Source organism: Homo sapiens, chromosome 2 (genome assembly GCF_000001405.40).
Source record: "Homo sapiens chromosome 2, GRCh38.p14 Primary Assembly".
In the NCBI taxonomy this organism is placed as follows: domain Eukaryota; kingdom Metazoa; phylum Chordata; class Mammalia; order Primates; family Hominidae; genus Homo; species Homo sapiens.
Window position 1 is genome coordinate 149490231 of NC_000002.12, and position 576716 is coordinate 150066946.

The window sequence follows — 576716 nt, forward strand, 5'->3', positions numbered from 1 at the left end:
ATCATTTCTGAACCAATTTTCCCTACTTGTGTGTTTAGATAAAACAAGGAAAAAAAGCAAGACTGAAGATCAGCTGCTTTTTAAAAATGAAATGAGTCTACTTTTTTTTTTCTCATGAAAATCAGTTTTAGATGTTGATTCTGAAATGCAAGTCCAGCTCCAGCAAAGGGTTTTCAGTGGATGGTTTGTCTTGCCTTTTTTCCCGCTGGGATCTTCAGGCATTCAGTACCCTCATGCTGCCCTCTGCAGTACTCTGGGCCAGGAAGCTACAAAATTCAGCAAAAATGTAGGACACGTGTACTCAGGGCTAGGAACTATGCCAGCTGGAGCTGAAACGCTGGATCCCACACAGCCCCTCCCCTCAGAAGCCAGCAATCTCAGAGGGGAGACAAACAAGTAAACAAGAAATTATACTAGAGTGATGAATGCTGCAAGGTTGAGGTACAAAGAGAACTTTTCAAGTACAAAGGAGGGAAGTATAACTCACTTTTACAAAATAGGAAAGGCTTCCTAGAGAGGATGATTTATAAACTGAGAGATGAAGGATGAGGGGGAGCCAGCTAGGTGATAGGGAGGAGAGGAAATCCATTCTGGGACTCAGGCTGCACGCCCCTAAGTAGGAAGCAAAGGGTGAAGGGCTTTGTACTTTACTCGCGGCAGCATCCCTGACCACTGAGATAATGGGATGATGATGATGATGGTGATTGTTATCATTATTATTTTGAGACAGGGTCTTACACTGTCACCCAGGCTGGAGTGCAGAGGTGCGATCTCGGCTCACTGCAGCCTTGACATCCTGGGCTCAAGCAATCCTCCCACCTCAGCCTCCCGAGTAGATGCACCTGGGATTACAGGTGCATGCCACCATGGCTGGTTGGGTTTTTTTTTTTTTTTTTTTTTTTTTTTTTTGTGTGTGTGTGTGTGTGTGTACTTTTTCATAAAGACTGAGTTTCGCCGTGTTGTCCAGGCTGGTGAGCTTTTTATAATGGTGATTCTCATCCTGTTAACCTATCTCAGCTCCTGTTTTTGTGTTTTTTCAAAATTTTATAAACTGTTATAATTTATTTTTTATTTCGAATAACTAAAGATAAAAAAGTTTTTAAAAAGGATAAGATAAATACCCATGTACTTCCCATCCAGAATTAGCAAATATTAATATGTCATATTTCATTTGATTTTTAAAGAAGTAAACTATTACCAATAAATTGAGTTCTCTATCAGCCTTTCCCTGGTTTTTTCTTTTTATTCTTCTCTCCTCAGAGTGAAATGCTGTCATGAATTTTGTGAGTCAGGTTTTATATGTTTACTAAATATATATTAATAAACAACATTGTTTTGTGTAAGTAAATTTTACATAAATGATTTACTGTACATAATATTTTTCAAATTGAATGCTTCTCAACATGATGTTTTCAAGATCTACATATATACTGAGCTCCATTATATAAATATACCAGGATTAATTTGGCTGTACCACTGCTATGAAAATATGGGTTGTTATCAAGTTTGTTTTCTTTCTAGGAGGACTGCAGTAAAAGTGTTTGAATTAGGCTATTTATCTATTTACTTATGTTTACACATTTAAGGAGTATTATCTGAAAATGTGATTACTCAGTCATTGAGAACACACATTTTAAGTTTTGCTAGATGTTAATATCTCAAATTATTAGTTTCCATTTGTTTTCTTCTTGAAATCTTGGTGAGAATATTTCTTTCCTCTTGATCTTTAGTGATTGTGTGAGGTCCCATGTTAATGTATTTTAATTTGCAATTTCTCCAGTGAAGGAAGATCTATGCAGATATATACTCTTTGTTGCATGATTGGATATGATGTTTCTTCTCATCACCTTCCCTTGCCTTGGTGCTATTAAATGCATTTCTCATATTTTCAGATCCAACACTTTCTTCCCTCCACACTCTCAATAAATGACTTCACTTCTTATTTAAAGGAAAAAATATAAATAATGTGAAGAAAACAACCTGAAGAAGCACCTCCAGATTCACTAATATGTGATTTGTATACCATACCTGCCTTCTCCAGTTACAGAGGGGAGGTGTCCTTGCTTGTAGTTAAGGCCAGTGCTTCCACTTGTACCCTGAATCTCATCTCTCTTAATCTCTTCAAGTCCACCGTTCCTCTAATTTCCCCTGACCTCCTATATCGGGGGTCAGCATGCTTTTTCTGTAAAAGACTAGATAATACGTATTTTAGGAATTGTAAGTCTCATGATATCTGTCACTATGTTTCAATAAAATTTACTTTTAAAAGTAGGCAGAAGTCCGGATTTGTCCTGCAACAATTGTTTGTCAATTCCTGTCCTATGTCATCCATAATTTCTCCAGCTCTACTAGGGTTTTTTTTCCCATCAGTGTATAAGTGTGCTGCAATACCACCCATTTTAACAAATACTCTTCCAACTGTGAAGTTCATCATAATTTCTCATCTCAGTTCAAATGAAGTGAGAATCCATGTGGTCAGATGGAAAGTGCATTGTGATAGGAGTGAGGAGAACTGATCCTCCCTCTACTTCTGTTGCAAAAAGAAAGGAAAAGAAAAAATATTGACTTAGACCGACACCTCCCTCTACCACTGCCCCACTTCTCTACTTCCCTCTACAATAAACTCCCTAAAATGTTGGTCTGTCCTTGATATCCCCACTTCCTCTTCTCCCTTTCTCTCTTGAACCCGCTCCTATCGTGTTTGGTCGACCCTTACATGAAATATTTTTCCTAAAGTCAGCAGCCCCCATCTTGCCAACTCCCAAGGCCAATTCCCAGTCCTCATCTTCATCTCTTGGCAGCGTCTGAACTCTGTCTTCCATTGTCTTCCTTTTCTGAGTTCCTCTCATACCTTCTTGCCTTCTCTCTCTGACTAAATGCAGGAATGCCCCAGGCTCAGATCCTGGCTGTTTCCTCTTCTGGATCTACCCTCATTCCGCAGATCCTGTGTAGTGTCATAGCTTTAAATTACAGTTCTTTACAGATGACCCTCAAATTCATGTCATCTGTCCAAATCGCTCACCTGAGCTACACACACATCTTAGCTTGGATGCCTAAAAGTTAGCTCTATTAAACATATGCAAGGCTGGGCACGGTGGCTCATGCCTGTAATCCCAGCACTTTGGGAGGCCGAGGAGGGTAGATCACCTGAGGTCAGGAATTCAAGACCAGCGTGACCAATATGGTGAAGCCCTATCTCTACTAAAAATACAAAAAAAAAATGTAGCAAGCCTTGGTGGTGTGCACCTGTAGTCCCAGCAATTCAGGAGGCTGAGGCAGGAGAATTGCTTGAACCCGGGAGGTGGAGGTTTCAAAGAGCTGAGATCATGCCCCTGCCTCCAGCCTGGGTGACAGAGTGGGACTCTGTCTCAGAAAAAAAAAAAAAAACAAGGCAAAACGGAACCTCAATTTCTACCTTCTCAACTGTATTCTTCCCCAGATTTTTCCATCACAATGGCACCATCACTCATCCAGTAGTGCTGATGCAGGACCAAGGAGTCATCTTTAATACTCTTTCTCTCACATACTACATCTAATTCATCAGAAGACTTTATTATCTCTGCCTTCAAATTATATCCTGAATATGACCACTTCTAATCATGTGCATAGCTATTACCCTAATCCATGGTACATCCACCTCCAGGCTGGACTGGTGCAGCAGCCTCCTAACTCGTGTGCCTCTTCCACCTTTGTTCACATTCCATAAATTCTCAACACAGTAACTACAATTATCTTTAAATGATATAAACCCGATCATGTCATTCCCCTTTGGAATAAAACCCAAACCCTCCATTACCTGCCCCCAGTCACCTGTGTTCTCTTTTCTCCCACAACCTCTCTGTTGATTGTGCTGCTTCCCCAACCCAGGCTCTGCATTCATTTCTGCCTCTACTTCCTTAATTTTCTTTGTCTCTATAATGCTCATCATGACCTTCACACTGGCCTCATTATTTCTTCCTCGTCTTTCTTCAGATGTCACCTCCTCAGGCCTTTTTAGACCCCCATCTCCATTTCCTTATTTAGATTAATTTTCTTTTTTTAAATTATACTCTAAGTTCTGGGATACATGTGCAGAATGTGCAGGTTTGTTATGTAGGTATACATGTGCCATGGTGGTTTGCTGCACTCATCAACCCGTTATCTAGGTTTTAAGCCCCACATGCATTAGGTATTTGTCCCAATGCTATCCCTCTCCTTGCCCTGCACCGCCTGACAGGCACCAGTGTGTGATGTTCCCCTCCCTGTGTCCATGTGTTCTCATTGTTCAACTCCCATTTATGAGTGAGAAAATGCAGTGTTTGGTTTTCTGTTCCTGTTAGTTTGCTGAGAATGATGGTTTCCAGCTTCATCCATGTCCCTGCAAAGGACATGAACTCATCCTTTTTTATGTCTGCATAGTATTCCATGATGTATATGTGCCACACTTTCTTTATCCAGTCTATCATTGATGGGCATTTGGGTTGGTTCCAAGTCTTTGCTATTGTGAACAGTGCTGCAATAAACATACATATGCATGTGTCTTTATAGTAGAATGATTTATAATCCTTTGAGTATATACCCAGTAATGGGATTGTTGGATGAAATGGCATTTCTAGTTCTAGATCCTTGAGGAATTGACAGACTGTCTTCACAATGGTTGAACAAATTTACACTCCCACTAACAATGTAAAAGTATTTCTATTTTTCCACATCCTCTCCAGCATCTGTTTTTTCCTGACTTTTTAACGATGGCCATTCTAACTGCCATAAGATGGTATCTCATTGTGGTTTTGATTTGCATTTCTCTAATGACCAATGATGATGAACTTGTTTTCGTATGTTTGTTGGCCACATAAACATCTTCTTTTGAGACGTGTCTGTTCATATCCTTTGCCCACTTTTAGATGGGTTTTTTTTTTCTTGTAAATTTGTTCAAGTTCCTTGTAGATTCTGGATATTAGATCTTTGTCAGATGAATAGATTGCACAAATTTTCTCTCATTCTGTAGATTGCCTCTTCACTCTGATGGTAGTTTCTTTTGCTGTGCAGAAGCTCTTTAATTTAATTAGATACCATTTGTCAATTTTAACTATTGTTGCCACTGCTTTTGGTGTTTTAGTCATGAAGTCTTTGACCATGCCTGTGTCCTGAATGGTATTACCTAGGTTTTCTTCTAGAGTTTTTATGGTTTTGGGTTTTATGTTTAAGTCTTAATCCATCTTGAGTTAATTTTTGTAGAAGGTATAACGAAGGGGTGCAATTTCAGTTTTCTGCATATGGCTAGCCAGTTTTCCCAACACCGTTTATTTAATATGGAACCCTTTCCCTATTGCTTGTCTTTGTCAGGTTTGTCAAAGATCAGATGGTTATAGATGTATGGCATTATTTCTGAGGCCTCTGTTCTGTTTCATTGGTCTATATATCTGTTTTGGTATCAGTACCATACTGTTTTGGTTATGGTAGACTTGCAGTATAGTTTGAAGTCAGGTAGCATGATGCCTCCAGCTTTGTTGTTTTTGCTTAGGATTGTCTTGGCTATGTGGGCTCTTTTTTGGTTCCATATGAAATTTAAAGTAGTTTTTTTCTAATTCTCTGAAGAAAGTCAGTGGTAGCTTGATGGGAATAGCATTGAATCCATAAATTACTCTGGGCAGTATAGCCATCTGCACATTATTGATTCTTCCTATCAATGAACATGGAATGTTTTGTCATTTGTTTGTGTCCTCTTTTATTTCCTTGAGCAATGGTTTGTAGTTCTCCTTGAAGAGGTCCTTCACGTCCCTTGTAAGTTGTATTCCTAGGTATTATATTCTCTTTGTAGCAATTGTAAATGGGAGTTCACTCATGATTGGGCTCTCTGTTTGTCTATTTTTGGGTATAAGAAAGCTTGTGATTTTTGCACATTTATTTTGTATCCTGAGACTGCGGAAGTCGCTTATCAGCTTAAGGAGTTTTGGGGCTGAGATGATGGGGTTTGCTAAATATACAATCATGTCATCTGCAAACAGAGACAATTTGACTTCCTCTCTTCCTATTTGAATACGCTTTATTTCTTTCTCTTGCCTGATTGTCCTGGCCTAAACTTCCAATACTATGTTGAATAGGAGTGGTGAGAGAGGGCATCTTTGTCTTGTGCCAGTTTTCAAAGGGAATGCTTCCAGTTTTACCCATTCAGTATGATATTGGCTATGGGTTTGTCATAAATAGCTCTTATTATTGTGAGATATGTTCCATCAATACCTAGTTTATTGAATGTTTTTAGCATGAAGCGGTGTTGAATTTTACTGAAGGCCTTTTCTGCATCTATAGAGATAATCATGTGGTTTTTGTCATTGGTTCTGTTTATGTGATGGATTACATTTATTGATTTGCATATGTTGAACCAGCCTTACATCCGAGGGATGAAGCTGACTTGATCGTGGTGGATAAGCTTTTTAATATGCTGCTGGTTTCGGTTTGCCAGTATTTTATTGAGGATTTTCGCATCAATGTTCATCAGGGATATTAGCCTAAAATTTCCTTTTTTTGTTGTGTTTCTGCCAGATTTTGGTATCAGGATGATGTTGGCCTCATAAAATGAATTAGGGAGGAGTTCTTCTTTTTCTTTTGTTTGGAATAGTTTCAGAAGGAATGGTACCAGCTCCTCTTTGTACCTCTTGTAGAATTCAGCTGTGAATTCATCTGGTCCTGGGCTTTTTTTGTTGGTAGGCTATTAATTACTGCCTCAATTTCAGAACTTGTTATTGGTCTATTCAGGGATTTGGCTTCTTCCTGGTTTAGACTTGGGAGGCTGTATGTGTCCAGGAATTTATCAATTTCTTCTAGATTTTCTAGTTTATTTGCATAGAGGTGTTTATAGTATTCTTTGATGGTAATTTGTATTTCTGTGGGATTCGTGGTGGTATCCACTTTATCATTTTTTATTGTGGCTATTTGATTCTTCTCTCTTTTCTTCTTTATTAGCCTGGCTAGTGGTCTACCTATTTTGTTAATCTTTTCAAAAAACTGGCTCCTGGATTCATTGATATTTTGAAGGGTTTTTTGTGTCTCTGTCTCCTTCACTTCTGCTCTAATCTTAGTTATTTCTTGCCTTCTGCTAGCTTTTGAATTTGTTTGCTCTTGCTTCTCTAGTTCCTTTAGTTTGATGTTAGGGTGTCAATTTTAGATCTTTCTTGCTTTCTGATGTGGGCATTTAGTGCTATACATTTCCTTCTAAACACTGCTTTAGCTGTGTCCCAGAGATTCTGGTATGTTGTGTCTTTGTTCTCATTGGTTTCAAAGAACTTATTTATTTCTGCCTTAACTTTGTTATTTACCCAGTAGTCATTCAGGAGCAGGTTGTTCAGTTTCCTTGTAGTTGTGTGGTTTTCAGTGAGTTTCTTAATCCTGAGTTGTAATTTGATTGTACTGTGGTCTGAGAGACTGTTACGATTTCTGTTCTTTTGCATTTGCTGAGGAGTGTTTTACTTCCAATTATGTGGTCAATTTTAGAATAAATGCTAAGTGGTGCTGCGAAGAATGTATATTCTGCAAATGTGGGGTGGAGACTTCTGTCTATTAGGTCCACTTGTTCCAGAGCTGAGTTCAAGTCCTGAATAATCTTGTTAATTTTCTGTCTCATTGATCTAATGTTGACAGTGGGGTGTTAAAGGCTCCCACTATTATTGTGTGGGAGTCTGAGTCTCTTTGTAGGTCTCTAAGAACTTGCTTTATGAATCTGGGTGATCCAGTATTGGGTGCATATATATTTAGGGCAGTTAGCTCTTCTTGTTGCATTGATCCTATTACCACTATGTAATGCCCTTCTTTGTCTTTTTTGATCTTTGTTGGTTTAAAGTCTGTTTTATTAGAGACTAGGATTGCAACCCCTGCTTTTTTTTTATGTCCCTTTATTTTGAGCCTATGTATGTCTTTGCATGTGAGATGGGTCTCCTGAATACAGCACACCAATGAGTCTTGACTCTTCATCCAATTTGCCAGTCTGTGTCTTTTAATTGAGGCATTTAGCCCATTTACATTTAAGGTTAATATTGGTATGTATGAATTTGATCCTGTCACCATTATGCTAGCTGGTTATTTTGCACATTGATTGATGCAGTTTATTCATAATGTCATTGGTCTTTATATTTTGGTATGTTTTTGCAGTGGCTGGTACCAGTTTTTCCTTTCCATATTTAGTGCTTCCTTAAGGAGTTCTTGTAAGGCAGGACTGATGGCGGCAAAATTCTTCAGCATTTGCTTGCCTGTTAAGGGTTTTATTTCTCCTTCACTTGTGAAGCTTAGTTTGGCTGGATATGAAATTCTGGGTTGAAAATTCTTTTCTTTAAGAATGTTGAATATTGGTCCCACTCTCTTCCAGCTTGTGGGACTTCTGCAGAGCGATCTGCTTTTAGTCTGATAGGCTTCCTTTTGTAGGTAACCTGATGTTTCTTTCTGGCTGCTGTTAACATTTTTTCCTTCATTTCAGCCTTGGTGAATCTGGTGATTATGTGTCTTGGGGTTGCTCTTCTTGAGGAGTATCTTTGTGGTGTTCTCTGCAGTTCCTGAATTTGAATGTTGGCCTGTATTTCTAGGTTGGGGAAATTCTCCTAAAGTGTGTTTTCCAACTTGGTTCCATTTTCCTGCTCACTTTCAGGTACACCTATCAAATGTAGGTTTGGTCTTTTCACATAGTCCCATATTTCTTGGAGGCTTTGTTCGTTTCTTTTCATTCTTTTTTCTCTTATCTTGTCTTCACACTTTATTTCATTAAATTGATCTTTGATCTCTGATATCCTTTCTTCTGCTTGATCAATTCAGCTATCGATACTTGTGTATGCTTCACAAAGTTCTCATGCTGTGTTTTTCAGCTCCATTAGATCATTTATGTTCTTCTCTAAACTGGTTATTCTAGTTAGCAATTCCTCTAACCTTTATCAAGATTCTTAGCTTCCTTGCATTGAGTTAGAACATGCTCCTTTAGCTCAGAGGAGTTTGTTGTTACCCACCTTCTGAAGCCAACTTCTGTCAATTCATCAAACTTATTCTCTGTCTAGTTTTGTTCCCTTACTGGTGATGAGTTGTGATCCTTTGGAGGAAAAGAGGCATTCTGGTTTTTGAAATTTTCAGCATTTTTGTGCTGGTTTTTTGTCATCTTTGTGGATTTATCTACCTTTGATCTTTGATGCTGATGACCTTTGGATGGGGTTTTTGCATGGTCATCCTTTTTGTTGATGTTGATGTCGTTGCTTTCTGTTTGTCAGTTTTCCTTCTAACAGGCCCCTCTTCTGCAGGTCTGCTGGAGTTTGCTGGAGATCTACTCCAGGCCCTGTTTGCCTGGATTTCACCAGCAGAGGCTGCAGAACAGCAAAAATTGCTGCCTGCTCCTTCTTCTGGAAGCTTCATCCCAGAGGGGCACCCACCGGATGCCAGCCAGAGCTCTCCTGTGTGAGGTATCTGTTGGCTCCTGCTGTGAGGTGTCGCCCAGTCAGGAAGCACAGGGGTCAGGAACCCACTTGAGGAGGCAGTCTGTCCCTTAGCAGAGCTCACGTGCTGTGCTGGGAGATCTGCTACTCTCTTCAGAGCTGGCAGGCAGGAATGTTTGTCTGCTGAAGCTGCGCTCACAGCTGCCCCTTCCCCCAGCTGTTCTGTCCCAGAGAGATGGGAGTTTTATCTGTAAGCCCCTGATTGGGGCTAGGGTCTTTCTTTCAGAGATGCCCTGCTCAGTGAGGAGGAATCTAGAGAGGCAGTCTGGCTACAGTGGCTTTGCTGCACTGTGGTGGGTTCCACCCAGTCTGAACTTCCTGGTATCTTCGTTTATACTGTGAGGGGAAAACTGCTTACTCAAGCCTCAGTAATGGTGGATCCCCCTGCCCCCACCAAGCTCAAGTGTCCCAGATTGACTTCAGACTTCTGTGCTAGCAGTGAGAATTTCAAGCCAGTGGATCTTAGCTTGCTGGACTCTGTGGGGGTGGGACCCGCTGGGCAAGACCACTTGGCTCCATGGCTTCAGCCCCCTTTCCAGGGGACTGAATGGTTTTGTCTCACTGGGGTTCCGGGCGCCACTAGGGTATGAAAAAAAAACCGCAGATAGCTCGGTGTCTGCCCAAACAGCCACTCAGTTTTGTGCTTGAAACTCAGGGCCCAGGTGGTGTAGGCACCCGAGGGAATCTACTGGTCTGAGGGTTGCAAAGACCATGGGAAAAGCATAGTATCTGGGCCAGATAGCACCATCCCTCACGGCACAGTCCCTCACAGCTTCCCTTGGCTTGGGGTGGGAGTTCCCCGGCCCCTTGTACTTCCCAGGTTAGGCAATGCCCCACCCTGCTTCTGCTCTCCCTCTCTGGGCTGCACCCACTATCTAATCAGTCTCAGTGAGATGAATTGGGTACCTCAGTTGGAAATGCAGAAATCGCACACCTTCTTCATTGGTCTCCCTGGGAGCTGCAGACTGGAGCTGTTCCTATTTGGCCATCTTGCCAGATCACTAGATTAATTTTCTTCACAGCACTTCATGTTAAAAAGCAACATTTGTTCTTTATTTCCTATGTGAAGGTAAGCTGCTTGAAGGCAAGTAGTTTACCCCATTGCCAGGAAGGGTGTCTAGCATATAGTAACCACTAAATAAATATTTGCTGAGTGAATGAATAACTTTACCTCAGAAGGAAGGAAGGATTTTAAACACAATCCCAAGGCCAGTTCCTCTCACCTCACATGTTTCCATGTCGTGACTCTGCTGGGCTGTGGCAAGGTGCTCTGACACTCAGAACCTCTGGAATACATGTGACATTGCCACTCCCAGATTTTCCCACTGTCATTCATTCCTACCCTGTCCTTCTTCATCATTAGTCAATAGCAGTGCCAGTTACCCTCTCCACCTTTGTAGTACAGACAATTCCTCGTTTCTCTGGCTGGTTCAGACCTTATTTGCTGGGCCCGTGACAACCAGCAGGGACAGGAAAAAGGCTGTCAGATTGCTCCCCTTCTGGAGGTAAAAAATTAGAAGGTCACAAATGTGTTTATTTTATTTTATTTTATTTTATTTTATTATTATTATACTTTAAGTTTTAGGGTACATGTGCAAAATGTGCAGGTTTGTTACATATGTATACATGTGCCATGTTGCTGTGCTGCACCCATTAACTCGTCATTTAGCATTAGGTATATCTCCAAATGCTATCCCTCCCCCCTCCCCCCACCCCACAACAGTCCCTGGAGTGTGATGTTCCCCTTCCTGTGTCCATGTGTTCTCATTGTTCAATTCCCACCTATGAGTGAGAACATGCGGTGTTTGGTTTTTTTGTCCTTGCCATAGTTTGCTGAGAATGATGGTTTCCAGCTTCATCCATGTCTCTACAAAGGACATGAACTCATCCTTTTTTATTGCTGCATAGTATTCCATGGTGTATATGTGCCACATTTTCTTAATCCAGTCTATCATTGTTGGACATTTGGGTTGGTTCCAAGTCTTTGCTATTGTGAATAGTGCCACAATAAACATATCTGTGCATGTGTCTTTATAGCTGCATGATTTATAATCCTTCGGGTATATACCCAGTAATGGCATGAATGAGTCAAATGGTATTTCTAGTTCTAGATCCCTAAGGAATCGCCACACTGACATCCACAATGGTTGACCTAGTTTACAGTCCCACCAACAGTGTAAAAGTGTTCCTATTTCTCCATATCCTCTCCAGCACCTGTTGTTTCCTGACATTTTAATGATCGCCATTCTAACTGGTGTGAGATGGTATCTCATTGTGGTTTTGATTTGCATTTCTCTGGTGGCCAGTGATGGTGAGCATTTTTTCATGTGTTTTTTGGCTGCATAAATGTCTTCTTTTGAGAAGTGTCTGTTCATATCCTTCACCCACTTTTTGATGGGGTTGTTTGTTTTTTTCTTGTAAATTTGTTTGAGTTCATTGTAGATTCTGGATATTAGCCCTTTGTCAGATGAGTAGGTTGTGAAAATTTTCTCCCATTTTGTAGGTTGCCTGTTCACTCTGATGGCAGTTTCTTTTGCTGTGCAGAAGCTCTTTAGTTTAATTAGATCCCATTTGTCAATTTTGGCTTTTGTTGCCTTGCTTTTGGTGTTTTAGACATGAAGTCCTTGCCCCTGCCTATGTCCTGAATGGTATTGCCTAGGTTTTCTTCTAGGGTTTTGGTGGTTTTAGGTCTAACATGTAAGTCTTTAGTCCATCTTTAATTAATTTTTGTATAAGGTGTAAGGAAGGGATCCAGTTTCAGCTTTATACTTATGGCTAGCCAGTTTTCCCAGCACCATTTATTAAATAGGGAATCCTTTCCCCATTGCTTGTTTCTGTCAGCTTTGTCAAAGATCAGATAGTTGTAGATATGCGGCATTATTTCTGAGGGCTCTGTTCTGTTCCATTGATCTATATCTCTGTTTTGGTACCAGTACCATTTTTTTTTTTTACTGTAGCCTTGTAGTATAGTTTGAAGTCAGGTAGCGTGATGCCTCCGGCTTTGTTCTTTTGTCTTAGGATTGACTTGGTGATGTGGGCTCTTTTTTGGTTCCATATGAACTTTAAAGTAGTTTTTTCCAATTCAGTGAAGAAAGTCATTGGTAGCTTGATGGGGATGGCATTGAATCTATAAATTACCTTGGGAAGTATGGCCATTTTCACGATATTGATTCTTCCTACCCATGAGAATAGAATGTTCTTCCATTTGTTTGTATCCTCCTTTATTTCATTGAACAGTGGTTTCTAGTTCTCCTTGAAGAGGTCCTTCACATCCCTTGTAAGTTGGATTCCTAGGTATTTTATTCTCTTTGAAGCAATTGTGAATGGGAGTTCACTCATGATTTGGCTCTCTGTTTGTCTGTTATTGGTGTATAAGAATGCTTGTGATTTTTGCACATTGATTTTTGTATCCTGAGACTTTGCTGAAGTTGCTTATCAGCTTAAGGAGATTTTGGGCAGAGACAATGGGGTTTTCTAGATATACAATCATGTCATCTGCAAACAGGGACAATTTGACTTCCTCTTTTCTTATTTGAATACCCTTTATTTCCTTCTCCTGCCTGATTGCCCTGGCCAGAACTTCCCACACTATGTTGAATAGGAGTGGTGAGAGAGGGCATCCCTGTCTTGTGCCAGTTTTCAAAGGGAATGCTTCCAGTTTTTGCCCATTCAGTATGATATTGGCTGTGGGTTTGTCATAGATAGCTCTTATTATTTTGAGATACGTCCCATCAATACCTAATTGATTGAGAGTTTTTAGCATGAAGCGTTGTTGAATTTTGTCAAAGGCCTTTTCTGCATCTATTGAGATAATCTTGTGGTTTTTGTCTTTGGTTCTGTTTATATGCTGGATTACATTTATTGATTTGGGTATGTTGAACCAGCCTTGCATCCCAGAGATGAAGCCCACTTGATCATGGTGGATAAGCTTTTTGATGTGCTGCTGGATTCGGTTTCCAGTATTTTATTGAGGATTTTTGCATCAATGTTCATCAAGGCTATTGGTCTAAAATTCTCTTTTTTGGTTGTGTCTCTGCCAGGCTTTGGTATCAGGATGATGCTGGCCTCATAAAATGAGTTAGGGAGGATTCCCTCTTTTTCTATTGATTGGAATACTTTCAGAAGGAATGGTACCAGCTCCTCCTTGTATTTCTGGTAGAATTTGGCTGTGAATCCATATGGTCCTGGACTTTTTTTGGTTGGTAAGCTATTGATTATTGCCACAATTTCAGAGCCTGTTATTGGTCTATGCAGGATTCAGCTTCTTCCTGGTTTAGTCTTGGGAGGGTGTATGTGTCGAGGAATTTATCCATTTCTTCTAGATTTTCTAGTTTATTTTCTAGTTATTTTCTAGTGTAGAGGTTTTTGTAGTATTCTCTGATGGTAGTTTGTATTTCTGTGGGATCGGTGGTGATATCCACTTTATCATTTTTTATTGCATCTATTTGATTCTTCTCTCTTTTCTTCTTTATTAGTCTTGCTAGCAGTCTATCAATTTTGTTGATCTTTTCAAAAAACCAGCTGCTGGATTCATTAATTGTTTGAAGGGTTTTTTGTGTCTCTATTTCCTTCAGTTCTGCTCTGATCTTAGTTATTTCTTGCCTTCTGCTAGCTTTTGAATGTGTTTGCTCTTGCTTTTCTGGTTCTTTTAATTGTGATGTTAGGGTGTCAATTTTGGATCTTTCCTGCTTTCTCTTGTGGGCATTTAGTGCTATAAATTTCCCTCTACACACTGCTTTGAATGTGTCCCAGAGATTCTGGTATGTTGTGTCTTTGTTCTCGTTGGTTTCAAAGAACATCTTTATTTCTCCCTTCATTTTGTTATGTACCCAGTAGTCATTCAGGAGCAGGTTGTTCAGTTTCCATGTAGTCGAGCGGTTTTGAGTGAGTTTCTTAATCCCGAGTTCTAGTTTGATTGCACTGTGGTCTGAGAGACAGTTATAGTTTCTGTTCTTTTACATTTGCTGAGGAGTGCTTTACTTCCAACTATGTGGCCAATTTTGGAATAGGCGTGGTGTGGTGCTGAAAAAAATGTATATTCTGTTGATTTGGGGTGGAGAGTTCTGTAGATGTCTATTAGGTCTGCTTGGTGCAGAGCTGAGTTCAATTCCTGGGTATGCTTGTTAACTTTCTGTCTTGTTGATCTGTCTAATGTTGACAGTGGGGTGTTAAAGTCTCCCGTTATTATTGTGTGGGAGTCTAAGTCTCTTTGTAGGTCACTCAAGGCTTGCTTTATGAATCCGGGTGCTCCTGTATTGGGTGCATATATATTTAGGATAGTTAGCTCTTCTTGTTGAATTGATCCCTTTACCATTATGTAATGGCCTTCTTTGTCTCTTTTGATCTTTGTTGGTTTAAAGTCTGTTTTATCAGAGACTAGGATTGCAACCCCTGCCTTTTTTTGTTTTCCATTTGCTTGGTAGATCTTCCTCCATCCCTTTATTTTGAGCCTATGTGTGCCTCTGCACGTGAGATGGGTTTCCTGAATACAGCACACTGATTTGTCTTGACTCTTTATCCAATTTGCCAGTCTGTGTCTTTTAATTGGAGCATTTAGTCCATTTACATTTAAAGTTAATATTGTTATGTGTGAATTTGGTCCTGTCATTATGATGTTAGCTGATTATTTTGCTCGTTAGTTGATGCAGTTTCTTCCTAGCCTCGATGGTCTTTACATTTTGGCATGTTTTTGCAGTGGCTGGTACTGGTTGTTCTTTTCCATGTTTAGTGCTTCCTTCAGGAGCTCTTTTAGGGCAGGCCTGGTGGTGACAAAATCTCTCAGCATTTGCTTGTCTGTAAAGTATTTTATTTCTCCTTCACTTATGAAGCTTAGTTTGGCTGGATATGAAATTCTGGGTTGAAAATTCTTTTCTTTAAGAATGTTGAATATTGGCCCCCACTCTCTTCTGGCTTGTAGAGTTTCTGCCGAGAGATCCACTGTTAGTCTGATGGGCTTCCCTTTGTGGTTAACCCGACCTTTCTCTCTGGCTGCCCTTAACATTTTTTCCTTCATTTCAACTTTGGTGAATCTGACAATTATGTGTCTTGGAGTTGCTCTTCTCGAGGAGTACCTTTGTGGCGTTCTCTGTATTTCCTGAATCTGAATGTTGGCCTGCCTTGCTAGATTGGGGAAGTTCTCCTGGATAATATCCTGCAGAGTGTTTTCCAACTTGGTTCCATTCTCCCCGTCACTTTCAGGTACACCAATCAGATGTAGATTTGGTCTTTTCACATAGTCCCATATTTCTTGGAGGCTTTGTTCATTTCTTTTTATTCTTTTTTCTCTAAACTTCCCTTCTCGCTTCATTTCATTCATTTCATCTTCCATCACTGATACCCTTTCTTCCAGTTGATCGCATCGGCTCCTGAGGCTTCTGCATTCTTCATGTTGTTCTCGAGCCTTGGCTTTCAGCTCCATCAGCTCCTTTAAGGACTTCTCTCCATTGGTTATTCTAGGTATCCATTCATCTAATTTTTTTTCAAAGTTTTTAACTTCTTTGCCATTGGTTTGAATTTCCTCCTGTAGCTCGGAGTAGTTTGATCGTCTGAAGTCTTCTTCTCTCAGCTCGTGAAAGTCATTCTCCGTCCAGCTTTGTTCCGTTGCTGGTGAGGAGCTGCGTTCCTTTGGAGTAGGAGAGGTGCTCTGCTTTTCAGAGTTTCCAGTTTTTCTGCTCTGTTTTTTCCCCATCTTTGTGGTTTTGTCTACTTTTGGTCTTTGATGATGGTGACGTACAGATGGGTTTTTGGTGTGGATGTCCTTTCTGTTTGTTAGTTTTCCTTCTAACAGACAGGACCCTCAGCTGCAGGTCTGTTGGAGTTTGCTAGAGGTCCACTCCAGACCCTGTTTGCCTGGGTATCAGCAGCAGTGGCTGCAGAACAGTGGTGGCTGTAGAACAGCAGATGTTGGTGAACCGCAAATGCTGCTGCCTGATCGTTCCTCTGGAAGTTTTGTCTCAGAGGAGTACCCGGCCATGTGCAGTGTCAGTCTGCCCCTACTGGGGGGTGCCTCCCAGTTAGGCTGCTTGGGGGTCAGGGACCCACTTGAGGAGGCAGTCTGTCCGTTCTCAGATCTCCAGCTGTGTGCTGGTAGAACCACTACTCTCTTCAAAGCTGTCAGACAGGGACATTTAAGTCTGCAGAGGTTACTGCTGTCTTTTTGTTTGTCTGTGCCCTGCCCCCAGAGGTGGAGCCTACAGAGGCAGGCAGGCCTCCTTGAGCTGTGGTGGGCTCCACCCAGTTCAAGCTTCCTGGCTGCTTTGTTTACCTAATCAAGCCTGGGCAATGGCAGGCGCCCCTCCCCCAGCCTGGCTGCCACCTTGCAGTTTGATCTCAGACTGCATGCTAGCAATCAGCGAGACTCCGTGGGCGTAGGACCCTCTGAGCCAGGTGCAGGATATAACCTCTTGGTGTGCCGTTTTTTAAGCCCATTGGAAAAGTGCAGTATTTGGGTGGGAGTGACCCGATTTTCCAGGTGCCGTCTGTCACCCCTTTCTTTGTCTAGGAAAGGGAACTCCCTGACCCCTTGCACTTCCCGAGTGAGGCAATGCCTCGCCCTGCTTCCGCTCGCACACAGTGCGCTGCACCCAGTGTCCTGCTCCCACTGTCTGGCACTCCCTAGTGAGATGAACCCAGTACCTCAGATGGAAATGCAGAAATCACCCGTCTTCTGCGTCGCTCACGCTGGGAGCTGTAGACGGCAGCTGTTCCTATTCGGCCATCTTGGCTCTACCCCCCACAAATGTGTTTTTCAATCTACCCAGTCTTGTAGTTTATAAAAATTCCTCCTAGAATTGGGCAATAGCTTGACTGTCAGTACTAGCTCTGGCCGGTGTAAATACTTAATTTCATTCTGGATTTTCTTGGATGTTAATAAAAAATTGGGACACTAGGCATCAGTCTTCCCACTACAGTCTCCTATCAAATAGAACTACCTTTCTCCCTTTATTTTACAATATACAGCCCCAGTCAACAAATAAACACATTTGTCTTCTTCCCCAACCCCCTCATACCCAGAAACTGGAAGCCAAAGGTAATGAGGAATTAGGCAGAGTGTATAATTTTCATTAAAAGATTTGTTTACCCATTTCTTGAAAGCTACTTTCAGAAGTGTGAGGTTCCCACTAAAAGAAGTGAACTCTGATGCTGACTTTAATGATTCTAGGTTTGAACTGAACACACCTCCCATGGTGAGAATGTGGAGTGGCAGGTGGCACTTCTGGAAGATGGGCCATGTTCCTGCCTGTTTGTCCCTCCTCACCCCTGTTCCCAACTATGACTATAGCAGTTCTGGCCTGTAAATATGTATGACAAGCAGAGACGTAGCATCTTTCAGGGCTCTACAGTGAGGATTTCCACAGCTGGGGACCCAGCAGAGGGAGAGGCAGCTCATTCAAGGGGAACAACAAGTTATCTTGACATAATGGGCCTGGAATGTAGATGTGGGATCTGTCAAAGGAGCTTCTCTGTTCTCCATATTGACAGCTCATGCTTGCTCCATGACATGCTTGCTGCAGAAACATGACCTGGAACTGATGTGTTCTGACAGAAACAAGCTGGGGGATTTTGGGCATGCTCTGTCTGTCTTTCTGTCTCTCTCTCTGCCTTTTTCTCTCCTCACTGATGGTGCTGAACTGTTGAAGAGGAATGGGGTCATGTAGCTGTCAGAAGAGGGTCCCCAGTCCCACCGTCATTGCCTTCTTGAAAGCCATGCTTCTTGGCCTATTAAATCCACACGGAGGCTGTTCCTGGAACTCTTGGAAGAATGTGCTGTTATCTGAATGTGGGATTTTACTGTACATAGAATACAACTCTGTTGTGATATCTGCAAAACAGGGATTGAAAGAATGAAAAAAAAAAAAAAGAAAAAGAAACCCACTTGTAGAGACAGGTAAGTGTGGTAACCAAGATAACCAGAATGTAATATAGAAAAAGGACACTTTTAATTTTGATGTTGAAAGATAAATAATCTATTATGATGAGTCTTGTTCGGTATGATCAGCCTATATTGGTACAATTGAACTCTCTATATAGCCTTAAAATTTCTTTTCGGGAGTGAGTATTAATCAAATTTTACTTTGAAAAATTCTACGCAGATGATCAACATTATATTAATCAATTCATTCAACAAGTATTTAAAGAGTATTTACTATTTGTTAGGTACTGGGAATATAATGGTGTAGAAGAGGAGGATGTCTCCCATGGGGTTTGTCTTTATCAAAGGCTGAGACTGATCAAAACAAGTACACAAATAGGAGAATTACAACATCTGATAAAGTATATGAAAGAAATGAATGAGGGGCTAAACAAGAGAATATGAAGGAGGAGTAAGGGACTTAAGCTAATATTTATAGTGAGATTCCAAAGATAAGATTAGAATATTCACATGAGGAATTGGGAAAGAGCATCCCAGGAAGGGGTAGCAGTGGATTCAATGGCCCTATGATAGGAGAGGGCAGGATCTGTCCAAGGAACTGACAGAAAACCAGTGTGGCAGAAGTTAGGAGGGGTAAGGGGGAAAAGGAGCTGAAGAAATGGGCAAGGGCAATATGGAGGACATGGCAAGGAGTTTGGATTTTGTTCTACATGTGATGGGAAGCCAGTAAAGACATTTAAGTTGGAAAGTGACATAATCCATTATGCACACACAGGCACACACTTTATAAAACAAAAAACAATATCAGACTTCAAGTACAGCCTTTTCCTCAGAACCATTTGAGAGTAAGTTGCAATATGATGCCCTATATTAGTTATCTATTGTTGTCTAACAAATTACCCTAAAGCTTAGCAGCTTTAGGAATGAGATTATGTATTTAGAATGTATTTAATTCTAAAATAAAGGGAGAAAGGAAGTTCTGTTTGCCCGCAGACAGCAGAATGTAGTTTGAAGACTGATGCCTTGTGTCCCAACTTTTCATTAAAATCCAAGAAAATCCAGAAAGAAATGTAAATACTAAACAACATTTATTATCTCAGAGTTTCTGTGGGTCAAAATCCAGGTGTGGTTTGGCTGGGTCATCTGCCTCAGAGACTCTCAGAAGTCTTTGAACAAGGTGTTGGCTAGGGCTGCAATCTCACTCAAACACTCAACTGTAGGAAGATTCACTTCCAAGCTCTTTCAAGTGGTCATTGGCAGGATTTAGCCCCTTTTAGGCTTCTGAACTAAGGCCTTCAGTTGCTTTCTGAGGATTCAGTTCCTCACTGGCATGTGGCTGGAGGCCTCCCTCAGTTCCTTGCCATGTACTTCCCATTATGGGGAAGCTCACAGCATGGAAGCTGACTTCTCAGTGTGAGTGAGCAAGAAAAGGAGAAAGAGTATCCAAGATGGCAGCCACAATCTTTTTGTAACCAAAAAGGCTAATCTCATAAGTGATATGCCATCATTTTTGCTGTGTTCTATTATTTGGAAGTGAGTCACTGGGCATAGATGTAACTCAGTGGGTGGGGATTATATGAGTGCGTGAATATCAAGAGGAAAGGATCATGGAGACATTTTAAAGGCTGCCTACCATGTGACCCATCAACCCAACCACTTTATAACAAGGATATTCTCCTACTACTCAAAATACGATCCCACAAATCAGGAAATTAAATCAATACATTACTTTTTTTTTTTTTTAAGATAGTCTTGCTCTGTCACCTAGGCTCTCGGCTCACTAAAACCTCCGCCTCCTGGCTTCAAGCCATCCTCCTGCCTCCTGAGTAGCTGAGATTACAGGTGCACACCAACACACCCAGTTACTTTTTGTATTTTTAGTAAAGATGGGGTTTCACCATGTTGGCCAGGCTGGGCTTGAACTCCTGACCTCAAATGGTCCACCCACCTGGGTCTCCCAAAGTGCTGAGATTACAGTCAATACATTACTATTAACTAATCCTTGGACCCTATTCAAGTTTTGCCAATGTCACAATAATGTCCTTTATAGCAAAAGGATTCCATTCAAAATCATGCTTTGCTTTTAGGTAGCATATCTCTAGTTTTCCTCAATCTGCTATAGTGCCCTACCTTTCTTCGATGGCCATGATCTTGACACTTTGCAAGATTGGAGGCTACTTTGTAGACATCTCTCAATTGTGGTGTTTCTGATGTCACTTTATGATTAAATTCAGGTTATGTATAATTGGCAGGAATATCATCAGAATGATGCATTACATCCTATAAAGTGGTGCATGGTTTTGAGCAACCTATTTAAGCCAGTGGTTTTAACTTTGATCACCTGATTATGGTCAGGTAAGAGCCAGGCCTCTCCACTGAAAAGTTACCTTTAAAATTTGTTATTTTATTTAATGAATAATTATTTAGTATGATCACTATTTTTTTGGTGCTAAAATAGTTCCAGATGTGACCAGTGGCAACCCTTTCAAGGTGGCTTCTGTGTTCTTTTGATATGTTTCCATCATTTTATGAACACTTTCTCGATTTCTCACACAAAACATTTTCCACAGTCATCTAGTACTTCCCTTGCCCCAGGCTTGGGATGATCCATTTCAATTAGGAGCCCTGGTTCTTTTTAGTAGAAAATGGTATTTAGACACTAAGATTTGTGCTTATTGTTACTTGGGCTTCACTGCTCCCAGGCTTTCTCAGTGGACAGAGTTAGGGAGCTATATGTGTATGTATGTGTGTATGTTTACACATATTTACCTCTGTTGATTTTTATGTCCATTGGTGTATATTGGAGATCATGAATTCATACTGCTGCCTCCAATTCCAGTGCAACACCACAGGGTAAATCCTATTTTTATACCTTTCCATATTTGTAGCCCTTTTCTCCCACAGTGAGAAATATGGCTTTCATTACCCTTAATCTATTTAACTTATTTGATCAGCATCCCTGCATATAATCAATCTCCCATTTCTGCCGCCAACCCTCTGCGCCTCCCCGCGTTGACAATCTCACCCACTCAGGCTCTAACAGCCATGCCAGGCTATTGCCATCTCCTTGCCCTCCTATGTGGATATCCTTCTCACTCATCCAGGCTTAGGCAATACCCATCAAGCTCTCTCCCCACATGGATGCCCTCCTGAGCTTTCCCTGGGTTCTGACCCCCGTTTCTGGTCATTGTGGCCAATCCCCCACAATATGAATGCCTATGTTGTGTAACACCAATGAATGGCTTAGGGGCTGAATTGTTGAGGAAGGGTAAAGAAACACAGGAAAAAGAAAAAGGAGGAGAAGGAAGAAGAGCTATGGTATATTTTAAACCAACATCCCTTACATTTATATGGAGCGTGAATTGGAGAAGACAGGAACTGAAGCAGGGAAACTAGTTAAGGGGCTAATGTGCAAGGTCTGGTGAGAGGTGATTGTGGCATAATTGTGGTATGATGTAAGGGGCAGGCAGAGGAGAGAAAAATACATATTTGGAGAGTTGAAAGCACTTTTTCTTGGATTACATGCAGAAGGTAAGGGAAAGGTAGAAATTAAGGAAAATTCCTAGATTTATAGCTTGAACAACTGTTAGAAAATGATGCTCTTGGGCCAGGCACAGTAGCTCATGCCTGCAATCCCAGCATTTTGGGAGGCCAAGGTGGGTGAATCACCTGAGATCAGGAGTTCGAGACCAGCCTGGCCAACACGGTGAAACCTCATCTGTACTAAAAATACAAAAAAAATAGCCAGGTGTGGTGGCGGGCACCTGTAATCCCAGCTACTTGGTGGGCTGAGGCAGGAGAACTGCTTGAACCGGGGAGGCAGAGGTTGCAGTGAGCCAAGATCGCGCCATTGCACTCCACCCTGGGCAACAAGAGCAAAACTCTATCCCCTCCCCTACCTCCCTGCACCCGCTCCCCCCACCGCACCCCGCCAAAAAAAAAAAGAAAAAGAAAATGATGCTATTTAATAAGATAGGAAGAAATTGGGGTTGGGGTGCAGTGTGTTAAGAAAAATCAATAATTATTTTTCAAATCTGTCAAGCTGAAGATACATGCGTGAAACATTCAAAAGATGTTAAGTAGGCACATGGCTATATGGTAGCAAACTCAAACCAGAAGTCTGGGTTGGCAATATAAATTTGAGAGTCATGAACATAAAGAAAGGGCAGAGAGAGAGAGAACATTCAGGAATGACCCTCAGCAGCCCCCAGAATCAAATGCCAGACCCAGCAAGCAAGCTTGAGAAGGACAGGCTAGTGGCAGAGGAAAAAGCACAGAAAAACAAAAGTGATAACAGAGAACGAAGAAACGTGCTTCAAGAAGGCAGTCATAATTTCTTATTTCAAATATTATTAAGAAGACAAGCATGAGAATCCAAATCTTCATTGGCTTTAGCAATAAGCAAGTTGCTATGGACAAAACTGTGTTCTCCTCCACACCACCCCAACCCTACAAAATTCATCTATTGAAGCCCCTGCTTCCAATGTGATTGTATTTGGAGACAGAGCTTTTAGAAGCTAATTAAGGTTGAATGAGGTCATAATGGTGTAATCCTAATACATAGAATTGGTGGCTTTATAAAAAGAGGAAGATCTCTCTCTGTCTCTCTCCCCGCTACCCCTCAACCACACATATGTACAAATAAACCAAGAAAAGGTCATGTGAAGACACAGTGTGAAGGTGGCCATCTGCAAGCCGGAAGGAGCACCCTCACAAGAAACCAAATCCTGCTGGCACCTTGATCTTGGATTTTCCAGCCTCTAGAACTGTGAAAAATTAAATTTTTGTTGTTTAACCGACTCAATCTATGATATTTTGTTATGGTAGCTGGAGCTGACTAATACAAAAGTCATTGGTGATCTTGACAATATTAAATTCAGTGGGATGGTTCAGGAAGAAATCAGAATATAGTGGATTAAATAGAGACATACAAGAAAATGGAAATGTGGTATGAAACAACTGTTTTGTGAGGTTTGCTCTGAATGACAGAAGAAATGGTGCTGTCCTGGAGGAGCATTTAGAATCAAGAATGAGTCAAATGGGTGATTTTGGAATCTGTTCATATGTGGAGGGTGATGATCTCAGAGGAGGAGACTGATAAGGCAGACTGAGGAGATAACCTAAAAGGGAAATCCTGGAGGGTACTTGTGGTTGTTGACAAAGTGGAGGATTAACCTTTTATATGAATAGTCTCCGTGGTGATGGAAAAAGATAAAGACACTATGGATTAACAAATACATTTGTCATGTAGGAGAATGGACATCTAAAAACCATAACCTGACTTTTTTTTTCTTTGTTTTCTGGGTTTCTCTCTCTTGCTGACCTTCTACTATAAGGTTAAATTACACATATTATTGCCCCAAGGAAGAAGTGGAGGGTACTGTCTTGAGTAAAGCACAAATAATAGAAGAGGAGGAGAAAACGATATGAGGGGACTTCCTGCCAGGCAGGCAAGGGGAGGACAAAGGGAGGAGAGGCCAGAGAGAAGTATAAAAGAAAGAAGCAGCCACACGAATGCTCTTGAGGTCTAACTTGAGAGTATGTTATATTGGAAAGTTCTAGATAGATTTGTAGAAAACAAAATTTATATGGCCAGTACTTACTTTCCTGAGACACAGCCTGGGGTGGTTGAAATCCTCTCAAATGAGCCCTACATTTGAGGAGGCATCATCTCCAAGAAGGCAAAGGAATGGGAGAGAAATCAAGGCTGAAAGAGATGCTTGAAAGATGCTTCAACAAACATTTCCATCAACACAAAGCCTCTCCCACAGGTTTGAGAAAGCAGCTGGTTCCAGCCCCCAGTGGTGGCGGAAGTGCTGAGAGGAGCCAAGGCTCAGAATAAGACTGAGGTTGAGATGGGAGTCTGTGATGTGGTGAGAGACCAGGGTATCATCTGTGGAGGCTGCTGGATGGCCAGAAGCCCACTAGAATGACTTATCCCCTAGTGGGATTGGGGGCTCAAAGGAGAGGAGGTGGACCAGAGGCCTCTCTCCCACTGCTGTGAACTCACAGAGGGTTCCCCTATGTCCAGATGCTACCTAAGGAGAAGAGAAAGACAACAGGAAATGGAAAACACTTTGAAAAATTGAGTATTTACTTCCACAGAGACTATTTAACCAACAGCTTCTTTTAAATGGAAAGAAACCAAGTTACTCTTAGTAAACTTGTTATCATTTTTTTGTGTGTGTGTGGAAATGAGAACTTCAGAGAAAGATGGGGTCAATTAGACATAAAGAAAAAAAGTCACCCTTTCCCTAAACATGGGCTGTGATATAAATTTTGACAGCAATACAGTAGGTTTATTGGTGAGACAATGAGTGAAATTGCATTGAATGGCTTCTGTGTTGCTCGTGAAATGTGAGGTGTGAGTGACAGTTGAGAGGAAGGGTTAAGGGAGAGGTGTGGGAGTTTGAGGAAAGAGGAGAACGTATAATATTACTATCTCAGGGGTATTCAAAATGCACATCAGTATATATATACTGAGACCGAGTATATATATTTTGAGACTGAGTCTCTCGCTCTGTTGCCCAGGCTGGCATGATCTTGGCTCACCACAATCTCCATCTCCTGGGCAACAGAGCGATTCTCCTGCCTCAGCCTCCTGAGTAGCTGGGACGACAGGCACATGCCCGGTTAATGTTTATATTTTTAGTAGTGACAGGGTTTCACTATGTTGGCCAGGCTGGTCTCGAACTCCTGACCTTGTGATCTGCCTGCCTCAGCCTCCCAAAGTGCTGGGATTACAGGCGTGAGCCACCGCTCCCGGCCTGCACATCAGTAGCTTAAAGTCTCTGAGAAGCCCTATTTTGTGAAAAAGCCACCTACTTAAATTTATATACAAGCTGAGGAAGATTCACGTTTGATGGGTATCAAAGTTTATACAATCTGAAGGTCCTTTTTAAGAAAAAGAACACAGAATTATGAACACAAAATTCAGAACAGAGCCTTGGAAGGGACTTATGAAAACAAGAAGATTTAGCTTCCTTAGCTTTACCATAGACCCACTTGTATCTACATGTTACAATGCCTGTATTTGCTCACCCAAAGACTTTCCCCTCCTCATGCCTACTAATAACTCCCAGAACAGGCTTGATTCACAGCAATTTGGGATGTGCTGGCACAGACTGTTGCAGCTTTCCCTAACTTGTTTCCTTTCTTCCATTCTTCATCTAAAATGTAAATACATCATCCCACAGCGTTATTTTTCTAGACATGATTTTTCTAGGACACCAGCCTCATCCCCACAATCCATCTCTCTTCATGACTTAGGTTCCAACCTCTCTAGATGAGCGCCTTCCCCACTTATTAGACCACAACCCACAATAAGAAGTATGTTTTACATTATGACCCAATACTCATACATATCATTGAAAAAAATTTCACAAAACCAACCTTAACTTTTCTATGTGTGATGCACTCTAATTGTCTTGCTGATATACTCCATATACAAAAATAATCCTGGTAGGGCCACAGTAAAATAATTCTTACAGCCGGCAGGTTGAGAAACACTCCCTGGTCAGCATTGCACCCCTAATGCTTTTTTATGCTGCCATGCTTTGCTTTTGTGGCTCCCTCACTTTTGTGGATTGTCCTTTACCCCTGTTATGACTCTGCAAATCCTTTTCACCCCTCCAGTTTCAACTCATATTCTACCTTTTATATAAAGCCATCATCCGTTGAATCCTCTGTGCTCTCCAACATTTTGCATTCACATTGCTATGGGAAATATTTCATTCTGCTTTTGATTATAATTAATTATGTAAAATTCAGTCCTTTTTACTTCATTGTAAAGTCCTTGAGGGCAGGATCAGGTCATTTATAGACGTGGTCATTTCTATAAATCCTACAGCATCCAGCACCCAGTACCTTGCAAATTATTAAAGTAGGAAGAAATTAAAGTGGCTCACAAGGTTGTTGTGAGGATTCAATGAGATAATATATTTTAACAATAGTGGTATAACTAATATTTATGATAACTTGTTTTAAAATGAAGTAGCTGGCTTATGGTTGCACAAATAATAACTGGTGTTGCCAGGACTCAAGGCAAGCCCGATATTGGTAGCCACCACATTACTGTCTTATTCAAGTGCTTAGCCCATAGGAAGGATTCAGTAACTGGTAACTATTATTGTCACTTAACAAAAGGGTGTTGAATCAAAGCTGAATGAATGAATTAGACAGAGACTGTAGATTATGTATAATAGCCTTTGGGCCTAGGGATAATTCCATTCATCATTCTGCTATTAGTTTGCTATTTAGTCTGCTGTTTTATTTTTCTGTGTGAGTGGTTGTGACTATATGATTAAAAATCACCAGATGAGGAAAATGAATTTACTGTCTTCAGTAGTCTTAACGGCCACATCAGATTAACTGCAAGACTGATTCAACTATGAACAAATTAGACATTAAGATAGATGAAAAAAATCCAATTTGACCAAAAATAATTTTGAGACTGCATAGATAAAACTAATTTTCTTCCTTTGTGCACTTTAGTTCAATTCAGTCTTTCAAATATATGGTGTAAGGCACTGCAGGAAAATATATGGTGTAAGGCACTGCAAAAAAAAAAAAAAAAGCAATGTCTTTTGTTACCAAGGAATGTATAATCAAGTGTGAATATCTTGGGGGTGGGGGTAAAGGAATATGATGTCTATCTAAATAAACAACCTTAATAGAAGGCAGAGCAAGAGCTGTTTCACGAGGTTTCAATGAGCTCTGAGGCTCCAAGGAGGAATGAATTGTTTCTCCAATGAGGGAATTGTAGAGGGGAAAGGTATTAAAAAGTGGAATGGACAAATGTGATTCTGGTTCTCAAAATGAAGAAGCAGCATTTTTTCACTAAAGATCATTGGGAAGTGTATAGATTCCAAGTAAGATTCTAGTATTAATTATTAACAGGATGGCGGTGAGAAAGGAATCTGGTGATCACAAATATTGAAAAAGTCTGCTGTGAAGAATTGTTACCAATCCTATTGACACTATTCGACAAGATAGAGAAAGAGGGAACCCTCCCTAAGTCATTCTATAAAGCCATTATCACCCTAATACCAAAACCAGGAAAGGACATAACCAAAAAAGGAAACTATAGACAGATATTGCTGGTGAACATAGATGCTAAAATGCTTAACAAAATACTAACTAACCGAATCCAACAATATGTCAAAAAGATAATCTACCATGATCAACTGGGGTTCATACAAGGGTTGCAGAGATGGTTTAACATATGCAAGTCAACAAATGTGATACACCACATAAACATAATTAAAAACAAAAATCACATGATCATCTGAATAGATGCAGAAAAAGCATTCAACAAAATCCAGCATCGCTTTATGATAAAAACTCTAAGCAAAATCAGCATACAAGGGACATACCTCAATGTAATAAAAGCCACCTATGACAAACCCACAGCCAACATAATACTGAATGGGAAAAAGTTGAAAGCATTCCCTCTGAGAACTGGAACAAGACAAGGATGCCCAATCTTACCACTCCTCTTCAACATAGTACTGGAAGTCCTAGCCAGAGCAATCAGACAAGAGAAAAAAATAAAGGACATCCAAATCTGTAAAAAGTAAGTCAAACTGTCACTGCTTGCAGATAATATTATTGTTTAACTCAAAAACCTTAAAGACTCCTCCAGAAAGCTCTTAGAACTGATAAAAGAATTCAGCAAAGTTTCCAGATACAATACTGATGTAAACAAATCAGTAGCTCTTCTATACACCAACAGCGACCAAGCGCAGAATCAAATCAAGAACTCATAGCCTTTCACAATAGCTGAAAAAGAAAATACTTAGGAATATACTTAACCAAGGAGGTGAAAGACCTCTACAAGTAACCCTACAAAACACTGCTGAAAGAAATTGTAGACAACACAAAAAAATGGAAACACATCCCATGCTCATGGATAGGTAGAATCAGTAGTGTGAAAATGACCATACTGCCAAAAGCAATCTACAAATTCAGTGCAATCCCCATCAAATACAACCATCATTCTTCACAGAATTAGAAAAAACAATTCTAAAATTCATATGAAACTTAAAAAGAGCCTCCATAGCCAAAGCAAGACTAAGCAAAAAGAACAAATTTGGAGGCATAACATTACCTGATTTCAAACTATACTATAAGGCCATAGTCACCAAAACAGCATGTTACTGGTATAAAAATAGGCACACAGACCAATGGAACAGCATAGAGAACCCAGAAATAAACCCAAATACTTACAGCCAACTGATCTTTGACAAAGCAAACAAAAACATAAAGTGGGGAAAGGACACCCTATTCAACACATGGTGCTGGGATAATCGGCTAGCCACATGTAGGAGAATGAAACTGGATCCTCATCTCTCACCTTATACAAAAATCAACTCAAGATGGATTAAGGACTTAAATCTAAGACCTGAAACTATAAAATTTCTAGAAGATAACATTGGAAAAACCCTTCTAGACAATGGCTTAGGTAAGGATTTCATGACCAAGAACCCAAAAGCAAATGCAATAAAAACAAAGATAAATAGCTGGGACTTAATTAAACTGAAGAGCTTTTGCACGACAAAAGGAACAGTCAGCAGAGTAAACAGACAACCCACAGAGTGGGAGAAAATCTTCACGATCTATACATCTGACAAAGGACTAATATCCAGAATCTACAACGAACTCAAACAAATCAGTAAGAAAAAAAAAACAAAACAAATAATCCCATCAAAAAGTGGGCTAAGGACATGAATAGACAATTCTCAAAAGAAGATACAAAAATGGCCAACAAACATATGGAAAAAAAATGCTCAACATCACTAATGATCAGGGAAATGTAAATCAAAACCACAATGTGATACCACCTTACCCCTGCAAGAATGGCCGTAATAAAAAGTCAAAAAACAGTAGATGTTGGTGTGGATGTGGTGATCAGGGAACACTCTACTCTGCTAGTGGGAATGTTAATAGTACAGTCACTATGGAAAGTAGTGTGGAGACTCCTTAAAGAACTAAAAGTAGAACTACCATTTGATACAGCAATTCCAGTACTGGGTATCTACTTGGAGGAAAAGAAGTCATTACACGAAAAAGATACTTGTACACATATGTTTATAGCAGCACAATTTGCAATTGCAAAATCATGGAACCAATTCAAATGCCCATTAATCAACGAGTGGATAAAGAAACTGTGAGATATATCACACACACACACATACATATATATACACACATATATACATATATATCAGTTTCTTTACTCGTATATATATGTATACATACATATATACACATACATATATATGTACACATACATGTATATACATACATATATATATATATATATATATATATATATATATATATATATATATATAATGATGGAATACTACTCAGACTTAAAAAAGAATGAATTAACAACATTCGCAGCAACCTGGATGAGATTGGAGACTATTATTCTAAGTGAAGTGACTCAGGAATAGAAAACCAAACATCGTATGTTCCCACTGATATGTGGGAGCTAAGCTATGAGGATGCAAAGGCATAAGAATGATACAATGGACTTTGGGAACTTGGCGGGAAGGGTGGGAGGGGAGTGAGGGATAAAAGACTACAAATAGGGTGCAGTGTATACTGCTCAGGTGATGAGTGCACCAAAATCTCACAAATCACCACTAAAGAACTTACTCATGTAACCAAATACCACCTGTGCCCCCAATAACCTATGGAAAAAGAAAAAGAAGTCTGTTGTAGATGGAATGTTTCAGTCATCTCCAAATTTATGTTGAAACATAATTCCCAATGAAACATTACTGGGAGATATGGGCTTTGGGAGGTGATTGAGTCATGTGGGCTCCACCCTCAAGAATGAGACTAGGAAGTCTCCTTGTAGAAGGGCTTGATGGAGGGAGTGTGCCATTTTTTGCCCTTCTGCCTTCTGCCGTGTGAAGACATAATGTTCCTCTTCTTCAGAGGACTCAGCATTCAAGATACCTTGTTGGAAGTAGAGAGCAATACTTACCAGATGCTGTCATCTTGATCTTGAACTTCCTAACCTCCAGAAATGTGAGAAATTAAACTTCTGTCCTTTATAAATTACCCAGTCTGTGGTATTATCTTATAGCAACACAATAAAGTCATATCAAACTAATTTTTTTTCAAGGGGGGGCCTTGATTATTAAATTGGTACAAAGAAGAAATGCAACATATAGAGAGAGCATCCAAATTTCATGATAGCCTTGGGAATGGAACAGAAGAAAAATGAGGTACATTAAAATTGATGAATTGAACAATTTTATCCAAAGGATGCTGGTTAATAGATAAATGTTACCCTGAAGGACACTCTTTAGTGTCTTTTCATAGGCCTCTAACTTTAACACTGCTTGATTCACATTTAATCAGAAACTTGGATAAAGATATAGAAGACATGATCATTAATTTGCAGATGAACCAAAGCTGGGAAGAATGGTGAACAAACAGTGACAAAATCAGGATCTACATTGACCTTTGTTAGGTTGAAATGATGGCTCAAATCTACCAACATACGGTCAGTAGTCTTGATCTTGGTCCAAAAGACAACAGTAGATTAAAAAGATGATGGAGATGTGACTTAGTAACAGCAAAACAAGCTTTTAGTTTTACTTAATTTCACTAAGTCAAGAGTATTACATGATTACTGAGACTATCACCGAAGATGAAGATACCACACCACTATCAACACCACCACCACACCACCAACTCCACCACTACCATCACCCTCCTCACCATCCCAACCACCACAACTACCATCACCACAACCATCATCACCACCACTGTTACCACCATAATCACCATCAGTACCACCACAATGACTTGATGTGTTCTTAGGTTGTGTTCATGGAAAAACTGTTTCTGGAGGGGAAGGGATAGCACCACTGATCACATCACACTGAAAACTATATATACAGTCTTACCACATGCAAAGCCTGGAGAATATTCAGGGGGAGAGCAATTATATGAGTGAAGAAACCTTATAATATGTTATATTCACAAAACTAAAAGGCCCTGGAGTTGGTTAGCCTGCAGTAGAGAAGTCTTAGCAGGAATATGATAAAAATTCCCAAATGGTCCAAGGGCTGTGATACAAGAAAAGCAATTTAATTTCTTTTATAGAACTTCAAAAAGCAGGACTAGACAATTAACACTGATGATAGGAACACAGGCTTCAGCTTATTAAAACATTTCTCATTGATAGAGGTGTTTGCAAATGGAAGGTGTGGCTCCTGCTGTAGTGAATTTCCTTTTTCTTTCTTTTCTCCTTCAACTTTTAAGTTCAGGAGTCCATGTGCAGGATGTGTAGGTTTGTTACATAGGTAAATGTGTGCCATGGTGATTTGCTGCACAGATTATCCCATCACCTAGGTATTAAGCCCAGCATCCATGAACTATTCTTCCTGATACTCTTCCTCCCCAGACAGGCTCCAGTGGGTATTGTTCCCCCCATGTGTCCATGTATTCTCATCATTCAGCTCCCAGTTATAAGTGAGAACATGCAGTATTTGGCTTTCTGTTCCTGCATTAGTTTGCTAAGGATAATGGCCTCCAGCTTCATCCATGTCCCTGCAAAGGACACGATCTCGTTCCTTTGTATGGCTGCATAGTATTCCATGGTGTATATGTACCACATTTTTTTTATCCAGTCTATCACTGATGGGTATTTAGATTGATTCCATGTCTTTGCTATTTTGAATAGTGCTGCAATGAACATACACGTGTAAATATCTTTATAATAGGATGATTTCCATTCCTTTGAGATTATACCTAGTAATGTGATTGCTGGGTCAAATGGTATCCATGCCTCTAGGTCTTTGAGGAATCACCACACTCTCTTCCACAATGGTTGAACTAATTTACACTCCCCCCAACAGTGTAAAAGCATTCCTTTTTCTCTGCAACCTCACCAGCATCTGTTATTTTTGACTTTTTAATAATAGACATTCTGACTTGAATGAGATGGTATCTTATTGTAGTTTCAATTTGCATGTCTTTAATGATCAGTGATGTTGAGCTTTTTCTCATGTGTGTTGGCTGCATGTATGTCTTCTTTTGAGAAGTGTCTGTTCATGTTCTTTGCCTACTTTTTAATGGGGTTGTTTCTTGTAAAATTGTTTTAAAAGTTCCTTGTAGAGTGGATATTAGACCTTTGTCAGATGGATAGATTGCAAAAGTTTTCTCCCGTTCTGTAGGTTGTCTGTTCACTCTGATGATAGTTTCTTTTGCTGTGCAGAAGCTCCTTAGTTTAATTAGATCCCATTTGTCAATTTTGGCTTTTGTTGCAATTGCTTTTGGCATTTTCATCATGAAATCTTTATGATGCCTATGTCCTGAAGGGTATTGCCTACATTTTCTTCTAGAGTTTTTATAGTTTTGGTGTTTACAATTAAGTCTTTAATTCATCCCTAGTTAATTTTTGTTTATAGTGTAAGGAAGGAGTCCAGTTTCAATTTTCTGCATATGGCTAGCCAGTTCTCCCAGCACCATTTAATAAATAAGGAATCATTTCCCCATTGCTTGTTTTCAGCAGGTTTGTGGAAGATCAGATGGTTGTAGGTGTACAGTCTTACTTCTGAGTTCTCTGTTCTGTTTCATTGGTCTATGTGTCTGTTTTTGTAGTAGTACCATGCTGTTTTGGTTACTGTAGCCTTGTAGTATAGTTTGAAGTCAGGTAGCATGACACCTCTAGCTTTGTTCTTTTTGCTTAGGATTGTCTTGGCTATTTGGACTCTTTTTTGGTTCCATATGAATTTTAAAATAGTTTTTTTTCTAATTCTGTGAAGAATGTCGATAGTAGTTTAATGGTAATAGCATTGAATCTATAAATTACTTTGGGCAATATGGCCATTTTCACGATATTGATTTTTATCATACATGAGCATGGAATGTTTTTCCATTTGTTTGTGTCCTCCCTGATTTCTTTGAGCAGTGGTTTGTAACTCTCCTTGAAGAGGCCCTTCACTTCCCTTGTTAGCTGTATTCCTAGGTATTTTATTCTTTTTGTAGCAATTGTGAATGGAATTTCATTCATGGTTTGGCTCTCTGCTTAACTGTTGTTGGTGTATAGGAATGCTAGTGATTTTTGCACATCAATTTTATATCCTAAGACTTTGCTGAAGTTCCTTATCAGCTTAAGAAGATTTTGGGCTGAGGTGATGGGGTATTCTAGATATAGAATCATGTCATCTGCAAACAAAGATAATTTGACTTCCTCTCTTTTTATTTGATACACTTTATTTCTTTCTCTTGCCTGATTGTCCTGGCCAGAACTTCCAATACTATGTTGAATGGGAATGGTGAGAGAGGGCATCCTTGTCTTGTGCTGGTTTTCAAGGGGAATGATTCCAGCTTTTGCCCATTCAGTATGATATTGGCTATGAGTTTGTCATGTATGGCTCTTATTCATTTGAGGTATGTTCCTTCAACACTTAGTTGATTGAGAGTTTTTAACATGAAGGGATGTTGAGTTTTATCGAAAGCCTTTTCTGTATCTATTGAGATAATCATGTATTTTTTATCTTTAGGACTGTTTATGTGATGAATTACTTTTATTGATTTGTGTATGTTGAACCAAGCCTTCATCCTGGGGATGAAGCCAACTTGATTGTGGTGGATAAGCTTCTTGATGTGCTGCTGGATTTGGTTTGCCAGTATTTTATTGAGGATTTTTGCATTGATGTTCATCAAGGATATTGGCCTGAAGCTTTCTTCTTTTGTTGTATCTCTGCCGGGTTTTGGTATCAGGATGATACTGGCCTTATAGAATGAGTTAGGGAGGAGTCCCTCCTTTTCAATTATTTGGAATAGCTTCAGTAGAAATGGTACCAGCTCTTCTTTGTACCCCTGGTATAACTCAGCTGTGACTCCATCTGGTCCTGGGATTTTTTTGGTTGGTAGGCTGTTTATTACACCTCAATTTCAGACTTGTTATTGGTCTATTCGGATTCAATTTCTTATTGGTTCAGTCTTGGGAGGATGTATGTGTCCAGGAATTTATCCATTTCTTCTAGATTTTGTAGTTTATGTGCATTGAGGTGTTTATAGTATTCTCGGCTGGTTGTTTATATTTCTGTAAGGCCAGTGGTGATATTCCTCTTATCATTTCTAATAGTATTTATTTGATTCTTCTTTTCTTCTTTATTAGTCTAGCTAGCAATCTATTTTATTAATTTTTTTTAAATCCATCTCCTGGATTTGTTGATTTTTTTTGAAGGGCTTTTCATGTCTCTATCTCCTTCAGTTCCTCTCTGAACTTGGTTATTTCTTGTCTTCTGCTAGCTTTGGGTTTTTTTCTTTTTCCCCTTGGTTCTCTAGTTCTTTTAGTTGTGATGTTAGGTTGTTAACCTGAGATCTTTCTAGCTTTTTGATATGGGCATTTAGTGCTGTAAATTTCCCTCTTAACACAGCTTTAGCCGTGTCCCAAAGATTCTGTTTTGTTGTCTCTTTATTCTCATTAGTTTCAAAGAACTTCTTGATTTCTGCCTTAATTTCATTATTTACCCAGGAGTCATTCAGGAGCAGGTTGTTCAATTTCCATGTAGTTGTGTGGTTTGCCCCTCTTAAAGAAACATTCTGGCTGCTTTTTGGTAGAGCAGGTGTGCTGTGTTGAGGGGGACCCTTCCTCATCGGGACTGTTTAGATTCTCCCAAAGCTGGCAGGCTGGAATGGCTGAGTCCACCAAACCACAGAGATGGTGGCCACCCGTCTCCTAGGGACTTCCATCCCAGGGAGAGATCAGAGCTGTGTGCATATAACCCTGGTTGGAGTGGCTGAAGCCCCTGCAGGGAGATTCTGCCCAGTGAAGAAGAGTGGATCGGTGTCCCTCTTAAAGAAGCAGTCTGGCCACAATCTGGCAACGCAGCTGTGCTGTGCTGTGCTGTGGGGACCCTTCCTTGTCAGGACCGTTTGGATTCTCCAAGCCAGCGGGCTAGAATGGCTGAGTCAACCAAACCCCAGAGATGGCGGCCACCCCTCCCTGGGGGAACTCAGTCCCCTCCCAGGTAGACTCCAGCCTGTTGCTGTTGGCTGGCTGGAATTCCAAGCCAGTGGGTCTTAACTTGTGAGGTGCCATGGAATTAGGGCCCACAGAATGACACTGCTTGGCTCCCGGTATTCAGCCCCATTCCTGGAGGTATGTATGGACGGATCTGCCGCCTCGCCAGGGATCCTAGGGCTGAGGTATGTAAGACTCCTTGGTTTCTAGGTGTGCCTGAACAGTCTCAGCTCTGCTGAGACTCCACCAGCTCTGTGTATTGGACCCAAGGCCCTGGTGGTGTGGGCTCACGAAGGGATCTCCTGATCTGCAGGTTGCAAAGATCTGTAGGAGAAGCATGGTTTCCCGGAGGGGTTGCACAATCACTCACCACTTCCCCTGGCTGGGGATGGAGGTTCCTTTGGCTTCGTGCGCTCCCAGGTGTGCCATCCCACCACCCTGCTTTTCTTTGTTCTCCATGGGTCGAGTTGTTTGCCTCGTCAGTTCAGTGCGAGAACCTGGATGTTTCAGTTGAAGGTGCTGAATTCACTTGTCTCTTTCATTTCTCTCCTTGAGTGCTACAGACCCAGCTGCTTCTAATCAGCCATTTTGGCCCCACTGTAGTGAATTTTCTATTGCTCTGTTGGGGCTTGAACTAGGAGTTCAAGTATTTGATAAGTAGCTTGAGTCAGGCATTGCTAATTCCTAGAGAAACATCACTGAGCGTAATGGAAACCTGGGGGCTCAGAGAAGAGGCTAGTGAGAGGATGCCATAGTTAAATAGTAGGATCAACAAAGAAGGGAAATTCCTCCAGTTGTGGAGGGAGGGCATGGGACAATGATCTGCAGGTGGCTGTAAGGTATTTGCTGACCTGTGCCTAGGGCGTGATGATGGGGTACAGGATGAGAGAAATGGAGAGAATGGTACCACTAGAGAGATTCTGCACTGTCATGGAGGATAAAAATAAAAACAAATGTTAGTGGACGATATACACAAAGAAAAGTCTGATAACCAGGTAGGCTGTTTGTAATCAAATGGAGGTACAGGAAGAAGCTAGAAGGGTGGTGGAGGGATCTGAAGAGGAGTGGGTTTGATTTGGAAAGCCTGAGAGTCCTGGAGCAGGTGGCAGAAGTGTTAGGAATTGTGGCAGCAAACACAGATAATGACAATTAAGAAAGGAGGAGTTGGAAGGCCAATCTGACTTTCACGCAGGTAAGAAAACAAGGACTAAGAGGCAGGATTTAATTAATGAAGATGCCTCTAGGACTAGTTCCCCATCCCCACCCCCCTCAGTTTCCCTGCAACAGAGAGGTGAGGTATCATTCTGTACCAGCGTGCAGAGTGCACTGAGCTCTTGGCCTGTGTAAATACTGGAAGAGATCATGAGTGCACAGGCCTCCCCTTCCCTCCATTACAGGGTTCATATTTGCTTTGCCAATCTCTTTTTGGGGGAACAAAATCTAGAATATATCCTGAGAGTGTTTGGCCTTCTGGCAACCCCTTAAAGAAGATTCCAGACACTGTGGAGCAAAGAGGAGGAGCTGGCAAGGGCCCTCATTACAGGAGTAGAGGATGTGAGGATAGACTCTCAGAGCCATGCAACCTTTTCTAGAAAGAACATTTGAACCGTTCAAGGGTGGTTTTTCTGTTTTTGTGGCTCCAGGGTCTAGCCCAATCCCTGTCACATAGTAACTGGACATTGACATATGTTATCTCGTTGACAGAGAGCTGGATCAATGCATGAACTTGCCATTCCTGGAAGGTTGTCTCCCAAAGCAGGTCAGCTTCTGGCCCTGTTCACCCTTCTCTTTCCCCCTCTATTTTAAACACGCACGGACTCCACAGTCTTAAGTGCTAGACATGAGGCAATCCTATTTCTGAGGCATAGGTTCTGAAAAAAGAAGAACTCACAGGTAAACAGGATTTTTTCCTCTTTGCAAATAATGAGAAGTTCTGTCTTAGTAATAGCTGGATTTAGTAGCAAGTAAAGGATATTTATAAGGATATGTTTCTTAGAAGTGTCTCTAAATACTTACATACATGGTCTTCAAAAAGTTCTTGTTCAGTGGATGACATTGTAAAATAGCTGAAGGCATGCTAGAAACCATCTGTAGATGGCATTTAAAGAGAAGTTGAATTTCCTTTTCACATTCCATTTAGACTTCAGTTCTTAGCCATAGGGTAGAATTTGCCTCCTCTGCTAAATAGCCATATTTTGCTTGTCATGGAATCTGAAATAAGATAGCCCTGTGTGCAATGTGTAATACAATTGTCCTAGACTTGAATACATTTTATTTAAAATGCTATTTTTACAGATTGTTCCATCATTCCTATGGCTCCAAATAGCCAAGTTTAAAGGTACAGAAAGGCTGTGTGAAGACCTTGTGTCACTTTACTTTGTTTTCAAAAGTAGTTTACATCAATACTTCACTGAAGTATTCTGTTCTATGTACTGGGCAAGCAGGAACCACCACTGGCTGTCAAGAAAAAAAAAAATTCCTAATGTCACTTTGCCTTTGGCAGAGCAAGAACAATACAAAAGATTACTTCCTGTCTCTCTACTGCCTGTGCACTTTTCCAAGAGAGAAAAGCATTTTCTTCTCTGTGGCCAAGACCATAAACGCTAATAGGTGCAGCCTGTATGCATTCTGTCCATCATTCCATCTATTATTCTATGCCCACTGGCTGGCCCCGCACTTGGCACATAAGCAGTCTGAGTAATATTTATTTATGTTGAAGGAATGTTACTAGATCAGGGTCTACCCAGGGGAGCTTTTTTGATTAATCAAGAAACTATTTTTATAATTAAATTTGCATGAAAACTAGATTTCTCCTGAGACTTAAGTTCAAGAGAAAGAAAATCTATCCTTTCATTTATTCAGAATCAAAGAGGCCCTGACTTGGAATAAACCTTATAAATACTGTCCTACGAAAGTGGCTTTGTTGGTTGTTGCTTTGAATCATCTTGTGACTGCTAGGAAACACTAAGCCGCACATATAGAAAGAGCCTAATAAGATGGATAGCGAGAGAGCAGAAAATCTGATTAGAACGACCCAGCACAATCAGAAAATAACCACATGGGCTGAACACAGGCCTGCTGTTCTCTGCTGATTGCCGCTGGGCCCTTCCCCATGGGCTTTTTCCTTTCCTCACTTAAGCTCCATTCATTCATTTTCTCTCTCTGCTTCTCTCCCCCTTTTTGTTTCTCTCTCTCAATATCCTGGTCTTACATTTCTAACAGGGTTGGTCTGTGATAATTGTGATTTTGTTACAAGATGTAAATGCAATCCTGGCTTTGTGGCAGGGCTAAAAAAAAAAGGCATCTGTGTAAATGTTTGGATTTGTAATTTTATCCCACTCCCAGACTACAAGTTTTGATAGGATTAACTGAAAATCTAGTGCCCAGGTAAATTCACACTGACTCAAACCTGTCTGAGCCCCTAGTGGGTTAATTAGACCATTGTCATCAGGTTCCCAAGCATGAGAGTTGTGTTCTTTGGAAGGCACTGTGGGGTGAGCGTTCTCTTTATGCACAGGGGGTAGCAATAATCATAGGAGAACTTCATGTCTTTCATCACTGGATCGTTTTCTGAAATGAACCACGTGCAAAGTGATCCAGCAAAGCTGGGAAACAAGCTGACCTGTGGTTAGGACTGGCCAGGGATGAGGAAGTATTTAGCATTCTGGCAAATGCAGGAAGCCTCTAGCTAAGGCAAGTCTGTTGCCCAGGCTTCACTCAGAGGTGGTGGAGACAGGCTTGTCTGCACAAAAAGACCTTTCCCCACATATCCCTACACCTCAGTGTGTCTTCTGCTGCAATGCACAAACAGGTGGGCACTGGATTTCCTGGCAATTGAAAGAACGTGGGTCCCAAATATATGTTACTGACGTATTGAGCCTCTGTCAACACCTTTCAAGTGAAGATGAGAACTGATGCCATGATTCAGATATATCAAGACCCCAAAGGTCTATTAATTCAATATCCAATTAACTGAGAGTTAACCAGTCAGGGTAAAGGTCCTGGGCAACTGTCCCTTCTCTTAGGATGTGCAGATGAGCTGACTGCAGGGCACAGGTTCTAAACACCCAGCCCTGGCCTACCGTGTTTGTGGGAGAGCTTGTTGCAACTGCCAGCAGGATGCTGCCCTCCAAGAAAAAGAAGACTGATGACATTTACCATTGCCACGTGTACTCTGATTAACTCACTGGAAGGGGATTTGTCTGTGTCTTTGGCCTCATGATGTGTGGGGAGACTATTCAGCTTTACAAGACCTTAAGCTTACACATTTTTAGGGGTCCTCTTTAAGAAAAAGCATATAAAATTGGGTGTAGGAGTTTCTAATAAAGTTAACCATACACCTACTCTGTGACCCAGCAATTCTACTCTGACTTATATCCCCAAGAGAATTCTTGCAGTTGTCCACAAAAAGACTAATACAAGAACACTCACAGCAGCTTTATTCATAGTGGCCCCAAACTGCAGAAATTTTAGCTATTTGAGATTGCAGGCTATCAATTTTCCACTTTAGAGAGTGGTTCTAAGGCAATTCCTCTGTTTAATCAGAAATTTTGATTTTTCTTGCTTTTAGCTGGAAAAATGACCATCCGCCAACTTAATACAGTCTTTACTTGTTTTTGATCCAGAGAATATAGCACATTCATTGTGCAAGGTGTTGATTCAGCAAGGCTAACAACAACAAAAAGACAAGAAACTACGGAGGAGCTTGTAACTGCCTGTTTCTGTACAACCCAAATGTCCATCAAGAGATGAATGCATAAAGGAAGAGATATATATTTATACAATGGCATACTACTCAGCAGTAAAAAAAAAAAATGAATTACTGGTATGTGTAATAACATGGACTAACTCTATATACATTATGCTAAGCAAAAGAAGCCATGTAAATGACTCCATTTGACATTCTAGAACAGGCAAAATTAATCTTGGGCACTATTTATTAGAATGAGCAAATGATTAAAAAAATCTGGAACTCTGGTGGGAATGCAAAATGGAACAGTCACTTTGGAAAGCACTTCAGCAGTTTCTTATAATGTTCATATACATTTAGCCTGCAATCCCATTCCTTGCTATTTACCCAAGTGGAACAAAACCTGTATTCATACAAAAACCCATACATAAATGATTAGCATGTTTTTATTCATAATAACCCCCAAACTAAAAAGAACCCAAATGTCTCTCAACTGTGGAATGAGTAACCACGTCATAATATATCAATATAATGAAATACAACCCAGCAATAAAAATAGATCATTGATATACACAACAACACAGGTGGAGCTTAAATGCTCCATGTTAGTGGGAGAAACCACACCCAAAGGATACATACAAACTGTGATTTCATTTCTATGCCATGCCACAGAAAACAAGATCAATGATTTCAAGTGGTTGGCTACAAAAGGTGTGGGGGAAATTTTGGCAGTTATGAAATGTTCTATGTCTTTATTGTGATGGTAGTTACATGACTGTTTATTTGTGAAAACTCACAGAACTGTGGCCTTAACTCCATGGAGGTTTCTCCTTCAGCAGAAGCTATATATGTTATGAAAACCATGAGAGAAACAGTCTAGGAAGAAAAATCAATGAATTAAACTCAGGGAAATATCCACCAGGAGACTTAGCCACGAGCATCCACATAAAACTCTTTCCCATCTCTTGAAATCACAAACTCTATGGCTGGTAACATAGGTAACAGTGTCCTTTTCTCTCTCGGAATCCTACCTCTCACCTTGGCAGCCTGCACAACTGCTTATTTTCTTGACTGAGAAAGACCTGATTCTAAGAGAGAGAATTCTTTGTATTAGACAAGTTAGACCAAACTGAGATAAGAAATAAACTCAAACATTTAATGGCTCAAACAATAGAAGTTAGCTAGAATTCAGTCACATCACCTCACCGAACTAGAAGAGAGGCTGTAATATCAAGTCCAGGTGCATGCCAGGAAGATGGGGAAAATGGAATTGGGGGGACAACCAGCAGTAGATTTTATGCTCTGAAACCATTTAAAATAGCAAGTGGTACTTTCAACTGCTTTGCTTATCAAGGGTTTGGCTTAAACATAGGCAACTATTCACATATCTACTTTGTTTTGTTTTGTTTTGTTTTGTTTTGAGACAGGGTCTCACTCTGTTGCCCAGGCTGGAGTGCAGTGGTGCAATCATAGTTTACTGAAGCCTGAACCTCCTAGGCTGATGTGATCCTCCCACGTCAGCCTCCCAAGTAACTGGGACTACAGATGCATGCCACCATTCTGGGCTAATTTTTTTATTTTTCATAGAAACAGGATGTCTGTATTGCCCAGGCTGGTCTCGAACTGCTGAGCTTAAGTGATCCACCCACCTTGGCTTCCCAAAGTGCTGGGATTACAGGCATGAGCCAAAGAGCCCGGCTACTATTTTTATCAGGGCTTTTGACCATTCATAACTCTTTTGATAGAAAGATAAAGAACAATGGCAAAGAAGATAAAAAATCTTATCTTGTTATATTAACAGAAGTTTCAATAGTGAAAGATCTTATAATTATGGTTTCAGTTGAAGCTGATGAATTACTTGTAGGTTTAATGATGACACCACTCTGATCTTAGGTAATTGATAGGGGTCAAAATTATTAATATAATTAAATTTGTATTTGACATAATACATAATAGGCAAATCAATAACTACTAGGTGTAGCTGCTTTTGAGTTGACCTGAACTTAGAAGGCAGGATAGGCTGGAATCTTTCAGACAGTAAGAAACTAATCAGTGAGATTTTTCTAGGCTTTGCAAATTTTTTTTTTTTAATGTCAAATGCAATTCAGTATGACCAAGGGGGAAAGTGATGGCGCTGGGGAAAATACAGTTATGTAACGCCTAATGACAAAGACATGTTCTGAGAAATGCATCATTTGGTGAATTCATCATTGTGGAAACATTATAGCATGTATTTACACAAACCTAGATTGTATGGCTTGCTACACACTTAGGCTGTATGGTACAGCGTATGGCTCCTAGGCTACAAGCCAGATAGCATGTTACTATATTGACTACTATAAGCAGTTATAACACAGTGGTAAGTATTTCTGTATCTAAACATAGAAAATGTAGAGTAAAAACATAGAATTATAATCTTATGGGACCACCATCCTATATGTGGTCCAACGTTGATGAATATTGACAACATGGTCCAACGCTGTCATGGGGCACATGACTGTACTCCAAAGGATGACATAGCCCTAAACACTCAAGCATTACTCACGGAACAATTCTAATAATTACTACTGACAATGTGTACTAAATAGGTATATTTTACAACAAAAAGACAAACAAAATGTAAGCCATGATTAGAAGGAATACTGGGAACCAAACAGAATGTTTTCCTATCTTTGTTTCAGAAATGCTGGGTTCTGCGGGAAGTGCTAGCTGTGAATTATTAAGTAAGACAGAAATCTACCTGAAATATCACAGGTAAGGACAAGTAGCTAAGCAAGGAGAGTAATATCTAGCTCTGTGAAGGTAAACTACAATATAAAAAGGACTTTTGTATAAAGTAAATGCTCTTTAAATCTTTGTTAAATAAATACATAAATTAATCAAGTCTTATAGGGTATAGAACGTAGACATATTCACCAAATGCTGGAAGTGAGGATTAAGAAGATGAGTCTAGCACACTCATAAAAAGAAAGAATCACTTTGCACAAGAACAGTAAACCTAAGGAACATGTTTTCTTAAGAGGCAGAACGTGAAAAAATTTGTAGGACTGAGAGTGGAAAAATAAATTCATGAACAATATATCATTAATGGGTTACTAAGGGAAGCAAGGGATGTTTGAGGGTTATCTTTTGAGATTGTTGCTAAACTATAGGGTAACTTGGGGGAAGTTCTCCAAACAATGCTTCTCTATAAATCATCCCTGGATGTCACTCTCAGAAAGAGGATAGTGGGATGAGCAGTCTCTGTGTCCAGTATGGTTCTTCTTTTATAAAAACAAGCTTTTAAAGTAAAGCCAGGACAACAACAACAACAACAACAGCAACAACCACCACCACCCAGGCATTTGCTTCTGTCCACAGGATTTTCAGATGGAGCCTGCCAGCTTGGAGATGCTGAGGAGTGCTCTGTGACTGACAGCCATTATCTAAAAAGACATCCATGACACGAGAAAGGAGTGGCCACTCAGGAAAGGGTTCTGTGCCCATTTGTGTCACAAGACACAGTCCAAGGAATCATAGTGATGGAGTTTCTGCAGCCTGAAAGAGAGTAACAATTAATTAATGTTCAAAAAAGTGGAAAGTGTGCTAGCTATTTTTGGCTGCTATGTCTTCTAGAGTAGAGGCTGAATGAACAAGGAAGCAGGAGGTAGACAGAAAAGAGCAACAAAGAGCACCTGGAGCCACTCCCAGAACACAGAGCTTTTGTACCAGACAGCTAGCTTCTCAGGGAAAAGTGTTGTCATTTCCTACAAGCAGAAAAAAGCATGTACATCTATAGGAGTGCACATGCCCTTATGTCAGAGGACCACAGCCAGAGGAAGTCTGGGTGGCATCCTGGAAAGGCCAGGATGGGACTGTAGGACAAAGGAATCACCCAGGCCCATGTGCACAGCTCTGGTGACATCCTTTGAAACCTGGTTTCTGTTCTGAGATTTCCTCTTTGATCTCTTCATTGAAAAGTCTGGTCTGAGGGAAACACAAATCCCTTGAGCTGGGTTATCATACCATCTATCCAGTTCCTCTTCCAGGCAACTTGTTTCAGGACAAAAGTGCCAGAGATGACTGCCAGCACGATGACTTCTGGGGCTTCCTGGCATGAGTGATGCTGTATCACTTGGGTATAAGCATGGCTTGGATGCTATGTCATAAGGACAAAATGTACTTTTCCTCTCCCTGCTCTGGGCTCATTGTTGTTTGCTCTCTGCCTTTCTCTCTATACACCTGTCTCTTTCTCCCTCCTTCTCCCCTGCCCTCCCTCTCTCTATTGCTCTCCCACCCAAGACATTTTTCATTCTAAAAAATGTAGCAACACATTTATTATCCCTGAGTAACTCCACAGACAATCAAGAAAATGCGTTACAGCATGATGAAGTGTCACGCACAATGAACATATAGCAAAATAAATTACCCTATAAACGAAGAAAAACATTTCACCAATGCATAGTGCAGAAATATCTGAAGGTAACAATTTACTTCAATGAACAACTATTTGGAAAAAAAACAACAGCCCTAAGTCAGAACCTGATATTTATAAAGGGTTTCAGACTTGTGCAGGGCAATTATTTAGCCAGTGAGTTTGTTAAGGTGGAAGGCAGGCTGCCAGCACCGAAGCCTACTCATCCTTCATGTCACGTGATCTTATGAGACGCCCCCCCACCCCACGTCTGGGTTGATGCCCGCTGACCTCTCATTACCCACGCGTATAACTTTAATTTGCATCTAATGCATTGTTTTGGGATTGCCATTTCATGCACCTGCACCTGTGGCTAGGTTGCAAGCTTCTTGAGGAACAGGTAGGACCTCAGCTGATTGAACTCTGCTAGCACAAGGCTCCCAGCATGATGGACAATTAATACATGATTGACAAATGCACAAATGGATAATTGATACCAACTCCAAGATCTTGATTGATTTCTGCAAGATGGCAGGGCGCAAAAACTAGTGTGTGGCTTCATGTTCTCTTGAGATCCAAGAAATATGAATCAGGCCAAGTGGTCTGCAAGAGCAATTACCATCATGGATTGTCTTTAGATGGCCTCCAGGCCAACCTCACATAGGGTGGGACTCAGCAGCAACCTTTTACAGTGAGTCCATCCACCATTATTGTAGCATTGGCTCACCTTCAAGTCTTTGCTTGTATCACTGTCTCAGTGAGGCCTCCCGTGAGCACCCATTTACAGTTGCACCTGCCCCACCCCACACCAGCACTCCTGACTCCTCTGGCTCTGTCCTCCATTTTCCTCTCTAGCTCTTATCTCCTTAATGTATTACATGATTTACTTATTCATCCTGTTTATTGTTTACTGGTTCTCTTTCCCACTAGAATGTAAACTCTTCTATGTGCTTGGCACATAGTAGGTGCTCAATAAATATGTGCTGAATGAATGTATGCTACCTTATGACACTGGCCAAGATATATAAACTGTGGCCTAAAGCAATGGGATTTTATCTATATCCTTTGGAAAACAGAGTTCTGCTGAGATACTTCTGGCTGCAGGACACTGAGAAGGAGGCCAAATAGGCAGAGTTTAAGGGCTCCTCCTTCTATGTCGCCACTTTTGCCTGTTTTTTCTTTACAGTTTTATAAAATATTTATTTTGAGAAAGGAATTCTGCTGCTCTTAATAAAACATGCCTGAAACCCGCTGATGTATAGCAAAATATATATCGCTCTGTATTTGAATAAAAATGTACCAGGGAGGATCTTTATTTGATTACCTATATTCTGAACCTTATGTAAAAGTAGAATGAGCTCTTATCTATTGCTTATCAAGGAATACCACAATTTGCCTAAGCCTTTTCTACTCAAAATGTTTGGATCCATAGACCAAAGATGATAGCATCATGTGAGAACTTGTTAGAAATGCAAAATCGGGCCGGGCGCAGTGGGTTACGCCTGTAATCCCAGCACTTTGGGAGGCCGAGGTGGGCGGAACACGATGTCAGGAGATGGAGACCATCCTGGCTAACACGGCGAAACCCCGTCTCTACTAAAAATACAAAAAATTAGCCAGGTGTGGTGGCGGGTGCCTGTAGTCCCAGCTACTTGGGAGGCTGAGGCAGGAGAATTGCGTGAACCCGGGAGGCGGAGCTTGCAGTGAGCCGAGATCACGCCACTGCACTCCAGCCTGGGCGACAGAGCGAGACTCTGTCTCAAAAAAAAAAAAAAAAAAAAAAAAAAAAGAAATGCAAAATCATAGGCCCCACTCCAGACTCACTGAGTTAGAATTTGCATTTTAACAAGATCCCCAGTTGATTCAGAGCCACCTCTAAGGACTGTGTCCTTAATGCTATAATTTCTTGCTTTTTCTAGAATGCTGTGAACCCATTGGGAAGCTAGACTTCACTGTGCTGTCTTTGTTTAGGCTGTATTTAAAGCACAGGACTGCTGAAGAAGTTGGGTAGATAGAGTGGGGGAAGATGGGGGAAGCAGTGTATGTGGACACACCACACTTGAGATAATTAAACTTGAACAGCTGACTGCATGCCTGGGACTGGATTATTTGGCTAAAGAACAGAGTGAGAGCTCAAGTAATTGAAATATACTATATTCCCTGTACTTCATTTCAGCCAATACTTTCAACATCTTCCTGTAATAAATCTTCTACCATTGCTGCTAGCAAGGGTAAAATGAATGGAGTTAAGTTTCAGCTCCTTTCTCTGCTCCTTTGCCAAGTGGAAGCACTAACAAGGGATGACCTATCTGGAAAGTAGGCAGCAGAAAAAACAAAGAGGAGAAAAAGAGGAAGGGAAGTGGAGGCTCTATACAATCCCAAAACATTGTTACCAAGCTATGGCCTCTGAAAAAGTAAGGGCTCACTGCACATTAATTTGAAAGTATGCACACATTCTGTAAGCCAAACTTTATTAATTACATTTGGAAAGAGAAGTTTGGTAAGGTAGCCAAGCTTTTACCCACAGTATACTTTTAAGTTACCTGCAATCAAATTGAAAGATACTTTAATATTTCTTGAGCAATTGCAAGACATCCTATAAATACCTTTCAGTTTCATTTTATCTTCCCTGTAACTTGGGGTTGTGGTTCTTGATGAATGATTTGGCATCTTCCTATATGACTTTGATCATATCAGTTAGCAGCGCTGTAGCAGGATACTTATGTGCCTTTGCTCTGAAACTACCCATTAAGAGATGAATAAAAAATCAACAACATTACCCACATCATTAGTTTATGTAATAAAAAGTGATTAAATACAGCTAGCTTTCAAATGCATGTAAAATAGATCTAGCTGAAAGTATAAATTTTCATAATGTGTATGTTCTGCTTGGATTGAATTACCTTAAATAACAGAAAATCACCATCCTACCTCACTGATAACAGTCAACACTGAAGTCATTACTGGATTATGACAATTTTACAAAAATGGTTGATGATGCTATAATTTACATTGCTAGTATTGTTACACTTCTAATTGGTTAAATCCTCCAAAACTGACCAATTATACCTTCAGCAAAAATAAATGAGAGCATGAACTTTTAGGTGTTGGAAGTAGAAGTGGGATATGTGAAAGAGGGTAAGATGAACTTATTAATTAAGAAATATACATGGTTAGCCGGCATGCCTATAATCCCAGCACTTTGGGAGGCCGAGGCGGATGGACCACCAGGGGTCAGGAGTTTGAGATCAGCCTGGCCAACATGGTGAAACCCCATCTCTACTAAAATACAAAATTAGCCATGCATGGTGGTGTGCACCTATAATCCCAGCTACTCGGGAGGCTGAGTATTGCTCAGCCTCAGGAGAATTGCTTGAACCTGGGAGGCGGAGGTTGCAGTGAGCCAAGTTCGCGTCACTGCACTCCAGCCTGGGCGACAGAGTAAGACTCCGACTCAAAGAAAAAAGAAAAAAAAAAAAAACCAACATGGTTTTGCACTACCAAAAGATTTGACGAGTCAAATGTGTGTGTTTACCCTCTCTGTTTTTAGAGATTAGCAGGATAATGGGCATTCCCAGCTCATGTCCGCATTCCTGGACTTCTTTGGGTGGAAGTTCTAGGAGCCAGGGTACTATGGGTTTGGAAACTTCATCTCTAGAACACCCTTCAGGTGGGTGAGTCATGGCTTATTACTAAAGCTACTTGGAAGGCCACCAAGTCTCAGGTTCCCTAATCAGCATCAGACACTTCTTTTAACATTCATGAACAGTGTTTAACAGCGTTCAACACTGGTCACGCCTCCTCATTAAAAGGTTGTGTCTGGTTCTGAGGTTTGTAATTTAATCTCTTTATGAAACACTTTTGCCATGGAATGATATGAAATTTTCACAACGAACATTTTTCAGTCTTTATCCTTACTGAGTTCTCAGCAGCACCCAAACCACTCTTCCTTGCTGGTTGTTCCTTTCTCTTTGAAACACCCTCTTGCCTTGGTTTCCATGACACTGCATTATGCTGACGTTCTTCTACTTCTATGACAAACACTTCTCTCTCTCATTTAGTGGCTCATTCTCCTCAATATGGCCATTAAGTACAGATGTTCTATAAGTTCACTGTGGCCCTCAGTCTTATCGTCCTAAACTGGTCTTCTTTGCTTCTTGCTGTATTCTCTCTCCCTAATCAATCTCATTCACTCCGAGGCTTCACTGACCATCCAGATGATGATGACCCCTAAATTATTCAGCTCAGAACTACTCTACCACCAACCTTGTCCAACTTATTAATAGTGTCTCCCACCAGGATTATTTTGATTGAACCCTCTCCAAATTGTTCTCCACACCATGGCCAGAGTGATTGTTGGAAATTCAAATCTAACTACGATGCTCCTTGCTGAATAGCTTCATATTGTTCTTAGGTGAACCCTGCCTTAACCTTAGCCTTGCCTACAAAGGTTGTAGGAACTCACCTCTGAGGACTCATCATGTCTCACCTTGTCCCCTGACGTGCCTCTGGGCTCTACCACATTGGCCTTATATTTTAGGTCTCCATGTGTTCTAGGCTCCTTCTTTCCAGAGACCTTTTTCAAATAGTTCTTCTTCCTGGAATTTCGTTTTCTCCCTTGTTGCCTTCCTATAGCAATTTTCGAGATTTTATCTTGGCTTAGTCTCTTCTCTCTGCACTTTCTCACTCAGAGGTTTAGTTTTATCAACTTCTGTGGTTCCAATAATCATTTCTGTGCGGACAATACACGTATCTACCTCTTTTTAATTTTTATATTTTTTCCCATTTAGAACCACCTGCATTTGAAGAGCTACCTCTTTTAAAGCTGCAGATAAACATCTTCAGTATGAATATTTCTATCTAAAAGTCTTATAAATGCCTTAACTTAATATTTAATATGTCTCAAAATCACCTTTTTCCTAAATCTGCTCCTCCTTGTTCTCACTGTATCGTGGTAATGCTATCAGCAGTCTTAAAGTCACTCCCTTTTTAAAATAGCATCTGCATTGAGATTCAATTCACATACCATGAAATATGTTACATTTATATTTACATGAATACAAAAACCCTTCAAAGTGTACAATTCAGTGGGTTTTGGTGGATTCAAAGAATCGTGCAATCATTACTAATGTCTAATTTTAGAACGTTATCATCATCTCACAAAGGAACCTCAAATCCATTAGCAGTCATTTCTCACCCCTCTCTCCCCCTAGTACTTGGGAGCCACTAATCTACTTTCTCTCTCTATGGATTGGCCTATGACAGACACTTCATGTAAATAGAATCAAAGAATCTGTAGCTTTTTGTGTCAGGCTTCTTTCACTTAGCACAATGTTTTCAAGGTTTGTCCATGTTGTAGCAGGAATTAGGACTTTATTCCTTTTTAAAGCTGATTAATATTCCATTCTGTGGATATACCACATTTTCTTTACCTACTCATCAGTTGATGGATATTTGAGTTGCTGCCACTTAGGGCTGTCAGGAATGATGCTGCTGTAAATATTCCCATGCAGGTTTTTGTGTGGACGCATGTTTCCCATTCTCTTGTATATCCCTGAGAGTGGAATTGCTGGGTCTTACACTAGCTCTATGTCTGACTTTTTGACGAACTGCCAAGCAGCTTTCCACAGTGGCTGTACCATTTTACATTCTCATCGGCGGTATAGGAGGGTTTCAGTTTCTATACATCTTTACCAATAAGGCCACTCACTTTTGAAGCCATAGTCATGCTTAGATGTAGAAACAAAGAAGGGGTAACGAGTTAGCTGCCTCATCTCACTTATTCAATCTCTGCAATGTCTCCTGAATCTGCCTCCTGCTTTCCATGAGCATTGGTACTGCCTTACACCATAGCTTCATTACTTTTCCTCTGGGAGACTGAGAGGTGTGCAAAACTCCTCTTGCCTCCCGTTTCTCCTTATTTTAGCTCTGCCTTTATCAAATTAATAAGAGCCAAATTAAAGCTCTGATTCTGTCACTCAAGTGGTAAAAAATTCTCAATGACTTCCCAGTGCCAATTGAATTAAGCCAGACTCCTGGATGGGCATTAGGGGCCCTCCATGGTATGGCTCTTGCCTGATGTTTTGGTCTTAACTCCATCTACTCTAGCATAAAAGTTGAGCTATTTGTAAAGCCTTATCACAATCACATCCCTAGTGGAAACCAGGTGAACTTTGTTAGTCCTTTCCTAATACTTCTATAAGCACATCCATTCGTATTACTGTAAAAGTCTTCTTTGAACAATGTGTAAGTTCTAGAGCAATACATCTAGTGGGTGCACAATAATGCGTCCAACAATTTTTTGAATGAATTTTAAAAATGTATGAGTAAGCTATTCATTTTCTTATCTCTCTCCCATATATTCATTGAATTCATTCAACACCACTCTAGGGCAGTAAAGTTCCTGAGGGACAGGACTGTGTCTCAGACATCTTTGAATCTTCATCAGGTAACACATGACCTGGCATATACTAAGTTTTCAATAAATATTTGCTGAATGAATGAATGGATGAATCAACTAATGAAAACCACACTGCACTCTGTCCTGGTCTTTGGACATGCTCTGAACTTCCCCACCACTTTGCCTTTGATAACAGTGTTCCCTCTTCCTGAAATGCCATCTCTCTCCAATAAGACCCATTTCAAAAAGCTTCCTCCATTGTGCCTTTCTTCTCACTTAGTCCAGTGAGAAACAGTCTCACTCACTACTCTTGTAGCACTTTATTAGTACCTCTCTCATGGCAAATCCTAGCCTGTCTTCCCTCACAGTCGTTTTTGAGCTCCTCTTATTCAATACTACCCAGGCCTAGCCCCTCCCTCAGTTATGATCCCCACAAGAAGAAGAAATGGATATTATTATTCCAGGCAGAATGTTTTACACATAAGTAAATAGTTAAGGACTGAATCACGGAGTAGAACACTGAGGGGAAATCTCGGAAGATACAGTAGAAGTCCTCCTTTTCCCTCCTTGAGTTTTCTCATTTCAGTATATGGCACCATTAAGCCAAAATCTGGGGATAATATTTGATTTCTCTGTTTTTCGTATCCATACATCCCATCTATTAGCAAATTTTATTGATTTACTCCAAGGTAGATCCTGAACCTGTTTTTTTTTTTTTTTTTTTTTTAGTCACCTTGGCTACTACCCTCATCCAGGCTGCCATAGCTTCTCTCCCTAACTGCTGCAACAACCTTGCAGTTGGTCTCTTTACTTTCATCCGTGCATCTATACAAAATTAAATTTATGTTAAAATGTATACATTTAAAAATACACAGCAGATTTTGGCTGTCTGTTGTACTTAGGTTAAATCCAAACTCCTGTGTGTGGCTGCCCCTCTCTTCTAGAGGTGCTTGTTCCCTCGCATTTTCCCCCTTCTCACCTCTGCAGCAACACTGGCCTGGAATACCAGACAGGAGTTATATTTCACTTCCCATTCTGCTGCTAGGAATGATAACTTTGGACAAGTCTCTTTACCTCTGGGGCTCAATCTCTTATCTCTAAGATGAAGGGTATGGACTAAAGGCTCATAAATGCTTCTTTTAATTTAATTATCTTCTGAGTTCCTGAAGTTATTTGTCTCTACAGCCAGCATGGATTATTAGTAGGAATCATTTTTAAAACTGCTAAGCAATAAGAAAAATTGGTTGTGCTATGCCATAGTAATTTATTATGCTCAAATTTTTTGACATAATATTTTAAGACATGTTTTGAACTCCTCTTATCCAATACCACCCATGCTTAGCCCTTTCTTCAGTTATAATATATGTAAGAAGAGGGAATACATATTATTATTCCTAACAGAATGCTTTACACATAAGTAGTTACTTAAGAACTGAATCAAGAAATAGTATATACAGCAAATACATCTTCTGAGACCAGGAAGATGAAAATAAATGCTTCATAAAGTATTTAAGTGGCTGAATTATTCTTTCTTTTTAGTAAATGAAGGTTTCAGACAGTCCCTAAAGTGACTGCTGCTAGTTCATACATGCCATGTTGATTTATTTTGTTCACATATTACTTTACTAGAAAGTGTATAGGTTTTTTTCTCTAATTAAAAATCTTTTTTGTTGGGTAGGATGTGTATTAATTTTCTGTTACTGCTTTAACAAATTGCCACACATCTGGTGGTTTAAAACTACACAAATTATGTAACTTAGTATTCTGGAAGTCAGACTATTGATATTAGTGTTCTTGGGCTAGTATCAAGGTGTCCCTGGTCTGGTTCCTCCTGGAGGCTTTGGAAAACCATTTGTTCCCTTTCCCTTTCCAGTGTCTAGAGGTTGACGGCAATCCTAGGTTCATGACCCCTTCCCTCTTCAGAGCCAGCAATGGAAGGTTGAGTTTTGTTGACGATACATCATCTGACAGAATCTCTGCTGCCTCCTTCTTCTACATTTAAAGGCCTCTTATGATTTAATTGAACCACCTAGATGCCATCTCCTTTTTCAAATTTTTACTTTTTTTGAGATGGAGTCTCTATCTGTGGCCCAGGCTGGAGTGCGGTGGCGCAATCTCTGCTCACTACATCCTCCACCTCCTGGGTTCAAGCGATTCTCCTGCCTCAGCCTCCCGAGTAGCTGGGACTAAAGGCATGCACCTCCATGCGCAGTTAATTTTTATATTTTTAGTAGAGATGGGGTTTCACTATATTGGCCAGGCTAGTCTCGAACTCCTGACCTCAGGTGATCCGTCTGCCTTGGCCTCCCAAAGTGCTGGGATTACAGGCGAGAGCCACTGCACCAGGCTGATAGTCTCCTTATTTTAAGTCAGTTGGTTAGTTACTTGCCCAAAGGCAAATGAGATAAATTTTATTTTTGGCTGGAATGGATCACAAAATCATCATAAAAATGATGAAGCTCAACACTCTTCTTTTAGATAGGTATAATCTGAAACCCAAGAGAGGTCACACAATTTACCCAAAGGTACCTGTGAGGTATCCAGGACTGAAACCTATACTTCCCAACATTCAACCCAGTGTTCTTGCCAATGCAGTGAACGCTTGCATGAAGACTGCTCCTATGCCTCCATTCAGTTCTTAGCCATTACCATTCTATTTTTATGCTTGACATTCGAATCTTGGTTTCATTTACATTGTAGCCCATTATTTAAAGCAGTGCTAATTTATTCATGCAGAGATTACAAATCTTTTTTTAATTTATTCAGTGAACTGATTCACTGAATCAATCACTCAAAACAAAACTCAAAAATTCCCTAGTTCTTGGACATGTTCTGAAATGTAGGACCTTTTAATAAGTGTAGAGCCCCTGTTATGTATATACTAATGGGCTAGTTTAGGAAGATGATGTGAATAAATGTACAATACCATATCTTTGATAATTCAGGACAAGACAACAATAAGGAACCATATAATAATGCAAGTCAAAGTGGGATTAGTTGCCAAATGAAATGACGCAATAAAAATGTTAATAATAAAGTTCAGAGCAGAAGAGAACAAAATGGACTGTTTAGACATGGTGAACTGGATCTTTCTTGCTGGAAAGGATGGAGATTAAAAAAAAATGCAGAAGGAGATGACAGAATGCTCTAAGAAAAGAAATAGTATGAGGAAAGAATTGGAAGTAAAACCTAACATGTTGTTCATAAATATAGTAAGAAAACTGTCCAGCCTGGAGGAAGAGAGTAGCATCAGGAAACGGTGGGTGACAAAGTTGAGTGGAGAGCATAGGATAGTTAGTGGAGAATTCTGAATGCTGTAGTTTGCTTTTGCAAATACGAGAGTCAAGAAATGCTTGTCTTTGTCAATTTTTGCAATGATTTTCAATTTTTATCCAGCAAAAGCAAAATATCTCATTTTCATTGATAAATTTCAGAACAGCTCTTTGTTTTGGCAAAATTATACACAGAGACACAAAATGATCCACTATTAAAAGAACGCCAAAAATAAAACTATGCACTATATATATTTTGTCTAAGTGCCAATAGAATTGAGAAATGAAGAGTGGGGATAATGTATACTGTATCTTTAGGGATGCTCTTCTGAGATAGCTCAACTCATGTTTCCTCAATTCATGCAATCAACAAGTCTGGAATCCTACTCTGTACCAAGTGTTCTGCTAAAAGGAGGGATTGTTAGGGCTGGGAACAATTACCTGCAGAAATTGAGGAATAAGAGTGGACCTGATGGATAAGGTGGCAGGGAGGGGGGCATTCCAAATAAAGGGGAGCAGATAGGCCAAGGAAAAGCTTTGAGGTTAGAATAATTAAATGGGCAATGCCAGTATGCAGGGTGCTTGGAGACTATTGGAAAATGAAACTGAAAGTAGGAGGGAGCCAGATGATGAAGGGCCTTATATACCGTGCTAATTACTTTGAATGTCAAAGCAGTGATCTTTTTTTCTCTTTAAAAATGTTTTAATTGACAAACTTCTATATACTTATGGTTTGTAACATGATATTTTAATAGATGTTTTCTTTTTTTATTTTTATTTTTTAATTTTATTATTATTATACTTTAAGTTTTAGGGTACATGTGCACAGTGTGTGCAGGTTAGTTACATATGTATACATGTGCCATGCTGGTGTGCTGCACCCATTAACTCGTCATTTAGCATTAGGTATATCTCCTAATGCTATCCCTCCCCCCTCCCCCCACCCCACAACAGTCCCCTGTGTGTGATATTCCCCTTCCTGTGTCCATGTGTTCTCATTGTTCAATTCCCACCTATGAGTGAGAACATGCGGTGTTTGGTTTTTTGTCCTTATGATAGTTTGCTGAAAATGATGGTTTCCAGCTTCATCCATGTCTCTACAAAGGACATGAACTCATCATTTTTTATGGCTGCATAGTATTCCATGGTGTATATGTGCCACATTTTCTTAATCAAGTCTATCATTGTTGGACATTTGGATTGGTTCCAAGTCTTTGCTATTGTGAATAGTGCTGCAATAAACATACGTGTGCATATGTCTTTATAGCAGCATGATTTATAGTCCTTTGGGTATATACCCAGTAATGGGATGGCTGGGTCAAATGGCATTTCTAGTTCTACATCCCTGAGGAATCGCCACACTGACTTCCACAATGGTTGAACTAGTTTACAGTCCCATCAACAGTGTAAAAATGTTCCTATTCCTCCACATCCTCTCCAGCACCTGTTGTTTCCTGACTTTTTAATGATTGCCATTCTAACTGGTGTGAGATAGTATCTCATTGTGGTTTTGATTTGCATTTCTCTGATGGCCAGTGATGATGAGCATTTTTTCATGTGTTTTTTGGCTGCATAAATGTCTTCTTTTGAGAAGTGTCTGTTCATATCCTTCACCCACTTTTTGATGGGGTTGTTTGTTTTTTTCTTGTAAATTTGTTTGAGTTCATTGTAGATTCTGGATATTAGCCCTTTGTCAGATGAGTAGGTTGCGAAAATTTTCTCCCATTTTGTAGGTTGCCTGTTCACTCTGATGGTAGTTTCTTTTGCTGTGCAGAAGCTCTTTAGTTTAATTAGATCCCATTTGTCAATTTTGGCTTTTGTTGCCATTGCTTTTGGTGTTTTAGACATGAAGTCCTTGCCCATGCCTATGTCCTGAATGGTAATGCCTAGGTTTTCTTCTAGGGTTTTGATAGTTTTAGGTCTAACATGTAAGTCTTTAATCCATCTTGAGTTAATTTTTGTATAAGGTGTAAGGAAGGGATCCAGTTTCAGCTTTCTACATATGGCTAGCCAGTTTTCCCAGCACCAATTATTAAATAGGGAATCCTTTCCCCATTTCTTGTTTTTCTCAGGTTTGTCAAAGATCAGATAGTTGTAGATATGCAGCGTTATTTCTGAGGGCTCTGTTCTGTTCCATTGATCTATATCTCTGTTTTGGTACCAGTACCATGCTGTTTTGGTTACTGTAGCCTTGTAGTATAGTTTGAAGTCAGGTAGCCTGATGCCTCCAGCTTTGTTCTTTTGGCTTAGGATTGACTTGGTGATGCGGGCTCTTTTTTGGTTCCATATGAACTTTAAAGTAGTTTTTTCCAATTCAGTGAAGAAAGTCATTGGTAGCTTGATGGGGATGGCATTGAATCTATAAATTACCTTGGGCAGTATGGCCATTTTCACAATATTGATTCTTCCTACCCATGAGCATGGAATGTTCCTGCATTTGTTTGTATCCTCTTTTATTTCATTGAGCAGTGGTTTGTAGTTCTCCTTGAAGAGGTCCTTCACATCCCTTGTAAGTTGGATTCCTAAGTATTTTATTCTCTTTGAAGCAATTGTGAATGGGAGTTCACTCATGATTTGGCTCTCTGTCTGTTATTGGTGTATAAGAATGCTTGTGATTTTTGTACATTGATTTTGTATCCTGAGACGTTGCTGAAGTTGCTTATCAGCTTAAGGAGATTTTGGGCTGAGACAATGGGGTTTTCTAGATATACAATCATGTCGTCTGCAAACAGGGACAATTTGACTTCCTCTTTTCCTAATTGAATACCCTTTATTTCCTTCTCCTGCCTAATTGCCCTGGCCAGAACTTCCCACACTATGTTGAATAGGAGTGGTGAGAGAGGGCATTCCTGTCTTGTGCCGGTTTTCAAAGGGAATGCTTCCAGTTTTTGCCCATTCAGTATGATATTGGCTGTGGGTTTGTCATAGATAGCTCTTATTATTTTGAGATACATCCCATCAATACCTAATTGATTGAGAGTTTTTAGCATGAAGGGTTGTTGAATTTTGTCAAAGGCCTTTTCTGCATCTATTGAGATAATCTTGTGGTTTTTGTCTTTGGTTCTGTTTATATGCTGGATTACATTTATTGATTTGCATATATTGAACCAGCCTTGCATCCCAGGGATGAAGCCCACTTGATCATGGTGGATAAGCTTTTTGATGTGCTGTTGGATTCGGTTTGCCAGTATTTTATTTAGGATTTTTGCATCAATGTTCATCAAGGCTATTGGTCTAAAATTCTCTTTTTTGGTTGTGTCTCTGCCAGGCTTTGGTATCAGGATGATGCTGGCCTCATAAAATGAGTTAGGGAGGATTCCCTCTTTTTCTATTAATTGGAATAGTTTCAGAAGGAATGGTACCAGTTCCTCCTTGTACCTCTGGTAGAATTCGGCTGTGAATCCATCTGGCCCTGGACTCTTTTGGTTGGTAAGCTATTGATTATTGCCACAATTTCAGATCCTGTTATTGGTCTATTCAGAGATTCAACTTCTTCCAGGTTTAGTCTTGGGAGAGTGTATGTGTTGAGGAATTCATCCATTTCTTCTAGATTTTCTAGTTTATTTGCATAGAGGTGTTTGTAGTATTCTCTGATGGTAGTTTGTATTTCTGTGGGATCGGTGGTGATATCCCCTTTATCATTTTTTATTGCGTCTATTTGATTCTTCTCTCTTTTTTTCTTTATTAGTCTTGCTAGTGGTCTATCAATTTTGTTGATCCTTTCAAAAAACCAGCTCCTGGATTCATTAATTGTTTGAAGGGTTTTTTGTGTCTCTATTTCCTTCAGTTCTGCTCTGATTTTAGTTATTTCTTGCCTTCTGCTAGCTTTTGAATGTGTTTGCTCTTGCTTTTCTAGTTCTTTTAATTGTGTTGTTAGGGTATCAATTTTGGATCTTTCCTGCTTTCTCTTGTGGGCATAAATTTCCCTCTACACACTGCTTTGAATGTGTCCCAGAGATTCTGGTATGTTGTGTCTTTGTTCTCGTTGGTTTCAAAGAACATCTTTATTTCTGCCTTCCTTTCGTTATGTACCCAGTAGTCATTCAGGAGCAGGTTGTTCAGTGTCCATGTAGTTGAGTGGTTTTGAGTGAGTTTCTTAATCCTGAGTTCTAGTTTGATTGCACTGTGGTCTGAGAGACAGTTTGCTATAATTTCTGTTCTTTTACATTTGCTGAGGAGTGCTTTACTTCCAAGTATGTGGTCAATTTTGGAATAGGTGTGGTGTGGTGCTGAAAAAAATGTATATTCTGTTGTTTTGGGGTGGAGAGTTCTGTAGATGTCTATTAGGTCCGCTTGGTGCAGAGCTGAGTTCAATTCGTGGGTATCCTTGTTAACTTTCTGTCTTGTTGATCTGTCTAATGTTGACAGTGGGGTGTTAAAGTCTCCCATTATTATTGTGTGGGAGTCTAAGTCTCTTTGTAGGTCACTCAGGACTTGCTTTATGAATCTGGGTGCTCCTGTATTGGGTGCATATATATTTAGAATAGTTAGCTCTTCTTGTTGAATTGATTCCTTTACCATTATGTAATGGCCTTGTTTGTCTCTTTTGATCTTTGTTGGTTTAAAGTCTGTTTTATCAGAGACTAGGATTGCAACCCCTGCCTTTTTTTGTTTTCCATTTGCTTGGTAGATCTTCCTTCATCCTTTTATTTTGAGCCTATGTGTGTCTCTGCACGTGAGATGGGTTTCCTGAATACAGCACACTGATGTGTCTTGACTCTTTATCCAATTTGCCAGTCTGTGTCTTTTAGTTGGAGCATTTAGTCCATTTACATTTAAAGTTAATATTGTTATGTGTGAATTTGGTCCTGTCCTTATGATGTTAGCTGGTTATTTTGCTCGTTAGTTGATGCAGTTTCTTCCTAGCCTTGATGGTCTTTACAATTTGGTATGATTTTGTAGTGGCTGGTACTGGTTGTTCCTTTCCATATTAGTGCTTCCTTCAGGAGCTCTTTTAGGGCAGACCTGGTGGTGACAAAATCTCTCAGCATTTGCTTGTCTGTAAAGTATTTTATTTCTCCTTCACTTATGAAGCTTAGTTTGGCTGGATATGAAATTCTGCGTTGACAATTCTTTTCTTTAAGAATGTTGAATATTGGCCCCCACTCTCTTCTGGCTTGTAGAGTTTCTGCCGAGAGATCCACTGTTATTCTGATGGGCTTCCCTTTGTGGTTAACCCGACCTTTCTCTCTGGCTGCCCTTAACATTTTTTCCTTCATTTCAACTTTGGTGAATCTGACAATTATGTGTCTTGGAGTTGCTCTTCTCGAGGAGTACCTTTGTGGCATTCTCTGTATTTCCTGAATCTGAATGTTGGCCTGCCTTGCTTGATTGGGGAAGTTCTCCTGGATAATATCCTGCAGAGTGTTTTCCAACTTGGTTCCATTCTCCCCGTCACTTTCAGGTACACCAATCAGATGTAGATTTGGTCTTTTCACATAGTCCCATATTTCTTGGAGGCTTTGTTCATTTCTTTTTATTCTTTTTTCTCTAAACTTCCCTTCTCGCTTCATTTCATTCATTTCATCTTCCATCACTGATACCCTTTCTTCCAGTTGATCGCATCGGCTCCTGAGGCTTCTGCATTCTTCATGTTGTTCTCGAGCCTTGGCTTTCAGCTCCATCAGCTCCTTTAAGGACTTCTCTCCATTGGTTATTCTAGGTATCCATTCATCTAATTTTTTTTCAAAGTTTTTAACTTCTTTGCCATTGGTTTGAATTTCCTCCTGTAGCTTGGAGTAGTTTGATCGTCTGAAGTCTTCTTCTCTCAACTCGTCAAAGTCATTCTCCATCCAGCTTTGTTCCATTGCTGGTGAGGAACTACGTTCTTTTGGAGGAGGAGAGGTGCTCTACTTTTTAGAGTTTCCAGTTGTTCTGCTCTGTTTTTTCCCCATCTTTGTGGTTTTATCTACTTTTGGTCTTTGGTGATGGTGATATACAGATGGGTTTTTGGTGTTGATGTCCTTTCTGCTTGTTAGTTTTCCTTCTAACAGACAGGACCCTCAGCTGCAGGTCTGTTGGAATTTGCTAGAGGTCCACTCCAGACCCTGTTTGCCTGGGTATCAGCAGCAGTGGCTGCAGAGCAGTGGATTTTCATGAACCGCGAATGCTGCTGTCTGATTGTTCCTCTGGAAGTTTTGTCTCAGAGGAGTACCCGGCTGTTTGAGGTGTCAGTCTGCCCCTACTGGGGTGTGCCTCCCAGTTAGGCTGCTCAGGGGTCAGGGACCCACTTGAGGAGGCAGTCTGCCTGTTCTCAGATCTCCAGCTGCGTGCTGGGAGAACCACTGCTCTCTTCAAAGCTGTCAGACAGTGTCATTTAAGTCTGCAGAGGTTACTGCTGTCTTTTTGTTTGTCTGTGCCCTGCCCCCAGAGGTGGAGCCTACAGAGGCAGGCAGGCCTCCTTGAGCTGTGGTGGGCTCCACCCAGTTCGAGCTTCCCGGCTGCTTTGTTTACCTAAGCAAGCCTGGGCAATGGTGGGCGCCCCTCCCCCAGCCTGGCTGCCACCTTGCAGTTTGATCTCAGACTGCTGTGCTAGCAATCAGGGAGACTCCGTGGGCGTAGGACCCTTTGGGCCATGTGCGGGATATAATCTCCTGGTGCGCCATTGTTTAAGCCCATCGGAAAAGCACAGTATTAGGGTGGGAGTGACCCGATTTTCCAGGTGCCGTCTGTCACCCCTTTCTTTGACTAGGAAAGGGAACTCCCTGACCCCTTTTGCTTCCCGAGTGAGGTAATGCCTCGCCCTGCTTCGGCTTGCGCATGGTGCGCTGCACTCACTGTCCTGTGCCCACTGTCTGGCACTCCCTAGTGAGATGAACCCAGTACCTCAGATGGAAATGCAGAAATCACCCGTCTTCTGCATCACTCACGCTGGGATCTGTAGACCGGAGCTCTTCCTATTCGGCCATCTTGGCTGCCCTTTAATAGATGTTTTCATTGTGGAATGGATAAAGTGAATTATCATATGTATTACCTCACATAGTTTTATTTGTAATGAGAACATTTAAAGTTTACTGTTTTAGTAATTTTCAAGAATATAATATATTTTATTAATTATACCTACCCTAATATACAATTGATATCTTAAACTTATTCCTACTGTCTAACTGAAATTTTGTATTCCTTGACCAACATCTCCTCAACCATTCCCTTTCCGTAGCCTCTGGGAATCACCATTCTACTGTACGTTATAAGTTTGACCTTTTTTAGACTCCACTTATAAATGAGATTATGTAGTATTTATCTTTCTGTGTCGGACTTATTTTACTTAAAATAATGTTCCCCAGGTTTATCCATGTTTTTGCAAATGACAGAATTTCCTTATTTTTAAGGCTGAATAGTATTCCTTTGCATATGTATATATATACATATATATATATGCAAAAAACAAATATGTATATGTATTCGTTTATTTGTTGGTGGACACTTACGTTAATTCTGTATCTCGTACATTGTAAATAATGCTGAAATGAACATAGAGGTACAGATATCTCTTCAACATATTGATTCCAATTCTTTTGACTACATACTGAGAAGTGGAATTGCTGGGTCCTATGGTAGTTCTGCTTTTAATTTTTAGAGAAAATTCCATATTGTTTTCTGCAATGGCTGTAGTAATTCACATTTCCATCAACAGTGTGTAATGGCTCCCTTTTGTCCACATTCTTGCCAACACTTATTATCTTTCATTTTTTTTTTTTTTAACAAATGCTGTTCTAACAGGTGAGAAGTGATATCCCATTGTGGTTTTCATTTGCATTTACCCAGTGACTAGTGATATTGAGCATTTTTTTTTCATGTAACTGTTGGCTATTCATTTGCATGCTTTCTTTTTTTTTTTTTTTTTTTTCAGCTCTTATTGTAGGTCCGGGAGTTACAAGTGCAGGTTTGTTACATGAATAAATAGTGTCGCTGAGGCTTAACCCTGTCACCAAGGTAGTGAGCATAGTGCCCGGTAGGCAGGCAGACTTCCAAGCCATCCCCCTTTCTCCCCTCCCACCTCTATTGTTCCCATCTTTGTGTCCATGTGTATTTAATATTCAGCTCCTACTTATAAGTGAGAACATGTGGTATTTAGTTTTCTTTTCCTGCATTAGTTCACTTAGGATAATGGCCTCCAGCTGCATCCATGTTGCGCAAAGGACATGATTTCATTCTTTTTTATGGCTGAGTAGGATTCTATGGTGTATGTGTACCACATTTTCTTTATCGAGTCCATCGGTGGGCATTGATGGGCATCTTGGTTGATTTCATATTTTTACTATTATGAATAGCACTGAAGTGAACATAGGAGTACATGTGTCTTTTGGGTAGCATGATCTATTTTCCTCTGAGTATATATCCAATAGAGGGATTGCTGGGTTGAATGGTAGTTCTGTGTTCCATTCTTTGGGAAATCTCCATACTGCTTTCCACAGTGGCCAAGCTAATTTATATTCCTACCAGCAATATATAAATGTTCCCTTTTCTCTGCAACCTTGCCAGCGTCTGTTATTTTTCAACTTTTTAATAATAGCCATTCTGATTGGTGTGACATAGTATCTCATGGTGCTTTTGATTTGCATTTCTTTAATGATTAGTGATGATTAGCATTTTTTCATCTTTTTATTGGTTGTGTGAATGTCTCCTTTTGAGAAGTGCCTGTTCATGAGCTTTGTAGGGCGGTGATTTCTAGACACATTCCATGGTGTTCTGGAAGTTCCCTTATTAAGGGAGCAGTGTGTAGTGTTATGGGGAACAGTGCAGGTTGTGGAGAAATAGAAGAGGCTTCAGACACTCTCCCATTGCTCAACCAATGCTTAATATAAGAATTTTTATTTGCTTATGCTCTTACGTAAGTATGTAAACAAAAGTTTTCAGGGCCAAAATGATTATAAACCACTGGAAGAAAAAGGAAGCTGTAAGATTTTGAAAAAGACAAAATCAGGTGCAATTTGAGGAAACTACTCTGAATTCCAGAATAGAGTATTAGTCTCCAATCTGAAGTGGCTGTTCCCCAAAGTATATTGGATTGAATGGGTTGTTGTCAACTGGCACCATCAGCTCCAGTATCTTCTGAGGCTGGGAAATACATTTCTTGGAATTGCCTTCTTAGTAGAGTAATGTTTTAGAGTTTTCTGAGGAGAGGAACTTGGGGAAATTTAGAAGGTAGAGGTGAAGCAAAAAGCATCATATGCAGAAGGTCCTGGGGTGCCCAGGGATGGTCCCGCACAGCAGTTTTCTGAGAATTCTGTAGGAGCTCCCACTTCACTGTCCTTATTTGTGGTCAGTTCTACTGCTTCTGAGACTTACCTGCAAACTCCAACTCAGCATTTCTACTTCAAGCTGAAGCTGTGTTTCTCTAGTCCTGACTCTCCCCTTCTAGACCCACCTGTGCTTCCTAGCTTCTCAGGTAAGCTGTAATTCTTCAATGACTCCTCCAATGCTTGTAGCATCCTTTATCTTGACAGTACACAGGATGATACATGTATGTGTCAAATAATTCATTGAATGGGGAAGATCATCTTAGAACTTCTATTTACGTTTATCTTTTAATCTGTCCATTTAAACATTTTTAATGTGTATAAACATCTTATTATATATATATAATAGCAAAAAAATGTGCATACTTATAAAGAAATCAATGTGCAGGTATGGAGGTGTGTGCTCAATGTTTTCACTCACAGGGGTGTGAAGTTTTAAAAGTTTGGAGAATAGTGGTAGAAAAATGACCTTGGGAGGGAGGACAAAACTGAAGACAAAACATTCCATCCGTAGGCTATTACAGAAGTAGTACTGGAGAGAATTTATGAGCATCTGAAGTAAGGCAGTGGCAGGGGCAGTCCTGATGAAAGTGGTATTTAGGATGTTAAATAATAGGAAGCAGCAACTGATAGATCACCTTTTGAGGAGTCAAAGAGAAGGACACTTTACACAGCTTCTATGCTTGCAGTTTAGCTGCTCCCATTCACAGTGCAAAGGCTGCTGAGTTTTTTATTTGTTCTTCCCAGGTCAACAATTTAGAAAAGCAGCCAGTCCACCAAAACCAAGTAAGGTTTATCTCAGGAACGTGAGGGATGATATGAGAAAAACACTCTCTCAAATCTATCTTATAAGAACCTTAAAAGAAAATGATTCTAGGAGCAAAAGCTAATTTTCTACCCAAATTTTGTCTTGGCTTTTAAGTTGGCTTGGCCCAGAAATGGCTTACATCACCACCACCACTTTTTTTTCCTCACACTCTTTCTGCTCCTATCAGTCGAATGTAGACAACAATAAGGACTTAGGAGTTAATACGGATACAAGGTGGAAGGAGTCTGGGTCCCCGAATTACCTTCTGGAGGAGAGCCACCTGCCTTTCTGTAATATGACTAAGAAGTAAGACTTCCATTCTGTTGGACGCCAAAATATATATCAGTGTAAGCCAATATAGCTGTGTAGTCTACCTTAAATATGACAGGGATTATTATAATAGGAGCCCCAAAGTATGCAATAATAGTAAATAATCATTGCTGATACAAACTTGTGGAAAACAGTTACTTTCTTAACAAGAGGTCCATGGACTTCCAGGGGGTCCATGAACAGAATAAAATTTGGTTGGAAAGAAAATTACATTTTTATTTTGGCATTCCTTTCCATTATGAACACAGGCAACAAATCAAGTGTTATTGGCAGTTCTTGTGACTTGTCACCAATAGAAAACACAGATTTTTCCCCATCATATTACAGCTGTTGCAGATATCTCATAAGGTCATTTCTCCTTGTCACTAATTCAAAATTATAGCAGCATTAGACTGCTGTTCAATTTTGTAATTTAATGCATTAATAAAAAGTATATATGTCACAAACTTTAAAAATGTTTTGACAAATGTGTTTCAAAATAATTGAGTTTTTAGTAACTATATATATTTTATGCATTTAAAAACATAATTCTGAAAAGGGGCCCATGGCATAAAAAAGGCTAAGGGCCCCTGAAAGATATTTTTTCAATGTAGCAAAGAATAGCTAATGTAAACAAGAGTTGCTGCTTCCAAATTTTATATTTCTAGTTTGAATAATAACTAAGATGTAATAAAGAAACAGAATTATAACAGTTAAAAAACTCATAGTATTTCTTAAGTGCCAGAATAATATTAAATAATTTGTAATAATATAATATGATAAAATAACAAAAATTAAAAAAAACCTGTGCATATCTGTGTATGTTTGGACATATGCACATACATGTTTGTAACCTTTTTTATTGAGGGCAACCATAGCCATTATACCCATTAAGACTTCTTTTGGGATGTTTCTTTCTAATTCATTCGTACAATCACTTTATAAATAGTAGAATTCAAGTTAAAGTATTTACAATATTCTTGAGCTTCACCAAACCATATAAGCAGGTGTTAATAGCCACTTTATTCAGGAATCATGCTGGGGATTGCAATACTAAAATTTTTAATTTCGTCTAAATTTTATTAGCCTAAAAATATACTAGTGCACTTTTTCTAAATCCAGAATTCAAAGGCTTCTTGAACTTTTAGTTTTCAAACGTAGGAGAACATACTCTGAGCCACCTGCCATATAAAGACTTGTATTATCAAGCCTTTTCATTTATGACTGTGGGATACCTAAAAAAATCATTTATCAAAATCACTTTAAATCATGTTCCAATCACTTCCTTATAATCAACAGGCCCACCCTTCAATAAAATATCCAAAAGCCATTTCCAAAAGTGAGAAGCTTGACCAGTGATTTTCATGAAGCAGTAGGGCATGAAAGATTGGAACTTTCATATGAAAAAGACTTGAGTTTGGATTCCTAGTCCATTACTTAGAAATGTTGTGAGCTTAAATAATTTACTTATTTTTTTCTGAGTTTCGATTTCCTCCTCAGGAACTGGAGATACTATCACTTATCCCATACTGTTTTTATGACTATTAAATGAGATACAGTACTTCTGTAAATTTTAACAGTAAATGCATGTGAAAAAATGGTTAATTTCCAATCTCCTACTGACCGTAAATGGAATCATGACAATAGATGTGAACAGTTTGACTTTTGCGAAGACCTAGCAAAATCTCTATGGAGGGAACTATTTTGCACTAATGTAGGACTTTTAAAAACTTGGCTTTTTAAACACACAGTATCTGTCACTACAAATACTGATATTTTGAAGACCTGTGTTCTCTCACAGTGTATGTATATAAGTTTTTAAACTATTGAGGTGGAATTCTGTTGGATACAGTGTTTGCATGTTGAGTTTTGAGGTACTGCACACTTCGCCAACAGGAAACCATTTCAAATGCCAATAAAAACTTTCCAAAAAAAAACATCTCTGGGCATGTAATGGCTGATTAAGTCTAAAGCAGTGAATTCTGTGATTACTTAACACACTATCTGTGTATGTACAGCTAGTAGGAGTGCTCCATTTATTTGTTTTGGATGTGATGAATTGTTTGTGATGGTATTACTTTTCCAAAGTTGTGGTGAGATTAAATACTAAAGTGTTCTGCCAAATACATGTCCTCTTGAAGATGTTTGTATTATAATTTTAGGAAAATATATTTGGGGGTAATTTTTACTGTTTAGTTGTCCACAAAATTTGTACACATTCAGAGGTCAGATAATAAGAACAGCTAAAATTTACTGACCTCTTCCACAGGAATAGTAAGAAATGGCTTGCATATGTCATCCCTCCTAAACCTTAAATCTTCTCATGAGATGGGTATTAACAGAAGTGGAACTTGCCCAAGGTCAGAAAACTTGTAAATAGCACAACTGAGATCCAGACTCAGGAGTTTTTTTCCAAACCCCAGTCTCTTAACCACGATGCTGTACAGTCCTTTGATTTTGGATGAGTATCTGGATAACTGAACTAGTCATGATATTTCATGCATGTTGTAATGTTGAGAAATTTCAGAATCCTAAAACAGTTGTTAAAGGTTGGAACATAAGAATGAGCATGAAAATATTATAAGCGACTTGATTTCCTAGAACCAAATGGAAATTAAAATAGTACATGATCACGTAGCAAATTATTAGCATACATCAGAGAACAAAAGATAAGCAGAGCATAACTGCTGAGAGGTATGATGACAAAGCCTGTCAAAACTCTTTCCAATGGGTCTGAAAATCTTTATTGTTTTGATCCCACCCCTACCACACCCTCTCTCCTGAGCTGTGGAAGATCGGTGGGTTAAATTCTATCATCAAATGCAATAATGGAGTTTCAAATATTCAAGTTGAGTGAGGTATGCTTGTCATTCAACTTTACATCCTCTATCCTGACTACTCTCTGAATTCTAGGTTCCCAACTCTAAGTATATGCAGATATTCACCACCATTTTAACTTTACCACATAAATGTAAGAGGGCTATATGCTGCAAACTAGTACTTGGTAGTGAGACCACCAGGCTAGGCATTAGGGTCCAAGGCCCAATTGCTTGTGTTCCAGTCCTGGCTCTGCCATTCAATATCCATGCGACTTTAAACTCATCACCTGGCCTCTCTCTGCTTCAGGTTTCTGATCCATGAAATGGGAATAATAATACTTATTTCATGGGGTTGTTATGAAGATTATATGCATTATGTATAAAGCACTTAGCTAAGTGCTGGGCACAGTAAGCACGATGAAAATGTTGGCTTGTTACTATTATTACCAGTGCTATTATTATTATTATTCTTTTAGTCATCCATGTTGAAAACTGCAGTCTTTTGTTTGGATTGCTGGAAGTGGGATTGGACAGCAAGACCTAGGGAGCAGTCAGTTCCTGCTTTAATTTCTACTTTGGAATATTTATTTCATTCTTACGGCCACCACCCTAATTTAGGCCTCTATTACCTTTGAGTTACCCCATTACAACAGTAGTCTTTTTGTTGCCAGTTACTTTTTGCCTACAGTTTATATCCTATACCACCAGGAGATCTATCTTTCCAAAAGTTGATTTAATCGAATTATTCTTCTGCTTGAAAACCTTCAATGTTTAATGCTATAGCATATCGGTGAATTCCTTATTCTGGAACTAAAAATTCCTTCAATCTAGCCCCAAGGTGTCTTTCTAGCCTCATTTCCCAAGTCCTTGCAGTCAAGGAAACTCTAGGTAAACCAGTCCACTCTCTTGTGTTAGTCTCATGTTTTAGCTCCTGGAATATCCTCTGCTCACTATTCAAATCCCGCCTGCCTTTCAAGGGCCAGCTGAGATTTCCTCTCCTCCAAGAGTCTCTAGACATGCCATAAGCTCTACGACTTGGAGCAGACATGAAGTATGTCAGCATCAAACGTCAAACTTTACTAATTCAGAGTGGACGTATATTGGATATGATTAAGTAAAAAGCAAAGGAAAGGTGTAGAGTTTGAGAAAACCTCTGTGAATCATAAAATTTTAAATGATTTAATTATTTTTATACCGTGTTAGTCCGTTTGGGCTGGTTTGACAGAATACCACAAACTGGGTAATTTATAGTTAGAGGTAAACTTGAACAATTTGGGTTTGAACTGCCCGGGTCCACTCATATTCAGATTTCCTTCTGCCTCTGCCACCCCTGAGACAGCAAGAACAATCCCTCCTCTACCTCCTCCTCCTCAGCCTTCTCAACATGAAGACAATGAGGATGAAGACCTTCATGAGGAGCCCCTTCCACTTAATAAAGAGTAAATATATTTTCTCTTCTTCATGATTTTTTTTTTAACATTTTCTTTTCTCTAGTTTATTTCCCAGCACTTTGGGAGGCCTAGGCGGCGGATCACGAGGTCAGGAGATCGAGACTATCCTGGCTAACATGGTGAAACCCCGTCTCTACTAAAAATACAAAAAGTAGCCGGGCGTGGTGGCAAGTGCCTGTAGTCCGAGCTCCTCAGGAGGCTGAGGCAGGAGAATGGCGTGAACCCAGGAGGCTGAGGCAGGAGAATGGCGTGAACCCAGGAGGCGGAGCTTGCAGTGAGCTGAGATCGCGCCACTGCACTCCAGCCCAAGGAAAAAAAAAATTCAGAATGTAATACATTTAACATACAAAATATGTTAACTACTCATGTTGCCAACAAGGCTTCCAGTCAACAGTAGGCTGTCAGTAGTTCAGTTTCTGGGGAGTCAAAAGTTATATGTGGATTTTTGACTCAGCCTGGGGTTGGGGTGGTCGGCACCCCTAATCCCCCTCTTGAACTGTAATAGAAATTTCTCACTGTTCAGGGTGCTGGCAGATGGGGTGTGTGGTAAGGGCTCTTTCTCTGCTTCCAAGATGGTGCTTTGTTGCTGCACCGTCTGCAGGGATGAACAGTGTCCTCACATGGCAAAGGGAGGGAAGGGTAGAAGGGTCAAGGCGCTCTCTGAAAAGGGCATTAATCCCATTCACAAGGCAGAGTCCTCATAACTTAATCACTCTCCCAAAGGCTCCACCTCTTAATATTACCAACTTGGTGTTTGAGTTCCCACCTATGAATTTTGGAGGGACAGGTACATTAAAACCATACAGCGATGGCAGGCAATGATAGAAGTAGCAAAGGGCTTGCTGTAATCTATTTTAATAAGTAGAAGGCATTGTGTACAACAGAATGCCTGACATAATTGTTCAAGATCAAATTAATAGCCCCATCATCTCAAGTATCTATGCTGCTATGTGACAGATGCATTCCTAGGAAATCTTGCATGATAAAAAAAAATTAATAGACCAAACAGGAATTTTAAATGCATACCATTATTGTTTCTGAAGAAATTTCAATAATAAAGGTGCTTTCTTATACCCGTAAGTGTATAACTATGAAACCTAAATATTAATGAGCAAATATAGTATTTTATCATATCAAAAGACCTTTCTTTATTAGTCCTGGCACTACCACTAGCCAGAACTTCTTGCCATTTATATAATCACCGATACAATAAATGGAGCAGAGCTGCTCAAATAAAGAGTACAATGAGTTTCCCTTTTCAGAGTGGAGAAGCTTCCTAATTAAGACTGCATTGCAAATACATTACCATGTAATGCAAATTGATGGAATTATAAAAGTCTATACTGTAATTAAAAATTTTTTTCATAAAAAATAAAATGTTAAAGTCACTTACCTGAATTATCAGAAATTGCCAATTAGACAAGAAGTAGTTCATGGACTAAGACCCAGAAAAGCTGTATTCTAGATTTGCCAATTCTAACCTTGGGCAAATCATTAAACTTTTCAAGGCTTGAGTTTTCTCATCCAAGAAATAAAGGGCAGGACTAGACAATTTTTAAGACCTCCCAAATCAATATTTTTATACTCTTTTATTTTTCTTGTCTACAAGGCTATTATTTGTGTGAAGTTATGTTACTTACTTACTTTGACCTTGAAGTTCAATGTGTCTATTCCCACATAACTTTTCAAATAATTAGAATATAATTTCTTAATATTAAAATAATTATAAATCTTGAGTTTTCTTTTACTATTCACAAGACACTTTGGATTTTGCCATGGTCTGTTCTAAATACTGCATAGTAACATGACAAAATTGAATTGGTTCATTTTTTCATGCAGTTTCTCTGCATTTCACATAGTATGTTTTTAATGACTCTGTAACACCATAATACATTACTACACTTCTAAAGTTCAATAGTTTACCCTTACTAATTTTTTGCTTTCATGTCAGAGCCACACTCCCCCCCCGCTTTTTTTTTTTTTTTGGCAGGAATGGAGGCACTAAATAATTGCTTAACAACTAAAAATTAATTTTAAATCTCAGATCATGTCGGATCTTTTGACTAAACACAGTACTCCCAATTCCAGGATTTCTTGACTGCGTGCTGGTGAGAAAGAATTTGACCATCTCACACCAGGTCTTTTTGCTGCCTCTTGCCTTATTTCCCTAAGTGCCTAGGAGTGCTCCCTTATCTTTCTTCTGATTCAAGACACTAGATTGTATTGTGACACAGATTGATACTTTTCTAGAAACTCACAATTTTAAAAATGATAAAAATTACATGTATAATGATTGAACAACATGACCCTGCATCAGGCATTCATTTTCTATTTCATAGCTCAAGTAATGGCATCTAGGAAATAGCACTAGAAAAAAATGCTAGTTTCTAAAAAGTCAAAACAATGAAGTAATTATCAATGTACAGGAACTTTTCTTTCTAAATGGTTTACATTTCAAACATGCAGAATTGATAAGGTAATTTTTTTTTTCTTGGCCAAACTACAAGCCTCAAATTTGAGGAATTTCAAGGTAATTAAATGGTGCCACCTATTGGCCAAATGTATCACTGCAGCCTATCTTTTTAAATATAGAGGATGTTCAATAAAGTTGGCAAAATCCTAAGTGCAAAATTAGAGGTTCTTATCCATTTGAGACAGTCACATTTGTGAATAAATTTTAATGCAATATTTTAAATTAGATAACATATCTCAAATATATAGCTATTTTGTTGTTAGAAGGTTTGTCCACAAGGGGGGTGTGTGTGTGTATGTATGAATAAGAAATACATATATATGCTCATGAAAAGGACACTCATTGTAGCATTAGGTTATTTTTCACTCTGAAATGGAGGGGCATACTGGAAAAGCTAATAGCTAAAGGCAATCCTGGACTTACAATAGCTCTTTCTGCTGGTTGGGACTAAACAGTACCTACAACACTGGGGATCTAGTATTGGAAATGACTGTAATAGTTTTTTCATACAACTTATGGAATTAGTTAATCTCAGTGATTTTCAGTTATCCTTCATAATACAGTATCAGAAAAGGGGTTCTCATAGTAGGCTTCTACAGAGTCTTTAACTTGCCCATGAAAATAAATGTCACTTTAAAATGAAAGCCAGAATTAATTTAAGAAGCAGGCCACGAGTTCTGGTAGCCCTAAAGAATAAACTGCTTCTTTTTTGCTTTATTGTGACTCTCCTAATTTGTTGAGAGGAATATTAGTTGTATCTCTATTTTAGATTCCATGACCAACTTGCAGGTTTTTTTTTTCAATATGCTAAAATATTTTTTGCTTCTTAGAGACACTGTCTTGAATTAACATGGACTTTTGGCTAATCTACATAAAACTACACTGTAGGTTAACCTACATTTATTCTAAAAAAACTGTAACATAAATAGAGAGCAATCTAGAAGCCAAGTGCTCATTCATTTGAGATTAATTGCCTCTTCAGATCACTAATTCATGCTCCAGTGTCCCAGGAGAGTTATTTCCCATGAGTGACCACTTGACTCAGAAGGTATTTTAACTCATCCAGGCTTCGTACAGGACAAATCTTATTACTGTAACTTAGTTACACGGCCATAAACATAGTTTCCCTTTCTCTTTCTCAGCTTGTTTACTTAGTACCAGAAGAAAGTCTCCTCTGTGACCACTGGTGACTTAACTCAGTTTGAATGGGCACAAATCCAGCAACTGACAACATTGTGTGACACTGAAAATTGAGTTCATATTATTTAAAATAACTTTAAACAAGGGTAAATGAAGTCACATTCACTGTAAGCAAACAAGGAATAGACCTCATGTCCTTCTGCAATCAAAAAGGGATGTGAAAAATAAAATTCTTATAAAATTGTTGTTGATTTCAATGTCGAAGATCTTAGTCACAAATTTAAAACAAACAGGAGAGATAAAATAGCAATTAATGAACAGTAACCATGAACCTTCAAAGGCAACAACCTGAAATTATAAACTGATGAGCCATGGAGGCACTATTTAACCCGGGAAGTGCTGCTTTTCTAGGGTGCTCAAAGCTTGTACTCTTTTTGGCTTTAGTATTTTTTTTAATTTTGAGTCCCTCTACAATTTTACCATTAAAAATAACTGTCATTTGATAGCAATGTTGTCATTCACACAGTCACCAGATTCAGCAAATATAAAAAGGAAGACACTAAGATAAATTTGAATTTCAGATACAAATTTTTTTTTAGTATATGTACTATTCAATATTTGGGAGACAGGCAGTGTATTTCATTAAATATACTATCACAATTGTGCTGATAAAATAGTGCTACAATTGTAAAACAGGTTAAACTAGTCTGAAACTATGGTCATGCATATCTTAACTACGGGGATATGTTCTGAGAAATGGGTAGTTAGGAGACTTCATCATTGTGTGAATATCAAGAGTGTACAAAACCTGGATTGTATAACCTACTATACACCTGGGTTCTAATAGTATAGGCTATTGCTCCTAGGCTAAAAACCTGTACAGCATGTTACTGTACTGAATACTGTAGGCAACTGTAACACAATGTTTTTGTGTATCTAAACATAGAAAAGTACAGTAAAAATAGGACTACTATCATATTTGTGGTCCAACCTTGACAGAAACGTTGTTATATGGTGCATGACTTCAATTAAAGATCTCTACACCAGGTTTTTGGATTAAAGCGGATACATGACAAAGCTCCAGTTTGACCTCAACAAATCTAGATTTACTCTTCTGAATCATCATTAAGTTGATCAGCATCTAATTCACATCTATTACTGAACATCTATGTGACAGGAACTGTGCTCAACCATTCTTCCTGTAACAAAACTGGACTTCCTGGCAGGCACTTGTTCGTGAAGTCTGTGACAAGGATGACTTTAAACTATTTAAAAACTACTAAAAATTAAATTTGTAGCAAAATGGCATATACAGCTACAACATAAGCTATGAGTACAAACCAGTGTTTAAAAAGTTTAATACCTATTTTTGTACTACTGAATTGCCACTCATTTTAAATAGAGTGGCAATTTAATGACACAAAATCTTTATACTAGGAGATGTAAGAAGTTGTAACTTAAATATAATCCTATCTACATAAAATTAAAGCAATTAGAGACTCTATTTTTATATAGAACGAGATCAAAGCAGATTATAGCATTGCAACCCTACCTGTTTAGTCTATTTTCATTTAAAGGAAACAAAGTTAGTGACTATGCCATTTCATATAAATACACTGTGCCCAAAATGCAACATTTCATGAAATAACTGAAACAGTGAAAGAACTGTTAGATTGATTGAGAGGAAATCTACATGGATGACTCAATGTTAGAAACCCTAAGCATGATTTAACTATCCAAGGATTAAGAGGTTCTGGGAAAACTCTTAAAAGCTCTTGGCAAAAATGATCATGCTATAAATAATGTAAACCATGTCTAATAACAGTAAGAAAAATAAAATGCTTTGAAAACTTGTTTTATATAATGTAAGCATTAATGTATAATTAAAACTCTAGCTAAACGTTTAAAAAGAAAATAATTTTGCTTCAAAATTTCCTTTACCTATAAATTTTAGTTCCTTTTTAAAAACTGGACTCAGTTTAAGGGCCCTTTGCTGGCATCATTTATTTTTGAATAGGTTCTCCCACTATTTTAAGAGTGGATTTGATTGTATTTTTAAAAACTTTATTGGAGTATACTACACATACAAAAAAGTGCACCTAAGTTTGTACAACTGAATTCATCATGTGGTCAATACTCAAATTCAGAAAAACATAACAGAACACAAAACATTACCAACATTCCAGAATCCTTTTTGTCCTTTCTTCCAGTCAATTCTTCCTTTCCCAAGGGTAAGCACTATCCTGACTTGTAGCAGCATAGTTGTGTTTTTGTATTTCATATTAATAGAATTACATAGGATGTACTACTGCGTCTGGCTTCTTTGGTATATTGTTTATTACTTTCATCCATTTTGTTGCTAGTTATAAAGCATTTATTCTCATTATTATATAGTATCCCATTACGTGAATGTGACACAACTGAATTGACAAAAATAATTCTAGTGTGCATTTGAGTAGTTTCTTACTTTTGGTTATTTAGCACCGGTATAGACTTTTACATGAGTAAACATCTTTTGGTGAATATATACATACATAAACACACACACACACACATATATGCATTTCCGGTTGGTCTATACCTCAGAGTGAAAGTGCCAGGTCCTAGGGCACATTGAGCCTTAGAACTGTCAGTTTTCCAAAGTATTTATACCACTTTACATTCCCATCAACAGAATTTTAGGTTGTTCTACATCTATAACTTGGTGTATTTATTTTTTCATTTTTCATTCTGGTAGAGATGTAGTAGTGGTATCGCATTGTAGGTTTAATTTACATTTCTGATGATTAATGAAGTATGGCACCTTACCGTGTTTACCGACCATTTGAGTATCTTTCTTTGTAAATGTTTATTTTTCTGGTGGTTATTTGTTTACTGATTTTAGGAGTCTTTATATATTTTGAATACAAGCTGTTTATTGGATATGTATATTGCCAGATTGTTGAGTATGTATTTATCTTTAACTCTGCTAGCTGCCTTCTCCTTCATGATGTCTTTTGATGAATTAAGAGTTCTTAGTTGTTTTTTGTTTTTGTTTTTTGAGACAGTTTCGCTATCATTGCCCAGGCTGGAGTGCAATGGCATGATCTCAGCTCACCGCAACCTCCGCCTCCCAGGTTCAAGCGATTCTCCTGTCTCCTGGGTAGCTGGGATTACAGCACCACCACGCCCGGCTAATTTTTTCTATTTTTAGTAGAGACGGGGTTTCTCCATGTTGGTCAGGCTGGTCTTGAATTCCCAACCTCAGGTGATCCGCCAGCCTCGGCCTCCCAAAGTGCTGGCATTACAGGTGTGAGCCATGGCGCCTGGCCAAGGGTTCTTACTTTTAACATGATCCAATTAATCATTTTTCCCTTTATATGATTATGTTGTATTCTCTTAAAAACAAATCTTTGTCTACTCCAAAGCACAAAGATTTTTTTTCCCCCTAGAAGCTTTAACCTTTCAAATTTAGACTTGGAATCAATTTAGAATTTTGATGTATGTGTCATGTAAAAGTAAAAATACATTTTTCTATATGAATATCCAATTGACCCAGCAATATATACTGAAAAGATCCTTCTTTTCTCACTGCACTGCAGTGTCACCTCTGTGATCAATCAAGTGACCACTTATGTGCTTTTTATAGTAGTGACATGGTTTTAACTGATTATAATTTCCAGTAATGAATGGAAGACAAATGCTCAAAGTCTCAAAAAACAAAAAATGCTCAAAGCCTTAAGTCTACATAATTAAGTTACAGTTTACATGTATTCTAAGAGGGCAATGAAAACCCTATGAAAAACTTTAAAATATCCTGGTTAGGAATGAGAGGATAACAGGAAAGTTATTACTGCATATTCAATGGTGTGTTTAAGTTAGTAGGAAATTGGGTCCTTACTTTCCAAGTATGGGAGGCAAGATTTAAGACAAAAAAATATAAAGGAACTGTGTACAAAATCGTGTGGTGGAGACCAAGTACTATATAAATTAAGGAAAAGACCAGTGAGGGATGAAGAGCCAGGAAAGGTTTCATAGAGGAAGTGTGACTCAAATCCTTGAATTGATTTAGGCCTGATTAGGTCTCTCTTAATGCAAAATATTAGAGCCTTCATTCTTTTCTATAGCTCCTTAATACATTAAATAGATTAGCAAATCTTACTCTTATTTCCTTAGATGCCTCTAATCCACCAACTATTACTGAGTTTTAGGACCGACCAGAGGTTCTAACCCTGAATGCACACTGAAACACCTGGGAAACCCTTAAAAAGTACTTAGGTCCAAACCTCATCAGACTAATGATATCAATATGTGGGTGTGAGGCCAACTCATCAGTACTAAATGCCCTCAGGGGATCTAAATGTACAGTTAAAGTTGAGGACTTTGAATCAGTGGTTCTCAACCCCAGTGATAAAGTTGTCAGATAAAATTCAGAACACCTGGTTAAATTTGACTTCTGATAAGTATTTTGTCCCATAGGAGAAATATAGCAATAACGGAAGACATTTTTGTCATAACCATGGCTTGCTGTTGGTATCTAATAAGCAGAAACTAGGGAATGCTGCTAAACTTCCTACAATGTCTAGGAGAGCCCACACAACAAAGACTGGTTCAAGACGTCAATAGTGCAGAAGTGGATAAACCCTCCTTGTGACAACAGTCACAAGGAGAATATAGAGTTGGAACTAAAAAGAGAGTTTTGTTCAAATGTAAGGACTAGGTTGATATTACAAGTAACAGAAGCCCAAGAAAGACATGAAGGTTTTAAACTTGAAGCTAGAGAACTATTGTTTGAAGTCTAGCATTCTATAATTGAATTTTTAGATACATGTTTCAGTAAATTTTCAAAGAAACTAAAAGCACATAGCGTTCAATGTAATGAATTCCTAAGTTTATGAAGTGGCAGCATTATCAGTTAACCCAAAAGTTCTTTCACTTTAAATTCTGCAACTCTTTGATATTTTTAATCAGACACTTAATAGACTTCTTGATTATGACCATGAAGTGAATATAGAAAAGAAATATATATAACTAATGGACTCTTGGCCAAGTCCCAGTGCTGGGTCTTAACACTAGCTGTGTGACCTGATGCAAATGCTCCTGTTTCCCATTTTGTCTACCATAAAATGAGGAATGTGGATGACATGATCTGAAAGATCTCTTTCAGCATTTAATTTCTATGTGCTTGATAAATTTTCATCTATGTAACCAGCATCCAAGAACAAAAATTCCTAAGTTCTTGTGAAAACATAACTTTAACAAATAAACTTTTATTCAGTGACAGATCTAATAGTAATTTCAATGGCTCAGTCTTATTTTTTTAAAAGGTAGCAAATTTATGTTTAAGATATATAATTTTACAAATCCTTTCTTGTCCACAAGGTCCTGATCAAGTGAACAGTTACCTGAGGTGTTTTTTTCTGTGGTACATAATAGTCAACCACTTTATATTATTATCATTCAGTAAGAGTTCCTTGAGTTATATTTCTAAAACCTGAATCTTGCCATAATACTTCAGAAAAAAAAGTTTTTAATTAACAGTTACTGCTGATCATATTTGTTTCTGGAAATCCTGTTAAAAAGCAAGTTGATAAAGAGTCTCGTCACCATGTACCCTATCTCAGTACAACAGAATGCACAGACTTAGTCACCTATAGGGAATAAGTATCATTTTCGATCAGTAAGTGACACTTCCTAATTGTTAAAGCAAATGTTGAAATTTCAAGGGAACTTGCCTTAAAGAATGGTGCAAGGTAGGAAATGGCTGAATAAGCAAAATACACATTAGAAATAATGAGAGTGGTGCAAGGTACTTGACCAAATTCTGTATTGTGTAACGCTGTCCTCTGTACTGTGGGACGTTCAGCACTAACCCTGTCCTCTACCTACTAAGTTCTGTAGCACAACTCCCCCATGTCCCTCCAAATTATGAAAATAAAAAATGTCTCCAGACATTGCTAAATTTCCCTTGAGGGGCAAAGCTGCCCCAATTCAGAAGCAATGAGAAGGCAAAAACTAGGCAAACAAATTTGATACCATATACGATAACAGGAATTAATTTCACAATGTTGAGTAAAAGCAGCCAGACACTGAAGCGAACACATTATACAGTTTCATATATATATGTAAAATGTGTGTGTGTATATATACATGTGTATGTGTGTCTACGTATATATAAAGCGTCAAAACAGGCAAAACCAACCTATACTGTACAAGGAAACCTGGACAGTGGTTACTCACGGAAAGGGCAAGGGCTGGGGAGCATGTAGTACCTAGAAGGGAGCAGGATGAGTGTGTTTGAGTATTCTGTGTTTTGATCTGGGTGCTGGTTACACACATAAAAATTTATTGAGCACATATGATGTGCATATATATATATATATATACACTTCAATAAATGTTCTTCTAAATGCTGTGGCAATCACTACACTTCATCATTTCAAAATAAATGAAAACTTTCTAGTTCTAGATCGTAAGCAACACCTCTTATCAAATGACATGTTAACTAAGCTAGGGGTTTTAAAACAAGGTGTGATTAAAAAGTTATCTCCATGTAGTCCTTTTCAAAACAGGCATTTCATGCAAAGAAGAAAAAACAGAAAAAAATCTATTTCAATTCATTTTGTGGAAGTTACATTTACTCCTTAGATCTGCCTATTCCTATTTGCAAAAGCTTCAAAAATGAAAGATGAAGTTTATGATGCTGTAAAAACAAGCTCTGTCTCAAATGAGGCACCTCTGTAAAGTACTGCAGTTTCCACCTATTGCTAAAATTGAAAAATAAATTTGTCAGTTAAGGCATAGTTCTATTTGTCTGTCTCAACTCAGGAGTTAAGAGAGAATTACCTTTTTAGTAGGGATAAGGACAAGACTCATATGCGTTTAAAGATGTATTATCCTTCTTCTTCTTTTCCTGAACATAAATTATTTCAAAGTAATACTCAGACTGGTACCCCAACACTTAATAGACAATAAAGATAAAAGAAAATTTGAAAAAGTCTACAATGAATCCAAAATTCTCAATTGCATTAAAAAGAATTTTAAAAAGATTAATATAGAAACTTAAGAATCAATAATGGTATTTAAAAAATACTGTAATGAAAACACACATTATTGTAACCAAATGTGTGATTTATTTTGGGAAGAAAATAATTAAAACTGAGGCCTTTTTCCAATAAAGAGGAGAAATAACAATAGCAGATCATACCCTGGTTACAAGCTAATTACCACATCCTATACAATGTGGATGTGTTCAACGTGTATTCAATGATATGAATAAATGAACATTTGCAATTTTAAAATCCCAAATCACTTGCCAATGTTGTAAATTCATAAATGCTGAAATAAATACTTAGAAATAAATATATTTTAAAAACTTTAGTCTGACAGTGTTTATAGATCAACCCAAATATTACATACAAATAGTACAGCAAATGAATGGATATTTCTGCTAATTTCCACTTAATTTCTTCATAATATGGCTGTCTGGTGTTGCATTAGTGAAGATACTCCCTACAACTACATGGGTACCCCAGAGACTATGACGAATCACTTTACAGCATCCAAGGTCATCAACAGAGAATCCTAAATGTCGGTAGCGTTCATCAGTTTCAAAAAGAGTGTTGTTTGTATATGGTCCAAAAAACTGAGGAAATAAAAACGAAATATTCTCATTAGTAAGAAAGACATTTTAGTAATAATTTTTAGGTAAACATGAACACCTATCTACTTTAATACTCCAAATATTTAAAAAACTAAATAAGTAAAAAGTCACATGCAACACTTAAACCGCCTTAATATCCCTTTCCTCCAATTCCTATGCATTCTGGAAATCTGAAATGATCTAGCAAATTACATGTTACCTAGAATCAAATGCATAATATTGCATCCTTTGAAGATGGAATAAACCCTAGACAATTATTTACAGTTCACCATCATTTTCAAGACAAGGAAACTAAAGCCCAAGCAAAAGTTTTCCATTTCTCGATTATATCTTATTTGACTTTGAGAAGAAATGGTATATATTCCTATCTTAAGATTCAAAAAATGATTTAATTACTACTTGTTACAGAAAGATATATCCAGAATTTAAAATGTGACTACAGTGGTAGTTCAGTTATTTCTTCAAAGTATAACCTTATAAATGTTAATTTCCAAAAATTTACTGGTCTAAGTATTTATTTTTACCACCTGTATTTTACTCAATTAATTCTAAGAATAATTATTTCTTCCTTACAGAAACTAGACTGTACCAATTTATAATTTTCAACATATAAAATAAACACACTAATTCAATGCAAATCAAATATATAATATCTACTAGTGAGAGCAGAAAGTAAAAACATTTTTAATTAAAAAAATTAAAGTGATGGAGAAACTTAACTGTGAGTGATAGAGGTCTCTCAAAAGTTGAGAATTCAACTGACTCACAGTAGTATTTCTTTGGGTAAAATTGTGAGATTTTTAAAAAGTCTTAATCTATTACCAAAGTTATAAACACATTTTATAATAAAAATCATCTCTACTTCATATAATCTGATTTTCAAATGATAATTACTCACTGCCAAACCAGATGATGGGTCAATAAAGTCAGCCCAATAACCCTCAGCTCGAAGAGCATAGCAAATTTCCTTAGCACCATTGATGAACTGCAATGGAAGTCACAAATAATATGCTTAAGATAGCATTACTAGAGATTGTTTTATTTTTAAATAAAATTTTAAGTGACTATCTTGTTTCAGAAAAGAACTCAAGATTAATAAAAAAATAAAAACCAATGGCAAATTAGACTGTAAAGGCGTAAGATTCTTTTCACCATTCCAGAAGATTAATGGTTAACACAACACTTTATTTCAAAAAGACTAAATTCTGTACTTTTTCTTCTGAATTCTTTCTTTCTTTACGAACTACTTCTAATGAGTTCTGTACTACTAACTTCTGAATCTGTCATAAACTATCAACTATGGTTGCTATTTTGTATTACTATGGTGATAACAGAAATAGGTAAAATACTAAATAGGTATTTTAATAGAAATAGGTGAGGTCAGGAGATCGAGACTATACTGGCTAACACGGTGAAACTCCGTCTCTACTAAAAATACAAAAAATTAGCCGGGTGTGGTGGCGGGCGCCTGTAGTCCCAGCTACTCGGGAGGCTGAGGCAGGAGAATGGCGTGAACCCGGGAGGCAGAGCTTGCAGTGAGCCGAGATCGCGCCACTGCACTCCAGCCTGGGCGACAGAGCGAGACTCCATCTCAAAAAAAAAAGAAAAAAAAAAAGAAATAGGTAAAGGAAAATAAAATGCTCTTAGTGAAAACATCTGAAACATTCATTCGTTTAAATGAAAGTTGTTTAAAAACATTTACTTGTTTGTGTGTCCTTCAGTATACATCTATCTACTCACATAGTCATGAAATAATTCTGAAAAGACACATAAAAATAATATAACCTGGTAAATGATGTACAGAGTTAAACAAGGTACTTGCTTTTCATTATATACTCTTCTCTGTTTTTTGTATAGTGTACAATTACTACTACCATGTGCATATATAAAAATTTTGGTCTTACCATCCTAATTTATAAGATATTTTATTAGCTTTATCAGAAGTCTAAGTAGTGAAAAGACAGTAACAAATATTAAGACCAGATTACAATGTTGAAATAAAGAAGAGATCATGAATGTTTAAAAACAAGGGCACATAGCTACTCGGGAGGCTGAAGCAGAAGAATTGCTTGAACCCGGGAGGCAGAGATTGCAGTGAGCTGAGATCATGCCACAGCACTCCGGCCTGGGCGAGAGAGACTCCGTCTCCAAAAAAAAAAAATCAAGGGCACAGTTCCACTTCTGGCCATAACAGAGTTAACAGGTACTGAACTCACCATCCTGTTGTAAAACTATAAAACTGATCAAAATACACAAGTTAACTATTTTTGGACCCTGAACAACAGGTGAGACAAGACTATAATCTTTGAGAGAAGGGAAACAAATGAAGTAATCCCTATATCTGCTCTAGCTTTCTGTCTGTGGACATTTGCCTGTCACAGGGCAAAGAACTAGAGCCCAAGCAAAGTAATGGTGTCACTGGAGCTGAGGAGATAGAAAGCAAGAGTTCTAGACAGCTGAGGCACCTGGCAAGGTACTGGAAAAGGAGGAGATACATAAAATGGGCTCCTGAGTTAGTCTGCAGAACTATTCACCAGGGTTTCTTAGCTAAGGGCTGAGCTGTGCACTCATGAGGCAAGATTCCAAGAGGCCTAGAAATCCATGTGTCACGCAGTGCTGGGACACATGGATTTCCAACCCACCCAGAATGAAAAGACCTTACTGACCAACTCTGGTATTTCAGCTGAGATCTCCAGAAGTCCAAGCCTTACAAATCAAGACTATATTGTAATTCAGAGGTTAGTAAGCTACAGCCCAAGGGCCAAATCTGATCCGGTGCCTGTTTGGATAAACAGTTTTACTGGACACAGCCATGGCAATTCATTTACATATTGTCTACAGATGCTTTAACACAAGGGTAGAGCTGGGTAGCTGAGACCCTAGGGCCTATAAAAGCTAAAATATTTACTATTTGGCCCTTGTTAAACAAATTTTATGGGAGCTCCTTGTTTTGAACTAGCCTCCTGCACTAGGTCGCAGGAGATGAGACCAAACCACAATGGGGTCACTCATGCTAGGTACCGCCTAATCGAACTGAATTCTGAAACAGACTAGTTTTCAAACAAACAAACAAACAAACAACAAAAAACCCAGGAGATTCACAGCATCCAATCATAATGGGCCTAGTTTACCTGAGCCAGCATAAGAAAGCCACCTGTGTTTTAACCCTGTAAGGAAAGTAACTTTGAAAGGAACAATCTGCTTCTTGTTTCCTATTTCTGCTTTCTCCAGCCCTTTGCCGCCTATAAAGCCAACCTCCTCTGCTTAGCTGTTTGTAACACTCAAATCTATTTTACAGAATGAGGCGTTGCTTAATTCTAGAATTTGAAATAAAAATCAATTAGATCTTTAAATTTGTTATAATTTGTCTTTTAACACCCTTTATAGAAAAAGTTATTTGATCTAAGGTAACTTTTCTCTTAATACTTTCTTATAAACTAACAATAACCATTAAGATAATACTGTATTCTTTAGATTATCTTCCATATTTAATATTTATTGCTGTATTTTATTAATCCTCATAATTCTTAAAAATAGAAAACTACTGAATATGGCTTAGAAAATAGTCATTAGAATGTATTTCAATTTAATGAACAGATGTGTCATACATAAACACTACAAGGAGAGCAAAACAATGAAATGCGATCAAATGTTTACAAAGGTTAACTGAAAGAATCTCAAATTAAAACAAAAAAACCAGCTGAAGTATTTTTCTTAGGATTTCTGTTCACCAACACTGACATCTGCTGGAAAAAATTAGAACAGATTTAAACCATAAAATATCAAATATTTACTTGGAGAGCTAGGTGTGGTTCCAAAATAATCATGAAGAAATCTTTAAAAAAAAAAATCTTTTTTCACAGAAAATAAAATAGCTTCAGTCATTACAAAATTAAAACTCTCAAGATGAAGCACGTTGCCATTCAAACTGGTTATAGGAAACTTAGAACTATACTGGAGTCAGTATCAAATTAGGTTCAGAATCTTAAACTGACCAAAAATTAGAACCACTAATGCAATATACATGTGACAATATACTAGCACTTCAATGATAGTGATGAGTATATATTTACTAAGCATTATTTTAATATGTAAATAGAAAATATCCTATAACTCTCTATAACTCCCTTGTTAATTAGTATATAACTAATATGCTTGTGATTGTTAAAAACCACACGAAATCTATTAGCAGTTATGTGACATTTAAATGTGAAATTATAATATTGTTGAATATGTAAATTACAATATACTTTTACAAATAAAGACCATACATCTAATCCCAAATATAAAATACTTCCTAACATCCTACACAGGAATCACTAAAGGGATTTTTTAACTCAAGTTAGTGACTTGGGCCCCTTAGCTAACCTGAGTTGGAAAGAACTGCTAACACCCAGGGTAAGCTAGCATGACAGCTTATATACTAGAACAGTCTTTTTGATGGGCAAATTGGAAGTGTCTTATCAAAATTTAAAATGTAGATACACACTGATTCAGCAATTCTCTATTTAGGAATCTATAGATATTAGCATGCATAAAAGTATTTGTAAAAAGACTGTCACTGCTTGTTGCCTATAATAGCAAAAGTTGGATTTTAAACTTATAAATGACTAAGAAACTTCTTTTATAAGAGATGGTAGGTATCACTTTGTCGCTCAGGCTGAAGGGCAGTAGCACCATCAAGGCTCACTACAGCCTCGACCTCTCAGGCTCCAGTGATCCGCCACCTCAGCCTCCAGAGTAGCTGGGACTACAGGTGCGCACCACTAAACCTGGATAATTTTTTTTGTAGAGACAGGGTCTCACTACAGTGCCCAGGTTGGTCTCAAACTCCTGGATTCAAGCAATCCTCCAGCCTCAGCCTCCCAAAGTGTTAGAATTACAGGCGTGAGCCACTGCACCCAGTTAAAATTCTTAAATAAATTAAAAAGTTTATGGTTTACCCTGTGATATTAATACTATGCAGATTTTATAAAGAATGAAATATATCTATGTGTAAGCATGGAAACATGTCAAAGCATACTTTAGGTTAAAAGCAAACCACAGAAAAAAATGTGGGTATACATTATTACACTATTATTGTACTGCATACTGTTACTGTTTACTCTTGGAGAGAACTGGCATAATTTTCACTCTTTATTTTGACATGTTCTAAGCCCAGGAGAAAGGGGATAGATTTGGAGGGGAAGATGGGGAGATGAAGGGGGAGATGGAGAAGGAGAGGGAGGGGGAGGCTGAGGGGAGAAGGATAAAGAGTTAATTTTACCTTTTTGTCATTTACCAAATTTTCCAAAATAGACTTTTTAAAAATAAATTGAGGAAAGTAATAAACAGAATCTAAACTTTTAAGGATACTAAAAAGCTGCACTTTTACTCTCAAAAAAGATGTAAGTCCTTTAGTATTATAATACTTTGGCAGAAAATGAATAAAGGGTGGAAATGACAGTCATCATTTTAAGACATTGGTTCACTATTACTTAAATAATGACCATAAAATTAAATTATTAGCAATTGAAAGAATTACCTTTTCTAAGAGCACTTCTCTTTCAATTTCTACTTCTTCACTCCAAACAGTCATATCATTCTTAGTTTTTTGTGTTACAGTCAGAATCATTAGTTTGCCATTAGCTACTTCTGGAAACAGTGATTCAAAATCTACAAATAAGAATAAACATTCCAGGTAGAAAAGAATTTGATTTTTAAAGAACAAATTTTTAAAGAAGGATAAAAGTACTTCTTTAGAAAAATGCTGATTAAGTAAAATTACTGTGGTATTAGTTAATTTTTATAAATGTATGTTATTTTTGAAAAGGGTAAAATTCACTTAGTTTTGTTTACTTCTGCTTTTGTTGGATGAACTGAAATATTACTACCAACAATCCTGAAGGGTAAGTAGGATTACACGTTATTTGGGGTTAATATAATTTTCAAAAATGCTTACTGTTAAGATTTTTCCGTATTATATTAACTCATAAAATTATAACTCTAATAATCACCCAGGAGTAAAAATGACTTTAATTTAGCCTTAGGAAAAAAGTTATTAAAAATTTTACTCTTCCTATCTAATGGCAGCATGAGGTCAGATGTCACAGGACATTTCAAAGCCTTTATCTTGGCCATGCAATCATTTCCAGCCAGATACGGTAAAATATAATATTAAGGTATACAGCGTTCCAATTTCTATAGAGTACATTATTCAACATATTAAAAAAATTAGTAACAGTGTTTCAAAGTATAAAGCATGACATACCTTTTCGCAGCAATTCTGGACATGTCTGTATTGCACACTCTACTCTGGCACTTTCAAAGTAAGTTTCTGCACTGTTAATTTCTTGTTCAACAGGTGCATCATTACCCTAAGGGGAACAAGGATATAAGTCAACAAAATCTGGAGTTCAAATAAAACGGTATCTTGCCTGTTATAAACCTGTCTTCCTTAGAAAGCTTTTTGTTTGTTTTTACAAAAAATTATAATCTAACTGGGAGGTGAGGTAATAACATTTTCTCATTTACTCAAACTTTTCTCTACAATGAATATAAGATTTGGAAGTTCAAAAAATGTGAATACAGCAGAGCATGAATATATAAATATACTGATATTCTAAAACTTGGTATAAACAGAAATTGGCTAAGTAACTAAAATGCCATAATGTGTCTCATAATGTTACCTCTTCTATTTTATGGTAATATTTAATTATCTTTTCTTCTATAATCTGTAAAAGGGGGATAATGATACTAACTTACAAGATACATGACTAAATAATACAGCCTCTCCTACAGGAAGAGCTTAGAGGCTTTTATTCAACTGAAATTTACTGAGAGCCTACTATACATCAGGCACTATGACAGGAGCAGGCGCTGCAATGGTAAAAAATTCAGTCCTCACTCTCAGCTATTTCAGGCCTAATAAAAAAAAATAAGTACAAGCAAATAAATGCAATTAAATATGACAAGTGCTACAGAGTTATGAATAAAGTCTTCCAGGGGCATAGATGAGGAAGAAACTTACTTTGCTGGGAGGAATCAGGAAATGATTGAAATGGTGATATTTGAGCTACAAGTTAGTTGATGTGTTATGTCTGACAGGTAAAAAATAGCTGGTACAGAGGTTAGGAATTCAGGAGGAAAAATAGTCCAGCAAAAGATAATAAAGTACAAAGACACAGAATGTGTATTCAAGAAAAATGGCAAGTATGTTGTGGCTGGAGTGCAGAGGGAATAGGAAGTAGTGGCAGATAAGGTGGGAAAGGTAAGGGATCAAAATTATGAAATGCCATTTATTCAGCATTAAGAAATTTGGACTTTAGTCTACAGGCAATGAGAAACAGCAATATCAAATACAAAAATTAGCCAGGAATGGTGGCATATGCCTGTAATCCCTGCTCGTTGGGAGGCTGAGGCACGAGAATTGCTTGAATCCAGGAGGCAGAGGTTGCAGTGAGCCAAGATTTGCAGAGCAAAACTCTGTCTCAAAAAAAAAGAAAGAAAAAAAAATATTGTGGGCTAGAGATTATTACTATCCTCATGTGACATTTATAAAGAAACAGGAGTGGTCAGGCACACTGGCTCACGCCTGTAATCCCAGAACTTTGGGAGGCCAAGGCGGCCAGATCACAAGGTCAGGTGATCGAGACCATCCTAGCCAACATGGTGAAACCCCACCTCTACTAAAAATACAAAAATCAGCTGGGTGTGGTGGTGCACGCCTGTAATCTCAGCTACTCGGGAGGCTGAGGCAGGAGAATCACTTAAACTAGGGAGTTGCAGGTTGCAGTGAGCCAAGATCGCACCACTGCACTCTAGCCTGGTGACAGAGCAAGACTTCATCTCAAAACAAACAAACCAAACAACAACAACAACAACAAAGAAACAGGAGCTTAGAAAGGTTAAGTAATTTCCTCGAGGTCACAAAATTAAGTAAGTTGCAGAGTCAATCTTTGAACCCAGATTTATTCTATCTTCATTGTGTGTCATGCTACAATGACTCTAAAAATCCAGGTAAGACAAAGAGGCCTTGAACTCTGGCAAAGAATTGAAAGGACACTAATATTTTAGGAGCAACTTGAGAGATAAAAGCGATGTGATTTTTATATTATTTATAGTGATATGATGGAGAAAGAAGGTTGGTGCTATAAGTTTTATCTTACGAGAGAGGGGAGGATGGTTATTCCACTAATAGTATTGGTTATACAGGAGTTAGGACAGGTTTTTAAGGAAAAAAAGATTACTTCAGTATTAGACACACAAAATCTGGGGACTTGTGAGACATCCAAACAAAGATGGTTCAGTAGGCATATAGAAATATAGAACTGGAAATGTCAGAAATAGAAATACTGAATTAGAAATTATAAAAACATAGACTGTGGAGGCGGCCAAGGGATTAAGTGACCAAGGGGTGATTCAAATGAGAAGGTGTAGGACAGAAACTTATGGGAAATGTAATTTAGTTGGTAGACAGGAAGAACAAGGAGCCAAGAAGGCTGAGAAGGAATTATCTGAGATAAAAATATAGGACAGGTCAACTGTGTCTCAGTGTCATGTCATCTAACATAACTCAAATGTAAGGAATTGGTGCTGCTTATAATATGGCTTTGATAAAAAAAAACTCAGCCTAAAACTATGCAAAAATATGAAAAATGATAACCATCAGGGGTTTGACAGAAACCCTGAATTGCATGTAGCTTTCCACTTAAATAAATAATCATAAATGCAAGTTTAAAATGTTTAAAAATGAAAAAAAAAAACCCAAACAAACCTTAATAAATTGTTTAAGAAAAAATAAACTTATGAAACTGGTTCCTTTTTTTTTTTTTTACTATATCTGAACAATTTCAGAGATCTCAAATTTTTCTTAAGCTTTTAAATGGCTAGAGGAATACAGAACCAGTTGGAATTAGATCCATATACAAATTTAATTGCCATTTATTAAAAATGAAAAACAGGGAACCTAAATTTCCAGTCTACAGATGTAATTACATTATGTATATCTAGAGTAGTTACTTAAAAACATACTTTTCAAGAAATATTTTAAAAATATTATAATCTACAGTAAAAAAATTATATAGCAAACACTTTGTAGAGGACAATGCCAAGTTTTCCAAAGCTATATATGCTGTTTTTGTATATACATGTACTGGAATTAAATTGATTTTTTACTTTTTCAACAAAAGTAATATGCTTATAATAATCAAGTCATATAGCATTAATAATCAGGAAAGCACAATAAATGTTACCAACAATTTACCTGAAATTCATTCACATATTGTGCCATCACAAACTCATGTCTTTCACTTGATAAAGGTTCTGCTAGAACATCAGGCAAAGTTTTATGAACCAGGCTTTTCTTCTGTGAAGCAGTCCCATTGAGGTGACAATCAAAACCTATGTTCCCAGGAAGCTGGAACCTCTGATCTTGAGGTCCAAAGGGTCCCATAGTTTCATCAGGCCACACTGTTCGAGAGCCTGAAGAGAAACAACAAAAGGAACAGTTTCTCCTTAATAGTCAAGTATATTGGTAGACTGAAAGAATGCTCTTCTTAAAATTATGTATATTTTTATCTAAAAGATCTTCAAAATCTGCTTTCCCATGTGAATATAAATAGTTTCCTATTGTTTCCAAAACACTAATCAAAGCAACTGATTGACAGATCACAGGCAAGTCCGTTATTAGGGGAAAGACTGAATAAAATACTCTAATCCATACTAAGAAATGCTTGAATGTCATTAAAAAGAAGACAATAAACCTTTACATACTGACACTGAATGAAATCCAGGATACAATGCGTTAAAAGAAAAAGCTAAGTCAAAGAACAGCATGTATAATAACATTTATTTACATCCCCATATTCACGTATTGTTTTGTTTTTGAGACGGGTCTCTTGCAGTACAGTGGTGTGATCGCAGCTCACTGAAGCCTTGACCTCTGAGGTCCACCTCAGCCTCCCAAGTAGCTGGGATCACTGGTGCACACCACTATGCCCAGCTAATTTTGTTTATTTTTGGTAGACACAAGGTCTCCTCCTCCCTCAGCCTCCCAAAGTGCTGGGATTACAGTCATGAGCCACTGTGCCAGGCCCATGTTTTTAAGTAAAGAGAAGATCTAAAATGAAACTTAGTAATGGTCGTCTGGGGAGGGGCATTCTGCTGCTGTTATCTGGTGGCACAAAATACGAACGGGAAAAAAAATCATGCATCACATGACCTAATGCTCTGTTTACCAGCCACATGAGTTAATATGGATTGCAAATATAGAACAGACCACATTACTTTATTCACTTAAAACTTTAAAAAAAATCCTAACTTATAAAAAATTCAGAAAGATTCAGAAAAGAATAAAGTAGAAAATTAAACTAATAATTACTCAGAGTAGAGATCTGGGCTTAGAGAAACAGAGGGACAACTGCTATGCATATTACTTAGCAATAAAAATAGATATTTAAAAATATCCTGTCAGAGAACTAAGTAACTGAGAATGGCCATGTCAGCATGGCTGTCTCATTCCTGGATCATGAGCCACCATATCCCTCTTCCACACTTAGGACATACATCACCCATCAATCATGGAACCATTTCCTGCTGAACCCAGACAACGTCTCAAGATTCTCAACATAAACACTCTAGTCCAGTGCCCCTCAAACTCTAAAGATGTACTTAAGATACATCTGGGATCTAGTTTAAATGCAGATTCTGATTTAATAGGTCTGGAGTGGGGCTCAAGATTTTGTATTTCTAACAAGCTCCTAAATGATACTGATGCAGATCATGTTGAATAACAAGGCTCTATCTAGACAGCCACTAATGACTACTCAAGTCACTTCCCAAGAGAAAACCTGTTAGCTATTTTTGAACAAGATGGTTTTTAAAAGTCTAACAATCCCTAGATTCTCTTTACAGAAAACAAGCATCCCATATTAATAGTAGATTTGGGCAGTGGATTTGACCATATGTTTACTGGTCATTTTAGGTTTTGTTTTCTGTGAAAGGCCTATTCATGTCCTTTTGTTTTCTGATTTTCTGTTGGGTTATCTTTTCCTATTGATCTATTATAAATTCTTTATATATTCCAGATACTAACATCTTATATAATTTGAATGGCAAAATCTTTCATTTATTATAAATATATGGTTAGTCTTTAGGTGATGTAAATTGGGGAGTAGTCAGAGAGTTAGAAAACTTGGGCAGGATGGAAGGCTCTGAATGCTCAAGTGAACTTAAATTACGTTGTAAGTAATGTGTGCCATGAAAAAAGGATTCCATGTCCAATATCTTTAGGACACATTAGGTTAAGTTTCTAAGAGTCTTTAATATTTTAGTGTGCCTTATAAGCCTCCAAGGCAGGAATATGGCATGTAGCATTTCTCAAACTTACCTACCACAGAGACTATCCCCCTACCCCCACTTTTTCTTTTTAACCTTGAACAAAGCTTCATGGCTTGAAGGTAGTCTGGGAACTACTGCTGAAAGCAATGAAAGATAACAGGTTTTTCAAGAAAGGGACATGGTTAAAATAATTTAGAATGATTAGCATGGTAGTGGTGTACCAAACAGGTTAGAAGAAACAGACTTTGTAGAAAGCAGGTAAGTTCAATAAACACTAACACATAAAAAGTACAAGGTACATTTATGAAATCTAGCAAAGAATGGGAAGAAATAATAATATGGTTTAACAGGACCAAAAGGAGATTTGTTTCAGGGAAGACTCTATGTTTGAAGACAGAAAGAAAAGTTTAAGAAGTAAGCTTTAGAAACCAGTACTTACTCTTTTTTCAATACTGTAGCTTTCTGACATAAATATATTTAGGCAGAGCTGTGATTCATTTTCAACTGAACAAACACAACTTTAGAAAAATCCATTAAGCCTTAAGAAGAAATATTAGAGGAAAATACAACTAAAAATGTTTTGAAACAATTATAAGTAAAGCAGTAACAACTTTCACTTACATATATCTGGAGGTGCAGCAGCCACATGAGACTCATCCGAACCTGATGATCCTGCAGTCGAAAAGGCTTTGGGATTGACAACCCTTTTAACTAAAGAGCAAAATCCTGGGAGATAGGAAACCAGTCTGGCTCTGTTACAAAGCACCTAGAAATGACACAAAATTAAAACTATTTGTTCTGAATATAAATGTTATACTTACATAGACAATCTCTGGCAAATCTTCACACTGCAAGGTTCTTTTAAAACCAACATTTATTCTACTTTTACTGAACACCTACTATATGAAAGCATTATATATATTTGTAATTTTAAAAATAAAAATAAAAATTAAAAAAACAAGTAATAAGTTAGTTTGGGTAAAAGCCTATGTACTTTTCAATAAAGGCTAGAATTCAAGAGTGCCACACATGAGAGAATAGACATCTAAAAGTTGTCTTATTTAGACACAACACTAAAAAGGTAGCACAACTAACAAGATTCTTCTATCCTCAATAAAGAACTCTCAAGACATCTCTTTGGACCAAAATCTGTTACTTTCGAACTTTTCTCTCTTCTTTTACTGCTATAAATTGCGCTAATTCTCTCCCATACTGTCCTTTCATTGTGGTTTCATGGCAATGTCTGCTTTTCTCCATTTCAGCACGTATCTTTGTGGTATATTTTTTTCTGCTTATATGTTCACTTACTAGACAGTGAGGTCATGTATTACAATGGATGAATGTGTAAATATCTTTCATTCATAAATTTTTTAACAATCTTTCATTCATAAATTTTTTAACAAAGTACTTGGGTCAGAACAATTTAATGCAGGGATTGGCGAACGATTTCCCAATACAGCCCACTGTTTTGGTAAATAAAGTTTTACTGTAACATAGACATACTAATTTATGTACTGCCTATGGTCACTTTCCCACGACAATGGCAGAGTTAAGTAGTTACAAGAGATATTCTGTGGCCCACAAAGCCTAAAATATGCACTATCCGGATATTTGTATTAAAAACACACATACACACAGACATTGGCAACTCTCAGTTTAGTGAAAAAGATGTAAAAACAAATATCAAATCATCTGTGAAATGCTATGAAAAGATCTGAATAATTGTTAAGAAATCCTTGGGAGAAAAGGTAATAAATTTCATGGAGGATATACTAAATTTTGAATACAGTAAAAATTTGCTTGGGAAAAGGTGCATTTCAATGAGTGACTTTCAGGAACAAAGGAATAAAGACATATTTCAAAGAGTGACAAATTCAGTGAGGGTAGGTATAAGAATGCAATTAAAAAAAGGTTTGAAATTGAACTTATGGGCAACTATAAAAGACTGTATATTTGACACAGATGGTAAAGGGCTTGTTACATCAAGATAGTAAGTCGGAATTTTAATTTGTAGGCAGGAAAGAGTCAGAGCAAACTGACAAAAACAAAGGCTGTTTTAAGAAATGTACCACTAAGGGCAGTATAAAAAATGGACTGGAGGAGGAGTAGAGAGGTGGTGTGAAAATCAGTTACCAGGATGTTGGAAAAATCCAGCCATCTGACACCTGAGAATTATTCTATTTCCTTTTCACAAAGTACAGTATTCTAATATCCAACCTATTTTTTCCTTCCTCCTTTGTCACTATGAGTGCATCTTAACTGGTCTTTTTGCCTTTCTGACATAATTTCCTACAAATTTACCCTCCCTTCCCTTACTCTACTTTTCAATTACATAAAAATATCTCCCCAACATTTCCCATTTCTCTTCATTCTTTATACTGCCATAAGAATTCTTCTGCTAAAAGATACTGTTTCCTTATCGTTCTAGAAAATTCTAGCAAATTCTTACTTTTTCTTTAAGACCTGGATAAATATAACCTCCTTTGTGATACGTGTCTCCAAAGCATTCTGTCAACCTGAAAATTTAGGCTGCCTCTCTTGGGGTCTGTACCCAACTTGCCCAAAGAAACAAAAATGGTAATTATTTGGCTTTTTACTTACTAAACAAACTCAGACTTTTGGGTGTTTATATAATACAAATTTACCTTTACAACTAAGGATATTTAAGAGAATGCCTCAGGATCTAAAGGAATCTAAAATTTCAAATTCCAAAAATATTTTCAGCAAGGGCTCAAAATAAGCAGCAGCAAAATAAAAGATTATCTGAAGGGGCCAATATTTGAGAGCATGTAATAGTAATAATCAATGTTGGACACTATGGGTCCAAGTTCTATAGTAAGTGCTGTACATATACATTGTTTTATTTAATTTTCATAACAATTCTATATACTGTTATTAGAACTAGTTTCAGCATGGTTAAACTACAATCTGCGATCATTCACATCGTTTCACAAGCAAAAAACAGAAGGAGGAGGAAGATCATCCAAATTATTTCAAAAATCGCCTATTATTTATTATTTTAGCCTGTCTATCAAGGCCATTAGATTATATTTTGACATTCTTTTCTTGGTGATAGAACTTTTAACAAAAGTTATATAATAAAATATGAGTTTTGTTCCTAGCCTAAGAAAATCCAATTACCAAATTTCATTTTAATAGCAAAATAAACCAGTATCTAAATTGCCCACTGAAAGCGACAGTTGATGATAGTACTAATCTGTTTCAAACCTTACCCGTTAACCTGTGAGATTCTCAAATCTTGGCTGGGTGCAGTGGCTCATGCCTGTAATCCCAGCACTTAGGGAGGCGAAGGTGGGTGGATTACCTGAGGTCTAGCCTGGCCAACATGGTGAAACCCCGTTTCTACTAAAAATACAAAAAAAGCCAATTAGCCGGGCATCGTGGCAAGTGCCTATAATCCCAGCTACTTAGGAGGCTGAGGCAGGAGAATTACTTGAACCCAGGAGCCAGGATTTCAGTGAGCAGAGATCCCGCCATTGCACTCCGGCCTGGGAAACAAGAGTGAAACTCCGTCTCAAAAAAAAAAAAAAGAAAAAAGAAAAAAAAGAAGAAAAACAAATCTGTAATTGTAATTGTGGAAGTGGAATATTTTCTGACAACTTGACAGATTTTATGACTGGTTCAGCTGGTGAACATAATTAAAAATAATAGCCAAAAAGCAAGTCAAAATTACAGCAGAGAGTTCATTCTAGTTTGAGGAAAAGCATTTATTTTATATATGATTAAATTCAAACTTCTAGACTTGGGAAGATGACATGCTATTATGTTTTAACTGTAAAATCCTTATTAGTATATAAAGAGAAAGTGCCTTTTGTGCACTGCCTTAGGACTAAGTTCTGCTTTTGATCATGTGAGGAAAAAATATGGTCTGTACAAAAACTAAAAACTGGTAGTTTATGTAGTGCATCCACATCTATCCAGACATTTTTGTGCATCCCACAGTGTTGCAAGATATTTGAATTAAATACAAACATTGAGAAATCGCAATATTTACACAAAAGGTCCAGAAATTTGGCTCTTCTTGAAAACTCAGAAGATCTGGCAGTATTGGATTCACATAACCAAATGGCATTAGTTAGCAACAAATCACTGTAGCTAAGGAAAGGTTGCTCCCCTTTGTTCAGAAAGGCTTTGTCACAGTCCCCATGAAGGCTTCTTAATGTACCTGTCTAGACTCTGAAACATGAACATTCTTGCCCCTTGTTATGAAACACTATCTGCATATTTCATTAGTAACATCCATCCACAATTTACAATCCATATAAATTAACACAAAAATTGTTATCGTACATTTGGATACTGAAACTTAAATTTATTTTAATATGAACTTCTTTCTAACAAAAGACTTATAAAAGGATCTTCCCTACTGAACTATTATAATTTATTCATTTAAACCAAAATAAAACCAGGTCAAATAATAGCATTCTATTCTACTTCAATTAATTTCTCTCCTTTGAAAGTACCACATACTTCTTTTACAGCATTCTCTTTCTGTGCAGGTTATGGGCAGGCAAAAATTCACCATAGAACTTGGCCAAGACTAGTAATCTATTCTTATGACTTGTCTCTATAGTCACACTTTAGACTTAATATACCATGTTCAATTACAGAAATAGCATCCTGGCTAAATGCTGCCATATAAATCTTCCTAGCACACAGCTCTAAGTGAATAATCACAATTTAAAGAATGAAGTCTAAATTACTGAGTTCGGCATTCAAGGCTCTCATTTACTTGGTACCAACCTCACAATTCAACCTTATCTCCCACTTATCTCTTTCATGCAGCTTACATTCAGGTTGGCAGGCAGCAGTCACTTTTCAGTTTTTCAAAGGGGTAGGCGGGTTGGGGAGTTCTTTGAATATACCTTCCTGTCCTTCCCGCTCATATTTTAGACTATACAAATCCCACCTATCTTTCAAACCTCAAGTTAAATGTTTCCCTCATGAAGTGATCCCAAACTCCTCTCCACAAAGACTTGAATCTGCATTGCACCTTCGTGTAGGTTCTAAAAAAAATTATTACTTTATACTTTAATTGTAGCTGTTTTTATATATGTCTTATGACCGCTACATATGAATTCTATAGATAGGATGTGTCTAATCACTGCAAAGTTACAGTCAATAAATATCTCTGGTGTGTGAGAGTATCTCCTATTCTTATTTTGTAGGATTTAGAAGGTCACTTCCAATATGGAAACTGTTTTAAAAAAAAGAAAAAAAGATTAAAAAAACCCTTCAGTTTAGCTAACCCAAAAGCTAAAAAAGGGCCTAAACATAGATTCTAATATTTACTGAAACGCTGTATTTAAAAAATACCGAAAGGGTGCTTGAATTTCCACATCTGTACAAATGAAATTGTATAAATAAGTGTATTTGCAGTGCAAAGAATGCTACCATCTTCAAAGCATAACATAATTTCACACCACTTGCTTCCCTTGACATTTTTGATACATTATATCTAACACTATACCACCCAATGCCATCATAATTAAACCCGTTCTTTCATTCCTAACATTCCCAAACGAGTTTACTATGCTGATTCTTAAGAGATAATTTACTCACATTGGCCATCTCCGCTGGAGAAGATAGTTCGCAAAATAGCTTTCCTTTGGTAAAGTTATTTCTGGGAAAGAACACAACAAAACAGACGAGTGATCGATTAAACTCTAACAACAGACAACTGAGGTAACGTCCACTCTTCGAAGGTGTGTCGTCCACCACGTCAGGACCAAAGTCCAAGCTCTCCCCGTACCCTAAGGAGGCCAGAACTCGCCCCCATGCCAGGCACAGATCCCCCAGCCCGGAGCCGGCAGTGCAGCTCAGAGCCCTTCCGGTTTACAGCCGCGGAAAAACAACTCGGACCAGATCCGGGAGGGGAATGGGGGCTGGGTGGCCAAAATTCAGTCCAGAGGATCGAAGCGGCTGCTTTAACAGAAGTTGGGGCTGCGTAACAACAGCTCCAAGCAAAGCTTCAGGCTGATCGGAAAGATGAGGAAGCAGAAAAGAGACTAAAGACAGACGGACAGGATGGCTGGGGACAACGACAGGGACCCAGTGAAAATACGGGCAATACCGAGGGCTGTAACCCTAACACGGGCAAATTTGGAGGGGCTAACATGGGCGGAAACCATCCGTACCAGTCACCACCACTGTCTCCAGCTGTCCCAGAACCGGACTCTTCCTGCCATCAAAATGGCGGCGGCGACGGCAGCGGTGGTAGCACCTACGCTGGCGGTGAGCAGGCAAAGGAAGTTGCTTCCGAGCGCGTCGAAACGATGATGCGCACGCGCAAAGTAGGCCTACGTGGAGCCGACCTGCCATTGGGTAAACGCAAGGGAGGAGAAAAGGTGGGGCAGGGGTGATTTGGGTGGATGGATAGGAGGGCTTCCGACCTGCGTTAGGCGGGTCAGTTAATCTTCAGTAACTCCTTGATGCGTTTGATAGTCCTCCCAACTTAAGCCTTCCTTACTGCCTCCAGGAGATACAGTCTTCTGTTCTTTTTGTCATAGTTGTTTATTTTTCATGAATCGCTGTTTTTGAGCATAGGGCACTTACCTCTTTCTGTGTCCCCAGCCCTACCACAGTGCCAGGCTCTCAATATGCTCGATAAATATTAGGCGATTGATTTGTAAATCGTGTATCATTTTCATGTATCTAATACTTTTTTAAAAATTGATTAAAGCCCATAAGCCCATATTTTATTCCAGATGTCCTTAGTTTTCGACCTGGTATTCTTTTCCATTCCAGGATCCTGTCCGGAGTACATCACCATGTCTTCCAGGCTCCTCTGGACCGTGACCGTTTCTCAAACTTTCCTTGTTTTTGATAACCTTAATAGTTTTGAAGCGACTTATTGGTCATTTGGTCAAATGTCCTTCAATTGGGTTTTGCCTGTATTTTTCTCATGCATTAACTGAGGTTATGGGTTTTTCTTGAGTTAAGAGGTAAGGTAAAGTGATCTTCTCATCACATCACATCAAGGGTATATACTATCAACATGACTTATTACTGTTGATGCTAACCTTTATCACCATTATTACAGTGTCATACAGAAAAGTTTTATAGTTCTACAAAGATCCCCTTTGTTTCATCTAGTAAGCCCTTCCACCTCCCTATGTAGGGTTTGTCAGGTTTCTCCACTGTGAAGTTACTGTTTTTCTTTTCCTCTCCATACTATACTATTTGGAAGGACATCTCTCTGTGCAGCCCAAACTATAGGAATGGGAAATTGTTATACTCCACCTTTATGAGGACAGAATATCTTCATGAATTATTTGGAATTCTTCTGCATGGGAGATTTGTCTGTACTGCATTTATTTATGTATTCAATCATTTATGTCAGTATGGACTCATGGATATTTATTTTACATTTTGGGTTATAATCCAATACTACTTTATTTTGTTGTTCATATTGGTTCCAGCTTTGGCTATTGAGATTTCCTTTAGTTGGCATTTGTGTCTTTTTGACAAACCCTCCTCGTTTTATGTTTATTGATTTTTTTTCTTGAGCATTTTCTTAATTTCTATAAGTTGCTCCAGGCTCATCTTGTATATTCCCTGCCCCAATCCTAGAATCAGCTGCTTCCCCAAAAAGCCAAGGGTACTTTTAATGGAAAATGATATTAGAAATCAAGATTTGGACATTTGGGATGTTGTTGCTTCTAGACACTCTCAGCTGACAGAGCAAGGAAATATTTGTGGATATGCTAACCTGACTAAATACGCATATCTGTAAGTATTTATATATGTATCCATCTGTATCTTTGACAGCTACACAGGCGTTCTAGGTTCAAATACTAGAGCTGTTATCTTCAGTTCAATTCCAGCACCATATGGATCATTGCAGCCTTCTCCCCTTGCTTGTCTGTAGCCTTCCACTCCAGTGTGAGACACCTGGCTCTCATCATCTGCCATCCATTTACCTAATTGTTCAATTCCAGGTTACGTGTATAATGGATTCAGAACCGTCAACCCGTATTCAGAGTACATGTATAGTTGTTTCTGAACTGTTATCAGGTATACCTGTGAGAAACAGATTTACCAATTAGAGTACAATGCTTATGTATAGTTCTTTTGCTTTTAATCTTATAGATTCCACTTATTTTCAAAGTTACTGAAGTCAGCAGCCCTCCCTCCTACCTCTACCCGGCCTCAGTGAAGTTATTTTATATGCTCGTAATACAGTTGTAATCTTTTGCCACAATCTGCATTACTCCTGGGATTCTTTGAGTTCCTAAGATTTTTTAAAAAATCTTCCTCCGTTTAGGTTCTGTTTGTGCAATCCTCATAATGCACATTTATTTTTTTCTTTTCCTGTACATAATAGCAGACAGCTGGTCAGTAGTGGGATAGAAGTAAAAATTTTTTTAACTTCAAATTTTCTTTCTATGGGGTTTGACAAATCCATACATAGTGTCATGGATCCACCATTATTAGAGTGTCATACAGAAAAGTTGTAGTTCTAAAAAGATCCCCTTTGTTTCATCTAGTATTAAACCCTCCCACCTTCCTATACCTCTAGCAACCACTGATGTGTTTACCATCTCTATAATTTTGACTTTTCCAGAATGACATAGAAATGGAATAATACAGCATGTAGCATTTTCAGACTCATTTTCTTCACATAGTAATAGCTGCATTTAAGATTCATCCATGTTTTTGTGTGGCATAACAGTTCATTCCTGTCTTTTTATGGATTCTTTTTTAAGACAGGGTCTGATAGCTCTGTTGCCCAGGCTGCAGTCCAGTGGCACGATCATAGCTCACTGTAACCTCAAATTCCTGGGCTCAAGCAATCCTCCTGCCTCAGCTTCCCACGTAGCTGGGACTACAGGTGCACACCATCATGCTTCACTAATTGTAAAAACTTTTTTGTAGAGAAGGGGGCCTCAAACTTCTGGCCTCAAGGGATCCTCCCACGTCAGCTCACAAAGCATTAGTATTACAGGTATGAGCCTCCAGGCCTGGTCTTTATTTCTGTCTTTTTGATCCCTGAATAGTATTCTAATGTATAGATGTACCACCATTTATACTTATTAAAGAACATTGTGATTCTTCCAGTTTTTGACAATTGTGAATAAAGCTGGTATTAAGTATTTAAGTGCAGGTTTTTCTGTGAACATGTTTCAAGTCAGTTGAGTAAATATCTAGAAGCACAATTGCTGGCAATTGTATTTTTATAAGATATGTGAAAATAGTTCTGCTAGGTTATTTGAGCATCTTCCCCACAATCATATATATAGTTAATTTAAGAAATGCTCTTCTATGTTGATAACATAGAGCAAACTTCATTCCACTCCTGTCTGATTACTACAAATTGGTAATGTCCAAATTAGTAGGCTTTATGAATCACAGGCTGACACTCCTGCAGCTGTTCAAATCAATGAATACTCAATCGCAGATAAAGGAGAGTATCTTGGAATGTCTTTGTTAAGGATATCCAGGGAAGAAATTCTAGGACTTTCCTTGGAAACCATCTGATATCTCAAAAAACCTTAACCTTAGGAAATTATCCCTGCCCCAGAATTCTCATGTTGTACATTTATTTCCTCTTTTCCTATACATAGTAGGAGACAGCTGGTCAGTAGTGGGATGGAAGTCAAAAATTTTGACTTCAAATTGTGTTTTTCTTTAATAGATGCTTTTTTATGCTGGGAATTTGTTGCTCCAAAAGTGGGCCAATTACTAAAGTCATCAGACTCTCTTTCAATTTCTGAGATGTGAAATTGAAAGAGAGCTGCATATTTTCTTACAGAAAATGCTAGATATAAGGCACAACCAAGGAAGGGGTGGGAGCTCTCTTTCTCTGTTGTGACTTCGTGATTCCTAGTTAAAGTCTGTGGGTGTCAAGTTGTTTAGTGATGAAGAGAGCAGAAAAGTGCCAAAGAAGCTGGTGATTTGAGACCTTTACTTTGCAAACATTAGTGATAGGAAACTAGAGTTGAGGAGAAATTCTAAATTTGAAGAGAGAATTCTAGATTATCCTTCCAAACTAAGTATGTCCAGGAGTTACCAGCCTGAAGACCTCTACCACCACTACTGATGCTGTTCTATAAAGGCAGAATGTTGTATGTAATGGTACAGGTATAGACTAACACCATATGGCCCTGATTGGATTCTTGAATCTGACATTTCTAGCTAAGTCATTGTCTTAGTCTATTTTATATTGTTATAAAATAACAACATAATCCCACAGACTGACTAATTTATAAAGAAATTTATTTAGGTCATGGTTATGGAGCTGGAAGTCCAAGAGTATATGCTAGAATCTTCTGAGGGCCCGTGTGCTTCATCATCTTGTGGCCAGAAGAAATGTAGGGGGTTGAGAACATTTCAGGCAAAGGAAGCAAAATGAATAGAGGAATAGAATCCAAAAGACTGTGGGCAGTTTGAGAGATCCACAGCTAGTTCAAGGAACTGAGTTGGAGGTAGATGGGGATCAGATCATAATTGATCTTCAGTGCAATACTAAGGCGGATGTAATCCTGGAAGCAATGAAAAGTAAGTGGGCAGATTTAAGCAGTCATGCCATTATCAGATTTGTGTCTTGGGAAGATCTTCTGGCTACAGCACAGAGAATAGATTGGAAGGGTGTTGGGCAGCAATTGGATCAAGCAGTTAGGAGACTCTTGTAGTATCCATGAGGAAGAACACAAAGAGCCTGAACTAAGGGAAGGGGAGCGTTAAGGAATCAACATGACATAGCTATCCATGGGTTGCTGATGAGGAAAAGAGGACAAGTTGAATCTTCAACTTCTAAATTTTTGATTCAGGATATTTGGCGAATGGGGTTCCTTTTACTGAGATTGGGAATCCAGTAAAAAGTGGATATTTGTATAATATATCCTACGTGGCAGGCACTTGGATAGGCATTTTTTCAATATCTATTTTAATCCTCAATAATGCAGAAAATTGAGGTATTATTATCTTCATATCATAAATGAAAAAATGAAAGCAAAAAGAGGAAATATATTACTGAAGCTTCTGGGGCTGGATTTAAATCTGAATCTGTTTGGTTTAAAACTAGTATTCCCTTTTTCATAGGATACTTCCTCCCAAGAGGAAAGCAAATTTAAGGAGAATGATAATATGCTTAGTTTGAATTTTGAATTTTAATTTAAGATGCCTGAGAGCATTCATGTGGGTTTTTGTCCAAGAAGTCATTTGAAAGGTCTATTGCTCAAGAAAGTGGCTTGTCTGAGAGATCAAGATTTGAGATTTTTTTTTTTTTGACAGAGTCTTGCTCTGACACCCAGGCTGGAGTGCACTGAGTGATCTCTGCTCACTGCAACATCTGCCTCCCAGGTTCAAGTGATTCTTCTGCCTCAACTTCCTGATTATCTGGGATTACAGGCATGCGCCACCATGCTGGGGCTAATTTTTGTATCTTTAGTAGAGACCGGTTTCACCATGTTGGCCAAGCTGGTCTCAAACTCCTGACTTCAAGTGATCTGCCAACCTTGGCCTCCCAAAGTGCTGAGATTACAGGTGTGAGCCACCATGCCCAGCCAAAATTTGAGAGTTTTTAACAAAGAGTTAAAGCCATTGGAACCCCTTGGACTGGAGTACAATGATGGGCTTTGCAGAGAGTGAAGAAGATTTGTGAAATTCCTGAAAATGCATGTAAATTCCTGAATAATTATAAGTAGGTTCTGTTTCCCCTTCAAGGGAGCTGAGCTTCTTTAGGTCTTTGAAGGAGTCTGTGCCTCTGAAAAGATCAAGGGCCACTAGTGGAGAGTATAAAAGAAAAAGGGCAAAAGTCAGAGCTCTAGGAAGTATCAATTAAAGGAGTAACCGAAGAAGAAAACTGGCAACAGAGACTGAAAAACTTTAGTCAGTGGGTAGACAAAAATCAGGAGAAAGACATATTTTAAACATCATGAAGATAATTGCTCAAGATTATTAGATGCTACGCAATGGTCTTATTAAGGACCAAAAAGAGATCATCATATTTGATAGGCCAATGGTGACTTTGCTGGAGGAATTTCAGTGGAACAGTAAGAGATGAAATTTTGATTACTGTGGTATTCAAAGGATGAAACATAAACCTCTTGAGGACAGAGATTTTTTTGTCTGTTCACTGTCTTAGGACTTCACTATATTCCTGCTACAGAGAGGTAATCAATAAATATTGTTGAAAGTTGAACAGATGAAGAAGTGGTGGCAGTGACCATTAATAACAGCTTTTCTTTGTTGTTCTATTTTCAGGCTCCATACCTACCTAACATCTATCTTCTCAAGAACTCTGCCAGGGAAGGAGTAGTTTCTGTGTTTCATAAACAGACTGAGACTCAAAGAGGCTAAGTAAACTACCTGAAGCCATATATAGCAACACACAATGACGGATGTGAGATTCAAACTTGGATTTATCTGGCTCCAAAATTTCTAGTTTTTTTTTTTTTTTTTTTCCCACTACAGCAAAACTAAGGAGAAGAGACAGAGGTGAATAGCTGTCTCTCAGTGGTTATTCTGTTTTCCCTTATCTACATGTTTTCCTCCTTTCACTCTCTCTTGGTTTGTTCTTATCCTTCAGAGGTAAAGAGGAGCCTTCAGAGAGCTATAAAGGTTGATCAAAGTACCAGATTATGAGATTATTTGGAGGCTAATATGTAATCCTTGGGGTTTCCTTTCTCATCTCACCCTTACAGCTGCCTGTATTAATGCTTTCTGATTAACATATGGTCTCCTTTTTATTCTAGAAAACACTAGATCTGAATAACAAAGGATGCATACTTAAGCAAACTAAGGCATATATAGTTATCACTAAATGCTCAACCTGGAAAGAATACTGGATTGCAGTCTGCTTTTTCTGTAAAGACAATAGTATTATAAAACCGAAAGAGACAACAGGGAATATTTCCCACTCAACTAAGCATATCTAAAAGCACATTTGAAGTTTGGAGACAATATTCTGTGTTATTTTAAGAAAAGATTCTATAGCATTATTACCTGGTGGTAAGAAAATAACATGTAAAAGAAAAGGTAATAAGAATAAAAAAAATAAGTAAAAGTATGTGAACATGCTAGACCTGGTTATACAACTCAACTGTTGAGAATGCATTTTTGAAGTTGCCTGCATGGTTGCTGCAAGCGTTCTTCAGTATTTAGTATATGAAGACAGGCATATGCTCTGGCCATTTCCAGAAAAGCCAAGGCTATCCTGTATATTCTAGCCATCTGTTGTTAGGTGAAATGCGTGAATGGCATAGAGAAATGTTATGGAGAGTGAATGTTACATGCCTCTGAGATACAATAGAAAAGAAGCCCTTGATTTAATATTTTGGTTCTTAGTTTGACTGTGATTTATAGGGAGTGATATTGCCCTGGGCCTTTCTGTCTCCTTTGTATCAGGAAATGATTTGGTTTAGAGAAAAGCAGGCAAAGGTTTTAGTGGGACTCCCACCAGGATAATGGCCTTCTTTGTTCCTAGCTACTTCTTGAGGTGACTATGGCTATCCTTTAGGCCCCAAGCATGTGGACAGAGTCGAGAACAGGGTTAAGGAGAAGATTTAAGCAAAATCTCTTTAGTCACTGAGCAAGAAGCACCTATAAGTTGCATTTTGTAAACTCAGAGGATTTGGTCTGTGGTGATCTAGCTACATAAGAACTGGAAATGCCTAGGTTTAAAATCGGGGTATAAAGCAACCCAGAGCTTGTTAGATATGCAAGATCTCTGGCCCTATCCCCAAACTACTGTCCCAGAATATGTATTTTAACAAGGTTGCTAGTGACTCATATGCTCAATAATGTTTGAAAAGCCCTGCCCCAGACTCTTGAATAGGATTGGCCAGGAGGTGGGAAAAGGGATGGTAGCAGTGGTGCTTGCAATGTACATAGCCCCAGATATATAGAATCAGAATCTGTAAGAGTGGAGACTTAGGAATCTATGTTTTAACAAGCTCCTCAGGGAATTTTTATAAACACTGCAATTTGAAGATCACAGGTAAGAAATAAAAACAGTTCAGGGGAGAAGTGCAATATACACTATGAACACCAGCTGTCAGTACTCTACAATTTAAAAATGACCTTGATGGTTAATAGTGAAAAGAATTATTACAAGAACATTTTCTAAATTTGAAATGTAAAGATCTAGGGAACATGAGCTCTAAGTTAAACAGATTTGAATTATCCTGTGATTTTATCAAAGATCTCTAGACATATAAATAGTTTACAGAGAGTAGTGGTTGGAGATTTAGAGATTTTGGGTACATGTGAGTAAGTCCATGTCAGAATAATGTCTTACTATACTTGGGAAAATAAAGTGAATGCTTTTGTGGTTTTAAAACCAAACTGGACTCTACAGTTTGAAAGTATGTAAGGCAGGTCAATGACTCTTTCTAAGAATATCTTTTCATTTTCTTGGCATTATGTCCTGATGTTACTGGGTTTTTCAGGTACTTAATTTTCATGTGTAGCTCAGGGATTAAAAGTCTTGTGCAGTATTCAAAGGAACTTTTTCTGTATTTGTAGACACTGCACCATACTGGGAGACTTGGATTCGAATTCTGTCTTTTCCTTATAGCCTCGTGCAGATTACAATGACAATTCCTTAACATCTCTGAGTCTTTTAGTGTGCATAAAAATACCCACATAAGGGTTGTCAAGAGGAGGATCCAGATAATATAATAAATATGAAATGCTCTACCAATTATGAAGCATTAAATAAATGCAAGGTAGTACTTGAATGCTTATGGCATTGGGCTTTCACTTTTATATTTGATCTTTGGAACCCCACTATAGCACCCATTTCCATAAAAATGACTCAGGTTTCACTAGGAGCCTAGTTACTTTTCCTAGTTAGGTATTTTTTTTTTCCCCACCCCAAATAGCGTTGCCTGATAAAATACTGGACAGCCAGGTAAGTTTGATATAAAGTTTGATTTCATGTAAACAATGATTTCTTTTTAATTCTTCAGCTAAGACAGCGGAAGAGATGATTTATTGTATGGTTGTTACACTCGGCCACAAGTAAACACATAAATAGTCCAGAATGTCACAGGTCTAGGGCAAAGGACCAAAATGGGCAGTTTTGGTTATGAGCAACATGGGTCTTAGAGGTGATTGGCGATCAGAGGGCGATGAAGTTCTAGATCATGAGATAAGCTCTGGACAGTAGCATGCAGTCCTACAACTTGTACCAGCATCTCCAGCGTCTAGCATTCCATGTTTCTGCTCCTGTGGCCTCCATGGTACAAGAAGCTAGTGGTTTACTTGGACATCTGACTCATCTTTCTTCTTTTGCGCTTCAACCTGTGCATTCGCTTCTTCCTCCACTTGGCTCTTATGGCACAGAGGTTTTCAAGAAAATGGTGCTAAGGCCGAGATGACAATGAATAATTTTTTAGTATGACTATGTCCCATGTATTGCACAGCAAACTGGAAAATCTAACTCCAAGACCAAATGCTATCTACATTCATGCATCTTCTACTCACCAATCTCATCTAATTGCTTACATCTTCTATTTTGCCTGTATGGAAAAAGTCTGACTCAAAGACAGTAATGTAGATCTAAAAATGGTCTTGAGAGAAATTATTGCTATCTGAAAGCTCACGTCTTCAAAAATTTTTACACTTCCTGTCTAGAAACGGCTCTGGCTTATCTCTAAAGAGTGCTTAGAATAAAATAGAGTCACTTAAGTACTTACTCCTTGGGATTATTTTTGATTTTTTTTTGTGCTGTTATTCTGTTGACTTTTGATTATTCATTAACATCTCTTTCTCTGTCTCACTGTGTGGTTGTGGGAGTAGAAGGAGGGAAGAGGTGACTCTCCAAAATGAAATAATTCGAAAGCCACTTACATGTTGCTATTATGAACAATTCTGAGGCATTTCTGGTACAGCTTTCTCTTTCCAATTATATTTGGTATAGCAAATAATGCTATTAAAATATATAGACTTTATATAAAGAAAGACCACATCCTGATACTGAAGGAGAGGAAGAAGAAGGAAAGGTGGGAGTTCGCTGTGTGCTCAGCAGAAAGCAGGGTCGTCCTGGGGAACACTTTGCAGTTTCAAAGTACTTGAGGAGGGTAGGCCACAAAATGGGAGTTTAACTGTACTAAAGTAAATTCTTAATGACACTTTCACGTGGATGCCCTGAAGCAGAGGGAGGAATCACACCAGGAAACCTGATGCGGGAGAGAGCCATGTCCCACAGTTTGACCGAAAAAAATGTTGCCTTTGGGCTCACCTAACTCTGGACACTAGGTGTCAGTATACAGCAATGTAACGATTTTAGGATGCGGGGTTGATGTGCTGAATTAGTGGGGGAAGAGTTGTGAGATGATGTTTCGTTTCCTGCTGTTAACACAGGTCCTCGATTTATGGTAGAGGTTCTTTCAGCTGTGATCTTATGAATCATCAATAGAGACAGGAACTGTGTCAGAGTCACCTCTAGGGGTTTCCTTCATATTTTCTTTTTCTTTTCTCACTGGCTAGGACTGATTACTTCTTCACATCTCTGCAAAGTACTTAATTAGTCTCATCAGGCAGCCAAACTTGATACCTTCGTCCAATTTTAGATACAGAGATGATGAAGGTGTTTCATTGGCAGTTGGGGCCATTAGAGGGACCCCGCAGGGCAGAGCGACGTTGCACTGAGGCGATCTGAGCTGAGCACAGGGGTAAGGATATATTCCTGGACTGTGTGCTGCTGTCACCGAGAACATTTGCAAATCTGCTGACACATTACAGTGGGAATATCCCCTGGACGCATGGAAGGCCCAGTGCCCTGTCATTTGAGCAGTGCAGGCACGTCACCAGCCCATGGGGATGTCAGTATTCATGCTGCTCTTTGATATAAAGTTCGCATTTTCTATATGGTTTGATGATGTTTAGTGGGATCAGTGATGCCTGTTTGTTAATTGCTTACAGAAGATTTGGGCTTAAAAATAAAATCTTGGATCAGGTAACATTCTCTGTTTTAAATTTTATTGATATTTCTGAATTCCAAGGAAATTACTTACATATCAGATGGTCTTTGAAACCTTATTTTTTTCTATTATTTTTAGTATTCTCTGCACTCTGTCTTATATTTCTGCCCTTTCTCCTGCATAAGTAAAACAGAAAGATTTAGTTAGCGTTTGAGGATGAAAATTATCAAGCCTATATTCTCAACAACAATCTGGGATTTGAGTTAATTTTAATGTCCAATTTGTGTCCCTCTTGCCCCCTTTACATGTGTGACTTTATTTTCAGCTATCTTTTAATATTATTCACTCTTAGTCACACCAACTATGCTTATCCCTACCTAAGTCCTTCTCATCTTGTTATCACCAGCTGGTAAATTCTTCCTGCTTCCTTTACTTATATAAATGTGGCTGCTTTTTCAATATCAGCTCCAAGCCATCTCCTCCATGAAGCTATCTGGGTAATTCACAGAAATCTGCTTTCCTGAATCATAGAGCATTGCTCAGTGTAGCTCATGATTATAACCTAGTCTTAGTTGCTTTTTAATTAGTTTGCACACGTGTACATATACACACACATGCACACACACACACACATGACCAACTAGATTACAAGCTTTTCAAAAGTGGGGGCTGTACCCCAGTGACATCTAGTAATATGCTGAGTATCATATATACATTTTCAATAGATAGCCATTTTTTGTTTATCTCTTTGATTGCGGAGGCTAAAACATAATAGGTATTTAATAAATGTTGAGAGATCTGAGGAATTGATTTAAATTACTCTGCTGAAGTACTAGATCTTTGATAATATTAGATTGTGACATTTGGTGTGACAATTCTGGTAGTCATTAGCATATACCTTTGCAAGAGCTAGCTCAAGTCTTATACCTTCCATGACAACTTCTCTAGGCTAATACAGTCCTCATTGTTCCTCCTGGTCCTGAATTTCTCCTTCTCCTGTTTCTGAACTCCTAAAGCATCGTACATCTACATTGGGCAAGTGCCTTAGGACTACATCTGTAGAATGGGTTTAATAATAGTGCCCATCTATTTGGAACTATGATAATTAAATGACAATATGTATAAATTACTTAGAACATTTCTGGCATATTATAAGTAATCAATAGGTGTTTTAGTCATGGTTCTCCAGAGAGGCAGAACTGATAAGATATATGAATTAGCTCAGTTGATTATGGAGGCTGAGAAGTCCCATGATAGACGTCTGCAAGCTAGAGAACCAGGGCAACTGGTAGCATGGCTCACTGCAAAGTGTGAAGGCTTCAGAACCAAGGAAGCCAATAGCATAACTCTCAGTCCAAGGCCAAAAACCTGGGAGCCTGGGGGTTGCTGGTGTGTTTCCCAGAGTCCAAAAGCTGAGAAGGGGAGTTGTAACATTCAAGAGCAGCGGGAAGAAGTTATCCTAGCTTTAGAAGACAGAGCAAGATTTTGCCCTTTCTCCACCCTTTTATTCCATCTGGGCCCCCAGCCAATTGAAAGGTATCTGCCCACATTGAGGGTGGATCTTCCCCACTCAGTTCAAAGACTCAAATTCTAATCTCTTCGCAGAACATTCTCAGAGACATACCTATGGTGGCCTAATAATTTTAATCAAATGCCAAATCACCTGGAGTTTCCTTTCAGCGGAAGAGCGAAGGACTTTAATTTATCACAGTCTAGCTGGCGAGATTGTGGAGAAAAGGGAAAACTTATACACTGCTGGGGGGAATGTAAATTAGTTCAGCCATTGTAGAAAGCAGTTTGGCAATTTCTCAAAGAACTTAAAACAGAATTAAGATTTTGTCCAGCAATTCCATTATTGGGTATATACTAAAAGGAATATAAGTCATTCTACCATAAAGACACATGCACACATATGTTCATCACAGCAGTATTCACAATAGCAAAGACATGGAATCAACCTAAATGCCCGTCAATGGTAGACTAGATAAAGAAAATGTGGTACATATACACCATCGAATACTATGCAGCCATAAAAAAGTACAAGATCATGTCCTTTGTAGCAGCATGAATGAAGCTGTAGGCTGTTGCCCGAACAGAAAACCAAATACTGCATGTTCTCACTTATAAGTAGGAGTTAAACATTGGGTATGGACGCAGATAAGGGAACAACAGACACCAGGGTCTATTTGAGGGTGGAGGATGGGAGGAGAGTGAAGATCCAAAAACTGCCTATCAGGTATTATGCTTATTACCTGGATGATGAAATAATCTGTACACCAAACCCTGTGACATGCAATTTACCTGTGTAACAAACCTGCACGTGTACCCCAAAACTAAAATTTTTTTAAAAAGTCACATATTGAGGTAAAAAAAAATACAAATAATTTTCATTAGAAAAAACTTATCCCAATCTACCTTATACCTCTTCACATGCAGTATAAGAACCTCACAACAGGGTGCTTCCATCTCTTTATCCTGATGGCTGCTGTTCTCATGTATTTTACTTCCATGTTTGCTGTGAATCCCATACTACACTGCTCTCATTTTTGCTTTAAACAGTCGATTCTATTTTGATGATATTTTGTAAAATGAGAAAATTGTTTTTTTACATTCCTCTACAAACTTACCATTTCTGGCTTTCTTTAATCCTTTGTGTAGATTTAATTTTCCACCTGGTGTTATTTTAGCTCTGCCTAAAGAACTTCCTTTAGCGTTGTTGGAGTGGAATTCTTTTGGTGATGAATTCTCTTCATTTTGTTCTTCCAGAAATGTACATTCATTCTTCACATTGGAAATATATTTTTCTTGATAAAGAAATGTAGGTAGACAATATTTCCCCCTCTCAATACATCTGGCTTGCATAGTTTATGATGGAAGTCTGCTGTCATTCTTCTCTTTATTGCTTTGTTTGCAGTGTGTCACAATGTGTCTTATTTTTATGGCTGATCTTAAGATTTTCTTTTTATCATTAGTTTTTGGCCATTTAATTATATAGTGCTTTGGAATCTAATACCATTCTCAAGCTTTTACTTGATACCTTATATATTTCGTTTTTGGTTTTTAAAATTTTGTTGTTGTTGTTGTTATTGTTTCATCTTGGCTGGTGGGAACATGAACAATTCCTAGCGCTCTGTGAGCTGCAAGAATATTTCTGAGTACTCCTTTCTTGTGTTTTTTTCCCAAGCATGAGTCATTTCCTCTCATGCATGCACAGATCAGTACTTAGGCAAAGCCTCCTCCAGACCCCACTGCAGATCTCCAGAGTTCCTTTTTTGTGCAGCTCCTTCATCTGTGCTACCATGCCCCACGAACTCCACCTTTTGTAATATCCCTGAATTCTAATCTCTCTTTCTTCAGCTTAAAAAGACTGCCTAACTCTGTGCTGTTGCCTGGAAACTGCCTACAGGAAGTAAGATGGTGCAGGTTAACATCTCATCATCTGGTTTCTTTCTCTCAGGGATCACAGTCTTATAATGCCTCTTTTCAAATGCCTCTAAACCAGTGTTTCCTATGTTTTGTCTGAGTTTTTCTAGTTGCTTACAGCATGTGATGGGGTTCCTTTTGACTCTATTTTGACTTGAAACGATAGTGTCCATGGAGATGGAGCCAGTTTCTTACTTCCTGACATCCTATTCCTAAAGACTAATAGAATACTCCAGAGTTTGTGATAAAAGAGAATATCCATTAAATTAATGATAAGATCAGTGCATATATGAATACTCCAGTAATTCCCAGGTAATGATAAATAAAACAGTCACAAAGAGCTGCAGAATTAGAAAGCTATTTGAACTTTGAATCAACTATGTTGAAGCAACATAATGAAATACAGAGTCTTCTAGATACTCTGTAAAGTCATAGAATTTTAGAAAGTATTGTTCTCATTATTTCTGATGCAGTAAAGTTCAAAGAGGTAATTACATTGCTTTCTGGCAGACAGTTGACCAGAAAGGCCAAAGTAGAAATCATAAGCCAACTGCCTTAATGGTTTGGGTAGTGGTATAGGTAAATGAAAAGGCAATTTTAATCTTCTGACTTCAAATTAAGAGATTATATATTTAACTTCCTAATAGATAAATACATTATTGCCTTTCAATTCATTTTTGTTTAAAAACAGCTTCTTTTAGAATTCTGCTTTGGTATATTGCTTTAGTGTGGGCACAAATTCCCAAAGATTCCATGAAGAATTTAGTATATAATCTCCCTTAGAAAAAGTACAGCATTTTTATGAGCAGAATAATAATATTCAGAAATGATATAAAGGTACACACAGGAATATGTGTGTAGCTTCAATATCTATAAGGGATTATAATTTTAACATTTTATTGATCTTTTAAGGTGTTTTGAGTTTTCAAATAAAATTGCTCTCTATTATTGTGCACTTAGAGATACTTTTCTAGGCAATAATATGTAAATTAATTGCCTTTTCAGGCTGCGCTATGGTTTCCCATTGTGGCATGGAATAATATATTGGGGAGATTTTTCTGTTTTATGGCAGTTTTAACTATCTTTTAAAAATGGTTAAAATTTCCAGTTGCAATAACGTAGCGTTAAATTATTTAAAAACTGTTATGAAGAAATATATCTCAGGATTAATAGAAAAAATTTCTTATATTGGCCAATTTCAAATTTAACCACAATTCTTAATACATTTCTCTTTGACATGAATTTATAAATAGCAATTATAATGAGTATGGTTCTCTAAATCAAATAACCTGTTAAAACCAAATGATCCAATTACAGGTTTATATTAAAAATGAATGAATAAGGAAAGCTTTTTAGCTCCTTAAGATGCTATCATTCCTTTTATAGAATGTCAAGATTTACAGAATATCAGGAAAGTAATCAATCTTCCTTTGATTAGGCTTGTATCTTCTCTTTCTTTCAAATTTCTGCAGACTTTTCATTTGCTGGGGGGAAAAATGGAAAGCTATGGGACAGTGAAAGATAACAGTTAAGAATTTCCAAAGGATTCAAGGATGTAGAAACAGAAATGACTCAAATGGTCATCACACTTCAAATTCCATCATAAAGGCTGAAACGCTGTAGTCCTATCCTGAACTGGTCCTAATGATTTAGTGCTCGATTCTAGGCTTGCACATAGGTAAACATGACGACATTATAGTATGTCAAATAATGCTCATGAATGAAAAGAACAGTGAGATTTTCAATGTTTTTTATACTGACTTGTTTCCCTCTATTTACTTTACTTGACCGCCCCCAAGAATAGTCAGATGACATAATTTGAGTCAATAGATACGTAACGGAGACAAACCAGATGGCCAATTCCTGTGGATTTATGGGACAATTCTGCATATTTTAAGCAAATAATTTGTTCTTTTCAATTATATTCAAAGCTTACATTCTGTTATACTGTATATTTTATTAGAGAATAGTTTTTCTGTGAAGATAATACCATTAGCTGAGTTGCAAAAAAAATTCTAAATTTTAATATATACTTTCAAACTATTTTTTTCATTCCAAAACTACTTCTGAGGAAACTCTTACATAAAATTAAGGTTAAATATTTTTATATTTCCTGACTTTCAATTTATTACCTATCTTCAAATCAACAATTAACTAATTGATTTACCATATGTTATAGACAATAGAAGTAAAGGGAAAGTGTGAGCATTTACAAAGTCAATTGAAAGAGACATTTAGCTGGAAAATATTTTGAGCATTGTGTTTTAACTTACTGCTCTGGAGGATGAGGATTTAACTCTTTTCAGCTTCTTTCTTCTATCATGTTTAGTCCACTTCAGAACCCACCCACCTCCCAAGATAGCTATATGACAATTTGATTAGACCAGTAATCAGGGTTTATGTTTCTATGACTATGTAATTGCTCATGAATGAGCTAGGTAGCATACCATGATCTTTTTTTCTCTTGACAATATTTTGTTCTCCTTAAAGTTAAGGAGGGCCTGGTTTTACTGTCATTTCTTCCTTTAGTTTTCTATAATCATATCATTTTCTTCGACCAAACTCTCTCAATTGTGGAAACATCTTCTCAAAACTTTTGGACACATTAGGTATTTTGTCACCTTCACTGTCTTGAAGAAATCTCTCCTGAGACTTTTGACCTGCTCCAAACTTAGATTAATTGTTTTCTAGGTCTGCTGTGCAGTTGTGGGATCTTTATTCATGAGTCTTCTCTTTCCTATATCATATTCTTGTTTCCCAAATTTCATATCTTCCTTCTTCTTACTCTTGTGTTGGAGAAGCACACTCTCCACTAGCTTCTTGAGAAGACTTGCATAAGAAGTAAAATTTTTGACATTTATGTACTTCTGAAAATGTCCGTATTCTACCTTCACATATGATTTTAATTTTTACTGCATATAGAATTCTAGGTTGCAAATAATTTTCCATAAAAATTTTGAAAGCATATTTCTATTGTTCTCTGATTTCAGATTGGAATTAGAGAAATCTCTGCCATTGTGATTCTTGAAACTTTGTTTGAAATTCCTTCCCTTTAAACTTGTTTCTGGACTCTTAAATTTTATTATTTTAATTATTATTAATAATTTTTTTAGAGATGAGTTCTTCCTTTGTTGCCCCAAACTGGTCTCAAACTGCTGGGCTCAAGCAGTCTTCCCATCTTGGCCTCCCAAAGTGCTGGGATTACAGGTGTGAGCCACCATGCCTGGCCTGTCTGGACTCTTACTGGATTGTCTAGTTCCTACTCACCCTCCCCCTGACCAAGTGTTTTACAATTTCATAGTGATGGCATTTGGTGTGGGCCTAATTTCCTTCATTATGCTTAGTACTCACTGGATCCTTTCAATATGGAAACTCATGTCCTTCAACTCTATAATATTTTCATGGATTCTTTCTTTGATGATTTTCTTCTCTCCATTTGTATTTGTCTCTGAACTCCTATTATTCAGATAGGAGTTGTATTGTTCTTCTAATGTTTTTCTTTCCTGTTTTCCATATTTTGACTTTTTGTCTTATTTTTGGAATATGTGCTCAATTTTTTATTCCAGCCCTTCTATTAAGGTTTTGTTTTGTTTTGTTTAGGTATGAAACGAATATCTATTTAGGCTAAGAAATTCCCACAAATTACAAATTTTAAAAAGGTGACAAATATTATAAACATTATTTTTTGCTATGCTTTTTGATAATTGTTGGTAATTTGAAATAACAAAGTAGATTTATAATGATCATAAAGGCAAGTTAAGTATATTATTCTGCTATTGGCATTACTTGTCAAATCCAGCAGTCAATTTATTATCTCCTCTTACTCGGTTGTTCTGCAGCATTTGACAGCGGTGACCACTGCATACCTCTTTTGACACACTTTCTTCTTCAGCCTCAATGACACCACAGTCTTCTGGTTGTTTCTTCTGCTTTACTGGTTGGTCATGCTCAGTGTCTTTTGCTGGCTTCTCTTCCTCTGCTGAACTTCTGGATAACGGGGAATTTAATAATGTGCCAAGAATTTAATCCTAGACCTCCTTCTCTTTTCTTATTAACCCTGTAGGTGATTTTATTTTTTTTAATAGAAACTTTATTGAGCTATAATTCACATACCATGAAATTCACCATTTTAAGTTGTATAATTCAATGTTTGTTGTACAATCATCATTACTATCTACTTCTATTTATTTTTCTTCAAAAATATATTTTTATTTTTAAATTTTTTTTACTTGAAAAATCATAATTATATACATTTGTGGGCTATGATGTAATGTTTTGATATATGTATTCAATGTGAAATGACTAAACCAAGTTAATTGACCTAGCCATCACCTTACTTATCTATTGTTTTTTACAGTGAGATATTTGAAATTTACTCTGTCATTTTGAAATATGCAATACATTTTTATTAACTGTAGTCACCTGCTGTGCAATAGATCTCAACACTTATTTCTCCTGTCTGTCTGAAACTTTGTACCCTTTGACCAGCAACTCCACATTCCCTTCCTTCTCTCAATCTCCCAATCTGTGGTAACCATCATTCTACTCTCTACTTCTAAGAGTTCCACTTTTTTAGGTTCCACATATCCACATGTCTTTCTGTATCTGACTTATTTCACTTAGCATAATGTCCTCCAGGTTCATCTCTGTTGTCACAAGTGATAGCATTTCCTTTTTAAAAAAAGGCTGAATGGTATTTCATTGTGTATGCATACCACATTTTGTTTACCTATTCATTCATAATGGATACTTGATTTCATCTCTTGTCTATTGTGAGTAATGCTGGAATGAATGTGGGAGTGCAGAGATCCCTTCAACATGTTGATTTCAATTCCTTTGACTATATACCCAGGAAGTGAGGTTGCTGGAGTATATGGTAGTTCTAGTTTTAGTTTTTTTGAGGAACATCCATACTGTTTTTTTAATAATGCCTCTACTAATTTACATTCTCAACAGCAATGTATAAGAGTTCTCTTTTTGCACATCCTTGCCAACACTTATCTTTCATCTTTTGGATAAAAGCTATTCTAACAGGTATGAGGTAATATCTCATTGCAGTCTTAATTTGCATTTTTCTAATGATTAGTGATACTAAGCATTTTTTCATGTATTTACTGTCCAGTTGCATGACTTCTTTTGAAAAATATCTGTTCAGACCATTTGCCCATATTAAAATCAGGTTATTTGTTTTATTGCTGTATTAGGTCAATCTTGCATTGATATAAAGAAATACCTGAGACTGGGTAATTTATAAAGAAAAGAAGTTTAATTGGCTTATGGTTCTGCAGGCTGTATAGGAAGTGTGGTGCTGGCCCCTGCTTAGCTTCTGGGGAGGCCTCAAGGAGCTTTTACTCATGGTAGAAGGCAAAGTGGAAGCAGGCACGTCACATAGCAAAAGCAGGAGCAAGAGGGGTGGGGTGAGGTGTCACACACTTTTAAATGAACAGATCTCATGGGAACTCACTCACTATTGTGAGGATAGCACCAAGCCTTTGGGGATCCACTCCCATGATCCAATCACCACCCACCAGGCCCCACCTCCATCATGGGGATTATATTTCAACATGAGACTTGGGTAATGGTATGGTTTGGCTGTGTCCCCCTCCAAATTTCAACTTGAATTGTATCTCTCAGAATTCCCAAGTACTGTGGGACGGATCCAGGAGGAGGTAATTGAATCATGGGGGCCAGTCTTTCCCATGCTATTCTTGTTATAGTTAATAAGTCTCATGAGATCTGATTGGTTTATCAGGAGTTTCAGCTTTTGCTCCTTCTCATTTTCTCTTGCCACTGCTATATAAGAAGTGCTTTTCACCTCCTGCTATAATTCTGCGGCCTCCCTAGACATGTGGAACTGTAGGTTCAATTAAACCTCTTTTTCTTCCTAGTCTCAGGTGTGTCTTTATTAGCAGCATGAAAACAGGCTAATACAGGTGGGGACAAATACTCAAACTATATCGTCCTGCTTCTGGTCCTAAATCTCATGTCCTTCTGGTCCTAAATCTCATGTCCTTCTCTAATTGCAAAATACAATTATACCTTCCCAATAGTTCTCCAGAGTCTTAACTAATTCCAGCATCAACTCAAAAGTCCCAAGTCCAGGTTCAAAGTCTCATCTGAGACTCATTTGCTTCCACCTATGAGCCTGAGAAATCAGAACAAGTTATTTGCTTCCAAGATACAATGGGGGTACAGGCATTGGGTTATCATTCCTGCTCCAAAAGGGAGAAATCAGCCAAAAGAGAGGGGCTACAGGCCTCAAGCAACTCTGAAACCCAGGAGCACACCCGTTAAATTGTAAAGCTCCAAAATAATCTCTTTTGACACCATGTCCCATGTCCCATGTCCAGGGCACACTAACACAAGGGGTGGGAGCTACAAAAGTGGAGCTCATGGAGATAGAGAGTAGAATGATGGTTATCAGAATCTGGGATGAGAAGAGGAGGAGGATGAAGGGAAGTTTGTTAATGGCTACAAAAATACAGTTGGGCAGAAGGAATGAGTTATAAAAATCAATAGAGTAGTAGGGAAATTATAGCTATTAATAATTTATTGTATATTTCGAAAAAGCTAGAAGAGAAGAATTAAAATGTTCCAAACACAAAGAAAAGATAAATATTTGAGGTAATGGATGTCCCAATTACCCTGATTTGATCATTACACATTGTATACATCTATCAAAATACCATATGTACCCTCAAAATGTGTACAAGTATGATATATCAATTTTTAAAAAAGAAACCATTATCTACGGTCATAAAGATTTGCTGCTATGTTTTCTTCTGAGGGTTTTATAGTTTTTGCTCTTACATTTCAGTGTCTGATCCATTTTGAGTTAATTTTTGTGTATGGTGTGAGATAGGGATCAAACTTTATTCTTTTGCATGAGGATATCCAGTTAGCACCATTTATAGAAAAGAATGCTTTTTCCACATGGAATTGACTTAATATATGAAATTTTGATTATGTAATCACTTTTAAGTTTCAAAAATTCTGTTTTCCTTTCAGAATATTCCTATTTGGTAGTATCCTGTTTTTGTTTTTCTCTTATTTTCTCTGAGGGTATTCTCTGAGGGTATTTTAATATGACTCTCTGCAGAAAATTTTTTTCCCTTTTAAAAATCTCCCTCCTCTACTCTCTTTTTGGTCACATCTCCCATGGTACCATATTTCTTCAGCTATCTGGTAATCCTTGGTTGCTGGTTCTTGATTAATATTGGTGTCCTATTTGGGGGGCTTGTGAGTATTGAGCTCAATTGTAGGGTGATTTGAGTGGGCTTTTTTTTGGTGAAATGCTGATGCCAGTATATGTAAGTCTTTTTTCTTGGGTTGGTCAAGTTCTGCAGTGAATATTCCTCCATTCTCTTTCCAGGAGGGTAAAGGTCTGGCTGCCAGTATTCTGGAAGCTTTGTGGGGGAAGAAGTTAGGGGCCTCATTATTCCATCTCTAGTATGATTGTTGTTACTTAAGTCTCCTGTATCAGGTCTGGTACCACACATTCAACTATGCCCAGTCAGTCCCCAGTCCAAGGACTTTATCTGTTACCCTCTTCCAGAGAATAAATTCCCAGTTTCCTTTCTGAGAGGTGATGGGTCAATTTCCCAGCAACAGGAATGGGGAGGAGATCTAGGGTTCTAACTATTTATAAGCAACTTATATAAAAATATTTTTACAAGTGTAAAACTATGCACAGTTTCACACATATAGTAACCTTGCATATATACTTCTGCTCTTGGTGCAATGTAACCTTGCACATATAGTTTTGCACTTCTACAAATAACATTGCAATATTATTTATAATTCAAGTACATTGGACAGTATCTAGATTACTAGCAATAAGACATATACACACTCCATACAATAAGATATAGTATAAAGATTAGGTAGAATGTATGTTAATATGGAAAAATGTTCATAAAATATTGCTAATATAAAACAATTGGAATAACATGCTCCAATTTATGTAAAAATATAAATATGTACAAATATTCATATTATTTGCATGCATAGAGATGAGTCTGGAATAATATATACCAATATGTTAATGATAGTTGACTGTATGCCAGAATTAGAGGTGAGTATGGTTTTTTCCCCTTTATTTTTAGCTGTATTTCATGCTATTTTACAAGACAGATCAGTTACTGACAAAGAAATGATACTTTTATAAAGTGCAATTCTCAGTTCACAGGTGTGAGCTCCTTTCTTAAGCAGGAACTATCATTTTTGAACTCGTGTATTGTAAGTAAACAGCACAGAGCCTGTACCTAAGTACTCAGAAAACGTATGTATAAGGAATTCATTCCATTTGCTTTCTTCCATGTTAATGATTTCTCCTACATTCAGTGAAATCTACTTTACCTTGATGTTCCTGTTTTCTTTTGTCTTCATCAGTGTGAATGCTAAGGGAATGTGTGAATGTAATTTGTTAAAGTGGTCTGATGAAACTTCTGACAAAATTGATATAAGATTGTTTTCAAAAGATTTAACAATATCTTAAACTTATAAATAACACTGTTGAAATGACTTTTGACTTAAAATTGAAAAGCTATCAACTCTGAGTTACTGTTTAGGGGGCCATCTGAAGAAGTTGCTGCATCCTAGCCCACAAAAGAAGAAATGATAAAATCATTTTACATTGTCCATTGGCAGACATACAGAGTGGAGGCAGGAAGACAGGATTGCTTGCTGATTTTGAAAAGTGTTCTGAACATTTGATTTGGGGTTCTGTCTCATAGGAATCACTGGAGGAAACGGTGGGAGTTGTGTTTGATAAATCACTTAAAAAATAAATTCTGTTGTGTATATTTAAGGTATACAACATGATTTTATAAGATACATGGATAGTAAAAAAATGTATAGCGTGTTCACAGATTTGCATGTCATTCTTGCACATGGACATGCTGATCTTCTCTGTATTGTTCCAATTTTAGAATATGTGTTGCCAAAGCAAGCACTAAATCATTTTTACTTATTTATTCTCCTACTAACTAGTAGGAAAGAAGACTTGATAGGGAGAACCAAGGAAGAGGAGGAGAAGAACTCTGCTCACATCCTTCATTGGCTCAGCACTCGAGCTGCTCTTTAATAGGCCTCAGGCTGCCCTTGAAACCCTAGGATGAGAAGTACTTTGCTTTGCCAGATTATCCTGTGTATCAGTCAGGGTCCAGCCAGAAAAATAAGGCACTCTAGGTCTTTCAGCAAATGAAATTTAGTCCAGGAAATAGATTTCACAGATGATGGAGAGGGAGTTTAGGGACCAGAGAGAGGGCTTTTGGATGGGAACCAGAACTGTGGAAGTAAAGATAACCTGGAAGGAGGTGCAGCTTCTGGAGACATCAAAGGAGAGAGAGAGAGAAGGGAGAAAATTCATTTGTCATGCCCTTCCTTGTGCCCTTCATCTTCTAGCTGTGCCTCCAATATGCTGAAGCCAGAGGGCGAAAGAGCCTGGAAGAGTCGTTCCCTGAGATGGAGAGCAGAGCAGGGCAAGGCAGGGAAGAGCACAGACTGGCAGGGACAGGCGCATTGAGTACATTTTATAAAGTTGAGATTGTATGAATTAACTTACTGCCCCTGCACCTCTGACATGTTTTTACATGCCCACATGCACTGAGGCATTTTCAGTGTGCATGTGTACCTGTGTTTGTGTATGCGTATCTCTGAGATCTTGGTTGGGCTAATGTCCTACTTATGAGAAAAGTGCAAGTGCTCATTCTAAGATTGTATGCAAAATGACAGCGAACACTCCTGTTTTCAAGTGGCACTTAGCATTTACATAATGCTGAAACATCTGGTCTTTCCCATCAACCCAGGCATGAAGTTAGTCCAGTTGATTGCTTGGCATTATGTACAGACAACAGCTGGCTGGTTAACTGGAGTTTTGATTACGGCTGAATTGGCTGGATGTTTGGTGTCACATAGACTGAAGTTATGACTGGGTAACGATGGAGTAGAGCCAGTTACAGGGAAGATCAATGACAAATTTGTGAAATCAAACTTTTGTATGGAATTTCACTGGAAAAGATAATTATTTATTTCCAAGACTGAGTTTCAGAAACTCACTGGAATTTCACTGGAAAAGATAATTATTTGTTTCCAAGACAGTTTCAGAAACACTGAGACCTGGCTGAGTTTATCTCTGGTGACTTTTCATTCCCATTTCACCTCCTTTCACCCAAGTGTCCCCTGCCCTTGTACCCATATCCTCAGGTGCCCTTGGCCATTCACCCTTAAGGCACCTGGCTCCTGGGCTTATCACCCTGGGAACGACCTCCAGATTCTGAATTTTTTAACCTTTATGTCTCTTTCCCCTTTGTCCCTTTCATCAAATCACATTTGTCCTGTCATTCAGAGATCTGCTATCTGTTGCAGGATCAACTGATCTCAGAATCTAATTTTCATGAAGATGTTTGTAGATGATACTGTGCTAATATTTATCTTTTCATCTTTCCATATGTGGAAGTGGTCTCAACTGAGACTGAAATTCAGGCATACTTGGCACATTTTTATCTTGTGCTTGCCAGAAGCATGTTTGCACAAACACTGAGGAATGTCCTGGGAGAAGAAGGAGCCAGGTTGGATAAGCTCTCAGCATAGGGCCTTGCCTGTCAGGGGGTGCTGAGCCAGCATGTGCCATGGTTTCAGGCACCTAGAGCTGTCTCCCTGCCCTAATGGAACATATCTGAGTTTTGCGGAGAGCAGAGGAACTCTAAAATTTTAAGGGAGGTTAGGGGTGAGAAGAGAGAGAGATAGAGAACTGTGTAAAGTACTGGGACCTAAGTGACCATGCTTGAGAATCTCTCCAAAGCAAAATGGAAGTAAGATTTCTTTCTTGTGACAAATCTTTCTTGCATAGATTTGATTTCTGGAGAGCCCTATGAGGAACTGGGGTACTTGCAGGAATGATGGCTAAGCCAAGCTGAGGTCATCACAGGAGCCAGCAGGAATGGGATTATTTAGCAGCCTGTTTCAGACTCAGAAATATTGGAAAAAAGTTTTTGAAGGGATCAGGGTGAGTAGTGGGGTGGGAAAGGCTGAAGGCCTGAAGGCCTGTCAAACACAAATGGTTATACCGACTATAAACATTTAAATTATTCCATTAAATAAAACTTCATTTTAACCCACATTTTTAAGGTCTAAGGAAATTCAGATGGTACCTGTAACATATTTGCCTTTTACCAGAACCTTTGAATGTTTTGCATCCAATGCATGATTGATGGTGGCAATTTCAGATCATCCAATGGTAAATTGGCGAAGGAAAAATACTTTTAGGCAATCATTTAAGTATTCTTCAAATAATACTTCATAAATTTGCTTCTTAGCCCCCTGGTTTTATTTGTTAGCTTAAGACATGAGGACTTGAAATGTCACTATATGATTATTGACAGAGACTTGGCTGCTACTGGGGAGAGGAGTGTGAAATCCAAACATATTTTTAAAATCTGAGTAGATCTTTATTAGCTTATAACTAGCAATATTACAATGGAAGTTATTTTAGTTTATACAGATAATTAAGGTAAAACTTCAGTTTTAATGATAGGTTTGCTGATTGGTTTTACTATATTAATTCATTTAACAGACATTTGCTTGGTGCCTATTATGTATTAAACACTTTGCTGGGCTCAGGGTAAACTTTGGTGAATTCAGCAGATTTAAAATCTAATATAGCTAAATCAGGCTTAACTTCCTTTGTTTTCTAGCTGAGATACCAACTGAAAAGATTAATGTATCAAAACAACAAATTTTCCCTAAGAAAGATTATGCTTTATATCATCAGAAAGTATGTTCCCTGTCCCAAAATCTGGACATATGAATATACATCAATGTGTGTGTGTGTGTGTGTGTGTGTGTGTGTGTGCGTGTGCGTGCGCGTATAGTATAACTTGTGTTCATATCACCAGAACCTTATATGGCTAAAGAAAAATTACAGAAATTTAAACATCAAACATATAAGTTTCATCTGTAGAAAAAAAATCCAGATTTTATTTAAACCACCAAAATTGCAGTCAGCTGCTGAGAGAAAAATAAAGGCAAAGATCCTGTTTACAAGGCACCTAGAGTTCAGCCATCAGATGGTTTTGGTTAAGATGTAGTTTCTCTTCATGCTGATGTTTCTATAAGACATTTTTGTGAGTCAGTCATCACCCAACTTCCTAGTGTCTTTCTTTCCCTTGTATGTGTGTGTGTGTGTTTTTTTTTACAATACCTTTATAGCGTTGCTTTTAATTTTTGACAACGTTTACTGAAAACTTACTCCTTTGCAGCTTTTATGTGATTTGTAGAATTGCATTCTGTAGTAGGCAAAATTCTGATGTGTGTGTGTGTGTGTGTGTGTGTGTGTGTGTGTGTGTGTGGTGGGGGTAGCGGGGGTTCCTGTTGTTTCTTTGTGGCTCTTTCTGTCCATTTTTAACTTCTGCTGGCAAGATGCTGGTATTAAATCTTTACCCCACTAAGTTATTAAGTATTTAAGCTTATAATAGACTTGTCCTCTTTACCTTGTCTATGCGTTCCTGGAAAGAGAGTACATTAGAAGGTTTACTGGTTGTGACTACCCCACCATGCCTAGAATAACTAGGTGATAAGCCATCTCATGCCAAGCTAATATTCTGCCCTATGGGAAGTTTGCTATAGGTAGTAGGGTGTGCCCCACTACACCAAAGGTGAGGGAGTTAAGCTGTCTGTTTGCAAGAGGGTCATAGCTTTCCCATATACGTGTGCCAGGATTTGCTGACAGGGAATCTGTCTTGATGAGCTGCACTGCATTCTCAATGCCTCCAGTGCTAAAGCATTCAATGAAAATATTTTTGATTGACTTCTCCCACTGTGGCAGTTTTTGATTCTGCAGTGGGTTTGGATTTAAAACTATTGTGCTTATTGTCTGATAATGGGAACCCCCTAGCTGCTCATTGCCTTAAAAGGAACCCAGTAGACACACCTGTGAATTATGTTTCGCACATTTTCTACCAACTGGTAAAGCCACTTAAAATACTTAGATTCATTTGTTTTAGATGTAGGAAAAAAATCTCTCTGTGTGACTACAATTGCATGTCTACTATATGTGTATTTGTTTTTAACCATTCTTTCTGAAATGGAAACTGATCATTCTGGGTCATCGCTGAAGAAGTACTTACCCCCTTTTCAGCTGGAAAAAATATGTACCTGAATTATGGGAGAATACAAGGAACCTTCAGTTCACCATTTGTCTTGGCTCCTTTCCTTTGGTAGAGAGGTAGGGGAGAAAGGAAGAAAAAACACACACACACACCAAAACCTCATGGACTATTCCCTTAACTTCTTTCCCTGGAGTCATTGACTACTAACTGAAATAAACCTATCTATTCATTAAAGAAAATTATATTTGCCTATTTAAAAAGGCCTATTTTTCTGTATCTCTTATTTTTCTTTAATTCTGAAGAGTATTGAATGGAAAATATGCATTTTCTTTTTTTTTTACATAGTTTGTGAACAATTTAAAGAAAACTGTGTAAAACGTCATTATGCTTTAGCTTGTGACTTTGTACAGATCTGAGTGTTGTGTGTTCTTCATGATGTATTGTGTAAATGATTAGCTACAATCACAACCTACTCTTTTGGCTCTGACAGCAGATATTTTTGTTAGATTTGAATTAGGCAACAAATAGAATGCTAACTCTTAACAAGTATTTTTGCTATAAGTGCTTTTTTTTTTTTTTTTTGAGACGAAGTCTTGTTCTTGTCACCCAGGCTGGAGTACAATGGCACAATCTCGGCTCACTGCAACCTCCACCTCCCAGGTTCAAGTGATTCTTCTGCCTCAGCCTCCCGAGTAACTGGGATTACAGGCACCTGCCACCATGCCCAGCTAATTTTTGTATTTTTAGTAGAGACGCCATTTCACCATGTTGGCCAGGCTGGTCTCAAACTCCTGACCTCCAGGTGATCCGCCCGCCTCGGCCTCCCAAAGTTCTGGGATTACAGGCGTGAGCCACCATGCTTGGCCGCTATAAGTGTTTTCTAATATTTGTAATAAGACATTTTATTTATATAACACTTTATAAAACTTCATTGTCTTCTTTGAATCTCAGCTCCCTAAAACAGGTGCCATTGTCTCCAAATTGGGAGCCAGAAAGTATTCATGACTTGTTTGAGGTCACAAGTTAGGTTAGTGACAGAGCCAGAACCCAAATTGAAATTCTTTCTACAAAGGCTGGACACCTTGACCAAGTATATCAGTTTAGCTAGAGCTTTGGCATAGCTAGAGCTTGTCTGTTGTTCAAAATGCAGTTTTTCTCTCTTCTCTGCTTCTATATGAAGACAACAGTCTTATCTATCTTGTTCACAATTTCAGCCCTAGCAGCTTGCACAGAACTTTGAATGGAATAGTTAATACATATATGTGAATACATATATGTGAATGAATGAAGTACAGAAGATGCTGAGGGTTTGCTTTGAATAACAATGCAGTATGCCTCCCATCCCCTTTCTGCATGCTTCTCTTATTATGCTAGAAACAATATTTGAAGTTTGAAATAATGGAGTTAGACACTGCCTTATTATTTAAGGATTTGATATGGTAGTCAGGCAAAAATAATTTCATTTAAATTCCCTATTTCTTGACTTACTCTGCTATCTTAGAAAATTAAATTAATCTCTCTGCTGGGTCTTGAGATCCATCTAGAACTTGGCTATAACCTGAGAATGTTTTGTGTTCTGGTTTTTTCTTCACTGTTGGAGTCTGCTTGAGAAGGCTGGAAATGTATTTTCATTCCATTTTTCAGTATAACACATTGTGAGTCCTCACTGAATTAGATTCTTCCCCCTGAAAAAGCTACCCCTGGAAAGATGTTTGGCACTTTTGGATATTGCTCTTTTGTGTTTTTTTTTTGGACCCCCAGGGAACCATTTAGTGAAAATGAACCATTATACTTGAATTCCCGTTCAGCCACTAGAAGAACCATTGCCCATGACTTCCCATTCACAAAAGCCATGCTCCAGCATAAGTTTCTGTCTGAAGCACTTTCTAGTTCCAATCCCATGTCTTTGGAATATTTCAGGCATGCAGGAGATCTTTTCTGGAGGTTTTACTGGAATGATTAGTTTGTGCTTGAAACAGGAGAAGCAGCTAAGGATGAGGCCTACTGGGACTCTAGATGCCATGGAGACAAGCAGATATTAGTTATGATTTCCATCATTTTTTTCACTACCTCTCTGAAAGTAGTAGATATTGTGATAAGACCTCTCAAGGAAGGGAGGACAATTATCCTCTTTCTCCCCTACCTCACCTTTCCACCCTATAAAAGTGTGGCAGACTCAAACCAAACTTGTTGGCTGGAAGCCTAAAGGGATTCCTCCTCATGTGGCAGGCTGTCGTAGCATTTTTATGATAGCTAGTGTTTCTTTTGGTCTGAAACTCTGGTATGTGAAATATAGGTCAGGGGTTGGAAATTAATGCCTGCTTTTCATGTGAGAAGGAATAATTGGCATGAAATGTAGTAAAGAATGCCTGCAAGCCTGGCGGTGTTGGGTCATTTTTTTTTTTTTTTTTTTGTTATTGGTTTTGGCTGCTATTCCCAGAAAAATAATGGGCAGGTTCACATTTCTTAGAACATATCTTTATCAACTCTGACAACTTACTGTGTCTTGGACCCCCAAGAGACAGTCAGCCTGGAAGTCTTTGCTTGTGCCATTTCTGTGCTGGATCCTTGGCTGTACACACCATGACAAATTAATACAGATGGAATAATGAATTTCTCTTATCCCTGAGACCAGACCTGCTGGGGAAAACATCTATATCCTTTGAGAGATTTGAAATTAGTATAACAAGTTCTATACAGAGATGATCATGTTGAATAAAGGTTTTATTTTACTCTTACATGTACAGTCATCACTGGAGTATGCACATATTACAGGGAAGCTTAGTCTACAAATGGGTTGGGTTCTAACCATTAATTTTGGAATGTTGCAGACATTTTCCTTTATGAAGAATGTTATAGGTCTATCTGACTTAAAAATCAATAGGGGAGTAAAAGTACAGTGCATTTTCAATGAAAAACAATAGAAAACACATAGTTTTAATACTATTAATTAGGCAAAACAGAGGAACAACACAATCGAAGAAGAAATAGTTTTTGCTTTTCTCAAATGTGGGTGCTTGCAGTTTGATTAGGGGCAGATGAATCAATGCCTTTTGGTGTTTTAAAGTGGTTTTGAAAACATTCAAGGACTTGAAGGGTTGGAGGCCAATCTTTTTCTATTAAGTCTGTGACCATTATAGTTAAAAAAGCTCATTAGAAAAAAGAAACCTGAAGCAACTTTTTTTTTTTCTCATTGTCTCTTTAACACATTGGGTTGAATAGCTTTTTTCCCGATTCTTGGATGAAATTTTGAGCAGATCTCAGAGTTTTAAAAATTGCTCTCTATTTTCTGGCAATTAGTAATCTTCCAGTTACTTTAAAGCTTTAAGCAGTTCAGTTCAGCATAATAATAGAAACCCATTGTCCTCTTTAAATTTTCTCCCATTTCCCAGCCAGGGCCTGACCAAGAATTGGAAGCCTGGTGTGTGTGTGGTGTTTGTGTGTATGCATGTGTGTGAATGCATGTGAATGTGTGTATAAATGCATGTGTATGAGAGTGTATGTATGTGAATGTAAAGTGTGTGTGTGTGTGTGTGTGTGTGTGTGTGTGTGTGTGTGTATGAGACATGGCATCTCCTCTTCCATCACTAACTATGGCTTCTAGTGCCTTCAGCACTGGAGGGGGATAAGGGAGAAGAGTTAAGGGGACATCAAAGAGCTTACTGATGTGATTTGGATTTGCCATCATGGAGGCTCAAACCTGACTTTATCACAGGGGTGTTTTTGGAGTGATTTTGCCTGTGGGAGCCTCAACTGCAACTATAATTACTGTAAGATAGGTGATACCTCATACAGTTTGTTACTTTTGACACTGTCCTCGATTCCTGGCAGTTTGCTATGTCTTTCCAGGCAGTCCTTCCAAGAACTCTAGGTTTGTTCCTTCCTGTGTGGCACACAGTTGGTGTGCAGAAAGTTTGATTCCTGCCTTGTTCTCTGCATTGCTCCTTCAGGCCGGTCTAGCCACAATGTCTTATACCTGCACTAACATTCTTTTAAAACTCTGGGAGATATTTATCAAACTCTTCAAGTGTCTCCTCCCCTTGAAGTTCCTCTCACTTGGCTTAAAGCAAAGAAGTAGGTTTTCTCCCTTGGGAGAGCCATGCTGCCAATAACTCTCTCAACAGGATTCTTCTCCAGTTCTTCAAACTGTAGAGGTTTTTTTTTTTTCTTTTCTTTTTTTTTTAATTAGGGTTCATTGATGCTGATAAAAACGGTTTTACAATCATCTTAGCAGTTCTGCACAGGGCTCTGTTCTTACCTCACTGTCATATGATATTTAGGCCTTAGGAGCCTAGAAAAAGCTGAAGTAGAAATAATTTTATTTATTATTCTGTCGAATGTCCAATTTACTTCAATACATGAAGTCTTCTTGGCTTTTGCTGTTGAGTATTATTAATACTGCTCCAATCAGCCCGAATTCAGGTTTTTTATGCTCACAAGTAGCATTATGAGAAAAACTAAAAGAAAGGTATTGGTAAAAAAGACATTGCTTACTCTGAGATAAATCTGACAGTGATATATGACAGGAAGAAATGCAAATGGCAAAGAAATATTAAAAACATAGTCTAGCGTGAACTTGAATGTGGAAAAATGGTGGTGGGGAAGGGAAGTTTCTACTAGGGGACAAGGTCAAATGGAGGACATCTTGGTGCATATTTAGGGTAGACACTGAAGGGGAGAAAAGGAGCAGAAATGGTGTACAAATGGCACCATTCAATTTTCCTATTACCAACCTGGAAATTATCATTATTCATAGAGAAAACTATTCTTCAAATTAATCACTTGATTCTCCTTGTTCTAATGCAATCTCATATCCTATTCTATACCACTAACCCATCATATGCCCAGGCTTCTGCCAGTGTTACCCAGGTGAATCATTTATTCAGCAAAACAGCTATTTAGGAGGCACCTGTTAAGTACAAGGGCCTGTGCCTGGTGTGTTGAGGATATACTATGTTATGGCATAGCCCACTCTCAAGGAGATTTCAGTTGAGGTGGGAATGCATGATTGTATGAAGGATGACGTAGACTCATAGGCCTGTTAGCATTAGAACATTATTTCATGTGCTCCTGTTATTGTATAGATGAGAAAACCGAGATCTAGAAAGATTCAGTGGCCTTAGAATCAACTAGTTAAGGAATGACAGAACGAGGGCTAGAACTTGGTTCTTTTTACTTTTGCTCACTGCTGCTTCTACAACCTCTTTTAAAAATACAATACCTTGATACAATCTTACAAAGCTATGGGCCATTTGTTCCTAAAAAACAACTGTGTGCTGGAGCCAGCTTTCACCAGCTCTTACCAGCAGATTGTGAGCACCTTTTCAACTGGCCATGGTAAAAAAATTTACACCACAGAAATGGACAAACACCACAAACCTGAGATCTTCTTCCTTCCAGGGAGAGCCAGTTATTAAACATTTACCAGCATACCACTGCTTATACATAACAAATGTGATAAGCTCAGACACTCCTTCATGAAGTGATCGTCACATGAATGCATTTTATGGAGAAATGAACTTTAAGACAGGGAAAGGGGAAATGACGGAGTCTATTTGAGACTGGAATTATGGAGTGAACATAATTCTGGGATATCAAATAGAGAAATTTGGCGGGGTGGGGTTACATAGGACAGGAGTCCCTAAATCACATGCCTGCAAAGACCAGGCTGAAAAAATAAAGGTGTAAATCAGGGTGGAGTTATGAATATTAGGGCATGAGGAGTCTGTGGTAAAGTGAAAAGTAAAAGCCTCCCTAAAGGTATTAAAAAAAAAAACAAAACTTCCTGTATTCTACCCACTTTGAATTTACCGTAAAGAACTAACAAGGGTAAGCTTAGACAGCAGTTCACATCAAATAGGACCCTGAGAAGGGATTATCATTTTCCTTCTTAAATGAACATTAGTTTCCTTGACACAGTGAAGGCAACATTTAGCATCCTAATTTATTTCTCTTTTCTTTCTTACTTCTTCCATGTTTTCACTGGGAAATGTCTGTAAATTATTGCTTTTTGTTGTGTGTAAAAAGTCGTTCAACCAGCATTTTCCTTTGTTAGTGTGGGTTATTTATAGTTGAGTTTATGGTACTATTCTCAGCTTTATCATCCTGTTTCAAGGGTAATGATACTCCCAAAGAAATAAAGACTCAGTTTTGTTTCTAAGGATGTTCATTCATATCTCTATGTATCTGAAAAAAATGTCACTATGCAAAATGGAAAGTTCATATATTTTAAGGAAGGATCTAGAAACACATTATTTAATTGATTTTTTCTTTCAAAATGTCCCCAAGTTAATTTCAAATAGCCTTTTAAACATGTTTCTTTTTTACATTAATCTGTAAGGATAACTCCACATTGATCAACAGCCATTTTTAAAAAATGAGAATTGCCTTCTGCAGAGATATCTTTATTCTAACATGTTAAATCCACAGGGCTTTATACAAAATGAAAAAAATCAATAAAACGAATGATGTGATTCCTAGTGAAAAGTTGTTCTGTATAAACAAAATACTGTAATTTTTATCTGAAAAAGTCCTAAATTCTTAAAATTCCCTAATTATAATTGCAACTGCAAGAAGCCTAACAACAAAAAATATTGCTCTTTGAAAATGTTCTGCAAGCCCCTCTAATGACAATGACTACCATTGTGTTTGACAAGGATCCCACTGATGTTTGCTGCCAGGGGTACATGTCTCTAGCCTCAAAGATGGACTTAACTGAGGCATCCCCTGGGATGAGCTGGTCAGAAGAAGAGCAAGGGTGGGATGGACATGGATTTTGGCATTCAGTCGTCAGAAAATAAGAGACAATCTAATCATCACAATCTATTCTACAACTTTAGCCTCCTTAGCACAGATGGACTAACTGGCAGAGCGTATTAGAGGGGTTTTTGGGATGGCCTGCTTGCCCCTGTAACTCTGCTAGAGATATAAATGAAAAAAAAGTAGATGCTTAATAATTGTTTGCTGAAGGAGTCAGGAACTGAGAGGTCAAGTATTGCAAGTTCTCTCACAATTTTCAGTCTACTTCAGCCTAGAATCTGGGCCTCAGCCCGTAGCCACAGGTTTCTCTCTGGCTCTCTGCTGCAGAGGAGGATGGCACCCAACCAATTCTGTGCAGAAAGCCAGGAGAGTGCAGAAAATGTCATGCTCATGAGCAAAGTTCTGGGTACAAAGGACTTGTGGAGTCTGGAAATACCTGAATTTTCCTTGGAGAGGAAAGATTAGGCCTGAGAAGTTGTTCAAAATTGGACCCCTCCTTCCAAAGTGTGTCTGAAAAGTGTGTTTGGGATAGGCTTGTTATGTATGGCCTTTATCATGTTGATGTATGTTACTTCTAATCCAGTTTGTTGAGAGTTTTTATCATGAAGGGGTGCTGAATTTTATTGAATGCTTTTTCAGCATCTGTTGAAATTATCATATGGATTTTGTCCTTGATTCTGTTGATCATATATCATGTTTATTGATTTGCATGTATTGAACCATTACTGCATGGATGTGCTTTGAGAAGTGCTGCATGTTCAACAATAGCCAGTCAGATTAAAAGGTGCGCCTATAGGCCCAGAGCTGCCCATGTGCCATGGGAGAAGGACCAATAGCACTATGAGCTTCCTGCTAGGGCACACCAAAATGAAAGTGTTTGGTGTGAGATGTGTACCACATCCTCCAAGCCAAAATTCTGGCTTTCTTCTGGGCTGCCAGCTTTTTCATTTCACAAAAATTTCAGCCTTTCACTTCCCTTGCTCAGATTCTTTTTACCCTGGGATTTACCCTGAGATTTTTTATCCTGTAAAAAAACTACCCTGTAATTTTTTTTACCCTGAAATATTACTCTGTAATATTTTTACCCTGGGATTTACCCTGTCACAATCCATAACTTGGTTTTAGCTCCTGTTCTTCTGGTTTCATTTAGTCCTCAGTGCCCTGAAGCACGTGCCATCAGTGTCCCCTTTCTCCCTTTCTGTCATCATCCAGTGGGCTTTTCCCTGACTTCCAACTCCCAGTATTTTCATCTCAGTATCTCATTTCTTTTTCAGCAGAAGCACAGAAAACAGCTTTGCCTATGATCCATGATCAGTGAGCCAGAAGTGCCTGGGAATTAACAAACCCTGGGAGCAGCTTTCAACAATGACCTCAGGACAACTCCTGAGATATAAATACCCCAGCTCCCCTGCCTCTTGGATGCAGTAATTTGAAGGGGTATGTTCCCTGGCTCTCAGAGTTTCCTCAGTGAGATTAAACTCAAGTTGCATACAATACTAGTGGGACTGGTAAAGCACCCTTTTTCTTTTTTTGTATTCCTTCCCTTCTTCTTTACCCTTACACCCAGCATTTCCTAAAATTGCTATTTGCACTCAAATCCTTGTCTCAGGGTGCTCTGGAACAATACAAACTCCAGCACATGTCTAACATTAGGGGCTCTACCTCTACTCCCTTGCCATTTCTGTCTTTTTAAAAAACCTCTTGCTGAATCATCTAGATTCTATTTCTACAAAAGGATGGGCAATGGTTTAGAGATAAAAAAGGAAATTATATAAATGTCCAAATAATTTATACTTATGCTAGATATTCGGTGCTTTTAATCATTAGAAACCAAGGTTGTTGGCTTAGCACATCAAGTGAAAGAATTCAGTGAAACCAGGTAGAAAAGGGTACCAATATTTTTTTAGGAATGGTAATAGCTAATCATTTATTGAACACTAGTGACAATGTTTAAACTATGTGTGTGTTACTTAAGTTTATCTCTATGTTTAAACTATGTGTGTGTTACTTAAGTTTATCTCTACAATATTATTATATCTCTATAATATTATATAGATATATATGTAATATAATTATTATATCTCTATAATAAACCTAAGAGGTAGATATACTTATTCCATTTTTACTGATGATGAATATGAATGGACCAAAGTAATTTGCCTTAAATCAGTCAGCTCATAATGGTCAAAATCCACATTTAAAGATCTTACTCATGTCAAAGTCCATTCTCTTAATTAGTCTACAGTCTTCCTTATAAGTTTTCTTTGAAGTAGATGGGAGATATATAATCAGTCCTACTTACTGATTCTGAAATGCAATTGATCAAATCATCATTCTGAAGGTGTAAGATTACAGCTTTTCTTTAAAAGGGATTGAGCTGGCTATAAATTGCAGTATAAATTCAGATTTATTCTGTTTCACCGTTTAATTCTTGGAAAAGACTACTCATAAAAATTCTCTAATGGCATTATTGGTATTATGCATTAAGAGCTAGAAAAATAGGTCAACATTTTAGACGTATTTCTGGTGGCGCATTTTGCTATTAGTCTACAAGGATTATAGCAGATCACTATCTTTAAATGACATTGCAACTTGAGGCTCAAATTCGATGATCCTGGGAAAGTTGAAATTTAGTGCCCTGTTTTGAGGTTAAACTATGGCTGCAAGTAATTTCTAGAAAACTGACATCCTGATAGACTTGAAAAATAAAAAAAAAAGAAAGAGGAAACAAATTAAAATTGTTCTATCAGGCTTTGCCAGGGTCTAGAAATCCTAATTTATAATGAAATTGGAGGTGAGCTAAGATAGCAATAGAATGAGAAGTTAGGAAAGGGAAGAAATTGACCAGGAACAGTGAATATACTGCTTACATTATCTTACATCAGAATTCAGGAGTCTCCAACATTCATTAACTAAATTCTCTCTTTTGTGTTTACTCTGATAGTTTTGTAGTTGTGATAATATTATAGATATAGTCTAGTTGTTGACATTTGGAGGTAAGAGTATCTCCAACCTGGGTCAGGTAGCAGTTTAGTAAAGTATTTTCTCTTCATTAAGACGAGAGGTGTTACCAAATGGAATAAGTATTTGACTTTTCTGTGTGACCACATGATATAGGTGTTAAATAGGTTTGTCTTCAGATGCAAACATCAGAAAACCTGACTAAAATCCCTCAGGATTGATGGGGTTTACTTTTTCTAAATAGTGCTAAGTCTGAAGGTAGGTGGCTCTGAGCATTTAGGGGTTTAGACATGTGAACTCTCCTTCCTGGTTGCAAGTAGCAATCCTGGCTTAATCAAGTTTATACTCAAGGCAGAAAGAAGAGAGAATGGATGACAAAAGCTTCCCCAGAACCCACATGTGGAGTTTTCCTATGTCTCATTAGCCAGAACTGGGTTATGTTGGCAAGCCCTTGCTGAAGCAGAGACCAGGAAGGTGAAGATTTAGTTTTTCTGCTCATACTGTGGAAGGTGAAAGGAATGGAGGTTAGGGAGGGTATAGAATTAGCAAGCCAAGAGTTCCTATGTAATGCCAACGTGTAAGTAGGATCTATAAATATTAAATCTAAGAAAACAAACTTTAGTAGAACATACCAAGAAGGACTAACTAATCATCACGGCTGCCCAGAACTGCAATGGGCTCCCCAGTAGGTAATTCATTCCCTATCAGAGCATATGTTTAAACACTGGGTGAATGAGCATTTGACCGATTTACTGTGGAGAAGATTTAAACATTAGATAGATAAGTGGTTGAACTTTATGTCTTCAAAGTTGTCTTCAAATCCTCAGGATTTTATGATACTCTGTAAGCATTCCAATTGCTTGCAATTTGAAAATTGTTTTTTCTTTGTGGTTCGCTTTTCTGTCATGGCCACTGGCACAAATCTGCTTTACTTTTATCTTAACATTAATATCCAACAGTGAGATATCTAGTCTCTACAAAGAAAATGTATTTATCTCTGACTGTGTTCTTATCTTAAATAAAAACCTTTTACCTCCTTCCAGAAATATTGACAGAATAGATGCTGAAAGAATTTTTTTCTAATGGATATGGTTTTTAATTTGATGCATTTTAAACTTTCAAAGGCTTCGTTAAAGCTCACACACATTGTCTTTTAGATGCCCAGTAGGATGTACATTTCTGTAGCAATCTCGAAGCACTTCCCCTATTTTTGTACAAACTTATGAGATAATCCCTATTTGGATTTGAGTCTATGTTCATGAAAGTCAGAAGTTGTTTAAAGAGAAAAATCATGTAAGTAGTGAGTTGAAATTTTGAACTGGGTAATACTGAAAGTTTTGAATTTTTGCCAAATACAGGCCAAACTAAAATGTACCCTAATCCCAGTACTTTATGTGAAATAAGATTGATTTCTGCTTTGTATGAGAAAAAGCTAAACCAAAGATGTTCGAAAAAATGCTGGAATTAATAGTCTACCCAAGAGCAATGAATTATATTTGCCAATCCCTGGAATCAAATGAGTATTTAAAATATACCTGTAAGTCTCAAGACAGAAAACTTTTATTATTATTATTTTCCTTTTCACAAATAGTATCAGGAAAGACTAATTAAACAAGGATGTGGAGAATACAGAACTAACTTAAAAAGAAAAATCCCCAACTTTGATTTTTTAAAAATAATCCAAATTGAATAAAAGTTGAGATATGTTCTTCTCTGGTCAGGCATTATTAAAATAATTGATAGCACTCGGTGATGGTAAGGATATAGGAAAACAGGCCTTGTCATTTATTTCTGGTGGAAATGTAAATTGACTCAAGTGATTTGGAAGGTAATTTTTAAAGTATCTGTAAAAAGCCCTAAAAATGTAATGATCATTGACTCAGAAATTTCACCTTTAGCAATTTATCCTCAGGAAATTCTTACATGAGTTCCAAAATATAACCAAATAATATTGCTGTGGTATTATTTGTAATAGTGAAAAATTGCATATAACCTAAATAAATCATCACTGATACAGTGGTGGTTGAGAAAACTATGGGACATTTGTAGAGTGGCAAATTATGTGGATTTAAAAATATAATAAAGCCTGAAGATGAAAATATCTATAATATATTGAAAAAAGAAAAATGTAGAATATTATGTATAGCCCAATCTCACTTTGATTTTAAAAATTGTATGACTGTATCCATCTTATAAAAAGTTTTGAAGGATATATCATTAACTGTTTAATAGTAGTCACATTTTGGGGCTGGAGTTCAGCATGATTTTACAAAACAATGTCTTAAAAGTTGAACTCAGCCTGAGCAACATGGCGAAACCACTTCTCTACAAAAAATACAAAAATTGCGCCACTGCATTCCAGCCTGGGCAACACAGGGAGACCTTGTCTCAAAAGAAAAAAAAAAAGAACTCAATTTGGGAACCATCTATCCAGTAAAGGCTCTGTTAAGTGTATTTCTTTCATGTTAGGTATCTTAAAAGTATTCATGTGGTCCTAGGAATAGCAAGTCTTACAGCCAGGATGTGTTGAGAAGAAATTGCCTGAGAAATTAGTAAAAAAGGCAATTGGAGATAAATTTACTTCTAGTTCTGGTCTTTACACAGGCTATTTATAATTTGGGCCACATCAACTAAAATTCAGTGCTTCAGTTTGTCTGTCTTGGAAAATGGGAAGCTTAAAGATGAACTGAAACTGAGTAATTCTAAGTGCATCTGTATATGAATGTCAAGCAATATTTATTTACCTCTTTGTTTCCTTCTTTGTGAGTTTTTTTTTTAAGATGGGTATCTTTAAGATTAAGTTATTCTAAGCACACTATCTCTGCATTGTTAAATCCATGGAATGGTTTCTTCTTATTAAATTTCTTCGTATTTGAAGCTTGTCTTGGAGAAAAATAATTTTCTCCTTTTCTGAATATCCTGTCACAACTATAAGGTACACTTCCTTAGGGAAGGGTAGGAAAATTATGCAGAACAATTTTCCTAATGCAGCTATTCTCTTGTTGAGTCTTTATCAACTCCCTTTCTTGCATGCTCTCTGTCTTTTTGCAGGTTTCTATTTCCTTTGCCCAAATGGGATCATCTTGGGATTGTAGGTCCTTTGGACTCAATGATATTTAATAAAGGTCTTACTGTATATTCCAGATCAGAAGGACAGTTCTTTTCTATGGTTAAATTTTTTTTTTAATAATTCTTACTATTCAATGCAATGAATGGAATAAATGGCCATTGAGGGTTGGTTGGTGAACTGAATTTTGTTGTTATTGTTTTTTTACACTTGGCTTTTTCATCTCTCATTTTTTCCCTTAGTTTCATTATGAGAATTTTCTCTTTTTTTTTTTGTATACCACAATTATAGTGGTCGCTCATTTTAAAAATACCTCTCACATATGTAGGTGGTTGGTCATACACCATACATTATATTACATATATAATGAAAGCTGAATTTAAGAATAGATCACAAGTACTAGGATCAAATCTGCTTTCCAAATGTCTTATATTCTATTTCATGATGCAGTTTTGAAGAAAGTGCTATGACATTTGCCAAACACATCTATCAATGCATGGAATATAATGCATCACTTGCTGTCTTTTATGCTCAGTGAAGCTCCAAGCTGAGGTGGTTGCCTCTAGACAAGAACAGCATTAGAGCATTTCTGGTTCAGTATCATTTGGCATGATACAGAGCCATTAATGCAGGTGTCTAAAGGGCTTTGAAAGCACTTGGCAGGTCAGTGCCTTTTAAACATGATTAATAGCCATTAATTAGTTTTATTTAATTTACTATTATATTATAGTCAATTCTAGAGGTAAGATAATACACAAATTTTAAATAACCCAGTAAGAAAGAATACATTAGAATTAAATAACCAAGACTAACCCAAGTCATTAAGAATAAAAATCTTCAAAAAACTTCTGAATATCTAGATCAAAGTTGTCCAGTAGAAATATAATGCAAGCCACATTCATAATTTAAAATTTTCCAGTCACATTAAAAATAAATGGCATTAATTTTAATAATATATTTAATTTTACTCAATATAATAAAAATATTATCATCTCAACATGCAATCAGTTTTAAAAATTAGAGATGTTTTATATTCTTTTTTAATAATAACTTTTTGAAATCTGGTGTGTATTTTATGCTTACAGCATCTCTGAATTCAGATTAGTCATATTTCAAATGCTTAATGGCCATATGTAGAGGCTACCATATTGGACAGTGCAGGTCTAGGTTTTTAAAGTTGAAGCTGGAGCACAAGTTCCTTTTTATTTTATCTTAATGAAAGAAATAGAATGGCTAGTAGGTTACAATTAGAGTAACTAATAAATGCTTAAAATGGCAACCAAGTCTAAGGACATACAGCAAACCACCACTTAATCTTAATAAAGGAAGTGCAATGGATCCATTGCTGATTCAATGCCAAGGTGTAAAGAAACATACAAGCTGCTAGTGACTTCTATTATGCAACAAATAAAACTGTAACCCACAAATCCAAAGGGAAAAGTAAAACTAATGAGCTTTGGTTGGAATGAGACCAATGGTGGAACCAGTTTGACCACACAAGCATTTCTTTTAGGCTCTTGGGGAGATGGATTTAAGGGCCACACTCTAGGCCTGAGGGCAGAGAGCCAAAGGGCAAAAGTGAGATCTTCCAAATATAAGCTTTTATATGTTGCCCATCTGTTAGTCTCCTAAAGAAGCTTGGTGAACTGACAGGCAGACTGACTGGTAGATGTATGGTGTGCTGTTTTAGTATCATATTCCAGTTAATAGTAGGAATAGCTTGCATTTATGCAGCATTCAGTCTTTTAAAGAGCACTTCCATTTATTCCTTTGCAACTTTTTAAAGCAAGTTTTACAAATTATGGCACACTAAGCAAACTAAGGCCCAAAACTTTCATTTTAACAAATGATATTGAGCAATTAATAAGCAAGGAATTATGCTCGGCTTCCAGAGATAATGGTAATTGTTACTTGAGAACATAGATATATAAGATCTCACATATCTAGGTCCCAAATATGACCATTTGAATCATTTGGTTTCAAGGTAATGTGTTCAGGTCTCCTTCAGGCAAATGCCCAAATCTTGCTGTGTAGCTAATCTGTATACTTCTTTATCCTGGTGAACTGGATTTACTATGCATAAGCCTCAAGGAATCCTTTTCTCAGACTGAGGTAGAGCCACCAAAACTCTTTCTTTTTTTCTTTTTATGGGTTCTTTTTAGCCTTTCCATCAGCTTTCCAAGGGGAAGATAAAAGATAATTAAGAATGAGTTGCTTTTGGACTCTTCATTTTTCCAGCCAAAGCTGTACTTAATCTTTAAGACTCTTGGACCTATGTCAGAGCTCTGCTTGCAAGAAGTACACATATTCTATGTAGGTGATGGTGACAGTGTTTGTGAAAAGATGGGTACCACCTCAAATTCTCCCTAGAGGTTAACATGAGATAGAACAGAGTATGTGACTAAAGCATTCCCAATCTTGTATTTTTCTTCCCTTAAATCAATTGACTTAACTTTCAGATCCAATGAACCAGAGATGTTGCTACCTCTTTCAAGAGAGATGAGTGGAGGTTTTTTGTCAGTTTTTTGTATGTGTGTGTGTGTGTGTGTGTGTGTGTGTGCATGTGTGTGTGACTTCTGCAGTCCTTGGCATTGCTTCTATTTATCTTGAAAAAAAATGATAAGCATTTTTATCCATATGGCTATTTGTAAGTGTGCTACTTTTATTGCCCCCAGAAACCACTAAACTATATGACGTAGTTACTTAAATTGGCAGCAAATTCATTCTAAAGCCATATTATAAAATGGGCAAGAATTTCACCTTAATTATTCTCTCAAATTGTTCCTAGCTATTGTTGAACCAAATGTACAAGCTTGATCTATACAGTTATGTGTCACTTAACAATGAGGATATGTTCTGAGAAATATAACCTTAGGTGATTTCATTGTTTGAACACTACAGAGTATACTTCACAAACCTAGATTATACAGCCTACTACACACCTAGGCTATACGGTACAGCCTATTGCCCCTAGAATACAAACCTATAGAGTATGTTACTGTACTGAACATTGTAGGCAATTATAACATGGTGGTAAATATTTGTATATCTAAACACAATTAAACATGGAAAAGGTAGAGTACAGTACAAATATGGCATAAAAGATTTTTTTTAAAAGCACACCTGTACAGTGCACTTACCATGAATGAAGCTTGCAGGACTGGAAGTTGCTCTGGGTGTCAGTGAGTGACTGGTAAGTGAATGTGAAAGCCTAGCACACTACTGTATAATACTGTAGACATTACAAACACTATACTTAGGCAACACTAAATTTATTAAAAATATATTTATTTCTTTCATAATAAATTAACCTTGGCTTTTTGTAACCTTTTTACTTTATAAACTTTTTAATTATTTTTCGCTTTTTGACTGTTTTGTAAAAACTCTTAGTTTAAAGCATGAACACATTGTACAGCTATACAAAAGTATTTTCTTTATATCCTTATTCTATGTTTTTTCTATTTTAAACATTTTATTTTATTTTATTTTATTTTACTTTTAAAGGGTCTTTGTTAAAAAATAAGACACAAGCACACAATGAGCCCAGGCCTACACAGGGTCAGGATCATCAATATCACTGTCTTCCACCTCCACATTTTATCCCATCGGATGGTCTTCAAGGGCAATAACAAGCATGGAGCTGTCATCTCCTATGATAATAGTGCTTTCTTCTGGAATAGTTCCTGAAGGACCTGCCTGAGGCTGTTTTACAGTTAACTATTTTATATAAGTAGAAGGAGTACACTGTAAAACAATGATTAAAAGTATAGTGCAGTAAATACATAAACTAGTAACACAGTCATTTATTATCAAGTATAACATACTATACATAATTGTATGTGTTATGCATGTATACAACTGGCAACGCAGTACAATTGTTTACACCAGCATCACCACAAACACATGAGTGATACATTGTGCTATGACACTAGATAGCTATGACATCACTAGGCAATATGAATTTTTCAGCTCCATTTTAATCTTAGGGAGCCACCATAGTACATGATGTCTGTCCTTCAAAATGTTTTGAGGTGCAGGACTATGTATTTTGTGCTAGACTTATTACAAGTTTAAACAAATAGTACAGTATTAGTAGTATAAAGGTGCCTGAAATTTGTTCTATCATCTTTTACATATGTATTTAATATTACAAGAATTTGTCATCTTTTCAGTGAATTGTTTATTCTTACATAATATGCGAAAGCCCCTCCTTTGGTATAAAAATACTGGATTTCCCTCTCTGACTCTAATGGGAATGAGATCCTTCTTCTGCGGCCTGACTAGAGTTGCTGGAACAGGTTATCTCTCTTTGGCTTTTTCTACTTTCCCAAGTTATTAGAGACAATCAGGAATCACTGCAGCAATCCTGGCCCCCCAAAGACCTTATTATCCAAGAAGTTTGTTGTTGAAGGGTAGGAAATTGATATGGTTTGGCTGTGTCCCCACCTAAATCTCATCTTGAAATGTAGCTCCCACAATTCCCACGTGTTGTGGGAGGGACCAGGTGGGAGGTAATTGAATCATCAGGGTGGGTCTTCCAGGTGCTATTCTCGTGGTAGTGAATAAGTCTCACAAGATCTGATGGTGTTATAATCACCTGCTTCCTCTTTTGCTTGGCTCTCTTTCTCTCTCTCGCCTGCTGTGATGTAAGACATACCTTTCACCTTCTGCCATGATTGTGAAGCTTCCTCAGCCATATGGAACTGTAAGTCCATTAAACCTCTTTTTCTTTATAAGTTATCCAGTCTCAGTTATGTCTTTATCAGCAGCATGAAAACAGACTAATGCAGAAATCAATGGAGAGTTACCTCTAGGGTTAACAAGGTTCTTGGAAGGTCCTTTTGTTTTGGGAGGTCTTCTGTTTTTGTTTTTATGGTGAGAGAGACTTTACATGGTTGTGATCAGAAAGAAAAGTCCACTAAGAAGGAGATGGTTTTATCAGCATTATCTTCAGTAACCCAGGTGAGAATGATGGTGAGGTTGTGATGATAGAGATGTTTCTTGATCAAAAATCAAAGTGATAGCAGAGAAAAAGAAAAAGATGATAGAGCTTATATCACACTCTCATAATCTATGTCAGGTAAAAGACATGGTTATAATTAAGAGTGGGTTTGAGGCCAGGCACGGTGGCTCATGCCTGTAATCCCTGCACTTTGGGAGGCTGAGGCGGGTGGATCACAAGGTCAGGAGATAGAGACCATCCTGGCTAACGTGGTGAAAACCCGTCTCTACTAAAAATACAAAAAATTAGCCAGGCATGGTGGGACACGCCTGTAGTCTCAGCTATTTGGAAGTCTGAGGCAGGAGAATTGCTTGAACCTGGGAGGCAGAGGTTGCAGTGAGCCGAGATTGTGCCACTGCGCTGCAGGCTGGGCAACAGACCAAGACTCCACCTTAAAAAAGAAACAAAACAAAAAAAAAAAAAAAAAAAACAAAAAAAAAACAGTGAGTTTGGAGAAGTAATTTTGAAACAAATGGAAAAAATAGAGAACCTCTCTGTTTTGGAGGATCGGCAGTGGTTTTGAACTCTGGCAATCACCTGTGACCTTTTAAAAACACCAGATGTCAGGACCCCACCTTGGACTAAATGAATTTCTGGGAGGTGGGACTAAGGCCTGGTGTTTTTAGAAGCTTCAGAAGTTTCTAATGTGTAGCCAGGGTTGAGAATCTACTAGTGTGGTGTTGTCATGGAATGTACTGGCAAAAACTGTAATTACTTTTGCACCAACCTAAAACTAAGGTGGTAGTTTCCCACTCAAGACCAGTTAAATTAGAAGTTTGGAGTGTGGGGTCAGGATCAGTGTTTTTCAAAAGCTTTCCAGGTGGTTCCAATGAGTATCTCTGAGAATCACTGCACTGGAGAACCTGGGTGAAAGAATACAAAAGCAGGAAGGGTGGGAGATGGAGGGATTTGCCTCTAAAACTGAGGATGCTCCTTTATATTTTCCAGGAGGTTCTCTTACTTGATCTCTACTTCCTTGGTGTTGATGTTTAACCTCTATTGTGGATTTCCATCACATTCACCCATATTTGGACCCAGAACAAATATATCTGCTATTGTAGCACATCTATTGATGTAAGCATGCCCCACATAGTTTCATTTCCAAGTCTGCCTTAAAACTTCAGACGGCCGGGCACGGTGGCTCACGCCTGTAATCCCAACACTTTGGGAGGCCGAGGCAGGCGGATCATCTGAGGTCAGGAGTTTCAGACCAGCCTGGCCAATATGGTGAAATCGTGTCTCTACTAAAAATATGGAACTAGCTGGGTGTGGTGGTGCATGCCTGTAATCCCAGTTACTCAGAAGGCTGAGGCAGGAGAATTGTTTGAACCTGGGGAGGCAGAGGTTGCAGTAAGCTGAGATTGTGCCATTGCACTCCAGCCTGGGCGAGAGAGCAAAACTCTGTCTCAAAAAAAACAAAACAAAACAAAACTTCAGACTAAACCAGCCTTTGTTCCCCTTGGTCTCCCACAAACCTGGGAAGGGAGATTAAACCATTACTATCTGTATCCTAGGTTTTTACGAGTTTATTCTATGGACTCACGCTAAAGAAAGAAGCCTCAATTTACTTTGACTAAGACTTGACCTGATTCCAATTTACTCTCAGTGTAAAAGGAGACCAGAACTATAAAGGGAACCACAGGCACCGTTTGAATCTGCCTGCTATGCTATATTCCTTATCTAAGTGAATGGCATCGCTATTCCACCTTATGCTGAAGTTTAAACCTTCCAGTTTCATCCTAAGCTTACAAAAGTTGTTGTTATAAGACATAGAACATAGTTACTTAAACTGAAAATAAATTCATTAGTCATGTGTAATTTTTAACTCTTTGGAATTTCTCTTAGAAAACCATTATATCCACTTAATTCTCCAGTTCTATTACTTCGTCCACGTCTCAATTTTTTCATCCTCTTTTCTCTACCTTGACCATCACTGACAAAACTCAAGTCACCATCTCTACTAATGCATTAATTCCCATACTTATCTGCCAACCTCTAGTTCCATTTCAGCTGCCCCTCCCTCCTCCTCCCGCTTAATCCTTCTTTCTCATTGCTGCCAAATTGGCTTATCTCCAATGCAAATGTGATGATTTTACTTCCCTAATCAAATTCTTTTAATGTCTTCCATAGGCTCAAAAGTAACATCTGGGGGTGGCATTCAAAGCCATCATGATGTGGTTCCTGTCTACTTTTCCTGTTTTATTCCTGCTGCTGTCCCTCTTTCCATTCCATAGTGTTCTGTTTTTGCCCACGTGGTACCCTGCCCAGTTAGTTCACCTGACACATTGCTCATCCTTCAGGTCTTAGCTCCATATCTTCTTTCTGAAGCTACCCTTCCTTGCCTAGGCAGCCTGAGGCATCTCTTTGCTTGATAATGCCATCGTTCTTTAGAACATTCTTCCACGAAGTCATTTTCTTCACTCTAATTGCTAATCACATATGTCTCTAATCCCATTAGACTATATGCTTCTTGAAGGTGCAGCTTTTATGTTTGGATTTGAATCTTTAGATAAACTAATAGTATAATTTGAGTCGGCTAAGAGAAAACCAGTGTTGTAACTAATAGCAGAATCTTCACAGTCCATTTAGCACTGAATTATATTAACTCAAAGCTAGTGAGGTCATTATAAGTGATAAATCCAATTTCTTATGACATATATTTTGTAACTAAAGTTTCACTATTATACTACCATTTTTATTTAACAGTAAAAAAGATTTTATTACTGAGTATAGACATTTCAATCTGGAAAATACTCTCTTGTTGCAGCATTCTTGGTCTGTAGTCATGATCTATGATCTATGGTCATCTGTTTCAAAATGCACTTGCTAACATTCTAAAGCTCCCTGACTTGTTTATTAATTCATTTATTTAACACATATTTATTCAATATGCACTAAATATAGAGGACAATGCTAAGGTTGAAGGACTTAAAGACATAAAAACATGGTTTTCCCCTTGTGGAATTAGAAAGTATATAGGCTTTATTTATCTAAATTAATTCTCATAACATCCTGATAGGCAATTATTATCTCTGTCTTATAAATGAGGATATTGCAGAACAGTATTTATAATCTCAAAAGTGTCTTAGAATGCTCATGTTTGTCAAATATAAAATGTGTAAGCCTCTTGTTTTGGAGATTTTCTTATAGTTTACAATGGTGGGTATATTTTTTCCTTTTTTTAATTACACTTTAAGTTCTGGGATACATGCGCAGAACGTGCAGGTTTGTTACGTAGGTATACACGTACCATGGTGGTTTGCTGCACCCATCAACCCCTCATCTACATTAGGTATTTCTCCTAATGCTATCCGTCCCCTAGACCCCCACACCCAACAGGCCCTGGTGTGTGATGTTCCCCTCCCTGTGTCCATGTGTTCTCATTGTTCAATTCCCACTTATGAGTCAGAACATGCAGTGCTTGGTTTTCTGTTCCTGTGTTAGTTTGCTGAGAATGATGATTTCCAGCTTCATCCATGTCCCTACAAAGGATATGAACTCATCCTTTTTTATGGCTGTATAGTATTCCATGGTGTATATGTGCCACATTTTCTTAATCCAGTCTATCATTGATGGACATTTGAGTCGGTTCCAAGTCTTTGCTATCGTGAATAGTGCCACAATAAACATACATGTGCATGTGTCTTTAGTGTAGAATTATTTATAATCCTTTGGGTATATACCCAGTAATGGGATTGCTGGATCAAATGGTATTTCTGGTTCTAGATCCTTGAGGAATTACCACACTGTCTTCCACAATGGTTGAACTAATTTACACTCCCACCAACAGTGTAAAAGCATTCCTATTTCTTCACATCCTCTCCAGCATCTGTTGTTCCCTGACTTTTTAATGATAGCCATTCTAACTGGCATGAGATGTTATCTCACTGTGGATTTGATTTGCATTTCTCTAATGACCAGTGATGATGAGCTTTTTTTCATTATATTTGTTGGCTGCATAAATGTCTGCTTTTGAGAAGTGTCTGTTCATATCCTTTGCCCACTTTTTGATGGGGTTGTTTTTTAAACTTTAATGTTCACATGTCATCCCAGGATCTTGTTAAAATATAGACCTGAGTCAATAGGTCTGGGGGGGGATCTGAGATTCTGCATATCCAATAAACTCTGAGACACCATGCAACTGGTCTATGAACCATGCTTTAATAGCAAAGATTTAGAAATTGTCATTTGTAGAATTCTGTTGCATTGAACATTGTTCTCTTATTCACTGAGTCTTTTATATTGAAGATGGAGTCAGCACTACCTCTAAAAACTTGTTTAAACATGAGGGCTGAGTGTTGAGTTCTCAGATCCTTGATTTTCCTTAGCTCTGAGACCAGTCAATGTGTTTCCACCATAAATCCTCTTTAATGATTCTACCCCACAACAATTGATTTCTCCTTCCAAATATTGCTGTGATTATTAATAGTTACATTTTCATACCTGCTAGCTTTGTTTCCTAACCTGGACTGTAAGCCCCTTAAGGCAGGGACCAGATCTTATTCATTCATTAACCCCCACACTGCTAACATAATGCCGTACATCTGATACCAGTATAGGAGCTTTTATTTACCAAGGAATCTAGTATGTGCCTTGGACTGAACTTCATCTTGTATATGCATTTTCTCATTTAATGTTTCACAAAACATATGAAGTTCTTACCATTTTGCAGATATACAAATTGAGACCCAGATAGTTTGTTAATTAAATAAATTCATGTATTCAGTAGTGGCATGAGAATTTGAATGCAGGTTTAATTCCACAGGCCATGTTCTTTTCTTTCTGACAAACTACACCATTTCCCATTACAGTAGACACTTAATTATACTTGAACTGATGACTAATTCTATGAGCTAATTATTGTTTGAAGCAGAATTGAATTAGAAACTTTATTTGACTTTGTTTTATCCTTCTTTTTTATGGTGAGAACCTCTGTATTAGGAATCAACAAGGGGAATTTCAGGAAATGACTCTGATCTAATTACTGTTATTTTTCAGTCAGGTGAGATTCCTAGACTTTGGCAGATTTCAGGCTGAAAGTGCCATGAGCTTTATTAAATTTTATGAAAGATTGGCAGCCCTGACAAGGCCATTGTCAGTGCTTCTGCCCAGATTAGTGGCTACATGGTTGTCCAATCTTCACCATCACTTCTTCTTTTTTCTTTTTTTTTTTTAATTATGCTTTAAGTTCTAGGGTACATGTGCACAGCGTGCAGGTTTGTTACATATGTATACATGTGCCATGTTGGTGTGCTGCACCCATTAACTTGTCATTTAACATTAGGTATATCTCCTAATGCTATCCCTCACCCCTCCCCCCACCCCACAACAGGCCCCGGTGTGTGATGTTCCCCTTCCTGTGTCCATGTGTTCTCATTGTTCAATTCCCACCTATGAGCGAGAACATGCGGTGTTTGGTTTTTTGTCCTTGCCATAGTTTGCTGAGAATGATGGTTTCCAGCTTCATCCATGTCCCTACAAAGGACATGAACTCATCCTTTTTTATGGCTGCATAGTATTCCATGGTGTATATGTGCCACATTTTCTTAATCCAGTCTATCGTTGGACATTTGGCATGGTTCCAAGTCTTTGCTATTGTGAATAGTGCCACAATAAACATACATGTGCATGTGTCTTTATAGCTGCATGATTTATAATCCTTTGGGTATATACCCAGTAATGGGATTGCTGGGTCAAATGGTATTTCTAGTTCTAGATCCCTGAGGAATCGCCACACTGACTTCCACAATGGTTGAACTAGTTTACAGTCCCACCAACAGTGTAAAAGTGTTCCTATTTCTCCACATCCTCTCCAGTGCCTGTTGTTTCCTGACTTTTCAATGATCGCAATTCTAACTGGTGTGAGATAGTATCTCATTGTGGTTTTGATTTGCATTTCTCTGGCCAGTGATGATGAGCATTTTTTCATGTGTCTTTTGGCTGCATAAATATCTTCTTTTGAGAAGTGACTGTTCATATCCTTCACCTACTTGTTGATGGGGTTGTTTGTTTTTTTCTTGTAAATTTGTTTGAGTTCATTGTAGATTTTGGATATTAGCCCTTTGTCAGATGAGGAGATTGCAAAAATTGTCTCCCATTTTGTAGGTTGCCTGTTCACTCTGATGGTAGTTTCTTTTGCTGTGCAGAAGCTCTTTAGTTTAATTAGATCCCATTTGTCAATTTTGGCTTTTGTTGCCATTGCTTTTGGTGTTTTAGACATGAAGTCCTTGCCCATGCCTATATCCTGAATGGTATTGCCTAGGTTTTCTTCTAGGGTTTTGATGGTTTTAGGTCTAACATTTAAGTCTTTAATCCATCTTGAATTAATTTTTGTATAAGGTGTAAGGAAGGGATCCAGTTTCAGCTTTCTTCATATGCCTAGCCAGTTTTCCCAGCACCATTTATTAAATAGGGAATTGTTTCCCCATTTCTTGTTTTTGTCAGGTTTGTCAAAGATAAGATAGTTGTAGATGTGTAGTATTATTTCTTAGGGCTCTGTTCTGTTCCATTGATCTATATCTCTGTTTTGGTACCAGTACCATGCTGTTATGGTTACTGTAGCCTTGTAGTATAATTTGAAGTCAGGTAGCGTGATGCCTCGAGCTTTGTTCTTTTGGCTTAGGATTGACTTGGCAATGCAGGCTCTTTTTTGGACCCATATAAACTTTAAAGTAGATTTTTCTAATTCTGTGAAGAAAGTCATTAGTAGCTTGATGGGGATGGCCTTGAATCTGTAAATTACCTTGGGCAGTATGGCCATTTTCATGATATTGATTCTTCCTACCCATGAGCATGGAATTGTCTTCCATTTGTGTGTATCCTCTTTTATTTCATTGAGCAGTGGTTTGTAGTTCTCCTTGAAGAGGTCCTTCACATCCCTTGTAAGTTGGATTCCTAGGTATTTTATTCTCTTTGAAGCAACTGTGAATGGGAGTTCACTCATGATTTGGTTGTTTGTCTGTTATTGGTGTATAAGAATGCTTGTGATTTTTGCACATTGATTTTGTATCCTGAGACTTTGCTGAAGTTGCTTATCAGCTTAAGGAGATTTTGGGCTGAGACAGTGGGGTTTTCTAGATATACAATCATGTCATCTGCAAACAGGGACAATTTGACTTCCTCTTTTCCTAATTGAATACCCTTTATTTCCTTCTGCTGCCTGATTGCCCTGGCCAGAACTTCCAACACTATGTTGAATAGGAGTGGTGAGAGAGGGCATCCCTGTCTTGTGCCAGTTTCCAAAGGGAATGCTTCCAGTTTTTGCCCATTCAGTACGATATTGGCTGTGGGTTTGTCATAGATAGCTCTTATTATTTTGAGATACATCCCATCAACAGCTAATTTATTGAGAGTTTTTAGCATGAAGCGTTGTTGAATTTTGTCAAAGGCCTTTTCTGCATCTATTGAGATAATCATCTGGTTTTTGTCGTTGGTTCTATTTATATGCTGGATTATGTTTATTGATTTTCGTATGTTGAACCAGCCTTGCATCCCAGGGATGAAGCCCACTTGATCGTGGTGGATAAGCTTTTTGATGTGCTGCTGGATTTGGTTTGCCAATATTTTATTGAGGATTTTTGCATTGATGTTCATCAGGGATATTGGTCTAAAAATCTTTTTTTTTGTTGTTTCTCTGCCCGGCTTTGGTATCAGGATGATGCTGGCCTCATAAAATGAGTTAGGGAGGATTCCCTCTTTTTCTATTGATTGGAATAGTTTCAGAAGGAATGGTACCAGCTCCTCCTTTTACCTCTTGTAGAATTTGGCTGTGAATCCGTCTGGTCCTGGGCTGTTTTTGGTTGGTAAGCTATTAATTATTGCCTCAGTTTTGGAGCCTGTTATTGGTCTATTCAGAGATTCAACTTCTTCCTGGTTTAGTCTTGGGAAGGGTGTATGTGTTGAGGAATTTATCCATTTCTTCTAGATTTTCTAGTTTATTCGTGTAGAGGTGTTTATAGTATTTTCTGATGGTAGTTTGTATTTCTGTGGGATCAGTGGTGATACCCCTCTGTCATTTTTTATTGCATCTATTTGATTCTTCTCTCTTTTCTTCTTTATTAGTCTTGCTAGTGGTCTATCAATTTTGTTGATCTTTCAAAAAAACGGTTCCTCAATTCACTGATTTTTTTTAAAGGGTTTTTTGTGTCTCTATTTCCTTCTGTTCTACTCTGATCTTAGTTATTTCTTGCCTTCTGCTAGCTTTTGAATGTGTTTGCTCTTGCTTCTCTTGTTCTTTTAATTGTGATGTTAGGGTGTCAATTTAGATCTTTCCTGCTTTCTCTTGTGGGCATTTAATGCTATAAATTTCCCTCTACACACTGCTTTGAATGTGTCCCAGAGATTCTGGTATGTTGTGTCTTTGTTCTCTTTGGTTTCAAAGAACATCTTTATTTCTGCCTTCATTTCGTCATGTACCCAGTAGTCATTCAGGAGCAGGTTGTTCAGTTTCCATGTAGTTGAGTGGTTTTGAGTGAGTTTCTTAATCCTGAGTTCTTGTTTGATTGCACTGTGGTCTGAGAGACAGTTTGTTATAATTTTTGTTCTTTTACATTTGCTGAGGAGAGCTTTACTTCCAAGTATGTGGTCAATTTTGGAATAGGTGTGGTGTGGTGCTGAAAAGAATGTATATTTTGTGGATTTGGGGTGGAGAGTTCTGTAGATGTCTATTAGGTCTGCTTGGTGCAGAGCTGAGTTCAATTCCTGGATATCCTTGTTAACTTTCTGTCTCGTTGATCTGTCTAACTTTGGCAGTGGGGTGTCAAAGTCTGCCATTATTATTGTGTGGGAGTCTAAGTCTCTTTGTAGGTCTCTAAGGACTTGCTTTATGAATCTGGGTGCTCCTGTATTGCATGCATATATATTTAGGGTAGTTAGCTCTTCTTGTTGAATTGATCCCTTTACCATTATGTAATGGCCTTCTTTGTCTCTTTTGATCTTTGTTGGTTTAAAGTCTGTTTTATCAGAGACTAGGATTGCAACCCCTGCCTTTTTTTGTTTTCCATTTGCTTGGTAGATCTTCCTCTCTCCTTTTATTTTTGAGCCTATGTGTGTCTCTGCATGTGAGATGGGTTTTCTGAATACAGCGCACTGATGGGTCTAGAATCTTTATCCAATTTGCCAGTCTATGTCTTTTAATTGGAGCATTTAGCCCGTTTACATTTAAGGTTAACATTGTTATGTATGAATTTGATCCTGTCATTATTATGTTAGCTGGTTATTTTGCTCGTCAGTTGATGCAGTTTCCTCCTAGCCTCGATGGTCTTTACAATTTGGCATGTTTTTGCAGTGGCTGGTACCAGTTGTTCCTTTCCATGTTTAGTGCTTCCTTCAGGAGCTCTTTTAAGGCAGGCCTGGTGGTGACAAAATCTCTCAGCATTTGCTTGTGTGTAAAGTATTTTATTTCTCCTTCACTTATGAAGCTTAGTTTGGCTGGATATGAAATTCTGGGTTGAAAATTCTTTTCTCTAATAATATTGAATATTGGCCCCCACTATCTTCTGGCTTTTAGAGTTTCTGCCAAGAGATCAGCTGTTAGTCTGATGGGCTTCCCTTTGTGGGTAACCCGACCTTTCTCTCTGGCTGCTCTTAACATTTTTTCCTTCATTTCAACTTTGGTGAATCTGACAATTATGTGTCTTGGAGTTGCTCTTCTCAAGGAGTATCTTTGTGGTGTTCTCTGTATTTCCTGAATCTGAATGTTGGCCTGCCTTGCTAGATTGGGGAAGTTCTCCTGGATAATATCCTGCAGAGTGTTTTCCAACTTGGTTCCATTCTCCCCGTCACTTTCAAGTACACCAGTCAGATGTAGATTTGGTCTTTTCACATAGTCCCATGTTTCTTGGAGGCTTTGTTCGTTTCTTTCTATCCTTTTTTCTCTTAACTTCTCTTCTTGCTTCATTTCATTCATTTCATCTTCCATCACTGATACCCTTTCTTCCAGTTGATCGAAGTGGCAACTGAGGCTTGTGTATTCGTCACGTTGTTCTTGTGCCATGGTTTTCAGCTCCATCAGGTCCTTTAATGACTTCTCTGCATGGGTTATTCTAGTTAGCCATTCATCTAATCTTTTTTCAATGTTTTTAACTTCTTTGCCATGGGTTCGAACTTCCTCCTTTAGCTCAGAGTAGTTTGATCGTCTGAAGCCTTCTTCTTTCAACTCGTCAAAGTCATTCTCTGTCCAGCTTTGTTCCATTGCTGGTGAGGAGCTGCATTCCTTTGGAGGAGGAGAGGTGCTCTGATTTTTAGAATTTTCAGTTTTTCTGCTATGTTTTTTCCCCATCTTTGTGGTTTTGTCTACCTTTGGTCTTTGATGATGGTGACGTACAGATGGGGTTTTAGTGTGGATGTCCTTTCTGTTTGTTTTCCTTCTAACAGTCAGGACCCTCAGCTGCAGGTCTATTGGAGTTTTCTGGAGGTCCACTCCAGACCCTTTTTGCCTGGGTATCAGCAGCAGAGGCTGCAGAACAGCGGATATTAGTGAAAAGCAAATGTTGCTGTCTGATCGTTCCTGTGGAAGTTTTGTCTCAGAGGAGTACCCGGCCGTGTGAGGTGTCAGTCTGCCCCTACTCGGGGGTGCCTCCCAGTTAGGCTACTCAGGGGTCAGGGACCCACTTGAGGAGGCAGTCTGTCTGTTCTCAGATCTCAAGCTGTGTGCTGGGAGAACCACTACTCTCTTCAAAGCTGTCAGACAGGGACATTTAAGTCTGCAGAGGTTTCTGCTGCCTTTTGTTGGGCTATGCCCTGCCCCCAGAGGTGGAGTCTACAGAGACAGGCAGGCCTTGAGCTGCAGTGGGCTCCACCCAGTTCGAGCTTCCTGGCTGCTTTGTTTACCTACAATGGTGGGCTCCCCTCCCCCAGCCTTGCTGCTGCCTTGCAGTTTGATCTCAGACTGCTGTGCTAGCAATGAGCGAGGCTCCATGGGCGTAGGACCCTCCGAGCCAGGTGGGATACAATCTTCTAGTTTGCTGTTTGCTAGGACCATTGGAAAAGCACAGTATTAGGGTGGGAGTGACCCGATTTTCCAGGTGCTGTCTGTCACCCCTTTCCTTGGCTAGGAAAGGGAATTCCCTGACCCCTTGCGCTTCCTGGGTGAGGTGATGCCTTGCCCTGCTTCGGCTCATGCTCAGTGCACTGCACCCACTGTCTTGCACCCACTGTCCGACAATCCCCAGTGTGATGAACCCGGTACCTCAGTTGGAAATGCAGAAATCATTCATCTTCTGAGTCACTCACGCTGGGAGCTGTAGACTGGAGCTGTTCCTATTCGGCCATCTACATGTTCTTTCTTCCCTCATCATCACTTCTTTACTTCTTTTATTTCACTTCTGGCTTTCTGTCCTCCCACGCTGAGGAAGACTGATTTGGTGGACATGTATTTATTCTGCTGAGTACCAGTTGATGTGGAAGTAGTTGTTTTATAGTCAACATGTTTTTATGACTAATGATCTGTCTTATGACAGTTTCACCTATAAGAGGAAATATACTTATGTCTAGGTGGACTCCAATGTGTCTGTTTACTGATACTTATTTATTCATTATTTTCAAGTAAAATGTAGAAGTGAATAACTTAAGAGAATAACTATTTTTATGAGAGAAAAATACCCACTTTCTTTTTTATTACTTTGTTCCTCTAGAGGTTCATGAATAATATATTGAACATGTGAGGAGTGAGGCCTGTCTAGCTCTTTTCCTAACATCTTCCACTCCTGTGGCCTCTTATTAGGTACCTTTCTCAGTGAAGATATACAATAAGAATTTTGCATGCTTATTGGGAATTTATCTGTGAAAAATCACTCAAATGTCATTAAGTCTTTTCTGATAAACCTTAATCATCCAACAACCAGAGTTTTTCTTAAAATAGCTGTTGCTCTAGAAGAATACCATAGAATGAAGTTGCTTCCTAGCATGGCAGTCAAGGATCCTGGTTCCAAGTATGAGCTCTGAAGAAGATAGACTATGTTCACCGCTTACTATAGCTGAGTGCCCTTGGACAATTCATTTAAACTGCCCCTAATTTTCTTCCATCATCTGTAAAATGAATGTAATAATAGCTCTTAATGAGTATTAAATTAGATAATAAGGGCACTGGCATTTATTAAGAACTTAATAAATGTTAGCTTTTGTTATTTCACATTTTTCCTTGATCACTCCTACCAGGAATAAAATTCTGGGAGGGTATAAGTAGGTAGTGAAGTGCTAACTGGTCTGGTTAATTGTTAGAGTTCTGTTAAAAAAAAGTTATTTGAAAAAAGTATTTTGGAGCTAGGATCTAATTTATTAATATATCTGGATTTTCTTTTTCAATTTTGGTGTCCATTATTCACATAAGTAATTGTGGTTTTGCTATATTTTTTCCTCCTGAAAAATTATGGCTATACAACTAACTTTATTGTATACTGAATTTTGGAATTTTTTAGGATTTGATGTTCTTACTGGGGAGAGGATTTTGAATTATTTAACCACTTTCCCTTTGAGCTTCTTATCCACAGATGGATCCACTTAGAATAAATGAGGACTACACCAACATGAAAAGGGCTAAAATAATGACACTTTTCATAAGAAACTAGTAATAATACTTGGTAGTTTTTTAATACTTTTCTTCCACATAGATTTGGGTTATCTTAGGCTATACTGTATTTGGTTGGAAGCTTAATAAATAACCACCACAGGACATTTATATCTTTCAACATCCATTTTTTTCTTGGACCCAAGATTACCTATATAGCACTTAAGTTAAACTTCTACTCTCTTTATGTGCATACTTAGACATTGAAGCATAGACCATTTATTCTTACAGGTCAAGACCCTGTAAAAATTAATGAGATGTGTCAGAATGGTGCCTTTGGGGATGACAAAACTGGAGTGCAATTCCAGATGGAAGACAAAGCATGTTCTGCCAGTGGGGGGCATTACTGGCCTAGTGCAGTAGGAAAAGTTTTTCAGTCCTGGAGATCCTCTGTTATGGACTATCCATAAGGACAAACTCAGCATATTTTAAACTATAAGCTGGGATAGCTAAAAATACAAGATTATGTTAAAAATATTTTCAGACCCCTTCTATATTGTTCCAAATCTCTTTCTAAGTGGGCTCTGTTTTTCAGAGTATCATCTACAAAATGTACATATAAAGAAGGAGTGATTTGCTTTACCATAAGAGTGTTTATTCACTAGAATATTTTATGTAGGATTCTTTTAAATCAAGACTCACTAACCCAAGTACTTATAGGGGTCAGGTAGAATATATAAGTAAGTAAAGGGGGCTGGATGGAGAACTAGCTAGACAGTTCAATCCACTTGCTAGAACTAGTCTCATATGTTCATTCACCTATCTCTAGCTGGTGTGGTAAAAATAACAATGGCCTCAGAGTTTACAGATTTGAGTTTTGGGTTGAGCTCTTTCACTTATTGGCTCTATAACTTTGGACATCAGTGCTTCATCGACATGAAGACATGTTGAAATACATGCTCTCTAAGGTGACTTCCAGTTTGAGTGATGGAAGTGTGTGGACACCAATCACCTCAGCCCTCTACCCTACAGATTTCTAAATCATAGAGGAAAATCACAAGGAGCCAAATGGAAATAAAATATCGGCTTTATTCAGAAGTCTTTGATAGTGTCCAGATAGAGGGCACTGAAGGGCTTTCGACTTCTCTCTCTGAATGGAGACCTCAAGAACCATTCCTTTAGACTTACTCCCTACTCCTGTGACTGCCCCAGAAATAAAGCCAAAACAAGTTTTTGATGAGGTGAGGAGGCCCTATGTGAAAAGTGTAAGTGCAAAGTCTGTAAAACTTGAATACAGACAGGTGGAAGAAAAATACAGAAAAAATAAATTATGCTGTACTTAGAGACGTGGTGGCTCACACCTGTAATCCCAGCACTTTGGGAGGCCAAGGCGGGTGGATCACGAGGTCAGGAGATTGAGACTATCCTGGCTAACACAGTAAAACCCTGTCTCTACTAAAAATACAAAAAAAAAAAAAAAAAAAAAAAAATTAGCTAGGCGTGGTGGCAGGCACTTGTAGTCCCAGCTACTCCAGAGGCTGAGGCAGGAGAATGGCGTGAACCTGGGAGGCGGAGCTTGAGTGGGCCGAGATCGCCCACTGCACTCCAGCCTGGGTGACAGAGCGAGACTCCATCTCAAAAACGAAACCAAACAAACAAACAAGAATGATATTTTCCTCCTAATCTCACCCAGAAGAGAAACACCAACCACCCAGTGCATGCTAAGCTCACACTGGCCTCACAAAGTAGACATGATGGGGCAATACTTTCCAAATCAAATTGAAGTATTTGACATTAGCCCCACATCATTCACACACACTTATACTAATAAGGATTTTTAGCCACAGAAAATGAATTTTTAGTCTAACTAGTTTAAGCACAAAGGATTTATTGAGTGTGAAGACAGCTTAAAGAATTTTGGGGAAGAGTGAAACAACTTCCAGGTATGATTTCAAAAGTCCCTAGACTGCCCAGGGAGCTGATTCCCCTGCTTGATTAGGAAGTTGCAGCTGCCAACTCCAGAACCTTATTACCTCTTATAATTTACCATGAAGAAGTTACCAAATCAGAGAGCTACTTCTATAACTGTCAGCTCTAGAACATACTTTCCTTTCCATGGTTCTTGCTGGAAAAATGAATGCCTTGCACTCTGCCTCTCTCCCCAGGCAGGTCAGTGTGAACCAAAATTTTGTGTCAGCACATTTGATAGGCAGAGGCCAGATCTCATCCAGAACCTACCTGCAAGGGTTCTGGGAAATGTAGATTTTAGTTTTCCAACACCCAATGTTTTTAGACTGGAAGTTGAATGAATCACTTCATCATCCAGAAAGTCATGTTTCCTATCAGCCTTTTTCCTCACAAGGATACAGGAAGCTTAACATCACAAGCAGGGCAGGAGGAGCTGGTACTTGATGTGTTTAGCAAAGCAATAGTCATAAAGAATTAGAAGTTATTTAAAATTTTAGCATTAGTCAGGCACAGTCCCAGCTACTTGGGAAGCTGAGGCAGGAGGATTGCTTGAGCCCAGGAGTTCAGGGTTGTAGTACACTATGATCATACCTGTGAGTAGCCATTGCACTATAGTCTGGACAACATAGCAAGACCCAGTCTCCTAAAAGGGGGAAAAAAGGAGAAGAAACAGGGGAAGCAGCCAAAATGGCCGAATAGAAACAGCTCAAGTCTGTGGCTTCCACTGAAAAGAATGAAAATGGCAAGTGAACTCTGCATCTTCAACTGAGGTACCCATGTTCTCTCATTGGGCCTGACTAGGCGGTTGGCACTATCCATGGATCTCATTCATGAAATGAAAAATGATATAGAGGATAGCATCACTGATCCCACAGAAATACAAACAACCACCAGGGAATACTATAAATACCTCTATGCAAATGAACTAGAAAATCTAGAAGAAATGGATAAATTCCTGGATACATACACCTTCCCAAGATGGAACCAGGAAGAGGCTGAATCCCTGAATAGGTCAATAACAAGTTCTGAAATTGAGGCAGTAATAAATAGCCTACCAACAAAAAAAGCCCAGGACCAGACGGATTTACAGCTGAATTCTACCAGAGGTACAAGGAGGAGCTGATACCCTTTCTTCTGAAACTATTCCAAACAATTGAAAAGGAAGGACTCCTCACTAACTCATTTTAAGAGGCCAGCATCATCCTGATACCAAAACCTGGCAGAGATACAAGAACAACAACAAAAACTTCAGACCCATTGTAGAAGGCAGATATAATGGAAGGACAGGGAGAGAGGAGTGAGTCACAGAGAGGTAGAGGAAAGTAGATGTCAGGATCATTTTTTTCCTCCACTGTTAGAACCAAACAGGAGAAATCATGGGATTCAGCTTCCTAGCAGGTTCCTCTCTCACCCAATAAACTCAATGGGGCAGCATGGATAAGCTGAGGGACTGCTGGAGTACAGCTTTCCTAAGACATTGCATTTCTGTGTATTGTGTGGTTGTGCAAACCGGATTCCTGTGTGGCCCTGAGTGGAGAGGATATGAAAGGCAGATAAGTTGAATATCAGCAGACACACTAACCAGAGTCACAAGGAGTGAGTCACCCTTCAGCAGAGCTGAGAGCTGACAACCCAGGCCTTGGAACTGGATGGAAACTGTGGAGACATTTAGAGGGATGTGTAGTGTCATGGAAAGCTGAGATGAGGCTGAATCAGAGATGAGGCTGAACAGCTGGTTTCAAACCACTGGGCGGAGAAAAACCAGCTCTTCACCGGAGCCTCCCATTATCTGTGAATTCCAGCAAGATGAATAGCAACTGAGAAGACAAGCAACATTGCTGAAGAGACCAGGGGACATAGAGGACACTGTATGGATATGAGGACTTCTTTATCCCTAAAGCCCTAAAGCTTTAGATAGCAATCTTGGTGCGAAACTGGGGTAGGAGGCTAGGAATCTAATCAACGAAGTGCTTTCTACCTAAAGAGATTACACTTTATTTTTAAAAAGTGCTTAAAATATCATAAGGTTATTGGATTGAACTAAATGTTAACTTCTTCCTGTTACTAACAGGCTTTAAGAAGATGATCCAGGCAGTTGTAACCCAAATAATGATGTAGATTTTCTTTGTACATGTGGGTTTTAGAGTGAGTAACTTTGTGACACTGACAGATATCTCTTTTTCTGACAGAAACATCTTCCCTATCACTTCACTAGGAAGTAGAAGTATTGCTTCCCTGACTTAAAGCAGGGATGTTGCCAGAGTGGGAGATGGGTCTACATCCCCACACTTAGAATCTGTGCATTTATTGAGATAAGCTTTACTCTGCATTGCAAAGGGTTAAACCAAAGAAAACACCACCACCACCACCACCACCACCACCACCAACAACAACAACAATAAGCAAACCCTAGAATACCTTTTTTACTAGTAGAGCAGATGTCAGCAAACTACAGCCTGTGGGCCAAATCTGTCTTGTCACCTAAAGTTTTATTGGAACACAACCATTCTCATTCATTTACATATTATCTATATCTGCTTTGTCAAACTTAAGTAGTTGGAACAGAGATTGTATGTCCCACAAAGCCTAAAATGTTTACTATCTGGCCCTTTATGGAAAAGACAAAGCTTGCCAATGTCTTCCATAAAGTATAAAAAATAAGTACATGCTAGTGAAATGCATTTTATACTAAAGGAACACAGAATTGGAGGGGAATCATCATGGGATAGTGTTCACCAAAAATGATTTTCTAGAAGAGCAGGATGCATCTGGCTGGGCTTGTAAGAGAAGGCAGGATGGTGTTCATTTTTCCTTCAACAGGGGCTGGATGAAAAGTGTCCCAAAACCAAGCCCTAAGATGTCATCATGGCTTAGCTACTTTATAGTTGAGTGGCATGGGAATGAAGTGACTGGGTAGTTACTTTAATAATAAGATTGAATAATTGGCTAATAGTTGTCATGCTCTAAAGCAGACACAGCTGTCTCACAAAGTTGTTCTCACTCATAGAACATTCTTACCCACTCCCTCTTGGTCATCTGCAGACAAGCATGACGAGCTTGGGCCAAAGGTGAAGACCATGGAGCCACAAGATGGGTGGAGCCTATGATGCTAAATCACTGCTTAGAGGAGAGGCTCCTGCTGATAAAGAATACTGATTTTGGACTTCCTGTGAGAAAAAAGAAAACTTTTAATATGTGTGAGCCATTGTATACTTTTAGGTTTGTTATGTCAATTGATACTATTTTAATGCCTGAAATTGTTATTGGAAGTGGAGTGCTGCAAAACAAAACCAAAATAAACTAAACTAAAATGTATTTCAGCAGTGGGGATGGCAAAAGAATTGATATCAAGCCTGGAAAATGAAGATCCACATTATGTAGCTTCAAAACATTTGGAAAATCTATTCCTTTCCATAATCTGAAAATAAGACCCCATCGAACCTACTGAGGCTATAACTTGGAGTGATGAGAAATGCCAGAATAATAGTATATATTAAGTTTTAGTTTTTATGTTTAGTATTGTATTGTGAGATATAGATGAATTCAGGAGAAAATTGGCAAATCTCCAGTATAAATAAAGGGAATAAAGAATATCTAGAAATTTGAGGTCTTGAGAAAGCCAACTACAAGCGGCTACTGGGTTCCTATCAAATTCAATTATTAACCACATGTCAGGCACTGGCTTGTGGCTGACTGTCAGGATTCTAATCCTAGCCCTACCACGCATTGTTTGTGTGACAGTAGATGTGTTATTTGACTTTTCCAATGGAGAGAGGTCAGAGGTGAAGTGGCCCTGAAGGTTAAAGCGGGTCTTTAAGAAGCTGAGACTATGAGGAAGCAGAAACTATCAGTGAGCAGGAATACGAGGCAGAGAGAAAACCTGTGCTTTTGTGGTGAGGACTTCAGTGTGTGTGGTCTGGAGAATGGAGCAGATGAGCACTCGTGGGACAGGCAAATCCCTTCAATGGTAGATAAGAACTTTGTGGACTTTCCCTGCTAAGGTTTTGAGAAATGCCATTGCTCTAGAACTCTAGTCTCTACAAGGCCTCATGCTAGTACACTCTTGCCGAGTCTGTCCTGCAGACTCTGGCTGAGCAACAGGTGAAAGAAGTACACAGACACAGGTATTTTGCCTGAGAGTGCGGCTAGGGGACTGCATGGCCTAGCACTGCCAAGCACTGCCAACTAGAGTGCAGCCCCGATAAGCCGGAGCTGTTTGTACTTATTTAGTACAGCTTTAATGACAAAGGCCTGAAGCCAACACAACCTGTGGATAATTAACATTGTCCTCCCCGCTTGCAGGGAGCAGTCTTGCATGCAGATGATCAAAGGTTGTTTTCCAGACAACATAAGTAAATAAACTTATCTAGATAAACTCCCTTACGTTTGCTTGCACCTACTTCTTGCCCTCTGCTTCAGGGTAATAGAATTAACTGCCTTCAGCTTTTATTCTCTCCTGAAGCTTTGCAAAACCTCCGGGCCTTCCAAGAAGGTTTGCATTTTTCCTTATAACTTTTGCCACCACCCTGACCAATCTCCTACACACTCTTCTTGTATTCTATGAGATTTGCCATTCCTCATTTTTTCTTTTTATTCTAAAATAACTCCACTTCTTACTTAAGATAAACTGAGTGAACCTAGCAAAAACATCTATGATTAAATAAGTATTTAACTTTTATGTATCTATATTGGGATGGAGAATTTGGCTTTGGTAATGGAATAAATTGTCAGGCAAACCTATCAGCCTAGTCTGTAGAGATATTTTTGCAAAATAAGATGCTTGTGCTCAGGTATTCAATTGTAACTTGCTTCTTTCACTCCTCCCTAATTGCTAACTTCTTTGCCTGTTAAATTTGTGATTATATTTTAACAAAAAAGTAAATAGTGAAATTAAAAACACATAGTAAAGAAAATTATATTAGTCATATGGGAAATTTTCACTGTTTTTGAGTGAAGACATGTCAAAGTGTCCCTAAAAAGAAAAATCCTGCTCCACAAAGTATCTAATGATCCTGTTAAATCCACTATTTTGTCCTCATCATTTTTTTTCTGAAATTTGACCCCTTTAATTTATTTTGGGATAGCATTTGGTGTGGAAAGGTAGAAAAGTCAATGAGAGCTTGTTAAAAAAAAATTCCTTTGGGAGAGGGTGGTTGGTGCTGGGCCAACTCCCCTGTTCCTTACCAGCACCAGCCTTGAGTTGCAACTGCAGCAGCAGAATGGTCGCCGGGAGTTTCATGAGCATTGACTTTTCCTACCTTCCCCTCTTCTGCCCTGGTAAAATTAACTTTCTGTGCGTCCAGGTACTTCAGCTACAGCTTTTTAATGTTAGCTGAATCACCAAGGGTCTGAAAGGAAGAACATTTATTACGTACCCACTCGGTTCCAGATGCTTTTAAATATGCTCTCTCAGCCAATACACATTGTTGTTATCATCTCTATTTTACAGATAAGGAAGTTTAGAAAGACTTAGTGGCTTGTGCAAGATCATCAGTTTTTCAAGTATCAAGATGTTCTGATTCCAAAGCTCATTTTTCTTCCACTTGCTCATGTTACCTCTTGAGCAAATTCTTTAGGAGGCAGGAACATTATTGGGAAAGTTACAGGAGGCAGTTCTTTCTATAGCCTCATGATACACAGGATGTAACAACTTACTCCACTAGACCAGAGTGTATCCTATCTGAAGCACAAAGACACTATACATGTAACTAGAAATCTTAGATAGCACGGATTTTTAGTTCAGAAGGGGAAACAGGGAGGAGGGTTGCAATCTCTTTCTTCTGTGCATTTTGACTTCATTTCATTTCTCTTCATGCTCCTTGGCATGCTTTATTCAAAAGAAGCTCCTAACCACATTTGCCTGTAGTATGCCTCATAATAGCTAGGGCCCCAGCAAGCCCGGAATGCTCAGAGTTGAGGCAAATGTGCTGATGACAATGTTCATTTTGTAAGCAGCCACCAGAGCCTCATCAGCCACACATCATCAGGTCTGCATCAGTCCTGGCTTCATAGCAATTTAGCTGTGCCAGTTCCTCCTTGCTCTTCCTCCACTCCAATAACTTACAAAAATAAAAACATTCTTCACATTTAAAATCGCATTTTTATAATCATGGAAAGAAGACAAAGGAACAGGGATTTTTCCGTTTGGAATAACTGGGGGACATACTGGACCACAAGTGAGAATTCTAACTTGAACTCTTCCAGTAGAACTCTTCTACCTTGCTCTATACAAGGAAGTTGCTGAATAGATTATTCATTGGTGCCTCAGCTGATTTTATAATTCTATGACTATGGGCTAGTGAGAGCCCAGATATCTCAGTCATGGGCTAACATCATAATGTGAAGTAGCACCACCAAATGCACCATGTTATTCTTTGAATAACTCATTCATTTGTTCACCAAATACTTGCTGAATGCCAGTTGCATGCCAGGTACTGTTGTAGGCACTTGAATTACAGGAGAAAGCAAGCTAGCCAACCTCCCTTCCCTCATTGAGCTTTTTTTCCCTACCGGGGAGGGAGAAAATAGACAAGTAGGGACATACAAGGAATAATTTATGGTAGTAATGACTGTTCTGAAAGCTATAACACTAGCAATGTGATAGAGATGGGAAATAGATAGGGAGGATAGGCTGACAAAGGGGTATAGAGATCTCACTGAAATCTAAGGAGTAAGATTTGACCTGAGACCTGAGTGTCATGAAGGGGTCTTCTCTCTGGCCAGCATCATCTCCCACCTGGATTGCTGTGACACCATCTTCATGGCCAGCCTGCCTCCAGTCTTCCCCACCTCCAACCCACCTCACTCACTGCTGTCAGATTGTCTGCTAAATTTCTATGTGACGACATCACAGCCTGACTTTAGCCTTTCCAGAATTCTCCTGGACCTGCGGGATAATGTGAAAACCTTATGGCAGAATTTATGTGAGCCTTTATGATCTGTCCTCTAGGTATTTTTTAGCCTAATTTTTAGTCAATGGAGATAAAGCAGACATTCAGCCAATCTTTGGCCATGCCCTGAATCTGGCTGTTTCTGGCTGGGTTGTGCCATTACCTCTGCCTCAGCCCTCTAACCGTACTTGGCTCCTGCTGCATTCCTACCCATTCCTTATCTTTTGAAATCCCAGGTCAGACAGCCCCTCCCCCATGAATTCTTTTTGAATCACCTCTTTCACCATTATCACCTGGCACTTCAGATATAAATATTTTCTCTCTGTCAAGTTCCTGTAGCCTATTGTGCACATTTCTGTGATACCACATTATATGACATTGTGGTAATTTGTTTGCATGTGGGTCTTTTTCAATAGATTATGAACTCTCCAATAGGTAGGGGTTTAAATACCAATATTCCTAGTGCTCTGCACATTTGCTTGCATATAGTAAGGGTGCAAATAACATTCATTTAATGCATTAAGATATATTCTTCATCCTATGTGCTAAAGTCAAGGTGTTGGTAGAGATGTATGTGCAGTTAAGTTTGGTCTAATTGTGCCATGATCCATATTGTGTAATACTTTTAGGGGAAGATACGAGGTATGAACTTTTAGTATAGGCATAGAATCTTGTAATATAGATGCAGAACCAGGAAATAAGGAGAGGGAATGGAGAGAATAGGAGCTTGAAGGGGCAGGAAAAAAAAATGAAATTTCTGTAGAAAGTAACACTTTTTTCTGTTCTTCTGACCACCTCAAATATTTTCAAAAGTGAGAAATACGATTATTATTATTATCATGATTATTTTTTAGACTTTTGCTGTGTTGCCCAGGCTGGAATGCAGTGGTGCAATCTTGGCTCACTGCAACCTCCGTCTCCTGGATTCAAGTGATTCTCCTGCCTCAGCCTCCCAAGTAGCTGGGATTACAGGCACACACCACCATGCCCAGCTAACTTTTGCATTTTCATTACAGATGGGGTGTCACCATGTTGGCCAGGCTGGTCTTGAACTCTTGACCTCAAGTGATCTGCCCACCTCGGCCTCCCAAAGTTCTGGGATTACAGGCATGAACCACGGCACCCAGTCTATCTTTTTGTTTTCTATTTTAAATTGTGTAAATTGTATAATTAATATATAAATGCATTCCAATTATACAACTCAAGCACTATTCAAGAGAGCTAAAGTCCTCTGTGATATGCTGAATAATGGCCTCCCTAAAGATGTTCATATCCTAATCCCTGGGTCTTGTGGATGTTACTTTACTTGATAAAGGGAGTTAAAGATTTTGAGATGAAGAAATACTGTTGGATTATACAGGCAGGTTCAAGGTAATGACAAGTGTCCTTCTGAAAAGAGGCAGGAGGATCTAAGTCAGAAGTGGAAGTTGTGACCATGGAAGCAGGTGGTGGGAGTGAAGCAAGGAAGGGGCTGCAAGGTAGCCTCTAGAAGCTGAAAAAGGCAAAGAAATGGATTCTGCCTTAGAGCCCCAGAAAGAATCATCTCTGCCAACACCATGACTTTAGCTCAGTGAGACTGATTTTGGATTTTGGATTTCTATCCTCTAGAAGTGTAAGATAATCAATTCATGTTTTGTTTTGATTTTTCATTTTCAACTTTTATTTTAGAATCAGTGGGTATCACATGGGTGCAGGTTTGTTACATGAATGTATTGTGTGATTCTCAGGTTTGGGATATGATTGAACCCACCTACATAGTGAGCATAGTACCCAATAGGTAGTTTTTCTGCACTCACCCCCTTACCTGTCTCCCCTTCTAGTAGTCCCCAGTATCTATTGGTCTTGTCTTAATGTCCATGTTACCCAATATTTAGCTTCCACTTATAAGTGAGAACATGCAGTATTTCATTTTCTGTTTCTGCATTAGTTTGCTTAGGATTATGGCCTCCAGCGGCACCTGCGTTGCTGCAAAGGACATGATTTCATTCTTTTTTATGGCTGCGTAGTATTCCAAATTCATTTTTTTTTTAAAGCCACTAAGTTTGTGGCAAATTACAACAGTGGCAATAGGAAACTAATATAGTCTCTCAATTTCACTCCCTCTACCAAATATAACCCAAAATTATTAATGTGGTGTGTATCCTTCCAGGCTTTTAAAAATATATGTATCAATATATATAACTGTGCATGTGTAAATAGTTTGGTTTTTGAATGATTTTTTAAAAAAATTTTGCTGCATATGTATTCTGTAATTTTCTTTTTCACTTACCACTGTTTCTTGGGTATTTTTAAAATCAGTATATTATAACCTATTTCATTCCTTTCAACTACATTTTGATTCTTCCATTCTATGGATCTTCCATAGTTTATATTATATTTCAGTAATTATTTGATATAATTACTGAAATTATAATAAATTGTTGAGATTTACCTTTCTGGTTGAAAAGCATAGTCAGGGTTTTGTTCAGGATATTAAATAAAAACCCAAATTTAACTGTACATGATCATCATTGGAAATACTATATTTCTCTCAAAGGAATGGTTACATCTCAATGTGCCTTGGAGAAAGCAATGTTAACAAATCCTCCCTGATCCAAGATTTTCATTTATGATTTTTTTTTTAAATCTTGAAGTTTTATGAACAACTGTGTATTTCATTCGCAGATAGATTTATATATAGCTTTAACAGATTAAAAATAATAGTAAAAAAAAATCCCACCCTACAAAACAGTCTTTTTTTGAGGCAGACTTGTCAGAGCAGGTTGCAACACATAATGAGATGTCATAGACTGGTGAGATATGCAAAGCAGGTTCAAAAAAACTGTCAATACTGCATAGTGACTTTAATACTGAAGATAGTAAATCTGGGGAAAAAGAAATCCATTGGCTGCCATTCTATTTAAATGACTGGAAATATGTAGTTATCAAAGCTCTGATAAATGTTCCCTGTAGGTCAAGTTCTTTCTTTTAAAAAAAGGACTACGGTTTTATAGAATCGTTTTGGAAACTGAATGCACTTTGCTACCCGAGCCCTACTCAAAGCACTTGCTGTCAATCAGTGGAAAAGATTTGGCCACCACCTTTGTGTTAAACATAAATGTAGTCGAAATGTTTAATGGATTAAAACGGTGCTGTTTAATTTGAAATGGAATTTCCCACCATCCTAGCTTAGGTAGTTAGGATTCTGTAAGTTTGCTTTTCATTCCAGCCTGGTTTATAGACACAATAAAGAAGAGGCAAGCAATGGGTTTAGAATGCAAGTGTGTCAAATTGAGGAGACAGGCCTCCTTTTGGTAGAAGGAGAGGGGGAAAATCACCCCATTAACTGCAACTTGTTAAAATTTACCAAGTCTCTATAGTTTATTAGCCCTTTTTTCCCTCTTCACACCAACAGAGTAGGTAAAAGATAAGCAGCAACAAGGAGAGACATTATATGCAGAGGTGAACACTGATATGACAGAGTCTTCTCTTAATAACAAACAGTGTTAGCTCTCTAGGAGGTAGACAGTATGAAGTGCAACAGAAACTGTAATTATGCTCTCAGCAGGGAACCTATATTTAGAGTGACAGTAAGAGTGTCTCTAAAAACCTTCTAGGTTAAGGCTGCTAGTCTTAATTACATGTATTAGGAGTTTGTGTCTTTACTTTTTCCCTTTTAAAATTCAAAGAAGAAACCTAATTACAACTTGGACCCTAGTAAATTGGGCCACATTTAAACAATGAACATTTGGCAATCTCATCATGCATCATGACGCATCTGACTGGTACAGCTGCTATGGAAGCCAAACTGGCTCCCCCAAATAATTTGTTTTTGCTGCCTCCATGACAGAGGAACAACAAACAAATGCTAAACAAGGGAAATAATGAAATTATGCTTTTTTTCAGTCAATGACACCCAAACCTTCTGGAGGTGGGGATCATTCCTTGGGTAGACTCTTACATACAGAATTACAGGTTGTTCATATGTTGTTAACATGTATTTCAGCTAGATGATGGTTGAATAAATCTTCTTGGTTTGATTTTTGCTGCTATTTTGGTCCTAGATGTAACAATAGCTTACAACTGCTTCTAGTTGACATTAATGGAAGTGTATGAAGCCCAAAATTTTAGGTTTTGCCTGGAGTGCAGCAGAATGTGTTATAGCTGAACAACATGTTTCAGAGTTATAAGGACCAGTCCTGGGCATTCATTATAAAGATGGCTCCTGAACATGGAGCTGACTACATTTGACTTTTCCATGTATGTCTTAACCTTCACTTGGTATATTCCATACTAGCTTCTTATGCTTGTGTACAATGTGCACTGGACTTCAAGAAGGAAGAGCTCAACCATTCTGTTAGGCTTAGATTATAATAATATGGATAAGTGTATGAATAAGGGGGATTATGATGCCCTCTTAGTGGGGTCAGTTATCATTAAGGTGACACTTTGTAATTTTGCTAAGCACTCAACAAATATGTTCATTACTAATTTCTCATTGCACATATGTAGATTAAAAAAGCTGAGTATTACAAAGTTGTGGGATAAACTGAAAAAAATTAATTTGTTGAGTTTTAATAGGCAAAAGTTATGCTGATATGACTGAGCTAATGAATCAAGCTGTATAAAAGTGAATTTAATTTATTTTGATACTATTCTTTTCTATGGCTCTATTTCTGGAAGTTTGATGGGTTCTATGACTCATGTGATTTTAAGATAGTCTGCACAAAATTATGATGACTAAAACATTTTCTTCTCTTTGGAATTTATATATAGCTAAATTGAATTTCTATTATTTGCTTTCAAATAACTATCAAAGTAAAATAATAGTAGTTCTGAAAGGATTTAAATAAATGCTGAAAATTTGGAAACCATTTGCATATTTATTGGTGCCCCCATTGAAGTTTTATCTTGGGTAGCCCAACTTTCAATTTTACTGAAATACTAATTTAGTCTTCATTATTGTTGGCTTGAGGAAAGTAATCACTGGTTCTAAAGTTAATAATAGTTTTATAGTAGAGTCTTGTGGAATTTTACAGTGATAGTGATCTGTAGTCTAAATAATAGCATTTTTTCTAATTAAGCAGCAATTGAACAAACATTAAAAATCAAGGATGAACTATTCATTTATTTTGATATGTTTAGTTCAGTTTAGATTATACTTCATAGAGAAATAACACTTTATTTCTCTGTTGAATAATTTATAAAAGTAATGAGTAACATGAATCACTGGGACAGTTTTCTATATTTCATCAAAATTGTTAGTTAAAAAATGGAGCAAGGTTTACACAGGCCACTTGAAACATTATTGGATGTTACTAAGAATAAGCATTAGGTAGTGAGCACAATAATCTTTCATATAATCCGTCCCTAAAGTGTGATCAGTTCAAGCAAGAAGTTAGTGAATATTATTATTAAAAGATGACCAGTTGCCATAATAGTAGAAATGGTGTCAAAAATACAAGACAACAGGGTCCCATTGAATTAAGAATGACTTTTAAAAACATCACCAAAAATAGATTCTTTGAGCATATTTTAGCCACATAAAGTAGTAATTATCTTAAATGTTCCAAAATTGAGCCATGTAATATTGAAAGTGAACCCACAGATCTTTATAGCAGCTCTTCCCCTTTTTATAGAAAGCAAAATAGTAGAAAAGATAATCACTGGAAAACCTAAATAAATAATTTTCATAGTAGTATCAAGGAGGTCTTAGAACTGACATTCAATGCATATGTTTCCCACTCCCTATGTATGTCCATTATTGAAGATGGTGAATGACTAGCCTTTCTATGGAATCTGAAAATATGTTACCATATGCTTCCACGCCAAAGGAAAACCTGAATGACCATCTCATCAATTTCACACCCTACAAGGAGATTCACGTAAGTTAGTTAATACCAGTGAGATAGTACCCAATTTTAAATTTTCTCTAGCAAAGCTCTGCCTTCTGTAACCCCACTTTGAATGGGTTTAGCTAATCTCACAGTCTGGAAAATCTTCATAAATAACATCCATTTAAGTCAGACCCATTTTTTGGTTCTGTCCTCCACAGAAATAAATGACAATTGATTTAAGCATGTTCACCTGTGATTCTTGGCTTTCTTTTGACCATTTCAACATCTATATTCATTTAGGAGATTTTGTTTTACTCCCTCTGTTTTTTCCTTTCCCTTTCTATCAAAAGCATTAAATGTCATTCTGGCCTTTTATTTTTCTTTAAGTTAAACTCATTAATCTTAGGTGAGATTTGAGAATATTAGGATATTAGGAAAGTGTTTGAGATAAAGTGAGTGTTTGAGATGAATTTAGACCTTCTATGATGTTTCACTGTTTCACACTTGAGCTTGGAAATGATTCTTTTATGTGTAGTAATACTTTGAATTCTTAAAAGTTGTCAGTTATACCTTATAATTTACCAATTTCTTAGTCATATACATTTGTTCTTTCCCAATATTTTCCACAACTGCGTAATACTACAGCTGACCCTTGAACAACTCTAGGGACACCAACCCCAGTGCAGTGGAAAATCCATGCATAACTTTTGACTCTCCAAGAACATTAACTACTAATAGACTGCTGTTGAATGGAAGCCTTACCAATAACATAAGCAGTTAATTAACACATAGTTTATATGTTATATGTATTACATACTGTAGTCTTATAATAGCATAAGAAGGAGAGAAGAAAATGTTAAGAAAATCATAAGGAAGAGAAAATATATTTGCTATTTATTAAGTGGAAGTAGATCATCATAAAGGTCTTCATCCTTGTTATCTTCATGTTGAGTAGGCTGAGGAGGAGGAAGAAAAGGGGCTGGTCTCGCTGTCTCAGGGGTGCAGAGCCAGAATAAAATCTATATGTAAGTAAATCTGTGCCATTTAAACCCATGTTGTTCAAGAGTCAACTGGTCTACATATTATAATTGGAATATATATATTATTAATATGAATAAAAATAGAGTGATATTTATCTCTAAAGACCTGTCGGACTAAATGTATTTGTAGATTCATTGATTCAAGTGATAAATGTAAGAATAGTGATCTTTAATATATAAGAAAATTATATTTGACAGCAGTAAATACTCAGCATAATGTTATTTCATTTATTTATTTTTACTCAGTTTTAGAATCTAAATGACACCAAAAAATTTATTCTTAAAATGTTGTAATTAATCTAGTTGAGGAAAAATTTTTTTGATGTCAAATAAGGAAGTCAAACTTTTAAAAATGATTGTTGTTATACTGTGTTTCACAATTAATATAATTTTTTTTAGCATAACAGAAGTTTAACACTAGCATAAAATGGAGTTGTTTAGACTGGTACTTTGGTTTAGAATGGTAGGTAATACAGTGCTGTTCTCATTTTACTATAAGAAAGGGTACCTAATGTTTTATCTGTGACCCCTGATACCATTGCTTTAAAAAGATTCAGTCCATTTAATTTGTTAATTTGTTGAAGACCAGGTCATAGCTGCTCATTCATTTGAGTCTTACCATGTATCTCAAGTGATCAATTCAATTTGCATGGAAAAGACAAAGGGCAGAGAAGGGTTGTGAAAATTCCCACGAAAGAAGACTGGTGAAGCCAGAATTATAATTTATCCTGATTTAGCTCAGTCTCTTTCAGTATGGGAATATTAATGCTCCTTTTCTCTGTTCACCCCCAAATTATGTTTTAAGCATAAGTCCAAATCTAGATTTAGAATAATTTCTTAGTTTTAAAGAGCAGGTCTGTGTTTTCCATCTCAGACATTATATTCATAAGAAATCTGGGGCAATACCACTTGAAAATAGGAATTTCTTAACTCCAAAATTTATGAGACTTCTGTCTATTAGAAGAAAAATATGGAATTTTCTTTCCTTAAGACATGTTTTTACGGGGACAGCCTGTTTGCCATTGCTGCTTAAAACTGATCCCCAAAGAGAAAATCCTCATGAATCATTGGATTGCTTGCCTTGGAGCAAGGCCAGGAGCAGTAAGTTTTCAAGATAAACAGTGCTCAGGCTGAAAGAATGGCACAGATGATTTCTCAGGTGGAGTGTTTCCACTTCCCTTCTGGCATGTACTGTATTTCATAGTGCCTTACAGATAAGGCTTGAGGGGAATCCAGTATGAAATAAGTTTATTTCATAATACTTATTTCATGGCAGTTTTATCAAACTATATCTTGAATAGCCCAAAGAACATGGTTCTAAATTTATTGGCACTTACGGATTGAAACCTATTTTCATCACATTTTAACCAGGGACCCTGATACCTGTTTTGTTCAGTGTTGTATCCTGACTCCTGGCATAGCATCTTGCCCAGACCAGGTGCTCAATGAACATTGACTAAGTACAAGTTGAATGAATAAATTCAGGTTCACCTCAATTGAAATTTGATTAATAAACTCTAGGATGATGTAAAGGTAGCCAAGTCATACCAGACTGAACATTTGGTCTTCATAATTGGCCATGTTTATGTCTTCTGAAAAACCATACAATGCCATTTGCTCATTTTTGTTCATTCACTCATTCAGTCATACAAAAGATATCTATTAACTATTTTGCCCATGATTGGCATTTCTTAGGAGTTAAGATACAGCAATAAGATAGACTAGGCCTCTGAGCTATATCAGAATGCATGAGGCACTTGCCCTGCCTTGCTTGGTCTTGCCATTCTATATTTGGCTTGAGGCAAGCACAAAAATATTTACAAAATAAAGTGAATAATGTGCAGACTAACATGGTCAGAGTGGGAAGATATGACACATTGCTAAGGGATAAAAAAGCCTTCACAGAGATAGCTAGGGCTCAGGGATAGGTAGGCATTCAGAAGGTAAAGTTGGTGACACAGAGTTTCCTAATATTGCAAGAATTGTCTGTGTGTGTGTGTATTTGCACACTTGACTAGAGAGAAGAGGAAATGGGGCAAAAAAAAGAGACACATGGTCCAAGAGAAATTAAAAAGAAATTTTTTTTTTTTACCATGTTTGCACTCTACTACTCTATTCTATCTACTGAGATAGGAGCCCCGTGGGGTGAATAATTTCATCTTTGCTTTGTACATTGCCTTTCATCAGTACACACTCATGATCAGGTTTCTGGAACTTAATGGCAAACATGTTCTGATTGAGAGTAGAGCTAACTGGTATAATGGTACATTGTCTGAGAGACCAAAGTTAAGGGCATTTAGTTGTTTCTGCACTCTGATATTACCAAAATCAACCATTAATCAGAACCTCATTCAGTTTCTGTAAGTAAGAATGTTACTCCTGGATGTTATTTATGAACCTTATGTCTTAGAGCACAAAAGTATTTAAAACATAGAAATTTATAGAAGGTAATTTTGTGATTCTAAAGAGTTAATGCAGTACCAAGCAAGCATCTTGCATCACCTGAGCTTTCATATGAAAGTAAAATTGATTTCTCCACTTAATTTCTTTCAGATCAATTTTACTAATATGTATTTATTGGTCATTTGTTTTAGGAATTTTGTTGACATTTTCTTTCTTATTCAAAACTATTGCTTATTTTAGAGTTCAAATATTCTCCCAATATTCAGGAAACTATCTGTAAAATGAGGTGATCTAGATCGGGCTTTTTAAAAGGGATGATGAGTGGACTTGGTGCAGTTCATATATCCTCTGGAATTTTATGAAGCCTTGTGTACACATAGTTGATTCTCAGTATTTGCAAATTATGTATATGCAAATTTGCCTACATGTCAAAATTTGTGGGTAATGCCCAAATCAATACTCACAGCAATTTTGCAGGCCTTTATAGACATGTAATGAGCAGTGAAAAATTTGAGTTGCCCGACATACACCTTCCCAGCTGAGATTAAACCAGGCAGTGCTCTGCCCTCGTTTCAGCTCACCTACTGTACACAAGTGTGCTTTCACAGTCCCTTTACTGACATATTTTTCACATGTTTGTACTTTTTATTAGTGATTCCACTGTTTGAAATGAACCCAAATGTGTGTTAAAGTCTTGTCCAGTGTTCCTAACCACAAAAAATATTGCGCTATATCATATAGAGAAAATGTGTGTGTCATGAAAGCTTTGTTCCAGTATGAGTTACAGGGCTGTTGGCCATGAGTTCTATGTTAATGAGTCAACAATGTATATTAAATAAGGTATCTATAAACAGAAACACACATAAAACAAGGTTATATACTGCATTGATGAAAATGTGACCAGTGGCTCACAGGAACTTAACCCTGTATTTCCCCTAGGAGCAGAGGTTCTGCGTCATCTGCCCCAGTGTTCATGGTGACTTTAAAGAACATAACTACCATGAATAACCGGAATTGAAAGTATACGTTTTTCTGGGATAAGGGGGCATAATATGCATCAGATTCTTGGTGGGGACTTCAGTTCTGCCAAGGTTTAAGAAATCTTGTTTATTGGTAAAAGTTGTTTCCACACTAACATTCTTAAACTCCTAGGCCCACAACATAGAAACTGGGGCTAGTGTGCTGGCATTGAAGTGTTAAAGAGAGAAAGCAACACAGATAACTGAAAAATGGGGATTCACATCTTTAACTTGCCATTTACTGAGCCATCTCTTCATTACTGCCTTTGCAGTTAGAGCTAGTTTGAATCCTGTTTTTCAGTTTACTAGCTATGTGATCTTGGGAAAACGTTCTCTTTTTTTCTTTTTCAATTATAATTTTAACTTTCATTTTAGATTTAGTAGTTACATGTGCAGATTTGTTACACAGGTTTATTGCGTGACACAAAATTTGGGATATGAATGATCCTGTCACTCATGTAGTGAGAATAATACACAATAGGTAGTTTTTCAGCTCCTGTCCCCTTTCCCTCTCCCCCGTCTGGTAGTCCCTAGGGTCTATTGTTCCATCTTCTTGTCCATGTGTACCCAATATTTAACTCCCACTTATAGGTGAACACATGCAGTATTTGGTTTTCTGTTCCTGCGTTACTTTGCTAAGGATAGTGGCCTCTAGCTGCGTCTGTGTTGCTGCAAAGGACACGCTTTTGTTCTTTTTTATGGCTGTATAGTATTCCATGGTATATATGTACCACATTTTTCTTATCCAATCTACCATTGATGGGCACCTAGGTTGATTCCATGTCTTTACTATTGTGAATAGTGCTGCAATGAACATATGAAAGCATGTGTCTGTTTGGTAGAATGATTTGTTTTCCTTTGGGTATATAAGCCCAATATGGGTTTCCTTTGGGTATATACCCCATAATGGGATTACTGGGTTGAATGATAGTTTCATTTTATATTCTTTGAGAAATCTCCAAACTACTTTCCGCAGTGGATGAACTAATTTGTATTACCACCAACAGTGTATAAGCATTCCCTTTTCTCTGCAGCCTTGCCACTGTTGTTTTTATTTTTTGACTTTTTAGCAATAGCCATTCTGACTGGCATGAGATGGTATATCATTGTGGTTTTGATTTTGGGAAAAATTCCTAACCTCTCTAAGTTTCAATTTTTTTTTTATATGTACAAAGGCATACAATAATACCTAAGAGAATTATTTTAAAAATTAAATTAGATCGTTCATTTAAAGCACCATGTAAAGTATGTGGGACTAGCCAAAACCGTTTCTATAAATGTTATTGTAGTAGACGCTTGATAGATAACTGTTAATTCCCTTCTTTTTCTCTTTCCCACTTAGAAATAGTATAAGACCCATTTTCCCAGATGAATTAGTAAGTGCACTTTGGCATTGCCTCTTTCCTAACAATAACTAGTGGAGAAAGCAGCACAGGCTCCCAGGGTCTCTGGTTTTCTTCCTCCTGATCCCTCTGGTCTGTGCTCTGTGGCAGGGAAGGATAATTGGAGTGCTGTGGCACTGGTGGGGAGCAGTGTCCTGTCTCTTGGTTACAAGGGGAATCACCTGTCTCGAACTCTGGACCGAGGATGAAGGGCTCATGCATCAGCACTGTCCCAGGTGCTTGTCTCCCGAAGGGAAGATCAGGTTGACTCCAGCCATTCAGAAGCCTGTGAATGACATCTAAGTGCCCGCTTCATATCCACCTCAAGGGGACTCTTAGGATTTCACTTGTCTAATTTGAAAACCTGAAACCCTATTTTCCTCAAGAATTTTAGACTAATCATTTTCCTTAGCCTCTCAGAATTCCCCTGACTTACCTTAAATATGTAAAATAACGTAAGTGCAATGACACATTATTGGAGAATGAGGCATTCTACATTAATGGATTTTCCAGGTGAAATTGGCCCCTTGCTGTGTTTTACTTTAATAATTTCATAGAATTGGCCATAAGTTGTATTAGATGTCCTTTTGAGTTCTTAGATGTGTTTATAGAGGGTGGATAATTTAAACTTTTCTTAATAACTATGAATCAACTGCTGTGCTATGTTGTAGAACACAGCAACTCCCTCAGAGCCTGCTAACACAAGTAGATTAATTGACTCCATATATTAATAGTCCCAGTTTTGTTGCTTTTCATTTCTTGTTGTCCTTGTCATTGGATTTTTTTTCTAGATGACATAAGTATGTGAGGAATGCCATTGTAGCTCACATTGTAGACTGCATTAAAGGATAAACACAACTAATTTCTAATTATTTGCATAACAATACAGATGCAACCATTTGTGTACATATTTGTTTAATAATATATTGACATTATTCACCAGTTATAAATATGAATTGTGGCATTATAGTAGTACATTTTATGTTTATATTGAAGATATTAATATAAAACATATTTGAATGGACTAATATATATACAAACTTCTGTAAATATTTTTCTCTCCCTTCTGTGAATTCTTGCTCTAGATGAGTCAATGTAATAGAACTATTTTTGGGGGGGGGGCCCCAGGATAAACTCCAAAATAACCTCACATTACTAAGAATTCAATGTTTTAGTTACAGTTATGCTTTGTTTCAATGTAGTGTGTATACATCAATTCCTGTATAGTTCTAGGCTCTCTGAAGTTAACATTTAGGCATCACTGTTTCCTGTCTAGAGGTGGCATTTTATCCATGGACTCATAGGATAACCTCAACTCCTTTCAACTCTGGCAAAAATAATCTATTGTTTACAGTATAATCTCACTCTCACTTAAAAAACAAACAGAATGTAAATAAACAACATCAGGCTTTACTCTTCAGTGTCCCTGTTTTGCCCTGTATGGAAATAACCCAAACCAAAGCCTCTGTGTCTATTTATTTACTTTGGTGCTAGTTGAGATGGTTAGTGAAGTGGGTCATACAGTCAGCCTCTCAGTTTCTCTAACGCTACCACCAAAAGTGGCCATCTCTGCCTACTTTGAAAACGACACATTCAGTAAAATAGAGACAAAGAAATGTAGTAGCTATGAAATAAAATGTCTTTCACAGAGAGACAGCAAATGTGAGAGAAGGTGCATTTAATGTAAAAAACACAACTGGGGTGCCATTCTTTTTCAAAGCACCCTAAGTGGAGAGTGCAAATGTAATGCATGATAATGAAGGTGCCCAATTTTGGAAAGTGGTTTTTAAAATGCTGCTGCAGAATGCTATCCAGAGTCTCTTAGGAAAAAGCAAAATCTCATCAGGGACCTTTTCAAGCATCATTTTCTCCTGTTTTAAATGATCTCACGTGAACTTGCTGTTAGTCGACTTGGCACAGTTTCAATTATTCATTATTTTTGACCTCTTGCAAAAGGAACAAAGGGTTTGTTATTAGTGATTTGCCAGTTGGTTGCAAGACTTAATCTAGGTTCTTATGGAGCTCTTTGCCTCATGTTTATTTTGTTGTATACAGTTGTATGATCTAAGGGATTTCATAGCCCCTCGATCCTCATTTTAGAAAATTCTTCTCAAGTGATTAGTGTGGAAGAAACTATAGTCTTTGGGCACCAGGCCTCTGCTCATAATGAAGTTTTGCTGAAATCTTTTCTCCTAGCATGAGAGAGTTTAGTTTGAGATAAAGAAGTGTATTCTCTTTATTTGTGCAAAGATTCCTTTCTTCCATGAGGTGAAAATGCAAATTTTCACGTGCTTCTTTCTTGAAATTTCATTTTTATTATATATATTTAAGGTATACAATAAGATGTTTTGATAATACATATACTTACTTAAATAATTAACTACAGTCAAGGAAATCTTAACATATGTGTCACATCATATAGTTACCTTTTGTGTTTTCATGTTAAGAGCACTTAAAATCTACTCTCTTAGCAAATTTTCAATATACAGTATATTATTAATTATAATCCCCATGCTCTATATAATATCTCTAGACTATATCTCTCTAAGTGTAGGTTTGTATTCTTTGGTACATCTCACTATCCCCACTTCTGTTCCACTACTGGTAACCACCATTCTACTTTGCTTCTATGACTTCAACTTATTTTAGATTCCATATACAATAATGAAATATTTTTCTTTCTGTGTCTGGCTTATTTTACTTAGCATAATGCCCTCAAGGGTCATCCATATTTTCACAAATGGCAGCATCTCCTTCTTTGCTAATGCTGAATTGTGCCCCATTGTGTATATGTACTACAATTTCTTTATCCATTCACCTGTTGATGGACACACGTTGATTCCATACCTTGGCTATTGGGAATAATATTGCAATGAACATGACAACACAGATATCTCAATCAGGTGCTAATTTTATTTCCTTTGGGTATAAACCCACCAGAGAAATTAGTGGGTCATATGGTAGTTCTATTTTTTTTTGAGGAAGTTCCATACTGTTTTCCATAATGGCAGTACCAATTTGCATTTCCCCCAACAGCGTACAAGGGTTCCCCTTTCCCCACACCCTCGCCAACTTTATTAGCTCCTGTCTTTTGGATAACACTCATCTTAACAGGCATGAGGTAATAACTCCTTGTCATTTATTTCCATTTCCCTGATATTAGTGATGCTGAGTACATTTTCATATACTTTGTATATGAAATGTGTATCTTTGGAAAAATGTCTACTCATGTTCTTTGCCCATATCAAAATCAGGTTATTTTGTTTTGGTTTTTGCTATTGAGTTGTGAGTTGGGAAAAGTGGATATTCACATGCAAAATAATGAAACTGGTCCTTTATCTTCCACAATACAAAAATTAACTCAAATGGATTAAAGACCTAAATGTAGGATCTGAAACTGCAAAACTCCTACAAGACAGCAAGAGAAAAGCTTACTGATATTGGCTGTAGCAATGATTTTTTGGATATCACACCAAAAGCTAAATAAAAAGAAACAAGAAACAAGTGGGAATCCATCAAACTAAAAAGCATCTATAAACAAAGGAAACAACTAACAAAATCAGAAGGGAGCCTGCAGATTGGGGGAAAATATTTGTAAACCATATAGCTGATAAGGAGTTAATATTGCATACTTTTAAGTGTACAAATAAGAATGTCTTATTATTTGGGTCATATGTCGCCTACTGCATTGTCTGCAATGCTGTGTAATATACGTAATATATGGTTTATGCTATGTTATTACTTTTATAAAGTACAAAAATTTCCAGCTAAAGAATTTTGGACTTGGAGGGCAAGTAGAATACAGAAAGTCACATAGGAGATAAAAGCTGCTACATGGGTACACAGGAGGAAGAAATCTGATTCATGAGACAACAGCCCAGGCTCCATGGGGGAAAAAAAGTTCTATTGGGAAAAGGATGAGTATTGTTTTACATGCAGGAATCATAAGGGACTGTAGGGTGAGGTTTGCTATGTTTTCAATGTTTACATTCCCCCAAAATTCATATGTTGAAACTTAACCCCCAATGTGATAGTGTTAAGAAGTGGGACTTTTAGGAGGTGATTAGGTCACCTAATGGGATTAGTGCCCCTTCTAAAAGAGGCTTGAAGGATCCTGTTTGTGCAGACACACAGAAGATGCCATTAAGAGAAACAGGCCCTCACCAGACCCTGAATCTGCTGGTGCCTTGATTTTGGACTTTGCAGCCTTCTGAACTGTGAGAAATAAATTTCTGTTGTTTATAAATTCTGCAGTCTAAGGTATTTTGTTATGGCAGCTTGAATAGACCAAGGCAGAGTTTATAGTCAGCATAAAGAGTATGAGTAAAGAAGCAGAGTAAAAATGGCACACATTTCTGTAGGAGAAATCAGAAGCAACCTAACTAGAGAGTGTCCTAAAAAGATTTTAACTGATCTCTTTGGTAATAACACATATTGCTGTGGTTGATGTGATGGTGGGTGTTGAGGGCTGTGAAGAACTGTTTGATAGCACCGTGTTGCCCTGATTGAGTCTTACAATGATGATGCAGTGGCTGTGATCCTAATGGACTGTCGCAGTCATGCTACAGCTGTATTTCATGGTAACATGCTAGTTGTGATTGTTCTTGGTCATTTGTCTGATGTATAATGGCTCCTTTGAAATACTAAATTATGATTATGCATATATGTATTTACACATGATTTATAATTGAAGGAAATTTGATAGGCTACATACAGAATATTTTGGGTCTGAATCAAATCTTTCTTTTAAATTTTGTACTTTTGGAGTTCAAATTTCTTTATCTAGAAGTATTATTTCAGAGCAGATTTGGAATAAATAGTGTTCTACTGTAATATAGCACAGGCTGAATTCAAAGAGAAAGCACATAAAAACCCCAAGAAATTATAGTGTTCGGGTGTCTAAAAAGTTAGTATTTGTAGGGAAATATAGTAGGTATGTGGGTATGAGGATCAGATTAAATCTGCCACAGTGCAACACACACACACACGCACACACACACATACACACACACACACAGAGTAACTTCAGAAAGGGAAAGCTATACAAGAATACACTGGAAATAGCACATATTATCTTTCAGCCATTTTTTCCTTTGGACCTGAATGTTTTTCAAAACTAGCTTGTAGAGTGCAATGGGTTTCACAGAGAATTCAAACAACCCAGCATTTTTCAGGATACAATCTGAGTTCAATTGATCTGCCTCTTTCTTTTCTGGACAGGGCAGGGTGGTGAAGAACGTGGGAGGGTTGGAAGGATTGGTTTGTCTCTATCTCATAAGGAATATCCTTTTTGGGCACTTCATGTCAGTCCCCATCCAGCTCTTTCCAGCCCTCTGGCTTTGGGCAAGTTAATGAAATTTTCTACAACTTGATATTCTCATCTGCAAAATGGAGATAAAATGCCTGTGTGGCAGGTTTGTGATAATGTATGGAAAGCATGTAACTCAGTGTCTAGCACATATTACATGCTCACTGCTGGCCAGTGTTGCACACCCTCTATGAGCAAGGCACTTTGACTCATGCTTCTCATGTAATCCTCACAATAATCCTGTGAGTATTATTATGATTCTTAATTTACAGATAAAAATCTTGAAACCCAAGGGAGTAAAGTGATTTAAACAAGGTTAAGCCAACTCAAGAATAAAAGCCAGGAGTTTAACTTTGACCTTGCAATGCCAAGCCTCCAACATGCGGCTGCATTAAGTTCAATCCCTCCCTGTTTTTTCTCTATCTCCCCCTTTCCTCTTCTCTGCAGTTCTACCTTCTTCAATCTCTTTGGAGATTTTTTTTATACTTTAAGTTCCGGGGTACATGTGAAGAATGTGCAGTTTTGTTACATAGGTATACACATGCCATGGTGGTTTGCTGCACCCATCAACCTGTCACCTACATTAGGTATTTCTTCTAATGTTATCCCTCCTCTAGCCCCCAACCCTGCAACAGGCCGCAGTATGTTATGTTCCCCTCCCTATGTCCATGTGTTCTTATTGTTCAACTCCCACTTATGAATGAGAACATGTGGTGTTTGGTTTTCTGTTCTTGTGAGAGTTTGTTGAGAATGATGGTCTCCAGCTTCATCCATGTCCCTGCAAAGGACATGAACTCATCCATTTTTATGGCTGCATAGTATTCCATGGTATATATGTGCCACATTTTCTTTATCCAGTCTATTAGTGATGGGCATTTGGGTTGGTTCCAAGTCTTTGCTACTGTGAATAGTGCCACAATAAACATATGTGTACATGTGTCTTTATAGTAGAATGATTTATAATCCTTTGGGTATATACCCAGTAATGGGATTGCTGGGTCAAATGGTATTTCTGGTTCTAGATCCTTGAGGAATCGACACACTGTCTTCCCCAATGGTTGAACTAATTTACACTCCCACCAACAGTGTAAAAGCATTCCTATTTATGCACATCCTCTCCAGCATCTGTTGTTTCCTGACTTTTTAATGATCACCATTCTAACTGGCATGAGATGGTATCTTATTGTGGTTTTGATTTGCATTTCTCTAATGACCAGAGATGATGAGCTTTTTTTCATGTTTGTTAGCTGCATAAGTGTCTTCTTTTGAGAAGTGTCTGTTCATATCCTTTGCCCACTTTTTGATGGGGTTGTTTTTTTCTTGTAAACTTGTTTAAGTTCTTTGTAGCCCTTTGTCAGATGGATAGATTGCAAAATTTTTCTACCATTATTTAGGTTGCCTGTTCTTTCTGATGATAGTTTCTTTAGTTGTGCAGAAGCTCTTTAGTTTAATTAGGTCCCATTTGCCAATTTTGGCTTTTGTTGCCATTGCTTTTGGTGTTTTAGACATGAAGTCTTTGTCCATGCCTATGTTCTGAATGGTATCACCTAGGTTTTCTTCTAGGATCTTCATGGTCCTATGTCTTATGTTTAAGTCTTTGATTCGTCTTGAGTTGATTTTTGTATAAGGTGTAAGGAAGTGGTCCAGTTTCAGTTTTCTGCATGTGGCTAGCCAGTTTTCCAAGCACCATTTATTAAATAGGGAATCTTTTCCCCATTGCTTGTTTATGTCAGGTTTGTCAAATATCAGATGGTTGTAGATGTATGCTGTTATTTCTGAGGCCTCTGCTCTGTTCCATTGTTGTATACATCTGGTAGCAGTACAATGCTGTTTTGGTTACTGTAGCCTTGTAGTATAGTTTGAAGTCAGGTAGTGAGGTGCCTCGAGCTTTGTTCTTCTTGCCCAGGATTGTCTTTGCTATGCAGGCTCTTTTTTGGTTCCATATGAAGTTTAAAGTAGTTTTTTCCAGTTCTGTGAAGAAAGTCAGTGGTAGCTTGATGGGGATAGCATTGAATCTATAAATTACTTTGGGCAGTATGGCCATTTTCATGATATTGATTCTTCCTATCCATGAGCATGGAATGTTCTTCCATTTGTTTGTGTCCTTGAGCAGTGGTTTGTAGTTTTCTTGAGCAGAAGTTTGTAGTTCTCCTTGGAGAGGTCCTTCACATCCCTTGTAAGTTGTATTTCTAGGTATTTTATTCTCTTTGTAGCAATTGTGAATGGGATTTCACTGATGATTTGGCTCTCTGTTTGTCTATTATTGGTGTATAGGAATGCTTGTGATTTTTGCACATTGATTTTGTATCCTGAGACTTTGCTGAAGTTGCTTATCAGCTTAAGGAGATTTTGGGCTGAGATGATGGGGTTTTCTAAATATACAATCATGTAATCTGCAAACAGAGACAATTTGACTTTCTCTATGTTGAATAGGGGTGGTGAGAGAGGGCATCCTAGTCTTGTGCCAGTTTTCAAAGGGAATGCTTCCAGTTTTTTCCCATTCAGTATGATATTGGCTGTGGCTTTGTCATAAATAGCTCTTATTATTTTGAGATATGTTCCATTGATACCTAGTTTATTGAGAGTTTTTAGCATGAAGCGGTGTTGAATTTTATCGGAGGCCTTTTCTGCATCTATTGAGATAATCATGTGGTTTTTGTCACTGGTTCTGTTTATGCGATGGATTACGTTTATTGATTTGCGTATGTTGAACCAGCCTTGCATCCCAGGGATGAAGCAGACTTGATCGTGATGGATAAGCTTTTTGACGTGCTGCTGTATTCGGTTTGCCAGTATTTTATTGAGGATTTTCGCATCAATGTTCATCAGGGATATTGGCCTGAAATTTTCTTTTTTTGTTGTGTCTCTGCCAGGTTTTGGTATCAGGATGATGCTGGCCTCATAAATTGAGTTAGGGAGGATTCCTTCTTTTTCTGTTGTTTGGAATAGTTTTAGAAGGAATGGTACTGGCTCCTCTTTGTACCTCTGATAGAATTCAGCTCTGAAGCCACCTGGTCCTGGACTATTTTTGGTTGGTAGGCTATTAATTACTGCCTCAATTTCAGAACTTGGTTTATTCAGGGATTCAGCCTCTTCCTGGTTTAGACTTGGGAGGGTGTATATGTCCAGGAATTTATCGATTTCTTCTAGATTTTCTAGTTTATTTGTATAGAGGTACTTATAGTATTCTCTGATGGTAGTTTGTATTTCTGTGGGATCAGTGATGCTATCCTCTGTATCATTTTTCATTGCATCTATTTGATTCTTCTCTCTTTTCTTCTTTATTAGTCTGGCTAGTGGTCTATTTATTTGCTGATCTTTTCAAAAATGCAGCTCCTGGATTCATTGATTTTTTTCAAGGATTTTTCATGTCTCTATCTCTTTGGATAATTTTTTAAAGAGTTAAAAATCATGGCTTATCAAATCAAATGGAATGAAACAATTTTTTCATTCTAGTACATTAAAACAAATATGACATCATTATATCTCATAATGCCACTAATTTCCATTGTTTTATAGTTTAAAAATGCATGCTCAAGTAATACATATTAATTGCAGACATTAGGAAATATAAATAAGCATAAATTGCATGAATACCAAATACACAGACAATCACAGGCAGCATTATATTGTATATTCTACAATTCCTAGCTATCCATATAAATTTTTTTCTCTTATAACACTATCATATTATAATTAGGTTTATAATGTGCCTTTATCAGTTAACAATCATTCAAAAATATCTTTCCAAGTTGGCACATGTGCATCTAGATAATTATTTCTATTGGCTACATAACATTCCATTATATAGAAGCATTTGATTAAAATAGCTTTTATTATTGGACACTTATGCTGTTTTTAATTTTTTGCTTTTGTAAACTATATACTCTTGCATATATATCTATATATCTATATATATCTATATCTATCTATCTATATCTATATATCGATATCTATCTATCTATCTATCTATATATATATATATATCTCCTTAGGATGATTCCCTAGAAGTGGAAATTATGGGTTGGTGTTTACACACTTCTCTGGCTTTAAATATATATCACCAAATTGCTTTCATTTTAAGAAAGAACCAACTTATACTCCCTCTAGTAATGTATGAGAATGCCCATTTTCACACTCCCACACTAATGATTATCATTCCTTTTAATCTTTGAGAACTCCATTAGACACAAAAAAAGTAACTTTATTGCTTTTCTTTGCATTCCTATGTCTATCCATTCTATAAAATAATCACATTTCTCAGACTACTATCTAAACAAAATGTAAACTTCCTTAGGTCAAAGACAAAATCTCAAAATAATGAAATATTTATATCTGCCATCCTTCTAAAATAGAATAAACCCCCAAAGAGGCATTTGAGACACTACATGGCAGAAAACCATGGATTTAACAGCCTTATTAAGAACATCCTTGAATTTTGTTTTTAAACCTCGAGCTCATTGTTCTCAGAACTCCTCTGCTGGGGAAACCTTGTCTTGACTGTTTGAGGGCAACACTTTTACAGGCAGAATCTCAATCTCAAAACAGAGGAGAGGAGAAGGTTAAGACATCTAAGCCTGGCATCTCCTGATTTTTGTGTTCTAGCCTGGACTGATGGGATCCAAGCAGCACTAAGAAGATAGTAACCTTTAGGGTATGTTAATTCCTTAAACAACTATCCTCAATTTGGAAACTCAGCAAGACCAAGCTATGTTTGGCTGCACATGGTTTTCTACTTAATTTAACTGTCCCTCTGTATTATTTAAACCAACATAAGTTTTTAAATTTCATGTCAAAAATTAACTTATACTTGAATCAACAGAAGTTTATTTATTAAGAAGCATGTGCTGTTTAAAGAGACTTCCTTAAAATAGCAAGTTTTATTTAACTAAATGTTAGGAAATGGAGAGAATCTACTCAAATCTGTGATTATAGCCTGGGCTCTCACATTATCTAAGAACCTTCCTTGGCTAAACATTTTAATGATTGGTCAAACCTGGTTCAAGAGAAAGGTACTGCTGTGTTATTACAAGGAAACTTTAATGACAGAGTTGCCATTGGGAAAGTCACAAAATCCACATGAAATCTCACTTTATGCACTGATCACAAGGCACTTGATCTTGGCATTCAATGGTGTTTCGCATAATTTAAAAGTTGATAGCAAAGTGAAATTTGTTCAACAACCTTTGTCACCATGCCCTGGAAATGAGACGGATTAACTCTTTGATATCCACTCAAAAAGAACCAGAATGTGAGTGAGATGGTAGACAGTGGTTTGTTTTCGTTTTTCATATATGAAAAAAGGCAGTTCTTCCAATTACTCCCAACGTGAATATTCAAATGAACTGGATGAACGTTACAATATGTACACTGTAAGACGGTAAAGGATTATAAAACACTTAGGATTTATGAAAAAACAAAATATTGTAATATAGGGTGATACCTCAGATTCCTTGAAGAAAGTGAGAAAGGAATGGAAGGAAGAATGTGAGCTATCACTTATATGGCATATCTAATCATGCAATTCTTATGTGCCAGACACTGTTTTAAGTGTTTTTTATGCATTCTTTCAACCCTCCAAACAGCCTCATGAGGTAGTTATTTTATTTTGCAGAAGATAATGTTCAGATACAGAGAGGTTAAATAACTTACTAAAGATTTCCCAGCTGGTAAGTGGCAGAGCTATAATATGAGTTTTCTTTTGATTTAAGATAGGACATCTAGATGCCCAGGTTAAAACAGTACTGCCAAGCATGCCCACAAGGAAATATACAACATCACCAGGGAGTTTTATAGTGGGCCTTTGAGGAAGGTGGTATGTTTGCAAATATCACAAAATTAAATATACCCTTAAGAACTAATGTGACAGCTTGGCATTGGAGTAGAAACTGCACTCGTTTCAGAAAACGGGTTTCTAAGATCCAGTCTACCACTAAATATCTGTGGAATCTGAGTCAAAACATGTCATTTTCTGGGGCTCAGTTTCCTCTACCTTAAAACAAAACAGATGGATGACATACTCAAAAAGACATTCTACAATTCTTTGATAAGACAAACATCTACACCGTAGTCTGGTGGGCAGATCTTTCTGTCAAGAAAGACCTCACAGAGGGCACAGTGGTAGGGTTGTCTGACATGAAATGGATTCAGTACAAAATGACTTGCTCATATTCTGAGATACTTCTACATCTCTGTGTTCTGTAGATTCCTCATCTGGGAGACAAGCTAAAACAGAAAGCAAAGTGGCATTTGTGGGTTCGGGATACTGTGGAGCAAACCCTTCTTGTTTCTCTTAGAGATAAGCTTCAGTGATAAGGGAGAGGGTATTGATACCAGCAACAGAAAACCTATTCCTAAATGAAATTCAAATCAAATGATTCCACCCTTCCGAGAATTCTCCAACAGTGGCTTTTCCAGCAGCAGGAATCTGCAAACAGAGTCCAGCAGTTAATTTCAGTCTCCCAGCTTTGCCCATATAACTGTTCCAATCTTAGATTTACAAAGCCATTTCTGATGAAGACAATAAAAGCCTCCTTTCCTTCCTGTGTTGCCTTGTGCTCTGATACTTTATCAAAGCACATAGACAGTGGGTTGTTCTTAACCACATATAAAGCACAGCAGCCTCACAAATCATGTTTTACTATTGCACTATGGAAACACCAAGGTTAAAAGGTAAGTCTGTGGCATAACCATATTGATTAATTGATGTAAGAAAGGTCAGGCTAATCTTTATCTTGCTTGAAAGACTACTTCTACATGGCAGGTGTGTTCCTGTGTGAAAAGATAAAAAAGAAAATATGGAGCCCCAATGCAAAGAAAATGGGGGAAATCTTATCAAACATCACTCAGAAGAAGGTTAGTGTAAAGAGTCCTCATGCAAAGAAAATAGAGAAATCTTGTTAAACAATCTGTCAGAAAGGCAAAGCACTAACATGGGGCCTGGAAGGTGGATGCTATTTAGATTTCCCTTTATTTTTAGTAGGCTTTGTAGGAAACACCTTCACCAGTGAAAGAATCACAGAAGTACCAGGGCAAAGGTAGTGACTTTAGATAATAGTCTCACCCTCTTCCGTGTTCCTTGAGAACAGAAAAAGAGAGCTTCACACCTCTCTTCCCAACAAGACTGGAATCTGTTGAACTAGCAAAACTAGCTTCTCTGACCAATTCCTGCCTAGGTGAAAAGCAGACATAACACTGCCTTTCATAACATGGCTTCTGTATCCCCAGGGTGTTGAGGAACGAGGGATTTATCCCTAGCACACATGGAGATGCACATATATCTAAGAATGGCTTGTCCAGCTTCATTTCTGGCCTGAAAGAGATAAAGAGATAACAAGGTTTGACAGCTGAAATTTAGAACCCTGAGAACACAGAAAGATACAAGTGCAAGTAAGGAAGGACTAAAGGCTAAATATGTGTAAGTGTGGAGAGAGAAAAATGATCTAGGGACCACAAAGACACAATGCTAATCCTGAAATACACTGCTGTTGAATGAGAAGAAGGGACTAGGCTGGCACAGGGAGGGGCCTAGAAGGGTGGGTGGAAGCGGGAGTGCATGTTGGAAATTTTTTCTCATTAAGGTTGTATTAGTCAGGGTTGTCCGGAGAGACAGAACCAATAGGAAATATATATACGTGTGCATATAGATGTGCGCGCACACACACACACACACACACACACACACACATACAGCAGAGGGGATTTATTAGGGGCAATGGTTCAGGTGAGTATGAGAAGTCCTGTGACAGACTGACTGCAAGCTGGAGACCCTGGGATGCCCATAGCATGGTTCAGTCAAAGTCCAAAGGATTCAGACCCAAAGAAGCCAATGGTGTAACTCAGTCCAAGGATGAAGGCCTGGGAACCTGGGGGAGAGGGTGACTGCTGGTGCAAGTCCCAGAATCCAAAAGCCAGCCAGCCTGGAGATTTGATATCCAAGGTCAGGAGAAGGAGGGTGCCCCAGTGTCAGGAGAAAGAGGTGAATTTGCCTTTCCTCTGCCTTTTTGTTCTATCTGGGCCCCTAGCCAATTGAATGGTGCTCACCCACATTGGGGATGGATCTTCCCCACTCAGTCCACCAACTCGTAACACCAATCTCTTTGGGAAACACCTTCACAGACACATCCAGAAATAACACCTTACCAGCTCTCTAGGTATCCCTTAATCCCATCAAGTGGACACCTAAAGTTAACCATCACAATGTTCATACCTGAAAAAGACCTGTAGTAAGTGTCTGATACTAGATGGACTAGACTATAATGTAGTCAACAAGCATGCCTCAGAGGCTTACTACAATAAAAGTTTATTTTTGGCTCATGCAAAGTCCAATGCAGTTGGGTGTCACTTCTTCATCTTATACCTCTGGCATTTAGAACATGTGGCCTTACCACAGCTATGAGGAGATGCCTGGAAGGTTTCATGAGATACCTTGAAGGACAGATCTGGAAGTGGGTTGCGTCATGTTTCTTACATCATGCTGGTCTGGGTGTAGTCACACGGCCCTCAACCAACTGCTAGTGGAGACAGGGAAATAGCCCATAAAAAGGTGATTTGTCTAGCTTTGTCTTAGAACACCAGAGATTTAAGTTTTCCTAAAGAAAAAAAATTCACTATTTTTTTCTGCACTATTAAATATCAGAAGGAGTTACCAGAGGATGTTTGGAAACTTCACTACTATTTTAGACACTAGAGATAGGAGACAGGACTCATCTTTCTTTAAGTTCTACTTTTTATATACAATGTTATGCTTTTATTACTGTGTAGGTTTTATAGGGAAAACATGAAAAGTAAGCTAGCTATTTGAAATTATGTTCTTATTAAACTGAGCTTAATTATCCTTTTATTCACTGATCATGGCTACTACTTACAAGTAGGTCGTAGGCAAGGAAATTTTTATATTAGGGAAGTGAAAAAAGAAAGGGTGGAATAGGAGATTAAATGTATTTTATTCACAAATTTACCCATTTTGTGGCATAAGAGCAACATGATTAATAATAAATACTTAAGGACATAAATCATAATACACTACTAATCCATATGTAAAATATAAAGTCTAACCTTAACATTATAGTCATTGAGATTCTGATAGGTTCTGTGAGACACATTTTGCATTTATGTGTCATTTGCTTCAATATATGTTAATAGATGATAATTATATGCTTTTCATTTGGACAGCCCTTATCCAAAAACGATTTAATATTCGCATGTCTAATGGGTTGCACATGGCTATTGATCATTTGGATCAGAATTCAATGTAAACTGCTGCTGGTTAGATTGGGAATTGTAATCATGGTAAAAAATAAATTACAAGGTCTCTGAAGATCAGTTCTGTTTTCAGAGTAGATGTGCTTTTAGATATGAAACACCAAATAGCGAGGTTAGAGGAAATCTCTGGTGGTATCATTCCATGGGCTTTCTGAGAAATACATCCACAGATCATCTGTAACCCCTCCACCATTATACCAGCAATATGAAATTTATAGGGAATGGTATTTTACTATATAAAGATAGTGACAAACACCAGTAAGTTATTTGTGAATTATAACTATAGGCAAAAAGGGAGGCATAATTTGTAAATATAAATTTTGGTGTAATAAAATGTTGTACTCTTAAAATTATGTGATTTTAAATATAGAGAGATTTTGTTTGGATTAGAAGACATCTAAGTGAATATTAATTTAGATAAAGTAGACCTCTAGTGGCTTCAATAGTAAAAGGATTTTATCTTTGCTTTGAAAATTATTTTCAGTCTAATTACAGAAGAAATACATTTCTCATTTAGAAAACTTGGAAAATTTAGAAAACTCTATTCAAGACCACAAAGGATACTCACCATCCAACAGCCCCGATATATTACTATTAATGTCTTAAGATATCTAGTTCAGGTCCTTCCCTTTGAATTTTTTTGGTCATGAGATATTTTAAATAAATAGAAACAGAAAAACAATATATGAAAACCATACACATCTACCATCTAGATTTAAATGTTAACTTTTTGCTATATTTACTTCTGACCTCTCTTATTCACAAATAAGTAGATTACAGATATAAATACTCTGCTTCTTTTTCCTCCCTCCTTTTTCTGGAATTAACTGCTGTGAAATTTCTGTTTTGTGATTTTACTGTGTATTATCTATAAACAATATATAGTACTGTTTTCATGTTTGAAAAGTAAATGTTATCATCATCACCTTCTTTGACATTGTGATTATAATGGTGAACACATTAAGTACCTGCTGTCTTTCAGGCAGTGTTCTAAAGAATATTACACATATTACCCTTAGAAAGTGGGTGCTAATATTATCATCATTTTATAGACAAGAAAACTGAGTACAGAGAGGGTAATTAACTTACATAGGGTCTTACCACTTTCTCTTTTTTTCCCACTTACTCTTTTATTTATCCATAATGATATGTATGACTCTCATTCATTCAATTTAACTGTTGTATAGTATTCCAGCATATGAATGTCATAGTTTATCTGTTCCCCTATTGACAGAACTTTAAATGTCCTTTATGTATTTCCTCGTGCCTATTGGTGGGAGTTTCTTTAGAGTGGTTACATAGAAGTTGAATTACTGAGTTAAAAATAATGTACATTTTATATTCTGTATGATATGGAAAAAATATATATGAATATTACAGCTCTCATTGCTTTTCTAAACTTTCTTATAAATTCTAATTATCTGTATTTTCTTCCTTTGCTGATATATTTTCTGTGACAGTTTAGTGACCATTTTTTTCCTTTCATTCTTTACATATTTCATTTCTTTTTTTTTTTTTCTCACTGCATAGGCAAGGACACCCAGTTCAATATGGAGGAGGAATGGTGACAGAGAGAATACTTGTCTATTTCATGATTAAAAAAAGAATGCTTTGTAAGCGTGCATGGTATAAGTGTGCATAGTAGTTGGCTTTCAAGAGCCAAGAAAGAAGGCAATGAAGGACTATACCTACAACTGGCCTGGGGACACTTTCACTTTATTCTGTTGGTCACAGAGTCCATCCAGATGAAAGGGGCCAAAAATAAACTCCATTTACTGATGGGGGAGTGGGCCCTTGATGGGGAGGCCATATTGCAGAATAACACATGGGTTGTTATTAAGTGTGCATTATTAAGTGTCTGTATTTGTTGTACGTATGCAGTGAGTACCCCTTATCAGATTGAGAGTGCTTCTTCTAGTACTATTTTGCTAAGAAATTTGTTAAATCTTATTTAATGCTTTTCTTCACCCTTGATAGAATTACATTGTTTTTCTTTTCTAACCTGCGAATGTGGAGCATTACATAGCACAATGTCTAAAGTTTAACAATCCATGTATTTCTGTGGCACCACATATTTAGTCATGATATTTTATTTTTTGACAGTGCTGGTATTGTTTTCTAATATTCTATTCAGGTTTTTTACATCCATATTCAAAACTGAGGTTTGTCTATAATTCTTCTTTCTTGAATTATCTTATAAATTATTGATATGAAAGCTTTTAGCTTTATGGAGCGAGTTGGAAACTTTATTTTTTTCTACACTTTTGAAATAGTTTCTGAGATTTTGGTAGAACTTGCCTGTCAAACTACTGGGGCAAGATCTAGGGGGGCCTACTAGTGGAAATTTTCAATTATTGCTCTGTTTTTTAAGTGGTTATAAGGCTATTAAGTTTTTCTACTTATTATCAAGTCATCAGTAGTAAGTTACAGTTTCCTAGTTATTTTTCTATTTTGTCTGAGTTTTCTAATTTATTGGCAGAAAAGTTTTCACAGTACTTCTTTTGCAAATTTTAAGAATCATTACTCTATCTGTGACTGTACTGCACATTTTATTCCTGACATTGATGTGTATTTTCCCTTTTATTTTTAATCAGTCTTGCCAAAGGATTGCCTATTTTATTATTCTTAGATATGGCAACTCATTAAGAACAAATTGTATGATGAAAAACTCTTCACACATGGCAGGTTAAGGCTCTACTTTATCCCCCAAAAGAGTTATAGCCTTCTTCATAGTCATTCACATTCTTGAGTAAGTTCACAAACCCAGAGCCCCTAGAACGGAGGAGAGACTTGATACTGTGAACATCATAAATAGTGTCACAGACTGCATTTCCCAAAAATGGCTGCCCTCCAATGGCTCCCAACCCATGTGTTATTCTGCAATCTGACCTCCCCATCAAGGGCCCACTCCCCCATCAGTAAGTGGGTTTATTTTTGGCCCCTTTCATCTGGGTGGACTCTGTGCCAATAGAATAAAGTGAAAGTGTCCCCAGGTCAGTTCTAGGTATAGTCCTTCATCGACCTGTTTCTTGCCTCTTGAAAGCCAACAATGGTATAAGAAATGTGACTACTCTGAGACCACCATGTTATGAAAAACCAAGCAACACAAAGAAAGAAAGGTCAGGGAGTATGGCGGTGCCAGGCCTGTAAATAGAAAGCCATGTTGAATGTCCAACCCAGTTAAGCTTTCAGTTGAGTCCAGTCCAAGTTCTATGTGACTGTTATTCATGAGAGACTCTTAAGAAAGACCTTACCCACCGGCACCCATTCCAACTATAGAAATATAAGAGAAAATAATTTATTTGGCTCTTTTAAGCCTCTAAATTTTGGAATTGTTTGTTACACAGCCATAGATACCTAGACCAAGTAGACACCATAAACCCTTCCCCCACCCTTAACCTTCTCCCTAAGAAAACTCTTGTCTTTAACATAATGCATAGTATGACTTATGCATAACATACGCATTAGATAAATATGAATAAGAGAGACATGCATATTATTAAGAGATTGTTGGATGCCAGCTCTGAGGTAACACTATTCCCTAAAGGACCCAAAATGCCACTGTGGTTCCATTTGGATACCAGGTGATAGATGTAGTATTGACTCAAGTTCACGTAACAGTGAGCTTATGTTCTGAAAATTATCTGAAATTATCCTAAAGATACTCAGTGTTTTTTTTTTTTTTTTTTTTTTTTTTTTTGCATCATAAGCCAATGTAAGTTGTTTAAAGCTGATAAAGTGGTAAATATAAAAACGTTACATAATACTACAAAAGTGAATTATTTCAAGGTATAAGGAATGTAGTAACAAGATCAAAAAGAAAAGAAGGCAACTGCAAGGAAATAAAATAACAGGAGTTTTTAAAATCATTTACAACAGGAAATAAATGTTGATTGAGGAAATAAAAGACTAAGATAGTATATGTCATTAGATTAATACTTATATAGGGCTTGCTAGGTACAAGGCTCTGTTATAAGTGGTTTACAAATATTAACTCATTTAATCTTCAGAACAATCCTTTTATGTAGGTATTTTTATTTATCCTCATTTTATAGATAAGGAAACTGACCCAGAGAGAGGTTAAATATAATTAGCCAAAGCCACCAGCAAGGATGCAAATAGTTATAATGATAGCCATTACAAGAAGCTGAAACAAGACTACAAACCTCTCAAGCCAGGTTCTTGCTTTCAGATTAGGCCTATGCCATAATGTTGGCAGGCAGACAACTTCTTCTGGAGTCTCCTGAGGCTGGATGTTCTTCATTCTTATTCTTTCCTTCATGATAACTTGGAGCTAGCATCCCAGACATACTGCACAGATTTCTGTCCATTTCTTTTCTTTCTTTCTTTTTTCTTTTTGAGATGGAGTCTCACTCTGTCGCCCAGGCTGTTATGCAGTGGCATGATCTCATCTCATTGCAACCTCTGCCTCCCAGGTTCAAGCGATTCTCCTGCCTCAGCCCCTCAAGTAGCTGGGATTAAAATCACGTGCCACCATGCCTGGCTAATTTTTGTATTTTTAGTAGAGATGGGGTTTCACCATGTTGGCCAGGCTGGTCTTGAACTCCTGACCTCAGGTGATCCAACCATCTCGGCCTCCTAAAGTGTTGGGATTACAGGCACGAGCTACCGCACCCGGACATCCATTTCTTTTCAAAGAAGGATGTTTCTCTCTATGCATTTTCAGACTACCCCATGTTGTGAGATGGATAATTATTTAGGAATGAAGAGTGGGAGTATTGATGTCCACTTTGAGGAAGGAGACTACAAGAATAATTTATTTGGTAAGTGGGCTATAAACACAAAGCAGATTTAAAAATAGGCAAAAGAGGTGAATAGACATTTTTCAAAAGAAGACATACAAATGGGAAACACTCATATGAAAAGGTGCTCAACATTATTGATTATCAGAGAAATGCAAATCAAAACTATAATGAGATATAATCTCACCCCAGTGAAAATGGCTTATATCCAAAAGACAATTAAGAACAAATGCTGGTGAGGATGTGGAGAAACAAACGCTTGTGCACTGTTGGTGAGAATATAAACTAGTACAACCACTATGGAGAACAGTTTGAAGCTTCCTCAAAAAACTAAGAATAGAGCTATCATATGATCCAGCAATTCCACTACTGGTATATACCCCAAAGAAAACAGTATATCAAAGAGATATCTGTACTTCCATGTTTGTTGCGGTGCTATTCACAATAGCCAAGATTTGGAAACAACCTAAGTGTCCATCAACAGATGTATGAATAAAGAAAATGTGGTACATATACACAATGGAGTACTACTCAGCCATGAAAAAGAATGAGATCCAGTCATTTGCAACAATATGAATTGAACCGGAGGTCATTATGTTAAGTGAAATAAGCCAGGCGCAGAAAGACAAACATTGTATGTTCTCACTTATTTCTAAGATCTACGAATCAAAAAAAAAAAAATTGAACTCATGGAGATAGAGTGTAGAAGGATGGTTACCAGAGGCTAGGAAGGGTAGTGAGAGATGGTGGTGGAGATGATTAATGCGTACAAAAGATAGAAATAATGAATAAGACCAATATTTGATAGCACACCAGAATGACTATGGGAATAATAATTTAATCGTACATTTTAAAATAACAAAGAGTATAATTGGATTGTTTGTAAATGCTTGAGGCGATGGATACCCCATTTTCTGTGATGTGATAATTGCGCGTTGCATGCCTATATCAAAACATGTACCTCATAAATATATACACCTACTATGTACCCACAAAAATTAAAAATTAAAGAAGTAAAAAATTCAAAAAAATCCCAAAGCCATGGTGATGTCAAGTGATGTTGAGTTTGTGACCACAGTTTCATCACTGCTATGCCCAAAGAAGGGAACTTTTCCTTTTTCTCTGGGTTTTGAAACGCTTTGTAGTTATAGTGAAGTAAACTCTTTGTTCTCCATCCCTGACATTAAAACAGTAAAGAAAAATATGCTTTGGTGCTAATCTTTGGGTTGATCTTTTAAATATCTCTCTAATTGAAGTAAGAAGGGTATTAACCCTGGGGAAAATGTCATGGACAACAAAATATTCTTGGCTTTGCAGTTCACAGGATGTGTTGGTACCAATTATAGCATTTTTTTCCCCAACAGAGTCGAATGTAGTGGAAGCCAAAGGACCCTACCAACTCAATGTGCTTTTTCAACACATTAACTGAGCCAGTAGAATTCATTTCAAGTTCATTTCTGCATGGATCATTTACAGTGTTAATTTGTGGGTTTGGATGATGACTGCTTTTTTTTTTTTTTTTTGCTTCACACTTACTGGTCACAAAATGAGTTAGTTAATTTTGTCACTTAATGGTTGCTATACTTTTCTTCTTTCTTAAGTAATGACTGTTTTTTTTGTCATCATTTGCTGGACTAGATCAGGTCTCCCTCTATGATTTTTTTAAAGACCTTGGTGCACACAGCTGCTTTGGCAAGTCAGGAATCAAACTGACAGCCTATTGGAAGGCATACCCCATCACAAGTCTAAAGAGACACAGAGTGACAGTTCACAGACGCGGGTGCAAGGCCTGCCTCTCAATCTTCTTCAGCTGGCTAGGATCTTGGCTGATGCAGGGCGCCCATGCCAGACGGCAGAGAGCCTGAAGTAACAAAAACAGGCCCAGTGAGGTAATTAGGACTGACAGAATGTTTGTCTATCCACAGACTTCTTTGCAACAGGCAGCCAAATTTAATATATCCTATGAGAGTCTGAGCACATACGGTTTTTGCTCTGTCCCTGTTGAGATTCTTAAACTTTCATGATTATTATTTTGTTTATTTTTGCCACAGATTTCTCAATCTACTCTTTTTTTTGTGGATTTGTGACCCAAAGGGTGTCATGGCAATCATCTTGTTTTCTTTTCTCTTGTGTTAAAACTCATCATGAACCATGAAGCCAGGAAACACATGAGGAAATGCAGACTCAATTAGAGCTGAAGAGGCGAGAATGCTATTGGATGTCTTTGAGGGGTTATTCACAATCAATGTTTTTAGCTGCTATTATTGCTGTACCTGCTGCTAAATGAGAAGGGCAGCCTTCAAACTGGTTCAGGTTCTTCAAAGTGTGCAGTTAGCTGGGGACATAGAACCTAATCAAAAATGAGGTGATCAGATCTCAAAAATAAAGGGCAAGTATGATTTTTCAAGATGAATGGCCTGGGTAAAGGACAATGCTATTTCTACCAGTAACAAGAGGCAGGCCATATGGTATTCACTCTGTTTATCCTTTCCCCATCTTCACTATGAAAAGGTAATTTAGATTTTAGTAAATTTCCAGAAATACAAACTTACTGGGCCACCCAGGTATTATTATAATTTTTTTTTAGTAAGTTCAGGGTTATTTTTACCCATCAAAATAATGTAGGGTTAGAATCTAGCATATGATCTTAAATGGCCAGGAATATGGAGCTCAGGCAGAACTGGAATCTGATTTATTTCAAAAGCAGAGGGGTCTGTAGTAGTGGAATTATTTTTTCTTAGTTCTATTGATAACAACATTTATGCCAGAAAAAAATAATGTATCTGCCATAAACATGTGGCAAATAAACTCGGAATAGTGAGAGAAGGGTTGGGGGATCCATCTGGCACTTAGCGGATGTTCATGCATAAAAGTGGCTGTATAGATCTAAAACTCTTCATAGTGGTTTATTCAACAGCCATTTCTTTTACCTCTTTTCACAGTAAGTTAATTTGGTTCAGCAATCAGATGGCCATGTCACCAGGAGAGGCTAGCCCCTTCCACATCCCCAGGGAGGGAATTTTGATAAATCTAACCCTGTCATGATAAGCCCATCCACCTTGCCACTGTTCAGTTTAGAAATAGTGCACATGATATTGTCCTGGACAATGAGTACATATCTGTTGCAGAGGCTTGGGAGAAAGATTTTTTAATCTTTAAAATAGTCTCAGGAGAAAGTTTAGTTGCTTAGCTGTCTCTAGTTAAATTAGGGTGAGGAGAAGATGCTGGACCTTCTGAATCTATCCTGTAATTATGAGAAGGAAGTAGAGGACCAAGACAGCATGTTGAAGATGGCAGAGTAGACAAGCAAAATATGGCTGATAACTTGAGGATGTTACTGCAGAAGCAAAATAACCAACCCCACAACCACTCTGCCTCCCAGCTTCTTGTGACATCAGAAAACAAATTTCCTGATTTTTTAAACTGATACTTAGTTGGGTTTTCTTCATCTTTTTTTCTTTTTTTTTTTTTTTTTGCCAAAAATGATGCAAATATTGCTAGAGATAAATTATGTATTCCACAGTTAAAATCAAATCAGAAACCCACAAATATAATCACTAGTCTGTTTTCTTAAAGTTAATTAATTCATTTGACACGGGTCTAGAGATATTCACTCATTCATGAATTCATTCAGTAAACAGTTATTGAGCCTTTATTTGAGCCAAGAACTGAGGATAGAGTTATAAACCAAATCAATATTGTTGTTCCTTTCATGGAATTTATAATCTAGCAAGAAGTAAAGATGTTGAACAGGTGTAGTTAGAGCAAAATACCTTGTGGGTTCAATGATGACTTGATCTGCAGCATTAGCATCTAGCATTTCAGGATGCACACTCAGCCAAAGCGGTTACAGCCACAGCTAAAGGTCAGAGAGAATCTGGCTTCCCCGTAATAGTGCTGCAGTGATTGCTGGGCTTCGCAGATGGAGCTATGGGGTGATGAGACTGGTCACTAGGTATGCAGTTTCGTACTTTCTTCTGTCCAGTTTACTAATTTACAGCACTTTCTTTCATGTGCCATTTTTGCCCTTTGGACTGGTTAATTGGTGGTAAAACAACAAAAATCAAAATGTATTGATATAAAGATATAAATGCAATTCCCAGGAAACAGTATGTCAAGTACAGGAATATTTACCTCGAATTATTCCTAATTAGTATTTGGGAGAGACCATGAGCCAGATGTTAAGTAGTTACTGTTCTTCACTAGTCAGGCCTTTTTTTTTTTTTTTTTTTTTTTTTTTGAAACTTTCCCACTCATGGCCTCTTATTCCAGTCTGCATATATTTATTGAAATTTTGCTATGCCCTGGGAATGCAATGAATAAACCAGACACAAACATAGAAGTCTCCTTTTTATTCTCAAAGAGTTTAATTTTAAATTAAGAGCACAGGTTTGGGAGATAGCAGATTTTGAATACTGGCTCTGCCACTGACTAATTGTGAGGTCTCAGGTAAGTCAAGAGATCCATTTGACTTTAGACTCTTTTTATGTAAAATTACCAATAATTATAGTACCCATCACATAGGTGTTTATGGGGATTCCATGAGATAATGCAGGCAAAGCATTTAGCTGAGTATCTGGCACATGACAATTTTTCAGTAAACGCAGTAAACGGTAGCCCTACTCAGAGCTTAAATATGTGCACAAGCAACTATAACACAAGCTAGCAGGCAGTATGCACCGTAAGATGCAGAGGAAAAAATGCTGCTTGAATTCAGAGGAAGGAGCCTCTGAAAAGAGGATGGGGAGCCCCTTCAGGAAGGAGGTGCCATTTGACCTGGGTTATTCCAGTGCTGCTTTGACACTGGCTTTCCTTTCAGTAGTGGTTCACCTTCTGTGGGGGCCTACCCTCCAGGTTGTCAGGGGCAGGCTCAATCTCGATGAGGAGCAGGTCTTCTTTGTTTCCTGTTCACACCACTGACTCAAAGAAGTCACTCCCTGAAAACCAGCCCTTGGCACTGAGCAGAGATGGAAATATGACAGAGCAATCTATCCCCACTTAGTACTGAAGTAGTGAAAGTAGCAGTAGTAGTGACGTAGTGAAAAATATCACTTGTTTTCTCCTGGATTGCTCCACAGATAGTGCCAGATCCAAGCCTGTGATTTCGAAGAGCTATGTGATATGAGCTGTGTAATAGATTATTTTGTTTTTCTAGGCTTAATTCAATCATATTTAAATAGAGACACTGGACTACACAATCTACAGAGGAGACACTATGGCAAGGACTAAATGGAATGCAGTACATAATGTGCTTAGCACAGTGCTTTGAACATAGCGGTCACTCAGAGGGTATCATCTAAATATTTATAATAATAGGTTCTATAATACTATTGTATCAGCGTGCTAGCATTGCTAGGTTACAAGTTACCATAAACTTCATGGCCTTAAACAACACAAATTTGTCATCTTATGTTTTTGTAGATTAGAATATGGGTTTCAGGCCAGGTGTGGTGGCTCATGCCTGTAATCCCAGCACTTTGGGAAGCTGAGATGGGTGGATCACTTGAGGTCAGCAGTTCGAGACCAGCCTGGCCAACATAGCAAAACCCCGTCTCTATTAAAAATACAAAAATTTGCAGGGTGTGGTGGTGCAAGCCTGTAAACCCAGCTACTCTGGAGGCTGAGGCAGGAGAATCACTTGAACCCGGGAGGCAGAGGTTTGTCGTGAGCTGAGAATATGCCACGGCACTTCAGCCTGGGTGACAGAGCAAGACTCCGTTTCAAAAAATAAAAAATGAAAAATAAATAGAATACGGGTCTCAGAAGGCTATGACCATGGTGTTGATAGAGCCTGTGTTCCTTTATGGAGATTCTGGAGAAGGATCTGTTTCCCAGTTATTTGGGTTGTTGGCAGCATTCATTTTCTTGTGGTTGTGGAAAGAAAATCCCTTTGTCCTTGTGTGCTGTCAGCTGAGGGCCTTTCTCAGCTTTGAGGAGCCACCAGCATTCCTTGGATCTTTCATCCCTTGCTTCATCTTCAAAGCCAGCACCATGGGTTGAATTCTTTTGCTTCCAATCTCTCTTTCTTCTGTCTTGCCTCCTAACTCAGCCTAGAAAAGTTCTCCGCTTTTGAGGACTGATGAGATTGGACTGGATCCATCCAAATAATCCAAGACAGTCTCTCCATTCCAAAGTTTGTATTCTTAGTTACAGCCACAAGTCCCTTTGCCATGGAAGATGTCCAGTAGGGCAGGAACATCTTTGGGGAAGGGGCATTACTCTGCCTTCACACTGATCTTTTCACCTTAAGGGAAGCACTTTACGATGAGACCTTTTACTATTTCATCTTGGAGTACTCCTTTTCTATTTCATTTTTTATCCCCAGAGCATCCAACATTTTGACAGATCTTTGTTTCCATGCAGCAATCTTTATAGCTGACTTCTCTTTTCATGCATGAATGCCTTTTCTTTATTTCAACTTTTCCTTTCCTTTCCCTTCAAACCAATAATTTTCATACTTACCTAATCTGTGATTAGAGATATCATTTCCATATGTGTTATATTTAGCTTTTGTTTCTACTTTTCCTCCAATGGGTTTTGTTACTTGCCTTTTTTTTTCCATTTTCATTAGTGTGTGGCTTCTGCATTTTAGGCTCTTGAAAATAATCATTATTTTAAGTTATACAGAAATGGATTAAGAAGAAGAGAAGAAATTCAATAATTTAGGAAATGTTCTGCTTCCCAGCAATATATTTTATTTAAGTTTTCATTACACTTAATAGCTATTCATTGTAACAATTAATGCAACTCAAATGTGTAATCAAATATGTAACAAGTACTCCTCAACCTTAGCTAATCACATGCCCATGCAATGAAAGTTAACAGTTTGTGCATCCTGTGTATACTTCTACCCCTTTCTCGATGTAAATATAACTGTATACAAGTACAAAGACCTTTTTCTTTTTTTGCTGTAGTAGATTGTATTATATCCTTCCAAAATTCATATGTTGAAGTCTTAGCCCTCAGTACCACAGAATGTAAGCTTATTTGGAAATAGAATTGTAGATGTAATTAGTTAAGATGAGGTCACTAGGCTGGGCGCTAATTCAATATGGTTGTATCATTATATAAAGAGGAAATTAGGACACAGAGATGTACACTCAGAGAGACTGCTCTGTGAAGGTGAAGGCAGAGATTAGGGTGATACTTCTGTAAACCAAGGAATGCCAAGCTTGCCAGCAGACCTCCAGAAGCCAGGCAAGAGGCATGGAACAGATCCTCTTTCACAGTCGTTAGAAGGAACAAACCCTGCTGACACCTTGGTCTTGGATTTATAGCCTCCAGAACTATGAGACAATGCATTTCTGTTGTTAAACCACTCCATTTGTGGTACCTTGTTAAGGTAGCCCTAGCAGACTAATATATCTGCTTTCCAAATATAGGGTTATATTGTAGAAATTGTCTTGTGATATGTGTTGTTCACTTTAACACGTCATGAGCATCTCTTTAGATCATGTATTTTAAACAAGGGGATTGCCATGCTGTGAACAGGAAGGTGGAATGTGGAGCTGGAGCTGCTCAAGGCCCCCTTCCTTGGAACAGGCTGGGTCTGGGAAGCTGTAGAAGTCATGGAGTAGTTCTGGCTATGGGATGTGACCAACATGGGTGCTGGCATGGTGGGCAGGGACTCAGGGCAGCTCTTCACTGTGTAACTCCTGGAGGCCCCTCAGGTACCAGCATGCACAGAGCTTTGCTGTAGGAGAAAAAACATTTTCTCCCTCACAGTCTGTGTGATATAAATAACATAAGCACTGGCTGAATAGCTAGGTCCCTGTTAAGTTTTTAGGAAAAACAACTTCAAACTAATAAGCAATCACATTTCAAGAGTGGAGGAGTTTCCACAGTCTAGGAATTTCTTTGACTTTCTGGTACTTCACATAAAACCAGCCCACCATGGTAAGAATGCAACCCTCTCTCACACTGAGGGATTCTTGTTCTGCGGGAACCAACATCTGACGTAAGTGGCTATGGAGTTTAGCCCTGTGAACATTTTCGAGATGAGTGTCAGTTTGCAGGGATTAGGGTGAGGATGGTTTGTACTTTCAGGGGAAATGGCAATATCTATGTACAGTTTCCACTAACCATAGTTTCCATGGTGTCTAAATAAAGATCCAATTTTGAATGAATTCTAGGCAACAGCAAATTGAATAATATTCTCAGGGCATTTTAAATGCCTTCTAGGCCCAGCCTTCCCAAAGCTTAAAAAGTTCATATGGTAAGTCACATGCCAGGAATTTTCTACATATTCATGGCATTCTTGGAGTGATTTATTCATGAAATGGAGCAGCCATGGAAAGCTAGGCAGATGTTGCTTCTTTTTAAGGTCACTGGTCTGAAGCAGTGTACACTGTGTATGGAGATTGAAATAGGAAGGTTTATTTAGGGAAAAAACATATTTTGCTAGTCTATCAAGTAATATTTTATTTTTCCAAAAATGGTAAGAATTTGGTCCTATTGAATTATCAGCAAAACATAAGAATAGCTAAGATAGTCTGACATTGAGTTATATTTCTGAATTGACTGTTTATTTTGACACTTATGTCAACTCTATTTGCTTTTCAGCTTTAAATTTGTCTTTCAGGTTTTTAAAAGTCGCAAGTATACTTTTAAGCCATAATAATCACTTCATTAACAGAATGGGTCCATGACTAGTCAATCCTTTGTTTAAGATTTAAGGATATCTTCCAAACTATGGCATAAAACTCCTGTGATTATGTACGCTTGGCCATACGACTAGAATAAAATGCATTTAGATGATTATATTTCATTAAATCAATCTATAGACCAAAATCTAAATAACTCTATTTTTCCTTTTTTATTCCCTCAAAATATTGTGTATGGTAGACAATTCATTACATGAGGCTTTGTGATGCTTATAACTTCTGAACTATGGATCTGGTTTTCTGTAGGGATGGAGAGAAAGGTGATCTTTTAAGGAGACTGGTGCCAAGAAGCTAAGGGAACATTGGATGTGTCAGTGCCTGAGCCAAACTAAATCTTTTGCATTTTGTAAAGTTTGCTAACCCAGTTTGCAAAATCTGGGCTTATGTTAATTGTCTTTCTTACATCATCAACCTGTAATAATGGAAAAACAGAAAATAAGTAATAATTTGTGCAATGTTAGAGTAATTCTTATTTAATCTCTGTAATTATGTAACTATAGAATTTTTATTTCTTGGCTCACTTAGTCCATGGAGATGTTATTTCATGGCTAGAGGAAATTAAGAAAGGTTTTGGAGTAAGCACAATTTCAAGGAACCAATTTAACCATTTTGCGTGGTGCTTAGAATTTGAGAGTGACACATGAGCCATAAATTCAACTTGGGCTGATTAAACATCTGCTATTATGGGATAAACTCTGAAAGAAAAAAATAATTATTTCCATAGCTAAATATAGAGGTGAAGGAAGGTGTATGAGTGAAGTAGCATGATAGAAACTTTCAGGCAAAGGAATTCTATTTTGCCTTAGAAGAACCCAATAGTATAAAATCCATCATGAGAAAATTTGAGGTTGCCATGTAATTCAGTCTTCCATTTTCCCACAATATGTCATTCCCATTACTTGATCTGTGAAAGTGAAATGAGGCTGGAGTAGGAGAAAGTGGAGATACTTGGGTTTAATCATTTCTAAGATTACTAATATTCTCTGCTTTTATATTTAAGTACATTAAATGTGTTTTTTAGAATATTTGAGAGAATGTGTCCACAATAGCTTTTTCTTCCAGATCCACAAGCATTAAGTTAATATAGGCTAATGGCTATAATAAATAGCCCCAACCTTTAAATGGCTTAACATAAAAGAAGTTTATTTTTCTTTTGTTTCATAGTTCTATATGAATCAGTGTAGAGCTCTGCTCCATGTGGTCACTCAAGGACCCAGGGTCGTTCCCTTTTGTGGCTCCACCATTTGCTAGGTGCTCGTCTTCCTCTGCATTCAGCTGCACACATGGGGAGAGTGATGGAATGTGGAGAAGGCATATTCACTCTTAACTGCTGTGCCCTGGAGGTGATGCACTTCACTTCTACTTACATTGCATGGCCTGGAACTCAGTTCGATGATTTTCTCTAATTTCAAAAGAGGTAGGAATGTAGTCTGACAGTGGGACCAGAAGAAAATACTCTCTGCCACAATATGCAGTAATTTTCAAATAAATATAAACGAGTGAAAGGAACTTGATATTAAAGACAATATAAGATATATTTAATATTTAGGTTTTACAGTGCTTATTGTTATGAATATGAAGTCTGTACCATAGGTTCATTCATTTATTTATTCATCAAATATTTACTGAGTGCCTGCTGTGTGCCACTGTGCTAGGCACTGCTCCAGTGTGAGCCAGATGGTCATAGTTCCTGAATTCATCAAGCTAACAGTTTAATGGCAGAGACATATGCTAATTAATGTATGATTTCAAACTATCCAGATGCACTTTTGTGGTAGTTCTGGGTAGTACAATGCCACATGAAGAATGTTCTCTCGATTTCCCTTTAAATATCTTTGTCACTTCTCATCATAATTTCTCAGTTATTTAATTAATTTTGTATTTCTCTATTACCATTTCTTCCATTTCTCCAGACTCAGTCATTTTCAGAGTATGTAGTAGATGATTGTCATTCCCTAGGGATTATTAGTGGAAATGGAGGGTTGTCTTTACTTGGAGTTGAGTTTGAGCCAGTTGTGTCATTTTATACCCTTTGATAAGTATTTTTAAATGAAAATCCTTTTATTTTAATCCCTTTATAACTCTTACTGTGAACATATAAAAAATGTTCTATTCTGTAACTTGGGCCTCTTCTTGCACAAAACAACCTTAAGAGGTGAATAACTCAAACTGCTGGGACAGCCTACTGGTGATTCTGGCAGAACAAAGCCTGTCTGGGAACGGGCCAGTCAGCTTCCTACCCTAGCACAGGTGCTAAGAAGCCTCACATGACTGCGTCCACCCTAGACACAACCCGCCACAACTGCTTTAGGTGAGGTTTTCTCAAGGAATGCCCCAGCGTGAGAAGGGATTCAAGGGCATTTTTCCACAGCCCATAACTCTACTGTCTGATTTCACTATTAGAACAGGGAAGGTTGTATTAGTCCAGTTAGGTATACAAGTTTGGGAATGGGTTAGCAGTTTGGTTGTCTGGTGCCTTTTATTTTTGGAGGTACCCAGATATGAGGAGACATCCCCAGGTAACTATATAATAAGGGAAAGATTGCCTTTTCTCATAGACTCTTTCTGAATGTGTCCAGTCTCCCCAGGGTGGAGGGGCTTGGAATGGGGGTGGGGGCAGCTGTGATGTTGAGTTCAAAATTAATCGATTCTCTCTTGAGGTCCCAGCAGCCTGGAGGCAAAATTGGAATCTACGAAGATTGCTAGAGAATCTTCTCTCTGGGACCAAATGAGAAACTAAATTTACAATAATCCTTTAAGAAGAAAAATAATCCCAAGGGCCTTTGATCCTTGCTGTGTACAATTGGAATCACCATAGAATAAAAAAATCTTAAATATGAAGAATTCAGTGACCTCAAACTTTGCTGATGTTCACAGCTGACACTGAATTCAAACAAAATAAGCAAACCTTAGAAAAAAGAAGCCCTCTGCAAAAATGACCTTAAGATGGTGGTGAACTCCCCTTTTTCAGAAAAGCCAGAAATGAATGAAACTATAGCTTAACTATTAACATTTCATCATGAGCTTTGTCTCTTTGACATATGGGAATTATCATTTATGAAAAGATGCCCATCTGTAAGGAATGAGATAGACTATCTGTGGAATATTAAAGGTGATAAGACTATGTCTGGTATTAATTGAAACATTTTTGGGCTACATCTCATCTCCAGAGAAATAACTTTTTTCTGTAGCTTCGAGAGTTGCAGCTTACTTTTATTACATTTATAGGCACATACACACGCACAGACACACACACTATATTTAAGTGAGGGAAATGGGAATTCTAGTACCTGGGATGTTTAAAAGATGTTTCCAATAAAAAGTTTAAATTCCTTGGATGTTTCTTAGGTATTTTGGGAAAAATCAATCACGTGGTAAATGGCTTCATATTGGAATAATATAATGGTTGTCAACTTGCAACTACTTCTGTCAAAAATTAAATGATAAACGTTTTCCATTGGAATTTTTTTGTTGCAAGGGATTTTTTTATTTTCTTTTTGTGAAGAAGAGCCTTTCTAAAATCTAAAGTAAAATTCAGAATAAAATCTTTCTGAGTGTGAAGAGACTAAATTTTATTTGGTATAAATATGGTTGCTGTTTTTGTTTAAACAAGACTGTTAAAATCTATGTTTGTCCAGTATTTCTGGGGCCCTAAAGTTGTGATTTTTGCTCAGATTATAGGTTATCATCATCATCACCAATTGGGACGTTAAAGGGGGGAAAATGGAGACGGCAATGCAGGTTTTGTTTTTTTTGATTTGTTTTCTTAACTTTTCCTTCAGCATAATTAATTCCTCTCTGGTTTCTTGAATGTTTTCTTTCTTTTTTTTTTTTTTGAAGCACATGTTATATGATTTTAAAATTTGTTAAAAAGTTTTGTTACTTAGATGACTTTGTAAAATTGTTTGCTATCACTATTCCTACTAGATGTATTATTTGTGGGTCTGTAGAAGATATTATGTAAACAAAAATCTGATATGGTCTATGATGTGTGTGTGTATGTAATGTGTGTTTGTGCATATGTATATGTGCATGTATGCATGTGCACGTGTGTGTGTGTGTGTGTGTGTGTGTGTGTGTGATTTCTGGTAGCTAAAGCCCAAAAGTGGAAAATTTAATTTTTATATTTATTGATATCCATTGGCTGTCAGGTGATGGCCAAGTCTTTTGAATTATAAACTTTTGTATGTAAGTTAAAAACATTTACAATAATCTATAGAGCTTTTTTTCAAATTGCTCAATATTTAGGTTTTCTGCTTGCTGGTTTAGTCAACAGAAAATCTAGTCAGAAAGGTCACGGAGGCTCCTGAAGTGGACCAAGGAACCTCTGTCATAAACCCTGAAGGTGAGTCCGCACATGAAACCTGCTCTTCCATCGGGCACTGAGTTTCCTCAGACTCAGGAAGGTGTCCATTTTCAGCCAGCCCCTTGAAGGAAGCAGTGCAGTGGACTCTGGCTTTAGAGCTGAAGGCCTGGTTTTGAGAATTGCATCAACATTTTTATTAATTGTATGTTTTAGAAAATGTACTTATTTTTATTTCTTTTCAATTGAATAAAACTTTCCATAAACCATAGATAATAACTTACTGCACAGAATTTTATTAGGAATGAGTGAAACAAAGGTGGTAAAAGTATGATAAAGTTCTCCAAATATGCTAGGTGGTGGTGGTGTTTTTTTGTTTGTTTTTTTTTTTTTTGTAATATCACCTCTTCCATTGGCCCTGTTTGGTTTCTATTCATTTACTCAGCAGAGATATATTGAATCCCTACCAGTGGCAGACCCTGAGCAGGTCCTGGGTTGTAGTGGCCACCCCCAACCCAGAGCTAATGGTCCAGTGGGAAATCTGACTGTAAAGAAACACATTAGCCAATACATAGTCATGCCTGGTGATAGAAGCTAAGGTGGAAAAGTGATCGGTTTTAGGAGAGAGTGTAATAGAGACTTAATTTGGATCATGAGTCAGGGAAGGCCTGTTTGAGGAACTGACATTGCATTTGATGTTGGATTATAAGGAAGCCTTGGGTGGATGAAGAGCAGGCAGAATGTCTTCTCAGTTGAGGAAACATTAAGTGCTATTACTCTGGGATGGAAAGCAAGTTTAAAAGGCTGAAGGGATACAGAAGCAGCCAGGCAGGAGTGGCTGAAGCATAGTGAATTGGAGGGGCCCGGGGGTTGAATGACAAAGGATAAATCTGCAAACACAGTCATAGTCTAGACCATATTAAAGGTTTGGGTTTTATTGCAAATTCAGTTGGAGGCCATTACAATATCTGGAGCAGGTGAGTGGCACAAGCCGATTTATGTTTAAAAGAGTATAAGCCCTAAATATAAGCCATATCAAGAGCCATGCTGTAATATAGATTATTTAGAAGCTTAATGACTCTTGTAGAAATATAGATGCTCATCATAAACATTCAAACAATTTATGAAAGTCCACAAAGGAAGGCAAAATTAATTGTGAATACCAGGCCGGGCACAACGGCACATGCCTGTAATCCCAGCACTTTGTGAGGCTGAGGTGGGTAGATGACTTGTGGCTAAGAGTTCGAGACCAGCCTGGTCAACATAGAGAAAACCAATCTCTACTAAAAATACAAAAATTAGCCAGGTGTGGTGGTACATGCCTGTAATCCCACCTACTTGGGAGGCTGAGGCAGGAGAATCTCTTGAACCCAGGAGGTGGAGACTGCAGTGAGCCAAGATCATGCACTGCACTCCCACCTGGGCAACACAGTGAGACTCTGTCTCAAAAAAAAAAAAATTGTGAATCCCATCATTCAGAGAAAATCACTCTTAACATTTGCACACATGCTTACAATTTTATATATATATATATTCAGATGATCAAAAAAATATTGTTTTATTCTCCAGTGACCTGAATAAAAACTTCACATATTGTGGTCTTATTTCCATGACAATAGTGAGACACATCAATATGTCTGATGGATGCTTAGCTGTGAATTACTCTAATTGGTTTAGTCAATTCCCTATTGATGACTTTCAGCTTTTTCCCATTTGTTGCTAATATACTGATGTGGTGAAGCATCCTTGTGAATCTTTTGTGCGTGGATATATTTCATATATGCAATTACCTAATTAAAGCAAATATCTAAAAGGGAAAATGCTGGATTATGGACTTTGTACATTTGAGGTTTTCATGCCTGTTGCCAGTCATCTGCAATTTACTTTAGGAAATCATGTGAAGAAGAATCAGAATTTTTTTCTTCTCTAGATGAAGAGTCAATTATCTTATTCACTGAAAAAGTAGGGTGCAATTTTAAAGCAACACAATTATCAATTTTACTCTTCGCAAATTTAAGACTTCTTTCTCTCATTCATTTTCCCTGTATACAGGCCCATTTCTCTCACTGGACTATAAACTCCTTGTAATCATAGTAATGTAAGCTTTTGGTCAATCCCAAACTCCTGTCCCAGCTTGGACTACTTGACAGTTGTACAACCAAAGGCAATGGATTATTACAGTGGCTGTCGTTTATCTTTAAAATACTTCAGCATAGACGATACCATGGATACCATGTGTGAATGAGCGTAAATTGGTTTTAATCCATGCCTAGTTAACATGTAAAATATCCTAATTCAGAGTACATGCCACCAGGGATGCTTAGTTAGCATGTGAAAAACTGTAGTCAGAATTTCACTTTCTGAAGGCGTTGGCTACAAGCCTTCAACTACCACTATCTCAATTCACATTAGAGTGTTTTCAATTAATATAGCACCGTAGAAATTCTATTTCATTGGTGAAACAGATAAACAGATTCTGTACTAGATATGTGGATTGGTATACTGTGAGACATGTGAGAGGCCTCTGGCACATTTACCCTCAATGCAGACTTAGAGGCACTCGGGTCCTCCAGTTCTTCTCTGTGCCTTCTGCTGTTGAGAATTTCTGATCCAAATCTGATGAAAATAGAAGCTCAGTTGAATCCAGCTTCTGTGATATTGCCTTACTAGTCTGGAGTGGCTTTTTCATGCAAAGCCCTCTCTTAATAGTCTAATGGGCCAGAGGTGGGACAAGATCAATCTTCCAAAAATAGGTTTTACAATGGTTTCTGTAGACACTTGGTAATAACTGTTTGGAAGGATTGCTGAATATGGTCTGAGACTTGCTTTCTTTGTACCATACAGTAACCTGGAACAAGATATCTACCAGAAAGAATCTGCCAGCTGTACAGATCAATTCACAATGCTGGGAATACCTTGGAAGTCACTTTCTTTCTCTCTTTTTATGGAAGCATTCAGCCAGGGGACCTTCAGCTACTCAAAACTGCTGAGCTGCCTTGTAGCCTTGGGCAGGCAGTTGGCTGAATTGAGGTTGGTCACAGAACTCTCCCTGTGCTCCATTCTTCTTAAAATAAAAAGCTCATACCAAAAATCATGGCAGGTATGCAAATATTACTACAGTTTTCATGGGGAGATGTGATTGTCAAGTCACAGGCAGAGCTTAAGCAAGCTTCCCTTTAAACACCGTTCTCTCTCGCCAGTCTTGTCTCCACCCTCTCTCTTCCCTTTCTCATTTTCCATTTACTGTTTGATTTTCTTTCCACTTTCCTATTTTTATAAGGCCTCAAAAATCCCATTTATTTATGGTCCACACCCTTGCAGTGAAACTAAATTGTTGCTCATAAATGCCCATTGGCACCATGGAACTATTCTTGTATAAAAGAGGAGAACTGGAGTTATTTCATTATTTCCCCTCAGGCAAGAAATTTCAGAACTATAGAGCATTCATTCCGCACGCAGGGCATGTTTTGCCCAGAATTTTGCTTCATTGCTGCTCAGCCCACCATGAAGCCCCCTTATGTTGCCTCCTCACATCTTAGGGCAACTAAAGCCTGTTAGCAGTGTTGAAAACAGGGCAAAGGAAATATGTTCCAGGGAGGGGAAGTATTTCCCAGGCCGTAGAGTCTGCATTCCATTTCCTTGAGAGTGGTGTCAGCAAACAATTCAGAGTGTGAAAAAGACATTTTGTATCATGTTTACAGGGCCCTTGGATGCACTTTTTTAATTTTTTTTTATTTTTTATTTTTTTAGGGGTATGAGCTTAGCTGTCCTTAAGATCTTTTGATTAGCATGTGGAGACCAAGCCACTTTAGGCCCGGCCTAGTGCAGTCTGTAAAGAACTGACCATGGTACGAATATTCCCTCCTTGACTCCTGCGATATGCTTTAACATTTTAATTCCGTGCTTCTCATGCTCACAACAGTGACTTCTCATGAACAGTAGGCATCTCACGAAGTGCAGTATGGTTTGCACTTTAATTATAATAGCTACATTTCTTGACCACTTGGGTTCTTTTTGTTTCTCCTAACCTCACAAGTTGGATAATATGTAATGTGGGGAGGGTGTTTGTTCTAGTGGTTAAGGACACGGGGAAAGAATCCTGATTTTGCCACCCGCCCACTCTGTACCGTTTGATGATTGCAAACACTTCTAAATCTTAGTTGCCTCGTCTGTAGAATGGGTGTATTAACAATACTTACATTACAGGATGGTTGTGAAATACAAATTAGATAATATACATGAAACATATACATAATATAAATAAAGTGTCTGGTAAGTAATTCAATAAATGATAGTTATCATCATCTTCATCACTTAAAATGACAGAGTTGGGAAGTGGGATTCCTGGGATTCAAACCCAGACCTAACTTCTAAGCTTATGTATTTGGGATTGTGTTTTATGAGAAAGACAACAGTGAATCAGAGCTAACATTTCATTTTGAGCTCTAGAAAGACTTGCTGGGTACTGTCATAAGCACACAGACTTATTAACCTCTCTTGTAGTCATGACAACCCTATGAGATTGGTATAACTGTCATCATTTTCCACATTTGGAGATGGAGAAACTGAGGCCCAGGGAGGTTAAGTAGCTTGCTCAAGATTCCTGCTGCTAAGTGGCAGTAGCGAGCCACCACCTGCCTGGAGAATGCAGGCACTGAGCCACTTGCAGTGCTCTGCCACCTTTGTGAGTCCCATTCTTGGACCGGACACTTCATTGCTCAGAATTCTTTCCTGAAGTAGGGATGGTTTCCGTGCAGCATGGTGGAGTTCTTGCAGTGTGGGAGCCTGAGCCAAGTAAGCAGGCTTCAAAAGTTGGCAGGACGGTGTCCCAGGGTTCTCTTAGCAAACAGAAAGAATTTACCCTCCTGTTGGAAAAAAGAAAGATGGGGAATTCATGGAACACAAGTTGGGTCCAAAGCTGGTGGCCACTAGGGAAGGGAAATTTTGAGTAGAGTTATCTTGTCAATTAAGTGGATTTCTCCCTGACTTAGCTTGGGGCTAATGCCTGCATGGGAAGCAGGGACCATGTAAGACAACGAGATTAATAACTCACATTTATTACAGCTCTGTATGAGTCATCTTATATAATTATCATGACAAACATTGAAGTAGTTGTTATATTTGTACCCATTTATCAGATGGGAAATCTGAGGCACAGAAAAGTTTAAACTTGTGCCCGTGGTCACAGTTCTGGAGTGAGGGTCTTGACAGGCAGACTCCAAAGTGCTCTCCAATTCTGTGGATGTGATGATGGCACAGTGAAGCCACTCGGACCACAAAGCATCAGAGCAACCACGCCATGAGGGACATGACTTTTCCAAGCAAGCATTCCAAGGAATTTTCTGAAAGAGCCAGGAATTGACATGGAGGTGGGGAAGTTTTGCACATTCTGAGGTCTTATCAGTAAGAGAAATAACTAAATTAGCTGAATAAAGCTTTCCCTTTGTTTCTCTTCCATTCCAAGGTGGTGAGGCTTGAGGAAACATGATAGAGAGGAAATGATTTAGTCAGAGGTTGTACATGGAGAATCATACTTTTGTTTTCCTCAATAAGGCCATGCCATCAGTAGATGAAGCACTTTAAAGAGGGCACATCCTATATATCTTTCAACTTTCAGGGAGAAAATGTTTCTGAGAGTAGAAATTTCTTTTTTTTGTTTCGAGATAGAGTCTCGCTCTGTCGCCCAGGCTGGAGTGCAGTGGCGCGATCTCGGCTCACTGCAAGCTCTGCCTCCTGGGTTCACGCCATTCTCCTGCCTCAGCTTCCCGAGTAGCTGGAACTACAGGCACCAACCACCACATCTGGCTAATTTTTTTGTAGTTTTAGTAGAGACGGGGTTGAGTAGAAAAATTATAATGGGGATTCTGCTATCCTTTGGGAGGGAAATGGTAATAATTTAGTGATGTGGCTGGAAGGATCATGTTTCTTTTCTCTGAAGCATCATTCTGACTTAGGGGAGTTCTTAATTATTAAGATAATGCCAGACCAATAAACCAGCTAGCCCTAGTGTGGTCAATAATAATTCTATCAGAAAAGCTTGAAATCATTTGCTGTTTGTGATTTCATAGCAAATAAAACTTTTCCCATCAGGTGTTTTAAATAACATAGTTTGACTCCAAGGTCTGCATACAATGTTTTCTTTATGCTAAATTAGTTTGCTTAAGAAGTGTCCAAGATAGGTAAAGTGAAAAGCATTACTCCCAAGAATCAAACCAACACAACCACTTAAAACCTAATAAAAATGTATTTGACTAAGACAGGGAATAGAACCTCATTATTCTAGCAAAAGTTTAGTTTGTGTTTTATTTCACTTAGCTTCATCTTTCTGTGGACCATAAATAAGAAATGCCAAGTAATAAATACACTATACAAAATGCATTTTAATAATCCTAAAGGGCTTCATTACTGTGGTTACAACCTGCAGATGTAAATTATGGCTGATACTCTAGCCTTCATTTATCAACTTCAGAGGTTCTGTTTTTTCTGCTGTAAATGCTATAGGATTATGCTAACTATTTACAGAATAAATTAACTTGATGTAGCTAAATGGAATTTCATTGCTTTTAAATATCTAAAAGATAATATCAAAATCTTCAAGGAATATATCATAATACATAATTTTGTGTGGCTTTGGATTTTTTAAAACTGAAAACAATCCATACTGCAAGGTAATAAATTGGGAAGTTACCCAAGAGAAACCAAACAGCTGTTTTCAATAATGCAGGTAAATTCTAGTCATAGGAAAATCTCTATTACTGCCTGAGCTATTGGAAAAGTTTTGTGCATTAAACAGGCCTTGAGACTAGCAGAGAAATCCCTTATGCAATCTAGACCCAAACCACTGTTCTTTTTTTGTTTTGTTTTCTGGTCTTCATTTTTACCTTCCATTTCAGTGAATCTGGAATTTGGAATAGGTGGTGCATCAGAAAAAAAAAAAAAACTATATGCCACTGTGTATTTTTTTGTTTTTAATCTTTTAAATTATTTTGCTTTATTTATTTTTTTGTTATAACTAACACATAATATTTGTACATGTTTATGGGATACAGTGTGAGGTTTCAATATATGTATACATCATATACTGATCAAATCAGGGTAGTTGGCATGTCAATCACCTTAAATCTTTATCATTTCTTTGTGGTGATAGCTTTCAAGATCTATATTGAAATATACAATACGTTGTTATTAGCTGTAGCTACCCTACTGTGCAATAGAATACCCAAATTCATTCTTCCTAATTAACTGTAACTTTGTACTCATTGGCCAATCTCTATCCATCTTCCCCTCCTTCCTTCCCTTCCCAGCCTCTGGTAACCACTACTGTATTCACTACTTCTGTGAGATCAACTTTATTAGATTTCACATATGAGTGAGATCATGCATATTTGTCTTTCTGTACCTGGTTTATTTCATTTACATTATATCCTCCAGGTTCATCCATGTTGCTGCAAATGACAAGATTTTCTTCTATTTTTAGCAGAATAATATTTCATTGTGTATCTATACATTTTCTTTATTCATTCATCTGTTAGTGGACACTTAGATTGATTCTATCTCTTGGCTATTATTCATAATGCTACAATAAATGGGAGTGCAGTTATCTTTTTGACTTAACTAATTTCAATTCTTTTGAATATACACCCAGCAGTAGAATTGCTAGGTCATATGGTAGTTCTATTTTCAATTTTTGAGGAATCTCCATACTGTCTTCTGTAATAACTGTACTACTTTACATTCCTACCAACAGTGTATAAAAGCTCCATTTTCTCTTCATCTTCGCCAGCATTTGTGTGTGTGTGTGTGTGTGTGTATATATATACACATATATACATATATACATACATATATATACATATATACATATATACACATATATATACATATATACACATATATACACACATATACGTGTGTGTGTGTTGTGTGTGTGTGTGTATATATATATATATATATATATATTTTTTTTTTTTTTTTTTTTTTGAGACGGAGTCTCTGTCACCCAGGCTGGAGTGCAGTGGCGCGATCTCAGCTCACTGCAAGCTCCGCCTCCCGGGTTCACGCCATTCTCCTGCCTCAGCCTCCCGAGTAGCTGGGACTACAGGCGCCCGCCATCACACCCAGCTAATTTTTTGCATTTTTAGTAGAGACGGGGTTTCACCGTGTTAGCCAGGATGGTCTCGATCTCCTGACCTCGTGATCCGCTTGCCTCAGCCTCCCAAAGTGGGGGGGATTACAGGCGTGAGCCACCGTGCCCGGCCACATTTGTATATATATTTTTTTACCTTTTTGATAACAACCATTTTAACGGGAGAGGTAACATCTCACTGTGGTTTTGATTTGAATTTCCCTGGTAATTAGTGATGTTGAGCATTTTGTTATATACCTGCTGACTGTATGTCTTCTTTTGAAAAATGACTATTCAGATATTTTGCCTATTTTTAATTGGATTATTTGTTTATTTATTTGCTGTTGAGTTCCTTACATACCCTGGGTATTAACCCCTTGTCAGATGCATAGTTTACAAATACTTTCTCTCATCCTGTAGGTTCTCTTTGCTTTGTTGATTGTTTCCTAATCCCTACCAAAACACCAATGACATTCTTCACAGAAATAGAACAAACAATTCTAATATTTGTATGGCACACAACAGACTCCAAATAACCAAAGTAATCTTGAATAAAATGAGCAAAGCTGAAGGCATCAGGCATTACACTACCTGACTTCAAAATATACTACAAAGCTACGGTAACCAAAACAACCTGGTATTGGCAAAAAAATGACACATAGACCATGAATAGAGAGTCTAGAAATCCATGCATTTACAGCCAATCAATTTTTGACAAAGGTACCTCGACACATAGACCATGAATAGAGAGTCTAGAAATCCATGCATTTACAGCCAATCAATTTTTGACAAAGGTACCAAGGACACACACTGGGGGAAAGACAAGTTTCTTTAATAAATGGTGCTGGGAAAACTGTATATCCACATGGAGAAGAATGAAACTAGACCCTTATCTCTCTCCTTACACAAAATCAACTAAAAATGGTTTAAAGACTTAAATGTAAGATCATGAACTATAAAAATACTAGAAGAAAACACAGGGATAATACTTCATTGGTCTGGGCAAGGATTTTTTGGATAGGACCTCTAAAGCCCAGACAACAAAAGCAAAAATAAACAAACAGGATTATACTAAGCTAAAAAGCTTCTGCACTGCTGTATATTTTTACTAAAGTCTTGGCACTGATCTGGAGTGCCCCTTTGAAATCTCTACCCTCCTTCAAATCCTAAACCAAATGCTGCCTCTTCCATGAAGTGCTTAAACAGAGTAATTATTAGACCCTTTTCTGAATCCTTTCAAAGTGGTTTACTTAGATTCACATGTAACAGACATTATATAAACTTTTTATTTGTTATATCTGCATACAATTCTGATCTTCCAAATAAACTGTAATTTCTGTGAGGACAGAGATCTTCTTGTCTTATGCTCGTATGCATTTCCCAAATGGCTTAGCACAGTGCCTTATATGCATTGGAGATTCAATAAGTATTTGTCGACTGTACAGATGAGTGGCTTTCTAATGAACTAGTCTGATCCAGGAAATAATTTGTTTACCCTGCATAGGTCTTGATTTTGCTGCTTTAAATGCCCCCAGCTACTCATGGAGTAAAGAGAAATCCATGAGAAGTGAATTGCTGTGTGGTTTTGAAAGGATATTCTACAATATTCTTAGAATTGCATAATAATGTTTGTGACCCACATTTTCAGTATATGTTTTACTTCTGTCCTAAAAATATTACATATGTGTGTGTATGTGCGTGTAATTGTTTCTTAGTACAAAGTAGTGACATTTATATTCCCTATCCTCATCACACAGTATCCTGTTTCAACCAAGAGTACAGCTCAGTTCTTTTTCTGTCCACGATAGAAGAGTGGAGTTTTTTTTTATATAAATACAGAGCTACATTCTTATATCATGGTACTCAGTGCTTTTTCCAGCGAGACCATTTTTCTTTCCTAGAACACTGGCCATGTGCCACACTGATCCGAGGCCACCATTTTATTTATGAACCAGCTCAAAAGTTACTTCTGCCTAAATGCTTTTCCAGTCTGTTCACATATGTACCCAAAGTTCCTTCAGTATTTATGTAGGTCATGTACAGTATATTATTTCAATATTCATAAGTTTACTTGGTCATTCAGCAAATATTTACAACATTCAAGCCCTATATTAGTGAAGGTGAAGTTACAAAGATGCCTCAGACACATCATGTCTTCAATAAATGTATAGCTTAGAACGAAAGATTAAACACACCTGTGTGCCGAGGTAGTAGAGATGAGAACCACAAAAAGAGGTATAAATGAAACAATACAGTTACTCAGAGGAAAGAGAACCTAGTGTAAGCTGCATATTATTGGGTTGGGTTGTAATTTGAATGGGGCCTTAATGGGCAGGTGGAATTTGAGCATTTGTTAACTTATTGCTGTCTTATAAGTCATTGTAGACTAGAGAACAAATCTGTATGACTAGCATAAAGTCTTTGTAATTCCTCCAAAGAAAACCTACTCCACCAAGCATTTTTGAGAAATGAAAATTATACCAACAGTCACATAGCAGAGAAGGAGGTGGGTTTTACATTGCACATTCAAAGAGATTTCTTCAGTCCCACCAGCCCATCCTCTCTATTTCCCTTATTTCCTGTCTCTCTTACCCTGGAGGCAAGAGGTCCCTTCTCCTCAAGTGCTCCTTTCTGATGCACCCAGCCTTGCTGGCTCTAGCCTCTCTCCCTGCATCTGTCCTGCTGCTTTCCCATCTCCCCTTCTCACAAAGCACTACTGTTCTCCTTTAACTGCTCCTACCCACTACTTAATGCTACATTTGTCAAAGGTCATTATTATAAGAGTAAATATTTTATTGCACTCAACTGTTCTCAACATCCTCTCTCCTTAGAATTCAGTGAGATTATAAATAACACAATTTCTGGTTATCCTATAATTATTTTATGGGTGCATGTTCTGTCTCTCAATTGCATTTTAACTCTCTCAGGGGCCACATCTTCCAATTCTTTGGAAGCCCTCTCTTTCTTTTTTCATAATACCTGGCATGGTGCTACCTGCACAGGAGGCTGTGGAGAAGGAGAAGCAAAGCTCCTGTCACTGTACAGGGCCACAGTGCTTGGGCACTACTCTGCCAGGTGAATCAGTAGCTGAAAATAAGTGGTGCTTTTGCTACTGACATAATAGCTGGACACCAAGTCACCAGGAGTCGTGTTTGCTTCTATTGACTTAGGAGACCCTTAGAAGCTTCTTTTGGTATCTCAGACTACGTAACAAAGTTGAGTGAGATGTGATGCTCTGCATCCCCTGGGAATTATCATGAAGGAATGGGAGACTAAGGGAGGTGAGACAAGGACAAATTTATCTCTGTCCCTAAGATGTCAGCAACTGTTAGCCGTGCTAATATTTATTATGACAATTTGACTCTCCCACGTACAAAAGGAAAGCACTGTGGCAGATTCTATTCATTGACTCTAGTTGTGCATAATAAAACGTGACGCCCAAATATTTCCCCCATCTTTTTCAGAATTTATTTCCATATGTTTTATTTTACTGACATAATAAATGTGCATATGGTCTGTTCCCCTCTTTATGGCCTAATTGCTATAAATAGCCTAGAGCCCTTTCCACTGTACTGAACCATCATGTATTACAAGGTTGTTTATTCTTGTTTTCTGAAGAAGCACGTGGCATTAAAAATTCTGGAAATGAGAGTTTAGAATTCAATGAAAAGTATACTGTGAATATTCCCTATGCATAACATTGCAACATATTAAAAAATATATATTTAGCTGTAGTCACATAGGGAAAAGGAAATGTCCACCAGTTTATGTTCATTCCTGGATTAAAACATATACGAATGACAAAGACAAAATTAAAACCGTTTAAACTAGATGTATTACCCATGCTCAGAGGGAGCTACAGGAAATTCTCCTTAATGGCTGTTTATTCTTACATTTGTTTGGAATGTGGATGTAGGAGGGCCAAGGGCATCTCTAGGTCTTTAGCTTCCAGAAACAAACAAGCAAAGAAGAAAAAATTAAAAAGGAAAAGTGAGCAAGGGGACAGTGTTTGAGGGAAGGATTATTTAGGAGGATAATTTTTTGAAAAATGAACACAACACGCCCCTTTTAGTTAAAAGTCCCTGACTGTGTCCTGTGTCAGGCACATCTTAGATGCATCCCAGAATGCAGAACCAAAGGTTTCTTTGTGGTCATCAAGCACCACCAAAAACCAGGGATATGATGTGATTCATGAAGCTAATTATTGGCAAAGCTGAGTCTGATACTTATGCCTCTAACTGCTAATCCAGTGCTTTGTCAATCCTTGCTCTCCAACATCCATTGTAGCATTTCTGATGGCTGGAAGCCATATTTGGAGGATTATTTTTACAATAAAAGTTGTCATTTTTAGAAAGTTTTGTCGAGTAAATTTTGCCCACCTATATCCACTTAAATATTCTCACTCTGTCTGCTAAAACTTCATTGTCTGTTTTCTTCCTCTTTTATAGAAGAGCCATTGAGGTATTTATGTTGGAAGCAATGCCAGGATTGAGGTGCCATTGGATAGACTTTGGCCTGGGGATTTCAGGAATACCCCAGTCCAGCCTTGGACTGGACCCATCAGCTCTCCTCCCTGTAAAGTCTTCAGGAGATAAACAAGAAAATAGAACAGTGAGCTGCTTTATTATTAGCTTATTAGCTTTGCTTCTTGCCAAAACACTATTGAAAAGTTCTAGTAATTTGGTCCAAAGGCATAAGGAGACCTCACCCTTTCCAAGCCCTAAATCCAAATCTTACAACTAGTGAACAAAAGAGAGAGGAGGAGAGAGTGGCAGAGCATGAGCAAGGAAGGAGAACTGGGGCAGCAGTGCTGGAGGGCAGGATGGTGCTGGTTGTTTTACCGCTTAGGGCAGGATGCTGCTGGAAAGCCACCACAGAATGCAGAGAAAGAAGCCAGAGCTGGTTTTCTTGCATCTGCTTATGGGGAATTTCAGTTTTGATGGCAGGCAGGCATGAGGAACAACAAGCCCTATATGAGCAGTAACCCTTAACACTACAGTGTTGTTACCTTCCAGCAAATATGGCCCAGTCTGTGTTGTATTGTATTACTAGACAGTCTAGTGTTTTGCCTATGAACGAGAAGGACAGAGCAATATGTGCCAGAGAAATTGAGAACAGCCCCCACCTCTATTTTGAAGGTGGCCCTTTTTTCTTCCTTATGTTTTACATACTCTGTCTTAAGTACCCACAGTTATATGATCTTCACATCGTCTTTCAGCACTCTAGTCATCCTCTTCTGAATGGGCTTCCTTAGTGATTACTCCCCAGAACCCTGTGAGAATCTTCAGACATGGTCTGACTTAGAGGCTTTGAAAGTTTGTCAAGATCCAAATAAACCATATCTATGGAATTTCCTGACTTATTACTTAGTAATTTTATACAAACAGGAATAAAAATTCATTCACTCATGTATTCACTCACATTCATATGACACCTTGCTGGCTCTCCTGGCCTCCTCCCGGGAACTTCACTGTAGCTGGTGATTCCACCATCAACCATCCATTCCCCAGGCTAATAGCTGGGGATTTATCCTCAATCCATCCCTTTCTATGTTCTCTCCCATCCAGTCAGTTACCAGACTGGCCATGCTGCCTCCCATCTATCTGCTCTTATGATTGTTGTAGTAGCAGTCTTTATTATTTCTTGATTGGGTACCACAATAATTTCCTCATTGATTCTCTTCTTCACTGCTGCAAGTCTGGCCATTTCACCCTCCTACCCTTCTGTCGTTCCCCACTGTGGACAGGACACAGTTCAAGTTCCTTTTGCATATCTCTCCAGGACATCATCTAGCCTTGTGGGTGACCTTTTTCCTGACCTTTTCATGTTTTTTGCGAACAGCTTTTTTCCTGTCTTGGGCTTTCACATTCAGAACACTGCATGGCTTGTAACTCTCAGGAATTGGTAGTTTTCCTCCACCTCTGCAACTTCCATGTCTTTGCTTAATGATGTCCCTTGAGTGGGATATCATCCCCCACTTCCATTGTTGTGAGAATTAAATGAGGGAATACATGTGGAACACATTGAATAGGAGCTGGCATATCACACATGCTCAGAAACTGTTGGCTGTGAGAATGTAACCCACTGATTAAAGGGGCAGAAGCTGAAGCCAGACCAGCTGTTTTGGAATGCATAATTCACTTACCATCTCTTTGTCTTCATTGCCTCTTCTGTAGAAAGAGATAATAATTGTGCCTATCTCATAGGTTATGAAGATTAAGTAAAGTAATACATACAAAATACTTAGTCATGTCTAAGAAATAAATTCTCAATCAGTTACTATTATTAATCTTTGAGCTTTAGTTCAGGCAACATCACCTCTGCCTATTGCCCTTATTGGCTGAGTTGTTGTTAGGTGCCCTTCTTCAGTGCTTACATAGAACTCACTTCATTCATTCATTCATTCATTCAATAAATAAATATTTATAGAAAGCATACCTTCTGGTAAAAATGAAGACACAAATAAGACTACCTTCAAGGAAATCTCAATCTAATGAAGACCAACCCATTGATGTCATACAAGCAATATGACAAGTACAGTGATAGGAACAAAAGCCCAGAAACGTAATGACAAGAACAAGTAGTTACAAATGAGCACAAAAGTCCCCATTACTACTTTGTTTTGCCTGTCTTCTAGTTCAACAATAAGGATTAGAAAAGATCCTTTACTTCTGTTTCACTGTACTTTTCCAAGCAATCCTTTTAGGTCTGACTTTCCTTTTAGTTTCACCAATGGTCTTCATTTTGGTTTTCCTTTCAAGCTTGTGCTGTGTCCTACTGACAGGTCACAGACTCAAATATGAGGGTCAATAGATACTGAAAATGAGAGCAGCTAGTGTGGTGGAGACTGGGGCATGGCTGAACTCATGGCATGGCTGTTCGATACTGATTAGAGTGAGAATGTTTAAGAAGGTCTAGGCTGGGCACGGTGGCTCACGCCTATAATCCCAGCACTTTGGGAGGCTGTGGTGGGCGGATCATGAGGTTGGGAGTTGAAGACCAGCCTGACCAACATGGTGAAACGTCATCTCTACTAAAAATACAAAAATTAACCAGGTGTGGTGGTGCACGCCTATAATCCCAACTACTCAGGAGGCTTGAGGCAGGAGAATCACTTGAACCCAGGAGCAGAGGTTGCAGTGAACCGAGATTGTGACACTGCACTCCAGCCTGGGAGACAGAGCAAGACTCCGTCTCACCAAAAAAAAAAAAAAAAAAAAAAGTCTAAATCTCGGTGAAAACTTTCAATGTCCAAATGATAAAGGAAATTTCAGAAGAGTGGACTTCACTCCTTGCTTGCCTGTGTGATGTTGGATAAAGTGCCTGAATAACGTCTTCCCAAGAACTGTTATAATTCTGTGTTTAATGACGCTTGAAAAGTGGACTCTTTGGTTAGATTAGGGAATAATATCAGTGCTGTCAGAAAAGGCATTGCCCATTTGGGTTCCTCCTTTTTTTGATCACATATTGAGAGCCTTAAAAGAAAACTGAAAGTTGATTTGTGTCAGGTAATGCTAATGGATGCAGTGGTTCTATACTTGACACATTGTAGGCACTCCATAAATAGTTTCGAGTCCTAATGAAAAGCTCTTTAAGCTTCTGTAGAGCAAACAAAACTATCATTAGAGCAAATAGATAACCTACAGAATTGAGAGAAAAATTTTGCTATCTATCCATCTAAGGTCTAATATCCAGAATCTACAAGGAACTTAAGCAAATTTACAAGAAAAGAAACAACCCCATTAAAAAGTGGGCAAAGGATATGAACAGATACTTCTCAAAAAATGTCATACATGCAGCCAACAAACATGAAAAAAAGCTCAACATCACTGATCATTAGAGAAATGCAAATGAAAACCACAATGAGATACCGTCTCATGCCAGTCATAATGGTGATTATTAAAAAGTCAAGAAACAACAGATGCTGTTGAGCTTACAGAGAAATAAGAACACTTTTACACTGTTGGTGGGAATGTAAATTAGTTCTCAACCAGTGTGGCAATTTCTCAAAGATTTAGAACCAGAAGTACCATTTGACCCAGCAATCTCATTATTGGGTATATACCCAAAAGAATATAAACCATTCTATTATAAAGGTACATGTACGTGAATATTCATTGCAGCACTATTCACAATAGCAAAGACATGGAATCAACCCAAATGCCCATCAATGATAGACTGGATAAAGAAAATGTGGTATATATACACCATGGAATACTATGCAGCCATAAAAAGGAATGAGATCATGTCCTTTGCAGGGACATGGATGGAGCTGGAAGCCATTATCCTCAGCAAACGAATGCAGGAACAGAAAATCAAACACCACGTGTTTTCACTTATAAGTGGGAGCTGATCAATGAGAACACTTGGACACAGGGAGGGGAACAACACTCACTGGGGCCTGTCAGGGAAGGGCAAGGGAGGAGAACATTAGGGAAAAGAGCTAACGCATACTGGGCTGAACACCTAGGTGATAGGTCGTTAGGTGCAGCAAACCACCATGGCGCACATTTACCTATGTAACAAACATGCACATCCTGCACATGTACCCCGAAACTTAAAGAACAAAAATAGAAATTAAAATTTTTTAAAAAGAGGAAAGTTCTTTAAATTGCTTTGCCAAGGCAATAATAATTAATACTCATAATGCAAACTGAGGAACTGACTCACTCTTCTGAATCATCGAAAAGATTTAATTATATTTTATTATTTGTATGATATTGTATTTTTTGGAAACTAGAAATAATTGTTCAGTAATTTTTCTGTCTATTGCATCTAATATTTGATCCATGAAAGCATGCTTTTCCCCATCCTGTATCATAAAAATCATCATGATTGTAATCATCGTCTTCATCATCATCATCATCATAGCTTTTATGACATAGAATTTCACAATTTCAAAGATCTGTTTTGTATTATCTAATTTGATTTTTCATATTCCCCTTCTGAAGTAAACTGGAGGGATACATTCTCTAAGAGTTCATTTTCTTTCTTGTAAAATGGGCATATTCAAACTTATGTGGATGTTAGAGTAAACTGCATGTGGCCCCTGCCAACCCTTTGATGGTCAGGTCATTTTTTACAATGCCCGTTATATTAGTTTGCTGTGGCTGCTGTAACAATTTACCACAAACCAGGTGGCTTAAAATAACAGGAATTTATTCTCTCACAGTTTGGGAGCCCAGAAGTCTGAAGTTTAGAGTGTTGGCAGGGCTGTGCTCCCTCCAGAGGCTCCAAGGGAGATTGCATTCTTTGTTTCTTCCAGTTTCTGGTGGCTGTCAGCCTTCCTTGGCTTGTGTCTCACTCCAGCCTCCTCCTCCATGGTCACATTGCCTCCTCCTCTTGTCTGCGTGTCTCTCCTTGTGTGTTATAACAACACTTGCTTTTAGATTTATAGCCTACTCAGATAACCTAGAATGATCTCCTCATCTTGAGATCCTTCATTGCATCTGCAAAGACCCTTTTTTCACACAAGGTCACATCCACAGGTTCCAGTGATGAGGATTGTGGGCATATATTCGGGGGTGGGGGGCAGATTTTTCCCTCTGCCACACAGATCTTAGGTGATTTGCATGGGGCTTATGTGCAGTAACAGATCTCTGATGCAGGCGTCTACGTTCACTCCACAACTGTGCCCCTGATTTTTCTGACTTTAACTTTTTTTGTGTGTATATAAGTGATTTTCCAAGGTCACAAGACAGTGAAACCAGACCTTTGGTGTTTTTAATTTTGGGATCCAATGCTCTTTCCAGTAACCACATTGTTAACACGATTTACTCTAAGAACAAAATAGGACATTTGAAAGGTCTGCCTGCGCTGAGAGTAATATTCCTCATTGGAACTGTGATGATCCATGTTTAGCCTCTGGAAATAGTGAACAGCTGAATGGGTGCAGAGTAGTTGACTAAGAGCTTTGGACTGAACTCTATAGCCAGGCTGCTTGGGTTCAAGTTCCACTTCTTCCATTTGTTAGCATGTGACCTTAGACAACATAGTTTACCTCTGCATTCTCATCCATGAAAAGAGCTTGATACCAACAACAGCAACAGACTGCTGATTATTAAGTGACATATGTAAGAATGTCTGGTCTGAGGAAGTGTAAGCACTAGCTTCTGTCATTATTATCATCACTGTCACTATTTGTATTGCTTTTTGTCATATGAGTGTGTAATAGGAAATAGTCTGGTCTTTGAAAGTAAGGTTTTCTGTCACTTAGTGAAGAACATGCAAAGTAGAAGTTCATGAAGGGGCTGATCATTCAGTTAAAGAAAACTCAAGAAACTTAAACAAAGCCAGTGGGTGCCAAAGAAAGGATTCTGGAAATAAAAATGTCACTTACTGTTAAAAAGGCTTAGAAATGGAGCTGCTTTTTCACTACTGAATAATAAACTATCAAATTTTGCTACTGGCTGCCTGCCCTGATCAAAGATTTGGAAAAGTGTGGTAAAGACAGCTGGTTGTTAAATAAAACTATTTACAAATCCTTTAGTTTTCCCTTACATAGACACATATGTGGCTTTTACCTGACAGAACCTCGGAGGTGATTCCCCCCTCCTCACCTTTTTGATTCACTGTAGAAATCAAACAAAAATGTTAGTAGGGCAGCGAGGCAGGAGAATGTCAGTTACCCGAATGGTGCCACAATGGAAGGAGTCATAAGGCTACAGCATTCAAAGAATCTGAAGCATTTAGCCAACTTAGAGGACCTGGTGGGAAGCTAATTCAGGATTTCCTTGCAGAGGGACCTTGTATAACAGGAATTATTTCATTGGCCGACTTTGTATTCATCTGAAGCCTGTTTATAGAGCAACCTAGAAACTTGCGCAGCCAGGCTGTAACAGAGCTTTGGGAGGACGAAAGGGACTCACAGGTTGCTGTGTGCTCTTGGAAAAGGTTTGTGACTCCAGGCTCTTGGCAGGGTTAAGTAATTTGTCTATGATCCACAGACAGTACAGGCCCACTTCGTTCTCTGCTAAGACCAAGAAATCTCTGAAAACACAGTTTTTTCATAACATATTTGGGGATAGAACCAGACCGGAATTGACACAAGGCTATTTAACGTTTTAGTGTGTGCATTAGTTTGCTGGAGCTGCCATAACAAAGCATCACAGACTGGGAGGCTGAAACAATAGAATTTCATTTTCTCACAGTTCTGGAGGCTAGAAGTCTGAGATCAAGGTGTTGAAAGGGTTGGTTTCTTCCGAGGTCTCTCCTTGGCTTGGAGATGGTCATCTTCTCCCTGTGTTTTTACTTGGTCTTCCCTCTTGCCTATCTGTGCCCTAATTTCATCTTCTTATAAGGATAGTAGTCATGTTGGATTAGGGCCTATGCTAATGTTCTCATTTTGACTTAATTACCTCTTTAAAAACTGTTTATTAAACCAATCACATTCTAGGTACTAGGGGTAAGCACTTCAACATGGGAATTTTGAGAGGACACATTTCAGCCACAAAAATGTGAATAATAATGTGTTTCTTGCAGAGATATTGCCTAGTTTGATTATGGGGTGTGGCTCCTGACCCCACTGGAAGTGTGGTTTTTAATATGTTATATGTACTCTACTATAATAGCTTTCTAATGTGCCCCCAATTCTGAACTTCATGATATATCTTGCCACAAAGGTTTCACAAAAGGAGCTGTGGACCTATAACAGTTACAGCTGAGATTCCACCTGAGGCCAGGCCTCTGCTCTTACCCACAGAGCTAGACCATAAAATGATGAGATGCAGTGAATGGTCCCCAAGGTCCTCCCAAGTATTAAAATGCCATTAATTCTATGACAATGAGCAGAGATGATTTAAAAATAAATTTTTATCTCTAAAAAATTGCTGGCATTCAAGACCAATTCTTCTAAATGAGCACATCTACTTGGATGACCTGCAAGACAACACTGCATCATGCTGCCACAGAAGATGACTCGAGGGCCGGGTGGGGTGGCTCACACCTGTAATCCCAGCACTTTGGGGAGGCCCAGGCAGGTCAATCACCCGAGGTCAGGAGTTCAAGATCATCCTGGCCAACATGGTGAAACCCCGTCTCTACTAAAAATACAAAAATTAGCTCGGCATGGTGGTGGGCTTCTGTAATCCCAGCTACTTGGGAGGCTGAGACAAGAGAATCACTTGAACCCAGGAGGTGGAGTTTGCAGTGAGCCGAGATTGCACCATTGCACTCCAGCCTGGGCAACAAGAGTGAAACTCCATCTCAAAAAAAAAAAAAAAGAAAGAAAGAAAAATGGCTTAAGCTATTTGGGCATGAAATTCTGGAGTTCAGAGTGCCTAGAGGGTAGTCTAGAAGGGTGGAGTGGGCACCTACCCAAAGAGATCATAATGTTCTCTTGCTCTGTGAGGAGGGGTCAGGCTGGAGGAGGGCCAGAATGGAGCCTTCCAGAGCACAGGCCAAAAGTAGCATTGTCTGACAGCTAGGCATTTTAGGGGTTGCATGAGGAAGACAGAACCAAAGAATTCCCATCAGACAAGAAATAGGTTGAATTGTAAATCTTATGGGGCATGGAGTGCTGTTTTCCCTTTTTTTGTTCTTACATATGGAGAACTTTTTGCTCTTGAGGACCAGTCCTCAGGAGACAGGAGAGGGGAAAAATTCTGTTGTTTCCAAGTCAACATACAATTCAAAATAAAACAGAAGAAGCTCTTAAGATTTATTTTAGTAAACTTTGAAGAGCTGGTTAATGCCATGTGAGGTCTGAAGGTTTTAGATTTTGGAGGGTAAACGCTTTGCTTTTTAAAATAGTAATTGCCATTTATGGGGCATTAGACTTTGAAAGTATGTTTTGAAGCCAAATGTTTCATTAAAAATAAAATCTAAGAAGGAATACCTAAAGAGAATGTTGCTTACTTTTATTTGATGCCTTTCCACAAACTGAGATAAAAGAAATATTTCCCCCAGTTCTGAAAAGATTTCTATTTTGTAAGAGGTTTAGTGGTTTCACTCTGTTAGGAATTTTTAGAGACTCTCCAAACACATGGTCAGATAGGTTACAGGAGGCCGTCATGTGAAGGACTTTGGGTCGTATAATAAAATTTGTTATTATCTATTCTGATGGCCGTCTTCTCTGGGTTTTGAGTTTCCCTGGGCCAGTGGGCAGTACCTGGTGATTGGGAACACAACCGCCAAATTTCCCAGATCAAGGCTAAAGACCATGGAGGGTCTGAGCAAGTGAACTTACTTGGTCTCCAGAGTGGGTATGTGATGTTGTGCTGGGTGAGAACCAGGAATCCAGTTTCAAAGATTATTGTGGATGATGCCCAACTCTTGGTTAAGGTCATTTTTGCTTCTATTTGATAGATCAAGCCTACAGATAGTGCAAAGGGGGTATGTGTGAATGAGAATATGAGTGAGTGGACAACCCCCTTAGTCATGAAGACATACTCAGGACTCAGGAGTCAACACAGAGGAATCTGTCATGTAAGAAAAGCCCAGAACAAAGAGTTAGCAGCAGTTTATGCCACATCAATAATTTACTCTTTCTAGTAAAAATCTCTTCTGTGCCACACTTCTATATTCTATTTCTCATAGATTCATCAGGGCAGCAAGAGTGCTGGTCACCATACTTCCGGGAATCAAGGCAGGAACATAGGGTTGTGGTCCAGCCAATTCTACATGAGGTGGAGACAAAGCAAACATTTGGCCAGTGTGAATCTTGTTCAAAGAATGACTCCACGTATCCTTAGGCTTCTGTTTCTGACCTCATGGAGGCCTCCAGCAAACATCTGCCCTTCCAAGTCCTGCCACATACAAAGCTGACTTTGATTTTAGGGCAACCACATGCAAATCTCTGCAAGAGAGCAGTGGCTCATGTAGTTTCTCTGTGGCTCTTCTATTGTCCCTTTTTATAGCACATGGGGTTTGAGGTTGAATTGATCCATCCACGTTTCAAGGAGGGCACTTGTTACACCATGGGAATGTATATAAGCATGGCTCTTAACCCAGAAGATTTTCCATTCTCTAGTTGGTGACTTTAAAAGTAGTATTCAGCATCTGGATGGATGGGGCCAAAGTCTGTGATACAACCATCATGCAATTAAGCAGTCAAGATATACACTTTAAAACTGACATTATAGCGCTTTGTGGAATAAATATGGGACACATGAGTGGCAGACGATGAGTGATACAGAGGTTCCAGAGGGGAAGAGAGGACTGAGAGGAGTTGTCCAGGGAGGCACTTTGGAAATGTTGAGCTCTGAAATGGGCATTGAAAGTGGGCAGGAGGGCAGCCCAAGTTGGGGAAGGGGGCCCTCCTTGATAAACAGAACAGCATGAACCAAGGTGTGAAGCTGGAACAAACAGTGATTATTGGGGGCCAACGGTGGGCCAGCCAGACCGGGAAAGTCCTTATCATTAGAACTCTGTCGTGGTGAGTCTCCCTTCAGGCACGGTAATATACTGATGGTCTTTCTTTTGAAAGACTTTTGGGTAATTTTCTTTCTCCAAAATTCTTATAATCAGAAAACTGTGATCAGCAGGTTCTGGGCTATAACTGCTTCATCTGGCCTCAGAATCAGTCAACATTCATGCCTGCAGAGCAGGAGACTGGACCCTACTGACTCCAGTGCTTTTTGCACAATTTCTGCTGTAGCCTCTGATCCATGCCATGACCCGAGGGCTGCGTTTGGAAGGCAGCCATCCTCTTTTCCCCAGGAAAGATTCCTACAAACAGCCTGCTCCATATGGTAGAGAAAGAATGGGTGGGGAGGGAGAGAAGACTGGGCTAATTTCATCCTTTCATACAGCATTTTTTACATGCAATAACTTTTTCTACACACACACACACACACACACACACACAGACACACACACAAAGGTCATTGTGTTTAGGTTATTTGCCCTAAAAAGCACATTTCTTTGGTAATTTAAGTGGTAATTGGATTTATCTGAAGGCTGTGCAGTCACATGTTATCTGATCCCCAGTGTTTAATTGTGTGGGTGCAGTGAAGTCTCTTTGTGAAGAATAACTTTGCAGTTTCCCTTGGGAAGAAATGCATCCCTAAATGGGTTAATTCAACTCAGCTACATTATCTTTTTAATGTTGGAGTAAGCAACTTTGTCTTCTATGTCCTAAAAAGCTTCTTTCAAGAACATCACACATCTAAATAGCCTCCTAGATTTATTGTTTATTCAGCTGAAAAGCAAAACATTATTGGCAACAGAACAAACTCAAAACTAATGAAACAAGATTTTTTTTAATTGGTGGAAGATTTATCTAATTGGAGTATGTATCACAGCCCTCATACTTAAAGGGATATTGTAGAAAATGCTGCAAATCAAACATACAAAGAGAAAAAAATAAGTTTCCTGTAGGGTCAAAAATCCTTCTCACTGTGTATATGAATGCTGGTTCCCAGTGTCCTAGGGAGCTTTGCCTCTTAAATAACAACAGTGTTTATGCCTGAGCTATCTTGGAGTGGCAAAAATCAGTGTTTAATGAGGAAGCTTCTGCCTGGACACCTCAGGAGGCCACATCAGTCCACTTGAGCTGTCTTCGGTGGGATGGAGGAACACTCCCCAGATTAGTTTGAATATCAAAGGCTGGTCTACCTTATAAGAAATGAAAAATTTCTCTTGTGCCTGTAACCCCATATTTCTAGAATGGATGAAGTGTAGAGACTTGACCTTATGTGCACCTACTTCTTCCCCTTACCATTATTCAGAAACAGTGTTTGGCCATCAGGTCCTGTGCATTGGACCTCACTCACCTCCTTATCCAGAGGGAGTTCAAGGCTAAGAATTTCAGCAACACTCTTGCTATCACTTTTGATTTCCCTGACCCATTGACCACCTGCTATTCCCACCAGCTAAAAAGGACACTGGGAAACAGCAACACACAGAAGCTAATAGCTCTGCATTGTAATTTTGGATATTTTTATTCTCTTTTGTTTGCAGGCTGCTGACAATTCACAGAGTTAAGTCACAAAGCAAATCCCAGAGCTTAAATGAAAGTGTGTTAAATACATGGTCTGTCATGGGGTCTTCCGTGCTGCTGCACAGTACTTTGTCCCTCTCTTTTACACTCCTTCACACATTCTGCTGAGTCTTGATTCTAAAGTATCTCGTGGTCTGTGAGCTCTCTGAGCCTGGGCATCAACCTTTGACTCTAGAGGTGAATTGAGCCTTCTCTACCATTGTAAGTGAGGGACTTTCTTCTCTCTAATATTTCTCATCATCTTCACCCATTTTTTTGCTCTTGACTTCTAGTCCCTGGAAAAGAGGCATTACTCTACTTCCTTATTAGCCTCCTTAATCTCGTGCCTTTCTGCTTCTCCTGGGATCTTGCTCTGCTGCTTATTCCCTTTGCATTTTACATCAATAAAAGTATCTCCAGAACTATGGGACTCTTCTTTCCACCTGACAAATATGGTCATGTTCTCATTAACTAAAACCAAAAAATAAGTGAACAAACATCAAAGAAACGTGTCTGTCTGGACTCCTTGCCCCAGACACCACTTCTCTTGTTTTCTTTTGGTGACAAACATCTTAGTCTGTACCTGCTGTCTTCATCTCCTTAGCACCCATACACTCCCTGGGATCTGGCTCCCAACCTCAACATTCTGCTCAAACTCCCCTCTTGGTTACCGATATCTCATGGTCCACAACTCAAATGACCTCATCCTTGGTCTCATGTCATTACTCTCTCTGCCGTGTGATGCACAATGACCACCCACACCTTGAATTTTCAGGTGGATTTGGTGATGCTGTACGTTCCTTGTCCTCCTCTGGGTCTTCTGGTGACTGTTAACATTTGCCCTTTGGTCCTCTTTCTTCTTCCTAAATGAGGAAGCTCTTTCTTCTCTTTTTGGTCCTTCTTGTTTCTCTCCCTAGCCATAGTCTTTCTCTAAGTGATCATATCTATTCACATGAATTAACCACTTTTTGGAAAATGCCTCCAGATTCTGTGTCACAGTAATGACCTCTCTTAGACCTGCATTTCTGATTGTGTGCAACAGAGCTTCACTTGAAAGATGACCTGGGGCCTCAACTTCAAACTCAACTAAACTTGCTCTTTTCTCCCTATTACTACTTTAGTTCAGTCCTTCTTCACTGCTTATCAAGAATACAGCAGCACCTTCCTACCTGGTTGCTCTAATTCCCAGGTTACCTGCTCATAATTAACATATGTGGATACATTTATTAATGATAAATTTTCTTTCAAATTTTGGTTCTGTTTAGAAACTCTCAGTAACAACTTTTGCCTACTGAATTGAACCTAGTCAGAGCCTTGCTTTTAAGCCTTCTCTACAATCTGGACAGACTCTACATATTCCTTATGCTATAGACAAAACTGACAACTTATGGTTCTATGAATTGTCCTCTCTTGTCTCCATGTAAATAAACTGAGGTGAAAAATGGTAAATTTAACAAGTGGATAAGTAAATCTACCTTCATTAGTTGAGTTCATGAACCAAGAGATGATATATAACTCTAAACTATAGGTTAAAAAAAGTTGAGTGGGTAGGTACGTCTTTGTTATTATAACTTTTGTAACTTGCTTGTCTTTGATCATAATCATATTTCTTCTGTATATGTGGTCTCTGTCCAAAGAAAAAAGAAACAATACCATGAGCTTCTTGGAGACATCAATATGAACTTATTCTTCTTTATATCTTCCAAAACATGAAGAGCACACCAAATATTCTACATATATTCTACATTGAAAGGATACACAGATGGTTAAGAGTGGACACTGTGCATACTATCTTTTGAGAAAAAATGTCTACTATTTATCACACAAGACTGGTTTCCTGTTGTCAAATGAAAGTTTAGTGGTAAACATCTGAAAGCCTAGACAAATGGAAATTAAGCTGTTCCCAAATATATCCAGAGATTACAAGGCACTTTGTGATGCTTTTCCCATTTTATCTTCCAGCTTAATTTTCATCTGGAAGGCAATAGTCCACGAATGGCTCTAGCAAGTTGCAGATGCCAGCTGGGAGAATTTTGCCATTTATAGCATGAGCCATTAAGCTTTTTCACAAAATTTCCAAGTTTTTTTGAGGCTGGTGGTAACTGCAAGGATAATGCGTATTTTCTATGCCGAAAGATGTGAATTAATGAGGTAAAGGAAACATTTATCTCTTGCAAATGACCAGAGAAGTCTTGCCAAATCTCTTCAAGTTGTCTCTTTTCTCTTGGCATTTTCTTGGAAAGAGTACATCCCGGTAATCAGAATCGCATGTGATTAAAGAGACCTTTATGAACTGATGCAGCCTTACATAGCCACAATTAGTGGTGTGGGGATATTGGAAGTTGACATAGTCTTTGAAACACATCCAGAATGTATATTAAAATATGATAAATGAAAAATGTCCAACATCTAAACTTGGACTGTACATCCAATGCTAAGTCGTGTGTGTGTGTGTGCGTGTGCGTGTGTGTATGTGTGCGTGTTTGTCTTACATGTGAAATGGCGATTAAAATGTTGAAAATAAGGAAACATTCTAGAGAAAAGCCTATCCTAGTGAAAACTGACAGAGGCTGATATCTCTAAAGTAAAATTTTTGGGTGACTGTGGATGTGGACACTTAGTCTGGGTACTCCTTATTCTCTGAATAAGAAAGAGTAGAATTTCAGGGGTTTATGCTCTTTACTCTGGATGATTTCTACAGATGTTATTAGATAATAGACTTTACTTAGGATCCACATGAAGATTTCCTTATGCTCATTCTGTCTTCAACTTTTAACGCATTCATAACAAAGTGGAAACACTTTGCACCCTACTTCCTAGACCAAATAGTTCCTTATTCAGTTAAAGTAACTGACCTCTGGCCTAGAGGACTTGGACACAAATAGAACCCTTTAAGTGGATTGTTATGCAGTCTGTTTAGTACCGTCCCTCCCAAATAGCCAGAGCACGCTCATTCATTTTGGGGCTTGATTTTGCTTTTATTTGTTTTTTTTTTTGTTCTGTGTCAGATCTTCCCCTATCCTACTCTTGCCTTTCCTATTCTCCTTCTTTCCTTGTTTTTGATTATATAATTCTAGATGCCTAGAAGTTAATGTGACTGGTTAAATATTCTCTGCACAGAGCTTAGAGCTCTTTAGTGGAAAAGTGCTATGTATGTCATGCAAATAATGATAAGGAATCAAATTCCTCTCTGTGCTTTTGTGACTCTCTGGTAATAAGTTATGTAATAATGCACTAAATGATCAACTGGCAGCCTGGTTGGGTGAATGCGCTTCTTTAAGTGCCTTGAGAATGTGCTGGGAGTGGCTTAGATACTAAGAAGAATAAAACTCAATAATACATGTCAGCACTGATCCACTTGAGAATTAATGTCTTGAGAAATTTCAATGGAAAAAATGTAATTTCAAAGCCACAATGGCATTTGATTTGCATTCAAAGAGGGATACTATTCTGGTCTGGTTGCTCAGGGAGGGAGCACAAAGCTCAGAAAAGCTTTTACGTCCTTAATTTTTGTTCATTTCCCATTACCAGTGAATGCTTACTAAGTTCATGGCACTGCCTGCAAGAACAGCCAAATTAAGAGCAAGACTGGTCTGGTTGGTGTCTTTGAGATTTTTATGGCCCATAATTTCCAAAAATGTTCCTCAGCTAAGGAGTTCACTCAAATAGCTAGTATCCTAACCTATGTGTACAAAAAAAGCCTGCAGCCTGTCATGCATTGATAATCCCAAACCCCAACTCCAATACAATTCCTGGACACAAATTGTTTACAGTTGAGTTGAAGAAACCCATATGCTTGTTGTAAAACAATTGGTGAGCGTCATTGTCTATATCAAAGTTCAGGGAATAAATAACAGAAAAATTGGGGCAAGTAAGATCTGTACGGGCTGCAACTATCAGATGGAAGCCTCATGAGGACAGTAAGACCTGAGCTTGGTGTTTTGAAATAAAGAAGGACTCTGACTACAAGGAGCCAGTATGGTGTAGCAGAAAAAGAAGGGACTTTGGGAACAAATTGGCCAAGTTTGAATTTTGTCTGTCACCTCAGACTAGTTGCTAAACCTCTCTGCATCTCAGTTCTCTCCTGAGCAAACTCTGCTGAGATGCATAATAGGCACAGTGTAAGTCAGATTTAACAAGGTGGAGGGCATGGAGAAAAGGCAACTGAAGGAGCTGAGCAAAGGTGCAGAGCATGAGGGAATAAGTCTGTGGGGTAGCAGCATGGTCACTGATTGGAGATTGCAAAAGGTAATCTAGAGAGAAGTGCAAATAAGGTTAGATTATGGGAGGAAATAGAAAATGTGTAGGTCAGATACTTGAGTTATTTCAGTTAACCAGAAAATTGTGTTCACCAATGCACTCAGTTCTCTGGTGTGAGGGAATTTACTGTAAAATTTGGCACTCTCCTGGTTGTGCTTCAGGTCTTGGTTTTGGTGTCACCTCCAGCGAAGCCGTCCAGATTTTCTAAGGCTAGTCTGTGTATGTGCTCCTATTATGTTGCATTGCAATTGCTTTTCCCCATGACTATCTCCTACTCTAGACGGGTGTGTTTCTTGAGAGTGGCTCATACTGTGTCTGTTTTATTCACTGCTGTCTTCCCAGCACTTAGCACAGGACCTGGCACAGAGTAGGTGCTTACTAAATATTGGTAGATGGAAGAAAAGAGGAAAAAGGGAGAATGGAAGAAAGAGGGAGGGAAGAGAACTAATCAATAAGCTGCAAGAGAGAAGATTCTGGTCCAATGAAGACAAATGGTTTGAGAGATAGTTGGTGAGCGGGGAGTGAAAGCTGACCTACAAATTCCTGTCACTGGGTTTTGTTTGGAACAGGCAAATAATTTAACTTTCCAATACCTAATTGATTCAGAGTCAGTCTGCAGCTACTAGAAGTGCATTTTCCTTAAAAGCCCTGCTCCTCTCTTTTCTGCAGTTATTTTCAGTGCTTAAGTACAACTGCAAAAAGAAGTCAACAATAAAAATAGTCATTTCTTAAAAAGGGCAAGCAACCAGACAGGATCACTTTCAGAAATATCTGTTTTGCTAAGCCCCTACCTCTCAATTATACCATTTATCATTGATTCTAAGATGTACTTTTTTTCATATTTTAAACATCTCTGCAATCAGAATGCATTTTATAATCAATGCATATTGCAATTCTAAATGACTATTTTTTCTTTCCTCGTGGTCAATAAAATAGTGGTTTGTCTTTTAATCAATTCCATCTTGCATAAGATGAAGAAACCAAGGCCTCAGTTAATTTAGAGATTTGCCAAAGGTTATCCTAGAATTTGGAAATGGTGCTTATCTGGTACTGAAGGCCCTGATCTTACACTAAGATCATGGCTCTGCTCCTATGCTTCCTTCTCTTTCTTAAAAATTCCACACATCAAAATGGTATATACTTCACGGTAAAGTTGCTTTTCTCCCTCAGCTGCAATAAATAAACCAACTCCAACCCAGGACTGGGAAAAGACCACATGGGAAACCTGGAGAGTTAGAGTTTATATGACCAGTGTGAGATGCAGGAGCATCCACTCTTGATCTGAGTCCTGTGAAAGTTAACCAGAAGATGTTTGCCAGTGAATTGGTTCAAAGAGACTCTGTTCCACTCCTGTGAAACCAGGGGATGCAGCAGGGATGCCATGACAATACACATTTCCATCTTTGTTCTCCGGCCTCTTCTCAGCCCTGAGGGCCTGTATAATGAGACCTTGACTCGCCTGGACTGGATCGAATTTTTAAGTATTATATTGTTCAGTGACTATTTGGATTTTAATGCCATCATGCCCTGGGTGGCCTCGCCTGACAATCTGGAAGCCTGAGGGAAGTAAGTCTCTTTGTATTATGCATGCTTTGAGGGTCCCACTGTCAGGGAGCCCCTGCTCCAGATAACGAATGGGCAGATATAAGTCTCTGCAGGGAAGCAAAATTTTATATCCCAAGGTTTAGGTCAGGCTGTTCACAGTGAGTATCTTGCTGCAGAACACTCATTCAGTTTCATTTAGCTATTTCCCCCGTGTGTGTATTTTCCTGGTCTCACAAAGAATATTTCTCATTCCAGAAGTTTCCACACTCAAAGAACATTTGGCTTTTGTGCGCTTCTTGTCTGTTTATCTTTGTGCTTTCTTGTGGAATGTATTATGCTCTAATATATGTGAGGTGATGTCTAAGACAAGTCCTTAGAATTCACCTGGCATTTATCATTAGGATATTTTCATGGGGCCTTTATAAAACTCTTTGCTCACGTGGCTTTGAAAATATCACAATGGCTGTTTCTCTATGTTACTCTCTGATAGCAATCTGCGAATCTTACTCTCTGGCTGCATCTACACTGATGATATTATCTAATTCTCTGGTGAATTTAGTGATTTTCCCAGGATTAGACTTTATCTTTAGGTTTCTAGAAGAGAATTAAATTACTCATTGGGCAATCAATTAGTTTAAAAAGGAAAAACTAATTAGGGGCAGGATTTTGCAGACATTTCCCCCTCAAATAAAATGTTGGAGGGCAAAGGTCTCTAATAATAATAAAAAAAAGGATTGTTCATTAAGACTGTAATGATCTGCATATGTTTACTAAATAGTTTCTTTTCATAAGCAATAGTAACAGCTAACATTTGAACACTTCTTTGTGTAGGAAATAAATTGTTGGGGCTTTAGTCTCTGAATCAAAATGTAGAGAACTAAGTAAATGAGTGTATAGTCATAGATATTATACTAGATTCTCATTGATTTTTTTTTCTCTCTAGGTCTGATTTTTTTTCCACTGGGAAATTATTTTCATCAACTTCTCTCCTCATTAGAATGAAAATAACCAATATTTTACATGAGCTTCTGGTCATAGTCCAGGGGTTGTCAGAAGACTCAAGCTAGGTGTATCACAGTCCCTTACTTAGTAAATTTGGAATTGAGATCAAGAGATTCACTCTATTTCTTGCAATGTGTAAGCTAGGTGTCTGTTGGCCACCTTATTTTTTACTCATATGGCTGTCTGAAGGAGAGAGAACTATAGAGCTAGAAATGAATAAAGTCTATGTGTAAAGGGGGCAGAGAGGAGAGGTGGCAGGCTTTTCTGATGGTATCAGAGGCCCAGTTTTTGGGACCTCATAGTAATTCTATTATGTTTTTTGTTATTTAATCATGAATGAGTTTCTGTTGATAACCAAAAAGTTCAAAGCAACATAAGGACAGATGTTTAAAGTGCATTGATACTATCAATACTGTGTAAGATAACCCAAGTCCAAAACTGATTTTAAATCCTACTTGAATTAGTTTTGAAAAACTGTGGAGTAGGTGGTCTTGCTCAATTAAATGAGAAAAAAAAGATATATAAATATACTTTCTATTTATTCAACTTTTTATTTTGTGGATCGTCCATTCAACAACTTTCACTGAGCACCCGTTATCCGCAAACCAATGCAAAAAGTAACAAAAACAAAGATAATGTGTACTTACACACTCCCTGTCCTTGAGGATCCTGTAATCTAGTTGAGGGAAAATATATAGAGGAAACATTCCTAAGTATTCTACCAAAGCAACAACTGTATAAATACAAATTAAACAGAGCAAAGTAATTGCAAAAATGCTGAGGGGTGACAGAGTAATGAGCAGGTTCAAGGAAGTGATATCTAAGGTCTGTTTCAGCTACAAAATGTCATGAGGCTGTACAGGATTGATAATTGGATAAGGCAGCACTTAGCAGTAACCCTCAGCCTTAGGGAGCTTCAAGAAATCAGGCCAAAAACAACAAGGATTTGAATGAAGCTTGAATGTTGGGAATGCATGCTGTTCTGGACGATAGCAGAAGATTTCGTATATGATAACAGTAAGGGGACTCCTGATAGATATTTGGAATCTACCTCAAAGGGACGATGAGACAACAAGTTCTCCTCCAGGAAGCTTTTGGCCAGGAGAGAAAGGGAAAGCCATCTTTGCCAGCCTATCTATGGCTGCTTACCAGGTTGACCAAGAGAGGGCAGGTTGGCTGGTCTTCTAGATTATTTCAATTTGAGTTTCAAGTCAGGATATGTATATATTTTAATTATCTCCTTTTCTGTTATCCATTTAGATTATTTCCTCTGAAGATCCTTGTTTTAAATACATTCTATAGAGGGAGAGTCCTTGGCATCATGTATTAAGAGAGTTTGACATGATGTGGTATGGCAGTGTAATAACAGCTACGTTTCTGGAATTAATAGACTCATTTATAATGAGATAGTTATTTACTGTTTCTTCTTCCTAAACTGTAAGTTCCTTGACCACAAGGAATATAGTCATTAAAAACAAATCTTGTTCTCCCTTGTTCTTAGAACAATATATGACACCTAAGAGCAATCAACAGAGGCAGGATAGCTGAGTAGTTAAGAGTCTGGGCTCTGAAGTCAGAGATTTGGTTTCAAGTATTGATTCTATAAAATTGGATGTGGAACATTGGGCAGGTGACCATCGCTCAGTCTTCCTAGCTGTAAGATAGGGTAATAGTAGCAAGCACCCTATATAGTCATTATGAGGAGTCAATGTGATAAAGTAAAGCACCTAGAATAGTATGCATAGAGAGCATAGCAAGCTCTCAGTGAAGGGTAACTTTCTATTCTCTATATTAATATCTGCTGTTGAAAAAAATAGATTACCAGATGAATGGTTTGAAAGCATTCTGTGATAAAGTGGTCTCAATAAATATTTTGGCCCCTGAAAATAATGAAATAATTAGAAATTTTTAACAAGTCTCACTATAATTAAAGGCTGTAAGATTGGTTTTATCCTCTATCCCAGAGAGTTACATTTTCACCTATATTATTAGAAAAGACGAGAACAGGCCTCCACATTTTTAATTCACATAGATTTGTGGGTAGCTGGGAACACTGCCGTGCCTGAAGGCATATAGGTTACAATGTGGAGATGGATCTTACTGCTGCTAGAAGTATCTCTGAAGCATAGAGATATCCTTTGCTCTCCTCTGCATATAGTCAGTGACAAGCAGATTTGCAGATGCAAGATGGTATTGGCAGAGGCTGAGCTGTCATCCAAACCATGTCTTTTGTCATTTAAACTCTCATTCATTTTGAGGGAGAGGGAGGAAGAACTGCCTTTTGCGCTAAAGCTGTAATGCCAAGGCATTGCATGAGCCAGAGCTCAGTGGATCTTATCACTAAACTTCCTTAGGTTTTGAAACACAAAATGGGGACTTCCTTTAACAGTGAAACGCTTTTCTTACAGCTTCATTTGTAGCAGCAATGAACTAAGATTAAATTCCCTATTTGAAGCCAAGAAAAGATAATTTGCCAAAAGAGAACGTCAGAACAGCCATTCAGCTGCAGCTAGTCAAACTCAACAGAGTAATGAAGAGGGGAAAAAAAGGAAACCTGAAGGAGGCTTGGTTAATGTATTAGTTTTCTAGGGCTGTCATAATGAAGTAGCACAAACTGGGTGTTTAAAACACCAGAAACTTACTGTCTCCCAGTTTTAGAAGCAAGAAGCCCCCAATCAAGATACTAGCAGGGCCATACTCCCTCTAAAATCTGTAGGGGAAATTCTCCCTTGCTTCTTCCTAGCTTCTGGGGGTTTACCAGCAATCTTTGGCATTCCCCGGCTTGTGGGTACCTCACTCCAATCTTCCATTTTCACATGGTTTTCTCCCTGTGTGTCTTCCTGTTATCTTCCTCTGTGTTTGTCTCTGTGTTTAACTTTCCCCTTTTTACAAAGACACCAGTTATATTGGATTAGGACCCATCCTAATGACCTCATAATAACTGGTTACCTCTATAAAGACCCTATTTCCAAGTAAAGTCACATTCTGAGGTACTGGGGGTTATGGCTTCAAGATACTTTTCTTTGAGAGGGTGCACAATTCAACCCATAACAGTTAAGACAAAGCGTAAGTTTTTGCTTATTGAGAAGGGGTCATGCTTACTGCATTAAGCATAACACTTAAGCTCAGGGATATTTCCTTCCAGTTAAATGTTGAGGAATGACCAACGATGAAAGGAGTCAGCTTGAACTCTGGGATACTGGGATGTGAAGGAAAGAAACTACTCTTGAATGGTCCTCATTGAAGAGACACAAATGTTTGGTTTAACGGCAGGCAGGATGAGTCATATTTCTATTAAGTGAGTTAGCCTGTCTCTGCACCTTAATGCCCAAGCATGGGGGCAATCTAGATACCGTCCTAGCTGCTGTGACCACACAGCCCACCTTACAGAACCAGGCTGCACATGTAAATCACCTAATGGATTCTTTCTGCCTGTTTCAATGATGAAAGGTAAATGAAGAAAGAGTCTGATTAATGCAAGGCAGGTCACATGGTAAACAGAGTTTTAACTCAAATCAGTCTCCCTGAAGGCTTGGAGATGAGAGTTTTTATGGACAATTTGGTGGGCAGGGTGCCAGAGAAGGGGTGCTGCTGATTGGGTGGGGAATGAAGTCATAAGGGTGTGGAAAACGTTTCTCATACACTGAGTCTGCCTCTGGGTGGGGGCCCAGGACCAGTTGGGTCATGAGTCATGAGTCTGGGTAGGGTCAGTTTGAAAAAAATCTCATAAAAAGTTAATCTTAGTTTCTACAATAGTGATGTTTTCTATAGGAGCAATTGGGGAAGCCACAGATCTTGTGACCTCTGGCCATATGACCACTGAGCAGTAAAGGGTTACAGAAACTTTGCCTACATTTTAGCAGAACTCAGGCTCTTCCCAAAATCCTCATCTTGTGGCCTTTCATTAGTCTTACCAAGTCAGTTTCAAAGTCAATTTCAGCCCTCCAACAGTGGCGGGGGTTGGAATGGGGAATAGAGTTAGTTTTAAGGAGGGACTACTATCATCCTTGCTTCAAAGTTAAAGTATAAGCTAAATTCCTCCCTTGGTTAGCTTGGTCTATGCCCAGGAATGAGCAAAGGCAGCTCAGAGGTCAGAAGCAAGATGGAGTCCACTGTGTCAGATTTACTCTCACTGTCATAATTTTGTAAAGGCAGTATCATGTGGAGCTGCTGAGCATCTCAGTGGGGCAGCTGTGCCCTCCTGGGCCCTGTGCCAGGACTCCCCACCACTTCATATTTTAGTCTTTTTCATGGGAATGTATGGGATAGTACATGTGAGAATCTTATGGGGTTATTCTGAGGGTTACCCTATATGCAAATATACAAATATACTAATCTTGTAAAGTGGTTGTAAGAATTCCATGACTTATTTCATGTAAAGCTGAAAGCTGTTAGTATAGCATCTGCCAAATAGAAATGCTCAACATTTGAGGGTAAATTTTTTTAAATATGATCACTATGAAAGTAATCAAACTGGATTGAATTCTTTTAAATCAAATAATATTTTAGTCAAAACATAGGAAAAGTAATCAAAATAAGGGCATTTAAGAATGGCTATACAGAGTAGCCTAAGGGGCCTTATATTTGAAATGTATTCTAATGTTTTAAAACCTATAAACCATTGCATAACTATTTCTTATTACCTGTGCTGTAAATATGAAAACTTGCAAAATCAGTGTAGGAAGATGATTTAAGGAAGCAGTCGTTGATCAATATACACTGAATTTTAAACCCATTAAGCACAGTAGATTTAATGAGGAGGAAAATAGAGCTTCCCATTTAATAGAAAAGTGTGGAAAAGTGGAAGTTTTTCAGAGACAACCATTAAAATAATAATGATTTATTCTTAGCCACAACACTAAATGTATTATCATATCATGCTGTCTGTATTTCAGTTAATTAAAGCTTTATGGATTATGGTTTCTTGTTTATTTCTAGATGTCAAATGTTAAATCTGTATCACTATTTAGAGAAAAATGCAACTTTTTGATATTCAAGCTAGTTCATATATATGTAAAATTCTGACATCACTCCTATAGATTTATTTAAAAATGTCAGTAATACAGGAAATGAGAAATGAAGACAGAAAAAGGAGAGAAGCAAAGACAAATAAAGGGAATGGGCCTGGGGAAATTTTCTCATTTTAAATGCTCTACATTTCCTGCCCCGGGGGAATGTGCTTTTATCTCTGCAGTTCTATGTTTTCTGTAATTTGACTTATCATTTTTTCAGTAGATTATAAAGCATTGTTTCCTTTGTCTACAGTGTTGAGGCTGTTGCCCTTACCCCCACCCTAGGAATTCTGCCCATAAATCACTGCTTACAGTCACTTTCTCAGACTGAGTCTAACTTCCCTTCTATCTATATTTGCCTGACCTTTCTATCAGAGGATGGAAACTTTTCAGTAACAATTTCTTGTGCTCTACAAAGAACCAAGTTGAGATAAAATTTTAACTTCTCAGGGCACAACTTAAAAAAGGGTTCTTTTATCTCTCTAAGTAATTTAAATGCAGCTAGTCAACATATGTGTGCTTGGCAATGGCAGGACTAGTTGGGCTATGTGCTGAGGGATGTCGGAAAGTGATGTTAACATGGAGACCCTTGGTAGTAAAAGTCCATGAAGTCAAACCACTATCCTTTGTCTTTGTGCCTGCTCCTAGAATTCCTGTCTTAACTCTACTTCCCATTATTTTTCCTCATGTTTACTTTAAATTCCAGTCAACACAGCAGACTGCAATTCTTTTTTTTATGCCCTGGTTCATGGCGTTGACTGTTAAAATGAAAACCTAGCATCCTGCTCCTGGAGGCTCCACACAATGCACTTTTCCACCTTTCCAATTTCCTGTGTCTCTCACAATGGGCTTCTTAAGCTTAAACGTATATCCTGTTAGCTTTGAATTTGAAGGGTGCACCTTCAGTTTTGGGCATAGCTAAGGACCAGTGTCTTTGTGAGAGGAGAGATACTTGACAGGGCCAGGAACAGTAGAGCAGAGGACTACATTAGAAAGTAACTAAATCAGTTACACAGTTTTATTTCTGCCTCCCACTAACTCTGTTTTCCTTTTTTTTTTTTTTTTTCTTTTTTTCTTCCTGAGGCAGCTCCTGCCTCTGAGTGAACACTTAGTCAGTCCCTTGACTTTTCTGGTCACTCTTAGTAGCAAAATGTCTTATGAACAAGACATAAAACACAGCCTGGGATAAGTATATATAATGTCCAGTCATATATAATTAATACTCTCAACGACTGTAAGTTGAGGCATCTTGTCTTTCTCTCCAGTTTGGTTCTGTTTCAAGTGGAAAGTCTATGGTTGGGGAAGGGTGGTATGTTTAGCTACCTTTTGAAAATGAGTAGTTCTAGTCTTTCCACTGCCCCATATTCCCACAGAGTTTGAAATTGGGTAAAGGTGAGAAATAATAGAGAATAATGCTTTTACTAGTACATACTTACTTCTGTGAAGGGCGCCAGTGTATTCTGGACTTGGCAGATGTCTAGACTCTGATTCCCATAGTTCCTTTCTAAAGTCTCTTTGGAAATCCCCTCCCTATTTCCTCAGGCATTTGGCTGCGGCTCCAAAATGTTTCTGTTATACTCTTAACCCTACATTCTTTCATAGTTTTCTTCCTTTTATTTACACATTATATAAACGGAATTAGAAAAAAAAATGTTCAACATAAATGATAGGAAAATAACTCAGCTCTTGGGCACAATACAGAAAGTGTCTCAGTACATTTAATTGTCTTGAATTCTTGTTACTGTACCTCTAGGGTCTATGTCCTGCTGCTCACTACCCAGCATGCCAATCATGGAGTCAATGAGTATCACCAGGGAAGAAGGCTTTAATTGGGTGCTGTAGCCAAGGAGAATGAGAGGTCAGTCTCAAATCTGTCTCCCTGAGTGACCAAAACTGGGGTGTTTATATACTGGGGAAAGCAGGAAAACAGGAATTAGGAAGGAGTCAGAAAGCAATCATGATAAATGAGGGGTCTGGCATCTCTTTGGATGTGGTGATCTAGTGAGTTTCAGTCCCTTGCCTGAGCGTTGGTTTCCTGAGGAAGAAACTCAGTTAAGACAAATATAAGTGTCAAGTTTTAATATGGAGGGTCAATTTTTATGTTTATTAAAAACCTGGAAATATTATTTCTATGGGACAATTGGCTGGTTTCATTCTCATAAAAACAGTGTCATTGCCCTAAAGCCTGGACTCAAGTATATGAAGAGTAAACACTGGATCAAAAGTGACCATTAAGATGCTTTTGATTCTATTGCAAGTTAATGTGGATTAAAGCACAGTCAGTCCAGTTAGTTGTGCCACTTAAAGCAGTTGAAAACTTTAAGTATAATAACAAAAAATTAGCCAATGTTCATGTGAAAATAGTCTCAGTAAGATTAGTGATAAACAGCCTGTGAGTTAGACATCATAATTTCATTTGATAGACTATGAAACTGAAGCTCAGAGAGATTAATGACTTGGATGAATTCAACAAGCAATAGTGAGGGGCAGAATTACAATTCAGATCCAGATCCTTCAGACTCCAAATTACATATTATTTATACTACATTCTGCAATGTCCTAGAATACACCAAAATAATAGAAACTTTTAAGATGGCAAAGCTGGTCAATAATTTCAAGTATTCAGAGAGGTAAAGATGCAGGGGAAGGAAGGTTAAGAAAATGCCTTTGCAGAGTGGGATGGTGTGGTTGTGACCATCTGAAGACCAATCAATTCAGTCCATCTGGCTAAGTAGGCAGGTGGTAGCTTCCTCCCTTCACACCCTCTCTGACTGTCCTAAAAGTAGAGAAGGACCATTCTTTCGTCAAAGGCGTGGGATTCCTGCATAGTCCTCCAATAAGCTCTCATAACTTTCTGTGGAATAAGCTAAGGAACAGGGTGTTTGATGTGGCATTGTCAGTGGGAAACTCCAAGACAGCAATTACAATACAGTGTTGAGTACAGAAGGAAGAAAATGTAGCAAGTAAGGACTTTCCTTTAGAAAGTTTTCCAAATAAAATGAAAGGGGGAGAAGTGTTCAAAGGGAGACGTGCGTCTCAAAATAAATCTTTTTGAATTTTAATTTCAGATTTTGCAAGACCTGGATATATTCATAGGCAGGGGAAGGAGAATCCTAAGGAGAGAGAGAGAGATGGATTTTGCAAGGAAGAAAAACTATAACATACATTTATCATAGCTTAAAGGATACTGTGTACATATGACAGGGCTGGCCGTGAAAATAAAAAGATACTGTTTTTTTTTTTTTTTTTTTTTTTTGGTCAGGGTAAAAAGAAAGTGACAGAAAGAGAGTCACATGAAGAAGTTAAACATTTTTTAAAATTTCTGTATAATTAGAGTGATTGTAAAGTTTATCATTTAAATCAGATCACTTTGAAGGGGAAAGGGACATCATCTGGGGGGATGTGGAAGAGCAGGCATAAGCCAAGGCTAACAGCGATGTGTGGTCACCCTCCAGTGGCTTCAACCTTCTTATTAAAATTAAGTTAAGGCTGTCTCCCCTACTCTTTGTTTTCCAAACATCTCTTACTCTATGAGGTATACCTCATACCTATGTAGTACTTTTTCTTCTATTTATTTGCTTAAAAATACTTATTAATAACTTTTAATAACCACACCATATTCACTACACTCTGATGTATGATGGAGCAGCCAGCAATTTTTTTGATAACACACTCTATCAGATTTTTTGAACATATATTCTTAATAGAAATATTTATTTTTTATGAATTTCATATGTATCTCATTGAATTATTATATTATGTCCATTTTATTCCAAAAGAGAAAAGTTTCAAAATGGAACAAAGATGAAATATATAATATTTTAAAGGTTTATATTTGTTGATGACCAATCATTTTGTTCTGCATAAAATACTAAACTTACTAGTACTAAACTTTATTAGTATTAAATTTATTCCAAATATTTTATTGTCTTTGAAATTATTTGTTTAAAATTTGAAACAGTGATTCATGGATTGGCTTCTAAGTGGATATACTTGGTTTCAATAATATTCATTACTGAAAAAAAAAACCTCCAAAAGCACAGTGCATGCAAATATGTTACATAGGCAAAGGCAATGTTTAAATAATGAATATCAACCCATACCTCAAATAGGCTTGATAATTAAAAGAATTTTTTTGCCTGACTTTGAGTCAGAGTCTATTGTGTCATCATCGTTTCTCTGTTTTTGTGGCTGACAAAGAGATCACACTCACACGCTTACATGTGTGTACATCATTAGTGTTTACATCAATCTCTTGCTTCTTTAGGGGGATATTTTAGAGCCATTAGTCTGTTCTCTGAGGTATGTTAGCTAAAAACTCAATATAAGAGATTTTACTTGGCCACATAAACTACAGCACATCATAATACAATAAAAGCTGACCAATGAATGAGGAGGATGCTGTCATCCTTCTGTCAACCCCTTTTAATTCAGCATATTTTGTGAACCAGATGTGGTATGTCACTACCTGCATTGGATTAAAATGATCTTACCAAAAAGCGTAGGTCAAAAATAATCTAAATAGGAATTTTAATGTTTTCTTTCTGCACCCCAGAGTGTTGTCTTGCTCATGCTTAGGAGTGCAGGCATAGGCTTTGATATCACATAGACCTTGATTCAAATTTTACCTCCAATGTTTAGAAACTGTGTGGTCTCCCTTACAAGTTGCTTCCTATCTCTGAAACTCATCTCTTCATTGTAAAATGATGATAATAATACTTGACTCGTTTTTTTTTTTTTACTTTTGAAAATCAGCTAAAACAATGGCCATGAACAAAAAATCCACCAAAGAGCCAAGAACGCAGTAGGTGTTTATTGAACCATGAACTACTTCTCTTTCTCTCTACTTTTCTTTCATCTTCTTTCTTGCCTACCATGATCATCTCACACCCTATGCTTTGTACTTAAGCTCAAAAGATTAAAACAAAAAAAAAGGAACTTGATATATTTCATTAGCCATTTGGAGTGCTCAAATTTATTCTCCTACAATGTTAGTTTACAGACATCTGTTTTATATTAGAGAAAGGGGAGCTCTCCCCAGATTCATATATACCACACATTTCTCCTAGGACTCATCAGCTAGGACCACATGAGGTCACATTAATAAGAACAGCTCAAATTCCACTAGTTTCGCTAGCCTTTTCTACTTGTTGGTAAAGGACTTTCAGGTCCCCTGCCAGACCACCCACCTGCATTTCTGGGGCCCTCTAAAGGGTGCCTCAAATGTACTTGCAAGCAGTTTCACCCTGGAGGCACCCAGCAGCCCTGCTCAGTTTGATCCTCTTATTGCTCTTCTGTAAGCTCTGCCCCCTGACATTGCTCTGCATCTGCTTTCCTGATTTTGGGCCCGCCTGCTCCTTGCTCCCCCAATGGCCATTTCAGTCTTTCCTGTTTCTCTGCTCAGCACTGTTGGCAGCTGGATTGATTCACCATCAAGGAAGACCTGAGGTGGCATCATAACCAACCTGCCTGCGGTTTGTGTCAGGGGAGTGGGAAGAGGTAGGAAATGAGACAGCTGGATTCTCTTCCCCTTTGTCTTATGTTCTGGTAGGGTAATTGGAACAGATGGATTACACAATTTACTAAACATAATTATTTTGATTAGCAATTACAGCTCTATCTCCCTCTCTTGGGCTTATACATGTGTCCAGGAGGCTGGGGCAGGAGCAGCTCTGAGGTTTACTATGATGTACTGAGGCTCCCCACCCGACTCTGATAACAGCCTTTGTAATTGGACCAGCAGGTGAACACAGTCTAAGTCCAAGATGAGTTTCTACTATGTCCAATTCTCTTTGTCACCCCAGGCATTACCAGCACATGCCATTCTAGTGAGACAGGGCTTACAGTGAGCAACGAGAGGCATAGGATATAGTGGTATGGACTGGGGAGACCATCGCATAACTCGAGTAGATTTGAGCCACCAAAAACATGTATGAAAAGTGACAGAAAATGTGCTGTTGTCTTTAAATGGTAAAGCCTTCAGTTCCAATATAATTTTCATAAGTTTGTTCTTCATAATTCAGTTAAAGGGCAAAAGCAACTTATTTTTTGCTGCGTTGTGCATTTTAATGAAATGCCCTAGAAGCGTTAGCATCTCCTTGTCTTTCCTTCCCCTGGAAAGAGCAATATATAATGAACATGCTGACATTGAAATGAGTAATTAATATGCAGCTTGTTTAGTCAGTATGAATCAGCGTTTTGATGATGTCTTGTGAGGATAGGATTATAATTGGCAGAATTTCTGCCTTACGGGTGATAATTCTGGATTCTAGAAGGAACAAATGCATTAAATGGTACTGTTAATTTATCTTATAGTAAAGCATACAGCTTACAAGGGAGAAGTAAAACTTAGACAAATGAATAAAAATGAATTTAAAATATGCTAGCTTTGAAATATTGAGGTCATTGAAAATTTATGGCAACTCTTGAATTATCCAGGACAACATTTTAAAAAACGAATTTAAGAATTATCTTCTGTGATGTGTTATCCATAAGGATAATGGATTCTTCAAGATTTACCTGCTCTCTTCTCATTGACTTCTTAGTAATTATGATTCAAAGTGCTGGTTGACTTTTCCAGTTACCTGATATGCTAGGACTACTGCAGTATTCTTAGAGAAAACTCCCTGAACCAAGCCTACTTTGGAATTCGTGTTTCTTCTGTGAATGTAGATTGTTCTCACCCATGCCAAATGAGTTCAGCCTCCAAGCTGTGGCATGATCCTTCAGCCTAACATGCCTTCCACTCACTTATCTACCACATTATTTACCTCTGTTTCCAAACTCTGCTCTAGCTTCTCCAAAGCTGTTTCCTAATTAATCCTAGATGAGCCTAATCTTTAGTGGAAGGATTTTAGCAAGTATGTTTTTTTGAAATGCAACTCTTTTGAAATGCTCTGGGTAAAGGGTTTCATGAATAAAGAATTTAGGAAAATGTTGCCTTTATTGTAGGCCTAGAGCACATTCCATAGAACAATGGTTCATAGGCAGGGAAACGTGTGATCAAATAAGTTAATCAAGATAAGCTTCTTATAGCAGAACTTTTAATACATGTCCTAGAAATCATGTACTCTAGAGGTGATAACTTGATATTAAGATTACATTTGCTTATGTGATTTTCAGATTATTTACTAATTTCTTCTCCATTTTATTTATTTATTTAGTCTTGCTCTGTCACCCAGACTGGAGGGCAGTAGTGCAATCTCAGCTCACTGCAACCTCCACTTCCCAGGCTCCAGCAATCCTCCCACCTCAGTCTCCTGAGTAGCTGGCATTACAGGCACACGCCACCATACTCAGCTACTTAAACATTTTTGTTTTTTGTTTTTTTTTGTAAAGATGAGGTCGTACTATGTTGCCAAGCTGGTCTTGAACTCCTGGGCTCAAGTGATCTTTCTGCCTCAGCTTCCCAAAGGTGTTGGGATTATAGGCATGAGCCACCGTGCCCAGCATTCTCCTCCATTTTATGTAAAGTGCTTCAGTCTTATTGTCTCATCTATCCAAGCACACATATGTAACTCTGCTCAAAGTAGACTTCTAATTCACATTGACTGAATGTAAAAACGGAAGATTAATTGTGATAGACCTGGAAGTTACTATCCTATCTTGATTTGCAAAGATTCCTCGTATTTTTATAAATATTGCCTAGCAACTTTGTCTTATACTGGCCCTGTCCATCACTTCTTCTAATTCTCTAGTCATCACCTTACTTAAAAATGCTGCTAAACACATTCAACTTCAAAGCTATATCATGGGCCTTTGATTTTAGTTCCTATTGCTGAAGTCTGGCCTTTCCCGGGTGTGCAAGTCACAGCTGGTAATGATGGGGACCAGATGATGCCCTAGCAGCACATTAAAGGTTTTTACCAGGATGTGGTTTGATGGTTTTGCTTGGGTATTTTGTTGTTGTTATTCTTTCCTTTGGAATGTGAGTTGTGGCCAAGAATTAATTCCCTGATTGCATTTTTGCTCTCCTTACACATTTGGAGAGTTGGAAAGTATACAGAAACATAAGGAACATCCTTGTAAACCACTTCTCAAGCTAACTAATAGGCTCTTATAGGGTGACTTTTAACTGTGACCTTTTGTTTATTCAATAAATATGCTTCTATTATGTCCAAAATGCCACACTGTGCCACACTGACATCTTGGCCTTATGATTTTTACCAAAGCATCATTATTCTAGACTTTTAGAACCACTTAAATGCCTGTAGACATAATTCATTGAATATCACAAAAAAGATGTTCACCTTTACAGTGTGTGTTCACATCATAATGTGATGGGGCGTGCATGCTCTTATGATGGTTGAGATGCACTGTAAACAATATATAGGGTATTACTATTTAAAATGTTTACTGTATTTTTTTCATAACATTGTCATGTGTCCATTGTAGAGAATTAGAACAATATAAAAAAGGACAAGAAAGAAATTAAAAATCATCTATAATCTTACCACCTTAAGGTAACCATGTATATCTCACTCTTTATTTTATGGTTGGGGAAAAACATAGGATTAGTTAAATTGATACTCCAACCATTAGTGTCAGCATCATAACTAGACAATCTGCCTGTTAGTACCATTCACCAGACTCAGAACCTAGTGATGATTTTATATTGAGCAATTCTAAATGTTAGAGCTATCCAATCCAAGATGATTTTTTCCTAAATTTATACTCTCTTTCTCTTTATTATCTTAATCCATTTCGCTGCTATCACAAAATACCTGAGACTAGGGCATTTACAAAGAATGGAAATTTATTTTCAACAGTTTTGGAGGTTGGGAAGTCCAAGATAAAGATGCTGTCAGGTTTGGTGTCTGGCAAGGACCCCATTCCCTGCTTCCAAGACGGTGCCTTATTGCTGCATCCACTGGAGGTGATAAAGGTTGTGCCCTCATATGATGAAAGGACAAATGGCAAAAGGGCCTAAGCTGGTTCTTCCCAGCCCTTTTAAAAAGCGCTAATTCAATTATGAGGGCAGAGTCCTCCCAACTTAATCACTTCCCAAAAGGTGCCACCACTTAATACCACCACAGTGGGAACTGAGTTTCAACACGAATTTTGAAGGGAACCCATTCAAACCACAGCAGTTATTTTACCAGGCTGAGGACTTAGAACTATTTATCTGTCCCAAATGTACATCTCTAACCCTGGCCACTCCTTAAAATCTTAACTCCTATCGTCAACTGTCATATGGACAAATCCATTTAGATGTCTAAGAGGCATCTCAAACTTAACAAGGCCAAAGCTGAAACCCTGATGTTCCTCTCTCTAGACAATTTTTTTTCCAGGCGGTTTTTCACATCTTAATAAGGAGCATAACATCCACCCAGGTGCTCAGGTCAAAATCTTCACCTCATTTAGCGTTTATGAATCTGGAGAAAGACCTGGGGTAATGCCAGATTTCTCTGGGCAAAGCCATTATTCAAGAATGTAATTTATAGAGGTCAGTTCTTCCCCTGCTAGAAGCAAATGGAATCCTGTCAACCCCCATGCCGGGGGTAGGCATGACTTTGGCAGAACAAATGTTTTTCATATTGAAAAAAAATACCCTTATGGATGACCCAGTCATATGTAGCAGACTTCAACAACTGCTGTTTTTGGCAGCAAAAATCAACCCCAAGGGCTGAAATTTTCAAGCAGTGGCCTTCTGAGTAGCTGCCAATAAAGAGTATTCAGCAGGTTGACTGAAAAACAGAATTTCCAGCGAGCCAAGAAACTAGGAGAACCTGGGTCAGAAGAGATCACAACCCAGAACAGGAGGTTGTCTTTTAGGGGTGATATGTTAATCTACTTCCTCTCTTCTCCCACAGGGAACCTGATGGAATAAACTGCTGTGAGAGGGAGTATTGAAAGTAAGTGAAAAAAAGAAGGGATGGTGGAAAATTCTTCATGGATTCATTGTTATTGGGGAGGGGCACTTTGTATTTATGCAGATAGCCCCACATGTTGTAGGACATTTAACATCTCTGGTTGGGAATGCCAGAAGAGCCCACCAGTCACTGTGATAACCACAAAAGAGTTTAAGGAAAGGATGTGTGTGTGTGTGTGTGTGTGTGTGTAATAGAGAGGAGAAAGCTCTTTTACCTCCTGGGGTGGTTAGAGTTAGGGAGACATGGTGACACACTGGATCAAGGGCAGCCCATTTCAGGATCCTCGAGGATTCCTCAGACAGGGCAGAACGCCTATTGCCAGGGTCCTGCGGGAGAATTCTTCCATCCTGAACTGAACTGACAAGGAATTCTGGGAATTGTTTTGCCATATGCATCCAAATTCCTGTTGGAGTAGGATTCTATTACACACCCTTAAATAACCAGAGTGTATGACACACTGGAGCATCTGTGATGTCATTTTCTCTGTGATACATTCTAGGGGCCTGAGTAATACTAATTAAAAAACATATGTTCCGTCTCCCTGCCGCTTGGGGCCAGGACTAGCTCTGGTGATCATCACATGCATATAGGAAGAAGGGTACAAAAAATAATCTCAGATGATTTAGACTCATCTGCCATGAATATCAATTTCATAAATTTTATAAGTACGCTAACATACAGCATGCCCTTGGGCTATTTATTTCACTTCTCTTAACCTCAGTTTTCCTATCTGTAAAAGGATAATGATACTTACTTTACAATGTTATAAGAAAGAATGGATAAAATAATTATGTGAAGTATCTGATCCACATTTCATGGCTAAATGCTTGTTAATTCCCCATCTAGCCAGACAGCCTAGATAATTAATTACCTGAAGTAAGGAAAATACTTTTGACTAAATTACGTTATATAGTTTTATAAAAGTCTGTCTTTTTAAGGTACTTTCCAACCTTCCTCTTGTCCATCTCATGCTTCTGCACAGCCAGCACTAGACAACTTACAAGAATGCATCTACACATTACCCTGAAGTTTAAACTGAAATATTAAACCTATGAGGATGTCAGCAGGAAAATGGGTTCTGTAATTTTTCTAGAGCCAAAGAGAGGGTATGATATACCATTCAATCTGGGCATCGAGTGACAGTTGTCTCGTAACAAATTGGTGGAAACAAGAAGGGAAAAATAATCAGCTTGGAACTGATGTATGCTGCAGGCAGCACCGGCATTTATACTACTCATGGCATGACTAAGCATTTGTTTGCTGTCATGTAACATAACCTTGAAGCCAAATACTTTTAAATATCTGCAAAAAACTCAAATAATTGGAGAGATTCCTTAAGAGGCATTCAGAAGTTACAGAAGTCAGGGATGTCAGTAACGATATAAACATTAAGATGATAAAAACGAAGCTGGGATATGTGTAGTCAGACATCAAAATGGAACAGGCTGTTAATGGTGCTTCCTTTTGCTGTTGTTCATTCTTTAAGACATCCTTTCTTATTCAGACAGCTTCATCTTTTTTCCCCAACCTCCATCTTTTCTGTTTCTTTCAAATTTCTCTGTAATACAGTCCTTATACTTTCCCCTCCCCAAAATGTCCCTTGAACACCATGAATATTCCAGTTGTCTTTTATCACAGGATGGATACATAAAGCTGTCTTTATGTGTTTATATACAGCATGAACCTAAGCAAAACAATTACAAGAATTGCTGAAGCAAAAAAAAAAAAATGTGTTAAAGTCCCAATGTTCTCGTTTACTAATTAACCCAGATAAAGGCATACTTTCCAAAACTGCTTTCATTTCACGTAAGAGTGCCAAAATTAATGAACTATTCAAGCTCAGCTGGAGTCTCAAAAATATGGTACCTAGTTCTTACAGGAAATACTTTTATTTTTTCAATAAAAATGGAAAAACTGGGAAATGAGCCAGTGGCTTCTCCTTCTCTTCCAATATCTTCTGTCTTGACCCTGAGGTTAAATATACTCATCACAGACACGGGCACAGACATATGTGACCTCACAGGGGCTGAAAAAGAAATCAGAAACAGCAAGAGAGGCAAAAATAAAAAAAAAAAAGAAATAAACAGCGGGTCATTTCTGACACGTGTGTCATATTTGAGCAAAGTAATAATAGCTTAGCATTAATTGGGTGCTTACTGTTTATGTGTGTGCCCCCCATGATACGTGCTTTACAGGCGTTATTTATCTGTTCCTCACACAGCTCTAAATGGTAGCTAATGACGACCACAGCAATCATTCAAGTAACATTTATTATGTGTTAAGTACAGTTCTAAGCACTTTGTAAACGTTAACCCATTTAATCTTTGTAAAAATTGTGTGAGATAAGTACTACCAGTATTCCTATTTCACATGGGAGAAAATTGAAGCACAGAGAATTTTAGTAATTTGCTCAACATCACAGTTAATAAGTTAGAGGACCTATGATTTCAACCCCGGGGCTGGTACCAAATAGTAGTAACCACCACTAAAGCTATAGGCTACTTCTCCTGGGTTGAAGGATGCTTGGCATTTTATGTGCACAGTGTTTGCAGACTTTATACCCAAAGTTTTTGTCTTCTGAGTAGCCAACATTAGGACTGCTGAAGACAGAAGGGAGACCAAGGTGATCCCAACTAGGGAGGGAGTAGGGGTTAGAGTGTGGAGATGGGCGAGAATGTGCCCTGTGAAGGCACAGAACAGGGAAGATGAGAGAAAACCAGGAAACATGCCTGAGTGAGGACCCACTCCTACCGATTTTAGTGAGAGATGCACTTCGTGACCTGACAATGTCTCTAGCTTTGGACCTGCAGGGATTCATTCCCAGTCCCTCGGTGGCAGCAACCATGTCCAAATAGCTATCATCTTTTATGAAGACTACATTTCTATCTGCCATTTTGTCCTTCTATTATCCTGTCCCCCACCTAACAGCCAACAGGGAGCTTTTAAAAGTGTAAATTGGGTTATGAGGCCCATGGCTGGAAATCATCCAAATCCTTCCTTCTCTCTTGGAATAAAATGCAGACTCCTCACCCTGGTGTTCGGGGCCCTAGGTGACCTGCCTTTGCCTAACTAGGTGGAAAACTTTAGTCTCAAAAAGAACATTCTGTATGGGATATACATTACTTGGCTAAAAACATTTTCCTTAATATAATATTTTGTGCTATCAAACATGATTGGGAAATTTACATTTATAGGCTTAATAGTTTTCAAACATATCATTTGTCTTCAGCAAAAATACAGAACATCAGAAACCGGGTTCTACAAAGAAACCATAAGTGAAATTCATAGGAGAGAGTTGGTTTTCAACACCTACCACATTTTAAAAGCTCTGACGCTAGATAAACACAACAGCATGAATCAAATATAAACATTCCTCTGCCCCTTTGCCTTTCTTCTATTTTGCTGCTCCTTCCCTAAATATCAGAAGCCAGTCAGCAAAATATATAGGAAAGAGGAGAATCTTGACTACTAAAACTTTTAAAACTAAGAGCAATATTGACTCCAAAGAATCAAAGAGTGAAGGCAAGGCCTGGAGTAGGGGAGGCATGTATACCAAATTTTGGGGATATCCACCCACAAAGTAGAACTACCTAATTGTGTAAATGCTATTTATATAAGAGTACTATCAAATATAAAGTTTTAGTATGTATGCAGCATTTTCATTTCATTGTCAAAAATATGAAGTACCTTTTAATCACTGCTAAGGTCTTGCCACCTGTTTATTTCTTGACACCACAATAGAAACATGATTTTCCTTTTTTGTCTTGTTAACATCGAGTTAGAAGTAGTTCAAACTATTTAGAAAACTAAAGAGAACCATGGAGGCCAAATCAACCAAAGGGCTGAGTCATCCACTAAAATCCTCAAATCTTTTTGAATGCTTTTGGCTAGCATCCCAATTAACAGTGTGATAACTCATTGCTTCAATTCTCTTTCTGCTACACCAAGTACTCCTAGGATTGCATCTCATAGAAGCTTCCTGTGGCCTCTCCTATAACACTTTGAATTCTCAACATTGATTTCTGCCTGAAGGGCTTCCTTGAGATATCATGCTAACCCCATCCTATACAAACACCCAGTTCACTTGAGGATGATCGATGGTCTATTCTAGTCCTGATCAAATCACTTGCCGCTTCTGTGATTATTCAGGCTCTTGGGCTGGGTGCAATCAGGCAGAGAATTATTAGAACATTGACAGATTAGTCTCATCAGTTACCTGCTGTGACCACCAGCTTTCTGTATATTAATAAGAAAAAAGGTAGCCTGCTGATTGCCATTAAATTACACGAGGATATATTTGTCTTTTGGAACTCCAAGGCATTTAAATGTGATGTAAGATCAAAATTTATTAAAGAAGGTGAAGAGATGTCCCAGCAAACATTTCCCAGGAGGTGAAAGTATAAAACTTGCATAGTGGAGAAGATAAGTACATTTTATGTTTAATCATTTTCAGTGTGAAACACAGTTTAACAAGTATTTATTGAGCACTTACTATGGGCAAAGTACTGTGTTTGGCTCTGGAAAACAAAGGGAAGTGAGGACCCCTCATCTCAAGAGTCAGTTGTTGAAATCAACATATAAGTAAACATAATCCAAGAAAGACTACAACGTGTGATACAAAAAGAGCCACAGAACTTCCAACATGAAAAAGACCACACTGTAGGGTGATAAGAAAAGTCTTCATAGAGAGGGGAGAATGTCTATGTAAGCTTTTTTTTTTTTTTTTGGAATGGAGTCTCATTTTGTTGCCCAGGCTGGAGTGCAGTGGCGCTCTTAGCTCACTGCAACCTCCGCCTCCCAGGTTCAAGCAATTCTCCTGCCTCAGCCTCTCGAGTAGCTGGGATTATGGGCATCTACCACCACGCCCAGCTAATTGTTATATTTTTAGTAGAGATGGGGTTTCACCATATTGGCCAGGCTGGTCTTGAACTCCTGACCTCAGGTGATCCGCCCGCCTTGGCCTCCCAAAGTGCTGGGATTATAGGCATGAGCCACTGTGCCTGGCTTGAGTAGCCTTTTTAAAAGATGGAAAAGAGGGAATTGCAAGTAGAAATAAGCGCAAAAACAAAGGCATAGAAGTGGGTGTGGAGATACTGAAGGTTTTCCTACTGTCCTATGGACCTGTTGCTTCTTGCTGCAAGCTTGGCAACTCTACCAGATAGCCTTTTCTGGCTATGGAGGCATGCTCAGTGGGCATACAGGGTGAGATTGTTGGCATCAGGGAGTTGATGCCCCTGAATGCAATCCCAATCAGTGACAAACAGTGGCTTCCTTGTCCCGCAGGTGGGACAGTTCTAAGGTGTGGTTTATTCCAATGTCCTGAAGACACTCAGTGGGGCTGCACCTCAGTTACCAAGACTGGCTAATATTCATTAACTTTATATTGGTTCTCTTCCCTTTTCTGCCTTATTTCTCTGTTCTCCTGATGGATGCTTCCTGGGATCACTTCCCAAATAAACTACTTGCCCTCAAATACAATCTATGACAATGAAGAAGCACAAGCCATGATAAATAACCAGCAAACTGCCCAGCTTTGTTTAAAGAGGTGTGGGTCTATAGGACAAAATAATAGCAGAGGCAGCAAAGTTTTTGGCATTTTATTCTATGCCAGGAATTGTGTAAAATGCTTGCGTATGTTCTCTCTCATTTAATAATCAGGAAATGCCTAGGAGTTATATAAAACTATAAATCAGTGGCACTGAAAGGTTAACTAAGTAGCTCAACATCACACATCTGTCAGGTGGGGAAACCAGAATCCAACTCTGATCTCTGAGATGCAGAAACCTGATTTTGAAATCCAATGCTCTTCCACCTCCCTAACGTTGTTGAGGTTATTGAATGCCAGGCTGGAGAATTTCTACTTACCTGGGAGAACACTGAGTAACCATGGAAGTTCCTGAGACAACTGAGTTACAACAGAGAAGCCTCAGGTTGGTGACACTAACAAGAAAAAAGAGAATGTTTACACTGTAAGCAAAGCCTGGTTTGGAAATATCAGAGGAGCTCAGCCATCCAAGGCCCTGCTTAGATGCTCCTAGTACATGGATAGTCAATGCATGGTAACTGGTTGGGGAGCTCTAAAATTGAAATTCAGGTTCCAATTCAGTAATCAGACAAACCTTGGTCAGAGTCCTGGCCCCATTATTAGGTTTTTTGGAGCTGAATGAGTTACCTCCATTCTCTGAGCCTCAGGCATGTTATTTGTAGCAATTCAAGTTAATTCACAGGGTTGTTATAAAGATTAGGAGAGCTAACAGGTTGAAATAACTTTGCCTTTTGCCTGACATGCTCAGTGTACATTAGCTGGTATCAGGGAAGCCTGGAACTATATCTTGGGCACATGTGGTCTGACCCTTTTTTAAGGTCCCACAAAATTTAGCCTCTTCACCAGCTTCCACAAAAAAATTCAAGCATATCAAGCATGTTGTTGCTTTATTGAAGATTTGTGGGGCTAATATACAGAGTGAATATGGAGGTACATTCTTGGTAATGTATGTCCTCATAAGACCTGCTTCTCAAACCCTTTCTTACTCTGCTGTCAGAGTTTTATAAGACCAACAGATGAAAAACAGTGGTAGTAGGGCCACAGTGGGAATATACTCTGGCATGTGTAGAACAAGACCTGCTTTCCTCCTGCTTTTGAAGATGTTCTAATGGAAGTCCCACTGAGGACCAAGTTCATGGGTGCTGCTGTTGCATTTTGGTATGAGCAGGAATATACAAAAGGCAGAAAGGACATGTTTACTAAAAGGCAAGCTCATAGAGTAATCTGGAAATTAAGGGAGCCAGCTGCACATGCCTTGGATTTTTACCTGTTATAAAATATTCTTCTATAATACCCTCATGTTCATATAGTGCCTTTTTGTTTTTAGTACAACTTGGAACATAGTATTTTTCCAAATTATCATCCATATACTAGACATTTTTCATTGCAGTGAAATTTGATTAGGTTTAAAGGGTGTTTTGCACTTAATCCCAGCCTTGTTCTTGGTCTTACAGGGGAATTCAGAGAAATGTAAGACACATTTCCTTCCCTAAGTAGCTTATAATTTCATCAGGAAGAGGAAAAGGAAGTACTAGCATATGGTCAATGTAGAGAAAGAACTATGTGTCTGTGGGTGGGAATTATCTAAAGAAGTGGGGAGATGGAACTTGAGCTTGGATGTATAAAATGGTTGTGGTATAAGTAAATGAAGAAGATGACATTTGTGAAGAAAGGAGCAATTGGAACAAAGGTAGAAGGAAGACCAGGAATAATTTGGGTAGATGATAGTGAGAATATTTGCCTATCAGAGTGGTAATCACTGAAAGTAGATTTGGAAAAGAGAAGTATACTCACATTGGAAAGAGTTTTGGCTTCCAGGAGGCAGCGTTGTCCTCTGAACCTTGTTCCAAGCTCCCATCTTCTCACTTATGCTGATACAACAAGATCATAACTTGTCTCCTGAATCCAGTTTGCATGGCCCACGACAGGCAAAGTGATATTCTTAAAAATGCTGAATTAGCCATGTCACTTCCCTGCTACAGCCCTTTCCCAGGGAGGAATTCAAAACTGTTAACATGGCCCATGAGGCATTTGATGCTTGTGATCTGGTTTCTGCTGACCTTTAAACTTCATCTCACTCTCTGCACACTCCCCACTCCAACTCCTTGTTCAGCCACATTGGCTTTGATTCTGTCCCCGAATGATCCCTCCCACACCTACTGGAAAGCCTTAACTTGTGCTAGAAGGTTCTTCCCCTCCAGTTCTCGCCTTCACCTAATTGGTCAGTCTTTATCATGAACTGCAGCTCATGGCACACATAAGACATGCTAGGGGAAGCTTTCCCTGACTCCCTAGAGTAAATCCCCAATTTTTTGATCACAAAACACCTACACATCAGTTTTTTTTTTTTTTTTTTTTTTTTTGAGATGGAGTTTCACTCTTGTTACCCAGGCTGGAGTGCAATGGCACGATCTGCGCTCACTGCAACCTCCCTTCCCAGGTTCAAGCAATTCTCCTGCCTCAGCCTCCCGAGTAGCTGAGATTACAGGCATGTGCCACCACGCTCGGTTAATTTTTTGTATTTTTAGGAGAGACGGGGTTTCTCCATATTGGTCAGGCTGGTCTTGAACTCCCAACCTCAGGTGATCCACTCACCTGGGCCTCCCAAAGTGCTGGGATTACAGGCATGAGCCACCACACCTGGCCTACATGTCTGTCTTTTAAGACTGAATCTCAGTTTGTGCTTACCTATCTATTTATATGACTATTTAAATGCTGTCTTCTACTGGACTATAAACACCAGGAGGAAACAAAATGTTTGGTTTGCTCATGGTTGCATCTCAGCAATAGCACAATGCCTGACAAAGAATAGACACTGAATGGAGATCTGTTGGATTAATAAATGGTTCAATGAATTAATTGGTGAATGAACAATAAGCAATGCAGTCACCAGAGTTTGGACCATATTTGATATCTACTTTCTCATTATAATCAAGTTTGAGGAATATTAGTTGCTTGTTTTAAGAGCTTCTGATGTTTCTCTTCAGCCAGTTAGCTTATTTTTAGAACTCTCATACATGAATTGAGAAACCAATTTTACACCAACCCTTATCTTTTATTCCTCTGAGTCCAAGTTGTTTTAAAAATAGAGAAGTAAACACTCCAATTTTGTTGTTCAGTTCATATTTCAGTTTTTCTCTTCTCTTTTATTCTGAATATTGCAAATGGTTAGAAAAACCAAACTTACATTTATATTGCTCTTTTTATCGGCAGATTTCTCAGAGCTTTAAAAGCATTTATTAATATTTATGATAGCATTTCAACCTACAAAAATTATCCACATTAAAGCTCCTTGAAGACACATATACTACAACGGTTTTACAATATGCAGCAAAAATTTCAAATATAAATTGGATGTTTTGATTAAACCCAATAAACTGACTAATGGTGAATTCCTACAGGAAAAACCCATCATTCTAAACTCAACAACAACAACATCTTTTGAAAGCATAGGTGAATTTAGAAGGCTGCTCTTTCAAAACTCAAGGATTTGAAATACTTGTAAAAGAACAGGATAACATTTGCTCAGCTATTTCTAACTTCTTGAGAAATGTAATTGAATCTTTAGCCCTACATTTTTTCCTAATCTATGTATATAAAGCTATAAATTTTTCTTTAAGCACAAGATTTTACTATACCCTGCAAATTTTGATATGCTATATTTTAGTTATTTTTACTTCAAAAATATTTTTTAATTTCCACTTTAGTTTTTTTCTTTGACCCATGGGTTCTTTAGAAATGTGTTGCTTAGTTTGCACATATTTGGCTATTTTCTAGTTACCATTTTTATTGATCTCAGCTTTAATTCCTCTGTGGTAAGGGAACATTATTTATATGGTTTCTTAAGAACAGCAGTATGGTCTATATGCACATATTTCCATTTTTGTGAAGGTCTGAGGTGCATAACCTGCATATTTTCAAATGTGTTTACTGTTTTATATATATATGTACATATGTAAATTAGATTGATTTTGTTAATCATCTCATTCAAATATTTTACATCCTTTTTGATTTATTATAGGCTTTTTAAGTCAGTTACTATGTTATCAACAATTACTAAAGTATTGAATGATAGTGTGGCTATGTCAAATTTTCCTGCTAATTTTGTCCATTTTTACATAATACATTTTGGTATTGTGCTATTAGTGCATATTGTGAATTATTGCATTGAGAATTATTGACCTCTTCAAGGAGAACTACAAACCACTGCTCAAGGAAATAAGAGAGGACACAAACAAATGGAAAAACATTCCATGCTCATGGATAGGAAGAATCAATATTGTGAAAATGGCCATACTGCCCAAAGTAATTTATAGGTTCAGTGCTATTCTCATCAAGCTACCAGTGACTTTCTTCACAGAATTAGAAAAAACTACTTTAAATTTTATATGGAAGGAAAAAAGAGCCCATATAGCCAAGACAATCCTAAGCAAAACAACAACAACAACAACAACAACAACAACAACAAACAAAGCTGGAGGCATCATGCTACCTGACTTCAAACTATAATACAAGGCTATAGTAATCCAAACAGCATGGTACTGGCACCAAAACAGATATATAGACCAATGGAACAGCACAGAGGCCTCAGAAATAATGCCACATATCTACAACCATCTGATCTTTGATAAACCTGACAAAAACAAGCAATGGGGAAAGGATTCCTTATTTAATAAATGGTGTTGGGAAAACTGGCTAGCCATATGCAGAAAACTAAAACTGGACCCCTTCCTTATACCTTATACAAAAATTAACTCAAGATGGATTAAAGACTTAAACATAAGACCTAAAACCATAAAAACCCTAGAAGAAAACCTAGGCAATACAATTCAGGACATAGGCATGGGCAAAGACTTCATGACTAAAACACCAAAAGCAATGGCAACAAAACCATAATTGACAAATGGGATCTAATTAAACTAAAGAGCTTCTGCATAGCAAAAGAAACTATCATTAGAGTGAACAGGCAACCTACGGAATGGGAGAAAATGTTTGCAATCTCTCCATCTGACAAAAAGCTAATATCCAGAATCTACAAGGAACTTAAACAAATTTGCAAGAAAAAAACCCCATGAAAAAGTGGGCGAAGTATATGAACAGACACTTCTCAAAAGAAGACATTTATGCAGCCAACAAACATATGAAAAAAAGCTCATCATCACTGGTCGTTAGAGAAATGCAAATCAAAATCACAATGAGATACCATCTCATGCCAGTTAGAATGGGGATCATTAAAAAGTCAGGAAACAACAGATGCTGGAGAGGATGTGCAGAAATAGGAATGCTTTTACACTGTTGGTGGGAGTGTAAATAAGTTCAACCATTGTGGAAAACAGTGTGACGATTCCTCAAGGATCTAGAACCAGAAATACCATTTGACCCCGTAATCCCATTACTGGGTATATACCCAAAGGATGGTAAATCATTCTACTGTAAAGACACATACACATATATGTTTATTGTCACACTGTTCCCAATAGCAAAGACTTGGAACCAACCCAAATGCCCATCAATGATAGACTGGATAAATAAACTGTGGCACATATACACCATGAAATACTATGCAGCCATGAAAAAGGATGAGTTCATGTCCTTTGCAGGGACATGGATGAAGCTGGAAACAATCATTCTCAGCAAACTAACACAGGAACAGAAAACCAAACACCACATGTTCTCACTCATAGTGGGAGTTGAACAAAGAGAACACATGGACACAGGGAGGAGAACATCACACATTGGGGCCTGTCAGGCAGTGGGGCGCTAGGGGAGGGATAGTATTAGGAGAAATACCTAATGTAAGTGATGGGTTGATGGGTGCAGCAAACCACCATGGCACGTGTATACCTCTGTAGCAAACCTGCACTTTCTGCACATGTATTCCAGAACTTAAATTATATATATATATAAAGAAATAGAAAAAAAATTCAAAACCTAAAAAAAACAAAGATGTCTTCTGAGAATGTTGGGACTTTCATCACCATAAAATGAAATGTTACTGTTTATCGCCTTTTTAAACCTCTTTTTCTTCTTCTTTTTTTTTCCTCTGACCCAGGATCCAAAGCAGTATAACCTCCTTTTAAAAAAATGATTTTAACATAGCTATATTAGGGTTTCTCATTTTGTGAGAAGGTAATTTTATCTATTTTTTTCCATTTCCATTCCTTTACTTTTTTTTTTTTTTTTTTTTTTTTTTGAGACAGTCTCAGTTTTTTACCCAGGCTGAAGTGCAGTGGCATGATCTTGGCTCATGGCAACCTCTGCCTCCCCAGTTCAAGCAAAGCGATTTTCCTGCCTCAGTCTTCTGAGTAGCTGGGATTACAGGCACCTGCCACTGTGCCTGACTAATTATTGTATTTTTAGTAGAGATGGGATTTCTCTATGTTGACCAGGCTGGTACTGAACTCCTGACCTCAAGTGATCCTCCTCCCTTGGCCTCCCAAAGTGCTGGGATTACAGGTGTGAGCCACCACACCTGGCCCATTCTTTTATTTTCAATTTGATTTCTTATATTTAAATGTATCTCCTCTAAGCAGCATATAGTTTTCTCTTATTCATTCTTATAGTCCTCATCTTTCAATTAGAATATTGTTCTGTTTACATTTAATACATTTGTTGGTATATTTGAGTTTTCTCTTTGTCCCATCTGATATTTAGTCTTTTCTATTTATCTTTTCAGTAAATGCAGTATTTTCTTTTTCCGTTGACTTGTTAATTACATCTTTTTTCATTGTTTCTTTAGTAGCTGCACTGGAAATAATATACATCCTTAGGCTTTATTAGGGTCACCTGTAATTTAATACTTTTAAAACTTCCTGACAGTGCAAAGACATTAAAACACTTGAACTCCATTTAATTCCTTCCTCCTTCTTATGCTATCTTTGATATGCATTTCAATTCTATATGTTTTTAAGCCCAATATATTATTTTAATTATAACAGTAATATTAACTTAGATTTTCTTCATATATTTACCCCTTTGACTGTTCTTTGTTTCCTACAATTCCATGTGTCCACTGAAATAATTTTTCCTTTATTTGGAGGACATTTCTTAGCCTTTCTTTCATTGTAGGTCTTCCAGTAGTGCAAAATAATCTTGATAGAAAATATATTTGTTTATATTGTTTTTATTTTTTTCTTCCATGCATTTTTAAAAGCTTGTTATTTTGAAATAATTACACATTTACAAGAAGTTGCAAAAGTGATATGGAGGGGTTTCATGTAACCTTTACTCAATTTCCTCCAATGGTTATATTTTGCACAATTGTGATAGGCAGAATTCTAAGTCTCCACAGGATTCCCATCCCCTGATTATTCAGTCAAACACTAGTTACTGCTGTAAAACAACTATGCAAATGTCATAAAGGTTATGGACCTTAAAATAGAAAAAAAAATCCTGGATTGTCCAGGTGGACATAATCTAATCACTCGAGCTCTTGAAAGCAGAGAGATTTCTCCAATTTGAGTCAGAGAGATGTGGTAGAAGAGAAAATCAGAGGACAGATGAAGCAGAGGGAGAGGTCTAAGAGGTTTAAATATGAAAAGGACTTGACTTGCTATTGCTAGCTAAGATAGAGAAAGGAGGTCGTGAGCCAAGAAATGCAAGCAACCTTCTGAAACTAAGAATGAGCCTGGCCAACAACCAGCAAAGAAACAGAGACGTTAGTCCTACAACCACATGGAACTGGATTCTACCAAAAACCCACATAAGCTTGGAAGCAGATTCAACCCCAGAACCTCCTGAAAGAAATGCAACCCTGCTGACATCTAAATTTTGGCTCTGTGAAACCAGAAGCAAATAGTCAATTGAGCCACTTTATGCCCAGACTTCTGACCTACACAATTCTGAGATAATGCATTTGCGTTGGTTAAGACCAGTAAATCTATGGAATTTCTTGCCAAAGCAATAGAAAACTAATACATAGTTTAGTACAATATAATACATAGTATAGCACAATATCAAATCTAGGAAAGTGATGTTGGGACTGTGTGTGTGTGTAGTTATATGCCATTTATCACATGTATAGAAAGTCACAGAACAACCAATGCAATCAAGATACAGAACTATTCAATCATGACAAAGATGTCCCTCATGTTACCCCTTTATAGTTATAATTCATTCCCACACACAATTCCTAATCCCTAGCAAGTACTGATCTCTTTTCCACTTTTACAATTTTTAAATTGTGAAAATGTTATATAAGTAGAATCATACAATATGTGACTATTTAAGGATGGCTTCTTCACTCAGCATAATGCCATTGAGATCTATTCAATTTGCTGCACATATCAGTAGTTCTTGCCTCCCACACACTCCTCCTACCATGACTTTTTTTTTAACTGTGGTGAAAACACACAATAAAATGTACCATCTTAACCTTATTTTTGTATTTTTAAATTGATATATCAGTTTTACATATTTTGAGGGTACATGTAATATTTTGATAGATGTATATAAAGTGTAATGATCAAATCAGGACAATTGGGATATCCATCACCCCAAACATATATCTTTTTTTATATATTGAGAATGTTACAATTCTTCCAGCTATTTTGAAATATATCATAAATTATTGTTAATTATAATTTTTCTACTGTCCTATCAAATACTAGAATGTGTTCCTTCTAACTGTATTTGTGTACTCATTAAACAACTTCTTTGGCCGGGCATGGTGGCTCACACCTGTAATCCCAGCACTTTGGGAGGCCGAGGCAGGCAGATCACCTGAGGTCAGGAGTTCGAGACCAGCCTGGGCAACATGGTGAAACCCTGTCTCTACTAAAAATACAAAACTTAGCTGTGCATGGTGGCATGCGCCTATAGTCCCAGCTACTCAGGAGGCTGAAGCATAGGAATTGCTTGAACCTGGGAGGCGGAGGCTGTAGTGAGCTGAGATAGCGCCACAGCACTCCAGCCTGGGTGACGGAGTGAGACTCTGTCTCAAGAAAAAACAAAACAACATAATTTCTTTCATCCCTTCCTCCCCAATTCTCTTCCTAGCCTCCAATAACCACCACTCTATATCTCCATGAGCTTCACTTTTTCAGCTACCACATATGAGTGAGAACATGTGAAATTTGTATTTCTGTGCCTGGGTTATTTCACTTAACATAATGACTTCTAATTTCATTCATGTTGCTGCAAATGACAGGGTTTCATTCTTTTTTATGGTTGAATAATATTCCATTGTGTATATATACCCTATTTTCTTAATCCATTCATCTGTTGATGGACACCAGGTTGATTTTATATCTTGGCTATTGTGAATAGTGCTGCAATAAACATAGGAATGCAGATATCTCTTCAATATACTGATTTCCTTTTTTGCTGGACATATACCCAGCAGTGGTATTGCTCTATCTGGTAGTTCTATTTTTAGTTTTTTGAGGAAACTTCATATTGTTTTTCATAATGGCTGTACTACTTTACATTCTCATCAACAGTATATAAAATTCCCCTTTCTCACCTTCCTTGACAGCATTTGTTATATTTTATCTTTTTGATATTAGCCGTCCTAAGTAGGGTGGTATGACCTCTCATTGTGGTTTGGATTTGTCTTTCCTTGATGATTAGTGATGTTGAACTTTTTTTTAATATACCTGTTTACCATTTGTGTGTATTCTTTTGAGAAATGTCTATTCAGGCATTCAAAATGTTTATTTTGCACATTTTTAGTTGGCTTATTGCTTATTTTTTGCTATTGAGTTGTTTGAATTCCTTATGTATTCTGATTATTTATTCTTTGTCAGATGGATAGCTTCAAGTATTTTCTCCCATTCTGTACATTGTCTCTTTACTTTGTTAATTATTTCCTTTTCCGCGCAGAAGCTTTTTTGCTTGTCGTAATCCCGTTTGTCTGTTTTGCTCTTGTTTCCTGTGCTTTCAAGGTTTTATACAAAAAAATCTTTGCCCTGATCAATGATTTTTAAAATTTATTATTATTATTATTATGCTTTAAGTTCTGGGATACATGTGCAGAATGTGCAGTTTTGTTACATAGGTATACATGTGCCATGGTAGTTTGCTGCACCCATCAACCCATCATCTACATTAGGTATTTCTCCTGATGCTATCCCTCCCCTAGCCCCTCACCCGCTGGCAGGCCACAGTGTGTGATGTTTTCCTCTCTGTATCCATGTGTTCTCTTTGTTCAACTCCCACTTATGAGTGAGAACATGAGGTGTTTTCTTTTCTGTTCCTGTGTTAGTTTGCTGAGAATGATTGTTTCCAGCTTCATCCATGTCCATGCAAAGGACATGAACGCATCCTTTTTTATGGCTGCATAGTATTCCATGGTGTATATGTGCCACATTTTCTTTATGCAGTCTATCATTGATGGACATTTGGGTTGGTTCCAAGTCTTTGCTATTGTGAATAGTGCTGCAATAAACATACCTATGCATGGGTCTTTTGTAGCACTTCTTCAGTGTTTTACTTCTAGTAGTTTCAAAGTTTCCTTTACATTAAAGACTTACATTTAAATCTAATCCATTTTTCGATTTTGTTTGTGGTGAAAGATGGAGCTCTAGTTATATTTATTAATTTCTGGGTTATAGGATTTATTTCTGGGTTCTCTGTTGTGTTCCATTGGTCTGTTTCTGTTTTCATGCCAGTACCAAGCTGTTTCTGTTACTTTAGCTTTGAAGTACATTTTGAAGTCAGGTAGTGGGATGCCTTCAGCCTTGGTTTTTTTGCTCAAAATTGCTTTAGCTATTTGAAGTTTTTTGTGGGTTCCGTATAAATTTAAAATTGTATTTTATCTCTGTGAAGAATGTCATTGGTATTTTGATAGGGATGGCATTGAATGAGTAGTATAGACTTTTTTTTTTTTTTTTTTAAGACAGAGTTTCGCTCTTGTTGCCCAGGCTGGAGTGCAGTGGTGCAATCTCGGCTCACCGCAACATCCACCTCCTGGGTTCAAGCGATTCTCTTGCCTCAGCCTCCCGAGTAGCTGGGATTACAGGCATGCACCCCCATGCCCGGCCAATTCTGTATTTTTAGTAGAGAGAGGGTTTCTCCATGTTGGTCAGGCTGGTCTCGAACTCCGGACCTCAGGTGATCTGCCCGCCTTGGCCTCCCAAAGTGCTGGGGTTACAGGCATAAGCCACTGTGCCTGGCCTACATTTTAAGAATATTAATTCTTGCAATCCATGATCATGAAATTTCTTCCCATTTTTGTATCTTCTTTAATTTATTTCATCAATGATTTTCCTTGTGGAGATCTTTCACTTCTTTGGTAAAATTTATTTTTAGGTATTTTATTTTACTTTTGTAGCTACTATAAATGGTATTGCATTCTTGATTTCTTTTTCAGATAGATTGCAGTTAATGTATAGAAATGCTACTGATTTTTATATGTTGATTTTGTATCCTACAACTTTATTAAATGTTTGCTTCTGTTCTAAGAGGTTTTTTTTGGTGGGGTCTTTAGGCTTTTCTAAATACAAAATCATACAGTCTACAAGCAAGAATAATTTGACTTCTACCTTTTCAAGTTAGATGCCCCTTCTTTCTTTCTCTTGCCTAATTGCTCTGGCTAGGACTTTCAGAACTATGTTGAATAAGTGGTAAAAATGGGCATACTTGTCTTGTTTCAGATCTTAGCAGAAAGGTTTTCAATTTTTCCTTATGCAACATGATATTAATTGTGGGCTTGTCATATGTAGCCTTTATCGTGTTGTGGTATGTTCCTTCTATACCCAATCTGTTGAGAGTTTTTATTGTGAATAGGATGTTGAATTTTATTGAACACTTTTCAGCATCTATTGATCATATGGTTTTTGTCCTTGATTCTCTTGATACGATTTATTTTGTTTACTGATTTGTGTATGTTGAATCCTCCTTTCAACTTTTTTAAGTATACATTTTTAAGTGTACAGTTCAGTAGTGTTACAAATGTTAACATTGCTGTGAAAGAGATCTCTAAACTTTTTCATCTTGCAAATCTATTTTTTATTTTTATTTATTTTATTATTATTTTTCGAGATGCAGTCTCGCTCTATCACTCAGGCTGGAGTGCAGTGGCGCGATCTCGGCTCACTGCAACCTCCGCCTCGTGGGTTCAAGCAATTCTCCTGCCTCATTCTCCCAAGTAGCTGGGACTACAGGCACGTGCCACCACGCCCGGCTAATTTTTTGTATTTCTAGTAGTGATGGGGTTTCACTGTATTAGACAGGGTGGTCTCTATCTCCCGACCTCATGATCCGCCCGCCTCTGCCTCCCAAAGTGCTGGGATTACAGGCGTGAGCCACCGCACCCGGCCGCAAATCTAAAATTCTATACCCATTAAACAAAACTCCCCTCTCCCGCTCTCTGCCACCAGCCTCTGGTAACCACCATTCTACTTTGTGTTTCTATAAATTTGACTACTATAAATACCCCAAGTAAGTGGCATTACACAGTATTTGTATTTTTGTGACTGACTTATTTCACTTAGCATAATTCCCTCAAGGTACATCCATGTTGTAAATTGTGTCATTTTTATTGCTGAGTAGGATTTTATGATATGAATATACTGAAGTTTGTTTAGCCATTCACCTGTCAAAGGGCATTTTGGTTGTTTCTAGGTTTTTACTATTTACAAATAAAGCTGATACGAACATTTGTGTACAGATTTTTGTGTGGACATATGTTTTAATTTCTCTGGGATAAATGCCCAGTTGTGCAGTTGCTAGGTTAGATATTAAGTATATGTTTAGTTTTGAAGAAACTGCTAACCTATTTTTTTGAGTAGTTTATCATTTTACCTTCCCACCAGCGATGTATAAGAGTTCTAGTGTCGGCCGGGCGTGGTGGCTCACATCTGTAATCCCAGCACTTTGGGAGGCCGAGGCAGGCGGATCACCAAGTCAGGAGATCGAGACCATCCTGGCTAACACGGTGAAACCCTTTCTCTACTAAAAATATAAAAAATTAGCCAGGCGTGATGGCGGGCGCCTGTAGTCCCAGCTACTCGAGAGGCTGAGGCAGGAGAATGGCGTGAACCCGGGAGGCGGAGCTTGCAGTGAGCCGAGATTGCGCCACTGCACTCCAGCCTGGGTGACAGAGTGAGACTCCATCTCAAAAAAAAAAAAAAAAAAAAAGAGATCTAATATCTTCACATACTCGCCAAAATTTGGTATTGTCACTGTTTTTTTAAATAAATTTTAAATGTTCTAATAAATGCATAATGATAATTCATTTTGGTTTTAATTTGTATTTCCCTAATGGCTAGTGATGAATATCTTTTCATGTGCTTATTTGACATCTGTATACCTTCTTTGAAGAAATATCTCATCGTGTCTTTTGTCTATTTTAAAATTTTATTTTTTCTTAATCTTCAAGTTTTGTTAGAGTTCTTTACATGCTCTAGATATAGGTCTCGTGAGATATTTTCTCTTAGTCTTTAGTTTGTGTTTTCATACTCTTAACAGTGTCTTTCCTGAGACAAACTTTTAGCTTTGATGAAATCTAATCAACTGATTTTTTAAAAAATAAATTTTGCTATTGATAACATGTCTAAAAACTCCCTGCTAAAGGTCATACAGATTTTCTCCTACATTATATTCTAAAAGTTTGTAGTTTTATAATTTCTATTTAAATCAATAATCCATTTAGAGTTTATTTTGGTATAAGGTTGTCATTTAGGTGAAGAGTCATGTTTTTGCCAATGGATATCCAGTGTTTCTTCAAATACCTGTTAGTCACACCCTTTTTCTCCTCTACTTTTGGTACCCTTATAATACATATATTTGATATTTCTTATGGATCTATAGGTTTCTGGGTATCTGATTATTTTGTTTTTTTTAAGGTCTATTTCTCTCTGTCCTTCAGATTGAGCAATTTCTATTGTTTTACATTAAGTTCATTGAATCTTTCCTCTGTCTTCTCCATTCTGCTATTGAGCCTATCCAGTGAGATTATTATTATTTTTTAATTTGGTCATTGGTTCTTCATGTCTCCTATTTTATTTTTTTCTTGCAAAAGATATACTTTGTCATTTGTTTCAAGCATGCTTGTAAATTACTTAATACAATATTTTTATAACGGCTGCTTTAAAATCCTTGTCAGAGATTTTCAGCATCTATGTCATCTGGTGAATTATTGACTATATTTTCTTATTTAAGCTGCAATTTGTCTGGTTCTTGTTATGACATCAAAGTGATTTTTTTACCGTACCGGCGCATTTTGGGTATTTCATTATGAGACCATGGATCTTAGTTAAATCTTTTGTTTTTGTTGGCGTCCTCTAAAGGAAGGCGTTACGTCATTACTGACAAATGGTAGTAGAGTCCAGGGTCCCTCTTCAACCTCTTGTGACACCTCAGTTGGGGAGGGATTTCTCATTATTGTTAGGCAGAGTTGGAAGTTCTGGCTCTCCATTAAGTCTTCACTGATACCATGCTGGCTGGGAAGGGCAGAAGTGCTTTATTACTGCTTCTTACTAGCTTCCACTGACACTTGTGGGTTGAGGGTATGGGGAGGTTAGCTTTATCATACCTGGGAGATGGTGAAATTTCTGATTCTCTACTATGCCTCCTCTGATACCAACCCCATTGGCAGGGCACTTCATTATGGATGGGTGAGAGTGGAATTACAGAATCATCCTTTACCCTACTGTGGTCTCTACTGATGCCACAACTGGAAAAGGGCTTGTTACCAGGGGTGGAAATAAAAGTTTCTGCTCTCCCCTTGGCCACCACTCTGGTGGGGATTGAAGGGACACTTAGTTATGGTTGTGTGCAAGTAAAAGTCTAGGCTCACCAATTAGTCTGTGTTTGTGGGGATGCATTGGAATTCAGGTTTTCCTGTGGTGTTTGGTGTGAATAGAGTGTTTACTGTCTAAAAATTTTCTGTATTGTTAGGCTGCCCCGTTCTGGTCATTTGGCTAGAAGGAGCAGGCTTTTCTTGAGACTCTGTTGCTTATGCTTGTTGGTGTGCTAGGTTGCTCTGTAGATCGCTCATTTTATTTATCCCCCAAAATTTGTTATCACTTTAGATCTTGAATATTTAGAACATAGATTTCAATAAATTGAAAATAAAAAAGCTTTATACTAATGTTATGGAAAGCTAAAGAAAACGTTTTCAAAAAGTTGTCAACTATCTGCCTGTAATCCCAGCACTTTGGGAGGCCGAGGCGGGCAGATTACGAGGTCAGGAGATCGAGACCATCCTGGCTAACACGGTGAAACTCCGTCTCTGCTAAAAATACAAAAAATTAGCTGGGCGGGCACCTGCAGTCCCAGCTACTCAGGAGGCTGAGGCAGGAGAATGGTGTGAACCCAGGAGGCGGAGCTTGCAGTGAGCCGAGATCTCGCCACTGCACTCCAGCCTGGGTGACAAAGTGAGACTCCATCTCAAAAAAAAAAAAAAAAAGTTGTCAACTATCTTAGCTATCTGAAAGACAAAACTTTACTAGGATCAAATCCTTCTATTTTATGTTAAAAAGGAATACAATCTTTTTATTTTAAGTCCATGAGTCATTAGGATTCTTTAAAGTCTTTGTTTTCTTACCCCTATTATATTATTTAAGCATATAATACTATTTCAGAAACTTTATTGATATACATCAGAAATAATGAAATAAATAAGGCAACCTAAAATAAAAACCTTCTTGGATTCAGTACTTGAAGCCAAATAAATTTTTTTTTCATTTAATATTTACAACAGACCTCCAGGATCCTGAGTGATAATGGAGAACATATGGAAGGTAGAAAGATATGGCATATCACCTCACACCATGTTCATAAGAACCTTTTCAGCAGAATATTCTCAAATATGAATTATATGCTTTTCAGGTATTTGTTTTTGATTTTCAGGTAGCAAAAGTTCTGCAACAGGTATTTAAGCTAGCACTTACAAATATTAGTCATACAGGATTCATTCACACAATAGGCAATTCATAGTTACTTTAGAGATTATTCTTTGAGGTAGGAAAAAAGCAGCAATCGATGCCAGATTCAGCCATTTAGTGCCCTTCCCCATCTCCTAAGTTTCTCCTAGAATTATCCCCATATAGGGTCAGTCATAGTTGGCTGAAAAGCGAATCACCTTATGTTGTTAAATCTTTACAGATTAGTGATTAGTGATGCAGACTTTGGCATCAGACAAAACTTGTTTTGATTCTGAATTCTAACACTTACTAGATGCTTGACCTTCAATAACTTATTTAGTCTGTCAAAACCCATTTTTCATCTAAAATGAGGCTTACCATATTTAATTAGATATACAATAATTAAACCATGAAAAGTGTTGCATTTAGCATACTATGTGATGCCTTTTATTTTTTATTTAAGAAAAAAGGAAAAATGACTGTGTTGCTTAGAATATACCTTTCTTTGGGATCTCCTAAATATCAGGTAAAAGAAAAATAGCCCCTACAGATTGGTTTCTGAAAATTTTCATTGACATTGAACCCACTTTCCTGGAGATTCAGATGTTAGTACCATGCCTGGCACTTTGAATCAACATAGCCCATAATTCTGCAAAGATAGACCAATTAAGACATATGGCAGGCAAGGGAGACACCTGTTGATGGCAGGTCAAAGCCTGTTCACTTGTTAAATGACAATGCAGTATAGTGTGGTGGTTAAAAATGTGTAAACTAAGGACAGACTATTTAAATTTGTGTTTAGGTATACCTACTTCTAGCTGTACAACTGCAGATAAGTTTACCTCACTCTCAGTATCCCAGTTTCTACATATGTCAAATGGTGTTAGTAACAGAACCTATCTCTTATGGTTGTTGTACATATTAGAAAAAAAAGTAGATATTAAGTTGGTAGAACATTATTACTTACTGTTTAACTCTGACTACACAGAATTTAATGTTACAGCAAAGCCTAGGCTGTTCTAGACCTACCAGATAATTTATTTAAGTTTTAACTTTGTAGGGAAAAAGAACGACAGAAAAAAATTTTCTGCAGCCTTTATATTTTATATTATGTGAAGATAATTTTTGCATGCTCGCTCCTTTGTTGTATTTTCATTAGAGAACAGGAGAAACTTGCCTTTCAATGTCAAAGTTGAGAAAGAAAAATTATATAATTCAACAACATGATTGTCAACTATTTTGTTTTTATTTGTTTTTGCTAACAAAAGAAACAGATAATCTCATGGGGAGAGTGTGGCTACAGTATCCACAGAGTTGACTATGAATGCATGTGTTTTTGTCTACTCCATGTTAGATGGGAGGTGGGGCTGCTTTCAGTGCTTCCCAGTATTCTCAACAGTTTGAGCCAAGACATGTCCTAAGAGAAGGCTGAGAAACTATGTGTGTAACATCTAATTATTGCTTAATAATATCTTGAGTAGAAAATGAAGAACAGTCTCTGCCTGAAAACTGTCTCTGGAATTTCCATTATCTTTTATTCCCTGCCTTACAAAAAAGCTATTTGCCCATCTGGAGCCTGGCAAAGAGAAGGGAGTCTTCTCTTACTTTTGGATAAAAAATGCCACATAAAACAACATCCCAGTGGCTGTATACAACCAATATTCTGACTATATTTATATTTTTACCTATACTTATTGGTATAGGCATAGGCTCTAAAGAGAATATCCAAGTTTTAGGCTTTTTTTTCCTTCTTGCATGCATTGCATTAAATATACACTTTATTGAAGTATGTTTAATTTTCATGTAATTGAATACACCTCTCTTAAATGTTAAATTGAGTTTTGACAAATGTTTACACTCTTATAACCACCACCATAATCATATATATGACATCTCTATCAGCTTTCCCAAAACTATCTCATGTACTTTTGTAATTAATAGCAGCTACCCTCTTTCCCCAACCAGCCACTGATCTGCTTTCTCTCTTAAAGATTGTTTTCTTTCTAAAATTTCATGTAAATGATATTTCTTTTGTAATCTTTTGGTCTGGCTTACTTAACTCGGTACACTAATTTTAAAATACATCCATGTCATTGCATGTATCAGTGGTTTGCATACTCCTTCATTTTATTTATTTGCTGCATATATTCCATCGTGTGTATGTCCTATAATTTGTTTATCCATTTACCTATTGATGGACTTGGGGATTGTTTCTAGTATGGGGCTATTATGAGTAAAGCTGACATGAACATTTATATACAAACTCTATTGCTATTGCATTTTTTTTCTCATTGGCATTGTCATACATTCTATATTTGTATGAAATACTGCATAGAAATATGGGAGGAGAGATATATATGATGTAGTTATGGCTCTCTTGCTTTTGCTATTTTATTTTCTTCTGTTTCTGAAGATGGGGTGATGTTATCCTTTAGGTATCTGGCATGTGACATCATGTAATTTGTTTGGTAGTTACTGTGTTCTCAGTTTCCCAGGACACGTGGGAGTGGCTAAGTATTTTTAATGATTGTTTCCACTTTTTATTTTATATTTCTGTTTCTCCTCTGTGAGATGGTGAGTAATGCTGTGCCTAAGAAGGGAGCGGAGGGGAGTGCTATGTGGATTCAGTATTTCCTTGAAGATCAGATTTTAATATTTTTTTTGGTGGAAGATTTTCTCCTCTTCCTCCGTTCCATCTTCAGACTTTGTTCCCTTGACAAGTTCTTACTCACTGATCCCCTGGTGTTTCCTTTGCCATTAGCCTCAGCACTGAAGCTGCTGGGAGAAGAGCCAAAAAGAAGCAGCTATAACAGAGACAAACATTTTCAACCTTCCCTGCTTTTACCTTAGCCCATGAAATACGTGTGCTCAGCCTCCACATGAGAAATGGTTTGATTCTAAGAATCATGTTCGATGGGTTCTTTTTGCCCTTCAGATTATGGTGAAATTCCAACCTTTTCTCAAATTTGGACTTTTCCTTTATTCAGTTCCTTTGAGCTTTTACAATCACTTGAATTCTTTTATTTTTTTAGCTTCTATCACAAATATTATGCTGAAATACCTTTATATTCAATATCTAAGTCTCAAATACAGTGATGTTCTTGGAAACTATGCAAACCTTCAATAATACAAACTCTGAGAATAAAGACAAATAGAAACGGCAGCATTCAGACCTTCAGCTGTGCTTGTGAAAGATTCAAAGCAGAAGTGTCTCCCAGCAAGGTAGTAATTACTGAGCTCAACAGCTTATGTTAGGTTATTAAATTAAGGCCAAATAAGATACCTAACCAAACTGCCTCTTAAAAAGAGTGAGTCATAGCCTAATTGATGTGAGAGTCAAATAAATACCATGGAACTCCAGGAGGAAGAAATTCCTTTTAATTTAAGTTCTGTTTTAATGGAATTCACTGAACCTCTTCAAAATTTTCCATAAATGGTTCAATAAAAAGCACGAAGTCTTGAAAGAGTTTAAATCATTTTTTAAAAAGGGATGGTGAAACTCTTTTCCCTTTCCTCCCACCACATGAGAGGAGGAATGTAGTGCTGTAAATTCCCCTGTAATTTTAACTGTGAGGACCTGGATCTGGAGGAGAATGTCTAGCTAAAGAGTTCAAGCATAAAGCTGCCCAAAGCATACAAGGAGTTGAGTTTCCAAGAGTTCTCATCAGGGGACAGTTGACTGGATGGGGTTTTACTCTGACACATTAAACAAATCAGTCCCAGAGTAAAGGTTTGTTCAGTCAGCCTTTGATTTTGTTTTCCTTATGTCAGAGTTTTTGGTTGGTGGTTTGTTTTTAAAAACTCACTCTCCAGGTTTTATTTATCTTACAGATTTTCCTTGCAGATTGCTTACTATTGTACATAGGTAATTTAGAAGAGTTTCTGACTAAATTTCAGACAATCCTGACTACTTCTGTAACTACAACTGGATCTGGTTAAATTATGTGTAGAGAGGGTTAGCAGAGGTCTTGTAGTGTGGTGGCATGAGTAGAATATTTGGCATCATAGAGCAGAATTTGAATTTCTTCTCTGCTACATACTAGAGGCATATTTTTAATTAAATTATTGGCACTTTCATCTTCTGCATTCTCCTCTTGAATAAGAGGATAAAACTACTTAAAAGAATATTGTTTCATTACAAGAAATGATGTATGCAGAATAAGGTATATAGGAGATGGTGACTCACACCTGTAATCCCAGCTGCTCTGGAGGCTGAAGCAGGAGGATCACTTCAGCCCAGGAATCTGAGATCAGCCTGGGCAACATAGAAAGAATCTATATAAAGAAAAAACAAAGTTTACTTCTGCCGCTATATTTTTAGAGGACTATTTCTAGCCTTCTCCTTGAAAATTGTTGATTTCCGATTGAATGTGCTCATAGTAGGTATCTGCTAGAGGCAAATTCTTCTTGCAAAAAGGCAATATATGCAATACACAATCCTCAGTTAAAACTGCGAGTCATGTAGAGTAATGAAACAGTAAAAGAAAAGATAGGAAAATAATAACAAAATAGAAAAAGACCCACTTGGCCTCCAATTAATATAGCAATCAGACTTAACACTTAAAATAGCTATGCTTAAAGTATTCAAGAAGATGAAAGAACACACTGAGGATTTTGGGAGAGGCCTAGTAACTCTAAAAATTCCAAGAGAAATTATAAAATTGGAAAACCTAATATCTGAAATTTAGAACTCAACGTATGGGATTAAAAGCAGATTAGATATAGCTGAACTTTTTTTTTTTAATGTAGCAACTGGAAGTTAGACTAGAGTAAAATATCTAGAATGAAACCCAGATAAGCAAAAAAATGGGAAAATGGAAGAGAGGGACTGAGATGTAGAGGATATGGTAAGACAGTCTCACATGCATGTAACTGGAATCCTAGAAAAAGAGGCAGAATAAGGCAAAAGCAACATTTGAAGAAGTAATGCCTGAGAATGTTCTAAATTAATAACAGACACGAATCCTTAGTTTCAAGCTGGATAGATTATATTCCCAGGCATTGTCTGGTTTCCTGAATGGCCATCAAGGGATAAGGTAACACAGTTACCCAGTTTTGGAGAGTTAGCTCTGTTCTTTCTTCCATGGAATATTCCTAGGTGTGGTTCCTTCTTGCACCCCTTATTAAGAAGTTATGTATGCCGGAAAGTAAACTCAGCTACTGAGCAGCTACCACGTTTCTTGGCAGCTTGATGTAATAGTCAGCATGGTAACACATTTTATGACATTCCTTGCATATTTTCTTGTCTCATTTCCCGTTTTCCATACCTATACTACCCTGGGTTTGCACTTCTCAAATAAAGTAATGCCACATTCATCTGTGCCACAATGTCTGCTTCTTTTTTTTTTTTTTTTTTTTTTTTTTGAGACGGAGTCTCGCTCTGTCGCCCAGGCTGGAGTGCAGTGGCGGGATCTCGGCTCACTGCAAGCTCCGCCTCCCGGGTTCACGCCATTCTCCTGCCTCAGCCTCCCAAGTAGCTGGGACTACAGGCGCCCGCCACTACGCCCGGCTAATTTTTTGTATTTTTAGTAGAGACGGGGTTTCACCGTTTTAGCCGGGATGGTCTCGATCTCCTGACCTCGTGATCCGCCCGCCTCGGCCTCCCAAAGTGCTGGGATTACAGGCGTGAGCCACCGCGCCCGGCCCCAGTGTCTGCTTCTTGAGGATTCAAACAGAGAAACACTATATAAGGAGTAAAAATGGCAAGAAAGCTACATCTAGGTACATCATAATATAACTTCAAGAAACCAGGAAAAAGAAAAGAGATTACTGTCAAAAGACTTTCACTCAGAACACACTCCTTACCAGAACCTATGGAAGCCAAAATATAATGGAGCATCTTTACATTGCTGAAAAAAAATTCATGACATCTTAGACGTTTATGCATATACAAAATGTTTTTATGGATAAGGGTGAAATATATATATTTCAGTCAAACAAGAGTAAGAGAATTTATCAATGCCATATAAAAAGGAAACATTAAAGAACTAAAGGAAATATTAAAGCTTCTATTTCTGGTAGGAGAAATATGATCCCAGATCGAAGTTTAAAAATGATAGAAGAAATAAAGAATAAAAGTTTGTTCAATATGAGGACAAATCTAAATGACAACTGTCTGTATAAAACACTATCTGAATGTTGACTATATGAAATGATAATGTCCTGGTGATTTAAAATATATATAAAATTAAGGCAGATTGTTGGGAGGTGGGTAAATGGCAACAAAGTGTTTTATTAACTTTTCCTTGTTTAGGAACAGGGCAAAAATACCAGCTACCATCATATTCTAGTGAGTAGCAGATTATAATCTCTTTGTTCACTACTAAAATACAGTAAAGAAAGCCTTTTCTTGGTGAGGGGGAGGGGAAAGGAGAGTGAACAAGATCAATCTAGATGAAGGGAAGAAAGGAGAGGAAAATGTTACGTTACAAAAGCTGGTGGGGAAAAATGGAAGTCATGGTAAATTATAGTAGATTTAGTCTCTGTTATATTAGTAATTATATTACAGGTAAATCGGCCCAATTCTATAATTAAAATGTAGAGATCAGTTGGGTAAAATGAAAGCAACCCTATATGTGCTGTTTGTAAGAAATGCCTCAAAAATGTAAGAATCCTTAAATTACAAGCAAAATTATTTAAAAAATTAATACCACAAAATGTTAACCAAGCAAAAACTGGTATTATTGTCTGACGATGATCAGACTATAAAGACTAAAGCATTTCCAGAGATAAAGAATGTCATGATGAAAGGTGATAAAAGGAACTCACTAAGAAAATGTAACTACTGTACATTTAAACATGTAGCCTCAAATATATGAAAAAGTTGACAGAATAAAAGGAAAAATAGCTTAACATATAATCATAGAGATGTATCTTTAGACACTGCTCTCAATAATTAACAAATCAAGCAGTTAAAAAATAGATTGCTTAACCCATGGATCAAAGAAAGATTCCAAACGGAAATTATGAATATTTTGAATCAAGTGACAGTGAAAGAACTTATCTAAATATTATGAGATTGCAGATAAGGAATATTTAAAGAGAAATTTAAGCATTAAATGGATATATTTAAAAAGTAAAGACTGAAAATCAACAAGCTAAGCATGTATTGCTGAAAGTTAGAAAATAAGGAAATAGGCCGGGCGCAGTGGCTCATGCCTGTAATCCCAGCAGTTTGGGAGGCCGAGACGGGTGGATCATGAGGTCAGGAGTTTGAGACCAGCCTGGCCAAGATGGTGAAACCTCATCTCTACTAAAAAATACAAAAATTAGCCAGGCGTGGTGGTGGGCGCCTGTAATCCCAGCTGCTCAGAGGCTGAGGCAGGAGAATTGCTTGAACCCGGGAGGCGGAGTCTGCAGTGAGCTGAGATCATGCCAGTACACTCTAGCCTGGGTGACAGAGCAAGACTCCATCTAACAAAAAAAAAAAAAAAAGAAAGAAAGAAAATAAGGAAATAAGGAAATGTGAAGGAAGACAATAATAAAGGGCAGAAATTAGTTTAGAAGCAAACATTAGAGAAAATTTACAAAGATAAATTTTATATATACTATACATAAAAATAAAACTTTGTCATTGAAAAGATTAATAAAATTGATAACAGTGATCATAATCATGTTTAGAAAACAATTAGGAAAAGGCACAAAATTTCTACAAAAAAATTAAACGCATCACCAATATTAGGAATGAAAACTGAACATTACTATATACTCTATAAATACTAAAAATAAGAAACTGTCAAGAACAACTAGATTTGAATCCATACAAAATATAGAGGTGATGTATATATTCCTAGAAAATCATAATTTACCAAAAGTGACAGGAAAGAAAGAGAGAATATGTGTAAATCCTGTAACTATTAAGTACCTTGAATCTTTAATTAAAAACTGAAACCTTTTTCCACATATAAAATGCTAGGCCAAGAGGATTTCACCACTTAATTTTATTAAAAATTTAAAACAAGATATAAAAAGGCTTGCACAAACATGTCTAAGAATAACGAAAAAGAAACATTTCACAACCTGTTTTATGAAGATATCTTTGACACTAAAATCTGGCAACAATAAAAGGAAGAAAAATTACAGCACAATCTCACTTCTGAATGTAGATGAAAAACATCCTAAACAAAACATTAGTAAACCATATCTAGCAACTATGAAAACAGATAATCCAACAAGTTGAGTTATTTACCTTTTGAAAAATAGCCAATATAAACTACCACATTAACAGAGTAGAGCAGAAAAATAATGTTACCATAAAATGTGCAAAAGATTTCTGATAAATCATTCATTCACGATAAAAAAAAGGTTTGGCAAATTGAGGTCAGAAGAACTCATCTTTAATCTGATAAATAGGGTCTGAATAAAACTTATTGTAAATATAATACTAAATGAAGTAGTTATAAAGCTTTCCCTTTGTTGTCAGAAATTAGGCAAAGATGGCCACTATCATCCTTACAATTCAACCATATATAGGAGATCTTATGCAATAAATAAATTTACAAAAATAGGAAAATATATAAGGTTGGGAAAATTAAAAATAAAGCTACCATTATTCTCAGATGACATGATTTTCATACAAAAGTAATCTTAAAATTACAAACAAGTTATTAGAATTAATAAGTGAGTTTAGCTACTTGCTGAATATTTGTTAAATATAAACATTTAATTACATTTCTTTTTTGGGATAAATCAATAAATTTTATTTTTTACATTTTTTGACTTTTCATTTTTTTAAAACTTTTAGGTTCAGGGGTACATGTGCAGGTTTTTTACAGAGGTAAACTCGTGTCATGGTGGTTTGTTGTACAGATTATTTCATCACCAGGGTACCAAGCCTCGTACCCAATAGTTATTTTTTCTGATCTCCTCCCTTCTCCCACCCTCCACCGTCAAGTAGACCCGTGTCTGTTGCTACCCTCTGTGTGTCCAAGTGTTCTCACCATTTAGCCCCCACTTATAAGTGAGAACATGTGGTATTTGGTTTTCTGTTCTTGCATTAGTTTGCTGAGGATAATGGCCTCCAGCTCCATCCATGTTCTCACAAAGGACACAATCTCATTATTTTTTATAGCTGCACAGTATTCCATGGTGTATATGTACCGCATTTTCTTTATCCAATCTGCCATTGACCGGCATATAGATTGATTCCATGTCTTTGCTATTTTGAATAGTGCTGCAGTGAATATACGTGTGCATTTGTTTTATGGTAGAATAATTTATATTCCTTTGCGTATGTACCCAATAATGGGATTGTTGGAATGAATGGTAGTTCTCTTTTTAGCTCTTTGAGGAATCATCACAGTGTTTTCCACAATGGTTGAACTAATTTTTACTTCCATCAATAGTGTATAAGCGTTCCTTTTCTCCATAACCTTGTCAGCATTTAATTTTTTGACATTTTAATAATAGCCATTCTGACTAGAATGAGATGGTATCTCCTTGTGGTTTTGATTTGTATTTCTCTAATGATCAGAGATATTGAGCTTTTTTTTGTATGTTTGTTGGCTGCATGTATGTCATCTATTGAAAAGTGTCTGTTTGTGGTCTTTGCCCACTTTTTAATGGGGTTGTTTGTTTTTTTCTTGTAGATTTGTTTAAGTTCCTTATAGATGCTAGATAGTAAACCTTTGTCAGATGCATAGTTTGCAAAAATTTTCTCCCATTCTGTAGGTTGATTGTTTACTCTGTTGATAGTTTCTTTTGCTGTGCAGAAGCTCTTTAGTTTAATTAGATCCCATTTGTCAATTTTTGCCTTTGTTGTGATTGCTTTTGTCATCTTTGTCATGAACTGTTTGCCAGTTCCTATGTTCAGAATGGTGTTGCTTATGTTGTATTTTTTCCACAATGAAATTTAAAATACAGTTTATCTAGAAATAAATTGAGTTAATAATATGCGAGAGGGCTTCAAAGACAACTATAAAGCATTATTTGTAGAAATTAGAGAAGACCTAAATAAATAAATGATATTGTAAAGATGTCATTTCTTCTCAAAATGATCTATAGTATCTATGTATTCCCATAAAATACTTCAATAATTTTTATGTTTGTATGTATGTTGTATGTCACTTAACATGCTAATTCTAAAACATAGAAACATACTGAACTAAAATTAGCTGACATACTTATATAGTGGAAAACAAGACAGAAGGACTTTCTGGTGAAGATATTAAGAATTAGTATACAATTTCAGGCTAATGTGGTATTTATTCAAGTATTGATAAATAGGCTAGTAGAATAAAATAGAGAGCCCAGAAACAGACTGAAACACAAATGCACACTTAATTCATTACAAATTTGCTAGTGTAGAGCAGTACAGAGTTTCTTTTCTATAAATGGTTTTGAGTAAATTGAATATCAATATAGAAAATATAAATTTGATCTTTACCATATACCATAAATGAACATTAATTTCAGAAAGATAGTAAACTTAATTGTAAAAAACAAATTATGCTTCCAGAAGATAATAGGAAAAAGTGCTTTATTCCCTTCAGTAGAGAAAGATAACCACAAAGGAAAAGATTTATTAATTTATCTAAATTAAAATTATTTATTTATCAAAAAATACAGGAAAAAGTAAGTTCTGAAAGGAGAAAAGATATTTCCCACAAGTATATCTGATAAGTGGCTTTTGTGTCCTGAATATATATAGAATGAATACAAATTGGTAAGCAAAATATAGATAACAGTGAAAAAATTGGAGCGACTTGAACAGACATTTCACAAAAGATGTACAAATGGCCAGCAAGGTTAGGAAATGGCCAATATGCCTGGAAAACCTTATTAGTCTTAAGAAAAATGTGAATTAATACCAAATGATGTACCACTGCATATGTATTAGAGTAGATAAAAATCAAGATATCAACAATACCAAATGTTGGCAAATGTGTAGAGTTCCTGGAACTGGTTGTGAGTGGGAGTGAATATTAGTGCACCCACCTAGAAAACTGCTGTTTGATATTATCTACTAAGAATAGATAATACATATATACCATGAACCATAAACTTTATTGTCAGATTATTATACAAAAGAAACACCAAGAGTTGGATACATGAGGGTTTATAATAATATTACTTTAAAATCCCCCAAACTAGAAATAACTCAAAGATCAATCAATAGTGTCCTGGATCAATAAACTATTAGTTTATTTATTTATGGAATATTGACACAAAGAAATGTTATACAGCAATAAAAATTAAAAACTATAGCTACATACTGTAGCATGCATATATTTCATGAACACAGTATTGAGAGAAAAATGTCAATTATAGAGGAACATCTACGATATGATTCTATTTACACAACACTCAAAAACAGGCAAAACTAAATTATAATGTTAGAATTCAGGATAGTGATTTCTTTTGTAGAGGAGGAAGAAAGAATAATGATTAGAGGTAGGGGCTATGTAGGGAAGTTCCTGTGGTGCCTATAAGCTCCTACAGCACTAGCACCAGCACCCAGCACCCAGCATTCAGCACCCGGCTGTTTCTTTGACCAGGGTGGTGGCCACATTCATGTTTACTTTATGAAAATTTATTGAATGATACATTTAATTTTGTGGCATTTCCTGTAAATGTTTTATAATCCACAATAAAAAATGTAAAATACTACATTGAAAATAGTTTTAGGTGTCTTTCAAAATATACTGCGGGACAGGTTTGGTTTCTTGTAGTTTCCACGTTTTATTTCTTTTTGCTTATAATTTTAATACTTGATTCAGTAAAGTATTACTCAGGGCTGTTAGATAACCTAATTCAGAAGCCTACTAGACATCTTGGGACCAGCTGAGAAGAAGTCCTTGGATACTGAAATTAAGACACCGAAAATGGGAAACTTCTGTCCCCAGCCCACTGGGGGTTCTGGTGCTCAGGTGGGCGTAAGCTGGTGGGAGAGATGCTTCCTCAACACCTGCAGTGGTGGACAGCAAAGGCAGCACCAAACAGGCATCTTTGTTAGGACTACTGACCCATGACGTGTACAGACTTTTTCTAATTCTCTCAATATTTCTTCAGGTTAGTGTTACCACCATTTCATGAGTGAAGAAAGTACAGCTCAGAGAAGTTAAGTGATTTCCTCAGTGTTCTATAATACAAGGTGGGATCTAAGCAGGTTACAGAAAAGGCAAAATGGAAATGTACACTTAATTGGGCCAGAAAGCGATATTAATTTGGTCTTCAGTTCACTATTTATGCCCTGTTGCCTAAATGCACAGTTTTAGAAATAAAATATGTATGTGTGTATATATATATTATATAATATATGTAATATAATATAGATATATAATATAATATATATAATATATACAATATATTATATATATATTTTAATCTCTAGAAGTTCAATTTGTGTCTGTTTTTGAAAAATACATTCCATGTCCTATAATCTCAAGCTTTATTTTGCCTTTTTTCTTCCTTTTACAATTTAAACAGATATAATACACTGAACAAGTCAAAAAAAGAAATAATCATAATATAAAAGTGAACAAATAACATAATCTAGGAATATACATAAATGATACATGTACAAATTCTTGATAAAATATACATAAAACATGCAACTAATCCCAAAATTTGAATAAAAAAAAATTGAATAAAAAATATTTTGCCTATCAGTTCACTAAAAATAAAAGCAATTGACAAGACTGCTTTTGGTGAGGGTTGGGGCAATGGCATTGTTGTGTACTCTGTTGATAGGAACATAAATTGGTCAAATATGTCAAATATATCTTTAATATCTATATCCTTGGAGTCAGTGATCCCACTCCCATATCTCTACTCTAAAGAGATAATTGCATTAGAAGATGAATATTCATTCATTCATTTAGCTGATAATCTAGAGAAAAAGATAGGATGTGCTCCTCCTACAGGGTGATTAGGAAAGGCTTCTCTGAGAAAAAGACATTTGAGCAGAGACTTGAAGGACATAGGGAAACAGGGCATAGATTTACCAGCCAAAGATGATTCCAAGCTGAGGGAACAGGAGGTGCAACGGTGAGGGTGTGTTGGTATGTCTAAGGACAAGCGAGGAGGCCAGTGACAATGGAGCAGACAGAGGAAGGAATAAAGTGGTGGAAGCTGAAGCAGGTGGGGTTGGGTGGAACCCATGCTCTGAGATTGAGCAGGGCTTTTTCAGCCATTGTAAAACCAGTGAGGTTTTACTGTCAATGAAATAAACAGTGTTGGGGGGCTTTGAGTGGAGCAGTGATGAGTTATGACTTGAATTCGTAAAGATTTTTTCTGGCTGCTGGATGGTAAACAGGCTGGAAATAAGCGAAAGTGTAAGCAGAAAGACCACTCTGGAAGTAATGACAGTAATCCATATGAGATATATGGGGGAGGGGACAGTGGAGGTGGTTGGAAGTGGTTGAATTCTCGATACTCTTTGAAAGTAGAAGCATCAAGATTTCCTGGTGGAGCAGATGTGAGTTGTAAAAGAAAAAATCTCAAGGATGACTGAGACTCGTGGCTGAGAAGAAGTATGACATGTATTGACATGGGAAAGCCTATAGGAAGAAAAGTTGGGCAAAGCTAGGTCAGAAAAATCAAGTGCTTTCAACTTGTGAAGTTTGGAATACGTATTAGACATTTAATTACAGAATTCAGGAATTTAGAAAGATATCTAGGCTGGAGATGGAGATGTACATTTGGGAGTTGTGTGGATGGTGTTTAGTCCTGAGACCAGATAAGATCACCTCAGGAATGAATATAGATAGGGAAGGAAAAAGACCTGAGAACTAAACCATGGAATATTCCAAAATTTAAAGGTCAGGAAGATGAAGAGAAACAAGCAAAAAGGTCAGAAGAGCAGTAGCTGAGAAAATAGGAGAAAACCTGAGCGAGTGGTGTCCTAGAAGGCAAGTGAAGAATTTCAAGAAATAAAGGAATGAACTAAAGTGTCAACTGCTGCCCATGGGTCGAAGAGGATGAAGATGGAGGACAGACCAAGGGCATGACAACACGGAGGTCATGATGGCCTTGAGAACTGTGTGTAGAGGAATGTGGATGTAAACTGATTGGAGTGGGTTTGAGAGAAGCAGGAGGAGAGAAAGCAAGGATGACAAGTATAAAGAACTCTTTGAAGCATCTTAGTTGTCTAGGGGGAAAAAATCCTTTGCCTCCTTGAACATATAGAATACAATTATAATAAATGAATGTTTTAACATCCTGTAATTACTAATTCAATCATCTGTGTCACTTCTTGGTCAATTTCAATTGATTGATTTTTCTCTTTATTATGTGTAGTATTTGCCTGCTTCGTTGCATGCATGGTAATTTTTAATGGGATGTAATACATAAATTTTTCCTTTTGAGGAACTAGAAATTTCTGTATTCCTATAAATGTTCTTGAACTTTTCTCTGAGGCACAGATAAGTTGTTAGTTATTTGATCCTTTTGAAGCTTGCCTTTAAGCTTTGTGATGCAGGACCAAAGTAGTCTTTAATCTAGCTTTGCTTAGAATACTGCTGAGGCAAATCCCTGAATTATGAGATTTTCTGATTCTCACCGACTGGTGGGGAATACAACTGGAATACAAACAATTCCTGTTTCTGTGTGAGCTTTAAGGATTTTTTTCCTTTTCTCCTATTGAGTGGTTCTTTCCCTGGCCATGGATAATTTCCTTACATAAATACACTGATCAACACTTAGTTCAAGGCCCAGGGGAGAACCTCTCCAGGTATGGAGATCTCTCTCTCTGTTTAGCTCTCTTCTCTTCTTTCTTCCTTCCTTCTCCCCTCCCCTCCCCTCCCCTCCTCTCCTCTTCTCTTCTATTCCCTCCTCTTCTCTTCCCTTCTCTTTCCTTCTCTTTCTTTGATGGAGTCTCACCCTGTAGCCCAGGTGATCTCGGCTCACTGTAACCTCCATCTCCTGGGTTCAAGCAATTCACCAGTCTCAGCCTCCCAAGTAGCTGGGACTACAGATGCCCACCATCACGCCTGGCTGTTTTTTTTGTTTTGTTTTGTTTTTTGTATTTTTAGTAGAGTCGGGGCTTCACCATATTGGTCAGGCTGGTAAAACTCCTGACCTCAGGTGATCTGCCCGACTCAGCCTCCCAAAGTGCTGGGATTACAGGTGTGGACCTCCGTGCCTGGCCAGCTTTTTCTTCTTCAGTACCTTGCCTTGTAAATCACAGTGCCTCGGTCTCTTTGGACTCCCATGTCATCTCAACTTAGGGAGACTATTTTGGACTCCCCTACCTACACTGCAGCCTGGAAACTTTTCAGGCTGTAAGAGGGTAATCATAGGGCTGACTTCTTATGTCTCCCTTCTCTTGAGAATGATTATTTTGTGCTGTCTGGGAAAAACATTGTTTCATGTATTTTGCTGCTTCTTTTGTTGCTTGCTTTGTGTTGTTTAGGGCTGGCATGTAAATCTGGTTCCTTTTATCTGTTTTGGCTGGAAGCAGATGCCAAATGTTTTTCTTTTCATTGTACCTTTTTCTGTTTTCTACAAATGAAATAAATCTAACATATGTCTCTGTGTTGCACTAACTTGGAATCATCCATCTACCTATTAACTAGTGGCAAGTATTCTAAGTGAGGTCATAGTTCTTTGGAAGAATGGAAAAGTCTTCATGCACTTGACCTGTAACACAGACTTTTCTGTATTAAAAGCAGATAGTCCCATTCGTTTCTCTTCCTCAACTACTCCAGAACATTCACCTATTACTCTCTGGCAAATACATGAAACTTCAGCTTCATTTGATCCTTAGTGAAGGAGATGATCCATTTAAACCATTACACAGGTCCAGACTGTAGCCATAAAACAAGCATAACTTACAAAATGTTTTAGAAAGAAAGCCAATATTTACTCAACACATAACATCTGTTAGGGACTGAACCAGGAGCTCTCCCATACATTGTCAATTGACATTTCATGACAACCTTATTAGATGGGCGGCATTATCTCTATTTTATTTTCATTGATATTCATGTCAAATCTTGCAATAGAGGATAAATGCTTTATATATGACAGTTATTATAATGCTTGCTACTGAATTGACAGTAAACAAAGTTATAGTTATGCCTTTACGTGCTTTGATTTTCTACATCAGAAAAGTGAGCGTCATGATATGAAAATTGCCTCAAGGACAATCTGAGGTGAGAAACCATAAGGAAAAAAATAGTGTGCATTCATGCTACAACTATTTGGATCCCATTTACACTATTCCCTGCTGCTGTTTTTCAAGGAAGCTAGTTTGACAAAAGAGTTAATCCCTCCTTTAAGAGAGTTTATTCTCTCTTAACATTGTTTTTTCCTTTCTGCTTCAGAAACAGGCCTATTCATTATCACTTTAAATCAAGGTTATGCAAGACCAGGGAGTTCCAACTTGCAAACTGAAGTTTGGCAAACCCAGTACAATTTCTAGGATAGCTCTAAGCACAGCACACCTGCCTGTACCTTCACCTGAATGCATACTTTGCCTAGTCCACTCACTCAAACTTTGTAGGGATGACAACCAGGACTTGGATGCCTTCAAATCCAAAACAGGGCTTTTTGCTTATGGAATTCCCTACGTGCATACTCATGGGCATTACCACATAGGTGCAGGTGGCCCTTGCCTGAGACTGAAAAGTGAGCTGATGTTTCCTTCCTTGTTTCTCTTTGCTCTGGCTTCAGCATGCTTCCCACCTTCACCTGCAATGTGCAGTGCTTCCCTTTGCTAATTGTCTGCCACAGGTCTTAGTTCAGCTAGGTTATAGCCTGTAGAGATGGATTCACTATGGAGGAAAACCTAACTCCTTTTTGTATGTCACCTACTTAATAGATTACCTTTACTAGGTGACACATTGAAATGAATTAAAGGGAACATTTCTTAAGGAGGCCAAGAGCCAGGCTAAAATCTTTCTCACATCCCACTTTATGAAAGTAGGTGCCATCTCTACTATTTCCACATGGAAGGCCAGTCTTGGTTTTATTGGCAGTTTTTAAAATGTGCTCTGATATCTCACATTTCCTTTCTGAATAATATTTTAAAATTAGCACGTATTGTGGGCTTATTATGTGCTTGGCACTGAGTAAGTAGTTTTACAAGCTCTTATATCTCAAGCCACAAAGACAACTTTGTGAAGTAAATAATTTAATCCTCACTTTATATAGATAAGAAAACTGACACTCAAAGAGGTTAAGTGGCTATCAACGTCCCCCTTATAAGTCATAGAACCATGATTCCAACCCCCATCTAGTTCTTTCCACTACATAGAGTTTGGGAGCAAAAGTAATTAATATGAAGATTCACAGGCTGGTGCATTAAGCTGGCCACTTATGCTCAGCAGGTCTATTATAAGATCATTATATTTATAAAGCACAGGATTATACACACAGTTTGCAGTCAGATACATTCAGAGATCACACTACTTAGTTTGTAGTGCTTTGATCTTAGCAAAGGAAAGACTTTCACTGAATCCACAGAGCAGAACGTGAGGCATACATACTCCTTGGAGGTAAATATGGAGAGAGAGGTGACGTTAGTAAATTTTTAAAAACTAGATATGAAGGGAGAATATTGGTGATAGAATTCAAGCTTTATTACAATGAAGGGGTGGTTTAGTGTAAGTAAAAATATTACAACAGGATGACTTCATGGTTGTTCATGAATGCATTCAATTTCCTTCTTGAGCATGTGCTATTTTTACTGCATGAAGAAATCTTGGTGCTATTTTAGCCTTCTCATGTTCCACTTGCCTTTACATATCCTTATTTTGGGGAGTGATGTTTGCTAGAGATAAAGTTGTAGGTATTTGCATGGGTTTTGCTTGCTTAATCTGTATAGCAGTGTATAGCTCAAGGAAATTCCTTCTGTATACTCATAAGCAAAATGTTTTAGGAAAATGTTAGATTTCCTGAGAAGGCTGTGTTCCATTTTTCTTAAGTAGAGGTAAAATGGTAGAAAGGACTGCACACATATTCTCTGTCTTTATAGTGCTCCAAAATTTAAAATGTAATGTTATAAAATAATTCAAATAAATCAGAGGCATATCTCAGAAGGTATATCATACCATCATATCATCCCTCCCTCTTTCTCTGTCAACTTCTCTTCCTTTCCCAGAGGTGATGTTTGTTAACAATATGGGGTATAACATTCTAGCCATTATTTTTCCCAGCGACTCACCACACACACACCCACAAAACCCACACACAAACACCAGACACAACACATATCATTTAATCAGACCTTGCTATTCATAACAAGGCTTCAACACAGCATTGATTCATTCATATATCTTACTGTTAAAGTTATTAACCATCTCTCTCTCATAAAAAAACTTTTAAGGAGTTCTATGGATCAAAATTTCTGAGAGATTGCCAGGTAGTTCAGGCCTGGATTATTGGATCCATTTGCTTTGATGACTCAGCAGATGGAGTTAACAGGTTATAGTAACTTATCCAATTGTGGTGTTGTTTTGTCTTTATATTCTCAGTTTTAGTGATTTTCAAGCTTTCTTGTTGCCAGTACTGCCATTATTGTTGATTCGAGGAAACTGGGATTAGAGTTCTACATATCATGGCTTTATTGGCTTTATTGTGTGTGTTTCTACATAGAGATGGATCTAAAAGGTAAATCTGTCTTGTGGGTATTTTCCAGCATTTTGGACCACTCATAGAAAATGGCTAGGATGAAATGGTTACCTGCTCAGGCTCTGTTGTCAGGGTCAGCCTCTCTACTCATGAGCTACGGGACTCAATCCTTTCATTTGGTTATGCCCTAAAATCCTAGCGTCGTCTTTGACTTATCTCTTTTACTCATTACCCCATATCCAATACATCCAGAAATTGTTTGGCTCTACTTTTCTTATAAAAACCTACAATTTGACCGCTTCTTACCACCACCACTGTTGCCACTGTAATCTGAAGCATTGCATGCAGTTGCCTGCATATCTACCATCACTTTCTAACTAGCCTCCCTGCCTCTCCCTAAGCTTCCCTGCTCTGTATTCTCAGCCCAGCCCCACAGTGATTCTTAGACTTGCTACTCCATGGACTCGAAGCATAAGCTTTACCTGGGAGCTCATTAGAAAGGCAGAATCCCAGACTCTACTCCAGACCTGAATAAGAATCTGCCTCTCAACAAGATCTCCAGGTACCACAAGACTACATGTGGTGAAAGATCATTAAGAAAACCAAAAAGAAAAAAACCACTCTGAATCATCATGAACTAAAACTTTTATAAAATGCTATAAAAAATGAGTTACCCAAAAATAAAATTTAAAAAACACAGGAAATAGATATAAAAAATATGCACGCCCCAATTTTGTGTTATTTGATTCAACAGACCTAAAACTACTCTGTCATACTGCTATAGAAGTTTCCAAATGCTTACCCCCAATGTCAGGACTAAGCTTTTCATAGAGCAGTTTATGGACAGCTCACTGACCAAGGGCCACTCTCTCATTTTTCTGCTCTAGCTAGTCTGCCCTCCTGGATGTTCCCAGACCTCACAGGTTATGTTTGTCTCTCCCCGGGCTCTTGCTCTGCTGGTTCCCTCTGCCTGGAGCTCTCTTCTATAATTAGCTGTTTGACTAAATCCATCACCTATTCAAGTCTTTACTCAATGGTCACCAATCCATGGCCTGTGTTTTCGATGACCTTGTCAGTTTCGAGGAATACTGCTTAGATGTTTTGTTAAATGTATTCTGACTGGGAATTATCTGCTGTTTTTCTCATGATTGTACTGAGGTTATAGGTTTTGGAGAGGAAGACCACAGAGATGAAATGCCAATTTCTTTACATCATCTCAAGGGTATGTATTATCAACCTGACCTATCACAGTTGATGTTAAATTCATTGCTTGGCTAAGATAGTGTTTGTCAGGTTTCTCCACTGTAAAGTTCTTCTTTCCAATAGTTGGGTGCTGACCCCTTTCCAAGCTGTCAGAAGAAAGTCATTTTGCAGTGCCCACATTTAGGTGTAGAGAGCTATGCTTTACCTCCTTGAGAGTGGAAGATGGACATAAACAATTTGTATTAATAATTCATCTGCATGGGAGATGATCTCTTCCAATTATTCATTCATTTATTTATATCAGTATTGACTCATAAATATTTACTTTATGCTTTGAGTGATAATCCAATTCTACTTTATTTTGTTGCTCCAGTTTTTCCAGCTTTGGACCATTGGGAGCTCATTCAGTTGGCCCTTCTGTCCCTTTGACCTGCCTCCATATTTGTTTGTGTTTTCAGCTGTTTCTGACTTTCCAGCATTATAAGATTTTTCAGACTCATTTTTGTGTATTTCCTGCCTCAGTCCTCAAATCAGCCATTTCTCTGAGAAGCCCTCATTTCATTTAATGGGAAATGGCATTAAAAACCAAGATCTGGGTGGTAAGGGTGCTTGCTGCTCCTGGGGTGCTATCAGTCTTTTTAATCTCATAGAGATTTTAATTTTCTTTTCCTGATGAATAATGAGGTTGAACACCTTTTTACATGCTATTTAGCTATTTGTATATCCTAATTTATGAAGTGTCTGTTCAAGTCTTTGATCCATTTTTATTGCTTTTCTTTTTTTTCTTAGTTTTAAAAATTGAATTGTAGGACTGCTTTGTAGTCTGAATACAATGAATGTGAAACTTTGTCAAATACACACAGAGACACACACATATCGAGATATTGCAAATATATTCTTCAAGTTTGTGGCTTGTCCATCTACTTTTAAATTAATATGTTTAAAATTTACACATAATGAAATGGACTCATTTTGATAAATACACATAATTTAAATTTATATTTAAATTTGTCACTCCATTATTTTTCTTCTACTTGTTTCTTCTGTCTTGTTCCTTGGTTTCTCTTTTATTGCCTTCCTGGGAGTTACATGAATTTTTTTTGGATTCCATCTTCATTTATAATATTTTTAAGTATATCAGTTCGTATAGTTTTTTTGTGGTTGCTCTAGCTATTACAATACATGTTTTCCTTGTCACAGTCAGCTGTTATCAATGTTTTACCACTTCAAGTAAAGTGTAGAATTGTTATTTCAATTTAATTTCCTTTACTTCCCCACTTTTAAAATACAACTGTCTTAAGAATTTTCTCTACATTCATTGAGCACACCTTCAAATGGTGTTAAAATGTTTTCTTCAGCCATCAAGAAATTCATAAGAAGGAGAACATATATTTATTTTATTTGTACCCTTGATTTTACCCATTGCAAACTTATTCTTTCTTTTCTGAAGTTTGAAGCTTTCTTCATTTCATTTCTTCGAATTAGTTCATTTCTGTTTAAAGAAATTTCCTTAGTCATTCTTTAAGGGTAGATTTACTAGTGACAAATTCATTTAATTTTCTTTTGCCTAAAAATGTCTTTAATTCTCTTTTACTCCTAAAGGATATTTTTTGGCAGAGACGAAATTCATGATTGACAGTTCTGTTCTTTCAGAGCTTGAAAAATGTGGTGCCACTTTCTTCTGGCCTTATGGCTTTAGATGAGAAATTGCTGTTATTCAAATTGGTGCTCCTCTATAAGTAATATGTCATTTAAAAATTGTTTTCTTTGTCTTTCATTTTCAGAAGTTCAAATTATGATATGTCTCAGAATACATTTTTGTGTGTGTGTTTATCTTATTTGAGTTTTTTCAGCCTCTGAAATCTTTAAATTTATATCTTTTCAAAATTGAGAAGTTTCAGCCATTATTATCTTTGAATACTTTTTTTTTTTCGGTTTTGCCCACTCTCTTTTTTCCTTCTGGAACTCCAGTGACGTAAATATTGGCTCTTGTTATTATCTCGTAAGTACCTGAGAACTTGTTAAGCTTGTTCAGTCTATTTTGTGACTGTTATTCAGGTTTGGTTAATTCTATTGGTCTGTCCTCAAGTTCACTGATTCTATTCTCTGTTTTCTCCATTCTACTATTGAGCCCATCCAGTGATTTTCTTTTTAATTTTGGTTGTTATATTTTATAGAGACATAATTTTCACTTGGTTATTTTTTATAACTCCTTTTTTTTGGTGTTGAGATTTTCTTGCTTTCTATTTGAGGAGAATTTCTAAATGCATTTCAAGGTATTTTTATGTCTTTAAAATCCTTGTCAGGTAATCCCAACATCCCATCCCTTTCAATGTTGGCATCTGTTGACTCTCTTTCTCATTCTAGTTGTGATTTTCCTGATTGTTGGTATGATGAGTGACATTTGGGTATCCTGGACATGTTGAATGTTATATTTTGAAACTCTGGATTCTGTTCTGTAGAGATATATCACAAGGGCAGAGTTGGCATGTATCTTCAGCTTCCCACTGTGCAAATGTGGGGCACTGATTCACACTGCTCTGTGGCAGATGAGTGAGTTACAACTTTAGCTCCTCCCTTGTTCCCCTGATATCTTGCCAGTGCAAGGGGGCGTTGGCTCAGACCAAGTTTTTGCCACTGAGAGAGAGTAAAATCAGCTCCTGCTGAGTTTGCTGACACCAGGGAAAAGAAGAAGGGGCAGGAAAGGGCAGATCTGTGCCACCTCCCACCACTTTTTTCCACCACTTGATGTCAGGTGGAGGTGAGAAGCTGGACTCCCTTTTGGGTCCCACAGATACAGGGGTTGGAGGTGTACAGCAGAGGGGTGATGAGACCCACCTCTAATTAAGACCCACCATCTAATTAAGTCTCTTTGTTGCCAGGTGGGAGTGGAGGCTCAGCTCAATTCTAGATCCCACTGATGCTCCCTGGATGGGACAAACAGAGCACCTCCCATTTTTGCTGGGCAAGAGAGGAAAGGTCAACTCCCCAGTTGGCCTTGATGCCACTAACATGGCAGCGGATTCAGGGCTTTGCCTGCTCTAGACAGGTAGGCGATGGAAGAACAGCCCTCGGCTTGGCCCTGCCAACACCACTGGGTCAGGAGATTGGAGAACCAGTGTCTGATTCCACTGTGCAAGGAGCTGAGGGAGTGAAGTGATGAGCAAATGGAGAGAAGATAAGCTTCCTTCTTAGCCCAACACGGAAGAGAGAGAGAGGGAGAGTGTGTGTGTGTGTGTGTGTGTGTGTGTGTGTGTGTGTGTGTGTTGAAAGTTGGCTTTTTTATTGGTATTTGTTTTGAATGGGGTGGATATTGTCAAAAAGTTTGTGTTCTGTTAGGTCACTCTTTACTTGATGTTTGAGTATGAGTATCACCTTTTCTTGGAGCTTTTTGTCTGGATTTGTGCCTGTGAGCAGTTCTGCGTTGGAGGCTTCTACAGTATTTTTTCTGGGATGTATGGAGGCAGTATATGGAGACCCAGGGAACTCATCTCCCCATTGTTTCTTAAGTCTCAGGGTTCCCAGACAGTCTGCTTTCTTCTTTCCACATTTGAGAGCCTATAATTATTTGTTATGTGATTCAATGGTAAGAAGGAAGACCTGGGAGGAATGGGCTAATTTATCTTGGTCAGAACTCAAAGTCACCAACAGTATCTCTTGAGGAGTCAAAGTTTTTACGTTTATGAGATTCCAGTTTTCATATTTTTTTCCTTCCTGGATCATAGTCTCACCACTTAATAAGATGTGACCTGTTGAATTTTTTTTTTTTTTTTTTTTTTTTTTTTTTTTTTGAGATGGAGTCTTGCTCTGTCTCCCAGGCCGGAGTGCAGTGGCACAATCTTGGCTCACTGCAAGCTCCGCCTCCCGGGTTCACGCCATTCTCCTGCCTCAGCCTCCCGAGTAGCTGGGACTACAGGCGCCCGCCACCAGGCCTGGCTAATTTTTTGTATTTTTAGTAGAGACGGGGTTTCACCGTGTTAGCCAGGATGGTCTCGATCTCCTGACCTTGTGATCCGCCCACCTAGGCCTCTCAAAGTGTTGGGATTACAGGCGTGAGCCACCTCGCCTGGTCTGTTGATTTTTTTTTTAACACCCTTCATCAGGTTGAGGAAGTTCCTTCTATTCATTCTTTGTTGAGAGTTTTTATTTTTTTCTTTAATCAGGCATTAAAAAAATACCTGTATGTTGAATTTTGTCAAACTTTTTGTTCTACATCTATGGAGATGATTGTATAATTTTTCTTAATTTTTTTAATGTGCTGAAGTACTTTTATTAATTTTTGAATGTTAAACTAGCCTTTTATTTCTGGTGCAAACCTCAGTTGTGATTATATTTTTTGTATTTGTTGGATTCGACTTGCTAAAATTTCATTTAGAATTTTGGCTGCATTTTCATTAGAGATATTGGTCTAGAGTTTATTTTTTCTTGTAATTCTATGTTTGGTATTGGTATCAGGGCTTTCATAAACATGTAGCTTGGTAAAACATTTGTTAACTTTTTTAGATCTTTTGGTGCCCATAAACTTTATTTATATTTTTTGTTTCAGCAGGTCTTCTTTTGATATATTCCTCCCTTGCCAACAATAATTAAAGAATCTGATGGTTAGTAATTAACTCCAAGGTTAAGAATAAATTAGTATACATTTGAATTATAATCTTTTGATTTATGGTGACCCTAAAGTGAAGGTAATTAAATGTTACAGCCATAATCTCTGATCAACTCTTTAAGGATGTATATTTAAGTAGTTCATCTAAATAAAAAACTAGTTTTTGTAGGAATTCTAACTACCATTACCAAATCATTTTTTGAAGTTATTTTCCATTCTGAAACACTTCAGTGGCTATGAATAATGCAAACATGGAACACATTTACACTTGTTTCTGTTTTTTCTGCTGGTTTGACTTTACCAAACTATCATGAGTCAATTATGCGAAGTGGTGGTAATCAATTTGCATCTTTAGACAAGTGAAAGCTTTTTACAAAGGATAGTTATTAAATGTTTGGTATTTCTAAGGAGGATGGAGGAAGAAAAAATATGAGTCCTTATAATTAGAAGAAATATGCGGTTTGCAGAACAAAAGAATGCAAATACGATTCTTTGACCCTGGCTCTGTCACCACAAGGAGATTCTGGTGTATACTTTCCTTGCACTAGTTCCAAATGGTGCAATTCCATTTATCCTTAAATGCGTCAACACCTTACATTTTATATTTAAATCAGGCAATTGTTATAAATTCAATTTTTATTTAAAAAATAAAAACTAGGTATAACATTACCTGATAAGTAGAACATGAATCTTTTAAAGCGTTTCAACATTTTTCATCATTTTTCTTTGCTCATGAAAAGATCAATGCAATTTTAAAAGATTATGGTACTTTTAATGACAATTTCAGGGCTACTCTTTTCAGAAATAATTTTATTTGAAATGTTTCCATTTCCCAATAACTGTGTTTTCCATCTCCATTCTATGCTTTGAAATGTGTCAGATATTTCCTGAGATTTAAAATGCTCTTACTCAAGGTTATGTGATAGTACAGGATAACTTAAATGAGAGCATTACCACAAAATAAGGTGTTATTGAAATCTTACATCTCCGTAGACCTTCTCAGGTATTTCAATAGAAATACAGAGAGAAAGAAGTTTTCCTTAAGGCCTTTCCAATTCCTTCCATTTATTGGCTTTGAGTGAGGGAACTTGTTCCCTCAGACTGAATTTTCAAGATAACAGATCCCTGAAATCTTTCTGCTTTTTGTTTGTTTGTTTCTTTTATTTATATATATATATTTTTTTTTATTATACTTTAAGTTCTAGGGTACATGTGCACAACGTGCAGGTTTGTTACATATGTATACACATGCCATGTTGGTGTGCTGCACCCATTAACTCATCATTTACTTTAGGTATATCTTCTAATGCTATCCCTCCCCCTTCCCCTCACTGCACAACAGGCCCCGGTGTGTGATGTTCCCCTTCCTGTGTCCAAGTGTACTCATTGTTCAATTCCCACCTATGAGTGAGAACATGCAGTGTTTGGTTTTTTGTCCTTGCAATAGTTTGCTGAGAATGATGGTTTCCAGCTTCATCCATGTCCCTACAAAGGACATGAACTCATCATTTTTTATGGCTGCATAGTATTCCATGGTGTATATGTGCCACATTTTCTTAATCCAGTCTATCATTGTTGAACATTTGGGTTGGTTCCAAGTCTTTGCTATTGTGAGTAGTGCTGCAATAAACATACATGTGCATGTGTCTTTATAGCTGCATGATTTATATTCCTTTGGGTATATACCCAGTAATGGGATGGCTGAGTCAAATGATACTTCTAGTTCTAGATCCCTGAGGAATCGCCACACTGACTTCCACAGTGGTTGAACTAGTTTACAGTCCCACCAACAGTGTAAAAGTGTTCCTATTTCTCCACATCCTCTCCAGCATCTGTTGTTTCCTGACTTTTTAATGATTGCCATTCTAACAGGTGTGAGATGATATCTCATTGTGGGTTTGATTTGCATTTCTCTGATGGCCAGTGATGATGAGCATTTTTTCATGTGTCTGTTGGCTGCATAAATGTCTTCTTTTGAGAAATGTCTGTTCATATCCTTCATCCACTTTTTGATGGGGTTGTTTTTTTCTTGTAATTTGTTTGAGTTCTTTGTAGATTCTGGATATTAGCCCTTTGTCAGATGAGTAGATTGCAAAAATTTTCTCCCATTTTGTAGGTTGCCTGTTCACTCTGATGGTAGTTTCTTTTGCTGTGCAGAAGCTCTTTAGTTTAATTAGATCCCATTTGTCAATTTTGGCTTTTGTTGCCATTGCTTTTGGTGTTTTAGACATGAAGTCCTTGCCCATGCCTATGTCCTGAAGGGTATCGCCTAGGTTTTCTTCTAGGGTTTTTATGGTTTTAGGTCTAACATTTAAGTTTTTAATCCATCTTGAGTTAATTTTTGTATAAGGTGTAAGGAAGGGATCCAGTTTCAGCTTTCTACATATGCCCAGCCAGTTTTCTCAGCACCATTTATTAAAAGGGGAATCCTTTCCCCATTTCTTGTTTTTGTCAGGTTTGTCAAAGATCAGATAGTTGTAGATGTGTGGTATTATTTCTGAGGGCTCTGTTCTGTTCCATTGGTCCGTATCTCTGTTTTGGTACCAGTACCATGCTGTTATGGTTACTGTAGCCTTGTAGTATAGTTTGAAGTCAGGTAGCATAATGCCTCCAGCTTTGTTCTTTTGGCTTAGGAGTAACTTGGCAATGTGGGCTCTTTTTTGGTTCCATATGAACTTTCAAGTAGTTTTTTCCAGGTCTGTGAAGAAAGTCATTGGTAGCTTGATGGGGATGGCACTGAATCTATAAATTACCTTAGGCAGTATGGCCATTTTCATGATATTGATTCTTCCAATCCGTGGGCATGGAATGCTCTTCCATTTGTGTCCTCTTTTATTTCGTTGAGCAGTGGTTTGTAGTTCTCCTTGAAGAGATCCTTCACATCCCTTGTAAGTTGGATTCCTAGGTATTTTATTCTCTTTGAAGCAATTGTGAATGGGAGTTCACTCATGATTTGGCTCTCTGTTTGTCTGTTATTAGTGTATAAGAATGCTTGTGATTTTTGCACATTGATTTTGTATCGTGAGACTTTGCTGAAGTTGCTTATCAGCTTAAGGAGATTTTGGGCTGAAACAGTGGGGTTTTCTAGATATACAATCATGTCGTCTGCAAACAGGGACAATTTGACTTCCTCTTTTCCTAATTGAATACACTTTATTTCTTTCTCCTGCCTGATTGCCCTGGCCAGAACTTCCAACACTATGTTGAATAGGAGTGGTGAGAGAGGGCATCCCTGTCTTGTGCCAGTTTTCAAAGGGAATGCTTCCAGTTTTTGCCCATTCAGTATGATATTGGCTGTGGGTTTGTCATAGATAGCTCTTATTATTTTGAGATATGTCCCATCAATCCCTAATTTATTGAGAGTTTTTAGCATGAAGCGTTGTTGAATTTTGTCAAAGCCTTTTCTGCATCTATTGAGATAATCATGTGGTTTTTGTCTTTGGTTCTGTTTATGTGCTGGATTATGTTTATTGAGTTGTGTATGTTGAATTAGCCTTGCATCCCGGGGGTGAAACCCACCTGATCATAGTGGATAAGCTTTTTGATGTGTTGCTGGATTCGGTTTGCCAGTATTTTATTGAGGATTTTTGCATCGATGTTCATCAGGGATATTGGCCTAAAATTCTCTTTTTATTGTTGTGTCTCTGCCTGGCTTTGGTATCAGGATGATGCTGGCCTCATAAAATGAGTTAGGGAGGATTTCCTCTTTTTCTATTGATTGGAATAGTTTCAGAAGGAATGGTACCAGCTCCTCCTTGTACCTCTGATAGAATTCGGCTGTGAATCCGTCTGGTCCTGTACTTTTTTTTGGTTGGTAAGCTATTAATTATTGCCTCAATTTCAGAGCCTGTTATTGGTCTATTCAGAGATTCCTGGTTTAGTCTTGGGAGAGTGTATGTGTCGAGGAATTTATCCATTTCTTCTAGATTTTCTAGTTTAATTGCGTAGAGGTGTTTATGGTAGTCTCTGATGGTAGTTTGTGTTTCTGTGGGATCGGTGGTGATATCCAACTTATCATTTTTTATTGCATCTTTTTGACTCTTCTCTCTTTTCTTCTTTATTAGTCCTGCTAGTGGTCTATCAATTTTGTTGATCTTTTCAAAAAACCAGCTCCTGGATTCATGGATTTTTTGAACGGTTTTTTGTGTCTCTATCTCCTTCAATTCTGCTCTGATCTTAGTTATTTCTTGCCTTCTGCTAGCTTTTGAATGTGTTTGCTCTTGCTTCTCTAGTTCTTTTAATTGTGATGTTAGGGTGTCAATTTTGGATCTTTCCTGCTTTCTCTTGTGGGCATTTAATGCTATAAATTTCCCTCTACACACCGCCTTAACTGTGTCCCAGAGATTCTTGTATGTTGTGTCTTTGTTCTTGTTGGTTTCAAAGAACATCTTTATTTCTGCCTTCATTTTGTTATGTACCCAGTAGTCATTCAGGAGCAGGTTGTTCTGTTTCCATGTAGTTTTGTGGTTTTGAGTGAGTTTCTTAATCCTGAGTTCTAGTTTGATTGCACTGTGGTCTGGGAGACAGTTTGTTATAATTTCTATTGTTTTACGTTTGCTGAGGACTGCTTTACTTCCAACTATGTGGTCAATTTTGGAATAGGTGTGGTGTTGTACTGAGAAGAATGTATATTCTGTTGATTTGGGGTGGAGAGTTCTGTAGATGTCTATTAGGTCTGCTTGGTGCAGATCTCAGTTGAGTTCCTGGATATCCTTGTTACCTTTCTGTCTCGATCTGTCTAATGTTAACAGTAGGGTGTTAAAGTCTCCCAGTATTACTGTGTGGGAGTCTAAGTCTCTTTGTAGGTCTCTAAGGTCTTGCTTTATGAATCTGGGTGCTCCTGTATTGGGTGCATATATATTTAGGATAGTTAGCTCTTCTTGTTGAATTGATCCCTTTACCATTATGTAATGGCCTTCTTTGTCTCTTTTGATCTTTGTTGGTTTAAAGTCTGTTTTATCAGAGACTAGGATTGCAACCCCTGCCTTTTTTTGTTTTCCATTTGCTTGGTAGATCTTCCTCTCTCCCTTTATTTTGAGCCTATGTGTGTCTCTGCATGTGAGATGGGTTTCCTGAATACAGCACACTGATGTGTCTTGACTCTTTATCCAATTTGCCAGTCGTGTCTTTTAATTGGAACATTAAGCCCATTTACATTTATGGTTAATATTGTTATGTATGAATTTGATCCTGTCATTATGATGTTAGCTGGTTATTTTGCTCGTTAGTTGATGCAGTTTCTTCCTAGCCTCGATGGTCTTTACAATTTGGCATGTTTTTGCAGTGGCTGGTACTGGTTGTTCCTTTCCATGTTTAGTGCTTCCTTCAGGAGCTCTTTTAGGGCAGGCCTGGTGGTGAAAAAATCTCTCAGCATTTGCTTGTGTGTAAAGTATTTTATTTCTCCTTCACTTATGGAGCTTAGTTTGGCTGGATATGAAATTCTGGGTTGAAAATTCGTTTCTCTAAGAATTTTGAATATTGGCGCCCACTCTCTTCTGGCTTGTAGAGTTTCTGCCGAGAGATCCGCTGTTAGTCTGATGGGCTTCCCTTTGTGGGTAACGGGACCTGTCTCTCTGGCTGCCCTTAACATTTTTTCCTTCATTTCAACTTTGATGAATCTGACAATTATGTGTCTTGGAGTTGCTCTTCTCAAGGAGTATCTTTGTGGTATTCTCTGTATTTCCTGAATTTGAATGTTGGCCTGCCTTGCTAGGTTGGGGAAGTTCTCCTGGATAATATCCTGCAGGGTGTTTTCCAACTTGGTTCCATTCTCCCCATCACTTTCAGGTACACCAATCAGACGTAGATTTGGTCTTTTTACATAGTCCCATATTTCTTGGAGGCTTTGTTCATTTCTTTTTATTCTTTTTTCTCTAAACTTCTCTTCTTGCTTCATTTCATTCGTTTGATCTTCAGTCACTGATACCCTTTCTTCCAGCTGATCAAATCAGCTACTGAAGCCTGTGCATGTGTCACGTAGTTCTCGTGACATGGTTTTCATCTCCATCAGGTCCTTTAAGGACTTCTCTGCATTGGTTATTCTAGTTAGCCATTCGTTTAATCTTTTTTTCAAGGTTTTTAACTTCTTTGCAATGGGTTCAAACTTCCTCCTTTAGCTCGGAGAAGTTTGATCGTCTGCAGACTTCTTGTCTCAACTCATCAAAGTCATTCTCTGTCCAGCTTTGTTCCATTGCTGGTGAGGAGCTGTGTTCCTTTGGAGGAGAAGAGGTGCTCTGATTTTAAGAATTTTCAGTTTTTCTGTTTTTTCCCCATCTTTGTGGTTTTATCTACCTTTGGTCTTTGATGATGGTGACGTACAGATGGAGTTTTGGTGTGGATGTCCTTTCTGTTTGTTAGTTTTCCTTTTAACAGTCAGGACCCTCAGCTGCAGGTCTGTTGGATTTTGCTGGAGGTCCACTCCAGACCCTGTTTGCCTGGGTATCAGCAGCGGAGGCTGCAGAACAGAGAATATTGCTGAACAGCAAATGTTGCTGTCTGATCATTCCTCTGGAGGTTTCATCTCAGAGCGGTACCCGGCCGTGTGAGGCATCAGTCTGCCCCTGCTTGGGGGTGCCTCCCAGTTAGGCTACTCAGAGGTCAGGGACCCACTTGAGGAGGCAGTCTGTCTGTTCTCAAATCTCAAACTCCATGCTGGGAGAACCACTACTCTCTTCAAAGCTGTCAGACAGGGACATTTAAGTCTGCAGAGGTTTCTGCTGCCTTCTGTTCAGCTATGCCCTGCCCCCTGAGGTGGAGTCTACAGAGGCAGGCAGGCCTCCTTGAGCTGTGGTGGGCTCCACCCAGTTCAAACTTCCCGGCTGCTTTGTTTACCTACTCAAGCCTCAGCAATGGCAGGTGCCTCTCCCCCAGCCTTGCTGCCACCTTGCAGTTTGATGTCAGACTGCTGTGCTAGCAATGAGCAAGGCTCCGTGGGCGTGGGACCCTCCAAGCCATGTGCGGGATATAATCTCCTGGTGTGCCGTTTGTTAAGACCTTTGGAAAAGCACATTATTAGGGTGGGAGTTACCTGATTTTCCAGGTGCTGTCTGTCACAGCTTTGCTTGGCTATGAAAGGGAATTCCCTGACCCCTTGTGCTTCCCGGGTGACGCCATGCCTCACCCTGCTTTGGCTCATGCTCGATGCGCTGCACCCACTGTCTTGCACCCACTGTCTGACAAGCCCCAGTGAGATGAACCTGGTACCTCAGTTGGAAATGCAGAAATCACCCATCTTCTGCATCACTCACGCTGGGAGCTGTAGCCTGTAGCTGTTCCTATTCAGCCATCTTGGAACTGCCCCTGCTTTCTGCTTTTTGAGAGTAACTCCAAAGTTTGGGCTTACTCATTAAACTCTGTTTTGAAATAATTTTTAAATCTTTAGAAAATGTATTTTCTGTCTTTTCAGGGTATTTGAGAATATGAGTTGTTATATGTACTATCTTTATAAAATATTTATCTTCTTTAATATTCACAGTAACTCTGGATGGTAGATAATATTATCTAGGCTTTCTATAAAACAGAGGATATAGCTCATCCTAAGAGAGAAGAAAGTGACAGATCCAAGATCACACAGCTCATAGACAGCAGAGCATATCTGAAATCCCAGCTGTACTTGATTCTATAGCCCATGATCTTTTCTTGAGCAACAGTCAGGATGGTCTAGTGCCCATTTAGAAGAATGTTTAGTTGAGGTGGGGATCATGCTCTAACGTTTAAGAGACTGTGAAGACATGTTCAGAAATCCTTTCTGACATTACCTGACATAACAAATGTTCACTTATGGCAGATGCATAATTGACTATAAAATGAGTGAGTGCCATTTTGCTACTTGCATGAGTTATGGCAGATCTCCTTAGCAGAACTTGACAGATGTAAGTGAAATCTCAGCTTCCTTTTCTACCCAATTAAAATTCCATGAGCTTTAAAATTTCATAAATAACCCATACTATATTTTTTACATGAATAGGTAGTAAAATTAAAATGGAATTAGAATAGTCTGAAACCCTTGCAAAATAGTAAAAGCTACCCCCAAATATCATTTATAACTTTAAAAATCTCTTGCCAAAAAGTATAGCTGCATGACTCACATTAATAGGTAGTTTTGTATTTCTTATACTTAAAGCTTTCGTGTTATTTATTTATTTATTTATTTATTTTTGAGACAGAGTCTTGCTCTGTCGCCCAGGCTGGAGTGCAATGGCATGATCTCTGCTCACTGGAATCTCTACCTCCCAGGCTCAAGCAATTCTCATGCCTCAGCCTTCCGAGTAGCTGGGATTACAGGCATGCACCACCACATGCATGGCTATTTTTTTTTTTTTTGTATTTTTAGTGGAGACAGGGTTTTGCCATGTTGGCCAGGCTGGTCTCGAACTCCTGGCCTCAAGTGATACACGTGCCTTGGCCTTCCAAAATACTGGGATTACAGATGTGAGCCACTGCACCCAGCCTATCTTCTTTATTGAAAGAAAACTGTACTGTCATTTTAAAATCATTAGACAATTGATTTTTTTTTTTTTTACTCAGAATCTTGTAGAAAAATGGGATCGTAGATAGGATAGGCAAGATAGTCAAGAAAGTTACAACCTTTTATATCTACACATGTCTCAAAGGGCCTAAAGGTTCTCATTAGCCTTTAAATTTACCAGGCAGTCACAAAATTTGTTTGATATAGATTGAACACTGGTTCTTAATAAACGCCATAAAAGAATCTTATGGTTTAGTGTACTCTTTTGACGTCTCTCTCAGAACCTGGGGATTCCTTTGAAGGCTGCTGTTGTTGCTTCTGCTAATACCTCACATGAAATCCTTTGGACAACTGGAGCCATCTAATTCAAAGGAGGCTGAGGGCTATGCCAGAGTTGTTTCTTGACTGGTAAATACCTACTGCCTTGCCTCCAGGAGGGAGATAGCAGCCTGGTACAATTACAGAAACAGGCTGAGGCTAGGTGCACCAGAAATCAATTTCCTGCTTAGCTTCTCTTTTACATCTTACTTCTTTAACTCCCACTGGTCCCCCCAAGAGCATTTTCTTAAAAACAAACAAACAAAAACCAGCCTAAGAATCCTAGCCTCAGGACCTGCTATTAGGGAAGTAGACCTGAGACATGTCACAATTCAATCAACAGGAATTATCTCCCTTGCTTGTGTTTCAAGAGTGTGCTTGTATTGAATTTTGGAATACATTGATGAGTATATATTAATTTAGCTTGCTGGGTGTGTTACTTAACTCTATAGTTCTCTTTTCTTTGCCATCTTCTTCCAGTGGTGGAGGAATACTAGAGTTATCTATTGTAAACATTATAATAAATTTTATTGAACAGTTGATTATTGAAATAAATGACTTATATTATTGATATTTGAGAAAAGTTACTAAAAGTATGATGCATTGGAAGGTCACAATTAATGGTAATCACCTTTTCCCTTCTTGTATGCTTTGGAAATAATTTTATAATCAAGTTTATGTCTTTTTGCTCCAGATTTTATTGTCTCCCACCCATCTCTCCTCTCGGCAGCATCTCACTGTGTTTTATGATTGTCGGTTGTACCAGACTGCAAATACAACAGATATGAAACGGAAACCTATGTTTTTCCCATCTGATATGGACACTGTTAATTCATAAGAAAGCTGTTTTGCCATTATTAGAAAAAAAAAAAAAAAGAAAGCAAACAGCTGGTTTGATGGAAAAGCTGCCCTAATCCCTAGAGAATGGGAAGTTCAGACGTGATATAAACTGACAGAGGGTGAAAAAATAATCTTCAGGCTGATAATTTAGTGCAGCTATCATGGGCAGGACTGGATGGCATTTGCCACAGCAGAGAAAACAGGGTATCCTGTGGTTGTACAGCATACTTAGAAAAGGTGACACTGGGAGATAATAATCAGCTTACCAATGTTTACAGTAATGAAAGAGTGATAAGGAATGGAGAACTGAGATTTTGGAATAAGTTCACATGTAAAGGAGGTTTGCCTGCTTAGAATCTTCCTACAATTATTGTTCTGTCTCAGTTGATATTTTCCTAAACACCAGTAGAGGCCTCCAGACACTTCATTAAGTAAACAAACATACCAAGATGCTAACACCATCCACACACGGGGGAGAGCTGACATCCATCGTGTCCACTGACTCTGTAGAGCGCAAATGAAATCTTTGATGATGATTTCAGTGAGAATCAGCTATAATTAAGGGAGGTGCTAACCTTTGTGGTAAAACCTGCCCAAATATCCGTTAAAAAAATACTTGGTCCAGAATGGAAATAAGTCATGGTAAATATGATTGTTATCTTAGATCACATTTAACCCAATATCATAATATGAGAATTTTTGTTAGGCTTTCTAAAAAGCCTATTTTAGATCACATTTAACCCCATATCATAATATGAGCATTTTTGTGAACAATTTATTGTATTGTTAATAACAAGTTCTCTCAAGCTAACTAATGTGTTCAGCATTGGAATCAAAAGACCAGAAGTGGAGAAGAATCAAAATGAGGTAATGCCAAGACCCCCAGCCTGAGTTATTTAGCAAGTACAACTTTTCTTCAACACATTTTGAACTGAGTATAATCCTAGCAAAAAAGTTTGCTAAATAGTGACTAGCCATGACAACTTTATAGAAAATATAACTAATGTAACTCATAAACAGCCTACTCGTAGTAGTCTAAGGCACCTATTTTATTTGTGTATAAATGCATTTATACGTGTGTTTGCAAATAAGCACCTAGCTCTACATGATGACTGTTGATAAACTAACTACATGTTTTAATGAATAACCACAATGAGAATCATCCAAGTGCTACAACATCCCAGGGTGTCCGCAAATACAGGACAGAGGCTGCCTCCAAGGTAAATCTCCCTCAGATTCTGGGTGTCATTGATAAAATTCTCAAAGCATCAGCCCCTTCATAACTGCTTTAAGAAACTCCAGCAGCTTCTTTATATATTTCCCACTTCTCTGGCTATACCTTTCGCTGACAGTATAAATACATTCATTTTGCTGTCACATTAATTGATTTTAGCTAATTAGGAGCATTTTTTGGCCCTAATTTGATAAGGAAGTGTGAATGCATTTTTTCCCCCACAGCAGGCTTGTTATTTGCTGGAGTATTAGGAGAGTGTTAATTAGGCACAGTTCTTCTGTCACCTTGATGATTTTTAAGCAGCATTTACCCTATAGACTAAACTGATCAGAGAGGAAGCTGGGTTTCAGCCATCGGTGATAAATGTTGAATTAGGTTAGTTACCTGTGGAATAGAAATCTGAAAGAGGGGACTATGTGTATGACAAAGAAATACCATATTTTTTCTTTCTATTCACAAATGTTCCTCATGGCTGACCTCCGCACCCCCACCTGCATTTCAGACCCTCTCAAGAGGCTGCAGGAATCCTCCTCTGTCTTCAGTCATTGAACATTCCCTCAACCCTCCAGCATCCAGTTGGGTGTTCATCCTGACCCTTCTTAATTTTAAAGCAAAAGGCACAGGTTTTGAAAATTCACTGGCCCTAAAGTGTTTGCAGAAGGTCTTTTGAACAGTTTGGACCCTGGGATTTCTTTGTTCAATCACTTCTGCTGCAGGCAAAGCTGGGCCGACTGTCTGCTGTCTGCTTGCAGCAGGGAAGCAAAGGGAAACAAACAACAGAGCAGTTTGAAATTCCTGCTAGGAGCTTGTTTGGAGATGGAGCCTCTACAGTGTCTTTTGTTTATTTGTGGAGCTTTTTGTAGGGAAGAGCTGGGATATGCATAAAAAGGAGCTTGAAACAAGTAACCATTTAGGAAAGGAGGAAAAGATGTTTGACAACAGTATTTTTAATTTTAAGGTGGGGAGAAATGCTCATTTATCTAATGTGAGTCTTCTCTAAAGATACAGTTGCTCTCTGAGGCACGTGCTTTGTTTTTTTCTTACAGCTTTACACTAATCATTTAAACATTTGTCTCCCATCCTGCTTGTGACCAATCTATAAATAATAGAAGTAAATAAAATAACTGAATGTCTTCCAGTTTTTTCATTCTACCATTTGGATTCCGCAAATCAAACCTTGAACGTTAGTCCCACTACCAAAAGACCGATTTGATTGTTACAGTGTTCATTGGAAATATCTGCTGGTGCCTGCTGTTTATAACTATCTTTGAATCATAGAAAATAATAGGATGTAGGGAGGAGCCCTTTAGCAGAATACATGGTTTTCAGAAAGAAGTGATAAAGTGGAAAGAATATGATATTTGGAGATTCTACCCGTCACTTGCTTCTAAACTTCATTACCTGGTCTTAATGAGTCTTAGTTGTTTCCTTTGTAAAATGTAGATAATAATGCCTATCTTCTAGCATAGTTATCTATATTTTTTTGTCATGCAAATTTGTTACATGGGCATATTGCATGATATGGAGTTTTGGGGTACAAATGATCCCATCACCCAGGTACTGAGCTTAGTAACCAATAGTGAGTTTTTCAACCCTTTCCCCCATGTCTCTTTCACCCCTAATAGTCCCCAGTTTCTATTGTTGTCATCTTTATGTCCATTAGTACCCAGTGTTTAGCTCCCTATTAGTAGTGAGAGTATGTGATATTTGGTTTTCTGTTCCTGCATGAATTCGCTTAGGATAAAGGCCTCCAGCTGCATCCATGTTGCTGCTAAGGACATTATTTTATTCTTTTTTATGGCTGTGTAATATTCCACAGTGTATATGTAGCACATTTTCTTCATCTAATCCACCATTGATGGGCACTTAGGTTGATTCTATGTCTTTGTGAATAGTGCTGTGATGAACATACGAGTGCGTGTGCACTTTTTGGTAAAGTGATACGTTTTCTTTTGGATACATACCCAGTAATGAATTGCTGTGCTGAATGATAGTTCTGTTTCAGTTTCTTTGAGAAATTTCCAAACTGCTTTTCACAGTGGCTAAACTAATTTACATTCCCAACAACATATAAGCATTCCCTTTTCTCTGTTGCCTCACCAGCATCTGTAATTTTTTGACTTTTTAATCCTAACCCATTCTGATTGGTTTGAGATGGTATCTTGTTGTGGTTTTGATTTGCATTTCTCTGATGATTAGTGATGTTGAGCATTTTTTCATGTTGTTAGCTTCTTTTATGTCTTTTGAGAAGCATCTGGTCACGTCTTTTGCCCAATTTTTTAAGGGGGTTGTTTCTTGCTTGTCCAATTGCTTACATTCCTTATAGATTCTAGATATTAGGCCTTCATCAGATGTGTAGTTTGCAAATATTTTCTTCCATTCTGTAGGTTGTCTGTTCACTCTGTTGATAGGTGTTTTTTTTTTTTTTTTTTTTTTTTTGAGATAGAGTCTCACTCTGTCACCCAGGCTGGAGTGCAGTGGTGAGATCTCCACTTACTGCAAGCTCTGCCTCCTGGGTTCAGGCCATTCTCCTGCCTCAGCCTCCCTAGTAGCTGGGACTACAGGCACCCGCCACAATGCCCGGCTAATTTTTTTGTATTTTTAGTAGAGACAAGGTTTCACCATTTAGCCAGGGTGTTCTCGATCTCCTGACCTGGTGATCCACCTGACTTGGCCTCCCAAAGTGCTGGGATTACAGGCATGAGCCACTGCGCCTGGCCAATAGTCCCCCCCACCAGCCTCCTCCTGCAGAAGTGCTTTAGTTTAATTGGATTCTACTTGTCAATTATTGTTTTTGTTGCAATTGTTTTTGAGGACTTCCAACGCCAGTGTCCAAAATGGTGTTTCCTAGGTTTTCTCCTAAGATTCTTATAGTTTGAGGACTTACGTTTAAATCTTTAATCCATCTTGAGTTAATTTTTTTTATATGGTGAAAATAGGTGTCCAGTTTCATTCTGCATATGGCTACCCAGGTATCCCAGCACTATTTATTGAATAGGGAGTCTTTTTCCCATTCTTATTCTTGGTGACTGTCAAAGATCAGATGACTGTAGGTGTGCAGCTTTATTTCTGGATTCTCCTGGCACTTCTTAATTTTAAAACAAAAGTCACAACCATTTAACACTGGTTGTCAAGGAGTAGGTAATCAATAAACATTTGCATGTGTAGCATCATCTCATGTATTTATTTGTTTGCTTATGTGATTATTATCCTTTGTCCCCCATTAATATAAGCTTCATGAGGATAGGCCTGTGTCTTATTCACCACTGTGTCCCCAGCTCTTGGCCTGTGACAGACAATAAATATTTATTGTATAGTTTGATGAAGTGTCAGCTATTAGGAACCTAATGTTAATATTGTTGTTATTTTTGTAGTTAAAATTCACTAGCTAAATAATTTCCAATACAGATGCAAATTATATAAAAACATAAGCAGTATTTCCTAACAGAAAGTTACTGAGTAAATAGAATGCTGGAAATGAATTCTGTAAACTTCTATGTTAGGAACACAAGAAAAGATAAGCAAAGCAAAGCCAAAGGAAATAGAAAAAAGGAAATTCTAAAAGTAAGAAATCAATGAAGTAGTGTTTTTATAACAATCAAATAAAATTTGAGAAACCAATGAAATAGAAAACTAATATGAAACAGAGAAAATCGACAACTAAATTAGATTTATTGAAAAGGCTAATATAATTGATAAATCCTTTACAAAACTGACCAGGAGAAAAGAGAGAAAAAAATTACAATTTCAGAAATTAAAAAGTGGTTATTAGTATGAATGCTAACAACATTTAAAAAGACAATATTGAAAAACTTTAGTCATCTACTGTATAGATGAAACGGAAAAATTTTATGAAAAACAATACTTACCAAAAGTGATACAGTCTAAATGATCATAGTCTAAATGATCTGTTGAGGAAATTGAATATATTATTATCTTAAGTGATCATTATAAGAAGGTAATCATTATTTAGTGCTAATAAGTAAAAATACATAGTCATGCACTGCTTGATGTTAGCAATATGTTCTGAGAAATGCATCATTAAGCAAGTTTGTCATTGCGTGAACATCAAAGAGTATACTAACAAACCTAGATGGTATAGCCTACTACACACCTAGGCTAGATGATATAGTCTGTTGCTCCTAGGCTACAAACCTGTACAGCATGTTACTGTACTGATTACTGTAGGCAATTGTAACACAATGGCAAGTGTTTGTGTATCTAACCCTGTCTAAAACATAGAAAAGGTGCAGTCAAAGTACAGTGTTACAATCTTATGGGACCACCATTGTTAACCAAAATGTGATGCAGCATATGACTATATTATCATTTTTAATATGCAAAGAGTATTATATGTATTATTAGACATATTATAAGCCATTTATAAACCACTTTCACTAAGACATTTTAGGTGGTTTTCAAATTGCTGCCATTCTAAACAGTACCTGGGCTCCTTTTAGAATGACTATGGTGTTCTGCTTCTGGCTATCTGTCATATATGTTCCATTCCACCATCATTCCCTGCCAGTTGCACACTATTCACATGACAGTGAGAAATGCCCTCCCAATACATGCAGTGATCTTAATCATCTGAGAAATCCATTTTCCCAAGACAGCATTTCATAAGCTTGTTCTAAAATCGTATTCCTACAGACCATTCCTGTTCAGAAATTTTAGAAGGTCTAGGTAAAAAAAAAAAAAATTAAAGATTTATTACTTAGTTTCTTCTGTATTAACTGAGGAAGCTAGGAACCATGGGGCAGTTGTTCTAGGACTTTAATTAATATTTTGTACATTTTTAACCTAAACTGTAAGGTGCTCCTTTTGTAAGCATAATTTAAATATTTACTAATGCTTAAAGTTTTCAGGTTTTCTTATTCTAATAGAATCACCAAATTCTGGTTAAGAAAAGAAAGAAAAGCAAATATTTGAAAACATATGGGCTTTTCATTTTTCTCAACACTATTTCCATCTAAGTGAATGCAGATTAGACTTTCAAAGTATTAGATAGATGTTCATAATTTATTACTTTATAGTTCAAAAGCAAGGGCAAAATTTATTTCTGCAGCACTATATATGTAAATGAGAGTAAAAGAGGGCAATTCTGAGCTCCCTGCAGGAAATTATTCACAAAAGGAAAACAGAATGGTCCTTCTTCACTGGAGATGCAACATCCACACTCGTGAATGCGGTTGACTCCTTGTTGTAGCTCTCTAAGACAGAGATAATAAAGAGGAGATAAATCTGTTGAATGAATTGCACAAAACAGACCTGGTCGGGGACTCAAACCGTGTAAAATTTAATTGGAGTCAAGCAGGGAGAGAAACTTCCACCTCAAAATATATGGTAGATGGTATCTTCTTTCTTTAAAATGTTTTGGCAAGAGAAGCCAATTCATAACAATGTTCAATGTCACTTTCCCAGGAAAATATGTCTTGGGATATGATTAATTCAGTTGCCTTTTGATAAATAAAAAGTGGTCTTGCATCCATTTCATTCCCTTTAATCTGTCATTTTACTCTGGTTTATAGTGAGTCCAATGCTTGGAGGTATAAGACAAAATTTATAAAAACAAAAGGAATAGAGTGGAGAAATGTGTCATCATGCATTTTTATTTTTCCATGCTTTTAAGAAAACTTCTTACTGACTTTGTACTGTAGTACCAAAGTAACATTGGGTAGCCATCATTTGGGGGCAATTTGCTCTGGCAAACTTGCCCACTAACCATAGACATTTGCTAAAGTGTTTTTTTTTTTTTCCTCCAAAATTGAAAAGCCACAATAGGATTTTCCTAATGTAGAGATAGAGCTGCTTTAAGTCCGAAGAAAGGTGACAGTATAGTAGGATAAATTCACTAATTGTTTTCCAAATAAAATCTGTGAAAAAAATTTAAATGAACATCTGTTTGAAGAATAGAGCTATTAAAGAGAATGTTCTGCACAAACAATATGCCATGCAGAATAGTTGTACAAATAATGCTGTGAAATTGTTTAATTAACTCATAAAAGAGGGAATCTAGTAGAGGAAATGTATGCGGTACACTATGGAGCTGTTTGACAGTCTTCAAGAGCAGATGTGATTATGATTATAATTATTTTAGTAAATCGAGCCATAATTTCTCTTTCTGTTGTAAAATAAGGTGAAGTATATTATGAATCCTAAGTAGGACCAATCTTTAGGCATAAATAATTCATGGAAATTCTGACTTTCGTTGGAGCCACAGCATTGCTATCATTTTCTTCTTTTCATCGAGGTATACCTTTGTAAATACAATGGAGAAGAGCAAGTATTCAACGCGTGGCTCAGAGGTAAAGAGGTTGAATTTTATGTGTGCTTTGTGGAAATTGGTTTCAATATTTTATAGATATGTATGCTTTTCATCATAGATTTGGATGTCCACAAACCAAATGTTTTTGCTTCTAGGAAGTACCAGTTACTTATAAAATCATCATATGTAGTGGGTATGGAGTAATATTATTTGCTTTATTGCCAGGAAAATGCAATCAGAGACCTTACATTATTGAACACGAAAGGCTACATCAGCAGTTTTGTGTGTGTGAGGTCAACCAGTGTTACTTGAAGTAGATTCATTGACCATATATTACATATTAAGTTTGTTTAATATTATTATGCAAATGTATCAGATGTATGCAACTCCATTATTTTTCATCCTTTCCCATTTTGGAAATTGCATAATTTTATATTCATAACTTTAGTTAGTAATTACGGGAATTTTACGTTTTCTGTGTATTGCCTTTATCTCTCTTATTAACTGAAATTACTCCTGGAAGGAAATTAATCAGACAAATTAGTATGCTTATTCATGAAACCTAGATTATAGTAAACCCTAAGATTAAGACTAATGAAACAATTACTTATTTAATCATTAATGAAAATAGGAATATTGCTCAGATATCTGACAGTAAGTGTAGCAAGCTTTGGAAGTAGACAAATGAATGTGTTTTTCTTGACTGCTCTTTCATGAAAGCAAGATTATCATCACTTGCTGGGAATTTTGCTCTCATATGCAACATTTTCCCTAGGAAAAAGTCCCTTCTTACAAAAGAGAAATCCAATTTCTCCAATAGACACCTCTCTATGAAACTTAAGCTATTCTGACTCTTACATTTCAAAATGTAAGATGTATATGAATGTATTCGTAAGCCGAGGTTATATACACTTATTATGGGCACAATTCTTCTGACACTTTCTAAGAATAAACACTGTGAACTCAGAAAATCTGAGCCAGGTCTCAGTTAATTTAGAAAGTTTATTTTGCCAAGGTTGAGGACCCACCCGTGACACAGCCTCAGGAAGTTATGACGACATGTGCCCAAGGTGGTCAGGGCACAGCTTGGTTTTATACATTTTAGGGAGACAGGAGACATCAATCAATATATGTAAGAAGTATATTCCTTGGGTCTGGAAAGGCAGGACAACTTGAAGCAAAGGCAGGAGGACCACAAAAGGGGAGGGAGTTTCCAGGTCACAGATAGGTGATACACAAGCGGTTATTACATTCTTTTGAGCTTCTGATTAGCCTTTCCAAAGGAGGCAAATCAGATATGCATCTATCTCAGTGAGCAGAGGGGTGACTTTGAATAGAACAGGAGTCAGATTTGCCCTAAGAAGCTACCAGCTTGAGTTTTCCTTAGTGATTTCGGAAGTCCAAGATATTTTCCTTTCATAACACTGTACTAGAAGTAAAATTATCCGGTCAAGACATTTTTAAAAAACAAATCTAAAATTTTTAATCTAAGTTAATAGATATTTTAAAAAGCAAAATATACAACAAGGCTAGCATGAAAAATCCACAATCTTCTCGATATGTCATTTCAACCAACTTTTTGGTGCCCAGAAACAATTATTATTCAGTTGTTTCTCCTTTAAGTTTTCCTGATGGTTGCCGTGATGTCGGGCTGCTTTTCTTGTTTCTAAACTTTAGATGCTAACAGAAAGTTAGTGACTTTCTGCTATAATAGCTGAAGATACTATTCAAAGCACTTTTCACATCCTGTTTCTTCTATCTCTAAAAAAGCTCTGGATTAATAACTTTTTTACCTGATTTAAATATTATATTTAAAATATCAATTTCTTGTTCTATCAAATCCAGACACCACCTCTTGATTCTCCACATTGGAAGATGAGAATATCAGCATTCCTAACATTTCCTTACCCTGCTTTCCCTCATATTTGGTTGACTGAAAACAATTTAGGACACCCAGTTAGATTTGAATTTCAGATAAACAACTAATTTTTTAGATAAGTATGTCTTAATTTTGTATGGCATACACTTATATTCAAATATTTTCATTTGGAAAATAATAGATAAGCAATATTTGATGAATTACACCTAAGAAAGAATAATTTATTTGGAGGTATATTAAAAACAAGCCTACCAATTCATGTTGCATAACTCCCAAAGTCTTAGCATATTTTAGATACTTCTAAACTGAGCTTAGACACTGAAGCCAAAATCCGGAAGATTGGTGGAAAGTTCTATCTAAGGAGGAACTAGACTCCCAGATTATTTCCCCAAGCTTTCACAACTAGGTAAAAAATTCTAAGTCCCACCCTAGCAGAGAAAAAGAAGTTCCTCTTTCTTTTTTGCGAAGTCAATACAGGGAGGCTTTTATTGCAGGGACAGCAGACAAAGCTAAGGGCAAGGTGTGACCCTGAATTTGAAAGAAGACTGAATAAAAGTCTGTATTCTGTCTGGAGAGTCCCATTTTCCTTTTTCACTCTCAGGATGCTGATGGCAGCATAATTTAGCAGGAGGGTTCCTATCCTTGCCTCAAAAGATTGGGTCAAATAAAAAAGCTTATAAAAACTGTAATTGGGACTCCTCAGGTGAAATAGCGTGGTCCCTACCTTATCACTCATGGAGAGACCTATCAATCCACAACTTTCGTTACCCAAGCAGAGTTTTCGATCCTTTTTTTTTTTTCAGGACTGCATTCTTAAATACAGATTGCTGGCCAGGGAAAACCAGACATTTGAAGCCTCTGATATGAAAGATAAACTCCAAAATTTAAAAGTAGAAAAGGAGGACTCAGAGGAAACAAAGTTCATAAAATAATAAAACTTAAAAAACAAATGAACTACAATTAAAGTTATCAGTAAGATAAGATACTGCATTTGAAACAAGAACAGGATCTTTTAACAAGAGAGCATTCCTGAGCAAGATAGATTTCTTGCATACTACATGCAGGCTAAGAGAAACCTTCAAATCAATTAGAAGTTTAGAATATGTATATTTGAGGTAATCGTCCCAGAATAAGAATCAAAAGACAAAAAATAAAAAATTTGGAGGAAAACTTAGGAAAATAATATTTTTCATAAAGATACAAAAACTGAATAATATGAATTCCAAAAAAGAAACAAAAAATCAAAGGAGAAAAGTTTTCAAAGAAGTAATATATTTCCTACAATTGATGAACACAAGTCTTTAGACTGAAAGAGTTTACCAGGAGTTTAGGAAGAAAAAAAGTCCGTGAAAAAATACCAGTACTAGAGAAATGGATCATGAAATGTCAGAACATCAGGGAAGAAGAAAATAAATCTTTAAAGTTCTGAGAAAGTGAGAAACAGAGAAGGAAAGAGGAGAGGAGAGAGAGAAATAGAGAAAGAGAAGAAGAAAAAAGAGGTGGAGGAGAGAATCATATCAAATAATTCAAACATGAATAGCATTAGCTTTTCAACAGAACTATTGAAACCTGGAAAACAGTACAGCAGTGTGTAAAAATCTTGAGGGGAAATAATTTTCAACCTGGAATACCATATTCAGATAAATTATCAATAAAGTGTAATGGCAGAGGCCAGGCGCAGTGGCTCACGCCTGTAATCCCAGCACTTTGGGAGGCCAGGGTGGGCAGATCACCAGGTTGAGAGATCCAGACCATCCTGGTCAACATGGTAAAACCCTGTCTCTACTAAAAATAGAAAAATTAGCTGGGTGTGGTAACGTGCACCTGTAGACCCAGCTACTCCAGAGGCTGAGGCAGGAGAATCCTTGAACCCAAGAGGCGGAGGTTGCAGTGAGCTGAGATCATGCCACTGCACTCCAGCCTGGTGACAGAGCGACACTCAGTCTCAAAAAAAAAAAAAAAAAAAAAAAGTGGCAGAAATGAAAACTTTTCAGTCATTCAACATCTCAAAAATGTACTTACCATGCAACCTTTTCCAGAACACCATTGAAAGATTTGCTAGCAACAAAGTGAAATAAACCAAGAAAGAGTAAAAATGGGATCCAAAACACACAGGCCAAACAGAAGGAAGAGGAAGAGAATTTCCAGAATAATGATGAAAGAAAATCTGAGGAAAACTGTTTTAGCAAGTCCAAATTGGAACAAGGGAGAATATTGAGTAGGTATTGAAAGCTTATCTATCTGTTAACTAGCTTGATTTAGCCATTCCACACTGTATACATATTTCAGAACATCATGTTGTACACTATAAACATATGTAATTTTTTGTCAATTTAAATAATTATTTTTTAAAAAGAAAGCTTACCTGATTTGTGCTACACTCATAATTAAGGCATACTTTTAAAGTTCTGTTTGAAAGTTTGTGGATGAACTACTGTTACTTTAAAGCAAAATGAATTAAAAAAAAGAGAGGCAATTACTAACTCTAAGACAAATAAAATGTTGGCCAGGTGGGGTGGCTCATGCCTGTAATCTCAGCACTTTGGGAGGCTGCAGTGGGCAAATCACTTGAGGTCAGGAGTTCAAGACCAGCCTGGCCAACATCTCTACCAAAAATTCAAAAAAATTAGGTGGGTGTGGTGGCATGTGCTTGTAATCCCAGCTACTTGGGAGGCTGAGGCAGAAGAATCACTTGAACCCAGGAGGTAGAGGTTGCAGTGAGCCGATATCAAGCCACTGCACTCCAGCCTGGCTGACAGAGCAAGACTGTCTCAAAAAAAAAAAAAAAAAGTTTATAACAAAGGAAATACGTACACAGTGTATTGTCTGTATGAGCTATAAAATATTTATAGAAATGGCCGGGCGTGGTGGCTCACACCTGTAATCCCAGAACTCTGGGAGGCCAAGGTGGGTGGATCACGAGGTCAGGAGTTCAAGAGCAGCCTGGCCAAGATGGTGAAACCCTGTCAGTACTAAAAATACAAAAATTAGCTGGGCATGGTGGTGGGTGCCTATAATCCCAGCTACTTGGGAGGCTGAGGCAGAGAGTTGCTTGAACCCGGGAGGTGGAGGTTGCATTGGGCCAAGATCATGCCACTGCGCTCCAGCCTGGGCAACAGAGCAAGATTCCATCTCAAGAAAAAAAGCATTTATAGAAATGATTATCTGTTAAATACTAATTTGATAAAATGATGATGATATAACTAGATTGAAAAAATATTGAGAAGTTCAGAGAGAGGGAGAGATAAAAGTGAAAGTTTGCATAGCAGAATCAAATCCTCCGCTTGCATTATTGAAAGGCCTTAGACAATATAAAAAAACTGAAAAATCAAGATATAGATACATATTTTGTTTGTAAAGAAGAGGCATAACATGGTTTGGATATGTGTCCCTTCCAAATCTCATGTTGAAATGTGATCCCCAATGTTAAAGGTGGGGTCTAGTGGGAGGTACTGGATCATGGGAGTGTATACCTCATCAATGGCTTAGTGCCATCCCCTCGGTGATAAGTGAGTTCCTGCTCAGTCAGTTCATGCAAGATCTGGTCATTTAAAAGAGTTTGGGACCGTCCCCTTCTCTCTCTCACTCCCTATCTCAGCATGTGTTACATCTGCCCCCCTTTCACCCTCCTCCATGATTGGAAGCTTCCTGAGGCCCTCACCAGGAGCAGATACCGCACTATGTTTCCTCTACAGCCTGCAGAACCATGTGCCAAAATAAACCTCTTTTCTTTATAAATTACCCAGTCTCAGGTATTCCTTTATAGCAATTCAAATGGACTAACACAAAGTGAATGCCAGGAAAATACAACTCCAACAAACGAAAATGATGGCTTGTGCTGATCAGGACTTGGGAGTAGAGAGGGGTGGAGCAGAAGTCAACTTTTTTCTTTTGTTAGTTACCTATAAAGGTATTTGACATTTATTATTTTATATACATTAAAATAATGTATATAATATATAATATACAATATATAATTAAATGACCAAATAGATGAAAGTATTACATGTTCCTTTTTTTATAGAAAGGGAGAAAAGAAACCAATTAAGCCATATAAACCAAGTAAAATAAAGCATCAGAGTAGCTCCAAGTGTGGACACATGGAACAATTCATAGTATAATTTGCAAGCTTATTAGAAACATGAGGTGAGCCACAGACAGGGCAGGTTTCTTCTTTGTGTTCACAGCCCTAAGGCTTTTCAGGGGAGCTGCAACAGGCTTATATGACAGATATAAGCTCCGGTGGAGCGGAGAGGCACCACCGGGCTACTGTGGTAATAGCCGTAGACGCTCATGATCCAGAGGTTGATGCATTGCATCTTTCTTCTTCTTCTTCTTTTTTTGTTGTTGTTTTTGTTTTTTGAGACAGGGTCTGGCTGTCTCCATCACACCTGACCTATTGCATCCTTCTTGGACACTGTTTTAAGAGCCTGGAAAATATATCACTACCAAAATAAGAATGACATTGTGACACTTTGCAGACCAGGGCAATTCTTTTGACTTCCACCATTTGAAGTGATCATCAAACATCATAGAAACACCTGGTTTTGGGCTGGTCATGGTGGCTCAAGCCTGTAATTCCAGAACTTTGAGAAGCTGAGGCAGGAGGATTTATTGAGGCCAGGAATTCATGACCAGCCTGGGCAACAACAAAGTGAGACCTTGTCTCTAAAAAAAAAAATTAAAAAATTAGCCAGGTGTCGTGATGTGCTCCTGCAGTCTCAGCTACTTGGGAGGCTGTGGGAGGGTCTTTTGAGCCTACAGAGAGCTATGATTGCACCACTGCACTCCAGCCTGGGAGATAGAACAATATCTCATCTCTAAAACAAACAAACAAAAAATAGACCTGGTTTTGTTTGGAAAAGCTTTGAAGGCAAATAAAAATCAGAAGGAAAAGAAGAGGGAAAAAACCCTGTATTTTGTTATGAGATAGGCCCCGTTTAAGACACTTAAACGTATATTATGTCACATATATATTTTGAGTCAATAGGAATTAAATATAGTTACTTACATACAGCAAAGAAAATAACTCATAGATTTCCAGGAGCTATCATAGCTTTTATAGGAATGTGCCTAGCCCATTAGGATTCAATTTTTTATGGGTTTAGTAGGACATCACTAACAATGCAAGGGTAAGCTACACTAACAAAATTATGGGCCCAGATCAAGGATGATAATGGTTTCACTGTACTTTGTTTGCGTCATACCACATTTGGAGTGCTGTGGGATTTGGATGTCATATGGGGACACAGGCTGAATGAGAAACAATGACTGTGAGGAGAACCAAACCCAGACTGTATAAGGAATAGGTGAAAGGACCAAGGCATTAAGCCTGGAGGAAGAGAGGCTTACTACAGCACGTTATGGCTATCTTGCCGTATTTTAAGTACACTTAAAATACAGAATAGAAAAGGAATGGATTCCTTCTGGATTGTTTCTGAGATTGGAACTGGTACATGGATAGAAGTTATAGGAGGCATTCAACAGAAGCATTTTCTAACAAGTAGTGAATGATAGAATATCATGTCTCACAAATTGCTTTCTGATCCTTCATTGGAAGTGTTCAAGGAACAACCAGATTGTCCTCAATTAAGCACTTTAAGAGAGGATTCCTGCATTGGAATTGAAGTTGGACCAGTTTGGATTTAAAGACTGATAAAGGTCTAATACTCTTAAGTTTTTAGATATGACAATCTTGAAATTCAGTCTCCAAATACTGATTATTCAATAAATAAACATTGGCAGCTTTCTATGTGTCAGGAAACGAGAGACATTGTTCCTGCCTAGTGAAGCATTACATCCAGCAGAGGGGATAAGAATTAGGCAGATGACTGGATAAATAATTGTAATTGTAATAAGCATGATGCAGAAATAAAGATTATATGGCAACATATTACACAGGCTCTAATATAGGCTGGAGGGTATGGGAAGGCTTCTTTAAGAAAGTGATGTTTTAAGTGGAGACCCAAAGGCTGAGTTAGCTACTAGGAAACTACTTTTGATTCAGTGTCAAGGTCTAGAAAAGTGTCTTTTATTAGAAAACAACACATATTGAAAAAGAATTCTGCCTTAGCGTTCAACCAGTCTTGAAATGTCCTTGAACACCTCCCATACTTATTGACATTAACTATTGGCATGCTATTAATATTGGCTAAAGGTTGACCTTCTTCTTTATGGGAAGTTCTCCTTTGCTTACAAGCCAGTCAGTTTGCTTTGGATTTATACTTTGGGTCCTTTTAGTTTGAGTGAGTGATTTGTGTTGTTGTTATTGTTGGCTCTAACTGATACCAGGACAGACTATTCTATACTTGTAGGCACCCAAAAGTGTCAGATTCTGAATTATAGTCACAGAGGTAAGTGAAGTTGCTTTTTTGCCCTTGACTTTAGAGCTCAAAAGACTGTTTAAATGCCACTTGAAAAACAAAGAAGGAATGAAGAATGGTTCTAGGAGTAAATGAACTCATCCTTCTCCCGAGCATATTTCAGAAACCTAGAGAGAGAAATCTTTTATCTAAATTAAAGACGGACCCTCACAAAACCTCAAAGAGATCTGATGATATAAATGGAGTAGCCAGGGCTTATGAAGTGCCGGTGGATAATTACAATCTGAGATTTATTGGTGACCACTCTTGTGTCAGTGAAAGGTTGGCTGACCAGATAAAACCAGGCATTGGCTAGAGGGAGGACTCTTGAACCACTCAATCTTTTGAAATTTCTAAGGAGTTTTCCAAGGGGTAAATCAGCATTCACATGCTATGTAAGAAGATCTTTACATACAGCAGATGGATTCAGCTGGGTTAGGTTGCTTCATTGGACAATGTCCAATTCAGTATCTGAGAAACGTCATCATGCTTTAGGTCTTAGGGATATCCATCATGCCTACTAAGAGTAAAATGAGCATTTCTATGTCTATGAGGTATGTTATTGAATCCATCATGTTAATTATCTTCAGATCAATTAAGGAATACAGCATTGGCATTTGACATGGACCATGTAATCAGTGTCACCTAAAACATGATTATGAGGACACCCTTGAATGAAGTTGTAGTTTTCATAGTGTGAGTCATGGTAAAACACTAAGATAGTGGCTTTTGTTTAACACTTGTTAGTAGTGGGGCTACTAAGATGCTATGCGCATACAGTAATAACGTGGGTCTTTTCCTTATCATAATGCTCTATCTTCTAGTTGATACTGGATCTGTAGACCAAGTGACTGTGGCAGGTAAATGGATGAATTTAGGGGGGAAAATTATGAGCATACTTTTTAGGAATAGTTAGGTAATCAAGACTAATGGGAACTTTTGTTGATCAACATGACTGTACCCTGAAATGTGTCTTTGGGCTTTCAGAAACACGGTATAATTTCTTCCTCAAAGATCTGCTTGCTATGTTACATGGGTACAGAGCCTTGGGTGTGAAGATGACAACCATAAGAAAGAGACAAAAGAATCTGGCAGCAAAAGCAACCCCAGCAAAACAAAGCAGAAATTAGAGAAATTAATAAATTGAGTGAAATTATATTACTCAAGTTCTTCATTTTCTAAATAGGCTTTTATTTTCCATGAAATTACTTTACAGTTTTAACTAACTTTTTACTATCATTTTATCCAAGAGGCTTTGGCTGGAAGTGTGCCCTGGTAGGTCTAATGTTGTTAATCATTTGAATTCTTCTGCATAACTTTCAGGTTTGGTTACTCATTGATTGACTCTTCAGACTTAAATGAATAGTTGAAAGAATAAGGCAAAGCGTAGTTTTTTCTTTTTTTTTTTTTTTTTTTACCAGACATTCTTTTCATTATGGTAATATGTACTATGATATCATTGGGCAAGGAAACATTGCCTTGATATTTCCCCAGAGTAAAATAATTTTTGATTAGGCATTATTGATTTCTCAATTTCTGCAAGGAATATGAGCCTCATTCTTGAAGAAAGAGGTGACAGAAAAAACATAATATTATATAAATGAGGTTTCTGAGTCAAAGATTAGGTTCATGCAAGGATCCCTATTTTGTTAATTTTTTATTGAGTGTCCAAATTAATGTCAATATAACAGAATTCAAAGGCAAAGATAAAAGTCCACAGGCTCAATTCTAGCTACAGCACATGTCAGTAGTTCAGTGTCTGCTATGTGGAAAGACTGAGAAAGTGTCTTAATCAAAATTTCTACAAATCTTTGATATCGCCTTATTTATTTTCTGCAGAACAGGAGCCTCTTCATGTTTGATGTCCCAGAAGCAAGGGCCTGTTTCTGTTGAGTTTGATTATAGAAGAGAGGACTCCTCCCAGGTAGCACAGCTGGATGTATCCTGCTTGTTGCCTTAGTTTCTTTTATGGAAGGAGATAAAGGAGGAAGAAGACCACATTATAAAATTGGTAGTTGTTTGTAGTGCTGGCAGAGTCTCAAATGATATATGATATTTGTTGTGTTACAGTCATTTCCAACCAAAGGATTCATTTTTGCAGCAGACGAAAGATGGACAGCATGCAAATGCTTGGATTAGACACAGTCCAATGCTTTGAAATTCCATGCATTGGTGTCTGTTATATGTGTTGTTTTTTGACATATTTTACTGCTGTTACATGGGTGCTTACTTAGAACAATTAGTAAGAAAACCCAACAGGATTTGTCTGTAGTCCTTACCAAATATTTGAATAGGAGGTGACTATTACAGTGGGAACAAAAAGTGCAAAAGTTTAGGATTTGGCCTTGTTTCAAAAACTGTTAAGTTTTAATGACTCTGATAATGTGTTCAGTCTCTTAAAGGTTATGGGGCTGACATTTTCCACTTTTTTATGGAAAGAGAATTAGATTAATTGTTAGGGTATGTCACTGGGGAGCTTTTGCTTAAGGGCTACTTTTGAGTTTATTCCTGGAAAGGAATGAAATTGGCAGAAACAAGGTCAGTTTTCTATTATGTCTGATGACTGTTTCCAGGAAAGTTTGGTTAGCCAAACCACATGGATTTTTGGTCTCTATTGTAAATTGCCAAAAGGGACATCCACCCACAGAAATTGTTACACTTTCTTTTATAATGTTGGCATCTGTAAGCTCTTCATGGTAAGAGGAGTGAAATTTTGAGAAGAAGTCTGAAAAGGTATAACTCCTGAGATCCAGCAAATGAAAAACACTGTCTTTCATAAGTGGAAGGTCTATCCCCATTGGATATGCTAGAAGATTGGAAAATCATTCTAGAAGTGAGAGAGACTTTGTGGAGGTGACTCAGCCTTCATAATGGTCTCTGATGAAGCTGGATTTGATTTTTTATAATACATTCTAATTTAAAATGATAATCTTATCAGCCATTTTTATAGTCACTTAACACCTGAGACATTAAAATAAGAACAGTATTAACTAATTCATATATTTATTTCATGCAACAAATATTTATTAAGCACCTTGCAAGGGGCAGAAACAGTGAGAAAAATGACCAAGATAAAAATATTTCTACTTTCATGAAACTTTCACCTTAATGAAGTAATACATTATGGGAAAATGTGTTTTTTAATGTTACACTTTATATTTCAAAAGGAAAGCATTTGGAAAACTTCAGCAGACCATGCAATCATGATATTTCTGTATTGGTGGGGATATACTCTTGTTGATTCCTGCATGTTCTTCATTTTTGCAAACTTGTGATAACATAAAGCCTTTTTGAGACAGGTGGCAGACTTTGCCTAATGTTAGTCTTGAATGCAATAATGATAACTTACTTACAAAAGATTTAACTTAAGGATGCTACTCACTTGTAGTACTAATTGGATTTCTTTCCTGACCCAGTGAAATTTAGAATTTACTAGATACTCATGATTATACAAAGTTATATCAGCCTGTCCTTTAAATATTATGTTATCCCTTTTGTGGAGATACAATCAGGCATTTTGTATCTACTCATTGTGGATATTCTTACTAATAAATCTGAAACTTATTAGTCAAATAGTTGATACAATTAATTTGTTTAGGTCTCAAAAGAAAGGCAAAGTTTTGATAGTTTGCAGAGCATTTTAGCATTATTGGTCATTTCATTTCCAGATGTTATTACTCTTGAAAACACATGTGACCATGGCTATTAGCATATAATATATCGTACTTCTAGTTTATTTTTATGATGCTGTTTAAAAAACATACAGGTTACATCTATGTGTTCAAAGTGAGATAACAACTCTGATGATTATATGGTGCCTACAACTAGTGCAAGCCGGATATTCTCCATGTTATACTACATAAATGAGTCTTCGATTACTTCTTACCTCTGATGCTACTGATTACTTTACCAAAATGAAATATTAAAAGTTGTGAATATTTAATTTTTAAGACAAATTAGAAGAATTCAAGGCTACCCATATAATATCATTAATTACTATGCATTATACATTATGATGTATTTCTTGAAGAGGCAGAAATGAAATTGTTTATAAAACTGGGAATGCCTATGGGAGTGCATGTATATGTGACTTGCATTTGTCCTATGTATATGGTGGATACTCATATGATAGCCCTTAGTCTAGGCAGACCTTGGCCTGGCCCAAATCATAGCCTAGTACTAAATGATCTGCTTCTCTGACTGTCCTACAGCCTCTCCCTCCACCAACATATTTTCATCTCATATTGTTCTGACAAATGTATTTGAACTATTTTCATTAAATATTCAGATTCAGAGTTAAAAATTTAATTATTTAAATTTAAGAGTTTAAAATTTTAAATTATTTTTATTAACTAGTAGATTCAGAGTTAAAAATGCCCATTACAAACAAAACCCATTTAATTTACAAATTTCAAGCCTTATATATGTCTGCCTTTCAGTCACCACATTTACCTCTTGACTTAAATATATTTCAATTTTTTTGGTAGAATGGTCCTTGCCTTTATTGTAAGCTGCTGCAAATCCCTTTGGGGAAGAGGTTATTTATCATTTGTAGCAGTAGTCAGAGTCTAGTCAGGAAAACACACAGTACTCTAGGTATCTCAAATAGAGGACTTTTTTCCAGGCAATTAGTAACACAGGTGAAAAAAGAGCTAGAAAGCCAAACAAAGAACAGAGGAAACCCAAGAATTTGCAGCAGCAGGAAGTAGCTACCACACCTAGGTTTGAAGGGTGAAAATGCAGGGAGGGGGTGGTTTACCAGAATCCAGGTGCCCAAGCCATCTGGCAAACCTGTCTAGTAGAATCTGAAGCAATGCAGGTCTCCAGAATTTCTTCTTGGGAATGGAGAGAGGAAAATATCCTGATTTCTCCCATCTTCCCATCATCCCCTTCCCTGACTCCCAATCCATTTCCAGTACCTCCTTTAGACCAAGTCTGGCAAGAAACTAGCACACACACAGTCTTGCTGGGGTCGACCGTGTGGTGACAACAGAACAGAGCAGGGGAAGAGTGAGAAATGGTTCTATAAGCAAACAGGACAAAGGCGAAGATATGGGTCAAGCAATCAAGACAAATAATCTTTTATTCATATTCATGGTATCCTCCTGAAAAAATAAACTGATAATTGCTAATAAAAAAGCACTGTATTACTTGATTAGCTTGATTCCTTTGATTAGATTACAACAAGCTCGTAGTCTCAAATTATTAAGAGGTAAACAATAGGTTTTATTCACCTACTTTTTAATACAGCATCTCTTAGCTGAACATAAAACCTAGAGAATGTATTACTGCAGAAACTGTGTTGAATTTTTTTTCCTTCTGAAGATGTTTGAAGAAAAGTTACAGAGGTATTTGTTTAAGCAGTCTAAATATAATTCTACTTAGAATCCAATTGATCTTCACAGATGGTAATTCCAGCACTATAAACTTATGTTATATCCACTAATATAAGTTTGTAATTCGATGATTCTTAGATATTTACTTCTAGATAGGAATCAATTAGATAGACCTGAAGGAGTTAGAAAGTATTCTGAAAAATAAAGAAATATATATGAAATACGTCTGGATTTGTTACCTTCTTAATATAATGTAACCTGTCTAGAGATTTCCAGAATGAAAAACATAAGGTTGGAATGACTTTCAGTACTTATTTTTAGGAAAAATATACCTCTTATTAGTTTAATAAGAAAAGATGTATCCTATAAAATATGATATACAGTTTTTATGAAGTTTGAATGATTAAAATTAAGCCTTGGCTGGATTTCCTCAAATTCAATGTGGAGCTTTGGAGACTTATTGAACAGTTCTTTCCTTAGATAATTACCTTGCTTAGAAGTGCTTCCTATTCAGACAGAACACCTGATTTTTTTCACTAAGAGAAGTCTGTGCCTCATGCCTTTATAGATGGAGTAAAGCATGAATACCTTTTCTAGGAAGAGGGATCTTGTTTATCAGAATCAAACTATTTTGAGTAGAATTATAGTAAGGAAAGATTCTAACCACAGTGATATTTAAAATGGTTTTATTCTATAGGGAATCCTTTCTCCATTTCTTGTTTTTGTCAGGTTTGTCAAAGATCAGATATAGATATGTGGCATTATTTCTGAGGGCTCTGTTCTGTTCCATTGGTCTACATCTCTGTTTTGGTACCAGTACCATGCTGTTTTGGTTATGTGATGCCTCCAGCTTTGTTCTTTTGTCTTAGGATTGATAAATGGTGCTGGGAAAACTGGCTAGGCATATGTAGAAAGCTGAAACTGGATCCCTTCCTTATACCTTATACGAAAATTAATTCGAGATGGATTAAAGACTTAAATGTTAGACCTAAAGCCATGAGAACCCTAGAAGAAAACCTAGGAAATACCATTCAGGACATAGGCATGGGCAAGGACTTCATGTCTAAAACACCAAAAGCAATGGCAACACAAGACAAAATTGACAAATGGGATCTAATTAAACTAAAGAGCTTCTGCACAGCAAAAGAAAGTACCATCAGAGTGAACAGGCAACCTACAGAATGGGAGAAAATTTTTGCAATCTACTCGTCTGACAAAGGGCTAATATCCAGAATCTACAATGAACTCAAACAAATTTACAAGAAAAAAACAACCCCATCAACAAGTGGGCAAAGGATATGAACAGACACTTCTCAAAAGAAGACATTTATGCAGCCAACAGACACATGAAAAAATGCTCATCATCACTGGCCATCAGAGAAATGCAAATCAAAACCACAATGAGATACCATTTCACACCAGTTAGAATGGCAATCATTAAAAAGTCAGGAAACGACAGGTGCTGGAGAGGATGTGGAGAAATAGGAACACTTTTACACTGTTGGTGGGACTGTAAACTAGTTCAACCATTGTGGAAGTCAGCGTGGCGATTCCTCAGGGATCTAGAACTAGAAATACCATCTGACCCAGCCATCCCATTACTGGGTATATACCCAAAGGATTATAAATCATGCTGCTATAAAGACACATGTACACGTATGTTTATTGCGGCACTATTCACAATAGCAAAGACTTAGAACCAACCCAAGTGTCCGACAATGATAGAATGGATTAAGAAAATGTGGCACATATACACCATGGAATACTATGCAGCCATAAAAAATGATGAGATCATGTCCTTTGTAGGGACATGGAAGAAGCTGGAAACCATCATTCTCAGCAAACTATTGCAAGGACAAAAAACCAAACACTGCATGTTCTCACTCATAGGTGGGAATTAAACACTGAGAACACATGGACACAGGAAGGGGAACATCACACACAGGGGCCTGTTGTAGGGTGGGGGGAGGGGGGAGGGATAGCATTAGGAGATATACCTAATGTTAAATGACGAGTTAATGGGTGCAGCACACCAACATGGCACATGTATACATACGTAACAAACCTGCACATTGTGCACATGTACCCTAAAACTTAAAGTATAAAAAAAATGGTTTTATTCTCTTCCTTAGCTTTTATCCGTCTCCTTTTGTAAGCCATATACATTCGAACAAACTAATAATAATAGTAAGATCTAGTTTCAAGGTAGTGGACTGCAACATTGAAGTCTGTAGACTTCTTTGCCAAGAAAAATGTTTCTTGGCATTAACAGTTTTTCCATCAAATACAAAATTCTGAGTGAGATACATCACTAGAGAGTATATGAGTTCTTCCACTCTGGTCGGCTTATTCTACGGAGTGAGACTGATACTACTGCTTATCTCATAGTTTTGTTATGATAATATTTATTAAAAACTCAGACTAATGTTTGACACACAGTAAATACTAAAGAAATGCTTACAGAATAAATAAATACATTCATAAATAAGTCAATCTCTGTTGTAGTCATGTCATATTAATTATAATCCACATGCTAGAGTTTGTGATATTCTCTCTGCCTGGTTCCCCAACTCTCTTTCTATTTATTTAAATCTTCTTCAAGGACTGTGCAGATCCCACCTTTCTAAGCCCTTCAGGACAGACAACTCTGGACTCTACTAACCTCATGTTTCTCCATCACTCGTTTGCACTTATGCACAAATATCCTATTTGCTTTATTTAGTCTTTACCATCGATTGTTAACTAGGCAAAGACATTAGAATTCCCTGGGTTGCTTTTCCAAAATATATATCCCTAGGCCAAACCCCTAGAATTTTTAGATTCAGTGAGTCCTGCCTGGCACCAAAACATGCACATTTTGATAAGGTTCTTCAGCAAAGCCAATTTAAGCCACTAGTCAAGATACACTGATCAAAATTACCTTTTGTTGCCAGTATGTAGATTTTCTTTATCAGCGCAATTATAAACATCTTGAAGACATAGACCATGCTTTGTTTTTCTTATGTAAACATGGCCACTACTGAATAACAGTCCTCTTTCGTGTTTCATTGTAAGATCTCTGAGAGTGGCGCCCAAGTTATGCCTTGCCAATGGGTTGGGGAGTGTATTAGTTCTCATGCTGCTAATAAAAATATACCTGAGACTGGGCAATTTATAAAGAAAGAGAGGGTTAATGGACTCATGTGGCTGAGGAGGCCTCATAATCATGGCAGAAGGTGAAAGGCACATCTTACATGGTTGCAGGCAAGAGAGAATGTGAGCCAAGCAAAAGGGGAAACCCCTTATAAAACCATCAGATCTCGATGACTACCATGAGAACAGTATGGGGAAAACTGATCCCATGATTCAATTATCTCCCAAATGAGTCCCTCCCACAACACGTGGGAGTTACGGGAGCTACAATTCAAGATGAGATTTGGGTGGGGACACAGCCACACCATATCAAAGAGGGACAAAGAGATCCACAGGTAGATCATTCAGCTGTTGCCACAATTATGTTATGTCATGAATAACCAGAAATCTTCAGTGATATACCAAAAAAGGCACTCTTGTTCATGTTTCTGGAATCAGCAGGAATAGACTAGGCACCTGTGCTCATCCTGGCTGGGCTTTTGCACATATTTGTGGAGTCAGCTGACTGCTGACTGGGCCCACCTAAATGTCTGCTGTTCAACAGCTCACTCATGTATCTGTGAGCTGACTCTGTTCCACGTTACTTTGGTCTTCCTCCTAAGACCAGAAGGCTAGTCAATGCAAATTTTGTCTTGGCAATAATGGAGGACAAGAAGGCAACCCCAGATGTGCAATCTCATTTTAAGCCTCTATCTGTATTGCATTGGCCAAAGCAAGTCATGTGGTAAAAGCCCCCTCATGGAAGGTGAGTACTGTACATTACATGACAAAAGCTGTAAGTACAAGGAGGTGGGAAGAATTGATGACATTTTCTCCACATGAAACTCTTGTTAATGTCTCTTTTCTGCACAGCACCCACTCTGGTGCCTTCCTGCAGGTCATTTCTTACTGCTTATAATTCTGATAGAATGTCTTTAAAAAAACCTTATCACCCTGAGTAAGCAAGTAAGGAATCTTGTTCAGAGAAAAAATGTTGCAAATAAACAATCACATTAATGCTATTTCATTTGCCATTAAATAGAAAAATATCACCCTGTATTCCACAGACTTGACATCACCAGAATAATATGTCACACTTCATTAGACTAGAACATCAAATGCAGAAAACAAAATATTTGCTGTTCAGTAAGATTATCTGCTACTTGAACAAGGTTTGAGGAATTGTCAATATGATGTGTTTGAATCCAGGAAATTAAACCAAGAATGGTGACTGAAAAATATGTTAAAAATCCCACACATTTGTTTTGAAAGGACACAGCATCTTGTTATCACTTGTGATTTGACCGTTGGTTCCATCTCTATTACCTGTGTTGTTGCTTAGTGAACTGCTGCAAAGCAACCCATGAAGTATGTTATAAAAATTCAATTTACTAATACCAGAGAATCACCTTGGGGAAGAATGGGAGTTTTTGCTAAGTTCCCTGGGATCTAACAAGGCCATGCCATCTTTTTGTCTAAGGGACTTTATCTCTTAACGGATCAGAAAATTACAATATAGTATGGCATAACAAACTATATCTATAGACAAACAGTAAATAGCCAAAATAATAGATAAATTACTATAGCCATTTTTCTAAATTAATGTGCTCATTTTCTATATTTGATTCTTTACTTGCTCTCAGGTAGGTACTTCATTGGCTCCTGGTGAGAGATTGATCAGATATTTGAATATTAAATAAACTATTGTGAGGGAAATTGCTTTACAACCCTGCTTTGTCCTTATTCTTCTGTGGAATTTCAGGCAAATCACTTAGCTGATTGATATTCTTATCTAAAAGAAACAAGTCAATTTGGATATATAGTTAGCAAGGGCCCTTGCCTATGTAGCTGAACAACAGATAATGGGCCTGAAGTAAACTGTAAGTCTGTCAAATACACACCTTTGTTCAGAATCACAATGTATGGGTAGGTTCATATTTTATTAAAGCTGTGCTGTTTTATTTGATTTATCTTTCTAAAAGGAAGAATGTTAACTTTTAAAATAAAACAAAAGGCAGCATAGAGATGCAGACTATGTGGTTTGGCTGTGTCCCCACCTAAATCTCTTCTTGAATTGCAGTTTCCAAAATCCCCACGTGTTGTGGGAGGGACCAGGTGGCGATAATTGAATCATGATAGCAGTTTTCCCCATCCTGTTCTTGTGATAGTGAGTTAGTTCTCACAAGATCTGATGGTTTTATAAGAGTCTTCCCCGTTTGCTGGGTACTCATTCTTCTCTCCCCTGCCACTTTGTGAAGGACATATTTGCTTCCCTTTCTGCCGTGATTGTAAGTTTCCTGAGGCCTGCCCAGCCCTGTGGAACTGTGAGTCAATTAAACCTCTTTCCTGTATAAATTACCCAGTCTCAGCATGTCCTTATAGCAGCGTGAGAATGGACTAATATACTAGGGTGTGGGCTTATGCAACATACTTAGTACAGTTCAATCTCATTACCTTACATTGATGGTGAGATTCTCAGTCACAACTACAGAAATAACTAAAGCAGGTGGTGATTTTTATATAACTGAAAAGTTTCTTCTTAGACTATAATTGCTAGAGGAGAAAAACGGAGAAGCATGAGAATCTTACATGTGTAATTACAAAGGAACATGAGAACAGGTCAATTTTCCTAGTAAGTCAGAAACCATATTTCTCCACAGCATTAAGAACTCTCTCCCTCTTGCACAAATGCACACATATATGTCCACTTGGTTTTTAGGCAATAGCCCAGCGGGATCAGGCTGGGCACAAAGTTGGACCCTCAGGAGAGTGGGTCTAGTTTCCCTTTCTTAAATGGAAAATGCTGTGAAACTAACATTGTAATTTCTCTCATAATCGGAAAGGAGAAATAATAGCTTTGGGATTCAGTTCTTTTATGAACTCTTTGGTCAACTATGTAGGTAGTGTGACTTGCAGTAAGGAAAATTTAGCCAGCTCTTGGATGAGCTAAGCTGGGCTTAGGACACTATATAATTAAGAGATGTTAGCAGAATGTTTCTACAGGAGGATGAGGGGAGCAATGGCTGGCCCTGACTTGGGACCAGCCCACATTCACCTTGGGAAAGTGAAGGGTATAATGGAGACAAAGCTAGTGGTGGAGAATAAATTATTTCAGAATGTTTGTTATCAAGAGAGTTTGAATCTTTGTGCCTTGTATGTGGATAAATAGGCAATGAGTAGAAAAGCACGGTGCTATGAATGTTTAATAACCAAATGATAGTTTCATGTCAAAGCTACTGATAAGTATTTGCAATTTTAACTTCATTTGATTGCAGCAGTAGGACAAGTGAAAACTGAAACAATAACTTTCAGGATTTAAAAGTTTAAAAATTCAAGCTGCATAGTATTGTCTTAGAATGGAGCAGTGAGGACAAAGTCATTCTTGTAATGGCAAAAAAAAAAAGATGAGTCATGGAAAAATGGTTAATTAATGCTTAGATTCATAATTTGATGCTCAGCTGTGACAAAGATCACCAATATATTCTACAAGAAAATAGAATAACATATTTTTAGGAGGTATCCTGTACATGAGGAAAAGCGTTCCATTTAATTTTTGGTTGTTTCTATAAAAATAAATATTGTGAATCAATACAGGATTGATGGTGCTGTTGAGAACATTTGGTATGTGACTCATGCTTTAGAACAGCACTTTCCTATCAGGCAACTAGCCAGAGATCCTCCTACTGCTGGAAAATGTGTTTAATCAGAAGACAGGCTTTAATTAATTAGGATCATGCAGCTTGCTAACTGTCCATCTTTAATTTTCCAGGAGCCATTTCCTCATCATAAAGATGCAGTAGCCATAATTATTCCAATCATCCAAAAGAGAAGACTTTAAAGTACAGTAGTTAGCCATCAAAAAGAGAAGGCTAATATCCAGTTATGAGAGCATTTTCCCAAGGTAAATATTCCTTTTGTTCTGGATAGATGTATTTTTGCCTATTTCTACCTTTGTTGGACTCCATTTTCTTGCCCTTGAATAGCTAAGTTCTCTCCTAACTGTTCTGAATTCAATAACTTTCTCTACTCCAGAAACCTTTCCAGCTATTTTTAAGCTCTAGCCAAATTGTCTACATTGCCTAAATAAGTAAAAAGATGGCACATGAAATAAAAATGCCCAGCAAAAAATTTGGAGAAATCTCTCATGATATGTGGAATTTTAATAGATGTAAAGTAAAAAAAATTGATTGTCAAATATTTGGGCAATTATGAGCTAAATGAACAAAATTTTTGCTTTAGGATTTATCAGTGTGTTTGCTCTACTGATATATGTAGGCACGTTTATGAAGCAGGTTCACTGTGCACTGGTTACCAACTTGTCTGAGTCTGGTGAGGCCCAATACCCACACACACAGCAAGCTGCATGAAGTGGGTTTATTAAGTATAGATGGGCAGCAAGAGACAAAAGAATTCCAGTATTCATTGCCAGCTAATCCCATAAGCCTCAGGAAAGCTACCTGGGGTAGATGGAGTTTTTACGGCATGTGCCCCACTTGCATCACAGCTGGTGGTCCCCAAAAAGCAGCCCATCCTGGGTAACATGACATGCTGGGCTAAAGCATTGAAGGACATCCTGTTTCAGGGTTGGGGGTAGTGGGGAACTGGAACAGAGCCCAGACTGTTCCAGCCAATTTCCTCCTTATCTCAGGATTTTGCATTCGCAGCACATACTGCAGTTATTCTTGAGAACTACATGAGAAAAAGGGAAGAGAACTGGATTGGGTCCCAGCCACCTGGAAAGCTGTCCAGCATCATTGGCATTAGACTTCCTGGTCTTTCCACCTCCATGATATTTTCATGGGAAAAGGGAGTATGGGGGAAGGAGTTTCCTCATTTGAGTAACTAGTAATATTACCATTTTATTTCAAAACCGTCATAAGATCATACCTTCCCACCATGTCTCCTATTACAAAAAGTTTGAAAATGGCTTCATGATTCCCACTGTAAAGGAGAAAGAAAACCTGATTCCATATGACTCACAGCATACATTAAGCCTATGTTAGTCAAAATAAACTAGGCAAATGGGGGTGCCCAATCTCTAAGTTTTAGCCCCTCAGCCTTTACTTTTTAGATACTTTGATGATATAGATAGTCATAGCCCAATGGGCTAAGAATTGTTCATTAAATTTTAACATTTTTGGGGGATTATACAAGTAAATGAAAACAAAGTTGCTTATTTGACATTATTTTTTAACCTGGAGCATATAATATTTAACTATTGATTATTTGATTGGTGCATACTGAAAACTATAATCCATATAAATATTTGGCTTTAATCCATGCTATCATCTCATTTGCTAAGCCTTAGCTTAAGCTACTATCATCTCTTTCCTGACAATTGTAATCATCTCCTGTTAGTCTCCTTGTTTATACCCAGGTCACATTACAGACTTCTTCACCCAGCAGCCAGGGGGATTAATTTAAAGCACAAATGAATCCAGACCATGTTCTTTGCTGCTCTGAATCATCAAATGATGTCCTGTGGTATGCAGAATTCAAAGATGGCCCTCAGATTTCTACACCCTCATGTAAAACATCTTGTATAATTATTTGGAAGAATAACCTCTTGAACGTTAATGGGACTTGCAAATATGATGGGATTTCACTCAAGATTGTTACAGTATATCACAAAATGGATTTTGTAAATGTAATTAAGGTCCCAATTCAAACCTTGCCTTCAGCTAATTAAAAGGGGCATTATCCTGAGCAGGCCTGAGCTAATCGAATGAGCCCTTCAGAGAGATCCAGGTCTTCCTGGAGGTCAGAGAGATTTGTTGTCAGCAAGATGTTCCCCTGGTGTCCTGGAAGAAAGCAGCCATGTTGATGGAAGGAGGGAAGGAGGGGACAGTTGGCAAAGATCTGAGAGTAGCCTCTAGGAGCTGTGAGTGATCCTTGGCTGACATCCAACAAAAAGATGGAGACCTCAGGCCTACAACCACAGGGAAATGAATTCTACCAATGACCTGAATAAGATGAAAGAGCACCCCAAGCCTCAGATGAGAGCATAGTCCCTGCCAACACCTGGCTTGTAGCCTGGCCAGACTCTGAACAGAGAGCCTTGCAATGCCATGCTAGATTCCTGACCCATAGGAACTGTAAGTTAATTTATGTTGGTTTAAGCTTTTATGTTTGTAGTAATTTGTTATGTAGAAAAATAATATACTTCTATCTCTAACAGAAGAATATATGCATGGCTTTAGTAAGGATTTTGGATTTTATTCTGGGATCTGGCCTTCTCTTTGTCATCATCTTCTGTTCTGTCCATTGTTCACGCAGCTTTAGCCATACTGCTCTCACAGCTCTTAGAACACTGTGGTGTGCTCTTGCCTAAGGGCCTCTGTTCTTACTGTTTCCTATTCCTGAAGCCCCCTGCGCCAGGGCATCCACATGGCTTCCTATCACACATCATTCAGATTAGTGAGAATAAGCTAACTTGTCTAGTCAGGATAGGTGGGGGTTTTGTTGTGCCAATAAATAATCCCCAAATCTCAATGACTTAAAATAACAAAAGTTTGTTATTCCTTTTTCCTATATGTTTAGTATAGATCAACAAGATGGCTCTCCTTATCACAGGAACAAGGGTCCCAGGCTGATTGAGGCTTCCCATCTTGTAACGGATTTTTAAAATTAATGTTAGCATAGTATATATTTCTCTATCCCTTTACTCTCCTGGATCCCATTACATTTAATCTATTTGTGTCTTTATATTGAAAGTGGATTTCTTATAGACAACAAATAGTTTGGTTTTTCCTTTTTAAAATCTGACAGTTTCGGTCTTTTAATTGTTATATTTAGATCACTGACATTTAAAGCAATTATTGGTATAATTGAATTAATATCCACTATGTTTGTTACTATTGTCTATTTTTGACTTTGTTCTGTTTCTTTCCCTTTTTTATATTTGTCTTGTGTCTTCTTCTGCCTTCTCTGCTTTTAGTATATGATTTTCTCAGCATATCAATTTTATTATTTTTTAACTTTCTTTAGTAATTTTCCTTGAGTTTGCAGTATACAGTTATAACTAATACAAGTCCACTTTTAAATAACAGTGTGTCACTTCATGGGCAGTACAAGTACTTTATAGCAAAATATTCTCAAGTTCTGCCTCCCACTCTGTAATATTACTGCCATTCATTTATCTATAAGCTATAATTACTAAATATATGGTAGATATTGTTTTAAACAAGCTTTTTTTGTTAAATTCAAAATAAAATATTTTATTGTACCTTTATTACTTCTCTAATGTGCTTCCTTTTTTATGTAGATCTGAGTTTCTGACATATTCTTTTCCTTCTTTCTGAAAAATTTCTGTTTTATATTCATTGGAAAGTAGGTCTACTGGTGAAAATTTTCCTCAATTTTTGTTTGTCTGAGAAAGTCCTCATTTCTCCTTCACTTTTGAATGATAGTTTGATAAAATACAGAATTCTAGAGTTTTTCTCCAACACTCCAGTCTCTTCTTGCTTAATGCCTATGTGGTTTCTGAAAATAAGTCCAATATGATTATTGCCCTTGATCCTCTACAGATAGGATGTTTTTCTCTTTGGCTTCTCTCAAGATTTTTTCTTTGTCTTTGATTTTCTGCAGTTTGAATATGATATGTGAATACACACACATACACACACACACACACAGATATAGGGGTGTGTGTGTGTGTGTGTGTGTATTCTCCTGCTTGGTATTCTCTGAGTTTTCTAGATCTTTGATTTTGTGCCTATCATTTGTTTAGGAAAACTCTTAGTCATTGTTACCTAGATTTTTTCTTCTGTTCTCTCTATTCTCTTTCTCATATTCCCATGATGCATATATGATACATTTTGTAATAGTTTAACAATTCTTGGATATTCTGTTCCATCTTTTTCTACTCTTTTTTCTTTCTGTATTTTACTTTTAGAAGTTTCTTTTGACACTTTCTTCCTGCTCATGATTCTTTCCTTGGACATATCCAGTCCATTGATGAGCTCATAAAAGACATTTTCATTTATTATAGTATTTTTGATCTCTAGCATTTACTTTACATTTTTTCTTAGAGTTCCCATCTCTCTGCTTTTATTATCCATATGTTCTTGCAGGTTGTACACTTTTTTCCCTTATAGCCCTCAGCATATAAATCAAAGTTTTAAATTCCTAGTCTGATATTCCTACATCCCTGCCATGTCTGCATCTGTTCTGATGCTTGTTTGGTCTCTTCAAACTGTTTTAGCAAGCCTTGCGATTTTTTTTTTGTTGTAAGCTAGACATGATGTACTGACTAAAAGGCAGTGAGGTTAACTCACTTTTAGTGAAAGGTTTATCTAGTTAAGAGGTAGATTGTATTTACTGTTGGCTGTAACTGCAAGTGTCGGAGGCTCAAATTTCCTTTGTTCTCATTTTCTCTCCCCTGTTGCCTTTGCGTTTCCTTAGAAACTTCTAAAATAAGGTCAGAAGCATGCAGTTCTTTCCATTGTATTCCCCTGTGTTATATGGCAGCCCTATTGATATGATGGTAAGGTGTGTGGAGAGAGGAAGCATTCTCTAACTCTATGCTTTGGTCTCAGTCCTTTAGTGAGCTCGTGCCTGTGCAAGTGCTTCCCAGTCTCCCTTCCTTTTAGTTGATGTGGGAAAGATAAAGGGGTCTGGGGTTGGGTATTTCCATTTTTCCAGGTCAGTTAGATTCTGGTAAAACCTTAGTCAGTTAGGCCCTGGTAAAATATGTTCTCTTGAGGGCATGCCTTGTTAATGAGAACAGAAGGCTCTGAGTATATTTCAAAATAGCTACTCTCTTCTTCCTATGCAGGAAGTACCAGAGGATTTTTCTTAGATATTCTCTGTGAAAACCTGGTGAGTCCTGTAGGTGAAATTCCCTGAAATGTGGAGTGCCCCTAAGATTGAGCTTCGCTGGAGTTTTTAACTCTAAAACTTGCTTACGTTGTGCCTCCAGCAATTCCATCAATTACCATTTCGGTTTCCCTGCCCCAGTACTGGTTCCCATGGAGATTTCTACACCTTCTGTAAGTTGTGGTTCTCTGTGTCACCTATCGGTCTCTCTGGTTCTGGGGACAGGGATTTGCCCTGTGACCTCAGTTTTCTGAAGGATCTAAAAATAGTTGTTGATTTTTAGTTTGGTCAGCTTTCTTCTTGCCGAGTGGACAGGAGGAATGACTTTCAAGATCCTTTCCTGCTGGACTAGAAACCAGAAGTGGTAATACCACTATGGGACTGAAAGCTTTGACACAGCATGGGGAAACACCTTAGAGAACTGCACACTGGCTCCTAAATTCCTCAGCCTGACAGCGATACATCATTTCTATTCATATTTCACTGGCCAAAGTAAGTCATATGGTCACATCCAATTTTTAAAGTGTGAGTAATCTAACCCTCCTGTGTTTGTTGAAAAAGAGAACCAGAAGTGCTGGGGAACATTATTAAAGTTGAGCAGAGGACTCTATATAGGGTATTGCTAACTCAGTCTACCACTTTGCTTTCTTATCATATAATATTTTCTCCTGGCATTTGACAATACCACATTTTACGATAGGATATTACAAAGAAACCCATTATGCTAGATACTCTGTTTGTTGCTTGTCTCCCCACTCCCATCTACACCAGTGTGAGCACCATAGGAACAGGAATTTTGTCTTTATCCCCAAAATAATATCCCCACTTTAATCCCCTGAACACAGGATATTCCAGGCTCTGTACACATTGGGTGAATGACTTAGTGAATGTTTGTTTGTTTAAACCCTGAGAACCCTGAAAGATAAATTCTTGCTTGAATTCACTATAATAGCCAAATCAGGCACAGAAACTGTCTCTATGACCAGAATGAAGCTTATAGAACTTGGGAGGAGCCTTTGTCACACTGGCTGGGTGCATCCTTTGCTATCAGATAGCAAGGAGAGAATGAAAATGCCTCAGAAGTTCCTTAGGAATACGGTGCTATTTTAAGACCAAGGCATATACAGCCTGAGGAAAAACGAGATTGAAAATAAGCTTAAAGTTTTAAGTAATGCAGGCAAAAAGTGTCAATAACTTGAAAAATGGACAATACTCAATTTAAAAATCTTCCCATCTCAGTTTTATGTTGATAACCAAGGATATGCAGCTTTCATTTCTCACTAAAAAGCAAAAAGCTAAATCATGTCTTGAATATGAAATGTGGATGTGGTGCTTGGAACATTCTCCTTCTCAAGGAACAGAACTGCCAGATCCTGGGGTGCTTGAAATGCATGCTTCCTGCAGGTTCAGTCTCACCCTCTTTGTGCTTCTTTATGCTTATTGTTCACTCTGAGCTTAATGAGTGCATTCAGGCATGTAATGAAGAACAACACTATCACACAAACACTTTATTGAAGTCCAAAGATATGGTGGTTTTATCAGTTATATTATTCAGTAGGGTAAATTTGCAATTTATTTAAAAATACATCCATTGGGTGACATCTGGAACACTGGTGCATTGACACAATATTAGCAGCCATGCTATAAAAGAAAGTCTTAAATGGATGGCATTTTGTTACAGTGAGTGTACAGTTTTTGTCTCTCTATTTACTAGAGGAAATAGATGAGAGCAACGCAATTGTGAATCACAGGTCCTTCTGGTGTGAAATTTATCCTAACTAAGCTTAAAACATTTGATAGCCAAAGGCATGAGCCTCCATGGCAAATAGTTCTCATTTTCACTTCTGTTAGCCTTTGTTAATGGAATGAATATATGACTAGAGGGCAGGTGAACCCTGCTAGCTATCCAAGAGTAACTTGATCTAAGCAATTCACTCGTCTTATTTTTTTTTTAATCTTTCTTTTCCTTTTCTTCTTTGGTTAATTTTTATGTATTTATTTTTTTTATTGCTTTTTTATTATACTTTAAGTTCTGGGATACATGGGCAGAACGTGCAGATTTGTTACATAGGTATGCATGTGCCGTGGTGGTTTGCTGCACCCATCAACCTGTCATCTACACTAGGTATTTCTCTTAATGCTATCCCTCCACTAGCCCCCTACCCTGCAACAGGCCCCAGTGTGTGATGTTCCCCTTGCTGTGTCCATGTGCTCTCATTATTCAACTCCCACTTATGAGTGAGAACATTCAGTGTTTGGTTTTCTGTTCCTGGGCTGGTTTGCTGAGAATGATGATTTCCAGCTTCATCCATGTATCTGCAAAGGATATGAACTCATTCTTTTTTAAGGCTGCATAGTATTCCATTGGTATATATGTGCCACATTTTCCATATGCAGTCTATCATTGATGGGCATTTGGGTTGATTCCAAGTCTTTGCTATTGTGAATAGTGCTACGATAAACATATGTGTGCATGTGTCTTTATAGTAGAATAATTTATAATCCTTTGGGTATATGCCCAGTAATGGGATTACTGTGTCAAATGATATTTCTGGTTCTAGATCCTTGAGGAATCATCACACTGTCTTCCACAGTGCTTGAACTAATTTACACTCCCACCAACAGTATAAAAGTGTTCATATTTCTCCACATCCTCTCCAGCATCTGTTGTTTCCTGGCTTTTTACTGATGGCCATTCTAACTGGCATGAGATGGCATCTCATTTTGTTTTTGATTTGCATTTCTCTAATGACCAGTGATGATGAACTGTTTTTCATATATTTGTTGACCACATAAATGTCTTCTTTTAAGAAGTGTCTGTTCATATCCTTCCCCCACTTATTGATGAAGTTGTTCTTTTTCTTGTAAATTTGTTTAAGTTCTTTGTAGATTCTGGATATTAGCCCTTTGTCAGATGAATAGATTCCAAAAATTTTCTCCCATTCTGTAGGTTGCCTGTTCACTCTGATGATAGCTTCCTTTGCTGTGCAGAAGCTCTTTAGTTTAATTAGATCCCATTTGTCAATTTTGGTTTTTGTTGCAATTGCTTTTGGTGTTTTATTCATGAAGTCTTTGCCAATGCGTGTGTCCTGAATTGTATTGCCTGAGTTTTCTTCTAGGGTTTTTATGGTTTTTAGGTCTTACACCTTTAAGACTTTAATCCATCTTGAGTTAATTTTTGTATAAGGTGTAAGGGAAGGGATCCAGTTTCAGTTTTCTGCATATGGCTAGCCAGTTTTCCAACACCATTCATTAAATAGGGAATCCTTTCCCCATTGCTTGTTTTTGTCAGGTTTGTCAAAGATCAGATGGTTGTAGATGTGTGCCGTTATTTCTGAGGCCTCTGTTCTGTTCCATTGGTCTATATATCTGTTTTGGTAGCAGTGCCATGCTGTTTTGGTTACTGTAGCCTTGTAGCACAGTTTGAAGTCAGGTAGCGTGATGCCTCCAGCTTTGTTCTTTTTGCTTAGGATTGTCTTGGCTATATGGGCTCTTTTATGGTTTTGCATATAATTTAAAGTAGTTTTTTTCTAATTATGTGAAGAAAGTCAAGGGTAGCTTGATGGGGATAGCATTAAATCTATAAATTACTTTGGGCAGTATGGCCATTTTCATGATATTGATTCTTCCTATCCATGAGCATGGAATGTTTTTCCATTTGTTTGTGTCCTCTCTCATTTCCTTGAGCAGTGGTTTGTAGTTCTCCTTGAAGATGTCCTTCACATCCCTCATAAGGTGAATTCCTAGGTATTTTATTCTCTTTGTAGCAACTGTGAATTGGAGCTCATTCATGATTTGGCTCTCTGTTTGTCTATTATTGGTGTATAGGAATGCTTGTGATTTTTGCACGCTGATTTTGAATTCTGAGACTTTGCTGAAGTTGCTTATCAGCTTAAGGAAATTTTGGGCTGAGACAATGGGGTTTTCTAAATATACAATCATGTCATCTGCAAACAGAGACAATTTGACTTCCTCTCTTCCTATTTGAATAGACTTAATTTCATTTTCTTGCCTGATTTCCCTGGCCAGTACTTCCAATACTATGTTGAATAGGAGTGGTGAGAGAGGACATCCTTGTGTTGTGCTGGTTTTCAAAGGGAGTGCTTCCAGCTTTTGGCCATTCAATATGATATTGGCTGTGGGTTTTTCAAAAATAGCTCTTATTTTGAGATACATTCCATCAATAGCTAGTTTATTGAGAGTTTGTAGCATGAAGGGGTGTTGAATTTTATTGAAGGCCTTTTCTTCATCTATTGAGATAATCATGTGTTTTTTGTCATTTGTTCTGTTTATGTTATGGATTATGTGTATTGATTTACATACGTTGAACCAGCCTTGCATCCCAGTGATGAAGTGGACTTGATCGTGGTAGATAAGCTTTTTGATGTGCCACTGGATTGGGTTTGCCAGTATTTTATTGAGGATTTTTGTATCGATGTTCATCAGGGATATTGGCCTGAAATTTTCTTTTTTTGCTGTGTCTCTGCCATGTTTTGGTATCAGGATGATGCTGGCCTCATAAAATGAGTTAGGGAGGAGTCCCTCTTTTTCTATTGTTTCGAATAGTTTCAGAAGGAATGGTACCAACTCCTCTTTGTACCTCTGGTAGAATTTGTCTGTGAATCCGTCTGGTCCTGGACTTTGCTTGGTTGGTAGCCTATTAATTACTGCCTCAATTTCAGAACTTGTTATTGTTCTATTCAGGGATTTGACTTCTTCTTGGTTTAGTCTTCAGAGGGCGTATGTGTCCAGGTATGTATCCATTTCTTCTAGATTTTCTAGTTTATTTGTGTGGAGGTGTTTATAGTATTCTCAATGGTAGTTTGTATTTCTGTAGGTTCAGTGGTGATATACCCTTTATCAATTTTATTGTGTCTATTTGATTCTTCTCTATTTTTTCCTTTTTTAGTCTTGCTAGTGGTCTATGTATTTTGTTAATCTTTTCCAAAAAAAAACCAGCTCCTGGATTCACTGATTTTTTTGAAGGGTTTTTTGTGTCTCTATCTCCTTCAGTTCTGCTCTGATCTTAGTTGTTTCTTATCTTCTGCTACCTTTTGAATTTGTTTGCTCTTGCTTCTCTACTTCTTGTAATTGTAATATTAGGTTGTCAATTTTAGATCTTTCCTGCTTTCTCCTGTGGGCATTTAGAGCTATAAATTTCCCTCTAAACACTGCTTTAGCTGTGTCTCAGAGATTCTGGTATGTTGTGTCTTTGTTCTCATTAGTTTCAAAGAACTTTTTTATTTCTGCCTTCATTTCATTTTTTACCCAGTAGTCATTCAGGAGCAGGTTGTTCAGTTTCCAACTACAGTTTCCACAACTGTAGTTGTGCAGTTTTGAGTGAGTTTCTTAATCCTGAGTTCTAATTTAATTTCACTGTGGTCTGAAAGACTGTTATGATTTCTGTATTTTTCATTTGCTGAGGAGTGTTTTACCTCCAATTATGCGGTCAATTTTAGAATAAGTGCAGTGTGGCGCTGAGAAGAATGTATATTCTGTTGATTTGGGGTGGAGAGTCCTGTAGATAACCATTAGGTCTGCTGGTCCAGAGCTGAGTTCAAGTCCTGAACATCCTTGTTAATTTTCTGTCTCATTGATCTGTCTAATATTGACAGTGGGATGTTAATGTCTCCCACTATTATTCTGTGGGAGTCTAAGTCTCCTTATAGGTCTCTAAGAGCTTGTTTTATGAATCTGGGTGCTCCTGTATTGGGTGCATATATATTTAGGATAGGTAGCTCTTCTTGTTGCATTGATCCCTTTTCCATTATATAATGCCCTTCTTTGTCTTTTTTGATCCCTGTTGGTTTAAAATCTGTTTTTTTTTTTTGTTAGTTTTGTTTTTTGTTTGTTTGTTTGTTTTGTTTTTGAGACAGAATCTTGCTCTGTCACCAGGCTGGAGTACAGTGGCATGATCTCAGCTTACTGCAACCTCCGCCTCCCACATTCAAGTGATTCTCTTGCCTCAGCCTCCCGGGTAGCTGGGACTACAGGTGCACGCCACCACACCCAGCTAATTTTTGTACTTTTAGTAGAGATGGGGTTTCACAATGTTGGCCAGAATTGTCTGTAGCTCTTGACCTTGTGATCTGCCCACCTTGGCCTCCCAAAGTGCTGGGATTATAGGCGTGAGCCACTGTGCCCAGCCTAAAGTCTGTTTTATCAGAGACTAGGATTGCAACCCCTGCTTTTTTTGCTTTCCATTTGCTTGGTAAATATTCCTCCATCCCTTTATTTTGAACCTATGTGCATCTTTGCACATGAGATGTGTCTCCTGAACACAGACTCTGATGGATCTTGACTCTTTATCCAATTCTCCCATCTGTGTCATTTAATTGGGGCATTTAGCCTGTTTACATTTAAGGTTAATATTGTTATGTGTGAATTTGATCCTGTCATTATGATTCCAGCTGGTCATTTTGTCCATTAATTGATGCAGTTTCTACATAGTGTTGATGGTCTTTCTTTACAATTTGGTATGATTTTGCAGGTGCTGGTACCAGTTTTTCCTTTCTATATTTAGTGCTTCCTTCAGGAGCACTTGTAAGGCAGGCTTGATGGTGATAAAATCTGTCACCATTTGTTTGTTTGTAAAGGATTTCATTTCTCCTTCTGCTTATGAAGCTTAGTTTGGCTGGAGATGAAATTCTGGGTTGAAAATTCTTTTCTTTAAGAATGTTGAATATTGGCCCCCACTATCTTTTGGCTTGTAAGGTTTCTGCAGAAAGATCTGCTGTTAGTCTGAGGGACTCCCCTTTGGGGGTAACCTGACCTTTTTCTCTAGCTGCCCTTAAAACTTTTCCTTCATTTCAACCTTGATGAATCTGACAACTTTTGTATGCTTCATGAAGTTCTTGTGCTATGTTTTTCGCTCCATCAGGTTATTTATGTTCTTCTCTAAACTGGTTATTCTAATTAGCAATTCCTCTAACCTGTTTTCAAGGTTCTTAGTTGCCTTGCACTGGGTTAGAACATGCTCCTTTAGCTCGGAGCAGTTTGTTATTACCCACCTTCTGAAGACTACTTCTGTCAGTTTATCAAACTCACTCTCCGTCCAGTTTTGTTCCCTTGCTGGTGAGGAGTTGTGATCCTTTTGAGGAGAAGAGGTTTCTGTTTTTTGGAATTTTTAGCCATTTTGCACTAGTTTTTCCTCATCTTCATGGATTTACCTACCTTTGGTCTTTGTTGTTGGTCACCTTTGGATGGGGTTTCTGTGGACATCTTTTTTGTTGATGTTAATGCTATTCCTTTCTCTTTGTTAGTTTTTCTTCTAACAGTCAGGCCCCTCTGCTGCAGGTCTGCTGGAGTTTGCTGGAAGTCCTCTCCAGACCCTGTTTGCATGGGTATCACCAGTGGAGGCTGCTGAACAGCAAAGATTGCTGCCTGTTTCTTCCTCTGAAAGCTTTGTCCCAGAGGGGCACCCACCAGATGCCAGCCAGAGCCATCCTATATGAGGTGTCTGCCAACCCCTGCTGGGAGATGTCTCCCAGTCAGGAGGAACAGGGGTCAGTGACCCACTTAAGGAGGCAGTCTATACTGGGAGAGCTAGGATGCTGTACTGGGAGAGCCGCTGCTCTCTTAGAGCCAGCAGGCAGGAACGTTTAAGTCTGCTGAAGCTGTGCCCACAGCTACCCCTCCCTGCAGGTGCTCCGTCCCAGGGCGATGGGAGTTTTATCTATAAGCCTCTAACTGGGGTTGCTGCCTTTCTTTTAGAGATGCCCTGCCCAGAGAGGAGGAATCTAGAGAAGCCTCTTTTTCCTTTTAATAAAATATTTTATGGAGTTTTCAGAGCATGCTCATATTCATCTCATCTGATCTTTACAACATCTCAGTGAAGTTAGTTAGTCAAGGGTTCTCACTTCCATTTTTAGATAAGGGACACATGGTTCTTGGGGAGTTGAGTGGGATGGGGGACTGGGGTTTTGACTCTAAGCCCTATGCTTTTTCTTTTTTTTTCATTATAGTGCAATGATACTTTAGGTCTCTGTTTCCTTACTTCAAACTAATGATAAATATACCTAGTTTGCCAAGTTATCAAGTTGTTGTAGGAATGACAAGACATTGCTGAGTTTTGACAACTATGACTAATCAAAGCCATATGTAATTGTGAAATAATTTTCTTGCTTTTGTCAAACCCAAGAGCTCCTTTTTTCAGATCAAAAAGTCTTCCTCTACTTTCTTCAACAGAAAATGGCCAAAACTGATGCATGTGTACAGAGTCCTGGAGTTCCCCATGTGAAAACATTTAGGAATAAACTCTCTTAAAGAAAAAATGGAAGGTCATTAAAAAGCAACCAAATAGTAAATCCGATTTGGCTTTATACAGAGACTGTGATCAAATTTATTTTTTAATGATGAATGATTGGTTTGCTTGAATGTAGTTCTATTTTCTCACTCATTGATAAATATTCCCCTCTTACTTTTGAATTAGTTCTGCTATATAGGATTATGATTTTTAAGAACAGAAGTACAAAAATAAACAGATATTTTATATGCCAAAATTGGTTATGACCAGAGCCTTGTTTTCAAAAATTAGAGAAATTTTCCAATAAAGGACCAGAAATATGGTCTCTGTCAAGAATTCTCATGTCTACCATTGTAGAGTGTAAAAATAGCCATGAGAAATATATGAGTGAATGGGTGTGTTCCAAAAAAACTTTATTTATGAACACTGAAATGTGAATTTCATAAAATTTTCATATGTAATGAAATGCTATTTATTTTTTCAACCACTTAAAAATGGAAAAACCATTCTTAACTTATGGTCATACAAAAACAGATGATTGGCTGGATTTGGCACATGGGCCATGTTCAACACTAAACTAAAGCACCAAACACTCATTGTTGCTGGAGACACTGCTCAGTTCCAATTATTCTTGGAGCTGGAAAAGGATTTCTAGGGAGTTTTTTCTCACAACACAAATTTTCAGCACTAATGTCAGCAAAAGCAATACTTTAAAGCAGGGATCTAAAAGTTAGTTGGTCATCTTGTTGTAAGAAAAGTAGAAGTATTTCCTTGTCAGTAAGTTAGAGATCCCAGCTTACATTCAAAAGAGAAAGATTATTGAGCATAATTTGGCATAGAGCTGGCAAAATCTTGGAGCAAAGGCTTTAACAATCTCACAGGGCTTAGTGCATTTCCACTCTCAATTTGGTGCTCAATAAGTTTCTGTTGAATTAATTGGAATTCCCACGAAGTTTCTAAGTTTTTGCTTATAATGTAGAACAAAGTGAATATAGACTATAATTGTCTGTTTAGAAGACAAAGGGTTAATGAAATGAACCTTTTGGTTCATTTAGAAATGAACTCTTTACTGCCACTTGATGAAGGTTGATTAAGAAAGACTTAAATGACAGTGAGGTTTTACAAAACTGCTGGCAGTAGGGCAAGGTGTGCACAATATCTAAATGATTAGCTATTATGAGCATGATAATACCCATGACTAAGCTAATTTGTGGCTATAAATTGGATATTTATGGAACCTGTTAAATTATTTCAGATCTCCAGTGTGTAATTCAATCACAATGAAGCAGCTAATTATTGCTATGTCCTATTATCTAAGAAGTTCAAACCTATTCCAAACTTCTTTGACTCACAGTCAATACCATGACATTTTAGTACCTAACTTATCTTTGTGTTTTTCATGTGCGTTACTTTTATTTGTTCAACTACATCACAAGTTTCTTTTGAGCAGGGTCATATTACATAAATAGGAGCAACATAATGGTTAGGAGCAGGGCTGTAAACTCAGATTGCTAGGGTTCAAATTCTGCTTTGGCATTTACTAGAAATGCAATCTGGAGCACATTACCTAGTCTCTCTTTGATCTTAGTTTATTTATTTGTAAACAGCAATAATAATAAAGGTATCTACCTGACTGAGTTGGATTGCTGGGAGAGCTAAATGTATCAATGCATGTAGGCACTCAGAGCAGTTGCTGGTACACGGTAAGTCTTAGATAAATGCCGGTTAAAAATATGCCTTTGGGTCCTAGTCTGAGGCTATAAAATCCTATTTATAAGCTGATGATTTCTCCAGTCCTGATCTTTCCAGTGAACCCCATATAAGTTATCCACTTGGAATATTTACACATCTCCACTTGGAAATCAAATACACATCTCAAAAGTATCATACCCACAAAACACACTTGATTTCTTTTCCACCCCAAACCTATTCTCCCTTAGTGTTTCCCATCCTGATATAATCCACCCCAAACCTATTCTCCCTTAGTGTTTCCCATCCTGATATAAAGACCAGCTTTAGACTTCAGGCTAAAACACAAATACAATCCTGCAATTTCCATCTTTAACCTCTTTCTTTTTCACATATTCCATATCCTCTCCGTTAGCCTATTCTGTGAGTTCTATAACATATATCTAAATCCAACTAACGCATCAGTTTGCCTATCCTGCTAGTCTGTATCATAATGATTTCTTTCTTAGGCTATGATTGCAGGCACCTCCTAACTGGTCTTCCTTCTTCTGTCCACAATCCTCTACCATTGATTTCCCACACACTAGCCAGAGTGCTGCATGCACAGCACCCACACAGTCACACAGTTCCTGGTACATGGTAAGAGTTCAAACTGAAGGAATGTTTGATTGGAATATTTGGAAGCTAATTTATGTATAACCATATGATAGGCACTAAGAGAATTTGATTAAAAGTGATGTAAAATTCTCAATAGTCTCTGCCTTTTAAAATTATTGAAATAAGTAATTCCTTTACAAGTGAAATCAGAAGAAGATAGAAATGCGTAATTTGGAAGGTTTCTTCAGACTATAAAATTCTGAGTCCATGATTTGTTAAAAGCTGCAAGGCTAAGAATATGACAGATAATTCAACCTAGATGAATTTTTTACTGGAATATTCTTGAAAAGAGTACTGGATTGGGAAGCTCTTGTTTAACAAACCCTGCATTTGTACAAGAAAGGTTAATTTGTGAGTCCTACACTTACACCAAACATATATATTTTATATTCATGCAGTTTGTCAGGACATATTATTTTATAAAAAAAGAAAAGAAAAACTCCTTCCTTAATTAGATCTTTCAGAAGTTAAGGTAGAAAAACAATTTGTGTCAAATTATGAATCTCCAAATATTTTCTTTTGCAGTACTGCTCTAGCCTATAAATCTTTTATTCAAGTATCTTTTTAAAAGTTAAAGTGTTTAGTATAATTTTTTAACTGTGAAGTTTTTCATTTTTATGTATTTATTTTTAAGATGATGTTTAAGTGTTTAAAGGCTTAGGCCTAGGATGTTTTAAATATTAAGCCCTGATTCTCCTCATTTCTCTATAGTGAATTTTGACCAGACTGAGACATACTACAAAGGACAGTTGCCAGAAACAACACCCAAAGGTATATTTTAAGCTGGCATTTATTGATGGCTAGAGAATAAGGGGCTTGTTAGGTCATAGCATGCTGCTGAGGGCTGATAGGTCTATATCTCTTCCTGGGACACTTTCAGTCTGCAGCCCCTCTCCTGTCTATCCCATTTTTTCTTCAGTGCCAGAGAGAGGTACATGATTTTTGTATCCAGAAAATCCAGAGACCCTTTTCTTTTGACTATAAGTAAGGAGACTATGAATAGACATGGGGGAAAAATGAAAATTAAAGGAAGAATGGAAAAAGATAAGGAGAAAATGGTAGTCAGAAGAGGAAAGAAAAACAAAGAAAAGGAAGAAAGAAAATAGATTAGCTCTCAACTTCTGAACAATATAGATAAAACTAATTATATGTTTGTGTGTGTGTATATATATGTGGTGTGTATATATGTTTGTGTGTGTGTGTGTGTATGTGTGTGTGTGTGTGTATATATATATATATATAATATATATATGGTGTCTGTGTGTGTGCACACAAGTAGCCTACCTCTGTCTGCCTAGAGACCTTGAAACAATGCTGTACCTATAGCAAAGCACACACCTAGAACCCAGATGATCTTGATCTATAATCATAATCTCCACTAAAAGGAATCAGATCCAGGGCTTCTTGGAGAGATGACTGATTGTGGAATTTGGGAAGGAAAGAACAAGACGAGCCTGGAACATTTTGTGACAGACAGTAAGAAGATGTCCAAGGAATGACAGACCCATGTCAAAAGAACATAGGAACCAGCTCGAAGGGACTTCCACTGGACAGATTTGAGAACGATTTCAGCATCAAAATATAACAACAACAATAATAATTGTAATAATTACAATTCATTATATAAAATAAGAATTCACGAGTCCATTCTTATATTAATTTCCAAAACATGCAAATAGATAAGTGAAAGCTGCTTTTCTTGACAGTAGAGTGCCAACCAATTAATGTAGAAGAAATGGTGGATGCTAAAACTGGTGGATAAAATTCTTGACAAGAACTGGTATATTTGCATAGGCTTAAAGTATCCCAAACAAATTCTTTATTAATTACAAAGACAAAAAAACTTTTCAGTGGAAAAAGTGCTGTATACCAAAGTAAGCTTTGTTACTACTGGGCACACTAACATCAAATATTTTCAGATATGATCAAGAGAAGGACAAGCTATCACTTCCACAGAAGTCTTGCCAAAGCCAATGACCTGAATTTAATCATGAGGAAACATCAACCAAACCCAAAGCAAGAAGCATCCTATGAAGTAATTGACAAGTACCCTTCAAAATTGTCAAGCTCATGAAGGATTAAAAGACAGAGGAAAGCTTCTAGATGAACGGAAATTAAAGAGATTTGACAACTAAATAAAATATATGTTCCTTGGTTGGATCCTCAACTTAAGGAAAAAATGGCTGTAAAGAACATTATTGGAACAATTGAAAAAATTTGGATATGAATTCTGGATTGGTATCTTAGTATCTGTGGGCTGCCACAACAAAATACCATATTCTGGGTCGTTTAAACAACAGAAATTCATTTTTTCACAATTCTGGTGGCTAAAAGTCTAAGATTAGAGTGTCGCCTGGTTGTTTTCTGATGAGGGCTCTTCCTTTGGGTTACAGAGCCACCATCTTGCTGTGTGCTCACATGACCTCTTCTTTGTATGCACAGGCACACACACACACACACACACACACACACACGAGAGAGAGAGAGAGAGCAAGAGAGAGTCCTGGTTCACCAATCTCATTGGACCAGGGCCCCAGGGCCTCATCCTCATAACCTCATCTAAGCCTAACCACCTCCCAAAGGCCCCATCTCCAAACACCATCACATTGAGGGTTAGGACTTCAACATATGAATCTGTGTGGGGGACACAAGCATTCGGTACATAATCTTCAGGTATCAAAGTTAAGTTTCTTGATTGTGATAACTATGCAGGCGTTCTGTAAGAGAATGTCCTTGCTCTTAAGCAAATCACCCTAAAATTTTTAGGGGTAAAGAAACATATTGACTCCAGCTTACTGTCATGGTTCAGAAAAAAAAATGTACATATACATACACAAATAGAAAAAAAGAAATTAGGCAAAAAAGTAAATACTTGTAGAATCTGGGTAATGAGTGTAATGGGATTTCCTTGTACATCAAAATAAAAGGTACAAAAAATGTTATTCAAAAGGATTCTTGGAGCTACAAGGTAGATTCTTATTATCCTTCATCAACCAACCTATTACTACTTATCCAGGGAGTTAGCAAGCTTTCTCCATGTTATTTAATCTTCTTTCTGAAAATGTTGATTAATCTTCTGGCTTTCATAGAATAAAAATCTGAAAGTCATCAGGTTCTCAGCATCTGTGATATTAGGTTAACAAGAGTAATGCAACACTTTGATAAGATATAATTTCATAGAAAAAATACAAAGTCCTGCATTTGAATTTAAAAAATCAATTGTTTTGGAACAAAATTAAAGATAGCTAACAACTGCTCACCTGAAAAATCAGAGTTCATAAGCAAGTGCAATATAAAATATTAAAATGTATATGTAATTGTACATGTGAATGTACATAATGTAATTTTCTATGTGAATGTAATTATACTTAGTCATAATTTTTGGATTTTCTTTTAAAGGCATCAGTGTATCAGTTAGTACTTGACAATAATTCTTTATGGCATCGTTGTTTAGTCTTTTTTGTTTTTTTTGAAACGGAGTCTCACTCTGTCGCCCAGGCTGGAGTGCAGTGGCGCAAACTGGGCTCACTGCAAGCTCCGCCTCCCAGGTTCACGCCATTCTCCTGTCTCAGCCTCCCGAGTAGCTGGGACTACAGGCCCTTGCCACACGCCTGGCTAATTTTTTGTATTTTTAGTAGAGATGGGGTTTCACCGTGTTAGCCAGGATGGTCTCAATCTCCTGACCTCATGATCCGCCTGCCTCAGCCTCCCAAAGTGCTAGGATTACAGGCTTGAGCCATTGCGTCTGGCCCACTGTTTAGTCTTAATGTGATTATTCACATATTTCTATTTTCATTGAAAATGTAATTCTTAATAAAGCACCTTTCTTTCAAAATATAAACATTTTTTCTCTCTCTGTAGAAAACAATAACATACAAAAATAGGGGCTTACTTTCACCTTTTTTCAAAATCTTAATGACTTACAAAATTATGTAGTTTATTTTCTATGCCTTCTTTTCAAACTACATGAATTTCAAATAACAAGAATATATGTATCCTCATTTTCTATTTGAGATAAATGTGTTGGGTCTTAAAAACATAGAATATATATATTAAACGAAGTATTTATGTGAGCTATGGATAATCACGTTTATGCCCACACATGGTGGACTACTTGAAAAAATTGATTCCTCCCTAGGAGGAGAAAGGAATGATGGTTCTAGATTTTGCCTTAAGTCAGTAGTTCCAAATACAGATCTCCCTTGTACTGTCTTGAGGTCCCGAATGCTGTGCGCTCAATGCAGGGTTAGCTATTGAGGAGGTTTGGCAAATAGTGAGCTACTTTTTGAATTGAGTGTTGAAAATGATCTCAGCTACCCCAAATATGGCCTATAGTTCCATTGCTCTCCCAATCACCTTGCAACAGATAGAGTTTTATTTCATGGATTTGAGACCTTGGTGAGTTAAATATGGAAGGAGATGCAGTAAAGATTAGAAATGGGGGAAGGTATCCAGAAATGGCAGGATGGGTGGATGTGACAATAGTGTGAAGTGTGTGAACAGCAAGAGGACAATTCAGTATGTCCACGCTGCCAAGGAGGAACCCAAGGAAGAAAGGTGGATATGGAATTAGTGCAGGGTTTGCCCTAGTGAAGGGCTTGTGGAACAGAGATGCCCCACATCCAGCACACTTTGTGCTTTCAGGAATCATGTAGTCAGATGCTACCACTCGTGAAGCATTGGCACCATTGTAAATACATTGCCCACTTCGCATGATTCTTTATTAAAACATCATGTGCCTCACAGAAGTAATATTTTATCTTTAAAATGCCTGTCCTGTCAACTTTGTCTCCTTAAACTTCCTATCACATCTTAAGATTTTTGCTACTATCTTTATTAGGCACAAATATCAAAGTTATACCTGCCTTATAAAAAATTGAACAGTTTTTCTTGGCTTTTAATATCCTGAGACAATTTAAAGAACATTGGGACTATCTGGTCTTGTTTTTGCTTGTCAAATCATAATTGTATACATTTATGAGATATAATGTGATATTTTGATATTTGCATACAATGTGGGATGATTAAATCAAGCTAATTAACATATCTAGCACCTCATTTACTTGTCCTTTTTTATGGTGAGACATTTAAAATTTATACTGTTATTATTTTGAAATACTGTATACAAGACATTCTTCTTGACTATAGTCATCCCGCTATGCAATAGATCTCAAGGCCCATTTCTCCTGCCTATCTGAAACTATGTAACTCATTTTCCTTCTGTTTTTGCAGATACTTCTCCCCTGGACCTTGTTCCCAGGCTCCGTGTGAAGCTGAACACTCCGCATGATCTCCCTGCCACCATAGCAAGCTATGAAGTTCATTACACATGCAGGTAGCAGACAATACAGCTCTGCTTCCATTTCTGAGCACCTACGGTAGACTGCCATTATTCAGTGTGCCAGCCTGTTTCCAAGCCTACAATGTATAGTTCCTCTAGTACGTAAACTCATTTTTTTTCTCAGAGAGCCAAGTAGAGACACAGGCAGTTTTCTTCTCAAAATGTGCCAGAAATTCCAAAACAATCTCAAAGCATTAAAGGCTATGTGCACAAAGTACATGCAGTTGTAGAGTCCCTCTTTTGCAGAAACTTGCACCTCAGCCCACCAGCATTTCCTTGGTGCTTCTCCTCCTGACCCTCATCCTCATGCACAGACCATTGGATATTACTGCACTCACGTACTTGTGTACTTCTTTCTAACAGCTGACTGAAATCTTTCCTACATTTTCAGGGTGATGGGCAGAAAGTTTTTCTCAGGAAACATTGTAGGGAAGCTGGCAGGGGACAGTTATATATATGGGGAGGGTCACATTCTATTATTCATGGGTTTCCGTGGTCACAGGGAGTCAGGGCCAGTTGGAAATGGAAAGGAAAAAGTTCATGTTAACACAGCTGAGGGCAAGGCTATGCCGTAAAGACCTGAGATGCTCCAGGAAAAGGTTCAGGATGCTTCCTTTTTGTCTTTCGATGAAACCAAAATCTACCATTTCTGTTTGAGAGTTTTGGGAAAGAGATGGCAGGTGAGGAGGTTAGGGCATAGATGTGTGAATACTGCCACTATGAACCCCAAAGCACATTTGCCATGATTGGTCTAAAAATAAGATAATAATCCAAATGTAGCTAAATATAGTCTACTATCTAGTTTCTCTCTTTTACGGTCTTTGGCTACCAGTGATCCTTTTTGCCTATGCCTTGGGGGACTTGGGAAGGACAAAGAAGAGAAAAGAATCAGTGTAACATTTAAACAACAGTGCAACCGTGCTGTGAGAGCCATCTCAACCTGATGTCCTAAGTAGCCAGTGTTTCCTTCGCAACACAACAATGGTAAACAAAGATGTTTTCTGGATGGCTGAAGCAAATGTGATTTTTATGCTCAGACCATCCCTCTGCCCTTAAGCCCCTACCATGGGTTAAAAAATTTTTTTTTTCTTTTTTCTTTTTGCTATGAATTTTCTACATGGAAATAGGTGAAGTGAGACATTATTTTCTTCTTCTGTTTATTTTTTGTTACCCAATTTCAAAATGCTGGAAATTTTGTTGAAACACCACTCACTGCAGAGAATATAAGCTTGCATAATGAATTCTAAAATCCCCCTGTTGTGTGGCATTGCTAAGAATGCATGAGGGGAAATTCTGTTGTGTGAAATCCCAGGGTTATGACAAGTTTGACAAGATGAGCTTGATTGACCTTACCACATGTGGTTACACAGACCAATCTACCATCGAGGTTCTCAAAAACAGATAAGGCACATGAGGAATGGCCCTCTTGAGAAGAACGCTGATTTGTTGTAACCTGAGTAGAAAAAATTAATCTGGGAGATTTTAAAACATTGTTTAATGAGTAAAATAATGTGATGTGAAGAATGATGGAGGACAGGGAAATATTTGGGGTTTTATAATTCCTCTCTAAGCCCCACAGTAAAAATTACAAATCATTATTGTTTAGTAAAAATCATATGCATTTTAAAAAAATTCAACTGGGGCAGGAGGATGGGAAGAAATAAGTATATTCATTAAAATGTTTATTCGTGAGCTGTGGCTGTTTTTCATGAGCCACTGACATCTATTCTAATACACAGACAAAGAAAATCCCCAAAGGCAATGCTCAATGAGATCTTGGCAATATTTTTCACTTAGGAAGGATTAATTTCTATGAAGGAAAGCTTTTTAAAAACATGAAATAATGAGCTCTAAATGTATGTCCTTGTCAGGCACATTAGCACAAATGGCTTGGACTATTTCCTAGAGGAAAATTAGATGCTTGGTGGGATGTAGGAGTAGAAGGAGTACATTTTGACTGGAGTCAAGATTGGGGAAAAATGATTGGGATTTAGGATTGGGTGAAGGTGAGCCTGAATGATCCTCAACTAACAAGCCAGGGTCAAAGACTGTGATCTGTAGAGAGAAAAAACTGCAAAGGGGAAGGAACTAGAGACCAGCGTTGTGTAAACCCTACTGTCCAGGATGAAGCTAATTTCTCTGCCTGCTGAATTACAGCCTAAAAAAGCAAATTCAGTTATTTGCAAGCTATGTTTCCCAGTCAAACTACTAAAACCCAATTCTATGATTACAAAGAAAGGGAGAAAGACAGAGACTGACTTTTGGCATCTAAAAACACAAGTCTCCCACTACTCAATTGTGACTGCTCAGAGAGAACAACCCTCTGTCAATGGAAACTGAGAGGTTGTGGGAAAAATAATGTGATGATGGGCAACAAGATGACAAAAAGGAGGAGAGGAGTTCGTAGAGATAAGAAGTGATCAGAGAAAAGAAAAACAAGGAGGGAGGAGCCAAGATGGCTGCATAGGAACAGCTCCGGTGGTGAGCGACGCAGAAGATGGTGATTTCTGCATTTCCATCTGAGGTACCGGGTTCATCTCACTAGGGAGTGCCAGACAGTGGGCACAGGTCAGTGGGTGCGTGCAAAGTGCGCGAGCCGAAGCAGGGCGAGGCATTGCCTCACTTGGGAAGCGCAAGGGGTCAGGGAGTTCCCTTTCCTAGTCAAAGAAAGGGGTGACAGACGGCACCTGGAAAATCGGGTCACTCCCACCAGAATACTGCACTTTTCCGGCGGGCTTAAAAAACGGCGCACCACGAGATTATATCCCGCACCTGGCTCGGAGGGTCCTACGCCCAGGGAGTCTCGCTGATTGCTAGCACAGCAGTCTGAGATCAAACTGCAAGGTGGCAGCCAGGCTGGGGGAGGGGCACCCACCATTGCCCAGGCTTGATTAGGTAAACAAAGCAGCCGGGAAGCTCGAACTGGGTGGAGCCCACCACAGCTCAAGGAGGCCTGCCTGCCTCTGTAGGCTCCACCTCTGGGGGCAGGGCACAGACAAACAAAAAGATAGCAGTAACTTCTGCAGACTTAAATGTCCCTGTCTGACAGCTTTGAAGAGAGCAGTGGTTCTCCCAGCACGCAGCTGGAGATCTGAGAATGGGCAGACTGTCTCCTCAAGTGGGTCCCTGACCCCTGACCCCTGAGCAGCATAACTGGGAGGCACCCCCCAGCAGGGGCACACTGACACCTCACACGGCAGGGTATTCCAACAGACCTGCAGCTGAGGGTCCTGTCTGTTAGAAGGAAAACTAACAAACAGAAAGGACATCCACACCAAAAACCCATCTGTACATCACCATCATCAAAGACCAAAAGTAGATACAACCACAAAGATGGGGAAAAAACAGAACAGAAAAACTGGAAACTCTAAAAAGCAGAGCGCCTCCTCCTCCTCCAAAGGAATGCAGTTCTTCACCAGCAACGGAACAAAGCTGGATGGAGAATAACTGTGACTAGCTGAGAGAAGAAGGCTTCAGACGATCAAATTACTCTGAGCTACGGGAGGACATTCAAACCAAAGGCAAAGAAGTTGAAAACTTTGAAAAAAATTTAGAAGAATGTATAACTAGAATAACCAATACGGAGAAGTGCTTAAAGGAGCTGATGGTGCTGAAAACCAAGGCTCGAGAACTACGTGAAGAATGCAGAAGCCTCAGGAACCAATGCGATCAACTGGAAGAAAGGGTATCAGCAATGGAAGATGAAATGAATGAAATGAAGCGAGAAGGGAAGTTTAGAGAAAAAAGAATAAAAAGAAATGAGCAAAGCCGCCAAGAAATATGGGACTATGTGAAAAGACCAAATCTACGTCTGATTGGTGTACCTGAAAGTGATGGGGAGAATGGAACCAAGTTGGAAAACACTCTGCAGGATATTATCCAGGAGAACTTCCCCAATCTAGCAAGGCAGGCCAACATTCAAATTCAGGAAATACAGAGAATGCCACAAAGATACTCCTCGAGAAGAGCAACTCCAAGACACATAATTGTCAGATTCACCAAAGTTGAAATGAAGGAAAAAATGTTAAGGGCAGCCAGAGAGAAAGGTCGGGTTACCCTCAAAGGGAAGCCCATCAGACTAACAGCAGATCTCTCAGCAGAAACCCTACAAGCCAGAAGAGAGTGGGGGCCAATATTCAACATTCTTAAAGAAAAGAATTTTCAACCCAGAATTTCATATCCAGCCAAACTAAGCTTCATAAGTGAAGGAGAAATAAAATACTTTACAGACAAGCAAATGCTGAGAGATTTTGTCACCACCAGGCCTGCCCTAAAAGAGCTTCTGAAGGAAGCGCTAAACATGGAAAGGAACAACCGGTACCAGCCGCTACAAAATCATGCCAAAATGTAAAGACCATCAAGACTAGGAAGAAACTGCATCAACTAACGAGCAAAATAACCAGCTAACATCATAATGACAGGATCAAATTCACACATAACAATATTAACTTTAAATGTAAATGGACTAAATCCTCCGATTAAAAGACACAGACTGGCAAATTGGATAAAGATTCAAGACCCATCAGTGTGCTGTATTCAGGAAACCCATCTCACGTGCAGAGACACACGTAGGCTCAAAATAAAAGGATGGAGGAAGATCTACCTAGCAAATGGAAAACAAAAAAAGGCAGGGGTTGCAATCCTAGTCTCTGATAAAACAGACTTTAAACCAACAAAGATCAAAAGAGACAAGGCCATTACATAATGGTAAAGGGATCAATTCAACAAGAAGAGCTAACTATCCTAAATATATATGCACCCAATACAGGAGCACCCAGATTCATAAAGCAAGTCCTGAGTGACCTACAAAGAGACTTAGACTCCCACACATTAATAATGGGAGACTTTAACACCCCACTGTCAACATTAGACAGATCAACGAGACAGAAAGTCAACAAGGATACCCAGGACTTGAACTCAGCTCTGCACCAAGCAGACCTAATAGACATCTACAGAACTCTCCACCACAAATCAACAGAATATACATTTTTTTTCAGCACCACACCACACCTATTCCAAAATTGACCACATACTTGGAAGTAAAGCTCTCCTCAGCAAATGTAAAAGAACAGAAATTATAACAAACTATCTCTCAGACCACACTGCAATCAAACTAGAACTCAGGATTAAGAATCTCACTCAAAGCTGCTCAACTACATGGAAACTGAACAACCTGCTCCTGAATGACTACTGGGTACATAACAAAATGAAGGCAGAAATAAAGATGTTCTTTGAAACCAACGAGAACAAAGACACAACATACTAGAATCTCTGGGACACATTCAAAGCAGTGTGTAGAGGGAAATTTATAGCACTAAATGCCCGCAAGAGAAAGCAGGAAAGTTCCAAAATTGACACCCTAACATCACAATTAAAAGAACTAGAAAAGCAAGAGTAAACACATTCAAAAGCTAGCAGAAGGCAAGAAATAACAAAAATCAGAGCAGAACTGAAGGAAATAGAGACACAAAAAACCCTTCAAAAAATCAATGAATCCAGGAGCTGGTTTTTTGAAAGGATCAACAAAATTGATAGACCACTAGCAAGACTAATAAAGAAAAAAAGAGAGAAGAACCAAATAGACGCAATAAAAAATGATAAAGGGGATATCACAACCAATCCCACAGAAATACAAACTACTATCAGAGAATACTATAAGCACCTCTACACAAATAAACTAGAAAATCTAGAAGAAATGGATAAATTCCTCGACACATACACTCTCCCAAGACTAAATCAGGAAGAAGTTGAATCTCTGAATAGACCAATAACAGGATCTGAAGTTGTGGCAATAATCAATAGCTTACCAACCAAAAAGAATCCAGGACCAGATGGATTCACAGCCGAATTCTACCTGAGGTACAAGGAGGAACTGGTACCATTCCTTCTGAAACTATTCCAATCAATAGAAAAAGAGGGAATCCTCCCTAACTCATTTTATGAGGCCAGCATCATTCTGATACCAAAGCCAGGCAGAGACACAACAAAAAAAGAGAATTTTAGAACAATATCCTTGATGAACATTGATGCAAAAATCCTCAATAAAATACTGGCGAAATGAATCCAGCAGCACATCAGAAAGCTTATCCACCATGATCAAGTGGGCTTCATCCCTGGGATGCAAGGCTGGTTCAATATACGCAGATCAATAAATGTAATCCAGCATATAAACAGAGCCAAAGACAAAAACCACATGATTATCTCAATAGATGCAGAAAAAGCCTTTGACAAAATTCAACAACCCTTCATGCTAAAAACTCTCAATAAATTAGGTATTGATGGGACGTATTTCAAAATAGTAAGAGCTATCTATGACAAACCCACAGCCAATATCATACTAAATGGGCAAAAACTGGAAGCATTCCCTTTGAAAACTGGCACAAGACAGGGATGCCCTCTCTCACCACTCCTATTCAACATAGTGTTGGATGTTCTGGCCAGGGCAATCAGGCAGGAGAAGGAAATAAAGGGTATTCAATTAGGAAAAGAGGAAGTCAAATTGTCCCTGTTTGCAGACGACATGATTGTATATCTAGAAAACCCCACTGTCTCAGCCCAAAATCTCCTTAAGCTGATAAGCAACTTCAGCAAAGTCTCAGGATACAAAATCAATGTACAAAAATCACAAGCATTCTTATACACCAACAACAGAAAAACAGAGAGCCAAATCATGAGTGAACTCCCATTCACAATTGCTTCAAAGAGAATAAAATACCTAGGAATCCAACTTACAAGGGACGTGAAGGACCTCTTCAAGGAGAACTACAAACCACTGCTCAAGGAAATAAAAGAGGATACAAACAAATGGAAGAACATTCCATGCTCATGGGTAGGAAGAATCAATATCGTGAAAATGGCCATACTGCCCAAGGTAATTTACAGATTCAATGCCATCCCCATCAAGCTACCAATGCCTTTCTTCACAGAATTGGAAAAAACTACTTGAAAGTTCATATGGAACTAAAAAAGAGCCCGCATCGCCAAGTCAATCCTAAGCCAAAAGTACAAAGCTGGAGGCATCACACTACCTGACTTCAAACTATACTACAAGCCTACAGTAACCAAAACAGCATGGTACTGGTACCAAAACAGAGATATAGATCAATGGAACAGAACAGAGCCCTCAGAAATAACACCGCCTATCTACAACTATCTGATCTTTGACAAACCTGAGAAAAACAAGCAATGGGGAAAGGATTCCCTATTTAATAAATGGTGCTGGGAAAACTGGCTAGCCATATGTAGAAAGCTGAAACTGGATCCCTTCCTTACACCTTATACAAAAATCAATTCAAGATGGATTAAAGACTTAAACGTTAGGCCTAAAACCATAAAAACCCTAGAAGAAAACCTAGGCATTACCCTTCAGGACATAGGCATGGGCAAGGACTTCATGTCTAAAACACCAAAAGCAATGGCAACACAAGACAAAATTGACAAATGGGATCTAATTAAACTAAAGAGCTTCTGCACAGCAAAAGAAACTACCATCAGAGTGAACAGGCAACCTACAAAATGGGAGAAAATTTTCGCAACCTACCCATCTGACAAAGGGCTAATATCCAGAATCTACAATGAACTCAAACAAATTTACAAGAAAAAAACAAACAACCCCATCAAAAAGTGGACGAAGGATATGAACAGACACTTCTCAAAAGAAGACATTTATGTAGCCAAAAAACACATGAAAAAATGCTCATCATCACTGGCCATCAGAGAAATGCAAATCAAAACCACAATGAGATACCATCTCACACCAGTTAGAATGGCAATCATTAAAAAGTCAGGAAACAACAGGTGCTGGAGAGGATGTGGAGAAATAGGAACACTTTTACACTGTTGGTGGGACTGTAAACTAGTTCAACCATTGTGGAAGTCAGTGTGGCGATTCCTCAGGGATCTAGAACTGGAAATACCATTTGACCCAGTAATCCCATTACTGGGTATATACCCAAAGGATTATAAATCATGCTGCTATAAAGACACATGCACACGTATGTTTATTGCGGCATTATTCACAATAGCAAAGACTTGGAACCATGCCAAATGTCTCACAATAATAGACTGGATTAAGAAAATGTGGCACATATACACCATGGAATACTATGCAGCCATAAAAAAGGATGAGTTCATGTCCTTTGTAGGGACATGGATGAAATTGGAAATCATCATTCTCAGTAAACTATCGCAAGAACAAAAAACCAAACACCGCATATTCTCACTCATAGGTGGGAATTGAACAATGAGATCACATGGACACAGGAAGGGGAATATCACACTCTGGGGACTGTTGTGGGGTGGGGGGAGGGATAGCATTGGGGGATATACCTAATGCTAGATGACGTGTTAGTGGGTGCTGCACACCAGCATGGCACATGTATACATATGTAACTAACCTGCACAATGTGCACATGTATCCTAAAACTTAAAGTATAATAAAAAAAAAAAAGAAAAACAAGAATTCAATAGTTTCCAAATGTCTTGTCTGTTTCTTCTTTTATCCTGTCTCCTCTCCACCTACCCTTCCATGATTGCTGCATGTACACACATAGAGTACTTTAATTTGTGAGCATCTGTTCACCCGATTTGAATTCCATATTCTCTAGGGGAAATACTGTTATGCAACGAGCATAAAATGAGTTGCAGTACCATTAGTAGCAACAAAGGTGGGGAGGGGGGTCTCTTACCTGAGGTGCTGCTTTGAAAACATCCTCTAATACTCTTGGCTTTCCTAATTAAGTGCTATCACCTCTGCAGATGGTAAAATTATGTATGTATTTTGCTGAATTCCCTTAGCAAGGATGCTTTCATTGGGGGAGTTTAATAAGAATGATATTCTTTGAGGGAAAAAAGAAAAACACTGGCTACTTATGATATCACATTGAGATGGCTATCACGGCACGATTGCAGTGTTGTTTTGTTTAAATGTTACATTGATTTTTGTCTCTTTTCTGTCCTTCCTAAGTCCCCTAAGGGATAGGCAAAAAGGACTGCTGGTAGCCTTTCCCCACTGAAACCTGGAAATTTAATTCAATAAGATCTCACTGGAATCTGAACATTTAAGTCCAAGTAAATATCACCTAAAAGTTATTTTTAAAGGGCTACATGAATTTTTAAATTATGCTAAAAGATTGAGTATCATAATGAAGAAACATGTTTTTAAGGGAGATTTAAAAGGAGGAGAAGTCTAGTCCAACTCTAAACTCCTGCCCTTCTCCATAATCAACACATTTACCAAAAGCCAGAAACATACATAATTTCTACTAATTTTCAGAGAAAAAAAATCTTACTATAGTTATATAATTTATTATCTAAATTTGGATATTTAAAAAAACATAAGTGGGAACTTTTTAAACATCTATTAAAACAACATGCATAACCTAGAACTGTCCTAAGCAAACTAGGTAAGTAGAAGTATAGCCGCCCTACTTACCTTCATCCTGTAGATACACACAGTTGGTTCTGGAACCATTGCTGCAAATCCTTCTCCAGCTTGGTGGAGAAGTCACTATGGAGCTGGCACATTGCTGCTGAGTCATCCCCTCCTTCACCTCATAACTCATCATCTAATTGTGTTTCTATGTTTTCAGAAAGTTGAGGCTCAGGAAAAGTAAGCAACTTTCTCTCCACCTCTCAGCAACCTATGCACTATACTTCCCTTATCTTTTATAAGTATCCATCCTGTAGTTTCTAGATCCTCAGTGAATTATGACATCACTAACACTCCCAGGGATGTAGTTTGAAGAGTATAATTTTTTTCCCCTAGCACTCAGTACTTATACTAATTTCTAGATCTCGAGACCTGATTGATTGTCTTGAGCACTTTCATATTCAGAGTGATCCTCAACAGTGAAGTTTTAATATTTCTTTCTTGATAATAGGAGATAAACTAAATATGTGTTTCAGTATACTCATGGAGATAAAGTCTTTTAACAAGCCCAAGTTCAGGAACTGTGGTTATCAACATTGTTTCTAGATGATGGCTTCTTTTGCTCCTTCTTGAATGGAGTTTTAATGTTGTTAGTGTTTAGAGAGAAAGGTCTAACGTTTAGGACTCTTGGCCCTGCCAAACTTCCTTCCCTTAAGAGCAATGCCAGGAATAAACTCTTAAGAACAGAGGGGCAAACTAACAGTAAAGGCACAAGGGGCAATGCTTAAGCTGAGTCTTAAGGGACTAATTTTCCTCATCTTTAGAATCCTGCATAGACAGAGGTTCCACAGCATTTAGGAGAATATTGAAAACTGGGAGCTTCTGCAAGATGAGTGAGGAATTTGTGGGGACTGGCACTGAAGGAGCCCAAGTAACATGCTAAGAAGCTAGACTTTATTCTGTGTCCACTAGGGAATAACTGAGGAATGTTAAGCAAGAGAGAGATGTATATATAGTATGCAACTTTTAAAAAGAAGTCAGGAGACTGTGAAGAGCTGGATTGTAGGGTGTAACATGATGCCAGAAGTGTAGCTAGGAGACTCTTGGAAAAGCTTGGATAAGAGGACAGATCTGAGCTAAACATCTGACTGAGAAGATTAATAGAAATGCATGAATCAGCAAGAGATTCAGGTACTAAACTTATAGGTCTAGGTTTCTGCAAAAAAAAAAAAAAAAAAAAAAAAATGTAGTGAAACTATATAGAACCACTTAAGGAAGCACTGTATTACCAAAAATAGAAAAGAAGAAGATGACTAGCAGATTTCTGGCTATGGAAACAGGGCAATTGTTGGCATTTTAAACTGAGGTAAGGATTACTGAAAAAAGAGGGACTATTGGTAAGAAATGAGTAAAAATGATAAGTGAAATCTGAATGTATTAATTTCATTTGTTCATATGACACTGGACACAGATGTCCAGAAACTTATTCGTAAGTGTCATCAAGTCCAATGCTCTTCTTTAAATGCATGATAATACTAAGATTAAGAGGAAGGAAGTAAATTTAGAAAGATCACCCAAAGTCTTACAGAGCTGGAATTGAAACAGGAAGCTTCCGAGAGTCAATCCAGAATCTTTTTCTCTGAGTCAAAGCTTACCATGTCTTGCTGTTGTTTATTTAGTTAGTTAAAAGAAAAGTTGGTTGACCTAATAACAGGATTTTAATTCCAGGAAGGATTTTGCTTGAGTGTTGCCTTTTTGCCTAAGTTATTGCTATGTATGCTAGCTGTGTTTCAGCATTAATTGCATTTAGAAATGGTATAAATCCTGCTTTTGGAGCAAAATTCTATAAGAAGATGACACATCTCTGTGATGTCACAGTATCCTGAGAGGGTTTCTAAAGGCTATTGCTGAAAGAGTCATAATGTTCAGTTTGGGTGTCCCCATTTCCTCTTTTGTTTTATTCTGTTCAGCTGTTTTGGAATCAAGCAGAGGAAGTAACCCAAAGTGCATCTGGTTTAGAAGGATTCTCGAACTTCCCTCTCCAACATCTGCCTTGCTATGGGATCATTAAACAGAAGGCGACCTCACAAATAGCCGTTTGTCAAACAAGCAGCCTGTTTTTCTCGTGAGAAATGCCCTTTTGCCTAATATGGGTGTTGAAACTGTCGCTCATCAAAAGTAAAGTGTTTGCCCCTCATGGGTGAGCACTAGTAATGGGAATGTGACTAGTTCTGCAAAGTGAAGGCAGATGTTTGCAGAGAGGAGTCAACATTGAGAAAGTTTTTTAGAATCACATAAAAATATTATTAATAAAATATAACCTTTCTTAAGAAATAAAAAGCCCACAGCGGATCTTTCAGGCTTCAGTGAGGGCTGTTTATTTCAAAGGGTATTTTTCACAGTTGTTTCCATCCCAGTGATTCTAAAATGATACTTATTTAAAGTTATGGTGACTCAACGACATTTCTTTGGTTGTTTTGTTGTTTGAAGATTATTAGAAAATGGCAACATCTTAGCGTATTAGGTTCAATTTTAGTCAGTGGTATATTTTCATAATCCCATTTTTATAAGTATCAAAACATGTTGTAGATATTTAGATTGATATCAGACAGTGGCTTTGTTCAAGTTGGATGAGCCAAACAGGACTTGCACATTTTAAGGTGTCGGTTTTGATTTTTACCTTGTAAGTCTCTTTGTCTTTGGCTTCTGCCCATGAATTTCTGCTTAGCCAGAAAACATTGTGTGTTTGGTATTTTGTTGTTGTTTGGTTTTACTTTGTGTTATTGGCTATAGTTAAGGCAAACCTAGATGTTCATATTTATTCAATGTATAACCTTGTTTTGGGGTAAATTCTTTGGCTGAATCACTCCACACCAAATGCACAAACCTGTATATATCCACCCTGAAGCATGTCTCTACTTTAGGGTGATACAATCTTGACCTGTAACAAGTCTTTCTTTCCACTCGTGACATCAAGGTTATGAGTCCTACAATCACTTTAGTTGATGGAGTTCTCCACAATGTGTTGCAGGGCCTGGTGGTTAGGACTATGTTCCTATATTAGCCTCTCTGCGTGGCATGCTTACTAAAATGTGCACCAGTGGCTCTGACCTCTTTGATCACATGACGAAAGGGAAGGGGAGAGAGAGGGAAGGCTCTGTGATTATCTGATTCCCATGGAAGTTTTCCTTGTTTTGTTGCTGGAGCACTACAAGGCAAATGCTACTCACTTCTTTCAAGAAATCCCAGCTGCAGAGGAGTTGCTGACCACAACAGGGGCTGTTGCCAAAACACTCTACTGGAGTGCTGCTGTGGCCTAGAAATAGCTGCAAATAATGAGAAGTTCTCAGAAAAAAAAAGAAAAAAGAAAAACAAAAGCTCATGGAAAGATTTTAAGATAAAAGGAGTCTTATCTGTGGTTATGTATATACAAACACAGTTTGTGGGTTTGGAGACCAAGGCCATACTTTGGTTCATACTGTTCAGGCTCCTTTGTTCTAGCTGGATTAGGAAAACTTTTTCTCTTGGCTTAGATGACATCAGGTCTTAATTGGTGGCTCTGTAGTATTTTATTTTTAAAATGTACGAACTATAAAAAGGTAAGCTGCACTTAATAATTTGGTTACCGTATTAGTCCATTCTCACATTGCTATAAAGAACTACCTGATATTAGGTAATTTACAAAGAAAAGAGGTTTAATTGGTGAACAGTTCCACAGGCTGTACAGGAAGCGTGGCTGGGGAGGCCTCAGGAAACTAACAATCATGGCAGAAGGCAAAGTGGAAGCCAGCATGTCCTACATGGCTGGAGCAGGAGGAATAGAGAGAAAAGGGAAGTGCTACACATTTTGCAACAACCAGATCTCAGGAGAACTCACTCACTATCAGGGGAACAACAAGGGGAAAGTCCATCCCTGTGATCCAATCACCTCCCACCAGGTCCCCACTCCGACACTGGGGATTATTATTTCCCACAAGATTTGGGAGGGGACAGAATTAAAAACCATATCAGTTACTTTTTATAGAGAAGGTAAACTTTGATATCATAGCTGTGGTTAGAATATACAGGTTGTTCAGTTGTTTTGCTCTAATCCATGATGTTATATCTCTGTGTTGCTGAAAAAATTTCTTCAGATCTTGACATGTAACAAGTCTTTCTTTCCACTTGTGACATCAAGGTTATGTTTTCAGTTTACTTTGACTCTAAACATGTCATTAATCCCAGCCTGTAAATGGAATATGGAATAGGGAAGAAAAAAGTATTTAACTGGGTGCATCACTATTATTTCTCCAAGCTGTAGGCATGACCTTGGGATGATGACACCCAAGAAGAAGAGGATGAAAAGCTTCCTCCATAAAATGTGCAATAATAGAAGTTTTTGGTGAATGGGTACTTGGGGCTTTTAGGAAATCGATAAATAATGTCCTTTTTTTTTCTCCTGAGTTTGGAAAAATAAGACAGAAGCCAAACAAGTGAAGAATAAAAAATTACTTTCATTATTCATAAAGATTGAATCAGAGAATACAATTTAATATGTAGCAAAGTGGACATCTAATATTTTCTGTACTTTCCGTAATGGATTCAGTCTAGCACTCAGAACTCTAGGCATTCCTCTTGCAGGAATCGGGGCAATCCACATGGTTGAGAGCAGGACACAGCGCCCTCTCTGTACACATAGCCATCCCTATAAGAGATCAAAGCCCACAAGGCCTTCCTTAAAACTCACATCACATCAACTCATTCTTCCACAAGGAAGTATGGAAAAGATTGGGAACAGAGGCCAGAGGAAAGCACAGAAAGTCCGTTATGGAAATATGAGGCAAGGGAAGTTGAGACCCTTTAAACATTCATTAGCAGCATAAAGATAGAAGTGAATTATAGTTGGTAAAGGGAGAAAAATGTCAGCATCTTAGAAGTTCTAGGAGTGAGGTAGACCATGAACCTACTAGGTAAGGAGGTTAAAAATGGAGGAGGACAGCCAGGTGTAGTGGCTCCCGCTTGTAATCCCAGCACTTTGGGAGGCCAAGGTGGGCGGATCACCTGAGGTCAGGAGTTTGAGACCAGCCTGACCAACATGGAGAAACCCCATCTCTACTAAAAATACAAAATTAGCCTGGTGTGGTGGCGCATGACTGTAATCTCAGCTACTTGGGAGGCTTAGGCAAGAGAATCACTTGAACCTGGGAGGCGGAGGTTGCGGTGAGCCAAGATCGCACCATTGCACTCCAGTTTGGGCAACAAGAGTGAAAATCTGTCTCAGAAAAAAAAAAAAAAAAAGAGGAGGAGGACAACAGAAGGTGGTGAATAAAGGCCAGTTTTTAGAGCCACCTTTGCTGATTCAGATGGGCAAGTAGAAGGCTGAACCGATTGATGGATTTAAGGGGCTAAGAGTACAGAAGTTGGAGTCCAAGTTCTGTTGAGGAGCAAATCCAGGTGGCCCTTGCTTTTTTCAGGTTTGAAACTCTTGAAGGGCTGCACCCTAGGAGAAAGGATTAACTAAAAGTTAACAGATTCTCACAGAAACTGCAGCTTATTTTGGAATTCTCTTAATTCCTATACTTAAATTGAGATGATTTTAATTTGCACATGCTCACAGGCGTGTGGCAGAAATAAACAAAAATACTCCCTAATGGATGATAACACCATATTAGTTCTGAGTTTACTTTCACAAACAATATTACAAATACAATTTCTGGCTGATAATAAAACATTCATACATACTAAGAGACAAGATAACATGAATGGGAACAAATTGAAACACTGAACAATATAAATAGATCTTCAGGTTTCCAGATATTGGTGTTATCAGATACAGACCTTAGCATAACTATGCTTTCTATTGCTCAAGGGAAAAAGAGACAATATGCAGAATTATGTCAAAAGTAAAAAATAAAACTTTACAAGGAAACAATAGTGAAGTTTTAAATTTTAAAAATACAGTAATCCAAATTAGGAACTCAATAGATGAGTTTAATAGCAGATTAGATGCACCTACAGAAAGAATTAGTAAAATGAAGTACAGGTCAGGAGAAAATATTCGGAATGAATAGAGAGACTAAACGAATGGAATATAGAGAAAAGAGAATAACAGAGTACACAATGAGAATGTGAAATATTTGTAATGGAAATCTTAGAAGAAAAGGAGTGAGAAAACAGGGGAAAATAAATATTTAAAAGAGAGTGGCTAAGAATTTTCAAAAACCTGATGAAAGACACAAAGCCTCATCCACAAACCCTGAAAACCCAATCACCATAAATAAATAGAAGGCATATCTAGATAAGTAATTATAAAATTATTGAATAAAAAGGCATAGAAAAGTAAATTCTCTAGGGCAGGATTGTTGTTATTGTTAGTGCTAAAAAGACAAAGTAAATGTAAAGGAACAACAATAAGGCTGAGAGCTGATCTACTTAACATAAACAATGCAGCCAAGAGGAATTATACCTTTAAAGTGTTGAAAGAAAATAACTGCCAACCCATAAACTGATACCTAGTGGGAATAATGCTTAAAAAAAGAAGGTAAAGTGAAAACATTAAGGTGCTTCTTCATCAGCAGGCCCACAATGAAATAAATATTAATGAGTATACTTTAAGCAGAAGAAAAATGACTATATCTGGAAGTTCAGAGGTGCTTCCAAGAGCAACAAAAATGGCAAATATATCATTCAATAAATTAATACTCTCTACACAAAATAAAGTCTGTCATTTAATATTTATACATGACAGATTTAAAAATAAATGAAACCATGTCATATGATATGGTTAGGTTTTGTGTTCCCACCCAAAGCTTTTTTTGAATTGTAATCCCCAGTTGTTGAGGGAGAGACCTGGTGGGAGGCGACTGGATCATGAGGGCAGTTTCCCCCATGCTGTTATTGTGATAGTGAGGGAGTTTTCATGAGATCTGATGGTTTTATAAATGGCAGTTCCCCTGGGTTTTTCTCTTTGTTTCTCCGGCTGCCTTGTGAAGAGGTGCCTGCTTCCCCTTTTGCCTTTCATCATGATTGTAAGTTTCCTGAGGTCTCCCCAGCCTGCAGAACTGTGAGTCAATTAAACCTCTTTTGTTTATAAATTACCCAGACTCGGGTAGTGTCTTTATACCAGTGTAAGAATGGAATAATACAACATCTAAGTTGGGAGAATCAAATAGAAATAATATACATTAAGATTTTTACAGATGCAGAAAAGGCCTTTGACAAAGTTTAACAGCCCTGCATGCTAAAAACTCTCAATAAACAAGATATTGCTGGAACACATCTCAAAATAATAAGAGCTATTTATGACAAACCCACAGCCAATATCATACTGAATGGGCAAAAACTGGAAGCATTCCCTTTGAAAACGAGCACAAGACAAGGATACCCTCTCTCACCACTCCTATTCAACATAGTATTGGAAATTCTGGCCAGGGCAATCAGTCAAGAGAAAGAAATAAGGGATATTCAAATAGGAAGAGAGGAAGTCAAATTGTCCCGGTTTGCAGATGACATGATTGTATAGTTAGAAAACCCCATCATCTCAGCCCAAAATCTCCTTAAGCTGATAAGCAACTTCAGCAAAGTCTTAGGATACAAAATCAATATGCAAACATCACAAGCATTCCTATACACCAATAATAAATGGAGAGCCAAATCATGAGTGAACTCCCATTAACAATTGCTACAAAGAAAATAAAATACCTAGGAATCCAACTTACAAGGGATGTGAAGGACCTCTTCGAGGAGAACTACAAACCACTGCTCAAGGAAATAAGAGAGGACACAAATGGAAAAACATTCCATGCTCATGGATAGAAAGAATTAATACCGTGAAAATGGCCATACTGCTCAAAGTAATTTATAAATTCAATGCTATCCCTATCGAGCTACCACTGAGTTTCTTCACAGAATTGGAAAAAACTACTTTAAATTTCATTTGGAACCAAAGAAGAGCCCACACAGCCAAGACAATCCTAAGCAAAAAGAACAAAGCTGGAGGCATCATGCTACCTGACTTCAAACCATACTACAAGGCTGCAGTAACCAAAACAGGGTACTGCTACCAAAACAGATATATAGTCCAATGGAACAGAACACAGGCCTTAGAAATAACGCCATACATCTACAACCATCTGATCTTCAACAAACCTGACAAAAACAAGCAATGGAGAAAGGATTCCCTATTTAATAAGTGGTGCTGGGAAAACTGGCTAGTCATATGCAGAAAACTGAAACTGGACCCCTTTCTTACACCTTATACAAAAATTAACTGAAGATGGATTAAATACTTAAACATAAAACCTAAAACCATAAAAATCCTAGAAGCAAACCTCGGCAATACCATTCAGGACCTAGGCATGGGCAAAGACTTCATGACTAAGACACCATGAGCAATGGCAACAAAAGCCGAAAATGACAAACGGGATCTGATTAAACTAAAGAGCTTCTGCAGAGCAAAAGAAACTATCATCAGAGTGAACAGGCAACCTACAGAATGGGAGAAAATCTTTGCAATCTATCGGTCTTAAAAAGGGCTAACATCCAGAATCTACAAACAACTTAAACAAATTTACAAGAAAAAACCAACCCCATCAAAAAGTGGGCGAAGGATATGAATAGACACTTCTCAAAAGAAGACATTCATGTAGCCAACAAACATATGAAAAAAACCTCATCAACACTGGTCATTAGAGAAATGCAAATCAAAACCACAATGAGATACCATCTCATGCCAGTTAGCCACAATGAGATACCATCTCATGCCAGTTAGAATGGTGATTATTAGAAAGTCAGGAAACAACAGATGCTGGAGAGCATGCGGAGAAATAGGAATGCTTTTACACTGTTGGCGGGAGTGTAAATTAGTTCAACCATTATGGAAGTGTGGTGATTCCTCAAGGATCTAGAACTAGAAATATAATTTGACCCAGCATTCTCATTACTGGGTATATGCCAAAGGATTATAAATCATTCTACTATAAACACACATGCACACATATATTTATTGCAGCACTGTTCACAATAGTAAAGACTTGGAACCAACCCAAATGCCCATCAATGATACACTGGATTAAGAAAATGTGGCACATATAAAGCATGGAATACTATCCAGCCATAAAAAAGGATGAGTTCATGTCCTTTGCAGGGACATGGATGAAGCTGGAAACCGTCATTCTCAGCAAACTAACACAGGAAAAGAAAACCAAACACCGCATGTTCTCACTCATAAGTGGGAGTGGAACAATGAGAACACATGGACACAGGGATGGGAACATACACATCGAGGCCTGTTGGGGGTTGGGGAGGAATAGCTTTAGGAGAAATACCTAATGTAGATGATGGGTTGATGAGTGCAGCAAACCACCATGGCATGTGTATACCTATGTAACAAAACTGCACGTTCTGCACATGTACCCCAGAACTTAAAGTATAATTAAAAAAAGATTTTTACATTGACTAGGACATAAGTCAAAGTAACCAGTGAATTTAGCCTTTCTTAAGCTCTAGGGTAAGCACTAAAAGAAGAGTAAAGTAGCACCTGACTTTCAACCTAATGAAGGAGGTAAGAAAGTAGTACAAAATAATATAAAAAGAAGAAAAAAAAACCCAAATCCAAACAGAACAATAATAGAACATGTGGTATAAATAGTAAGAAATGAATAATATAGTAGATTTAAATTTTACCTGGAAAGGTAAAGTTGAATAGTTAAAACACTTCTCAGAAAGAGAAAAGTGGGAAGTATCATTCTACTCAGTTTGAAGAATTATTAGATAGCTGTAGGTAACAAGACTGTGTAGCATTTGCAAAAGGATAGACATGGGTCAATGGCACAGAATAGAGAACCCATAAACAGCTCCACACAAGTACAGCCAACTGATTTTTGATAAAAGTGCAAAAGCAATTTAAAGGATGAAGGATAATTTTGTCAATAAATGTTAATGGAAAAATTGGATATCCATAGCTGTCTCCCCTCCCTGCTAACCTCCACAACCCTGCCTCCACAAAAGGAATCTAAACCTCAGGAAAAATTAACTCAAAATGGATCATAACTTTAAGTGTAAAACTATAAAGCTTATAGAAGATACCATAGGATAAGCTCTTCAGGACTTATGTCTTGGTGACAAGTTCTTAGACATGACATCAAATGCAAGATCTATAAAAGAAAAGTATTCATAAATTGTTCTTCATCAAAATTAAAAACTTCTGCTGTGCAAAAGACTATGGTGAGGAAGATGAAAGGACAGGGACAGACTAGGAGAAAATATATGCAAATCACATATGTGTGGAATTGTCCAGACTCAACATTATGGCAATAAACAATCCAATTAGAAAATGAGCAAAATATATAAAGGGATATTTCACCATAGAGGATACAAAAGTGTCAAATAAGTACATGAATAGATGTTCAACATGACTAGCCATTAGGGAAATGAACATTAAGAGCAAATGGTACATTACTGTACACCTATTAGTATTGCTAAAATAAAAAATAGTAGTAAAATGCTAATAACGTCATTTTTAAAACGGGCTAAAAGCTGAAATGGAAATTTCTCCAAAAAAGACATACTGGCTGGGCATGGTGGCTTATGACTGTAATCCCACCACTTTGGGAGGCCAAGGTGGGCAGATCACAAGGTCAGGAGTTGGAGACCAGCCTGGCCAATATGGCAAAACCCTATCTCTACTAAAAATACAAAAATTAGCTGGGTGTGGTGGCACGTGCCTGTATTTCCAGCTACTCTTGAGACTGAGGCAGGAGAATCTCTTGAATCCAGAGGCAGAGGTTGCAGTGAACCGAGATTGCGCCACTGCACTCCAGCCTGGGCAACAGAGTGGGACTTCTTCTAAAAAAAAAAAAAAGACATACTAATGGCCATCCAATACATAAAAAGATGCTCAACATCACTAATCATCAGGGAAATGCAAATCAAAACTAAAAGTAGATAGCACTTCATACCTGTTAGGATGACCATTATCAAAAAAAAATATGGTGAGAATGTGGAGAAATTGGAACACTTGTACACTTTTGCTGGAAATGCAAAATAGTGAGGCACTATGGAAAACAGTATGGAAGTTCCTCAAAGTGTTAAATATAGTGCTACCATATGATCCAGGAATCCAGTTCTGGGTATTTATCTGAAAGAATGAAATCAAAATTTCAAAGAGATGTTAGCACTCCAATGTTCATTGAAGCATTATTCAAAATAGCCAAGATTAGAAACCACCTAAATATTCATCGATGGATGAATGGCTAAAGAAAAATGTGATATATACATACAATGGAATAATATTCAGCCTTAAAATAGAAAGAAATCCTCCAATGTGACAATATAAATGAACCTTGATGACATTTTGCTAAACATAATAAGCCAGTCACAGAAGGACAACTACTGGATAATTCTACTTATATGAGATACCTAAAATAATAGTGCGTAGAAAGATGATTACCAAGGCCTGGGGGAAGAGAAAAGTGTGAAATTTCTAATCAATGGGCATAAAGCTTTAATTATGAAACCTAAATAATTTCTGGAGATTGATTGTACAACATTATAGAAAACAACACCATATTGTCCACTTAAAAAATGTGTTAAGAGGGTAGAGCTTACATTAAATGTTCTTGCCACAGTGAAACAAAAACTTTAAAAATAGTAACAATATCAAATGTTGGCTAGTATACAGAGAAATAAAATGTCTTACATATGGAAATGTAATCTGGTAAAGCCACTCTGAAAAACAGTTTGGCAGTTTGTAAAAAAATTAAGCATACATTTACTATTCAAACCAGCAATTGCATTGTTGGGCATTTATCCCAGATAAATGAAAATATACGTCCACAAACTACTACACGATTGTTCATAGCAATTTTGTTTGTAATACCCCAAACTGAAAACAACAAAAATGCTGATAGAAGAAAACCAATCTTAGAAGATTGTATACTGTGTAATTTCACTTCAATCTCAGAATGACAAAATTACAAACATGGAAAACAGATTAGTGGTTGTCACAGGTTAGGGATGGCGGGGTGAGGGAATGGGTGGGATTATGAAGGGGTAGCATGAGGGAAATCTTTGTGATGATGGAATAGTTTTGTGTTTTGATTGTAGCAGTGGTTACACAAATATACACATGTGCGGAAGTTACATACTATGCACACACATTGTGCCAATGTCAAATCTTTGGTTTTGGTATGAGACTAAAATTATATAACACATGAACTGAGTGAAGAGTATAGGAGCTTTTTCTGTACTATCTTTATATTTTTCTGTGAATTATTGTTATTTTAAAATATAAACATTTTCCACAAATTTATTAGTAATTACATTAAATATAAATGGATTAAATGCTCCAATTATAAGACAAAGATTACCAGATTAGATTTTTGTTTTTAAAAGACAAATTCTGTTTATAAGAGATTTTTTAAAGCATTAGGATACAGGAAGTTTGAATAAAAAATGATAGAATTGGTAACCAATGAAAGGTGTTATAAAAATATTAATATCAAACAAAGTAGATTGAAGCCAATACTGTTATGAACTATCACATGGTTTGGGAGGTCTGTTTTTTGAGTATTTGCTTAGTGTAGTAGTATCACCCAAATCAGAATATCACTACAACTGAGATAAACACAAAATAAAAATTTATACCTCAATAATGATGGAATAGAACCATTGCATTCTCACACACACATGCACACACACACACACACACTATGTTGCAAAAATTTACTTTAACATCAACTTAATTTAAATAACTTTTAAAAAATGGTAGTACATTTTTGTAGTTCATCTCATGACTATTGCAGGCACTCTCACCAAGTTATTATATACACTTGGTGTGGTTTTGTTTTGTTATCTGATTCTGTTCCCATCTGCCCTATGGACTGAGTGTGCAGTCTTCACCTTTCAGGAATAGTATATATCTTATTGTTCTAAGGTTGCCTATTTATTCTCTTATTTTATTAGTAACCATGTCTAGATTTCATAAATATCTCAATTGATTTTGTACATCACTCTCCCAGCATCATAAAACTCCTCAGAAAACAGGCAGTATTATTAAAACACAGAAAGTAAATGGATCTGTTTGGGAAGAAGAATATACAGTGGGTGGCTAGAGAAGGGAATACAGAGAGTCTTTATAACCACGTGTAGAAATAGAAATAGCCATTTTGCATGTTAAAATCAGCTTATTCCATTTCAATCTCTCCCATGGATAACATTTTTCTCTTGCTGAGAAACTCTTCAATAATGATCCATCATGAGGAAAGCTTATTTGAAAATGGAAGCACAAAACGTTCCTCTGAGATTTAGATACCATTTAAATGTATTTTTATGCCTACACAGTTTGAATGCTAATAGCTGCCTGCCCAACTCAAAGGCAAAGTGTTTACTCCTATTATTAAGAAATTTAAGATAATGATTAATCAGACCATTTTATATTCATTTATATTTCATAAGACAATACTCATACACATTTTTATGTTTGACTTTCACAGTTCTCTGAATTTTTCATAGCAATAATCTTTACTCCCATTTCCACAAAAGGAAACTGAGGCTCAGGAAGGCTGCGTGGCTTACCCAAAAGCACACAACTATTCTACAGCAAAGACTGGTCTCAAACCTAGCCTTCATCATTTCTTCAAAGTGCTGCTTTTACCCTGGCATGCTGCCTTCCTTTCTTTACTGATGGCACTGCAGTGGCCTTTGCCCTGGTGAAAGGGATATCTCAGGAAAAGTATACATACCCACTCCTTGGCACCTTCCTTATTCTGTGCTCATGCCTCAGGCGTCCCTTTCCCTGGAGTCCCACTAACACATGGGGGCCAGGCTGCTGTAGTCGGCCTGCTGCGAATTTGTCTTTCCTCAGCAAATTTATATGGTTGTTTCTGCAACAGTATGTAGTCCCATGGCAAATTCATGGCAGGCTGATTGCTGGTTTTCATTGCCTCCCAATGTCTGTTGAAGCCAAAGAGATTAAATAGAATCCAAATCAGGCTAAGTGCAGTGCCAACCACAGCCCACATGAAAAGCCTCAACTTTGAAAATAAGATTGGCAGCATTATCAGCATTGAATATTCTGATAAAATTTTACTGATAAATGACAACTAAAGACTGCTAAAGAATATAAATGAAAACAAAGTGTTGGTTTTATTCTCTTAATTTTATAAAGGCATTTTTCATTTGGATTCACATTATAGTCTAATTATTGATTTCATCACCGCAAATGAAAAACAGAAAGACTGCAGGAAGGCAAGAGCCAACAAAAATATACCAAAAAGTAGGGAGAGAGTAGAAGGAATGTAGGGAAATTGTATACAAGGGGCTTAAAGAACAGCCACCTTAGGAAGAGCTTTCTGGAACTAGGAAAGATGGAGCCTACAGCCACTTGCATTTCAAAAGCTCCCTTGGATTCAAAGCCCAGTGCCTGTCTTGAAGTAAGCTTGAGGGCTTCACAATGACCTGGTGGTAGGCTGAGCAATTTCTGGCTGATTGGATTCATCTAGCATGGCGACGTGGTCTTATGCACACAAAAACATTTAAAATCATTTTTACTCTAATTTATGCATTAAAAATAAACTGCCTTAGAAGTCTTTGCTTTTTTGATGACTTTTGGAGTGCCTGCTGTTTTAACCACACCACAGCAGAATCTGCTGTGTTATACAAAATTGGACTTTGATATAGTTAGGACGTAGACAAAGTCAACCTGAGAACTCCAAAGAAGATAATCAGAAAAAAAATTTAAGATAGTAGGGAACAAGGTTTAATAAAAGAGGCTGGGATTTTTTTTAAAGGATATTGGAAAAGAAGGAAGATTTTGTTGTGGGAGTATGATGAAGAGTGGGTTAGACTAACCACTAAACTGGCCACTGCCCAGATCCCTTTGCTTAAGCTGTGTTTTCCAAGCTTCAGTCATTCTCACATGTTCTTGATTGTTCCCATATCAGCCTACAACTGTTCAATTTTTAAAATTTTGTTTTAAGCTATGTTTCGTTTTAAACATTTTTTATGTGACACACCATAAATGGAATACCAACAGCACTTGTCATAAATAGAAATAAATGTAAAAGGAAATATAATACAATCAATTTCATTGAATTCTAGCAGTAAATGATTTTGTTTACCCAAAGTTCTAAGCTTGAAGCCTTATTTTTTATTGTTGGAAAGGGAGATTAACAAGTATAGGGAGAGTTTTAAAGTTATGTCATAACAAAACTGGTTCTATCCGATAGTTGAAAGGAAAATTGTAAATTTATGAATATTCTTATTTTGTGAATTAATGCTAATAAATACTATGGTTACTATTTGATTTATTTAGCTGCAAGCAATAAAAACCAATATTAGGAGGAAATGAAGTAGGTGACAGGAACTGATCACTGTAAGTCATTTCCAAGGGTAATTACGTGGTGAACCAGCTTCACTCCCCAGCCCTCCTCACACAGTTTGGAGCTCTCTGGTGGAGACTGAAAGATTCAGAGTAGGAAGCCTAATGGGCTTAGAGCATGTGTCCATTCCTTGAGTGGTGACAGAAGGGTGCTTGAGTTACAGTTCCACAAGAATGTGTGCAATGGGGGAGAGGTCATTTCTCCAAAGGAAATTCTAACTCTGGTACCACCAGAAAGGGAAATGAATGTTGCATAATCAAAAAAATGATAAATGCTTGCTGCCTGTGTTCGACACCCTAGTTGGACACCATCAGTGGTTTACCACCACCCCAACTTCAAGCTCTGGGGGCCACTGTGCAGAGAAGATTACTGTCCTAAGAAACTGTGAACACATGTTTTAGCTCCCAGGAGCCACAGGAATATCTGATACAGGGTGAGACTAGCCTGAAATTTATAAATTAAAAACAATTTCTGGTTTATGTCTTAATCTCCAATGAGACATTTATTAAAAATGAGCCTTAGGGCTCTGGCTAGCATTGACCAATGAGCACAATTTTGACAAAATTGTTGGGGGAAAAGTTGAAGAGGTTCAAGGTCAGATTCTGAGTTGAGAGGAGACATATTACCCAGAGGAACCTGGAAAAAGGCCAGGATCACTAAAGGGTAGCATGTAAGGGAGGGCATCTGTGATAACCACTGTTGGGAGCAGGAGACAAAACAGTCTGGGCACTATAAACCAGATGGAAGGTTTTTAAAGTAATCCTAAGGACAATGAAAGCAGGTTAATGACATAATAAAAATAATCAAGTTCATCTTTTTTAAAAAAAGATCATGCCACAGGAGAGGCTTTCAGTAATGGTGGTCAGGGCAAACAATTAATTCATTAATTTTTCTGTTATAGACAGGATTTTCCTCAGTTACCTAGGCTGGAGTGCAGTGACGTGATCATGGCTCATTGCAACCTTGAACTCCCGTGCACAAATGGTCCTCCTGCCTAAGCCTCCCAAGTAGCTGGGGCCACAGGCATGCAGCACCACACCCAGCTAATTTTTTATTTTTTTATTCTTTGTAGAGATGGGGGTCTCACTGTGTTGGTCAGGCTGGTCTTGAATTGCTGAGCTCTAGCAATACTCCTGCCTTGGCTTCCCAAAATGCTGGGATTACAGGCATGGGCCAACCCACCCAGCCTTCAGGGCAGTTTAGACAAATCCTCCCACTGCTCATAAAAGCTGTATAAAAGTAGAAAAATATCTGACTAAAATAATTGGAATTATGACAAGGCTGTAATAAATTAAGGGGCCAACATCTTGGAGAAGGAAAACTCCATAGAAACATCTGATGATTCTGGAAAAACAAAACCACTGTGGAGTTGAGATACTGAGCAAAGATTTCAATAGATTTACAAGGCAAAAATGACCACGAGAATCCTTAAAGCCTAGAGCCTGAGGGAGCACCCTTCCCCCATACTGCAGATGAAACATACATAAAGCTTGAGACTGATTCTTTCACTTAGCATATTGTTTTCAGCTTTTATCCTTGAAATGTATTAGTGCTTCATTTTTATTGCTGGATAATATTTTCTTGCACAGATAAATGACATTTAATTTATCCATTCATAAATCGATGGACATTTGTTTTCACTTTTTGGCTGTTATGAATAGTGCTTCTATGAACAATCATGTACAAATTTTTGTGTGGACATATTCTTTTATTTCTCTTGGGTATATCCTAGGAATAGAATTGATGGGTCATTGGCAAGTCTATGTTAAACTTTTAGGAACTGCAAGACTGTTTTCCAAAGTGGCTGCACTATTTTACGTTTTCACTGGCAGTATATGAGGGTTCCAATTTCTCTTCATTTTTGCCAACAATTGTTATTTTTCTGTCTTTGTGATTATAGACAAACTAGTGGGTATAATGTGGCATCTCATGGTAGTTTTGATTTGTGTTTTCCTAATGGCTAATGATGCTGAGCATCTTTTCATGTAATTATTGTCTATCTTTTTTGGAGAAATGTTTTTTTCAGAGCTTTTGTCTCCTTTAAAAATTGGGCTGTTTGTCTTTCTATTATTGAATTGTAAAAGTTCTTTATATAGTCTAGATACTAGTCCCTTAGCAACATATGATTTGCAAATATTTTCTTCCATTTTGTGATTATCGTTTCACTTTCTTGATGGTATCCTTTGAAGCACAAAAGTCTTCACTTTGCTGAAGGCCAATTTATCAATAATTCATTATTGCTTGTGCTTTGGGTGCCACAAGCAAGGAGGCTTTGCCTAACCCAAGGTCACAAAAATTTACTCATATTTTCTATGTGTTTTTTTAACTTTTACATTGAGGTTTATGATTTATTTTAAGTTAATTTTTGTGTATAACCTAGGAAAGGGGAAGCTGATTATTTACACTACTATTTGGATCTAGAATGTTTTAAGAGATAGGGAAAATTGCAATGTGTGTGATAACAATTTACATTAAAAATTAAAATATTTTGTAATGTTTTCCAATTATAATATCTATTAAATATAACTCCATTATAATGCTTGAATGTTATATATAAAATCCTCAGATAAATTTGACGATTGTTCTATTTGCCAAAATCTTAGTAGAGCAAAATTTCTCCAAATTGAAATTAAAATCATCTAAGACCCATAATGTTTCATGAAAAACCTTTAAGTTTCTAAATAGACAACTAATTTTGTAAAATTTTTAATTATATTATTATAATAATTATTTTGCTGAAAAGAAGGCAAACATTTATTTTTCTGAAAAAATGTATCACACTTATAAATCAGGGATGAATTAATTTTATTTCTATTCCAAAAATTGTTGGTCCAAACAGAATGTCCAGGTCATGTGCAATAATAAACTTAGGCATCTTTGTATTTTGCTAAATTTCAGTCATATAAAAACCATGGTTTATGGTTTTATAAATATTTTTAAATATCCTTTAGAAGATATAATTTTCAAGTCAGTTGCTATATGTTAGTCAATAGGTAAACAGCTATTTATGATGCATAAATTTTTAATCTGTAGCACCCTCAAATGCTTGGAGTAGAACTATAGAAATAGAACAGCAAATTCAATGCAAATAAAGTAAAATGTGGAAAAGAATGGGAAAAGACACAAATTACCAAAATAGAAAACAGGCATACAATTGAGAGAATCAAGAAAGCAAATGAATAAGAAAGTCTGTAACAGGACAAGGAGTAAGAATATTGGGCAGACACACAGAACATAGATATATGATTGATAATGCCATCAGTAATAAGGAAATGCAAATTAAAACTACAGTAAATAATGTCCAACTTGCCAATGGATACACAGATGGTAGTACATTCCTGCAATGAAATATAATTTAGTAATAAAAAGGAACAAACTACCAATACATACAACAACATGGACGAATTCCAAAAGCATCATGCTGGGTGAAATAAGACAGAAACAAATGACTATGTACAGTACGATTCCATCTCCATAAAATTCTAGAAAGGGCAAAATTGTAGTGACAGCAGATCAATGGTTTTCTGGGTCTGTAGGTTGGGGAGAGGACTGACTACAAAGGAACATGAGAAAACATTCTGGGGTGTTGGAAATGTTCTATGTCTTTTGTGAGGTGGTGGTTACATGACCACTTATTTTTGTTAAAAGTCATTGAATTTATACCATGAAAAATTATAAGAAATGGAAATCAATGAATCGCTGCACTAGCATGGATGAACTTTTAAAGTATGATGTTGAGAAATAATAATAATAAAAGAGTGCATATGATCAAGTTATACAAACAGGCAAATCTAAACGGTAGTGTTCTGAGTCAGGAGAGTGTGATCTCCCTTAAGCAGAAGAGAGGAAATAATGATTGCAAGAGGCCACAACTGGGTGAGGGGTTTGTGGCGAGCTAGCAGTGCTCTGGTTCCTCACCTAGCTGGTGGGTACCTATGTGAGTTATCAAACTTTGTATTTATGTTTGGGGTCACTTTTCTGATGATATATGACCTGAGTCTGGCTTGGGGAGGTGTGGGAAACAGGAGTGTGATAAATGTGTTGCTTTATTTTATTTATTTTTTAGATGAAAGATATTTGAGAAATATTACTTTTCTATAGGACTGATTTCATAGGAAGAGAAGCAATAATTAATTACTAGCTCAAAACTCCTGAAAAGGAGGGAGGACTTAGGATCCTGTTAGAAGAATTGGTTATAAACTAATTGAAGGGAGGAGGAGAGAATGTGGTGCACATGTAGGTTTGCAGGTGGAAAGTGAGTTATGGACTGAATTATGACCCTGATATAGTTTGGCTGTGTCCCCACCCAAATCTCATCTTGAATTGTAATCCCCACAATCCCCACATGTCGAGGGAGGAATCCAGTGGGAGGTGATAGGTCATGGGGGCAGTTTCCCCATGCTGTTTTCCTGATAGTGAGTTCTCAGGAGATCTGATGGTTTTATAAGTGTTTGACAGTTCCTCCTTCACATGCTCACACCCTCTCTTGACTGCCCCAATGTAAGATGAACCTGCTTCCCTTTCTGCAACGATTAAGTTTCCTGAGGCCTCTCCAGCCATGTGGAACCGTGAGTCAATTAAACCTGTTTTCTTTATAAATGACCCAGTCCCAGGTATATCTTTATAGCAGTGTGAAAACAGACTAATACAGAACCTCCCCAACCCAGAACTGTGTATGCTGAAGTCTTTACTCTCAGTATCATAAAATGTCACTGTATTTGGAGATAAAAAGTAATTAAGGTAAAATGAAGTCATATGGTTGGGCCCTAATGCTAACTGATATCCTTGTAAGAAGAGAAGATTAGGACATGGACACACACAGAGGAACACCAGAAGAAGAAACAGGGAGAAGGCAGCCATCTGCAAGAAAAGGAGAAAGGTCTCAGAAGAAACTAAACATGTGAACACCTTGATCTCAAACTTCTAGCCTCCACAACTGTGAGAAAATAAATTCCTATTGTCTAAGCCAGCCAGTCTGTGATACTTTGTAATGATAGCCCAGAAAACTAATACAGATGGCGTCTATTATCTTTAGATTGGAAACAAAGTTCCTTCTTGGGAGGAAGAAGGGAAATTAGCAGATTTACAATTTAATAAACATTGAGAAATTTTAACTATTAATTTAAGAAAGTGGAAGGTCAGACTGAGATGTAATTGTCTGAAGCATTGCTTCTCTATGTTGTGGGGCCCAGAAGAGCATGGTGAATTGAACTCATCCTTATGAGAAGAACTTCTGTTCTGAACTCAGACCACAGCAGTTTGTAGTTTGGCCTCTTTGACAACTCACAATGGCTGAATTCCAGGTCTGAAGACAAACATGAATGACACATGAAATTGCTGTTGCTTTAAATAAGTAGCCACAACTGGCTCTGAGAGTAGGTCACAGAGGTGGAGTCACAAATGAGATCTGCACCTGGTATGCGGAAGGAGACTAAAAAGAGGGACATTTGCCAGTAATCACAGAAATCAGGACAATGGGGTATTCATCTTAAGACACAACAGTACATAAAATTAGAGGAAACATCCACATATCTCAGTTTTTTGTCTAAGTCATAGGATTCAAAAACAAAGAGCCATAAAAGTATGTGAGTATCAAAAATGGTTGGGTGTACATCTTATTTTGCTAAATGCTGATTTCAAATCTAAAATGCAAATTAATGAGACAGTGTGAATGAATCGACATGAATTCATTTCTACTTTTTGAAATTAACTCCAAGTATTTGTCATAGAGAGGATTGCTCAGTAGTAGTAGTTACTTGTGTGTAACCATTAAATATTGTTATTTAATAGCATTTAGGCTAACCTTGTACATTGTAGGAATAGTTGCTTTAAGGATAATTACAGTACGTTGTCAAAATAAAGTGACACACAACTCAAGTTAGGCGTAAATAAGAGAGGTGGAAGTTTGACATACTCCCTTAAAAATGAACAGAAACAAGCCAAAATTGTAAACATCTTGGAATTGAAACATATTATTCTGTATTTTGCTTAATTTTTTTAAAAGCATGTGTATATTTTCTTGATGAATATCAAGAGAAACAAAGTTAAAAATAGGTACTCAGAAGAACAGTAGGCCTTTTCTGCATCTGTTGAGATAATCTTATGCTTTTTGTCGTTGGTTCTGTTTATATGCTGGATTACGTTGATTGATTTGCATATGTTGAACCAGCCTTGCATCCCAGGGATGAAGCCCACTTTATCATGGTAGATGAGCTTCTTGATGTGCTGCTGGAATCGGTGGTTTGCCACTATTTTACTGAGGATTTTTGCATTGATGTTCATCAGGGATATTGGTCTAAAATTCTCTTTTTTTGTTGTTGTGTCTCTGCCAGGCTTTGGGATCAGGATGGTGCTGGTCTCATAAAATGAGTTAGGGAGGATTCCCTCTTTTTCTATTGATTGGAATAGTTTCAGAAGGAATGGTACCAGCTCCTCCTTGTACCTCTGGTAGAATTCGGCTGCAAATCCATCTGGTCCTGTACTTTTTTTGGTTGGTAAGCTATTAATTATTGCCTCAATTTCAGAGCCTGTTATTGGTCTATTCAGAGATTCAACTTCTTCCTGATTTAGTCTTGGGAGGGTGTATGTGTTGAGGAATTTATCCATTTCTTCTAGATTTTCTAGTTTATTTGTGTAGAGGTGTTTATAGTATTCTTTGATGGTAGTTTGTATTTCTGTGGGATCAGTGGTGATATCTCCTTTATCATTTTTTATTGCCTCTATTTGATTCTTCTCTCCTTTCTTCCTTTGACAAAATTCAACAACACTTTATGCTAAAAACTCTCAATAAATTAGGTATTGATGGGATGTATCTCAAAATAATAAGAGCTATCTATGACAAACCCACAGCCAATATCATACTGAATGGGCCAAAACTAGAAACATTCCCTTTGAAAACCGGCAGAAGACAGGGCCCTCTCTCACCACTCCTATTCAACATAGTGTTGGAAGTTCTGGCCAGGGCAATCAGCCAGGAGAAGGAAATAAAGGGTATTCAATTAGGAAAAGAGGAAGTCAAATTGTCCCTGTTTGCAGATGACATGATTGTATATCTAGAAAACCCCATTGTCTCAGCCCAAAATCTCCTTAAGCTGATAAGCAACTTCAGCACAGTCTCACGATACAAAATCAATGTGCAAAAATCACAAGCATTCTTATAACCCCAATAAAAGACAAACAGAGAGTTAAATCATGAGTGAACTCCCATTCACAATTGCTTCAAAGAGAATAAAATACCTAGGAATCCAACTTACAAGGGATGTGAAGGACCTCTTCAAGGAGAATTACAAACCACTGCTCAATGAAATAAAAGAGGATGCAAAGAAATGGAAGAACATTCCATGCTCATGGGTAGGAAGAATCAATATCGTGAAAATGGCCATACTGCCCAAGGTAACTTATAGATTCAATGCCATCCCCATCAAGCTACCAATGACTTTCTTCACAGAATTGGAAAAAACTACTTTAAAGTTCATATGGAACCAAAAAAGAGCCTGCATCACCAAGTCAATCCTAAGCCAAAAGAACAAAGCTGGAGGCATCACGCTTCCTGACTTCAAACTATACTGCAAGGCTACAGTAACCAAAACAGCATGGTACTGGTACCAAAACAGAGATATAGACCAATGGAACAGAACAGAGGCCTCAGAAATAATGCCGCATATCTACAACCATCTGATCTTTGACAAACCTGACAAAAACAAGAAATGGGGAAATGATTCCCTATTTAATAAATGGTGCTGGGACAACTGGCTAGCCATATGTAGAAAGCTGAAACTGGATCCCTTCCTTACACCTTATACAAAAATTAATTCGAGATGGATTAAAGACTTAAATGTTAGACCTAAAACCATCAAAACCCTAGAAGAAAACCTAGGCACTACCATTCAGGACATAGGCATGGGCAAGGACTTCATGTCTAAAACACCAAAAGCAATGGCAACAAAAGCCAAAACTGACAAATGGGATCTAATTAAACTAAAGAGCTTCTGCACAGCAAAAGAAACTACCATCAGAGTGAACAGGCAACCTACAGAATGGGAGAACATTTTTGCAATCTACTCATCTGACAAAGGGCTAATATCCAGAATCTACAATGAACAAATTTACAAGAAAAAATCAAACAACCCCATCAAAAAGTGGGCGAGGGATATGAACAGACACTCCTCAAAAGAAGACATTTATGCAGCGAAAAGACACATGAAAAAATGCTCATCATCACTGGCCATCAGAGAAATGCAAATCAAAGCCACAATGAGATACCATCTCACATCAGTTAGAATGGCAATCATTAAAAAGTCAGGAAACAATAGGTGCTGGAGAGGATGTGGAGAAATAGGAACACTTTTACACTGTTGGTGGGACTGTAAACTAGTTCAACCATTGTGGAAGTCAGTGTGGTGATTCCTCAGGGATCTAGAACTAGAAATACCATTTGACTCAGCAGTCCCATTACTGGGTATATACCCAAAGGATTATAAATCATGCTGCTATAAAGACACATGCACACATATGTTTATTGTGGCACTATTCACAATAGCAAAGACTTGGAACCAATCAAAATGTCCAACAATGATAGACTGGATTAAGAAAATGTGGCACATATACACCATGGAATACTATGCAGCCATAAAAATTGATGTGTTCATGTCCTTTGTAGGGACATGGATGAAGCTGGAAACCATCATTCTCAGCAAACTATGGCAAGGACAAAAAAACAAACACTGCATGTTCTCACTCGTAGGTGGGAATTGAACAATGAGAACACATGGACACAGGAAGGGGAACATCACACACTGGGGCCTGTGGTGGGGTGGGGTGGGGGAGGGATAGCATTAGGAGATATACCTAATGTCAAATGACGAGTTAATGGGTGCAGCAGACCAACATGGCACATGTATACATATGTAACTAACCTTCACATTGTGCACATGTACCCTAAAACTTCAAGTATAATAATAATAATAAAAAAAGAACAGTAGGCAAAAATATAAACAGATTTTTTCTTTTTCTTGTCAGCTCTTTATTGTGCTATTGATAGAGAGATAAAAGAAAAAGAAGTTTTGGAGAAATTTAAAACAAAAAATTTACCTTTGGGCTCAGGTGAAGAACAAAGGGTTGTAGACCCACTTAAGAGTCTTGATACCAACTACATATTTAAGGCCAATTATTGAAGTATTATACTCAAAGCCTGTGTACGTAATTAATGATTAACTATACAGTTAAAGGTCTTAGATACCCAGTGAAATCTTGTTAACCGGATTTGTTTTACTTCACCACAATAATGAATGATTGATTTTTAAATTTAAACAATAAAAATGTATAAATGAAAAGTTAATATTCTTAAGTCCCCTTGTTCTACCTTCAGCTAACTAATGTTACAATTTGTATCTTTTTTTATATATTTCAGGTTTATTCAATTATATGCAAATGTGTTTTTTCTCTGTGTGCGTGTGTGCAAAAACAAAAATAATATCCAGCTAAACAGGTTACTCTGCAATTTGCTTTTAGCACTAAAAAATATGGCATGACCATCCAGTCCAACCAATAGATATAGTATAATTATACTCATACTTATCAGTAGATCAGAGTATTGCATACTACTTACATGCACTCTCATTTACTTAAAACATTCTACAACGAATTGACAACTGAAAATAAATTGAGGTTATTTTCAGTTGTTTGCTACTACAAATATTACTATAACACACATCCTTTCATGTATATCCTTACATAATGCTGCTTTTGGTTTTGAGTGTTGATAGAGTCCTATTATTTTCCCAGAAGTCTGTAGGAATCCACACTTCCACCAGCAAAGGATGAGGGTGCCCTCTTCCTTTTAGCATTGCCTGCACTGGAGGTTTTCAGTCTTTCTCAATTTTGTTAATTTGATGGATGAAAAATAGTACCTCATTCTTGAAGGATATAGTGAGAGGTGTGTTCCATATGAATACTGCCTTTAAGTTAAAGCAGGCCTTTGGGACTTTTAGCCTATTCTTTTGTTTATCATCTGCTAAATAAGATCTCAGAGCACCTAACAGAAAAAGTAAATTCATATTTTTTAGTATTTTGGCCACATGCATTCATTATATGATCTAGTCCTCAAACAAAACTCTGTTATAATCTCTATTTTGTAAAGGAAAAATAAAAGATCCACAGAGTCATTAATTTCAAAACATACAGATTTTGGGGGTAGCTGGGATGAAAGTTCAATCCCACTTTGTCTTAACCCAAAAACCATGTTATTTTTTTTCTTTTTTAATTACAAGGCCTATCAGATGGGAATCCTCACTGTGGTCAATATTGCATTTAAGCATCGGATAAAGCCATGTAGGTAGGTAGGTGCATAGGTAGGTATAGATATGATTTATTTTAAGGAATTGGCACACAGTGTGAGGCCTGGGAAATGTGAAAACTGCAGAGCAGGCCACCGCCTGAAAACCCAAGGAAGAGTTAATGTTGAGTCCAAAGTCAGTCTGGAGGCAGGATTCCTCCTTTCTCAGGTGATCTGCCTTTTCCCTTAAGACCCTCAATTGATTGAATGAGGTCTACCTGTATTCTGGAGGGCAATCTACATTGCTTGGAATGTATGAATTTAAATACTAATCACATCTAAAACATACCTTCATAGAAATATCTAGTCTGATGTATGACCCAAAACTGGCTACCATAGCTTAGCTAAGTTGGCACATAAAATTAGCCAACACACATAATATCACATAATGTTAATATCACATATGTGTATTCCTGTGGGATTTGCTTTTTTTAATTTGACATTTTGTTTTTGGGATTCTTACAGACTACAGTTCTTTCAATGTCTCTGCTAAAGAGTATTCTATTGCATGAATGTATCACTATTTATCCACCTGTTGCTGTTGATAAATATTTGTGTCATTTTTTCCCCTGTTACAATGTAGATTATGACTCCAAGCATTCCTGTGCAAGTTTCTTTAGAATATATCTAGGAGTAAACTTTGAGTCATGGTCTATGCACATATTTAACCTACAAGATAATTCCAGATTGTTAAAAGTGATGTGCCAGTTCACACTTCTACCAAAAGTGGGTGAGAGTTGTGCCCTGCTAGGCCCAATTTTTGTCTTGTTAGACCTTTTAATGTCTGCCAATGTTTTAGTCAAAAATAGGAATTCTGGATTCTTTCATGAGCTCTGTTAAATACTAGCTGTGTGGCTGTTGTTAAATCATAACACTCTAAGGCACCTGACAGCCCTAGATTCTACAGTCTCAAGCTCTTCTCTCAAACTATTCAGATAGATCATGTTAGAAAACAAATCAAATTCACAATTTACTGTGCTCCAACTCTGAAGACATTTATTTGATTTAACTTGGTTCAAGGTGTTCACTGGTCAAAGAACCAAGCAGTTGAGGTGTCAGTTTCTGAGTAAGGAACCTAAGCAGTATGACTGTTTTTGCAGAAGGACAGTTGTGTAGGAATGGATTTACAGTGTGCCTAAGGCAGCAAGCTGATTGCAGCTGAGTTTTTCATGTTAAAGTAGACAGATCTTATAATATAAAGTCACTTGACATAGCACATTCCACTATGAGCCTCTTACTATTTAACATATTTTCTATTAGAGGGTTGTGAATTTGGGGGAACTCAGGGCAGTCGGATGGAGTTGAACATTTGAGAGCTTTTCTTTATCAAATGTTGGTTTTAAAAAAGCTTTTTTTGAGTTCTTCAAAAGCAATTTTCTCCTCAGATCATTATTATTTCAGAGGCTTAATTTAATAACTCTTTTTTTAAAAATGAAAGCTTATGCTGTTCAAACACACAAAAATAGCTGTTCTAAAAGCAACATTTGGCCTGATTTTTTACTTCAAAAAGAAACAACAATTTCATTTCTATCTATTCGCAACAATTTTATTTTCATCCCTTATTAGAGTCAAATAGAATTTGGATTCAAAGGTTTCTGTATGAGTAGTAACTATATGCGTGAACATCAAGAACTCGGTGTAAAAGTTGCTAAAAGAAGTCTACTACTCTCTTAAACCAAGTTCTGTTCAGTGATAGACCAGAGTTGGTACATTTTTTCCTTTTTTCTTTTTTTGAAGCAGGGTCTTGCTGTGTTGCCCAGGCTGGAGTGCTGTGACATGATCATGGCTCACTGCAGCCTCAATCTGCTGGGCTCTAGTGACACTCCCACCTCAGCCTTCCAAAGTGCATGAGGCATAGCACCCAGTCACTTTTTCTTTTAAGGGACAGGCATTAAATATTTGAAGCTTTGTGGGTCTTACAGTCTCTGTTGCATTCACTTAACCCTGCTGTTGTAGCATGAAAGGAAAGCAGCCACAGGCAACATATAAACAAATGAGCATGGCTGTGTTCCAATAAAACTTAACAAAAACAAGTGATAGACTGCATTTAGCTGGCAGGTTGCAGTTTGCTAGTCAAATTTAGACCAATAAGTAAGTTACATCAAGTAGTAAACATAATGTCCAAAACATTTGTTATCATACTCTTGCTTCTCTTGCCTAAAGACTCTGATGTTCCTCTAATATGCAACAATGCCTGCCATCCCTCCTTGTTATCATTTATTCAGAGGACAATCACACTGGGCTTTTTGTTGAGCTATTGGTACTGAATTTAAAAAGGTTAATGCATTCTTTCTAAGGACATGGTGGATTTCATGGGACTGTTCATGGGAAGTTTTGATTGATTGAGTCTGTTTATTTATTGATTGTAATAGTTCTTCCGGCAGGTGGGAGGAAGGGCTGCTGAGCTAGGCTGGGCTGGTTAAGTCTACGGATTTGGCAGGTGTTTAAAGCTTTTAAACCCAGGGCCCACAGGGAGTGGGTGAGTCTTTCATTCTGCACCTGTGGCCTGCTGGCACTCAGCATTCCTCCCACTGCCTATCATGTGCCAGCTCCAGGAGGAGGCAATGTGCACATGTTGTGACACACCACAAGCTGTTCTTCCCTGACCTCTTATGAAATCAGCTGAGCACAGCATGGTACATGGGGTGTGAACCTGAACCAAAAAATCCTGTGTATAGCTAATAACCATGAAAAATGATGCTGGACTTGGCATGGGCATTACACACCAGCCAGTGGCTGTATTCAGGAGGACCATGATGCACATGCCTGGAATGTGGTCGGGGAGGAGGGCGATATTCCCTTTTTTCCTCTCAAGCCCATCATTTTCTCCCCATCTCCACACCATTACTGCAGTGCAAGTTACCATCCTATCTCTTGGACTTCCACAATTTGTTCCTGATGGGATTCCTTAAATCGTCTCACCTCACTCTAATCTGTCCTCCAGAATGACTTAAAAGGTCAGTTTTAAATGAATGCAAAGATGGTCAAGCCACAGCATGATTTCACTTCCTTTAAGGCTTCACATTTCTCTGAAAAGAAAGCCAATATTATTGTCATGACTTTATGTCAAGTCTATGCATAGCCAGGACTCGTTCACCTCTGCAAGCTCAGCTGAACCCACTCTCCCCCATGCTGTGTTCCACTCACACTTGCATTGTTTATATTCTTGAACTGCTCTCCATGCTGCCTCTCACTTGGAAGTCTTGCCTGTTTTCCACATGCTTGTCATTTGTTCTGGAACTCTCTTCCTTTCCATCCTCAGTGGACCCCTGACAGTTAGGTGCCTCTACTCACAAGCTTGTGGATTCTCCATCACTGGAGGTGTTAAAACATTGACCGAATCATTAGAAGGATGTGGGAGCCAGGCATGGTGGTTCATGCCTGTAATCCCAGCACTTTCGGAGGCCAAGGAGGGTGGATGGCTTGAGCTCAAGACCAGCCTGGGCAACATGATGAGACTCTGTCTCTACAAAAAATACAAAAATTAGCTGGGCATGGTCGTACACATCTGTAGTCCCAGCTACTCGGGAGGCTGAGGTGAGAGGATCACTTAAGTCTTGGGAGGTCAAGGCTACAGTAAGCTGTGTTTGCACGACAGCACTCCAGCCTGGGTGACAGAGTGAGACCCTGTCTCAAAAAAAAAAAAAAAAAAAAAGAACAAAGAAAAAAGGTTGTGGGAGAGATGTATCTATTATCAGATTGATAAGTGAGATAAGTGAATTTTAAGGCCCCTTAAGAAAGCTGTGATTTTTTTTCTATGACTCGTCAATTTAACCTTGTCTCTAAAGTATATAGATACAGTAATACAGATATAGTAATTCTCATCACATCTATATTGGGTAAAGGAATATATAGACACATGATATAAAAAGAACTATTGATCTTCTCTTTATAATTTTGATTTCTTAAATGGATAAAAGGCAGTACAATATGCTATAATCTGTTCTATGACAAGCCATATTTTTTGGGGTCTCAACTTGTTCTAACAATTACTGCAAGTCTGACATGTTGCTTATTAAATTTAATCATTATTGTTTTTGGCAGTGGTCTACAAACATAAAGAAGAAATTCAGTGATTTTAATCACAGGATACATACACCTAGTCTTTTGAAATACCAATTAAAGTGTCCTTAAAACAATAGTGTTGCCAGTGGCAATAATTTCCAAAATTTGGCAAATTTGGATATTTCCCTGATAAATTGAATTGAAAAAAATTCTACTTTCATGTAATATAGAGAGAAAATTAAGTCAAAGGTATACACGTAGATGTTGGTTATGATTTGCCCTGTATGTGGCATAATTCCCTTATCCTAGAAACAAATATGTTACCCAAGCTTCTCCATCCCTAAATATGGGGTTCAAGTTACCTTTCAGCAATTCCTTAAGTTCTCTGTAGGCTTTTATGAAAGCCTAGTGATTTCAGCCAACATAATTTCCTGGGCTTCCACTTATGCAAAAGATAAATGGGTCAGGTGCAGTGGCTCACGCCTGTAATCCCAGCACTTTGGGAGGCCAAGGCAGATGGATCAACCTGAGGTCAGAAGTTCAAGACCAACCTGGCTAACATGGTTAAACCCCATCTATACTAAAAATACAAAATTAGCTGGGCGTGGTTGTGCATGGCTCTAATCCCAGCTACTCAGGAGGCTGAGGCAAGAGACTCTCTTGAACCCAGGAGGCGGAAGTTGCAGTGAGCTGAGATCACACCTTTGTACTCCAGCCCCTAGGTGACAAGAGTGAAACTCTGTCTCAAAAAAAAAAAAAAAAAAAAAAGATAAATGATTAATTTTCACCAAGAAGAACTCCCTGTATAGAAATTGATATCACTTATTTATTGTTATGATAACTAGCAGTCTATTCAATTGGAAAAACAAGCTAATAATAAATAAAGGAAATATCTTAAACATGCTTAGGCTACTTTATAAGGTTTCATGACCCCTTAATTTTATGTGATAATAAAATAATAGATTTGTAAAATTCAAAAACTGACATTACTTTAAAAAATATGCAATTATACCAATCCTCAAAGGTAACAAAATTACAAGAGGAAAAGTGAGACATGAAGGTATGGTGAAGAATAGTAATGCTTCCTTTATTCATACATTTAACAACTGTTTTTTTTTAATCACCAACATGTCATTTTACCAATGCAAAAACTCTAGTCTCAAGAACCTGAGATAATTTCTTGCATCATAGTATTTAACTGAAAACCTTCCATGGATTTTGACTGTACCATGGGGCAGAATAAAAAGAACCATGGAGTCTTACTGCCAGCAGGCCTAATTTCAACTCACAGCTTTTACATTTCTTGCTGTTGCCCTCCAAAAACTCAGTTAACTCCTGTAAGACTCATTTTTCCCTTCTATAGAATGAGGACACTCATGCCAAACTCACAGAGTGATTTATAGATTAGCGGAGCTAATGCATGAAAAGTTTCTTTGTAAATTATAAAGTACAACGAATTCAACAAGTTACAACCTCAAAAGAAGCAAAAATGCTAACGTATTTTTTTTTAGATATTATCAAGACTGAAAAAGTCAAAATATTGATCTAAGAATGGTTAGTTGATAATACAAAGAGTAGATAACTCAAGTTTTGCTAAGGTCTATAAAATCTTTCTCCAACATCATGAGATGAATCTCTAATCTGATCAACTCTTAATATCCACATTGTTTGAACAACCATTAAATATTATTGTGACTTTTAAATTGCAAATTCTGTTATGCTATACATCTTTTCTATTGAAATAGAAAGAATAAGGAAAAAAATTATATCGTTATAACTCCTAACCTCTTTGCCCCATGAGTAAGTTTGTGTACAGAATAGCAAATGTTAGGTAGGATTATTTACCTTTCTTTCCATAATTAGAAGACTAGTCCCACACAAGTCCATTGAAATCTGATGTTTATTGCTGTTCTGTAATTTATTTGTTTGCAGTTGAATTCACTTGATCTTAGCCAAAAGTCTAAGAAGCCATGTTTTGCAGTTGACTTAATGCATAATATTTAGAGTTCTTTTAAAAACTCAACAGTAAAGTTTTAAAAAGTGTATTCTTTAACAGTCTAATTTGAAGAGTGAAGAAAGATACAGGAAAAATACAAAATAAGTTCAATGTTAATGGCATTAAGCTTCCATTGGTAAATGAAGAAAGCCATATGACTTTCTAAAATTGTTCTTCTAAATCTCTTTAACATAAAGGAAGAGGCTTAGTGACTACATGTGTTGGAGAGGAAGGCAAGCTTGTTTGTTACAAATTAGAAACTAGACTTTTTTTTTCCCCATGATTGTCATTGACTGTCATAGTCTCTGGTATACATTTAATACTTAATAAATATTTTTCAATTAATTACTAAGTTCAAATCCCACCTACTTTCAGAAGCCTTCCCTGATAAATCCAGCTGGAACTAATACTTGAATTCTCTTGCATTTTTAAAAGTACATGTCTTATTAATTCATTACATAAATATTTAGAGAGTACCAGATATGTTCACAGCACTACATAAGACACTGAAGATACAGCAGAGAAAAAAAGAGACAAAAATCACAGTCTACGGATATTTCATTCTAGTGGAGAGAGACAACCAATAAACTATAAAATATGCTAGTGAGTTATATTGCTGTGAAAAATATTAAGCAAAAATAGGAGGATAGAAAGATCTGATGATCCAAGGACAGCTTACACCTTAAACGGGTCAGGGAAAGCCTCTCTGAGAAAATATTTGGAGAAAATGAGAAAATATTCCCAGCAGGGAAAATAACAAGTGCAAATGTCCTGTGGCAGGAGGGTTTCTTGCTTGTCTAAAAAATAGAAGCCAAGTCAGGAAGGCTGGGCAATAAGCAGAGGAGAGAGAAGCTGAGGTAGGAGAAGTAATAAAGACACAGATCAAGTCGGGTCTGCTGGACTGCTGTAACAACTTTGGCTTTTACTGAGTGAGATGGAAAGAATGGCAAATTTTGGGCAGAAGAGTAACACAATCTCACTTTTTGCAAGTGAGATTTTTTTTTTTTTTTTTTTTTTTAGCAGATCACTGTGGAGGCTCTGTCATTTGTTGGTTGAAGACAAGTCACACATGGAAGGGGAAAGACCGGTTAGAGGGCTGTTGTAACAATTCCAGTAAGAGATGATGGTGCCTCAGTGAAAGTGATGAAAAGTGGGGTAATTCTGGACCTATTTTCAAGGTAGAACCGGTAGGGTTTTTAAAATAACGTGAATGTGGGATATAAGTAAAAGAAAGGAGTCAAGAATGTCTCCAAGGTTTCGGGCATAAGCAACTTTAGTTTCCATTAAATTAGGTAGTAGATATTATTTTACGGTTAATAGTTTACATATTATTTTCTGCATGATTGTCCATGCAGAAAGTCCAAAGAAATATATAGATAAATTAGTATAATTAATACATAATGTTAATGTAGTGCCAAATGCAAGTTAATCTATAAAAAGCAATTGTATTTATACACACCAAAAACAAAAATAAAACTTTCAAAATACTATAATAATTGCATAATTTGTTAGGATTAAATCTAAATTAAATGATCTAAACAGCCAGGGTTAAATCCGTATAAAATAGCTTAGATATAATTGCATTAACTCTAACAGTTTCATGGTCTTTATATAAATATTTTAGACATTATTACAGGTAATTAAAGATGACCTCAATCAATGAAGAGTTATGTCAAATTTTGAGAATTCTCTCCCAAATCTATCTATGAAATTAATGAACCCCCTACAAATCTAAGCAGAATTATTTAATGAAAATGAGTAAATGGATTCTAAAATGTATATGGAAAACAAAGAACCGAGAACAGCAAAGATAATATTGAAGAAGAGAATAAAAAATCAGGACTTAAAAATAGATAAGCAGATAAAGATATAATAATTAAACAAATATACTATTAGTGTGAGAATAGACAAAGACCCAAAGGAACAGAATAGAGAGGATGAAAACTAACCCAAGCGTGCGTGAATACTTGGTTTATGACAAAATAGTTCAGCAGAGCAATGAAGAAAGAAAGTATTTTCAATAATATCATTTGGGTATTCAAATGAAAAAATAAAATTTAACCATTGTTTCGTAACACTAGTTTGAAACTAATGTTTCAAACATTAGTTCTATTTAAACTCTAACTGAGAAAGGTAAAAACAATGCAGACTTTAAAAAGTTACTTAGGATAATATGTGTCTGTTGTTGGGATAAAAAAATGCAAATATAATAATCATCAAGGGAAGGACTGACATTTTGTCAATATATTAAAATTAAGAACCTGTCTTTATCAAAAGATACCACTAAGAAGGTGAAAAAGTAAGTCAAAGAGGGGGAGAGAATATTTGTAGCATATGTAATCTAAAAAAGGACTGTTCTTCAGAATTCCTTCAAATCAGTAAGAAGGTAGATAACCCAATAGAAAAATGGGCGAGAAACTTGACTATTGTTAGAAGCTTATTCAAAAGGTCAACAAATATATGAAAAAAATCCCCCAACTTCTTTAATCATCAAGGAAACACAAATTTAAATCTCCAGGAATTATAACTACATGACCACCAGAATGATGAAAAAAATGAAACAAACTCACCTTGCCAGGCATTGGTGAAGAGATGGAGCATGGGAACGCCCATGAACGGCTGGAGAGAGTGTAATTTGTACACTTACTTGAGAAGATCATTTGTCATTGTCTACTCACAATGTTGAATGTGCTTATCCACGAACCCGCACTTTTCCATTTAGGTATATCTTCTACAGAAATGCTTGCACGTGTCCTCTGACGACCTGTACAAGAATATCAGAGCAAGATTATTTGTGTAGTATCCCCAAGCTGAAGACAATTCAAATGTCCACCAATGAAGGAGTGACTAAAGATTTTTGTGTGTTTATAAAGTAGAATCTTTTTCAGCAATGAAAATAAATGAACTATGTATGTACAAAAACGATGATTTTCATAGCTATGCTGGTACAAAAACGGATGATTTTCATAGCTATACTGGTGAACAATAGCCAAGCACACAATCACATACACTGTATGACTTGATTTATATAAAGTTCCCAGAGAGAAAAAAATAATCTATAGCATTAGAAATAAGACACTATTACCTCTGAAGAGAGAAGGAATTACTTAGAGGAGACACAGAAGAGGCTTCTGGGGTCTGATAATGTACTGTTTCTGATGGAATCTACTTTGTATGTTCACTATGTGATAAGTCTTCAAGCTGCATATTTACAAGGTGTACTCTTTTTAATATTCAGGTAATTTAATATTCAAGTAAAAAGATAAATCTATCAGTATCTGAATCCTAGATTTTGGTATTTTGTATAATGGGTGTCTAATTGTGTACTAAGTAGATGGAATGAAATTGATTGTCCTTGGATGTTCAGTCAAGTGAGGGCACATTCTCTGACATTTGTGCTTGAAGGTTAAATTTGAATTGAGATCTGCATCATAAGCTCAGAAACACTGAGTGTATGCAGGTTTTCAATGTTTTTCTATTATTTATGCCATTTCACTCCTTTTCTATTTCTTTTAATCAATAATTTTATGAAATGATTGACACAAAGACCTAGAAAATCTTCCTGTAAACTGAATTGATGATTCTTTCCTAGCTGTAATAGAGGACATCATTCTTCTTTTATAATGCTAAATGCCAGCTGAAGACAGGAATATTTATACTCAGGAACACAGCAGTCGGTGCTGTTACAGGTTCAGATTATTCCTCTCATCTCTTAAAGGTTATGGTCTGAACACAGGGCTCTTTTTCAAGGCATACATCTTGAACTGTCTGAAACAATTGCTAAACCAAATAATCATTTGCCAACAAATGCTCTGAAGCCAAAAAAAAAAAAAAACTGGTTTTGTTTAGACAATTATAATTTTTTATTTTTTTTTTATTTTTGAGACGAAGTGTTGCTCTGTCACCCAAGCTGGAGTGCAGTGACACCATCTCGGCTCACTGCAACCTCCACCTCCCGGGTTCAGACAATTCTCCTGTCCCAGCCTCCCAAGTAACTGGGACTACAGGCGCCCGCCACCATGCTAGACTAATTTTTGTATTTTTAGTACAGACAGGGTTTCACCATGTTAGCCAGGATAGTCTCGAACTCCTGACCTCAGGTGATCCACCCACCTTGGCCTCCCAAAGTGCTGGGATTACAGGTGTGAGCCATGCACCTGGCCAGACAATGATAATTTTAATTATAAAGCCAGAGTTGAATTTAAATAAAACACTCCTAAACACCTGAATTTTTCAGGGGACAATTATCCTGTAGAGTATTTGATTCCAGATGGAGTATATCATCTAGATTGAACTGTTTCTTCTGTTACAATGCATTTTGTTTTCAAATGATAATATCCAAGATAAGTATCACACAGCCTATGAACTACTAAAACATACTCACTGGTTAACCTCTGAGATATCAGAACTGCATTTCCTGCAATACCTTATAATATTATCTCTGCAAGTCTTCAAATTTTTCAAAAAAGTAATGTACTTGATATTGTCTTCATATGTGGTAATTTGGAAGTATTTGCGGTTGTGAACAAGTACCAGGCATGGGTAAAAGAGGCAACAGCTATTCAGTGTGATTTTAAGAGTGTTGGAAGGTCTCCTACAATTTTTTTTTTTTTTTTTTTCTGAGATGGAGTCTCACTCTGCTGCCCAGGCTGGAGTGCAGTGGCGCAATCTCGGCTCACTGCAAGCTCCACCTCCCGGGTTCATGCCATTCTCCTGCCTCAGCCTTCCGAGTTGCTGGGACTACAGGCGCCCACCACCACGCCCAGCTAATTTTTTGTATTTTTAGTAGAGACGGGGTTTCACCATGTTAGCCCAGATGGTCTCGATCTCCTGACCTCGTGATCCACCCGCCTCGGCCTCCCAAAGTACTGGGATTACAGGTGTGAGCCACCACGCCCGGCCAAAAATATTAACCCAAACTATTAACAAGTTGTTTTTACTTTAAAACAGCATATACAAGGAAGGTCACTATTAAAATATGTTCTCATTTTAGAAGGTAACATATTTGTTTATTTTCCTTATAATACAAATCCAGTTTATAGATTAGAATAAATAAAGTAGGCCAAGGTGAGGCCCCTGTTGTCCCCTCCTGTGTTGGGTCTTCACCTTTCCAGTCTCCCATGGGTTCTTGGGAACCCACCTGCAAGCACTGCAATGTATTGCTGTCCACAGTGGTGTAGGGCAAGGGGAGGGGAGAGCTTTACTTATCTTCTGCTTGTTTGCACTTGCTGGGATCTCGACAAGTGATGAGGGTAATAACATATAAATATGAGACATCAAAATACAGAGAATGAGTTTGAGTAATGACAAGATTCCATGGTTTTAACTCAGATGACTGGCATTGTGCAATTCAGCACATTGGACTAGAATGTTTTGCCAGTGTCTCAGTCAGTACTTGTTTACTCTCATCCTGAATTAATTATTATAAGAGTAGCTGACATTGATTGGGTGTTTTCTATATGCCAAGCATGCTGCTAAGCTCTTTTTCCTTGCCCTTTTTATTTCCTTAAAAAAAACTCTGGGATTATCACCCCCATTTCACAGATTAAGAAATTGAGGACCCAAACAGTTAAAGACCTTTAAAAAGTTTCTACAGCCAGTCATTGGTGGAGCAGGGATTTCAAGCTAGCTCTGCCTCACCAAAGCCTCAGTCCCTAAACACTATTTACTTCTGTCCCTCCTGTTCCTTTCTCAGCACTTCTTTGCCTCCACCAGACCCAACCCCTTGAATGCAGGTGCTGTGCTTCCTTTTTCTTTACATATCTAGCGCCTGACTCAGTGGCTGAAGCAGCTCATGCTCAGAAAGTGACGAGATGGAATCTTGTAGAGAGCCTGCAGCTGTCTGTCTTGTGAAAAACTGCTTGGTTGTGGTTCATCAATCGTGTTCTGTGGTTACTGCGGCTACCCTAACTAGGAAACACTTTGTGAAACATCCCAGTGGTGCAGATTTTGTGTAATGGCTCACAAGCACCAACCAAACACTTCCCCATTTCCCATTCTGCACCAAGGGGTGGTATGGAGGCTCTAGAGGGAATAGGGATCCAGTCTCCTTCCTCCTTATGCCTTTCCGGTGAGGGCAGTGGGGGAAGAAACATGGAGCAGGTGGAGTGGATGGTAACACCCTGAGAACTGTTTGACCCTTGATTTTTAGGCTTGGAAAAGGTCATTTCATAGGACAGTACATGCAGCTGAATTCAGGGCACCTAAGAACACTTGGATTGGCAGGGCTGAGGAGCAGTTATCTAAACAGCTTGTAGTTATTTAAGTCCCAAGTGATCTGGTTACAGACCATTGATGGCTTTTCCACTTCCACGCCTCCTCAAGCTGTGGCTCTCAGAAAAGAGAAATCAGGAGTAATTATATGTTAGAAATACCTGGCCTCACTGTGGGGTGAGATGGAACCTGTGCACTGCACCTTGACCATTTAACCTCCTTTTTCTCTTGGTTGAATGAAGTCATGCTCCCTGGAAGAGTCTTTCAAGCCATTCCCTTTTATCCCCTTACCTTTCTATCCTCAACCTAACAATCCTCTTTTCAGTCTCCGTCCTCTTTGAACTGTGCCTCTCACTACCTCAAAAAGGAATATTTACTTCACACTCAACCTTTCAGAATTACTCTTGGGCAAATAGAAGTTTAGAGACTCTCCATAGGCACAGCGAATACAGGGATATTAATGAGATGTGGTAGAGAAATCCACTGGAATACACAATGGAGATGTTTTAACCTGTGTGATTTAATTCTGTCTTTGAACTTTTTTCATGAAACAATCCTTTATATACAGAATTCAACTGATACTCAACTCCAATAAATATAATGGTGATTTGTTACCAAGTATGACTGGGTGGGCTTATGATCATAGGTGAGATTAAATTTAAAAAATATGTAATAAACGAGATCATATCCGTTGCAGGAACATGGATGGAGCTGGAGGCCATTATCCTTAGCCAACTAACACAGGAACAGAAAACCAAATGCCACATGTTCTCACTTATAAGTAAGTGGGGCCTAAATGATGAGAACACATGGACACACAGAGGGGAAAAACACACACTGGGGCCTATGGGAGGTTGGAGGGTGGGAGGAGGCAGAAGATCAGGAAAAATGACGAATGAGTACTAGACTTAACACCTGGGTGACAAAATAATCTGTACAACAAACCCCCACGACACAAGTTTACTTACGTAACAAAACTGCACATGTACCCCTGAACTTAAAACTCAAAAGAATATACTGCATATATATATATATACACACACATTCATATATACATGTATACACACACACACACACACACACTTCCCCTGTTTCTCAGAGTAAGAAAGGATGTTAGCACACTCAAACCCATGGAAGGCTGGGTCTAAATTTAACTCCTGGGGTAACTCAAGCCCCAAGACCCAAGAAAACCTTGAAAAAATGTGACAGTAGGAAAGAAGCTTCCTAATTTGGATGATATTTTATATAGAAGCCATGACTGAAATAAGGTTTGGAGGCCTCTCCTCCTTCTTCTTAAACTCAATTTGATCCATGGATTTTTGTTTTGTTTTGTTTTCCATGTTGTTATCTTAACCACTCCCCTGCAAGTGAGTGTATGCCTTTCTTAGGTTCCTCAGAAAGCAGGGTCTCTGATGGCAACAGGCATGCAGAAAGTTGACAGAAGGCTGTGCTCAGCAGCAGCACCTGGGAGGAGGCAGCGGCAGTTGCACTGGGCAGTTGAACTGTGACGCAGTTGCATAAAGGCTTCAAGCTGAACCCTCAAGGAGCGTTGGAATGAGATAGCCCTTCAAAGTGATGCTGAAATGATGCAAGCTGCCCCCAATGAGGGGCATAAGCTTGAGCAAGGAAGCTTTCTTTCAGTTTTGGGGAGAGATTCAAGCTGTGAGCCCTCAGAGGGCAGCACCCCCACCTGTCAGGAAAATGAGCTCCCCAGACTTTTGAGAGGAAATCTGGATAGGGCCCCTTGACATCCACCACAGTCCCTCCTGTGCTGCTGGGATCCTCTTGCTTTGATAATCTCACTCCATCTGATCCCACAGTAGAAAAAGAAGTTCAGGGGGCAAAATAGAGTGCGTCTAACAGTCAATGTTCTTACGGCCACAACTGGTACTCAACATTACTGCTCATTTTAGATTTATTTGCCACTTCTTAGGCAGCACCTCCTCTGCCCAGGTGGCTTATCTGGTGGAGTGTCCCAGAGTGTCATCTATGAAGGGCCTGTGTCCTTGATCCCCAGGCCCCTCTCAGGCTATAGCTATTGCTATATCTATCTATCTATCTATATATATATATATTCCATTTAATTACAAAGTAGGGCAGAGAAGCAGCAATAAATGACCATAGATAGTATCTACTAAAGGAAACTGTGATAACAAAAATAGTTCTGTTTCCTCATGAACAACAGTGCTATCTCCTTCTGATGATCAAGGTTTGTTATCACTGGAGGTAACTCCCTTTCTTGCCTGCTGGTCTTTTGGCACCAGGAGCCCTCTGTGATTAGGAGACAGCTATGGCTGGAAGTTTAATGAGACTCTTTCTGTGTGCCCTGCAGAAGCTTTCCCCTGAAAACACATAGAGCCCAGAGCAGCGAGTACAGAGAGGACACATTTCCCAAATGGTCACTGGAAGTAATGATAAGTGAGGCTACACTCACTTTCACCACTTCTTTCAAGGCTTATGTTTCCTACCTATGGGGGACATGCACCCTACAATGGCCAGGGTCCTGTAGAAAGGCAGCCAGTTGTCACAGTTTCTTCTCCAAGGTGATAGCTCAGTTGTGCCTTCAAAAAGCCATTCTTTTGCTCTGCCAGGCCTATGGCTTCTAGATGGTGCTGTATGTGATGAAAATTTTAGATCCTGTGGGCATATGCATACCTCTTTGCTGTGTAGTAGATTCCTTGGTTACATGTGTTGTTAGGCAAGATTTCATGTTAGTGAAGTTAACACTGTAAATCCTCAGAGAGTGGTACTGAATGACGGGAAATGCAAATGGATACCTAGAATATGTGTTGAATCCAGATAAGTGGCTAATCTTTTCAGAGTAAAAGGTTCTCAATGTAATCAACTTGTCACCAAGTGGCTGGTTGCTCTCCTTGAAAAATGTAGCCATATCAGGAACTCTGCATAGATCTCTGTTGTTAGCAGGTTGAGCATTCAGTGGCAGCAGTAGCTAAGCCAAAAGAGTCTATGCTATTTTGCTATATACGGCTTCCATCCCTTACCACGGTTACTGCAATCTTTCATCCATGTGCCAACCCTAGAGCAGCAATGACACAGGTTGGCAAAAATCAACTGGCTAAAACAATGTTTCTAGATGATTGTTTGATAACCCTTCTAAAGCTCTTTCCTGGGTATATGAATGCAAAATAAAACTCTTTACAATTGGTGCTCATTTGCAAAGGTCCATCCACATGACTGTTTCCCAGACCCCAGACCTCCTTGTCCCTGATCTTTCAATCTCTTTCTTTATAGGACCTTAGAAGATGTTACAGGCTGAATTGCATTCCCCAAATTTATATGTTGAAGTCCCAGCCCTTAGTACCTACGAATGGGACTATATTTGAAGATAGGGTCTTTAAGAGTTGATTGAGGTAAAACAAAGCTATTAGGGTGGGCCCTACTTCAATCTGACTAGAGTCCTTATAAGAAGAAATTGGGACACACAGAAATACCAGGGATGTGCATGCACAAAAGCACAACCATGTGATGAGCAGCAAGAGGGAGATTATCCACCAGCCCAGGAAAGAGGTCTCAGGAGAAATCATCTCTGCTGGCACCTTGATCTTAGACCCTTCCAGAACTGTGAGAAAATTCTTTTGTTTAAGCCACCTAGTTTGTGGTATTTTGTTATGGCAACCCAAGCAGACTAAGAAAGAAGCTCTTTAGAGAGGAAATCTGGATAGGGCCCCTTGACATCCACCACAGTCCCTCCTGTGCTGCTGGGATCCTCTTGCTTTGATAATCTCACTCCATCTGATCCCATAGTAGAAAAAGAAGTTCAGGGGGCAAAATAGAGTGCGTCTAACAGTCAATGTTCTTACGGCCACAACTGGTATTCCCAGGCCATTCAGAATACTGCCCATATATGCCCCAATCCATTCACAGGTTACTTGTCTTTCCAAACTAAGTGATCAGATGCCTCACCCAGAGCTAGGTCAAAGGGAAGACTTCCTCTCACTATTGCTAGTCAGGGCCACTCCTGAACAGTTCTTTCTCACTTTGCACCCAATGTGCTGAACCAACACATTTATTAACCAAGCTTAGCATTTTTTCTTCTTCTATTGGTTTGTCATAAGGGATCCTCCATTCAGTCACAGCTATGAACTGAAGTAGATGATTTGGAGGCAGATGTCCTGGGAGTCTGGGTACCTGCTAACAGCTTACTGGCTTACTTGCCTCCTCTGGCCATGCGTATGCCAATCCCAGATAAATCACTAAGTATATCATTAGATTGAACATACTTGCCATTTGCCATTATCCCCACATTGTTTCTTTTAATCTGGGGATTAAAGCCTATTGTCATGCAGAGATCTGCTCCAGCTCCCCTTCCTGCTCTGTATTCCACATAAAGCTTGCAGTCTTTCATGCAGCTTAGTGGGTGGGTGGAGGATTCTTAAGCATAGAATATGTTGCCTTCAAAACTCAAAGCGGCCTACCAGATATTGTGTTTTCTTCTTCATAGTGGGAGGCATGGGATGAAATACTTTGTCCTTAATTTGGAGTGGATTTCCTGGCATGACCCAGACTGCTTGACCTTCAAAATCTTAACTGATTATTGAGACTCTGAGTCTTTGGAGAGTCTATTTTCTATTCTCTGCGTCGTACATGTCATATGAAAGTCTTTACTTGTTGCTTCTTGCCCATCCAGTACAATTAACATGATCTCGAACCTCAGTCCAACAGTCCTTGAAATGTCTGAGTATTGCTATCCCCCAGTGAATGGTTATCCAAATAAATAGCCATAGGTCCCAGTGATTGCTTATCCAAATAAAGAGCCATTCTCTTGAGGAAAGACTAGGGATGTCATGATGATTCAGGGTCCTTCTACTGAAGGACTCTGCTGCTCTTTCAGTCAATGTGTTCTGGGTCTGAACACTGGTTCGGGTTCAGAGACTGAAGTAGGAATTATGACTTTTTATTGGGCTGGCTGCTCTCAATTTCTTCTTTAATACACTTGATTTCTTTTAAGTTTTCCATTAGTACCTTTGTTGATTGTCCATGTGTCCATGCATCTTGCCCCTAGGAATGCTTTGTACCAAATATATCCATAGCTGTCTTTAGTTCAGCCCCCCTTGAATGCTACTCTAATATCTTTATTATAATTGCACTCATTTTGTCTGATGCCTAAGCACTGGCACTTAGCCTCTGTTAGTTAATATACTATAATCCAATAGTTCCCAAACTCTGCCAATATTAGAATCACTTGGTAAATTAAAAAAAAATCCTGATGCCCACTTTGCAACCTGTCCCAATTAAACCACAATATTTGGATGGAAACCAGGCATCAATCATTTTTAATGATGCCCAGGTGCAGCAAAGTTTGTAAACTCCTGCTATAATCCATACTGCTATTTGAAGCCCAGTTTTGTAACAGAATATCCTACTACCAGACACCAGTAAACCTCTCCATGATGCTGGTATTCTGCTTACAAAAACATTGCTCATCCCTTTGGTAAGTAGTACGTCCTCCAGGTCCTCTGATGGAATGTATCCAGCTGATTGGTTTTTCATGTCTTTCATAGACTATCTGCTTACCATGCCCATTTCTCCGAGTAATTTGATTGCTTGTTCTACCATCTACAACAGCTATTCTGAAATTTCTACTTTACTTAGTGTGAGCCATCCCTTCCTCCAAACTTCTAGGAGCTATATTCCAGCAGCATGTTATTCTAATTTTCTGAGGTCCTTGCTAGGGTGTTAAAACCTGTAGTAGAGAAAACTGTTCTCCAATGATAAAATCTCCTTCATTCAACTTAATGTTCTGCACCTTTCCCCCACATTGACTCAACACCTTCAGGATCCAGTTCCATAGATACTTTTAGTTCCTACTAGTACACATTGGCTAGGTCCTGCAGCTCCTTCAACATATCATCCCTTTTCTCCCTTAGTGTGTCCGACATTTCTCTAGCTTGGCTAAATTGTGACATGATCCAAGTTACTGGTCTGGCAGCAGGGAGAAAAGAGGTGGGTAGATCCCAGTTGGGGAGGAGAAGGAGGGCTGTGTTGTCTTGCAAGGCAGAGGCCTCTGTATTGTTTTCAGCCACAGGGGAAGTGCTCAGCTTTGAAAGGGAAAAGTAAAACCACTTCTATATGTCCAAAAGGGTGAGGAGACTCTGGGATTTCAAGGCTCTTAAGTGCATGAATCAGACATTCCTATTGCAGTCTCAGGGCCCTAGCTCTTCCTAACCATTGCCCCTACTTTGGCCAGCAGACTGGCTGGAAATGAGAATTCAACCTTCCCAGTGCTCCACGATACTTAACTGAGCCATGAACCAAAGGCTCAGCTTGTTATGCCCTTCTGGAGATCAGAGTCTTTATATGTTGCCAAAAGGCCCTTTGATTTTCACACTTTGCTTTAAATTGCTGATTAATCATAAACAACTTTTATTTGCGTCTTTCTGATGTATAGATGGCATTCCACAAAAGTGTTCAGATTGTTTAGTAATTAAAGGACAAATTTGTCTTCATAATTATTACTTTCCTCAAATCTCTTCACATCTGCGATACTGCACCCACCAGCGCATTCTCTTTCAAAGGTGTCCCATCCCAACACCAGTGAAAGTTGTAGCAATTGTACTGCTAGAGTATGCTGTGGACTGACTATCAGTAGTACTTCAAATGTCACAGTGATGGGGTCCTCCTTGCCAAGTCAGCACTGGACTCACCTTAAAAATCTAATTTTAGGGTTTGCTTCCTTGAACCACTCCCGGCACCAGCCTTCCTCGTAGTTCCCTGGCAAACAGACTCCAAGAGGAGAATCACACTCATTCTTTCAGGAGGTTTATTGGCACACTCTCAGCCATGATGCTCATGAGGAAGAGAAGGAAGCAGAATTTGACAGAAGTGAAATTAAAGTACGGTTGCAACAAAGGTCTCAGCTGATCCCCAGGATCTGGTTTTGGGCTTTAGGGTAGTCCTGAAGCGAGGCATGAGGCCAAGCTTTCCACCCCTGCACTGGCCAGTTGTTAGAATTATGATGCATTTCCCTTTGGCCAAGGCCTATGCCAGGGGTGGAGCTCAGCCAGCACCATTCCCAGGACGGGAGTGAGTAAGTCCATTTTAAAGTGGGGGATCAGTCAGCTCACTTTGGCCGTGGTTTGGGCTGTTAAGAGACTGATCAAGTCTTAGGTGACTCTCCAGGCCAAAAGGAATTTTAAGCCACCATGTAGTGCTATCTCCCTTACTTTGTAGCCTCTGAATTAGGGGCACATACAGAGCAAAAGTCAGATTCCTGATTAATAATCCAGGACCCTTTTTAAAAAAATTTTATCTCATCATGCTTACACTGTATTCTGATATATTGTGTACCATAAATATAGGAAAGTACAGGGAAAACTGAAATAATTATGTAAAAATATTCTAGCTTTTGCAGTTGCTAGGTATACTTTAATTTAGGCAATAGACATGCTTCTAAAACACCTAAGCAAGAAACACGTTCTGAAACATCCATCTCTACTATCTAAAGAATTTCGCTAAGAGAACCAATATAAAACAAACAAGCAGGCCGGGCGCGGTGGCTCACGCCTGTAATCCCAGCACTTTGGGAGGCCGAGGCGGGCGGATCACGAGGTCAGGAGATCGAGACCATCCTGGCTAACACGGTGAAACCCCGTCTCTACTAAAAATACAAAAAAATTAGCCGGGCGTGGTAGCGGGCGCCTGTAGTCCCAGCTACTCGGGAGGCTGAGGCAGGAGAATGGCGTGAACCCGGGAGGCGGAGCTTGCAGTGAGCCGAGATCGCGCCACTGCACTCCAGCCTGGGCGACAGAGCGAGACTCCGTCTCAAAAAAAAAAAAAAAAAAAAAAAAAAAAAAAAACAAGCAAAAATAAATATGAAACTGGATGCTTTAGGACACACTTTCCAACTTTATTCCAAGGACAAATCGCACCCATTCAAACCTCCTTTTCTCTATTCTTCTCTCTTCTTCTCCCCTTTGTGAAAAATATCTCCTTCAGCACTTGTGAAAACTTTAAAATTTGTGCTCCAATTTAAAATTTGATCATTGTTTGAAAGTATTTAATTTTTTAAAGGAAAATACTTATTGGACTAATAACAATATTAGCAGTTGTTCTTTACTGTGAAACAATTGAGATAGTTGTTCTTGACACGTGGCTGAGGCTGTCTATACTGAGAGAGTGGGACTTTGATTGCAAGAAGGGGCTGCTTATGAGCACATTTTATGGCTAATAGACATGAAAAAGGGTCTAGGAAAAGACTAGAAAGCCCTCACTACAACAGAAGTTGGAACCCAAGGAGACAGATGACCAGTGAGAAATTTCAGGCTGTGGTGGCTGTGGAATATTAGCACTGTGATGTCTAAAATTTAAGTGTCCTTTCTTACTCCTCAGTTATACTAAACCCTCTGTAAAAGATTATTATGTACACTAGATTTGTGTAGGGGTTCTTTAAGAGAAATCAATGGAAAGTCAGAGGAAACAGTGAAATAAGGACAGCAGTTATAGAAGATAAGCCAGGAAGAGAAATTTGGAATGAGTCAGGAGTATACAAGCTCCTCAGAAATTCTGAAAATGTATTGACACACTGGCTTTCCCATAGCGCGTGGGATATGGTCTTGAACCAGTTTCTTTTGGACATTCAAGCAAATCATAAACCCAGGAGGCTGAAGACTTGGATAGACAAGTCACACTTTTTTTTTAATTTTTTTTTTTTTTTTGAGACAGTCTCCCTCTGTCTCCAAGCTGGAGTGCAGTGGCACAATCTCGGCTCACGGCAACCTCTGCCTCCTGGGTTCAAGCGATTCTCCTGCCTCAGCCTCCCGAGTAGCCGGGACTACAGGCGCGCGCCACCACACGCAGTTAATTTTTATATTTTTAGTAGAGACAGGGTTTCACCATGTTGGCCAGGATGGTCTTGATCTCTTGACCTCGTGATCCACCCGCCTCAGCCTCCCAAAGTGTTGGGATTACAGGCGTGAGCCACTGCGCCTGGCCAAGTCACACTTTTAAGTGTTATTTTCAGGTATTGCATTTTCAGCATTAACAAACTGTTTGATTATAAAGCCCACATTTCTCCATTCATTTCCGTTGGCATCTCTTCTCTAGGAAATATTTTCTGAAAGCTGTGGCTTCCAAAATCCAGGCCGCGTGGATTATTTCTCTGCGGTCAGTATGGGCATTTGCTTGGCATTTGCTTAGCATTTGTGTGTCCCATCCTCCACCATGTGGTGAGGCCCTGTATATCTATGCATTCAACCTGACATCCTGCACTCCCTGTCGGGAAAGTCCAGCATGCTGGGAGGCAGCCCAGGCAAGTGGTAAACAGAACAGGCTCTGGAACCAGACAGCCTGTGTCCCTTTCATCTTCTCTACTTATAAACTGCAAGCTTGAGCAAGTTACTTGACCTCTGTGCCTCATCTGTAAAAGAGAATCATAAGAGCACCTACTGCTTAGAGTGAGGATTAGGTGAATGATAAATACAAAGTACATATAAGAACATCAGACATATAGTAATTGTTAGTTACAGTCACCACACAGAAGTTTTATGGAAATATTCGTGGAATGGATGAGAACAGGAGCAATTGCTGAGTTCCAAGGATTACATTCTGTCTCTGTGAAAACTAAGACTGGGCAGGTAGGTAGATCCACAAATATGTTAAATGTTTGTGGATCCACAAAAATGTTAAATGAATGAAGAGATCCCTGAAGTTGAAAACTGCATCTTCCCACAGCTGTTATCACAGGACTCAGGGCTGCTACGCACAGAAAGGAGACTGCCGTGGCATGATGATGCAAGTAGCTCAGCTTCAGCTCATCTTGTTTTGATCTTATGGAATGTGCAGAGATATTACATTATTTATTATAATCCAGAACTCTAGAAAAGTATGATGGAGAATAATATATAGTCCTTAGAGAGTAAGAGGACCACATTTTCAAATACCGTTTCCATATTCCGTAGGCCAAATTCGAGACAATCAAAATTTGGGGAGAATAGAGTATAAAAATGTGGATGTTGCAAAGAGACCTGGATTCAAATTACTCTTCTGCAATTTAAAAATTCTGCATCCTTGTGCCTATCTACCAACCCATCCCCTCATTCAGAAATGACTTAGAAGCAGCTTACAAAGTAGCATTTAAAAGAAGTCAAGGTCAAAAATGAAGGATATACTAGGAACAATTGTTGTGACATAGATGACATACAAATAACTGTCTTCAATAAATAATGCTCTTGCAAATTAATAAAAGAATAAAGAACTCAAAGGGAAAAATAAGCAAAAGACATGAATAATCCACAAGAGAAGATATAACATATAAACTGATAGCCACTCTCAATAATAATAAAAGAAATGCAAATTAAAGCAAAAATGACATTTTAATTTTTCTTATAAATTGGCATTGATTTAATAAATGAGCAAAAACTAATGACATACCCATCTAGGGAGAGGAAATGGAAAAATAAGCACTCACAAACTGCCAGCAGGAATAAAAATTGTTGCAACTTTACTGAAAGATGATTTAATAATATTTATCAAAAGTCTTGAAAATCTGCATACAATTTGACCTGAAAATTTCACCTCTAAGAATTCTTCTAAAGAAACAATAGCGGCTGGGCACTGTGGATCATGCCTGTAATCCCAGCACTTTCGGAAGCCGAGGCAGGTAGATCACCTGAGGTCAGGAGCTCGAGACCAGCCTGGCCAACATGGTGAAAACTGGTCTCCAATTAAAAAAAAAAAAAACATAAATTAGCTGGGCATGGTGGCATGCGCCTGTAATCCCAGCTATTAGGGAGGCTGAGGCAGGAGAATTGCTTGAAATCGGGAGGCGGAGGTTGCAGTGAGTTGAAATTGTGCCACTGCACTCCAGCCTGGGCAACAGAGGGAGACTCCATCTCAAAATAAATAAATAAATAAAGAAAGAAAGAAAGAAAGAAAGAAAGAAAGAAAGAAAGAAAAAGAAAGAAAGAAGAAACAATAGGACTAACATATAAAGCTAATTATACAAGGATGTTCATTGTAGCATTGTTTAATTATTAAATAAAAATTGGAAATAACCTAAATGCACATTATTGGGATATTGGACAAATTATGGTATGTTTGTAAAAATTTAACAACCATGATAGGTATAGATATATAGATATATAGAAGGCCTTCCCGCAATAAATGAAAAAAATATTACAAAGTCATATGTATAATATTGTCCTATTTTTTTCTAAAATGTGTGCCCATGCACAGAAAAATGAAAAAATGTAGAGCTTCTGTTATAATGCTTATTTTTTGGTAATGGGCTTATAGACAATGTTTTTGTTTTTTTGTTTAAATTACATTTTTTACAGGATGCATAGGTTGCTTTAATAATCAGAAAAAATAAACTACTTCTATTTTGATAAAGCAAAAAATGCATTAACTTATAACCCAATGCTAGTTAATAAAAGTTCGTATTACTAACTTGGTTAAAAACCACAGTGGCACCAATGATTGCCACTAGTCAACAGAATCTCTTGAGTATCTTATACCCTAGCATGCATGCTCCAGTCTAGGAAAAAAAAAAACAAAAAAAAAAAACTTTGAGATAAATTCTGAATTTCCCAATGAAGAAGCTGCCACTCAATTACGCAGAAACGCTGTTTGGGTTCATCTTTATTAACAGCACCATTATCCTTCTCTTCAGTCAATTTTTTTTCTCTGCACTTGCTAAGGTAGAGAACAATTCACCACAAGATAATAATTTCTTTGTCTGCAATGGGCTCCTGGGTAATGCGGCTTATTCACAAGAAATGTGAATTCACGTGAAACAGAGGAGGGAAAATCTTTAAAACCAAAATAAATACAACTTATTTCCTGCTGGAATTTTAATCCTCTCTGCGGGGCCATTAGTACATAGCCTTGCTAGAGTCTAGTGGCGTTTGACCTAATTTGGCTGGAGTCCTGAGCTCAGAGACCCTGGATGCTGAGAAATTCTGCGGAGACCTTCTGTTTCTCATTTATACAGCTCACAAATGTGAAATTAGAGCACTTTAAACATGGGTTCAGAAACTGCATATTGAAAATTTTAAGTGCTTAGACAAGGTGATTATCATCTTATTTATTTTAACAAAATAAGAAAGATTCTTAGCATTTTACAACTCAGAAGTCCTCTGTACACTGGAATTACAGCTGAATAGTTTGCAGAGATGAGAAAGCTGACACTAATGCAATAAATTCAGTAGATTTCAGGAAAACTACTTGGTGCACACAGTATTATAATGATTGAATTTTTCAAAGTTTTGCCTTAACTGTGTGATGAAAGAATTTAATAAAGGGAAGGCTGAAAGTAACATGGCTTTTTAAAATGTAGTTTCAATTGTATTCATTTCTAGGACATTGATTGCTATGTATGTACTGAAAGGAAATTCCTCATGCCTCATGAGAAAATAAATTTTGTGTGCAACCAATCTTGGCCAACATTTATTTAGAAATGTCTGTAGCTTAGAGTCAATTCTCTATAAGAACTTACATTAATTTTTAGATACAAATAATTAAAGAATTAGCTTAATTTCAATTATTTTTAATGCAGCCATGCTTTCCTAATGAGCAGATTTCTTTAAAAAAATCAAGCAATTTAGGAAATCCTACAGGATAGCAAATATTTGCTAATTTAAATGTGAATAACATCTGTAGTTATTTGGAATATAAGGGAGATAATAAACAGCGCTTCCAGGAAAACCCAGAGTACAACTACTATTCAAACATAAAACTATTTTTTTAACTAAGCTGTATGCCAGTTGGTGCAGCAGATTTGGAATGCAAAGTTTGCTTGCATTTAGCTTAAAAATTTGTTTTTGAGTCAATTTTAAAATTGCCATTTTAAAATTAATATATACTCAAATAAGCTTTTTCATACTCATTGAATTGAGATGTCATTAGAAAAAAAATTTATTTTGTAAATTCTGTAAGTTTTAAAATACTTTTTTTACATTATAGATACAATGATAACTGCAAAGCTTCAAGTCAAAACAAGAATTTTTTAAATTTGCTAGGTCTGTGAAATGTGTAAGTTTGAAAAAATTTCTCCTCCTTTGCTTAAAATGTAATGTAACCTTGTTCAGCTTTTCTGAATTATACACTGATTCTAATCTTCTGGGATTTGTTTATTTGTAGCAAATACAGCTTCTTTGTTCGGAAGACAGAGTTTATAATGATTTATGAGAAACACGCAGGTTTCTAGATCACAACACAGGGCTATTTTAATGGGTATAGATGAACTGAATTTTCTGTAAAAGCCAATAGAGATAGAGAAAGGAAAGAGGAAAGGGAGGAGATAATGTTTTATATTTTCCTGACATATATATAATTCTTAAAAAATGATTAATAATATCTGATAAGTTCCAATAGAGTGAATTGTTTATCTCCTAATTGGTACATGTTTCCATTAGCTTTGCAATAAACAGGATGTTTTTCTTTTGTCTTTCCCTCATTTGTGCATCATTGTCAGAAATTTTGTTAAACTAGCTAAAGATAAGATAAAAATGAAGTGTCTTCTCTAAGTGAACTGGCTTTGTCTTACCAGGACATCACCATTTTAAAACTGTGTTAGCCAGGATTGTTACAGTTTTGCAAACTGGGCAAAATGCCTATCCTGGTCTTTGCACCAACTGTTAGAAACCCTATCTCTTAGGGTGGAGTTACTGTGGGTGAGCCCATGCATTAATCAGCTGAAGTGGAAGAAACTTGAAATGAGCTTAGGGAGAGAGCAGTCCCATTTATTTTCAAAATGTATTAGCTACCTGCATGATGGGCACATTTCCAAACCTTCAGGAAGGAATCCTTGGACAGGGACTTTTACGAATTGATGCCCCCATGACTGGTAACTACTTTTGAGAGACCATGGTGGGGTGAGGCAGAAGCTTGACTTACTGCTGCTTTTAGCCTTCAACTGCTGGGAAAATGTACTCTGTATATAAAGAAAATACAAACATTTTTTCTGGATCATTGTAAAGCAGTAATGGTTTAATAGTTTCCTCTGTGGGTCACAGACATGCTTCACTAGAATTAAGTTTTCTGTCTACATAAGGGGCTGATGAAACTCTCTTGTTTGTATCTCTCTAGGTCTTTTCTCTCAAACTACAAACCTCAATTAGATATCTGCCATGTACAAGGCAGTACGAGTAGATTTAAAGACAATTACACCATGGTTGCTATCCTAGAAAATGTTCACAATTTAGACAGGGAGATAAGGTAAACACTGTGTTGGAGGTTCCCCAAACCACTCCCAGTTTTGGTGATTTGCTAAGAGAACTCACAGGATGCAGTATACAGTCATATTCACTGCTACGATTTATTACAGTGAAAGGACACAAAGTAAAATTTACTAAAGCAAAAGGTGGGTGGAACAAAGTCAAGAGGCAATCACACACAAGCTTCCATGAGTCCTCTCCAGTGCAGTCACCCAGGATGTGCTTAATTTCTCCAGTGATAAATTGGGACAATGTCCCTGATATGCCTACCAGGGAAAATCATTCAGGACACAGTGCCCAGGGTTTTCATGTGAGGTAAGTCTGGTAGGCACCCCCTGCCTAGCACATTCCAAAATCCCTGATTCCCAGAAGGAAATCAGGTGTTCAGTATTAACTACACTGCTCACACAGTTTGGGCGCAGTGAGCCACTCTTCTCAGCTAGGAATGGTGGCAGTGTTTCTGAAATCCAAGTTTCCAGATGCCAGTCAAGGGCGAAGCTTGCAAGCAGGTTTTTCTAAGGATAGCCATTTCAGGCCTGCTATATTATCTCTTTTCTGCACAAAACCATATTGTCTTAATTTTGGGAGGCCAAGGTGGGCAGATCACTTGAACACAGGAGTTTGAGACCAGCCTGGGCAACATGAAAAAACGCTGTCTCTATAAAATATACAAAAAATTAGCCAGGCATGGTAACACATGCCTGTAGTCCCAGCTACTTGGGAAGCTGAGGTGGGAGGATAACAGGAGCCTGGGAGGTTGAGATTGCAGTGAGCTGTGATCACGCCGTTGCACACCAGCCTGGGCAATGAAGTGACACCAATCTCAAAAACAAAAAAACAAAAAAACAAAAAAACAAAAAAAAAACCCGCATACTTTAAGAGAATTAAAAACAGTATAGGAATTAAGTAAAAGATAAATATATGAGGAAATATTGGCAGTAGGAGAGGTATGTAGATCAATGTAACAGAATAATGACTCTAAAAATAGACCTAGAAGTTTCAGAGTGATTCAATAGGGAAAAGAATAGTCTTTCAATAAATGGTGCTAGAATAATTGGACATTTGTATGGAAAATTACGACCTCCCTTCTTACCTGGTATCATATATAAAAATAAACTCAAAACGAATGAGACCACCATATAAGAATTAAAACAATAAAATTCCCTAAAAAAAATACACACAAAAAATTTTGTGATATTGGTTAGGCAAACATTCCTTAGCAAGAAATGCTAAGAAATGAATGAACTACTAAAGAAAAAAGATAATGTGGACTTCATCAAAATTAAAACTTCAGCTCTTGAAAGACACTGCAAGGAAATTTGAAAAGGCAAACAACTAGAATTGCAGAAAATATTAGCAAACACACAATAATATCTATATTGTGCAGGAAAACTTTCCTTAGAAATTTACAACTCAAGAAGATGATGCGATTAAAAACCTGCAAAAGAGGAAAAGAGAGAAGAATCAAAAAGACACAATAAAAATGTTAAAGGGGATATCACCACTGATCCCACAGAAATAAGAACTACCATCAGAGAATACTATAAACACCTCTATGTAAATAAACTAGAAAATCTAGGAGAAATGGATAAATTCCTGGACACATACACCCTGCAAAGACTAAACCAGGAGGAAGGTGAACCCCTGAATAGACCAAAAACATGTTCTGAAATTGAGGCAGTAATTAATAGAATAGCCTATCAACCAAAAACAAACAAAAAAAGCCCAAGACCAGACGGATTCACAGCTGAATTCTTCCAGAGGTACAAAGAGGAGCTGGTACCATTCCTTCTGAAACTATCCCAAACAATAGAAAAAGAGGGACTCCTCCCTAACTCATTTTATGAGACCAGCATCATCCTGATACCAAAACCGGGCAGAGATATAATAAAAAAAGAAAATTTCAGTCCAATATCCCAGATGAACATTGATGCAAAAATCCTCAATAAAATACTGGCAAACTGAATCCAGTAGCACATCAAAAAGCTTATCCACCACAATCAAGTCTGCTTCATCCCTGGGATGCAAGGCTGGTTCAACATATTCAAATCAATAAACGTAATCCATCACATGAACAGAACCAATGACAAAAACCACATGATTATCTCAATAGATGCAGAAAAGACCTTCGATAAAATTCAACATCCCTTCATGCTACAAACTCTCAATAAACTAGGTATTGATGGAACATATCTCATAAGAGCTATTTATGACAAACCCATAGCCAGTATCATACTGAATGGGCAAAAGCTGGAAGCATTCCCTTTGAAAACCAGCACAAGACAAGTATGCCCTGTCTCACCACTTCTATTCAATGCAATATTGGAATTTCTGGCCAGGGCAATCAGACAAGAGAAAGAAATAAAGGGTATTCACATCGGAAGAAGAAAGTCAAGTTGTCTCTGCTTGAAGACAACATGATTCTATATTTAGAAAACACCATTGTTTCAGCCCAAAAACTCCTTAGGCTGATGAGCAACTTCAGCAAAGTCTCAGGATACAAAATTAATGTGCAAAAATCACAAGCATTCCTATACACCAATAATAGACAAGCAGAGAGCCAAATCATAAGTGAACTCCCATTCACATGTGCTACAAAGAGAATAAAATACCTAGGAATAAAACTTACAAGGGACATGAAGGATCTCTTCAAGGAGAGCTACAAACCACTGCTCAAGGAAGTAAGAGGACACAAACAAATGGAAAAACATTCCATGCTCATGGATAGGAAGAATCAATATTGTAAAAATGGCCATACTGCCCAAAATAATTTATAGATTCAATGCTATTCCAATCAAGCTACCAGTGACTTTCTTCACAGAATTAGAAAAAACTACTTTAAATTTCATGTGGAACCAAAAAAGAACCTGTATAGCCAAGACAATCCTAAGCAAAAAGAACAAAGCTGGAGGCATCACACTACCTGACTTAAAACTATACTACAACAATATAGTAACCAATACAGCATGGTACTGGTACCAAAACAGATATACAGAGCAATGTAACAGAACAGAATCCTCAGAAATAACACCACACATCTACAACCATCTGATCTTTGACAAACCTGACAAAAACAAGTGATGGGGAAAGGATTCCCTGTTTAATAAATGGTGTTGGGAAAACTGGCTAGCCATGTGCAGAAAACTGAAACTGGACCCCTTCCTTACACCTTATACAAAAATTACTCAGGATGGATCAAAGACTTAAATGTAAGAACTAAAACCATAAAAACCCTAGAAGAAAACCTAGGCAATACAATTCAGGACATAGGCATGGGCAAAGACTTCATGACTAAAACACCAAAATCAATGGCAACAACTGACAAATGGGATCTAATCAAACTGAAGATCTTCTGCATAGTAAAATAAACAATTATCAGAGTGAACATGTAACCTACAGAATGGGAGAAAATTTTTGCAATCTATCCATCTGACAAAAGGCTAATATCCAGAATCCACAAGGAACTTCAACAAATTTACAAGAAAAAAAAAATCCCATCAAAAAGTGGGTGAAGGATACGAACAGACACTTCTCAAAAGAAGACATTTATGTGGCCAACAAATATATGAAAAAAACTCATGATCACTGGTCATTAGAGAAATGCAAATCAAAACCAATGATTTTGATGATGAGATACCATCTCATTCCAGTGAGAATTCTGATTATTAAAAAGTCAGGAAACAACAGATGCTGGCTAGGCATTGGAGAAATAAGAATGCTTTTACACTGTTGGTGGTAGTATAAATTAGTTCAACCATTGAAGAAGACAGTGTGGCAATTCCTCAAGGTTCTACAACCAGAAATACCATTTGACCCAGCAATCTCATTAGTGGTCATATACCCAAAGGATTATAAATTATTCTACTATAAAGACACATGCACATGTGTGTTTATTGCAGCACTATTTACAACAGCAAAGACATGGAACCAACCCAAATGCCCACCAATGATAGACTGGATAAAGAAAATGTGGCACATATACACAATGGAATACTACACAGCCATAAAAAAGAATGGGTTCATGTCCTTGCTGGGACATGGATGAAGCTGGAAGCTATCATTCTCAGCCAACTAACACAGGAACAGAAAACCAAACACTGCATGTTCTTACTCATAAGTGGGAGTTGAACAATGAGAACACATGGACACAGGGAGGGGAAAATCACATACCAGAGCCTGTCAGCGGGTGGGAGGCAAGGGAGGGACAGCATTAGGACAAATACCTAATCCATGCGGGGCTTAAAACCTAGATGATGCATTGATAGATGCAGCAAACCACCCTGGCACATGTATACCTATGTAACAAACCTGCACATTCTGCACATGTATCCCAGAACTTAAAGTAAAATAACAACAAAACAAAAAATGTGCAAAAGATTTAGCTTCACAGAAGAAGATATAAGAATGTGAATAACCACTTGAAAAGTTGTTAATGTTATTAGTCATGAATAAAATGCAAATTAAAGCTAAATTGAATTACCAGTTTACATCCACTAGATTGGCCAAAATTAAAGATTCATATTACCAAGTGCTGACAGGGATCCAGAGAAACTGGAACTTTTATACTTTGCTGGTGAGGTTGTAAAATAGTATAACCACATGGAAAACAGTCTGGCAGTTTCAAATAAAGTTAAAAATATCTATACCATTCAATCCAGAAATGTCACTTCTATGTATTTACCCAAGAGAAATGGAAACATATATCCACACAAAGACCTGTATGCAAGTGTTCATAGTTACTCTATTTGTAACAGAAAAAAAAAAAAAAAAAAAAAAAAACAGAAGGAACCCAAATGTTCACTTGGTAAATGCATAAAAAATATGGTTTATTTATACAATAAAATATTACTCAGTAATGCAAAGAAATTTTAGTTGACAAAATAACGCAAATGAATCTCACAAGCATTAGGATGAATAAAAGACTCCAGACCCAAAAGGCTTCATGATATATAATTCCATTTATATGAAATTGTGGGAAAGACAACATTTTAGAGTAAAATTGTTGCCTGGGGTCAGAGGTGGGGAGAGAATTGTTGCAAGGAAGCATGAGAGAACTTTTTGAGATACTGGAAATATTCTCTATCTTTATTATGGTTACACAAATATAAATATAAAATTATGTATTTATAAAAGTGCTGAATTTTACAAGTATTTGTCAAAAATTCTTTATATTACACAAACATTGTCAAAAATATGTCTTGTACTACACGCATTTATATTATACAAACATCTATTACATATAAATATCACCTTATGTGCCAGATTGTAAAAAAAAAAAATGCAAGGTTTGTCACATTGCAGCATATTGTTAATTCAGAAATTAGTTACATGTGCCCTTAATGCTTCAGAGCAAGGAGATCACCACAGTCCCTGTGCTAGAGAGGATTTCAGTCCAGAAAATGAACCTGAGATGTATTCTAAGGAATGTGAAAGACTCAGAGAGGCAAAGTGGAAGAGAGAGATCATTCTGCCTCATCTTCCTCCAAATATTCTCCACACTTCTAAAGAGATCTCTTTTGATAATCCAACAAACTCAGGCATGTCACTCTCCTGCTACAAATCCACAGTTCTCCATCAGCTTGAGGATCGGATCCCATCCAAACTCCTCAGCATGGCATGCACTGTACTGATGACCTGGCTCATGTCCATCTTGAGGTCTATTTCCAACAGCACTACCTTCACTTCCTGAATTATCGATAAGTCAACATGCCCAGTCAGCAGCCCTGCCTGGGCCCTGCTCAGAGCATCAGTGTGCCAGCCTTCAGGCTGTGGAGCCTGGGAAGGCAGGAAAAACAAAGCTGCCAAGTCAGAATTCTTGGTAGGAAGTGAGACAGATTATCTAACAAGGAATTCAGAATGGCATCAAAAGAGACAATGAGTCCCACAATGTGGGCCTCTAGAGAGAATTCTGGCTCAGAGGATTTTAACAGGAACCTCATTAATAAAACGAGCGTACTGGAGGAGGGTGGAGATATGAGCCAAAAGGTCAATTCAAAAGCTCCTATTCCAGGTCAGCACAGCAAAGCCATTCAAACCCAGAGAGTGAGGCAGTGTAGCCCAGTGGCTAAGAGCACAATTTCCAAGACTCTGAACTCTACCTTTCCACTGTAATGACTATGCTATGTTGGGCAAGTAATTAACCTTTCAAAGCCTCAATTTTTAATCTGTGTAGTGATTAAATGCAATAATACATATGAAACTATTAACACAATGGTTGGCAAATGGCAAGTTCTGAGTAAATGATGTCCGCAAGTGTTAAGAAAAGTAACTGAAGCAACTTGAGTACTTCTTTACTCTAGAAGGGTCATTTGAAAGGTGGGAAGTTCCTAAACTCACCTGTGGAGAATGGGATAATGTAGCAGTCAAATGAATTAAAGTCATGTCTAGATGATGTAAAACTAGAAACAGTGAACAAGAAACGATGGGCTACAAAAGCTTGGATGAATCCCTTTACCTCTCTGGACCTCAGTTTCTTGTTTGTTTAGTTTTTTACCTATAAACCTGGATTTGATGATATTTTACAAAGCTTCCAGCTCTAACATGTTATGACTCTACAAAAAGAGATGGATTGTTGAATTATGACAAGAGTACTCTTTCATTTTATATGACCTTAGCAAAGAATGATGCCCTCAAATGATCTGACATTTTCCAGTTCTAACTTGCTTCATTAATTTAGGATTGAAGCAATAACATGATTGACAGTGAAATTGAAATTGAAATTAGCACATAAATTATACAGAAATGTGTTAATTTGGTATAGCAAAGTTTGGGATAATAGTTTTGCTGGAGAATATTTATGCAGTGGTTAAAAGCATACTGAATCACTTCTAAAGAGGGTATTTTCAATAAAAGGATGTCTAGGAAATGACTTCAACAGGATGATGAGATGAGAACTTATTATTGTCATCCCTCTGCAGAAGTATCAATCTTGACAACTACTCACACATAGAGTGCCATTGTGGGAGTCCAGGAGTCCAGTAGAGAAATTCCAGAACACTGTTGGAGCAAAACATTGAAGAATAGATACATTGAAGAGGGTAAAAAGAACATTTTCACTTTACCTGCATTACATGTCCCCCAAGGTGGCTCTGTTGAGTGCCAAGAGAGAACTCTTTGACCTACAATTTCTCTGACAGGGGAAAGTGAGAGCATAGTGAGTGAGTACTCAGCTTCCCCAGATGTGTGGAACACTGCCCAAGAGGCCCAATGTTTTTTCTCATCTTATCCAGGAAACTGAGCATGAATTAGGAGATGCTGGGTACAGGACAGACAGGACAGAAACCCTAACTTCTCCACCAACTCCATCAGGAAGCTCACTCACAAGCCACTTGGGGCACCTCACCCATGGACCCTCCAACTGGCCCATAGGCACTCCAAATATTTTATATGTCTCACTTCCTCTGCCCCCAGCCTGGTTCCTCAAGTGTAACTTCCCTGAAATTACATTTATATCTTGTAAAGCTAGAACAATGAACAAGGAACAATTGTTCCCTGAGTGTGTTCTCATGAATGGTGAGTGCAAGTATCTTATATAGACACCCAACTCAGCTCTGTGGGATTGGAAAAAACCACACAAACTTAAGGATTTCAAGACACCACTGGGGAAAGCAAACAGGAGGCTGTCAACACCTGGCTTGGCTTTTTATGACCTAAAGAAGACAGAGAATCTAAAGAATTAATCCCCAAGAGGGAACAAGAGGTATGCAGCAGGTACACTCACAGAAAAGATGTGAGCTAGTCTCAGCATCCCTAGCTGGGCTAATTGGTGAAGATGTTTCTCTCCTGAATCCAGTCAGTAAAAACTGAAGGAGATGACTACTTCTTCAAACATGAAGATAGCAATGTAAGACTTTAAGGAACATGAAAAATCAATGGAAGAGGATACCATCTAAGAGGCAAAATAATATTTAAGTAATTACTCCCACAGAGGTGGAGATCAAGAAACTGCCTGACCAAAAGTTAAATATAATTGTTTTAGGGAAACTCAGTGAGCTAGATGAGAACACCAATAGACATCTCAACAAAATTAAAAAAACACATCAAAAGTAAAAGTTTTAGTAAAAAGATATAAAAAAATCAGAAATTTTTGAGCTGAAGAATGCAATGGATTAATATGAAAAATGCAATAGAACATCAACAGCTGACGTGATCAAATAGAAGAATCTGTGAACTTGAAGATAGGTCACTTGTATTCCATCAGAGGAGAAAATAGAAAAGAGAATGAAAAAGAATGAAGAAAGATTATTGGATTTATGATACACCATCAACAAAGCTAACTTTTACATTATGAGTATTCCAGAAAGATAAGGAATAGATAAAGGGGCAGAAAGCTTATTTAAAGAAATAATGGATTAAAACTTCCCAAATCTGGGGAAAGATATTGACATCCAGGTATATGAAGCTTAAAAGCCTCTAAATAGATTCAACTTTTAAGAAGCCTTGATGGGATATATTATAATCAAAGTGTCCAAAATCAAAGGCAAAGAGAATTTTGAAAACAGCAAAGGAAGGTGGCTTATAACATACAATGAAAGCTTCATTAGGCTAGCAACAGACTTTTTTTAAGCAGAAATTTTGCAGTATGGGAAAGTGAGACGATATATTCAAAGTGCTACAGGTTAACAAATTGACAATCAAAAATACTTTATCTGACAAAGCTGTCCTTCAGAAATAAAGGAGAGATAAAGACATTCCCAGACAAATAATACATGCCAAGGGGTTCATCACTACTGGACATGCCTTATAAGAAATGCTACAGGGTATTGTTCAGGCTGAAATAAAAGAATGTTAATTAGTACCATGAAAACATATGAAAGTTTAAAACTCACTAGTAAAGATAAGTATATAGTCAAATTCAGAGCACTCTAATACTGTAATGGTGGTATGTAAATTTTATTTGGGATGATGAAAATGTTTTGAAAATGAATAGTGGTGATGGTTTTGCAACATTGTTAATGCATTTGATGCCACTGAATTTGAATAGTCAATAATTATTAAAATTAGAATTTTATGTATATTATACCACAATAAAACACTAAAAAAAAACTTGTAACTCTAGTATAAAAATTAAAAGCAAAAAGTATCCAAAATAACCATTAGCTGCAGTAATTTGTTGAATACACAATATAAAAAGATGTAAATTGTGACATCAAAAACATAAAATATGGGGAAGAGGAGGATTAAAAGTGTAGTTTTGGGATGAGATAAAAAAGTTATTAGATTAAAATAGACTGTTATAACTATATGATAGCTTCTGTAAGCCTCACTGTAACCACAAAGCAAAAACATATAGAGGCACAAAAGATAAAGAGAAAGGAATCAATGCATACCACTACAGAAAATTATCAAAATACAAAGACAGCAAAAGAAGAAAAAAAGAACAAAGGATTTACAATACAGCCAGAAAACACTAAACAAAATGACGATACTAAGTTCTTATCTTTCAATCATTACATTACATGTGTATTGATTAACTTCTCTCATCTAAAGGCATGAAGTGGCTGTATGGAAAAAAATAAGACAACACTCAACTATATGTTGCCAATAAGAGACTCAGCTGAGCTTTAAGACCACATATAAAATGACAGTGAAAGGATAGAAAAAATATCCTATGAAAATGGAAACCAAAAGAAATCAGGGGTAGGAATATAAGTATCAGACAAAAATATTTTAAGTCCAAAACTGTCACAAAAGACAAATAAGGCTATCGTATAATTATAAAGGGGTAAATTTATCATGAGGATAGAACAATTATAAGTATATATGTATCTAACATTGGAGTAACTAAATATATAAGACAAATATTAAAAGATCGGAAGGGATAAACAGCAATACAAAATAGTAGGGGGCTTCAATTCTCCACTTTCAGCAATAGATAGACTATTCAAACAGAAAACTAATAAGGAAATATTGGACTGGAACTACACTTTAGATGAAATAGATCTAGCAAACTTATTTAGAAGATTCCATCCAACAGCAACAGAATACACATTATTCTCAAGAGCACATGGAACATTTTTTTCAGAATAGATCACATGTTAAGCCATCACACAAGTATTAAATTTAACAAGATTGAAATCATATGAAATATTGTTTTTGACCACAATTATGTAAAACTAGAAATCAATAGGATAAGGAAAACTGGAAAATTCACAAATATGTGGATATTAGATAATACGCTTCTGAACAACCCAAAGGGCCTAAGAAGAAATCAAATGGGAAATTCTTAAAAATGTTGAGAAAAACTAGGGTGGAAATACAACATATTAAAACTGAAGAGATGCAGGAAAAACAGTTCTAAATGGGAAGTTTATAGTAATTAATGCTTACATGAAGAAAAAAAAATCTCAAATAAACATTCATCCTAATTTTATACCTCAAGAAAGTTGAAAAAGAACAAACTAAGCCCCGCGTTAGTAGGGAAAAGATAATAACAAAAATCAGAGCAGAAATAAATGAAATAGAGACTAGTAGAACAATAGAAAAAATTTAAAAACCAAGACCAGGGTTTTTGAAAATGTAAACAAAATCAACAAATCTTCGGCTAGACTGAAAAGAAAGGGAAGACTCAAATAAATAAAACTAGGAATGAAACAGGAGACATTACAACTGCCACCACAGAAATACAAAGGATGAGCGACTACTATGAACATTTTATGCCAACAAATTGGATACACTGAAATAAATGGATAATTCCAAGAAACATATAACCTAGTGAGACTAAATTATGAAAAAAACAGAGAATCAGAACAGATCAATTATAAGTAAGAATATTGAATCAGTAACCAAAAATCTGCCAACAAAGAAAAGCCCTGATGGCTTCACTGTTGCATTCTACCAAATATTTGAAGAATTGATATCAATTCTTCTCAAATTCTTCCAAAAAATTGAGGGGGAGGGAAAACTTCCAAATTCATTTAATGAGTCCAGCATTACTGTGCTATCAAAGCCAGACAAGAACACTGAAAAAAAAAAAAAAGAAAAATACACGTCGATACCCTGATGATAATAGATGTAAACATCCTCAACAAAAAACTGGCAACAATTCAATGACAGATTATATCATATAGCATGATCAAGAGCTATCTATCCCTGGGATGCAAGGATGGTTCAATATACACAAATCAATAAATGTGATATACCACATTACCAGAACAAAGCTTAAAAATTATTTTCTCAATAAAAGCAGAGAAAGCATTTGAAAAAGTTCAATATCCTTCTATGATGCACCTCTCAAAAAATTAGTTACAGAAGGAATGTATCTCAACACAATAAAGGTCGTAATGGAAAGCCCACAGCCAACATCATATCAAATGGTAAAAAGCTAAAAGTGTTATCTTTAAGGTCAAGGGATAAGACAAAAATGCCCATTAGGCAAAATAAATAAATACAATAAATAAAAGACATCCACATCATATGGGAGAAAGCTGAATCATCTTTGTTTGTATATGATATACCCTTCACCAAAAAACTGTTAGAACTAACAAATGAATTCAGTAAAGTTGTAGGATAAAAAGTTAACATACAAAAATCAGTAGCATTTTTATATACAACCAAAAACTATCCAAACAAGAAATTAAGAAAACAATTCCATTTACAATAGCATCAAAAAGAATAAAATTCTTAGGAATAAATTTAACCAATGAGGTGAATGATCTGTACACTGAAAACAGTAAACATTGATGAAAGAAATTCAAGAAGACATAAATAAATGAAAAGATTTTCCATATTTATGGATTAACAGAATTAATTTTATCAAAATATCTATACTACCAAAAGTGGTCTACAGAGTCAATACAATCAATACCAAAATTCAAATGACAGTTTTCACAAAAATATTTTAAACATATTAAAATTTGCATGGAACCACAAAAGACCCTGAATATCTAAAGTAATCTTGAACAAGAACAATGCTAGAAACATTATACTTCCTGATTTAAATTACATTACAAAGCTATAGTAATCAAAATAGTATGATACTGACATAAAAACACACAGACCAATGCAACAGAATAGAAAGCTCAAAAATAAGTCCTCACATACATAGTCAACTAATTTTTGACAAAGGGTCTGAGAATGCACAATGAGAAACGTAAGGTCTCTTCAAAAATGTTGGTGGAAAAACTAGATGTCCATATGCAAATAAATAAATAAATAAATTTGATCCTTATCTTCTATACACAATAGTCAGCTCAAAATTGATGAAAGATTTAAACATAGTACCTTAAACTATAAAACTCCTGGAAGAAAATATAGAGAAAAAGCTCTATGACATCTGTTTGGCAAAGATTTTGGGGGATATGACATTAAAAGCATAGGCAACAAAAACAAAAATAAGCGAGTAGAATTGCATCAAACTAAAATATTTCTGTGTAGCAAAGGAAACAATCAGCAAAGTAAAAAATGAACCTACAGAAGGAGAAAATATTTGCAAATTATACATTGGCTGAGAGGTATATCCAAAATATATAAGGACTGTATATAATTCAATAGCAATAAACAACAAGAACAACAAATAACCTGAACTTAAAATGTTCAAGGGACCTGTATGAACATTTTTCCAAAGAAGTCATACACATGGCCTGATATATGAAAAGGTGACTAACATCACTAGTCATCAGGGAAATGTAACTCAAAACCTCAATGAGGTATCATCTCACACCTGTTAGGATGACTGTTATCAAAAAACCAAAAGATAAACAATTATTGCAAGGATATGGAGAAAAGGGAACTCTTACACATTGTTGGTGGGAACTTAAATTGGTACAGCCATAATGAAAAATGGTTTGGAATTCCCTCAAAAAAATTTAAAAAGAAATACCATATGACCCAGAAATCTCACTTCTGGGTGAATATCCAAAGGATATAAAATTACTGTCTCAGAGATCTGCACACTCATGTGTCACATGCATGAACCTGGAGGATATTACGTTAAATGAAATAAGCCAGGCACAGAAAGACAAACACTGCTTTATCTCACTTACGTAGAATCTAAAACAGGCAAACTTAGGGAAACAGACAGTAGAATAGTGGTTGCTAGGGTAAACAGGCTAGGGGAAATAGTTGCTGGTTGAATGCTACAAACTTTCAGTTATAATAGGGATAGGATCTGGAGACCTATCATATGGCATAGTGACTATAGCTGATAATATATTGTATACTTGAACTTTCCTAAGAGCACATATTTTAAGCATTTTCACCACACACACAAAAGGTAACTGTGAAGTGATGGATATATTAATTAACTTGATTGTGGGGATCATTTCACAATGTATATGTATATCAAAACATCATGTTGTACGCCATAGGTATGTTCAACCTTTGTCAGTTTTACCTTAATAAAGTAGGGGGAGGAAAGATTATATCAGTTTGGCTTAAACCAATTTATTTTAATGAAAATAGTACTAATTGAGGAGAAATTTTCTGTATTTATTAAAGACTTTATTCTAACACATAGAACTCAGTAAATGAGTCCTTTTGCTTTCTTCTTTTCCTTCTCATTCTGTAACAGTTCCCTGCCTAGTAGCATTGAAGTCTTCAGAACATATTAGTTTACATGACCTACTGCTTTGCTGAGCTCTTCTGCAAAAGGAAGAGAAGTTTCAGGAATGAGCTTAAGTGACCAAAAGCCCCTTCCCAGGATTCAGCTGGGATCTGCAAACCATCAGAACTCTCCAGTAGGGGCTGTGAGCTAAAGCTTGGTCAAATCCAACTTTCCTAAACTTTGGAAGAGATGGTCTGCAGAACTCTAACACAGAGTTATATTTTTACTGCTTAGGGAATCAATCACTTTTGTTTAAATGCTTTCCATAAAGATTAGTTACCAATGTACTTCTCTAATAGCCAAGAAAATTTACAAGAGCATGGAATATAGTAAAGAAAATCTGATACTAGTAAATTAAAAAAATAATGATTTCTCTGTTTCAGGAATATCTGTTGTTATTACACATTCAAAATAAGATAAAAATACTGGATCTTCTTCTCAGTTGAAGGCTTTTGTCACTGTGTTCACAGAAATTTAGCTGAGGAAAGTCTCTTAAGACGTATGTGGTTATGTATAGAAAAAACAATACTTGGTATAATGTAATTACATGGTAATATCATGGTGCTCTTAACTAGCTAGCAGGGCATAATGATGCTTATTAACGACACATAGGAAACATCGTGGCACAGAACAATGGGAGAAATCTTTTTCAGTTTGACCTCAAGAAAGAAAAGAAAGGGATTCAAAATATCCATTTCATCAACTACGCAGAGGAAAGAGAGAATGTCACTTGTAGTAAGAACCAAAATTTACATATTTGATGGGGTTAATATCCAAAATATACAAGGAATTTATACAACTGAATAGCAAGAAAACAAATAACCTGTTTAAAAGCTGGTAGATCTGCAGGGTCAAATAAAATAACAAAAACTTCCTCAAAAATCAACAGGAAAAAATCAGGAAGTCCAAATTTTATATAAGAATGATGGAAAGAAATGAAGCCTTCAAAAAGAGAGCACTCACAGTGAGTTTTGAGCACAGGCAGGGGCAAAGATTAAGGATTGTATAAATATTATCACCAGGGACCTAAAACGTGAAAACAAAGACCTATCACAAAATGAAAAACTACAGACAGTATAGGACTCACAGGAGAGGATCAGCAGCAAGGGAAACAAGGTAACATGGGGTACGGAGGTTTTCATACAAAATCCATCCCTCACCCACCAAGGAGCAAGCAAAGATTCATTCCAATGTATTGAATAAGATTTTTAGTCATGGTGATTGTGACTAAGTTAATGAATAATAAAGAGCTAGTCTGGTCTCACTGGGGAGGGAGATCAGGCATTTGTATATGAGGGAGATTTCTGAAACTGTAATCAACTCTAGAAAGATTATCTAGTCGCAGTTTTTTTGTTATTGTTTTTTGTGGGTTTTTATTATTATTATTTTTTTTGGTTTTGGTTTTGTTTTGTTTTTTTTTTCTGAGACAGAGTCTTGTTCTGTCCCCCAGACTGGAGTGCAGTAATACAGCCATGGCTCACTGCAACCTAGAACTTTCAGGCTCAGGCAATCCTCCTACTTCAGCTTCCCAAGTAGCTGGGACTACAACTACATGCCACCACTCCTGGCTAATTTTTAAAATTTTTTTGTAGAGATGAGGTCTAGCCATGTTCCCCAGGCTGGTCTCGAACCCCTGGACTCAAGTGATCCACCCTCCTGGCTCTCCCAAAGTGCTGGGATTACAGATGTGAGCCACTGTGTTCCACCTAATGGCAGAAATTCTTAAATAAGCCCAATGGAGTTTTTGTGTATAGATGAGTCACCCCATGAGCATACCTGAGTAACAATAAATGCTATAAAAATGCTCTTTTCTAGTTTTGCAAATGAGGCATGTGTATTTAGGGCTAGAGACAAATTGCAGGGATCACAGAGAAGGTATCACCAGTGGTTTCCTTTCTCTAATCTTCCTTCATACTAAATAAAATATTGAACAAATATTTTACAATATCTACTTGAAGTTGTACCAGGGTATTAGTCTGTCTGAGGTACCTGTGTGTCTCTGTGTAGTGCATGGAAAATATAAACTGCTCTCAGTGCAAAACTTGGGTGAGTCACTCTCAAAAAACACTTGATCATCGTCATGAAGATTTTTATGTCAAAAATTTCTTAGAGGTCTTGCTTAGATCCCTTCCAGTGCGATCAGGGTGAAGTCTCCCTGATTAGCAGAGTCAGGATTCTAGCACCCCAAAAAAGTCAACTCAGATAAAAAAGCACTATTTACAGACTGTTTCCTTCTGGATAAATTATAGCTTCCATTTGCATTTCATAACACTAAACATACCAGCACTGATTCTATTAATCATGTTCTTTTAAAAAGGATAAATATCTTGATAATCTCTTATCTAGAAGAGGGAAATATCTAGTATATCTGATGGCCAATTTATACAACCTGTTTCCAATATCTAGTTGATAAAAGATGTCAGTAATAAATTATTTGTTTCTACAAAGGCTTTAGTAAACATATTGCTATGAGCCTGTATGTGTATGTGTGTACATGTGTAGCACTATACATTGTAAAAGAACATGAGCTTGCATACAGGATTACATGTTACAGAACAATGCCCTAAATAATTAAAAACAACACAATAATTATATTATGCTTAACATGGTAGTGTATTTCAAGTTACTGTAATCTTCACAGGCCATCCTTTTGTATGTAACCAGTGGGAAACCCACTTACTCTAGGTGGGCTTAGCACCCCACTTTGACAGGGTTTCTGCCCTCTGCGTGCCAGGCTTCCCAAATGACCAGAATATGGCCATCTCTATGAATTTCCTCTTCAGATAGCTAGGAAGTTTCTGCTAGGCATATATATGAAACTGCCTCAGAAGCTCCAAAAGAGAAGGGCTAAAATAAATCTTGGCTGAAATGTAACCAGGTAAACACAGAGATGCTCCAAGGAATCAAGACCAGGAAAAATAGAAGTGCAAGTTCTATTCTTCACTTACGAGAATGAGTGGAAAATAGAACTTGCACTTCTACGAGAAGCTTAATCTTTTCTCTGGTCTCATGCTTATGATCAATGAATGCAGTCTTAGAAAGACACTAGCTTTCCCTACCCCTAGCCCACATTGCCTGAATGTCACAGTGTCTCCAAGTTACTGTCCTCAGTGGAAAACAGGTGGTTCAATTTCACCTACTTCATGGATTTCTAAAAATGAGAATAATAATTCCGGTCTCTATTTACATATAAAAGAGTTCATTAAATTAGACACCATTCCCAGAAAAGAAAAAAAGCCCACAGTCCTGTGGTGTGAGGAAGCAGGCAAGTACTGAGCTCTGCTCGGTTTTGCTTTGCTCAGCTCTGCTCCTCAGATGAGTTTTTCTGTTAAGGGAGTTTTAAGTCTTAGGTTTCACTAGGAAATTTGTAATCCCATGGGAGGAAACAAACTGCAGTGGTTTAAGAGAGCATTCTGAAATTAGACTGACCAGTTCAAATCCAAGCCCTGCTACATCCTAGTTGTTTGACCTGGAACATTTACTTAACCTCAATTTCCTTACCTCTAAAATGTAGATACTCTTAGAGTCTGCCTCTTAGCATTCATATGAAGATTAAATAAAATCGTCCACATAAGATGTTTAGTACAGTACTGGGCACATATCAGAAACTCAATATGTTAATTGCTATAATTATTTTCAACTTGGCAATGGGTTTTTTATTTTTATACTCAGTTTTTAACAATGATTTGAAAATTCCAATAATAAAAAATCTGCAGGCCATGTGCGGCGGCTCATGCCTGTAATCCCAGCATTTTGGGAGGCCAAGACGGGTGGATCACCTGAGGTCAGGAGTTCGAGACGAGCCTGGCCAACATGGTGAAATCCCGTCTCTACTAAAAATACAAAAATTAGCTGGGCATGGTGGCACACGCCTGTAATCCTAGCTACTCAGGAGGCTGAGGCAGGAGAATTGCTTGAACCTGGGAGGCAGAGGTTGCAGTGAGCCAAGATGGCGCCATTGCACTCCAGCCTGGGCAACAAGAGCGAAACTCCATCTCAAAACAAAAACAAAAACAAAAACAAAAACACTATTTTTAAAAATTATTGTCACTATTTCCTCCATCCAGTAGCTTTTGGGCAAAAAACAAACAAACAAACAAAGACACGTAAATTTGAAATCAGGTTTGAGGCTGCACCAATCTTTTCCAGGAGGAATGAGAGCCAATAAATAGCATATGTTTTTTAATACTATTTTGTTTAATGCAGGTTTTTGATCTAAGTGTAAGAAAAGATTACTTAGTTTTTATTCATGAATGTTTACTTTCTAAATATACTTTAGATTTTATGTCCGCAGTGTAGTTTGGATTTTTTTTCCCATTCAACATAGCATTCACCTTCAAAGCCTGCATGTGAGACACCAGTTTTGTTTAATTTATTGGAATATTTATTTCATAGTCATTGTACCATTTTGTTTGACAACTCCATATAGAAGCACAGAAAAGAAAAATCTGTTTCCTTTATAATGTGCAAAAGCAAGTCATGGCATCAGCAGCTTTTCAGTCGTTTTGAAAATGGCTTGTTTACATTACTCTCGTCTGATACAGGCAGAAAGCTATTCAGGTTTAAAAAATAGTTGTTTTTGCTTCAAAGAAAGGGGATTATATAACTATTTGTGATATAACTAATTAACTTGATCTCAGTATACTTTTTGATAAGGAGAGAAATAGTAATGTTGCAAAAGGCAAGATGTAGGGAATGTCAAGGCACAAGGGTTGCTCCCCTCTAAGTCCTTTCTCTTTGGGGGAGGATCCTACATTTTTGCCCACAAAAGAAAATATTATTGTTACTCTTATTTATTAGATAACCTAGCCTTTGAGTTATTGAACACAATATTTCCTATGTAATATGCATGTATGTGTCTGAGTGTGATATGATTTGCCATGACTGGCACAATTCTTCAGTTGAGATGTGTTATTAAAAAATATAGAGTGGCTATTTCTCATTATTGGCAGTTGACATTGATGGCAGGTACTATAGTTGGAAATTTTGGTAAACTCACTGGAATAAATCCCTAAACCCTGGTAGACTTTAAAATTTACATTTACAGAACCTGAGATCACTTCTGCTACACTGTAAAAGCCCAGCAAAATGCATCAATTACAGAATAACTCGTCTAAAAAGTACTTTGCCAAGCAAATTTCCCCATCTGCTACCCAGCCAACAAGCTGTGTGTAGCCATCATTACTGCCAGCTGCCAGACTAGGGTGTGTCACATCACCTCTTTTCAGAGTGAGAGGAGTGTCACAGCAGCTGGAGATCCTCTGCTTGGTGCTGGCATCGTGTAACTCTTGCCCTCTCAGCTCCTCACCCCTTTGGTCATTCCTGTGGTGATTTGGAGGCTTGCCCATCAATCAACCTGGCTCAGCTGCTTAGGCACTGAAAGGCTGAGTGGACCCAGAACCTTCCATTCCATGCCAGTGTCTTGGATTTCACTCATTTTTTAAATTCATCTATTAGATGTGTATTTATTAAGTCCAAAGTACTCTTCTAGGCATTTGGGGCATTAACAATCAATAAAATAGAAGAAAAAAGGTCCTGCTTTCACAGAGCTTACATTCTAGTGAATTGACATTTCAGTAGTTTCTCTTGATAATCAGGGCATGTATTGGATCACATCTGAATGAGAACTTTTAAAAGATACTAATGGCAAGATCCCTTACAGACTATACAAAAACCTTTTGCTATAAAGTTTGTGAATACTTTGCTAGCTTTTAATTTTGTAATAGTATTAGATCTATAATAGAGTTGCAAAGATTATGGAGATGTCCTGTATACCTTTTATCCAGCTTCCTTGAATGTTAACATCTTACATAACCATAGTAGAATTATCAAAGCTAAGAAATTAACACTAGCACAATACTGTGAAATAAACTATAGACTTTATGTGTGTTTTACAAGCTTTTCCACTAATGGCTGTTTTATTTCTGTTCCGGGATCCCACATAGCATTTCTTTGTCATGTCTCCTTGGCCTCCTCCAATCTATGACAATTCTCATCTTTCTTTGTCTTTCATGACCTTGACCTTTCGAACAGTACTGGCCACATATTTTAGTAGAATGCCTCTTAATGTTGTTTTCATGATATTTTCTCAAGATTAGTTTGAGTTTTGCACTTTAAAGAAAAATACTCAAAAGTCATGTGGCCTTCCCACTTCATCATATTAGAGGAGTGCATGTTGCCAGTGTATCTTCTTATTGGTGATGTTAACCTTGATTACTTGAATAAGGGCTTGTCGGACAGTTTTTTCCATTGCTAAGTGACTGTATTTCTCTTTGAAATTAATAAGTATTTAGGAGGGAATGTTTTGAGAATATGCAAATATCTTGCTCTTCCAAAACTTTTACCCACCAATTTTACCATTTATTGGTGGATTTTTTTTTTCAGAAATTATTACTATGGCATGCTAAGGATGCTTTTCTATGTCACTTGTTCCTTTTTATGTATTAATTAGAAATGTTTGGTAAGGAAGGGCTATCTCTTATCCCTCAATTATTTATTTGTCAATGTATTTAATAATTTAAATCAGTGTGGATTTATAGATATTTATTTTATTCTTTGGTTTATAATATTATTTTTAATTTTTTTACAAAAATTGTTCCAGTTTTGGCCTTTGAAGGCTCTTTCAGATTGGCCCTTGTGTCTACTGGGCCTTTTGGGTAGGTCAATGTCTCCTTAATGTAGATAGAAAAGAGGAAGATTTACTTCCATTGATTCTGTTTGCTTATTTTACATCTGCCAGGACATTTTATTTTTAAATGAATTTTTAATATATATTTTAAAAATTGCTAAAACATACACAAAGGATACAACATGAAACGTGTATTAAAGAAAACCAAGCTACTCCACCAATATGTGACTGTTAGATCTCTCCCAATTTAATCAGGAATTATGACTAAGACTGGGAGAAAATGCTCCCTAACAGTATACGATTCAGTGATTGAGAATATACCAAAGCAAAGGCATCATCTAATCAAATATGGACAGCTGAGCATATATATTCAATCACAACATATTGTAATATTTCCCACATGTCCATAGTATCTTAGCTGTTATAATTAAAAGTACATTATGGCATGAAGACTGACCATCTCTTTGTTCTATTTTAAGAATTATATTCCTCTGTTCACAAGTAACGTTGAACTATATTATTTACATGTTTTTAAAATTTTAAAATCTATGAGTCTTATAAACAGAATAAAATTTGTTTTAAAGTCTTAATTTCCTTCAGTTCCATCATGTTGCCATGAATAACAGGAATGACAGGATATCATTCTTCTTTATGGCTGAATAGTATTCCACTGTGCATATATATATATATATGCATATATATGTGATTATATATATGCATATATATATGTGATTATATATATGCATATATATGTGATTATATATGCATATATGTGATTATATATATATGCATATATATATATGTGATTATATATATCACATTTTCTCTATCGATTTATTTGTTGTTGGACACTTTGCTTTCTTCCATATCTTGGCTATTGTGAATAGTGCTACAGTAAACATGTGGGTGCAGATAGGACATTACATTAAGTGAATTAAGCCAGGAACAGAAAATTAAGCACTGCAAGTTCTCACTCATATATGGAAGCCAAAAAATGTTGATTTCATAGAATCAAAAAGTAGAACAAAGGATACTAGAGGCTGGGAAGGGTAGAGGGAAAGGAAAGATAGGGAGAGATTTGTTAAAGGATACCAAATTACAGCTAGGTAGGAGGAATAAGTTCTAGTGTTCCATACCACTGTAGGATGACAATATTAACAATAATATATAGTTCCAAATAGCTGGAAGGAGAATATTGAATTTGTCCAGCACAAAGAAATGACAAAACTTTGAGATGTTGGATGTACCATTTACCCTGATCTGATCACTATACACTATATGTATCAAAAACCACTATATACCCCATAAATATGTACAATCATTACCTGTCCATTCAAAATAAAATTAAAAAATTAAGTCTTAATTTCAATGGCACATTACATAAGTGCTCTAAGAGATCTTTTTCTATGTATTAATATTTTCTTGAGGCTATCACATCATAACTTTGGTAAAAGAAGCTTTTGGACAAAATAAAATCACTTTTAAGAAATGCTCTAATATGGATACAGTTGGAAGTCATTATCCTAAGTGAATTAACACAGGAACAGAAAACCAGATACTGCATGTTCTAACTTTTAAATGCGAGCTAAACGATGGGTACTCATGGACATAAAAATGGCAACCACAGACACCGGGACTGCAAGAAGGGGCATGGAGAGAGGGAGGCAAGGATTGAAAAACTATGCTCAGTGCCTGGGTGACAGGATGAATCACGCCCCAAACCTCAGCATCACACAATATACCAGCTAACAAACCTGCATATGCACCCCTGAATCTAAAATAAAATTAGAAACTAAAAGAAAAATAAATGCATAGAAAGGATCCCAACTCTTTGTTGCTTAGATGATGATTTCTCTGCACCAGCACACAGAGACTCATGCCATCAGGAACACTGGGCAGAGGTTGTTTTGTTCGTATACTGTGCTCCAGTAACAACTGGCCTCCCACTGTGCCCTGGGCAGTACAGCACAGATAGCACCTGCAAAGGTACAGAAACCAGGGCTCATGGGGACACCTATCAGCTGAGAAGAGTAACAATCTCACTTGATGCAATTAAGATGGCATAGATTTCAAGCAGTAATTGGTTTATTCTGATAGCTCCCAGTCTGTACTATCCTTTGTTCCCCTCCCCCAGGCTATTTCTCCCTAATCTAGTATATCTCACCCTCAGCTTCCAGCTTCCTTGAAAAGGGAAACTTTGTTTTTCTTCTTGTCTGCCCCAGGATCCCTAAATCCCTCTTTGCTTCTTGCCTTATCCACTTTGAAACTCTTCCACTATCCTTCCTCACATGGCTGATAGCAGTGCACTGCCTACCACACACATCTTGACAGCTTGGTCCTTGGTTAACATCCTCATCTTCTTCTTATCTTATATTTAGAATAAGAGCTTGTCACCATCTTAGACCAGATCCATCTCATTCTCTTCTGATTTTTATATTGATGCCTTTTTCTAATTTGCTAATTATCCAATCCTTCTCACTCTCGTTAACCTAATTCTGTGTACTCTTAAAATTTATATTTGAAAGAGCCATAAGAGGACCTCAAGATCCTTAAGAAGCATTTCTTTATTCTTTGTCCCATCCCCATCTCTCTTTCTCTTTCTCTCTCTCTCTCACACACACACACAATTTTTTTTTTTACAACTCTGACACCTAATCCAACTCACTTTCATGACTTGCAACACAACCTCTATAAGGAAATATTGCCCCCTTTCCCCATCCCATCACTTAAATAGAACTTATGTTGCCTAGATTTTTAAACTCTTCTAGATTCAAATAGGCTGACAACTTTCAAATTTACCTAGAACTCTTTTAAGTGTTTGGGATAGGGGAATTCATTTTCATCACAAATGTGATAATGGTTGTCTTCCCCATGTGAACCTCTGTAAGGTTCTGAAAATTTAGTATAGTAAAATAACTTCCATTAACAATTTATTATCATTATGAAGGTATGCAAACTTTATTTGAGCAAAATTCCATGTTCACTCTTTTAAGATTAAAGTATTAGTTTTTCCTCATGGGATTTTTTTTCATGTTCTATATGTTCATTCTTCATATTATATATGTTCTTCCAATTTTTAGCAAACCATTTCATGCAGCTTTCCTCCTTGATTTTATTTACTTACTAGAATAAATTTAGAGCCAAGGATTGGTTCAACATTGCAACAAACTGAAGAATAGCATTCACATCTCTACATGAAAATCTGAGGTCTTAAACATAATTTCTTTTAAATAAGTGAGATTTCCAGTTAAAGAGAATTAAATGCAAGGACATGATAAAATATTGAGGAACGCAAATGATATAACTCTACAAATGCAAAGAGAAGGTGCGAGAAGACATCAGTGGTGTGGAAGTTTCAATAGATCTTTGAAAAAACTGAAAGGTGATGGAGAAATTATAGTTGATTAAACAAGACACAGGAAGCCAAAGTTTAAAGGGTGTGCAGAGGGGAAAGAAATGATATGAGAGTCAGTTGTCCATATGGAATCAGGAGAGGTGATGGAAGCAAAAGGTATGGGAACATGGGGTGAGAAATGCTGTGGAAAATTGGATGATTTGGATGTCTGTATTGGAAACACTTCTCAAACATCCCTTAGCCCCATAACCCAGAATGCCAGGCAGAAAGCTGTAGGTCATTTATGATGTTAAGCAGGATAGTCTTAGGACTCAGGGGCAGTAGAGCTGATGAAGGTAAGAGATGAGTCAAAAGGCTGAAAACTGAGTAGAGGGCATTCTGTGAAGGTGAAAATGAAAAATGAAAAACCTATCATTTCCCAACTGTAAATAATTTACTCTTCTCAGCCAAGCAGTTGTTGGAGCCAGCAGGCTGATGGAGATTGAAGTCCAGGAGCAAAGACCTGGACTTTTTTAGCAGCTCCTTGGAGAGAGCTCATGAAGGACTGTCTCAGCTCTGGATTCAATGGGGACCTGACATCCAGTGTCAGAAAGTCCATAATAAGCACAGCACATGGCAAGCTTCTAACGGCTCCTCAGAGAGAAGGCCATCAATCTATACGACTGTAACAGGTAGGACTGGAAACCGTAGAGCAAACACTGAACAAGAGGCCAAGCCCTCTCAATTTTCAAACCTGCAAACAAATAAACAAACCAAAGACAAGGGTGACAGAGACTGCCACTTGTTGTCTAAACAAGGGATTATTATACTGGCTAACGCTATACACCCATCCCTAGAAGGAAAAACCAGTATAATGTCAACATTTAAGATAACTCAGAGACCCAACCTGACAACCTGAGCCCCAGTTATTAGAAAAAGAATAATAATAACTTGGCTGGGCGCAGTGGCTCACACCTGTAATCCCAGCACTTTGGAAGGCCGAGGCGGGTGGATCACGAGGTCAGGAGATCGAGACCATCCTGGCTAACACAGTGAAACCCCGTCTCTACTAAAAATACAAAAAATTAGCCAGGCGTGGTGGTGGGCACCTGTAGTCCCAGCTACTCAGGAGGCTGAGGCAGGAGAATGGCGTGAACCCAGGAGGCGGAGCTTGCAGTGGGCTGAGATGGCGCCACTGTACTCCAGCCAGGGCGACAGAGCAAGACTCCGTCTCAAAAAAAAAAAAAAGAAAAAGAGTAACAACTCACCCAAGTAGCCAAAGCGCCACACAAACAACAATAAAACAACAACAAAAAACCAGAACTCTCAGAATAAGCCGCTGAAACCAGCACGTAACTTGAATTAAAAAAAAATGAGAATTTAATGAAATTTAGATAAGTGTAATTCCAAGGCCTTCACTTCATATCCTGTGGTGGACAGATTTTTAGGTGGCCATCATGGTCCCTGCATTTTAACGATTGCTATTCCTTCCTCTTACATGTGGGTAGAACCTGTGATTTGCTTCTGATCAGTAGAAAACAGCAAAGGTGATGAAATATATGTAACTATGTTACCTAAGGTTGAAGTGTCCGTTTCTCTGCCATTTCTCTCACCCTTACTGATTGTGAGGAGGAAAGCAGCCATGTTGGGGAACCTCACATGGCAAGGAACTGCAGGTGACCTCTGAGAGCTGGGAATGGCCTGTGACCAACAGAAACTAAAAGCTCTCAGTTCTACAGTCACAAGGAACATAATGCTGCCAGCAACCATGAAAGCAGGGAAGTGGCTAATTCCCCATTCAAGCTCCAGATGATACTACAGCCCTGGGTGTTCCACCTTGATTGCAGGCTTGTGAGACCCTAAAGCAGAGGACTCAGCAAAGCCATGCCCAGGCTCCTGATCCACAGGAACTGTGAGATAATTAATTTGTATTTGGGCCTCCAAGTTTGTGGAAATAATCTTATGCAGCAATAGATAACTAATGCATAGATCTCAATGTGATCTGATGTTTGCAATTCGCAATTTGCACAATCATGCATGGTAATCTTCGGTGGACAGGAGGAGGAGGACAAGATGGAAAGAGATACAGGTGAAAAAAGAAAAGACTTTATAAAAATATTTGGTACAGTCCCATTTGTGTTAAAATTATGTATGTTCATTAATAATTGGAAAATATGTAAGTGAAAAGCAGATGGTGTAGTAATGAATATATTCAGTAATTCTTTTTCATTAAAAATAATCAAAGAAAATCAGCACATCACAGTTTTCCATATGGGTAAATGCATTTATAGATTACTATGCATTTTTTGGCTCCATGACTTTTAGCTCTTTATAGCACAAGTATTCTGCCTTTGCAAACAAATCTCTAGTTTCATATAAGATGAAAATTTCTGAAACACTTTTTTCATACCTAGAAGATTCATCTAAACCCTAGATATTCCAGGGTTTAGGTTTCACACAACACTATGGCTCCATGCTCCCCAGTTTTCTTTGATAAAATGTGCTTCATTAAATATTTTTCTATTGGTTGCTCAAGTTGATCCTCTACTCATTACCCTTCTGCTTTCCCTGTCATTAACAACACTTGCAATCTCAGACAGATGCAATTTCAATAGGCTGTCAATTACCTTTAATTTTCAAAGTGAGATGATGATTGAATTGTGAATTTTTGTTCAATTTTAATCCCCTGGATTTGGAGAAGTTAATGATTCATTTTGATAACTTGCATTATTTCTTATTTATCATCCTTGAAAGCACTTCATGAATAAGCTGTTCATTTAATTCGTCTTTTACAAAGGTATTAGCATTTTTACTCTCCTTTATAAATAATCTTGAAATGACATTTTATTTCAAAGCAATTCTAGGAAAATCACAGTAGGATAAAACAAGAAGGGTCTCAATAAGATGAAAGCATTTTTCATAATAGATATGTTTCTAGATTTTGAGTTCACAGATCACTAGGTTTGTAATCATGACTGCTCTCTGGAAAAAAGAAAGGAGGGTTTATATGTATTTTTTAAACAAACATGGAAAAATAATTTTACAATTTTTCAATAGTGTTGAAATATTTGTGCTACTCAGAATATAGCCTCATATCATTCATTAGTTCATCTAACCACTAGCTTTACCACACCTTTACAATCATGTATATGTATAATAAACGTATATATGAATTGTAACTAAGGCATATGTGACTTTAAGATGTTTGCTGGTTTTAGGTCTGTAGGTGTCAATTATTCATTTATTCAGCAAATTAGGCAACACTGCATTAGTTGGAAACTATGCAATACTGAGTAAGAAAACCAAAATATTCCTTAATCCCATGGAGCACACAATATACACAATATATAGCAGAAAGAGTCTTATGAGAGAATCATACCAATAATTAAACTGTCACAAATATCGTAAGTCCTATTAAGAAGATACATCTGTTGCCCTAAGTTGACATGTGGGAGAGACTTAGGAAGGTGGGTCAGGGCTTCCTTGAGAAAGTGAAGAGTGAGCTAACTCTGAAGGCAGAGCAGGATGACCCTAGTGAAAGTGTTTGGGGAGTGTTCCAGGATGGAGGAAAATCCTGTGCAAAGTCCTGGAATGAGAAGGAGCCTGACAGGTTGGAGGCACAGGACATCTGGGCAGGAGCACTGAGAGTGAAGGAAAACGGGGAAGACGTGAGCTAAAGGGCCACAGGGACAAGACCAGGACTTCTGCAACAGGGTTGCCTTGGAAGTCACCTGGGTAGTGTGGGCCACCCAGACCCATTCAAGGAGGATCTCTAGGGCAGGACTCGGGCACTAGTATAAAGTGCCCCGGAGATTCCAAGGTCCATCCAGTGTTCAGAGATGCTTGACTAGGGCAGGCAGGGCCCTCAGCCATGTTAGGATTCTAGTTATTTTCCTAAGATCAATGTGTTTTTATTAAAACGTAACAAGTTCAGATTTGGGGGTTGAGAATAACATTTAAGCTACTATGTGGGAAATATATTAATGGCTCATGATATAGTGGATGCAAAGAGAATCAGGAGGCTATTGGAATAGTTCCCAAGAGGAGAAAATAATGAGATGGCTAGAGTACTGAAGAAATAAAATGAAATAAAAAAGTAATTTAAATACTATATTTTCACTGGGCGCAGTGGATCATGCCTGTAATCCCAGCACTTTGGGAGGCCAAGGCGGGAGGACTTCTTGAGATCAGGAGCTTGAGACCAGCCTGGGCAACATGGCAAAACCCTGTCTCTACAAAAAATACAAAACTTAGCTGGCTGTGGTGGCGTGCACCTGTAATACCAGCTACTTGGGAGGCTGAGATGGGAGGATCACTTGAGCCCCGAGGCAGAGGTTGCAGTGAGCTGAGATCCAACCACTGCACTCTAGCCTGGGTGACAGAGCCAGACCCTGTCTCAAAATAATAATAACAGTTTTTTTACTTTGTTTCAAGTGAGATTAAAGAACTTTTAAATAATTGTAATGGGTTTATTGGAGACATTACTCCACTGTCTTTATGTATCCAGTGTTGCTGTTGAAAAGTCTAACAGTCATACTCTTGTTCATTTTTAGGTGATTGCCTTTTTCTCTTCAGAAAATTCTAGAATATTCTCTTTTATGTTTTCAAGTCACAGGACAATGTGCTTAGCTGAAGTTTTAACGTTTTTAATTTTATATAATGTTTTCCTTATTTATCATGTTTGGCACTGTATGCATTTCTTCAGCCAGAAGTCTGATATATCTTTCTTTAATTCTAGGAAATTCTGGTTATTTTTTCAACTCTTCCCTCCTTCTTTTCATGACTTATATTAAATAATGCTGATCCTACTACCTCTAATTTCTCACTCTTTCTGTCTCTCACTCTGTAATCGGTATGTTTTTAAACATACATACTTTAAATAAACATATACATATGTGTTTTATATAGGTATATAAAATACACATATATAAACATATATATGTGTGTAAACATATATACATAATATATATGTGTGTCTTTAACATTTGTTTCCTGCTTTTCATTATTTTTATCCCTTGTTGATTCATTCTGAGAGTTCTTCAACTTGAGCCTATAGTTTAAATCATTTTTCAGTGGTTTACATTCTTCTATTGTACCCATCCATTGCGTTCTCCATTTCAATGACAATAGATTTCATCCTAATACCTCCAACTGGATCCTCTCTATAATTGCTTGCTATTTCATCATGTTTCCAATATCTCCTCCTATTTCTCTGAGAATAATATGCTATTTTGAATATCTGTTCTGTGCATTCTGATAGTTTTCCAGTATAAGTTGTTTATTTGTAGTGTGGCTTTTTCCCCTGCTGTGTTCTGGCTTCATAAGTGTGTTGAGTGGTAATATTGCTTTGGAGAAGGAAAAGAAAAAGAGCAAAAGTTTAGGTTTTGCTTTGTGCTCCTAAAAATGTCCACATGTGCATAACAGGTGTGCACCTCAAGACCTATAATTTTGCAATCAGACTTCTGCCATTCCCTTTTCATCCATCTACCTCCACTCTCAGTTCCCCCGCACCCCCCAACCAGTCGTCACCAGAACTCTTCCCAGGACTTCAGTCCTGCTCTTATGGGGTGGCTGCTTGTAACAGCCAATGGGTTGGGCTGTTGAGAGGCCAGCTAGGCAATCAGAACTCCTTGCATAAGGCTCCCAATTTAAGCTCACATATGGCACTTCCTTGTGTTCTCTCTTATCCTCATTTTTTGCTATTGCTTTCTTGTCCAGTATCAAATAGATGGAGAATAATCTAGGACTTTGGATTTCAAGGCAGTAGCACGGGCCTAGCCTGGGTAAAGAAATGAATGTAATTAGAATACTCTTCTCTTGCCATCCCCGGCTGGAATCCAGGCCACAGTTCCTGAGCTATGCCAATGCTCCTACTCCACTAGGAGCTTACTCTCAGTGATATACTTAGTCTTCTCAAGCTTTCGTCTTGGTTTCTTAGTTATTTACTGATTAGAGTTCTGAGATCTATCAGCCTCCCTCCTTCTGCTCTGCAGCCTCCACTGTTAGTTATATGAGTTGAGATAATAGCCATCAGAGCTTACCATTTCCTTATTGAATGATCCCCAGTAATTTAGAATCTCTTCTTATCTTTTACCAAGACCTTTTGTCAATATATGCATATGATTAATTTGCCCATTAACTTCTTCCACAATTAGTTTTCAATCTTCAGAAAACTCTCCTTCTTTTTCTGGGTTGTTTCTAAATACCTTCTCCCTCATTGCTTTACTTCTAGAAGAATGTAAACCACTATGATAAGTCTTCCCAGGCATAAAAAGCATTACATTTTTTATAAAATTACACTGCTATCAATTTTTCTTATAGTTCCAGTTTTTACCTCATGTATTTAGATGCTCTGACATGTTTTGCATAAAAGTTTATGACTTTATGGGGTATTTAAAAATATTATTTATATGTAATATTAAACCTTTAACTTAATACTGTGACTATACTTACAATATTTGTCAAATAAATCTTTTCCTATTTGCTTTATATTATTTTTTAGGTATATCTCAGGTATAGATTAAATATTTTTAAAGATATTACATAATCTTTCGCTTTTATGGAGGAGTATAAGCTTTCTATATTTATTAACATGTGATATACTTAGTTTTACTTTTGCCTGGTTTTCCTAATTTTGTTTATATTTATTTGTTTATATTTTATTGTCATTTTGTTTTGTCTTTTGCCATATGGATCATTTTATTTGCTAGTGATTCAGCAATTTGAACATTATATATTATACTTTTAATTAATTTTAATTAATTTTAATTATTTTAATTAATTTTTAAATAAGGATTTTCCTATTAAATGAAGGAAAACTATAAGGTGATAAATTTAACATATCATTATTCTTCTTACAGTATAAGCTCCCAGTAGTTTTAATATAATATGGACTTTGTTTTAAACCACTATTCCTTGTTATATTCCACATCCTCTCCTTGAGCAGCAATTTTTAGCATTAGTAATCTTTTCGGATTTAAATTACAATGATTTTATCATCTCAGTTTTTAGCTGGTATAAATGCCGGTTGCCAACTGTTTTATGCTATGACTTTTTCATTCTTGATGTTTGTATTAAATCGAGATGCTAACCTTGATTATCAGGATTGTAAACATTAAAGATTCTCTAGTTGAAGTGCAAATATAGATTTGGCACAAAGCAATCATTTAATAAAACTACTAATTTTATTTATAGTCTTACTTTTTGGAGTGCATGAGAAGACTTTTTTTTTTTTTTTTTTGAGGCGGAGTCTCGCTCTGTTTTCCAGGCTGTAGTGCAGTGGCACACTCTCGGCTCATCACAAGCTCTGCCTCCCAGGTTCAAGTGACTCTCCTGCCTCAGCCTCCTGAATAGCTGGGACTACAGGCGCACACCACCATGACCTGCTAATTTTTGTATTTTTAGTAGAGATGGGGTTTCACTATGTTGGCCAGGCTGGTCTCGAACTCCTGACCTCATGATCCTCCTGCCTTGGCCTCCCACCAAATTGCTGAGATTATAGGCATGAGCCACCATGCCCAACTGAGAAGACATTTTAAATAAGTAAAATAGTTACTATTTAAAAACTATTAATGACATTATTTGTAATTCATCACATCAAAAATATGTCTTCCATAAGTTTTTTCCCAAGTAAAATTCAGAGTAGAATTTCTGTATCCTTGCACAGATAAACATTTTTTTCTGTCATCTGAATGCACACATTTGTTTAAGTATAATAGATTTGTAGCATATTTTTAAAATTTGCACATTTTTATCTTAAATTTGTTTCTGTGCTTAGTTTTTTAGAAGATAAATATGGGTTACCTTATTTTATCACCATTATAGCATGTTTTCTCTCCTCATTCCCCTTCCTCTTTCTTCTCTTCCTTCCTCTCTCATCTGGTTGCCTCTAGAACTTTTTTCTTTGATGTAGTTTATGCTTTCATCTAGATGTAAATATATTTCTATCAACTCTGCCTGGGATATGGTTGATCCATTCCGGCAATACCTGTATCAGTGGGCCTTTGATTATCATTTCTTTTCAGTTATCTTTTTTGCTGCACTTGTTTCAATATTAGAAACTGTGATCAAGACCCAGAAACCAAAGGCAGACTCCTATCATCTCTATCCTCCAAATCCATCATCTTTTCTATAATCACATCCTGCACCTGTCTTTGTATTCTACATTCCTGGAAAAATTTTCAGAACAATTTCTGGTCAGTGTTCAGATTTTCTATTATCACAGTAGTGTCCTTTACCTTATCCAAATAATTACTTAAACTTTGAAGTCACGTTATTTTTTTTTTTTTACGATTTTTTGGCCTGTTTATCTACTCCTATTTTATATATTTTTCCCTGCTTCTCTCATCAATTTCCTCCCCCACCCCTGATTATGGGTGTTTTCATTCAGTTGCCAACATGTGAAAACAGATTTCTTAGAAATCTCATATGCTAGCTTTTTAGGAAGTAAGAGCTCTGACAACACTATATCTCAGATCCCACCTGTAACCATTGGCTGAGGCTCCCCTCTTTAGCTAGAACATTTTCTCTCCAATTTGTCACTGACTCCCCACTCCTTGACACTATGTTTCAGTTGTATTTTATTATTATACTTGTGAGTTTTTTCTTAAGCTAGTGCTAAATAGAAAATAAAATATTTTTATCTTATTTTGGACCCAAATTTCCATCAAAAGATAGGGGAGAGGGATGAAAGACAGAGTGAGGAGCTGCTTACTTAAGAAATATATTATAATGGATGTTTTCTTCTGTGGATGTGAAGAATGGTCCTTCATGGATCCTATGCAAGCAAAAACTATCTGTGCCTAAAGATCATGGGTTCAGACATCTTTATAAAACAAATCATAAGGAGACCAGGTAGAAAATACAGAAAAAAAGCAAATGAAAAATTCAATAAGCTAAAAAACATTTAGCTAAAAATTAATATTCACATTTTAATATGCTAGAAGGTTTATTTCTAAAATGTTTTGGGTGATAAAATTAACCCCAAATTAAAAGTTTCCTACAATATTATGTTTATTTTTAAAAATGTATTGAATACAGAGAGATATGTTTTCCAAACAAGAAACAAGCACTTACATTTATAAATATAATTACAATTCTGCTGATTAGAATTTTTAATCTACAGTTTAGAAAAATTAAAGAAAAAAACATGAATAATTTGGGGTGTTTTCTATTGCAACTATTGAAAACAGATAAAAAATATCACTGAGTTAGCCACATCTATAACCTTGATAAAAAAAAAAATTAGTATGAACAATACATTTGGACATTAGTCTATGATAGGCAAAATTCTAGAAAATGCATTCTTTGTGTTAAAAATTTTGAAAAGGTGTAATGTTGTCCCAGCAAAATTAATGTTTATATATAAAGAATATTTCTGAAATTGTTGAAGTTGATCTCGGAACTGTAAGAAAACTTATATTCAAGTTGGTACATTTGGCAGGAATAGGGAGCTTCAATTTAAAAATGATATAGGTAAATTTATTGACATAGGTTTGTGCTAAAAAGTTGAAAATGGAATACGTAATGGACATAATAATTAACATTGTAAACAGAATTAATTCCCATGTCTTGACTCATCCATGAATTAGGTACACAGTAGAGTAGATAGTTGTGTTGCATTGAAGTCAGATCACAGACGGTGATGATGCTTTTTAAACCCTTGAAACAAATTAATTTGCTCATGTCTTTCAAAGAAGATTCGTACCTCATCTTCCCAATGGAAACATAGATCATAATTTTCTTTTTTAGTTTAATACCTCAACAAAATTTCCTTGAATATTTCTATGCAAGCAAATTTATTATTAATTACAAAAGTTTGTGATTTTCTCGTTTTAAATGAAAGCGTGTTGTATTAGTTTTATGGCTTCTGTAATATATTACCATAAAACTTGGTGGCTTAAAACAACAGTCATTTATTCTCTTACAGTTCTGGAGGTCAGAATTCTTAAATCTGTTTCACTAGGCCAAAATCAAGATGTCAGCAGCTCAGGGCTCCCTCCCTCTGGAGGCCCTAAGGTAACACCTGTTCCTTGCCTCTTCCAGCTTCTGATGGTTTCTGGTAATCTTCTGTTTGTGGCTACATCATTCTAATCTCTGTCTTCATGGTCACATTGCCTCCTCCTCTTCTGTATGTCTAATCTTCCCCTGTCTCTCTCTCTTATAAGGACATATGTGATAGCATTTAGGGCCCAGCCAAATAATTCAAAACAATCTCCCAATCTCAAGGTCCTTAACTCTAATTACATCTGCAAAGATACTTTTTGCAAGGTAACAATGATAGGTTCCAGAAATTAGGACTGAATATCTTTGGAGCCACTGTTTAGTTTACTACACATGCCTTTGGGAAACTCATTTGGCAAAGCAAAATCTGGCCTCTTTTCCTTTGCTGAAATTAGTTTTGAGAAATAAAAATAATTTTCTAAATTACATTTCCAATACTGTGGGGATAAAATTAAATTCAAAACAAGGTTTTACAGTCATAGAGTTTATGAAAATGAAATAAAATTGATTGGTTCTCTTTCCCAATCAACACCAATGGTATGCATGAAAAAAATACAAATAAAAATTGTTGCACTGGAGGGCAAAATGGTACTGAAAAGTCACAGAAAGAAAATGGATATTCCTGATTGGTTGACAGCTTCTCTACAAATATTGATACAGGGACCAAGTGTCCTTCTGTCTCTTGACTTCATTATCTTCAAAACACAGCTTCCTGCACTGCTACAGAATAGAAAACAACATGGAAGCTGATAATGTGGGAGAGTTTTCTAGGCCAGGCCTGGCAGTGGTAACCCTCACTTTCTTTTATATCTTACTGTCTGTAAGTCATGCTATGAACTGAATACTTGTATCTTCCCCCCAAATTTACATGTTGAAATCCCAACTCCCAAGATAATGGTGTTAGGAGGTAGAGCTTTGGGGAGGTAAACTGGTCTTGAGGGCAAAGCCCTCATGGGTGGGAATAATATTCTTACAAAAGAGACTCTAGACAGAACTGTCACCCCTTTCACTGTGTGAGGACACAGCAAGAAGGTGCCATACGTGAGGACGTGGACCCTCATCAGATAGGAGATCTGCTAGTTCCTTAATCTTGGACTTTCTAGCCTCCAGAACTGTGGGAAATAAGTTTCTGTTGTTCATAAGCTACCTAGTTCAAGGTATTTTTGTTACAGCAACCCAAATAGATGAAGACAACTCAGTTACACCTAAATGCAAATGAATATGAAATATATTATCTAACTGCTATCCCAGAAAAAAGAAGAAATGGATAAGTGAATAAGTAGCAGTCTCTTCCACAACTCTTCTTCCTAACCTAAAAACAAATAGAAAAGAAATAAAAAAAATAAAAACAAGAATTTGATCTTCAATGAAACAAGAAAATGTCCCAGCCTTAAATCTTAAATCATACAATATCTGTGCATCAGTGATCATATAGAAACAAAAATTGGTAAGAACACAAAGAAGTAATATATGTTTGGTAAGTCTACATGCTTTTGTGAAAGAAGTTACAGTAAACAAAAGCATAGAATAGAATGACAAAATTTTCAACCAAGAATGAACCATTGAATAACAAGATGATATCTCAGTCAAAACCCAGTTCATTCTGTATGATAGCAAGAGATGAGTAGTAGCTGCGGAAGAAGTCTTATTTATAAACCATCTTTGTTGCTAAATCATACCTCCTTTGTTTAAAGAAAGCACAGAAAATGAATCAATTTTTTAAAAAAAGAAGAAAGGAAAGAACTTAAATAAAAGGCAATGCGAACACACATTACAAGAAGAATATAAGAATTTCCCAAAGAAAACGAAGTGTGCAACGAAACGGTTTCCACTATTCTCAAACAAACTAAACACACATGATTCCTTTTTTAAAAAGAGCTTAAAGATCACATGACAATGTCTAGGAAGAGACTGTACAAAAGAGAAAAACAGAAAACTGAACTGGGAGAACTTAGAAAAGAAATGGAAGAATACAATGGAAGCATACAAAATGAAAAAATTAAAATAGTACAGATTTTAAAGACATATTTGAAATAATAAAAATACAATAAACCTGACTGAAAATGCCTTGGACATGGTGAATAGGTTAAAGATAAATCAAACAAAAGTGATATTGTGAAGATGGTAGATATTTACAAGGGACAAAGTAAATATTAAAATGACAATAAAAACAAACAGAGAGAAACAAATAATCCAAGTTGTGGTATAAAAAAATACCTTCTTGAAATAAAGACAGAGAAGAGTTTTGAAATTTTAAGGGTCAAGACTTCCATTTAAAAATAACTCAGAGAGGGGAGGAGCCAAGATGGCGGAATAGGAACAGCTCCGGTCTACAGCTCCCAGCGTGAGCGACGCAGAAGATGGGAGATTTCTGCATTTCCATCTGAGGTACCGGGTTCATCTCACTAGGGAGTGCCAGACAGTGGGCGCAGGCCAGTGTGTGCGTGCACCGTGCGCGAGCCGAAGCAGGGCGAGGCATTGCCTCACCTGGGAAGCGCAAGGGGTCAGGGAGTTCCCTTTCCGAGTCAAAGAAAGGGGTGACAGACGGCACCTGGAAAATCGGGTCACTCCCACCCGAATATTGCGCTTTTCAGACCGGCTTAAAAAACGGTGCACCACGAGACTATATCCCACACCTGGCTCAGAGGGTCCTACGCCCACGGAATCTCGCTGATTGCTAGCACAGCAGTCTGAGATCAAACTGCAAGGCGGCAACGAGGCTGGGGGAGGGGCGCCCGCCATTGCCCAGGCTTGCTTAGGTAAACAAAGCAGCAGGGAAGCTCGAACTGGGTGGAGCCCACCACAGCTCAAGGAGGCCTGCCTGCCTCTGTAGGCTCCACCTCTGGGGGCAGGGCACAGACAAACAAAAAGACAGCAGTAACCTCTGCAGACTTAAGTGTCCCTGTCTGACAGCTTTGAAGAGAGCAGTGGTTCTCCCAGTACGCAGCTGGAGATCTGAGAACCAGCAGACTGCCTCCTCAAGTGAGTCCCTGACCCCTGACCCCCGAGCAGCCTAACTGGGAGGCACCCCCCAGCAGGGGCACACTGACACCTCACACGGCAGGGTATTCCAACAGACCTGCAGCTGAGGGTCCTGTCTGTTAGAAGGAAAACTAACAACCAGAAAGGACATCTACACCGAAAACCCATCTGTACATCACCATCATCAAAGACCAAAAGTAGATAAAACCACAAAGATGAGGAAAAAACAGAACAGAAAAACTGGAAACTCTAAAAAGCAGAGCGCCTCTCCTCCTCCAAAGGAACGCAGTTCCTCACCAGCAACGGAACAAAGCTGGATGGAGAATGATTTTGACGAGCTGAGAGAAGAAGGCTTCAGACGATCAGATTACTCTGAGCTACGGGAGGACATTCAAACCAAAGGCAAAGAAGTTGAAAACTTTGAAAAAAATTTAGAAGAATGTATAACTAGAATAACCAAGACAGAGAAGTGCTTAAAGGAGCTGATGGAGCTGAAAACCAAGGCTGGAGAAATACGTGAAGAATGCAGAAGCCTCAGGAGCTGATGCGATCAACTGGAAGAAAGGGTATCAGCAATGGAAGATGAAATGAATGAAATGAAGCGAGAAGGGAAGTTTAGAGAAAAAAGAATAAAAAGAAATGAGCAAAGCCTCCAAGAAATATGGGACTATGGGAAAGACCAAATCTACGTCTGATTGGTGTACCTGAAAGTGATGGGGAGAATGGAACCAAGTTGGAAAACCCTCTGCAAGATATTATCCAGGAGAACTTCCCCAATCTAGCAAGGCAGGCCAACGTTCAGATTCAGGAAATACAGAGAACGCCACAAAGATACTCCTCGAGAAGAGCAACTCCAAGACACATAATTGTCAGATTCACCAAAGTTGAAATGAAGGAAAAAATGTTAAGGGCAGCCAGAGAGAAAGGTCGGGTTACCCTCAAAGGAAAGCCCATCAGACTAACAGCGGATCTCTCGGCAGAAACCCTACAAGCCAGAAGAGAGTGGGGGCCAATATTCAACATTCTTAAAGAAAAGAATTTTCAACCCAGAATTTCATATCCAGCCAAACTAAGCTTCATAAGTGAAGGAGAAATAAAATACTTTATAGACAAGCAAATGCTGAGAGATTTTGTCACCACCAGGCCTGCCCTAAAAGAGCTCCTGAAGGAAGCACTAAACATGGAAAGGAACAACCGGTACCAGCCGCTGCAAAATCATGCCAAAATGTAAAGACCATCGAGACTAGGAAGAAACTGCATCAACTAATGAGCAAAATCACCAGCTAACATCATAATGACAGGATCAAATTCACACATAACAATATTAACTTTAAATATAAATGGACTAAATTCTGCAATTAAAAGACACAGACTGGCAAGTTGGATAAAAAGTCAAGACCCATCAGTGTGCTGTATTCAGGAAACCCATCTCACGTGCAGAGACACACATAGGCTCAAAATAAAAGGATGGAGGAAGATCTACCAAGCAAATGGAAAACAAAAAAAGGCAGGGGTTGCAATCCTAGTCTCTGATAAAACAGACTTTAAACCAACAAAGATCAAAAGAGACAAAGAAGGCCATTACATAATGGTAAAGGGATCAATTCAACAAGAGGAGCTAACTATCCTAAATATTTATGCACCCAATACAGGAGCACCCAGATTCATAAAGCAAGTCCTGAGTGACCTACAAAGAGACTTAGACTCCCACACATTAATAATGGGAGACTTTAACACCCCACTGTCAACATTAGACAGATCCATGAGACAGAAAGTCAACAAGGATACCCAGGAATTGAACTCAGCTCTGCACCAAGCGGACCTAATAGACATCTACAGAACTCTCCACCCCAAATCAACAGAATATACGTTTTTTTCAGCACCACACCACACCTATTCCAAAATTGACCACATACTTGGAAGTAAAGCTCTCCTCAGCAAATGTAAAAGAACAGAAATTATAACAAACTATCTCTCAGACCACAGTGCAATCAAACTAGAACTCAGGATTAAGAATCTCACTCAAAGCCGCTCAACTACATGGAAACTGAACAACCTGCTCCTGAATGACTACTGGGTACATAACGAAATGAAGGCAGAAATAAAGATGTTCTTTGAAACCAACGAGAACAAAGACACCACATACCAGAATCTCTGGGACACATTCAAAGCAGTGTGTAGAGGGAAATTTATAGCACTAAATGCCTACAAGAGAAAGCAGGAAAGATCCAAAATTGACACCCTAACATACAATTAAAAGAACTAGAAAAGCAAGAGCAAACACATTCAAAAGCTAGCAGAAGGCAAGAAATAACAAAAATCAGAGCAGAACTGAAGGAAATAGAGACACAAAAAACCCTTCAAAAAATCAATGAATCCAGGAGCTGGTTTTTTGAAAGGATCAACAAAATTGATAGACCACTAGCAAGACTAATAAAGAAAAAAAGAGAGAAGAATCAAATAGACGCAATAAAAAATGATAAAGGGGATATCACCACCGATCCCACAGAAATACAAACTACCATCAGAGAATACTACAAACACCTCTACGCAAATAAACTAGAAAATCTAGAAGAAATGGATAAATTCCTCAACACATACACTCTCCCAAGACTAAACCAGGAAGAAGTTGAATCTCTGAATAGACCAATAACAGGCTCTGAAATTGTGGCAATAATCAATAGTTTACCAACCAAAAAGAGTCCAGGACCAGATGGATTCACAGCCGAATTCTACCAGAGGTACAAGGAGGAACTGGTACCATTCCTTCTGAAACTATTCCAATCAATAGAAAAAGAGGGAATCCTCCCTAACTTATTTTATGAGGCCAGCATCATTCTGATACCAAAGCCGGGCAGAGACACAACCAAAAAAGAGAATTTTAGACCAATATCCTTGATGAACATTGATGCAAAAATCCTCAATAAAATACTGGCAAACCGAATCCAGCAGCACATCAAAAAGCTTATCCACCATGATCAAGTGGGCTTCATCCCTGGGATGCAAGGCTGGTTCAATATACGCAAATCAATAAATGTAATCCAGCATATAAACAGAGCCAAAGACAAAAACCACATGATTATCTCAATAGATGCAGAAAAAGCCTTTGACAAAATTCAACAACCCTTCATGCTAAAAACTCTCAATAAATTAGGTATTGATGGGACGTATTTCAAAATAATAAGAGCTATCTATGACAAACCCACAGCCAATATCATACTGAATGGGCAAAAACTGGAAGCATTCCCTTTGAAAACTGGCACAAGACAGGGATGCCCTCTCTCACCACTCCTATTCAACATAGCGTTGGAAGTTCTGGCCAGGGCAATCAGGCAGGAGAAGGAAATAAAGGGTATTCAATTAGGAAAAGAGGAAGTCAAATTGTCCCTGTTTGCAGACGACATGATTGTTTATCTAGAAAACCCCATTGTCTCAGCCCAAAATCTCCTTAAGCTGATAAGCAACTTCAGCAAAGTCTCAGGATACAAAATCAATGTACAAAAATCACAAGCATTCTTATACACCAACAACAGACAAACAGAGAGCCAAATCATGAGTGAACTCCCATTCACAATTGCTTCAAAGAGAATAAAATACCTAGGAATCCAACTTACAAGGTATGTGAAGGACCTCTTCAAGGAGAACTACAAACCACTGCTCAAGGAAATAAAAGAGGATACAAACAAATGGAAGAACATTCCATGCTCATGGGTAGGAAGAATCAATATCGTGAAAATGGCCACACTGCCCAAGGTAATTTACAGATTCAATGCCATCCCCATCAAGCTACCAATGACTTTCTTCACAGAATTGGAAAAAACTACTTTAAAGTTCATATGGAACCAAAAAAGAGCCCGCATCGCCAAGTCAATCCTAAGCCAAAAGAACAAAGCTGGAGGCATCACACTACCTGACTTCAAACTATACTACAAGGCTACAATAACCAAAACAGCATGGTACTGGTACCAAAACAGAGATATAGATCAATGGAACAGAACAGAGCCCTCAGAAATAATGCCGCATATCTACAACTATCTGATCTTTGACGAACCTGAGAAAAACAAGCAATGGGGAAAGGATTCCCTATTTAATAAATGGTGCTGGGAAAACTGGCTAGCCATATGTAGAAAGCTGAAACTGGATCCCTTCCTTACACCTTATACAAAAATCAATTCAAGATGGATTAAAGATTTAAACGTTAGACCTAAAACCATAAAAACCCTAGAAGAAAACCTAGGCATTACCATTCAGGACATAGGCGTGGGCAAGGACTTCATGTCCAAAACACCAAAAGCAATGGCAACAAAAGCCAAAATTGACAAATGGGATCTAATTAAACTAAAGAGCTTCTGCACAGCAAAAGAAACTACCATCAGAGTGAACAGGCAACCTACAACATGGGAGAAAATTTTCGCAACCTACTCATCTGACAAAGGGCTAATATCCAGAATCTACAATGAACTCAAACAAATTTACAAGAAAAAAACAAACAACCCCATCAAAAAGTGGGCGAAGGACATGAACAGACACTTCTCAAAAGAAGACATTTATGCAGCCAAAAAACACATGAAAAAATGCTCATCTTCACTGGCCATCAGAGAAATGCAAATCAAAACCACTATGAGATATCATCTCACACCAGTTAGAATGGCAATCATTAAAAAGTCAGGAAACAACAGGTGCTGGAGAGGATGTGGAGAAATAGGAACACTTTTACACTGTTGGTGGGACTGTAAACTAGTTCAACCATTGTGGAAGTCAGTGTGGCGATTCCTCAGGGATCTAGAACTAGAAATACCATTTGACCCAGCCATCCCATTACTGGGTATATACCCAAATGACTATAAATCATGCTGCTATAAAGACACATGCACACGTATGTTTATTGCGGCATTATTCACAATAGCAAAGACTTGGAACCAACCCAAATGTCCAACAATGATAGACTTGATTAAGAAAATGTGGCACATATACACCATGGAATACTATGCAGCCATAAAAAATGATGAGTTCATGTCCTTTGTAGGGACATGGATGAAATTGGAAACCATCATTCTCAGTAAACTATCGCAAGAACAAAAAACCAAACACCGCATATTCTCACTCATAGGTGGGAATTGAACAATGAGATCACATGGACACAGGAAGGGGAATATCACACTCTGGGGACTGTGGTGGGGTCGGGGGAGGGGGGAGGGATAGCATTGGGAGATATACCTAATGCTAGATGACACGTTAGTGGGTGCAGCGCACCAGCATGGCACATGTATACATATGCAACTAACCTGCACAATGTGCACATGTACCCTAAAACTTAAAGTATAATACAAAAAAAATAAAAAATAAAAAATAAAAATAACTCAGAGCATTGAAATTACTGAGCTTAAAGGGTTTTTTTTTTTTTTTAATTTTTGATTTTGTATAAGAACCCAAGCACATAAAGAAAATAGCACAAAACAGACTAGTGGGCTACCATAACAGAATGCCTGAGACTGGATAATTTATATGAACAGAAATTTATTTTCTCATAGTTCTGGATGCTGGGAGGTCCAAGATCAAGGAATCAGCATCTGAGAAGAGTTTCTTCCCGTATCATTACATGTGGGAGGAAAAAAAAAAAAAAGCCGAAGAGAGCAAAGGGGACAAAACTCACCCTTTTATAGTGGCATCAATCCCACCCAGAGGCCGGAGACTTTATGGACTAATCACCTCTTCACAGTCCCGCTTCCCTATACTGTCACATTAGCAATTAAATTTCAACATGAGTTTTGGAGAGGACAGACATAAAGATCATAACATTCTCCTTTAGCCTCCCAAAACTCATCTCCTTTTCACATACAAAATACATTCATTCCATCCCAATAGCTCTAAAAGTCTTAACTCATGATAACATCAACCCAAATGTGCCAAATCCAGAGTCTCATCTACATTAGATGTGAATGAAACTTAAGGCATGATTCATCCAAAGGCAAATTCCCCTCCAGGTGTGAGCCTGTGAAATCAAAACAAGTTATCTCCTTCCAAAATACAATGGTGAGATAAGCATAGGATAGATACATCCATTTCATAAAGGAGAAACAGGAAAGAAGAAAGGGATAACTGGTCCCACATAAGTCCTTACCCCAATAGGTTGAACGACACTAAATTCTAATGGTTGAGAATAATCTCCTATGACTCCTGCCTGGGCACACTGGGGCAAGGGTTGGGCCCCTATGTCCTCAGGTAGCTCCACCCCTGTGGCTTTTCTGGGCTTAGCCCATGCAGCAACTCTCACAGGTTGGAGTCTCTCTTGCCTGCAACTCTCCCAGACTGGCATTGGATGCTGATGTTGCTACAGTTCTAGGATCTCAGTAGTCACCCCACTCCTACAGCCCTACTAGGCCCTAGTGGATACTCTCTGCAGCAGCTGCACCCCACTGGCAGTTCTCTGTAGCATCTTTTAAAATCTAAGCGGCGGCAAACATGCCACCATAGCTTTCACACACCCTGTGCCTGCAGATTTAGTGCCACATGGACACTGCCAAGGTTTACGGCTTGCACCTCCTGGAACAGAGGCCAGAGCTGCATTTGGACTTGCTTGAGCCACAGCTGGGAAGGCCAACGGTTGCTGTTTCAGAACACAAGGAACAGAGACTTGGGACATCACAGGGCAGAGAATGCTGAGGTCCCACAGACACCCTTAGCCCCCCTCTGGAAACCTTTCTGTCCTCAATGTCCTAGCATTCTGGCCATGTGATGGGAAGGCAGCATCAAATGTATCTGAAATGCCTTTGGGATCTTTCTCCTCTTGTCTTTATGAATGGCACCTGGCTATCTTCTAGCTATACTAATCTGTTTATCAAGCTGTCACTTGGCCATAGGGAGTGTTTCAGGGAAGTTTCAGACTTTCCCTATACCTTTCCCCTTCTCCTGAGCCCTGACCAGAATCACTTAAAGCTCCATTAATGGCAATCTAGGCTTTTGAGGCTGCCCTGAGACTTCTCCACAGCCACGCTTCCTACTAGAAGACAGATATCAATGTACTACTCCTCCAAATTCTTCCAGCTTCTATGCTTTACCCAGTTCCAAAGCTGCTTCCACATTTTTATGTATATGTTATAGTCATATCCCACTTCTCTAGCATTCATTTCTGTCTTAATCTGTTTAGTACTGCTATTACAGAATACCTGAAATGAGGCAATTTATAATGAAAACACATTTATTTTCTTACAGTTCGGGGGGCTGGGAAGTCCAAGATCAGGTGCTGGCATCTTGCATGGGCCTTCTTGCCACATCATCATATGGCAGAAGGCATCACACGACAGAAGAGCAAGGAGAGAGCAAGAGGAGGTGAACCCAGTTTCATGATAATGGACCCACTCCCACAATAATGGCATAATCCAAGCAGAGCCCTCATGGCCTAATCACCTCCTAAAGGTTCCACCTCTAAATACTGTTGCAATGGCAATTACATTTCTACATGAGTTTTGTAGGGGACAAACATTCAAACCATATCACACATGGAAGAAATGTAGGTTGTCCTCAGACTTCTCCACAGCTACACTTTCTAACAGAAGACAGATATCAATGTCTAAAAATTATGAGAGAAACCATGACCCAGTAACTTTGTACTCAGTTAAATTTATAAAGGCCACAGAAAGACATTCCCAAGGATGGCTGAGGTCAGGGAATAAAATAACCATGAGGCTCTCTTGAAAAAAAAAAAGATGATAATATGCAGTCTGTCAAGAGTATATTAAAATTAAAATGTAGAAAAGATATTGTTTAAGGATGGTTGTTGTATTTATGAAGATATATTAGTTTGTGCTGCAGTATGAAGCAATATTTGAATGTCAGGAGCTTAGCAAAACAAAGTCCATTTTTCCCCCACAGAATACATCTCCGCAGGTAAACATGGATGTTGTCCATAGATAAGGGACCTGGGGTGACAGAAGCTGCATCTGCTCATAGCTGATCTGTGAACATGCAGCCTCCTCAGTTATTGTGGCTTGAGAAGAGACTGAAGAATCATATATAGTCTTTTCATTGCCTTTGCTCAGGACTGACACGTGCTACTTTGCTCAGAGTCGTTGTTCAGAAAGAGTCAATAGTGCCCTATAGTGAAGCTTGGAAATGAGTCTGAAACATTTTTACTTCAAAAGCGAGGTCACAAGGCCGGGTGTGGTGGCTCATGCCTGTAATCCCAGCAATTTGGGAGGCCAAGGTGAGAAGATCACTTGAGTCCAGGAGTTTGAAACCACCCTGGGCAACATAGCAAGACCCAGTCTCTACAGAAAAGAAAAAAAAAATTAGCCAAGTGTAGTGTCATGCAGCTGTACTTCCAGCTACTCAGGAGGCTGAGGTGGGAGGATCACTTGAGCTAAAGAGGTTGAGGCTAATGTGAGCTTTGATTGTGCCACTGTACTTAAGCCTGGGCAACAGAGCAAGACTGTCTCAAAGGAACAAAACAAAACAAAACAAAAGAGCCAAAAAAAAAAAAAAAAACCCAGCAAGGTCATTATTTTCTCGGAAATGTTAGTGCAGATCCCTGGTTTTTTACTTATAAATTCAAACACAGAGTATATAGGCACATGTACATATGCATGCATATGAATACATGACAATATATACTGTATACACATATACAAATATATATAAAAGGTATAGCATTTACTGATACTAAAGGATTTTGGAAGCAAATAAGTAATATATAGAATGGTAGCTACAATATGATCTATTTTGGGATTTTGCGTATGTGTGTGTGTGTGTGTGTGTGTGTGTGCATTTCTTCATTTGGAGATTATAAAAATGTTGAATTGTTCTCTTTAGGTGTTAAGGTTACAGGCAAACTACGTTTTTCTCATCTGTTTTCCTCAATTTTTCAAATTAACATGTATTACTTGTGCAATTAAGATTTTTTTTTAAAAAGAACAAATGTATCAACTTACATTAATTGTTAAATAGGTGGAGAGAAATACGTATGGTTTTTAAGAACTGCTCAGTTTCCTACTTTGCACATAAAAACGTACTAAGGTAAATTAAGTAATGTACCCAATACCCTGGTGTCCTAAAATTGTGCTTTTACAACGGGCAAAGCAAAAAAATGTGTAACAAATAAATCCATTAGAACTCTTTGCAGAAAGTTTCCATTTTCTCTACCCTTTTCTTAATAAGAAATGTTTTAGGCTCATGTGAATAGGCAAGGAAATTTTCCCAGCTGTTCAATGCCAAAAATTTTATGAAATCTCATCAGGCCAAACTATTTGTTCTCTTTTTCAGTTACATTGCACCGCGGTTTGCATTATTATTTACTAACTAGATTACAGTCTGCAGTTCTTTTCAACTATTTTCCAGTTGCTGCGTTTTTTTTTTTATTTTCCCGTATGAGGATTTCTTTTCTCAAATGCTAGCAATTCATTCATTCAATTTCTGTGCAGAGGGTGAATAGCTACATAGCAATTTCAAAGCCACAGGAGAATGTCAAAGGCGTTTCTTAATCTGTTTTACAAATGATTATAACAGCTGAGAAGGAAGTCCAGGGCAGGAAATCACATTCTCCAACTAGGAACTTATTGTCCATTTAGGTCTAAGAAAAATCTAACTCAGTGAAGATGATTATATTTTCTTTTATTTTAAATATAGAAGATTTAGAAAAGACACACAAAGAGAAGTGCTTAGAGTTATTGTATGAATATTTCAATCTAGCATGGTTTAGAGAACTGGAATTTTACAAGAGAATGCTGCCATAAGAAGACCTTTAGAAATATAGACATGGGAACAGCCAGCTAGATTCCATTTTTTTCCTTGAAACATGTTGCTTGTTTCTTATTTATTTTAGAATATACTGAGTCAGGTAGACCCACTCAGTGAAGGCCTCGACTTTCCTCACCTGTGACTAGAAGCAATAATTCAGAAGTATATCAGAGAGATAGGCAAGAATATCTTATTTCTGTAATACTGCTCTTTACAGATAAAAGGTATTTTTAAATATAACATATATTTAAATATAAATGTACTTGCATACTACATGCCTTTTAATGTTTGAAAATTGTTAATTCTTTTAACTCTAGGATAAGTATTTTATCTTACAAAATAAAATGGGGTTTGCATATTCTTCAAACCCTCTCAATCTTCCTTTTTGCTCCAGCCATTGCTTCCCTAACCAGTTCTGCACCTGCTTGGATGAACCTTGCGCAAGTGTAACCTGACAAAACTTCTCTTGGGCCTACACAACGTACCTACTTATTGCTTTCTGCCCCAGGGCTTCTTCAACAGAGTGATGAGGGATACCTGTGGGAATTCATCTAACACTCAGGCATGTGCAATGAAGTGTTAATACCCAAAAGTCATCCTTGACCAATGGAAGATGGAATCCATAGAGTGTGTTGCCCTTTCTCCTCTAAAGAGGACAGTTCAGGGACTCATTTCATTATACTCCCCAAGGGGTCTAATTGGCATTAGCACTAGTCACTTGCAGTGGTATTCAATGCAATTGGCTGTTATTTTCTTTTTTACTCTCCCTTTCTCTCACTCTTGCCTTCTGTGATTACTTTTCAGTTAAAATATCTGCAAACAATCCTTTGTATCAAGCTCTGCTTTCAGGGAAACCCAGATTAAAATAGAGATACCAAGAGCAACTTCAGAAAGCTATCAGGATAGATTTTGGAAATGGTAATAAGGACAAATTGCTGATGATGACTGAGGTAGATAGACATCATTCCTAGCCCACAGTAGCATCACAATGACAAAGAATCTCACTGGATTTGGGCTGAACTGAGATCCTGGTGGAAGGAGAAGCAAGGAATTGCACTGGAGCTGTGGCACTTGGATGAAATGGAGCTGACAGTAATTCTAAAATTATGGAGTTGCTTATTTTTATTTTCTAGTTTGGAAGCCTTGAAAAATGAAAATAAACTCAATTTAGTCAATTTTTAACTCAAGATATACCTTAAAACCAGAGGCCTTCTATGGTAAGGAAAACCCTTGTCTCCTACCACTGTGGGGGCAGATTGTGCCAAAAAGTCTGCATGCCTGTGATTTAATTAAAAGGGTGGAGAAGCTGCAAAGAAGAATCAGCACATGATCTCAAAAGTCACCTATATAAAAGACATCTCTTGCAAGGCAAAGAACAAGACTCTTGGTCCTGACATGGAGACATTTAGATGGACAAGCTGGAGAGTCTTGAAATCTCAGATTGCCCAGAATCCTAAGAGCCCAATTGAGAAGCACCCTCATTCTTGCTGTCAGAATCATGTTTACCAGTACTGCAAAGACCTCACCTGAGACATACTCACACAAGAGAACTTTTATCCTTCCTAATATCTACTCCTGCTACTCTAAATGGCTGAGGCAAGCTAAGATAATTTACTTTGCTTTTAGTGGGACACACTTATGTGATTAACTGTTCCATCCATGAATAGTTATGTTACTGCAAAACATCCTGGCATAAAAAATGTTTCCATGAACACTCTTGCCATGTGATCTGTTCAATCACTAAAAGTCATGACACAAAAATGGCAGACTAACAGAGGTTGAACTAGCATGTGAAAATGTCTTGTGGTACTGGCACTATGTGGGTGGCAGAGAAGATGCAAATTTGAGAGATATCAAAACACAAATGGATCTGATGAAAATTCTTTCAAATTTTTAAACTTACATATAAAAGAAATTTGATAGAGGTTTTCATGTATTTGATAACAATCCTAAAAATAACATAACATTATGAATAAATTATATAACTGAAAGATATGTTTCTAATCTACCACTAATAAAAGTATCCATTACACTAAGAAAACATTTATTTTTCTATTTTCTTTATGGAAAATATTACAAAATTGTCATATGAAGAAGTGATTGAAGAATATGTAGTCGAAAAAGAGTAACAGTATGATAGACGTGTGGTCGAGCACAGATTTGTTTTTTATTCTCTTTTTTTCTCACGTACAACAGACAGTTTTCTTGAATTGATTAGCTGGTGTATTCCATTTCTTCTTTTGTTAAGTTCTGGGATACATGTGCAGAACGTGCAGGTTTGTTACCTAGGTGTATGTGTGCCATGATGGTTTGCTGCTCCTATCCACCCATCACCTAAGGTTTAAGCCCTGCAGGCATTAGCTATCTGTCCTGATGCTTTCTTTTCCCATGTCCCCACCGCCCACCCCAAACCCCCTGCCGATAGGTCCCAGTGTGTGTTGGTCCCCTTCCTTTCTCCATGTGTTCTTTTTGTTCAGCTCCCACTTATAAGTAAGAACGTGCAGTGTTTGGTTTTCTTTTCCTGGGTTAGTTTGCTGAGGATGATGGCTTCCAGCTTCATCCAGGTTCCTGGAAAGGACATGATCTCATTCCTTTTTATGGCTGTATAGTATTCAATGGTGCATATGTACCACATTTTCTTTATCCAATGCATCACTGATGGGCATTTGGGTTGGTTCCATGTCTTTACTATTGTGAATAGTGCTGCAATAAACATACATGTGCATGTATCTTTATAGCAGGATAACTTATATTCCTTTGGGCATATATCCAGTAATGGGATTACTGGGTCAAATGGTATTTCTGGTTCTAGATCCTCGAGGAATCGCCACATTGTCTTCCACAACGGCTGAACTAATTTACATTCCCATCAACAATGTAAAAGCATTCCTATTTCTCCACAGCTTCGCCAGCATCTGTTGTTTCTTGACTTTTTAATAATTGACCTTCTCACTGGCATGAGATGGTATCTCACTGTGGCTTTGATTTGCATTGTTCTGATCATGAGAGATGTTGAGTTTTTTTTTTTTCATATGTTTGTCGGCCACATAAATTTCTTCTTTTGAGAAGTGTCTGTTCATATCCTTTGCCCACTTTTTGATGTGGTTGTTTGTTTTTTTCTTGTAAATTTTTCTTAAGTTCCTTGTAAATTCTGGATATTAGAACTTTGTCAGATAAGTAGATTGCTGTGATGGTTAATACTGTCAACTGATTGAATTGAAAGATAAAAAGTATTGATCCTGGGTGTGTCTGTGAGGGTGTTGCCAAAGGAGATTAACATTTGAGTCAGTGGGCTGGGAAAGGCAGACCCACCCTTAATCTGGGTAGGCACAATCTAATCAGCTGCCAGCGTGGCTAGAATATAAACAGGCAGAAAAATGTGAAAAGAGAGACTGGCCTAGCCTCCCAGCCTACATCTTTCTCCCATGCTGGATGCTTCCTGACCTCGAACACTGGGCTCCAAGTTCTTCAGTTTTGGAATTCAGACTGGCTCTCCTTGCTCCTTAGCCTGCAGATGGCATATTGTAGGACCTTATGATTGTGTGAAATAGTACTTAACAAACTCCCCTTTATATATATAACTATTCCATTAGTTCTGATCCTCTGGTGAACCATGACTAATACAATTATAAAAGTTTTCTCTCATTCTGTAGGTTTCCTGTTCACCCTGATGATAATTTCTTTTGCTCTGCAGAAGCTTTTTAGTTTAATTAGATCCCATTCATCAATTTTGGCTTTTGTTGCCATTGATTTTGGCAATTTCATAGTAAAATCTTTGCCCATGCCTATGTCCTAAATGTAATTGCCTAGGCTTTCTTCTAGGGTTTTTATGGTTTTTGGTTTTACATTTAAATCTTTAATCCATCTTGAGTTAATTTCTGTATAAGATGTAAGGAAGGGGTCCAGTTTCAGTTTTCTGCATATGGCTAGCCAGTTTTCCCAGCACCATTTATTAAATAGGAAATAATTTCCCTGTTGCTTGTTTTTGTCAGGTTTGTTGAAGATCAGATGGTTGTAGATACGTGGTCTTATTTCTGAGATCTCTATTCTGTTCCATTGGTCTATATGTCTGTTTTGGCATCAGTTTTGGTTACCATGCTGTTTTGGTTACTGTAGCCTTGTGGTATAGTTTGAAGTCAGGTAGCATAATGCCTCCAGCTTTGTTCTTTTTTGCTTAGGATTGTCTTGGCTATGTGGGCTCTGTTTTGGTTCCATATAAATTTTAAAGTAGTTTTTTCTAATTCTGTGAACAATATCAATGGTAGTTTGATGGGAATAGCATTGAATCTATAAATTACTTTGGCAATATGGCCATTTTCATGATATTGATTCTTCCGATCCACGAGGATGGAATATTTTACCATTTGTTAGTGTCCTCTCTTATTTCCTTGAACAGTGGTTTGTAGTTCTTCTTGAAGAGGTCCTTCATTTCCCTTGTAAGTTGTATTCCTAGGTATTTTATTCTCTTTTTAGTAATTGTGAATGAAGATTCAATCATGATTTGGCTCTCTGCTTGTCTATTATTGGTGTATAGGAATGCTTGTGATTTTTGCAATTTGATTTTGTATCCTGAGACTTTTGCTGAAGTTGCTTATCAGCTCAAGGAGATTTGGGCTGAGACAATGGTGTTTTCTAAATATAGAATCATGTCATCTGCAATCAGAGACAATATGACTTCCCCTCTTCCTATTTGAATACGCTTTATTTCTTCCTCTTGCTTGATTGCCCTGGCCAGAACTTCCAGTACTATGTTGAATAGGAGTGGCGAGAGAGAGCATCCTTGTCTTGTGCTGGTTTTCAATGGGAATGCTTCCAGCTTTGCACATTCAGTGTGATATTGGCTGTGGGTTTGTCATAAATAGCTCTTATTATTTTGAGTTATGTTCCATCAATACCTAGTTTATTGAGAGCTTGTAGCATGAAGGGATGTTGAGTTTTATTCAAGGCCTTTTCTGCATCTATTGAGGTAATCATGTGGTCTTTGTCATTGGTTCTGTTTATGTGATGGATTATGTTTATTGATTTGCATAGGTTGAACCAGCCTTGCATCCCACAGATGAAGCCAACTTGATCATGGTAGATATGCTTTTTTGACATGCTGCTGTATTTGGTTTGCCAGTATTTTATTGAGAATTTTCACATCAATATTCACCAGGGATATTGGCCTGAAGTTTTCTTTTGTTGTTGTATCTTTGCCAAGTTTTGGTATCAGGATGATGCTGGCCTCATAAAATGTATTAGGAAGGAGTCCCTCCTTTTCAATTGTTTGGAATAATTTCAGAAGGCATGGTACCAGCTCCTCTTTTTATGTCTGGTAGAATTCAGTTGTGCATCTGTCTGGTCCTGGGTGGTTTTTGGTTGACAGGCTATTAATTACTGCCTCAAGTTCAGAACTTGTTACTAGTCTATTAAGGGATTTGGTTTTTTCTTAGGTTAGTCTTTGGAGAGTTTATCTGCTCAGGAATTTATCCATTTCTTCTAGATTTTCTAGTTTTCTTGCATAGAGGTGTTTATGGTATTCTCTGATGGTAGTTTGCATTTCGCTGGGGTCGGTGGTGATATCCCCTTTATCATGTTTTATTGTGTCTATTTGATTCTTCTCTCTTTTCTTCTTTATTAGTCTAGCTGGCTGTATGTCTATATCATTAATTTTTTCAAAAAACCAGTTCCTGGATTCACTGATTTTTTTAAGGGTTTTTCATGTCTCTATCTCCTTCAGTTCCAGTCTGATCTTAGTTAATTCTTGTCTTCTGGTAGTTTTTGGATTTGTTTGTTCTTGCTTCTCTAGTTCTTTTAATTGTGAGGCTAATGTGTCAATTTGAGATCTTTCCTGCTTTCTCCTGTGGGCATTTAGTGCTATAATTTCTCTCTAACCACTGTTTTATCTGCATGCCAGAGATTCTGGTATGTTGTCTCTTTGTTCTCATTGGTTTGAAAGAACTTCTTGATTTCTGCCTTAATTTCATTGTTTACCCAGGAGTCATTCAGGAGCAGGTTGTTCAATTTCCATGTAATTGTGCAGTTTTGAGTGAGTTTCTTAATGTTGAGTTCTAATTTGATTGTACTATGGTCTAAGAGGCTGTTTGTTATTATTTCCATTCTGTTTGATTTGCTGAGAAGCATTTTACTTCCAATTATGTGGTCAATTTTAGAGTAAGTGCCATGTGGCACTGAGAAGAATGTATATTCTGTTATTTTGGGGTGAAGAGTCCTGTAGATATCTATTAGGTTAATTTGATCCAGAGCTGCATTCACATCCGGAATATCCTTGTTAAATTTTCTGTCTTGTTGAACTATCTAATATTGATAGTGGGGTGTTAAAGTCTCCCACTATTATTGTGTGGGAGTCTTTTAGTCTCTTTTTTGGGTGTCTAAGAACTTGTTTTGTGAATCTGGGTGCTCCTGTATGGGGTGCATATATATTTAGGTTATATATAGTTATATAGTTAGCTATATATAGTTAGCTCTTCTTGTTGAATTGACTGCTTTACCATTATGTAATTCCTACTTTGTCTTTTCTGATCATTGTTGGTTTAAAGGCTGTTTTGTCAGAGACTAGGATTGCAACCCTTGCTTTTTTCTCCTTTCCATTTGCTTGGTAAATTTTCCTCCATTCTCTTATTTTGAGTCTATGTGTGTCTTTGCACATGAGATGGGTCTCTTGAATATGGCACACTGACGGGTCTTGACTCTTTATCCAATTCCTCTGAGCTAGTGGCGGGAAAGACTAAGTCTGCTGGTCCATGGAGACTATGGCCACCGCTCCCTCTAGGGGCTCAGGCCCAGGGAGATCAGCGTTCTGTCCCTGAGCCCCTGGCTGGAGTTAGAATTCCTGCAGGGAGACCCTGCAGCCACAATGTTGGCTGCTGTCCCTCCCCCAAGGAGCTCAGATGCCTTAGACCACAGGCAGCCACAGTAGTGTTGATGGCCACCCCTCTCCCTGGGAACTCGGCAGGCTTAGGCCAATTCTAGCCGAGTAAGTGTTGAGAATCTGCATGGCTCTATGATTGGAGCTGAAGACCCTGGTGGTGTGGGCTCCTGAGTGGGATCTTCCAATCTGTGGGTTGCACAGTTTCATGGAAAAAGCACTGTTTCCCAGGCTGGGTAGCGCACTCACTCACCACCTCCCTTGACTGGGAATGGGGGCTCCCCTACCCCCTGTGGCTTTCAGGAGAGCCACCGCTCCACACTGTTCTTCCTTCCTCTCCATAGGTCATGCCAGCTGCCCAGTCAGTCCTAATGACAGAACCTGGATACCTCAGTTTCTGGTATAGGATTCGCATGCTGTTTTGGATATTTTTGATGGGAGCCTCTGATCATCATGGCTTCTAGTCGGCCATCTTGGCCCCCATGTTTTTTATTTTCTAGTGTTTTGTAACGTTTTCTCAGGCATTCGTAAGTGACCACAGCTGGTCACATTTGAATCTAAGAATTCATAATGGTGATGGGACATTTTTGCGGGATTTAAACCTGGAAGAATATCGTCCCTGGAGCTATAAGCTACTGTCTTTCAAGCATGTAGGGTTGGATAATGGATTCAATACCAAGGAGGCAATGCCTGATAATTAAGAGAAAGATAAATTATTTGAACCCTGGAATGAGCCATATCTGAAAGCACTTTTCCATTACATAAACCAATATATTTCATTTTTCTTAAACATGTTTGAAAGGTTTTTCATCACTCAAAACAGAAAGTGAAGATACACATGCATCACTGTCATCTTGAACACAATGGAAGACAGAGCTTTGTGCTTTCTGATATAACAACCATATCCAATTATTTCCAATGTTGTTTCATACATGGCCCATGAGATCCTGAAGAAACCTTACATTTTCTTCATTGTATAGATTTCTTGTCACTGCCTCAGAAAAAACTTTTTATGTTCTGAGTAGTTTGTTTTCCATGGATAGCAGTCTCATAACCTTGTATTTCTTTTTCATGTTACACATAGATAAATGAGATATATAATAGATATGGATAAATTGATGAGATATATAATAGATAGATATACAATATGTTTTTTTAAATGTCTTTCTCACAAGACATTAAGCTCCATGAGGGGAGGCTTTGTGTATATCTTTATTTTCAGAGTTATATCCCTAGCACCTAGCCCAATGTCTAGCATAGAAAGAATATTACTTGACTGAGGAAATACTGCTTGATGGAATAAATGAATGATTAAATTCAAATAAACATGAAAACCCAAAATCATGTAGTACTACTATGCTAAGTACATGCCTACATACATATGCATGTCTTTTTTTGTTTTCTTATTTTTAGACAGAGTCTTGCTCTGCTGCCCAGGCTGGAGTGCAGTGGTGTGATCTTGGCTCACTGCAGCCTCTACTTCCTGGTTTCAAGTGATTCTTCTGCCTCAGGCTCCCAAGTAGCTGGGATTATAGGTGTGTGCCACCACACCTGGCTAATACTTTTGTATTTTTAGTAGAGTTGGGGTTTTGCCGTGTTGGCCAGGCTGGTCTCAAACTCCTGGCCTCAAGTGATCTGCCTGCCTTGGTCTTCCAAAGTTCTGGGATTACAGGCATGAGCCACCATGCCTGGCCCATATACATATCCATGTATACATATTTACATGTGTATGTGTGTATGTATATGTTTATATGTACGTGTATATATGTGTATGTACATGAGTATATATACATATTTGTGTATATATGTGTGCGCACACACACATGCACATATACAGATATTCAAGAATGCAGAGGGCAGATTTATTTAGGCCTGAGACTCATGTAACAGCCACAGGGTTAAGATCTCTTCCAAACCCCACTTGATCTTAGAGTGAGATAGTGAGTAGAGTACTTGACAGAGAAAGACCAATGCGTGCACTGAATGCAATTAGCAAATTTCTATTTTATTTTATTTTATTTTATTTTATTTTATTTTATTTTATTTTATGTTTTAGTGTTGTATTTCTTTACTAATTACACAAGAAAATGTTTAAATTAGCTTGGAATAATGTGTGATTAAGAATAGCTAAACATTTGAGAGAAGAATGTCATTAAGATCCTAGGCTAAAAGGATTAATTTTTTTTACATCAAGAAATAACACTGAGCTTCTTGGTGAGTGTGGATAGCCTGGGAAAAGGATTACTTTTTTTAAAATCAGGAAATAACACTGACCTTCTTGGTGAATGTGGATGACATGGGAAAAGAGTTCCACAGAAAGAGAAATTATTTGCTAGAATGACAATTTAAACCCAGGGGAGTGGGAGTGGGAACACATCTTATCACTATTATAGTTAAATAAAATTCCTGGGATTTGCCAAATCAACCCCCTTACACACACACACACACACACACACACACACACACACACACATACACACATACACAAGATTTTATTCTGATGTAGTCAAGAAAAAGTAGTCGAGACTTGCAGATAAGACAAAAGAGAGTACAGCATTGTTGTTCAATGACGCTCTGGAGCATTTTGTTAATAGGCTCATCTGAGATTATTAATTCCCTTGGAGAATGTACCTGTGTTTAACTTTGCTATTTGCTGCTTGATTAGAACCCAGAATTTCTGAAGCTATATATTAACCTGGAGAATTTTTTCCCATAAAAAGTCCAGCCCAAAGTTTGTGGTGTTATTGGCCTGATGGACCTGAATAAGCTTTGAATTTTACCTCGACAACATGTTCATGTTTTAAATGTCCAAATAACTAGTTCCTGAAATATTTTTTGAACTAGGTTTGCCATTCTACTGGTTACATAATTAAGTGAGTTAACAAATAGGTGGTACATCTTCATTCCATATTTGTATAACTTTGTGTTTGATTTTTTTGAAAATTATCTTTCCAAAGAGTCTGTGCTCATTGTTATTTATCTAGCATGACAGTTTTGAGAAATAGTGAAGCTATTAGTAAATGTGTTTTGGAATTATCATTTTTCATTAACTAAATGACAAAAAGTATTTTATTTTTTGATAGCTAGAGCACTTTTTGTCTTTAGGTTGAGTGGAACTTATAAACTGGTTCTTCCATGTAACAGGGGGTCTCTCTTCTCACTGAAAATAGGTAAATTGGGGGTGGAGCCAAGATGGCCAAATAGGAACAGCTCCAGTCTAGGGCTCCCAGCTTGAGCGACACAGAAGATGGGTGATTTCTGCATTTCCAACTGAGGTCCCAGGTTCATCTCACTGGGGAGTGTCGGACAGTGGGTGCAGGACATTGGGTGCGGCACACCGAGTGTGAGCCGAAGCAGGATGAGGCATCGCCTCATCCAGGAAGTGCAAGGGGTCAGGGAATTCGCTTTCCTAGTCAAAGAAAGGGGTGACAGATGGCACCTGGAAAATCAGGTCACTCCCACCCTAATACTGCGCTTTTCCAATGGTCTTAGCAAATGGCACACCAGGAGATTATATCCCGCGCATGGCTTGGAGGGTCCTACGCCCATGAAGCCTTGCTCATTGCTAGCATGGCAGTCTGAGGTCATACTGCAAGGCGGCAGTGAGGCTGGGGGAGGGGCGCCCACCATTGCCGAGGCTTGAGTAGGTAAACAAAGCAGCCAGGAAGCTTGAACTGGGTGGAACCCACCGCAGCTCAAGGAGGCCTGCCTGCCTCTGTAGACTCCACCTCTGGGGGCAGGGTATAGCCAAACAAAAGGCAGCAGAAACCTCTGCAGATTAAATGTACCTGTCTGACAGCTTTGAAGAGTGTAGTGGTTCTCCCAGCATGCAGCTTGAGATCTGAGAACGGACAGACTGCCTCCTCAAGTGGGTCCCTGACCCCTGAGTAGCCTAACTGGAAGGCACCCCCCAGTAGGGGCAGACTGACACCTCACACGACCAGGTACTCCTCTCAAACAAAACTTCCAGAGGAACAATCAGGCAGCAACATTTGCTATTCACCACTATCCACTGCTCTGCAGCCTCCGCTGCTGATACCCAAGCAAACAGGGTCTGGAGTGGACCTCCAGAAAACTCCAACAGACCTGCAGCTGAGGGCCTGACTGTTAGAAGGAAAACTAAGAAACAGAAAGGACATCCACACCAAAACCCCATCTGTACATCACCATCATCAAAGACCAAAGGTAGATAAAACCACAAAGATGGGGAAAAAACAGAGCAGAAAAACTGGAAACTCTAAAATACAGAGCACCTCCCCTCCTCCAAAGGAATGCAGCTCCTCACCAGCAACGGAAAAAAGCTGGACAGAGAATGACTTTGACGAGTTGAGAGAAGAAGGCTTCAGACAATCAAACTAATCCAAGCTAAAGGAGGAAGTTCAAACCCATGGCAAAGAAGTTAAAAACCTTGAAAAAAAATTAGACGAATGGCTTACTAGAATAACCAATGCAGAGAAGTCCTTAAAGGACCTGATGGAGCTGAAAACCATGGCACGAGATCTATGTGAAGAATGCAGAAGCCTCAGTAGCTGATTGGATCAACTGGAAGAAAGGGTATCAGTGATGAAAGATCAAATGGATGAAATGAAGTGAGAAGAGAAGTTTACAGAAAAAAGAAACAAACAAAGCCTCCAAGAAATATGGGACTATCTGAAAAGACCAAATCTACATCTGAATGGTGTACCTGAAAGTGAAAGGGAGAATGGAACCAAGTTGGAAAACACTCTGTAGGATATCATCCGGAGAACTTCCCCAATCTAGCAAGGCAGGCCAACATTCAAATTCAGGAAATACAGAGAATACCACAAAGATTCTCCTCGAGAAGAGCAACTCCAAGACACATAATTGTCAGATTCACCAAAGTTGAAATGAAAGAAAAAATGTTAAGGGCAGCCAGAGAGAAAGGTCGGGATACACACAAAGGGAAGCCCATCAGACTAACAGCTGATCTCTCGGCAGAAACTCTACAAGCCAGAAGAGAGTGGGGGCCAATATTCAACATTCTTAAAGAAAAGAATTTTCAACCCAGAATTTCATATCCAGCCAAACTAAGCTTCATAAGTGAAGGAGAAATAAAATCCTTTACAGACAAGCAAATGCTGAGAGATTTTGTCACCACCAGGCCTGCCCTAAAAGAGCTCCTGAAGGAAGCACTAAACACGGAAAGGAACAACCAGTACCAGCCACTGCAAAAACATGACAAATTGTAAAGACCATCGAGGCTAGGAAGAAACTGCATCAACTAACGAGCAAAATAACCAGCTAACATCATGATGAAAGGATCAAATTCACACAAAACCATATTAACCTTAAATGTAAATGGGCTAAATGCTCCAATTAAAGGACACAGACTGGCAAACTGGATAAAGAGTCAAAACCTATCAGTGTGCTGTATTCAGGAAACCCATCTCATGTGCAGAGACACACATAGGCTCAAAATAAAGGGATGGAGGAAGATCTACCAAGCAAATGGAAAACAAAAAAAGGCAGGGGTTGCAATCCTAGTCTCTGATAAAACAGACTTTAAACCAACAATGATCAAAAGAGACAAAGAAGGCCATTACATAATTATAAAGGAATCAATTCAACAAGAAGAGCTAACTATCCTAAATATATATGCACCCAATATAGGAGCACCCAGATTCATAAAGCAAGTCCTTAGATACCTACAAAGAGGCTTAGACTCCCACACAATAATAATGGGAGACTTTAACACCCCACTGTCAACATTAGACAGATCAATGAGACAGAAAGTTAACAAGGATATCCAGGAACTGAACTGAGCTCTGCACCAAGAGGACCTAATAGATATCTTCAGAACTCTCCACCCCAAATCAACAGAATATACATTCCTTTCAGCACCACACCACACCTATTCCAAAACTGACCACATGTTTGGAAGCAAAGCACTCCTCAGCAAATGTAAAAGAACAGAAATTATAACAAACTGTCTCTCGGACCACAGTGCAATCAAACTAGAACGCAGGATTAAGAAACTCACTCAAAACTGCTCAACTACATGGAAACTGAACAACCTGTTCCTGAATGACTACTGGGTACATAACGAAATGAAGGCAGAAATAAAGATGTTCTTTGAAACAAACGAGAACAAAGACACAGCATACCAGAATCTCTGGGACGCATTCAAAGCAGTGTGTAGAGGGAAATTTATAGCACTAAATGCCCACAAGAGAAAGAAGGAAAGATCTAAAATCGACACCCTAACATCACAATTAAAAGAACTAGAGAAGCAAGGACAAACACATTCAAAAGATAGCAGAAGGCAAGAAATAACTAAGATCAGAGCAGAACTGAAGGAAATAGAGACACCAAAAATCCTTCAAAAAATCAGTGAATCCAGGAGCTGGTTTTTTGAAAAGATCAACAAATTGATAGACCACTGACAAGATTAATAAAGAAGAAAAGAGAGAAGAATCAAATAGATGCAATAAAAAATGATCAAGAGGATATCACCACCGATCCCACAGAAATACAAACTACCATCAGAAAGTGCTATAAACACCTCTACATAAATAAACTAGAAAATCTAGAAGAAATGGATAAATTCCTCAACACGTACACCCTCCCAAGACTAAACCTGGAAGAAGTTGAATCTCTGAATAGACCAATAACAGGCTCTGAAATTGAGTCAATAATTAATAGTTTACTAACCAAAAAAAGTCCAGGACCGGATGGATTCACAGCCGAATTCTACCAGAGATACAAGGAGGAGCTGGTACCATTCCTTCTGAAACTATTTCAATCAATAGAAAAAGAGGGAATCTTTCCTAACTCATTTTATGAGGCCAGCATCATCCTGATACCAAAGCCTGGCAGAGACACAACAAAAAAAGAGAATTTTAGACCAATATCCCCGATGAACATCAATGCAAAAATCCTCAATAAAATACTGGCAAACCGAATCCAGCAGCACATCAAAAAGCTTATCCACCATGATCAAGTGGGCTTCATCCCTGGGATGCAAGGCTCTTCAACATACGCAAATCAATAAATGTAATCCAGCATATAAACAGAACCAACGACAAAAACCACATGATTATCTCAATAGATGCAGAAAAGGCCTTTGACAAAATTCAACAACCCTTCATGCCAAAAACTCTCAATAAATTAGCTATTGATGGGAAATATCTCAAAATAATAAGAGCTATCTATGACAAACCCACAACCAATATCATACTGAATGGGCAAAAACTGGAAGTATTCCCTTTGAAAACTGGCACAAGACAGGGATGCCCTCTCTCACCACTCCTATTCAACATAATGTTGGAAGTTCTGGCCAGGGCAATCAGGCAGCGGAAGGAAATAAAGGGTATTCAGATAGGAAGAGAGGAAGTCAAATTGTCCCTGCTTGCAGATGACATGATTGTATATCTAGAAAACCCCATCGTCTCAGCCAAAATCTCCTTAAGCTGATAGGCAACTTCAGCAAAGTCTCAGGATACAAAATCAATGTGCAAAAATCACAAGCATTCTTATACACCAGTAACAGACAAGCAGCCAAATCATGGTGAACTCCCATTCACAATTGCTTCAAAGTGAATAAAATACCTAGGAATCCAACTTACAAGGGATGTGAAGGACCTCTTCAAGGAGAACTACAAACCACTGCTCAAGGAAATAAAAGAGGATACAAACAAATGGAAGAACATTCCATGCTCATGGGTAGGAAGAATCAATATTGTGAAAATGGCCATACTGCCCAAGGTAATTTATAAATTCAATGCCATTCCCATCAAGCTACCAATGACTTTCTTCACAGAATTGGAAAAAACTACTTTAAAGTTCATATGGAACCAAAAAAGAGCCCGCATCGCCAAGTCAATCCTAAGCCAAAAGAACAAAGCTGGAGGCATCAGGCTACCTGACTTCAAACTATACTACAAGGCTACAGTAACCAAAACAGCATGGTAATGGTACAAAAACAGAGATATAGACCAATGGAACAGAACAGAGCCCTCAGAAATAATGCCTCATATCTATAACTATCTGATCTTTGACAAACCTGTCAAAAACAAGAAATGGGGAAAGGATTCCCTATTTAATAAATGGTGCTGGGAAAACTGGCTAGCCATATGTAGAAAGCTGAAACTGGATCCCTTTCTTACACCTTATACAAAAATTAATTCAAGATGGACTAAAGACTTAAATGTTAGACCTAAAACCATAAAAACCCTAGAAGAAAACCTAGGCACTACCATTCAGGACATAGGCATGGGCAAGGACTTCATGTCTGAAACACCAAAAGCAATGGCAACACAAGACAAAATTGACAAATGGGATCTAATTCATCTAAAGAGTTCCTGCACAGTAAAAGAAACTACAATCAGAGTGAACAGGCAACCTACAGAATGGGAGAAAATTTTTGCAATCTACTCGTCTGACAAAGGGCTAATATCCAGAATCTACAATGAACTCAAACACATTTACAAGAAAAAAACAAACAACCCAATCAACAAGTGGGCAAAGGATATGAACAGACACTTCTCAGAAGAAGACATTTGTGCAGCCAAAAGACACAGGAAAAAATGCTCATCATCACTGGCCATCAGAGAAATGCAAATCAAAACCACAATGAGATACCATCTCACACCAGTTAGAATGGCAATCATTAAGAAGTCAGGAAACAACAGGTGCTGGAGAGGATGTGGAGAAATAGGAACACTTTTACACTGTTGGTGGGACTGTAAAGTAGTTCAACCATTGTGGATGTCAGTGTGGCGATTCCTCAGGGATCTAGAACTAGAAATACCATCTGACTCAGCCATCCCATTACTGGGTACATACCCAAAGGATTATAAATCATGCTGCTATAAGGACACATGCACACGTATGTTTATTGCGGCACTATTCACAATAGCAAAGACTTGGAACCAACCCAAATGTCCAACAATGATAGACTGGATTAAGAAAATGTGGCACATATACACCATGGAATACTATGCAGCCATAAAAATTGATGAGTTCATGTCCTTTGCAGGGACATGGATGAAGCTGGAAACCATCATTCTCAGCAAACTATCGCAAGGACAAAAAACCAGACACCGCATGTTCTCACTCATAGGTGGGAATTGAACAATGAGAACACATGGACACAGGAAGGGGAACATCACACACCGGGGCCTGTTGTGCAGTTGGGGGAGTGGGGAGGGATAGCATTAGGAGATATACCTAATGCTAAATGACGAAATAATGGGTGCAGCACACCAACATGGCACATGCATACATATGAAACAAACCTGCACGTTGTGCACATACATGTACCCTAAAACTTAAAGTATAATAAAAAAATAGGTAAATTGCTCAATCAGTGTCTATACATTTGACACTCACATAATAGGATTCAGCACATCATATAATCCTAATCACCCTCAGATACAGGCTGTGGGTGTTGGAAACTTCAAATGTTGGCCATTCTTGGCCTTTCTTTTTTCCACTTTGGTATTCTTTTTCAACTTTTAAAAGATCAGAAACCAGTAGGCAGCTCAAGGAAGTGACTTAGTAAGCGTTTGGAACCTCTTATTTCTAGATGTTATGGAAGCAATGTGAAATGTGACAGGGTCGCCAACATGGGTGAGTTGTTCCCAAGGCAGGAGGCCCAAGGGGGTGGTATTAAAAATGTCTTCTAAAGCCCTCTTTCTGGCGCCTCTGTCCCTGCAAAGCCAGTACACCATCTGGCATTTAGGCACTGTGCCATTTTAACAGATGGGACTGAGTATTGAAGGCTCTCAGACTATGTACTACCATCAACTGTGGTGTTGGAACAGACATTTCAGTAGAAATACCCAACCAATTCTTTTTCACCTCATCTTTTAATTCTGCAGTAAAAGAAGATGATATTTCTTCCTTAGAGTGAGGAAAAGACAAGAAAGACCTTTCTCTTGGTGTCTGGCGCTATCAGAATATGAGCTGATGCCAAATTTTGCACATGCTACATTATTCACATAGCTTTAACAAACTGACTCTTCCTTTAAAAAAAAAAAGGAAACAGTTATTCCTTTCGAAACAGTTTACGACAGCCTAGATTTTACCCTTATAACTTTGTAGATGTATGGAAGCTTTTGGATGTGAATTAGAAACAAAACAGATTGAGTCGTATTTTTCCCTTTTGGATGTTCTAGAAAGTACTGAAAGGGAAAAACCTATCAATCATCTGCCAGTGGAAAAATTTATATTGGACACTTAATTTAGGCATATTGATACATTATGATTCAAAGGACTAAATTACACAACTCTTTCCCTCAAGAAACAAGTTTGCTGGAGAAATAAAGTATATAACTAAAATGACAATATTTCTTCTTTCATTGGAAAAATATTGAAACTTTTCTTTGGTATAGAATATTTGGAAAATACAGAAATGTGGAAGAAAAAAATCATTCATAGCCTCATCACACAAAAGCAATTTCTACTAATACTTTGGGAGTATTAATCTCCAGGGTATATGTCTTTGTTTTTGTTTCAGTTTCAATGCATGCTCTTTCAGTATGCTTCATGTATTTACGGTCTATTTATGGTATATATCCAGATTTGTATAATACTCTTTCTTAATATGCTATATTGCAAGTATATCTCCATGTTATAATAAATACTTTGTTAACATTATTTTAAAAACTGTATAAAGAGTAGATTAATTTAATGTACCATAGTTATTAAGTGTACATTTTGTTTCAGGTAGTAATATATAAGGCATTTATATCCACAAATCTTTCCTTAACATTCAAAACTACCAACCCGGGTACACATTTTAATTTCAATTTAATTGACAAGGCAACTAAGAGAGCCAGTAGTGAGTAAAATTCGAGGTCTACAAAGTTTGCCTTTTGACTTGTAATACAGTTCTCATTCCACCACACAACCCTGACTCCTTTAGATTGGATATGTTCAAAGGAAAGAATGTTTATTATTTATCTTCCTTCAAAAATGAGTAGTATAGTTTAATCATGAGCAAACATTTACTCCAGTGGGTTCTGATGACACTCCTACTTCTCTGTGTGAAGCCCCAGTCTTCTATCTCCCTAAAGATCCTTCTTTAAGTCTTCTAAGTCCTATCCTATGTCCAGGGGTTACTCCTGATGAAGGGAAGGAAGAATTATCAGTGGCAACAAGTAGTTTGCACCCTGGTTGAGGAGCTCTCTGCAGAATGGAATCATAACTATACTCTGGCAAATTAGTCTATCTTCCCACTTGGTGATTTGGAAATATAAATGTATTACGAGAGCAAGAAATTTATAATGATGAGGATTCTGAATGTATCAAGTCAGAGTACATTTTCTGTACTTCAAGTTTTTCAAAAAACCAAATCAGAAAAATGCATTTATTAGTTTTGTTGTCATATTTTAATATGTGTTTTTCATGTACATGACTCATCTTCCCACCTCATTTTAACATCTTTGAAGTACAGAATCAGATCTCAGTTTCCTAAATATAGGAATCACTACAAAATTCCCATATAATGGCATGCATTATTTACATGTTATAAACTACTTTTCTCTGGACAAAAAGGCAGATAAAATGTTGCACCACTAAATTATTCAGATATTGTTCTGGCCATGTTTGTACTCCTGAAAATTCATCAGGATGCATAAATATTCACACATCTTTTTATGAAGAAGTATTACAGATTATGTATATTTGTAGTAATGTATCATTTTTTTTCTACTATATGGGATTTACACTGTCCTTGAATATCTCATAGCAAAAGTCTGGTATTTTGATAATACTCAGAAGGCCAGCTGTCATGGCTTTGCCACATTATTTTATTTGAGGCCATTTTATGTGTATTGATATTTCAGAGACCAACCTGTTGAAAAGTAGTATTGGTGCTAGAATATTACTACACCAAAACCTATCTTGGTAGAAAATAATTCTGCAAATAAAATATATATTTGGATCTTTTCTTTCAGTTATAGAAATTATATGAACCAAAAAAATATGTGAGTAATTACTGATGGATCAGAGATTCTGGTTGGGAATGTAATGAAATAAAGAATTACTCATTTCTCAAGTGGGATAAGTTTATAGTGGCTATTACTCTTCCATGACAAAAATAGCCACAAGCTTCAATTTTTAATGACCTTGACGGAATAGCTCCCTATGGTTCAATTTTAAAAATTTACCGAAAATACATTTTTGCTAGTGGAAAAGATTATCACTCATATTCTTGCTATTGCAAGCAAAATTTAAAACGTAGGTTTTATTCTAAATGATTCAAAATATTGACATAAAAAATTACAAGAAAACACAGCAGAGTCTTCTTCAAGAAGAGATGAAGAGCCAAAATGCTAGTAAAGAAAGATATGCACACACACCATCTCTCTGGCAAAATGAAATTCTTTCTTAGCTCTACACCCAGTGTCATTGATGCGTGCAGAGAAATCAAGCAAGGGACTTGCTTGAATAATAGTGCATCTTCTGTTGCAGGGTTGTTACAGTTCTCTCATCTAGTACTTATTCATATGGATCTTATATAAAAACTTGTTTAGTCACATTTAAAAACGCTATCATTGATTTCTATGGTCTGTAGTGAAAGCTCTGAGCATTTTCTTCAAATGTCACTTGAGAACTTCTAAAAATCTCTTGCACGTCTATACTCCATCACATGTACAAAAATCTTCACAGTTCATGATAGATAAACAGGCAAGTAACCACAGAAAAATTTTTAATCCCAAACTGACAACAACTGCAAAATACGTTTACAATGAAAACAGAAAAATTAAAATAATGGTATATTCATTTCAAAGAAAACTGCACTTCGGTGAAAAGCAATGACCTACATTATACACATTGACATGGATAAATCTCAAAAGCTTTTATTTCCTAAAAAATATGAATGGATTCGTATAAACTTAGAAAATAGTAATACTTAACAAGTGGTAAAAATATAAATAGAAATATGAAATAATTAACTCAAACAGGTTTTTGGTTAGGTTAAATGCAATCTTATTTTTTTAAAACGTTCTGTTAGGAGATCATATGAGTTTTTTTATTATTACTTATTCTACATAAATTTTATAGAACTTCTGTATGTATGATACTTTCAGAATAAGCAAACATTTCAAAGTCTTATTTAAAATAAGTTACAAAAAATGCTTTACTACAATAATATTATTTAGAATAATAAATAATATAAGGGCATACGAATCATGAGAAATTCTCCAGAGAGCTAGACTTCGGACCCAGGTTGAAATTCCACTGCTGCCACTGACAATAAGAGCTTTGGACAAATTATTTAAATTCACTAAAGGCAGTGTTATTATATTTAACCTAAGGATAATTCACAGCCATTGCTTTATGATAGAATTGTTGTAGGTTCAAATGAGCTCTAGAAAAAATAGGTTAATATGCAGTTCAAATTTAGAGTTTAAAAAAATTTAAATTCATAAATGTTAAGAGAATACGGATTATACAGTCACATTCTATAACATTGAAAACAATGTTTTTTGAAAACTTGGAAACATCTTCAAATCTAAGTCACAATATGCCATGAATTTTTCAGTTGTCACATTTATTTCTAACATTCTGAAGTGTCAAATGCCATTAAGTCTTTGACTATTGATGAATAAAAAATAGCTTTCCACTTTAATATCAATTATAAAACTCAGGGAAAAGCAGAAGTTCCAGAATTACAGCTGATCAATATACCCAATGGCTGTTTTGCTGAAAATCAATTTCCTGAAAATGTCTTTACTGAGGGTTCAATATTCAAAATAGTGAATTCATGAATTGACAAAATATTCCAACTTGCCAACAATGTAGCTTTACCTGATGTACTTCTTCTGTTCCAGAATCCCACCTAGGATACGTGACACTTAGCTATTATGTCTCCTTATGCTCTTCTTGGATGTGACAGTTTCTCAAACTTGCCTTGCTTTTGATGGGTATAAGAGTTTTGAACAGTTCCAGTCAGGAATATATTATAGAATGTTTCTCAAAGGGGATTTGTTTGATGTTTGTCCCATGATTAGACTGGTGTTAGGAGGAGGACCACAGAGGTAAAGGGCCATTTCCAACACATCACTTCGAGGATACACACTAGCAACATAACATTACTGTTGATGTTGACCTGTCAGGTTTCTGACCTGTCAGATTGTAAAATCACTTTTTCTCCTGGTCTCATACTGCACCCTTTGGAAAGAAGTTACTATATGCAGCCCACTCTTAATGAGTTGGGAGATTGCTCCACTTCCTTGATAGAAAACTCTCTACATATCATAAATTATTTAAAATTATTTTGCATTCTTAATTTTTTGTATTTTGTATTCTTTTGAAGTTTGCCTTTTTCAGGATTCCATGTAACCAGAATTATATAGTATGTAACCTTTTCTACTTAGCAATGTACATTTAAGATTCAACCATGTCTTTTTGTGGCCTGATAGCTCATTTATTTTTATCTTTTGTGACACAGTTTATTGACAGCTCATTTCTTTTTATGTTTTGTGACAGAATATATGTATCTATTCACCTACTAAAATATTCCTTTATAAACAAAGATTCTATAAACATTCACATATGGAATTTTGTTGACATAAGTTTGTAAGGTTTCAAATTAGCTGGATAAATGCCTAATAGAACAATTGTATCAAATGGTGAGATCATGTTTAGCTTTGTAAGAAAATGCCAATTTGTCTTCCAAAGTGACTATGCCATTTTGCATTCTCACCAGCAATAAATTAGTTTCTGTTGCTATACATCTTCATCAGCAATTAGTATTGCCAGTTGATTTTTTTTTTAATTTAGCCATTATAGTAGGCATATAGGGGTATGTAAAGGACAATTTGGAACTTGTTTCAAAAATTGAAAATGTGAATACCATCTGAAAAGCAATTACATAGCCACCAATGTATGTAGTACATATGCTTGCAAATAGATGATAGACAGATAGATAGATAGATGATAGATAGATGAATTGATAGGTTTATTATTGATATCTGTATCTATAAATAGTTATGAGCTGCATAACAATGTTTTGGTCAATGATTGATCACATATAAGATGATAATCTCATGACATTATGATGAAGCTGAAAAATTCCTATTGCCTAGTGACATTGGGCCATTATAATACCCAAGTACAGCACATTACTCATCTCTTTGTGGTGATGTTGGTGTAAACAAACCTACTTTGCTGCCAGGAGTATAAAACGATAGCACATAAAATTATGAACAGTACATAATACTTGATAATAGTAATAAACAACTATGTTAATGGTTATGTATTTAATATACTACACATTTCATCATTATCTTAAAGTGTACACATTCTACTTATAAAATAATGTTAACTATAAAATAGCCTCAAGCAGGTCCTTCTGAAGGTATTCCAAAAGAAGGCATTACTATCATAATGGATGACAGCTTCAGACTGCTTCTCTAGATTCTTCCTCTTTGGGTAGGGCTACTCTGAAAGAAAGGCACCCGCCCCAGGCAGGAGCTTATAGATAAAACTCCTATCTCCCTTGGACAGTGCACCTAGGGGAAGGGGTGGCTGTGGGCACAGCTTCAGGGGACTTAAACATTCCTGCCTGCCAGCTCTGAAGAGAGCTGAAGATCTCCCAGCACAGTGCTTGAGTTCTGCTAAGGAACAGACTACCTCCTCAAGTGGGTGCTTGACCCCCATGACTCCTGACTGGGAGACTCCTCCCAGCAGTGGTCAACAGACACTTCCTAAAGGAGAGCTCCAGCTGGCATCTGGTGGATGCCCCTCTGGTGCACCCTCTGGCAGGTGCCGCCCTCTGTTCAAGAGGAAAGAACAGGCAGCAATCTTTGCTTTTTGCAGCCTCCACTGGTAATACCCAGGTAAAAAGGGTCTGGAGTGGACCTCCAGCAAATTCCATCAGACCTGCAGCAGAGGGGCCTGACTGTTAGAAGGAAAGCTAACAAACAGAAGGGAATAGCATTGACATCAACAAAAAGGATGTCCACACAGAAACCTCATCTGAAGTTCACCAACATCAAATACCAAAGGTAGATAAATCCACGAAGGTGAGGAAAAACCAGCGCAAAAAGGCTGAAAATTCCGAAAACCAGACACCTCTTCTCCTCCAAAGGATCAAAAATACTCATCAGCAAGGGAACAAAACTGGAAAGAGAATGAGTTGATGAATTGACAGAAGTAGGCTTCAGAAGGTGGGTAATAACAAACTCCTCCAAGCTAAAGGAGCATGTTCTAACCCAATGCAAGGAAGCTAAGACCTTGGTAAAATGTTGCAGGAACTTCTAACTAGAATAGCCAGTTTAGAGAAGAACATACATGACCTGATGTAGCTGAAAAACACAGCATGAGAACTTGGTGAAGCATATACAAGTATCAATAGCCGGATTGATCAGGTGGAAGAAAGGATATCAGAGATTGAAGATCAACTTAATGAAATAAAGCACGAAGACAAGATTAGAGAAAAAATCATGAAAAGGAATGAACAAAGCCTCCAATATGGACTATGTGAAAAGACCACACCTACATTTAATTGGCATACTTGAAAGTGTCAGGGAGAATGAAACCAAGCTGGAAAATGCTCTTCAGAATATTATCCAGGAGAACTTCCCCAACCTAGCAAGACAGACCAATATTGAAATTCAGGAAATACAGAGAACGCCACAAAGAAACTCCTCGAGAAGAGCAACCCCAAGACACATAATCACCAGATTCACCAAGGCTGAAATGAAGGAAAAATTGTTAAGGGCAGCCAGAGAGAAAGGTCGGGTTACACAGAAATGGAAGCCCATCAGACTAACAGCAGATCTTTCTGCAGAAACTGTACAAGCCAGAAGAGAGTGAGGGCCAATATTCAACATCTTAAAGAAAAGAATTTTCAACCCAGAATTTCATATCCAGCCAAACTAAGCTTCCTAAGAAAAGGAGAAAGAAAATCCTTTACAGACAAGCAAATGCTGAGAGATTTTGTCACCACCAGGCTTACCTTACAAGAGCTGCTGAAGGAAGCATTAAACATGGAAAGGAAAACCCGGTACCGGCCACTGCAAAAACATAGCGAATTGTAAAGACCATCGACACTATGAAGAAACTACATCAACTATCAGGCAAAATAACCAGCTAGCATCATAATGACAGGATCAAATTCACACAAAACCATATTAACCTTAAATATAAATGGGCTAAATGCCCTGATTAACAGACAGACAGGCAAATTGGATAAAGAGTCAAGACCCATCAGTGTGCTGTATTCAGGAGACCAATTTCACGTGCAAAGACACACATAGGCTCAAAATAAAAGGATGGAGGAATATTTACCAAGCAAAAGGAAAGCAAAAGAAAGCAGAGGTTGCAATTGTAGTCTCTGATAAAACAGACTTTAAACCAACAAAGCTCAAAAACGACAAAAAAGGGCATTACATGAGGGTAAAGGGATCAATGCAGCAAGAAGAGCTAACTATTCTAAATATATATGCACCCAATATAGGAGCACCCAGATTCATAAAGCAAGTTCTTAGAGACCTGCAAAGAGACTTAGACTCCCACACAATAATGGTGGGATACTTTAACACCCCACTGTCAATATTAGACAGATCAGTGAGTCAGAGAATTAACAAGGATATTCAGGACTTGAACTCAGCTCTGGAACAAGCAGACCTAACAGACATCTGCAGAACTCTCCACCCCAATATAACAGTGTATACATTCTTCTCAGTGCCACATCGCACTTATTCTAAAATTGACCACATAATTGGAAGTAAAACACTCCTCAGCAAATGAAAAAGAATGGAAATCATAACAAACAGTCTCTCAGACCACTGTGCAATCACATTAGAACTCAGGAATAAGAAACTCACTCAAAACTGCACAACTACGTGGAAACTGAACAACCTGTTCCTGATAGACTACTGGGTAAATAACAAAATTAAAGCAGCAATAAATAAGTTTTTTGAAACCAATGAGAACAAAGACATGATGTACCAGAATCTCTGGGACACAGCTACAGCAGTGTTTAGAGGGAAATTTATAGCACTAAATGCCCCACAGAAGAAAGCAGGACAGATCTAAAATGGACACCCTAACATCACAATTCAAAGAACTAAAAAGCAAGAACAAACAAATTCAAAAGCTAGCTGAAGATAAGAAATAACTAAGATAAGAGCAGAACTGAAGGAGATAGAGACACGAAAAACCCTTCAAAAAATCAGTGAATCCAGGAGCTGGTTTTTTGAAAAGTTTTGAACAAAATAGATAAACTGCTAGCCAGACTAATAAAGAAGAAAAGAGAAGAATCAAATAGACAGAATGAAAAATGATAAAGGGGATATCACCACTGATCCCACAGAAATACTACCATCAGAGACTACTATAAACACCTCTACACAAATAAACTAGAAAATCTGGAAGAAATGGATAAATTCCTGAATACCTACACCCTCTCAAGACTAAAACACAAAGAAGTTGAATCCCTGAATAGGCCAATAACAAGTTCTAAAATTGAGGCAGTAATTAATATCCTGCCAACCAAAAAAAAGCTCAGGACCAGATGAATTCGCAGCCAAATGCTACCAGAGGTAGAAAGGAGAGCTGGTACCACTCCTTCTGAAACTATTTCAAACAACAAAAAAAGAGGAATTCCTTTCTAACTCATTTTCTGAAGCCAGCATCATTCTGATACCAAAACCTGGCAGAGATACAACTAAAAAAAAGAAAACTTCAGGTCAAAATACCTAATGAATGTTGAGGCAAAAATCCTCAATAAAATACTGGCAAATAGAATCCAGCAGCACATCAAAAAGCTTATCCACCACGATCAAGCCTGTTTCATCCCTAGGATGCAAGGCTGGTTCAACATATGCAAATAACTAAATGTAATTTATCACATAAACAGAACCAATGACAAAAACCACATGATTCTGTCAATAGATACAGAAAAGGACTTTGATAAAATTCAACACCCCTTCATGCTAAAAACTCTGAATAAACTAGATATTGATGGAATGTATTTCAAAATAATAAGAGCTATCTATGACAAACCCAAAGCCAATATCATACTGAATGGGCAAAAGCTGGAAGCATTCCATTTGAAAACCGGCCCAAGATAAGGATGTCCTCTCTCACCACTCCTATTCAACATAGTATTGGAAGTTCTGGCCAGGGCAATCAGGCAAGAGAAAGAAATAAAGCATATTCAAATAGGAAGAGAGGAAGTCAAATTATCTCTGTTTGCAGAAGACATGATTGTATATTTAGAAAACCCCATTGTCTTAGCCCCAAATCTCCTTAAGCTGATAAGCAACTTCAGCAAAGTCTCAGGATACAAAATCAATGGGCAAAAATCACAAGCATTCCTATACACCAATAATAGACCAACAGGGAGCCAAATCATGAGTTAACTCTTATTCACAATTGCTACAAAGAGAATAAAATACCTAGGAATAAAACTTACAATGGATGTGAAGGACCTCTTCAAGGAGAACTACAAACCACTGCTCAAGGAAATAAGAGAGGACACAAATAAATGGAAAAACATTCCATGCTCATGGATAGGAAGAATCAATTTTGTGACAGTGGCCATATTGCCCAAAGTAATTTATAGATTCAATGCTATTCCCATCAAGCTACCATTGACTTTCTTCATAGAATTAGAAAAAAACTACTTAAAATTTCATGTGGAACCAAAAAAGAGCCTGTATAGCCAAGACAGTCCTAAGCGAAAAGAACAAAGCCTGAGGCATCACGCTACCTGACTTCAAACTGTACTACAAGGCTACAGTAACCAAAACAGCATGGTACTGGCACCAAAACAGCATTGTACTGGCACCAAAACAGATATATAGACCAATGGAATAGAATGGAGGCCTCAGAAATAACATCACACATCTAAAACCAACTGCTTGTTGACAAACCTGACAAAAACAAGCAATGGGGAAATGATTCTCTATTTAATAAATTGTCTTGGGAAAACTGGCTAGATATATGCAGGAAACTGAAACTGGAAACTTTCCTTACACCTTATACAAAAATTAACTCAAGATGGATTAAAGACTTAAACCTAAAACCATAAAAACCCTAGAAGAAAACCTAAGCAATACCATTCAGGACATAGGCATGGGGAAAGACTTCATAACTAAACACCAAAAGCAATGGCAACAAAAGCCAAAATTGACAAATGGGATCTAATTAAACCAAAGAGCTTCTGCACAGCAAAGGAAACTATCATCAGAGTGGACAGGCAACCTACAGAATGGGAGAAAATTTTTACAATCTGTCCATCTGACAAAGGGCTAATATCCAAGGTCTACAAACAACTTAAACAAATTTACAAGAAAAAAGTAAATACCTGCCTCAAAAAATAGGCAAAGGATATGAACAGGCACTTATCAAAAGAAGACATGCTGCCAAGAAACTTATGAAGAAAAGCTCATCATCTCTGGTCATTAGGGAAATGCAAATCAAAACCACAATAAGATACCATCTCATGCCAGTTAGAATGGCGATCATTAAAAAGTCAGGAAACAGTCCAGGTGCGGTGGCTCACTCCTGCAATCCCAACACTTTGGGAGGCCGAGTTGGGTGGATCATGAGGTCAGGAGATCGAGACCATCTTGGCTAACATGGTGAAACCCTGTTTCTACTAAAAAAATTAGCCAGGCATGGTGGCAGGCCCCTGTAGTCCCAGCTACTCAGGAGGCTGAGGCAGGAGAATGGCGTGAACTGGGGATGTGGAGCTTGCAGTGAGCCAAGATCGTGCCACTGCACTCCAGCCTGGGTGACAGAGTGAGACTCTGTCTCAAAAAAAAAAAAAAAAAAAAAAAAAAAAAAAAAAAAAAGGAAACAATAGGTACTGGAGAGGATGTGGAGAAACAGAAACACTTTTACACTGATGGTGGGAATGTAAATTAGTTCCACCATTGTGGAAGACAGTGTGGCAATTCCTCAAGGATCTAGAACCAGAAATACCATTAGACCCAGCAATCCCATTACTGGGTATATACTCAAAGGATTATAAATCATTCTACTACAAAGGCACATGCACACGTATGTTTATTGCAGCACTGTTCACAATAGCAAAGACTTGGAACCAACCCAAATGCCCATCAATGATAGCCTGGATAAAGAAAATGTGGCACATACACACCAAGGAATACTATGCATCCATAAAAAGGATGAGTTCACGTCATTTGCAGGGACATGGATGAAGCTGGAAACCATCATTCTCAGCAAACTAACACAGGAACAGAAAACCGAACACTGCATGTTCTCACTCAAAAGTGGGAGTTGAATAATGAGAGCACATGGACACGGGAAGGGAACATCACACACCTGGACCTTCTGGGGAGTTGGGGGCTACTGAAGGGATAGCATTAGGAGAAATACCTAATGTAGATGATGGGTTAATGGGTACAGCAAACCACCATGGCACGTGTATACCTATGTAACAAACCTGCAACCTGCACGTTCTGCACATGTATCCTAGAACTTAAAGTATAATTAAAAAAAAAATAAACAAATAACATTAGCAAAAAAATACAGCAACAAAATGAAAAGCAAAAAAGGAGATGATAGCTTCACGCATGTTATATCCCCTGCAGATTTTCCAATGGGACAAGATGTGGAGGTGAAAGACAAGGAGATTGGTGATCCTGACCCTGTGTAGGTATAAACTAATGTGTGTGTTTGTGTCTTAGTTTTTATCAAAACAGTTTTAAAGTTTTAAAAAATTAAAAATTTAAAAATAGAAAAATACGTATAGAATAAGAATACAAAGAAAGAAAATCCTTTTTGTAAGATGTACAATGTGATTGTGTTTTAACTGAAATGTTCTTATAAAAACTTCAAAAACCTTGAAAAAAACTTTAAAATTTTATACAGTAAAAATGTTACAGTAAGCTAAGGTTAATTTATTTTTGAAGAGAGAATTTTTTATAAATTTACTGTAGCCTAATATTACAGTGTACAGCAATGTCCTAGGGCTTCATATTCACTCACCATTTATCCACTGACTCACCCAGAGCAACTTCCAGCCCTGCAAGTTCCCTTCATGGTAAGTATTCTGTACAGACATACCATTTTTTTATCTTTTAATACTATATTCATACTATTTATACTATATGTTTAGGTACACAAATAGTTACCATTATGTTATCATTGCCTATAGTTTTTAGTAGAGTAACATGCTATACAGGTTTGTAATCTAGTAGCACTAGGCTATGCCATATAGCTTTGGTGTGTAGTAGGCTATATAATGTAGGTTTGTGTAAGTACACTCTGTGATGTTCACACAATGACAAAATCTTCTAATGACACATTTCTCAGAACACATCTTTGATGTTAAGCGATGCATGACTCTCTCTCTCTCTCTCTCTCTCTCTATATATATATATATATACACACATATATGACTATATAATGTCTACACACATATAAAACTGTCCTAACTGGAGTATTATTTGTGAGTAAAAAAATATAAACTAATAATGCCCATCACTAAGAAGCTAGTTAAATTGATAATAACATACGTATTTAATAAATATTACATAGTGTTTACAATAATAAGGTATATCTGCAAATAATGACATGAATATATATTGAAAATACATGATGAGATGATAAAAGATCAATTCATAGAATTATATGCAGAGTATGTTTACATTTGCATAAAAAGATATCTATGTAAATACATAGGACTTATCTGCAGGGGTAGACAGCAAACCATTACCAGTGTTTTCCTCTGGAGAAATTGAGAGCATTTAAGTTGGAGTTGTGGTGAAAAAAGAGGCAAGAACAGGAGAATAATTACTTTTTACTTCGTACCATCCTGTAGTGCTTCAATTTAACAAAAATATATTATCTTTTTAATAAAAATTCAAATGCCTTACATTGGCTGTAACTTTTAAAAAACAGTATCTCCCTAGAATCTGAAAAATATGGACTGAGATTATTTCAAAGTAATTCACTTCTTACATTTAAAAAATTAAGCTGAATTTCACTCCAAATTCAAATTCTAATAAAATTTATGTTAAAATTAAGAATAAACGTTAAAATGATATGTGCACAATATTCTTACAACTTGTAGTTTATTCCTAACTTCTGACACTCTTCCTTTTTTTTTTTTTCTTTTGAGACGGAGTCTCGCCTTGTCACCCAGGCTTGGAGTGCTGTGGCGCAATCTCAGCTCACTGCAAGCTCCCCCTCCCAGGTTCATGCCATTCTCCTGTCTCAGCCTCCTGAGTAGCTGGGACTACAAGTGCCCACCACCAGGCCCGGCTAATTTTTTTGTATTTTTAGTAGAGACGGGGTTTCACCGTGTTAGCCAGGATGGTCTTGATCTCCTGACATGGTGATCCGCCTGCCTTGGCCTCCCAAAGTGCTGGGATTACAGGCGTGAGCCACCGCGCCCAGCCCCTTCCATCTTTTTTCAGAAGCTCCCTCCAATATCTGTGGCAATACTCCAAATCAAATCCATTATTTTTAGAATTCAGAAAGAATAATTTGAAGATTTGTAGATGGATGACTGAATATGTAGACAAGGTTAGGCAAGCCTGATGAAATACCTGTGCAAAAGAATTCAGTGTAAAGTATTTTATAGAAAAATAGACTTGGGAAACCTCTTTCTGGAAACAAACAAGAAAAGTAATCAATTAAGCAAACAAGACCATTTCAATCAGTCATCTAGTTGGCAAACAGGTTTCTTCGTGTATTTTCGATGATGCTTAAGTGTACAAGGATTCACTGATTTTTCTGAGTTTAACAGATTTAATTCTTGATTTCCTGTGCTTACTCTTTTGTCCAGGCCAATTATGAAGAGAAACCAACCAAAGATGAAAGGTTAGGTCTGGAAGTTAACGTACTTTTAAGAACAAACCAACCAAACAAAAAACATCATTTCAGTTAATAGTAAACAATAAATTGGAGCAGACATCTCAAAATCCTGCCAGTTGCAACCAGAATTTCTTCCCGAGTTCTGGAAGTGGTTGAGACTCGTAGGAGAATTCAAATGATTCTATGTAGAACCTGCATGCGGCTTCCAATACAGCAAGCTTTATATGTGCGACAGTACTCATAAAATGTGAACATTTGTTGGGAAAATCAATCTTAGAATTTTTAAAATAATAAATATTTGTAAATAATTACAATCATAAATGTGCAACAAGCTATCAATTTTTCTTCCTTTTTTCCTTTTTTTGCCACTCATTTAAAAAAAATGTACCTTTTCAAGTTGCAGGTAGCAACTAATAAAGCTGATGACATGAAAATGTCACTGTTATGGAATGAATTGTATCCCCTCAAAGTCCTTAGTGTGAAGTACTTAGAATGTACTTAACAAACTATATTTGGAAACAGGACATTTAAAGAGATAATTAAGTTAAAAAGAGGCTCTTAAAGTGGGCCCCCAAGCAATCTGACTTGTGTCTTATAAGAAAAGGAGATTAGGAAAAGAAAAAGAGACACCAGAAACACATGCACTAAAAAAGACAGTGTGAGGACACAGCAAGAAGGCGGCCATCTGCAAGCCAAGGAGGGAGGCCTCAGAATGGGCTTGGACTTCTAGGCTCCAAAAGTGTGAGAACATAAGCTTCTGTTGTTTAAGCTACCCCATCCATGATATTTTGCTGCAGCAGTGGAGCAAACGAATATAGTCACAGAAATCTCAGGGTCTTTAGGAAGAATTCTAATTATGAGTCAGAGGGTGCAATGTACTTCTGTGTAAATGCCTAAGCATAAAATGCATTTTAGAAGAAGATTTTTAAGGCAGTACAAGTGTTAAGAGAACAAGCCTGACTTGATACCCAGTGCTCTCTCGAAGGAAATGGGAAGCAATCCATTGTGAGGAGAATACCAGGGCATGAGGGCGAGGATACTTCAGCTTACAGACCCGAGTGTCCTGGGTATGCACCCCCCATGCCCAGAGCCCCTGCGCAGAGAAAAGGCTAAGCCCAGCTACCTCCACAGAGAAGGCCAGAGCCAATAATTCCAAAGGACACAAATGTATAAATAACTCAGCAAAGTCCCCTTAATGTGATATTTTCTAATTATAATTTCCAACATGAAGGCTGCACACAATGTCAAGGTCTGAGATTTAATATTCACAGAAAGCATCTGAGAAATAAGTAGCATGTTTTCTCATCTAGCCTGTTCCTAAGCAGCTTATAGTTTTGGTATCTGACATTCTCAAGTTCAAAGCTAAAACCAGATCAAAATTTTCATTGTATTAAATGACCTCAATCATCATAATCCTGGCAGATTTTAAATATATCAATCTCTTCTGAGTAGCTTCCCCCGACCAACACTAGAACCTTAATCATCTATAAAACTAAACTGAGAGGTGAACAAATTACTTAGAAACGACACTGGAGGTAGAAGACTAAAGGAGAAGCCAGGCATGGGTTAACCCATGAAGCAGGACTGCATAGCAGGATTTAGTCAACTGCTGGAGAATGTCTGCATCGAACACTACTTGTCTAATTTATCTCTTGGTCCATTTTATATGGAGGCTATGTCCACCAGCCCTGGTGCAAATGCTTACAAATGATTCTGTGTAGAACTTGCATGCAGCTTCCAGTACAGCAAGCTCTCTATCTGCAGCAGTACTCACACCATTTGAACATCTGTCAGGAAAATCAGTCTCAAAATTCTTTAAATAATAAATACTTGTAAATAATTACCATCATAAATTTCAAAGATTTCAAAGATTTTGATTGAGTTCTGAGTAGGGAAGGAATGATAAAATCAGAGAAATATGGCTATAAGTTGCTTTTGGAATAATGAAGGGTTTCCATTAGTCAAGGCACTTCTGTGCTACCATGAGCAATGCAAATTGTCTCTTTATAAACACACATCCTATGCAGAGTACCACAAAGTAGAACCAGTATGCATTATCAGCAATTGGAGTGATGTTGGTAAAGTTGTGGTTGTGGTGTGGGTTGGGAGATGATTCTGGAACTTTAGTCTGCCTGACTCTTTAAGGAAATCTAAATTTATTGAGCACTTTCCATGTGCCAACGCCTGTGATAAGCACTATGTATGTTGCCTGATTTAGACATTCAATGAGGAAATGAGCTCAGCAAACTTGGATAATTCATCCCGGATGACCTATCTAGGAAGTCGTGAATCCAGAAACTGCACCCAGGTCTATTTGCTCCAATGTGTCCTCTCTTGAGTATTTTACTATATTTTTGTCTTGTTACTATGATCATTCAATTTATTTTAAAAATTCAACATGGTTAGAAAAGAAAGCATAGATACACGTGAGAAGGTGAAACATGAACTCTACTGCCAGCATATAGGCGAGGTAACTTAGAAGAGTGGAAGGTTGCTCACCTGTACTGACAAGAGAGGTGGCCAAAGAAAATGGAGCCATGAGGACAGACGGACAGCAGCATTGAAGGGAAACTGATTACCTCACTCATCTCTTTACCTCCACTTGTCTACCTGCTCATCTCCACTAATGCCAGCCTCCTCATTCAGGATCAAATATGTTGATCATGCTCTCACTTCAGGCCCTTTGTCCTTGCTGGTCCCATTGCCTGAATCATTCTTCCCCTAGACAGTCTCAGTGCTCTTTTTCTTGCCTCCTGCAGATCTTTGCTCAAATGGTAGCTTCTCCCAGGGCATTATTTGACATTGTATCCCTCTGGCATTCCCAGTCCCTCATTCCTGGCTCATTATATACAATATGTTTATTTTAAAACATCTATTTCTCCCAACATAATTAAAGCCTCTTTGAGGACAGGGATGTTTGTTTGTTATTTTGAATGTTTTATCCTTAGCACCAAGCACATTGTCTGACATATGGTTGGTCTGACATCTGCCCTCAGTAAATATTTACTAAATAAATTCACTAATCAACAAATATCACAAAAATAATTCTTATGCCAAAGTGACATATTTTGGGGTGGCATACCCTGATCCCTTTCAGCTCCTTCCCCCATACTAAGCAAAGGTTACTGTTCTATATGGCTGCAAAAACATCAGCCAGTGTAAAAGCAGTCATTCTATAGGCAAGCAGGCACATTCCTAGTATTCTTTAAGGTGGAAGTCATTCACTAGAGCTGACAAATCTTTGATTCTTTGAACTGGGGAATAATTGTTTTGGTTTCTAAGTCCTGCTTGGGTTGAGCAAACACATACCTGGCTCATTATCAATAACCTTCTTAGTTAGGCAAATAGGTGACAATGTCAATAGGAATTTCAAAAATATGTGTGCTGGCAAAATAAACTCTGCCTTTGGAAACATCATCACAATTTAACTGGTTCTAAGTTACTCAGGCAGCCTAGGTCATTGTGTGCCAATGCACTGAAATTGCCCTTTAACAAAACTGGCACTGGCAGCTAGCAGTCAAAATTGAAATGTTTCAGCCAACAGAGCTGCTTTGGAATCTTTCCCACATACCAATAAATCTCTTGATCTTGGGAAAACATTTCCCGATATTCAGGAACTTTTCTATTGTTCGTTGCAACTTTCCCCAGAGGACACATAAGGCTTTCCTAGACCTTTGGACACCCACATAACCTTCATATACTAAGTGCTCAGGTCAGAAGTAAGCAACATTCACTGGGGGCTGTGATTTGAACACTAACTTTCTGCTTTTTTAAAATGTAAGGGGTGAAGAAAGGGCCTGAGAATTTCTCTGCATTGAGGTGAAGTCTCGTGTATGGAGTTCGAGTCTGCTCTGTCTTCATAGCGACGTCACTATAACATTGTCCCTAATGCACTCTCAGTGAGGAGCTAACTGCTACTGAAAGTTTCAAATTTTATGTAAAAATAAATCTGTGATAATCACCTTTCTCCTGTTAACCAGCTTATTGTTGAAGTTAAGCATTCTTGAAGACACACACATTTGGTAATCTAATGTATGATCAGATTTTGGTGCTCTAAACAAATCATCTTTCCCACAGTATGTTCCTTAAACATTAACTCTATAAGGTCTCATAAAAAGGAAAGTTTTCTAAGACTAAGTGACTTATGAAATTCTGTATCTAATCCTCTTTTGTAGAGTTGTCATATATATTGGTGACCTGAAAAGGGCTACAAAGACTAAATCTGTTTCACTTGGCTTATTCCAGAATTTGCCAAATTTGACTGTAATTCCCCTTTTCTTCTGTTAGATCTAGTGACATTCTGCAGAACTAGCAAGCATTCTAGGAAACTCAACTTTGACAACACTATTCTAAATACAGCAAACACAATCAAATGTTGTTCAGAAGTCAGAGTTCTTAAAACTTCAGCCTTTGGTTTTTCGGCAGTCTCCATATGGGATTATTTTAGAATAGGGGTCTTCAAACTTCTTCTGTAAAGGGACACATAGTAAATATGTTAGACGCTTTACAAGACACATAGTCTCTGTCCTTTGCAACTAGCTACTCAACTGTGCCAATGTATGAAATTAGCCACAGATAATATGTAAACAAATGAGTGGCTGTGTTCAAACAAAACTTTATTATCAAAAACAAGCCACAGACTCAATTTGAGCCATAGGTTGTAGTTTGCAAACCTCTGTTTTAGAGTGGGGCAACCACCTCTCATTCATATCTAATACCTAATCAGTTATCTAATTCATATCTAATATCTAATTCATATCTAGTATCATATCTAGTATCTCTCATTCGTATCTAATACCTCTCATTTATATCTAATACCTAATCAGTTATCTAATTCATATCTAATATCTAATTCATATCTAATATCTAATCAGTTATCTAATACCTTAAGTTATCTAATATTATACCTAATATCTAATCAGTTATCTAATACCTTAAGGGTACATGTAAGATTAAAAAGAAGGTCACTGTGACTTTGTTCGGCAGCCAAACTTGGCCAACCTTAACTTTTAAAAGACTGGAGCATAGTTCACTTAGGTCAGTATATAAAATCCATCTCATGTTAATCACAACCAAGATGAACCAGCATCCTCAGAGAAGATCCATAACTTGTCTGTCGTTTGAAACTAAGAGAACAAGATACAGGTAAGTGCCCCACTGCTTTGATAATTTGCTTTAAAGCAAATGGCCAACTTTAAATGGCAAACTAGGAATTTCCCAGTAAAAAGCAAGTTGATTTACCAGCAGTACTCCAAACTTCCTTTTGGAGGTTAAGTAAAACAGGGAGGTTCTTAGAAAAGGAAATCTGCCTTAAGTACTAGAAAATTCCAAACTCATAATTATTTTAAGTCAAGCCCTATTGCAGAATCAACAGTCTCCATTATGCACAAGGGACCACCCACCAGAAGAGCATCCAAAGATAATAATCTATGAGAAAGGAGACCACAAAAATGCGGATACTGAATTTCTGGCAGGACCTTGGAGCTTATGTTTAAAGAAGTGATTGTCCCTTAGATACCAAGGCCATTTCTCTAGCTTTATGCTGGCAAGTTTTCTATTTATTGATGCTTTATCTTTGTGTGACTCTTTTTGTTAACCCTTTCCAATGCAAGTATTTTGGTTCCCCTGCAGTATCAACAAAAAAAAAAAAAATACATATTTTTGAAAAGCTTTATTTTTATTTTTGTTGAAAAGCTTTATAAAAAGCTTCTAGATTAATAGAATAATAGGATTTTAGCACTGGAAGGAATCTAAAAATACCTAATCTAACTACCTTGAAAAGATCAACGAGGGATCTTGTCTGAGATACCAGATGATCATCCACGACTATCCATGAGATCCAGGTTTCCTGGGTCATGCTGAAGGCTGTTCAGAGGACAGATTCTCAGAGTTGACATTCTAGACCTGTGAAGGTTCCTTGTCAGGTTCTTGACTAGGTTTCTTTTCTCAGAATAAATGACATGTGCAACATCCCAAGGTAGGAAATGTTACAGAATACAAGCACATTTGTTTCTACTTTGTTATAAATCATATGCACACTTTGAAAATAGTTAAGGCTTAGTGCCTAGGATACATGCATTCTCAAGTAGCAGGAGCATTTTGGCTAATACTCAACTGGGAAAGAAAATCTGGCTGTGCCTGCAAAACTAATGATCTGTACATCTTCTGCATAAGTTGGTGTGCATTGTGAAGAGATAGTGCTATTGAGAACTTGGGAAGAGTAAGTTTTGAGGGCAGTTCCCTGGAGGAGAAACAGGAAGTACAGAGGTTTATATTTGTCTCCTTCTGCTTAGATCAACTAGACTAATGCATGAGCTTTCTGCAGGTAGAGGCCAAGAGGATTTTTTCACAAAAGCCTTTATAAAATTTGGGCTAACTGTGCTAACTTGAGGTCCAGAATTAGGGAAAATGGCTTTCTTTCATCTTATCTTCAGCATTGTGAAAGTTCAAGAGAACTCAGTGCATTTGGAGACTTGAGGGTTTTACAAGCCTTGGTAGCCAAAGGAGATGGCAGGCAGAAAAGCTGTTTTTCATAGAGTTGTTGGCAGCTGTGAAGTGTCCACTCAACTAAGCTTGAAGCATGCAGGGGAGGAAAAAAATGTCTTTTCTTTCAATCTTAAGGTCATAGCTGAAACTCCCATAAGAAAAGACAGATTAACAAGTGAGAAGCATATAGATTTACTTAATAGAAGCTTTCTGTGACATTGGAGACTTCAGAGATGAAAACACAAAGAAACAGGGAAACATAAGGTTTGATGAAGAGTGGACAGTCATGGAGAAATATGATAAGACAGAAGGGTATGGGAAAAAACTAAGGGCATCATAGCAAGGCCTGTTTGTTCAGATTCTCCTCTGTCTTCAGGATAAGGATGCACGTTTCCTCTGGGTATAGGGAGGGCACCCTCTATTGAGGGTCTTATGACCTGCTTTAGGGAAGAAAAAGGATGAAAGGAAGGCGAGAGTGGCCTTCCTGCTTCTGCTATTTCCTCAAAAGCTGAGTTGCCATATTTTGGAATAGTGTGTCCTGAACCCATCAGGAAGCCAGCATCTAGAGTCCCTGTGGCCTTGTGGGAGATCTGTCCTTGGGGCAGAGCACCAGGGGATTTGGGAAGGAGAGGGCTCTAAGGCCAGCCTACATTATACACTTGGGGATGAGGTGCCAGCAGCACTGGAACAGTCATATCTATGGGTTCCTATTTTTAGCCACAGACTACAGAATTCTGGGAAAGTTTTGGTTATACTTGGCAATATTAAGATTTAAACTCCACAAAGGAGTTTTAAAATACTTTACCCAAACAAAAGAGAAATTTTAACTTTCTGCAAGTCACGATTCATGTACTGTTGTTAAGCAACCACTAAAAAAGAAAAAAAGAAATAAAGGGAAAAACCCACTGAATTTAAAACTAAGTATCTTAATGAAAACAGTCTACGGAAGGTGTGTTTTGTCTGCTTTCATGTGTTCGTTCTGTAGAGCAAATAACCTGCGGTTAATGTTCCTCTTCTCATTTGGATGCTAAGACACCCTCCCCATCAACAAACACCAAAAGCTTTGTACTAAAGGCAACATGGCCTGTCTATAGTGTTTATAGCACAGGACATTAATTAAAATATAGAGAAACATTGCTTCACCCAACCAATACAAGAACATTAAATTCCAGCAATTCAGAACAACATCACTTTAAATAGTATATGCAAATTAAGGATATTGTGTGTTTTTATTTTAATTGCAAGAGGTAGAGTCTTTTGGTAAAGTGACATTTTGAAATGGTTCTTCTGTTAAATGCTCAAGAGATTTCTTTTCAAAGTGAATAATCATGCTTTGCCCAGGTGGTGAATCTCTACACCCACTAGACTTTTATATACTCCGTTGTTTTTGCCCACTCACTCAGCCACCCACCTACCTGGAGTGGCTCTTCCTCCAAATATTCATGACACCCCGTGGGGCACTGAGAGGTTATTATGGCCATCCTTGGCCTCGCCTCCCAAATGAAGAACGTTCCCGGCTGAATTGCTCTTTCCGTATTTCCATCTACAGCTCATGCTTATTAGAGTGCACACCGTGCCCTCAGTATTACATCAATTTCTGGAGCTGTGTGTGATCTGGAGGTGGCTGACTGGGTATCTGTCATGTGATATGTCTAAGTGTTTCAACCCCGATGGCAGTCTTCCAGCAGCTGGGATTAACTTTCACATTTTGAAGATCAGTTTTCAAAGGTGGAAACCATGGGTGTGCCCACAGCACTACCACATTTCTCATGCTCATAGAAACCCGGGCTTGCCTAAGCCATAAACCCTAACAGTAATGAAAATGCCACACATTCCAAGCCTGTCATCATTCCCCAGCTTTGATTATGCAATTGTAGCCTATGACTGGCCTCAACCATCCTGTCCATCAAAGGACTACTACCCACCATACTTTGAGTAGCCACATGCATCTCTACCTCCCTTTTGGCTTTCGGTCACATTATCAGTTGAACTAAAATGTTCTTCCCAGCTTCTATGTACCCACATTCCATGGTCCCTTCAAGCCCTAATTCCAGATCTACTTCCTCTGTGAGTTCTCTCCTAAATATGCCACCCACCGGGGTCCCACCTTCCTAGAACTTCCTCGCACTTACTTTCTCGATGCAGAGTTGCCTACATTCCCATTTTGCTTGATTACTTGTTTATTTTTCACTCTTGCACTTTTATGTAGCCTTTCTTGTGATTATGGTTTATGTTCACTGTTGTAAAACAGTTGGTTTATGTTTTACTCTTCAGGTTTTGCTAATTACCTTATCTCATTCTGTTAATCAGAACACTTAGTACGGATTTGGGCACAGAGTAGGTGGTCAGTGAACATAGTTCACTGGAAAGACAGTCTCTGTATTTCCACTAGGAGGCTAGAAAGAAAAAACAAAATCTAGATGTTCCTTTTGTAAAATTTGTTGATTCCTCAGAATTAATTGCTACTTTAATATCACACGACACAAATGGATCAAATTCATTTAATCCTAATCTAGTAATTAATTCCTCCAGCAAATAATGTGCCAAGTATGACATTACTGAAATGCAGAGTTTTGATGATAGAGTGCACATCCCAGTTTTTACTTCTCGTAATCATAAACAGTTGCTTAACTGTTTTAAGCCACAGTTTTTCTCCCTCTCCATCTCTCTCTTTCTGTTTGTGTATTTACTAGAAATTTAAATTATCCGATAAAGATATAAATCATAGCGTTTTAAAAATAGCATTTTACAAACAACAAAGAAACATTTTTTGAATCAATTTTCTACACTAGGCTTTATGGAGGTACAAACATGAGAATTTAAAAAATTAGTGAATTCAAGGAAATTCTTGTGAATTAAGAATTTTTTTTATTATACTTTAAGTTTTAGGGTACATGTGCACAACGTGGACACAGGAAGAATTTTTTATCTTTGCCTTCTTACAGCATATTCTTGTGTTTGCTTGTAAGTGTTTTTGTTATAACCCATGCACATTAATGCTGCCTCCAATGCCATTTTTTCACTTCCAGGAAAGCAACTTAATTCATTGATAGCTATTGTTGCTAACCCTTGTGTTCTAAAAATGCATAGGTCTGATAGGAGTTTAACTTTGCACAATTGTTTGGAAAAACTGTCTGTCAGTATCTAGTAAAGCAAACCTATGGCTTAATAATTACACTTTTAGGTATACGCTAAGCAGAAATGCACACATATATTCACCAAAAAACATGTTTGTGGCAGCTTTATTCGTAATACTTTAAACTGAAAATTACCCAAATGCCAATCAACAGTAGAATGGATAAATAAATTGTGGCAGTTTCATATAAGAGAAACCTACACATCACTGAGAATAAAGAAACTACATATCCATCAGCAGCATGGATGAAGTTCACAAAGATAATGTTGGACAGAAGAAGGCAGACACAAAAGACAGTGTACTGTAGGATTACTTACATAAAATAATTTGAGATAAAGGCAACATTTCCCAGGCCCTAGAAAGTTCCTCTTGGTGAGTAAGGGCATAGTGATAGAAGAGAGGCACAAGAAGGTTTCTGGGTTGCTGGTAATATTCTGTTTCTTGATTTGGGTGCTGGTTTCAACTGTGCAAATTCACTGAGCACTTTCCTGTATGTATATTATATTTGAATACAGTTTTGTTTTTTTTTTTAAATCTTCCAGTCTGTCTGGACACTGTATGTTCTGGAATCACTCAGCACTCACTGGCAGGCCACTGGCAATTCCTTTGCTCCTCTTCCATCATGCTGGCATCTCAGCCACTGATCTGACTCTTGCCATGCCTACCTTTTCTTAAGACTCCAAACAGGAGGAAATGGCTGGTTGTCTCTCTCTGATTGTCCCAGTAGATTATTTTGAATTCACTTCTTGACTTCTATTAGCATCAATTCCAGGATTGTTTAGTTTGTGCTTCATTCTTTTCTCCATTTGCTAATTTTTTACAGTAATTTATCTTCTTCAGTTGCTCCTCTTTCTTTCATATCCTTGACTGTTGTGAGATGCCTCTCATCTTTTGCTTTACTTGCATTTTTCTTTTCTTTGGATTGTTACCTTTCCATTTGCCATCATTTCTCTGGTGACCAAGAGTGTTCTATGTATCTGCTGTGTGAATGGCACCATGAGGTGTCAGAGGTGGTCCAACTAGCAGCTGAAGACGTTCGGCTTAAGGAGTGTGTCATCTCCTCATCTAGCAGGGTACATGAACTACTATTTCTGCATTTCTGTGCTTGGATTCCTCTTTATCACATCTGGAGCTATTAAGTATGGTGTAACTGACATTAAAATGCTGGATTTTTTATCTTTGCCTTCTTAAGCACGTTAAAATGCTGCTTAGAACTGTATTTGTAGCCAGCATATGGCAGCCCAATGTGCAGAGCCTCCTTCTCCTGGGAAAGGCATCCAGGCAGATAGATACTTCTATCATCCTGCTTAGTCTTGTTCATCATTATTATCCCTTGAGCACATCCTAATCTGTCTTTCTTATACAATTAATTTAAAACATGGCAATGTCTCAACTAATTTTGTTATTATATTTCAAGAAACAACTATATTTACCAAAATATAGTATGTAAAAATCTTTCCTCATAATGACAGTAAGGGATTATAACCCATTGAATAACATAAGAATGTATGGACCCGCAGAGTTAACACATATACCTATACATAAGTACATGAAAGGAGAGAGAGAAAGTTCTTCCCCATGGGAGGACACCACATAATAAATATAAAAAGAATAATGGAGGTAGAAAAAAAATCAGTGTTTCTAAAGAAATAGAAAAACATTTCACGCTCACGGAGAGGAATCAATATCATTAAAATGGCCATACTGCCCAAAGCAGTTTGTAGATTTAATGCTATTCCTATCAAAACTACCAATGACATTCTTCACAGAACTAGGAAAACTATTTTAAAATTCATATGGAACCAAAAACAGCCTAAATAGCCAAGGCAATCTTAAGCAAAAAGAACAAACCTGGAGGCCTTGAAATACCTGACTTCAAACTATGCTACAGGCCTACAGTAACCAGAACAGTATGGTGCTGATACAAAAACAGACACATAGACTACTGGAACAGGATAGAGAGCCCAGAAATAAGACTGCATACCTCCAACTATCTGATCTTCAACAAAGCTGACAAATACAAGCAATGGAGAAAGGACTCCCTATTCAACAAATGATCCTGGTTAGTAAAACTGGCTAGCCATATGCAGAAGACTGAAACTGGATGCCCCTTCCTTACACCATATACAAAAATCAACACAAGATGGATTAAAGACTTAAATGTAAAACCCAGAACTATAAAAACCCTAGAAGACAACCTATGCAATACCATCCTGGACATAGGAACTGGCAAAGATTTCATGTTGAAGACACCAAAAGCAATTGCAACAAAAGCAAAAATTGACACATGGGATCTAGTTAAACTAAAGAGCTTCTACACGACAAAAGAAACTATCAACAGAATAAACAGACAACCTTCGGAACAAAAAAAAAGTTTGCAAACTATGCATCTGACAAAGGTCTAATATCCAGCGTCTATAAAGAACTTAAACAAATTTACAAGAAAAAAATCACCTCATAAAAAGTGGGCAAAGGACATGAACAGACACTTTTCAACAGAAGACATACATGCAGTCAACAAGCACGTGAAAAAAATCTCAACATCACTGATTATTAGAAAAATGTAAATTAAAACTACAGTGAGATACCGTCTCACACCAGTCAGAATGGCTGTTATTAAAAAGTCAAAAGATAACAGATGCTGGTGAGGTTACAGAGAAAAGGGAATGCTTAGACACTGTTGGTGGGAGAGTAAATTAGTTCAACCATTGTGGAAAGCAGTGTGGTGATTCCCCAAAGAACTAAAAACAAAACTACCATTTGACCCAGCAATCCCATTACTGGGTATATACCCAGAGGAATATAAATTATTCTACCATAAAGACACATGCAAGCAAATGTTCACTGAAGCACTATTCACATTAGTGAAGACATGGAATCAGTCTAAATGCCCTTCAGTGGTAGACTGGATAAGACAAAAATGTGGTAAATATAAACCATGGAATACCATACAGCTATAAAAAAGAATGAGATCCTGTCCTTTACAGGAACATGGATGGAGCTGGAGGCCATTATCCTTAGGACACTAACACAGGAACAGAAAACCAAATACTGCATGTTCTCACTTATAAGTGGGAGTTAAATGATAAGAATCCATAGATACATAGAGAGGAACAACAGACACTGGGGCCTACCTGAGGGTGGAGGAAAAGGATCAGAAAAAATAACTAATGGGTACTAGCCTGAATACCTAAGTGATAAAATAATCTGTACAACAAACATCCATGACAGTTGTTTACTATATAACAAACCTGCACATGTACCATGAACTTAAAATAAAAACCAGAGAACAAAAAAGAAAAACCAATGTTTCATCACATTATATTATGAGTGTATGTTTCACACACTCATCAATGGTGCCAAAACTAGTAGTTGAAAATTTGATGGGGAACAGAGGGTTTGCATACTCTCAAAGTATCTCCCTGCAGAATATCTATTCATGAGAGAAAAAAGTAACTTTATTGCAGAAAAAACTGGCAGATTCCAATTTACCTAACCCATGATCAATCATGGAAAAAACTCAGCCCACTTGCCTTGCAATGTGATGTATTGGGGACTAAACACCACTTATATTCCTGCCAAAAATCTACAAACTGAGTCTAATCATGAGAAGGATCAGATGAATCCAATTGACAGAAAATGTTCTCAAAAAATTAGTATTGGCTGGGTGCAGTGGCTTATGCCTATAATCCCAGCAGTTTGGGAGCCTGAGATGGGAAAATCACTTGGGCCCAGGAGTTAGAGACCAACCTAGGCAACATAGAGAAGCCACTTCTCTACCAAAAAAAAAAAAAAAAAAAAAAAAAAAAAAAAAAAAAATTAGCCGGGCATGATGGCCCATTCTTGTTGTCTCAGCTACTTGGGAGGCTGAGGTGAGAGGACTGCCTGGGCCCAGGAGGTCAAGGCTACATTGAGCCATGATCACACCACTGCACTCCAGCCTGGGTGACAGAGCGAGACCCCATGCCCCCCTTTGAAAAAAGTATCATAAGAGAGAAAGAAAGACAGGAACTTTTCCAGATAAAAGGAGACAAAAGAGACTGAATAATCGAGTATGATGTGTTGTCTTTGATTGGATCTGAAATTCAAGAAAAGAAAAATAGCTATAAAGGGCACTATTGAGATAATCTGCAAAATTTGAATATGGATGGGATATTAAATAATGGCATTTTTATCAATGTCAAATTTCGTGTATTTGATAATTATACTGTGATTACATTATAATATGTACTTGATTTAGGAAATATTTGTTGAAATACTCTTAAAAATTCTCATAATACATAGAACTTACTCTAAAATACTTCAGGAAGATAGATAGATTGATATAGATAGACAGATGATAGATGGATAGTTGATAGATAGAGGAATAGACAAATACTAAAATAGTAATAACTGGTGAATTCGGGTGAAGGCATACAACATTCTTGGGAACACCCTTTCAACACTTCTTAAGGTTGATATTCCAAAATAAAAAGTTAAAAATAAGAGTGGCACATAGCCTTTGAAATTTTTTTTATAAGATGGGGCAGGTATAAGTTTAAGAAAAGCAATACTCTTTCCAACATATTGGAAATTACCTGATTCCCAAAGACTCCTGTTCCTGATATCTGAACTTCAGGCAGCACATTGCTCTGTCACCTCTACTGAGGTTATCATCAATGAATGTCCCACGATAAGATTCTGAAGTGGGTACTTTCTGATTACCTTCTCTCATACTGACCCTCATTACATGTTGTTTTTTCAAAATTCAGTGAGGTGGTCTTTGGCCTTTGCTGGCCTTTGGCCTTACTGAATTATATATATGTATAATATATATTATATATTTGTATATGATATATGTATAATATATATTATATATTTGTATATGATATATGTATAATATATATTATATATTTGTATATGATATATGTATAATATATATTATATATTTGTATATGATATATGTATAATATATATTATATATTTGTATATGATATATGTATAATATATATTATATATTTGTATATGATATATGTATAATATATATTATATATTTGTATATGATATATGTATAATATATATTATATATTTGTATATGATATATGTATAATATATATTATGTATTTGTATAGGATATATGTATATATATTTCCTTCAACTGGTTTCCTAAGTATAATTATTCTTAACAGCTAGACAGCATTGAATAAATACTTGCTTTCTTTCATATCAAAGCAAGTTGGGATCAGCAATTTATGAAATTTGGATGCATTTTCTAATTTTTATTCTTAAAGCAGTCTTAGGAAAAGGGTGTAGTGGTTTGTTTGGAGTGGGGCTAAGGGCTTGGCCATCTGAACTTATCTTTCAGAAATCATCCTTGTGTGGCTCTTGTTGGAAGGCTGGCCTAGGCCTCCCTTTGAGATAGCTGTGAAGAGCTGGTAAGAGTTCTTCTTCTAGAACTTACATGCCTGAAGCATGTGGTCTAAATTTGACCCATCTGATGCTTCTGCCAGGAATTTGGCTTCAGGACCAACCATCCCAAAGAAGCAGGATGGGTGGAACGTTATTTTGGTGGCAGCATTTCATGTCCAGTGTGCGGGAGCAGTGGTGACCCTGACAATCCTCCAACCATGCAATATCTTGGTTTGATGTGTGTTCTCAGACCCCATCTTTCTTGCTTTCTTTCTGTTTCCAAATATGGGTCTCCAGACTCTCAGCTGATTCTGTGAGCTTCCTTCCCTTCAGCAAAGCGATTTCTGACCTTTGTTTCTGAATTTGCTATGTGCTGTTTGTTTGACAGGTCTAGTTTATATTTTAACAAGGAATCGGAGGTTCCCAGGTATAATAAACTACCCAAATTTGCACAACAGGTGCATGTCTAAGAAGAATTTTACTTCCAGTTCATTGGCTTCAAAACCGGTTTTTATTTTGTATTACTAAATCATTTTCAAAACATGTTTTCATATTATTAATACTGTGGAATTTGCGAGCCACTCATCAATAATGAAGTTACCAACTAACAGAGATAGGAGAGCCATGTCAGTGTTCTCCAGCCAAAATCCAACTGCCACATTCTTTGTTACCTCTCAGCAAACAGAACGGACTGCTTTTTGGACATACGTCATTGTGATTTCTTTGTACTGGTAAAAAAAAAAAAATTCATTCTCTATGCTTTCCCTCCAGGTGACCTTGGAGCATGTTGTGTGTTATTCTGTAGCTGCAAATCTTTCTGCAAAGATGATAAAGATGTTTCATAATGGAGATTTTCTATTTAGCAGGGCTACCTCGATATTTTGACCCTGATCTTTGTAAGAATAGGTAATTTTTTTAATGCAGTAAAATAAGTCATTGGTATCAGTTAAAAAAAAAGTGCTTTAGAATATGTTTGATCAAGGAGCTGTGCTTGTGTGCTCTTCTTTCTGTGTGAGAGCTTGTGTAGATGCTTCTGGCCCAAACATGTTTGACATTCTGATAATCTACAGGATTGGAAATGCTGCTTCTGAAAGAAATACATTGTAGAACGATGAAGAATGCCCTATTCAGGTCTTAAGTGGCACCATCTGTGTGTCTCTTAAAATATGGGTGCCCTGAAAAGCTTTGTCCCCTGAGAAAAATGTGGCTTCCCACAGGCCCCTAAGTACAATGATGTGTGAGGTGTTTTTCCTCATGCCCTTGGCTGGGGCTCTTTGAGAGGCTGACTTGAGAAGAGGCAAGCTCCACTTAGTTGTGCAAACCCTGGGAATAAAGATACACTGCCTGATGAAGAAGGCAAAATCCCAGCTGTCAAAGCAGAAGTTCCAAAGTGGACAGAGCCCTTCTTCATTTGCATGTAAATAGGTTGAAATAAACATCAAAAGGCAGGAACAGTGCCTACATGGTCACTGACGAGAATTTTAATTTTTGGTTTTATCTAGCTTGTCTTCTTGATTCCTTTCAGATGCGATGAGGGTCACAGGAGACTAGATGAAAAGACTGAATGTTATTCTAGAAACTGCCCCAAATTTTCCGCGGATGCTTCTACTACTGCACCACTCAAAATATTTTTCATTTGCAATTTAAGATTTTCAAAAATAAATATATATTTAAACCAATCATATATCACAGCCAAATCTCTCAAAGGAATATATTTAAACTTTGTTATTTCAAAATAACATATATGTAGATATTAATAAAATTTAATTCTAGTAAATGCTTTTTTCTACTTCTGCTTTAGGAAACCAATTTCTTATTGAAATAGTGTAGCAGCCCCTAAAACCTAAAGATAGACAGATATATATGATACTTATTGCACCAATTTCAAATTATTAATTTGAAAATTTGTAGTTATTCCCAGAACATACTTAATACCACCAACTTTCCTGAATGTAAGTTCAGAAAATAGAATCTAACCATGCTGAATAAAGAAAGCAAGTCACTCTCCACTTCTGACAATAAAATCATCGGTAGAATTTAATTTACAAAATTATAAATCTTGATTTTGATAATAAGATGTAATACAATTTCTCCTTTTGTCTGATTTTGGATTGTAGAATACTTAGAATGATTCTTCCTTGATTAATCCAAAGAGCTCCAGGTCTCTGTTTGCACACTAGGAAGGAATCCCTCAGTGAGGTCTGCTCACATGGCACTGGACTGCCCTCCCAATTAGAGCACCACACTTCCCCAGGCACATGGTGTCTGCATTGTTCATGTCTTTTGAAGCATTGCACAGTGTTTAGTGTGGTACTTAGCATGCAGCAGGCACGCCATGTTGCCAGTGGCCAGCATTTACACACTTCCCACACTGATGGACAAAATCTTGCTGAGTCTGGATATTTGTATCAGTCAACCCTGAATTATCTTTGCTTAAATATCTATCAGCAGATTTTCTGGATTATCTTTATCAGCTTTGCCATATGGGGAAAAGCACTAAGACTTCAGTTTTCTTGTTTATAAAATGAGGGAGGCATACAAAATGATGTCTGAGCACTCTCCTACATTGAAGGGCTGGGATCCTCTTATATCTAATGACCTACCAAATATCTATCTCTACTGGGTGTCTCACTGGCATGTTTAATTCAGCAAAATCCAAACTAAACTCCCTTTCACTCCAACACCTCAGTCTTGTCCTTGTTTCCTTTGATGGAATTGAAAGCCTTTTTCCTCTTTGAATCCCCCTTCTCCTATGTGTTGATATCCAATCCATTGCATGGCTCTCCATCTTCTTTTGGCTGTACTTTCTTTCCAGTTACACACTCCCCATTAACACCGAGACTGCCTGGCTCAAGACATTATGACTGCCTTCAATAACTATTAATTTTTCTGTCTATAGTTTTTCTACCTAGTTAAGTAGATACATATTTGCAACCACTATCCTTTGTAATAATATCCCAAACTACCTTGCTAAGTATTTGCCTCCTCTTTCCAATGTTTTCTATAGTCCAAATAACACTCCATGCTGTTCCATAACAGATTCCAAGTTTCCTTAGTCCAGCCATTTATTTAATACTTCAGTTGAAGGTTTCTGTCCTCTCTTCCTCTCAAATTCTGCCTGTCCTAGAACTTTATTGCAATTGCCATGACATCTTTTTTCATAAAAAATTCCTGATCCTTTAAGATATGATCACACTATCCTTTGAATTGCACAGTATTTTATGTATATCATGTACATCTTCGTATGGAAATTTTTGCACTTATCTAATAAATTTTTAAATACCACGAGTCCTGTTGTGTCTTATTCATCTTTTTATGCTTTTAGGACTCTTTCTTAGTATCTTGTACATAGAAATTTGCAAAGAATTTGTTGAAGGAAACTGAATTTAAGTTTAAAAGATTATCTAAATAATCATTTCATTGCAAGTTATAGAAACACACATAAAAGAGCTCAAGAAAAGGAATAATTTTCTGGATAGAAATATATCACAGACCTTAAGGGCAGACAGATTTCCCTGCTTCCAACAGTGTATGTGTTTCATTACTTTTTTCTCTCTCTTTCCAGAACTGTTGGCATCTCTAAGCCCAGGATAACATAACCTGAGGGATGCCCTCCTTGTTCAAACCTCCAGCAGAGATAAACTAGAGTCTGAGTTCACACCAAATTGTCAGAAGAAAATTTGATTAACTCCTCAGTTCAGGTGTCTACTGCTCGCTCAATAAACTTTGAACAAGGGAGATACTCTTGTCCAGCCAGCTGCCCTCTCATTAAGAACGTTTGAATCAAAGTCTCTGAAAAGAGAACAGAAAAAAAGTGGCTTAATGTGTTATCAGAGAAAGGGACACGATTGGCACACAACCTAAGAAGAACCACTCCAGAACACTGGCAGAATCTAACTTTGACCATGTAGATATACAGGTATATCTACCTGTATTAGATATATCTGTATGTATTAATACATACATGTATTAGAATTATTCTAAACTTCATGTAGACCCACAAAAAGACAATAGTATCTGAATCCCAATATGACTTCTGGAGCCTTCTGTCTTATTCTGCATAGCACATTGTATCATTGTCCTCAGTTATTTGCACTAAGTCTTATGAGAGAGACATGTCTCAAAAAGAGATATAGATGTGGCTGTCTGTACATGATACTGGCTGGAATTAAATAAACAGCCAACTTAAGTTTTAGAGAAATTTGTACTATCAAAAGAGCCACTGGCCCACATTAGAAGAGATTGTAATTGGGCCAGGCACGATGGTTTATGTCTATAATCCCAGCACTTTGGGAGGCCAAAGCGAGTGGATCACTTGAGGTCAGGAGTTTGAGCCCACCCTGACCGACATGGTGAAACCCTGTCTCTACCAAAAATACAAAAATTAGCCAGGCATGGTGGCGTGTGCCTGTAATCCCAGCTTCTTGAGGGGCTGATGCAGGAGAATCGCCTGAACATGGAAAACAGAGGTTGCAGTGAGCCGAGGTCATGCCACTGCACTCCAGCCTGGGCGACAGAGTGAGACCCTGTCTCAAAAACAAACAAACAAACAAACACCACTATAATTGTTTGAGATTTAAACAACTTTTCTCTCCCAATCTTCAATAGCAGGAAGCAGGCCGAGGACGCTACACAGCTTTCAAAAAGGCACATTTCCAATGCTGTCTTCGTATGCAGCCAAGAATGATCATGGGAAAGGAAGGCCCTCTCAGTGTGGAGTTAAGAACCCGTGGGGTAAATGGTCTAGCAAGTGACTCCCAGGGAGCATACCCAGGAAGGAGGCCCTTGCAAAGCTTAACCAAAATTACTGAAAAATTTCAGAATTGCTGTAGACAATGACTGCTGTGAGCCTCACATTTTCCTCTTTTTTAATGGAACAATTTATTTTGGTTATTTTGTCCCTTATTTAACTGTTGTGCACGTGTGATGGGGAAGACAGGTAACTATTATTCAATTTTTGTTTGAAACTCATAGGTCTCTGGATCAAAAGAACCCCCATCTCTCCCTGATATAGATAACATCATAACATTTTGGACATTGACCTGATGCTATAACTGGGTTGGATAGGATTTTGGAATTTCTTCCTTGGAAAGAAGGAGAGCACATTTCATTTAAGGAAGAAACAGAAACAAAAATTTGTGACCAAAGAGTAGAATGGGTAAGTCGTGTAAAGAACATGACACTTCCTAATTATTTGCTGCCACTTTATGTATGAAGATAATTTCTCCTCATCCTTGCCTATTAGGCCTGGCCATGTGACTTGTTATGGTCAATGAAATGAAGTGGGATTAACACAAGTCACTGCTGCCCGGAAGACTTAAACAGCATCTCATGGATCTGTCATTGATTTTATTTATTTTCCTGGCATAATACTGTACGTCCCAGATAGGAGCTCCTTCTTCAATTTGGCTCCCAGGATGAAGACAGTGTTGTGTGTAACCATTGCCAAATCTGTGCCGAACAAGTAATATCAGTAAGAAATAAACAACATTAGTTACTGTAAGATACTGATATTTGGAAATCGCATCATAAAAGTTGATGGATGCAACCTGGTGGATGAAGTAATTTTTAAAATGGTTTACAAATGTGCTATCTCTTCTAGATTTGCCCCCTTAAAGAGTGCTAAAGCTCTCAAAATCCTAGGAAAGGACATAACAAAGTCATATAGTGGTTTTCAATTTATTTTATTCCTTCCACTTTCCTTAATTGTTCCTTTCTTTATTCTCCCCTGTCTCCCTCCTTTCCTCCCTATTTAAAGCATTGATCCTATTTAAAAAAAAAAACTCAGTAAGAAGGGCAATATTAAATATCTAACAGTTGAGCTGTTCTGAAAATAGAGGAGGGGAGTGAGGGAAAGTAAGAACTAAACACTTTCTCCTTTGCTTCCTCACAGACCCTCTTCACACTTGATATGCTTGAGGTAAGGCTTTTTGGGTTCCTTCAGGTTAGAGCATCAAAGAGGTTTAAGGCCCAAGATAGGAATGTGCACAGAGCCTCACAACTTTTTTGTGAGCCAGGCAGGAGGCCATAAAGTGCAGTTGGCTTCAGAATAAGACAGATATGGGTTTGAATCTCTGCTCTGTTACCTATTAAAAATGACCCTGGGCTGCCTCTTCAGCATCTCCAAACCTCTATTTTCTCATCTCTAAAATGGGAACATTGAAACCTGCTTCATAAAAATATTGCGAGGAATCGATGAAGCAGTAAGTTTGCATGCAAAGTATTATTATTTTTTCTTTGTTTTGAGCCTGTTTTCTTTCCAACATACATGTCTTCACCAGAATCTTGGAAATTTTAGTAGAAAAATACATTTGAAGTAGTTTAGTTCTCACCTTTATTTTATAAGGGTGGTCACCTTGCTAGACATAAAACCTGGGTCTCCTGTCACCATATGTGGTATACTCCTACTGAATCTCGGAAGATCTCTGGGTTTAGGGTTGCATGCCTTAGTGTTGCATGAAATCCTTGTTGTATTTACTGAAAGTTCTTCCTTATGTTGGAGTAAGCAACTGGTTGGTTTCACTGACATTCCTGGACTGAAATGCTCCTACTTAGCTCAGCAAAACCCAGCAAAGCATATCAGAAACTGAGAAAACTGTACTTTCGGGTTCAAATTGTAATTGATTCTGAAGAACTGTAAAATGCTAGTGTGAAAGATCCAGTTCCTCATTTCCCTGAAGACTTCTCATACCCAAATGACAGACAGTTGGTGTTATAAGATGAGAGGACTGAGACTAGCCATTTAAAGAATAGCTATCATGTCTCTTCTCTGGGATAAGAGAAATGGATGTGACTTCAACATCAAACATTTTCCAGCTAGCAGCAAGAGGGCCCAAGAAAGAAACCTACTGAGCAATGCAGCTCTGACTTGTCAGTTTTATGAAAAGGGTGCATGACTTGTGTGACTTGAAACTCAAGTATGTCCCTGAACTGCAAGGCTTCTTAATCATGTAATAGCAAGATTTTACTTCCAAGGCAGGAAGCAACCACATTTGGGTATGATCAATCAAGCATTATTTTGGCATTTCTCAGCTTGCCATTTTAGTAAATTTGCACAAATTTCTTTGGGGCTGAGAAGGTAGCTGGTAATAAAAACACTTAAATTGAAAGTTCTTTAGAGGTTGCAGCCTCTGCCTACTAGGTCTTAGATTTTTCTCTCCACAGGACTTAGTACAATACTCAGAAAGCCAGGGCAGCACTAAACTAAATGTTCTCTTGAAGACCTTCATGCCCAAATCTATTTATTGATGCAAAGAGAACACATTTAAAAGGTCTTCGCTTTTACTTCCATTTCAGGCCATTCTAATACTAAATTGGAATTGAGACTCTTGCATGAAAATACGTGCTTAATCAATTCTCTACTTTCATTTTGAAAGCTTGTTGGGATCCCAATAACTTGGTGTTCTTCTCTAGAACTAGTGATATTTCTCTGACACACTTGGGCTGAAGTGATGTGTTAGCACCTCTGGTTCTTGAAGCAGAGTGAAAACATTAGGCCTGGGGGTGAGATGGCACAGAGAGGTGCAGGGTGGGGTGCCAATCCTAGTTTAGTCCATGGAAAGTGAGTTGGGAGAGCGGCATGATGTCCTTCTCCTCTGAGGCCTTGCTAGCATATCCAGTGAAAAATGGCTGCCTTCAGGTATCTGCCTTCTCACCTTTGACATACAATGGTGAAGTGACTTTGTTCTAGAATTCCACACTGTGGCTAGGAGATGTGAATAGACAGCCCCAAAGGAAGTAAATGTTGCCAACTTCAGCATTACAAGCAGGTTTCAATGTTTCTGGAGAAAGTCTAGTAATAAGTTTGGAAGAGTTCCAATAGGTTTTCATTCAACTTTGTACTTAACTTACCTCAAGAAGCCTTTGTCTCCTCTTTGGAAAAAAAAAATGAGAAATTATTCATACCTTGTTACTGAGTCTACCTGATAGACAGTGGGTGTTTAACAGCTATTAGTTTTCTTAACACTCCTTAAATGATTGAAATAATTCTGGAAGTCTGGACGGCTCAGCTTACCATATTTTCAGAGTTATCTCAAAAAAATTATTTTTAGATTGCTCCTTTTATTGTCTTTGCCTTTTTTCATTTTAGCACCATTTTATTATACACTTTTATATGTTTTTAAAATATTCTTGCATTTAGTATAATTTGTTTTTGTAATGTACACTGTTCCACTGGCCAGTGGCTGTAGTCTGAATGCATTAATATTCACAGTCTAGAAAATATGAAAATTCTGGCTGCTTTACCTGGAGGTGGGTCCATTTGTGTTACATCAAATGTTGCAGAGATGTAGGGTCTAGGCAGCTTTAGAGTTAGTGTGTTAGACAATGTAGTAGAAGAAAATAGGAATTGTGAATAGTGTGGAATTGCCCATAGTCTAGAGTTTTCCTGGGACTTTCTCGGTGTGGGAACCACAGAACACCAGCAGAATCACTCATGTTTATTTTTTTAATGTCAATTCCATGAACATGTTATATTAAAATAGTCTCCCTATTTAATAAATGGTGCTGGGAAAACTGGCTAGCCATATGTAGAAAGCTGAAACTGGATCCCTTCCTTACACTTTATACAAAAATTAATTCAAGATGGATTAAAGACTTAAATGTTAGACCTACAACCACAAAAACCCTAGAAGAAAGCCTAGGCAATACCATTCAGGACATAGGCATGGGCAAAGACTTCATGTCTAAAATACCAAAAGCAATGGCAACAAAAGCCAAAATTGACAAATGGGATCTAATTAAACTAAAGAGCTTCTGCACAGCAAAAGAAACTACCATTAGAGTGAACAGGCAACCTACAGAATGGGAGAAAATTTTTGCAATCTACTCATCTGACAAAGGGCTAATATCCAGAATCTACAATGAACTCAAACAAATTTACAAGAAAAAAACAAACAACCCCATCAAAAAGTGGGTGAAGGATATGAACAGACACTTCTCAAAAGACATTTATGCAGCCAACAGACACATGAAAAAATGCTCATCATCACTGGCCATCAGAGAAATGCAAATCAAAACCACAATGAGATACCATCTCACACCAGTTAGAATGGTGATCATTAAAAAGTCAGGAAACAACAGGTGCTGGAGAGGACGTAGAGAAATAGGAACACTTTTACACTGTTGGTGGGACTGTAAACTAGTTCAACCATTGTGGAAGTCAGTGTGGCAATTCCTCAGGGATCTAGAACTAGAAATACCATTTGACCCAGCCATCCCATTACTGGGTATATACCCGAAGGACTATAAATCATGCTGCTATAAAGACACATGCACACGTATGTTTATTGCGGCACTATCCACAATAGCAAAGACTTGGAACCAACCCAAATGTCCAACAATGATAGACTGGATTAAGAAAATGTGGCACATATACACCATGGAATACTATGCAGCCATAAAAAAGGATGAGTTCCTGTCCTTTGTAGGGACATGGATGAAGCTGGAAACCATCATTCTCAGCAAACTATCACAAGGACAAAAAACCAAACACCGCATGTTCTCACTCATAGGTGGGAATTGAACAATGAAAACACATGGACACAGGAAGGGGAACATCACACACCAGGGTCTGTTGTGGGGTAGGGGAGGGGGAGGGGATAGCATTAGGAGATATACCTAATGTTAAATGAAGAGTTAATGGGTGCAGCACACCAACATGGCATATGTATACATATGTAACAAACCTGCACGTTGTGCACATGTACCCTAAAACTTAAAGTATAATAATAAAAATAAAATAAAATAGTCTCTGTGGATGAATCCTGGGAATCTGATTTTTACTTTTAACAACTCATGTGATTTTTGTGAATATGAAAATCTGAGAAAAAGTACCTATGTTATATTGTTAACATAACAAACGAGGACCCATTTGTTAATGTCCCAAATTACTCCCTTTGGCTAACAAAATAGAACGGTATTGGAGGCTCCAAGCAAAGTATGCTTGGAGTTAAGCAAAGTGTGCTTGGAGTTGGGCCAGAAAATGAACAAGAATTCACCTAAAAAACATGATGAATTTTCCTGATATTTCAAATGTATGTGAGGATTTGGGAGAAAAGTTAACGTATTCATAATAATGCTTTGTAATTTTTTTAATGAATGTATTATGAATCAGAATATAAGATTCACATGACTTAAATAAATACAGATGTCTTCTAAGAAATATAAATATCAAGTTGTGGTAAGTTTCTATGGGCTTCTTGCCAGAAAGTCTGTTGTAGCCACTCACCCTCCTCCTGTTCTGGACACTTTGCAGATAAAGAGGAGGGGATTTGACTGACAGGATCAGGAAAAATAATAGCAACTGATTCTTTTGAAATATATATCAAAACCTTTATTAATAAAAACACTGTTAATTTGTCTACATTCCTCATTTATTAGAAGAGCAAATATCAAATACTTAAATCCAGTGACAGATTTTTTTTTTAAATTTAACTTTCAAAAGAGTTCGCCTAGGAGATAATCCAGTATCATCTGTCTTCCACACCTGTATAGCATTTTCCAAAGATAACTGAGGCCTCTAATATCTATAACTGAGGCTTCTCCAGATGACTCTCAAGATGTGCAAAGTCCTCATTTAAACCAGAGGCCTTCCCCTCTCTCAGACTTGGAATCCTTCACCGACTTATTTTTAGTATTTTCCTATGTAACTTTAAATTATCCCCCTCTGTTTTAAGGAGATCATTTTTAAGTGCAAATCTGATGTCTTTCCACTTTCTTTCACAGTGTTTATCACCCCCACAGTACAAGTCAGATGACCCAATATTGCATATGTGCTATGGCTCTGTCTTTTCATTCCTAGACTCACTTTCCATTGGTGTTCTAAATTGTCTATTTGTTCTAATGGTGCTAAACCAATAGCAGCGTCTCAAATACGCCATGCACCTCCACCCCTCTTTACCAAAGCATGTGTTCTTTTCTTTGGGGGGATAACTTTCTCACTGATAAACTCAACTAAAATGGCCTTGCTGAAGCTTGTTTTCATGCCATGTTCCCACTTGCAGTTAGTAGTAATACTCTTGCTACTTTGTCCCTATAGTACCATGAAAACAACTATTGCATAGAAATAAACACTCTATATTCTAAACATTTATGACTAACAACTATTCTGCTGAATGTTTCTGGAAGCCATTAAAACATAGAATTCACCTTTCTATCTTTCAGAGTGAGCCCAGAGGTTAGCACTCAACAGATGCTCAAAAATACTGATTTGAGAAAAATTAAAATATGTTATTTATTTTAAATCTACACATATAAGGAAATAGAATTTCCTATAAAAATATTAGGTGGACATGGTCTGTTGTAGGCAGATTGACTTGAGTTTTAATTTTATATTTTCTGAACACTAACACTGTGGTTTTGAGCAACTTACTTTATCTTTCTGTGGCGGTTTTTTCCTCTATAAAAATAAAAATAATACAGACACGGTGAAGATAAATATTTTTTAAATCCACCACAATATTTGAGACAATAGTCAGTAAATTTACTTTCTTTTTTCCACTTTCCAAAGGGTTGAATGAAGAAAGTGCTTTTGTTTCTTTGATTGTTTAATACCAAGTCAACCAGAAAATCTAATTAAATTAAATGGACAACCAAACCCCCAATTCTCCAAGCTTTGCAGTTGATTATTACTGCCGTGTATGTTCTGATAAACAACAAAGGCCAAGGGTTTTTGTTTGTGCTGACAAGGAATTGGAACTGGTAAGTTTCAAAATAAAAAGTTTTCTAAGATACATGAGAGCATCCTTATCCACTGCCCAGCAAACTCATCATATTTTCTATAATCTGGCACAGATCCCAGAGCTCACAAGATACATATAATGGTTAAGCCTGCTGGAAATCTGTAATATTTCTACTGTATCCTGGTAAAAATGACCTTGCACAGCTGGCTCGGTAACTGTGATACACTGGGAAATTTCTTCATCCAACATGTTTACAAGCCCACTTCCACCCATGGGGACAGGGGGAGCCAATCTGAATGGACTGATATTAATCTTGACCATGTGGGAACATGAAGTATCTCAGAAGTTAGAAATTCTCCACACACAGGCAATTTGATTATTTTGGTTTTAGGTTAGCACAGGCTATGGTTTTGGTCTGTTTTATTTTTAAAGGTTAAAAATGTACTGTTTCTTTTTCCAAAAAAGTATATGAATTTCCAAGGATTTTCTAACCATGTTAGTTTTGTTAATTGGTTTGGATACTTGTGTGAGAATTTCAGACAAGACCCACTTGAAATGGCAGTTCTGGTCTCTGAATCTTGTTGGAAAGCTAAACACTAAGGTCAGTATGCATCTAGTGAAAAGTAATTTGGTGAGGCTGGAGGTAATGGGCTTTTATCTCAAAGAAAGGACAGAAAATATTTTGTAAATGATTATGAACAATCTAGATTAACTATAAACTGTCAAAGAACTTGCTAAGCTAAGGTTTAACTAAAGGAAGTGAAGGCAATGGGAACAGGACGATGATCAAGAATAATATATTGACTTGCCATTGGAGCCCTGATATTTTGACCCTGACATGAAGACCTCATGACAATTCTGCTCACACTTTTCTTCACATTAGTTAAATAAGTGAATGCCTTAGAAAATTGAGCTATTGCAAGACCCTGGGGATTGGCAGAGACAGGACCCAAATGCCAGAGCACGAAGGGCTGATTCTCATAGTGCAGAAGCTGAGACTTCATTCCAAATACCTTTTTTATGGAGAGTTATACAAGGGAATGTTCCCCTTACGTTGCATGCTCAACTGTAAGTGGGAAAAAGCACTACCAATTTGATTTATTCCTTAATGTAAAACCAAAGTGACTTCTTGACCATATAGCCTTGTCAGACATAATATGTTTGTCTGATTATTTACCTGATTGATTGATGGTGATGTTTTGCTGCAAGAAACTGAGGAGTATTTCCTATTGAGAAAGTTTCATGTTTGTCTTTCCAATAATTCTTTTGAATATAAATATTATAATTGAATACTGAGAAAAGGGTCAAACCAGTGTGAAGTCTCTTCGCTGTTGTTAACACCAAATTCCCTAGGAAAGATTTCACTCCCAAATGAGTGGTTAGGACAGTGTACCTGGTAGCATCTATGCTGTTGGTTCCATTTCATCAGACAGTACCATTTACTTATATTGTTAATTTACATTTGTGTTTGCTCTGCATTCCTAAAATCACTGTAATTAATACTGAGCTAGGACAAAGGAGGCTGCTTCTATGTTGACTCCTCTTTACACCTCCTCCACTGGCAGGGAAGTTTCCCTATATTTATTTATTTATTTATATTCCAAAATTATAGTAGGTGCACAGGATAAAACAAAAACAAATAGTAAGAGTATTAAGATTTAATTTTTTTAAAAAATTAAAAATCTCCTTCTACCAACCCGCAGCCTTACAAAGGATAACAATTTCAGATTTTGTTTTCTGTGGTTAGATTCACAACACTAAATTATGTATTCATAACTCAATTTATTAATTTGTCAACTTCAGACTTTATTTACTTCCAAATATGAAAGAAGAGGAATGTAGCCCTATTTCAGTCTCCCCTTTCATTCTCTCATGCTTTCTACTTTCAGTTCTTCTGATGGTTAACATGACAATTGTTAAACACACATAAATATATGTTTCTTAACCCACCAATTTTAGACAGACTCTATTGCCTTCACACTGTCTAAGATGAGAAAACAAATACACAAGCATTTTCTCCTACTTCTCTTTTTCCATATCTCCCTGTCAACTTTGGTTGGTTGTGACTTTGCTTTTTCATGGCCAAAATTTATTTCATGTATTCTTCTCTGTAACTGTAATAAAGTTTTCTACTTTAAATTGGTTGAAAACCAGTGAGTAGTATTTACAACATGTTTGTATTGCAAGAACCAAATAGTGTGATTATACTCATAGGAAAATAAATATGGTTGGTGTTATTCAGCTTTTCACTTGAATAACAATGTTCCAAATTTAAAGTCAAATAGAGTTTCCTGCTGTATACTCCATGATTGGTGTAAAGTCATGCAAAATTTTACTTAGCTTCATATTTAGCCCATGCCTTTCTTGAACAATATTTTACTTTCTTTCATACAGAAGATAGGGAAGAATAATTTATTCAAGAATTTCACGGACTTGCCATTAGTGATTGTCCTGATTATAGCCCCTTCCTGCTTTCTGGCTTTGGGATCAGCTGAACTTGCTGAGCCCTTCTAAGTGAAGATAACTGTCCTTCCCAGTGTGATTGACTTGTGTGCAACTTTGAAGTACAATCTTCTCTGTAGAGTCAATTCATTAATATGAATCTATCTACATTCTTTATTCTAGGAGCTTACCAACATTTCTAATCTATGGATGAATCCTGTATTAGTATTAGTTTGGGTTCTCCAGATAAACAGAACCAAGAAGATGTATATATATAAAATATATGGAATTGACTCGTGATTATACAGTATGAGACATTTTAAGATCTGCAGTCAACAAGTTGGAAACCCAGGAGAGCTGATGGTGTAAGTTCCAGTCCCAGTCCAAGTCTGAGGCCTAAGGCAAAGGAAGACCCATGTCACAGCCCAAAGATGTTAAGGCAGAAGGAGCCAGTTCTCTCTTACTCAGCCTTTTGTTGTATTTAGACCTTTGACAGATTGAATGAGGTCCACTCACAAGAGGGAGGGCAATTTGCTGTGCCCTTGTACTAATTCACATGTTAATCTCATCCAGAAACACCCTAAATGACACACCCAGAATAACATCTAGCCAAATATCTGGGCACCCTATGGCCCAGTCAACTTGACACATAAAATTAACCATCACAGATTTTGTTCTCATTTTCAGTTCCCTTATATCTTTTGTGACATTTCCATGGAATTTTTGCAAGAGAGGGGAAATAAACACAGTCTATCCCTTTGAAACAGAATTATTGCCAGCTTCCTGGTGCTAGAGTGATAACTAACATGATTATTTGTTCTTCTAGGTAATGCCCGCTGGTGCGCAGCCATTTCTTCCTCTCTTTTTGTCCCCTATTCTGTATTGAGGGGGCTGAAGTCTGAAATTGCATTCCCAAAAACTCTCTTTGTAATTAGTTCCTATTAAATTTTTCCAGTAGGAAGCATTTCAGTGGGACTGCAAGGACTAAGAAAGAGAATGTCTTTCTGCTTCCGGCCAACAGTAGGAGTAATAGTCAACAATTACAGGTGACTATGGGTGACTGTGATCTCCAGCAGTCAGCAGATCTGGGAATAGCAGGAGGAGGAGTGGGGATGGCAGGTGACCATAGGCTCCAGTGGCATTGATGGCAACCGTCAATAGTAAATGCATATTTCTGGACTTTGGATAGCGCTGTTTTTTCCCCTTTACTCCACTCAATGAAAATCTTTGCAGCCAATTCCATGTATAAAAATAACCTCTATGTGAAATATTCAGAACATTTCTGTTTTCCTGACTAGACCATGACTGATAGGCTCACTAACGTTATATATCTTGCTTTTCTTTGAGACGATGTACTACAGTATCAGTACAAAGGAAAATTTAAAGGTAAGAGATGATTACCAACTTTTATTTGATGCTTTCTACTCAAAATAACCCTGTGGTAAATATTATTATACCCATTTGATGGATGATAGCACAGATTTGAATATATTTATTTGGCCAAAATCTCACAATACAAACTGCCTTCCAAATCAGATTCTACTCTTTTCATCTGAGGAAATTACATTGATGTGTTTTATTCCATTTTGCACCACTATGAAGAAATATCTGGGGCTGGGTAATTTGTAAAGCAGAGTCTTATTTTGGCTCATGGTTCTGCAGACTGTACAAGAAGTATGGTGCCAGCATCTGATTCTGGCAAAGCCTCAGGAAGATTTTAGTTGTCATGGAAGGGAAGGGGATCTGGTGTATCACATGGTGAGAGAGAAAGCAAGAGAGAGGGGGTAGTTTCCAGACTCTTTTTTTAACAACCATATCTTTTGTGAGCTTATTATCATGGGAAGAACATCAAGCCATTCATGAGCGATCCCCCTGCCATCACCTAAACACCTTCCAGTAGGCCTCACCTCTAACAATGGGCCATCAAATTTCAACCTCAGATTTGGAGAGGACAAACATCCAAACCACATTACAATGTTTGATACAAATCATAAGAAGAGGAGACGGCATGTGAATAACTTGAAATTTCCTTCATACTTAAATTTTCTTTGTCAAATGAGAAGCCTTCTAATCACCTTGTATTCTTAGACTTTGGAAAGGTGATTGGCCTTTGATTAAAATAGCCCAGAACATGAGCTTCAGCAGAGCTCTGAAAGACAGACAATTCAGGTGGTAGATATGGTGGTTGTTCTATTACTTTTTAGTCATTGATGTTTTTTAATAGCATGGTTTCTATTTTTGTTGTCTGAATAGTAGATTGAAAAAAATCAAACCTTTTCTTAGAAGATGTTGCTGTTTCCATTAAAGTACTAAGGGAAAGGAGAAGGGAAGAATCATCTTGTACCTGACACAGTAGCATCACTGTATGCAACTGAAATTAGCAAAGTTCCACTTGCTTGTAGGTTTCAGGCAGTAAAGTCAAGCCAGTGACCTTGCTTATGCCAAATTAGGATGATCTTTCCTAACTGAATATTCTTTCACCAACAACAGAGGAAGGAGATCAGCTTAGGGAAGGTTTATTCCTTGGAACCGTTTTTAGAAAAGTAAATTCCAGGAAATTACCAAGCATATCTTCTAGTTTCCAGCATTTAACGTGACAGATTTTATCGATTGCCACCTTCCCTTTAAACTGTAATGCAAAACCAACAGTGTTTTTAAGAGCTCCTACAAACATTTAAAAGAATAACCCATTTTAGACATCGCTATACCTGTACTTGTATTTGTTTCCCTCTGCATACAGCCACATAACCCAGGTAGAAGAGAAATCATGCTCTGCTCAGGAATGTAAGGATTTTTTTATGCATGCCTACCGGTCCTTTCTCTGCTCATTGACAGCCTTCCCTTCACAGGACTAGGAGAGTCCGAGTTAAGTAAGGAAAGATTAAACACACAGGGACTGCTGTACCCTGAGAAGTATACCAGGTCCCTGGAGTCATTGCTCCTGGTGCTGACTATGAAGCATCTGGATCTCCTACTTCCAAATGAGTACTTCTAGAGATCATACTCCACTGGCTTCCACTTTATTTAAGTTTTAATATGGTGCCATATGTATCATTGTTTTAACTATAAGGAAAGGGAAAATGCTGTCTTCTGAGACAAATAATAGAGCCCTGATAATGGGTTTGCATTATATGTATGCAAGCAAAACTCACTCACCACTTGAGAAGAGTTCCTTATTTACAAAAGCCTGCATTCAAATAGTCACAAGTACCTAATTCATCCTAGTGCACACCCAGACGGTTTTAATTTTGACAAAAATAAATTAGCAAGAAATTAAGTCTTAAATTAAATGACTTAAAATTCAGTGGCTTTTTACTTTTGAAGTTTCATTACCCTTTGCAGAATCATAAGATCACAAGTGCTAGAAACGGGAGAAATTCTAACAGTAAGTTTCATTAAGTTGATAGTATTAGCAAAAACAATTTGAAAAAAAGGAGGAAACGCAAAGGCTCTATTTACTAATGGGGCATTTTCCAGGTTGTTTTTCTATCCTTCTAAATTGAAGGAGAGGCACTGATGTTCAATATGTGCCTCGATCAACAGACTTATCTGGCTTTGGTTGAGTTTTCTCTGACATCAAGGTAGTAGTTTTTAAAATAGCAGCAGCCTTAATTTGCTAGGCAAAACTCTTATTTAAACATAATGTGCTTAGTTAATAGCCCACACTTTACAAGACTTTTTCCCAAGTATGATTAGTCAGACCTATGTAAAATTTGTTCCATAAATAGTGGAACACCTGCAAGATCCCATATTACAAGCAGAATGGTAAAGCTGGACAGTTCCTGTGCATTTACTTATTATAATACCTTCATTTTGGGACTGTAATAACCAAGGCCAAGCAGGATTAGGTGGCAATTCAATACCGCCCAACTTGTAGTAGCAGAGCTCCTTAAAGCTATATTTTGAAATTAGTACATTATTCCATGGTAGAGTTTATGTGGTTCTTCACTTGCCCAGAGGAAACTCTGTTGGAGAGGCGTGGGAACTCTAGAGCGACAAATACCAAATGCAGAGCATGCACTGAACACCAATCAGCATCATTCTGCTCCTGGCCACTGCAGGTTGCCCAACTGAAAGCACATGTTTAGCGTATGAAGATGTAAGTTTGTAAACAAGGTGTCCTAATGTCCTTTGTATAAGAACTAGAGAGAAACTCTGAGTACGGCAAACATTTTTCTAACTCAAAATGAAGATACATGTTGTGAAGGATGTGAATATATTTAAGGCTATAATAAGCCCATACATGAGAATCAGAACTTTCCTCTTCAATTGAGGACAGAGAAGTTGCTTTATTATAGAAATAGTCTTTTGTTACAATTGAATATTGCCTAAAGAATTCAGAAAAAAAAAATGCTGTTAAGAATGAAAATCAGAGGATGTGAATCCCCTTCACTGTTACATTCCTGGTAACCAGCAGTGCTTTACAGTGGGGAAACTCACTTCTTACCATTGATCCTGGGGTGTAGAATTTAGAAAGAGGTGATTAAAAGGGTATGCCACACTAGAATGAAGTAATTGAGGTATTTACTTTGAGAGCAAAATTGAAGGGGCACCAAAATTTCAGAAATCAAGCTAAAGAATATTTTGATACAATATTTTCAAAAATAAAAGTAATGAAATAAATTCATGCTGAACAAAATATCCATGTTTTGGGTGAGGACAAGATCTGACTCTGTGCCTGCATGAATTCATCTCATTTATGTCACTTCAATTCTGGCCTTGCCATACCCTGGTTTTAGGTATAATGTGGATATTTTGTTAATCATGGATTCTTTTGCATTATTTTTTAAATATTGCATTGGAATATTATTTATCTTGATTACTGAATTTTTTGATGTCCCTTTCAACTTTGCTCTGTGGTGAATGTCTTATACTACTCACCTTAGTCCTGGTCTTAACTAGCGTGCTGCCTTACATATAAGTAAAAGAAGGAAGTTGTTAAAAGAATCATTGTGTGGTGAATAAATTAATGAATCACTATGAGAGTATCTTGTTTCTTTTTCTAATGACCTCTCTACAAATTTCTCATTGGAAGAGACAGAAGTACATGATATGTTCCAGACTTCTTATGTTGACAGGGCCATCTTTCTCCATGTTTTGAAATAATATAATACATGTTAAAAACTTAATTGCTTAAATTATCCCATTATAACTAATTAATTGTCCTCAGGATGTTAAAGGCGCATATGGGAATTTCCATTCAAACCACAAGGACTCCTTAGCGTATTTCTACTTTATTCTCCAGAAAACAGTCCCTTTAGCTCCAGCATGTGAGAGCTGTCAGCTGGATGGTGGGTAGAAAGCGTAGTTCATCAAGCACACTCAGGAGTCTACAAAAGTGAGGCAAGATTAAAAATGGGAGCATACCATACACAAAATCAGGAATTTAGAAAGGAAATAAGGAAATAAGGCATACGGGAACTGGGACAGATATTCCACTGCACTTGTATGTGCATGTGTATCTGTGCTTTTGTGTGTTTGAAGGAAGAAACTTTTTTGCTTCAGCTGTGTATTCACTTCAGTCACCATGTACCGAAAAAAAAAAAAGTGCAAACTTTTCAATCTAAGTTTTGCAGCTAAAATATTTTTCTGCTCAAGTCTTTGAATGACTCAACTAAAATCCTGGTTCTCAGATCTGCTTCTATATGGGCTGAGGAACAGGGAAGTAGTAATAGACAAAGTAGAAACAAAAGCAAAACCCAAAACAAAACACCCTCTGTGCTTCCCTCGGGACACGGGAGTCCAGTCCACTGTAAATTAAGTACATGTAAGGTGAGAGTGGAACAGAGTGAGAACTGAAATCCAGAATATCAGCTTTTTCCTTTGTGCTGAGTTAAGCTCAAGAGGGGAAGAGGAGGAATTCCTTCTGAACTCAAAGGTGTATTCCTCCTCAATGACACACTTCAAGCTTTGTAAAATCATCCAGAATGTGATTTCTGTAAAGCAAGGCCAAAGCCTCTTGACAGTCACAGGGAATGGGGTTTCTTTTATCACTGACGATAGCAAGACCTACTTTTTTGCTCTGGACAGCTCCTATGAAAATATGGCATTCAGAACTGCTTCCCTGTTTTCCATCTCTTCCTCTTTACCTTTCCTTTGCAAGTTAATTTCTTTCTCCCTCTAGGTAAGAGACAAAGTTGGAAGGCGCTGGCTGGACACTAATTGAAGGAAGCAATCAAAGAGCTAGATAATGGGACAGAGAAGTAAAGAGCCTTTTGGGAACCCCCATGCAAAATCCTCTGCAGGAAATAGCATTTTAGCAAGCCCAGGAACGAGTTTCGGTGTCTTCCTTTTTCTGTCACTTCATCTTGCTTATTTGGGCTTAGGCAAGAAAGAGCATATATAATGCCATTTCTGCTTCTGTTACATAAGTACAAAGAATGAGTTTAGACCTAAATTGGAAAGTGCTTAGGATTGAAAGAAGGTGGGAAAACCAATCAACCCATTTTTCTATAGAACTAATCATCTCCATGTCAGAAATGAAAACCAGCTGATTTTCTGAGAACTCTAACATGCAAGCTAATTTTTCCAAAATTGTTTCGTGGAGCAAGTATGACCAGAGGTTAATATGATAAGATGTGATTTTCAGTTTTCCTCCAGTTATGATTGTGTTGTACAGATCATAGAACATATAGTTAAAGTTGTCATACATTAGCTGCTGCAGAGCAATTCCTCCTTCTCCCTAAAGGACATAGGAGATAGTTAAAAGTTGTCATACGCTAGCTGCTGCAGAGCAATTCCTTCTTCTCCCAGTGTGTGTGTGTAAAGGAGTAAGGTCGCTTGTTAAACCCAGAAGCATATCTAGGGATCTAATTTAAGTGCATCAGCCTCCTAGCATGTTGATTTGAAATTTTACACTGGCAGAGCTGAAACCATGGGGACTTTATGAAATTGCGTTTAATTTTAACTTGCATTTTGAAAATGATCTCTCTAGCTCTTTCTCTCCTCCCCTTATTAATAGACACATACTTTTTCATACTTTACTATTCCATTTCTTTTAATCCTTTGAGTAAGTGATTTTGCTTTTTTGTCATATTGCTCTTATTCTCCTGAAGCTTCTTTTATGTTAGTAAGATGTTACGACTGTTTGGGGGATGACATGTTAGGGATGGGGTCCTTGGCTTACTTGCTCCTTATTACTCCTGGAATGTGGCAAGCTTTAGTTTTATTCAGTAGAGTTTACACAGCTGTGCATAAGGACATTGCATGAGGCCTCACAGTGCAATCACTCAGCAAAATAAATCAATTAACAAATATTTATTAGACATGGACTTTGTTGGTAAAACAAGGTATCTAGAGTTGGTGTTGGAATACATAGCTAATCCACAGAGAAAAAATTTTAGCTCAAAAATTCTCAATAATCATCAAATGTTCTAGATTATTATCTAGGAGGTGTTCAAAGGAGTTGGCTATGTTATGGAAGGTCTGTGTAACTTTTTTGTGTGTGTGTGTGTAGGTTTTGTGGAGTGACAGACACAAGTTTAAAATAACCTGCAATCCAGTATCAGGAGTCACCCCATATCCTCAGAACTGAACAAAACCGAATAAACAAATATGTAAACTACAAAAACAGCAAAAGACTTTCTTTGGAAATACAGGATTAATGTCTTTAAGTGAGTTTAACCTCTTGAACCATACATCATACAGACATTCTTTGATTAAAATGTAGACCAGATTAAACAAACAAAAAAACAAAACAGCTGTCTCAGTGAGTCAACCTAGGAGCATAGCACAGAGCGAAGCCACAAACTCCATGAAAGTCGAGGCAAGGGTTCTCGAGAAGTGTCTGTGCTGCCTGTGGTCTGGAAGACACATTCTGGCACTTTCCATGCAACTTGAGTGCAGTGTTAATTCTTACCTGTCATAATAACAGCCACCTTCTGAGGCATTACCCTGCCAGGCACTGTTCTAGGCAGCTTACTATTTTAATACTGGATTGCAGGTTATTTTAAACTTGTGTCTGTCACTCCACAAAACCTTCACACAAAAAAAGTTTTTATAATTTTCTCAGCGTCAAACAGCTAATAAGTGGTAGTTAGGATTTCAGTCTCGTTCTTGACATCCATGCTTATACCCACAGCACATATTTTCATCAACTTGTAGAAGCTTATCCTTCTTGACATCATGTGTGGTTTTATGGGCAGGCTCTTTAGATTTATATATGGGTAAAGTATTTTAGAAATATTTATAAATATGTTGCATGTCCACATGAATTTGCTGTCATTTCTCTCCCTTTTTGATGTTCCCTTATATTTTATTTTTCTATAGTTGTTACTTTGCATGCTGTTATTGCCTACCTTGACTCTATTTTCCTGATAAATAAATGTTTATTGAGCAACAGGATGAGTGAACATTTCCCAAAACCTGCAACTCTAACAGCTAGATCCTTATCCATCATTATTAATATTGCACTTATTATATATATTTATATATAATATTGCATTTAATATATAAATATAAATAATATATTAAATGTATATATAATATATTAAATATAAATATATTTATAATATATAAATATTTATATAAATATAAAATATATATTAAATATAAATATATATAAAATATATATTAAATATATAAAATATAAATATATATTAAATATATATTAAATATATAAAATATAAATATATATTAAATATATTTTAAATATATAAAATATAAATATATATTAAATATATTTTAAATATATTAAATATAAATATATATTAAATATATTTTAAATATATTAAATATAAATACATATATTAAATATATATTATATATATAAAATATATAAAATATAAATATATATTAAATATATATAAAATATATATGTTAAATATATAAAAGATATATAAAATATAAATATATATTAAATATATATAAAATATATATATATTAAATATATATATTAAATATAAATATATATAAAATATAAATATATGTATTAAATATATATATTAAATATAAATATATGTATTAAATATATATTAAATATGAATATATGTATTAAATATATATTAAATATAAATATATGTATTATATATATAGAATATAAATATATGTATTAAATATAGTATATTAAATATAAATATATATAAAATATATATTAAATATGAATATATATAAAATATATATATTAAAAATATATATAATATAAATATATATAAAATATATATATTAAAAATATATATAATATAAATATATATAAAATATATATATTAAAAATATATATAAAATATATATATTAAAAATATATATAAAATATATATATTAAAAATATATATAAAATATATATATTAAAAATATATATTAAATATAAATATATATATTAAAAATATATATTAAATATAACTATATATTAAATATATATTAAATATAACTATATATTAAATATATATTAAATATAACTATATATTAAATATATATTAAATATAACTATATATTAAATATATATTAAATATAACTATATATTAAATATATATTAAATATAACTATATATTAAATATATATTAAATATAACTATATATTAAATATATATTAAATATAACTATATATTAAATATATATGAAATATAACTATATATTAAATATATATTAAATATAACTATATGTATTAAATATAAATATATGTCTTAAATATATATTAAATATAAATATATGTATTAAATATATATTAAATATAAATATGTGTATTAAATATATATTAAATATAAATATGTGTATTAAATATATATTAAATATAAATATGTGTATTAAATATATATTAAATATAAATATGTGTATTAAATATCTATATTAAATATAAATATATGTATTAAATATATATTAAATATAAATATATATTAAATATATATATTAAATATAAATATATATTAAATATAAATATATATATTAAATATATATATTAAATATAAATATATATAAAATATATATATTAAATATAAATATAAATATAAAATATATATTAAATATAAATACATATATTAAATATATGTATTAAATATATATATAAAATATATGTATTAAATATAAATATATATATAAAATATGTATTAAATATAAACATATATAAGAAATATATATATGTATATATTTAGTGTTTGGCCACAAGACAAGATCAATAATGGTTAGGTTCATTGAGATTTCTAATCTAACTTCTGGATAATGCAAAAGCTTCTCAAAGGGGGCAGAAAATTATGTCTTAATTCATGACTCTGTTCCTACCATATCTTAGTGTTTGATAAATAGTATGCCCAATAATTATTTGCTGAATAATTTAATCATTATCATTACCTAAACATTATGAACATGCATAAAAAGTATGCATAAGACACTAAATTAAGTAATGAATGGAATTCAGAAAAGCATAGTAATAAGAGTGACAATATTTACCATGCCAGACATTGTGCTCCGTGCTTTCTTTTGATGCATTGCATCCTCCTAATGACCTCACAGGTACTATCAATACCTTATTTTTGGTAGTAGAAAACCTGATTACTAGAGAAGTTAAATAAGCTATTTTCCCAAGGTCCCATAGCAAGTAAAGTGGCAGAGCCTGGATTCAAACCTAAGGCAGGTATTCATTCCAAAGCTATTTCAAGTAGTCTTTAGTATGACAGAAACCCTCTTACTTGGCATTAAAATTTTTATTTATTTAAATAGCCATTTAAAATAATTCATAATAATTAAATATGTTTTCCTTTAGCTTAAAAATATAAAAGTCTATTATTTTGCCGAACTTTTGCTATAAAACAAGCCTTGCTATTGAGTATGAATCATTCCCTTAGAATTCTATGTTGTCTTGCTTATACAAGCCACCTCTGTAGTACATTGTCCACAATTTCCAGTTCCAGTTTCTATTTAGTGGGGCCAGAATTTATAGACATCTGAAAAATAATTTCTGGTTTTTCCTCAATCTGTTCATTGCTTCAGTAACACCTAATCCAAGGCATTTAAAAACAACAACAACAACAGCAACAACTTATCTTTATCAAGTTTCTCCAAAGCCTTTGACCTAGTTCTCATACAAACAACTGTCTTTTGAGTGCATATTTAATAGGCTTACTTATATGATTCAGTTATGTAATAACAAAACAAAAGTAACTGTCATATATAGAACAGGGAATAAACATAACGAAGTCTCGATAAGCAAACAATTCTACTGGTGAGAGCAGTGGTAAACAAAAGAATGACCTAATAAACATGAGTATTCAGGGTCTTAAAGCATTGACTAATGCTTTTTAGAGCCAATGGGACATTAATTAATTGAGTGGAGTTTACTTAAGCCAACTTCTACTATATTACTTACATGTATTTTTCTTTGTCGAACCTTGATCCAGCACTTTACTATGTGCCAATCACTGTTCTAAGTGCTTTAAAAATATTCACTTATTTAATCCTCAAAATTACTCTCTGGGGTACACAGTATTATTATCTAATTTTACAGAAGAGGAAACTGATGGTCTGAGAGGTTACTTACCTTGCCCTAAATATACTCCTTGTATGTGGTGAAGCAAGGATTTGATCTTAAGTGCATACTCTTAATCCGGTGCCTACCAAACAAAAGTCATTGTACCTCCTTTTCAAAAGCCTACAATCCAGACAGAAAAGGCCACACACACATACTCCTCATACAAACTTGTAAACGATAATTATCTAACGAGGGGTCCAGGAGTACACAAACATCCCTAATCATGTCAACTAAAGCATGAAAATGCATATTCAGTCCCCATATGGTAAGCGTCTCATTTATAGGAGCCAGTTTCCATTTTTCTTCTCCCTTTTCCTTCCCCAAATGATTATAATGAACAAGGGCATTTGATTTTTCTTTTGTTAAGCATTCTTGCTTATCTCTTTACAACCATTTCCTGTATATGTTACTATTCTTTATGGCTTCCAGGCCCTGGATCGCTAATGCAGACCGTGTGTAGGAGACCTGCAGGCCAAGGAGCACCCTGGAAATTCTCTGGAATGTGTCCTGGAGGAGTACCTCCATCCTTTTATCTCAATCTTGTGGATTATGTACGATAATCCCCACAACTTCCTAAGATTCTGGGCTCAAGATTATAGAGTCATTTTCCTCTCCCAATGAAACCACACATTTTAATCTGATCCAAACATCTTTACTTTTGATGTCACAAAAACTACTTCTATGGTCTACTTTATTTATAGGCTTATAAGTAAGAGGAAATGAATCTAAATTCTTCACAATTTTATATTGTCAATGACCTCCTCCACTTGGAAAGTAATTTTGACCATCAGGACATATGCATAATTTATATCAAGAAAAATGTGTTGCATCTTTAAAAATCATGTAATGTTTCTTTTAAGAAGGTCATATACACATGGTTCAAATATCAGAAGTACAAAATTTCTATAGAAAGCCTTCCTCTTAACTCTATGCCCCAGTTACCTATGCCATCTCTGGGAGGCACACACTATTCCCTAGTATGAGGAACATTTTAAAAATAAATATTTAAATGGCCTGAAATGTGTTAATCAATCAATAAGATGAATAGCTTTGATTAACTAAGAAGATAAATATTTGGTGCCACATTTGAACTAAACTATTGCTTCAAAATAACAGCTTTTCTGAAATCCTCTTAATATCCTATTAACACTGAGAGTAGCTAAAAAAAAAAGTAAGAATTCCAACATTAAAATACAGACATGGAATAGCACTTGGACTATGAGAGATGACTTTTCTACCCAGAACATATATTAAGATATATATATATATACACAGATATAAGGTGAGGACTTGGTTTTGATTTCAAGCAAGTGAGGCTCAGGTCAATCTCATCAAGATTTCCATGCACACATTAAGTCAAATGAGCTTGCTTTCAATGAGCAAATCTGCTAATATCATAGAATAAATAGATTACTCCCTTTCCAGGCATCCTGGGAAAACTGGGTTATGTTCAGTTCTGGCATGAACTTGCCTGCTTTTCACTGTGTATTTTCTTTCACATTTGCTGTTCATAAAAGCACAATCCTCGGGTAGTGCATGTTATAAGATGCTTTCAAATCTCCATTGTATAAAAGAATGTGACAGGGAGCAATAATTTATATTTTATTTCTCAGAGAGGGCACTGGATTTCTTCAGAAAAACCCTCAAGTGATATATGCGTATTTGGTTTGTGAGTCAGGTTTGCCTGTACACAAAGGCAAATCTAACTTATAACTTATTCATGATTAATTGTCCTTCTGGGGGACAGGAAAAACATAATTGAATTCCAAAAAGAGTCTCTCAAACTCATTTATTGATTATCTTATTCCTTCCCACCTCACCCTCATCTTTTGGAAAATAGAAATGCTGTAAGCAAAATTAGAAGACACGAATTTCATTTCCTTTCATTTCTCCTGGTCTTCTTAGCTCCTAGCTACTAAACAAGCCGCAGAGAGGGGAACTGTGACTTGAATGTGCTTAAGGAAGCCACAAACTAGATGTTTAAAATGCCTCTGAATATTTATGATTTGATTAGGATAATGACCCTCATGCTATTGATACTATATTCTGAAAATAATATATTATGAGTATGGCTGATTGCCAGGTTGAAAATAATAACCTATGTCTGGTCTTTGGTGCTATAATGACATTTATTTTAGTATGGCCATCATTATCATCATCACCATCATTATATAAAATCACAGTTTGCACATGTTATATATGACCTCAATTTAGGCCTTGGCTAGGCTGAATGGCCCCTGTCCATTAACAGAAAACCATTGTATCCATGTTCATATGTTTCAGCATTCAAAGATTGTTTTCATGGCTCTAACAAACAAATCTTATAATTTAGGGTCAAAGATCCCCAGTGATCACTGAAGCTTCTATCATCTTTTATGCAAAGACATAGTCTATGTGGAATGAAACAAATAAAAATGGAACAAATGAAATGATATGAAAACAAAACAAAACAAATAGTTGCTGAACACCTACTATGTGTCAGGCATCCTGCTAAGGGTGAGATACCAGGGTATACAAAATCTACACTGTCTCTATTTTTGTGCAGATTAGGTACCCTTGGGAGAGAGAGAAAGAATAATGAGGGCTATTTAGGGAAAGTCTAAAAATCTGTGCAGGTACATAGCAGGGCACTTTACTCAGGCTCGGCAGGTGGAATATTAGGGAAGACTTCACCAAGTGCTGCTGATTTGAGACATAAAGTCTTTATAAGAACTAGCCAAACATGAGAGGCTGGGGAATGAAATGGTAGTTCTAGGAAGAAAAGTCCTTTTGTTAAAGGTACAGGGCCCAAAGGGAGCAGGAGTGTCCCAGAAAAGGAAAGATACTTAGTATGATGAATGGCAGGGCAAAAAGAGGAGAAAGTGTTGAGAGATGAGGCTAGAAAGCAAGGCAGAGTCCAAAGCAGATCACGCAGAGACTTATTCAAATTAATTGTGAAATTGGAGATTATCCTAAGAGCAATTGGAAATCACCAAAAGGGCTTTGAAAATAAAATCAATATAATTATGTTTGGATTTTAAAAATATCACAATGACTGGTGTAGAGAGAATAGAACAATGGTAGGCAAAACAGGAAACAATTACAGCAATTCAACTGAGATATAATGGAGGCAATGATGGCAACAATGACAAAAAGGACTAAATGGTTACTTAGATACGTATAGCAAATATATAGAATTATTAATTCCCTTGGTGAATAAGCAGCTGTGATGAATATGAAACCCAAGTTCTTGGTTGGCTCACAGAAAGATGACCCAGATTGGGCAAAAAGCTGATGAGTTCTATTGTGGCAATGTTACAATTCAGGTGTTGGTGGGAGACCCAAGTGGAACTATCTAGATGACTGCTAGATATAAGAATCTCAAATCAGGTGTCAAACCTGTGAAAAGCTGTACAATTGGGAACAATTCACATAGAGCCTTAGAAGTAGATGGAGTTATAAAAACGGTGTTTGGTAAGAGAAAGAAGCAGCTCTGAACAGACTATTAAGGGATGGAGGGAGAAGAGGAACCCAAAAAAGAGGCTGAAAAGGTCAGAAAAGTGGAAGAAAAATCTGCAAATGTGTAGAAGGTGGTACCAAGAAAGCTAAGGGATTAGAGCATTTCAAGAGCGAGCATTAGTGCTGCAGAGAAGTCAAATAAAACTGTGAATGAGATATGTCGATTGCATTTGGCAACAAATAGGTCACTGGTGACCTTGGCAATAGCAGTCTCAGTGAAGTGGTATTAACAAAATCCCCATGGCAGGAAGTTGAGCTGTGGGAGGTGCAGGGGTGGTGACACTAAGTATATGCAGCACTTTCAAGATGTTTGGTTTTGAAATAGAAGAGAGAAATAAAACAACTTTCTTTACAAAAATAAAATTCTTTATAGCAGTTAAACATCATTTAATATTGCACAGTATTGTTGTTAAAATAGAAACAGTTATAGAGAACATTTCAAAGGAAAGGCCTTCGTCTCCAATTCTTAAATATTTTGAATTTGTGCCAGTGCTTAATGTTCAAAATTCTTGTTTAGCATATTTCTTTTCAATGTACTCCATTTCTCTTAAATGAAAGAAGTCAAATATCTCTCCTAAGGGCATATTTGGCTCCACAACCATGTGGCTTTCAGCCATTTTTGTCATCAAAAGTCCTTTAGATTTCTGGCTTACACAGCCAACTAAGAGAGAGTACTGTACACAAATGAGGGGGAAAGTCTAGGCCTTTATGCCTTCTCCAGTATTTTGTCTCTTTTTTTCAAAGAAAGAATTGAGTGATTTGAAAGTCCAACTAATTTAACCTTGGTTTAGAGATGGGGAAATAGATGCTTATAAAATTATTGAATATTCAAAATATAGAATATATAAGTGGCAAAATGAAATCCATGACACTGATCTTAATCATTTGGCTGTATATTCCATCTTTTCCCATTGAATCCAAAGTGTAAAGTTTAAAACTATGAGGTGAATTCTCTCTCCTTTATATTAATAACTATTAGTGGTTACTTGAAATGCCAGACTCTTCTATGTCATCTGCTCATATGAAGGACCTCTATATGGGATCGGATAGAAACAATTTCATCAAGAGTGCCCCTTAGAGTTAATTTCAACAAGAGTTTGGTTCCCTACTATACTAAAACATGTTAACACTCTATTTGACAAGTTAACCAAGAATGTAGAGATCTAAAAGAATTCTGTGATTCCAAGTATTGAACAAGTTTTCCTAAATGTGCCGGACAAAAACTTTGCCAAACACCGTAGATATTGGAAAAATTCTGTTCCATAATATGAAGCCACTCTAGACTTTAAGCAGAAAATTTGATTGCTCAAAATCCATCTGTTGCTGTGGTTTAACAATGGGGGTGGGGGGTGGGGGGGGAATATTGTTGGAAGAAATCTAGTGAAGAAGTGATTGAAGAAAATAATACCGAACCTAAATAAAAGCATAAAAGCCTTGGCTATTGCAATGACTGTATTCGGGGGAAACACACACACACACACACACACACACACACACACACACACACACACACATCTTTAGTTGCAAAAAAGCGATAACCTAAAACTACTATGAGGATCATTTTTTTTTTTTTAGTCTTGGGTACAAAAAAATGTTTTCCGTATGTCTTCTTCAAAATGACTGGTTCCAAGTTTTTCGTACACCATTTTTTCACCCCATGAACTAGTGTATTATTAGAAATCAACAATGCCTTTTTATATCATAGTGGCAGCATCATACGTGCTTCAAAATTTAGAAATTGACAACACTTTGATGCGTTTTATCTACCTTCCCTTCAATTTTACTTTGATTATATAATTTAAACTTATTATACTCTTTATCAAATATTTCTAGTAAATATTATTTTATCATGAAAAAGTGAATAAAAATAAATTTACATGGATAAATGTAAACAAAACCTTTATATACAGTATGAAAAATGAAGCTATTTTCTAAATGAAAATATTAAACAAAAGATGTCAAAAATTTAAAGTTCAATCACATAAAGATGCCAATGAAATTGGACTAATTTTGGAGGCTTAATCATGGTTGCATCTGTATCACTTAACTCAAAGTATATTAGATAAAATTAGGAATAAAAGGGGGAACTGATAGTGTTCTTGTTTTTTCTATACCGGGATTTTTTTTTTGGTTCAGTATATGCTAGGATACTAAACAAATATATGACAATAGATTATTTTCTTTCTTTCTTCTTTCCTTTTTTTTTTTTTTTTTTTTAAACAGAGTTTCGCTCTTATTGTTGCCCAGGCTGGAGTGCAATGGCGCGATCTCGGCTCACCGCAACCTCTGCCTCCTGGGCTCAAGCGATTCTCCTGCCTCTGCCTGACAATAGGTTATTTTCTAAAGGGCTGAATGTAGACAGCAGGATTTTTGTTTGTATAAATTTAGTTCAATAATAAAAATAAAATAGTCTCAGAAACAGATATAGTCTGAGATTGAGGAAATAATGTAAAACTAAATCCTTTTACAGAAACTGCTAGTAACATTTTACATGTAAAAATGTCCCATTAAAAGTGTTTTATTATATCTTTGCTCATTGTTATTACAAAATATGGGCTTAGGTTGTACACAGGTTTACAAGGTTCAAAATGCTTTTGCTTGCTATATCTCTTAATCTCATAACCATTTTGGCAAGTAGTTAAAAAGTCTTACGTATTATTTTTTCAGATGAAGAAACTGAGGCTCAAAGATTAAGGGTTTTTAAATGGTCACTTGAAACTTAACACAGAGTTCTTTGCATTTACCATTGTGATATGAATCAGAAAAGACTCATATTCCTGTTGACTTATCAAGTCATTTATTCTGATTTATTAGATCAGAGTATGTATTCACATAAGTAATAAAGGAAAATATGTAAATACTTATTAATTATGCTTTAATGCATTCTACTCTTTGTTTTTAAAACACTAAAATTATATCATAAAATAGCAACCATAGTCTTCAGATACTTTTAGTTTGCCCTCTCATGAGCTTTTAGCTTAGATTTGAGCTCCTTATCTCAAGGCAGGAGAAATTTCTGAATATAGACACTAAGAGAGTGTGTTATCTGTGTAAGGCTTAAAATAAGATTACAATAAGCAATCGAACTACAAGTTAGTCTTTCTTTTATAAGTCATATACTACAGCAATTCTAAACAATGTCAGTTTTAACGTAATACCCATTGCCAAGGTGTACTATCCCACTGTCTGAACTGACCCTACCACAGTGGAGAATTCCTCTGTTATAGCCCATGAATCACATGTGACACTTAAACTTCTTTATCAGAGCCACCCCAAAATAATCTGTGGTGTGTAAATTGACAAGTACTATTCTCCATTAATTTGCCATGACAGTGAAAAGCCAGAACTCATGGAAGCACATGTGTCCACATACTGTCTCCTCAATAATGCTTCCCCAAGATACACATTTAAAAAACATTCCTATAGTTTAATTTCATAGGAGAAGCTAATAATACTGCTTATATGAACACTAAGGTTTACAAAGGTGACATAAAAAGGGAATCCTATGAATTATGCAGAATCCTTGTTGATGGCCATTTGGTACATAGCATATTTTTGTTATCAAAACGACTACTTGAAGGGGAAATGAGCTTCAATTGGTTAAGTGTGAATAGCATGATGAATAACGACTTAAAAACCTGTGAAAGAGCACCATTTCACTATATATCTGCACACACACACACTCTATAACATTGTGATCAATGGAACGAATAAAATCACTAAAATAAAGCCTAGTGAATTTAATCATTTTCCCTTTTTTGTGAAAGCTAATTATTTACTTGTCTTTGTGAAAATCATTAATAAATCTCTTGATTTCAGGAAGTAGTTGACAATGTCTCTAGCTGTACCCGTGGATAGAGGAAAAATATATAAATTGGGAGATTTCTATATCTGGTAATAGCAGGGTACGTAATTCAACCAACACTCCTGCCAAAGACTGCTATCAAAGCTGGACAAAATATGTTTTTAAATATCTTTGATGGCACTGGGAAGTTAACAAAAGGATAAAGAACTACTGAGTATTTTGGAGCTGTTTTTCTCTTAGTACACTTTCTCATTTCAATGGTAGTAGCTGAGAGCGTAAAAGACTTCATGGTGCTTTTAATGCCTCACTAAAAGGGCCATTTCACTAGTGAGAAAGGGATTGGATTTCAAGGCTACACTGGGAGCCCTGATGAAAGTCCTTTGCAGGCCATTGGAATCAGAAACATCAGAATCCTCGGAATTATAGTAAATTGCAAGTAGACGGTTGTACTGAAGACCACAGCATAGTATTTAATGATCTTGATTCCTGAAATTGGATTGATGGGATCAGAGGGACCTAGCAGGGTAGAATATAATGTCATTTAGGCCTCAAATTATTTCTGCAAAATATTTTGCTAATACAATGACTAGCAACAAACCAAAGTAACAACACACTTTTAAAAAAACAAGCCAAGATGAGTAAACGACAAATAGAAACGGAACTGAGCAACCACAGGGGCTCCAGATATTAGAGTCATCAAAAACAGGCTTTAAAACAATTATGCTTTTTTTTTTTTTCTCTTCAAGATGACTGACTAGGGACATTGTATACTAGTTCCTCAGAAGGAAGATTAAAGTTATTAGTGAATTGCTAAGTTTTGAGTGGAAAACGGAGGGAGGAGAGCTAGGACCCACCAGAGAGCACATGCAAAGATGCTGGGATAAACAGTGAAAAAAAGCAGTAAAAGTCTGCTGAGATAGAACCCTGAGGAGCTCAGAGCCCAGTGGAAAATGTATGTGGAAACACTTCTCTGCTTCTCTCACCCTTCTGACACTCTGCTAAGTGCAGAGCCTACTTGAGGAGTGCCTGTGCCCCCACAACCAAGGGCAACACTATCGGTGGCAATTAGAGATCTTCCCGGGAATAGAGAACTGGGTGACCAGCTCGTATAGCCATGCCACACTCCTGTCACACACAGACTGAAACAATGGGCAGCATACTGGCTGTGTACCCATGGTGCCACTCTCCTCCCTGCGTATCTTCTACTCTTGAGCCATAGCACCAGCAGGCTGCCCATAGATGTGTGCCACAACCCGCTCTGACTTTGGCAAGGCCAGGGAACCAGCGGATCCTCTGGGAGTTGTGGGTCCCTTGGAGATCTAACCCTTAGTGTGAACTTCCCCTAAGGGAGGGGGACTGCAGCCCACCAAAGCCCCCCTGGGCCACAGGAAACATGGATGCGGTGCCAACTGCTGGCACCAAAGCCCAGGAACAGACACGAAGAGGGGGTCATCTCTTATTTCCTGTGCCCCTCCCCAGTGCACTGTTGCAGACATGGCAGTGTTTATTCCCACTGGGGACTGTTGAGCATGCGCTGGAAGGAGGGACTTTTTGTACTTATCCAGTGGCTCTACACCCACTGCAAGCAAGGGCACACTGGAGGAGGGTATTTTCTGTGGTTTTTAGCAGCTCTGCCCCCACTGAGGGCAAGCATATGCTGAGAGTCTACCTGATGGTGGTTACATTAAGGGCCATCTATTGCACTGCATCCTGAATTACACAACCAAAAAAAAAAAAAAATGCATTGCTTCAACAAGCAGTACCTGAAAAAGCCACTGCACAAACTTATCTGCAACCAAGGAACCTGTACAGAGCCTTGACACTCTGAAAGCACCCAGAAACAAAGCCAATCAATCATACACAACATACACCACAGTCATAAACTCAAGGGAAAAAAAAGAATTTAAAACTCAAAAAGTCCTATCCAACTGATAGCATATTCACAAAAAGAAGCATCAGCTTCCTCAGATGAGGAAGAATCAGTGCAAGAACACCAGCAATACAAAAAGCCTGAGTGTTTCGTCACTTCACAAGGATCACACTAGCTCCCTAGCAATGGACCTTAACCAGATTGAAATGTCTGAAATGAACAGATATAGAATTCAAAATATAGTTGGCAAAGACACTCAATGAGATCCAAGAGAAAGTTGAAATCCAATACAAAAAATCCAGAGGAAAGATCCAAGATATGAAAGACAACATAGCTATATTAAGAAAGAACCAAACAGAAATTCTGGAATTGAAAAATTCATGACAGGGATTTCAAACACAGTTGGAAGCCTTAACAACAGACAAGACCAAGCAGAAGAAAGAATTGTAGAACTTGAAGACCAGTTTTTTGAATTAACCCAGTCAGACAAAAGCAAAGCTTCAGAAACTGTGGGATTATGTAAAGCAGCCAAACCTACAGTGTATTGGCATTTCTGAGAGAGAACAACAAAAACTAAGTAAATTGGAAAACATATTTCAGGTCATAATTCAGGAAAATTTCTCCAATCTTGAAAGAAAGGTTGACATGCAGATACAAGAAATTCAGAGTACACCTGCAAGATACTACATAAGACAATTATCCCAAAGGCACATAGTCATCAGACTATCCAAGGTGAAAGTGAAAGGAAAAATCTTAAAAGCAGCTAGAGAAAAGGGCCAAATTAACTATAAAGGAAATCCTATCAGATTAACAGTGGACTTCTCAGCAGAAACCTTACAAGTCAGAAGAGACTGGGAGCCTATTTTGAGCCTCCTGAAAGAAATGCCAAGCAAGAATTTCATATCCCATCAAACTGAGCTTCATAAATGAAGGAGAAATAAAATCTTTCCCAGGCAAAATCACAAAACAAACAAACAAAACACTAAGAGAATTCATCACCACCAGACCGGACCCACAAGAAATAGTCAAAGGAGCTCTAAACATGGAAAGGAAAGGATGATACTTGCTACCACAAAGCACACCTATATACAAAGCCCATAGACCCTATAAAGCAACTACCCAATCAAGACTACAAAGCAACTAGCTAACCACATTATGGCAGGAACAAAACCTCACATATCAATATTAACCTTGAAAGTAAACAGCCTAAATGCTTCATTTAAAAGATAGAGTAGCAAACTGGATTTTAAAACAAAAAAGACCCAACCTCATGCTGACTTCAATAGACCTATCTCACATGTAATAAAACCTATAGTGAGCCTAGGGTTGGAGAACAATCTGTCATGCAAATAAAAAACAACAAACAGCAGAGGCCACTATTCTTATATCAGATAACATATACTTTAACAACAACAAAAAAGGACCAAAAAGGGCATGACATGATGAAAAAGGGTTCAATTCAACAAAAATAACTATCCTAAATATATGCACACCCAACTTTGGAATACCCAGATTCATAAAACAATTAGTTACAGAACTAGGAGAAAACTTAGACAGCCACACAATAATAGTGGGGGACTTCAACACCCCACTGACAGCATTAGACAGATCATCGAAAGAGAAAACTAACAAAGAAATTCTAGAATTAAATTGGACGCTTGACTAATTGGACCTAATAGAAATCTACAGAATACTCCACCCATCAACCACAGAATATGCATTCTTCTCCCCTGTGCATGGAACATACTCTAAGATTGACTGCATGCTTGGTAATAAAGCAAGTCTCAATAAATTCAAAGAAATCAAAATCATCCTAAGCATCTTTTCAAACCATAGTGGAATAAAAATAGAAACTAAGTGTATACTGTCAAAACCACGCAAATCATGGAAACTAAACAAATTCCTCCTTAATAACTGGGAAAATAATAAAATCAAGGGAAAAATTTAAAAAAATTCTTGGAAACAAATGAAATTAGAAACACAACATATCAAACCCCTGAAAGCAGCAAAAACAATGTTAAGAGGAAAGTTTAGAGCCCCAAAAATCTATATCAAGAAGACAGAAAGATCTCAAATTAACAACCTAACATTGCACCTAAAGAAACTAGAAAAACAAGAACAAACTAAACCGAAAGCTAAAATAAGAAAAGAAATAACTAAAATCAGGGCAAAACTAAATGAAATTGACACCAAAAAAACATACAAAGTATCAAGGAAACAAAAGGTTGTTTATTTGAAAGAATAAACAAGCTTGGTAGGCTCCTAGCTAGATTAACAAATAAAAAAATATCCAAAGAAGCATACTCAGAAATGACAGGTGACATTACAACTGATCCCACAGAAACTTAAAAAAAAAAGAATCTCTAGAGACTATTTTTTTTTTTTTTTTTTTTTTTTGAGACGGAGTCTCGTTCTGCCGCCCAGGCGGGAGTGCTGTGGCGCGATCTCCGCTCACTGCAAGCTCCGCCTTCCGGGTTCACGCCATTCTCCTGCCTCAGCCTCCCGAGTAGCTGGGACTACAGGCGCCCGCCACTGCGCCCGGCTAATTTTTTGTATTTTTAGTAGAGACGGGGTTTCACCATGGTCTCGATCTCCTGACCTCGTGATCCGCCCGCCTCGGCCTCCCAAAGTGCTGGGATTACAGGCGTGAGCCACCGCGCCCGGCTCTAGAGACTATTATAAACATCTCTATGGGCCCAAACTAGAAAGTCTAGAGTAAATGGATGAATTCCTGGAAACATACAACCTTCCAAGATTAAACCAGGAAGAAACTGAAACTCTAAACTGACCAATAACGAGTTACAAAACCAAATCACGAATAAAAAATCTACCAACAAAAATATCAGTGGACCAGATGAATAAACAGCCAAATTCTCCTATACATACAAAAAAGAGTTGGTATCAGTCCTACTGAAACTATTCCAAAAAATCAAGGAAGGATTCCTCCCTACGGCAGTCTACAAAATCAGTATCATCCTGATATGAAAGTCTGGCAAGGAGGCAAGAAAACAAAACAACAGGCCAACATGTCTGATGAACATAGACCCAAAAATCCTCAACAAAATACTAACTAACCAAATCCAGCAGCACATCAAAAAGATAATTCATCACAATCAAGTGGGCTTTATTCCTGGGACACTAGGATGGCTCAATATATGCAGATCAATAAATGTGATTCACTACGTGAACAGAATGATAAACAAAAACCATATGATCATCTTAAGAGGCTTGAAAAAAACCTCAAGAAAATCCAGTAGTCCTTCATGATAAAAAAAAAAAAATCCTCAACAAACTAGGCATTGAAGGAATATACCTCAAAATAATAAAAGCCCTCTATGACAGACCCTCAGCCAACATCATACTGAATGGGCAAAACTTGGAAGCATCCCCCCTAAGAACTGGAACAAGACAAGAATATCTACTCTCACCACTCCTATTCAACACAGTACTGGCAGTCCCACCCAGAGCAATCAGGCAAAAGAGAGAAATAAAAGGCATCCAAATAGGAGGAGAAAGCCTAATTATTTGTGTTCACTGATGATATGATTCGATACCTTGAAACCCACCAAAAGACTCCTAGACTGATAAACAACTTCAGGAAAGTTTTAGGACACAAAATAAATGTACAAAAATTAGTAGCATTGCTATACACCAATAATGTTTAGACTGAGAATCAAATGAAGAATGCAATCCCATTTACAACAGCCACACATACCTAGGAATACATCTAATCAGGGAAGTGATTAGATGGAATCACCTACATCTAATCACCTAAAGGAAGGACTACAAAACACGATTGAAATAAGCCATAAATGTCACAAACATATGGAAAAACATTCCATGTTAATGAATTAGAAGACTCAATATCATTAAAATGTTCATATAACCTTAAGCAATCTATAGATTCAAAACAATTCCTATCAAATTACCAATGTCATTTTTTCACAGAATTAAAAAAAACTATTCCAAAATTCATATGGAACCACAAAAGAACCTGAATAACTGAAGCAATCCTAAGCAAAAAGAACAAAGCCAGAAGCATCACGTTACTTGACTTCAAACTATACTACAAGGCTATAGTGAAAATGTTTACTACACCTACTGTGAAAATGTTGGAGGATTTTTTTTTTTTTGAGATTGAGAACAATCCAATGTTTCTTGCTATTACTACTTCTATTCAACATTGTACTGGAAGTTCTAGTCAGTTAATCAAGAAAAATAAATTAGTTATATGAGTTAAAAATAAAAAAAAATTAGAACATATTTTCCCAAAAAAATCTGCAAAAAAAATTAGAATTCAGAATTGAATTCTGCAAGGCTTCCAGATGTAAGGGAAGTGCTGCAAAATCAATTGCATTTCTATATACAAGAAAGAAACAAAATTTAGAAAAATATATTACTTGCACCCCAAAAAGGGTGTGCAAATATCTCAAAATAAATTTAACAACCTGTGTGCAACTTCCAACATAGAAAACTATAAGATATTAATAATAGAAATCAAAGATGATCTAAATAAAGTGATATGCCACATTCATGGTTTGGAAGACTCAATATTTTAAAGATATTAATGTACCTCATATTGATTCAACACAATACTAAATAAAATTCCAACATAATTTTGTTTGCATGTTTGTATTTTTTTAAACACTCTTGTTTTGAAAAACTGATTCTAAAATGTGTATGTTGATGCAGATGATCAAGAGTAGGCAACTTGCTCTTGAAGAAGAAGACAAAGGTGGGGAGTTTTGTTGTCTCAACTATGGAATCTGTAAAGTTGTAGTAACTATGATACTGTAATCCTTGTACAAAGATAAGTAGACTAGTATAACAGATCAGAGAACTCAAAAGCAATCCCCTCATACAAGGATGCTTTATTAACAACAAAGGGCAAATACAAAGCATTGAGAAAGCAGAGCTTCCCAAAAGACAGTTCTGGGGATATTGGTTCTCGGTAGTGATAAAATGAATCTTGGTCCCCTACATTACACCATGCAAAAGATAATTAATTTCAGATTCATTGGAAACTATGTGTGAAAGATGAAACAAGGTAAAGTTTCTAAAAGGCAAAATAGGAGGTGATATTCATGATCTGAGTAGGGAAAGAATATTCCTCATGTAAGAGGAACATACAAGAAAGAATGATAAATTAAACTATGTGAAAATTAAGAACTTCTGTTTTCCAAAAGAGACCAACCAGGAGTATTAAGAAGACAAGATAATGATTTCATTTACATAGACTTCAAAAAGCAAGCAAAATTAAACTCTTGTACGTAATGGTTAAAACTATAAAGCAAAACAGTGACATGCATAAAAATCTGGTGTGAGAGAAAGAAGAGTAATGACTAAATTCTGTCAGAAGAAGAGTTTCTATTTCCTGATGAGGGTAGAAATTATACAGTTTACTTTGTGATAATTTATGAAGCTGTTTGTTTTTGTTTGGGGCACCTTTTATTATATATTTTATATTTTACAATATAAAATGCGAAAAACAACAATAAAAACATATGGACTAGCTGAATGGTCACTTCAAAATAGAACTACTTAGTGTATTGATAGTCAGTTAAGGTGTCTGAAAGGTTCTCAGTTTTCTATGTTAATTTGAATCTGTCAGTGTTTAGATTCAGGATTTATATAATATTGAAGGAGCCACGACTATGAAATTTTCAGATTGTTTATAGCTGAGACAGATGACAGAACTGAGATTTAAAATGGTCTTGACGGACTTGTAATTCTAGCCCCAAATCAACAAGAGGAAATGTATCAGGGATAATATACGCATAGCATACCAAACACTGGCTGTCAGGGGGTTAGGCAGAGAGGCCCCAGGGCTCCCGCTGCCAAGAAATTTTTCACAAGGTCCCCGTGAGAATGTCAGACAGAGCTCCATGAGTTGGCCTTGCTTTGGGATGCCATTGAACAATGGCTCTTGGCATCCAATAGGAATTTTTAAAACCCACCCAAATGCAGGAACACATACAACAGAGAGGGTCAGCAAAGGGAACAGACAAAACAAGGTCTTCAAAACCTGAAAAGAAAAAGCAGCAGCAGCAGCTCACGCTTCTTCCCACTATCTGAGCAAACAGGCAAGCCGAGTTTGGGAGGAAAGCACGGCCCAGTACTACAGAATGGTTCTTTAAGCAGCTGCATGAATAACAACTCACTGAGAACAGTCATATATGCTGAATCACATCCCAGACACCTCATTACAGTCATGGGGGAAAGGGAGCAAATCAAAGAGGATTCAGAGAAACCAGAAGAGAAGTGGTTACCTCCACCACTCTGAAATCCTGATTGGAGAGTATAAGACTATATAATGAAATAGTTATAGATCTCACTACATAGCCAAAGTCCAGTCATTCGCATCAAATCCTATTGCTATACCTGTAACATTCCAACTTATAGAACCCTTCCAGGTGGTGTTAAATATACATACCAGAACCTACCCCATTAACACAGGCAAGATTCCTACACTCCAGATGAGCAAGATGATTTCAGCTGTACACCTTCGAGAATCCTGTCCACAGCCCCAAACCATCTCTGGATCAAGTTGGGTGTATTCATAAATCATTCATTATGCTGGAACAGCTTAGGTCAGAACTAGTCTAAAAGTATAATTGTGGCTTTGCTTGTCTGAATCCCAACTCTGGTAAGGCAGGAACGGTGTCTGACATGTTTCCCAGTGGATTTCTAGGGCCAAACCCCAAGTAACACTCTGTGATTCTTGAGGGAAGGAAACGATGCTGTCAGGCAGAAAGGCAGGAAGGAAAATTCAGATAAAAAGCCCTAGGATTTATGACTAGCCATACATTTGCCATAAGACAACAGTAGAATACGATTATTTAACAAGCAAACATATTGCTAGACTACAGCAATAGAAGCTTACAATCTAGATAATGAGGGAGAAAAAAGTTTCCATCCACTCTAGTCATAACACATCTGCAGCACTGAGTTCCACACCCAGTGGCCACATTTAAACAACACATCAAGAAAGTTAAGTTCAGGGATGGTGAGCGGAGTAATAACAGATATGTAAAATAACCCCAAGATCAGTTGAAGAAGCCAGAGCTGTGTGCCTTGGAAAGGAGAGGGAAGAAAATGGTCATCTTCCATGGAGGAGAAGAAGTAGTCATGTTTCTCAAACCTGGCTGTGTAGCCATGTCACCTATCGGAGCTTTGCAAAAATACTGGGTCCTCAGGCCACTCCAGACCTCTTGAAACTCTCAGGATGATACTTGGAGCTGTGTGTTTGCACAAAGCAAACACACTAGATGACTCTAATGCAAAATCAACATTGAGAACCTCTGATGTAGACCTATTCTGTTTTTCTAATTGAAAGTCTTAGGATCAATGTGTACAAATTGTAGAGGAATGGATATAAGCTTTAAAAATAATAAATAATCTTGTTAACGAATACTCCACAATAGAATATCTAGGTTGGCAACAAAGTTGTTTTAGAAAACCTTTGGAAATATTCAGAAGAGACAGCAATAGCAACAGCAAAATCTTCTGAGGATACTGCCCAAAAAAAAAAAAAGAAATTCCCTGTACAAAAGGAGGGCTACTAAAGAAATCTGATGTCCTTTCTGAAGTGAAGGTCTTTGAAGCTAGGTACAGAGCAGCCTCATTTGGGTAAAATTCAGGTTTCTGGCAACTTTAAGCTTCCAAATGCAATCATTCAGATATTTAGTGGGTTTTACTACAAAATTTGACAGTAACAAATGATCAAGCTTATCAAACCCTTGATTAATAAATGTGATTATTTGTCTTTTTTCCAGCCTCCAGCAGATTAGAAGAAAATGAGAAGTGAGGATGAGAAAGCTATTACTGCACAGTCTATTCATAAATGCTCAAAACGATGTCCCTGAGTCACTTAAATGTGTTTGACTTATGGTGGGTATCCTCTTATAAAAAGGCAGTTTTCACAGAATAGTAGAATTTGGTTAAAAAAAAAAAAAAACTATTAGAAAAATTTACTTTAACCTCCTTTCCTTTTTTCTAACTTTTTAATGAAATATAATATTCATGCAGAAAACTATCAGATTAAAGTGTATAGCTCACTACATTAAAAAAAAGTGTATTGTGATCAGCATCCAGATTAAAGAAAGAAAGGTTATTTCCAGAAACCAATAACCCTCTTACCCTTTTTCAATCACCACATTCCCCACCCTCCCAAAGATAGTTGCTGCCCTACTTCTAACAGCATTGCCTTTGTACTTTATATAAATAGACTCATACAGTATGCACCCTTGTACTACTTTGTGTCTGAATTATTTTAACTTTTTTTTTTTTTAAATAATGACACCCAGGATGTGACAGGCACACAAATAATGACCAAGCAAGGAATACAAGAAGCCACAGGTCTTCATCTTTGGACTAAAGCAATTCTCACTAGCTCTTTCAGAAAGTTTTTGCTCCATAAGACTTTAACACATTTTCATCTTAAAAGATGTTTCAACTATATGAATCAACAAAGAAACAAAGATATAAAAAACAATAAAATTAAACATCTAAGTAAATAATTTATTATATGCAAAATGAGTAGCTGCAATGTCAAATTTTGTCTGCTTAATCTCACGTGTAATCCAGATATAAATAAGTTATTGTTTTGAACGATAACTTTATTTTTATGTCCTCTATGCCTCCACAAAATTAACTGTACCTAACTGGCCAATTTTCAGAAGGTTAACTTATCTCTATGAATATATAACTTCAATAATTCTCATCTTTGCATAGATGTGTGATGAACAATGTGGAAGTAAAAATGGCTGAAAACACAAACAAAAAAATTAGTAGATTGACTCCAGAATACTAATGCTGTGGTCCTTTGCATCAGAGATTAAGTATGCTTCACTAGAAGTGTGGAGGTAGGCCAGCTGAATCCTTGTGGTCACTCACCAGCTGAATGCCCCCCAAACCCTTGGTCTTGGCCTGAAAGTTATTTTATTTTTCTTTAGTGACTATTGATAATATATTATTTTGGAGACAACCTAAAATCGGTAACAGAAGTTAGTTATGTCTATTAATAAAACAGATTTATAAAAAAGAAGTATCCCAAAATGGCATACATATTTAGAAATCCCTAAAATTCTTAAAGAAAAATGTTTGAATTAATAATGTTCCATTTTCCCTAGCATTTCTATTTCCTGTTTGGGGAAATTGTCAATATGATGTCCTGCAATGTTGTTTTTTTAGGTTTGTGATTAGTTTTTGTAATGCTCCTTATTTTTATCTGGTCTACTGTAACACTGCACTTAGCATGAACTAAAAATTGTTATTACTAATTGATTTAAATTAATTTCATAGGCATTATATTACATAATAAAATGCAATAAAAATTGCATTCTCTCTATATCTAACAACTCAAGTTTAGGGGAATAAATTTAGCAAAGGCCCATGCAAATCTATAGGTCCTTTTTCCAAATAAAAATTTTGAATTTGAAAAGGAACAAAAATTTATCACATGTATAAAATGTAGAAAAGCGTAACTTTAGCACGCAGTTGGCTGATATCTAAAAAAACAGCCATCCCCATAAGATATATAAGCAAGTGAAAAAAGACACATATAGAAACAATATCATTTCCGTTCTCAGCTCAGAGGTCACATGTGAAAGATTATTAAAAAGAAAATTGTTTGCTGGTTGAAGTTAACCCTTCCCACATACCATGTCTGTGTAATGTCTAAGTTGACACATTGTAATTATGTGAAAGCCATATTTAAACATGAAGTTTTCAGATGTATATTTTTATGAATCACTTTGAATCACTCTTCTGTATGAAACATTCATTTGAAAGGCATTTAAGGTAAGATTTTCAAATCCGTTTTAAGAGGTGGTTGACTTTAACCAAAGATTTAAAATTAATTTCACTGCTATTTGTCTTTAAAGCCGCCACGGTGACCTCAGAAAGTCCAGACTTTCTACTGAAACGTGACAGGAGATCTAAAATTATCACAAGGGTTTCACAAAATTTTAAAATCCAGATTGATTTTAATTTGAAAAAAGTCAATACTTTATCTTCTGAATGTGAGAACTTTAAATAAGCTGAACAGCACTGAGTTACTTAAACAAGTTGATTTCAAATGTGGAACAAAGGCTTTTCATTTTCACTTGTGGGCATTTCCCATTTTGGAAAATGGCATGTGGCTGAGGCAGCGGAACCTGTCTTGGTATGGCAAGAACAGTGGCATCAAGGAACAGTGCTTAGGAAGTCATCAGTACCTGTCTTGGAAAGCAGCCCATTTGTATGTGCATTGTGTTTTTTAACAAAATGTGTATCTGCTTGCCTGTGGGAGTGCCTCGTGTATGTGTGTATACTGCAGATCATTTCACTGTGTCTCAATTTCCTCATCTATGAGATGGTCACAGACACTGCCGTCAGCATTCCTCAAATTCCTAAACCTAGGCTTTTGAAAACCAGCTAAGGATTCCAAAGTAAATGATGGGGCTTGGAGGTATAAAGAAAAATGAAACTGAGCTGTTATAACTCTTTTCCACGTTTCCAAACTTGAGCACACCCATTCCCGACCAGATCCCCTTTCCCATAATTTCCACTTCTGATGTTGGACCATGACTGGAAAAAAAGGAAAGCTGGAAGAAATAACTGAAAAATCCAAGAGGAAAGAGTGAAACTAAATCTCCTAATAGAAAAAGTGGAACATGATTGTCCTAATTTCCTAATCGTCTGCCCCTGAGTTACTGGTAAAAGCACTAAGAGACGTCCCAGATATTATGATCCTTTTACACAGCATGCAGATGGAAAATCAGGGTGGGATAAAGGAAGAGAAGAACAGAGAAGAGGCAGATTAACAGAATCAAATTCCAGATGGGAAAGGATGGAGAAAGGCAAATGGCATTCGGGCTCTCCCTCTCAACTATTCATGCTTTTTCCTATGGGAGAAAAGGGAGGTGGTTTCTTCTGGATGCTCTAAGTCTGGGCAGACAATAAAACATCACCACAGTGACAGCCGGGTTATTACTTTCCAGCTTGTGACCAAAATGAGACCCTAGTGTGGCAGAATTAAAATTCGCAATCTCATCCATGAAAGGATTTTCTGTACCAGACGTTTTGTTAAAGGTCTTTAAAAAACAGCCTAATGTGTTAATATTGAAAATAGATGCATGTAATTTGAGAATGAGTATAAAATACCGTGTGTATTGAATTAATAATGTTTCATTACTCACCATCACAGAGTCATTATTTTAAATAACCGTATTTCATTTCAGTGGACAGAGTGTAAATGAGTATGTATTTTTATGTAAAGTGGACCTGCATCATTATTTATTCATGAGTTTTAAAAGGATCATTATTTTTGACAGACAGCTCCTGTCAAAAGATTTATGCATAAGAGCTCATGTTTCCCCACAATAATCATCAATCAATAAACTTTGGAACTTGGTACTTAAAATTCAGTGTTACAGAGATGCACATTTTGTTCTAATTAAACACATGTTTGCATTTGGAAAATAAACTGCAACCTCAGTTCAAATATATAAAATATAAAATATCAATATTGCCTAGGCAGGGTGAGTCATGATTTTAGTTTGGGAATGCACCTTGTTACATTTTAAGTAATTGCTTTGCTTCTGCGCATCAGGCTTTTTTTGTGTGTGGCTGTGAGGCAGATGGGGAAGCTCACAAGATGTGGCTTTTAACATTGTGATTGGTTATCAGTGATGGTAGTTTTCTGAGCAATGATATTATAGCTCCCTGCTTTCAGCCTTATTTGAAGGGAACTAGGAGGGCATAAACAAGGCATTCCAGTGGAACAGAAAACATCACATGGCTTTCAGTATGGGGCTTGAAAGTCAGTTCAGAAGATGGGGAGACATGATGAACAGATGATAACATATAATTGCAAAACAGCAAAACTGCAACTGAAACTGATGACAAAGCTGAAGGAAAACAATTTCTGAACTTCCAAGATGAAAAAGGTGATGAATTACCAGTATGATGCAAAGATTTACTGCTCAGAGAAGAATTCTTAGTGGTGATACAGCCTTAACCTCAGAGAAAATAATTGAAAGATTTGAAAGTCTCTTGGGACCAGCTGTCCCTTCGGGATTTCCATAAACATTCCATTAATGTGCTATCCCCAAATCACTCTGTCTCCAGATAAGCTAATAATGCTGAAGATGATTATTATCTGAAATGCCCTTTTGAGTAATCTAAATCTAAACGCCTGAATTAAGTAGAATTTCCTACTTGGCAAAGTCCATTTTCATATCTGGATTTTTCGAATTTAGATTATCCATTATTTTGATATATCACTTTAGTATCAGACACTCAACACCTAGTTTCCTTTCCATCAGAGTTTAGAACTGGGCAGTGGTGCATCCATCTCTCATGCCTTCCCCTATGAGCAGAGCAGTCAGGTAAAGCCTGGGGCGCAGACAGGAAGAAGCCCAGGTACAGGACACTTTTAACCTTTGTCTGGAAGATATGCAAATTCTATTTCTCTTTGATCAAGCAACTAAACAGCTAAACTAATGAATAAAATGTCAGGCCTTTCCTTGATGGGGAGTGGGTGGAGAGAGAGACAGGCAAGAAGGAGAAGGGAGATGGGAGATGTGGAAGGTCAGCAGAGACAGCCGACCACTTTATGAACAGCTAGTGAAAATAAATGAGTCCTGAGAATGGATGGGACTAAGGCACTATAGAACAATTGCAAAGATAATGTCATCCCTATTTTTGTTTTAATTAGATTAGAAGTTTAACTTTCAGAGCTATCAACAGACTTTCAGGAAGTAAACTGTCAGTTTAATAACACATTAAAAGGTGAATTCAGTTTCTTACATAAAGCTCTCTGGACAATGCTGAAATAAGTTTTGGGGGAAGAGGTGGAGAAATGGAAAGTTGAACTTTTCTCTATGGGAAGTGAGTAGTTTTGGAGCAATACCAGAGTGATAGACATGAAGTCAACTTGGGGAGATGTAGGAGAAGTCACACTGCTGAAGAATCGGAGGCTTTAGTAGAAAAACCTGCCAGTGAGAAATACTCTAAATTGGGAATGTCTGAGAGCCAAGAGTTGGATGTTTAAGGTTATGAACAGACTTTTTAAAGTGTGTTTTAGGGAAAATTAGGAAAGGAGCCTCTTCCATCAGTTTATATTGCACAAAAGAGAATAGCTGCAGAGGCAAGATTAGGATAATGGGGGAAGCAGAAATGAGAGACAGATGATCATTACAAAATATGCTCAGAAATTCACATTCTGAGAAAGCTTTTTGTAGGACATGGGATAGGAGCTGTAGGTAGGGATGCCATAGAGAGAAAGATACTCCAAGGTATGGTGCATTGGTATGCTGAGCACTTTAAATTAAAAGAAATTGGAAGGACTCAGAAATTCATCTCAAAACCAAGGTCTACCAGCCCCTGTCTTTCTGAATCCTCTTTCTTTTTCAGAGAGAGATTCACAGGGATTCTCTCTGGAGTTTTATTTCCTGACCAAGATAATTTCTTCCCAAAAGGAAAGCAATTGTCTTAAGACTCTTTCCCTGGGAATCTCATTAAATAACCAGGAAAGATTAACCCTCTTCCCATTTAGAAAAAAAAAGTGCAGCTCACTGCCAGTACTCATTTAATTTTACATAAACACGCTCTTTGAGGCAGAAGCAAATATGACTGATTTTCAAAGTGAAAATAAAACATGAAAACTGTTCTTGGAGTTATTTCTAAACAGAACTAACATCAGCATCATCTGAATCATCAGAATCATCTATTTCAGAAAAATCGGCTCCATCGAATGAATCTTTGGCCAACAACTGTTGGAGAACGATGTTAACATCTCATGTGGGCATGCTACATTTTCTAGGATTTGACATTTTCAGCAAACAAGAATTACTATATTTTGTAAATGGAAATACCACTACTAACACCAGAATGCTATAAATAGGATGATGTCTTTTGTTTTAAGTCAATATACTACAGCAATGCTAAAATAATAAAAGTGAGATATTTCATGGCAAAGTTAAGTCGGGATAAACACTGCAGCTGCAAAGGCTGCCAGCGTGTATGCTCAGGGCAAACAGGAAAAGGGTTAACTACAGAATAGAGAAAAAACTAAAAGTCGTCACCACACCCAGATAGACTTTCCATCTATTCTTCTGAGGGCAGCTCTGAGAGATCGCCTGGGACACTTTATCTGCATAATAAGACAACCTTTGTTCACAATGCAGTTCCACTCCTCACCTTCTCATAACTTGTAAGTCCCATTCCAATTCCAAAGAGAATCATTTACAAAGCATTGGTTGGTCTTCTGGATCCATTCATTCCCTCTAAAAATTATTTACTAGCCCTCTAACAATTGCCTACAACACGCCCTCCACTGCTGCTCCCATTTCCCTCTTCCTTGAAGAAGATATTTAAGCCCCAACCATCTGGCCTGTTTGGAGTCTCATATTTGAGTGACTTCCATGTTCATATTCATGCTAATACATTTGTTATGTTTTTTTTCCTGTTAATTTGTATATTGTCATTCATTTTAGGGGATCTTCAAAGAAGGTAGAAGGGAAGCCTTCTCTCCATCTCTACGCTACAAAATATGTTATTGAGAATTCTGTCGTACTTCATGCTTATTAATAAAGTCTTAGGTCATTATTAACTTTTTTTCTGGATAAATTTCCAAGAGACAGATTACCATTTTAAGAAATATGAAAGCTAGCAGATGTCAACTTGGTGTGTAAGGAAAGGAAGATGCCAAGGCTCTGGTAATTTTGAGCTATTAGTACACCTAGTCATTTTCCAGGTCAAAAGCAAAGATCCACTTCGCCCTCATTAGAAGAGAATAATTGAAATCTATGAAGGTGTTTAGTGTCTAATTGGTGAGAAACCTAGAGAGTCAGTATTTCTGAGAAGCTAGAGGTTATAGGTTTCTGTTTGTCAATACAAGAAAAGATTTTATACCCTGCTTTTGGTCTGGTAGCTAATTGGTTAATACACATGTATATTTATAAAGCATGAGATATAAATAGATGTGTGCCATATGTACTTTAAGTCACTTAATTATTTTATATTAATGTAAAATATATACCTGCATATGCATTTGACAGTATTCTGAGGTGGGGCCATAGCCTTTTCTTTGAGTTCTTATTGGTTTCACATCCTCCTTTTATACACAGATTTTATTCATAATGTATTATTTTTCAGTTTCAGTGGCTTTAAAGTGGAGTAAGAAGATACAGATACTTGCTCAACAATCTGAGTGTTGCAACCATCTATGTTCATATTTTCTGTTTGTTCTTTTCTTGGTTGTTGTTTTCCACAAAACTTAAGTGAAAGTAATTCTTTTTAAGTAAGACTTTTAATTGAATACATGAATAGACTACACTCAATTTAAGTGTGAATATAATTTTTCGGATACATTTTCTGCAAGTGAACACACCTTTGTGACTGCTACCTAGATCAAGAAATAAAACATTGTCAACATCCCCAAAGTCCCTCTCCATCACTTTCCTACCATCCACCCCCCAAATTAATCAATATTCTGACTTCTGTCATCAGAGATAATATGTTTTTGACCTCTACTTAAATGAAATCACGCTGAACATACTCTTTTGTGTCTTGCTTCTTTTGCTCAACTTTCTAATTGTGAGATTCATCCAGGTGGTTAGGTGTCAACGTCATGTGCTCATTGTTATTGCTCCGAACCATTCTATTGTATAACTAAACCACCATTTCATTTGACTTCTAATAGACATTTAGGTTGCTTCTCATTTTTTGCTATTATCATAGTTCTACTATATAAATTCCAGTATGTGTCTGCTAGTGAACACATTGTATCTTTGTCTTGGCTATACACCTGGAAGTTGAATTGTTGGATCACAGAGTATATAATTTTCATGATTAGTAATGCTGTCACTTTTCAAAAGTAGTTGCATTAATTTATACTTCCACAGCACGTGAGAGTTCTAGCTACTCTGTATCCACCATCATTAGCTCTATGTATTGTCAGTCATTTTTATTTTAGTCATTCAGATACACATGTAGTGGCATGACATTCTGGTTTGAATTCATATTTCTCTGATAATTAACGTGGTTGAGTACATTTTCATATTTTCTTCTCTTTTTGTTAAATGCCCAATAATGTCACACATTTTTAATTAGTTTTCTGTCTTTTCTCATTGCGTCATATTGATTCTTGTTGATATATACAAATACAGTATCTAAGTGGCTTACCTGGATAGAAGCTCTAACAAAGCAACTGATGTGTTTTTCGATAGAACAAAACTACCTGTTTTCTGCACTCATATTTCAGTAGTTTTCTTCATAGTTAATAATTTTCACAATTGCAATAAGAACAACTATAATAAATACTTAAAAGCATAAAAATTATAATACCAAACTGAATTGTAAAAGGATGATATAAAAGATAAAGAAAGATAGAAGCTCGGAAGTTTTACTGCAGCAACCAGGTGCATCATTTTGTGCAACTTAAGGGTACACACATCCCACATATCTTGGAGCATTGAGCATTTCACAAAATGCTGAAAAAGCACTAATATCCTAATAAGTCTTCCTTCTGTGCTAACACAGTCTCTTCCAAATGCCAAACCCTTCGTTCTAAATAGCCAAAGGCTATTTGTTCATGACAGCAAAGGACAAATTTTACCACAGCAAAATGATACCTAAAAAATTTCATCTGGATCCACCCACTTTTACTTCCTAATTCCTGTATCTTGTATTTTTTTTTTTTTCAATCTTTACTTGCCTGTTTTGTTTGCTTGCTTTGGCTAAACTTTTTATTGAGGCATAATTTACATAAAATAACATGCGTGGATTTTAAGTGTACTGTCCAACACATTTTGACAAATTCATATACCCATGTAACCACCAATCTTATCAATAAATGGAATGGTTCTATTAAGAGAGAAAATTCCTTTGTGTCTCTTCCAAGTCATCACCCCCTCAGCTTGTCACTATTGTGATTCTATCACCACAACTTGATTTTTCCTGTGCACTAACTCGGCCAGCCAGAATTTCATGTGTATGCCACATGTGTTTTTTGTGCTCACTCTTACTCAGTCTTGACAAAGTCAATTGAGGCCTCTGTTTACTCACCTGAGTTCCCTCATACATTACCCTGTGGTTTCCTAATTGCAATTATTGGCATTAATTGATGCTGGTGCCATTTTTGATCATGTGGGTCTGTCTTGAGTGCCTTGCATTTCCAAAGGGCTTAACATTCTGAGAGCCACAGCATGTTTGAGTCAAAGTGTCAAAAGATATGTTATGTTTGCATTAATTACATTTCTGATTAAATGAAATGTGTTAAAGATATGTAGTATTTTATATCATGATGCTGGTAATAATAAAATGATGATAATCATAATAAAAATACATTGGTACAGTTTGGTACCTGCTTTGGCTTTGCTACTCCTGTATTGTTGAGGAAATCTCTAAGGGTATCTATCCTGCAGCGGGTGGGAAATGAAACTCTCTGAGAGTCATCGTACGTCACCAGAGGCTCCTTCCAGACTGCAAAGGTCAGAGTCTTTGTATTCTGCTCCCATTTAGTTTTATATCTTTCTGCAAGAGGGAGAACTACAGTGTTTCTTATATAAGTTACATTATAGAGTCTTGTTATCACTAGGAGAGAGTAAAGGATTCAGGGTTGAGCCTGGGCTACCAAACCATTTGGAAGAAATAAACAATCATAAGATCAGGTGCCAGCAATCATTGTACATCTAGTATTGCCTACAGACTAAAACAGTAATAGCACAACAAGAACTCTTCAAAGTTAAAGTTGTGCCATGGCATAAAAACATTTAGGAATCCATGCTCCAAAGTATGTGGGATGTATGTACCCCAAAGTTGCATCAGATGATACATCTAGTTGCAGCAGTAAAAGATGAGTTTCTATTTATCTTTACCTCTTCTTTTTACAACTCACTTTTGTACATATATGTTTTAAAATGTAAAAACATAATGCTACAAAAGGACATCTTGCATAAACAAGGACATTCAAAAAGTATGGGCTTCCTATATTATAATAGAAAAGGGTTGGCAGGTACATCTGGTAGACCCAGGTGTGCACTTGCTGCCCCATTCAAAAGCTCATTTGGCTCCACAGGGTCGAGTGATGAGGTTGTTCCTTTGATGGCATTTACTGCCTGAAAGTTTCCTCTCTTCCTGGTCACTTTTGAAACAAATATATACCTTAAATACTTTGGTATGCTGTATTTTTGCCTTATCTCAGGGCAGAGAGGACAATGGAAACAGTTTAGAGAGGTACATAATTTTACATTTTCCCAAATTCTCTATTCTAAATTTCATTAATGTTTTGGGAGCCTAATTTCCCCCAATCAATGGTACCTGTAAAATTATCACTATTTTTTTTCACATGTGCCACTTAGCTTTTCCATTGTCTCTTGGAAACCTATTCCTGGAGAGAATTTACAAGTCCCAGCTCAGTTCCTCAAGGAAGAAAAGGATGGAGGAAATCCTCAAGAGCAACTACTGCTGGGGAGGAAGAGAGATCAGGAAAAAAGGCCTGAAATTCTGTTGAAACAATCACTAATATTAGACACAAATGCATCCATGGTGGTGAAGGATGGGACCTAGAAGGTATTCAAAAAAAATTATAGATTTAATTATAAAAGAGGTGTCATTGATACCATGCAGCCAGATTATTCTTTCTAAGAGAATTGGTGCTTCATACTTGTATTAGTCTGTTCTCATGCTGCTAATAAAGACACACCCGAGAGCGGCTAATTTATGAAGAAAAGAGGTTTAATTGACTCACAGTTCCACATAGCTAGGAAACCCTCATAATCATGGCAAAAGGTGAATGAGGAGCAAAGTCATATCTTACATGGTGGCAGGCAAGAGAGCTTGTGCAAGGGAACTAACTCCCTTTTATAAAACCATCAGATGTCGTGAGACATATTCACTCTCATGAGAACAGCACAGAAAAGACCCATCCCCATGATTCAATTACCTCCCAACAGGTTTCCCCATGACATGTAGGAATTATGGGAGCTACAATTAAAGATAAGATTTGGGTGGGGACATAGCCAAACCATATCAATACTGAACTATGTATTCACAATTTCTATCTGTTCTTCCAGGTGAACAGTATTCTGTATTTGTACACTTAAATTATGTGTATACTAAATCTTTGTTGCTGTATACATTCATGAAATATATACTTTGCCCTTGATATGGTTTGGCTCTCTGTCCCCACCCTAATCTCATGTTGAATTGTAATCCCTAGTGTTGTTGATGGGGCCTAGTGGGAAGTCATTGAATCATGGGGGTGGACTTCCCCATTGCTGTTCTTGTGATAGAATTCTCACAAGATCTCCTTGTTCGAAAGTGTGTAGCACCTCCCCCCAACACCCGCCCCTGCCGCTTCTCTCTCTCTCTCTCTCTCTCTCTCTCTCTCTCTCTCTCTCCTTCTCTGGCACTGTAAGATGTGCTTGCTTCCCTTTCACCTTCTGCCATGATTGTAAGTTTCCTGAGGCCTCCCCAGAAGCAGAAGCCCATACACCCTGCAGAACCATGAGCTGATTAAACCTCTTTTCTTTATAAATGACCCAGTCTCAGGTATGTCTTTATAGCAGTGCAAGAATGGACTAATACAGTCCTAAAAGAGCAGGTTTGCTAAAACACCTAGTTATTCTGACATAGAGATCTATTAAAAGTTGTGTTAACATAACTGTTTACGCAAGTAAAATCTCAGCTGAGTTCAAAGTGTCACAAGATATGTTTGTATTAATTACATATCCAATTAAACTAAATGAAATATGTTAAAGATATGTAATATTTTATATAATGATGCTGGTAATAATATAATGATCATAATGGTAATAAAAATACATTGGTAATTGATTTCACTGCTACTGATGGATGTAGCTGTTATTCTTTATTATCTTAAATGGCAGATATAACAGATTAGAAATGCAGAGCCAATGGCGAGGGGAATATACAATTGTAACGCAGGACCCCAGCTTTTTATTTGCATTATGCAGCATTCAGTGCTGAAACAATGTTAATCCATAAGCTCTTGGCTCAGACAGAAGGAAGTAAGCCACTGCCCCGAGTCCTATGAACTGTGTAAGTCTTCAATAGACCCAATAGGAGGTCACCCATGGTTAGTGGAGCTGCATATTTCATGAGATCTGCATTTATATGTTTCCTGAAAAGCGAGTGACATTTGAGGATACATTCCTTTGCTTAAACACATCTAAGACCAATAGAAAAAGCTAGGTGGGCTTCCTTTTTTTCTTTATGACAAACTTGTATGCTGCATCTAAAAAAACCATAGACTTACTCTGCCCTTAAATAAGAAATCTTATTTTCAACTCCAAATACTTTTTTCTCATTCAAGCCAATAAAAACATTTATTAAATGCAATTGCCCCCTGAAGCATACCTAAAGAAGAGTACTTTAATATCACTTGGGAGAGAAATTGCTATTAAAAATATATGTGTGATTACACAACTTCACAGCCGTACTGGTGAATTATTACACTCCCTGCAACTCTTACAGGTATAGGAAAGGTAGGCCATGAATGGAGTCCTCAGTGGCATGTATAATTTCAAGGGGTGATGGATTTTCCAGGCTGATTTCACTACTGGCCTTCAGCAAGAAGATCCTTGAACATGGCATATTGAAAGCAAATTTGACTCAAACATGCTGTGGCTCTCAGAATGTCAAGACCTTTGGAAATGCAAAGCACTCAAGACAGCCCCACATGATCAAAAATGGCACCAGCATCAATTAATGCCAACAATTGCAATTAGAAAACCACAGATGAATAAGGACATGAGAAGCTCTAATTTCCCGTTGCTTGGGATCTCTGTTTCTGGTGACACCTGTCATGTTTCATTGATATGAATACTTTTGGAGGCTAGTCACCACCTTCTTGAAAATTGCATTTCTGACCAGAGTTCCCAAGGCACGGTGTCAATTTATCTTCATTTGCAATAGCTCCCTGAACAGATGCTGAGCACTCCTAGAGATAGAGCCTTTATATTTGTAGAAGGGTACACCGTAGTCCCAGCTACTCGGGAGGCTGAGGCAGGAGAATGGCGTAAACCCGGAAGGCGGAGCTTGCAGTGAGCGGAGATCGCGCCACAGCACTCCCGCCTGGGCGACAGAACGAGACTCCGTCTCAAAAAAAAAAAAAAAAAAAAAAAAAAGAAGGGTACAAAGCAACGACTAGCTGAAACCATGTAGTTAAATCCAGTCTTTGGGGAAAAATAAGATTAGTTAGTATGTAGGGAAATCAATGTCACAAGCATTGAGAGAAAATAGGACAGTAACACTTGGAAATGCCTTCCTATCAATATTCAGCAAATTAGTGTCAAGAGAAGCAGTCTTACACTTTGGAAATGTAATCTAAAAGACTGAGAAACAATAAAATGTTATACTCATTTTAAAAATGTCATAAGGAAAAATTACACAAGGATGATGAAGGCAGAATGATCTCTTTCTATTTGTCTGTTAATTTTTTTAAAATGTAGTTCCTGTTCATAGTTGCAAACATGTCAGTTTTTAGGGAGAAAGAGGGTGGCAGTTAGAACAAAAGGTTTTCACACAAACACTTCACATTAAATAACATTGTGTAATAAAACATTAATTATGGAAAAGCATCTTCAGATCTACTAGCACTTAACGAAACCCAGAAACTAATTGCTTCTGTCCTTAACTTTCTCATGAAGACATGGAAATCCTGAAGATGGAGATATATTTTCTTGATATCTTTCTCTTTAAAAGAACTTGGAAATCTTAGATATCAATCCAAATCAAATGCAAGTTTGCCCCTGGCAAACTTCAAATATCAGCTTCAGATAGATAAATTTGTGAACTATATGGCAGTTTGGTGTGATGTTGTTTTGGTTTTCTTTCTTTTCTTGGAGGTCTTTTAAGAAAGCATTTTTCTGGACCTTTAGGTTTCACCTAGAGTATTCAACAAAAGTTGTACTACAAGGATGCATATTAAGAGCATAATTTTATACTGGGTTGGTGTTTTTTTTTTTCTTACGTATTAGAATTGAGTTTAACACATGAAATCTTGATGGAGGATCCTAAGTGGTTAATCAAATCTCATCTTTTCATTAATCTAATTTTATTGTTATAGATGTGGTCTCAGCAGTTTATCTTTAGCCGTAATCAGGTTTCATTTTTAATCCAAATAAGTTCAATTGGGTTTTAACTTTTATACATTTTTCTTGTTCTGCCAACATTGATCTAGAGAAGATTAGGATTCTACCAGGGCCTCCTACAAGGCTTCTTTTGTATTGATATTATTTAATTGCTCCTCTTTATGTACTATGTATGTGCCCCATAACCAAGATGAATATGCAGCAGAGGTAGGAGGCGATGGCAGGTTTAAAAGCTAATGACAGGGTAGAGCGGTAGAAAGAGCTGACGACCTTGAAGGGAACAATTCAAGTACCTCATTTGTAAAATGGGGGTATATTAATATTTACCTGATAGGACTGCGGTGATAATGAAATGAGATGGAAGTGTGACACAGAGTGCAGACATTGATAAATGAGTGTTACTCTCATTATGAGGTTCTAAAGTCTGAATGCTGATGTTAAGCTGGTATTAGTAGATAATATTTAATAATGCTTCAAAGAAAACATGATAATTTTTTAGAGAAGGAATTCTGATGTGTCTTTCCTTAGTATTTGGAAAACTAATAGTGCGTGTGAGTAGGATATTTAATTTTATGTATATACAATATTTTGGTGGACAGGAGAAAAGATTGTTCCACAAATGAGTGTGAGTACTGGTGGAGAATGCCACAAAGTAAACCAGGTCTACTGCAGAATTAGGGGAGTGGCAGGCACCCTCCTGTACACTCACTCTTCAAAATTGAAAGGCACTCCTGTCTGAGCCTCACAGCCAACCATGAGTGAATTTCATCAGAAAAGAATAAAAGATAATACCAATCAAAAATCATTCAGCCCAAGTGCCATCTTTGTTAAGTAGACTGTGGTAGGTTTCCTCTGATTTCAAATTCTTTTTTGTTTTAGAGTCACGCTGTCTAATACAGTATTGACTAGCTAAGTGAGTGTCCATTTACATCTAAATTAACTAAAATTAAATAAAAGTAAAGCTTTGTTTCTTCAGTTGCGCTAGCCTCATTTCAAGTCCTCAATAGCCACACGTGATGAGTACCTAAAATTGGCTGGTGCAGCTTTAGAACATTCCCGTCCTTCACAGAAGGCACAGCATTGCCAGACTGTTTCGGAAGGCAGAAGAGACGGGGATGCAGTGATATGGCATCAGCTAGAGAAACACCAAAGTAGGTGTATCGATTCTAGCCCCAAAGTTAACTTGCTCTATGGCCTTATGCTGCTTATTTAACCTCTCTGAGCTTTATTTTCCTCAACTCTTAAGTGAGGATTAATAGTACCTATTTTGTCAACTATATCATGATTATTAAAGGTATGAAAAGTCTGTCTTGGTGTCTGACCCAGAGTAAGTGCCCAGTAAATGGCATTTGTTATAATTATTAATAACAGCAAATGTGGCTGGGCGCGGTGGCTCATGCCTGTAATCCCAGCACTTTGGGAGGCCGATTTGGGCAGATTACAAGGTCAGGAGTTTGAGACCAGCCTGCCTAACATGGTAAAACCCTGTCTCTACTAAAAATACAAAAATTAGCTGGGTGTGGTGGCAGGTGCCTGTAATCCCAGTTACTCAGGATGCTGAGGCAAGAGAATCATTTGAAACCTGGAGGCGGAGGTTGCAGTGAGCTGAGATCACACCACTGCACTCCAGCCTGACGACAGAGCAACACTTCATCTCAAAATAAATAAATAAATAAATAAATAAATAAATAAATAAATAAACAAACAGCAAATGCTAAAATAAATACATTAATTAAAGGCCCTAAATAATGATCACTAAATTGTGGCATTTCTGGCAGACAAGGTAAATATTTAGTGAGATCTTGCCAGCACATTTCAGTTTTATTACAGTGATGTGTGCTTTCCCCAAATGCCACTAATTATAATGGATCTATACTTCTGCATGTCTGTCTTATATATATAGATTCCTTTGCAATTCGGTTTGGAAGTAAGGGAAAAGAATAAGGAACTAGGTGATTTTTTAAAAGAGAAAAGTTTTAGATGTAAATGTTAAATATCCATTTTCAATGCATGATCAACTCTAAGCATGAAAGCTCCTTTCCTATCAAAAACATATCCTTTTGTACAGTTATTAATGTTAGTTTTTTCCTACTTAATATGCAAAATGTACTGTGACAAAAGGTGGCCCCAGGCAGAAAAAAAAGGCCAGAATTGCTCATTACAATGACAATGAAATAATGTTTTCTAGAAAACAATGTTTTCTTTTGTTTTCCCCATCCTGATAGGAAACTGTGAAAACTGAAGCTCTATTCAATTTATCCTTTAGTTCCACTTCAAACGCATTTCTGACAGCCATTTAAAGGCCTTCCCTAAACTGAAATGAATATTTTCCAGACTAGCTTTAAGAATAGAAGCTTGTTTGCCTGATTCTCTAGCAACCAACACAATAACTATCATTGCATAACAAAGCCAGTGGGGATGTGCTGGGGCAGAGGGGATGGTGATAAATAATTCAGATTCCTGGGTTATTTCTGTGGGATCATCAGATATTAATCCTGCATTTCTACTCCAGTCAACTCCAATCATTCTTTTGCCTCTCCAAGTAGCTTTGTTTTGTGAAGAATGCCAAATTCCTTTGCAAGATATTCTCTTTTCTTCTCAAAAAACCTGAGGGATGTTCTGTATTCTATAGCTCTGGATCCTGGTCCAGGATCCCATTGGCCCTGATGGGTGCAATTCCAGTTCCATCTGCTCTGAATTGAGCAGAGGCTGTTTGGTCAAGGTAAGGTCATGTTATGCCAATACTATTGACTGGCATATTGTCAACATTACGCTTGAGAAACATATTTGTCCTGCTGGTGATAATGACAGTTTATGAATGAGTGGATTTTGATATTAGTTAATTAGAAGAAACTTTATTGGAGCATCTGTCACTCAACAGCAAACAATTTTTTCTGTGTGTTGTTCAGATAATTTTCCTTATGGTATAAAAGCTGGCTAATGTAAGAGTGTGTCAACAATCAAGAGATTAAGAAATACACCATTTTTTTTCCTAGAAAATGTAAGGTATGTTTGTATGATGGCATCTAATCAAAACTGTACATAATTAGTAATAATAGAAATAAAGTGAACATATTGAGTCTTATAATGTATCAGCTGCTCTTCTAAGTGCTCTATTAGAGTTTATTCAATATAGGCATAAGTTTTCTAATTATTCTAAATGTCCAAAAATTGAATAAATTATCTTGAGAAATAACTCCACCTAACTTTGAGGAAGAAATAGCAAAAACCTCTTTAAATTTTATAAAAACTGTAAGATGGGGTGATATGCAGAAGTATTACTTTGACTCTCTGAGCTCTAAGCCAATTTACAGAAAGCAGGTTAGGGTGTTTCTGTAAAAATGTAGATGATTAAAGATCCCTGTTTTTTGTTGTTGTTGTTTTGTTTTGTGTGTGTGTGTGTGTGTGTGTGTGTGTGTGTGTGTTTCGTTTTGTTTTGTTTTTTGAGACGGAGTCTCGCTCTGTCGCCCAGGCTGGAGTGCAGTGGCCGGATCTCAGCTCACTGCAAGTTCAGCCTCCAGGGTTCACACCATTCTCCTGCCTCAGTCTCTCGAGTAGCTGGGACTCCAGGTGCCCGCCACCACGCCCGGCTAATTTTTTGTATTTTTAGTAGAGACAGGGTTTCACCATGTTAGCCAGGATGGTCTCGATCTCCTGACCTCATGATCCACCCGCCTTGGCCTCCCAAAGTGTTGGGATTACAGGTGTGAACCACCACGCTCAGCCAAAGATCCCTGTTTTTAAGTTCGCAATTACAGCAAATTCCTCCCGCTTCAGAGTTTGTCCTTTTTCTGTCTTTTTTTGCCTCCTACTTGCTATGTAGTTGATTTTACAATGAAGTGTGTGTCAAAGTCTAGTAGTACCATTATAATAGTAAGGTGAAATCTAATAGCATAAGCAAAATAAAGTGGATTCAAGTAACAAAAATGGCCCCCGGTGAGGAGAAAAGCCTTTGGTAGAATTCTTTGAAACTCCTGAAATTGGAATATACTTTTTTTCCTTTATTTCTGATCTAGATTCACTTCCTGAACCAAGGTTCTGGGGTCCCCTACGAAAAGCTGTGGTGTGAAGTCCTGTCAGTGCCCCTTGACGACTTGCCACACTGACCACTGGGTGCTCTAGTCACCTCCTCAGACCCCAGAGCCTGCCTGGCTCCTATCTGTCCTGGCTCTGCCAATTCCTTGCTGCCTGGCCTTAAGCATATGTCCTGATCTTTCTATGCCTCCATTTTATCATCTGGAAAATGAAGATGATCATGATAGTATTTATCTCATAAGGCAGTTGTGAGGATGAAATGTACATAAAGGGTTACTACTGTGAACAATGCCTGGCAATTGGCTTTTTGGATCATGAACTATACCTCTCTTCTGTTTCCTGGACTGGCCCTAGTTTCCTTGGTTTCTGTTTCAGGTCGATGTCTTCATTTCACCAGGGACAGCAGTGGAAACCGCAGCTTCGGTTTTTTATAACAACAGCCAAAAACTTTTAGGATTTGGAATCCAAATGCAGCTGTCATTTCTGTCTCCAGAACTATTTTTTTTTTCCAAATTAAAATAACCCTATTGACTTTACTCTTTTTTCTAACTTACCTTTTTATGTTTAACAACTGTTCAAAAGAGTAGAAAATGCTTTAGGTATAATTACCCAGATGTGATATGTGTGTGTGTGTGTGTGTGTGTGTGTGTGTGTGTGTGTGTGTGTGGCGTGACAGAGAAAGAGAGAGAGAGGAGAGAGAGGTAGGAGGAAGAAAAGTTTTTACAGAAAGAAATAAACATAAAAACAAAAGTAAGGTGAGACAGCCAGGCAGAGTATGTATTGAGCAGAGGGGGAAGATAAACAGAGGTGACCTGCATATTTCTAATTGGAAAATTGGTGTCACAAAGTTGGCCCATTTTTAACCTTTTTATAACTGAGGTTTTGACGGCAATAGTTCCAACCAGATTTGGTGACAGAAAAGCATTGCCAATCACAGAATCAGAAAAGCAAGGGAGGTAATAAGGGCTCAATGTTAAACATGTCACACTATTAGTAACATAATTTCTCCAGGCAGGGAATGCATGATAAATATATATCCACTAACAGTAAATTCATCTTGCTTGACTCTTTCATAAAGCCCACCCTCATCTCCCTCCCTCTTCTAAGACTGAGATGCACACTCCTTCTCTATTTGTCCATAACACTCTGGGAATATATCTTTCTATAAGAGACACCATTTTTGACATTGCATTATGACTATCTGCTTATGCTTCTTGTCTTGTTTACTAGATGGTGACAGATGATTCTTGACCACATAGCCTATGACTTACTCCCTTACCAACCATTGTCTGGGCTCAGGAAATATTTGTAGAGTGAATAGGATGTGTTGTCATATCTAGTCTCAACTTCATGGCCTGTGCATGTAGTGTACAGCAGAGAGACATCAAGTTAAGATGATAAATTGTCGTTAGGAATTTTAAGCAACATGAGGTTTCTGAAAAGTGTTCACGCTGCTTTAAAGGGCTTCCAAAAACAGGGCTTGCCTGGGCAAGAGCTTCACATGTATTCTATGATTCCTCAAAATATGCTTTGGGATGATGGCCAGAATGACTGGTTGACCTTAAATGCATATGTAACACTGTTAAACAAAGTAGGCTGGCCTGCATAAATGAGGCATTGTGCTAGTCTTCTGTTTCTCCACACTGCATTGAGAGTTGCTTAGATATTTCAATATAGCAATCTTTGCCCTTTACATGTTCTCTTAGAGACTTGTTTGATCATTTCTCTCTTCCACACTCAACAGGGAGTACACACTAAAAGGTTTTCTCCACAATGGCTTTCCCATCCCCTGGCCCTTTTCTTCTGTGGCTCGCATCAAATCTACTTGCATTATACAGATGCTCTGGCAATCGGAGGCAGAGAAAGGCGTCCTGTGGCTGGTGGGCAGGCCTAGGAGAATGAGATGGCAGCATTTACATAGGATGCTGTGCCTCCGCTTCAAGTGCAAATGTCTTTACAATGGACCTTTGTCTATTAGCGTAGAAGAGACTTTAAAAGACTGCTTTAAATAGATGCAGATTCTCAGGGTGAACTCCTATTTCAGGACAGCTTGGCTGGAGCTGCTGAGTAGCTTCTGGGAGCAGATTGAGGATATGATGATGATTTCCCATCTTGGCTGTAATGTAGAGACAGGGAAAGCCTGATGCAGGTTTGTTTTTATGGGGCCTAAAACTGATGCCAAGATAGAAGTTCCTGGTGTTCTGTTTTCCGTCAAATGGCATCAGTGCTGTACATGTAGCCAGATAGAGGAAAATAAATAGGAATGTGAGTGTTTACCTTCAATGACTAAACAATAATTTCAAAAGAAGAGGGTAGGTAGTATTGATGTAAGTTGCACTGTAATAGTTTAACAGAATCAAAGTAACAATGGCATATGTGGCAAGAAGTTGGCATGACAGGTGGTAAGATATCATTTGAAACGCTTTTGCAAATATGTTCCATATTGAATGAGAAACAGACTGATCTAAGACATCTCACAGTCAATTCCATAGGTAAAATATATATGACAAGACATTGACAGTCACCAAGACTGTTGTAGTCATCAGGGCATGGCCATCTGACAAAGCAGAGTGTAGTGGTTGAAACAAGTGCAGATTCTAGAGCCAGATTTCCTGGGTCTGAATCCTGGATCTGTTATTTGTTATCTGTTGACAATAATACTTCCTCATGCCTCAGTTTCTTCTTCTGTAAAATAAGAATGTTAGTAATAGAACTTATCTAATTGGATTCATACAAAGATTATATTAGTCTATTTTTCAAATATATTAACACATCAGTGGTTGACACCTAGTAAGAACTATTTGGATATTTGATTACTAAATAATGGAATCATCAAACACTTCCTCAATATTTTACTATACATTCTCTGAGAGTAAAGCCTCTCTGAATTAAAGCATTTATTATATTTTTCTTTGGTGTTGTGGATGTGTAGAGAGACATGCAAAATGGACTCTGCTCTCAAAGAAATTATAGTCTAGTTGGAAAGCAGAACATACAGCTATGAATGGTTGAACTCTCATAACAAGAAGAACATTATTAAACACGACACATTAAAACAAATACTACATGAAATTAATTTCTGAATGGACATTTAAACAATAGTCATGACAGGACATCAGAAAAAAAGAATTCCCTTTGTTTCTAGATTATTACATAATGCTTGTTAGGGAATGTTCTGGTGGGGGCGGGGGCAGGGGCAGGGTAGCTCTACATGAACCAGCTAATTTCTATCTAAGAGTAATTTACATTCTGAGGAAAATGGAAGGCATGCTTTGGGATGCGACATATATCCTTGGCTGTAAGTCTCTTTTTACTAAAAAGCGTGTATTACCTTGGTCATTCACACATATGTAGTCAGCAAGATATACATACATTACTTATTTAGTAGTAGCGCATTTTATTTCATTTTTTTTTCTTAATGGTTTGTGAGCACAGAAAAAAGATATACTGTTAATCTTCACAGGTTTTCTTGTACTCCATCCAAATTAGTACATCTGGTTCATGTGATACCAGGCTTTGCTTTCCACACCATCAGAAAAAAAAGATTTTTTTTTCTGTTATACAATATGTTTAGAATCCAAACCTACTAAAAATAAAACCAGTATGGCTACTAGCACATAGAAAACAAAATAATGAGTAACACACAGTTAGAAATTATATTGGTTCCCAAATATCTGAGTTGTTCACATAATCAAACTAATGCTCATGACAGCATAATATAATGAAGCAAAAATACCGAACAGAAATTCTTTGATGTTTTTGTTGTTGTGCTGCTGTTTCCTCTTCCCCTCAACTTTCCTTCTCCCGTTTTGTATATTTTCTTTTGCTGCTTTTCCTCACTTTCTCTTCTATTGTTTTTGTCATTCAACATTTTTGCATTTTGCAAAGCCATCATAGATAACAATGTTGCAATCTGAGTTTACTGTGTGTTAGTTACCTGTCATTTATTTAATCTTGGTGCATGTATTTATTTTATAATTAGGAAAGAGAAAACATGCATCAATATTGTTTGTTTGTAAGTGTGACAACATGTATGGTTTTTCTTGAGGTTCTGATTAGTGTAATATAGACAACAGTTTGTAACAGTATGTGCCCATAAGATCCATTTTCATAAATATCTCCATGACATTGTGATAATAGTCTACAGAGAAATGCAGCTAACCTGAAGACTAATCTTGTTGGAATTACTTAATGGACTTAAAATGTCATGCTTTGTGCATTATAGCTTTAGCTGGATAAAAAAAAAAAATGCTCTCTGTATCTAAAGCTCCGTATATCCTATTAAAGTAGAATCATCTTAGCTACCTTGTGCTCACCTTTTAGGATATTACCTTATCTTTAAAAGAGGCTTTTGAATTCACATTTCTCACACCAGGAGCAACTAAAGGCAAGGTAACAAAGTCTTAATATATAATGAAGAATACTGTCAACAGAGCCAAAATGAAATGGAGAAATGGCAATGACCTAGAATCAACAGTGATGAATCATTTAAGCCAAACCATCTACTCTAGGTACTGAATGCTCTTACATGAATATTTATTTGGAGTGAATTCACTAGAGTAATAATTTCTTACAGCAGTTCCCATAGAGCTACCCTATGAAAAATATTTTATTGTTAAATAAGATGGAAATTATAAAATTCTGTATCTGTATCTTAGAAATTTATAATGCACATTAGCCAAAGAACTCCTTAGAGAGAGCCTGCAATTTTTAAGCATTG

The 576716-nt window shown here is 37.6% G+C and overlaps 1 protein-coding gene, 3 long non-coding RNA genes and 1 pseudogene across 4 annotated transcripts, besides 9 other annotated features; 1 reads left to right on the forward strand and 4 right to left on the reverse strand.

Annotated features, from left to right (window-relative positions):
* Positions 16368-16892: an enhancer, noted in NCBI's record as "NANOG-H3K27ac-H3K4me1 hESC enhancer chr2:150363112-150363636 (GRCh37/hg19 assembly coordinates)". NCBI's record gives its function as "activates a minimal SCP1, AML or CMV promoter by ChIP-STARR-seq in primed H9 embryonic stem cells {active_cell/tissue: H9 hESC(primed)}" and the evidence as "EXISTENCE:reporter gene assay evidence [ECO:0000049][PMID:30033119]".
* Positions 66225-66519: a silencer, noted in NCBI's record as "tiled region #14986; HepG2 Repressive non-DNase unmatched - State 23:Low". NCBI's record gives its function as "represses a minimal TATA promoter and a strong SV40 promoter by Sharpr-MPRA in HepG2 cells {active_cell/tissue: HepG2}" and the evidence as "EXISTENCE:reporter gene assay evidence [ECO:0000049][PMID:27701403]".
* Positions 79407-97545, reverse strand: MMADHC (metabolism of cobalamin associated D). The gene is made up of 8 exons (NM_015702.3): positions 97434-97545; positions 96859-96919; positions 91897-92041; positions 89201-89418; positions 86207-86312; positions 85481-85611; positions 80855-80941; positions 79407-79938 (listed from the first exon to the last, which is right to left on the reverse strand). Exons 2-8 carry the CDS (start codon positions 96865-96867, stop codon positions 79744-79746), a joined length of 891 nt encoding a protein of 296 aa, NP_056517.1. The 5' UTR covers positions 96868-96919; positions 97434-97545; the 3' UTR covers positions 79407-79743.
* Positions 96756-97955: an enhancer, noted in NCBI's record as "MED14-independent group 3 enhancer chr2:150443500-150444699 (GRCh37/hg19 assembly coordinates)". NCBI's record gives its function as "activates an origin of replication core promoter dependent on BRD2, BRD4, P300/CBP and CDK7 cofactors, and independent of MED14, by STARR-seq in HCT116 cells {active_cell/tissue: HCT116}" and the evidence as "EXISTENCE:reporter gene assay evidence [ECO:0000049][PMID:35650434]".
* Positions 97128-358004, forward strand: MMADHC-DT (MMADHC divergent transcript). The gene is made up of 3 exons (NR_110240.1): positions 97128-97620; positions 253488-253529; positions 357679-358004. It is a non-coding gene; the product is annotated as an MMADHC divergent transcript (long non-coding RNA).
* Positions 97272-97591: an enhancer, noted in NCBI's record as "active region_16626". NCBI's record gives its function as "activates an Ori minimal core promoter by ATAC-STARR-seq in GM12878 lymphoblastoid cells {active_cell/tissue: GM12878}" and the evidence as "EXISTENCE:reporter gene assay evidence [ECO:0000049][PMID:35858748]".
* On the reverse strand, positions 120438-120544 carry RNU6-601P (RNA, U6 small nuclear 601, pseudogene; annotated as a pseudogene).
* On the reverse strand, positions 255418-259487 carry LOC105373680 (uncharacterized). The gene is made up of 2 exons (XR_923464.3): positions 259413-259487; positions 255418-255573 (listed from the first exon to the last, which is right to left on the reverse strand). It is a non-coding gene; the product is annotated as an uncharacterized LOC105373680 (long non-coding RNA).
* On the reverse strand, positions 277276-368961 carry LINC01931 (long intergenic non-protein coding RNA 1931). The gene is made up of 5 exons (NR_145421.1): positions 368813-368961; positions 367221-368373; positions 313952-313990; positions 279090-279176; positions 277276-277679 (listed from the first exon to the last, which is right to left on the reverse strand). It is a non-coding gene; the product is annotated as a long intergenic non-protein coding RNA 1931 (long non-coding RNA).
* Positions 387287-388486: an enhancer, noted in NCBI's record as "BRD4-independent group 4 enhancer chr2:150734031-150735230 (GRCh37/hg19 assembly coordinates)". NCBI's record gives its function as "activates an origin of replication core promoter dependent on BRD2, P300/CBP, MED14 and CDK7 cofactors, and independent of BRD4, by STARR-seq in HCT116 cells {active_cell/tissue: HCT116}" and the evidence as "EXISTENCE:reporter gene assay evidence [ECO:0000049][PMID:35650434]".
* Positions 409058-409649: an enhancer, noted in NCBI's record as "OCT4-NANOG hESC enhancer chr2:150755802-150756393 (GRCh37/hg19 assembly coordinates)". NCBI's record gives its function as "activates a minimal SCP1, AML or CMV promoter by ChIP-STARR-seq in naive H9 embryonic stem cells {active_cell/tissue: H9 hESC(naive)}" and the evidence as "EXISTENCE:reporter gene assay evidence [ECO:0000049][PMID:30033119]".
* Positions 471914-472414: an enhancer, noted in NCBI's record as "H3K27ac hESC enhancer chr2:150818658-150819158 (GRCh37/hg19 assembly coordinates)". NCBI's record gives its function as "activates a minimal SCP1, AML or CMV promoter by ChIP-STARR-seq in primed H9 embryonic stem cells {active_cell/tissue: H9 hESC(primed)}" and the evidence as "EXISTENCE:reporter gene assay evidence [ECO:0000049][PMID:30033119]".
* Positions 472415-472915: an enhancer, noted in NCBI's record as "H3K27ac hESC enhancer chr2:150819159-150819659 (GRCh37/hg19 assembly coordinates)". NCBI's record gives its function as "activates a minimal SCP1, AML or CMV promoter by ChIP-STARR-seq in primed H9 embryonic stem cells {active_cell/tissue: H9 hESC(primed)}" and the evidence as "EXISTENCE:reporter gene assay evidence [ECO:0000049][PMID:30033119]".
* Positions 545233-545733: an enhancer, noted in NCBI's record as "H3K27ac hESC enhancer chr2:150891977-150892477 (GRCh37/hg19 assembly coordinates)". NCBI's record gives its function as "activates a minimal SCP1, AML or CMV promoter by ChIP-STARR-seq in primed H9 embryonic stem cells {active_cell/tissue: H9 hESC(primed)}" and the evidence as "EXISTENCE:reporter gene assay evidence [ECO:0000049][PMID:30033119]".

What these genes read in the sequence shown, in the direction of transcription:
- MMADHC (NM_015702.3), bottom strand. An exon ending in AATATGTGAATGAATTTCAG is followed by an intron (nt 86,313 to 89,200) that starts GTAAATTGTTGG and finishes TGTTCCCCTTAG; the next exon opens with GGTAATGATGCACCTGTTGA. An exon ending in ACCCATCATCTGGTTTGGCA is followed by an intron (nt 79,939 to 80,854) that starts GTGAGTAATTAT and finishes TTATTTCCTCAG; the next exon opens with TTTTTTGGACCATATACAAA.